The 540782-nt window shown below is 40.8% G+C and overlaps 36 protein-coding genes and 1 non-coding gene across 63 annotated transcripts; 24 read left to right on the forward strand and 13 right to left on the reverse strand.

The window, feature by feature from the left end:
* Positions 1 to 29473: 29473 nt before the first annotated feature.
* On the reverse strand, positions 29474 to 33329 carry polr2m (RNA polymerase II subunit M). The gene is made up of 4 exons (XM_041940219.1): positions 32997 to 33329; positions 31349 to 31939; positions 30967 to 31189; positions 29474 to 30152 (listed from the first exon to the last, which is right to left on the reverse strand). Exons 1-4 carry the CDS (start codon positions 33104 to 33106, stop codon positions 30009 to 30011), a joined length of 1068 nt encoding a protein of 355 aa, XP_041796153.1. The 5' UTR covers positions 33107 to 33329; the 3' UTR covers positions 29474 to 30008.
* A 1181-nt stretch (positions 33330 to 34510) lies between these two features.
* Positions 34511 to 45857, reverse strand: LOC121608814 (myocardial zonula adherens protein). Of its 2 annotated transcripts, none has more exons than XM_041940207.1 (14): positions 45320 to 45857; positions 44481 to 44561; positions 41080 to 41172; positions 40100 to 40264; positions 39904 to 39996; positions 39698 to 39811; positions 39467 to 39619; positions 38883 to 39008; positions 38513 to 38641; positions 38334 to 38428; positions 37852 to 37957; positions 37194 to 37277; positions 36860 to 36921; positions 34511 to 36756 (listed from the first exon to the last, which is right to left on the reverse strand). In XM_041940207.1, exons 1-14 carry the CDS (start codon positions 45392 to 45394, stop codon positions 36108 to 36110), a joined length of 2025 nt encoding a protein of 674 aa, XP_041796141.1. In that variant the 5' UTR covers positions 45395 to 45857; the 3' UTR covers positions 34511 to 36107. The 2 variants fall into 2 exon arrangements, with proteins under 2 accessions (XP_041796141.1, XP_041796132.1); XM_041940198.1 differs by having other exon boundaries at positions 36860 to 36966.
* A 5704-nt stretch (positions 45858 to 51561) lies between these two features.
* Positions 51562 to 81589, reverse strand: cgnl1 (cingulin-like 1). The gene is made up of 19 exons (XM_041934429.1): positions 81448 to 81589; positions 77028 to 78747; positions 76699 to 76793; positions 75120 to 75225; positions 74673 to 74762; positions 73955 to 74091; positions 72469 to 72607; positions 71703 to 71915; positions 61059 to 61265; positions 60840 to 60944; positions 60602 to 60754; positions 60031 to 60201; positions 57195 to 57356; positions 56971 to 57060; positions 54208 to 54291; positions 53851 to 53975; positions 53464 to 53572; positions 53198 to 53361; positions 51562 to 53107 (listed from the first exon to the last, which is right to left on the reverse strand). Exons 2-19 carry the CDS (start codon positions 78693 to 78695, stop codon positions 52951 to 52953), a joined length of 3975 nt encoding a protein of 1324 aa, XP_041790363.1. The 5' UTR covers positions 78696 to 78747; positions 81448 to 81589; the 3' UTR covers positions 51562 to 52950.
* A 4328-nt stretch (positions 81590 to 85917) lies between these two features.
* On the reverse strand, positions 85918 to 165655 carry tcf12 (transcription factor 12). Of its 10 annotated transcripts, XM_041946753.1 has the most exons (21): positions 165508 to 165655; positions 164670 to 164758; positions 164344 to 164416; positions 154631 to 154704; positions 148577 to 148679; positions 131144 to 131205; positions 128614 to 128746; positions 127859 to 127911; positions 107065 to 107164; positions 106324 to 106463; positions 105663 to 105804; positions 105400 to 105470; positions 101411 to 101555; positions 97449 to 97522; positions 95016 to 95087; positions 94311 to 94502; positions 91201 to 91312; positions 90953 to 91115; positions 89851 to 90080; positions 89118 to 89271; positions 85918 to 88536 (listed from the first exon to the last, which is right to left on the reverse strand). In XM_041946753.1, the coding sequence occupies exons 2-20, from the start codon at positions 164739 to 164741 to the stop codon at positions 89129 to 89131; spliced, it is 2154 nt and encodes a 717-aa protein (XP_041802687.1). In that variant the 5' UTR covers positions 164742 to 164758; positions 165508 to 165655; the 3' UTR covers positions 85918 to 88536; positions 89118 to 89128. The 10 variants fall into 10 exon arrangements, with proteins under 10 accessions (XP_041802687.1, XP_041802382.1, XP_041802540.1 ...); XM_041946448.1 differs by lacking the exon at positions 95016 to 95087 and having other exon boundaries at positions 89851 to 90095; positions 90953 to 91112; XM_041946606.1 differs by lacking the exon at positions 95016 to 95087.
* Positions 165656 to 167602: 1947 nt separating this feature from the next.
* Positions 167603 to 180310, forward strand: LOC121607055. 2 transcript variants are annotated; one of them, XM_041937725.1, is made up of 12 exons: positions 167603 to 167917; positions 173925 to 174020; positions 174186 to 174275; positions 174431 to 175022; positions 175401 to 175467; positions 176868 to 176966; positions 178603 to 178662; positions 178767 to 178877; positions 179132 to 179238; positions 179561 to 179670; positions 179826 to 179925; positions 180004 to 180310. In XM_041937725.1, exons 2-12 carry the CDS (start codon positions 173982 to 173984, stop codon positions 180249 to 180251), a joined length of 1623 nt encoding a protein of 540 aa, XP_041793659.1. In that variant the 5' UTR covers positions 167603 to 167917; positions 173925 to 173981; the 3' UTR covers positions 180252 to 180310. The 2 variants fall into 2 exon arrangements, with proteins under 2 accessions (XP_041793659.1, XP_041793651.1); XM_041937717.1 differs by lacking the exon at positions 167603 to 167917 and adding an exon at positions 171972 to 172407.
* Positions 180311 to 181555: 1245 nt separating this feature from the next.
* On the forward strand, positions 181556 to 194264 carry LOC121604396 (zinc finger protein 280D-like). Of its 3 annotated transcripts, none has more exons than XM_041933898.1 (18): positions 181556 to 181695; positions 183352 to 183476; positions 183604 to 183809; positions 183894 to 183993; positions 184127 to 184351; positions 184449 to 184523; positions 184652 to 184758; positions 185115 to 185302; positions 187620 to 187777; positions 187861 to 187961; positions 188052 to 188198; positions 188640 to 188774; positions 188893 to 189125; positions 190446 to 190586; positions 190677 to 190745; positions 190847 to 190962; positions 191055 to 191079; positions 191591 to 194264. In XM_041933898.1, the coding sequence occupies exons 2-18, from the start codon at positions 183359 to 183361 to the stop codon at positions 191952 to 191954; spliced, it is 2508 nt and encodes an 835-aa protein (XP_041789832.1). In that variant the 5' UTR covers positions 181556 to 181695; positions 183352 to 183358; the 3' UTR covers positions 191955 to 194264. The 3 variants fall into 3 exon arrangements, with proteins under 3 accessions (XP_041789832.1, XP_041789840.1, XP_041789849.1); XM_041933906.1 differs by having other exon boundaries at positions 191058 to 191079; XM_041933915.1 differs by lacking the exon at positions 191055 to 191079 and having other exon boundaries at positions 191591 to 191778.
* Positions 194265 to 195729: 1465 nt separating this feature from the next.
* On the forward strand, positions 195730 to 199821 carry mns1 (meiosis-specific nuclear structural 1). Its single transcript, XM_041936650.1, has 10 exons — positions 195730 to 195868; positions 196028 to 196237; positions 196534 to 196661; positions 196797 to 196899; positions 197156 to 197385; positions 197598 to 197814; positions 197912 to 198019; positions 198330 to 198587; positions 198884 to 199009; positions 199105 to 199821. The coding sequence occupies exons 1-10, from the start codon at positions 195866 to 195868 to the stop codon at positions 199213 to 199215; spliced, it is 1494 nt and encodes a 497-aa protein (XP_041792584.1). The 5' UTR covers positions 195730 to 195865; the 3' UTR covers positions 199216 to 199821.
* Positions 198891 to 203856, reverse strand: tex9 (testis expressed 9). The gene is made up of 12 exons (XM_041936661.1): positions 203754 to 203856; positions 202892 to 203025; positions 202400 to 202463; positions 202210 to 202286; positions 201921 to 201966; positions 201685 to 201767; positions 201373 to 201536; positions 200787 to 200878; positions 200390 to 200563; positions 200155 to 200289; positions 199782 to 199916; positions 198891 to 199693 (listed from the first exon to the last, which is right to left on the reverse strand). The coding sequence occupies exons 1-12, from the start codon at positions 203808 to 203810 to the stop codon at positions 199616 to 199618; spliced, it is 1239 nt and encodes a 412-aa protein (XP_041792595.1). The 5' UTR covers positions 203811 to 203856; the 3' UTR covers positions 198891 to 199615.
* A 1563-nt stretch (positions 203857 to 205419) lies between these two features.
* On the forward strand, positions 205420 to 223253 carry LOC121608585 (DNA-binding protein RFX7-like). Its single transcript, XM_041939918.1, has 9 exons — positions 205420 to 205541; positions 209964 to 209997; positions 215061 to 215146; positions 215323 to 215445; positions 216847 to 216963; positions 217466 to 217550; positions 217678 to 217891; positions 218640 to 218920; positions 219744 to 223253. Exons 1-9 carry the CDS (start codon positions 205420 to 205422, stop codon positions 222993 to 222995), a joined length of 4314 nt encoding a protein of 1437 aa, XP_041795852.1. The 3' UTR covers positions 222996 to 223253.
* Positions 223254 to 230748: 7495 nt separating this feature from the next.
* On the forward strand, positions 230749 to 258983 carry nedd4a (NEDD4 E3 ubiquitin protein ligase a). Its single transcript, XM_041953191.1, has 29 exons — positions 230749 to 230953; positions 232057 to 232130; positions 233760 to 233838; positions 233941 to 233979; positions 234204 to 234257; positions 246654 to 246704; positions 247125 to 247186; positions 247364 to 247460; positions 249334 to 249497; positions 249573 to 249690; positions 250613 to 250780; positions 250962 to 251045; positions 251299 to 251418; positions 251572 to 251799; positions 252083 to 252160; positions 252279 to 252333; positions 252421 to 252479; positions 252659 to 252724; positions 252883 to 253112; positions 253742 to 253863; positions 253995 to 254065; positions 254181 to 254276; positions 254372 to 254445; positions 254544 to 254604; positions 254717 to 254776; positions 254872 to 254979; positions 255078 to 255174; positions 255418 to 255490; positions 256373 to 258983. The coding sequence occupies exons 1-29, from the start codon at positions 230909 to 230911 to the stop codon at positions 256473 to 256475; spliced, it is 2736 nt and encodes a 911-aa protein (XP_041809125.1). The 5' UTR covers positions 230749 to 230908; the 3' UTR covers positions 256476 to 258983.
* Positions 258984 to 261617: 2634 nt separating this feature from the next.
* Positions 261618 to 289265, forward strand: LOC121609443 (protogenin A-like). Its single transcript, XM_041941088.1, has 19 exons — positions 261618 to 261684; positions 262975 to 263277; positions 271265 to 271409; positions 271592 to 271725; positions 272110 to 272406; positions 272580 to 272739; positions 273096 to 273343; positions 275195 to 275359; positions 276614 to 276919; positions 277825 to 278013; positions 283813 to 283908; positions 284021 to 284207; positions 285098 to 285225; positions 285465 to 285635; positions 287572 to 287751; positions 287853 to 287976; positions 288116 to 288254; positions 288574 to 288687; positions 288867 to 289265. The coding sequence occupies exons 1-19, from the start codon at positions 261618 to 261620 to the stop codon at positions 289263 to 289265; spliced, it is 3552 nt and encodes a 1183-aa protein (XP_041797022.1).
* Positions 289266 to 297439: 8174 nt separating this feature from the next.
* Positions 297440 to 306813, forward strand: ccpg1 (cell cycle progression 1). Of its 4 annotated transcripts, none has more exons than XM_041942850.1 (11): positions 297440 to 297521; positions 298630 to 298719; positions 300788 to 300905; positions 301014 to 301099; positions 301204 to 301393; positions 301566 to 301661; positions 302575 to 302916; positions 303426 to 303541; positions 304015 to 304134; positions 304307 to 305616; positions 305827 to 306813. In XM_041942850.1, exons 2-11 carry the CDS (start codon positions 298660 to 298662, stop codon positions 306014 to 306016), a joined length of 2628 nt encoding a protein of 875 aa, XP_041798784.1. In that variant the 5' UTR covers positions 297440 to 297521; positions 298630 to 298659; the 3' UTR covers positions 306017 to 306813. The 4 variants fall into 4 exon arrangements, with proteins under 4 accessions (XP_041798784.1, XP_041798800.1, XP_041798809.1 ...); XM_041942866.1 differs by having other exon boundaries at positions 301569 to 301661; XM_041942858.1 differs by lacking the exon at positions 297440 to 297521 and adding an exon at positions 297627 to 297847.
* A 1240-nt stretch (positions 306814 to 308053) lies between these two features.
* Positions 308054 to 313810, reverse strand: pigb (phosphatidylinositol glycan anchor biosynthesis, class B). The gene is made up of 12 exons (XM_041938430.1): positions 313405 to 313810; positions 313141 to 313270; positions 312670 to 312787; positions 312455 to 312559; positions 312204 to 312334; positions 311968 to 312108; positions 311815 to 311866; positions 311011 to 311222; positions 310501 to 310565; positions 310200 to 310419; positions 309205 to 309382; positions 308054 to 309113 (listed from the first exon to the last, which is right to left on the reverse strand). Exons 1-12 carry the CDS (start codon positions 313517 to 313519, stop codon positions 309000 to 309002), a joined length of 1581 nt encoding a protein of 526 aa, XP_041794364.1. The 5' UTR covers positions 313520 to 313810; the 3' UTR covers positions 308054 to 308999.
* A 523-nt stretch (positions 313811 to 314333) lies between these two features.
* Positions 314334 to 316073, forward strand: LOC121610661 (protein PIGBOS1). The gene is made up of 2 exons (XM_041942886.1): positions 314334 to 314460; positions 315636 to 316073. Exon 2 carries the CDS (start codon positions 315678 to 315680, stop codon positions 315843 to 315845), a length of 168 nt encoding a protein of 55 aa, XP_041798820.1. The 5' UTR covers positions 314334 to 314460; positions 315636 to 315677; the 3' UTR covers positions 315846 to 316073.
* Positions 316074 to 320071: 3998 nt separating this feature from the next.
* rab27a (RAB27A, member RAS oncogene family) lies at positions 320072 to 331967 on the forward strand. Of its 3 annotated transcripts, XM_041933480.1 has the most exons (7): positions 320072 to 320253; positions 324164 to 324210; positions 326421 to 326589; positions 328718 to 328803; positions 328925 to 329028; positions 329339 to 329462; positions 329838 to 331967. In XM_041933480.1, the coding sequence occupies exons 3-7, from the start codon at positions 326437 to 326439 to the stop codon at positions 330031 to 330033; spliced, it is 663 nt and encodes a 220-aa protein (XP_041789414.1). In that variant the 5' UTR covers positions 320072 to 320253; positions 324164 to 324210; positions 326421 to 326436; the 3' UTR covers positions 330034 to 331967. The 3 variants fall into 3 exon arrangements, with proteins under 3 accessions (XP_041789414.1, XP_041789398.1, XP_041789406.1); XM_041933464.1 differs by lacking the exon at positions 324164 to 324210; XM_041933472.1 differs by lacking the exons at positions 320072 to 320253; positions 324164 to 324210 and adding an exon at positions 320315 to 320459.
* Positions 331968 to 332531: 564 nt separating this feature from the next.
* Positions 332532 to 340086, forward strand: vrk3 (VRK serine/threonine kinase 3). 2 transcript variants are annotated; one of them, XM_041935298.1, is made up of 16 exons: positions 332532 to 332610; positions 333364 to 333587; positions 333696 to 333854; positions 334113 to 334235; positions 334325 to 334489; positions 335239 to 335379; positions 335915 to 335970; positions 336212 to 336278; positions 337083 to 337167; positions 337308 to 337410; positions 337523 to 337615; positions 337716 to 337848; positions 338218 to 338335; positions 338402 to 338460; positions 338549 to 338685; positions 339419 to 340086. In XM_041935298.1, the coding sequence occupies exons 1-15, from the start codon at positions 332552 to 332554 to the stop codon at positions 338683 to 338685; spliced, it is 1722 nt and encodes a 573-aa protein (XP_041791232.1). In that variant the 5' UTR covers positions 332532 to 332551; the 3' UTR covers positions 339419 to 340086. The 2 variants fall into 2 exon arrangements, with proteins under 2 accessions (XP_041791232.1, XP_041791239.1); XM_041935305.1 differs by having other exon boundaries at positions 333364 to 333581; positions 339419 to 340085.
* LOC121605378 (rho family-interacting cell polarization regulator 1-like) lies at positions 339514 to 352836 on the reverse strand. 3 transcript variants are annotated; one of them, XM_041935287.1, is made up of 17 exons: positions 352701 to 352836; positions 350099 to 350186; positions 349848 to 349981; positions 349631 to 349709; positions 349459 to 349482; positions 349282 to 349335; positions 348383 to 348532; positions 347308 to 347371; positions 347172 to 347215; positions 346956 to 347081; positions 346548 to 346696; positions 346345 to 346453; positions 343629 to 344261; positions 343297 to 343541; positions 342442 to 342532; positions 342239 to 342329; positions 339514 to 342135 (listed from the first exon to the last, which is right to left on the reverse strand). In XM_041935287.1, the coding sequence occupies exons 3-17, from the start codon at positions 349937 to 349939 to the stop codon at positions 342065 to 342067; spliced, it is 2022 nt and encodes a 673-aa protein (XP_041791221.1). In that variant the 5' UTR covers positions 349940 to 349981; positions 350099 to 350186; positions 352701 to 352836; the 3' UTR covers positions 339514 to 342064. The 3 variants fall into 3 exon arrangements, with proteins under 3 accessions (XP_041791221.1, XP_041791212.1, XP_041791205.1); XM_041935271.1 differs by having other exon boundaries at positions 339516 to 342135; positions 342239 to 342332; XM_041935278.1 differs by lacking the exon at positions 350099 to 350186 and having other exon boundaries at positions 339515 to 342135; positions 342239 to 342332; positions 352701 to 352816.
* Positions 352837 to 355437: 2601 nt separating this feature from the next.
* LOC121604314 (transcriptional repressor CTCF-like) lies at positions 355438 to 363913 on the reverse strand. Of its 2 annotated transcripts, none has more exons than XM_041933806.1 (13): positions 363760 to 363913; positions 361548 to 361811; positions 361269 to 361451; positions 360761 to 361136; positions 360434 to 360604; positions 360128 to 360261; positions 359904 to 360024; positions 359660 to 359809; positions 359308 to 359468; positions 359038 to 359220; positions 358792 to 358930; positions 357360 to 357506; positions 355438 to 357220 (listed from the first exon to the last, which is right to left on the reverse strand). In XM_041933806.1, the coding sequence occupies exons 2-13, from the start codon at positions 361788 to 361790 to the stop codon at positions 356955 to 356957; spliced, it is 2274 nt and encodes a 757-aa protein (XP_041789740.1). In that variant the 5' UTR covers positions 361791 to 361811; positions 363760 to 363913; the 3' UTR covers positions 355438 to 356954. The 2 variants fall into 2 exon arrangements, with proteins under 2 accessions (XP_041789740.1, XP_041789747.1); XM_041933813.1 differs by lacking the exon at positions 363760 to 363913 and adding an exon at positions 363325 to 363343.
* Positions 363914 to 365564: 1651 nt separating this feature from the next.
* LOC121609554 (flocculation protein FLO11-like) lies at positions 365565 to 370323 on the forward strand. Its single transcript, XM_041941218.1, has 8 exons — positions 365565 to 365906; positions 366785 to 366888; positions 367022 to 367487; positions 367577 to 367669; positions 367752 to 367788; positions 368035 to 368106; positions 368209 to 369603; positions 369718 to 370323. Exons 1-8 carry the CDS (start codon positions 365808 to 365810, stop codon positions 370011 to 370013), a joined length of 2562 nt encoding a protein of 853 aa, XP_041797152.1. The 5' UTR covers positions 365565 to 365807; the 3' UTR covers positions 370014 to 370323.
* Positions 370324 to 371502: 1179 nt separating this feature from the next.
* On the forward strand, positions 371503 to 375705 carry nudt21 (nudix hydrolase 21). Its single transcript, XM_041935897.1, has 7 exons — positions 371503 to 371781; positions 372959 to 373159; positions 373238 to 373301; positions 373387 to 373476; positions 373994 to 374069; positions 374214 to 374328; positions 375201 to 375705. Exons 1-7 carry the CDS (start codon positions 371660 to 371662, stop codon positions 375220 to 375222), a joined length of 690 nt encoding a protein of 229 aa, XP_041791831.1. The 5' UTR covers positions 371503 to 371659; the 3' UTR covers positions 375223 to 375705.
* Positions 375706 to 376396: 691 nt separating this feature from the next.
* On the forward strand, positions 376397 to 382213 carry ogfod1 (2-oxoglutarate and iron-dependent oxygenase domain containing 1). Its single transcript, XM_041938627.1, has 13 exons — positions 376397 to 376634; positions 377467 to 377612; positions 377696 to 377742; positions 379446 to 379546; positions 379638 to 379754; positions 379874 to 379965; positions 380039 to 380167; positions 381002 to 381115; positions 381186 to 381265; positions 381360 to 381607; positions 381685 to 381813; positions 381900 to 381958; positions 382052 to 382213. Exons 1-13 carry the CDS (start codon positions 376475 to 376477, stop codon positions 382211 to 382213), a joined length of 1584 nt encoding a protein of 527 aa, XP_041794561.1. The 5' UTR covers positions 376397 to 376474.
* Positions 382214 to 383183: 970 nt separating this feature from the next.
* On the forward strand, positions 383184 to 392625 carry tradd (tnfrsf1a-associated via death domain). 2 transcript variants are annotated; one of them, XM_041938563.1, is made up of 5 exons: positions 383184 to 383268; positions 388665 to 388821; positions 388916 to 389196; positions 390013 to 390160; positions 391786 to 392625. In XM_041938563.1, exons 2-5 carry the CDS (start codon positions 388668 to 388670, stop codon positions 392082 to 392084), a joined length of 882 nt encoding a protein of 293 aa, XP_041794497.1. In that variant the 5' UTR covers positions 383184 to 383268; positions 388665 to 388667; the 3' UTR covers positions 392085 to 392625. The 2 variants fall into 2 exon arrangements, with proteins under 2 accessions (XP_041794497.1, XP_041794505.1); XM_041938571.1 differs by lacking the exon at positions 383184 to 383268 and adding an exon at positions 383485 to 383605.
* Positions 392626 to 394543: 1918 nt separating this feature from the next.
* On the forward strand, positions 394544 to 401462 carry gnao1b (guanine nucleotide binding protein (G protein), alpha activating activity polypeptide O, b). The gene is made up of 8 exons (XM_041943469.1): positions 394544 to 394738; positions 394887 to 394929; positions 397680 to 397821; positions 398191 to 398351; positions 398451 to 398579; positions 398710 to 398839; positions 399517 to 399670; positions 399775 to 401462. The coding sequence occupies exons 1-8, from the start codon at positions 394621 to 394623 to the stop codon at positions 399960 to 399962; spliced, it is 1065 nt and encodes a 354-aa protein (XP_041799403.1). The 5' UTR covers positions 394544 to 394620; the 3' UTR covers positions 399963 to 401462.
* A 188-nt stretch (positions 401463 to 401650) lies between these two features.
* cog4 (component of oligomeric golgi complex 4) lies at positions 401651 to 411526 on the reverse strand. The gene is made up of 19 exons (XM_041943460.1): positions 411357 to 411526; positions 409934 to 410016; positions 409710 to 409824; positions 409260 to 409434; positions 408760 to 408953; positions 408126 to 408231; positions 407883 to 408040; positions 407747 to 407805; positions 407532 to 407656; positions 407295 to 407413; positions 405726 to 405892; positions 405439 to 405604; positions 404973 to 405035; positions 404767 to 404880; positions 404369 to 404461; positions 404207 to 404290; positions 404011 to 404112; positions 403638 to 403766; positions 401651 to 402554 (listed from the first exon to the last, which is right to left on the reverse strand). Exons 1-19 carry the CDS (start codon positions 411489 to 411491, stop codon positions 402420 to 402422), a joined length of 2322 nt encoding a protein of 773 aa, XP_041799394.1. The 5' UTR covers positions 411492 to 411526; the 3' UTR covers positions 401651 to 402419.
* Positions 411527 to 413091: 1565 nt separating this feature from the next.
* LOC121608238 (zinc finger BED domain-containing protein) lies at positions 413092 to 418411 on the reverse strand. Its single transcript, XM_041939443.1, has 4 exons — positions 418023 to 418411; positions 416431 to 416871; positions 414498 to 414938; positions 413092 to 413544 (listed from the first exon to the last, which is right to left on the reverse strand). The coding sequence occupies exons 1-4, from the start codon at positions 418261 to 418263 to the stop codon at positions 413201 to 413203; spliced, it is 1467 nt and encodes a 488-aa protein (XP_041795377.1). The 5' UTR covers positions 418264 to 418411; the 3' UTR covers positions 413092 to 413200.
* Positions 418412 to 419064: 653 nt separating this feature from the next.
* gfod2 (glucose-fructose oxidoreductase domain containing 2) lies at positions 419065 to 426278 on the reverse strand. The gene is made up of 3 exons (XM_041943312.1): positions 426044 to 426278; positions 424162 to 424541; positions 419065 to 422553 (listed from the first exon to the last, which is right to left on the reverse strand). Exons 2-3 carry the CDS (start codon positions 424412 to 424414, stop codon positions 421652 to 421654), a joined length of 1155 nt encoding a protein of 384 aa, XP_041799246.1. The 5' UTR covers positions 424415 to 424541; positions 426044 to 426278; the 3' UTR covers positions 419065 to 421651.
* Positions 426279 to 429975: 3697 nt separating this feature from the next.
* thap11 (THAP domain containing 11) lies at positions 429976 to 433331 on the forward strand. Its single transcript, XM_041937215.1, has one exon. The coding sequence runs from the start codon at positions 430318 to 430320 to the stop codon at positions 431152 to 431154; it is 837 nt and encodes a 278-aa protein (XP_041793149.1). The 5' UTR covers positions 429976 to 430317; the 3' UTR covers positions 431155 to 433331.
* Positions 433332 to 435446: 2115 nt separating this feature from the next.
* Positions 435447 to 439857, forward strand: nrn1lb (neuritin 1-like b). Its single transcript, XM_041939919.1, has 4 exons — positions 435447 to 435509; positions 436089 to 436182; positions 438392 to 438539; positions 439554 to 439857. Exons 1-4 carry the CDS (start codon positions 435447 to 435449, stop codon positions 439855 to 439857), a joined length of 609 nt encoding a protein of 202 aa, XP_041795853.1.
* A 3729-nt stretch (positions 439858 to 443586) lies between these two features.
* slc38a8b (solute carrier family 38 member 8b) lies at positions 443587 to 451851 on the forward strand. Its single transcript, XM_041941836.1, has 10 exons — positions 443587 to 443775; positions 445006 to 445204; positions 446719 to 446875; positions 446949 to 447053; positions 447163 to 447220; positions 449717 to 449831; positions 449916 to 450063; positions 450173 to 450375; positions 450609 to 450660; positions 451403 to 451851. Exons 1-10 carry the CDS (start codon positions 443587 to 443589, stop codon positions 451503 to 451505), a joined length of 1329 nt encoding a protein of 442 aa, XP_041797770.1. The 3' UTR covers positions 451506 to 451851.
* A 6076-nt stretch (positions 451852 to 457927) lies between these two features.
* cmtr2 (cap methyltransferase 2) lies at positions 457928 to 465419 on the forward strand. The gene is made up of 3 exons (XM_041936764.1): positions 457928 to 457968; positions 460693 to 461952; positions 462391 to 465419. The coding sequence occupies exons 2-3, from the start codon at positions 460702 to 460704 to the stop codon at positions 463441 to 463443; spliced, it is 2304 nt and encodes a 767-aa protein (XP_041792698.1). The 5' UTR covers positions 457928 to 457968; positions 460693 to 460701; the 3' UTR covers positions 463444 to 465419.
* Positions 465420 to 479128: 13709 nt separating this feature from the next.
* Positions 479129 to 490509, forward strand: LOC121607705 (calretinin-like). Its single transcript, XM_041938648.1, has 11 exons — positions 479129 to 479283; positions 484794 to 484876; positions 485548 to 485637; positions 485870 to 485950; positions 487129 to 487185; positions 487776 to 487853; positions 488203 to 488258; positions 488358 to 488397; positions 489233 to 489286; positions 489795 to 489866; positions 490021 to 490509. Exons 1-11 carry the CDS (start codon positions 479190 to 479192, stop codon positions 490135 to 490137), a joined length of 822 nt encoding a protein of 273 aa, XP_041794582.1. The 5' UTR covers positions 479129 to 479189; the 3' UTR covers positions 490138 to 490509.
* Positions 490510 to 496624: 6115 nt separating this feature from the next.
* LOC121627482 (aspartate aminotransferase, mitochondrial-like) lies at positions 496625 to 507191 on the forward strand. The gene is made up of 10 exons (XM_041966443.1): positions 496625 to 496765; positions 501894 to 502050; positions 502599 to 502727; positions 502817 to 502876; positions 502965 to 503126; positions 503723 to 503827; positions 504044 to 504194; positions 505079 to 505244; positions 505412 to 505562; positions 505859 to 507191. Exons 1-10 carry the CDS (start codon positions 496683 to 496685, stop codon positions 505979 to 505981), a joined length of 1287 nt encoding a protein of 428 aa, XP_041822377.1. The 5' UTR covers positions 496625 to 496682; the 3' UTR covers positions 505982 to 507191.
* A 1173-nt stretch (positions 507192 to 508364) lies between these two features.
* Positions 508365 to 516902, forward strand: slc38a7 (solute carrier family 38 member 7). Of its 2 annotated transcripts, none has more exons than XM_041936473.1 (12): positions 508365 to 508418; positions 509738 to 510236; positions 510619 to 510672; positions 511854 to 511998; positions 512565 to 512709; positions 512826 to 512924; positions 513424 to 513481; positions 513600 to 513714; positions 513857 to 514004; positions 514305 to 514504; positions 514597 to 514648; positions 514804 to 516902. In XM_041936473.1, the coding sequence occupies exons 2-12, from the start codon at positions 509982 to 509984 to the stop codon at positions 514904 to 514906; spliced, it is 1374 nt and encodes a 457-aa protein (XP_041792407.1). In that variant the 5' UTR covers positions 508365 to 508418; positions 509738 to 509981; the 3' UTR covers positions 514907 to 516902. The 2 variants fall into 2 exon arrangements, with proteins under 2 accessions (XP_041792407.1, XP_041792399.1); XM_041936465.1 differs by having other exon boundaries at positions 508368 to 508418; positions 509880 to 510236.
* On the reverse strand, positions 516854 to 521943 carry si:ch211-122f10.4 (cathepsin A-like). 2 transcript variants are annotated; one of them, XM_041936448.1, is made up of 11 exons: positions 521642 to 521943; positions 521183 to 521294; positions 520962 to 521099; positions 520715 to 520873; positions 520430 to 520521; positions 520098 to 520182; positions 519852 to 520004; positions 519614 to 519759; positions 518071 to 518233; positions 517890 to 517979; positions 516854 to 517775 (listed from the first exon to the last, which is right to left on the reverse strand). In XM_041936448.1, exons 1-11 carry the CDS (start codon positions 521809 to 521811, stop codon positions 517692 to 517694), a joined length of 1392 nt encoding a protein of 463 aa, XP_041792382.1. In that variant the 5' UTR covers positions 521812 to 521943; the 3' UTR covers positions 516854 to 517691. The 2 variants fall into 2 exon arrangements, 1 of the variants encoding a protein (XP_041792382.1); XR_006006837.1 differs by having other exon boundaries at positions 517724 to 517775; positions 518071 to 518151.
* A 1654-nt stretch (positions 521944 to 523597) lies between these two features.
* LOC121611460 lies at positions 523598 to 523761 on the reverse strand. The gene has a single exon (XR_006007108.1). It is a non-coding gene; the product is annotated as a U1 spliceosomal RNA (small nuclear RNA).
* A 1733-nt stretch (positions 523762 to 525494) lies between these two features.
* Positions 525495 to 530218, forward strand: LOC121606317 (transcription factor E2F4-like). Of its 2 annotated transcripts, none has more exons than XM_041936563.1 (10): positions 525495 to 525721; positions 526107 to 526254; positions 526859 to 526968; positions 527092 to 527247; positions 527540 to 527583; positions 528273 to 528337; positions 528432 to 528747; positions 529561 to 529608; positions 529721 to 529765; positions 530012 to 530218. In XM_041936563.1, the coding sequence occupies exons 2-10, from the start codon at positions 526111 to 526113 to the stop codon at positions 530125 to 530127; spliced, it is 1044 nt and encodes a 347-aa protein (XP_041792497.1). In that variant the 5' UTR covers positions 525495 to 525721; positions 526107 to 526110; the 3' UTR covers positions 530128 to 530218. The 2 variants fall into 2 exon arrangements, with proteins under 2 accessions (XP_041792497.1, XP_041792489.1); XM_041936555.1 differs by having other exon boundaries at positions 526110 to 526254.
* A 1911-nt stretch (positions 530219 to 532129) lies between these two features.
* On the forward strand, positions 532130 to 536226 carry gas8 (growth arrest-specific 8). Its single transcript, XM_041939920.1, has 10 exons — positions 532130 to 532159; positions 532599 to 532796; positions 533984 to 534184; positions 534289 to 534343; positions 534436 to 534638; positions 534953 to 535105; positions 535275 to 535355; positions 535524 to 535733; positions 535878 to 535943; positions 536080 to 536226. Exons 1-10 carry the CDS (start codon positions 532145 to 532147, stop codon positions 536224 to 536226), a joined length of 1329 nt encoding a protein of 442 aa, XP_041795854.1. The 5' UTR covers positions 532130 to 532144.
* The last annotated feature ends 4556 nt before the right edge of the window (positions 536227 to 540782 follow it).

The following is a 540782-nucleotide window of genomic DNA, read 5'->3' on the forward strand; positions in this document are numbered from 1 at the left end:
TCCAGATGGACTTTTATCCTTCAAAAGCCATGTTTATAGCTTCAGTTAATATTCCAGCAAGATAGGGCTGCTTTTCCTATTATCTGCTCTTTCATAATATTTTTTCTCATGAGTTAACTGACCAAACAGGGACGTGTCTCTATGTCTGGCTGATCATGTGTGATGTTGTCTGGTCCTCTTCATCTGCCACTGAAAGGGAATTTGCTCTGTGTGTGTGTGTGTGTGTGGGTGGGTGTGCGTGTGTGTGTGTGTTTGCGTGCAGGCATGTTTGCAGGAGAGGTCTGATTCTTCTCACTGAAATGTTGTGCAAGCATCTTTTTACATGCTTCTCATTCCAGTGTAGTATGAGTCAGGAGCCACTGAGTGAACAGATCTGCAGAGCAGAGACTCCTCCATACAGTGATGCTGTATATGCATGAGAGTGAAGATGACAAGACTGTTGGTCAGTATAGTGCTTTGATCTAGACACTGTATCTGTATTTTGAACAGACATTCATTGTCCCCAGAGGACGTGTCCTATAGATTTTGATGATATTTCTCGCTTTTCCTTTAACTCTACCATGAGGTTCATTTGTGTTTTTTACTGAAATATTTGGTCAACTACTAAATGGACTGCCATGAAATTTGGTTCAGACATTCGTGATGCCCAGAGGATGAAATGGAAAAACTTCATATGATTGCTTAATTTTTCATCTAGTGCCACCATCAGGTCAAAATTCCTATTTGTCCAACACTTCATGACCAAATACCTGCAAAAATAATAACGAGCTAATGTTAGCATGCTAACACGCTTAACTAAAATGGTGAACATGGCAAACATTACATCTGCCAAACATCAGTTAATACTGTTATTGTGAACATGTTGGCATGCTGATGTTAGCATTTTGCTAAACACATTGCTGTGCTCACAGAGCCATTTTCAGTCATGTTTAGGGATACAGTAAAGGAGGGGTGTAGTAACACAAAGAGGACATTTATTACCAAAAATATGAAGTTATTAGCTTCATCTGAACTTCAGACTGAGTGAGAATGAGGACTGTGGGCTTCTCTAACACCAGATTCATACTACATACATGGATCCCTTCACAGACGGCATGGAGAGGAGGAACGACTGCAATGACCAATAACTCTCTCCACATACATGTGAACATGTAATATGAGTAAGAACAAGATACACTGTACACATAAGAAAAAGAAAACCTACCCTAAGTCAACTGTGGGTAACTATTAAAGTAAGAATATGGCTTTAGATGTTCACATAAAAAACTGTTCCTGAGGGGTCATCTGTGAGAACAAAAAAAAAAAGATATTCAGTGTTTTGGAATGAAAGCCTTCAAATATAATTATGGCAGGCAGGGTCAGGGTCAAGTGTTGGTTGGGAAAAATGAGAGCCGGACTCCAACAGGAAGCACATGATGTTAATCAACTTTCATATATCAGAGTCCTCTTTGTTAGCAGGCAGATTCAAACCTGTGTAACCTGAAGAAGATTGAACATGCTTGATAAGATGGTTTCCTGTATTGTTAAATTCATTGTGCCTCCTGAACAGGCGACATAAAGTATCCCCTTTAGTCTGTGGTCCTGTATGTAACGCTGTGACGCACCAAAGGTCAAAATAATAATAATCATAGGACCATTGTTATATATAAAAAATACATACAGTAACAACCTTTTGAAAATAAAAGGATAGTGATGCCCTGTCACGTGTACATCTACATGATTAATAGGTCACTAACACCTCCGGTTTAATTTATCACATAAAGCATATTTTGCATTAAGAAGTGATATCCTTAAAGACTGGTCAAGCCGTTATGGGATAGATAATGTATTGGATGATTTAAGCGGTGTCTTGGAATTACTCCAAGGTTAAGTGGTAATCCCATATCCATCAACACTTGAATCCCAATACAAATGACCTGGACTATGTATTTATTGGAAGGAGCACTTATGGAGCTTGATAAGTATCATTCACCAGCCATTACCCTATGCTCAGAAAGATGATCTATGGGAGCCATTTGCATGCTAATCTTCTTCTGCTCAATAGCCTCAGAGGTTCAATTTTGCAGCGCAGTCCCTCAGATTCAACCACTGAGATATAACTTCCTTCAGAACAGAATTACAGATGTGATCTATTGGTTTTCCATGGTGTGCCAAATTCATTCTGGGACTAATGAAATGACTCATTTGTACCTAAAGGACTTAAATGACATAGTGACATTGCGGCTTTGAATGTCATCATAATATCTGTGCTTGATGTGTCTACGGCCGAGCTTGAGTAGTGCTTTCTTCAATACAATGGCGGCAGAGAGGTAGAAGGTGATGCCTGTCGGAGCGACCCAAAGGGAGGCTTCAATACTCAAAACGCCTAATAGCGTAGGCTCAGCTTCCTTGGAAATATAACAAATCCTCCAACTGGTAAATGTAACAGTGTCAGTGCAAATACATCACATGCATCACATTTTACATCATCAGGAACTATTTATGAAAGTTGGGAGGGGTGTCAATTTGTTCACAAAGGACATCCAAAAATAACCACAAGCCTGCGTCCAGAGTGATGTCAGTGTAATGATCATAATGTTCGCAGCCACTAATGATGTAGAAATAGTTTCCATCTGTCTATACGATCAAGTATGAGTCAAAGACGGATGTATGGATGTGATGTAAGCTACTGATCTTTTCTTTCTCTTCCTCTCTGTAATGCTTCAGATTACAGGCAGCAAATTACAGCATACAGATTTTATGAGTAGTCTAGTCCTTGGACCTGTGGGTACAAGAGAGGAAGAACGGGGAATAAGGGAAGTAGCACATTTGCTTATCGCAGTGACGTAGAAATAAAGTAAACTGAAGGGCATTCAAATATTTTGCCTGTAGGATTAGAAGGCCAACCAATTCTTACCTCAGATTTGGGCAAATTTCATATCGTCAGGAAGGAGACGTCAGCAGAGAGGCTTAGCCTATATGTCATGACGGTACTTTGGATCCCAGCTATAAAGGCACATCCTCCTTTCAAGGTTTAGCATGATGTTTGGTTCCCAAGAAACATACAACACATTAAAAAGTGTTCCACATGTTATCTAATTTGAAATAGTAGATTTAATGATACTAAGTCCTGATAGCCGGTTTTCCCAATTTGTCTGTCAGCCTGTAACATTATCAATGTACCCTGTTATTATTAATTAGCTACTTGGTAATTAAAAAAAATTAAAAAATGTATCTTCCTTGTTCCCTTCGTACCTTCTACAGTACAGTGTGTGAGTCCCGACATTTTACCCTGTCAATCTCAAACAAAGGCTGTTTGGATATCCAGTGGTCTCCCTCAGCCAGCCAAGTCTGTTTCATGAATACTTTCTTCATTCTCTAGCAGAAACTGTCCACAACATGTGCTGCAACGTTATAAAAGCTGCTGAGAAAAAATGCTTATGGGAGTTTTTAAAAAGGCCAGAAAAGGCTGCGTCTAATTGTGGATGTGAAATAAAATCCTCTCGACCTAAAGAATAACTCCTCAAACCAAAGTATACAAACACTGAACTCCTACGGAAACTTCTAAATGTTTACAACAGATTAGTGTTGTTTACATGTTTGGATGTTGCAATGGGCAGCATGTAGGAGCTGATCTCCAGCGGAGCTTTTACAATACTAGTACACAGAACTATTTGTTTTATTCATAATACATCGCTACTGGAGTGTATATTGAGCCAGGGATGATTTTATAAATAGAATGACAGAAACCATTTGGAAGTTCAGCTGATGCTGGTCTGAACAGCACCATTGGTCCATTTAACTCTGTTCCTGTAAGAAGGGAAGGCGGACATGCCACCAGCGTTTTTCAGGTCATTTTCTCACAGTCCGGCTTTTAGTTTTACTTTGGTTTCAGTATCTGTTCCTCTTGCTGTTTCCAAGTCAGATGCGTAACAAAAACATTTACTCTAAATTCTAAGTTACAAATGATCTGCTTAATCACATTGTTCTGGCTGGATGTGTTTCTGGTGTGGCGGTGCACTACTCTCTACTTGGTAAAGAAAAAGGAAATGTACTGTAAGTTACTGTCCCGTAGAAGTCTTGGTGTTGAAATAAAGTTCAATACAACAGCCTTATGAAGTTGTTTTCTTTTACATCTTTTCTCTGTTTGCAGACAGGACAGCACAAGAACAAGCCGTGAACCAGCAAAACCAAATAAGGGAGCAGACAGACATCGACATTATGTGCCTATCTTTGGTAGACAGGACACACACAGCATAGTACACTCTTATTAAAAATCAACAGCTGTCTAATGAAATGCAATGTTTTGCAGCCTGGGCAGGTTGATGCCTCAAATCAGGATGGGTGTCATTATTAAAGAAGCAAAGATAAGAGCAGCACCCAAAGAAAAGAACTCTTGTTCTGATGCTGGCGCAATCAAACAGAGAGTTCATACAGTGATTAGGCTGAGAACTGGCTGCAGCTCACCAGCCTTCACAGTAACTTTCAGCTTGTGTGTGTTCGTCTGTTGCATTTCCCAGGCAGGCAAACTGGAAACACAAGAAAGCATCAAACAACACTGCTGGACGTGGCCTCAGCCAAGAAAGACCGCTAAGATTCTTGTGTGTGAGCCCTGGACAGCCTGCATCCTGTACTGAAACAGAAACACACCGGTATCTTTTGGTGGCTTCTTCTATCAAGACGTCCAAATCAGCAAAACAAAGCAGCACTTTTAATGAAGTGAGTTTACAACACTGGGCCGGGGTTGCAGGAAGTAATTAAAATCTATGTTGTCAAGTCTCTGCAGCGCCTGAAATAAGTATAATAACTGCTGCCATCACTCCTTCCTCTCCACCACCACTGCTCTCGCTACTCTACACACTGTGTGTGTACTCAATCAGAACTTTTTTTTGCCTTTTATAGGACTAAACTCAGATAAGAACATGGCCTAATTAGAGCATATTCTGCCCGCAGCTCAACAGGAACCAAACATTAGCACTCTGCCAGAATATTACTGCTGGAAGGCTCCTATCTTTTCAGTTGATATCATATTTTCCAAACAAATTTGCATTTAATCAAATTACACAAACTGACAGACAACGTGGCCAACCTGGAGCCTTTGGGGCCATTTGGAACCATCAGTAATCTGGTCCTGGTAGAAAGAGTATCAGTTCACATTTACTGTGATAGAGGTGCACTTGCTCTGAGCTAACAATAAAAAAGTTAGTTTAGCATTTTCTTTTATACACACACACACACACACACACACACACACACACACACACACACACACACACACACACAGGCCAAACGTTTGGACACACCTTGTCATTCAATACGTTTTCTTTATTTTCATGACTATTTACATTGTAGATTCTCACTGAAGGCATCAAAACTATGAATGAACACATGTGGAGTTATGTACTTAACAAAAAAAGGTGAAATACCTGAAAACATGTTTTATATAGTTTCTTCAAAATAGCCGCTTTGCACACTTTTGGGATTCTCTCCATGAGCTTCAAAAAGGTAGTCACCTGAAATGGTTTTCCAACAGTCTTGAAGGAGTTCCCAGAGGTGTTTAGCACTTGTTGGCCCCTTTGCCTTCACTCTGCGGTCCAGCTTACCCCAAACCATCTCGATTGGGTTCAGGTCCAGTGACTGTGGAGCCCAGGTCATCTGCTGCAGTACTCCATCACTCTCCTTCTTGATCAGATAGCCCTTACACAGCCTGGAGGTGTGTTTGGGGTCATTGTCCTGTTGAAAAATAAATGATTGTGCAACTAAACGCGAACTGAATGGGATGGCATGTCGCTGCAGGAGGCTGTGGTAGACATGCTGGTTCAGTGTGCCTTCAATTTTGGATAAATCCCCAACAGTGTCACCAGCAAAACACCCCGACACCATCACACCTCCTCCTCCATGCTTCATAGTAGGAAGCAGGCAAGTGGAATCCATCCGTTCACCTTTTCTGTGTCTCACAAAGACAAGGGGGTTGGAACCACAGATCTCAAATTTAGACTCATCAGACCAAAGCACAGATCTCCACTGTTCTAATGTCCATTCCTTGTGCTTCTTGGTCCAAACAAATCTCTTCTGCTTGTTGCCTCTCCTTAGCAATGGTCTTCAGCTATTTGACCATGAAGGCCTGATTCGCACAGTCTCCTCTAACAGTTGTTCTAGAGATGGGTCTGCTGCTCGAGCTCTGTGTGGCATTCATCTGGTCTCTGATCTGAGCTGCCGTTAACTTGCGATTTCTGAGGCTGGTGACTCGGATGAACTTATCCTCAGAAGCAGAGGTGACTCCTGACCTAACCAAGCAAACTGTTCGTGTTTCACAACGTTAACCACGCGAGGACGAAGGTTCGGTGGTGCTCTCCAACGGTGATAATATTTCATTTTGGGAACGGTCACATGTGTCGTTTTAGGATTCACTGTCAGTTGACCTGTTCAGTCGTTTATGTACATGTATAAGGATGCATTGGGTCTTTTTGTGTTTTTGGAGTGTTGTCATCAGAGCTGATAGGTATCAGAGGACATCAGGGGAGTGGAAGGGAGCTAACTGATGTGTGATGCAAGGTTGGACATACAGCTTCTGCTGTCTGGAAGTCAGTACTGGCCCAGCTGAGGTGAGAAACTCCTTCATACACACACTCACCCTTTTGGAATCACTAAAATTTCTTTTCTCGTAAGACGGTTACGTCATGTTCCCATAATCTGTGCTGTCCGGAACTTGGTACAATGTAGGTGAGCCAGAAAATGTATTCCAACATAAATGTTATCTGTCACCATTGACGGGCGGGGATGAGTCATCATACAGCCACAGAGCAAATAATGAAGCTGCTAAATGGAAAGAAATGTAAAGTTTCCATACACCGTGCATGGTGTTTCCAGCGATCAAAGAGTTGCTGTTGTAAGCGTGTTTCCTCACACATTTTATAGTGGCAAACTCTGTCAGATGCATTACTGAGACTGAGACCTTAAATTTGAAAAAGTCTACTTTGATCCTTCCCTCCAGAAGAGCGATGCAACATGAACATCCGAGGGACACGAAACGATCTTTCACGTAATAGATTAGGCGGTGTTGATTTTTCATTACAGATGATGAAAAGCTCACATTAATGTGGCGAATGAATTAGTTTGTCCGTCCGTCCATTTGTCTCAGTTTCATCCATTTACAACAGTGTATTCCATCAATGCAGAGCCATCTCACCGGATGTTCCATTTAAAAAGAGCTGTTATCTTTAACCCAATATGACAACTATTACTCCATTATGATAAATCACTGCTCATAACCAGATATGCCAAAGGAAGCAGCATCCTGTCCATGCGAGCCATTTGGACGAGCGACTATGCTCTTAAGGAAAGCAAAAGGGAAAAAGACTAAAAGTCTTTAAGCCAATCTGGGTCCCTGCCAACCTGCCTCTAACCTTTGCTCTCTTGGTTTGGGAGTTAGCTAGTTTCCTTTTTCCTCTGACATCACTCTCCAGGATTCACACAATGATAACATGGCCCCGATTGCATGACATTACTGCTTCCTCGAATGCACAGGGGAGAATTGTGTTAAAAATCCCTCACGACTACAGGCTGACTGCAGTTTCCAGCGAGCACCAGCTGCACAGCTGGTGTCCATGGGAGAGACAGAACGGATACACAAATTCCAGACTGTTATGAGGCAGGGAAATACATTTCCTTGGGCAAGATTTTGCTTACAGTACACTGCTCTGTAGTGTCTGTCCTTACTATTATGGTGTTATATGGTAAATGTGACCCCCTCTTAAACCACAGACACAAGACCATCAAACATGTGCATGATGTTGCAGCTGAATAAATATATGTATATGTATGTTGATTTAACATTAGATCTGAAGACTCTTGCATTCCCACAATGTTAATTACAACGCATTTTGCTTCCCTAATTAGATGTACTACTCCTTACAATATAGCTCCACCTTCAAATTAGACATACACTAGAAGGGATTCCACTTTATTTACAAGTAAATGAGTTTAGCAACAAACAAATTGGAGTCATTCCTTGCCAGCTTTGAGAACCAACCCGTTTGTTATCTTTGTCAACTAGCTTTACATTGCAATAAACCCTACAGAGTGCTTTAACTCCTGGTTTAATATGTTCAGACCTCCAGGGAGTCTGGTTCTGAAATTTAAAGCAAATTGCTCCTCGATATAAGTATTTTTTTCCCTCCATGTCTCAGATCTTAATTTGTTGTTGTAGCCTATTTCAGAAATATAAGCCAAATACTAAAGTAAAGCGCACACAAAGAGGGAAGAAAAAATGCACCTTGTGTGATTTTTTTTTGTGTGTGTGTAATGCAAGCCAGATGTGACCGGGACCATGGAAACAGGTGATGATAGCATTACACTCGGATTGCAAACAGATGGAGAAGGGCTTGAACTTATTCTTGTGTCACTGTCGGGGTCATAAATAAAGATTTTTTTTTTCCTCTGATGAAATGGTTTCTGTATAAATAACACGACAGCAACTTTAGGTGTTGTGTAAACAAGAAGAGGCCTCTCTCCGGGTTCAAATCTTTTTTTAAGGACCAAAAAAAATCCCCTTCATTGCAACTAAAGAGAGGGTTGCATCTGCTTGAAGCGTAGCCGGCTGGCAGGGGTGCTTGTATTACTTCACAGTGACAAAGCTGAGGATTAGCTCGACTGAGGCCCACAAGACTTGAGTGCCACCGTGGTCCAGAATATCCGCGGGTTTGTGGTGTGTAATTGAGAGCCCAAGTTGATTGAGCCCCAGTATTGCTGTCAAGCTCGTCCAGCAGGGAGACTCCTCTCTTTTCTCTGCCTGTAAGCATTTGGGACACAGGTCTGCTTCACATCAGGTGAATATATCGCTGGGAGAGGAATGTCTCCAGCAATCAGCCTTGATGAAGCGGCTGGTGGAGCCGTCCTGGGAGACAGAGGAAAGCCACTGTACGTGTTGGACCGGCCTCAGAGCAGGAGAGGACACTGTGCAGACCTGCGCTGAATGACGGGCTGGCCACCCCTGAGAGATGGTTATTTAGTGAGCAATTACATCTCGCAGCACTGAGCGAAGCAATGAGCCCCACCCCTCAACAAAATACCGACTCAAGTGTTCATCTTGTGACCTCATCTCGAGAAGCAATGTTTTGCATGTTAAGTGCGAAGAGCACCCCTCAACTTATCGTCCATCTGCAGTTACATAAAAAAAACCCAAATGCAGCTAAATCAGGACAACTGAGTCACAACAACATGTGTGATTCAGAAGTTGTAAAGTGTTTTTTACATCGGTTTAGAGAATTAAGCTACGATAGAGTGACTTTAGTGGCTTACAGAAAAGGGATTTCACATTTGATGTTTTCCAGGCTATCCCTGGAGCTACCACAAGAGAGCACAGCTGGCTGACTCTCCCACTCACTGCTACACCTCCCCTGTGTCACACACAGGTGTAAAAGCCCAGGCCTTTAGCACAGATTCATGCTGTCACAGCTTCAACCAGCCACCCCAAATGTGGCCTCCCATTCTGCCATTTGGGAGAGTGGACTTTCACAGTAATGGACACTTAAGAAAACGACACCTTGACCCAGCGTGGTGCCACAATGTGACAAAGAGTGAGCTCGTAAATCATTAAATTACAGCACAAAATGATTTATTGGCCCCCGTAGCAGACAGCGTTATCCAGGGAGCATTAAAGATGCTCTCTGTTTTAGATTTCACGCATTCTGTAACATGTTTATGCAGCTGGATTGTTTTATTGGAGCAATTGAATTAAGCTGTGATAAGTGAGCTGAAGTACCATGCTCAAGGGTACACTAGAAATGCCACACCTGTCAGTGCTGTGTGCTGGATGGGTTTGGCTACATGTTAGCTTTCTCCTCACATCAAGTCAAGTATTCCTGCGAAACATAAAATCTGCCCGTTGAGATTCCTATTTCAGTTTCCTGAACTTGAGTTTGTCAAAGCTTGGGATTTCCTTATTAGTCTTTATTAAAGACTATTACCACAGTCTGCTTGGATCTTACAAGGCCTGTTACACAAATTCATTTTGTTCCCTAGTTTTCCCTCCTCCTGGAGCTGTGGATTAAGCGCTACTACGGTGGAAAAAAAAAAAAGGCAAAGCTTAGTTGCGGTCTGCTCGAGAGGATCAGCTCATTTCCCTCACCACGCAGCACAGTGTGCTGAGAGCAGGGCTTGTCTCTGAAGATCAACGTCTCCTCTTTTGTCGCATCAGTCATGCAGCTTCTGCATCGCACAATGGCATCGGGGCGCTTGGTGGGGTGGTGAGACGCTTGACTGGAGAGCACAGAGGACCACCTGACCGCCTACTGGTGCCTGGGGATCACACACACACACACACACACACACACACACACACACACACACGCACACACACACACACACGATTGTGTCTTTATCTGTCCGGTGACAGCAGATTTGTTTGAACATTTCTTTATTTCTCCTCCCCCTCCTATAGAGTGAGTTAATGTGCTTTATTCTACTTTGACATACCAAACCACAAACACTACAACATGCAAAAGGCTGCTGCTTCCTCAGAGGATTATTTAAAACAGTAAAGTACAGACTTCTTTCTCAGTTTTTGTTGAAATGAAGAAGCTGTTATCCATTATCAAGTCTGCATGTCCATTAATTGTACTACTTTTTTCCATTCATAAGACTATCCACCCCTCCATTTCCATCCACCTCATCTGACATGTTATTATAATCTGTAAATGTTTTGTCTGTTCGTAATACATGTCAGATACGAGGCCTGTGGGTGTACAAGTTTCATGTTGGTTTGTTTACACTTGGGATGTTCATGAATCACTTTAGTTCTGCAGTTGTTAAGAAAAACATGAAAACAGATTTGCAAGTTAATGTGCAAAGTCGAGACTTTTGGACCTGGATAAAGAACTAAGTGATTTTTAATGAAGTGTTTTAAGTTTTGTTTTGTTTTTATTGTATGAGATTTCCTACTTCCCACATTTCCACAGCTGTACCGATACAGAAACCAAAGAGTATTTTCTATGTTTATCTTTCGCTCGTAGCCTCCAAAGCAGTTAACAAAAAAGCAAAGGAGACCAGAGCTTGATGTGCAACTGCACATTCTCATTAAAAAGGGGTTGCTAAGACAAGATAGAGAAACAAAATAAACAATCAGCGGTTGCACCATTCCTCATCCGGAGCAAGAATGTAGAAGCTGTCGGAGCGCTGGGATCCGGGGGCCTGTTCCTGATGACACTTCTGATCTATTTTTTCTGCAGCCTCTCAGCCTTGACAAAGTCCAGCATCAGTGGATTTCTCTCTCTCTCTCTCTCTCTCTCTCTCTCTCTCACACACACACACACACACACACACACACATACACACACACACACACACACACACACAGAGGCCATTTGTTTTGTTAAGTACGTGCTAAATGCTACAAGGTGATTATCAGGCGAGGGGGTGATCTTCTTCATTTTCTGCAGGAACCAAAGTGTTTTAATAATGTGTTAGGAAACACCTCGGGTCGAGGAGTTCTCAGGCCTCCTTGAACTTTAAAGAAGTGGTTCAGTGTCAATGAGCCCACCAGTGAGGCAGAACATGCTTTATACCTACATGGCACAGACACAGTTTCAATGAAAATATGACCAGAATTTAGCAAGCTGCACATTAACTGTTGAGATCTGCTCCACTGTTTGTCTTATTATACATGATACAACATAAACTTTAAATCACTGTTGAAAAAGACAGGGACAGGAGCTGGAAAGGTAAATATAGCATTGATGTTCCCTCTTAATGCTTAATTCATTCAACAAATGTTAGTGTTTAGTAGGGTAATAACTTTATCAAGGTTCATTTTTGTGAAAACAAAACCACAAGTTTTATGCTTTATATTTTTTTTGCCTCTGAAATGTAAACAAGCTGAATTTCAGCAGCTGATTCTTTTAATAAAGTGGTGGGAACTGAAAGTTAGATAGATTAGAGTTGCTTCTATTGCCCTGGATGTTTAAAGACATTAGTAGTGCATGGGAGTCCAGTGCATGAGGCTGCAGCTAAAACAAGGCTCCCAAAGAACTTTTTTTCCTCCTTTTTTTCAAAGTGCATTTATTCAGAATTGCCAGCGTTGCTCTTTCTACAGGTCTCCAAAAGACTGGTTTTACACTGTCTACACGCATTACTCCCATAGTCTGTTGAAGGCTGATCCTGTCACCCACATCTTTCCTGCAGCCGGGCCACCCAGCCTGGATGTGCCTCCAACATGTCATCCCTCTGTGTGGTCCTTAACAAAAGAGAAACAGAGAGACAGAGGGAAGCACAGCAGTGCCAACCAAGAGAGAGAGATGTTTCAAAATATGACAGTGTCATCTCTGGGAAGCGAGTGCAGAGAAGAGAAAAGGACACAAAGTGAGGAAAGAAGTGTGTGAAGAAAAGCAATAAACCAGGCAGAGCCTGAGGTGAGTTCAGTGGTGCTGTAAGGCCTTTGAAATGATGAAAATATTAGTAATATATATAACTACATAATTCAGAGGGAAGAGGGGATTACATCAGGGTAGAATAAGAGGTGGTCAGTTTCAATTGTTTCACTTTTATTTATTTTTTAGAAGCCAATATGGTCAAATTGTTTCTCATTTGGTTTATCTGAACGATAAACAAAGCACATAAAAAAGTGTCCAAAAAGCACAATGATAAAAACACAAAGAGAAAAATATGACCCAGTATGAGCTGTAGAGATAATCACATTTTGCTCTCAAAACAAACAAAAGCAACCAAAGAAGTAAATGCCAATATGAAGATATGAAACATGACTTGTTGCTAAAAGCCAAGAACAGTTTTGCAGCCAATTTTTCTTATGCAGTTGTTATTCATCATGAATTTATTATTGATTCTAAGCCAATGAAACAACAGAGAATCCTCTAAAAGTTTACAACAGAGTACTAAAGTAATATTACAACAGATTTACAATCATAGATTGTCAGAAAGACAAAAAACAGCCACAGAAGTGCAGCCACAGTGACGTGAGCTGAAACTGTCACGTACTGTGTAAAATTTCTGGTGCTTTGTCACACACTTGTGCAACTCAGTACTTTTGTGGTGAACTGAACGTATTTTGTGGCCCTTTGTGGTTGTTTCAGGTTGATTTTGTTGCCAATTAATGGATATTAAATGACCCGCATTGCCATTGGGCTCATTTGGAATTTGCAAGATAAAGATCTGCGGGTTATGAGATAGATATCCGATGACCTGAACCTGTTTTGTGTTAGAGATCTGTTTTCTGGGCTGATTGATACCAGCCCACTTCTGTGATTTACGCAACACCACGTTATAGCATGGAAAGATAAGAGTGGTGGAAACAAATGATTTGCAGGGCACACTGGTTTGTCCAACTCGCCATCTGAGCTCCAGTGTTGCGGCAAGAAGCTTTTTTCTCATTATTACAGCTGAAGTACTGTAAGTCTGTAAAGTATACACATGACACTCATAACTATTACCAGTCCTCAGGGCCTCAGTGGGCTTTCTCATATTAGCTGAGCGTATGTTTTCAGCCATACTATTACTGTAATTACAATGAGTATTCTAACACAACAATATTCATAATTTCATGTATCATTTAAATGTTTGATACTTTGTTTGGTATTTGAGATGCAAAAAATGCATCAAAAAATGTAAAAGCAGGTCTGTTTTACTCTAACCACAGTCACAACACTTTTGCCTTTAAACATGGTCAAACAGCAATTTGTACAAAACAGTTCATTTCAAGAATACTCCGGTCTTACTGGCACTCCATAAAGCGACGCTTTTCTCACCTTAAGACAACCTAGTACCACTTCTTGTCTCCTCTTTTCTTATCTTCTCTTTCATGTTTTGAAATGTTGCGATCAGAAGCCAAGAGCACGTTCATGTACCTGACACTCACCCAGGGAGATTCGGTTGTAAAAGAAAAGTTCATAGCTGACAGCATCAGCTTTAGCTTCACATTAACTGGATCAAACACATGTAATTAATTTCTTGTCTGTGACAAACAGATAATGAAAGAAAGATGTGAGCGATCAAACAGCTTACAGTAACTTGTCACACGAATACAGTGTAAAATGCTTTGACTTCACAGAAGGAAGTCAAGAGAGTAAAGCCTTGTAAAGTTTATAGATGCACTACTTACATTAATGAAAACAACACTACCTGTTATGGAGCTTGACTCATGGTCTGCCTGATGTAATAATAATGCTATAACAATGACATAAAAGCTTACTACTACATAGTGTATGTGGCAGAAGTTAGATGTGTTTTTTTGGCAGTGTCTGGAACTATACATTTGTTGGTGTTCGAGTGGCAGCACAGTAATTATGGTCTGTAGGAGAAGGCCCCAGAGGAGTGAAGGCACTGGCAACAGGTCATATTATTATTGTTATTTGGCCAATCATCTTTCAGGCTCATAATGATGTAGTGTCTTTCTGATGTGTGTCTGTCTGTCTGTCTGTCTGTCTGTCTGTCTGTCTGTCGACTGTCAGTGGAAGGATGGGCCGGAGAGGTGAGGGTGTTCAATTTTGAATCATGTATCAATCCTAATATCTTCCTTCTCTCACTGAAAAGTTACTGCAGGACAGTAAATGTGATCTTGTGTGAGATCCCAGCTGTGAGTGAATTGCAGTGGGCTACACACAAGTAAACTATGATAGTGTAGTCTGTATCACAGCCCCTTGTGAAAGCTATCAGGTTTTTACATCTTATCCAAGGGGTCTAACTTGACGTGTATTTTTCAATATTAAATCTGAAGGACTTAATATGGCAGGATTTTCTATAGTGGTGCACTGCTCCAGGTAGGTACAGAAGCACATCATCTACATAGCAAATGATTTGTTGAGGCAATATTCCTTTCCTCTTTCTAACATTTATGCAAGAGATGTATCTGTTACAAGTCAGAGGCTTAATCTAAAGATCAGTTAATACTGAGAAGAAACTGCATCCTCGCTTACGACAAAGAATTACAACAGCGATTTCACAATAGTTGGGATGCTGTGTGATAATTTGCTAATCCTTTTTGACCTATACTCAATCAAAAACAGCACAAAGACAATATATTAATGTTTGACCCCATCAGCTTCACGGATTTTTGTAAATATTTGCTTATTCTGAATTTGATGCAGCAACACGTTTCAAACGAGTTGTGACAGGAGCAACAAAAGGCTGGGAAAGTTGTGGAACGCTCCAAAAACACCTGTTTGGATCATTCCACAGGTAAACAGGTTGATTGGTAACAGGTGATAGTATCATGATTGGGTATGAAAGGAGAATCCTGGAAAGGCTCAGTCATTCCAATCAAGGATGGAGTGAGGTTCACGACTTTGTGAACACATGATTGTATAAAACGTATTGTAGAAAGGATGTTTTTATTTCCCTTTTTCACAGCGTCCCAACTGTTTTGGAATCGGGGTTCTAGTGTCATTCTTACCAGAGCTCCATCAATGTGCTTGTAAAAAAGAAAATTAGATTTTGGTAACATAATAATTTCATTTTTTAGACTGCAGCGTAATCTCTCTTGTGTCTATGCAAGAAAACAGAAAAATTGCACTTCTCAGACGATCCTAATTAATGAAGCTGAGTTTGAAGTCATGGACACTGTGTGTCAGCGCAATATTTTTAGAACTTTGTAAGTGGTCTTTGATGCAGATAAGCTTGAAGCAGCTGGCAGCATGAAGGATGCTCACTCGGCGCGCTCCACAGGTGGCAATGCCACTGGAACCCGAGGATCTCACTTTCAGCCTCCCTGATTCGAGAGAGCCGAGGGGCAAAGAAAAGATTCTGCACATGATGGGTTTTTCTGGGCAGACTTGGAGGAGTCAATGCAACGGTTGGGGATTACTATTAAATGGCACTCTGCTGAGAGAGGAAAGCTCTTAATTCAGTTTCTCAGTGTGTTTTTGTTTGCCATATTGCAGACATTTTTTCTGATTTAATGGGCTCAAAGGCTGAAACGTGGGAGGGAATATTTGAAATTTAATTTGCATTTATGAAAAATTCAATTTAGAGAGAACACTGAACAGTAAATAACAACATACTAATAATGTCATCTTCTTCATGAGCGGGCGGGAAAAATAATAAATAGTTGAATAATAAGAGCAAGTATTTCAACTTCTTTTATGACTTCAGTGAATGAGACAATGATTATGAGTAATAGTGAATGTTGATGGCAGCTCAGTTCCACAATAAATTAATTTCACAACTTGAAATTTCTTCACTTGTACGTCTTCGCAGACTTAGGGAATAACTATAAACTCCAAAATGTGTCTCGGTCGGACAACTGGGCTAAATCCCTGCACCACATGTGAACAGTGTTTGTCACAGATAATTACTGCTGCTACATTACACAATACAACACGTTCAGAACGTCCAGACCTAAAGTAATTCAGCATGTGGCGAACTCACACACAAGTAACGACATGAGAAAGTGAGTCGAGGTAAACACAATATCAAGACATCATGGGCGAGCAGCTGGGCGACTTTCAGCCGCTAAACGGTGCTGCTCTGGTCTGCAGAGATCCTGCTAATGATCATTCATGCGAACTCCATATCCTGTCCCAAAACCTCCAGCCTTGGTTTCCCTCTCTCCCTCTCTCTCGCTCACACACACACACACACACACACTCACATTCGCTCAGTCCCACTCTCCTCCTCTCTCCTGTCTTAAACGTGAGACAGTGAGCACATGCAAAAACACAATAAGCATTCATGCAGTCTCTTGAGAGGCCTATTTTCTGTCAGTGCTTTCTTTGGCAGATTAAGCTACCCATATGTTTGTGAACAACAAACTACAAATGCCTGGCCTGCAAGAAACAACAGTGTGTTGCTCATCATTTGTTGTGAAAACAGTCCCTCTGGTGGCCTCCCTGCCCCCAGCCTGCATTTCCCCCACTGTAAATCATGATGAAATGGCTTGCAGGTGTCAGGATTAAAGAATATTCTCGAAGGACTTTGGGCCACAGACACAGTCACAGCTGCTTCCCTCCTTTTGCCAGGTCCCTTACTGCCATTTGTTTTTTGTTTAGTGTGATAGTCTTGTAGTACCAGTGCTGGGTTGTTCGCGGGGTTGCCAGCCTCCAGAGGGTTTGGACTACAGTACATGGAGCTTTGCCATAACTGCTGACATGCAGAATACAGTCTTTTGTGGTAATAAGTGAAAAAGTATCCAGTCATACCAGGGTGTTTAGCACATCACTTGGTTTGGTGTCACTGAGAATCAACCTAAATAACATTTATTCACCAAAGTGATTGTTGAGATCCTGAAATGTGCCATCGTCTCTGAGAATAAGTCAGAATGGGCAAGAGAGACAGGTCATACATGTTAGTCAGATGTATTTTTCTTTGTAAACTGTTATTACAGTTCGCAGACCTTCTTTCTGCTTCAACTTCAAGCTTTACGTGATGCGTATACGTGATTTGTTTCCTTTGCAAAGAGAAATTATTAGCAACATCACAGCAGAGCTCATTTTTGGATTTACCTCTAAATTAAGTGGGAAAACTCTTGGCCTGTTTACAACCTGTCCGATCATGTGACCGCCCGTCACCCTGTCAAACCTATTTTAGCAATGTCGTATAATACTTGGGGACAGTTTAAACAAGCATTGCTGACATATTTCTACCGTTCAAACTGATACCAGTTGAATATATACAAAGCAACATTAGCATTCATTTGAAGACTCTTCTTTTAGCTCTGTTTGCTCTCCACCAGCTTCTGAAGAAAACCTGTCTCTGACTCTCTGGCTGCTAAATGCTGCACAGTTTCACCAACTAGTCACTAACTGTCTGCTGCTTGGTGCTAAACAGGTAGAGTGGATTCGGTTTTTAAATGTTTTTTTACAGCTGACTACTGGGGTCCTGAACAATGCGAATTGGTTCAGTGACACAGAACCAAACAGTAAAGTTGTGGGCAGAAAAAACAAAACAAACTCAAACAAAGCTCTGCAGAGCTGAGGGGAGCTGCAGTCACATAATAATTCTCTGTAGGTTTGATCACTACAAGCAAGTCTTATTAGTCATATGATCCATAGGCAGTATAAAAATATATACAGTGTTATCATAACCGATAGAACCATTGGCCAGAGCTTTGTTAATAAAACCCAAGTTGTAATAAACTGTTGTTTTCCTTGAAGGTTTTTATTTTCATTGGACTGCTGTCAGCTATAGATCAGCCAGTACATTTCTCTGCTTTTTTCCTCTAAACCAAATAAGCCCCTTTTGATCAGATGGGAGTCGATGTCATGGAAATCCAAAATCCAGGTTCATTAGATAAATTCTACCTGACACAGCAGTGAGCATGCAGCTCAAACTGGAAATGATCACAGCCACTAATATAGATCTTTCTCACAGCAGACAATTTGCTTGTCAGGTGTGACTAATAACATTAATGTTGGCTCTGTTCCATTTAGGTGCCCCAGTAAGCCACGCTAGTGAGCCAGCATGCACAATAGCAGGGCCCTGGCACCGGAGCAGCAAAATGGAGCACAGCCATCGTTAATGTCATTAACTGCACCTGCGTGTGCTGTGAGAAACATCTAGAATAGTGAGTAAATAAAGTACAGTCCCGTATGCACATAGCATAATGTGCACTACATAATGTGTAAGATCATACAGTGTAAGCTTAAATGGCATTTATCTGTCAAAACAAGGAATTAAGTCTGATAACATTATGAGATCTCTACAGAATATAGTGAAAACAAAATCACTCTTAATCAATGAGACTTGAAGGAAATTTTCTTTCAAAAGCTCTCTGACGGAGGAGGAAGTATAATAATTTGTCGAGGGAGTTTGGGTTAGTATATAGGTGTGTGCCAGTGAAATGAGACTGTGCAGATCAGGCTGCTGAGTGCAGTTAGTTAGACCTCTTGTATACAGTGTAGAGCTGTTCCAAGCACGTACCAGCCACACTTCACATGCAAGTTTGACGTAAAATGTGTGTTTAGAGTGCCTGCCCTAGTTTATCATACTTGGGCAACACAGTTAGAATTGTGATCGCCTTGCACCTTGAATCCAAAACCACCATGAGGCATTATATGGGGCTGCAGAGCAGTGATGAGCACCACCCCTGCAAGGCCAAAGGGAAACTGGATACCCACTGGGATTAGATAGGGAGAGTCTGAGGTTTCCTTCAGTGTGCATTCTTCATAACGGACGCCTTCTGGACCAAGTGTTCTTCTTTATTTAATTCTATATTGTCCATCTTCTTACTTTATACATTCATTCACTCATTCATTAATGGCTCTCACTGTTTCCTGTATAATAGACACTTAAAAGAGTTCTCCTTCCAGTTCGGCTTAGCATTCAGGTGTACTATGCTAGTTGCGGCTAATGTAGCCTCGAGCTGCTAGCCTGCAGCAGAGGTGAGCTACAGAGACCTCATTTGTTTCTAACCCCACAAGCCCAGATTAGTTTCTTTTTTAAATGTTTACACCCAGCTGATGCTGACTCACGTGACAACACTTGAGGCAGGTGCTCAGATTTTTCTCCCTCTGCAGCCACAAAGACTTTTTAGCTTTGTTCATATGATGCAGTAGCACCCCAAACAAACTTTGATGTGTTACCCCTGTGCAGCTCCCTCTTTAATCGCTTGCAGTGAGTGATAAATATAAACCATTATTATTCTGTGTCACCACCGACAGTTGTGGCAGGGCACGACAGTAAGTCTGTGTCACTTTCTTTTTAGTAATTCACTATATAATAGTAGAATAGTGATTAAGCGCACAAGATTTTTGAGCTTGTTAGAGGAAAGCTGCATGCATGCCATGAGGGCACTATGTGGTGCATACATTTCTGAATTTGGGCACTCAAATAAAACGGCTGACATTTCCTAAACTGTTACAAGTCACTGTTGAAAAATAAATCTGTGACTACGTGACGACTCCATGGTTTAGGTTTGGTTAGATTTGGGTACAATCATGACTTGTTAGGTTTAGGGAAAGATCACTGTTTGGCTTGAAAAGAGTATTTTGTGAGGATCAGGCAAACATTGTGGTTTGAGTTATACTTCTGGTCAGGGGACCTCTGCTGTCACAGAGACAATAATAAACACGTTGTTATGGAACAATCGTGGCCATGCTTTTAAAAAAACATTGGTGACTGACTGTGTTTGTTGAACCAATCATCTGCCTTTTAGCTCTCATGTGACTGCCATCATAGCTCCACCCAACACCTGTGTGGGTGTGCAGGGCCTTTAAAGGTACAATGTGTAAGATATGACCACCCCTCAAAGGCCACTCCAAACAAATAGCATACCACAAACAAACAAAGCAGATGACCAGAGTAACCGCTAATTGCTGCTCACTACTGATTGCTGTAGCTATTTTTGGCTGTAGCCATTAGCTGCCCTTAGCTAATATATCTCTGCCACACAATGCATAGGCGTCTTTGACATAATGTCAGAACTTTTATTCCCTTATATTCTGCTGGTCGTTTTAGTTAACGTCTTTAATGTTTATGACGTAAACATTTCCGTCCATGTCTTACACATTGCACCTTTAATGTGACGCTAAGTGTCTTAAATCCCACAGTTTGGCGAAATGACTCCCAGGACATTTTCATGACCGGTGACTCAGTGTGTGAGGTATAAGGTATGAACACATGAAGAAAAGAAACACACGAAATAGGACTTTGAAGCGGGTGACAAAGGTGATTTAAAAGCTGAGTCATGTTACCTTCACTGCCTATTCCCAGCATGTGTCAGACCTGAAAGTCATCACCTCCAGACCAGCAGGTTCAAAAAGACAAACAAACTGCGCTGGCACAGCAGAGCACCTGTTTTGAGATGAAGCTCATAAAAAGAAAAAAACAAGGCATTGAAAATTACCAAGATATTGACTCAACAAAACAACACAGACCTAATGAAAGCAGTTTGTCATAACCTGGTTTTTATGACTGTCATTGGAAAATAACTCATGTGTCCAACGTTGGACCAAGAACAAAAACGTGAGCACTGAACTAAACACAAAACATCAGCCATTAAAAATCGGCCAGCATATGGCTTTTCAGCTTTTGTTGACACACTTCCATTCACATACATGAGGCGGGGACAAAATATTGGAAACACCTTTTGACGTAATGCGGTCCAGCACAACACCACTACCCACTACAACCCGCCACTGACATCGCTATGAATTGTAAAAATTCCCGACAGTCTACACACCTGAATCAATGCGTCACATTAACAGACATCTCTGTCTTGCACTTTGCAAATATTCTTTAAACTTAAGACTGTGAACTTTTGCACATTCCCCGCTCAGTGCTTTGCACATTCCTGCACAAAACTGTACAGCTGGCATGTCATACAGATTGTTTTTATAATATTTTTCAAGTTATTGCCAGTTTTCTGTTTATGCTCTCTGACTTGCAGTACTTGCTTTCATCTTTATTTACATTTTCTTGTATTATGTTTATTTTTATGCATCAACATACCAAGGCGCATACATGAAAAGTCAGTGACATATTAAGCTCAGCAGCATTTCTATACTTATATAAGCATATCATCAGAGCATTTTAAAAAAGTGAGCGTTGGCAAACTTTAAAAAGAGCTTTGAACGAGGAGAGCATGGGTGTTATACTGCAGCTACAGCCTGACTACCAGCACCTGCCTGAAGAAGCAGCATGTAAAACATGTCACAGAGCAGCGCCGCCTTGATCTCTCCTCCACCTCTTCCTGCATCCACGACTCCTCCACACTCTGCTTTTTATTAGTCTGTGCTGTGGCACCTGTAGCAGCTGAGACAGGGACGTATACACAAGTCAACCAGGACCATCTGCAGCCTGGAAATGTTTGCCAGAGTGTGATACATTTTTCATTTGTCATGGTCCTCTTTGTAATGTTGTTATGTTTTATGCTGACAAAGAAGAAAGAGCAACAGGAAGACAAACAGCTTTTATGAATTTAGTTGACTGACTGTGTAGATGACACTGTACACTCAACAGAAATGAATAATCTTTTGCCTGCTATCACACATATGTTGTTATATCATTGTTATCTCAGAAGAAATGTAAATGGGGTCAAGCTGTTTTGAATTTCAGTATTTGTTTGGTAACTTGATGGAACATTTTTAATGTAAAGAGCATTTCATTTTTCATTTCAGAGATCACAGATATCACACCCACTGCCCCCGCTGCTCTGTCGTTTGGATGTACTGACGGCGTCACTGACATCAAACAGTTTCAGTTTAACCCCGCATGCAGTTGCTCCACCAACAGAAAATCATATATATAGACATACTGTGTGTTAGTTTTCAGAGAAGCTGTGCCGATCAAGGACTTGTAATGTGATGTGAAATGACGGTTTGTCAATTTTTTACAAACATATACACTGAAATTCACTGACAGTGAACACGGTACAGTCTATGGGCGACAGAAGCCTGACTGAACCATTACAATACAAAGGTCGTAACAAATACTACATAAAGTGTATTGTGGGAGTGATAATCTTGATTGTTGATACATTATCAAAGAGCCTCATTCTTCAGTCAGTCAGTAAAAAAATAGGCTAAAAAGTACATAAACATGAACAAAACAAGTACAAAACATGAGTGCAACAGAGAGTTAAGTTTACCTTTAGCTGTAATGGATGAAGAGTTCAGGAAACCTCCTTTTACAAGGTCTAAAGAAATTTCAGCACATTTAAATATATTTTGTATAAATATGGTATATTCAGTTGATGCATGGTGTATATTTTACAGGTTTTAATACTAACCTTTAATTCTAAACCTTTTAAAAGTGGTATAAATCCATATGTTGCTTGTTGCTTGGTAGCTTATGGCTGCCAAAGCCCGATCCATTTATATTTCAGATTTTAACAAGGAATCAAATTAATACATATTATATAAAGGGCTCTTTCTTTTGTGGCTGAACTTTGTACATTCATAGCTTGTGAGATTGTGCCAAACATTTCAGATGCGCTCACTTTGGTGTTATGTGTAAATTAGTGGTTTGCATATATAACACACAACATATATAACACTGGGAGCTTGTGTGTTTGTCTGACCATTTGTGTCATTTTGCTCCACTGGACTTTAATATTGAAAATGCATAATTAATATCATTTTTAGGAATGAAGATAAGACAGTTTTTTACTCCTTAATATTGGAAGGTTGCATGAAATATGTAGTTCTCAAAAAAAAGAAATCACATGGAGGGTTTAAGAAGAAAGGCAACCACCAGAGGGCAACACTATCACATCGTCTCCCCACAGCTAACACCAACTGTTTACCATTCACAAGGACTTTTTACTTTTGTTTAACGCTTAGCCGAGGGTTTGGATGGCGGGTACATATCGTCTGTCATCATGTATCTGAGATGTTTACAGGAAACAACAAGCAGCAGAGGACATGAGGGAAGAATGTTGGACGTCCACTGCGAGGGAAATTCAAAGGTGTAGGGAGACACCCCAACAATCAAAACTGGAAATCACAGATTGTTTAGAACAGAGAAAGTGAAGTCATTGCTGTGTCTAGTTATTTTTTGCCCCTGGAACAGCAATTATACTGATTCTACCAGAATTCTGTCTGTTTGTGCAATAAAGTCCCACATTGTCTTTGTCTGTTGTTCATCCAAAACACTTTGCACACTAAAATGTTGAATCTCAGCTGGAATATATTTACACAGCGAAGGAAGTCATCTAATAAGCGGGTGGAGCTGCCTGTCTGTCTGACAGCTCCTCTCAGAGAAAACAAAACATTAATAAATAAATAAGGAAAACAGTCTGGGCCTCCCACTCCCACTCAGTCTCCTCTGGTTTATCATACTCCTATCCAACCATCCTGTGGGGCCAGAGCCGTGCTGCAGAGTCTGCGCTCCAACGTGCTACAGTGCAATCAAAAACACCTGGCCTCGGGGCTTGGAATGGTCACAACATTACAGCATATAAACGAGCCAACGACTCCATATAGAGGCCCCATAATTGTTGGACTGGAGAGGATTTCTGCCTCTCTTTTTTTTTTTTTTACTGCACAGTTTTACTATTGTTGTAAGACACAAGAGCCAGGGCCAAACTCTAACTGTGCAATACAGACTTTATGAACATAATTTTACAAACAAGTAGGAATTACCCAGAAAGCTGTACCGCGCTGACTCACCAGAGCTGTGAGGCTCTGCCTGGCTGGCATGGGAAATAAACTGAACTGTCCTTCAGCGCTTTAAGTGATTTCCAACACCTACACGTGTTTGTTTCACACCTGCAACACAAAAAAGAGATTTGGCATCAGTACTTTTTATATTTTAGAGGTTTTGTTTGGCGGAGTGCCAAATGGCTGAATTTACACTTCTGGTGCTTGTTAGTTCAAATCAGGTGGCATGATTTCACTCGAGCAGCAATGAAAGACAATATGATGTTGTTTTGTTCCGCCCTTGTTTCTGGACAGCTTTTGGATTGATGTCACAAACAACACCGGCCAACAAATTATACCTTAACACACTGGTACTCTGCTTGATTGCCACAGCTGACATTACCCAGAGTCCTTCCACCAGTGAGTACAATTCACAGAGATAATGTTTTCCTCTTATACTGGAACTGTGCAGCAGATAATGGAAAAGGAAAGAAGGACGCATCAACATGTAGAACTTTAATTAGTATAAGAGGTACTTTTATCACAATATGGAAGCTTGTGACATGATTTAACTAAAAATTATTTAGGGATCAAATTTCACTAAATACAAGATGAGGGGCGTGAACAAAGAAAATGTGTGGTGTAAAAATGCTTTAGGAACGGGGGGAAAAAGTTGGACAAAAGTGCATTGTTGTTGTAACATTAATAGGGATACAAGAATAAGAATTTTCCTCCTCATTATGACCAAGCTGCCGGGCAGGGTCTCTGGTTTCTCCCCCCTGCCGTGCCCTGGCACCCCCGCAGCATCCCCACAGAGACGGCTTCCTTGCCGTGATGAGCTTTTGACAGGCCCCAAAACAGCCTGCTTAATGCTGTGCCAGGCCAGACATGGAGCGGCTGGGATGCTGGCAGCTTCTTGGCCCACACCATGCATCACGGGCCTCAACCCATTTTACCCCTAGTTTCCCTCCCCTCGCTCTCTTTCTCTCTCTCTCCGCCCTTTCTTTCTAGTGCCTCAGGATTGTTATGCAAAGCTTTCCAAGCAGAGATGTGGGAGTTCTCTCAGCCACAGATGTATCCAGATCATATTTGTACAATCTCCTGTCGTAGCGAGAGATGTAGTGTAGGACTGACCTGAGAGCTGCTGTTATCTGGACTGAGCAGCCAGATGGAGGTTGTGGCCTCACCTGGGACATTTACCACACCTCTGAAATGCAGAGACTCACTATCTGGAATCAAGCTGTAATTTTAGCTCCTTGTCATGAATAAGTCCTGATAGCTGTTGATCCTTCTTGTCTCCTCAGAGATGGTGACTCTAGCAATGAAATCCAGAACTATCTTTTGGTTAATATAAGCTCCTTATAGTTGCATTGATAATATACACAAAGACAAATTGCAGACATGCATAGAAGATCAGCCTGGATGGCGTGTGTTATGTCAGTAAACTGCTTCTTAAAGTTGTAGCTTGTCATGAGAATAAAAAGTCAGGCTGCAGAGACAAATAACAAAGATACACTACTGCCATCCAGTGTTGAACTATGAGTACTACCTGAAGAGAGTTCAAATAAACATGTAGTCCATCTGCTACACGACGTGACTACACAAGGATAACTCATTACAGCTATACCATGCCTTTTCCATTTGTGGTCAGTTTAATGGCTTTTGAACTGTAAACATTGTTCCAAGGAAAAGAAAAAAACACATAATGCTTGTGTTGTGACATTCTTTGGTCACTGAAACTCTGAGGGCGGCTTTACTGCTCTTGCATTAAACCTGGCAGTCAGTTAACAAGTGGGGAAGAAAGTGTTGATGAAAAAACAACAAGTAAACTCTGTCTTATCATCTTCTAATCGTTCATTGTGCTTTTCAGATTATGACAAGCACATGTTCTCTTTCTGAAATAGAAAGAAAATCAACTTAAATATATAATTCAGAAGTGATTACACCTACTAAATTCATTATAAGTGGATGGAGATAAAGAAAAGTCTGATGAGAAGGATGTAAAACAGGAGACTTTCCTCTAAACATTTGAACGTGTGAAATAAGGCGAGACGTTCACACTCAACAGTTTACCATGTGTAAAAACAAAAACACACACACTGGATACGGCTGCCAGTGGCCACACACACTTTGACTGCGTTCACAGACAGTCAATGGATGAAGACTTTGAGTTTGTCTGATGAATGCTGGTATGTGGAGGAAATGGACTGCAAACTGTTACTCTTACTTTAGTTCATATGCAATTCTTTCTTATCCAGATGTGGAACGTAACAAAGTAACAGAGATTCAGTGACATAAGATTGAGTTAAAAATATGAATCAAACATGCAGCATCTGCAAATCTGCAAGATTCTGTGAAACTGTGGCGAACATCCACATTAGCATGCACCAAATCTCTGTAACACAGCTGTTGTAGTTCAGCCTACAGTGAACAGAACATGGTCTGATTCTAATATACTGTAATGCCAGTGTCTGAGTGCAGTATTTAACAGACAAGCAATCACAGAAAATACTCTACCCACAGTCATATGTAAAAAAAAAAACAAAACAAAACAATGTCTGGTGAATGTTTTTTTTAAAAAAGAGAAAGAAAACTTAATCTGAAGAATGTAGAAATGCAATAAATCATTGCCGTGACCACGTTTTACGACAGTTCAAGGCACCTCTGTCAGACTCACCCAGCAGTCGGTGAATATTTTCCTATCTACATTACTGGGGAGACAGCTGCAGGACTCTCATGAACGCTGCAGCCACATATCATGCTTCCTCAGGCAGCCGACAGTCATGACATGAACTATGTGCGAGCTTCCTCTCGCACACGTTTCATGGTGAGATAACTGGAGACCTCAGCACAGTCCTGTCAGGAAGGTATTTACTTTCCCCGTCGTCGCGTCAAGAGAAGACAAAACATCCACATGAGCTGAAGACACACGGGTTGTTTCTCATTCGCAGCTCACAGCATTTGCATATAAAACATTTGTTCAACTTTCACACTTGAGACAAACACAAATGAGCTGCACTGACTTTCTGCAGCCTGCTGTGAGGTTTGTCTTCCACACATCAGTGAAACTAAATATCCGTCAATAATATAAATGTATTTAAAAAAGGTTGGTGCATTATTCAAGTACCGGACCCAAGTATCCGAGTTTTTCCATTTCATGGCAGCCTATCATATACCTCTACTCCACTACATTTCATAAGGAAATATTGTACTTTTTTACTTAATTACATTTATCTAACAGCAATAGTTACTAGTTACTTTTCAAATTAAGATTTTACACTCCAAAAAATATGATAATCTTATGGAAAGCTGGTGTCCAGTTTCAGATGCACTTCCACCAAAGAAATATGTACCCTTTGATTTACCTTAAATAACTGACTGAGGCCTAAAGAGGAAAAATAATGCAATATTTCTTAAAAAAAAGCAAATATTTGACAAAATCATGAAAAATATATCTAAATTTGTATAGCATAAATAGTTTTTTTTTTCCTGTTTTTTGCTTTTTATATATATATATATATATATATATATATATTAGCACATTCAGATGCTAATATTTCTGTACTTTTACTGAACTTCTTGAATTTTTACATTGTTGTATTGGTGCTTTTACTTCAGTAAAGGACGTGAGTGCTTGTTGCACTGCTGGCTGCAGCGCAGCAAAAGGAGGGAGAGCTGGTTCTAATTGGGATGAGGAGATAGGCTGTAACCTTATCTGCAGAACGCTGCTGTGTGCGGCATTATTTCATCTCTTCATGTGCCCTGAAAAATATGACAAAAACATCAGAGAATGGAAAAAGCATGACCTCAGACTTTGTAACCTGGCAGATATAATCCAATCATTCTGCTGAGGGCCTAACTCGAGTTTAACGCCAGTCTATACATCATACTGTATATCTAATTTAAGGCCGAGCTGACTGGTCTTTGAAGAGGCAGTTTTGAAATCACATTCCAGTTTCCCCTCCCAAACAGCAAATTATTTCTACTCCCGCGAGACGTGTGATTTCGGACTCAGAGTTGGAGCAAATCACTTGCAGACTACTTCATGAGGAGTTTATTAATCTGAGACCAGGGGTCTGGGATTCAAGTCGAAGTATAAACAACCTCATCATCAATGGACAACACAAAAAAGCTTTGACTATGGAGTGTGTGCTTGGTTTCACCTCAACAACATCAACATACGCTCAGAGTTAGGTTTGACGCCAGATACCACAGAGGAAAGCTACAGAAAAAATGTGCCCCATAATTGGTAACAGTCTCTGAAATTTCTGTGAGCAAGGTACCCTGTAATTAATCCCAGCACAATGAGGATCCTCTGCGGAGCGTGTTCATGTATTTGTTGTTGGACGTCACCTCAGGGCCACTCTGGAGCCCATCAGATACAGTGTCTAAATACACAGCAATCAGATGGCTTTTTTTTTTTTTTTAAAGAAAAAGAAAATATCTCCCACCAATGCCTCTGCAAAAATTACCAAAGGTTATCAAGGAGCATCTACCACCAGACTCTGACCCACATGAACCCACCCTCATTTCCCCCAAAACGTGCCTCAGTGCCTTCGTTGTTCCTCATTAAAATCCCTGAATCAGGCTGTTTATATTAGGATGGCCTGCAGCCTTCAGCCCTCAGTGAGAGCTGGAAGAGAGATGATGGGAAAGGCAGTTTGGAAAGATGCTGAACGTAGCTGGCACTTCTTATCTACCACACATTAGCAAAGTTGAGAAATGGTATTTGCCATGTTGCATTAGCCTGCTGCCGTCCCATCATAGCCTGCCATTCCCAGCAACAGCACGACCCAAATGCAGTCCAGATGTCTCAGCCATCAAGCTTCAATATTTCACTAACCCCGCTTTAATCTTATCAAGAGTGTCACAGACTCCCGCTTGATAACATCTCACAGGATTTTAGAAAACCAGTGCCTGCAGCTGACCACAGCTTCACTAATAAAATAGTTTGCTACAATTTGATATTCAGAACATAGTGAAACTTAATTCATCCACATCGTGGAAACGGTACATTAACCTACTGCAATTTTGTGGTGCATTAAAAGCCTGACTTTTTTTTAGACTGACACTCTTACTGTCTTTCAGCTGGAAGTAGTGTCAATTTTTCTCCTTTCTTTAGACTGTTGCATTTAAGAGTTGTGTTTAGCCTATTAATTATGACACTGTATAATACTCTTAATGCACATTTTTCACATATAATAACAATGTGCAATTTATACACTACTAGAAATACCAGCACACTGGTTACAGCCGACAGAATACAGCGTGTGAGACTGTGAGATACACAATGACACTGACCTGAGGCTTGTTGTGCTAAAGAAACTGGATTGCCATTTTCCTGATGCTCACATCATTGAGCAGTTTCATACTAGAGAGGAGAACCTAAAGAGTGTGTCTGATAGATGTATTTTCATCTGTACTGGAAAAGCTTGACTGTCACCTTTACACAAACACAACCATTTTGGAAATCAGATGTATTTATTCAATTCTGTTACACATTCTGTGACAGTAAACTCTGGCACAACTATCTGCAGGCTCATTTGTTTTCTAGATATAACTGCAATAGTGCCAAAGCAGTCTGCTCCACCTGCTGATGAGCTTTAAGTGCATGTAATTATTAACACACTCAAACAGAAACTTCGAAGCATCATCAGTTTCTGTATACAAGAAACACTTCCACCGTGATACATGCTTAAAATGTAGCATTTAAAACTCCTCGTCAACAGCAGGTCTTATTATTCCCGCAGGACACCAAAACAACTCAGCCCAATACGAACTGAATGACAAATAAGTAAGCTTGATTCTCAACCTGCCATTCAGTTTCCTGAGCTGAGTCTGGGATACCAACTATGCCTTCACACCATGCAAAGACCCTTGGCCTCTCTTAAGAATTCTTGTCCTTGGAGGGAAAATCCTGTTTGATGGGTCCTGATTGCGAGGTCCAAAGCCTGTTTCCCTCAGGGCCAAGGTCACACTGGTTTCCCCAGCTCTGGCCTTCCAGGATCAGTCTTCCTCTGAGGAGAGTTGGGCTCCTTCATCGTGAACCTCTCTGTAGGCAGCCATGGGGCCACCGTCAGGAGTGTAGCTCCCCATAGAAATCTTCAATCCCTCAGACAGTTTCTGGGCTGCCAGCTTGGCCTGCAGCTCCTGAAATTAAACACAACACAGAGGAAAAAGTTGACATGAATAGGCTGGTAAACAGAAAACAAGCACATTATCATAAAGCAGCACAGCCATCGCTGTTAAACCCTCAACAAAAGTAGGACTGATAATAAGCTAAGCAGTCCTCTGTAAGCTGACAACAGCACACTGTTTGACGTTTGGCTCTTAAGTCATTATTTTGGATGTGAAGTGATGCACAGGGCTTACACTGCCTGAACACTGCCCTCTAGAGCTGATGGAGGGACCTGACGTGGACTTCAATCAAATTCACACTTTGATTCATCATTAATGTCACAAGTCAAAACTGAATAAAATCAATTTGTTTAAATTTTGCATCCACGTGAAATATCAGCACCAGGTGTTCTGGTTATTATGTTGTTGTGTGAATACTGAATTTCTACTATTTACATCCCAGTCATTGCAACTAGACATAAAATAATGTGGATGAAGATATACGACTGTGAGTAACAGAGCAGTAACATCGTCTCTCATAATAAACAATGTTCAGTGTCATGCCATCAGATATGCTCTCAAAATGATATATCTGTTACCCAAACTGGATTTCTCGGAACTGTCATGTCTAAACAATACCTGAAGCAGCACACCTGCACCAATGCAGCCTGGTGGTTTTTGTTTGAATGCCCACCAAATGTTTGTAATTCAGCAGGGCCGATTGTGAACGAGGCATTCAGCTAATTGTTTATTGAAAGGCAACATTTGCTTATACATGTGGAAATTTCTGACCCTGTCAGTCTGCCTACGGTTTAATGGATGCAATGCATGTAAAGGCTGCACTTACGAGCTGTTTCTTGGTTTGCTCCTTCAGGAGGGCGGCTGACTCATCAAGAGACAGAAGCTGGGCCGGATTGTGATGAAGAGGAGGGAGTTTGGCTGCAGTGATGTCATCCAGGTGTTTTCTGTCCCGCTCCCTCCTGGCCTGTGCAGAGAGCGGTGAAGAGCCTTCAGAAGACTGACTTGGGGAGGAGGAACCTGAGGGAGAGGTGTCACTTTTGTGGGGCAGTCTAGAAAACACAGTTTAGAAGATGTTATTTACAAATGACTGGAAAGCACTATGAAAGAAAGCAAAATGACCCGTTACTGAAAAAAATCTACCTAATTATTTTCATAAGTATAAATGTTTACAGAAGTAATCATCACATCACAAAATAAAATCCACTCACTGATTTGGTTTGAATTTTTGCTTCCTGGGAGCTGAAGTCTTCTCTGTTTTTTCCAGGACAGTTACATAGTGAGTCTTTTTGGGCATCTGCTTTCTGAGAAAGTAATTGTCTCTTGCTGTGCTGTTTAATGGGTCTTTGGACCCGCTACTGAAACCAGTACTAGTTTCAGACAGTCTGACCCTTTCCAAGGCCTCCACAAGGTCACCCTCTTTTCTCTGATCATAGTTCAGAGAGGCCCCGGCAGCAGCCGTCTCCATGGTTTCATCAGCAGCTGCTGTGGAGACGAACTGGTCCTGTTGCTCGTTGTTTTCCTTCACGTTGGCTGAGGCAGGTGAGGTCTCCTTCTCTTGCATCGCATCGCCTGCAGCAGCCTCACGCTGCCTGTTCTGGTGTGAGGCTGCTGGTGTGCTGAGTGCAGCATGTTGTTGCATCGTGAAAGCCTGCTGGTACTTGGAATGTAACTCTGTCCTGGCAGCAGAAACCAAGCTCTGTCTCCTCTGCTCTTCATCATGGTGTTCAATGGCAAGGCGCACTTTCTCCACAAATTCTCTTATTTTTTTCCCCTTGTCAGGAAGAGTCTGTACTAACCGGCTGCGAACAACACAAACAGATCATTTCATGCTAAATTCAAAATATGATTCAAGATGTAGATGTCAGACATTAAACAAATAAACCAACATTAAATGCAGATAGATTGGGATGAACACCATTATTCCAAAAGTTATTCTCTAATTTAATGATTTAATTTAATGATAAAGATTATGGTGGCAGAGTCACTCACATCCCTCCCATTGGTGTTCAGTTGGGTTGAGCTTTTCTCTCACATTATTTTCATATTCATGAAACCATTCACTGGCCCTGTATGAAACTGTCTGTATTTGTCATGTTTCTCCATTTATTTCTTCATCTTTCCTTCTTTTGTGCCCATCTGTATTGTGTCTTAAATAATTTCACATTTTGCATCCAACACTTAAATCATTGTACAATCACACTAATACTGCATATTTTATTAACATTTGATCCAGAACTGCTGTATAACCATAATAGTTGTGCATTAATAATGAGTGCATTGCATTCTAGTCACATTTGAAACAGCTTCTGCATTTAAGTTGATCTATGTTGTAATCATTTTGCAGCATGGTAGTGTAAACTTTGAATCATGAACATAGTAAAGCTTTGCACTTTGGTCTCACTAAAACACTTTCGCACACATCCCTTGGTCCAAACAAACTGACATAAACTTACAGCAACCTAATTATAAATACTGTAACTTACAACTCACAGTGCATTTACATATGTCTTGGCCTATTGCTGATTTAAAACACTTGATTAAGTTCATATTATTGAGGATAGAGATGATTTGTTCATGAATTTGTTGAAATCCAGACACTGTAAGTTAACAGTGTGTCTTAGCTCAGTCATGGTAGAGCAGCTGTTATTACAAACAATCAATCTTATTTATGTGTTTAAGTCACCATGTCTCCTCTGTCATACTGCTACCACATTATCTAACTACATCGGAGCTACTTTGATGGTGGTAGAACCTCAGGAAGTGTCACATTGAGTCACCAGTTTGTGCCTCACATGTACGTTACCATACATATATATGCGCGGGAGGCACAAACTGGGGTCAACAGTGTGGACTCACTTGTTAGAGAGTATCTTCTCCTGTCGCAGGAGCAGTTCTTGGAGTTCCTCTTTGCTCTGGTTTCTCAGGTCTCCCACCTGTCCCTGGCGCTCTGTCCACGACGAGGACATCACTGTTAGCTACTGACAGCTAGCTACAGCCATTCACTAACAGCACGAGATAACGTCTCGGTTTAACATTGTAACTTAAAAACGCTAGACACAGACTCTAATCATACGTTAATCTGCTCAAACCGCCATCTGTTAACGGACTCTTTAATGGTTAGAGAGCTCTAGAAACTTCTAAAGGCGGCAGGCTCATTTCTTCAACACCAAACAACATTTCAAAGTGGGGGTTCTTCTTCTTCTTCTTTTTCTTCTGCGGAAATGAATCGTATGAGGTGCAGCTCTGGCGCCCCCACTGAACAACACAGTGTAACGCACCTCTTCTTCATGTCACAGCCAGTGAAGGTCATTTGCTGCCCTCTGCAGGTCAAATATAGTCATCAGCATCAAGTCAAAGAGTGTCAGTAAATTCCAACTTCTGACAGTTCTAGTGTAGTCAGTCTAAACAGGCTTCACGGTCAGATTTTCCATAGCTGCATTTCCCATCCGGATGTTTTCCAAACGCTGTGACAACCTATTTCTCACTCAGTTTAATGAACAATGACCCAGCTTCAACCAAGAGGTTGCAGCTGTGTCCTTTCTATTCCCACTCAGAGTTCAGAGACAGTTTAAATTTTGGCTGCAGCTGTACAGATGGAACAAAATCTCAGCAGACTTTATCCAAAAAATATGTGCGTTGTTGTTGTTTTCTCCACATGTACCCTCAACCTCTCTCCTAATCAAAATCCTATAAGCTAATAGAAACAGCTGTATCATATGTACTTTACAGTACTATGAAGCACAGGATTGGATGTACTTCATTTGTTAATATCACTGACTTCACACATTTGGGGGTCCTTCTAGTCCTGATCCTAATTCTGACTAATTTCTAATTTCACCTGTTTATTTTACTGTAATACACACAGCTTTGTTGCAAAGCTTTTCTGTGAATCTACAAATTTGTTATGCCTTTCTCTGAATGAGTCTGTTGTCACTGCACAAAGGATGCAAATTACAATAACAAACACTATTAGGTTTAGTGGAAAAGCTGAGTTATTACCAGGCAACTACAAATTTGCATCATGAAGCCTGTGTACATAATTTACTGCAGCACCAGCCCTGCAGAAACATTACCTGCACACTACACAGAAGACAGCTCCTCAAAATATAGATACTGAGCTTTTACTTCAAGTTTATGTGAAGTTCAGTCTTTATACCTGACGTTTACTGTACCAAATCTTTAGAGATGGAAGAAATACAAACTGTTTCTAAAAGCCTTTTCTTATGTTTTATTTCTTATCAGCTATGCTAAATTGTGATCCACATTGATGAACAATGAAGTAGCCTTACATAGGCATCAGGCTTTAGAGCATGTATGTGGCTGCACAGTATACAAGTGTGGGCGTACATTGACACAATCAGCATATCTGGTTATTTAACAGTAAAGTCTTTATTATCCAAACATACGCTGGCCTCTTGTCATCAGTCGCAGTATGATATGTATCGATAAGAAAAAGGCACATCATAAAGCTTTTTCAAACACAGTTGTGGCAGTGCAGACAATAGCTGGATAATACTTGTGCCTCTGGCTCAGGAATGGCAGTCACTTCAATAAGCTCCTTATATTTAAAGCGACTCAAGTTTTATCATTAGCACAGAAACATACCTTATATTACATTACATCATATCACCCTGCTGCCAGTTTCTAGAGGTTCATTCCCACCACCAGTATCAAATAGTAGGCTGTTCGCAAAGGCACAAATCATGTTAATAAATATTTTGTACACAGTGTGATAATAAGAAAATAATATTCATTTAATTTGTACAGAGCCAATATAAAACAATAGGAGAATACACGCAATAACCTTCTCAACCCTCTCGTGGGAATGGATGCTCATAGCTCTATGAGCAGCATACATCAGAAGGCTACATTTGCTGTAAACAAAACAAACATAATCCTTCAAAGGCTATATTATTTACCAAGTATCTTTACAAAGCATCAGATTATTTACACCCAAGAGCAAGCAACATATTATCATCATGAATAGGTGCTACGTGCAAAACCTCCATAAGACTTCATCATCAAGCAGAAACATATTCTGCACCATATATGCACATATCAAGTTTTGACGGTTTAAAAAATGGGATCTCTGTCACTTGCAGTCATTTTAAAAACGATAACCAGCAGTAAAAAGTTCAACATTTCAGGAATCATGGTGATTCACTCTCTTGCTGAGGTTCAGGAAAGGATAAATACCGCCATATGTAACTGCAGCCAGCTTAGCTTTAACCGCAGCAACCGATAACTGTACAGTTTAACGTACAGTCATGATGTACAGACTGGATTTAGGCTAAGTTAACTGCAGCTACGTGTATCTTAGTATAGCATAAAGGCTGGAAATGGCCTAACTTGTTACATTTGTACAAAGCATTTGGTGGAGCTCACTGGAGAAGATGACGGGAGTGGATTTGATAATCAGTGGTGAAAATAAGACCAACTGAGTTTTAAAGGAATAGTTCAGTATTTTGAGGTGTACTACATGTTTTGTTCACTCTCTTGCAGAGATTTAGATGAGAAGATCGATTTGACGACGTCTGTCTGCTAGATATGAAGCTGCAGCCAGTTAGCTTAGCTTAACATACATACTGGGAAAAGGGGAAACAGCTAGCCTAGCTGTAAAGGTAACAACATCCACCTACGTGCACGTCTAAAGCTCACGGGTTAACATGGTACGTCTTGTTTATTTGATGTGTAAAAATAAAGTGTGAAAACAACAATTCAGTATTTTATAGAGGTTTATGTGCCAGGATAGTTTCGGCAGTGACCAGTGACCAGCAAGAAATAGTCATTACTCACTGCAACTCAAGACAATAACATTTTTGCACTTTATTGTTTTTGCGCTAGTTTTCCCCCGTTTCCAGTCTTTATGCTAAGATAAGCGTAGCTTCATGTTTCCCATCAAAAAATATTGTCATTGCACATCTCGTCGGACAATGCGAACATGTATTTCTCAAACTGACTTCAAGATCAATCTATGTTTATATTTGCTGTTATTTCCATAAGTTTCATGAAGGGCGAATAAACTTGAGGGGCTCTGGATCTTGGTTGAGTAAAGGACAGGGGTGAAGTGGACTCCTCTTGACTTGACGACCGCGAGTCTGCGCTTGTTTCCGTGTCCACCTCATCTCTCCCCGACTGCTCTGGACTCACAGGACGCTCTGATTCAGATGGACGGGTGTAGGAGAACCTCCCGCTCAGTGCCGAGGAGCTTGACTGCAGGAAGCGGCTGTACTCCAGCGGAGTGTACATCAGTAAACTGGACTCCAGCCTGCTGGGTGGAGGAGTATTAGTCTTAAACGTCCTTGGTTGGATGGGTGTTGTCAGGTAGTGGAATGGATTATTAGTGGGAGATGAAGCGGACGTAGACTCCATGGGAGGTGAAGCTTGTGTCGGGGATGAAGGCTGTGTCGGGGATGAAGGCTGTGTGGGGGACGAAGGCTCTGTAGGGGACGAAGATGGTATCGGGGAAAGAGATCGCGAGGGTGATGGAGGTTGAGTGGGTGATGGAGGTTTGACTGGTGATAGAGGTTGAAGGGGCGGTAGGTGTTGTATGGGACGGAAATGAGCTGGTTCACGCTGAACAGGAGATTCAACATCATGCCTTTGCGCTTCACGTCTGCAGAAGCACATTCAGACATCAGAGTGAGAAACCACGTCCGAACGAAGCCCCAGATATGAGCCGATGCTGCTAAACATGCTTCTCTAGCTGTGCTTCTTACCTGGGGAGCAGATCACAGCCTACTCCGACCTCCCTGGTATCCACAACCTCTCTTGACCTATTCTGTGTGGACATAAAATACTTCAGCTTGTCTTCTAATTCATTATTCTAGGAAAAAGGAAGAGAGGAAACAAGGCTGTCAGGTCAGATACATGCAAAAGACTGAAGTCATTTGAAAGTGATTTGATAGGTGCAGCGAGGAAGCCACGCAGACACTGCTGAAAGCTCAGGATATCCAGCACTCAGCAGCCCAGGAAATCATTCTCAGACAGCAGTAGATGAAAACACCACACCCTAATTTAATCAGGTAGTAAACGGTGACGTAGCTGTCTTACCTCGCACTCCACTATTGCAATTCTGTCCAGAAGCTCTGAGATGAACATGTCCTTCTGAGCGACTTGAGCTCGCAGTGATTCGACCTTCAGAAATTCAAGGAGGCAGCATTTAAATAAAAACAATTATTACCTGTTTCCAGTCAGATCTTTTCCCTGCTCACCTGTTCAATCTAATGTGGTCTCCTTAACAAGTCATTTCCTGATTATTGGAGGTTTCCTGGAAATAACTCTAGTTTGGTAAGTTATGTGATTTAGTGTAATTATAGGCAAAGTTAAAAAAGCTCACTGTAAATCAAATTTAATATTCATTGATTAATAATTTATTATTGGAAACTGACCTGCTGTGCAGACCTTCAAAGATACACTTGCATTTCATTAGAATTTGTTGATTAGCGTACTAATTGAAGACTGTCTGTGTTTCCCCTGCTGCATAATTACATAGTTATTTCCAGGAATCTCCTTGGAAACCCCCCCCCCCTCTTATTGATTCTGGGCCAGAGGAAGTTTTATATTTCTTGTGCGCCACTAATTTGTACTCTGGATGCTTAACAAACTTCTATTACTTCAGCTGACGTATGTTTTTCATTCACACTCAGCAAAACGCAAGTAGAACAGAAGACCTGAATGCTGAACGCATGGATAAACAAAGTCTCCTCACCTCCTCAATCATTCCTTTGACTTTCCTCTGCTGGCATAACACCATGTCGTTCAAGTGCTTGATCCTCTCACGGAGATCCACAGTTTCAGACTGCAGCTCTTTAGACCTGAACAGGAACAAGTTAAACCCACATTACACTGGTGAAGAGGAGTTCTTGCATGTGCAGTTAGGTCAGGTGCTTCCCTGATCGAGGATAACAAACTTTAGAGGGACAAAGGACTGACACACACTGATTGATTTGCAGCCAGAGTAACTAGTTTCTGCTCTGCACAGCAAATCAAAGATTTTTTGAAGCATCAAAGTTTCTTCTTGACTGTAAAGCTTTCTACTTGTTGAGCTGAGCTGCTGAGCCATGACAACCTAAACTCCACCTGCTGATGTAGACACGCTTAAAGGCCCACAGGAAAAGCAAGCAAGTGGACCTTGAGTTGAATTGTCTTGCCATCCTGGTGTTTCTATTTATGTGGACGTCCTTTTTGTACCTTTTGGCTACAGTCGCATCAGTTGTGTCTGTGAGCTCCAGCAGGCGGAGATGCTGTTCACATTCCTGCAGCTTCTTCTGGAGTTGACTCTTTTCCTGTAAAACATGCGTTTTCATTAGAATGTTTATTATCTGCAAAAAGTGTAGATGTGATGTTTGCTGTGTTAAAATGTGCCTTACCGTTCCCATGCAGTCCAGTAGGCGCTCCACTTCAACGATCCTCTGGTCCCTCTCAGCAACCCTGGCCTCTGCAATCCTGATGTTTCTCTCTGCTTCCTCCAGTCGTCTGATGTACTCATCGAGTTGGGCCTGCAGACAGAAAAACATGTCTGTTCAGATGTTGGACTGGTTTTAAAATGATCAAGAGTGTGTACTGAATTCATCCCAATCCTTGTAAAATGTGCCAAAAGCAACAACATTTGAGATATGTTGAGTAAATATCACACATCTATCTTGTTCTTATGACACATACAGCAAGTTTTGGCATCTACTGGCATTGAAAGTGCGAGTGATGTGCGATGGTGAGAGTTAATGATTGAGGAGTAAAGACCTGTAGCTTTTCAATCTCCTCCCTGTGTTTCCGTTGTTCCTCCTGCAGCTTGTCCTCGTACTCCCGCTGTAGCTTTGCTGACAGCTCCTGCAGCGCCTGAGTGTTGGCCTCCTGCGAAGACTGCACCTGAACATTTCACAGCACAGCAGGAATTGAGACTGGCTGATTATACCTTATTGACACGAAGAACAGAAGATGCAGCTGATGTGTTACTGCACTGCAGTGCGATGAGCTTTGTTCTCTAATGAAGTGCAACCGTTTATCTGATTTTTGGATCATTAGACATTTCCCACTAACCTCCTGCAGATGATGCATGAACTGCAAAGATGGAAAACTGATAAGGTTTTATGTAGAGAATACCAATTTTTACTTGTGAAGCACTCCCATATTTCTTTGTCCCACATGTTTCCACTGCTGTTGACTCATCAGACCATTTTGCAACAGACCATTTGAGCACCCACTTGTCACCCCAGCTGGGTGACCAGTACCTCAATGCATGTGCCAAAGCACCACTGTGATGTTTTGAAATTTGTGGCTGCATGAGGGTGTGTGCGACTGAGTGTATGTGTGCACAAATAGATTACCTGCAGTCTCAGAGTCTGGTTTTCAGCCTTCGCGGCGGCCAGCTCCCTTTCCCTGTCTCTGAGATTTTCTTGTGCTTTCATACAGGTGCTGCGCAAACTCTTAACCTCCTCCTTCTTGTCCACTCTGCTCTGACAGTTCTCCAGGAGGGATTTCTGAAAAAGGAGGCTTCTTTTACATCAAGTCAGCCTTCTCTGAGATGGCATGCTGCCGTCAGAGAGCACGTCTGTTACCTGCAGGTCGATGTTTGCAGATATAAGGGAGCTGTTCATCTGATCAAAGCTCTCCATGGCTGCCGTCCGGACCCTCACCTCTGACTCCAGACTCCTGCGATGTGAATTGGCAGCCTGCAGACACACACAATGCATTTTCAGATTTCTTCACAGCCTCACAGACTGGAGTTTGACAAGCAGTCACATGGCGTCACATAATTCATTACCCTGATCTCCTGAGAAAGCTTCTGCATTGATTGCTGCATTCCTCCAAACTGCCCGTACATCCGCTCCCTCACCTTCTCCAAAGAATCTCTCACCTGTATGCAGAATGTACAGACACGAGCAGACGACATGATGTTAAAGCATAGATGTGTTGACCCGAAGGCCCTGCTGCTGCATGTTGTGTCAGTTTCCACTCACCTCTCTGATGTATTTCATCTCATCCTGAAGGTGACTGGCCGTCCACTCACGCGCCATCACCTCCTGCTGTCTGTCCGAGCCCGCCCTCTGCACAACGCCGTACACTTTGGGCCCATGATGCTGCAGCGAGGTCTCTGGCGCCCCATTGGTCATGTCTCCGAGGTGCTGAGGGAGACAGGATCGCACCGGTCAGGTTTCTGTAGCCACCCTCCACTGAGGCTGACGTATACTGTCATTGTGTTTGTGTATCCGTGTGCTTGCATGTGTGCACACATGCATACTTGCAGGTGCATCACATGCATCTGTGTGTTTGTTTGCGTGTGTGTGGATTGAAATGCCTACATATGTACATTTGATCAGGTATTTCCAGCACCACTGGTGCTGAGCACTGGAAACAGGAGGCTGGGAACGAACAGCTAAAAAAAGTGCAGGGTGTATTGAAGGTGTCACATTTCTGCAACCCAGTACATGAGCTGCTGCCGTTTCTGCCTAATGTACCACGAGCATGAGGGCGCCCGGTGAAAAGAGATGCACGCCAGCACAGAAGTGCAGCATTTTAAACAATGCAATAACTAAATAACAAATGGCAATTATAGTCATGAGCAGAGATAAATTACAAACGTGAAGCTTAGAGATTCAATTTCTATAAATATTTCAGTACTGTAGCGAAAGAGGAATTTAGAAAGCTGCAACTATCGCTTGTTTTCATCATTCACATACTGTATATGTGTGTTTATACAGTAACAATTTCACACACATTATCACATGTGTGTGCATGTGATGGATACACTTGAGACATGGAATTTGTCGTTCTGAACATCTATGAATACATTACATTACATTAAGGACAGCCTGAAGGCGCATGCACAGGAACCTGTTTTACAGGACGATGTGAGCAGCACACATGCTGAAGCAGTAGCAGGATGGGTAGTATATGCCAGTGTCATGCATATAACCATGTGGTGGATGCAGCTGTGTACCTGCTGAGGTGACTCCCTGCCAGCTGGCCTCTCTCTCTGGATCAGCCCGTTCTTCTTCATCCATGCCCCATTGACAACCTTCTTGTTCTCAGCCTACAGGAAAAAAAAAAACATTGAATATGTTGCATAGTATGTAATCGTACGTAATCGTATGTGAATTTTATGTTTTCTATCTAAGGCCTGGAGTCTATTACTTTTCATTTCTTTATTTTTATTTTAGATCGTTTCAAAATGTTTTCAAAATGTTTTTGGGCACACATCTCAAGAGTGCTGTATTATTATTTGGAGGTCTTTTGGAGACTTTACTGCCTTTTCCACCAGTTTGTTGTCTGTTGAAGACAACAGAGCTAGATATCAGAGAAAGAGGCGTCAGTCTCAACATCTCGCAGAGATAAGAGCAAGAGGATCTAAAACAAAGATGCCAGTGTTGTCTTGAGGACAGAGCCAAGCCTCACATTTCTCCACCGCCTCATCTACCGAGGACATGCCGCTGAGAGACGATGATATGGGCGGATATGAATTCCAGCAGATGGGAGGGCAGAACAGCCCACATGTTTATGCTTTAACAACGCTGAGAGCTCAGAATAACAATGCTCTATGTGCAGCTTTGAATTTTACAATGCCGGTGTTTGACCACACAGGTGGACAATGTTTACCTGCTTCTTGAAGCTGAAACTGTAAATTTGTAGGGAGGAGCACTCTGGGTTTCTTTAGTTTTGCTGCCTTGAGGAGTGGGACCTCTTCACAGGCGTCACTAATTGCCTGGATTATGTAAACATGTAAGAACAATTTAAAGACGCCACTTTGAAAGACCTTTTTGTCATTGCTTTGTCAAACATTTTACTTTGTAGGGGACTGACTGCTGTATCATATGACTGTGAAGGACTCGACAGACTGGATTAACTCCTTATTTCTAACACAGAGATCCCCTCATGAAAACTGTTGGGCTGAGTCTTGGTCTGTCTGAGGAGACTTTCAGCCAACGTGGAGATGACATCCAATGACGTAGGTGTAGAGAAGTATATAAGAAGCAACTGTGCTTTAGTTCTTTGTGTGTGTCATGGTGCAGATATATTACATCTCATCTAGGCCATAGTGGCTAGATTGTGTCCATGATGTGTCAGGTTGCGGGACACACCCTATCTAAATTTATGGCGAACGTCCACTTAAAGCAGCGTTCCTGCTGAAACATTATACCTCTGGATATCTCGGCCAGAGCGTGTTTTGCTCATTTCCTTCCTCTTTGATTAACTCCATGTCTTTCCTTTTTCCTTTTCTTCTTTTTTCATCACAGTCACGAAAATACGAGCTCAAAATGATGCAACTGACCTGCATTTGACCTCCAGTACAGATTACAAAGATTATCAAAGACTGAGGGACGTCGGTGGAAATTTGTTCCAGTGTTTTGGCTGAAAAAAGACACAGACTCTCCATGTCTGAATTAATAAAATAAAATCAGTTTAATCAGACCTGCTGAACACTGTGTCACTTTTGTAGACTGCGCTGGTATTTGAACTAAATGTAAACTAACTAAAACAACAGAGTTACACGTCAAACAATTTAGAGCTCTTAGCTCAGCACCGAATACACTATAAGCATGGAGAGCACAGGTGAGGTGAGTTTTTAACTTCTTAAACCCTTGAGTTCCCCCTGGCGTTTTTCCACACTCTACTACAGTTTCACATGCAAAATATGCATCAGCTTATTTATCAGTCCAGTGAATTTACATCAGCTTTTACTGAGTGAAAATGGGTCTGTCTTCAGGCCTGCACCATTGCACTGAACCACCTTGTGCATCATTTCATGCATATTTTCAGCCTGACATATTTTGTGTCTTTTGGATCTTGCAGCAATAATTCAACATTCTGGGAAATACACTTATTCCCTTCCTTGCTAAGAGTTAGATGAGAATATTGATGTCACTCTCATGTTTATACAGTAAATATGAAGCAACTGTCAGCAGCCAGTTGGCTAGGCAAAGACTGGAAACAGGGAGAAACGGCTCACCTGGCTCTGTCCAAAGGTAACACAGTCACCTGAAACACTAGGCTAATCGAACCCCTGCCATAAAACAATAAATTGACATTTTTACAAGGTTTAAGTCCATATGGATTAAATAAACAAGATACAACCTGTCAATTAGTGACCTTTTAAGGTGCTGGTAGTTTTTGTGACAGACAATTTTCCCCCTTTTTCCAGCCTGTGTGCTAAGCTACACTCACAAGCTGCTGGCTGTAGCCTCATAACTTCTTATCTAACTCTGGGCAAGAAAGTGAATTACCAAATTTCCCAAAATGTTCTTATTCCTCTAAGGTCATGTCTCACTAGGCTGTTTCCATTTTTTATGCACCATTTTTCTCTACATTCCCTTCCACTGTTTCCATTACACCTCAAGCAGTGGACTGCCTGTGGAAAGAGCCACTCTGCAGTTTGAGCAAGAGCTGCACAGCTGCAACACTGTGCACACACTGAAGTACACGTCATCATCAAGCACATGTGTGCTACTCTCCGCTCTGTGTTCAATGTTGACCAGACTGTCATCGGCTCCAATAGCTGTGGTCACACCCTCCCAAAGGGAACCACACTCAGAGATTACAACATTGTTTTATCAGTGGAGTTTGTGGAGGTGTGGCAACGAGACGAATGCCATGCTCCTTGGCCAAGGTTCATACAAAACAAGCCATCGTGTTTGTGTGTGCACAGTTAAAAAGACAAAAAAGCTTTGCGGCGCCAACAATAAGTGAAGTCACATTCAGTTCTCACACTGTTGAACTCCAACATCAGCCTCTGGAGCACAAATCCTGGAGACAAACAAAGGCAAGGCCAAACACACACTCACACAGCCTGCAGCATGTGCTCACAATAATATTCACACGGTCACAATGTGCACTAACAGCCGTGGATACTGTGCATGTGTGGTGCAGGTGTAGCAATTCTGCTCCTCAATAAGTAAATGGCATTTTTATGAACTGCGTTTGTTTGGTCACCGGTGTTGGAGTCGAGCTAAGCTCTCAGGTGTCTCAGGTGTCTTTGTGAGATGTAATCTGTTCCTCAAAAGTATTTTAAATATTTTCTATTGTAAGAAATAGATTTAGAGTCGGAGCTGAGCTTTGAAGTAAATGTGAAACAGCTGTGTATGCATTATCAGCCGCACACACCCTCCTGTGATGATTACGTAACTGCTCAAGATAATAAAAAAATAAAAAACAGATAAATCTCAGTTGCTCCACCATCTCTCTTTCAAAGTATTCACCTGGTTTGTTGAGTCAGAGAGGGAATGAAAGATTAAAATCCACTCATTAAGCCTGTGCCGATCTAAATAGAGCTGTCAAGAAAGACTTGTAGGCAGGCTGTTGTGTGGTCAATTGTGGGAATTTCAATGAGGGAGATATAAGACTCACTGTGTCTGAGTTTGCAGTTTTCGGCTCCTTGTTTTCATTATCCCCGGCGTGCAGGGTTAACCTGAGACGTCTGATCCTCCTCTGTGAAAAACACACAGACAAAAGGCAAATAAAAGATGTTCTGCACGCAAATGAGTTTTTGCATTATGTCATCAAGAGAAACGATAGAGAGGAGCTGACATTAAAACATCCCTGAAGCTGAGCTGGTGGAATGGTTGACAACTCTCACAGACCTCTACAGTCCACCACCAGAGGGTTTATTTATAGACTATGGCCAGAGAGCTGTGAAGTTCATGTAAATGCAGTGGTACAGATGCATCCGTTATACATTTACAACACAGTGAGTGCTTTGTCTGGCTTTATAACAAGCAAACATACTATAAAATTATGCTTTTATTCCCAAGAAAAAAAACATCCCTGCAGTAATGAACCACTATCACACTCAGTTTACTAGATTATAATAAGTCCTTTCTTTCTTAGACAACAATGGGAACAACTTTAAAGGCCGGTTTAGTACAAAGGCCTGTTTTATCAGAGAGCTGTTCAAATAAACATGACAGCCCTGCCTGCTGCACACTCAGCTCCCATTACGTGCGCTTGTAAGTGAACACATCCTATAACAAACATGAACTTTCAGATGATCGGGGGGCAGAAAATGTTAGCAGGGAGTGAGAAAAGTTATCTCACTGACAAGAAACAGACAAGAAACGAGTGGCTGCAGAGTTAAAAGCAACTAGGGGGGAGAAAACACAGGCGTGTTTGCAAAACACAGTGCAGACTAGAGAGAGAAAAGAGGGGAGTCAGAGGGAGAGTTTCCTGACTTCTCTGGGACTTCTTACCTCACTTAAAGACTCTGGAGAGTCCTCTGTTGTGGTGGTGGTGGAAACGGTCCGATCTGGAGCGTAGCGATGCATGTCTCCCTTTCTGTCCACTCCTCGCTTCTCTTCCTCTGCCTCTCCAGACCTCCTCCCACCCTTCCTCTCACTCTCCTTCCTGACTTCTGCTCAAGCTGTCAGAGCGACCATCTGCCCCGGGCTCCAGCCAGGGGAGAGGAGGGGAAATTCCACTCTGCTATGTCTGGTGGTGGTGGTGCTGCTGCTGCTGCTGCTGCTGCTGCTGCTGGTGGGAGTCTACAGGGGCCCCCGAGGTTCCCTCACAGCCTGTGAAGCGATCAGGTGCAATCCAGTTCCACACTCAGCAACACAAACACAACAATGTCATTGTTTCAATTCCTGCCAGACTGCTCCTGGCTGACAGGCTCGTCAGTCACTCAGCAACCTGCCTGTCTCTCTCACCCCGACTCCCTCTCTCATTCTGAGTTCCCATCAGACCTGTCGGGCCACATTTCAGCTGCCTTGCGGGTCCGTGCCTCCTGCACTGAGAGCAGGACTTTCACAGGGCGGGACCTCCTACTCGAGCTAGAACAGGTGGAGCACTTTTTATCAACAGGAGGGGTTAAAGGGAGGAGCTGCTTCTACTGTCCACAGTTCAGGAGATTGTCAATATCTGCCTGTTGTGGCCAACGATTTGCTTTAGTCTTGATAAAGCTCAAAATGCTTCACATTTGAGGTACTTCTACTTAAGTATTTCCATTTTATTCTACTTTCTGCTTCTATTCCACAACATTTCAAAGAGAAATAGTATACTTTCTGCTCCACTAGCTTTATTTGAGTTGTAGTTTCTAGTCACTGATGAGATTGAGATTCTATGCACAAAACATAATTTTATAAAACATATAATGTATAATTACAGAACAAACTACCCAACACTACACGAAGCAGTTAAAATGAGCTCCACCTTGACCAATTTAAGCACTGCTTACATGTGAACTCATTAACGTCCATAAATGGAGTTTTATAATGTCCTGTTTGGCTTCATTCGCTGTAAATTTGATGTTTAACACGTCCCATGAATGTTTAACTTATTTTGTGCTTCCTTTTTGTATTTTTAAAAGAAAATCAACTGTGTCTACCAGTTAAGATGATCGGTAAGTGAAATAAAAATGTTTGTTATTATCACGTGTTGATAGTTTCCACCTCTGACAGAAAGAAATCTGCTCTTAAACATAGTAAATGTAATAGTTAATCAAGATTGGTTTAATACAGCAATTAAAATGATGCAGTTATATAACGATATAAAACTGATACTGTGTACTGCTTAGTGAGTACCTTCACTTATGATATTTTAGGTATGTGAATTCAAGACTTTTACCTGTAACAGGGTATTTTTATACATGGTACTTGATTTTAATAATTCCAGCACTACTGTGAGGGTAAAAATATCTTCCTCTAATCAAATAAGGGTAGGAACTGGTTAAAGAGACAGGAGGACAGGTGGACAGGTGGACACGAGTTGCTTTAGGCAGTGAATTATTGATGCTGTTGATAGTGGATAGTGATGAAAAGAAAGGCAACGCAGCAAACATTATTTTTTAATGTTACTGTTACCTTCTGCTCACAACTACACCACCGTGTGTTTTTACATGACAAATTTATGTTTGTACGTCATTATCCAGTCTAATATCTTCTATATCAGACAGACAGTCGTCCTGACAGCCAGATCACATTCCTTGTATGAATGGCCTGCAGTCACTCCCTCTTAATAGAAACTGGAGAACCAGAAGGAAGGAGAATCGAGCTCAAAGGCCGAAGTTGTCAAGCAATCTGTAAGCTGCGTTATTGTTCATAAAAGATCTGGTTTTAGTTCATGTCAAAGCACATCAGTAAGTATGTAAAGAATATTTCTCAGAACAATATAAGAGGTATTTCTACAAGCCAGAGGAGTTAATTAGTAACCAGACATCAAACAAATGGTGTTTCTTTACTCCTGCAATCAGTGAGCCGGTCACACAGCCGTGCCTCTGTCCAAATCCAATGTCACATGGAAACACATCTGGAAATCCTCTCCCATAAACATATCACGTTCACTTCCTGCCCTGATTGTGCTCTCACAGTTCTGCGATGAGCTCTTGATTCAGCGTGGGGTTAATTCCCTGAGGCCGGTCTTACAGGAACGACTACACGTACTGTACATTGTGTGCATATGACTGAAAGAGAACAATAAATTACATTCACTTTGCTCTCCTGCATGCTCACTTAACCAAAGCTAACTAATAGCAACAGGTAGACAGCAGATTCTGAATGTAACTAAGTACATTTACTCAAGCACAAACTGAAGGTGCTTGTAGTTTGAGTATTTATACTTGTATTCAACAACAATTAAGGGAGAAACCTTAGTATTGTTTGCTCCACTACAATTATTTGACAGCCATAATTACTGATAACAATTTTACAGACAAAACATGGGAGGAGTTTATAAGGCATGATGCTTTGTTATAGCTTAGACCTCATCAGAGCCATTAGTCATTGCTCCAGCCTCTTTAATGCGACAATCTGCTGCTTTTCCTCTCTTAAATCACACTAAACTGAATAATGTGGTGTTTGGGTTGGTTGACTGAACAAAATAAGCAATCTGAAGGTGTCACTTTGGCCTCTGGGAAATTTTGAAGGGCATATAATCAGCAAGTTGATCAACAGTGACATTAGCTCCTGCCTTAAGTAGAATAGTTGAATATTAGCTCCGCCTCGGCAAATAACGTCAAACATAAAAGTCCAATTAATCACAGGGGATATTTGTCTGCACTGAGATACTTTAAGTACATTTTGTACCACACAGTAAAAATACTCCATTACAAGTAAAAGACATGCATTGAGAATGCATCTGAGTACTCTAATGAGGAGTTCATAGTGTTGCAGTAATAAGCAGTAACTGTGTTTGCTGTTTGTTGCTACATGCAGGCTGCAGTACAGGTGCAGGTGTTTCTCTCCTGCACCTGTAATGCAGCCTGCTATTGCAACCAACAACAATGGCTGTTGCCTGTTCAACATCCCCGCAGCAGTGGAATTCAGGCTGACTTGCGTTTTAATGACTGCTTGATGGAAAAGCACCATTACGCCTGTCGACAGACTAATGTGCCGTCTGTGACAAAGATGACACAGCTCCACTATGATGCACCGTTTACAGGAATGTGCGGCAAGCTTGAAAAGTGACTGACATTTGTTGTTTTAGGTTTTGACTTCTGTTAATGTACAGCCGGAGAGAAAGGAAGCTTTTACTCATATAGATCGAAGCTGCTGTACAAACGTCTTTCCTGAGCACTGTGTGATCTTTAAAGGTTGGGTCCACATTTTAACCAAGTCTGTCTTAAAACAATACTAGCATGTCAATATGCATATTGAAAGTGTTATTGATCACTCTTTCTTGTGTATACTGGGTGCAAAGAGCAATGTTTCATGGGACAGACTGTGTAAAACTGACCTCTAAAGTCATCTAAAGAGGGGATCTTCAAAAGTTACAGTCTGTTTACTCCAACATTCAAACAGTGTTTCCCTGCTGAGCAGTGGTGGAGGGATTGCAGCACTAAGTGAGAGTTTGGTTCTACAATCTACAACAATTTGGAGGATCCCTACTTGATTAATATTGAGGCAGAAGCCTTGTTAATTTTGGCTGAACTGTGCATTTAACTGTCCAAGCGAGGATGTTGGACTTGCTTTAAGAAGGAGTCTTACATTTGACTACGTTTGAAAAAGATATAAAAAGGAAAATGACAGCAGCTTCATGGATCTATAAGAGCCTCTGATAAATCACTCATTCAGTGATCTAAGCAACCCAATTTAAAAGGGGACGGACAGGTCTGACTGGTTGGTTGATGTTTCTGTGTCATACAGATCACAAGTGGATTTGCCTGTGCAGAGTATTAATTTATTAACTGAGGGGCCGTCCACTTTTTAATATCAATACTGCGTGAGGGATGAACGATCTAATTCCCCCTCACTGTTATCTCCTGTACAGCTCAGGTCTCTGATGACTGACACTTTGATAATGTCCTGTTGAACATTCGCATGATGCAATAAAAATATGCATAGGGAAACTAACGGGTCACTCATCTGACCGTCTGTCATCAACTTTGTAAATACGTGTTAAATATATTAATCAGGTAAATAATAAAAGCGCATGTTACTTGTAAAAGACGTTAGATACTTGGCAGCGACTCAAAACAAACAAGGCTTGAGAACAGGTTTGACAAGCTGCACTGAGGTACTGTGAACACTGTCGGAGTAATGTTAGCAACATTAAAGTAAAGCTGTACAGTAAAGGCCCTTTAGGCAAAGTGTGATTTGTGAACTTTGTATGTGCTGATCTAAAGATAAGACGGGGCCACTGCAAACCAGCCACGAATTCAAATCATCAAGATGGAAGTATTTGGGAGTTATGGGGGCTGTTTGAGTGGGAGATCTCCCCCTTTATGTCCCTCCGGGTCAGCAGAGGTCTGACAGCTGGTGATAAAACCCAGCCACAACTCTCACTCCCAAACCATTTACTGTGTAGCACCTCATTATTGATGCTCAAACCTGTGGAAAAATGATGGAGCACAGAAAGAGGCCTCGTCGTTGACAGCGACCCCTTTGTTTTACACCAGCGAACTCTTAACTTGCAAAACTCCAAATGTACAAAGTCACATTATTTGTCTCACCTCAGTTTAATGTTCAGATCTTCGTTTAATTAATATGCATTTTTCTGTTTATTTCTGATGTTCATCACCTTTTAGGAAAAAAGCACAGCGAAGAAAGCTGGTGTCTTTACCTGTATTACAGCTAGGGGGCAGCATGGCACTGTGACATTTTTGTAGAAAATTATCACAAGCTGTTATTATTTTTCCTGTCTGCCTAAACTGAACCAAGAGAGCTGTTTCGAGATCCCTGTAAGACTTATAAAACTCGTATGTTTCCTATTCAGAAGAGTGAAATAGAAAGTTGTGTGAAAGAGCTCTAAATCTATCGCCTCACTTTAGGAAACACCTAGAGGTCCCTCCAAGACAGCTCTCTCTCTCTCAGCTGTCGACCTCTTTATTTCTTAGAAGTCCCTGAAGTCACTCAAGCACATGAAGGAATCCCAAGAATGATCACCTTGTTAAGCATACACAACATTTCCCTCTTAAGCCGACCAGGCTGCAGCCCCTATTAGTTTACTGCTTGGCTTGACACAAGGGAGAGGGAGATAATGCCGTGGCACTCGAAAGGTTCATTTGTTTGTTCCACACAGAACAGCAACAACTGAAGGTCATGCCCTGCCAACAATAGTCCGTCAGCCAGTGAGAGGAAGAAGGAACAGTCAGCCGTAGACACCAGAGGAAAGCCTGGGACAGACCCCGTTTTCATGTTTATTATTTTAAAATATGTGTAAAAAGGAGATTTTGGACACATACACTTTCAACCATGTGCTGCAGCTCTACTCCAGGAATCAATCTTTTTTAAGCCCAGAGACTGAGGGTCAAAGCTCAGTCTGCCTTGTAAGGTGACCCGGCCTAAACACGGGATCCGTATGCTTAATGTGTTCCTGCAGGAAATATAGAGACCCGCTGGGCACGAAATTAAAGATAAAGAGCTGCGATCGACACAGCTGCTTTGACCCTGAAGAGATTCTACTGGAGGATGAGTGAAGCCAATGAGTACCAGACAATAGACTGATTAAATAATCGCAGTCAAAACCACAGGTGGGAAGTACAGTTACTCAATTACTGTACTTCACCATCACTTCACCTCACTAAAGTGACATTTTTCTCGATTCTAAAACTAAGATCCCAAATTCTGTCTTCTTTCAGTCTAACGTTTCTAGAAAGTCAGAACCAGGTTCTAGAAACTAGAAGAAGATTTTTTCACTTATTTTCAGAACAATATGACTGACATGTAAAGAGTTATCAGCCCCACCTTCATCAGGTAACATCAAAATAACATCATACCTGTTAATACATCATTGATAAATATGCAGTTATATATTGAAACACTGTAAATGGCTGTTCTGCATAATGAACGCTTTTACTCAATGAATATTTGCATTTTCAAAGATTCATTTTACAATTAGTGGGAAGGATTTTTAACAAGGTATTTGAACATTTATAGAAAAAACAGAACAATTATTCAAAGCAGAGTATTTTAATACACCATAAAGCATGCCTGGATGAGATCTTTAAGTGCTAAAATCAGCTTGCCAGGAATAATTCAACAAGGACAAAGCATTTGAGAGTAACTGGAAGTAACTTTATTTTAGTCTCAGCAGGATTTATGAACAGAAAAATGTGTACAGAGAGGTAGTGGCAGGATTCTGTCTCAATCCACTCTCCCTCCACAGGCATCAGACTTATTCAGCGCAGAGCCAACAGAGAGTGCAGGCCATCACAGTGTAGCAAAAACATGGTCAGTTTATCTCACGTGAAGAAATTCCCTCATTCTGTTCATGGAAAATTAAAGGCCCTTAAAGGTCCTTTGACAGGCCTCAGGTACAAGCTGGCACAATGCAAATACACACGTATGAGGTTAAAGAAAATGTTCAGTATCAACACCATTCAGAGAGAAATCACCAGAGACAGAAGTTAAAGTGTTTTCAGTATAATAATCATCTTGAGAGATGAAACGGTTTGGCTTTGTTCAGTGCTGTCGTAGATTAGAGATGTATATTCAAGATCAATCATCACAGAAAAGACTAAAGAAAGTTAATTTAGATATGTCCACATGATTGTATAAGGCAGCCTTTTCCAGTAGATATATAAGCAATACCGTCACTAATATTTGGAGTAACCAGTGTGATAAAATGACAACAAATGGCTGGTAGCGTTTTCATTAAACCATATAACTGTATAAAAATGGATGTGTACGAAGTCCCTCATTTACTGTTCCCTAAAGCCATCACTGAGTCAGGATTTTGGATATTCAACCATGAATAAATAAAATAAAAACATCCTGACACTCCTCACTTCATATATTCAGATCTGATCTTCATTCTTAAAAAAAAAGGAAAAAAAAGGTAAATATATTTTATTTCACTGAATGATACAAAAATTAAGATACTGTATGTAAATTTAACATGTTAATTAGCCATAAAAAAGGCAGGGTTAAAAACTTTATATAGTTCACAAAGGCAGTACTGGTTGCATTGTTTTACAGTGCATTAACGAGTGTGTTTTCAAGTTTACAGTGCTATTAAAATCACTAGCAGGCACGTGTAATCCATTTGTTAATAAAGGAAAATCCACTCAGAATAGAACTGACAGATTTACATAAGACTAAATGTGGGAATGTAAAATGAGCGGATTAAACAGTATATACATGTAATTTCTGCAGGACAGACTAAAACATCAACACTTTAATGATTTCATCCACTAATGTCAGAGCTGCTCAAATAATACTGAGTGACTTTATGGACATTGAGATTGTACCCAGAATTAAAATCCCGGAGAACTACGTGTGAATTATGTGTGGATTTTCACAAAAAATACTTCAGATGTTCCACATATTTGCTTGAAAGTCTCAGAGTATACACAAAGCTCCAGTTTTGTTCAAAAGCACGGATCAGCAGCCGTTTGGTCCAACAGTGATGAGTACGCAGCAGCTTTGTCCTCGACCTCAAGGTTGGTTTACAAAGTGAAGGTGGACAGGATGTCGTCCTGACTTGATGAGCGCTTGTAGCCCGATGATGAGCTGAAGTACGTCTCCCCATCTGTGCTGATGTCGTCATCGTCGTCATCTTCGTCCTGCAGACTGTTGAGCAGCGGGGCAGAGGTGTTCTTACGCCTGGTTTGAGACAGAACAACATTATGACCGGGACGCTGACAACGTTTGTTTCATTTTTCAGCCTTTTCTTCTTCCGTTCTTGGTGTTTACCTGATCTCACTCCTCAGGGTTTTGAGCTGGCTCTGGAGCTGCTCGTTGGCCTCCTGCTGCTCATCCAGGTCTCTCTGCAGCTTCTTCTTGCTGTGCTCCAGTCGGTCGATCTCCTCCTCGGCCTCATCCATCTGCCGCTTCAACGCTTTCAGGCGCAGATTCAACTTAAGGAAGAAGAAGTCGACGCGCACCAGATTAAAAGGGTCCAAACAAAGATCAACAACGACTGGTAGTTAATAGAGTTTAATGACTGTTTTATGACGTACTTGGTCCTTTTGATCCTGCATTGAGTGATGCTCTTCTTCACTTTGCATCATCATCTCTTTTACTTTCCTCTCAAGACGGCGGTTTACCAGCTGCAGGTTGGCACGCTCCCTGAAACACATGCAGCATGATGCATCATCATTCTGACTGGAATAAATCTTAAAACTCAAAGACTTAAGAGCTGGTCAGAGTCTCTACACAGTAAATCCATCAGTGTCCAACTATGAACTAAACTTTAATCTAAAAGCTAGAAGTCACTACCTGGCTGTCGTACCCAAACTAATGAACCTCACTACTTTTCAGTCAACCTTCCCCCTAAAGCTTTCTTCTCCCATCACCCCACCCACAGCACACCTCATCTCTATTCCCAGTCGGAGTTTCTGTCTCACCTTTCCTCCCCCTCCAGCCTCTCCTCCAGCTCCTGTATGCGGTCCTCCAGCTGGGCTACCAGGCCCTCTTTGCTGGACTTCTGGGAGCCCTCTAGATGAGACACTCGGCTCTTCAGGTCTTTGTTCTAGAGAGGTCACAAAGAGAGAAGCAGTGAGTTGCTAAACTGGGCAAATGTTTGTTTATACCAGCATCATGTCACGTTTAAACAATATGAATTTGACACTGATGTGAGAATGAATATGATCAAATGAAAATGATGAAGAGACATATGAATGAAATGAGTTGGTGCTTTGTTGTGAGTCTGTGGAGTAACTGTGTGTGTGTAGTTGTTTTCCTCCAGACAGGAAAGTGTGTACCTGTCTCTCCAGAGCCATCTTGTCACACTCCAGGTCCTGTCTGCTAGCCCTCTCCTGCAGGAGTTCATTCCTCATCTGCTCCACCTGTCAAGCCGAGTCCAGACACTGTCATCGCTACGGTCCCACACAGTCTGACAACACTTATTATCAGACAGTGTGTGAGTCTCACTCAGCAACAGAAAGCACTGCAGTGCTCAGTGAGTCAAAATGCTAAACAATGGAAGATTAATGCTCAAAGGGCATCAGTTAATTGGTGAGCTCGATTTTCTTGTTTGGCTGCATTCCACTTTGTGTTGAGACCTTCATGTGACACAGGGTTGCCGTAAAAAAAGAAAAAAAAGCTGTAGTTTCTATAGAGAAAATATACCTGTGTGATTTTAGACTGTACATAAAATATTAGATTTTAAACCTGGCAACACTTTTATGAGGTGTGAGTGATTACACACCATTAAAGGAATAGTTTGATATTTTTCTTCTACATTTATTCAATTTCAGGCTGACAGTTAAGATGGACACGACTCATCTCTGTAGGAAAATACCACCTGCACCTGGTTAGCTGAGTTTATCTTATCTTAGCTTTGCATTAAGAGTGGAAAAAGGGGGAAACAGCTAGCCTGGCTCATTCCAAAGATAACAAAATCCACCTACCAGCACCTCTAAAGCTCACTGATTAACAAGTTACATCTCGTTTGTTGTGGTTTTACACAGGCTTATGTGAATAAAACAAGCTTTAGAGGTGCTGGTAGGCAATTTTGTTCCCCCCTGTATACAGTCTTTATGCTAAGCTAAGATAACTGGCTGCTAGCTTTATATTTAACAGACTGATATGAGAGTGGTTTAAATCTTCTCATCAAACTCGCAGCAAGGAAGCAAACAAGCATATATCCAAAAATGAATAAAAGAAAAATCCCTTTAATACTAATCTTTCTTTTATATCCACTCACTGAACATGAAATCAACCCAGACAGGCCTCACTGAATCAGCATGACTGCTCAATGATGGCCTAGTTCAAAAGAAGGAAGGTTGAAACTAATCGATACAGTGGTGATGGTTCTTTCTTTGTGAGGGGAGCTTAGAATCGGTGATATTTTATGCCAATTAGTGGGTGACAGTGGGCTGCTCTGATGAACGATGGCCCCTATAACTGGTGCAGCCAGCACAGTGCTTGAGGGAGCTGAATCAGCAGACTGGAACATAGAGCGAAACTAATCTGCTTTGTGAAAGACGGCAGGAGAGGAGAGGGGAGATTACTCTCATTTAGACAGGAGAGGAGCACCTGGTGCCAGGAGAGACGCAGGTGTTCTTCCTGCTGCCTCTGCTGCAACCCCACCACCCCTCCACCCCATAGCCATACACCCACCCTCCCCACTCCCTCTCATCCCCACAGACATTAGGGCACACACACCAGCACATACTCGCATACACATGTGTGTGTGTGCACTCACAAACACACACACACACACACACACACACACACACACACACACACACACACACCACCAGCACTCAACCTACTCCACTTTGACTGCACAAAGCTTGAGTGTTGCCTTGACAACCGATCTCAGCCTCATGCTGAACCAATGCCACTTTGTCACAATGCCACTCTTTTCTCATTGCCAGGAATTTTTTAAAAGGGAAGCCATTTAAGTAGATTTAAATACTCTACTCAACCACACTAAGCCTCTCTTGATGCCGTTACGTGGCATTAATTTCAAATTTTGATCTCAATCTCTGTCAGGAACCAATAACTGTGCTAAATCTCACTCTAGTTTTGATACTCTGACCACTGCACTATACAGTACATGCTACAGAAGGCATACACATTAGCACAAAAGGAGTAGGGTTGCAATAAAGCAGTGTCATTTCAAAAACTCCAGCACCAACATCCTCCCTCTGATTAGTAAGCACTCTCCCACGAACAAACAACAATACTAAAACCACATGTACTTTATCTAAATCTTACTTCACAGTGCCTCCGTCAGCAGCTTTATCAGTGAGGAAGGAAAACTGGAGCATTTGCTCGCAAGGATATAAAAACTGACTTCAAGCACAAGAACTGGATTTGCTCTCGAGATGAAGTTACTGAGCATAATTTTCAAGTGAACTCCTGCAACCTGAAAACTTGAGACATTTGGCAGCTCGCGTGGTTTGGCTCAGTCGGTGCATTAAGAGGGATCTTTTGTGGCTGATGCATGAAAATTGGAAAGACACTCTCAGGCCTCGCTGGCAGGCCGCCAACCTGAATGATTATGCAAGATCATCTTACAAAGCAATAACCCGTCCACTTTATCCTGACCAGAAATAAACTGGGAATTTGTGGAGTGTGCATATTACATGTAAATACACACAGACACGCACACGCACACTCAAACACACACACACACACACACACACACACACACACACACACACACACACACACACACACACACACACACACACACACACACACACTTGAAGGGGTTTCACATAACCCATCAACCTGCATGTGAATCATGTTGATTGACTCTTCAGGATTTCTGAAGCTGTTTTGTGGAGTTCACGTGTTTGTTTTATTCAGAGATTAGTGATTGCGGTCATGATGTTAGAGGTGGAAGACAAGGCAACAGGAGATCTGGATATCATTTACAGGCTGAGATGGAACAGAGACACATCTGTGTGAACTTAAGTGAACATGGACAGCAGGTCACTGACACGGGTGAGCACTGATAATGAGAATGTGTTGAGAGTGTGTGTGTATGTGTGTGTGTGCGCGCGTTGTACCTGCTCTCTTCCTCTGTCTATTCTGTCCATCAGCTGGTCTCCACTCTGACGCTCCTCATCCAGGTCCAACTCCAGCTGAGCAATCCTATCCTGCAAAACCAAGTGGTTACATCCGTACAGTGAGTGCTGCAGCTTAACCACTGACAACCGAGGTTCACTGAGCACAGCTATCCTAAATGATTCTCTTAAGGCCTTTCGTCCACACATGTACCATCATTATGTACCTCCATGAGTTTGATTTGTCGAGCTTTGTCTTCTTTAGTGTGGGCCTTTGTCTCAGCCTCCACCTCCAGATCATAGACCCTTTTCTCCAGCGTCTTCTCCCTGAGCACAGCTTCGTCTCGCTCCCTCTGGCACCGCCGTAGGTCCTCCTCTTTGTGTGACAACTAAAAAGAAATGCAACAACATACTTATTATCTTAACTTAGCTTACTGCTAATACATTTTATAACCTTTATAAATACCTAGACCACAGACAATGTCTTATGACACATTTAGGATGCCTAAAGGTCAGAGAAACTGGTCCAGTACAGGTTCAGTGTCTCATTAGGACCCTCAGCATGTTATAAATGCTTCTGCAATGAGTGAGGATAAAACCCAGCCCTCCTAAGTCCATCTCCTTCTTCAACAGGTCGTCTTGCATCTTATCAAGCATTACCGCTGTAGCAATGACCAACAATTTAGTCGCTGCTTAGGGAAATTATGATATGGTGCCCCGAGTGACTAATGAATCCAGTGCAGCTAGTGTTTTAGTGTTTCCCCCCGTGTTCATTCAGCAGTAGTGCCCTCCACAGCTGGAAAATTGCCCCCATTGCTTAATGCTACGACAATGAAAATTCATCATCTGCCTAATTTCTCACCCAGAACAAATATTTGGCCATTAGTGCAGAACTGTTCCATGTTTCATCATGTAAATACCTAAGTAAGACCTAATTTAAGTCATGGAGCTAAAGCTGAGCATACAAAGGCTTAGTTGTAGGTGCTCTGAGATAATCATCCGCTCTCAGGCCCTGAATAGCTATAGGAAGGTTTGGATATGAATAAATTACTGTATTAACAAATGAATAAAGCAGGTCTAGGTGAATAAAGCAGGTGAAACCTGCTATGACTTAGGCCTACAGCTACTTTTTGCAAACAAACTGTGTTTTATCAGCAAGAGCCCATGTAGTAATATCCTTTATACAATCATGTGTTCACAAAGTGGTGAACCTCGCTCCATCCTTGCTTGTGAATGACTGAGCCTTTCAAGGATGCTCCTTTCATACCCAATCATGATACTATCACCTGTTACCAATCAACCTGATTTACAAAAATCAGTGAAGTTGAGTAGGTAAAACATAAATTATATTGTCTTTGTACTGTTTTCAATTAAGTAAATGTAAAAAAGGATTAGAAAATGGTCACATTCAATTTCATTTATATTTACATAGTTCCATTGTTTTTGGAATCAGGGTTGTGTGTGGCCTATACTTTAATAACTGTAATTTTAGTGACAGTCTGCCAAGTACATGGGTGGAGACGTACAGGGGTATTAGGGAGCAGCTGGAAAAGTGGACTCACTAGGCCCAGTCCAGACCAGTTTCTCAGGAGAAGTAAAGGAGGATGTGAATCCTGCCAGCACAGCTTTCACAACAATGATATCACAACACTGACATCTTCCTTTTCCTGCACACCAGCTGGACAAAGATACATGACTGTGGATGAAGGCAGGAAAAACGGATGTTGACCTTGTCCTTTTACACTTTACTCACAGGCACAACTGAAAGCCCATATCAAGAATATCCAGATCAGTAAAAGTGCAGCATGTTATGTGTGTCACATACAGGCTGACAGTGATGAGTAAAAGTTCTAGTAGAAAGTTCCTCCCACAGAAGGAAATGTCAGTACTCTCTCTTTTTTCTTTAGGGGAAGCCTCCTGATCTTAAAATCAGGGCATAGACTGCCAAAACCTCTATTAAAGGTACCTGGTGGAGTTATCATTCTAAACAGACATGGTTTTATTTACAGGGTTCGAGTTAGGCCACATTGTGTTTATCCTTAAGGCCTAGCAAACATGTTGAATACATTTCCTACCTCACAAAACCCATATTTTTTTGTTTCTAGCTGCTTGTTTACAGTCATATTCTTCTCTTAACACTGTTTCCCCGCACCACTAGTGATCAAATATTCTTTCTTTTCACACAACCACATCCTACCTCAATACTTCGAACTAACCTAAACTGAAAAAAAAAAGTGTTAGGTTTATATTCGGTGTGCAGCTCTGGAAAACCAATACGTTCTTGTTACAAATCAGTTTAAGGAGAGTGTCATAACATCGGTTCATCACACCAACAGAAAAGTAACCTTTTATATTTGCTGCCTCTGGATCTGAAATATTGAGGAAAATCTCAAACTGAAGTGTGACAACTGTCCTGAAAGCTTTTCTGCTTTCACTAAACTATCAAACTATTTCTGCGTGGTCACCATGAATACAATCTACACCGCCAAACCTTGTTAAATAAATGTTTGACAGATAAATGAAACAACATAAGCAACCCTCTTCCTCACATAAATTATTTGCATTCATCTATTTCTACCTCCAACAAAAAACATTCTTCACATTCCAAAGTGCTGACAAGGATAAATTGCTTGAACAAACAATGCAGTGGTCACAAGTTTCACCATTATGATGTTAGGGCCACACATCAAAGCATTATAAAGGAATTCCCCACATTTCCATTTTAATTCTAACTGAAAGTGTAAACATTGATTTTAACAAAGACCAGAGATTTTCTGTGTTTTGACTCGACTCAGCGACTTCACTTCAGTATTTTTCTGTGTCTGAGGGGGCAGCGGGGAGCAGAAATACCTAAGCGATGACATCTCGCTCTGAAAGGAGAGGATGAGTTTGAAGGGAGGGGGTTAAACTGGTTGAGTCAGAACAATGGCTCATCATCCACTGTTGTGCATGGGAGTCCTCGGCTGGGCTGACTAATGATGTCTTTTATTTGACCACTCTCACTGTGAAAGTAGTGTCCACGTTCAAATCTGTGCCTGGTACATTAGATGAGGCTGACTGTACCTCTTCCTGCAGGGTTTTGGTGGCCTGTAGGTGCTTCTCCAGCTCCTGTCCTCGCTCCTTTAGGAGCCTCTGCAGCTCTGTCAGCTCCCGACGGTTCTTCTCTTTATAAATGTCAATCTGCTCCTGCAGCTCCCGGGTGGACGACTGGGACACATCCACAATATCATTCATCTGCAGGCACATTGAGGTGGAGAAAAGAGCAAAGACAGAAAGAAATGTGAGGAAAAATGCATTTGAAAGAATCATGTCAAAAGCCTTAATTAAAACATAACAAAACAAAAGCGAAATACTCCAATGGTCGTAGAAAAGAAAATGTTCTTCAGGAAATCTGGCTTTTACTGTTTCTGGCAGTTGGCATTTTGATTTTGCTCAACAGCGCCTGAAGAACATTTGCTTTTCTTCAACAGCATTCTCTGGACTTAATGTCTATGAAACCGAGAAAGTGTTCTGCATTGTTTAAATAACTTACTAATAAATAACTAAAGCTCAACTCTTTGTTTAAAAAAAGAAAAAAGCTGATGAGCATTTGCTGGGATGAGTGTTCCTGTGCTGCTGACTCCAGTGCACTCACCTCCCTCTGGAGTTTCTCCACTGTGCGGTCCAGCAACCTCCTCTCATCCTCGATGTCGTTCTTCATGCTCTTGAACTGCTCCTTCTGAGTCCTCTCCTCTTGTAACCTCTCCTCCAACTCCTTGTGTTCACTGCTCAGTTTGGTCAAGTTCCTCTGTAGAGGGACACATTGTTAAAGGATGCTTTCAATGGAAATCCATTTCTCCACACGTGGTTTAGTGCAGTGTTACTGATCTCACCTGCACATCCTCCAACCGAATGGTCAATGCTCGATTGGCACGTGACATCTCCTCCTCTTGCTCCTTAATTTCAGCCAAAGATTCTTCCAGCTGTTTTTTCTCTCTCTGTGAGGTGGTTATATACAGTAAGACTTTCATATATAGTACAATATGCTAAAGAAGTATAATAAAACTAGCATCAGTTGCAGGTCTGTGACTGTATGCATCTTGACCCCTCACCTCCAGTCGGCCAACTCTGTCCCCCAGCCTGCTCTCCTGGAGCTTGGCTTCATCGATGATGCGGTTGAGTTTAGCCACCTCATTTTCCAGCTCCTGCGCCCGCCTGCGCAGCCGCTCGGCCTCTTGGGTCAGCCGTCCTGCTTGGCCCTCCACTGCACCCTTGGCTGCCTCCACTTCAGCCTTCTCACGGACCACTGCTGCACTGCTCTGCAGATCAGAGCAGACACGAGGCTTCAGTACAAAGGAGGAAGGAGTGTGTGACACTCAGAAAGTGGAACAACGATGCATGAAGGAACCCTGGAGACTTTCTCAAATGCCTCATGCAACAAAAAGCTGTTTAAAGTGATGAGTTTCTCACTGAAGTTTTGTTGCTGTGGAGACCCAGACCCATGTCCTCCTGTAATTCTCTCACACTTGAGAATAAACCATGAAAAGAGGCAATTAAATCTGAGCTCTCATTAGCCACTGCTGATTGAGGTAGGTGAGCAAGGCAGACCTGCTAGTCTCCTGTGTCACTAGATTCAGCTTTTCCACCTCATATACTGCTGTAAGGTGGCTTTTAAGACATGTCTTGGGACTACTACCAGTGCCCACATTTATGAATGAAGAGTGTGCTTTGGCTCTGACACTTCAGGAAGTGCTCTGCTTAAGAGGAAGAACAGGAGACAGACAGGAGATGGAGACAAAGAAAACTGACAACAACCACACGACTCAATCAGAATGGCTAATAACACGTTTCAGTTGCGGTGACACCTTTCCAGTGAGTGACAGCGCAGAGAGACAAACACTATGCAAACGTTTCTTCGGAAACAAGGTTTTTACATGGAATGTCAGGAAACTGGTTTGACAATTTCCTGTTTATCTCAGCACAGTGAGGTACGGCTGCATTTGTACATCTGTGGACACAGAACAGAAGATGTCTATCGTGACTTCTAAGAACAAAGCGTCGCTGAGAGGCTGAGGCCGGGCCTTCTACTTGTTTGACGCGCTTAACGGAAAAAAATCACTGAAATACGAAAATATATTTTACCCTTTTATTTACAAAAAAGAATGATCAACTTATGATATTGTGCACAAACTCATAATGAAAGTGATCACAGTGTTCAAAGGAAATAGTGGTCAACAAAAAATACGGCGGCCCTAATCACCCTCCCTCACTCTCTAGCCACACACTACAAAAAAAAGGTGAGCAGGTGCTTATGTTAACTTAACATCCCCGCCCATATCCACTTGACCTACGTATTCCCTCATCAACAGAATCACACAAACCTAAACAATAACAAAACCAACATTTCAACCAACACACCTAGAAAAATCCCTTCAAACTCATTCATGGCTCCTAAAACATCTATAGTTGCTGTTTCACTATATGACAGAGCTCTAACAGGTGAACAATTCAAATAAACACTCAAGGTGTGAAAATTAGGGGGTTAACAAAGCACATTGCCGCCATCCAAGTATGTCACCGAGTATGTCACCAAGTACGTTGTGTGCGTGCATCAAAGCACGAGAGTGCACACACACATTCACATACAGAAGAAAAAACAACTGGTAAGTTACTGTCAAGCAGTATCTTTGTGAAGTGCTGCAAAAATCCTTCCATCAGACAGCTTCCTGCTAAATTGCATCACAATAATTCCTTTGACAGTGATTAGGAAAAAAATACAAGTATCTCAAAAGGCAAAAAGGTTATAGTTTTGTGACTTAAGGAACTGTAGATAGTGTCATGGGAATGCAAAGGAGGCTTTGAGGGTGGTAACTTATTCACAAATGCAACATTTAGCTACTGCTGGAATCCAAAGTCTACTACTCTTCAACCCTCAATACCCTCCGTGACTAAGGTGAGAGGTACTTGTTGGTCAGCTTGTCTTGTCGTCATTGTACATGAATAGAACCTCCTGTACCAGAAAAAATGATGAGTGCCTCCCTGCTTCAGTGGTGGCAGGCCAGTCAGACCTGTTTCCCCTGTCACTACAGAGCCGCCCTTATGTCTGCCTCACTGGGTCATATAGTTTGGTCACAAGAGCGAGAAGCCCTGTACAGACTCCAGAGATAACACTGTTTCACCTCTCAAGATTAGCCAAACAAAAGAGAATTCATGTCAGATAACAAATGGTAGAGGAATAAAATAAGACTTAACACTAACTAGATCACAACTGCAAACACTGAAGATGTTAAATAAAAGAGGGTAAACTACTGCAAATATAAGAAACACCTCTGAGTATAATGCAGCACCACAAACTCCTCCAAAATAACCATTAAGCTAAATCAACACCTCTCACACTCACATATTTAAATACTTGTTGCCAAATTTGGCCTTCCACCTAAAACGACCAAAATATCTGTCAATATTATTATGATGAAATTACTTTTAAAATTAAGTAATTTTCCATGGTTTACATTAATATTTTGGATCATGTCAAATGTTCTGTAATTCATGTGGTTGTACTGTGATTGTGTTGAGGGTGGAAGCTCAGGAACGGAAAAATGGGTTGGGTGGGATGTGGGGCTAAACACAGCTTTCACTACAATAATAAAAGCATTGACAGAGTGTGTCAGTGCTCCATTTTAACAAAATACACAACGAGTTCAGCCCTCACACTTCTCTGCCTGTCCCACTTCCCACACTGGGCCATGAGAGTTAAAAACATGGGCAAAGACACCCAGCCAGAGAGAGGGAGACCCTACTGCTGTCTGCGAGAGGAGGTGGGAGTCGATGCAGTGCTACAACCGCTTGTGGAAAGATCAACTTTTCTTAAATTGGAAAACAAACACATGAATGTCACCTCTATGACAAGCTAATTTATTATATATTAGCTATTCAATTTCCTATAAGGCTTCACTAACTTGATTCTTTTTTTATTCACCACTACAATAAGTTAATCATTCATTAAACGTGTTAAAGCATACCTAACAATCACTAAAGGATAGCACCAATAAAACACTTGCTCAGCTATTAGACAATGATTTGTTTAATTTGTCTATTTAATACAATTCTTTATCTCCTCTTTAAATACAAATTTAACAAAGAGACCGACAACACAACCACACTTCAGTGTTTTAGTATCATATTGTACAAGAATACGTGGTAAATAGTCCATATCCAGTAAAAGTCCATTTTCCCCCCTCTGCCCGAACTCAAAGTTTGACTTGGCTCCTCATGTGTACTCAAACTGTTTGTCTAAAGTTGCACATTAACTAACTTTGTGCAGTCTTTGAAGCACAGCATGAATGCTGGAAGTGAGGTATGTATCCCAGGTCGTGTGCTGTGGTGAAATCTTGGTTCTCTCAGTTATTCCCTTCAAATCAGCTTCCAGCAGAGCTAATGATCTAAAAATAAATGCGGCTCCCTGCAACAGAAATCCACAACCAAGCAGAGTGTCGATCATTTTCCTGAAGGTGTTTGTTCCATATTTCTGAGAACAGTAACTTCTATAAATGTCAGCAAGAGTAATGCCTTTAGCCTGGTGTAATAGATGCAATTTACAAAGCACCATAAAAACCCATGACACTGTCATAAGCTTTTATATAAACACTTGAATGACAAGTAAACGTGTTCAAATGCAACCCTTAAAGACACACATTACTGTAAACAGACCGGTAGTTTCCACAAAGCCATCTCTGCTAACATGTTGTCATTTCTCTCCCTTGCACATCCCTGATGTTGCTCTGCATGTGTTTTGTTGTTGGAGGGATTTTTTCACAGCTGTTTTCACCACTGTCCACCATCGTGCAAACTCTGAGAACACTTGTTCCACAAAGCCCAAGAGAGTGGTGCACAACAAAGACTGCCAATACTCCTGGTGATGGTCTGTTAATCCTTATAACACCAATGCATTTCAAATGGATGTGATAATTGTGTAAATTTGATTAGGTTAATTTAAGTATTTTGGATGCAACTATCAAATGGCCACTGGACAACTCTCTTGTCATTTATATCACAAATACAACAGTTGACGCATCAAGTCGGAGGTATTACTGCGGTATGTGTACAAATGCCTTATGCTCTAAATGAAATTACTGACGATAAGCTGTTTCCAACTTCACTAGTGCACTCAGCTGCAGGTACTCCAAATCAGGATGCATTGAAACACATGACTTCCTTCTACAGCAGCTGCAAAAACATGCTAACTGTGATTTCACTTAGAAAAACTGGCCCACAGCAACTGATTGGCTGACACTAAACAAAGCTTCTCCAAAAGGTCCATAAGGAAGATGTTTTAGCTCACTTTTCTTCTCTCTCTCTCTTTTTTTTTTTAACTACTGGTGAATTCCCTCTCTCCTTCCTGCTCATCCTGTTGTGGACCTTCACTCACATGTTTCCAGCTGTTTCCTGTTTCTTGTGCTGTCACATCTCATCTCATTTACAAATTTCACATATCATTGATATTTGTTCAGTTAACTTTCCTTCCATGTACTACAAACAAATCTGTGTGATTCTTTCTTTTAGGCCAAATATAAACCCTCCACCCTACACAACTTCAGTCTAAACAAAGAGATTAAGAAATCTAAAGATGCTAAAATATGTGTGGCAGGCTGTAATAAGCCTTTTAACTCTTGTTAAATCCAAACACAGACCAGTAGCACGGTGAATGTTATAGACATGTATTTTATGATTACTGCCAGACAGTTGGTCGCTGTTTAGGGGACAGGAGGAAAAACTAAGTCACGAATCCTATTTTTGAGGGTTTGGGCTTTTAGCCAGTTGAAGTGATGCAGCCCCCTTGTGACAAAGGAAAAATGCCTTTGTTGCTTTTAATGCAAATGGGCTACATATCCAAGCATGACTTAATATAACCGTCTAAGGTCATTCAAAGTACAAGCCGTTTCCTGTATGGTATCACATTACCTGAACTTAACCCTCATATCAGGAAAAGAAAGAAAAAAAACTTCCTTGGCAGTGCAGAAGCCTGGATTTGCTTTGCCAGCACGAAGTATGTGTTACAAATACAACAGCATTCCTCATAAAAGAGGGTACCCACACCTGAGGTTAACTGGAACAGAAGGCCTGTCAGGGACTGAAAGGAAGGATTGAAGTAGAAATTAAAACGTGACAGCTGAGAAGCATTGGCATCTCTTTGGTCAGTGGATGACGGTAATCAAATCTTGTCCTTGGAGAACTGGAAACAGAATGCTGCTTTTAAGAGTCTCTGTGCAAAGCCAAGCTGCAAGCTTGCAGGGGTGTTTGGATATAATAGGGATTTACAGAGACTAGAGAGATTGTGACCATGCAGATACTCTAAGAGACACTGATGGTTCTCGATAAAAATAATTACATAAAAAGAGAATTTAAAAAAAACGTGTCCTAAAAAAATCACTTTTTTGCTCGATTTGGCTGTTGACACCACAAACACTTTGCTGACAACTATGGCCAAGACTGCAATCCCCACAATCCACAAGCATGGATATAAGACATGACAGCATTTTGATGTGCCTTCAACATAGTTTCAAGATTGGTAAAACAACAACCTCTTGGACACCAGTACAGTGCCTCACTGCTTCCATCTGCAAGACTTAAGACACACTTCCTGTAGTCATTGCAGGATTATATCTGGAAGAAAATTTTGGGTATCCTGGGACCACATTTGATCCAACTCATCTCGTGTTTCTGGATATTAAAAACTGTTGGATCATTTATCAACAGCCTTCTATTTTTGTACAAATATTGAGCAATGATCTGTAAATCTATTCATGTCGCGTGTAACACTGGTTCATGAACATGAAAGCAGAACATGTGATGTGACATAATGTACCAGACGGACCAATTCTTAACCATAATTACATTACTTACAGGGCATTTATCAAAATTACACTGTAAAAGTGAAATCTAAGTTAGTTGACAAAAAGACAGAATATGCTTGATTTTTTTTTTATATCTTCTACCAGTCAGTTGTTATGTTAGAGCATTTCACTTGTTTCAAGGGTTTTTGTCCTTAATTATCTTAATAACGGAAAATGTACTTGTTGTCAGTCTGGCCGTACCCGTTTTAAGATAACTGTAGGTTCTCTAAGACTAGATATTTTTACTTGTTTTAAAAATCTTGTCTTCTTATTCTAAGCAATATTTCCCACATTTTATGCTTTTATTTCTTGTTCTTGAGAGCTGAATTTTTGCAGTGTAAGCGTGTTAGTTGAGTGTAACTCAGACTTTGACTTCCAGGCTTCACGGTGCAAAAACTCAAATCAACAGCACAGTAAAGAATAAGCAGAAAGACAAAAGAGGGCAGAAAACTCATGTTCCAGTTTTCCAGGCCAAAGGCCAAAGACGACGACTGAGGGCGAAAGAAAGAACGCCCAAAATAGTCATCCCACACAACAGCTCAAGTCTGAAGGCAAACAAATCAAACATGGAGCTCTGAACCAGTCAGCTGGCATAGTTAAAAATATAAGATCAAAATGTATTTTAAAATCTGACTGTCAGATCCTGATTCATTATTTCATCATCGTCATATGAATTAGAAGATGGCAGAACATCAAAACACGTTTGAAAATGAACAATCGCTTACAACTTAACAAGAAAACACACACAGTGCCTTTAAAAGCACTGTCGGATGAATGTAAGGTAAACTCTCAGGTTTTTAACCACTCGTCTCAAGAGAAGGTGAGTATTTTACTTGACTCTTGCCACTTGTTTTGGCAGATTAGGCTCACATCACCTCATTGATGCTCACAGGCAGCGAGGTACCAAATCTGTCGCCTGCTTTCACATGACACTCATACGGCCGTGCAGCAACATTTTCTGAACTGAACCCTTTCTGACTGAACTGCTGGGCATTTAGCTCCTGTTATTTATTTTTTTTTAGAGTGTTTAATGTCACCAGTCTATAAAGTTATCATTAAAGATATTTGAAGACCTAGAAGACCTCATATTTCCACAAGGATAAACGGCTAATTCCTTGCCGTCTCTGTCAAGATCCAGAAAGTCTCTCCATCATTTCCTTCCTCATTCGCTGTCCCGCGTCTCCTTCAATCCGCTCCTAAAGCTACGCTGGGAAATATAGTACTATCATCAAACACACAGACCCATGCGGGAGTCTTTACTTTCAAAACAAGCCTGAGGGGGAACTTTTCTCTGGGCTGCGTAAGTTTGATGATCAGACAGCGAGACTTCAGTTCACACACTGGCAGAGATTACTCGAGAGGCAGGCAGAGATACGTATGAGCGAGAATGACTCAGGTCAGTAAATGAACTGTGTTTAGGTGAGCGGGAGATCACTGCGGAGGCTTGTGTGGAAACTGTGGAGTTAGGAAATGAAAAAATACAGCATTTGGGATTGAGGTTACAGATGAGAGCGTGATAACAATGTGGCCGTGTTGCACACTGTGGCTCGGGGCTGTAGGTAAAGCATAACAAGAGCTGGAAATGGTGTGATAAGCACAAGGCTCTGTCTTTACAGTTAGGAACGGAGAGTGGGGCTGAGACCTATTAAAGCCTCTAACACTGAGAATCTGGAGTGCTGCGGAGATGGAGATGCGACCGCAGCACCCTGAAGCGGTAGAAGTGAAAAGATCCGAGCCTGTCCCGCAGGTCGGAGCTGGTGCACTGTAGAGGTAGAGCTAGAGCTGAGTGAAAAAGGAGGTCCGAAGGGTGCACATTCTTCAATTTGACCCCGACGTTCCTGGAAACGAACCCTTCTCTCTGCTCACTGCACCTCATCTTTCCACATATTTTGCATACCAGCACATGCTGACACGAAAGATCAAATGCACATCCAAATGTGCAGACGCCTTTGGTTACAAAACATGAGGAACTCAGACAATTAACACTCAAAATAAGCACATTCATACCTTCTCAGGAAAGTATGACCACGATTTTTTCAAGCTCGGCGAAATTCCACAGATTTCAACTCACTGAAAACACAATGCAGCTTTCAATTTAAGACACAAAACAGGCCTCCCGCTCCTTTCAGGGGGTCAGCTACGCATCCCCTTATTCTTCAGCATACTGACCCACTTATTCAGCATGTCCCAACCCCCGCTGCTATTATTGTGTGAAACAAAGTCATCATTCATCATTGACTGAGGTCCGCAATTACCCCCACTCTTTCGGGGCACAGAAAGAAGAGGGGACAACGCAGCTCAGGAACGGCAGCTCATTAGATTAGTGATGGCTTGCCACTGCAATTAACTAGTATACAGAGCAATTTGGTGCTCCAGTTTCCAGCATTCTTCTTCACATGGGCTGCTCTGGTCACCGCGAAACGCCTGGGCCACTCAAAGGGGGGAAGCAGCACTAAAACTAAAACCGATGCACAGTTCACTCTGGCTCTTCTTTTAACTCTGTGTGACAGCTTCACAAAAAACAGTAGTGTACATGAGATAATAAGCATTTCCCCCCCCCCTTCCACTCCCATTTCTCCATCTAACCTGTAGCTCAAACTAGAACTGTTGCTGTCAACATTTTCTGTTGCTGTCAACATTTTGAACATCAAAAGACATCTGGTTTGGCGACATTTAACTTACTGTATACTTGTAATATAAAATATGTATCCTAAGTTTTGTCTTGGTGTTTGTGCCTCTCACACAGTATATTTTCATTACACCATAATGTCTAGAATAAGAGTATTGATCACTGACATGCTTCCATAACACTCATTTTGTAGTTACGAATTAAAAATGATAAAACTTATGTGTCTTTTATATGCTGATGTACCAGGTCCTACCATCTGTTTTGCATATTGCCAACATTAAGGCCATGTTTAAATAGGTAAAGCATAAATGGTGCTACTGTAGAGCTGAAATTGAGTTAATGTTTTGTTGAATAATAATTTTATAGGCACAGTATTCAGGCACAGTATTCCGATCTACAAATGACTCTGACTTGAGGACAGAGCATTAATTCAAAGACCCAAACCAAAGGCTCCAATGAGTGAGAACTCTTTCATATCTTAAAAGAGAAACAAACAATGACTTCATCTTGCCAAGTGTTTACAAAGTACTGAGGGTAAAACCCCTGATGACATACTCCCTCGGGGGAGCAGTACCTCTGTTCGACAAAAGGAAATGTTCTCATAGCCTCTTGCTGCAGAGCGCTGATGTGGACCCCCACCAGGCCTGCAGGAAGCTCAGAACAAGGACAACTTCCAGTCTTTGAGACAAACAGGACACACGTGAGTCACGCGTCGACCTACTGAAAACAGTGTGTCTGTTCAGTGTCTTGCCTACTGCCATGCATGTCTCATTTTAACTCACCTTCCTCAATTTTCATGACAGCAGGTGGCAAACCCTCTCCAATCTAAAGAAAATGTACTTCCAATTATTCAGTTTTAAATAACTGCTGGTATCACTGGTACAGTCTCCTAATGGTGCAGAACACAGGTTTTAATACCGCAAGGTTCAAAGAGATTTATATTTCTGAGGTGCAGTTTTCAGTTTATTTTTTGCATTAAAAACAGTGTCCATTTCTGAGCATATCAGGGTCTTTAATTGAGAGTGCTACTAAGCTACAACAGTCATCTTGCCAGTAAGTCAACTCCTAACAGTTTCACATGCAGATAAATGACTAAATTTTATCATCTAACACTGTTCTTCCTGTAAAACATCCCTCCCTAGAGGAACAAGCTGAGATAAGAAAACACCTCCACACTTGACAAGCAAGAAAGACTTCCCATGAAAAGTGATGACGGGCTACATTTAAGGGTTACATAGTGTTTCATTTTCATTGTACTGGTCTGGCTGTTGACGCAGCTCAAGTGTGTGAACTCAGGTTCAGCTTAATTTCCATGAGTCATTTGAAAAAAAAAAAAGGTGCGACAACTTCTGCCTGCTGTAGGTGTATATGGTCTCCTGTGCTGATCCGTGTGTTTAAACCACTTTGATCATGCAGTGCAATTACATAAAAACTGGGACATTTAAGATCAGCATTTATTTGCAAGCCAGCAAAACTGAATTTGACTCAGTGTTTAATGACTAACACAGCAGATATGCACAAAAACCATCTGCTTATTGTACCATGTTATAATATCTATGCAGTGTAACTGGAATTTTAAGGGTTAAGAAATGTGGGAGGAACACTGTAAACTCTGTACATTTTGAAAAGCCAACTGCTAACCTACTTTTGTATGTACATAAGACTACAGTGTTACTACTGGGACGTTAAAAGCTTTGAGAACTTCATTCACTCGAGGGGACTGAAGACAAATCATGCTGTTGGATGACAAAATGTTTTAAATTATTAATTAAGGATTTTTCTTTGCACTCTGATCTTTGCCTGAAACAATAAATCATATGTTAACATCTTGAATTGAACACAATGGGGGCCTCTTTGCCTCTTTTTCTCGGTCTTCTTCTGTAAATGCTTTCCACAAATATACAGTGACTGATATCCAGTGCCAGGCTTATTCTGGATACAGTACACCCTGCCTGTTTTAAAGCCAGTGTCTTAGTTATTTGATACTTATAGCAAAGGTGTAAATAAAGGCACTTCAAAGCGGCGCCCCAATCTCTGACATTTGGCCCAACTTGCAATACAAAACACACACAGACACAGTTACAGCCTCCCCTGATGCGGCACTTATCTCCACACTCCTCTGTGACAGGGTGTGTTTCTGTAATGGGGGAGGGCGAGAGTGAAGGAAATGAGGAGGAGGGAACACAAACTGGAAGAGCGGGGGGAGGAGGGGAAACAAGCGAGAGGCTGATTACCTGCTTGGCCTCCTCCAAAGATGTCTGCAGCCTGCTTATTTCCTTCTCATACTGCTCCCTCATCTTGTCCACCTCCTGATCATGAGCGGCCACTTCCTCCTTCAGGGCTCCTTTCAGTGCTGTCAGCTCCCTCTCTCGCCTCCTCAGCAACTCCTCCTGCTCCTCCTTGGCCAGGAGAACTTCCTGCATCTCCAGCTTCAGTTGCATCATGTCCTGTGGAAAATTAACAGTGTGGTTACTTTTTAAACTTCAGAATTTCAGACTGGAGGCAACCTGCCGGGTTTGACCTTGACCCTTCAGCTTGCTGTCGTCTTTGGTTCTGCAGACTTTTCTCACTGCAAAAACATTTATTAGACTATTTGTAAATCTTACATTTGTATTCTCTTGCTTGCTTGTCATTGAATTTATTCTGTGGTGTCTCCAGAGAGAAGTCTTTCAGATAAAGCCTTCACCATATGAAGTTTTTATTGATGTAAATATTGTACTGACATATAGGATGTAATAAATCATTGAGTCCCTTCAAGACAGTCTAGTCTCTCCACTGGCTGCCTTTTAAATACAGTGTAAAGCAGCACCTTACCAACTCACCCCAAAGATACATTTTATCATATGTTTTCATGCACAAGCTTTTAGTATTCAAGACACAGAAGAGAAAAGCTTTCATCTGTCATGGTGAGCAGTTGCCATCAGCCACATGTTCCAGAATCTTAGAGCAAAGAGAAAGTCTTTTTTTTTTTCCTCTAGAACAATGAACACTGTGCATTACCGCCATAATGATGTCTTTCTCTCCATCAGCGGCTGACTTCTTGGCCGAGTCGAGCTCATCATGCATCTCTGACAGCTGGTCCTGCAGGTCTCTGATCTCCGTCTGGTATTGCTCCCTCTCCATCTTCACCTGGAAGAGCCTGACGAACCACACAACATGTCACAACACAGTTCAGGCACTCTACATACTGTAGATATGCACATACACACCAGCACACCTGCATCTTAATTCGCACATACAAATGGCAGCACCTGTGCTGGGTCTAAATGTGAGGCCCACAGAGCACACAGGTTAAAACGGATGCCTGAGCAATGGCAAACCAATAATGTCTAAACCCCCTCTACATGGCAACACCGAGGGGGAGGGTGATAAGTGATGTGAGGCACCTCAAACAAATCACCACACAGTCATGTAGACTGAAGCAGAACATCTATTCCTGCTGGAAGAACCGATGAAGAAGTGAGCGCTCTGCAGCTGAGCATATAACGTCCATGGTTTCATTTCAACTGGGAATTTTTCTGTCGCCCTTGTTTCACTATCAACGGTCCAATAAAGGAAAAAAAAAGGCAACGTTTCATGCAAAAAGAAACACAGTAAAGCTGGAAATTTGGATGATAATCAACTGAGAAACACAACTTCAATGAAATAAGTGGAAGATCCTGGATATGAGAACAAAAGATTAACAGTACAGTTGACATCAAAGGCCCAACACAGAAAGAGGCAGAAATGCAGCATTCAATAGCACTGAAGTCCACAATAAGTATCACAGACAATTCCAATCTGAAATATGGAGAACCCTAAATGAAGCCAGCAAGCTTAGAAAAGTGGCAACACTGACGTGAGTCAAATAATAACAGTTGTATAATATGTAAACTGTTAGTTAGACAGTTAGTGCTGTCAGGTTGAGTGGTAAATCAGTCATCCAGCACACATTATTATAGAGGATGAAAGATAAACCTGACAAACCACAGGAGACACGATGGGCTGTATAACAAGAACTGACATGGTGACCACTTCAGTAACTATCAACAGTGCTACCATCAACAGACATCCAACACTGGTTTCAGTGTGACAGTGCATGTAAATGTCAACTTAAGCAACTGCTGATGAATAACACATCAAGCTAGTTATTATTATTTATGGTTACATAACCCGGGGAAGGTGTTGGCTATAACATGGCTCCTCTGATACGCTGGTTCTTCATTTCAACTGCCAACAAGGAGCGTCACTAGGAGGGCGTAACATGTCGGAGGTTCATGCTACTATCATGCTACAGGATCCCTCACCAGCTTCCCACCACAAACGCTGCCAGTTGTGTTCATTGGAGCATACAACAAATATGGATATACCAGTAACGGGAGCTGAAATACTTGGCATTGACAGTAACAGTCAACGCAACATTCTGGAGATGATAAATAAAGCTTAGCTAGTTGATTAATCGACACTGATCACTGGTCATTCTCCAGCATTGTCACTCTGCACTTACTCTTCGACTGTGTTCTGGAGCTCAGTCTCTGTTTTGGATAGTTTTTCCTTCAGGCGCTTGCACTCCTCTGCACTCCGCTCCAGCTCCTGCTGCAGCTCCTTCAAACCTGCTACTGTCCTCTTGTCTGTCTGATTTTTCTGATGGTGAAACACACATATATTAATGTTGACATTTCAGTGTAGACACATAACATAGCTAGTATTTCACATCTCCAGGCTTTTGGCATTCTGATTGAATAGACTGTGCAAAAAATAAATAAATAAATAAATAATACATAAAAGATTAAAATACAGTAATTTTCAGCATTCTATTGAAAGCCATTTCATCCCAAAGTGAGTGCATTCCCCACAGTTGCACCCAGTTTCAATTCTTTACCTTTTAATGCAAAGCAAACAACAGTGTTTTGAATTCGTACTTACTTTACTGAAACACCCACACAACACAGCATTACAGGTTTTAAAGAGACTAGCCTGTTTATTCTATTATTCTGTGCCTGAAAATGCGCCTTTGTGTTAAGCTTAGCTAATTCTACATCCAACCAGTAGTCTCAAAATATCTCTTTAAATTCAACAAGTTGAACAGTAATCCCATAGACCTACTTTCAAAAGAAACCCTTGATTAAAGGATATTCTCGAACAATAGCGAGTTGAGCAATAAACTGACATGCCAACATAAACAAACTGGTGTCAGAACACAGTTACAGTTAGACTGTTGTTACCTCAAGTTGTCTCTTCAGTTCGGCCATTTCTTTCTCCAGTTCAGCATTTTGCTCCTGCAGAGATTTGGCCTGTGCTGCAAAATCCAGGGACTGAAGGAAAAAGAGAGACATGTTAGTGCTGGTTATTTCTTATTGACATTCTTATATGTTCTGTCACAAAAGGTTGAAGAGTAACGCAATTTCGATTCTCTGTTTGTCCTGTACATACTGCAGAATTGACAATAAAGCTGACTTTGACTTTGAAGAGGGTAAATATTCAATAGCTGACAGTGTCTGCTATGCAAAGTAAATCATAGCCTGAAATTATATGAACACAGTTCTATACAATGGCTTGGAGATATAGTTCCAATATAAAAATATGTTAAGATGCACTTTTGACATGTAGCATTTCAAACAAGATTTCAGAGAATGTTTTTTTGTAATTACAATGATTTGATAAAGTCTCACTTTGTTGTCGCCTTGTGAACTTGCTGTGGCCCGGGACTTCAATGTCTGTATCTTCTCAAAGACCAGGTTGACCTTTCTCTTTGTTGTTTCATCACTGTCGTTGCTTCTGCAGACACACACACACACACACACACACACACATATATATATATATACAGGTTTGTTAGCACAGTCTGGTTATTAAAAGGTAAAAAAAATAACCTCTCTCAGTGTTTGGGGGATCAGGAATTAATTCCAGGCTGTTCTGGGAACAAAGTAATTCATTCCCAGCTTTGGAAGGGTCAGGAAGGATCATGCTGCTTTGATGTGTCACCTCGCAGCACAAACAGCTTCATTACACCCGTCCAATAAACCATGAAGCACATGAGCGGAAGAATCAAAAAACATATACAGTATAATGGGGTTGCTACAGAGTATAATTTCATCACCTGGTAACTAATAACTGTAACTGGTCAGTAAAAACCTTACATTTCCTAACCGTCTACTTCTCCAGAGCTAAGCAGAGCAGCTTCGTCTCTAGTGTTAAACACTGAGCATTTCTGAGTTTATCGCCAGATGTTTGAAATCCCAGAGATTGGAGGATTTTTTCAACCCGCAGAGCAACATTTCATCCTTCAGTTAAAGTGAAAACATCAGAATCCACAAAACTGGAGTTACAACACTTTCACATGGCAGCAGTGAGATATTATTTCAATAAATAAATCCCCGCCTCCGAATCCCTCTTCTCCTCATACAGATGATTTTCATTAAACCTTTATAACCCCTGTAGGTGAATGTTTGTCTTCTGGGTCTTGGGAATGTAGCTCAGTTTCAGCCCCAGCACTTCCATCTGTGTTTCCTTTCCTTTGTCCTGTGACTCCTGACCTGTTGCCCGACACACCCAAGCAGTTTCCTGTTCTCTTTCTACGTTACCACAAGCTTGTAAGAACTGTAGAAAACTGAAAACTGTTCCTCGCTGGACAATCTGAGCAATTAATGCAACTGCTGTAGAGTATAGGTTAACGGTCATATGTATTCAACTCCAAAGATGATTCTTGACAGTGGCTTGCTACAATAATTAAAAGAATTAAAAGAATGCAAGAATCTTGTCGTAATTGGCTCCACCTAAACTGCAGTTAACCTTTTAACCCAACATGCCTTTCCATGAGTTGACAGGCAGTAAGTATCTGATTACAGAGGCAAACAGAACGTCTTCTCCATTTCACACCGCAGGAAAGACAAAGCAGAGGGAGAAAGTGGGATTCAGCAAGAAAACAACCTCCAGACAGCTGGATCACTCACAGCCTGGATGGGAGGGTAAGAAGAGCACATTCCTTCACTTTATCACAAACAGTCCAACTCTGATAAAAACCATTTATGTGCTCCCACAGAACGGTCTCTCCCTTCATGATGCATTGCCTTATGGTGCAACATGTTGGATTTTGGCTTTGGAGTGAACAATATGCTCAGTTCATGATTCAACTCACAGCCCAGGATTAAGACATAACAGACGGAACATTTTCACAACAACTGGGGACATTTCTTTTATGAATATGAGCAAAGTCAAAAGAAAGACAAAAAAAAGGTCAAGATTACTCACCCATCCTTAAGGTAACTGAACAAAATTTGTTTAGCTGTCTCTTCATTTGTTTGTTGTGAAAGCTCCTGTTGACCTTTCAGAAGATCAGGTGTCGCCTGGAAATGACAGGAAATTAGAGGGAGATCTGAATAAAATAACAGAGACGAATACAAAGCAAATAAAAGGTGTTTGTCTCTTACAGATCCTCATTTTGATAAGGCTGAACTCGTGATCTGTTGAATAATATACTCATCTTAAGTTCATAAAATAAGACAAAAAAGGAAAGACATTTTAGATTCCTATTGTAAGATCCGATCACAGTGCTATAGCATTGCTTTTTGGCTTTTTACCTGAACATCTGCTTCCGCACTGGGCTTTTTGTCTGCGCTGGAAGAAGGCTTGGATAGTGATGTTGACAGCGAAGCCGTCAAAACCTTTGCAGCTGAAGAGGCGCCATCTTCACTTGCATTACTCTTGAATGGTATTGAAGAGGAACGAGTCTGTGGCTTCTTGTAACCCTGTATGTAGCCCACACCTTTGGAGATGGTGCTCTGGGGGGAGCCAGGAGCGCTAGTGGCACGAGAGGAAGTTCTGGATTCAACATTACCATCTACAACCCAGAGCCAGGAGTCCTGACTGCCGCCTGTTTTCTGCAGCCGTAGCTGTGAGGGCCGCAGGACATGCTCCACTGATGTGCCTCGCTGGTGGCTGAACTCGTTCATGTGGCTAGAGCCATCTCGCAGGCCGAGGGCACTATCCACGCTGCGCGAGCGCTTTCTGTCCTCTGGGTTGATCCTGTTTCTGCGCCCCGCCCTCCCCCTGCGCTGGTGGCTGCCATCTTTGCCATCAAACTTCTCAATTAGCTCATCGACACCAGGAATGGAGCCTGTGTCAATGTCTCTGCCTGAACCGGGAAGGAAAGGGATGTAGCGGCGGTTCTCGTGCCGGTTAATGGTGTCTGCATAAAGCGCGTCCATCTGTTCATCCACCAGAGTCTTAGAGGTGGAAGATGAGGAGGAGTGGCGTGAGCGGGAAGAGGACTGAAGAACCGGCCCACTGGAGTCAGTCCTGCGTAGAGGAAGGACATCAGGCTCCCGGCGGGTGCGCTCCAAGCTGGAGTTGGCACTGCTCATAGAGCTGGGGGATCTACATGATGTCTTGCTCTGCTCACTCATGGGACTGGACACAGTGAGGGGCTGAGACTGGGCTGGAGGCACTGGTTGCTGCTGAGCTTTAGAGCCTGGCTTGGACTGAGGCGGATTCGGGTTGGTGAGACGTGGTTTGGACTGCGGCTGAGCCACTTGCGATTGTGTCCTGGTCTGAGGCTGGGCGATCTGGGCTGGAGGCGAAGACTGGGGCTGGGATTTTGGCTGAGGAAGGGCTGTCTCACTCAGGCTCTGGGATGGAAGTTGCCTTTTCTCTCGCTGCACAGGAGCTTTATTCTGGTCCAGGCTTGATGACTTGGTGTGGGACGGTGCAGGGACAGCAGATCTGGAGGAGGAACTCTGTTGCTGCTGGTTCTCAGTCTCAGCAAGAGGCACAGACCTTGAAGGCAGGCTGTGGAAACCATCAAGGTTCAAGGAGTTGGTGTCTGGATCATATGGCTGCAGTATCTCAGGATGCTTCTGAAAGTTCAGAAGGGAGGATGGCTTCTTTCCTTGTGAATCAGCAATGCCATTTTGAGGACCAGTGTAATGCATCATCTTCTGAGACCTGTACTCCATGAAGGGGCTGTTAGAGCCAGCCTCCTTTCCTCCCCTGAAATCATACTCCTCGTAGTTCTCAATAAAAGAGCCCTCTGTGTCAATGTAACCATTACTGTTAGGGTCGATACAGGATTGAGGACCCCTGTCCTGGTTGTTGAGAACTACGTAGGGGTGTCCATCTATACCTTGGACGCGGATGCTGAGACCATATGTACCAGCTCCATTACCGTGGGGCCTGGAGGGGCGGGATGGCTGAGTGTGGCCCCGCTGTGGTCCACTGTTAGGAATGCCAGTCACTCTGTAGGACTCCATCAGGAATGCAGAAGGAAAATAAATCCCTCTCCCTGGATCAGGTGGTCCACCTCTGAAACCAAAGGTTTAGACAGGCTGTATGAGTCTAGAGATGAGACACTACATAATTCAGTGTAAACAAATGTCTCTCAGTTCCACACTCAGCCACAGATGAAACTTTAAAGCCTTGCAATATCCAATTACGCCATCCAATTTCATTTTCATTTCTTGTTTTAGCATTCTACACGAACATCTTTTCAGTCAAACTGCTTGATTAATGTGCCTTGGCCAAACGAAGAAAGAGACAATAAGCTCCCTGTGCTGTCTGCAAACTCTGCAAACCCAAAATATCTCTTAAAATATGAGTCAACATCAGCCACATTCTTTTCAACAGCAAAAATGACCAGGTACTGTTTAGAAAGGCCTTACAAATGTGTGACTTACAGGTATGGTATAACAAAATGACTGTTTACCAAGCATGACAAAGGATATAGTTAAAACAGGTCAAGAAAAAAGGATTGGAAAATAACACTCTGACGTGAGTCAGTCGGACCTGAAAAAAGTGAGAGCTCTGTCGTCTCTACACAACGTTGTGGGGGGGGGGGGGGGGGGGGGGGGGGGGGGGGGGGGCATGGTTTTGAGTGAATGTGCAGTGCATGTGTGTGTGTGTGTATGTGTGCATACACTGTGTACTTGATCCTTGCCAATGACATTGTAATTTGCAGCCCACGCTTGTGGGTAACGCCACGAAAAGAGAACAACATAATCTTGTTAGGTCCAATTTTGTCACATTTATAGTAATTGCGGGGTTGTCAAAGTTGACAGATTTGCAGCATGATCAGGAGAACACAGCTGGCAATAAATATCAAACTGTGTACAAATATTAAAGTAAGCTGCTAAATGTTCTTCAGACACATTTATGCCTGGGAAGCCAGTGAAGACAAAGCCATCATCAGCCCCCCTGTGTTTCACTGGACAAAGGCCTTTTAACAGGTTCCTGTTTGCTTTGCTGATAGTGTCCCATTCGACCCAGTGTTAGAATATAAAGATGGACCAAGGTGGGCCTGGAGGAAGGACACTGATAAGACCGACAACAAAGGCAAACGCAGGACATGGCACATTAGAATGAAATAGGTAAAGACAGGCCTATGGACAAGCTGATTTAGAAAGATTGCAGCACCACGTAGGGTTGGGAGATATGACGACATGTAACTTTAGAAGATATACAATTGTTAACTGACACAGACTTAACTGTAGTGTTTGTCTCCGATTGTATTAGGCCATTGTGGGCAAAGTTTCAAAACACAAATCAATGAGCAGGATAGCTTTATGGCAGTGTTGGATGTTTTGTCTTCTAAGTTTTGCATCAATACATTTTGCTTCATTAGTCAAAAGCAGACATTCCTGTTTGATTATCTCTTCCATTGCAGTTTCTAAATTGTACCCTGATAGAGGATTACAGGGTTTTCCCCAAGAAATTGGTTAGCCAAGGTGGTAAGCCTCTCAAGCCTGCATCTTGTTAAATATAAGGCATGTGGTATATGAAGTAGCACCTCTGCTGGGTTGCCCCCAACAATAACATTATATTTCATAAAAGCTATTAATTTGATTTTATATGAAGTTAGCAGAGGCTGTTTTTGGCGGTTTTCAGATACGGTGGTCTGCCTCTGCCATAAAACAATGCATGAAAACATTTATTTTATACATGCTGGCCACTCATGATAATTATATAATAATTCACCAGACAAGTCAGTGTGTAATGAGACTGGTTGATCCTGGTGCTTCATGTAGTCAGAATTAGTCAGCATCACACAGGAGGGAAGAAGTGGGCCTCGGTAAAGTGTCCTGTCCAAGTGCAGTTGAGGACAGATTAAAGCTAAAGACAACACAATAGACTCTTTCATCCTTGGTGTCACATGTATCCAAAACACAAGGGCTCCAACAAGTGTGCAGCTTTTTTCCTCCCATTGTGTTTTTCAGTGCAAAAGGAGGAAACCCTCAATGAGCTGCCCCACTGTCCTTCATTGGGGCAGTGCTGCCTTCACTGACCCCCGTGCTGCAGAGCAGAGAGGTCAGCGCAGAGGACAGGTTGGATGTCAAGGCCCTGGCTTTGATCTGTGCAGAGGTTCAGACTCTGCAAAGATTTCACAAAGCACATTTTCATCTGCTCATGTGAACTGATTAGCTTTCAGAGTCACACAGAGACCAGACAGTTTGTCTATAGCTGCAGCGTCTCACAGGACCACATCAAGAAAACTGACGAACCTCGACTGTCAACGTAAAGTCTGAAACAAGTCACTAAAGACAAGGAGGATTTACACTGGGGAAATATTAGAAGAGTTACGTAACGTGAATGGGAGTTAACTAATCCGGAGCGTCAGGTAAATTCAACATGAGCGTACAGGAAAAGCTGTAAACACAGTTAAACCACGGCACTACGGTGTAAATCACAAAAGACAAACAGCTTCACAGTGACATGTTAAAGACGCCGGTTAGCTAGCTAACTTATCACAGACAGCGGCAGTTTGACTTGACGCAGTTCGCTGCTCAGTGCAACAGGTGGTCGCAAACACAGCAGCCTGAGATTCACTGGAAAACTTCACCGAGCTTCACATCCTTTCTCGCTTCCGTGAGGCACTTAATTAAGTCGAGTTTACAGCAAAGTTTGGAGTTAGATGTGCAGTTCGTTTGCCTCTTAGTGAGTTTAACGGCTGTTAACGCTCCCACAGCAAACTGGGCACCTACAATGAAGACTGTTAGCTTGTTCACTCACCAGCGTCACTTGTCGCTCTTGTTCAGTTATCGCAGGTTGTAAAAGTGAGTTAAAACGGATATTTTTAAAAGACAAACGGTGGAGCGAAGTGCACCACCCCGCAGGTTGCTAACTTATTGAGTCCGGCGTTGTTTTCTAGGAGAGAGCAGGACAGTGTCAGAAGGACGTCCGACCCTCCGGGCCGCTCCGCCTCCTCAAACAAGCGCACAAACCCGCCCGCCCACCCAAAACCACCGGCTCCGCTGGTCCAGGAACAGATTTCACATCGTGAATCCTCCCAGAAGCCCTTTGTAGCACTCCTCCCAGGCCCGGCCCAGCTCGGTTCGGTTGAGCTCGGCTCGGTCCTTACAGTCTCCGAAACCAGCGGGAAACAAGTGGAAAGTGGGACTACACACCCACCCCGTTAATCCGTCTTTCATGACAGCTCATTATAAAACAAATGCAATTTCTTTTAAACTGTATAAACATCATATTTTAGCCCGACAGAGAAAGCAACGCAGGCCTGGTTGCCTGTGCTTGGAAGGAAGTGGGCCAACATAAATAACTTTATCACAAACACAGAAAGACTGACTATAAAAGTTTTGAGGTATGAGTCACTGTTTTGCTATGTGAAAAAATAGTACATGGGTGGACACAGTAGAGAGTAATCCTAATTTATCTTTTGGAGAAATATTGTAAGAATAAGCCAAAAACGCCCTCCTGAAAGATGTCAGAAATACTTGCAGATTAAAATAACAAGTTACATAGTTTAGGTTCAAGAATGGCTATTAATTCTTTGTGCAAACTAATGGCTGTAAGAGTTATTAATTCATTGGGAGAACACACACCCATATGACTCAAACTCGATATTTAAGTTTAATTACTTGCACCCCGCATAAATGCAATTTGCAGTTGCATGTCTTTAAAAACCGAGAGCGTCATCTAGTGGATAGTAAGCTGCCCTGAACGCGGCATGTTAATGAGAACCTGTGGTGCATGCATGTACCGCACAGAGACAGCGCAGTAAACGCATCACCGCGTATCATCCCCGTGGGCAGCTGAGGTGCCGCACAGGGATGGTGGGGGTCCAGCATTACAGCGTCAAAGCACGGCATGAGGCGGGTATTACGGGACCAATGAAGTGTGGGAGAGCGTTCTGGAGAGTGAATAATATATTAGTAATAAAGTATCTGTGGTGTGCATGTACTTTGAGAGGAAATGCAGGACTAAGCAAACACTGAGCAGTGATAAATAATATCGAGAACGTCTTAAAGTAGGCAGTGGCAGGATGACAGTTTTAGTACACTGAGAGATCTGCTGTGTAAGATACTGTATTCACATATCCTCTCAAGCATGTGCATGCAAAATGTCTCACAGAGCAACAACAGTGTCTGATGATGGTTTTCACAGCATCTTAAGAGGGCCGTGTCCTTAAACTGTATTAACCATTAAATGAACAAATATAACAGTGATCAAATTTGCTTCTGCCAGTATCTAGTTTTTACTGTACCAATAATAAAAAAAAACTTTTTATTGTTGGTCACACTGTTAGAAAAGTGTTGATTTAGCTCTATGTTTATTATGGAGGCTGCACTGTGTGATGTTTGGATTGAGTGGTATTGTAAGTTTTTATAATGTAAAATGTCAGGAACACCTCTCAGAGCTGCTGCTGAATGTATTTTAATGAAAACATGTTTTTTTGTAACTGCTTTAAAATGGCAAGTGCGTTCTTGTTGCGTGTGTTCAGATAACATTTACATTTAGGAACTGGAAAGATGTCAAAAATAGAACTGTTTCACTACTAAAACGTTGGTATCATATCAACGCTGATGAAATCAGATTCTTCGTTAAAAGTAAGAAAGCATAAATACCGCAATGTAAAAAATACTTTGTTACATGTACTTCTATTCAAAACATTACCTAAGTAAAAGTACAGTAAGTAGCAGGCAAAATGTACTTAAAAATGTACACGTAAAGGTAGTTCAGGGTTGTATATATATATGTTCTGTACATATGATATTATAGGGGGATTATTACTGAAAGATGTAAGCAACATTTTAATGTTTTGCTGGTGTAGATGGAGCAAATTTTAACTACTGTACACAAGTATAAAGTAGCATAAAATGAATATACTTTAGGTACATATACCTCAAAGTTGTACTTCAGCGCAGAGCTCTAGTAAATGTACTTTGTTACTTTCCAGCACTGACAGTGATGCTCACTCTGACATACACTGAGATTTTGAAGACATGATAACTCAGAGTTGTTTTCCTAAGCCTCTTCACTGCGGCATAAACTATATTAAACTGAAGGCCCAGCTGCCCCCCGAGCCTTTGTAGTGGCCTCCTGTTTATATTTGTGTCTGCAGAGAGATGGTGCAGCGCTGCAGCCTTTAATCTGAGCTCTGTGCCACTGTGTTGGGTTACAGCAGCACACAATGAGAGCTCTGTTCTCTGCTGAGGTGCCACAGCTGGGACCTCTGGACATGCTCAGTACACAGCTCAGTCTTTTTCCTGATCATAAGAAGGGCTGCGGGCTTTTCAGTGGCGACTCAAGCTAACTGACATGCACCAGAGACGTCATGGACGCCCACTTTTAGCTCATTCGATTTCTTCTTTTTCCATTGTTGACTTTTGACAGGAAAGATGTTGGAAATGTGGTGGAGAAATTACTGTATTTTCCACTCCCAGTCTTGTTAAGTTGTTTAGGTTTGCAGATGATACCACACTGGTGGGTCTGATTAGGTTTCGTCCTTGGTGGACTGGTGTGCAGCCAACAACTTGGAGCTGAATGTTTCTAACACAAAGAAAGTAGTGTTCACAATGGCCATAACTAGTCAGGAAATCCAACAGGTGGAGAACTACAAATTCTTGGATGTAATAATCTCCTCGTCTTTAAAGTGGGAGGTGAAGACTACAGTAGGACTGAAGGAAGCTCAGCCAAGAGTTTTACTTTTTTTTTAACGCCTAAATTACCAATGTGATGTTATTATGAGACAATGGGCCTCTCCACCTCGCCTACGCAGGAGCAAGAGACCCAGACTCTTTGAGTGACATGTTGTCACATCTGCCAGCTCTGCCTTGGTTTGGAAACTGCACCTGAGTATTTCCTTCACACTGGAGATGCAGAGAGGCTGTGCAATACCTGCCAAAGTTATCTAAACAAAGATAAAAGGTTACACTTTATTTTATGGGCCTTGGTAATTTACAGGAAGTTTCCTGGAAAGAACAGTATAATTTGGTAGAAAATAGAAAATAGGAATGTACTTGAAAGAAAGGCTCATCTTAGTGAAGCATGCATCCTGAAAGTAGCAGAGAGGCGGATGAGCTTACTGTTTTTTAGCAGCAGGAGCAGCAGGCTCTTTGGTCGGGCTTCAAGGATGCAAGCCAAGGACTTTGTGTCAGCTGGCCCAGCAGCCATGACAGGAAGTCAGCCTTCAGACATGGTGGTCCCTCTCCAGAAAACACGCACACCCACGACCATCAGCCCACCGCACTCACACGTTCTGCTTTTCCCTGCAGAGAATTTTGAAAGATGACAGCCATGATTTACGTTCCATCACTGAGCTCACCACAAGCAGGACAGCAGTCAGCAGTTTTCCACTCAGCGTCACCTCTGTCAGAAAACTGAACTGGGATCAGACCTCTCAGGACGTGATGAGTGCTCATCATGCTCACATCTGCATGAGGGTAATTCTGTGCAGATGCAGGCTCTGAGATATACAGCACAACAGACCTCCAGGTTCAGAGCAGCATTTTCACAACACTGTTGGGATTCGTTAACTGCGGTCACAAGATGCAGACTGAGAACTGCAGCCTACAAAACACTTGAACCAAAAATATTAAATAGAAAGTACAGTTTAAGTTTGTGCTTTTCATAAAGGTTGCATCAGTTTCATTCCTGCAATCTAGTTTCAGTTAATCTATTTGTTTTTATTTTACTAAAGATGCTTAAGATATAACTTCACTTTGAATTAATATATTCAAAGATACAGTTGCATTAATTTAATTTCCCCTGTTGATAAATATTCATGCATTTTCTTTTTTTTCTGGAGTGGCTTTCATATTCTTTTTCTTCATTCTGTGGAAATCTTAATGCAAAAAAAAAAAAGTAGGAGCACAGCACATGTACAGTACGCTGCTATCACACTTTATTAAAAATAGAAACATATATTCATAGCACTTTTCATACAGACTACAATGGTCCACTGGTATTATTTTCAAAAATGAGTTACATACTATAAAACACTCATTTGGCCTAAATCCACTGTAGAAATGTCTTATAAAACAAAACAACAAACAAAACAAAAGACAAAAAAAGAAAAACCAATAAGGAAGTCTATAATAACCCCCGTGTTTCTGAGCTCATCCTACGTCATCCTTCCTGTGCCCTTTCATAAAATAAAACTTTATGGAGAGGAGAAAATGCAAATATGGAGAAGAAATGGAAACAAATGTGTTTGCTCGGTGAGAGAAATAAATGCACATACGATTGAGTTTAAAAAAAGATGGCACATTTATTGCAACATAAATGTTATATACATTGTGTTTTTCTGTTGAAAAAGACAGAAAATTCAAATTCCCGTTGCCGCAGTTTTTTTCTTTTTTGATGTGCATCGACAATACCTTTTCATTTGACACAAGAACAAATCTTTTTCCAATCAACAACGGAGACTGAAGGATAAGATGGAGGTCGCACTTTTAGGAATCTGGAGCTCGTACGAAGCCTTTTTAAGTACTAGACTACGAGCAACAATTCTGCTATGTTCTTGAGATGCCATTTGTAAATTTCCTATATTATTACAGGAATATTACTACTTTTGTAAATTTCCTGTAATAATGGACAGGTTACCGTAAATAACCGTACATTTTACTATCTAATATAGTAAAATAAAGTAAGAAACTTTTTACTCAAAACTTTTGCTTCAAAAATCTAGAAAGAGTAATATTTAGAATTCAAGAAATATTCTTACAGTATTATTGTATAAAAGACTAACTACAGTGAAAAATAAGCCAAATGTTTTTTTTCCTTTGATTTTCTTTTTTTTTCATATATTATACAAGGGAAAGCATCTGGGAACAAAGCAAAGTCTATCTTGGCAAACAGAGGAGCAAGGAACTATAGGAAGAACAGGAAATTAAAAAAAATGAAGGAAAGAGAGCAGGAAGTGGCATACATTATACCCTCAACCAAAGTCTGCCAACATGAATACACGCTCATGAATACTGAAATGAAGAACAAGGCCACATTCAGTCAGAGAATACACAAAAACTGTTCAGGTTTCTTTTTTTTTTTCACTAAAACAAAGTTGCTTAATCATAAATCTTTAATGTAAACTCTCGGTGTGGCATCTTTTATTCTAATTCAAGTCCCTTTTTTTGGTGCGCAGAATAGTCATTCTGAATGTGGCAGCCTTGTTTAAGGTGTAGATAATGATAGAAGACTATACAAAGAAATAAATGGAATACAAAGCAAGTCTTCAGACCAAAGACTTGACACGAGGAGAAACGTAAAGCATGCACACTGATAGGGAAAACAAAATAAAGCCATGAGCAATGTCTTGAAACATAAAAGAAAATCCTGTTAACTGCTTTTGTTCATTATTGTGCTACAGTTCTATGATATTCAACAAAGTCCATGAAATATCTAGTCTGTCTTACTGTACTGAGTATATCACGGCTTGGATCAAAACAATAACTTAGAAATCCTCTCCGCTGACTGAAACTGGACATTATAATGCTGGAAGCCTAAAGATATGACTTGTTACAACACAAATAAGCAATAACTAAATTTTACTCAGAATAACTGCATTTGAAGTTTAAAGTCTTGAGATATGAACAGAAAGAAACTTAAGTGTTCATCAGGCCAGGAGAAAGTGTGGTCGTCGTTTTGTCATTTTTTTTTACTTCATCAAGCAATCGCTGGTTAGCTGGTGGCATGAAAATGGCAAAAGAAAAAAAAAGAAAAAAGCCACCTCTGTGCTGATGTCAGGAGCATGTAACTGTCAGGAGGCTAAACAAAGACAAAAATCTGCAAAAATATGTTGCTGCTTACATTTAACACTACAGTATATGGCAAAGGAAGGGCGACAAAGTCCCCTTTTCCTTTAGTTAAGACACTAAAAATATGCAGGGAATGCTAAGGTTCGTAAATAGTTTGCTCTCTGTACTTTCACTGCTCACTACTGACAAAAAACAAACAAAAAAAACAATGAAATCTGAGCTTTCAGTAAACCTAGAGTTTGCCATTCGTCTGTCATCTTTGTAGACAATATTGCTGATGCTTATGTAGTCGGGCCTATTGTTCCACTGGTCAGTAGCACAGAAGCTGCTCTAAACTACACAGAAGTAAACACAGGTAGTTTTGGTTACACATGCGGCCAGTGGCAGAATGAACAAAATATAAATATAAATAATATATCTTCTTTTTTTAAAAACAACATGGGGCGCTTACGTCTTTACTGCTAAGAGCTAATGATAATTTTCATTTAGGTATTAGAAAAAATCACTCTGAACTGGCCAATAAATTAATATTCTCAGTGCCCAAATATTTTCCCTTCATCTTGGACTCGCCAAACATTTACAGGGTGGAGTGCTCCGTTTTAATGGTGACACTGGCAAACTGTAGATCAAGTGAAAAGCCGCATTCTTCTCTTTGAATTTTGCTTAACTTTCCCTTTAGACATACACTTTATAGCTCAATAACATAATAAATAGAAAAAAAAGAAACAGACAAACAAAAACAATTGCTGTTACAATGCATTCGTCAATTCAGTTTAGGCACGAGGCAATTTCCACATACGGTTGGAGGATATTGCGAAGTCTCTGATTGTTCAGAAGCAACACACTTCTTGCAGACAGTGATATGTGCTGATTCTTGTTTGTGGGGAGAAATTTGCAGAGGGAAACTGGTCACAGGGAGCTTATCTGAGCACTATCTGGACGCTCGGTTCTTCTTCAATCGTAGGACTGGATTGTGTTAGTCTCGTAGTTTTGCTTCAAGTGGTCTGTCTCCTCCAATTGGTGTCACAAACTGTGAGTCCTGTCTGTCACTGCTGGGAAGCAAGGTCACCGACTCAAACGGGGCAGAAATGATCTGGATCTCTTTGATCTGGAGAGAGGAATGGAGAAACACACTGATCAGAGATATCAATATATCAACAATCATGCAAGGTATACGACAAATTCTATCTGTATTTTTCTATTTTAGATTCTTATAAGACATGATTGATTTTAAGTGTTATTGCTACTCTTTCACATATTTATAAAATTCTCCACAAGTCGTGATTAATCCACTGGTTGATCAATATAAATTAATCTGCAACTGAGTCATTTCTTTATGCATTAGTGCCAAACTTCATGTAGTCTAACTTTGTATTATTGTAAATTAAATATCTTTGGGTTGGTCGTTAAAAACAAGCAAATTGAAGATGACACCATAAAGTTTGGGAATTTATGGACATATTTTTTCCATTTTTAGTCAGAATGAAAAGTAAATAAATAAAATAATTGAAAGGAATTAAATTAAATCCATAAGAGAAATGTGTCAGATAAAAATGTGAGGAGATAAAAGAAGATGCCCTGTTTGCTGGGACCCTACAATGACTGATTAATCTTCTGTTTGAGACAACAATCGTCCGATTATTCAATGCTAAAAATAAAAATGTGAGGAGAAAGTAGAGGTGAGAGTACCTGTCTGCTACTCAGAGGTGGCCCATTGGGTTAGATGTGTCAGTCAGGCCTGGATGGACCCCTGTGTGGGCTTGTTGGGCATCACCAGAGCCACCAGACACTTTTTCCTCCTCCCTTCTCTTAAGGCAGGCTGCTTTGGGGTTCAGATTCCGCTCTGCGGGTTCAGAGAGACAGACAGAGATTTAAATGTTATAATACCACATCATAAGCATAACACAAAAAGTGATGTGAAGATCCAGCAGTTCAGTGAGTCAAGGCCGAGAGGCATTATCACTATCTATGTGGCATTGTTAAGGAAAGTGCTATTTAAATTAAGTTATTATTATAATTATTATCATTATTATTATGACAACGATACACTGTTTGGCTTCATCATCTTCACAGACTTAAATATCTGTAATTTTAATCATCAGCTAGCGTTTTACCACAGTAGACTTGAACAGCTTCCCAGCAGTTTCTCTGTTGTGATATTTTGGCTGAGAATCCATATTTGGCAGCTCTGTGAGTGAAACAGCTGCCTATAAATCAGAGTGCAGCTCTGTTTACTGCGGTGCTCCTTTTTATTTACAGTATCCTCTCTGGATGTGACACTTAAATGAAATTATCGCCTACAGGAATGTTATGTGAAAAAACGTTTTAGCATTTTAAAGAATCACTCCTGATCTGATAAAGCACTGACATCTGAGTTATTGCTACAATGCAAGAATAAAGCTGTCGTTAGCTGGACTCTGACCTCTGACTTGCTGCTCCAAGTTAAGTATGACGGCCACAGCCTGATGGAGGATGAGCAGTTTAGTCTGGGGCTTCTCGCTTTTCAAGTGCAGCTGGCACATGCGCCCCAGCTCCTTGAAGGCCTCGTTGATGTCTCGCACCCTTAAGCGCTCACGGGCGTTGTTAGCCATCCTCCTCTCGCGCTCACGCTCGGCCTTCTGCTCCGGATTCAGGTCCTCATCTTCAGTGATGCTGTGGGAGAAAGAACTGTTTTGTTGTTAATGGCAAACAAAAACAAAAATGCAAAAGATATAAGTCTCACTCTTACTGAAAATAACAACACCCAACCCCTAACCCACAGGCCACTGGGGTCCTCCAGCCTAACAAAACTGAAACTAATCTTCAGTGAAACAGAGTTATAGTTGTATGCAAGCACGGCTGATAATTAGCAACTGATCTATAATGATGTGAACTTATTACGTTGAGGGCCACGTGGCAAGCTACATTATGAAGTACTACAGTAGGACACTTTGAAAAAACAACATTAACAGCATTGAATATGTCAATTTAATTAACCAAAATGAATGACTCGCATTAAGGTTGGTGGCAGTTTATCAATATAACATAACACAGATGTACTTTGTGACCTGGAGCTAAATGTAATTTAGTTTCAGCTGTTTGTTTCCTACTTATTGCTGCCGCTGCTAAAGATTAATAACAAGAGGAGGGCACCTGTCCAGGTGCAACCCCTCAGCGTTACTGTGTTTCCTTCAATATGTTTCTCGTTCTTTGTGTTCCTTCTGAAAACATGACACTGACATCGAAATCAGTCACTGACTGAAATACAGCGCCCCATGTTATGGGATATATTATTTATATTTATATTTTATGCCTGCTCAGGCCTTCTCCTCTCTTTGTGCCAGCTGCAGTGTTATATCTTTAGAAAACAGCGAAGTCAACTGTTAAACCAAAGCCACAGGATCAATACTCAAGATCTGGGCTGGTACAAAACAATTTTCTGTTCAATAATCATTTTTCAATCAATCAATCATTCTTTAGTTAAACCCTAATTTCACTACTAGAAAATATCTTGTTTGTTTGTGTATCGACATGTTTGTTCTTACCTGGTGCGTGTGCCCGCTCTGGGTGTCCTCATATTTTTGTCCGTCTCGTCATCTGACTTGTCATCGGGGGAGAGATTATCGTGCATCTCATCCTTGTCCGGTTTTTCCACCTTCAGCTCCAGGGTGGTGGGCACCTGGCCAGCCAGGGCTGAATTAAGACCTGCTATGGACAATGTCAATGTAAAGGTAAGATATTATGCATAAACTGAGCCATGTCCATTTCATGAGTCGATAAGACTGCATCAGACCTCTGAATGTTTCCACTTGGTGGTTGAGTTCTGTGCTGGATGTGGAGCCGGCGCTGGCCAGGCCTCCGTGGCTGTTGTTCAGGCTGGCAGCATCGTCAGCGTGGGCACCACCCTGCTGCAACACAGAGAGGGAGGACAGTGTCAAGAAAGGAAACAGAGGTTCTCTGGAGACAATACATAAAACAGCACTTTTGAGCAGGAGGAGCCTGATAAGAACCTGAGATGGAGGAATAAGGTTCAGGTGTCATAGCAGGAAGTTTTCAGTGAGATACTGTATTATGGTAGACCCACAGAGGTCAAGGATATTAAATAGCATGTTTTCACACTGTGTAAAATATAAATAAAAACAGAATGCAGTCATACAAACAAACTGTGTTCAAGGATGCTCCTTTCATACCCAATCATGATACTATCACCTGTTACCAATCAACACGTTTACCTGTGGAATGATCCAAACAGGTGTTTTTGGAACATTCCACAACTTTTCCAGTCCTTTGTTGCTCCTGTCCCAACTTGACAAAGTTTTTGACATTTTGATGATGAATTGAAATTGATGAAATGAAATGGGATGCTAATTTCACCGCTTGTGTATATTGAAAGACTTCACTATTCCAATGAAAAGCTATAAAGAGCATGACCCAAATTCAGGGTCTATTAAGTCATTCAAGTCTGGCACAACCACCAGTTGGGGTTGCTTTGGTGATTTGCTTCACAGTAGTATGTTGTAGAATTCATAACCAAGGGTGAAAAACACAAAATAAAAGCCACCTGTGTGACAATTATTCCAAAAAAAGAGACCCATTTATGATACATTATGAAAACCTCTTTATTTACGTTACATTATGCTGTTCACTGCTCTGACATTCCCAGGCTTAGCTCTCTGTAACCACAACTAAGACCATGTCTGTTTCTCATATCTAAAATGAGACAAATCCTTCTGTTTCAAGAGATGTCAAGCTGAAGCCGCACAACAGTCTGACCATTTCCTTGTTATTCAGTCCACATTCATAACATAAAAACTCCCACCGTGTTGTACCACAAAGTCCCTCCTTCCTGAGGTTTACCACATGTTCTTGAGCTATTTGATTTCCCCTCTGAGAAACAGGGAAAGGCGGGGAAATCTTCAATGAGGGTGGATGGTATTCCCCCCTTTTCTTATGGAATGTGATCCCCAGTCACTGTTGGCCTCTGTTAACCCCACCACCCTGAGACCCTCCTCTTCCTCAGCACTACGCTAATCTTTGCTGTGCTCTCAACAGGTGTCCAAACAACTCTTTGTCTGGAGGAGGAGGAGGGAAGCCGGGGCCCTGGCAAGAAAAGAACGCTGCCATTTTCATGGCTGGGCCTGATTACCATACAGCTGAGGACTTCTATTTGGGTGGAGGCCGCGGGTTCAGACACACATTTCCAACGATTCAGATTTCCTGGGTTGTTAAAAAGAAGTGATGAAAAAGGGTGGAAGGGGGTAGAGGGCGGAGTGTCAGCCGGAGTAAATAGCCTGCGGCTGTGCCGTGCCGAGGCCAGAGAGCTCTGTCTGAGGGGACCTCTTCCCACACAGGAAGTGCTGTGTTAGCGCAGACACAGTATGTTATATCTCACAGTCGCAGTCGGTCAACAACGCAGCCACAACCCAGCTCTCTGTAACAAATACATCAAACTGAGCTCTTCTGACAACCACAGAAAAACTCTTGTTAGGGTACGAAATGAGATCCAACAACTTGAGCATCAGAGTGAAAACAGCCAGTGACAGAAAGCACAGAGCCTAACATCAAACAAGGACCTTGAATTGAAGATAAAATAATGTGGGAACAGAGATCTGAGACCACAGAACAGAAAGAGACATAAAAAGTCCAGATAAGAAGCTGGACCAAAATACAGTGCAGCTTTGAAGATTATGCCAACAAAACACAAGTGTAATCTTTTTGGTGAAAAAATGAATGTCGAAATGAAAATGTAACAAATCCTTTCATTCTTCCTTTCCTTTACATTAAATCGTAAGGAGCATCAGGTAAAAATATGTGTTTTGTGTGTGGGGACAAGTTGTATGCAATGTGTGTTTCATGTCAGCTGGATGCCTAACAGGAAAAATATATCACATAATATAATCGATTAGTCGATTGACAGAAAAATAATCCGCAGCTGATTTGCTGCGTTTCTTTGTCTAATGTGATAATGAACTGAATATTTTGGGCTGTTGGACTGAAACAAGCAACATGAAGACATTATCTTAGTCATTAGGAAATTGTAAGAGGCCTTTTTCACTCATTTCTGACATTTTACACACTAAGTGATTGGGTAATAATGAAAATAATCATTAGTTGCAGCCCAAGACAGTACAAATACACTTCTGGAAAACCAGATAGATGTCTGGTCTTGACCTGAAGGTAATGTCTACTTTAATGGTAATGGTTGGAGGATTTTCATCAACAGCCAGGACTTTAAATGAGTAGAATAAAAATATTAATTACAAAAAATGTGGTTGAATGCCTTGTCACTGACTTTTTCTTCCATTATTTGCATCCAGTATCTTTCCATATAAGTAATCTGAACTTCTTGCAACTAATTCAGCATTTTTTTTTTTCTGTGTGTGACCCAAATTATTTCCAAACACCTCCGGATTACAGTTGGACGAGTCGCCTCAGTTTAATTTCCAGCGCAGATGTGTTCAAATCTCTTGGCTCTTTAAAATGAAATACCTCAGATGGAGGATGGGCGAACACATCGTGATTTATACTGAGACCTGCATTTTCAAAAGGTTTACACTCTAAAAGGAGAGCAACACACAAACACTCCTACAGCAACTTCACTCCATCGCGCCTGCTTTTCTCATTTCTCTTTCACCCTTGTGTATACAGCCGCTCTCAAGAGGAGGGTGAGCCTTAGGCCAGCCATTACACTTATGGAAAATATGTCAGGATAAATTCAACCGTTCATGTGTGGAGAACGTCTAGTTTTTACACATGGCGGCGGACCTGTTTTGAACAGGTGGCTTCTTAAGTTGCAAAGTTTGACAAATAACATATAGGAATGCACCAAAGAAATATGCTTTCTCCCTCACTTTCAGCAATATCCTCAGTACATATAAATCTAAATACTTGAAGTTCTCATACCATCGCTGCTGTCCGACTTGGAACCAATGCAGAGGCGGGGAAGTTTGCTCCAATGGCTGCTATTGGCCCATTTTGTGCCTGTCCCAGCAGACTGTGTATGTCGCTGGGCAGACTGGCGGTGGAGCCCACTGCATGGTTCCTCAGAACAAGGATTGCATCATCCAGTCTGTCCAGACGATCCTCCATTCGAGACTGGGAGGACCAGAGGGATTGAAGAGTGAAGGGTTAGGGAGAGGGAGAAGAGAGGGAAAAGAGGGACAGAGCAGCTTAGTATAAGCACATTAGAACAAAAATTGAAAACACTGATTGTATGGTGTGGACTTGAAATGACACAAAAAAAAAATAAAACATCTGAAACACAAGATAAAGAAAGCAATTCAAATGCAAGATCAATTGAGCCATTTCAGCTTGAGTTGTAAAGTCAACAAATGCCTTCATTTGTGGTTAAACTGAAAAACTGACAGATGCACAACAGCCACTTGACGTGCTTCAACAATTAATTCAGAATTTAACATCTGCACCTAAGCTGAGTACTGCATGCTGAAAAGGCTGAAACAGAAAACGCAACATGACAATATGGCAACACAGGCAATAAAAATGAAACTGCATTTCACTGTGAAGAATGTGGGCTGCAGGTCGAACTTGTGAGAGAAAACAAAATGAGGAAAGACGTATGGAACACGTAATGTTCTATCGGAAGAGTACCTCGCAGACATCCTTTAAGAAAGACATGGCATCCTGGAGATGCTCATGTAACTGCTGATGAACTCTGTTTTTCTGGCAAAGTCAAATAAGAATAAGACAGGATTATGAAAAAAGATCAGTATCTATAAATACCAGCAACACACTGTGAATAGAGATTGTTTCTGTAAAGACACACAGGCAAGAAGTGAAGGATTTGGAAGGAAGCGCACAGCTGCTGACCATTCACTTTGTAAGTATGAAAATGTTCATTGTTTGCACATTTAATAACTCCTACAGCATTGGTCTTGTCTCCTCTTCTTTGGGTTTGTAGGAGGTGTTACACAAAGTTCACTTCCTCCACATTATATTTAATACAATGCACAAAAAGTTTCTTTGTACCGTTGGCTCCCAAATTGTGTGTTTTGTTATTTCTCTATTGGAAGAAATCTCACCGTTGGTAAAAGCTGTCTCCATTATCTAATATCACCCTTGAATGACACAATTATAAAGCCTAATATTAGTTTGTGTTGTTATATTCATTATAACCAGCTGTGCCTTTTGCCATTGCCAAGCGATCTGAACGGGCCACTTTATAGGAATGTTTTGTGAATAAGTCCTACTCACATGGGACTAGTGCTACCCCGGGGACCTGGTAATTTGTAATAATTGTGAAAGTTGTCTGTGATCTTAATCCCACACAAATCTGCCATGTCTGTAATTTGTATGGCAAAATTCACTCTGCAAATTACCTACCATAATTCGCCAAGCATAAAGGTCATGTGATAATATTCGTCCCGGGCAAATTGTCATCTTGGCGATTTGAGGTCGTTTGATTTTTGGTTTCTCTGCGTCTTTTTTCGGCCTCTTTCTCGGTCCAGAAACATGGAGGCCGCATCGGCCTCGTGAATTCGGGAGCTTCATTGCTCTTTTCGTTCAGGAAGCGGATGCTACACAGAGCCTCAACATCATATCCGGGGGATCGTGTCAGTAAATTGGAGCAAAATACAGACTTCGCTTAACCCGTGTGAAAGTGCTGTGCGAAACAAAGACACTGGGGGATAGCCTCCAAATCACATATGGCTTAAGCCAGCTATTTCAGAGAAATAAATACAGATAAGTCTTAGCCTAACATAAACCACTGTCAGTGGCTCACTTACCATATTCACTAACAAGATTAGTCATTTTGACTTGAATATAATCCTCAGATTGCGTGTTTAGACAGTTTATGAGACATCGCTGTTTTGTAGAGCTAATGGGGCTTTCCAAATTCCAAAGTATTTTTCTGACTCAACTACCAGTGAACTTTGATCCATGCTTTTATTTCAACACACTTCCAAATGAATCAGGATATGTCATCACTTGAATTCTCTGGAATATTTTATTCCTTAAAAAATGTCATAGAACGTTAAAATAAAAGTAATTTGAAGTCCCTGGGTATTAAGTTCAAGCATTCTTTAGCTTTTTTTCCCCCATTTCCATTGTATTCACATTACTTTCATCAGCAGCTGATTTTCATGTTGTCTGATATCCTTCACTTGCATTGCTCGCTTCACTTGTGTACCCTCGCTTATCTTTGGTGGCCATGAAGAGACAAAACAATGCTGGAGACAGAGTGGGAGGAAACATCTACGTGGTGATGTTCAATATCGTCCTCACATGCAGCTGGCTGGCTGAATGGAACTACGTGATAAGATTGCAAGTGGAACGATTGTGCTCCACGTTTTGAGCAATGGTAAACAATAAATGTGGTAAATCTATTTATTTTATTTATTTATAAAGCCTACGTGGGTTTCAAGACGTTTGACAAACCAGCAGCAAGCCACAGAGTAAGTAGCTTTTTACTGTGGCAAAGACATCTGTGGGTTAATAACTTGTAAAGAAAATGTAGAATATCACTGATAAAATACTTTTAAACCACACATTTCAAATACACACTTTTTGAGCCTTGCTTTAGCCGTACGTTTGTTTATTTTTTTGATGATTTTGAACAAACACTGTTTTGTATTATTTGTCTTTATGGCTACATCGCTATTTATCATGAAAAGCTGTTTGTACTGTTAGAATAAGTTGTCTATAATTCAACATTTTGACCAGTATGACACCTACATGATTGAGAAGCATGACATGTGCATCAGGTAGTAGGCTGGATGAAAGCTGATCTGTAGCTCTGGCCAAATGGTAGCGAAGGAATCCTGGAGATGTGGTTCAGCAAACAGCTGCCATCCCCGCACCAGTCCCCTTTACTAAACCCATCCCCCAACTGTCATCCCTGTCCTGGCCCACGGGGTAGGGGACAGATGGCAAGCCCCAAGGGACAGGTATTGTTCAGTTTGGTTGCCCCTCTGCCCCCACCTTCCTCAGCAAAACATTTGTCAGACAAGAATCTCACTGTAATGCTCGCTCCGTCCTTCATGGGTTACGGACTGTATCTAAAGTGACGGGACAGGAACTTACCAGCGAGTGAAGGGAGTTCTCATAATTTGGAGAGGAGGGGGTCTGTCCACCAGCACGAGGCCACTGGTTGGTACCTGATGAGACAGAATGGGATGGAGTGGAGGTCAGTGTTTGCAGTGATTCAGTTTCATGCCAACGTGGCTGATAGCTGCATCCTGCTCCACTGGGCACATCAATGCAAAAGCTAACTGACACACACAAAAACATGCGGTCCTAACACACTGACATCCTGATTTTCTGGTTTCTTGTTGTTCCATATGGGATATTTTTATCTTCATGGGCTCTACTGCATCACTTCCTGATGGCTGGACTGCATCCTGACACACGAGCCAGCGGAGGGTTCGTCTAAAGCCCACTTCCACCCTGTAATGCAGGCTGCATCTGCACATTAATAAGCATAAACATGGGAGGCTGGAGAATAATATGAGCACTGACAAGCCTGATTTTAAACACAAGTTTCCCTTCACACAGTTTTCCTTCAACAACTTTTGAGTCTCTAGAAACACATCAGAGTGATCAAAAATGCAGTGCGGCTGAACAGTGTTTTGGCACAACGCCTTCATCGGGGTTTTTGATGAAGGAAATATGGCGAGCATCTGGGTTCAATCAACTTCATACTCTTCCACTACATTTGCTGGTGTTGCTGAGTTATCTTTCTCCTTAGTTTTTTTGTCAGTCAAACAGCTATTTGACTGGGGAGTACAGTCAGTTTGTCTTCTGTATTTCACAGCATGCACATTCGGAAACATCCATTGTTTAATTTATACCAATATGTCCCATAAAGCAAAATCTACTATGGCACTTTTTCTTTTCCATCAAAAATCATGCATTTTAATAATGTAATCTAAATATGGAGAAATTTAAGATACTTTGCACACAAGATTACAATTTACCTTTGGCTGGAAGAAGTTCACAGTGGATTTTGTACATTTACTTGAGCCAAAATGTTAATCTACAGGCCAGTACAGGAAAACAAATCAAGCTGATTTGATCTGGTGTAAATTAGTGCAAAGGACAAAGGAGTCCACATCTGCTCATCACATTTCCAGTTCCAGCACAACATTTCTTGCTTACTCTTTTTCTGAGGAACAATCATCCAAGTAACCTGCCTACCATGTGCAACAGGAGGTGATGCATTATACAATCAAATAATCTTAACGGACTTTGACAATAATGAACCTTTCCAGGTTATTTACAGGATAGAATGTCTTTCTAGTGCAGGGCTCTCAGCGCTCTTCTGGTGTCTATTATGGTGGAAGCATGCCGAACCCATCCAAGTAAATGGAGTCCACTGTAGCACACTCTACAGATGGAGATTTTGATCTATCATTTAGGGAGTATCGAAAAACTCATTTCAGGTGCTGTTCTCCACTTCTCAACATAGCAAAGTAAAGAAAAAATGCAGACTAAGATGAGGGGCATCATTTATAGCAGTGGGGCCATGGCAGTGCTGACTGGGATCAAATTAAATAAAGCAATAATTCAAAAGCGAGTCTAAAGTGTGAGCAGACTGGCTGATGCAGTATTTTACTCCAAATTATCCAGTGCTTGTTTTTACAAATCAAGGTCTACGTGGTCAAAACAAACACATAATAAACCACTGAAGTTAACAGAATGTTTTTCAAAGGCAGCAAAAACTTACTGACGGAGAAAGAGAGTAAGAGCCTAATGTATATTTTTGACAAGCACAAGAAAAATAACACCTCCCTGAATCTCTCCCTTTCCATTAATTGATTCCAATGAAATGTCTCATTAAACTTCTGTGGTCTGCTATACTCAAGTTTTCATGTGTCTTTACACTCACAGCCTTGGAAAAATCAGACTTTAATTAACAGACTATTAAAAGTGACTTTGGAAAGGAAATGAAAAAGCCTCTGTCGTGCCTCAGCTTTCTCCCAGGTGAATGAGACAGGAACTGCACATGAGCCTCTGCTGGCTGGCAACTATGAAAAATTAGCCTGGGGCTCTGGTCCCCACGTGCACCAGAGAGGGCTAATTGAACAAACCAGTCTTGAGTAATGTTGCTGTGTATTGGTGTAATCGTAATGATGAATGGATTATCAACGGCAAGCCAAATTTTGTGCCAATTTCAAGGTAGCGTTCTTTTTCTCAGCCCAGAAGCGTAATGAGGGTGAATAATTAGCAAAACAATATATATTTCCTACATGTATTCTTTGTACTTTGCATTAACTGTATTGCAGTGCAATACAGTTAATGCAATGTTAATGTATACTTTTATTAAATTGGATTTTTTGTCAATCATCAAGCTTAAAACAATTCAATTTCTAAACATATGATAAACTAGACGGTAAATAACATTGTTTTGCTGCCAGGTGTGACATGCTGTACTGTAAACAGGTCAATGAGGGGATCTCCCTATGTGAGGCTGTCATAGTCCTCATCATCAGCTGAGTCACAGCCACCCTTCTTCGCCCACTGGCACAGGCCTTTTGCAGCCTGGACTGCGTGTGTGTGTGTGTGTGTGTGAGAGAGAGAGAGAGAGAGAGAGAGAGTGTGTGTGTGTTGGGGGGGCAGCTGTCCATGGGGCAGGGCAACAGCTGAGGATGAGGGGGGCATACATAGAGACAGCTGTCCCCACTCCATTACCACACATGACACAACTGCCCGCTAAAACAACACACTGGGCTTTCCCTCTCTGTCCCCCCTTATTCGCTTCCCTTTTCCTCTCTGGCCTCCGTCTGACAATCCATACAAACAGGGACCTCTTTTAGGTGTACAGTTCAGAAGGAGGCCTGTCTGTCCATCTTCAAAAATCAAGCTGACAGGAAAACACAAACTGCCAAGCACTTGTTTGGGGAAAAACCGATTATGTAACAATAAATCTATTCCCTCAAATTGTGACTTATTACAAAGTAGGGCGAGCACTAGGAACCACAACTATAAGCCATTAAAACTTGGATAACAGTTCTACAAAAAACTAAATATGAAAAGCTTTTAAAAAATGCAATTCAAGACCCACTTCAAACATTTTCATTATACGAGTTTCAAATCCTTAAGCACCCAAACAGCCACAGTCCCGTTTCTTTTTCATTTACACTGTCATTTCAGGCCTTGTCATTAAAACTTCAATTCCATCACGTAAAAATAACGTCCGGGCTCCGTCAAAACTTATTCTGAAAGTGCTCGACAGCTGGATCTCAATTTACAAACATGAACAAAGTAGGAGTCTTTGTTGATGTTGTTCATGTTCATGTTCAAACTGAGAGCCGAAGCAGAATGACCAACCGTCTATGTGGAGCTGCTCTCTCAGCTACAAAATAAAGACCACGTTGTGAGACTGGAACAGCGAGTCAGGTACTGTTTTAAGGTGCAGGTGTGTTGTCAGGTCAGAATAAACTTGATTTCATTTTTTAGGACAACTCACAGGACAACTGCTGTCACAGCAGATAAAAAGCAGCTAGTGGCTAAATCTGGTACAAAGCGTCTCTTCCATTTGTTGAGATTAATGTTAGTCGTACACGGTCCAAGAATTATTTTACCATGCAGCCATGAGGAAAGTGTACCATTTCAATACTTGTTGTTTCCATGGCTGCACAGCCTGATCCCAGACTAAACTAAGCTTTCTTTCAGAATAGATTCGTGTAAAAATGGCATTAACTGCCCTGGCATAGATAAAGCATGGAGAATGAGTTGAGAATGATTAGGGCTTCTTTACGACTAAAAGCGGTATTAAATTAAGTTTTAGGGAAACTCCACACTTCACTCTGCTTAGGCTTTAATTAATCCAACAATTGCACTACATAGCAAAAGTAATTGAATTAATTAAAGTCATATTCATGAAAGCCTCTTAATTAGCTTGGCTATTCCAGGTCAAGGCCTAATTCTAACACATTCTGACATGTGTCTGTCACAGGCTTTTAAAGTCTTTACAAAGTAGTTTCAGTGAGTGCATGTTCTATTCTACAGTTAATGTCTGGTGTGGGTGTATCAGCGGTGCTTACCGGGCCTTCCAGACGGGGTGCCGGCAGCAGTCACCACAGTACCTGCTGAGGCAGCACCTGCTGTGGCTGTTAGAGGTGAAGGAGAACCCACAGGTGTCGACGGGTTGGATGGAAAACTACTGCTAGTGTGGTCAGGTGAGTAAATCTGCGTAAAAGAAGAAGAAAAGTAAGATTTGTCATTACTGCACCAACTTTAGCACTAAATAAAAATAAAATAGACATCCAAAGTTGCTGTTTCTTCATATTCCTTACAGCTCTCTCCAAGCCAAACATGTATCATTAATTATGGGGGTTTTGCTGCCAGGAGTGTCATAAAACTGCTCAGTGGATACATGTGAGCTGTTAGTCATCTGTGCTCAGAGCAGGGCCTTAACAAAATGAACAATAAATAATCTAAACTTTGATGTCTTGCTCTGTATCCTCTTCTGTACATCAACTGTGTGTCTGAAGACACACCAAGAGACAAATACTATTTCTCTGAATAGCACCTTTAATTATTTTCATTAATGTGGCCGAATTATGTCACGTGAATCTTTTAAACATTAACCCTCAGTATTGTTGTACATGTAGCACTGTCACTGACACTTCTCTTGGCAAATCAAACAATATCTGTCATCTATGGTTGGCTGTTAATCTCCTGTGTTTCTGTAATTATACTTAGAAAAAGAAAAAAAGGCTGGGTCATTCTGTCTAAATTCTACATATTTATTTTCTTACACATTTATGTATGTAAATTACTGTGACAGTGAATAAAGACTGGAATTCAAACAAGTAAAAAGTTCTGTTTTCTAAATTGTAAATTCAGTAATGACACCAATTCATTCAAATCTCACCTCACACAAACTGCACAGACTCATTCATGTGTTGTGTACGGTTACGTAGCAAAATGATCACAGTCATCACAACAAGGAAAAGAGAAATATACCTAAAAATTGACATATCTAAATGACTACACAAGCGGGCGTAAGTGTAACGGGTTGAATTAAGGTCACACTCTGACGATGACCTGTAGTTAAGGAGTCCGTGTTGTACCGACTCCAACTAAAGGCCAAGACTAAAAAGTGAGACTATTCTGTTTTTTAAATAAAATGACTCATATCCTAACAGTTACTTGTAAATCTTTTACGGGGAAAGGTTTGCTTTTCACTTGCATTGAAAGTCGCTACAGTTATTATTCCTCTGTGGCTTCAAAAAGTGCAGACGCCCAACCTGGAAACCCTGTTAAGCCCACTACAGTAAATCTCAGGGGCTGCGTTTCAGCCTGCACCAGATATTGTATTGTGGACCATATATCAAATCTAGTGATTCAACTGCTGTTTATTTTTTTGCTGTTTCTAAGAAGAGGACAAATATTTTCTGCATGATGCCACAAATAAAGTTTGAGTTACAGTTTCTCTAATAAGAAACAATTCACAGTCACTCTATTGTGTCCGTGCATCCTCTGCTAGGTTACACTGAGGTCACTGAGTTTTAGGATGACATGTCTACCATGGGGGAACGAGGAGATTACCTCTTCAGAACTTCCACAGGGATTTCATTTGTTTAAACAAATGCTGGATTAAAGCACAAACACATCCCCCCACCCTGTAATAAGAGGATATTGTGCCATAATGGAACATGTCTGAGAGAACTCAGGGTATTACTGGTGGATCCTGACTAATTAGCAGAGAAAAAAACAGCAGATCCACAGAGATTTCTCCTCCAAGTTGAGATCAAATTGAGCTCACAGGAAACCGTTTGACTTCTGCAGGGATGATAGAATGCACTCATTATTAATAATCTCCTTATTCAATCTTGATCTCTGGGCTTTAGTTTTTCAATCAACTTGGAGTATCAGGATAGAGGCTTCGCTGAAGTGTGTCACAGAGTGTTGAGGACGAGGGATTGGCCAGTCTATAAAGGGACGAATGGCTATTTATGCTTTTCTACTCTCTGAGAGCGCAACGTTTCTCTCAGCATTTTCATTCTCAGATGCACAATTCAGTCAAAAACTGAGGAGGATTAATAGTGTGGTTGTCACTGTGTTGGAAACCAACAAGACTCTAAACAAACCTCCAAATATTTCTTGGTTTCTCAAAAGCGAAATGTTTATAACCGTGACTTCTGATCCGACAATATATGACTTTCTATTCTTTTCAGTCACTGGCTACTAACGCTGCTTTCAAAGTGAAACACGGCTCATTTTACTGGAATAAATGAAACTCCGCCTCATCATCAGTTACGCTCCCGCAGGCGGCGTGGGGCCAATAAGCACGGCCAATTTAAAAGGGCGGAGAACAAAAGCTCTACAAAGGGCGGCCCGTGGAGTTGAGCCACAGCAGTTATAAACTCCCCTGTGCCCCCCGCTCCAGCCACCCACCCCCACCCCAGCCCAACCGTGTCCATTTCACTCCAGCTTTGTCATGCTAATAGAATTGAGTCTGCAAATATAAAGGACTTAATTTGTTATTACCATCCCTAAACTCTCATATTTTGCTTTTCCACTGGTAAGAAATACTCCTCCTGAGCGCACAGCTTGTGCTGTAGCATGTGAACTCAAAACTGGACAAAATTGAAACACCACTATGTCAAAGCACATGTCGATCATGTCGAAGCAAAATGTTTAGCGGTATTTAGGGAGATTTAGTTGAACAATTTTCGACCTTAAAAATGTAAAAGCAGCTTGTAAAGGAGAATTTAAAAGAAAAAAACTTGGTATATGGAAAGAGAGAAATACACTCCCAAAGAAATAATTATTATTCCAACTGGACAGTGTGAGGACCTGTGAAGGACACTACTGGGGCATGTAATGCTCATTATACATAAGATTAAAAACAGTTCAAGTCATTGCCACTAACGCACGGGTTACTTTCTGTGCTTCAGCTCTCCATACTCTATGTCTGCCAATTCACTAAATGTTTAGGTTCAAGGTTAAATGTTAAACCAGTGGATGGTTTCCCATAAATTTCCATTTTCATTTAATGGGCAAATTCCTCTTTTAGGTGAAAATCAAAGACTGATTAAAACTGTCTTTTCAATCACATAGAAAGGAGTTTTGTGCCCAGGTTAGGCAATGTGATCCTTCTGGCCATCTTACAACATATGCTATAAATACAGTTTCTCTTATACTGTAACTATGTATGACGGAGACTGATTCTACCTGAAACCAACAGTCTACCCATCAGCTGATGTGTGCACAGCTGTAAGACACATTTCTTTCCATTGTGAACATCTATGAGCTACAGCAAATTAAACACTTACCACAATACATTACAGGATGTCACAGATATCCAGGGCTGGTTTTCCAAAGTGAAGTGTAATCCACTGGCCTTAGGAGTATTTTCACTATACAATGTCCTTTCTTGAATACTCTTAGTTTAAGCCCACAATTATCCAGGCTTAGGCCAAAAAACAACTACAAACATGTCCTCTGGGCTTTTTTAATCAGCAGTCAGTATAGCACTTAATTCTCTGCATGATTACTGAGGTCACCATCTTTAGAGACAGAAATGGGTCATTATTCTATTTTGCAGCGAAATGATTTTAAGAGTGTAGGAGCACAGAAGTTAGAGAGAGGTTTCACACCTTGAGAGGAGGTCAGACTTTTGGGCAAACACAGAGACTTCTGTGTGCATTGAGTGTGTTTACATGGGTATCCTGGCTATGATCGGGTTTCAGAAAGAAGAGCAGCAGAAAACAGGATACTGTGGCTTTTAAACAACTCATGCAGGTTTCAACATGGTGAGAAATCAAGGCACAGTTGCAGACAGGTCATCAGAAACTTGGATAGTGTTAGAATCATGTATACAGGGATATGAATAACCATGTTTGTCATTGTTCCATTTGAACATCATAACATCAAAACCAGGATAACTGCACATGGAAACGCACTCTTTGACATCGTGTATATACTGGATGGCAACTCTCAAATCGAAATCCTTAATTCACTTTCCTCAGGGCTGCTGGTAAAATTAATACAAGTCCAAGTTAGATGTGGGGCTGTAACTCACCGAGGCTAAAGCCTTGCCCAGTGCATCTCCAGTCTGTGAGCTTCCAGTGGCGTTCCCCCGATTTGCAGCAGCTAAGAAAACACAGAGGGAGGCTTTGCAATAGCAAACTCAGACAAATGAAGAGTGGTCACGGTACACAATGCAGCTGTCCAACTGCCTGACTCACTACTTTTTACAGAATGGATTGTCAGCAATGATTACATCTGGGCGCAATGAATTAGTCATTCTGAGCAGGTATCTGAACTGCTAACACGAGAACGTACCCATGACCCCATCCGCTGCGTTGGCAGACGGGGTGTGCGCTGCGGTGACGAATGGTGAAGTGCTGGTGTTGCTTCGGTGGAAGCTGGACATGGGAGGAAGACTGGCATTGATGTCTGGAGAGACTGAGTGTGCAGGGTAATTCTGGAAGATTAAAAACAGAAACGCTCTATTTTCAGTTTCAGTCCCAAATGTGCGTGCGTATGTGAACGTGCACGCATATATATGTGTGTGTATGTGTGTGTGTGTGCGTGCGTGCGTGTGCGTGCGTGCAAGACAGAGCTGATTTATTCTCTGAACTCTATAGTCTCCTTTGACAGGCTGTGATAAAGCAAAAGTTACTTGGGGGGGGGGGGGGCAGAGATAAAGAGAGGCAGCATCTGCAGGCTCTCTGTGATGCCCAGCCAGCTGAAGGCAGGCAGGCGGACAAGACCAGATCAAACACTGACACAAAGAGGGTCAGCAGTGTCTTCACTGATAATAACCAGACAGCAACTTAAGACACACACACCCACTCCATCTGCGCGGAATATTTACGTGCTGCGTGTGCTTAACAACACACGGTTAGATCTCTTGCATAATTGTGATGCAAAACACAGTGGCTAACAGTCATTTATCACCTGTTTATATACTGAGGTATCACCAGCTGAGAGTACTGCTTACCAAACGGTCGTGTGAGTGCAGGGTGCTGTAGTTTCCTGACTGTGGCATGTGAGATGAAGATCCTGCGAGCATCCCTCCATAGGCGGGCTGACTGATCCCATTGGATGAGTTCCAAGGGTCAGATGAACTGTGGGTACCATCTACAGATAATATAGGAATCATTTCAGCATATTACTGTGTACAACATGTACTTTAGTTTTGACACAGTGCCAGACGGCGGCTAACCTCCAACCCTATTAAAACTTGGGGTCATCCACAGTCAAGAGTGTTTTTTTTTTCCTTTTATTTTCTTGGGACTGAAACATGATCCTTGTCCTGAACACAGCTGAGATAACACAAAGCTAAAACCAACAAAGAAGTCTGTTTTACTGTCTAGATCTGGGAGTCAATCACACAGAAATTAAAACTGAAAAATATTACTAAATACTGTTAAAATAAACACCGAATCTGGCTGGCTGGTACACTATCCTAACCTTTGTATGTATTGTGATAACTACCAAAAATGGCAAAAGGATGATTAATTAACAAATTTAAAAATATCCACAAATCTGAATTTTATATAGTCAATAATACACAAACTATACCAGCACTAGAACAGAAAATAACAGAATATAAGAATATAATGTTGAAAACTGCGGAGTAAGAGGGCATTAAAAAAAAAATATGGTGTTAAACTCTATTCAACTGCAGGACTGGGCGGTTCCCTGCAAAATAAACATGGGATCTTGCTTTTGAACTTACCGAAGAAAGTGCTTGCAAACATACTGCTGGAGGGTTTAGGGGGAGAATAAGACGGTGAATCTCTGTTGAAGTCTTCTGAGTTTGGAGATGGTGCGTACACCTGCCGAGACAACATAAATGTTATTAGCGAGATAGCCTACAGCCTCCCGTGCAGCAAAGCATTATGGGGTCCATCCGTCTGATTATTGTGTATAATACAGAGGAATGGCTGTCACATATAGTACTTCAAGAATGATGAGGCCATACCTATAAGCGCTGTTCATAAGTTAACACTTTCAACAGAAATGCAAAAAACAGTCACCGTACATAAAAATTGTGATCTCACACAAGTAAAAACGCACGTACTGTAGATATTGCCCTAAAACCACAAATGCGCACACACTTTAATGACTGGCAAGCAATCAAGCTCATGAGGGGAGGAGTGGATTATCAGGAGTATTTGCATTTCAGATCAACTCAACCTCTAATGGAAGTATAATGATACCCGCTTACATGCATAGACTAAATGCCTGGCAAATTACAGCATTCCCAGAGAGGCAGAAATCAAATAAGTGGTAGAAAAACAGCTTGCTTTGCTAACTTTATATTTGTACCTGCAAGCTGGTGGTGGTAGTGAAAGGGAAGGCACAATGGGCATGTTGTTGTACAGCTGTGTGTGTGCCAAGCTGAGGCGGGAGGATCAAAGAGACTGGAGGCCAAACACCAGTGATGTGGTCTGTGACTTCATCCACTCCAGATGGAGGGAAAGAGGGTGAGGGAGAAAGACAGGGCGTGAGGGAGGGAAGAAGGGAGGGATGGTTTGGACAAATTCTCCCTCCCACAGGCAGGGCTTGATGACCCCACCATCGTGTAACACTAATCAGAGCCAGACCTGCCAGCTACAGTGGGGCAAAAAAGTATTTAGTCAACCACCAATTGTGCAAGTTCTCCCACTTAAAAAGATGAGAGGCCTGTAATGTTCATCATAGGTATACCTCAACTATGAGAGACAAAATGAGAAAAAAAAATCCAGAAAATCACATTGATTTTTAAAGAATTTATGTGCAAATTATGGTGGAAAAATAAGTATTTGGTCAATAACAAAAGTTCATCTCAATACTTAGTTTTTATACCCTTTGTAAGTCTTCACAAGGTTTTCACACACTGTTGCTGGTATTTTGGCCCATTCCTCCATGCAGATCTCCTCTAGAGCAGTGATGTTTTGGGGCTGTCGCTGGGCAGCACAGACTTTCAACTCCCTCCAAAGATTTTCTCTGGAGTTGAGATCTGGAGACTGGCCTGGCCACCCCAGGACCTTGATATGCTTCTTACGAAGCCACTCCTTTGTTGCCTGGGCGGTGTGTTTGGGATCATTGCCATGCTGAAAGACCCAGCCACATTTCATCTTCAATGCCCTTGCTAATGGAAGGAGGTTTTCACTCAAAATCTCACGATACATGGTCCCATTCATTCTTTCCTTTACACGGATCAGTCGTCCTGGTCCCTTTGCAGAAAAACAGCCCCAAAGCATGAAGTTTCCACCCCCAATGCTACAGTAGGTATGGTTTTCTTTGGATGCAACTCAGCATTCTTTCTCCTCCAAACACGACGAGCTGAGTTTTTACCTAAAAGTTCTATTTTGGTTTCATCTGACCACATGACATTCTCCCAGTCCTCTTCTGGATCATCCAAATGCTCTCTAGCAAACTCCAGACGGGCCTGGACATGTACTGGCTAAAGCAGGGGGGCACGTCTGGCACTGCAGGGTCCCTGGTAGCTAAGTGTGTTACTGATGTTTCTTTGGTCCCAGCTCTCTGCAGGTCATTCACTCTTGTGATCATTTTGACCCCACGGTGTGAGATCTTGCATAAGATCGAGGGAGATTATCAGTGGTCTTGTCTGTCTTCCATTTTCTAATAATTGCTCCCACAGTTGATTTCTTCAAACCAAGCTGCATACCTATTGCAGATTCAGTCTTCCCAGCCTGGTGCAGGTCTACAATTGTGTTTCTTGTGTCAGCTCTTTGGTCTTGGCCATAGTGGATTTTGGAGTGTGACTGTTTGAGGTTGTGGACAGGTGTCTTTTATACTGATAACAAGTTCAAATAGGTGCCATTAATACAGGTTACAGAGTGGAGGACAGAGAAGCCTCTTAAAGAAGAAGTTACAGGTCTGTGAGAGCCAGAAATCTTGCTTGTTTGTAGGTGACCAAATATTCATTTTAACAAAGAATTTACCAATTAATTCATTAAAAATCCTACAATGTGATTTCCTGGATTCCCCCCCCCCATTCTGTCTCTCGTAGTTGAAGTGTACCTATGATGAAAATTACAGGCCTCTCTAATCTTTTTTAAGTGGGAGAACTTGCACAATTGGTGGCTGACTAAATACTTTCTTGCCCCACTGTAGATTTCACCTGCACATTTCCAGCCCGTGTACCATACTCTGCAAGATAAATCCCTCTTTAAATGGCCACACATCGCACTCAGATGTTGGCAGCGAGACAGCTCAAAGATTGGTTTCCACGTCTGTGGATGTGATGACGGCCGCAATGGTTGTTTACTTGCTTAAGTTGTTTTATGACACAGCGCTGATGGGAAACATGCCACACGACCAAAGTATGCAAATTCAATCATCCCCGCACACAACGCACACACATGAACATAATATCAATACAGTGAGACTCAGAGCTGATGGGCTTTGCTGAGTGAGCTGGACTCTGGCAGGGTTGTTGTCTGGGTGTGTAATTAAAGTGCTCTGGGAGGGGTGGGGCTCTCATGGGTCTTCTGGCTTACACATGTGACCAGGCTTGATAGTCGTTCCATGGAGATCTCAGGTTAGCCTCACACAGGAGCCTGGGCTTTTGTCTTTTGCCTCTGTCAGACACTCAATGGGCAGCATATGGCAGAGGATAATGCTAATTGTCCTTTTTACCCTGGGCTAACCAGTCAAAGCATTAATAAACCATCCCAAACACTGGGTGCCTCATTCCGCCAGCCTATGGAAGAGAGGGCCCGCCTGGGTTTCCTTTTACAAGGCCATTAATTAAAAGCCGTCACTCACACGGATCAGCACACCAACACAGACCTACACCAGTCGATTGAGCATCAGCGGGAATCTTTTATTAAAAAAATAAATTCCCATCTGTACCTGTCTTTCACCAGTGTTCACAAATCCTAAAACTGAGGCCCACTAGCATAAAAACTCAATAAAATTAACTCTCAGTCAACATAAAAGTTACGTTTGATTTACTTTTATTTAGTGCTTAGACTGCTGCCCCCGCGACCCGGCCCCGGATAAGCGGAAGACAATGGATGGATGGATGGATAGTGCTTTTGATGCATAAACGCTTCATCGAAGGAAAAAAAAATCAGTTGGGACAAACTTTAAATGTTCACTATGTAATTTCTGCTGCAAGAAGTCTCTCAATGAAAATAACAAAAGAGTTTAGTGACATCGTGAAGTAGCGTGGGATCATGGGAGTCTTCATTGTTAACCACCATTCCCGTTGAAAATGAATAAGTGTGCTTTGTAAGCAATACAAACAATAGTAAACAAAAGAGTGGCGAGCTAGTTTGCTGACTTCCTTCCTCACTCTCTGATGTGTCACCCGCGGTTTCCCATGTTTTCCCGGAAGTTATTGCAACTAGAGGGGTTAAAGGGGATATGACATCATTGACAGGCAACCAAATGAAACACGCCATTACCTGTTAAATATTATGGCTTTAAGAATAATAATTTATTTCCCTTCCGCTAAGCAATGACCTGACAGCTAATTATGACTATGAAAAACAGTAAGGCAAACAATGAGGTAATAACTTTACCTCCTGACAAGTGAAGGACTTACAATTTAAGGTAGTGATGGTAGAAACAATTTAAGCTGTTGGTGAATAAAACCTTGCTTCAGATAAATGATGCCCTATTTGAGTTGAATTGGCTCAGTTCTGTAACTTGGCTGTGCCTTTCAACAGCCCTCAAGTGAGAAGTGAATACATCCTGCACACCTTGTCTCCAAGCTTGTGGTACCTGCCTTTGAACTTCATGCCACACCGATCAAAATATCAAACGCTAAAGCACAAGCTGTCAATTTACACAATGGTCTAACGTGATAACAGGGAAGGAAGGGGAAGCAGCAGAAAAAAATAAAACTGAGGAAAAACCAGGCTAATGGCCACGAAGCTAAAAAACAAAAAGCATTCAACCGCACTGTTCACAGCATTTCCTGATTTTATGCTGTATGTCATTACTTGGAATCAAACCATATCTCTGGGGCATTTTGTTTCAAATCCAAATCTTACCCACATACAGGGATCCTCAAACTGCTGCTCAGCTCAGCCTGCTTGGAGGGGCATTGTTCAACATTTGTGCGTGATACCTGCCAATGCTTCCTGGAAAATAAGGGGCTCAGTATTTTCATGCCTAAAGCTGTGACACTAGAACTACAGTTTCACTGGCACATGGTTTCGATCGCTGAAGTTAAGTCTGACATCAGGATGTTTTAAGCAAGATGCGGACGTTGCCAGTGCCATGAGCTTAACAGAAACATTTCATACTTATTTGGTTGAGTTTGAAAAAAAATTATCTCATAAAACTCATTGGACTAAAAGTGCCACATAGAAATACTTGGAAATACAATCATCTGAATTTTCAGAAGCCTGTTCAATGCACGAAAATAAATGAATACTAAAGTTATAGATATACGATATAGTTCACAAGCATAGAAAGAACACAATACACCTATTATATCATCTGTAATCTGGCATTCATCCTATAAAACACCCTGTAACATTCATAACTAAATTCAAAGCACATGAACACATGCATTTGAAAACACACCTTTAGTCTGTCTTTTAATAGGAAGATGTAATTAAAAATCCAGCATGTTTGGTTTTCCTCTTCTTTAGCAAAGCAGTAAAATCTTTTATCCAAGTGCACAATCTGACAGCAGAGCAGTCTACTGGGAGTCAGGTCCTCTAAAAATAGAGCAACCACACTGCCGAATAAAACCTTCCAGTCGTTAATACCACAAAAATTTGATTTTGGCATCAATGCGACCTCATTACCTACTCACAACATGTGCAACGTATACATATAGTATATGACAGGTCGACAGACACACACACACATATCACCGTACTACCCCCGCTCTGACTTTGTGCTGCACATGCACTGAAGCATGCATGCTTCGGTGCATGTGTAGCACATGTGTAAGGATTAGCTTCTGGCGATGCGTGCTAGACTCTACAAAGCATGGTGGAACCTGTTGCACTACAAAACAACAACAGGCATGTCCCACCTTAAAGAGCACATGTGGTCTCTTTACATGTTTTTACTATTTTTGGATCTAATTTGATGACACTTGTGGAGCAAAACAAGGAAAAAAAGGTCTAACAATCACTGGAGGGCTTTCACTTCAATTTCTTCCTTTTCACTAATGGGCAACGGAAGAAAGATCAGTGAGTTGCTCCATCTGTAATGGTTCCGTGCCACCAGCTCACAAGCCAATGGCCCACTGTGAATTCTCCCAGTGCTCCAGATGGTGAGGCTGGTATGCAAGTCTGCATTATAACAAATTAATGTGGATCAAGTTGATGCAAAGAATGAGCGCTGTCTTTCTTTTTCCTTGCATAGACATACACCAACATAAAAAAAAGAAGTTAAGTTGGTGCTGGTTACTTAACAAGTGCTTTTGATCATAACGTTTGCTCAGTTCGGCCCACATGCTATCAATTTTCTCCCCATCACCAACTGTAACACAAGGCTGTTAATACTTAATATGAAAAAGATCAAAGTCATCTTTTGTGCAGCGGGAACAAAGAGGAAATGCTGTAATGGGTTATAAGGAAAGTTGAAACACAAGCTTGAGTCAAATGACCTTTTCAATACAATATCATAAAAAGGCTAACCTTTTTATTTTTCCTTCATGTGCCCTTCATGTAATAGTAAAAATAGCTCGGGCAATGACAGGTGGAAATCTGCCTGTGTAATTTACTTATGACAGGATCATTACTTAAGGATTACTGCAATGCACTACGGAGCTCTTTCAGCCATTGTCACAACTGTGTCCTTGAGCAGATTCATAAGCCCACTGGATAGATTTTTACTCTAACCTTCACCATAAAAACAGGAGGATTTTCTTTCAAAGAAACATGTTTTAAAAACTTTCAGCAATTTGAGCACAAAACATCTTTTATATCAGCAACAGTAAAAACTCAGTTCCATCAAATCCAAGTGCAACACACACACACACGCAAGCACACACAAACACACAAACACACACACACACACGCAAGCACACACCTACACACCTACACACACACACACACAAAAACCAAAAAAAAAAACAAAAACGTTTTCTGAGTAACAAAAATCAAAGAGGTCATTACAGAGAAGTTCAGAAATCACATTAGGCTCCCTATGGTGTCAAGAATGCCAATGTGATTAAAAACAGATGGAATAACTGCAACACTGGTGCTTGGAGCTCAATCTGCAAACAGGAAAGTCTAACCTCAACAGGCAGCCTCTTTCCCTTAATCATTCCCAGACTCCCACTTGTTATTATTTCAACCCAGTCTCGGAGCTGAAGCAACCAGCCAGTAAAAATAAATTCAAGGCTGCAAAAAACTTTTTTTCTGCCACACAGTTTCATTCTGTGTGTGAGAAAAAATTTTTCAAATGGCACAACTTTTTGCACGGCTAGCCAAGAACATTTACTCGTTTGTACACAGCTGAGGTGCAAAGTAGCACAAAAAGTGTGCAAAAATAAGTTTAAAGACCATTGCATTGCGTTGTTAAAGTGCACTGTCACACAGCTTTAACTGATGTAATGGAAAATCAAGAGAGAGGAGCCTCAGGCACATGCATTCACACAGATGCAGAGACACACACACACACACACACAGGAACAGAGCGCTTTTATCTGAAAATGAATAAAGTACAAAATTTAGAGACACAAGGACAGTCAGCTGGACAAGCAGACTGAGACCGACAGTCAGTGAGACACACTCACACTCACTTCTTCCAGCTCTCCTCTGTTTAATACACACACATTCCCAAAGAGACTACTCACCGATTTCCCGTTGTAGTAATACATTAAAGAGTTACTGCCCATTCCAGGGACAGGGTAGGCGCAATACATTATAGCTTTAACAGTTTAAGTGATAAAGATACACTACAGCAGCAAACTGGCTTTCTCTCTAGACATACATCCAAACCGTTCAAAAGGGACTAATAATTCTTCCAGTACTGGCCTCCACACACGACCCACTCAGAGGAAACTTATGCAAAGCAGGATCGTACCATTCCACACTATGGGAAGGGGTGGCTATCAAAAGGGAGTGGCTCATATGGTACATCCCTCTCTTAAGCCTCTAAGTGCTGAGGCAAAGAGGAAAAGGACGAGGGGGAAGGGAGGCGACGGGGAGGTGGGTATAAAAAAGATAAAGGGAAGTGGGTGGGACAGAAAACAAATGTGTGAGCGGATTTAGAAAGAGAGGGAAAAAAAATTAATTCCAGGCATAAAAAATGCAGATTTTCTGCAGGGGAACCCCAACAAACTGGAACTAAAATAATTTCATTCGAAGCAGGATTTCATTAATATGTGGAATTAAAAGGCGACCAAATGAGTGCATAAATAAGTGAGCCTGTTCTCCTGCACACATTTTAATCCCCAGTGTCTAATCTTTTTGTTTTTTGCGATGATTAAATGAGTCTACAGGCAGTGAGGTAAAATATGGCTTTTGTAAGAACACAGCCATCTGGCAACAAATTTTACCTGTTCCCACACATGGCTCGCACACCAATTAGGAGTCATTAGTGAGAGAAAGTGAAGGCTCATCATGAAAGAAGAAAAAATACATATATACATAACAAACGAAACTGCTCAAATCCATGAATCTAAATCCAGGTAATGAGAGAGAAAAAAAACCATGAAATGTGAAATATGAGAGTTTTGGTGTTAGCACAGCGAGACCTTTAGCTAAGAAGTGGCTGTAAACACAGAGTTGTAAAGCATGCAACAGCTGCAAAGGGGCTGGCTCGTGACGTTGGAACATGAAAATAAAGCTCCATTTCCTAAACCCAGGGGGCCTCAGATGGGGGGGGGGGCAAAACATCGCCAGCCATTTTACCATGGTTTACTGTCACTGCAAAGCCACACAGCTCCCTATTACCTTTATCATGTGGGAGGAGGGGAGAGCAAAGGAGAGGAGAAGAAAGGAGAGGTAGGAGAGGACAGATACCATACTCCAGTGAGAGCCTGGTCTGTGCAGTCTGACTGAAGCCTTTCATGTCTACCACTCGAAGCTTCCTGGACTAAACACAGGCCTGTAGACTCATTGAGAACATTATTGTTATAGAGAGATGAAAGCTTCCACTTCCCTAAGAAAACTAGGCCTTTATTATGCTTTTCCTTTTAGTACTGTTATTATTTATCCCCCTTTCTTCTCTAGGACTCTTTTAAACTCGTCCAAAACACTGGTTCTACATGCGGTTACCGCTTTCTATCTGGCGCTGTTTCAAGTTGATGCTTTAAGGAAAATGGTAATGATAGAAGTGTTTGAAGGGGTCTAAAACAAGTCCAGACACACAGCACGGTGTTGGAAGGAAAACACATGAAAGCAGGGAGAAATGGGCATTAATTTGGGAAATCATGCACACGCATCATACCAGTGCTGGATGACTCAGAGCACCGCCAGCCCTTTTCTTTTAATACTGACTCCGCAGGAGACGCAGTCAGAATGTCTATGTATTTCAAGTATAAGGGAGAGGTTTTAATTAATTACTCCTTATGAATCACTGATCACAACACAGGTCACAGGCTTGATGTCACAGAAAACAGTCTGCATCAGTCAAGGACAGAGGTTTTCAAACTGTGAGGAAGCTTGCGGAGGGAGAGACGTGAGGCAAAGTCACCGTAGTGTGTGAGATGAAAGGGGCAGGTGCATGCTGGTGTTGCAGAAAGAATGGGAAGTTAGTTGTAGTAGTTTGGCTCACTGATGTGGCCTGTTAACCAACACAGTCAGCAGTCATAGCAGCCGGAGAGGCTGTGACCCACAGCTCATGGAGGCAGTTAAGGTACTTTAAAACCCTAAGTCCAATTACTACCATTTGAATCAAATGCTGTACTCATTCTCATAATTCAGTCAAATCTGAACACACAGACATGATACACACATTCTCAGATTCAGTTTCCTTTCCATTTCAGATCATTGTTCGTTATCTCACATGTCCATAAATCCTTATCTTAGAAATCACAGGAGAACGATGATCCTTATAACTTCAAAACTTGCCTGAGAAAAAGCAGTTTGTAAGTTTTCTTCACGATCAAAGTAATCCAGTGATAATTGTCTGTACATCAATGGGTGCCGTGCAAACATGAACTGCTAATAGCCGGGCATAATTTTAATGCTGCCAACTTTGCCAAAATGTTAACAATTATTGGCTAAAGAAAGAGGGCTCACGTTGCAGCCCACAGCGCATCTCTCTGAATCCATGGAAACATCATACCCATCATACTATACCTCAGATTAAAGTAAGATGAAGAATAATAAAACAAAACAAACCCATTAGTACAAGATTTTTTCATGTTGCACTGTCAATAGACATGACAATACAAAGGCTCAGAACGTCCATCAACACGGTTCTTATATTCCTGGACTGACACTGTCTGTAAAGATATCTGCTCAGTGTTGACAACCTGTGGACGCACTTACAAGAAAAAGTCAACAATTTATAATGGCGCCCGGGGGATGTATGGAAACCTCTAGTCAAGGAGATGGAGGCTCAACTCCACCCAACTGTTCGCACTACCCTCTCTACAGACACTCGAGTCATCTAAAGGTGCTTTTCTTGGGATTTGTTTGGGTGTTGAAAAACACAGAGCAAATCCACAGGCTGAGGTCACCCCCATCTCACCCCCGTGGATTTAGCGATGATGTCATCAGACAGGAAGATTGTTTCCTGTAAGAAGCTCTGGTTCTAATTAGAGAGGGCTGACTTGGAGAGTAGGGGGTGCACAGGGGATTCAGACCCCCACCCTCCCAAACTGCTAGCTGTGTCATGAATAGACTTATTTTAAGACAATAATTCAGGTTTCTGCAGACTTTTTAAGACCTTCTTAATACCTCAGAATGCAATTTAATACCTGTTTCACAGTCAGGCTGCCAAAGTGTAAAAGAATGATGGTGTAGGGACAACATGAATTATTATTATTACATCAGATTTTTGTCAGTACTTCCCAGCAGTTTATAACAACAACCTCTAAAGACATAAACAATCAAATTTAGGCTACCTGGATAAACAATAGAAATAGATGATTAGCCAATTAAAATTGATTCAAGTTCATCAAGTCAAAACTAGCACTTTGATTAAATCCAGTTGAAATGAAAATGATCTGTCTGTTTTCATATTTTTTACTTGTCAAAATAAGAATTTAGGTAACACAGTAATCAGCTCCCAACTCATGGCTATTAAACATGAATCCCTGTTTTAATTGTGATCACAAATTATGATCAGAGCAAATACTGAAAAACCTACTCATCAATCAGTGCTTAAAAACTGCGTCTGATAGTATACACACACAGTTTAAAAAGTTTACAGTAATGCTTAAAGAAGTGCTGTATATGTAAGTATAATTCTGATTTACTACTCTTGTAAAAATAAAAGTTACTTTTTAAAAATGTATTCTATTTATTAATTTCTTTATTTGCATTCTTAACGAAAACCTATAAGGCTATTCTAATTATAGTCTAATAATGATAGACCCCTGAAACGCTTTATACACTCCGAGGATTCCACAGTGCCACTTTTTACAGTTTGTTTTCCATTCCAACTTTGTCAAAAACACTGTGAATACATCGAACTGCAGTCAACATCATGTATCGAAGCAGACTGTGAGCTGACAGCGTTGTTAAAATCCTATATTACTGTCAGCAAAGTAGAAAAGCTAAATTCCTCATCACTTCACAAAAACAAGATTTAGAAAAATAATGACAAAAGTTTTGTTAAAATAATATTCAAATGTGCCTCACATAAATTTGATCAATCAAAGTCAATAATAAACTGAATAACCACAAATGTACATGAGCAATAAAAGCTGAATGGAGCAGACTGACCTTGTTTTCTCCGCCCAAAAGCATTTTTCATCACCTTAAACTCTTTATGTCAGACTACAGAGAGATGAGAGGAAACAGAGGAGAGAGGGGTGTCACACAGCTCCCCAGCCGGTGTCAAAATGAGGATGTTGCCGTTCAAGGTTTGCATCATAACCCCTACAGGGAAGCAGCAGACTATCCTAACTATACTAACAGTACAACATACATACAACATTAACAAAAGTCTCTTAAATGGTTCATGTTTCCCTCACTTCTATCTTTAGTCTCTTCCACCAAGGATGCAGGGAGAGAAGCAAAGAAACCGTGTGAGGAGAGAAGAAACAAGGAAATATGCCTCTAGAGAAATTATGTCCTTTCCTCTGAAGCGTCATGTGAAGCGATGTCCGTTTCTGATGACAGCGACAGCTGATCACAGCTGGATCAGCTGTCAGTCAGCTTTAACAGCTGTACAGACTTTTGATGAATTTGTCTGCACACATGTGCAATGTGCTAATACTAATAAAGGCACACAGTTATCGGTGCCAGAATAGCAGTGTTTTCTCTCTGTAGCCTGTTACCTGTTTAACAAACACCTGAACATAAACTGTGTCCTGCTCAGAGGAACAGGAGCCGTCTCAACAGGCAGACTACGTTTATATCGCTAATTCATTATTAGCATCTCTATTATTGGTATTATGAATGTGAATTCATTATTTATTAACTCAGAACATGATAATGATTTCGCCTATAATTAACATAGTTTTGTAACAAGATGGTGAACTAGCAAACAAAATATAAAAGTTTGGAGTGACACACTTGAGTTTAATCGGTTATGTGCGTTCACTCTGTTATGAAACTCCAGTGATGTTGTGATGTGTCAGATCAGTCCGAACAGCTGCAGCGTCCAACTGCAACAGGCATACACTACAACTGATATCACTGAAACATAACTGGTGTCAAATAAGGGGGCGTTTCAGCCGGTGAAAGACTTCCATGAGGGCTTCACTTGTGCATCCTCGTTCATGGCTCCTCAGAGATCCCGCCTCGCCTCCTCAGAGCAGAAAGAAGAGCTCTGACATGGCCTTCAAGAGGGCGGACCAGAATGACTTCCAGTTCAAGCAAGGAAAGAGGAGCGAGAAAATATCAAGTAAATAGTCATGCAAAAGTCCTCAATCTCAGATACTTCTCTGACTTCATTCCTGTGTCACACATCACAGCCGCAACACTGTTTCATAGAGCAGAAATAAAGATGTTGTGATGAGATTATCTCTCTTTCTGCGTCCGTGCTGATGATGCTCCTCTGCAGCGACACCTGTAGCTCATAGACATGTGACGACAGGGTGTGCTGTCACTGACAAACTTTTAGGGGAAGTGAAAATTGGCCAACAATGACGTTCGATTATTCCTTTTAGAAAAGCACACAGGGTTGAACCATTCAAATATATACTTTTGTGTATACGAAGGCAAACCAATACAAAGAGAGACATACTACTTGTATAGATACATTTATTTCAACATAATCTGACATAGTCTTTTACAAGATTCACATTCCTGCACACTACACAAAGTAAACATATAAAATGTCAGATAGCGCGATGTTGAATAATTTGCTCGTTTCAGCTTGACCTAACTTAATTTTTTATCAATAAAAGTGTCGAGCGCAGAGTTTATGTTTCAATGCCCAAGACAAATGGGAGAAATTCTGGTCAAATATTATCCGTATTTCCCATTTTTAGTGTCCAAGTGAGAAGAATTTTTGAAATTGGGCAAGTATTGAAGGAGAGCACTGCAGCCAGCAGCCACAAAACAGGCTGTAATGTAATACTTCCGGGCGTTTGTGCGCATTCAATGTACATCCACTAAAAGTGTTTGTTTTTGATTGTTATTCTAAGTGACAACATTATGGAAAGGATCCCCACAGAGACAGACCTTTTTGTTTAACCAGAAACAGCCGATGTATCGGCTCTCGCCAAAGCCACCAGACTCCATTTACAGAGACTGTAAAACACACTTCACTCAAAGTTGACAGGAACAAAATAAAACTCAACAAAACTTTCTTGATTCATCTTTCTCTGTTCCAACAATCACCACCACCAGAAGAAATCCTTAATTCACAGAATGGGGAGAGGAGTGAGAGGGAAGGCGGACAGCAGAGATCTGATTATATAATTGAATTTCAAATATTTGTTGAGAGCCCTGCAAACATTAAGAAAGTACTGATAAGAGATTTCCCTACATAACAAGCAACTCAAAGAGAATGCTGAACTTGTTTGGATTCACATACAGTAAGTGAAGAGACATCATGAACTTTAATAATTCTGAAATGAACTTGACTGACTCATCTACAGCTGTCGCATGACATCGTCTTTGCTCGCTGCATGGTTTAATTCCTAAGCTCTCGTAAAGCAGACCCAGACCACCACTTTATTGAACCCAAAGACATTAACGTTTAAAATCACATGTTAAGCTTAATAATGGGCTTAAAAAAGGAGAATATTAAAACTGAGTGATTACTACATGAAATTTCCATGTACTTTATTTCTACTAAATGGTTTTACTATAAACATTCAGCAGTAACTATGTAAACAAGAAACACAGGTTCCCTTTGGACATGTGTTTGATTGTTGCACATAATCCACAGTTTGAGCTGTGGGAACCGAATATCTATTTTATCTAATTTTTTATGGTTTTCATGGCAAAAAGTACTGCTAGCTTGTTTTAAACATTAGTAGAAAATGTTCATGTTGTGGACAAAAATGTCATAGAAATTACATTATAGCACAGATGGTGGAAATCATTTGGCAAGCAATGTTACCATTCCTGCCCTTTAAAATGTTGCTGTGGTGTATGTGTTGCATGCATTTATGTTTTCAATCGTTCCTACAAAACTGCAAGAAGGCAGATTAATAGTGGTGGCCTTCAAACAACAGCTATTTAAACTTGCTCTAAAAGACTAAAAGGAGCAAATGTATGTAGCAAAGTCACTAACTTTCCATTCCCAAAGCTGGCAGAAAAAAACCTAACCCAACACATTTGTTCGGACATCTGTCCTAAACCATTTGCTGGAAAAAAAATTCAAAACCCTGATTTGTATTGTGTCACATTGTAGAATAAATGTGACAATGATAATCAGGATAACAAGTCTGCATCTGCATAAGACAGATGTGAAGAAGTGAAGAAGAGAGACGGAGATGGAGAGCCACAAATTCAGTAATGGGAGAGTGAGGATGTATTTCTTCACTGGGTCAGTTTCAACTGATTTCAAATAACGGGGAGCGATTCTCAGTTCCTCATTGGGGAGCCAGAAATGGCACACCTGAGAAAACCAGGGTGATTCAAGAAAAGACCCAATGACAGCACAATATCCTAGTTTTTAAATGAATATGATTAAGTCACTTATTGCTCAAGCTTGACGAACTAGCCGAACACCTACTACTTGAGCAAAGGGACTCATCTTCTGTCACTGGAACGATTACATCTTTCTATCCAGCAGAAACATCAGTTTCAAGGCCATTTATAAAACTGTAATAACCTTTTTGATGTGTCGGTTAGACAGCATGACGTCAAGCTCATTCATCCTTATCACAACTCTGTACTCATGCTTGACTTGTGTGTGGTATACTGTACTCACAAGAGCACTGGAACAAAATGTAAATGTACACCTGCAGCTAAGAAGCTCAGCGATGACATGAAGTTCATGTGGCTCAATGATGTACTTTCCAGGTCACAGGGGCCTGGTTTAGATGGTCTCTAAATAGCAAACACTCTACCTTAGTGATTGTTGACAGGCTTCGCTCTTGAGCCTGCCAGCGATCTGAAATCAAGGTTTGCATTAATGCTGCACACTCACGCAAGCCTTACATGAATAATTTACAACAGGCCAGAATGTGAGTAATGACTTTAATCTGTGCATTATTTTTTGTACTCTTTGTCCTCTTAACTCCTTGTTCTCCTCATAGATGAAAGAGGTCAGGCTTCTGGCTAGTTTGCCTGTTCCATTATCTGCAGCCTTTAATGCCAGCGGTAAATTTCAGCAACCCAAACAAAGATAAACACAAAGCCCAGGGTCCCAGAGGTGGCTGCGACTGTTCAGTATCATCCCCGTCAGACCAAGAATGTCTTATCTCATGAGCCATCTGATGAGGCCATCTCTGGGGAGCTCACTAACTGGGGTCAGGTCAGAGCCTAAAATATTGTTCCCGGCCAACAATTCTATCACCTGCAAATAATGTGCTGGAGCAAACAGCCGTGACATTTTGGAGCACTAAAATGTGGAATCCACATTATATAATTTGTAAAACACACCGAAGCTCCATTCAATCACGAAAATTAACCTACACAGAAGATTACACTTCAAAATAAAATAACAAAAAAAAACAACAAATAACCAATTTATGCAGATATAGATCACTCACCAAAAACATGAAAAAAGTACAAATCATTTACAGCAGCATTATAGAAAGTACAGTTTCGGTGAATAGATGGAAAAAAAATAACTGTCTTACTAGACTCTGAGTAACACCCATCATGTACAAGCGTTGAACTGTGTGAAAGCTTGTGTGCACGCATGCACGCACCTGACAAAGCTGAGAGTAACACAAACAGATGACATTTACACTTACATTCACAGCTTGATCTCTTATGTGGCATTATTTTTATTCCAAATCATGCTCTCACACTTCTTTTGTTTCTGGCTTGGAATTAAGATTTTAAACTTAACTACTGCTTTTACTACATGTACAGTATATAACAATAATGTTAGCCTTGTTGTGTGGTAATTCAAAGTGACATTAACTGACTTTTGACCATCGATAGACCCTGGCCCCTTTTAGACCTGATACTCGTACCACTGGTTTAAAAAAGTGCCCACGAGTTCAAATAAACTTGCCAACTTACATATCCAGAAAACACAGAGCAAGATGGGCATCCTTGTGACAACAAGCACAACATTCACTTACAAGGTTTGGTTTGTCATCTTGCATTGTGCAAGTAGCATGAACTCGGCTTGTCTGAGCTTGTTTGCTTGAAACGGCTGCCTATAGTGTTATATGGGTGGGCTCGATGACAGGAGCAATACTCTACCACACATGTGAACCAGAGAACCAAAACAGTGATCTCAAGGAAGGTGAAAGCTGCTTAAAGTAGCAGAGATGGCTGTTAATGTTCAGGAGGTTTGGCTGCAGGAAGCATCCTTTACACAGTAAATGTTGTTATTTGTTTCAATGTAAAGATCAGGCACTGACACTGAAACTAACACACACACAAAAAAGCATTCATCTCGTTCTCAATTCTACTTCACTGACGGGCAGTTTTCTCTGCATATTTAGATCAAATTGAGCACAAGTGATTAATGTAAATGTTATGTGATTTGTAAATTTATTAATCAACTTAATAAAATGAGTCATCTGTACTTGTATGTATAACAACAATTGTGCATAATGAGAAGAGACAACATTCAGAAAGCCTAACACCAAAATAATTGAGATTAATTTGCTAGAAAAGTCTAAGTGTAAATTTGTGCTAAAAATCTGAATTAACTGATTTATCTAAAAAAAAATCCACTGCAGGTATTATTGTTTATAGAGCGAAATAAATCTAAGATTTCATCTCAAATTGATGAACAAAAAAGTGTGGTTGCCAGTTCAACAAAAACTGTGTTTAGCACTGACACAAAATCCATTATATGATCAAACAAATCACTGATGTTAAATTGGAGTTGACTTTCCAGGCACTGGTACATACAATGATATATAACCAGAGTAACTGCAGTTTTCTGAAGTATAAAAACACTGTGAACAATCATTCTGTTGGTTTGACTAATGACCTGCAGAGCAGAATATACGCTGCTGCTTCAAAATAGATTGGAAAATCTGACCTCCTTGCAGGCACAAAAACTGTTTTGGCCTCATTATTGACCTCATGTTTTCCTCTCCTGCCCTTCCTTGCTCAATCATGCTTGTACCATAATGCCATCAGACTGGGTTGCAGGGCTCTGTCTGGTGACTCATTAACATTTTTTTGAAAAATCATCTCTCCACTTTCCAGTATGTAATGGAAAATGTATGCATGTACATTTTCTGCTTCTATTCTTGAAGCTTTCCAGAGTTCATGTTAAATGCAGTTGCTAGTGTTTTTACAACATCAGAACAACAAAAGGCAAAAGTATAAAACGTGCAGCTTTATACCTTTCTGCTGGGTGGACCTAAAATCTAATTATGCCCTGAGATTTATAAAAGCCTGGGGTGATCCTGGCTGTTTACATAAGGCATTGCTAATACATTTCAGCCACAGTCTATTAACCAAACTCTAATACTACTGTATGTCCTGGCCTGCGGTGGTTCAAATGAAGAATCCAAAAGAATCTGCTTTCTCAGCAACAGGAACATTAGGTTACTGGTGTAGTATAATATTATGATCTCTTGTGTTTGAGCTGTTAAAGACAGATGGATACAGAGACAGAGAAAATATATCTTTTGAATGTCATGCACCAGACAGCACTGCAAGGAACATTTCTAGGTCTTAAGATTCAGAGCCTAGAGCAGACTTCCTTTCTTACAGCCTGCACAGTAGAAATCTCTCAGAAACAAGGATGTCTGAGTGATCTGTCAAAAGCAAATGTCAATCTATTTTGTCATCCACACTCGCAGTTCTCGCTTGCAAAAGTCCCTGAGGGGAGCTGAATCTCAGCCCACCACTTTCTTTCTCTCATCCTGCAGCCACATCGTCACCAAAGCCAGGGAGGAAGTGTCACATCAAGCCACTGTGCCTCTGACAAGGGTTTGTGTGTGTGTGTGTGTGTGTGTGTGTGTGTGTGCGTGTGTGCGTGTGTGTGCATGGGGGGACGACTATTTACACAAACAAACACGCACATACACACACACGCAGAATGCCCTTGCAGCTTCCCATAAATATCCTACGAGATGCAACTCGCCCCCCCACAAGCGAAAAAACCCTCTCTCCCTCTCCGTCTTCAGTGCTCCTGTCAGACAGGTGCCCACGCAGCTGCCCATCAGCATCCCTCAGCATAGCAGCCTGTCTGTCCAATGACAACATGCTCTGTCCTTCACTCTCAGTTTATACAGTCAAATAATGCAGGGAGCCAATTATAGCCAAGGTGTCAACTGTAACAAAAATACAAGGGGACGCTTTCATGCTTAAGTACCTTAAAGATGTTTCTCTCACACAAGGGTGTGAGATATTACATAAGTATTAATACTACGTATTTGTAAGCAAAAGACTTTTTTTTGAGTTTCACTCCTGCATTTGAGCAGGCTAGTTTAAACAATTTTTTAAAATAACAGCTGATAATACGGATAGGCACATGCAATAAAGACCACATCTGCAGTATCCCATGTCTGCAAGCACACATCCAGCAGACCACAGAGGAGAGTGTGTGTGGTAGAGGGAGGGAGGGGGGGTCTGTATATAAGATGAAAAAGCCCGAGAAACATTTAAATGTTTGCAATCACCAGCTGGCCGGTCCAGATAGCCTTCACATCCTGGAGCAGTGCAGTGTCAAAATCTAAATGCACAGAGGATGTGCTCCTGTAAATATTTTGATTCAGCTTCATCATGTAGTGTACACATACACACACACACACACATATCATGCTTGGACTTGCAACTTACATAGCCCATGTGATTTAAAACTGCTGCATTTATTTTTAGACTGAGGAAGGAGAAGACAGGCTCGGAAGAAAAAGGGGATTTGAGAATAAAATAAATAAATAAGAAAATTCCCAGCAGTAGACATAATGATAGGAAGCGTTGTTGATTTTTTTTTAAATCAAGCAGCTATTCAGGTCTCTGGTGAGGCTCTCATGCTTGCTTACACAAGCAAAAGCTTTCAGTGGCATCTGCAGCTGCATTCATGCTTTACAGGTACGCTGCAGGCTCTTCACACAGCTGCCTCTGGCAAAGTAGCTCCAACTCCAGGTGTGCCTTCCCCTCCACACTTCTTCGACACCACCCTCACCACTGCCAGTGTCGGTGCCAGAGACACAAACATGGGTCTTGGCTAATAACCACCCTTAGATATACAGCAATCGCCCTCTGCAACAGTGACTTCACACGTTTTTTAAGGGCCACAAGTAGCTCTTTACACCATCCAACAGTTAATGCCACCTCAGCTCACCCATGCTTCCTATTAGTCCAGTACCAATATCTTAACACCTCTTAAAAGCTGTCAGACAACCTCCTACTCAAACATTTCCCACATATACCACCTATCAAAAGCTGGCTTTATGTTTTCCTTTCTCTGTCAGCAGGTTATAAGCGACCTACAGCCCTTTATTCAACACTCCCATCTTTATTCTTTCAAATGGGATCAAAGACTAACTGGGATAATTCCTCCGAGCTCCAGGCTTTATCTTCTGAGCTGCACTGAGTGACAAGAAGAAGCTGTATTTTATCCCATGCTCTGTCACTGTTTTTCCCCATCTAGCATTGTATGGCTTGATTGTACTCTTATGAGTCACAGAACCGCACCTGCGCCCATGTGTTAAGTACTGACAAATAAAAGCCCAGCGTCCATTTACACAACAAAGAGATGTAACCCGTGAGGCAACCATTCTTTGCCTCCCTCCCTCCGTCTGACAAGACCTCAAATATATCACTTACTTAAGAGGAAGGCAGCACACGTTCCTGCTGCTGCCAGAGACTGCTTCTCTCCCTCATGCTCTGACAAACTTCTTTTCAAATACAAATCCAGAAACAAAACACATGCCAGCCTTTTATGTTCCGCAGCCTGTTCCATATTTGATTTCAGAAAAACAGCAGCAGAGGTGACGATTATCAAAGCTCTGAAAGGCAAATCCAGTCTCAGACTCCCTGACCAAAAAAAAGGAAGAAAAAGAAAACCCTTTTATTGTTTAAGTAAAGAAAAGGGTGGAATTTTGGTAAACCAGTTGCTTCTTATTAAAAAGAGAAGGAAATCATTGTCTTGTACCAGTTCTAGGAATTTAAGGCAAGGCTTAATAAAACCTTTGCCAATCCACCAGGGTTTAACAATGAACATCTGACTTACTGATTTATGCATATTAATGAACTCCAACACCCCCTGTCTAAGCGAACGCAAGCTGAGCTCCACACTTCTCTGCATCCTAATGGTTTCTGCTCCACCGGGATCATTACCAATAGAAATTTCAGATATTCTGTGCTATTAATCTCTGTCTGTCCTCCTGTTCGGCTACGTAATGACTAATTAAACATCAAAAGAGCAGAACTGGGGATCCGCTCTGACAGCCTCTCTTTCTCCCAGGAGAGGCCGTGAGGAGGCTAGACTGTGACAGGGCAGCACTGAAAATCAATCATCTCGAGGTGCACATGTGCATACACGCACACGCACATTCACGCATGTGCACATACACATACACACAACCGCAAAAAAGTATAGAAAGACGGACCCTAAGGAGACGTTTACATACTAACATTAAACAACATGCATGAAAACAACAAACATTAAAAGCTAGAACTTTAAATGAACAGGCAGCGCTGGCGTCACCTCTGAGCAAGGCCCACAAAAACAACTGAATTCCCGCTATTGATGTCAAGTGATGTGGTAGTAATGTCAAGAGCACCCTTTGTGTGCCAGTGTTGAAAGGGAGGGGTGTGAGTAGCATTGATGTGTGTGTGCGTGCCTGTGCGTGCGTGTTTGTGTGTGTCTGCTTAAGTAAGCTCACTGTGAAATCTATTTATATGAGAGGTAGATGATCTTCCACTCACAGATGAAGGCAGCCCAGGAGGGACCTTGCGCACCTTTTTTGTTTGTAGAGGATCTGCGGAGAGATGAAAGCACATCTATTCATTCACAGGCAAAAAAAAAGGGGCGACTATGAAAGTGCTGTAAACAAACTCAACAACAAAAATCTAAGTTGTGGTATTGTTCTGTATAAAATATTACTTGTGATTAAATTCTGAGTTAAAAAAAACCCTGTTAAACAAACTTCTGATTCTCTTGCGCTACATTTTCATGTTTCAGTTTGTATTTGTATTCAAACTTTCACTTCACACGTCTAGACTAATTCCACTTTGGTTACAGGCTTGTTTTCCACTGAACTTACATGGTGGTGACCTACAGTGTCACAGTATAATATGACTGGGAGCAGGACCAGTGAGCTCCCACCAAACCAGGGTGTGTTCATATTAGTAAAATGATGTGTGGTCAAGCAGTAGACTAAAGAGGACTATCCTGGAAGGCTTTTGAGAGGGCGGCAAAATGTGACCAAGTTAGTGATAATAAAGGCTGCTTCAAAAGTGCTGTTAAATGCATTGCTGCCAACTGTAAATGCCACAGTCCTTTTTAACTAATATCTAAAAAACATATCCTTAAGACTTGAGTGAAACTGTTTCACCAACAAGAAGTATTCATTTGATTCTGTATAAGCTACATCTGTCCCTGAAGAGAAAACTTTCTTAAAAGAAAACAAGAACGTAACTTTTAGGGTATTTTTTGTATTAATCACTGACATGACACTGACCAATGGGCACAGGATCTGTTACAGAACGTCTTCTAGGATTGGCTGCAGTGAAGGAGTACAACGGTGCAGCTGACTTCCCTGACGCAGTCACTGAACCGGGACTTGCCAACCCGATGTCCGGCCTTACAGACGACTGGAAGAGAAAACGAACACACCGATACTTAAAACTAAAGGAAAATATCAGCTTTCATTGTTAGAAGTGAGTGTGTTTTCTTCAGTTATTTATAGTGAAATAATCTTACAGACAGCTCGCAATTTAAAGCCCCATCAACTACATTTTCGAAGTTGTCTCTATTTATATTATGCAATCTACATTCAACTTTAAAACAGTGTTGTCCTCAGCATCACAAAAGCAAAAGTCAAGTATTGTGTTTGCTGTAAATAGCAAATATCATAATATAAAGTCATTATAAAGATGAAACATGTGTGTGGATGTACAGTTTGTTTTTAGAGTAACATATCATCAAATCATCAGGTGATATGTGAAATGTAATGTCTGTTTATTCTGTGTCACAGTACAGACCACTGAACGCTCACCACATCATCCTATTGCCAACATCTATTTGACCTCTTCAACCCCAACAAATAGGGTTATGAGGCCAATTAAGAGCTTGGTCTAATTAGAGTAATCGGCTGCAGACCAGCAGAGCAGGAATCATGTAAGCTAGTATAACTCAGAGCGATGTGTAGTAGTTGGCCTTGAAACCCGCCGCACGTGCCCCCCTCTGAATCCCCTTTGCAAGCTGAGGATTGACACAGTAACCACTGAGACCTCTCCAACTGCTTTGATGTCTGAGTGACAAATCTAACATGTGTGCTGACAAATTCAAAACAATTAAAAATAAAATCCATTTAGTGTAAATGTTTGTATAAAAAATAACAAAAACAAATATTTAAAATGTAACACACAAGATATTCAGATTATTCCTCTGACTTAAATGTGGGTCATAAAAAACTGTCAGAGGCAACGTGACGCAAATGTAATCTAAAAAAATTCACAGCATTCACATGGCACAATAGACCCACTTCTGCTGTTTCCTTTGTTCAATGATATTGACTCCCTGCAGCTACACTGGCTCTGGCCTCTTTTACACTGCTACAGCTATTCAGGAAGGAAACACTCAGGACCCTATTTTGCTTTTTTTTCTATTTTTGTAAAAACCTCTGAACTACTTACATTCAATTTAATTTACCCAATAATCAATTGGTGGGGGCTTTTGTATCTGACTCAGAGGAAGGAGTAAGCAACCATGCAAGAGTCAGATAATCAACTACTTTCAAACTACTTATAATAACAAATAAATAAACTTTGGCAAATCGAGATTGTATTGCAGCTTATGTAAAGTGTACCTGAGCACTGACTGCCAGAACTGAGAGAAAGTCGGATTCAAAACCACGGCAGGGATCTCTGAGCGGTCACATGGCTACTTGCCATGTGACAAGCAGATCATGACATCAATTGTCTTATTCAATTATTTGGCTTAACCAGTTGGAAAAATACACACTGAACTGTTACATGTTACAGTGAAAAGCAGGCTATGAATCAGTAGGTCTCCTGCTGTGCGAATTCTTCCAGTGGTTATTGTTATTTATATGTTGCTATGGCTCTTCCCACCATACATTCTTTGCAGATTCTCTGTGGAAAGAAACTGATGTTTTTAGTCTCCCTGTCCATTAATCTCAGATCTCTGCAGCTGCAGATCTGCACACATTCCACAAATCCTACCCAAAATGTCTTAAATGGCAATCTCTCTAAAAAAGCTTTTATCAATAAGGCGTCTTTCTTAAATGTTTACTATATGTGATCAAAAGTGTCGAGCAATGTGTGATCACAGGGTGGTATGTTAGAGAAAGCCAAGATTCTTTCACACTGAATTGCATTGCAAAAAGTCTTTTTCATAACTAGAATATCAGAAATGAATACAAGAAGAGACTTAAAATGAGAGAGGCTACTCTACTCGGCTTCATGCAGACTGTTGTGTAAAATCCCAGTCATCTCTAGTTAAATAGTGGATATATCTATATAGGTACCTAAAGGGCAGTGCCAAAGGATGCTTTCAGTGTCTTGGGGTTGGGGTTACATCTTGCTATGCATTACACACTCTTAGAAAGATTCTAGAATAAACAGGAAGCCAATGACAGGAAGTTATAATGAGGTAGACTTAAGTTAATAAATGATGGTGGTCTCCCAGTCCTGGCAAAAGCCTGACTGCTGTGTTTGTGGTAGTTACAGAGAAGGGAGGAATAGAGGGATTTACATTAAATCCAACCTTCATTAAATAAAGCATGGATTCCCCTTTTGAAATCAGTGCAACATTTAAAATCTGTAGAAAACCTGACCAACCAACCCTTCTTACCTGACAGTCAAAACTCAGGGGTAAATAACTCTTTCCCAACCTCCCTCTATGTGAAACAAAGGTTATAGTGGAAAGGGGGCTTACTATCAGTGTCGGTATAATCGGTTTTGGGGAACATACAGGGTGACTTAGCTGGGCTTTGAATGAAACTTCACATCTGATGAGAAACTCACCTGGCAGCCAGATGCTCCAGGGTCCCTCCCATAGCCAACAAATGAAGTCCTTTCTGATTTACCTGTAGAAACACAAAAAGGACAGTCATTATATTTTATGACACTTATACACACACCTGGATTTATCTCAAATAATTGAATACATACAGTGTCCTGACTGTTTTGTTCTGCAGTGAAGTGTTTTGACACTTAATTTATTGCTTCTTAACTTTATGACAATGATTTGTATGAAATTGTGTCTACTTGGGTTTTTATTGTTTACTATGTAGCCAACTTAATGGAAAAGTTCAGATAAAACAGTTTGTAACATTACGCAAGAAAAGTCCTCACATTATTAAGCAACAGCGCATGTTCTCTTTCCCCCACACATGCTGTCTCTTACGATTTGGTGATTTAAACCACCAGCCTGGCTCTCACAACTGAGACCTTTGATTTGATTTTGATATTATGGTCACAATACAACTATGTCACAAAGTATCAATATTACTCAACATACACATTTGGTGTAAACTAGTACAAAGGTGCATCTTCAAGGACACAAATATGTTTTTATATTTGTGTCTTTTTTGGCAACTTAAATGTAAATATTTCATATTTCTATGTGCTGTAGTGTACTGACATAACCTGTTATACCAAGATATGTAAACATACATGGAAATGCATAAATCTTTGTAAGGTGACTTTAATACACACAAGAGTTTCACAGGCTGCTGGAAAATAGTTTGTCCTACTCAGGGACAGGGTATAAATATGTATGAATGGGTGTGTGTGTGTGTATATATATATATATATATATATATATATATTTTTTTTTTTTTTTTTTACTGTCTAGCAATAAACGGTTCAGCCTACATGAGCTTTTAAAACAGTCATACCAAATTAGCTCAGGTTTCCATCACTGCATTTCATAGAAATAAGACTCCCTCAGGTCTCGTTACAGTGTACAACGTACTAAACGCACTGAACTATTCAACAGACATAAGAGTAGTTTAGACAAGAGGGACCTTTGTAGTTCTCTAAGTTGTAGCAGAACAGGTCCTCACTGTGATAAAGCAAAAAACAAAATGTGCACTTCTGTAAAACAGTGAAATGTGTCACAAAGTTCTCAGTATGCAATGTTTCCAATGAACTAATTACGGATTCATTAATTGTCAGGGAAACACTTATATCGGTGTCAAATTTGGTGTGCACACCTCAAAGAAAGGCTACCAAGCAGCCATCAGGGGAAAAACAAAACTTACAGCACACAACATGCATGAATCATACACATCACATTATCCAAACTCAGCAGTTTTACTCCCCTGGAAAAACAAACAAACAAACAAATGAGAGCTCCTGGGGGAGAATGATGAATAACTTTAACAGCATCGTACATTATTTTTGTCAGACTTCCAAATATTACAGGCACAGACACAAGCGCTGGAACTAAATTCTGTTTACTCTGGGGAAAAGGTAAATATTTTTTGTGAGTTAAAAACTTGCGTAGCCTGAAGCTTTTGTTACACAATGACTGATCTGAACATTGCTTTCACAAGAGCAGGTGAATAGAGGCACATCTAAAAGAATTCACTTGTGCTTCTCTGAGCCATCCTGCAGGAGACAGTTGTTCTGCATCTGTGCAGACTGTCTCCAGAGACTGAGGAAGCTGAGGAAATCAGGGAAGATGGTTTAACTAGCAAAGCTGCCTCTCTTGTAACAATAACGCGATACAGTTCTGAGCCATTGCTCTTGCAAAAGGAAATAGGATTAAGTTGTCGGCTACCACCAACGTTCCCCATCATGGCAGGATGATGAAACATCTCCTTTGACAGAATTTTTATTTCTTTATTTCCTGTCTAATATCTAAAGGCAGTTTAGTTAAATTCATTTTCATTCCTAAAACATGTCCTGAGGAAAAGGTCTGATCAAGTGCAAGAGTTAAATATTAATTGGCAGCATGTGTTTTGTCACACACACACATACTGTGTCTTACATGAATAATTGATAGTCACAGTTGTAGTTTCAGGGCCCACCTGAGCAGACAGATGTGCTTGTGAAAACAATACTACAGCCTACACTGTGACACTGTGAAGCAGCCACAGACTGGCAAAAGAAAGTCTGCAGAGGCGCTCCGGACCCTGTGCTCAATCAACAGCGTAGACTAAACTTACAACACACGAGAGTACACACTAAGGAATCACTGAGTAAAATATCGTGCATAAACGTTTCCACATTTGTAAGCAATGAGATACTGCCATTTACTTGCCAAAGCATCTACAACGACACTACTTGTTACAATAAGAAAATGCTAAGAGCGCAAAATTGTAGCTCCGCAGCGCAGCCATTGTGTCTGCTTGTTTTATTCGACTTTAAAGTGTTCACCATGTGTAAAATACATGTGCTGTTATTACATATGACAGTCATCTGCAATGACGGGTGCTGTTCTTTTCCTCCTCTTATCAACAATGTATCAATTTAACTTGCTTCTTCTGTAAACACCATGCTGAGTATATCAGAGCATCAGTGCTCAAATGGATGTCCAATGTCCAAACTTTGATTCAGTCTATAAACTCTGTTACACACCCTTCCTTTTCTGTCTCCCGCATAGCATAAATCTCTGCATGAACATAGTAGAGTTGAAATGTAATAAAATATTTTTTTTCTTTAAAGCACCGACTGAACCATGTTCTTCTACTGAGAATTGATCTGGATTTTGCTAAATCCAAGAAAGCTCACAGTGCTGTCATTTAAAATTTGACAGACAGAACTGGTTCAGGAAGAAACACAAAACATTTTCAAATGATATTTTGAAGGTGTAGTAGCTGAAGTTAATGTAGTCTATTCAGCGTACTTGGAAGAATAAATTAATACCAGTGTATTGCTACAATTTGAAAGTAGCTGTCTTTAAAAATGATAAAAATCATGAATGGAAAGGTTGTTTTTCCAGTGTCTATTTGATGCATCAGTTTTAATAGCCCTCATTGTCGGAGTACTCACTTTGAAATGTAGCTGGGTGCAATTCAGTTTTACATATGATCTTGATTTTCAGCAGATTAGAAGAAGATGAAACATGAATAGTGTATCTAAGTGAAGTATCTAATCAGAGGGCTATGTCAAAAATGCAAACAGCACCAAAACCTTTCTGAAAAACTGCAGCAAACTAGAGCATTTATTTGACCGGTAGACACGGCAGCCCCCAATTCAGAATGTGACAAGAGCAGAGAAGCAGAGAGAGAGCGGGCAGTAAGAAGACATGGATGCAACAGCGCTGAGGGGACCGGCCACGTGGCAGTGTACTTGGGGATAAACGTCATGTCCCGAGGTCATGGATAAGCAGGACTCTTACTTTGCTTCGACTGTCCTGCTGAGGATGCAGCAGCTCCGACCACTTTATCTGTTAGGCAGGGCAGTGATACGCTGATGGCTTGATCAGTAACTAGTCGGCTCTCTTCTTCAGAAAGTCCATCTGGAAACAACCAGCAGGCAATTTCCCTCATCATCCTTATGCCATGTGTGCAACAGAGACACAGATTAAATCTATGTAGCCTCATAAACTTCACAATGAAGCAACAACTCGTGCTGCTACAAGACTCCCTAAAATTCACAGTTTGCGGCTGCGTGGCTGAGCTGCTATTGAAATTTCAAGAGAATGCATATTTATGATGTTGAAATAAAGTAGAACAAAGTGATATATCAAGTGGAACATATTGCTGGGTTGGCCAGTTCTAAAGCCAGGAGCCAAAATTAGCTGAATAAAATATACCCTTCTCGTGCAGTGACAGTATCTCCTGTCGGACGCACACACACGGTAACTGTGAGGAAAACAGGCCACTGCAATCATCTGTATTCCCAAACAGCAAAACAAAACAAGTTGTTAAATCTGGAGTTCCCTGATCAAAGTATTTGCATTTTGAAAGACTAGCTTAGAAATCAAAGACAGTGCTGACTGTGAGGGAAGAAAACAAATAAAAGTAGAACTTCATGTGTTACAGGCTTGTTATTACTAATGCTTTGTTTTCTGTGCTCTGAGCTGGCATGTGTGATCACAGCCTCACAACAAGAGCAACAGTATTAATGTTATTTTATTTTTTGACTTGTTTTGTTCTGAGCAAGGCTGCGCAAAACCAAGCAAATCATTTCTTTTTGTGTGACAGGCCTGCTAATGAGCCTAAAGCGCAGTGACTGATAGGAAGCAGAAGTCATTATCCGCCTTAAAACAGAAAAGACGTAAAAATACTAAATGCCAAAAGCAACATGAGTAAAGTGGCTTAATTACAGCAATCACCATCAATAATATAAATGTGAGTATGCGGGCTGCTATCACACAGTATAGCCCCTATGCAATGAAAAATCAATCTCATGAGGAAAAAAAATCCATCAATTCTGATTAAAATATTGTGTGAAGCTGCTTATTAGCATATCACTCTGATGTGTGAAGGTGTAACCGTGATTGTGAAGTATTTTACTGCAGAGGAATCAACAGAATGTGTCCTGGAAGACAGATTAATGTCGCAGAAAATGAAAAGAAAGATGCTAATGTCTGCATAGAGACAAACAAAAACTAAACTCACTCTTTTTATCCTTTGAGCTAGTGCTGCTCATTAGCTATTTCTATAAGTTTCTATGTACAATTCAATTTCATCCTGAGTCAATACATTGAAATAGCACTTTTGGCAAAATATAGCTTCAGGTCTTCTTGCCTACGTCTGCATCGTATTTGCACATTACACAATGTGCGTTATAGTATCTCTCACTGTAACAGGCAGATGGAAAGCTATCGTGAAGTCTATCTACAGATCTTAAACACATTCAAGCATTGCTGTAATTGTGCCACTCAAGGCCTTTCATATGCAAGTTGTGAAGCCGCTCCAGTGTTGATGAGGTCGAGGGTATCCTTAATAATTCACCTGTACCTGGCAAATGATTTGGCCAACGCAGACTGATGCCACTACAGAGCCTTCAAATCTTGCAGCAGGGTGATGAGTAATGAGTGATGCGCTGTGCCCAGTTTCTGCTAAAGATAGCACTTTGTATTGGACTTCAGCCATATTGTTAAGCCAAGATCCGAGAATCTCATGCTTTCACTCTTTCATTGGTTTTTCCAAACCCCAGTCTGCTGTCATGTGCCTTTCACCCTCTTTTGTTTCAACCCATTCTGCGATGATGTCTGTCTTATTCTTATAGCTCCTTCATTGCAGCAAAGGAACTGCATATATCTGTCTTTTTCTGTCAGTTATCCTTTAGGTTTTTGGTCTCGTTGCCTGGTTACTGTCCCAGACAAACCGTTTCTACTGCTGGCCATTACACAGTTACACTATACAAGATGGGGGTTAGGGGCTGTGCTCAAAGAGACTTCCACTCTTTCTCTTTCACTTTCCTTACCCAGATGTTCTCTACTATTGCAGAAGTTTAAACCACCAACTTTACACATGTGGGCTTGCTTCTTGAACTGCACTAAATTACATGTGAGCCACTTTCTCTTGCAATAACCACAGTATAAAGTACAAGTGGTATTAGATCAAAAGAGATGTGATGACCCTGAGATCTGGTGATCATCGTCTCAGCAACAATGTGAAACCAAAGCACCCCACACACCACTTCACCAAGCACCTGGAAAGCACCAGTACACCTGTTTGATTTCAGCAATTACACATTCAAGCGTGACAAATAGTTTTTACAGCGATGTGTCCTCTAACTTTTTTAAGAATCACTTCTTTTCTATATGAACATACTATCTACAAATTCACATCAGTTGTAATTCCACAAGATAATAGTTTGACTTGCACAATCTTTTCAATCAGAACTCAACAAATTAATTAGAAAACCTAGTATCTAGTTGTGTGAATTGAAACCGAAGTGAAAATTTCAGTTAAGTGCAACGTCAGCTACCTACATGCTGAGCTAATGAGGTGAATAAACAACACTAGGTGCTGAAATCCTACTGGAGGAGAAGACAGGAAGGAAAAGGTGGCCAGTCATTCAAGGTGTGCCTCCTTTATTGATCACAGGGCTGCAGCACAGTGCAGGATGCCACTGTGTTGAGCCCCTTGCTTTGATAATGCGAGGTAGTGACCTAAGTGTCTCCAGGGATCAATTCAAAACCCTCGCCACAAAAACACCCAATTAGTGAGCGTGCTTCACTGCCTCTTCGATGCATTCCAAGGGCTTCTTTTTCCCGTCCAGAAAACTCGTCAATTTTCCTTTCTCCAAGCAAAGCCAAGACCATGAAAACAAACACACAATACAAGACGAGGAAATGTTGTTAATGTAGAAACCAATTGAATTTATCACATGCCCGCTCACTTGGTTTGTTTTTTCCTCTGAGCACACATGTGTTCGCTGTCGGTGTCCGTGTGTCTGTGCTCACGTTCCCATGTGATGGTTAAGACGGCACAGAACCACAAAACATTAATCCTATCAAGTTCATAGACCATTTAATAATGTTGCACCACGATCAGGACTCATTTCATGAAAAAATAAACATTTTATGAACTTTTTACAATCTCTGTTCAAAGCTTCAAGACCTAAATACTGTAAGCTTTTTGTTGTTCTGCTAATTAATACACAAAGAGCTGCTAATGTGATGATTATATCATTAACTGACAACAGGGTACTCTACCCATAAAGTCTTATTTCTGGCCTCTCTGGATGCTAAGACAGGCTCTGTGGTTATTAATACACTCCTCTGGCACAAGGGCAAATCAGCTGTACAAGCACCCACTTTTCCCCATACCTTTTAAAATGGTTCCTTTTGCTTCCTTTTCTCAAGACTTTGCGTACACCAATCCTGCCAAAGTCGTCTGATGCTTCCAGCAGGTTCTGTCTGACAGTAAATAAAAGCTGGCTGGGTTAGAGGTTAGGTCAGTGTGCATGAGGAAACAGGGAGGGGATGTAGTGTACCAAATCATATTCCTCCCTGGCTGAAAACACGGTCTACAACCCAGCATCAGGAACAATAGTTGGACAGAGAAACATTATAGAGCCACAAAAAGCGCAGGGAAACATGTCTGCCTGGCCCTGAGCTCAAGACCAATTTCTGCATACAGCCATGTCAGCAGCTACATTATTCAAAACAGCGAGAGCAAATGTTAATGAGTTCTTATTAGCATATTTATTTTTTTCTTTGTTAAAATGTCACTGATTATTACGTACTATGATGATAAATGCATTTGCTCATGCAGCCTGATGTGTAATTAGCCATTAGGTGGAATGAATAGATCAATTAAAAGGAGAGGGACCAGGATTAAGAGGAATCAAGCCAGGAGGAACGCAGGAATGAGAAACAAAATAACTTGGGGGGAGAAAAACCATCACCACCACTGCTTTTTGATTAGGCTAGATATCTCGAAAGGGTTACTAATCAAGAGAAGGTGTCTAAATTCTCAACTAGATCAGAGATATTCCTGGTTTTACTGCACATTCTTTAGACCTGAAGTATGACTTTGAAAATCACGAGCTGCTGCCCTTGCACTAGCTAAACAGTTTCTTTTCTCCTACAATCCATCTCTGTCTAACAGAGGAGATGTGGATTTCCTGATTGTATCCATCCCCTCCTGGGATAATCAGGTGCCATGGCTCGGTCTATTTGAATTTTCTCTAACTCGGTAAAAAGGAAAAAGGGGGCGGTGTAAAGGGGAAAATGTTTTCGCTTGGCCTTTGCCTTTTTCCGAGCCCAACTATTCTCCTGCCAGTGCTTGTTATTCACGAAGGAGGAAAAAAATGCATTACTGCGGACCAGATGGGAACATTCCACATGACCAAACCAATCAATCACCTTGGTGGGACGCAGGTGTGACACAGCCGTGCAGCAACACACCATTTCACAGTCTATCAGGCACAAACACATGGTCACCAATCAATGGCACCCCGAGGACCCATGAGGAGGGGTGCTTCTCCGTAGCCTCACTGGTTCATGGCTGATGACTTCATAATCACACATCCATTCTCTCAGAGGAGAAAGGCGATGAGCTCCCTAATAACGTCGCCCACCATGTGAACACCAACACTGTAATGGATGCTGCTTCGGTAAGGCCGCTAACATGCTCCCCCTCCTGCACCACACATTCACACGTGAGCTCACCACCATCGTCCCTGTCAGCTTGAGAGAGAGGGCTGTCCGGGGAACAAGACCACATTTAACAAGCTAAAGAAATGTCCCCCAGTTGGATATTAGAAATCAAGTCAGTGTGTAACATCAAAGCAGGAGACTATGTTCAGTATTGGATGCCAAACAACTGTTGAACAGCGAAACAACAGAGAGCCGAGGTGAAGGACAAGGAAGGATACACACATGGGTTAGGAATGCTGATCCAGCTCCAAGCACTGTGGGCATATTTCCTTACACAGAAAACCCCTGCAAACCCTAAGCGGTCTACAGTTTAAGAACACAAGCCTGCTCTAAATAAAACATCAAAACAGCCTGAAGGGGATAAATCTTTTGATGAGTGCGCTCTGTGGGGGATGGCATTGTATGTGAGCAAAAAATGAAGCAGCTATTTAAAAGAGTTTTGTTGATTTGAAGTTGACAAAAAAAAAGTACCTTCCCACTCCCGTATTCCTGGCAGTAAAGAAAACTCTCACGGACCCATGCTTCTCTCCACACTTCCCACACCTCACACTCTGCGGGCTGTCCCAGCACAGGACAAAATGTCAGGCATTGTCAAGTGGGAGTAAAGGCGAAACAAATGTTTCCATTTTATCGACCAATTACAATCCACTACAGTCCATCAAGACGGGTGTGTAACATTATCTTGTGTTTGGTTTGCCAACATGGACACAGGAAGCCTGGGTGAGCAGTTGTGACTGTGGAAAAAATGGAGGCAGGGCTTAGGAGCAGTGGGCATGAAAATTAACCAGCAACTGTGTGCCAGGTTTTCTGTGGCTCATCTTAATAAGGATGTAACCTTTGATGCATTTTCAAAAGAATTGCTCTAGGTGAGGGAAACTTTAGACTGAGACAGAGATTGATGCCCAGGAATAAAGGGTCAATTTCATGCATTCTCAGTGTTGTAGTAGTAGAGTGACTTGATTTCAACAGAAAGAAAGGGAGGAGAATTAGTCTGAATTTGTCACCCATCTGTGCCCAACCTGGGTTCATACATCATTTCTACTGGCTGGATTTTGCCCTGCCATTAGTCCTGAATTTGATCCCCTTGGTGATACATGCAAGCAGATCAAACCACTTCATATGGTGTTGTTCAATGTTTAATGTAATTGTTGGTGGGTGGTGTGATTTTAGCACCAAACAAATTCTAAAATCAAAACAAAAATCTAAAAACAATACAAATCTATGAATGCTCAATGTACAGGATCAACTACAGCACAGATGTGTGCTATGGGTGTGCACGGTAACACATAATGTCAGGTTTAATTATGGTCCAAAAGCTATTTATTCAGGTTGGTCTCAATTGAAAACAACTGTAGCTTAGCTTTAATGCTCTCAAGACAACATCTGTAAATTCCAGAAGTACCAAAATCAGTGCCAACACTGCATAATGCATCAAAGTTAAACAATGTGTTTGCTATGTATGGAGATCATCAATGTATCCAGCCATCCAATTTAATACTGAGTTACATACTCACTAGTATGATTTGTGTTAACAGTTGTGCATAGTAAGTATAGCTTTCTGCAAAGATGATTCAAGGCAAAATGTTTAGAGATTCAGTGGTCACTGGCCTTTTTGGTGTATATTGAAACTACACAGTGATAAGATATTCAATGCTGTAGGCATTGGCAGCGTCAAACGCTGAGGTCAGCAGACTTTAATTCTAGTAATTCTTCTGGATGAATCATTTCCCTTTTAGCTTTGTGCTTGTATTAAATAATCTCTAACATTCTTCTTGGCATCAGCTGCAGGCAGCATGAGGCCAGAGAAATGAGAGAAAGGGGGGAGGGGAGAATGAAAGGGAGTGGAAAAAGAGAGAAAGAGATGAGGGATATACAAGAAGGCCAACAAGCACAATGGGTCTTAGCCGCAGAATTTGGATTTATCTGAACTTCTTTTAACTGCTTCTCAAAAATGTGCATTTTCAGCTCAATATAAGTTTTTAAAGACACTGACTTTTTCTGTGTTCACATCTGCAGACGCACATGTACATAATTATGCACAAGTATCCTGGGCCCTTATAAGCAACAAAGCTGCCTGCTCTGGGCCATGCCAATCAACACACATAACAAGCAGTCTCTTATATAAAATGCAGTGAAACGAGCTATGAAGACACCTTTCCACTTATATAAAAACCATGGTGCTCTGACCCCTGCAGCTGCTTTCCTAGAGACTTGTTATGTCCTCATACCTTGGCCATGCCCCTGCTCTTCCTTCCTCTTTTTGAGAGACAGCCCTCCAGGCCTACGCAGACTACAGCTGATCCTCTGCAGCTGGACAGCCTCGTCAGTCGCATGTTGGGGGCCAGGGCCCGAGATGGGCTGAGAGAAGCACAAGGGCGGAGATGACTGGGATGTGTGAGGAGATGTGGGCGGTGTAGGGATGGAGAAAAGGGATTTGCGCCCTTTCAGCTCGTCTTCAGCTCTTCATGCTCCACTGACCACAGTAATAGATAAGCACACCCTGCAGCTCTGCATAATGACCGGCTACATCCCCTAAACTGTACTGCACCACATCTTCTCGTCTTCTCCTCTCTGCTCTCTGTTATTGTCAAATATACAGCAGATATATACATTCTGCAGTCATGCACACAAGTGAATGTGCAAAACATTGTTTACCATGAGTTAACACTGTATTCAGCTCTTACTGTGAAAGCTTGCAGCATGCTGTGTGTGTGTGTGTGTGCGTGGGTGGGTGGGTGTGAATGATAGAGGGGGGAGAGGGAGCAGCATTGGCAGCACCTGTGACCCACACTGCAGTGGAAAGTGAGTGCACACCTGAACAACACCTGGTCACAATCACAGCCTGGGTCTGAAGAGGGTCTCCCAAGGGCCAGAGCATTAGCACATGACACCTGCCCCAGTAAAAACACATTGGGGATGCCAGTGTGATGTGGGATTGGACACTTCACAAAAAGCCTTTAGGGAACAATAAGAAATGAAAAAGGAAAAGAATGCGAGAGATGCATTCTGCTGCAAAAGAGTATCCAGTGCAGCAAAGTTGAACAATGCCTTTTTTTTCTTAAAAAATGCAGTCACCGACACAACTCAACAGTTTCATTCTTCAGTGTTATGGAGAGGAGAGGAAAAAACAACTAACCATCACCAACCACTATCAAACACTGAATGCTAGTATGATGCAAATCTTAGGTTCCACCACTGTTGTACTACTTTCTTTGTACCAGCATACACTGTGGCTCTGAGCTACAAATACACAGCGTCTGATGACCCTACTATATAACCATGATATCAATCCAGGCCAATTATACTGATCCGAGCTATTTACAAAACCTTCAGATTATAGCTAAAATGCTCAAAACATGAGTCACATGAAACGTATGTGGACTCACTTATTGCTTAAATCTGTAAAAAAACAAAAAAAGCAAAAGAAAACAAAGACTGCTAAAAGGTTCCATGCAAGGCCTTCATGAGATAGAGCTCTGAGGTGCTTTAGATTAGGATTATTTGGATTAGGATATAATACAATATAGGGATCTTGTCTGTGATGTATTATATAACTACAACATCAGGACTGTGCTGTCTAGACATTTTCAAACTGTCCTTGAATAATTAACCCCATGGTAACAGAAAACTCCACCTGATTGATGGAAACACAGACCACAGCAATAACAGAAAGTGGTCGTCCATCGTGACATTTAATGTTCTGTTTAACGAGTACATGGCATCTTTAAAGATGGTAATACAGAGATTGTCTCTACTGTCAGTTATGGGTCATAGGCACCTGCAATACCCAATGAAATCCTGCAGCAGTGAAAGGTGACGTACAGGGGATGGTGAGACTAAATGGGTTATCAACACAATTGTTCTATCACACTCAGAGACTGACACTATGGTCACATGTGTGAGTCAACAGGCTGGGAGCAGGATGCAAGCGGCTGTACGCGTGTGTTGATGACAACATTAAGCTGATTAGTTTTCATACAGGGCTAAAGCTTAATGAGTAATATGCAAGAAGCACACCAGGAAAACGTGTGCACAAAAGTACAACTCAGCAGCTGTGATATCACGCCCTCAGGCACATGGCTGGAAAACACAGCGGTCGTCACCACAGTTATGCAGTGGGAGTCAATGAGAAACCCAACTTTGTATCAAAAGGACAAAGTCAGCTGTTTGTATTTATTAAACTAAATGAAACTTTTTTTGGTAAAGGTATCTAGAGCTACGGAGTAATATAAACATGAGTATAACACTGCGCATGATATAGACAAGAGATCAGGGCTGTAGCTCTTGGTCCTGGACTTGTTTGTATGTTTGTGTTAGAGAATATTTCATACTGTTAGAGACACAGAGAGAAATATATTAACACAAACAGAGATAGAAATCCAGATGATGGCTTGCTGGCTTTTCTGCATCCTGACAGTTTCATATACAACCATGATGTTTTCATGTGTTAAACACTCCAATTATGGAGTGCCATTTCTGGCTCTGTCATTCTGAACAAAAATACATCACCTAATTTTCATTTTTTGAGTTGGCCAGTGAGGAGTAGTCCGAAGTCAAGCATGTGATGAAAGGGTGCCTTAAAACATGTCTTTTGATATTCTTGTTAGACATTTTCTCTACTTTTCTTTTTTCCAATAAAGGCCCACAGCTGTGAATAGCTACATCAACCATGTCTAGCTATTTAGTACAGCCATTTTAAAGGATAATCTGAGGTTAGGCCTGAGAATAAAAAGGCTTTCTACACTTAGTGGAAAACAATATCAGTCCATTAAGTAAATAATGACAAAAAGGCAAACATTAAGCAGCGTACACACCAATCACAATACAGCGTGAAATAAAGGAGCAGAGTGCAGCTCTTTCAGTTGAAGCTCATTGCCTGTGGTAATTGCCCAGATTGCTTGAAATCAACCTCCCCCACTGGTTTCTCCTCATCAGGCTGACACCACAAGGAAAAATCTTTGCAGGTAATTAGATCCAACCATTCCTTGTCAGGGCTATGAACTGCTGGCTATCCCTGTGGCTAAACAATTAGAACAACTGAATGAGAAACAACCCTCCACTACAAGACCTTTGGAAGACCTTACGTTAAGCTGTGCTACACACAGAGAAGGAAGAGAAGATTCAGTGAATGACAACCATCAAACATGGCACAGGAACGTGAAACACTAAGGAATAACAACTGCGTAAAATTGAAAAAATAAATCTGTAATCCCAGAACAGTTGGGAGATAAAACATTTATCTTTTGTCTTGGAGTCTAACTCAATTATGGTTTCAAGTCATTAGTGAATGTCACGTCATTAGAGGCGATAAAATGAAAATTTTAATTGCCAGCTAATCTGTGATATACAACTATTACACAGAGATAAATCAGTGAAATGATGCTCTGTCATCACAACAGGCTGGAATAGAGGTGTGCGATATAGTCTAATTATATCACAATACTGCAAGATAAATGTGTGTGTGTGTGTGTGTGTGTGTGTATTATTATTCATTTTTTATTTATACAGCCAGCTCTTGTATTCATTCTGTGTGCTCTGTGCTCTAATTTAAAACATCTCTCTGATCAGAGTCACTTTTTCCCCTTATTTTCCCACCCTTTGCAACTCATCATTAAGCATGTGCTGTCCATACAGTATGTGTGACAATATAAACTAGGGGTGGGAAGTGTGAGGCTGCAGGAATCACACATTGTGTAATTGCAAATATCTTTGAATGATATGTCAGTAGACTGTCCGGCATAGCCTCTTTCAACGCATGTGACAAGTGGCTGAGTCAAAAGGACTCACATGGCCAAGACTTAAAAAGTGTCCATAGCACACTATAAGCATGAACAATGTGGCTGCCACCTGTGAGGCAGCACGCAGTGGATGACATGCCAGTTATTAAGAGGATTGTAGCACAAGAGGGTGGAGCTAAGATGCATGTGAGGCCCAGAGCCACTGATCCACAGTCTGCGCTATCATCAGAGTTGGGCCCCCTGGGGAGAACAGTGTCATCATTAGACATTCACCCAAAACCTCATTCTTTAAACCCAGACATAATTCTTCTGCGAGCCTGGAATAAGTCAGAGGAAACGGTCTATTCTATTTCTGTTTTATTAGATGCATGGATTGCGTTACTAGAAGTACCTCACTATTCAGCTGTTACAATGCTATGACCACCGGACTAGTTTACATGCAAAGCTGACTTTTAAAAAACCTTCAATATTTAATTCATGAGTAGTGTAACTTATCAATTATTCAAATCTAACACAAGCTCCCCTTGCCAGCCATCTAATACCCACTCCTTCAAATGAACCAAAAGCTGGCTTTTACTAAAAGTCTTTCAGAACAGAAGTCCACTGCTGGTCGAGCATTTCTGGAGGAGACCAAATTGCAAACACATGTAAATCATAATATACGAGACCAGAACACTGTATAATAAATATTTAGCTATTGTTTGTCTCTGCTTTCTCTGATCTACATTATTACTACTATGTTGACATTTGGTGGGCACATGTTCGAGGCAGCAGCAGCTTATTCCTCAGAGGTTGCAGAGGATCAGACTTTCACAGTAGGGTGAACAGTGCATTCAACATGGAGCGGCCTGTTTTCCAAATTGGAGCTTAAGAAGCGTTCTTAAGGTTTTTTTCCCCTTCCTCCATACTGATGTTCTCCATTGTGTTCAAACTCTAAAAATAAAGCTATTTGGACAAGCAGCAGTATGAGTGTTCAATCAGTGGGTTATTTGATAAACAAGACAGAATTGACTCAACTAAACTGAGGACTGATATTTCTTGCCACAGCTAAACAAAATAATTTACTCAGTAGTTTTTCCCAAAGGAAATTTCAAATCAGCGTTGCATTCTCTAATACAAAGCATGTTTTAGATCTACTGTGCTGATAAACTAGACTAAACATATCTATGTAAACACGGAAAGTATGCCACCAGGGTTATGAATTGGGTACTTCCCAATCAGGAACAATACTTTGAATAAGAGGCAGGAAACAACAAAAAGGCCCTCAGGGCTCCAACACACCAGGATGACTGTCGACCACTGCTGGGTCATCGTTAAGTGTCTGTAGCTGATCGTTGTCCACAGTTTCTGCAGTTTTGTCTTGTAAGTTTGTCTTACATGGTTTGTAGTGGGAAAACCTGATCATTATCAGTCAGTCTGATCAGTATCAGACTGATTTATCGGTGGAGGGTGTCAGTGTTCAGACTAAGAAATTAGTGATACCTCTGCCTTGTTTTCCTTTTATATGTGCAAAAGACCGTGAACTGGTAAGGCCTGTGCAAAGCCAAGCAAACATTCATTTACAATGCCATTTTCACATTTTCATTAAACATATTCCAAATCGGTTTTCATTGCTTACATTAAAAAATAATAACAATAAATTGGGTATTTATTTTGATCTACAAACACAGATTGCTGACTAGTCATTTCACACTACATGCAACTCTCTGCTGCAGTCTCGTCAGTGTGTTCAACTGTATCTTTTAACAGAAAATGTGAGGTGGAAAAACGCTAAAAGCATGTGATCAGGTTGCTTTGAGAGCAGTTCTTTTTCTAGGTTGGCTTACAGTTAGCATGGATTGAGGTCAGAACAGTGCTGTGTTAATAAAACTTAAGTGTCGTGTGTTAAGACGAAGTCCTACCACGACAACATGATTTTGTGGTAAGCAAAAGAATTATGCCGTGCAAGTATTTCATTGCCCAACACAGCACACACAGACAGATGAAAACCATCTATTTAACCAACAATTTCACACACCTGATGAAAAAAGGCCTGCCTACAGCTGTATACTTCACTGTTGCATGGTTCATTGATGAGAAATGACCCTTCAGACATGATTTAATGAGGGTGTGGAAAACTTCATAAAGCTACGACAATCCCAGATATTACAATGGAAAAACTACTTAATGGGATGAGACTTATCTTGACGCTGAGATAAGCACAGACAATTCCAGGTTTACAATCATATTGTCAAAATCTGACATATCACTGCAACAGATCACATCCATATTCTGCAGCATGTACGCAAAATTACAGATGCAGTTGAAAAGGGGAGAGATATACTGTGTATGTGTCTAACAGTCATGTGATCAATTACAAGAAAGATAACATTTTCCTTCAATTCAGCAGCACCCATTTGCAAACTAATCATTTTGCTTGGAAACCAGTCTCCAGGGCCATTACATAATGAGCTGAGATGTAGTTAGCCATAAAACTGTCAAGTGGTTACACATCACTATGATGCCAGGCTAAAGACCTGGATAACACAAAGCTTTTAATTGCTATAATAGGAGAAAATATTACAAGTCAGTAAAAGAGTATGTGTCGCAAAATGGAGTATTTTTCTGTGATTATCAATATACAAACTATGATGTGGTAAGAAAAAAAATACATTGATTCATTTGTGTTTGGGAGGAAAATAAACAAACAAATGAGCATCACTAAAAAGCCAATAAACTTCTGACACAGGACACGCCTCCACCAATCTGGTTCAGTTGTTACACCTGAACACCACATGTTGTGATTGAGAGTGTGTGAAAACCAGTTACCAAGCAAGTACAGATGTCAAAATAGATTAAAAAAAAAAAACAAAAAACAAAAAACAAAACAAGGTCATTGATAAATGGCTGAAATGTCCAGTTACTGCTGGAAGTTCCATCTCTGAAAATAGGTCAAGTCTATGTTCCATCCTCATATCTTCTATGCATAATATTCACTTTCATATCATGTTACATCCAGTTTGAAATCCATTTAAAAGAACATACTTGGAACGTGATGGTAATCTGGCAGGGCTATGGTTAGGGTACATCGGACCAAAAAGGTTACAAACCACTGACGTGAGAAACACTACGATTAAACGGAATCACTACTGTTCTAAAAAATTAAATAGAAAATGCAGAAATAGAGCAGACAATGGGGGCGAGCATGATTTGATAGAAGGTCAAGACTGCAAAAAAAATCTTTGAACACCATTAAATAATCAACAAAAAACAATTCAGATTCTTATGCAAGAAGGTCTCTGATAAAATAGCCTGTTTAACCCCACACCCAGACATCACTACCCTGCCGCCAATGATAGCTGCCGGGGGCGGTTTTGATGTCCAGGAGACAGCTTCTTATGACGGAAAGCTATACTGATGGCGTGACTTCTAGCCTGGGGGAGGGTCATCAGAGGCGGAGGAGGAGGGCGATACAGAAAGGGGAGGGGGGTTAAGGGAGGAAATAAAGACAGCAGGAGATGGAGAAAAAAATAGCCCTGTAGTGTGCAAGCCTTTCAGTAGTGCTACTTCGAGATGCATGACGTGCCTTAATCAGGCCATTTTTAACAGGATGTCTTTCCACTACCAAAGGGCATGTGAGGGGTGAGTTGAAGAGAATCACTTACTTACCCATTATGTTCGAGTTCATGAAAGGTGTTGGGGACAATCCTTCATGGGACACTAATCGACTGTCACTCAAATGATCGCCGTAATGAGGGCTGTCTGCGAAACCCTGGGGGAAGAGATCAGAATATTAAGCATATTACCAGGCAACTTCACTAATTAAGCGATATGGCAAACCACTAATTAGTGAGAGGAGAGCACAACTGGTCAGTTATGCTAATGAACTTTCCCATTTCTTGAGTACTATAGTCCACAAAAATAAATAGACAAAAGAAGAAACAGATCTTTGTCTCTGTTTATTATCATTATTTTATTATTTTACTTCCCTCCTCTTATGAAGTAAGCTACATAAAGGTATAAAGTAAATAAAGTTTACAATTACCTATATTACTATTATTATTATTATTGATTATTTCTCCTGTACATCATACCCTCAAACAGACTTAAGTGTGCCTAAATCATACTGACTGAGGAAAGTTAAGTGTTTTATAGGCCACATGCTGAAAAAGGAATTTTCATACCATTGTGAGACTGTCTTTAGGCTTTTAAAATCAAAGAATGGGGAAAAAAATGCAAATCATAGTTAACGAATATTTGTGCTCCAAAGTCCACAGCCACTAAATTCATCACCAACAAACAGGTAAGTGCTGTTAACATTTGCAAGTTTGTGTTCCTTTTGATTCTACCATCTATCTATATGATAACAGGTTTATATACCAACACATAGTTCATAAGAATGTGTTGTTACATAGAGGGGAAAGAAACAGAGAGATTCAATCCTACATCATTCCAAGGTACCTGCAGCTTAAAAAAATTGCCTTTTTCTCCTGCGGCTTAACAGTGCCTTTTCACGACAGTTATCAGCGTCGGGGGCTTAGGTCTAAATATCGGTCACAGTATGGTTTTTGAAAACTCGGGGTCCCATGTAATAAAAGATACTCCTTTACAGTGCTAATCCCAAGCCCTGTGAAAATCCTCCTGTGCTCCAGTCAAATACATCTCCCCAAACTACATTAACTCCCACCAGAGGGACCGAGCAGTAGTGGGCTTGCATTTCTATGGAGCTATTTTCACCAACTCACACCCTTTGCATTCAACATACAGTAAAAAAAGTAAATCTTATTATCCATCTTTTTTTTGAGAGTGGATGGTGATGGAGTAATTTCAAAGGTAGTGGAGTGTTGTGCTGTGTCGAGGGAATCCTCAGAGATTCCCTATTGTGTTCCTGCCAGGCCGCACACACTGTTAATCACACCATGAACAGACTCAATAACAACAACAGCCCCATGAGAGGCTCTAGCAAACTAACACAGACTTACACATACACAGCTCACATAAGCAAGCAAAAAAAACAAAAAACAAACATTTCCTCCTCTCACAGCAAAACAAGGAACATGATTCTAACACTTAATGGAATATTTCAACATTTTTGGAAATGTGCGTATTTGTTTTCTGGCAAGTTAAATGACAAGATTGATACTCATCTCAAAAGATACAGATAAATGAATGCCATGTTTTACTCTGTAATGTAATAAATGGGTTAGGGGGGAGATTTAAAAGCCACTGTTTTCGCCTCCCTTGAGTGAAACCCCGTCTTCGACCCCGACTTCAGGCATTTTCAGTGGTGTAACTGGGAAACTTGTCATCATACAAATAGATCATAAGATTGTGATGTTTATTGCAACTTTAGCAATATCTTTGCCTGTCGGCGACGCAGTAGCCTTCAGTGTTGATAGGCTATTACTTGTGACATCTAACCAATCCAATTTTGTGTTTTTGCTGATCCAAAAAATGATCTGTTCTGTAACTCAAAACCGTGATACAATCCAAACCGCAAGTCTTGTGATCCACTGCACCGTTGCTCAGCTTAGCATAAACAATGGAAACAGGAGGAAACAGCTAGCCTGGTTCTGTCCAGAGATTTAAAAAAAAAGTCTACCTACTAGCAGCTTGGCTGGGACAAGCAACTTCCCAGAGTCTCCACTCTGGCAACTGCTTTCAGCCAAGATATAGTCCGGCACATAACCCCCCATAAAATGGCAAGTTGTAATTTTTACATGTTGGTTTTAGTGAGCTCTACAACTAGTCATGCCACCTGTTTTCACTCTTGGCTACAGCCCTATATTTAATGTACCGATATAAGAGTGGTACTAATTTCTCATCATCTTCATCTGCCAGAAAGCAAATCCGCGTACTTCCCATGTGTCAAACTATTCCTTTAACTAAATACTAGAAAGCACTTCATGGTGATGAACACTGGACACTTTGATTGTTATGACTGCTGCTGTCAATCCAAGCTCATTATGTGTGTGTCTTTGTCTGTGTGTCAATGCAACTACACTGTGTTTGCTCCTCTGGGACTGCTAGATCATCAATCACAGATCCCTCATCATTCCCAAATACTGGTGGCCTACATCTAACTGAGACACTAACAAACGCTGTCATCGTTGCCACAGGACCACGTCGGCACTACTGGCTAAATAACTGTCAGATCACCGTGTCAGCATGCAGGCCGGAGCTCACGCCTCGTCCCCCAATCACTTGCCACAGTGTTTAAAAAGCATTTTCTTCCGCAGTCTGTGCTGCATCCCAGGTGAACACGGAGCTGCATGTGGCAGCTTGGGAATGATGATATGCTCATGATGGATGCGTGTGGGGTCAAGTATCAAGTCGGGGCAGGGCACTGGGGAAGTGGGAGGTGTCGTGCAGTGGCGGTGGGCAAAGCCCTGATTGTCAGACTGCCAGCCTACAGCCACAGCTGCCCAGGATACAGAGGCTGGCTGGGAGCCAAGGTCAGCACGGCAGGGCTCAGGACTGTTCACAGTTGACTGATCACACACTCGTAGCTCACCAGCTCAAACAAGCTCAGGGACAAGACTAAATTCCCTTTGTAACAGACTGAAAGATGAAGCGCTGAGGATTTCTTCTGAGAGCCTTGGACAGATATTGTGAAGAGAGCATAATTAAGGACATTTTAGAGAATCAAAAAGTATTTGATTCCCATTTAACAAAGTGATGGAATTAAACTAGTCATACCTAAAAACATCTCACACACAATCTATATTTTCACCACAGGAAAGAACAATACCCAAGTCGGTTATACAATGTGACGCTGCTGTTACCACTGCCTTTCAAAGTCAAGGAACAGTAGAGAATGACAGGAAGGCCTTGACAGCACAGCAGGCATCTTAAAATCTCAGGGTTACAAACTTTGACACAGAATGGCTGTGACAAATACACAGAAACATACAAATGATGCTTTCATTTTAATTGGTTCTATAAAATCTCTCTGGGTGAGGTGGAGACTTGCCACTGGGTGTTAAATGTCAGCATCTTGGCCAGTGTGTACAGTAAGAACGTTGAGTCCCCCACACAACCCAAAACAGGATGAGTTGTTCAAGGAAAATGGATATATGATGGATTGAAATACACCAGGGGGAGGATGGGACCTCTGAGAGTTCCCCAGGCTAAACAGAAAAGGTGATTGTTTACTGAGCTTTCAGAAACACTCTTGATGAATCTAGAAAAGCAAAAAGATAGCATTTTTTATTTTGGTACAAATGCTTTGTTTAGTTATGTTCATGGGCCAATATCATGTGTGTTTTTATAAATGGTGGCAAAATATGGTTTGGAATGTCATTACCAACAACACAAAACATGTGTCAATTTCACAAAATAGAAAGTCTGATATGGTGGAAAGACAATACTGATAATGGCAACACTTGCAGGTACGTTTCCATGGTTTAACATGGTTATGCATATGGTTGATATGGTTACGAATCACTTTTTAAAGAAGAATATATCAGATATAATATTTTATAGGCTACATAAATCAAGCCTGTAAGTCTGCAAGGTGTGTATGCAGCTGTGTGGAGAGTGTGGCATGTCATTGTTTCCGTGCACGCCTTATTGAGCTGCAAACAGCTGTCTGCTGGCTGATGTTGTGCCTTGCAATGTCAGAAACACTCATTTATATGCACCTGGAGCAAAGATATCTCAAGCGTCTCTGTCTTATAATTCAAATCAAGCTGCCTATGTTACTATAGCCTGTAGATGTTCATTCGGGAAGGGCACAGGAAAATAAACAAGGTAACGCTGCCCGACTGGCTCTGACATTTAACTGAATTCTAATAGAAAGTGACAGGAGATTGACATTAAATGAAATTCATACAGGGCATCTAGAACAACCAATGTGTGAGGGACAAATAAACAGGGGGGATAGCTGTTCACACTTGCTCACACTACAAGTGATATGTTCTCACTTAAACACAACAACTGAGATGCAGTTTAATATTTCTCCCTTTAAAAAAGCAGTAAGATGACTTCTTTTTCTGCATCAACAGCTCTAAATGTATTGCTTATTGTCCCTGTTAAACAATAAGAATATGTTAATGCCAATAATTTCCACTGCTTTAAGGGGACAAAATATATTTTTTTTCGAAATGAAATTCTCATTTTCGTCTATTGCGTACATCTGTGATCCCTTACAAAATGTCATAATATAATCTGAAGTATTAAATCAATTCCTCAGATGCACAGACGACACACTTACTATCTACATTATGGAGAATAATATAAAATGTGTCCCTACGCTGCAACAAAATATACATATTTTTATTCAGTTATGGACAAAGAAGTGTTTAGATACAGAAAACAAAATAATTCATGTGTCAGAGTATCCATCTTTTTCAACACAGCTTATATTTGGAAGAGGGGCAGCAGTGACTGTCCATGTGTCAACTGTCTCCCTAAAAACTATTTTTTGAATGTTTTTTTTGGATAAGGCCATTGAGAGGTCAGTCTACCCTGCCCCTGGCTCATCAGTTTTGCTTTTACTAGTGCCGAGGCTGGGACCATGTTATCCTGCATCTAGTAAAAGTCCTCGAATAGAAGCTGGGTTCCATTTGCAATGACAGATACAATTTTTTTGTAAAAATACTACTGCCGTCTCTACAATGCTGAGCAAGTGTAGAAGCAGGCTTACATTCAGAACACAGACCTTTCAGCCATCATCTCTTTCACTGTAGTTTAAGACAGTATACTCACTCTAGCGTTTACAGAATGTTATTGGCAGGTAGGGGAACAAACCAATGGCCTTGGAAGTCTGCCAAATGGAGGTCACGGAATCTGATTCAAACCCTGCTTAAAAACATCAATCACCTGCAGTGTCGCTGCATTGGCTCGCCTCACCACTGCTGACAGAAAGGTTTCAAATGCACGAACAGTGTCAAGTACTCATCCTAAGGCTCAACAGCTTGTTATTGCCCGCTTTAAAGAAACACTCCCAGGCAGAGCAGAAATAGTCATTCCAGCCACTGATCGGTCTACATTAATATATTTCATTATTTGTTGCAATAGTTTTTCATGCAACAATTCTCTGGTTCCAGGTTCTTAAAGATAAGGATTTGCTGCTTGTGTTTTAAGTCATTGTAAATGAAATACCTTTTTGCACTATTTTGGGACCTTTCACTGACTTAATCATTCAATCAATCTGTCAATTGATAAAATAGTTGGTAAAATTATCGATAATGCAAATAATCCTTAGTTTCAAAATACCAACAGAGAGCTAGGATGAAATTTAGAGTTTTCCCCATTTGATCAAGAGCAAAATGGTAAGATTGATCACATACAAACTGCTGTTGGGGACAATGATCTCCAAAGACAATAAAACATTTTGTTTCTCATCACATATCTGCCTTGGGGTAAAAAATATTTACTTTCACAGTGAAAATTCTTGGTGTGTAACATTAACACATAATTTGAGCTGAAACATTTTAACAGACCTCTAATAATAACATCAGCTTTCAGTAACTGGGTGTCCCTGTCAACTTCATTGCATCTTTGGACAGATGATTAAAAAAAATTAATTCCACCATCCATGAGAACATTAACCAGTCCTTTCTGTCACGGAGGAATATGTCTATTACAGGTCGTACAACATGACTGGAATGAGGTGGGACTAAAACACTGTGAATCTACTGCTTGGATGTAATAGTTTATAAATGATGTGCTGTGGAGCAGAAAGGCCATTCAGAGGTGTTAAGGTGTGGGTTATCTTACCCGGGAGGACTCATAGGAGGGACTGGACTCGCCACCTGGGGCCCAAGACGCTTGGTTGGTCCGCTCCTCCATACCTGCGGAGACAGAGGTGTACAACTCAGCTAGCAAGTCAAGATTACTAACATAATTCAGTGTTCATATGGTACATCTACATTGTTTCTCTTTCACACACACATAGACAGGATGAAGAAGTCAATGGTAAATGGACTGCATTTGCATATCGACCACTCAAAGCGCTTTGCAACACATACCAGACACACCCCCACGCATTGATGGCACATCCATTGGGAGCACTTTGGGGGTTCAGTATGTTGGTCAAGGACACCTGGCCAACGACCCACCTTACCTCCTGAACCATAGCTGCCCCAACTGAATCACAAAGACAATACTGCTCATTAACTACATACCCGTGAGTATGTTTTCACTTTAAACTATGGTATTTCATCTCCTTCAACCTGTCTTTCTTGTGTTATTTTCCTGTAGTGTACATGGAATGTGGACAATCTAACACTTGAGACAAATAAGTGTTTGACAGGTGTCTTTGCAAGAGATAAGAAAGGGGAAATGCTCTTTTTTTACTATGTTCAATCTTTTAAATTATAGGACAGCACAGGTGAAACGGTTTACTCGATTAAACATATGACAAAAAATCAATTGGCAACTATTTTGATAATTGATAAATCGAAACGCTTTTCAAGCAAAAGGCATTTTCTCTTACCAGCTTCTTAAATGTGTTTCCAATCATTGTAAATTAAATATCTTAACAAGACATGTGAATGCGTCATGTTGGACTTTTTCCGAAATTTTATAGAGAAAATGGATTTAATCGAGGAAATAACTGTTAAACTAATTAATGAAAATAACCGATGAAAATGATTTGCTGCCCTAACTGGCAGCTTAAACAATATGTCCAGCCAGCAGCAGAGCAAATTACATTACAACACAGTCAAGAGTGAAAAACTACGGAGCCCCTAAAGTGTCATGAAGAAATATATATATATATATATATCGTGTGCACGAGATACTAAAATGTGCGCACAAGATATTAAAACGTGCGCACGTTTAAGCTAAATCGTGCGCACAAGATTCTAAAACGTGCGCACGAGATACTAAAACGTACGCTCGATTTAATGCACTCGTTCATTTATACAGACAGGTAGCAACAACAATACACAGTGGGCTCTGTTCACGACTGAATCTGATTTTAATATTTACCGTAAATACCGATTTAGCTTAAACGTGCGCACGTTTTAGTATCTCATGCACACGATTTAGTTTTTTTTTCTTCATGACACTTTAGGGGCTCCGTAAAAAACCTGATATTCACTTACACAATTCAGAGGTGACCTGCATTCAAGTTGCCAGAGCTACTGATGATTAAAACAGCGGACCCATGTTACATCAAGTCTGATTTACATCGCACTCGAATACAAACTGTAATAAAATAAGTTAATGAATATCATGTCCCTTGAAAACTGGTATGAAAGCATTGTGATTATACAACTTAACAGCATTTTTCCCTGTTTGGTAATGAATAGGAAACGTGGCTCGTTCATCTCCTCAAAAAGCTAAGCTTCATAACACAAGAAAATATTTACCATTAAGTTTGTTTTGCATAAATCTAGGCCACAAATAAATACTTTTTGTGTGCTTCAATAAATCAAAAAGCAACTACTTCCAAACAGCTGAGCACTAAAACTCATTGTTGAATGAAAGAAAACCTCTGTTTCAAAAGTGAAACAGATAAACAAAATCAATAACTCCAAGCAACTGCAAGGCAAGACCATCTGGCATATATTGAAAAATATAATATCTGATCCTTAGAATCTAATTTATGTGATATAGTCTGTAAACATATTTGATGCCTCAATTGTTCTTGCTGTTTGGAACATTATTGTGTTGCAGTAAAAGGCAAAGTCCCCACAAACAAAACATAATTGCAGAGCGGGTAAAGCATCAACATTCTCCAAGTTATTGATTGTCCCAGTTGTAATTTCATCTGTCTCAACAAATTGCAATACCATTTGTTCATTTTTAGCTTCAAATAAAAAAATATCTGATATATTAAAAAAAATTGTGTATGCTCAGAAAAAAGAATAAAACTGAAAGCAACAAATAAAACTTTTCAATATTGAGAGAGAATACTTTAACTTTTGAATTTAAAAGCTGATATGCACTCCATGCAGCAAGGTCCGGCACAATCCAAGACACAGCTCTGATAAAAGCTGAAGTATAATCTGCACAGCGTAACACAAGCAGAGCCTATAATCACAGATCAAAACGTGGACAACGTGGACTAGATCTCTAATTCACAAAGTCAAAGCGTAGCTCAGCACACAGCTTAACAGACAGACTATAGCCATTGATTACCCTTAACTAGATTCGATGCAGCTAAACTGACACTTCTTATACATCGTTAGGCTAATCACTTCAAACTGACCACTTCAATATTAAAAAGAGTTGATGAAAAGGCAGCATGGTATTGTTTTGAGGCACCTACCTGTCTGTGAACAATACCCAGTCAGAGATATGATACATTACATAGACAGTGTAGGTGATTCATTTCCAGCTCTCATGTTGCCAATCAATTGTTAGTCAGAAATCTAATTATACACTTCACCAGAAAGTCAGTGACATTTCTCGAACCAGAAATTACGCTCCAGTGAGCAGCGCTATAGATAAGCTTCACCCTGACAAACATGTTGTTTTGCTGTTAACACACAGCAGGTTCATTTCCTCTTTAAAGTCTTCATAGTTGCCATTAGCGGCTAAAAAAATATACACTGTAGCCTCACTTCTATCATTTGGCTGAGTCGTCATGCACGTTCATAACTGTGAGAGATGCTTTTGTTACAGATTTAACTTCTATACATGGCTTTGGATTTTGGTGCTGTGACAACACCAATGTGACATATTGTAGCCCAACTGAGGCCTTTTACACACGGAACGTAACAATGCTCAGTGTTCGCTCTCTGGGCCACTGGCTGTCATCTCGTCTGATTACCATCTTCTACCAGGGCTCCAGGGTCCACTCTCTTCACAAATCACAGACAAGACAGCACAACAAGATTACTCACTGACACAAGAGGCAAAAGGACCAAAAAAAAAAAAAAAACACAAATGCACTCTCTATAACTTAAGTTTAATGAATTTGGAGGATGCTGCTCTACTGTTACATACTCTGAGGCAAAGATGCAGAGAAGCCTACCACAGAAAAAAGGGCATCATTCCCTTCTCACACGCAGTATGCTCAAAAGTCATGATCAATATTTCTGTGTGAGCACCGAACCGAATGACTGTAATGTTAAAAAACGTGAAGTGAAGAACCCACAAAGAAATATTTAAAATTTCATGGTTGGGAGAGCGGGCTGTTATGTGCATGTTTGGCTACATTTTAGGTCCTTTCCAGAGGAAAAAGGTGAACTAGTGAATGTAACAGAGTCTTAAATGAAAGCTAGCTAAACCAGAGGCAGACGTGATGTTTCCCTGTCTTGCTTGGTGGTCCCGGTCACAACCACTTTCAGCAATTTTATTTTGTATCCTTGAATGTCCTGAAAGTGGTGACCCTCAAGAATTTTTATATCCCACATAAATGATAGGTGTACCAACAGTATTGGTATTGGTGAGATATCAGGATCTTTTAAATTCCATGACTTTTCCAGGTTTTCCATGACCGTGGAAAACCTGGCACTCATACATGATTGCAGGTGACTTCAACCATGCCAACCTGACAGACATTTCACTCAGGGAGCAAGCTTGACCGCATATTCTCAAACAGATGGTGAACATACAGAGCTGTGCCCCAACCCCACCTCTGCCTCTCTGACCACATCTCCATCATGCTGGTCCCTGCTGTCTGCTGAAGTACAACATCAAACACCATCACGCCACGCCACTGTGTGGCCAGTGATGTTGCCTCCATGCTCCTTGACTGTTTTGAGTGTAGTGACTAGCAGATCTTCAGCAGCAGCAACAAGTGTGGAGATGTGGACCTACCACCACCAGAACAATTACCATCCACTCCAACCAGAAACCCTGGATGAATGCAGAGGTCTACTCTCTGCTGAAAATCTATGACTCTGCATTCAGGTCTGCCGACTCATCTGGACTGAGATGCAGCGAGGGGAAACCTTGTTGTTGGTATAAAGAGGGCCAAAGCTACTTATGCTCTTATAACAGAGGGTCACTTCTCCATCATCAACGCCCGGAGCATGTGGAGGGGCAACTCCAGCACCACTTCGAGCTCTAGGCTCACCCCTCCACCAGGTGAGCTGCCCCTCAGTGTGACCACAATAGATGTGAGGAAGACCCTAAAGAAAGGCTGTAGACCCATACAACATCCCAGACTGGGTCCTTAGAGACTGTGCACACCAGCTCTCCAAGGTGCTGGCAGACATCTTTGACTCCTCACTTTCCCTGACGATTGTCCCCACATGCCTTAAGACCTGCTGCTATACACCCTGCCCCAAAGAGCTCAACACTGTCATGCCTGAAGTACTATCACCCTGTAGCACTCACCCCAATAATCATTAAGTGCTTCGAACAGACATTATCCTTTTGATGAGAGCGTTTGAGCTTCCCACACTGAGCATGAAGTAAGAGGAACATGGGCACTGTGTGAAAATGGTGAATTCTCTTCTCACCTCATATTTATATTTACTTATTATTATTATTTCAGAGGTGTTAAATTGTGTTTTCTTTTCTTGGTGTTATGCTTGCTACTACCTGCACTGGACCCTGAGCAGTATAACACATTCTGGAATGACAATAAAAACATCCTCATCCTTATCCAGTGGACTCAGACGTCATTAAATACATTCAGACACAAGGATCAACTTCATCTACGAACAGCTGAGTTTGATCGAGGATAAAATCTAGAAAATCCATTTCCCTCTGAGATCACATACTTCCTGTCACTCAACAACAGTTGGCAGCAAAACTACAGGCCTGAAGGGGTGAGAAAAAGAAAGAATGAAAAAAAGAAGAAAAAAGGCTTGTGTTCCAGGCGGCATCTTGACTAAAATGAGAAATGAGAAATGTCAGTCATTTAAAAACTAGTTAACTTGATTCCCAGCACAAATATGTTGTGTATGCCCCAAATTAAATGAATGATCCTTTTGGGCAAGCACACTGACCGATTATTATGTATGTTTGATGAGAATAAGAAAATATAGATATGCAGCACTGCAGTAATTCGTGTCACTATGTCACACCACAGACCACACCAAGTTTAACTAATGTCCATGTTAATGTAAATAAATCTAGCTTTGCTGACTTACAGAGATCCTTTGGCCTTATTTGGCACAATGGTTTCCTGTATAAATCAAGTGAGTGCAGTACTAATAGTGAAACCAATGACTGCATCAAACACATGTACAACAATTAATGAACATGAAGTAAGAACTGGACCGAGAAGAACAGTTTTCACTATTTTCAGACAGGGGCGATGTCTGTGTATAAATTACACTGACTTATCATCATTAGATAAGAGCAATATTCTAAAGAAAGAGGTAACAGTCCTCTTACTGGCAGAGAGTCAGAGACAGAGCGAGAAGGCCCATTCATTTGGCTGAAGACTGTCTGACTGCATGTCACAACAATGTCTATGAAACAAACATGACCATTATGATCTATTATGACTGTATACTAAGCCAATCTAAGAGGGTTACACAACATGTACCGCTAAGTTCTGTTGCCTAAACCTAACCAAACTGTTACTTAAATTAAAAACAATGGAAATAAATAAGTCTAAAAATGAAAAGTTAAGTCTAAATGGGACACCACACCCATCCAGTCCAGTGTTTGACCTACTCATCCATCATGATCTCCTCTCTACGCAAACATTTTTCTCTCTTTATACTATGTCACCCGACTTCCTGAAGGCTTTCTGGCTGAGAGGCTTTCCGAGCCAATCATAGCACAGTAGGGGAGGGCGACTTTTGACGTGACATGAGAGCAACAGCTGGTGACGGTGGCAAAAAAACACAGAGGAGGAGAGTGATTGCGACTGTTTTGAGCCTTTTGTTTTTAACTCAGGAGACGTCTCATATGAATGAGCTGTTTCTGTTTTTATGGACGTTCCAGATAAAAGAAGAAAATAATCAAATGTGATGAAGTATGCTATGGTGTGGTTATTTCAAACCATTTTTAATAGAATATACAGAATAATTACTGTATCGTGATATATACCGTTAAGAGCTGTCAACTATTTGTACTCATTTTTTATTATTGTTACTTACAGACACTTTTTTGCTGTATTGGATTTAACTGACTCATTCAATTGAACCATTATTCTACAAACTGTGAATCTGTTAATGAATAATTTGATCATTTGCAATCACTTTGAGGATTATGACACAGGACTGAAACAGCAACGAAACATGCAGCAACTGACAGGCAACCTGCGCTAGCTGCTGGTCAGAGCTAACAAATGTACCCTTACATACCAGTAAATGAAAATGACCCTTTCAACAGCAGCCATCCGCTGCCCCACTACACTAAAGAGCCAATGGCCTCATCAAATTTGCATCATCAACACAGCTGGGAGGGAGAAATGATGAATCTCTGTTTGAGCCACTTTGGATATTTTATCCAGTCCATTTTTCTCTGGCACCCTTTCGAAGGGTCTTGCCAGTCCCACTCTGCCTCAATTACAGTATCTGGCTATGCCCAGCTGAGATGCAATAATCCAAACTCTCATTCCCTACAATTTCCACACTTCCGTCTGCACACTCACTCGCCTTATGTTCACATTCACTTGTGTAGGCGCTTCTCCTCCTACCTCGAGGATCAAACACACAGGAGCACATCCTGTAGGCTGAATGAAGGAGGAATTTACTCACTACTGACCTAATACACTGTAAGGGGCAAGAGTTTATTTTGACGCCACCATTTCTCACATGATAAAGGTTTAATTTTGCACAAGTTAGTGTTGCAACATTTTTCAAAAAATATGAAACAAACGATTACCAACTATGTGAGGTATTGATGTGATTTTTCAGTAGTAGAATAAATCTAGAAATTTATGCTCATGTAGATGCAGACCACATTTAAAACGTATGAACTAGGCATGTAGGTGATGGTTAAACACTAAAAACTAAAAGAAATCATGTATTAATTTCCCTTCTTTTGATGGCCGCATATATTTATATTCTGAGCCATTCCAGACAGTTGGTACTTGCAAAGAATAATAAACAACGCATGTGTTATAATACAGTTGTGACAAATATGATGAATATGCCACAATATTTTACTGCTGACAAACACAATTCTTTGTAGGAAATTTAAACACTGTAAATACATTTACATTTACATTACTTGAATAAGTAAGTATCTTTTATAAGTCATGTCCAGTTTTTACAATTTTAGTCACATTTAGACATTTCTAAAGGACAAAGCTGGTCACCAGACAACACGCAGCCATGACAAAGAGCTTCGGCTGTAACACACAATTCTCCTGACTGTCTACAACTCTTTTCTGTTCCAAACAAAAAGCACCGTGCTGATGTTGATCTATTTTCGAAGTCAGAGAGTGCAAGGCCCAGCGTACGGGTGGCTATCCATGTCTTACTAACTGAAATCATAAAACACATAGCAGCGCCTTGTCAATACACACAACAAGCATATCAATAGTTGAGGTCATCCTAGTGTACAGTCAGTATATAGTGGATGCGGTCTGGTTTTTAAATAAACATGATATTGTGAGATTCAAAAGTTTCATTATGTATCATCATTGTGTTTTAGATTTGACACAACAAACTGGCTTATGAGACATTTCCATTATCCACATTACAAAATACACAATGAGTTACCAGTACACCTGTATAATCTGATGCAGTGCAGTAAAAAGACCACAAATGCAATAAATCCTATGTTTCGCACTTTTATGTTGACACTGTTTCAGACAGGAGTTTATTCACCACTACAGTCAGTTTGAGGTTACAGTTAGTGGTGTTGGTTCTCTGAACTGTATTAAAGGGTGTATTTAACATTTTGTCTACAGGTTAAATAAAAACACTCAACACTCTCTAATATGATTCTAAAAACAACCAGAACAATTATAGTGTGAGACTCTTGTGTCATTAATACATAAAATAAACATCTTTGTGGGAACCTCACCATGAAGGCGTGACCTCACCTTAAAACCAACATCAGTCTGACCCCAGTTTTCCTCATCATTTGTTTTACTGAAGAGAGCACGCACATGCATTTTCCCCATACACTTTGGGTATAGCATCCCCGTAAACCCGTACTTAACCTGTACCTACATGAACCTAAACCCCAGATGTGTTTTGCCTTACCACCGCAGACAAGGTGGGTTGTTATCGGGACTTTGGGGCAAGCCCCTTCACTTTTCCAGCAGTAGGGAAACAACAGACGAGACTTTTCTTGAGAAGTGGCAGCATTTTTTAACTGAGACACTGTAACCTATACTGTGCATTTACAGCCAGATTGACAACTTACTGTTAACCTTTACCACTACTCTGCGCATATTCACCATCACTTTTCTGCCACTTGCTCTCCTGCACTCACTCAACCTCACACTCATTACACAGACACATTACAATATGTGGTTGTTTATTACAACATGGAGACAAGCTTTGTTTAAGAAAAGGCTGCAGGCAGCAAGACAAAAGACTGCTGAAAAAAAGAGGACAGTGTGGGAAATCCTATATCAGAGCGCAGACGACGAGACAACTCAGGTTACTCCGATTCTCTCTGACCAATCAGTAGTCTGCAGTGTTTTAACTCCACCTTTTAGCATCAGCCCAGCTCGCTTGGAATCTCAACAGAAGGATAACACAAAACAGGATGAAATGGAGTGAACATTTGCCAGTGGACACGCCAAAAAATAACCATTCTAATGTGTAACCAACTGGACTGCTTGGTGGAAATGCAGCTTAAAATTCATCTCCACAACTCCACAGTTCATGAGTGACAGCTCTGTTCTTGTGTCTTTGTCTTTTCGTTCAGTTTCCACTAAGTGTGCGTCTTTCATTTCACAGATAACTGACGACAACGAGTCTTTGTGGATGCACACAACACATGCTTTCAGAAAACATAATGTTTGATTGTTGACTGTCTCTCTTAGCACATCAGACAATAGATGTTCTTCGGATTAAAGTCCTAGAGCATTTATAGCAAGGAAGTGATCCAGAGGCAAGGAATCTGAACTCTTGCCATTACAACCAAACCATCCACAAAGCTATTTAACAATGAAGATGCTCATAGAAAATCAAAAAGAGACAATTCAATTTGTGTGTATATGAAGGCAGTCAGAGGGACAGACCAATGATCAAACTGCTACTTGTACAAAGAAAAACTACAGAATAACTCCATGCACCTCACAGCAAAGCCCAACAAGATCCATGACACAAACACAGCTTCATCAAAGCAGTCAAAGCATGCCTGATTTATGCCTTATTTAGTCATCTGACAGTCAGATGAAACGTTCACTGTATTACACAATACTGGTAATTAGAACAAGAAATTCATTTACACATGTCTATGGTTTAAACATCGCTTTGTTCTACATCTTTACTACAGCATTCCACTTTAATTCCAGGTGGAGAGCTTATGTTTCAAGCACCAGATGTGAACAGTGCAGACACAAGCGTCACAAAGGAGGGAAAATAATCACATTCAATGCAAGACTGAAAAGTAAGACCATATCAGAGGGTTTGCTGGAATAGTTTAAGGGGTTCAGGTCCTACCTGATGCACTGAATTGACTGCTGCCAAGTGTAGTGGGCCTGTTTTTCCCTCCGCTTACAGGTGGAGAGAACATCTGCAAGGAAGAATATGGACCTGCAATCAGACTTTACAGTGTAAAAGCAACCGTTCACATTATCAGATGTAACCACCCTGAAAGCTGCTCATGCTTGTCAAAAATCAAGGATAGTTTGTAAAATCGTGTTAGTCGTCACTAATATGCATAGATCAATTAGTCATGCTTTATTTAGCCCACTATATCCTCACACATCTAAACCCTCAGAGCTGCATGGCACCAGGAGGTAAAAAGAGCAAAAAATCCATCATACCGCACTAAAATCCAGCAGGTCACTTAATTCCTTGTCTGTTCCAAGAGCGGCAATCCGCTGCTGAGGATTCATCCTGGCGATCTAGAAACCTGGAGAAAACACAGTCCATCAGGCCACATCGCTGCCGCTTTATTCAACAGCGGGGACGAGCGCCACAGGAAATGACCAATGCCACGAGAGGTGTTTGTTGTGGATGCCGAATAAAAACCATCACTGTGAACTTGACAGTTTGGCCACGTTATAATTTACCAAATGGCGCAAACATGTAGTTCGAACGGCTTTAGTGTTGTTCTCCGCTGCGTTGATTAGAAAGAGATGGGGTGGAAGCGCTCAGAATGGATGGCACAGCATGTGAAAAACAGGACCTGCAGCATCGCATTCACAGCATTAACAATATTTCCCTGTGATAACACCGCTCACTACTGGTAAGATATTTACTGTTGATTAGACCGCCGCTGACCATGTTAATGTCAATGATTTGTGAGGCAGGTTTCACAAGCATAACGATGGTTAACATTAGCCGAGGCACCTAACGTCACTTTGCTAGCTGGCTAATGCTAGCTGCAGTTACTGATTCATATGGCTTGACAAGAGCGAGAGCCGCAACCAGCTGCAGCGGTTTTAGTCAATGTGGACAGTAGTGCGGACAAGCCGTACTGACGGGTAAAACATACATTAGATAATGGTTGAAAATAAGTAGCATGGACAAACCAATATTACAAATGACACTCTCAATCCCCAACAGCTCTAGAATACAAAACGCAATGATGGTCTTTCTCAACTCCCAACTTCTTTCACAGGTCCGAAAGCTTTTGGTAAACTCCCACTGATATTTTACCTTTTTCCGATTAAAATCCCGACTAGGGTGATCTGGTGAAGACTCGCTGTCTTGTAATACGCCTCAAAAGAGCGAAATATTGGTTTAAACGGCTATACCTGGTAAAATATCCTCTCTATATATCAGTTACGAGTTTCCCTTAGGCAGACATTTTTGCTTTGCGAACGCCTCAGCACCACGATGACACTGGTTATTGTATCCCTCCGCCGAGCACAGTGACATGATGGTCCCACACAGCGGCAGATGCTGCGGGAGGCAGCGCAGGCTAGCGTGGCTCACACCGGTGCACCACGTGTTTATCTCTGCTTTAGTAGCGCTAAAGGTGCATTTAATAGATTCTACTAGACTTCAGCATCACAAAAATCTGTCAGTTTGAATGCCCGAAGACCGCACAGTCTATTGACTTTAAATAAGTTTTATTCAAAACTTTGTTTTGTTCTCTGTTATATTCTTAAAACACTGTTTGCAGCTTTTCTCACAAAGCTGTTTCCTTCATGTTGGCAAAATAAATACATATAAGTATGCAAATAAACTAAACCATTTCATGCAACAGAGGGACGTAAGCAAGGCTGGATTCCAACCCGGCAACCCGGTGTCCAACTGCCGGCAGAGGCCCTCAAAACCCCACATTCATTGCATGTCAGTTAAATTTTGTAATTTGATTTATTGTAAATTTGTAAGGGGGTCTACAGCTGTTAGGAAATAGCAGCTGCAGCATTATATATTATATTATATTATATTATATTTATTACCTAATTTTGCTGTGCCTTGTAGTTGTTACTCCACTAATTATCAAGTATAGGAGTAGTGGGAAACTTGGGGGTGACAGAGGACATACATGCTTTACAGAGGGCGGTAAGGTACGGCTGTCAGCATAGGGCCCAATGACAATGGCCCAGGGCCCCTTTAATGGTTAGTCTGGCCATTGATGTCAGCCTATTCCTGTGGTGGAAACACTGCTAACTTATTCTCATAATTCTGCCTCATTCAGTATTTGTAATTTGAGTAACATGTTGAAACAGATGTACAGTTAATAATAATATAATAAATCATCCTTTGTTGTTTCAGGGAGTGTATTTTTGACAGATGTTTTCAATCCAAGTAACTTTTGTGTTAGGTGATTTTAAGCCTTACTTCGCTTTTACTCCACTAGACCACAGCATTAAGTTTCTTGATTGTAATAACATATTAGATGCTTTAATGGCTGGCATTTTTGTAGGAATAGCCATTACTTGCATTTGCATTCTGTCGGTTAATTGCAGGTGGGTCTGCTTTTCTTGTGAAAATATAAAATCTGTGTATCCATTCATGGGAAATTATGTGACATTGTGTGACACAGATGTCGGTGGCTGCAAAATTTTTATGTAGCCAAGCCAATGAAGTACAATTAAAAATGTTTATCTTGCAAACTATTTTATTGTAAAATATGTGAACATTGTTGATTTTTTGCTTTTAGGGAGACAGATATTATACCTCACAGGTTTGTTGAGGTAATGTACATTATTTTTGGCAGAAGCTTGCCAGTCATGTATTTCGTTCAAGAACGAATCTGACACTGTTATTTCAAATGACATCATTCCACTATTATGACACAAAAATAACAATTTTTGCTTTGAAGGGTACATTTTACCTTGATAAGAATGAAATTCTGTAAACCCCCTTTTCTTTCAGAAATTCAGTCTCTTTTCTTATGAAAAACCACAAACACTCCCCGTTTCTGTCTCAGTACACAGCATTAACTCATGCAAAACCTTCATACTTTTTACTGTATCTATTTGTTTTTGAGGTGTTTTTTAAATTCATTTCAACCTATTTTTATTTGATTTGTTGTTTTGTCTACTGTATTATCTTTTGTTGGAACATCTTTTGGTTTTGTGCAGTTTTGTGCAATTTGTTACGTCTTGTATACCGTATTGAATGTTTTGAATTATAATTGCAGACCAGAAGGACTGTTTGATGAAAGTTTCTGCAATTGTGACAAATTTTTTGTTGTTTTCTTAACTTCAGTCGACGTTATGCTTTTATTATGAAGAGTTCAGACCAGAAGTGCTGTTGCTGTTGGCGGAAATCAGGCAGGCATTTGAAAACAAGCCAGCTTACTGTAAGTTGTTATGAGTATGATTATTAGCTCTATGTAAAGAAATTAAGACTGACGAGGCATTTAACTCATGGCAAAAGAACGGGCGAAAACAACACAACCCTCTGATATTAGTCAGACTTCAGCCCCAGTGGCAAAGAAATCGAAACCAGTCCATAGATCTGAAGAAGGTCTGAGAGCAAGAAAAGAGAGCGACCGTCTGCGAGTGAAAACAAGGATAAACATATCTTATAGCTTTACAAGATGGAGAAAGTTAAAAGAAGAAAAGAATCTACGAACTGATGGAGACGTCGCCAACTATCTCTTGAACTTGTAAGTATCGTGTGAAAGCCCTGTAGGTCATGTTTCTGACTAATAACATCATTGCGTGACCTCGACTGTAATAAAGGCACAATCTGTAACATTTACTCATTAAAATGTCCTAAAAACGAATATACTTGTGTTATATACATTGTTGAGTTGTGTACTTATAGTATCGTAAATTTTTCCAACAATGTTCAAAACCAGATAAATCCGGATTTTTTTTCAAGGTAACGGTGCGTTTCATTTGGTCACCTGTCAAATTGTCATTTGACTGACAAATACACTTTGTCATCGAAGCTCACATAGCACGCTGGGTTAAACATAGAACAGTTAGCTGTAAGAAATAAACATACAGAAAGGGGGAAAGTACATCTTCATCACATAAGTTGTGAATCTCTGCTTTAAAATGCATATTTAAATGTAAATACATATGTAAATGGTTAATTTAAAACAGGAATCACAGAAAATTGCTAAAGTTTCCAATAGAAGCGATCTGCTCCACATGACAGCTCAGTTAATCTACAGGTCTGTTCAGGGCCAACATCATGGTTTTTATTGTCAGCTTTGACAGCTGGCTTTACAAAGCTAAAACGTGGCAGTGCCAAATGCAAATTAACACAGTTGACAGAAATATTTAGTTTGCAGAATCACGGTAGCGTATTAAATTTTTTTAATGCTCTTAAGAACCAGTGTAAAAGACAGTACAGTCCTTGCACTGTGTGGGAACTACTTTTTCCTCCGTGCTGGTGAGAAACCAGACAAGAGGACTGCAATAAACTTGGGCTGAAATTTACTATGGCTGTGGCTTGTGGATGTCCAACATGTGTTATTAGTGACAATATTAATGTCTTCTAGAAGTCTGCTACAAATTTTACTTCTCACTACCTCTAGTAACTGCTTTGTGAATTTGTTATTTGTGGTTTAACATGCATTTCAGGTGGTTTAATAATTTAAGTAGCATTGCATAGAGGCTTAAAAAGCTCTACTTTACTCCAGTGTGTCACAAATCCAGATTTTCTTCCTTCAAGATTTAATAAAAATATATGCACATTCAGCATGAAGTTATAGAACAGACAATAGACAATTACAACAGAGTATTATTATTGTGTTTACTGATAATTATCATGTAACCTGTATGCCAGTATTTGTATAATAACTGTAAAGTTGACATGATGGATAGATCGATAGATGTTCAAATGATCAGATATTTAGGTATTTGACACATTCAGATTCTGTGTAAAAAGATGAGGTTGAGTGGTTTATAAACCTAACTGCAGGTCAGGTGTGGGAGTTCAGGGTATTCTCATAGCATATTTGTTCTTATACAGTTACATGAAGTGAAAGAGGAGTTTGACTGAAACTTTTGACTGAAAAAGGGAACAAACTTGAAACTGAAAACAAAGAACATAAGTGTGTGAACAAGGCATAGGTGGTGGATGAGTTTGTACACAATTAACAAGAGTGACTTGCTCAACAATCAGCATAACAAACTGTCGAAACACAACCCAAGTTAAATTTTGTTGCAGGTCAAGGAATGCGAATCAAATTTATTATGTAAATAAATACAGATCCAGAATGAAACACTTAAACCAGAACAAAAACCATGTGTGAACCTTTCGAGAAATAAGTGGGGTGTTTTGAGCATCACTAGGGGTTGCCCCTCCTATCTTATCCAGATGTTTTAATGAATGAGGCCTGTTACACTTACAGGAGCTTCAGTAAACTGAGTCCCAGAACCACCAACACTTTTGGCATATTCAGACTGCACAGCTCGTACTTACATGCAGACCTGCAGCCAAAATATTTCAGTCAGTATTTTCAAGACTGAAGTATCAAACTCAAAGAGTAAAGATCCCAAGAAAAAAGCCAGTGGACACTGCAGCAACTTCAATTGTGGAGGTTAGAGGAGAAATATGTGGGATTTCCATGTCCTTTAACTTAAAGCCATACAAAATCCCACTCAATAAAAAAAAACCCACTGAACATAGTTTCTACAAGCGAATCTGCAGACTCAACTATGATATGCTGACATTCAGTTTATAGTGCAACACTGACTGTCAGCCTATTTAGATGATGAACATGTTGAACTTCTACATTAAAACCTAAAAGTCATGCAAGATGAAATAATTTGTTGTCTAAGGCACGTTTTCTCACGTGCTGTAATGTGATTCCATGGGAAGCGCCTCTGCCCTGTATTATTAATTCCAGACTGCCACCTGTTGGTCAAACTCAGATCACACAAACTTCACCAGATGTTCTTTCCTAATGAAAACACTCAAATAAGCAAATGAAAAATGTTTGAACATAGGTTTGTTGTTTATTTCTAGATTTCAGAGATGTTTCTCAATTACGTGGTAGTTTTAGAAACATTTTAAACATAAAGGCCTATGTGTAGGAAGGCAGGCTTATATGGCTATTTTGGGCCTTCTTAAATATGTACTTGCACACTAATTCACCATATTAAAAAGTGCGCCGTATGGGGGGAGGGGCTTGGCAGTTTTTATCTACCTGTTAGAGGGGATTCATCTATTCACTGAGAAAACATTTTCCAACAGTTTTTGGTTAATCAGCTTTTCTTCCCAAAGGCAGGCAGCATTTATTGGTCTTTCAAATTCTGTTCCTGTTTGGTGGGTGTGATGGAGGTCAAAACAACATTTATATGAATGAAGGTAGAAACCTCTCAGTATAGCGGTCTGTATACTGAGCCTACAAAATTAACATGAAGTTGAATCAACACCTCTGAAAACCTTAAACAAAAACTGAACATTTTAATCCTCATGAAGGTAGGGTTTATATTTTTTGGAAGTACATGCTGCTCTGGTGTTCAAGTGCAGCCACATTCTCCACTGGACATAATGACTCTGAATTTTGTTGCATGTTCTTGTGCATGTGGTGTGAAATGCAGAATGCACACAGGCACAAAAACAATGGTCAACACTGAAGCAGCACAGACATCCAGACCCTAATATCTGGACTCTACCATTTCCTAAAATGCATCAAATAGTCTCTTTTTGTAGAACCCTTCCTGTCTGTTAACAGTCAACATATTTATAACATAACATATATATAACTCCATGGCCCCAGTTTTTTTTAGCAATGGCTTTCTGTCAAAAGATTGTATTCTCCAAGCCCAAAATGAGATAACCCTAATGACATCACTTGATTTCATTGAATTATTTTCTGATTTTATTTTTTGACCTGACAAAACTCCTCCAGAGCCACAGAAGACATCATGTAAATGTGAAGTTGATGTCAACCTACCTCTGTGTGTAGAATCAGTGAGGTGCCCCTTTATTTCTTTATCTACTCCCAATGACAGTCCACTGTTGTTATGTAAAACAAACACCAGGATCTGTCAACAGGTGTAAACAACACTTCAGAATAATGAAGATAATAAATACTATTTAACTCGGGTTTGTTTATTTAAAAAAGCAGCACTGTACAAATCCGTTTACCTGGACATCGACTATCCCTTTAGCTAGCTAGATAGTCGATAAGGACTTGGTCTAGTTTGCTGTTAGCTGCTGAGCCTGCTACGACGCTAAGCGAGGTGACGCCGCACTCATGAACAGGTAGTAAAATCTTTTTTATTGTATTCTTAAATGTACATTTAATATTCTTCCACATTTTGAATTGTGAGCTTGAAGGTACGTCTTTCACCTCAAAAAAGTAATTTGCCAAGATATTTTTCGCACGTCATCTTACCGGAAATTGTGAAATTCTTTCGGCCACATCTCAGTGGTGGAGGTCAGTTGTCATGGAAACGGTTCAGTTGTTATCACGTGATCAAGTATTTGTTGTACGTCTCAGTAACATGGGAAACCCTGTGATTTTTGTATTATGTGTCAGTAAAGTTTAGCATTTAAAATCGACACCGCAGAGTTAGGTGTGACTATCGTACCTGGCTTCTATCCATCCTCCTCCGCTCCACGAATTTTTTGCCGCTGAAAATCCTTGACTACTGCATTTCCCAGAATGCAAAGCGACAACGTCTTTACCCTCTTGTGTTTACGCTTAGCGGTCACGTTCACCAATTGCCAGAGCATACTGTTTGACACTGTACTACAGACAAGTCAGAAATGGTGGCAGTCGTCAGTGTATAATTCCTCGTTTATTTTACCCTGTGGCCAAATCTTGTCTGTGTAACGATGCCGGGGATGTGTTCTGTGCCGGGCTGTAAAGGCTACAAGAAGGCGAGGTCTCGGGGAGTCGTATTCCACTCTCTGCCTACAAGGGACCCGGGGCGATGCAGAAAGTGGTTAAAGGCCATACAGAACCCAAAATTTGACGAAAACACACCAGTAAGTAAATACGGCAACATTAGAGTCTGTAGCCAGCATTTTAAGACGGAAGATTACGAGCCGGACATACAGGCAGAACTTATGAAAACAACGCCCCGAAAAATCCTCAAGTCCAACGTAATTCCATCAGTGTTTTCTGGAAGACAGCAAGAAGATCTCAGTACTTCTCTGCCATCAGATGATATGAGACAAACAGAGGTAAATCAATTATTTTAACTATAAAGGGTGTGTTTCTGTAGATAATGTTGCCCAGAAATCCCAAACGTGTGTATAGTATTCAAGAGCAATTTTGCGTCTAGGAAGAGTGCAGTATGTCGGCCCTCCATGTGTTGAAAAGTCAGGCTTTTGTAGTATGTAGGAGAAAACTGAGGCTGAGAAGCATATTCCCTGTCTCTCCTGATGGGAAAATCCTACATCAGCCAGAATCCATTGCCAACGGTTTCCGCTGGGGGCGGTGTATGCGAAAGTAAAGAGGTGAAGTAACTATATCGCGGATAACTAGCTTACCAGGTTTAGCCTATAGCATTCCTGAATGAAGCGTTTGTTAATGTTCGAAACGTTTGGAGACAAAGTAAATTTACTCAGATACTGCACTTAAGTTTATTAAGTTAATTTTGAGGCATATTTACTTGAGTTTTGTGCTGCTTTATAATTCTAATTTCACTGCAATTCAGAGGCAAATATACTTTTTGCTTCACTATATTTATTTAATGACTTAAGATACTGGTTACCTTGCAGATTTAGTTTGAAGGTACAAAATATAATCAACAAATATATTATGATGGAATATAGAATAATATCAAATTTAGTGATTCCCGAAGGAAAATTCAGAAAACCTTTACCTGCTTCATCATTAAAGCAATGAACACATTAACACACTATTAATTTTAATCCTATAATATACTTTCTGAAATATCCTATTCTGCATAATGAATAATGAATGAATACTTTATTGATGCTACTACTTTTCTACTTTTACTTGAGTAAAAATGTAACTGCATGACTTTTATTTGTAACATTTTTTTTAAGCTGTGATATGCAGTGCATCATATGTACACAGAAGGTACAGAGACAGGAAATGAAACAACATGCTGCTGTCAGTCTAGCAATGATTAAGCACAGAGTCCAGCATAGAACAGAGTAAACAGCTCTCCATGTGTTGAGAGGCATGAAGGAGGAAGACAGTTCAAGCACCTCAAATAACAATCACTTTGACAAAACGATCAATACAGGGTGAGTGAAGAAGACATCCCACAGATAGAAACAAATGAAAGAGCAGAGTGAGTTTATTGATAATGACAATACTTGGAGTGATATTAAGTTTTCTTTGAGATCCAACATATTGATTTGAAATGTGTATGAGTGAAAAATATTGTTCTTGCAGCATTTTTTTTTAACATTTTGTTGCTCAATTAAAGCTTAACCATGGCATGTGACATGCTACTTCAGTACACTCAAGAACAAATATTTGTGGAAAAATACAGGTTTAACTCTGACTGTATTAGAAATTCATGAGGGGCCAAACTTGGCTGGGGGTTTTTTGTTGTTTTTTTGTTTTGTTTTGTTTTTTACTTGCTGTGAGCTGTTGATTCAAGTTGGCATAAGCAGCATGTGCCATTTGTTGTGTAATTTGTTCCAATGTGAAATTGGGTGGAAAATGACTGGCTACCAAGTGTGCTTCTATCAAAACTGTTTGGTTTGTTTTTTTAAATAAGGCGAAAGCTCCCAGTACAGCCGCCCATACCTCTACCTCAGTGGTTTCAAGTTCCAGCATGGACTGCATGTTGCAACGGGTCTCTGTGTTAACCTCAGTAAGTATGACGTAGTGCAGGCATGTTCCTAGTTTTTGATGTTTTGTTTTCATGTGGTTAATTTGTGTTATAACAGATGTGTAATTAGACAGCTATCCTCTTTTACAAGTCTTAATGTAGCCCTTGTTTTTAATCAGTGCCATTGGCTCAATGTTTTTAATCTAGGGTCCGAGTTTGTCGTCACAGGCTTCTTCCTTGGGTGTTCAAGTCACTGATGTGGATACTGCATCACTTTCTCCTTCCCTGACAATTCCTGTGAGTGTACCACATGACATTGAAAGACCTTTTCTGTGTAAAGGAGTAGAACATACACTCAAAAGTAATGTATTTTGGTATTGTGAACCCTGTACAGAAGAGTTGCTCACACAGTTACTCATTTTCAAATGTGACATCTGTCTCTGATATCCCAGATTGCCTCAGGATTTTCCAGCACTTCATCCCAGTCCCCTCCACCCGATGAACTTGGTGAAAGTTTGTGCAGTGTTGCATCTGTGGATCGTCTGAGTGAGCACTTCCACCAAGAGACCGAATTAAGCTTGACATCGAAGTCAAAATCCAATAATAACACAGAAAAAGACTTGAGTCAGTCAAAAACTATTGTGAATGACAGCTGCTTGATGGAGCTGTTTCAGAAATGTCAGACTTGTGGACAGCCCATAACCAAGAAGAAGGTGTCTCACTGTGGGGCACAGAAGAAGGTGAGGTGGAGCTGCCTTGGTGGACACAGGGGCATATGGATGTCATCGCCTCACCTTTGGGAGGCATTTCCTGAAATCCACCTTCTTTTGACTCTTTCCGTTCTTTTTTCTGGAGGCACCTTTTCACACTTTAAAAAGTGGGCCAAACACCTGCACCTGAATTTCATGGGGCATAAAACCTTTTTTGAAATTCAAAAGGCGTGCCTCAACCCAGAAATGAAACAGATGAACAGGACTGAGCAGGAAGGGATCTTTGCAAAGGGGGTACACCTACAGCCTGAAGGCACTCTTCTTCACATTGCAGGTGATGGTTGCTGTGATTCTCCTGGTTTTAGGGTCAGAACCTAAAACCAGAAAAAAAAATAATCAGACTTCAGCTTGTCTCTTCTTTTTTCAGGAGCTGGATACATAAAGTTGTGCAGGTTCAAGACTAAATGCCTGTTAATTCACAAAGGCAGAAATAATGCTCAAACTGTGTATTTGTGTCTACTTTATAAAAGGAGTGTGGTCCTATAACTCCACCACCAGTCAGTTGAGGGAGTTGTCTGACAGCCTGTTCATCTTATTGAATCCATGATTTTACCATTTTGGTGGTGTTTTTCTGTATTTTTCATGTCAGTCTTCTCTGCCATGAGAAGAAGAGCACACATTACTGAATGTTTTTTTTGTTTTTACTTTGAAGATCCTCTGAAGGAAATTAAGGCCAAGTCAAGGAGAAGAGAGAAGGGAGTTCTTTCGTCATGGTCAAGGTGAGGACGCATGTACAGGCTATATATTAACTATTAATGTAAAGTAATGATCAGCATGTTGTATAAAGTCATCTGTGGATGGTGAGGAATGTGGAAATCCAATAATGTTACTCAAGTGACATCAATCAGGAACCTGATGTTAGTTGGGAGACTTCAGTTTTGAAACGGAAAGCTTACCTTAGACTGGCCGTGGGCAGGGCCGCCCTAATAACCAGCAACTCTGGAGAAGCTAAGCTAGTTTTTCAGAGCTGTTAGCCTCTAGACTCTAGAGTAGGCATGTCCAAACTATTCCATAAAGGGCCGTGTGGCTGCAGGTTTTTGTTGCAACCAGTCACCTAAGAGGTCACCTAATTATCAGCAGAAGACTGAGATCAGCTGATTAAGTGAGTCAAGCCTTGTGTGTTCCTCCTTGGTTGGAATGAAAACCTGTAGCTACATGGCCCTTTATGCAATAGTTTAGACATGCCTGCTCTAGAGGCTAATGGTCATTCAGCTCTGCACCTCTAGACTTTTTAGTGATAATTCTGTTTGTCAATACACACGACCCACGACCCCACGATTTCATAGGATTTCAAAAATCTTTATATGATGTGTTTGGTATTAATTTAATAAAGTTTAATTTGCTCTTTTTATTTATGCCCATCATGCTTGTTACTTACGTTACTGTGTCTTTTTTTTCCAAATGTTGTACTATGTATACTCATCTACTAACACAAAATAATGTGGATAAAAAACATCAATAAAGGCATTTAAGTTTTTCTCTCCACAAAAAAATTGTGTGCCTTGATTTCCTGTTAACTTCATGCCTCTTACAACCACAAACAACAAATAACAACAAATGACTCATTTACCATATAAATATCGTTTAAACATTTCTTGGACAAGAAAAACATGGCTGACTGACTAAGAACAGCATACATAAAAGTACATCAACAAGTAAAGTATCTTTTAAAAATACTTTGTTACTGACCAGAACGGTAAAGTTGTGAATGGTTTTACATTCTAACTGAAGGGCAGCTAGTTTTCAAACTACAGATGATAAATATATGCCTACACATTACTAAATGTTCCTGTTTTTTTCAGCTCCAAGTAAACCTGTAGCACCATAATATTTTCCTTGTCATCGCTGCTCTCCAGCCACGCAGATCGTTTCAGTTTGATTTGGCATATAATCCGTACAATTTCTGTCATTTCTACAATTTTTGGAACAAGCATGAAAAATTGTATTTGAAAAACTTAGTTGCAGCACCTGCCTTCAATTACCCATTCAGACAAAAGCCACTAGGTCAACTTGAAACAAGCTGATCTGTAACTCAGGTGTTTGTCAAGCTAAGGGAAATTTGAATGCTTAACATTCCCAGATGATGATTTGTGTCTAATGACAAGGTTTCTTTTCACAGTTATGAAAAGAGATCCTCAATATTGCTGACCTCTACTGGCACGTGCATGCAAGAGCCCACTGCACAATCAAGTCTTGGACATGTCTCTTCCTCTGAAAGGTAAGCAGTCGCAAACTTGCCTTGTTTTTGGCTGGACCACAGCAAAAGTCTGAGTGAGTGATGAAGTTACACCATTGGCTAGTAAAGTGGTGGAATTGCTGGTTTTGTATTGTAACCCCAGATTCTATGAGTAGATGTGCAGCCCTCTAAGAGCCGTCACATTGGGTTTATCCCAGTGTGCAAACACAGGAGTGAAGGTTTTCTTTTGCGCACAGTCCCTTCACAGGTTCACACTTATGGTATATGATACCTGCACCATCTGGGCTCAGATCCCAAAACTTTTTTCTTCAGCTGACTTTGGTGGAGCCAGTGGGGCCTGACTCTTAGAGGGCTACACCTACATGGATGAAACATGGGGTTGCAATACATTACCAGTGATCTATGGTTGCATTGGCTTTGCCCTCAAAGAGTTATAGCCACTGGGATAAGGGCGATGCTGGATGTGGTTCGCACCTCACACATACCATAAGTACACAGTGCATAATAAAGATAAAATGATATAAGCTGTGCCATGGCCCTGTCTGAATGGTCAGGGTGATAGACTACACTCAACTCGTGTAACATACCTGCTGCTGTGAGAGTGAAGAGTTGATAATTACATATTGTAAGATTCCCAAAACATGAGCAGAGCAGAAGGGCAGATGAACTCACTGAGCCATGATGGTGTGAGAAGAGGGACATATCACATGGTATACATTAACATAGACTCACACACAATTAACTTATTATTGAGAGAACAGGCAGGAATGGCCGTTACGTGCAGTGGCAGTCCCAAAACCTTGTACTAAGAATACATTTATTGCCTCTCTTCAGTATCACTGTACATATGTCCATTCCTCTGAGGAGAGCTGTGGAAGACAAAGCTTTCAGAGTGGCCAAGAACTCCAGGCGGGGGGTCCTCCCCTGCTGCGACATATGCCCATGTGATAGTTTCACACTCTGCCAGTGAGCCAAGCGCTGTTTTGTCAGAGGCTTTCCCAGAGAATACTCTTTGAAACGCTGCTGTGTCTGTCTGCATGCCACGTAATGGGATAACACATGCACCATACAGAGGCCATGTGATGGTTCTTCCATCTCATGTCTGTGAGGGAAAGAAGCCTTCCAAGGAAGTAACTCTTGATCTGAACTAGATGGTTAGCCAGCACATTTCAAGTGATACCTGAGTCTTCTGATCACAACAGATAACTTCAGATTTAAAGCCTATGTTTGTAGTGCTGAGTTAAATTTTTGGCATACTGAACATACTGTATTCTATAAACAGTGCGACAGGAAACCAGGGACGTTGTCGTTGGTTTACGTCGGACCTGGACCACTGCAGGAACAGAATGTCCTTGTACGGCACTGTATTACTTTGCATGCTCTGGGTTTCTCTGTGGCTTTTTCATTGGCTCACATCATATTGTACAGCCATTCATGTGTCACACAAGACAATTAACGTCCATATATGATGTTGAACATCAGATTGAAGCTACACATATTTCATCAGAGGTGACCTGGCTCCAGCACAGCCTCGCATTGAGCTTTTTGAGAGTGTACATTCCAGGAGGTTTAAACGTCTTTCAGTACTGTATTGACTTTCCTAAGATATATTATCATGATCTTATTCAATGTCTCCACTGTAATTTGTCATTTTCAGTTTTGAGGAGATGGAGGTCACCATTGACGAGGACGAATACGACAGTGTGACGAACAGACTGTAATTTTACACTGGATTATACAGAATATATATCAGGTCTTAAATCTTGTGCCTCTGTGGCTCATTTGACTCGAGTATTAAATGTTATATTTTTTATCTGGTAGATCGGACTTGGATAGTGATATGGAAAATGTCGTAGAAACAACTGAGCTGAATGCTGCAGGAGCTGATGACAGCTGTGATGAAGACGTCTACGTACCAATAATCCCTCAGAGGTAACTACATATGTGTCTTTGATGAGGCTGTGTGTTGTTAGAAAACTATGTGTAGTTTGAATAAATTGAATATATGTAGAACACATTATTATATTGGAGTCATAAAGATTTAAAACTTGATCCTCAGCGTTGAGAATCTACTAATGTTTCCTGTTTTCTTCCACCTTTCACTCACCACTTTTTAGACTTACAGTTTGGAAGAAGTGTTATGTAAAAATGCTGAAAGAGAGTCAGTCTGTTGTTTTCTGTATCAGGTCCACAGCATCTGAACTTATACTGGAATGTGAAGAAGAGGAGCTGGAGCCATGGCAAAAACAAACTTCACATGTTCAGTTGAAGGATGAGGACGTCGGAGAGTCGAGTATGTCACACCAGATTCTTGAAGAATATGTTGGTGTTGAGGTTTTCTGAGGGTTTTTTTTTTATGTATTGTAACCCCATGTTTCATCCATCAAGTAACTGTTGAGTCAAAACACGTCATTTTTATGCATTTCAAAGTCACCTGCCACTGCTGCTTGAATATTGATACTTTATCATAATATTAATATTTTAATTGCATTTAAAAATATAAAGGGTGTTTCACAGATTGAGCTAGTGTACTAGCATGTCATCTAAAATGTTCATTTACAAAAGTTGACTTCCTGTTAAAATGCCAGATTTTGTGTTTTTCTATGTCCTTGCAGCAAATGACCAAACAGATGTTAAGCCGGAGCTTCTTCAGAGAAATGCAGCGAATACTTCAGCATTTAAGCTGAAAACACAAACTCAACAGCCTGTTGTCTTCAACAACCAAGTAATTGTATTATTAGAATTATTTTAGATGTAATAAATGACTTGGCAGGTGAAAAAAGTGCTGTAAATACCTTGTCGTGTGATGTAAAATTTAAATTGTTGATGCATGGTAATTGGTTTTTGTTGAAATATGGACTCTGTTTCTCTGTTTTTCAGGGCTTCATTGTGGCTTCTCCCCAGTTTACAAACAATAATGATTTTATTGGCTCTCTCGGGACGCCATGCAATGCTGGGAATTCATTTACAATAGTAGCAGGTAAAAGTGAGGTGTGGTAATGCCATTTTTTTTGTCTTTTATGAAGTCTGTCTTAAGTGTTTGTGTGTTGTTTTTCAGCTGCTCATCAGCAACTTTTCCAGAAAGCGGCTACAGCATCAGTAAAACCTGAGATCTGTGATATTGTTCATACCTCTGAGGTGCATCACCCTGTGTCCTTATCCAGTCTCCATAGTCCTGCAGCATCATCTAACCAACTGCAGCCAGACCAGTCCAGCTCAGAAGCTCTCCCTGTACCTTTGACTCTGCCTTTTTTTTCTGTACTTAAACTTGAATCAACTGGTACATCAAACAAACAACAATTTTAAATGCAGTTTGTCTCACAGTTACAGTCCACTTCAAAGGTACTGGTTTATTGTAATATTATGTTCAGTAAAATAAATTCTAAAAGCAAAAACATTTTCAGGTGCTTCATTGGCGGGGGGTTACTTTTGTGTAAATGGTTAACATCACATAACAGGATGGTATCACTCTATTGTGAGGCAAACGATCCCCCATTAAGGCGGGGTAGGGTGCAACCCTTGGGTGTCAACGACAGTCGTCTGCCTCGTTAGTGTCGCATTCTTGTCATTGGGAGCCTTGAGCCATGTGTGAATGGCTTTGTTGTTTATTTTCAGAGGCTAAATTTTTGAATCTCTTTGAAAGAGATGAAAGGAGCATTGTATGTGGAAGATAGGTGGTGTCTCAGACCTCCCCCTCTGTTCAGAGACGGTTTTTCAACCTTGACATGGATGGCTTCTCTCACCCCTCTTTTGAACCATCTGTCTTCTCTGTCCAGAATATGCACATTTTTATCCCCAAAGGAGTGTGCTTCCTCCTTGAGATGCAGGTAAACAGCTGAGTCTAGACCTGAAGAGTTAGTCCTTCTGTGTTGTGCCATGCGTCTGCTCAGTGGCTGTTTCCCCAAAATACAAGTCTGTGCATTCCTCACTGCACTGGGCTACATACACCAGATTGTTCTTCTGAGTATGAGGTGTCCGGTCTTTGGGGTGCACCAGCCTTTGTCTGAGAGTGTTCCCCGGTTTGAAATGTACCGGGATGTTGTGTTTGTTTCAAACATCACCCAAGACACCCAAGGGTTGCACCCTACCCCGCCTTAATTGGGGGATCGTTTGCCTCACAATAGAGTGATACCATCCTTGGTTTTGGGGGTTGGCCTCACTCAGAGGTTAAATGAACTTAACACCATTTCATTAGACTAGAGCTGTCCTATCTAGTCTGGAGCGCACTAGCTGAGAAAGCCTACTCGAATGAGAGGCGAAACGTCTTCCAAGACAACCTGACTAGTCCAGCTGCGAACGACTGAAGGCCCTGAAGTTTACAATGACCTGGATGAATGAGAATATCCACAGGCATATCACTGAAGTTAGCCACCTCCCACTAATAATCAGGCACGGACAATATTACTTAATGATCGAAAATTACATAGACTATAAACACCATGCATTCCTAGTAGTCATACTAGAGAGACGCGGTAATAACAGTGTGCTACCAAGAAAACTCACGGCGATGTCAGGAAGTAGAACACATAAAACGGAAGTGATGAACAGATATGCACCGCCACCGAGCGGTGTCATTGGTCCACACAGTCCGAGTATTTCCGCCGCTTTGGGCCAGCAATACAGTTTTTCCTTCCTCCTGTGTGAAGTAGACTCGCACCAGCTGAACGCTGTCGTCCTCAGTTTCAGGACTGTATTGAAGTTGCTATCTAGACACGACTCTGCCTTGAAACCCGGAGGCTGAGTGTGAGAGGTAGGCTGAAACGCAAGCCCTGTAAATTACGCCAAATCCCGAGTGCAGTCTTTGTCCCGTCATCCACCTCCCAGATACTGTGGGCATGCTAACGGACCCTAGCTCGTGTTGTGGTGCGCTGATCGATAACCGATAGCTCTTGAAATCTAACGATAAGATGATTTGGAGGTAAATGTGGTGAAGTCTTAAAAATCCCACGTTGTGCTTGATGCTCTCATCCCGTTGCTACCCCAGAAGCTGTAGAATAGAAGCATTAAAAACCAGAAACGTCTGCTAGTTAGCATTAGCTACCTTGCTGTTGAAAAGGACCGAGAAGCTATTAACACAACATACATCGCTAGTAGATCAGTGCCTGCTACGCTGAGATGATATTTGCTAAAGTTTGCAAGTGTTAACGTTCGTTGGGTACTGTTCAGAGCTCTGAAGGAAGCTGACAGGTATGTTTAATTCAATTTTGAATACATTTAAGATCGATTGTGATGGGAGCAATGTTAGCTCAAAACTATATCTGCATGTTTAACTTAGCTGCATTCTCAGATCATTTCACCAAACTGTTCTTTATCGGTAGTGGCTTGGCCCCTGTCATACACATTAGTTAACAACGGCAATAATATAAACGCCATTTTATAGTGATTCAGAATTGATTATGTATCTTTTTGTGGGCAGTGGTTTGAGAGCTGCATCAGCGATTTCTATAGCAACCCATACTGTCGCCATCTTGGACGGCATTTGAAAAGCTTTGTTACAATAATAGGCCCCAATTATTCTTCATCTATCCATAATAACCGTGAATAACCATGAATATTGATGTCATATTGACTTTTTCATAAAACCATTAGTATATATTGTTGTAATGGTTACATGTGTTCTGGTTGGCTGTTAAAGTTTTCCCATCAGTTTATTATTTAAATACTTTTTAAGTGGCTGTAATCAATATTTTCATACTAACAACGGGCCAGATGACTGTATGAAGGATGTGGTTTGCAGCACTGAACCCACATAGTATTATTACCCATCTCTACAGTATTTTTTGTCTTTCAGCTCATTGTTTTGGTTTTTACGGCAGCAGCTACACTCTCACTGCTCTCTGTCTGTTTCACTGACAGCTGGCAGATATTTTCAAGGGGAAGACCTCAAATGTACAATACTGGTTGCACAATACTAGCTGGTGAACCTAGTTGCTTATTTCGCAGCTAGAGCTAGGCATGCAGTTTTGTTGGTCTATTGGTATTTGGTATGATTCCAGAATATGTGGAACTATGTTTTGGTATCAACAGAACCCCTGATTTTCCAGGCATTAACAGAGTTTGAGTGATTTCTCTTACCATTATGATTTAAAAAGGGAACACCTGGCTCTGCAGTTCTGATAAACTACAGAGTTTTCTCACTTCCTGTTAATAAATCTGCCAGTTTTTTAACATAAAATCTGAGTATTACTTCCATGTTGTTTAAGAGTTTATCAAATATTTGGCCCAGCTTTTTCACCCAGCTTGAATACTTGCTTTAGATGCCATGGAATTAATTATGTGATAGAAATGATTAGCCTATAGTGTATATTTGCTTATTGCCTTGCAGTAGTAGTATCTAAAACTATTTAAAATGCTACAGGAAGTAGTGTTCAGGTTGGGTAAGTTTTGTGTTTTTCTGTTGTGGCAGGTCCACAATGTCTGAACTTTTTATGGAGTGTGTTGAGGAGGAGCTGGAGCCATGGCAGAAACAAGTTCCTGAAGTTCACATGATAGATGATGATGACGATGAACCCATCTTCGTTGGAGTGATCTGTATGTCGTAGCACATTTTTGAATATATGTAAACCATTGAAACACATAATTTTGTTGATGTGTAAGATACACAAGCACAAAATATCCTGTTGAAGTCCTTATTTCGGCCATTTGTGTGTTCTTACAGCGAATAACCAAAAGGATGGTAAGCCTAATCCTCCACCTCCTCAGAGGAACACGGTGGGGAAACAAGAACTACAGTCTCCTGCTCCTCAGCCTGCTATTGGCTCCTCACAAATAATGCTGCCATTGAGTATCGCTGGAAATGCAGTGAATACTGCAGCACCCAATCTGGCAACAGTTACTCCACAGCCTGTTATCGTCAATAACCAGGTATTTTTGGTATTGAAATTATTCTTGCAAATAATGTGCAATAAGAACAAATACCTGTTTAGTATGAATATGTTTCTTTTTCAGGGCTTTATTGTCACTTCTCCACAATTACCAAACAACAGTGAGTTTATCGCCTCTCTTGGGTCCCAGTACCCCCCTGGAACTTCATTTACAATCGTACCAGGTAAACCTGAGTATAATGTGCCTGTGAGGAGTAAATCTTCTGTCCTCTCTCATCAAAGCTTCATCAAAGGCTTTTGTTGTTTTAATTTTGCACTTAAACTTGACTTGAGAGTTTGTTTTGCTCTGTCTTTCAGCTGGTCAGCAGCAGCTTTTTCAGCATGTAACTCCAGCCACAGTAATACCTGGTGCTGTCCACAGGCCTCAGGTGCAACAAATCAGCAACAACATTGTGACGTTGTCTAACGTCCAGAGCCCTGCTCTGTATTCAGCGCAGTCAAATCAGATGCAGCCCAATCGCTCCAGCTCACAATCTCTTCAGACCTTTTCTGTGCCTGTAAAGACCAATAGCAACAACAGAGGTAAATTTCTTAATCTAATGTTTTCACCCTACTTTACCATACTTGCAGAACAATCAGCTGGCAGTAACTAAAATGTGAATATATTTTCTTCATACAGATCATATTGTCATCAAACGAGGATTACCACCACAGCAAGTAGACAGCATAGCAAAAAGAGTTAAACTTGATTTGGGTATGTTTTTCTTACTGGAGGCATTTTATTGATACTGTTTTGTAATCTGAACAAACCCTAAAGCTGATATTGATTGCTGTTGTGTTTTAGTAGCTTGTTAATTGTAACATCTATCTGGTTTTCTGTAGGGCCAACAAAAGTCATAGTCCCCGTGGAAAATGGAATCTTAAAGAAGAAGTGCTCAAAGTGTCAAGAAGAATTCATGACACAGGAGACCCTGAGATGTCATATGGTGGTGAGTCAATATATGTTGTACATGAGTAGAAATGAAACGTAATGTGGTAGACTATTAGCCGCAAAAAACAGTGTTGGAAAACCAAATGGTTAGTTGTCAGAGCCATGTCTTTTTGTGTCTTTTTGTTTTTAGTGATATATTTTGTAACTGGTTTTATTTGTTCGATGGGAATAACAAACAATTCTCCTGAAAAATATATTGTCAAGTTTTTTATAGAATGTTTTGCCTGCTTTTCCAATATATTCAGTAAAAGCATTCTGATGTCAATTCTTTTTGATGTTATTGCATCTTTGCCTTAACGAATCAGACATCAAAGTCAAGTTGGCTTTTTCACAGAAAACGTCTCTTTGTTTCAGAGCTGCTGTGCAAAAGTGGAAAGTACAGCTCCTTCAGCCCTGGATATGAGTGCAAACAAGCGTATCATGCTGGTCTCAGATTTTTACTACGGCCGGTTTGAGGGAGATGGGAACAAGAAGGAGGCCCAGAAGACCAACACCACTTTCAAGTGCCAGAGCTGTTTAAAGGTTCTCAAGAACAACATCAGGTATAGTGATGTGTTTTCCTTCCCTCAGTAAAATAACAGGGCATCAATCCATTTATTTCTTGAGTTTTTAGTAGTTTTCCTTGTTAAATATACTACTTCAGCAAAAAGCATAAAATACAGCAACGGCACAATGTAGCTCTGAATATTGTGTCTGAAGCCCTGCCAGTCCCCTGACTGTTTGCCAGACCTCCTTGAGGCCAAGCTGCAATCCTTAAGGTATTCCAGTTCCAAAAAGATGATGAGGTCAAATGTTAAAAATATTGTCTTTGTACTGTTTTCAATTGAGGAAATGTTAAAAAAAAAAAAAAAAAAAGATTAGTAAGTTATCACATTCTGTTTTTATTAATGTTTTACGCAGCGTCCCAAACTTTTTTGGAATTGGGTTTATATGAACAATTGAAACCTTGTATAACCAGAGCTAAGAGCTATTTCTCTGCATGGGTGAAGCATGTGCTCTGTGTAAGTCGGGCTCTGTCAAGGTTGTGTCATGTAGGCACGTTTGGGATATTCTTGAACAGAATCTTGTGCCGAGAGAGTGAAATGTATATAGTTTGACAACCTCAACATTGCATCTCAGGGTTTTTCAGATGTTCTGTAGTTCTGTTGGCTTCATCCAGCAGATTTAAAGCATTTGGACTAAACAGGCATTCAGACGAAAAATAGCCCTTATATTAAAAAGACGCAGGGGGCTGCTTTGTGGGGGCGGAGCCCTCTGCGTTGGCACCACTGCTGTGCCGCCAGACTGGCCTCATTCAAATTAGGAGGCTGTTTTTCCACACAGTCTGTCTGAGCACGGCTGCAAACGTTGAGTCTCCTGTCAGAAACAGTCTACAGTCTACATACAGTAATTAATATGCTCTAAAATGCAGACTGGGACTTGAAAGAATGCTGAAAAGATGCCTGTCACGTGCCAATAAGCTTGGTCAGAGCTTGGCCCTCACTGCAGTTTTCTTCTCAGATGGATGATACTATCGGACCGTTTTCCCTCATGGGCCTAAAGATGAAAAATGACTGCTAGTTTAGGTGGTGGAAGAACTGCTCCTTTGATTAAATAACTTTGCTTCAGAACATTGCAAAAAAAGCTTCTGTAAGCTGCTTTTAATGGGGAAACACATTTGTACTGCAACCGCGCTCTCACAGTCAAGGTCATAGTTCATCCACATAAAAATTTCTATTAGGGGAGCTGAGGCAGCAGAATGTGCAGGCTGAAAAATGGGCCGTGCCTCGTCAGGGCAGCAATGGCAGGTAGCTGTGGAGGTGTTGGTTGCAGCCGCAGAGCACTACATCATTAGGTAAAACAAAAATCTTTGTGTAATTGCTGATATTATAACAGCCATTATACATGCTTAGAAAGTGAGGCGCAGGGAGAGTGCTTCATTTATCTTTAAAACCTCTGGGACGTGGACCACTATCGCTGCATGTACGCAGGCCATGAATGTGAATTTTATTTCCCCGGTACCCGACATTAGTTTTGTTTTAATGCTTTGTGTTTTCTGCTACATTCAGTTAACCTTGACACACACACACTGTCTTGATTAATGGGTAAATAATGGGGTATGTATAGCCAGCACACTTACAGTACCTAACAGGTGATAGGGTCAGCTTTTGCCCTCAGAATAGCTTCATTCTCTTTTGAATTACTTTCATTTTTTACAGGTTATGGGGCAAGTGAAAAATTATTGTGATTTTAGAGCTGCAACTAATGAGTTTTTTCACTATCAATTAGTCTGCTGATAATTTTCTTGATTTAACTTAACAATTGTTCTGTGAAATGTCAAAAAAAGTGAAAAAAAAACTCTCATTGTTCTCAGAGCCCAGTTTGATATCTTCAATCATCCATTTGACTTAATCTGATTGTTAATGAAACCACTGTTGAATATATGTACATGAGTGGCTTTTTGGAAGAAGGACTGAGTGGCTCTTCCACCATTACAGGCACACTGTTTAACCATCGGAAATAATAGGGCTGCAGCTGATGATTCTTTTCATTTTCAATTAATCTGATGATTATTTTCACGATTAATTGATCATAGTTTATCATTAAGTCTGTGAAATGTAAAAAAATATATATTTTCTGCTTTGGCCATAGATACTAATTTGCACATATTTCATTTGCTTATAGTTGTTTCTTATGCAGAACATAGTTGTTAATTGCCCCCATGTCAGTCATGTCAGTGGTTTCAGTCAGATAAATCTCTTACAATCTGTTGTGCTTCTCTAAAGAGACAAGCAGCCTGATCATTCGTGGCTTCCCTCTTATTAAGCAGCTGTGTGACATTTCTGTGTTTATACCCTTGTGTTCTACCCTTTCATGCAGGTTCATGAACCATATGAAGCACCACCTGGAGCTGGAAAAGCAGAACAGCGAGAGCTGGGAAAGCCACACAACGTGCCAGCATTGCTACCGACAGTACATGACTCCATTCCAGCTGCAGTGCCACATCGAGAGCGCTCACAGTCCGATCGAATCCTCAAGTATGACCTAAACTGTCTACAAAGCTCAATCTGACAGTTTGGTCAAACGCTGATTTGTCATTTTCTTTTCTCTCTTTTTCCAGCCAATTGCAAGATATGCGAGCTGGCGTTTGAGTCAGAGCAAGTTCTCCTGGAGCACATGAAGGACAACCACAAGCCTGGGGAAATGCCTTATGTGTGTCAGGTGTGTCACTTCATACTGAGCTGTGGTTTGGTTTAATGTTACAAGGAAAACATTTACCCATACTGATATTCTGTTTTACTGATTCCACAGGTCTGCAATTACAGGTCCTCTTTCTTCTCAGATGTGGAGGCGCATTTCCGAAGTGCCCATGAAAACGCAAAAGACCTGCTCTGTCCCTTCTGTCTCAAAGTTCTTAGAAGTAGTCATATGTATATGCAGCATTACATGAAACATCAGGTGTGTTACTGCATTTAATCTCGTCTGTTGTAAAGTTAGTAAAGCCTTTCTTACACCTTCGTTTTAACAGTTTACTGATTCCGTAAGTTCTCAAGATGGTAGAGAGTGAATTTGCAGGAGTTTGAACTCACTTTTGGTTTGTACAATTAGCTCCAAGGGTGGATTGATTTGGTTGTCTGCTGAGCACCTTTCTGTAATACATAAAAGGCTGACGATAAAACCTGCTTTTCTTCACCTGCCCGAAAGGAGCAATAAACATGGTGGAGTTGGAACCAAACAAAATTAATTGCTGTTCTATTAATAGCAGTGAAGTAGTTTCTTTCATTCTCTTTGTATTCTTTCAGTGAACCCAAATGAAACATCTCCGCAATTATCCTCTCGTCGCATCAATTACTCATGTTTTTTTTGTGTGTTTGTTTTTTTTACACTTTCTATTTACAGAAAAAGGGGATCCATCGCTGTGGAAAATGCAGACTGAATTTCCTCACCTACAAGGAGAAAGTGGAGCACAGGACTCACGTCCACAAGACTTTCAGAAAACCTAAAGCCTTGGAGGGCCTTGCTCCAGGAACAAAGGTCTGAGGCTGTCATAGCAAGATCAATGCAGCCTTTATGTTTGACCATCATGTCTGGACTGTTCTCAGATGAACACACATTTAATTCAGCATAAATGCATGTCGTGTTCTTTTCCCAGGTGACCATTCGAGCCTCCCTCACAGGAAAGGCACCCACATTGCCGGCCTCCCCTGATCGACCTGGATTTATTGTCAGTCCAGAAACATTAAGCTTCAGTCAGCAAACCAAGCCTCCAATCAGCGTAACCAAGTCAAAATCAAACATCTCTGTAGCGGGAAAAGCCAAGACGACTCCAAGCAGGAAGCAAGACGGCCGGAATACCAAGCACAATCTGGTGCTCCGGAATCTCAGGTTGTTAACTGAGCTTTTTCACACAGCGGTCAGAGACACAACAGCAATAACTAATTACGATTTTATGAAACAGAACACAGTCCTTTGCTATTCCAGACTGATAAAGTGTTCAGCATTTAAAAAGCAACAACAGGTCAAATCAGAAAGTTCTAGTACTTTTAGGTTTTGTGCAAACATGTTTGATAAATTTTGCATCATAATGGGGGACTTTTGCCATAAAAGCCTTTTGTTGCTCCTGAGGGAGCTGCCTGAAGTCTGATAGATTGCCTCAAGTGATGTCACGTAAGTGTGGAATTAGAGAGAAAGGAGTTTGCCAGACCTCTAAAGTCCACTCCTCATCTCTGCTTGAGACTAGCAGATCAAGGCTACATTAGCTGCTACAAGCATACCACAGCCAAATCTCTCATACATATGTGGGTGATATAGGCTGTGTGAATGTGTGTTATGAAATATTTCTGGTTCCTCTGCATCAATGTTGGTAATTTTTTTCCTTTTTTCTGTTCACTGCATAGAAGTAATGTTAAATCAGTTGAGTGCTCTTTTAAGAAGCTATCAACAGGCTAAGTGGGTTTGAGGGGTATTATAGACGGGCATTTAATCCCAGTTGAATGGATAGTATGCAGGTATGGAGATCCTTCATCTTAATGAATGGAATTGGCTCCTGAGCATGTGCCTCCAGAAAACCCCAAAAAAATAAATAATCTTAATAATCAGCTTTGAGCTCCTTGAATCATTAATGATCCCCCATCCCACCCAGACCACTAATATAGACCCCCTGCTTCTGGGTATTCATGACAGGATGGAGGTAAATTAATAGATGTTATTAAAGCCTCGCAATACACAAAGTAGCTAATTGTGTTTTCAATCAATTTTCCAGACACTCTTCATTAGGCCGGCTAAAAATAAAATAGTTGGATTTCGTTCTTTAAAACTTAACTAATGAGTGTGATGTTTGGCTAATTGGGCTCAGTAATCAAGAACAATATGCTTGCTTTAGTCACATGATATGGGCTTTTAAGCCGATGAGATAAGATAATGTAGGGGTGTAATAAGAGTTCAGGCTAGAAGGATAAAATTAAGAACCTGCAGGCGTCTCTGCAGCTAATTAACAAAGATAATATCTGCTGTTATCAACCAACTCAGTAGAACAGGTATAACAAATGACATGCTAACAACAGATCAAATAATTTTGAAATACCTTTGCAGAATTTAAAAATTGGAATTGACTTATTAAGAGTAATTATTTCCAATGTGTAAATGTCAATTTCTTAATCTTATGATTGCACTTTCTGTTTTGTGCTCTTTTTCTCCAATTTTCAGAGTCGATGGAGGACTTTACACGTGCATTGAGTGCAACTCACAAGTTGACAACTTCTTTTCTCATTTCCCAATGGTTTTAAATTGTGGTGCATGCAAATATCGCACAAGTTGCAAAGTTTCCATTGGAAATCATATGATAAGGTGTGTAAATGTTTGACTTCAATTAGTCCATTAGTCCCAGTGTATTTACCTGACAAATGTTGTGACAAATCTTTCTTTGGCTTTTGTCAGATTTCATAGTACCATAACCAAAAACAGATTTCTGAAAATGGATCACAAGAAAAATTCATCTGCATTGAAGTAAGTTCACTTCATAATTTTTTTTTCACAGCTTAAAGAAATACAGTGTTTTCTGTTTGAAACCGAGCATGATAGAAGACTTTTTTTCCTCCCCCCTACAGATCAACCCTGGTATGTCTCAACTGTGACCTCCTCGTAGATGCATCAGGTGGTGACCTGATGACCAAACATTTAACTGATAGACCCAATCACATATGCAAAGTCATTCAGGAGAAAGGTATGTTCCTTTCCAGCTAGTACCGCCTGAATCATGGCCGGCACGTAGTGTGACAAGTGTCTTGAAAAGTTTGTCTCTTGTTTTTAACCCAGCAGATATGAAAGCGAAAGATCGAGTGTGAGTAGAAACTACTGCCCACATTACATTTTGTCATCCGTCTTATTTTTTAATCTGTAAAAAAGCACTCGTAGAAGACCGAAGATCCTTATTAAAGTCCAACTGACAGGAAGTTGCATGTTTTTCTGCTGTATTTTTGGTCCATAGTGGCGCCCCTGTCATTACATTAACCAGTAAGAACACATCTAGTTTTTTACGTAGATAGATAACACCTTTTTTTTTTTTTATACAACCAATCAGATTTTTACATTTTATACCATATTTGAATAAAGCAGTAATGTTTGCGTTGTTGACGGTCACACTGGCTAACAGCCTTACAGACAAGAGTCGTTGAACGTTGTCGTTGACGTTGAACAACAACCCACATTGGCTTTCATGAAAAAGTCTCCTTATCTTTATTTAATATCTGTTAAATATTGTTTGGTGGCAGTGTGTTTAGCTAACCAACTCATAAGAGTGTATTGTTCAAGACTGCCTGTAAATCTTTACAACGACGTCCTCTTTTGTGCAGGCATCTCCTCTTCGGGCAGCCAGCAAAAGTTGCATACGTCCTGACGTCAACACCTGCTCAAAGACCAAAGGAAACAGACTTGAAACTAGTTGAAAGTGTCGCATCTCAAAGTGTTTATCTCACTGCAGTGGACAAACCAGAATCAGTGCCAATGTTACCAGCAGGTGGACAGGAAAAAGCTTCCACAGAAATCTGTGTCACTGCAGGTTCCTCTGAAGGACAATTAAAGCAGCCGTTGCTGCCCATTCTGTCGTCTTCCTGCTCATCAGATGGGGTTTCAGATCTGCGTGATGAGTCTGTTTGTAACTCAGAGAGCCTTGAAGCCAGAGAGCAGCTCCCCCTCTCAGGTGTTGAGACGAAGTAGCAGCAGCCTCAATCCGAGTGAACCTGTGAATTAACTAAACAATGCACATGAGAATAGTACACAGTTGTGAATATAAAAATAATGGCATCATCAGCCATATGTTGGCATTGTGTCCTTTACAAATATCAAACCTATGATAATATTGCTTTGGCTGCTGATGTTTGTAATTAATCCCCTGAAGATTCATGTGTTTGGCAAGCCAGTTTCAACTAAAAATACACTTTTCTTTAATCTACCAAACTGCCATTACTTGAATAGATGTAATGTGTCTTTGTATTTATAAATACAGTAAAAATACAACCACTACAATCTTATTTGGCCTAAAAATCATAGTAGTTAAAGAATGTGCATAGTCAAACATTTCCACATCAGAAATCATTCTGCACCTTGACAGATTCCAGACTGCTCAGTGTCTGCTATTGATTCAACTTATATGATTGAGGCTCATTTTGTATTTCTTAAAGGTTTCCAAAACTGGTTGATGTTATCCTTAAGAAAATCAAATTTGTCATAAACAGGTCAGCATTTGTCTCTCTTCCTGATCCATAAAGTATCCACACATACCAAAATAAAGTCATTGTGACAGCTTTAGTGCCATTACCAGCCGTGACAGTGTTGCACTGGTATCTTGGCTTGACATAAGATATTTGTTTCAGTTTTGGTTTTTAAGTCACCAAAATGGAGTTTTGTCTCATTTAATCTGTGGTTTGCCCCCATGATGTTGAATGTGAGGTTGCTATCCTCAAAAAACCTACACTGTCACTGAACTGAGCTAAATAATTTATGTGGTAAAGGTACAGTGCCGTGAAAAAGTATTTGCCCCCTTCCCGATTTCTGTGTTTTTTGCATATTTATAACACACAAAGGTTTCAGATCATCAAACCAATTTTAATATCACACAGAGACAACCCACAGATATATAAAATGCAGTTTCTAAATGATGATTCAATTTATTAAGGCACAAAAAAATCCAAACCTGTCTGGCCCTATGTGAAAAAGTAATTGCCCCCTGAACCTAATAGCGAGTTGTGCCACCTTTGGCAGCAATAACTGAAATCAAGCGTTTGCGATAATTGGTGATGAGTCTTTCACACCGCTGGGGAGGAATTTTGGCCCACTCTTCTTTGCAAAATTGTTTCAACTTTGCCATATTGGAGGGTTTTCTACCATGAACTGCCCGTTTAAGGTCACACCACAGCATCTCAATTGGATTTAAATCCGGACTTTGACCTGGCCACTCCAAAACCTTAATTTTGTTTTTTTTGAGCCATTCAGAGGTGGACTTGCTGGTGTGTTTAGGATCGTTGTCCTGCTGCATGATCCAAGAGCACTTGAGTTTGAGGGCACAAACTGATGGCCGGATGTTCTCCTTCGGGATCTTCTGGTAAACAGCAGAATTCATTTTTCCGTCAATCACAGCAAGTTGTCCTGGTCCTGAGGCAGCAAAGCAGCCCCAGACCATCACACTGCCACCACCATGCTTTACTGTTGGCATCATGTTCTTTTTATCAAATGCTGTGCCATTTTTACGCCAGATGTAACAAAATGTTCAATTTTTGACTCATCAGTCCACAGAATGTTTCTCCAAAAGTCTTGAGGATCATCAAGATGCTTTTTGGCAAATGTGAGACGAGCCTTTGTGTTCTTTTGTGACAGCAGTGGTTTTCGCCTGGGAACTCTCCCGTGGATGCCATTTTTGGCCAGTGTCTTTCTTATAGTGGAGTCGTGAACACTGACCTTAACTGAGGCCAGAGAGGCCTGCAGTTCTTTGGATGTTTTTCTAGGTTCTTTTGTGACCTCCTGGATGAGTTGTCGTCGCACTCTTGGAGTAATCTTAGTTGGTCGACCACTCCTGGGAAGGTTTGCCACTGTTCCCAGTTTTCTCCATTTGTGGATAATGGCTCTGACAGTGGTTCGCTGGAGCCCCAGAGCCTTGGAAATGGCTTTGTAACCTTTTCCATACTGATAGATTTCAGTCACTTGTTTTCTCATTTCTTCTTGAATTTCTTTGGATCGTGGCATGATGCGTTTGTTCTTGAGATTTTGTAGCCTACTTCACTTTGTCTAACAGATTCTATTTAAGTGATTTCTTGATTCAACAAAGGTGGTGGCAATCAGGTTTGGGTGTGGCCTGTGAAATTGAACTCAGCTTTCCCAAGACTGTGGTTAGTCACAGTTACTTTGTGATTTAGCAAGGGGGGGCAATTACTTTTTTTACATAGGGTCAGATAGGTTTGTATTTTTTCCCCAGCTTGGTAAACAAAATCATCATTTAGAAACTGCATTTTATATATCCTTGGGTTGTCTCTGTGTGATATTAAAATTGGTTTGATGAACTGAAACCTTTGCGAGTGATAAATATGCAAAAAACACAGAAATCAGGAAGGGGGCAAATACTTTTTCACAGCACTGTACATCGTTACCAGCTAGTCTTGAACATCCTAGAGCAACATTTACCCAAACACTCAGAAAGATGTTTTAAGCCATTAAGAAATGTGTTAGTAAATGTATACAAAATACAAGTATGACATTGTATTCCCCAAGAAAAAGGATTTCAGCCTTGTGGACTGTGTGGCTTTGATAAAACAATACAAAATTAAAGCAACAATAGGAGGTATTAAGTGGAAAATGACCACATCTATTTGAAGAGTGAATTATGTAATATGTATACCGCTGTACTCCAGTAGATTTTATTGTCTTTAAACTTTTGAAAGTGCCAGCTTGTAAAAAAAGTCTGTCATGTTAACTGTTGGCAAAGGTACTCAGCACGACACTAAATCTGTCAAGCAATTTTCATGTCTCAGCTTCTGGTTGATTAAGTTGCCTTTTATTTTGCATTTAGATAAAAAAAAAAAGCTAATTCCCTGTTGCTCTGGGGATATTTTATACAATGCAATTTGTTTACTTTGTGTGACTAGGTTTTTCAAAAGGGATTTCACTTGTATATACAGTATCTGTAGAGCAAGTCTGTAAATGCTTCTATGTCTATAATGGCACTGTAAATGTAACCTTCTGAGTTTTGAATACATTCCTCTAAAAATATTGTGCTCCCCTTAGGACACATTTTTTCCTCAGATCTATAAACTACTTGGTTGGGATCAGTGTTTTCCTGTTGTTTGTTATGTAAATAAATCTTTATTACAAGAGGTTTGAGTTTGGGTGCTGTTTTTCCAAATGCTGCCCTCATTTCTGTATGTTTCAGATTTGGTGATGCGATTACCATAAGCTATACAACATACTGCACTAAAATAGAACAATTCAACATAAACCATGTACACATGCAGCATATGAATACTGACTTAAAACACTGGCATATTTTGTTGTTTGTAGGCTTTTGTGATTTAAATTTAATTTCTATCATAAACATTGAACATAATAATGAGATGAATCTCAGTGATGCGATTTTCCCCCCTTTACTGAAAAATCAAGACGAAATGTGTAGTTTTTCGGGGGATTCACCAAACAACTCATCTATCACAAAAATTCAATACATAGGAATTTTTAAGACAGATATGTGAATTTTGCTTGGCATGGATGTGTAATTTACCCGTTAACAGTAAGAATGATTTAATCTCACGTTTACATTCAGCAATAACGTCTTTGTGCATCGTAATATATGTACAAAAATGTAAAGGGTGTCTGTTGTGCGCCGTGAAGGTGTGCGCGAGAATCAATTTGAGTTTCGGGCCTGACGTCATTGTCAGCGCTCATTTTTATTGGCTGAGCGTAGGGCGACGCGGCGTTCCCAGGACAACGAAACGCCAAACTAGCGACACTTCTGGTTAACTACGGTTAATTAATCGCTCATGGCGACTGTGCATCGAAACTCATTTCAAATGAATTAATACAGAGCTGTTTACGAATTAGGCAGTTAAGCAAGAAGAAGAGAGTCGGCGAAAAGCACCGCAAAAATGGTAAATCATCGTCGCCAAATCGAAGTTAGAGTTAACTTTAGCTTGACTGCTAAAGACAGAGCAGCTAACTTACCACACCGTCAACACAGCACTTGTTACCGTTCGCCTGTGTCGTCTATTCAGCGTTTTCTTAAAGTGTGTGTGTTTTCCCTCGGACAGAGTCGGAACTGGACCTACAACGAGCAGCGGAGGTTGATGTCTCAGCGGCAGAGCCAGGAGGAGCGCAGGCAGCAGGAGGCCCGGCGTTTGGACAGAGAGCGGCAGATGCAGGCCAGTCTGCGGGACGAGGAGAGCCATGAGAGGCGGAGATATCTGCGACAGGTGCAGGAAGAAGTCAAGGAGAGGCAGGTGGAGAGTGCACTGCTGAAGGTATGGTTTCCTGTTGTGCAGGTAATGTTTGCTATGAATTTGCCACTCTCGATTAAGGTAAAAACGTTGAAGAAATTGAATTTAAAGCAAACCCTACGTTTATGGATGAGCACTGAGCAATAATGCATTTAATAAGAGTTGGTTAATTTCTGTATTATTGGTAATTGCCATTAAAACAGGTAAAAACAGCGGTCCATTGGTCGCCCCAGATCCAAACTTTGAAAAGCGTCATCAAGCTGTATCATCAAGATATTAAAGGTAACTTGACTCATGATGGGATTAAATTTGACTTTCAGGCAGAGGAGGACAGAATAAACAGAGAAAAGCAACTTGAACAAGAGGAGAGAATAGCTAAAGAGCTGGCCCGCATCAATTACGAGACGCAAAGAGAGGAGAAGATGAGACAGTATATTAAAGAGAACAGGTAAACACGATGCCTTAACTTACTGTATATTCTGGGTTATTATACAAATGCAACACATTTTTGTGACGCCTTTCTCTGCTTTGGTCTCTTCATTACTAATGTTAATTTTTAAAAGTCTTTTTAAATGCTGTTCAGCTTGGAGCTTCGAGAGTTGGAGTCAAAACTGAGATCTGCATATCTGAATAAGGAAAGAGCTGCACAGATTGCTGAGCAGGAGGCTATGAAGTTTAAGACAATGGTGAGCAGAACATTTCTTTGAATATTAGCCACAGACCGAGATCTAGTGTTATAAAATGTAGAAAATGCTGTAAGGAACTACCAAAGTTCTTAGAACTACATTTATGTCAATTTAGGAGACAAAAGTTCTTATTCCTCCCAAAAAAGAGCTTTTATCTTTACATGAGTTAAATTTCAAGTGGACATTCTGAATAGAGAATACCTCTGAGGTGAAGCCCACAGGCTGTGCCCTTTCTGTGTCTTTTCTCTGATGTTAGCGTGAGGAGGCAGACTTTGCTCGTAAGATGAAGAGCGAACATGAGCAAACGGCCATTGAGCAGCAGAAGCTGGAGCAGAAACGCCACGAGGAGCTGGTGCAGTATCAGAGACAGCTGGAGCAGCAGCTCATGGAGAAGGAGCGCAAGAGACAAGAGGCATACGAGGAGTTCCTCAAAGAGAAGCTCATGGTTGATGAGATTGTCAGGAAGATTTACGAGGAGGATCAGATGTGAGTCCTACATTATCGTTCTTATACTCTTTACCATGAACCATGAATAAATAATACATACAGGTATTTTTTTCTTGCTTAATACGACAGTCAGGTCTTCAATTCTGTGGATTTAAATCTGTGTCTACCAGCATCCCATTTCCTTTCATAGAAAACATTAAGACTGTGGTAGGATGATGAGCTTATTGAGATATAATGTTGTTTTCTCGAAGGGAGAGACAGCTGAAACTGGAGAAAGTCAGAGCCACTCAGCAGCACATTGAAGAATTTAAGAGACAGCAGGCCGAGTGGAGACGCATGGAGCAAGAAAAGATGGAGGCCGAGAACAGACGCATCGTGGAGTTTGTGAGCCGTCGAGAACACGAGGAGAAGACCAGGATGGCTAAGATCAGAGAGAGAGACGAAGCAAAGGAGCATCTTCTTAAATTAGTTGAGACAACTTTTTCTCAAAACGTTTACAGCTATTCATTCAAAGGCACACGCCTGTATTTGGCACCAGGAATCACTCCTCTTTGTTCTCCTCTAGCTATCTGCGAAGATGGAAGAGGAGAGGCAGCAGCATGAAGACATGGAGCGAGTCCGTGAGGAACATTATTTCGAAGAACGAGAAGAGGCTAACAGACAGAGAGAAATTGTAAGGAGTGCTTTTTAAACTTCCATGACTGAGATTACAGTAATGATGAAACATAGCGAAAATATATACTGCATATTGTATATTACCACAAACCCCTTGAACAAAGCAACCTGAGTCTTAACATCCCAATTAGCTAATGCTCTTACAGTAATTAACGAACAGGAATTTTGACCACACTACTCACTGTTTACTATCGCTACTACATACTGTCTCTCTTAGCAGCAGCTCATGGCATAGGAGACACACACAGCCCTGTCTGCTCTGGGGCACCTGAATCATCTTTATATTTTTCAAAACTTTCATCTAACAGGAAGAGATGGAGAAGAAAATCCGACAGAGGCTGATGATGCAGCGGACCTGCCAGGAGCAGATGGCTTTCAAAGAGATGCGGATCCGGGCAGAGAAAGAGGAAGAGGAGGCCTTTAGGAAAATGATGATGGCCAAGTTTGCAGAGGACGATCGGATAGAGCAGATGAATGCCCAGAAACGACGCATGAAGCAACTTGAGCACAAACGCGAGGTGGAGAAACTGATAGAGGGCAAGAGACGGCAGCGTGAGGCTGACATGGTACAAACCACTCTCTCCGTGCATAATTACATCCAGAATAAGGTGGTGCTGGTGTAGATTTACTGCTACTTTGAATGCTCGTACTGCACTGCGGAGGCAACAAGTAGCGGCAGCAGAGTTTTATCTCCATTATATTTTTTATTTAATGTGTTAAAGTTTTACCACAGGAAGTACAAGATTTATTAGACAAACAAAAGCAAACTTAGTACATTGTGTAGCTGTGATGCATCATCTTTGAATGTAATTTCAGTTTTGAATTACCCACTTTGATTATAACATTGATGTCTCTCTTGAAGGAACTCGAGGCTAAAGAAAGAGCGATTGAGCAGGAGAGGGAGGCGCTGCGTAGACGGATAGTTGAAGAGGAGAGGCAGCAACTTCTTAAACATCACGCAACAAGACTCCTTGGATACCTTCCAAAGGTATGAGGCCATGTATGGATTATAAATCATATCAGACATGTTCATATTTTATGTAGATCAAACTAGTGTATGACCATGAGTGTGTCCATTCTCAGGGTTTACTCCGTGAAGATGACCTGGAGCACTTTGATGAGGACTTCAGAAAAAACTTTAAAGCGCGTCAGGCAGACGTCCTCTCTGAAGACGGCTGGGAAGACGATGATTAGATTGTTTCTCCTGAAATTGCTTACTACGCCACTAGATGGCAGTTTAAGAGAACTATATAGCATTTTTTTAGTGAGTTCTTCAATCCTCAGTGTGCATTTGTTTAGCATTCAGCAACAAGACAATGAATCAGAAACATCTTTTTATTAAGATGTTGCTGACAGGATCTTAATTAAAATAAATCCAGGAAAGATCTGAGGTTGTCTGGTGGCTAATTGTGAGAATAATTAGGAGGCAAATCTCACTCTGAATTCAAACTCCACTCTTTTTAATTGTCATACTAATCAAGTTCTGAAAGACCGTACTTATGTCTTTTTGTTCCACAAAACATGGAAATATCTCTAAAAATGTGTTAAGGCACCTTTAACTGACTTTTCTTTTCATCCAAAAGTCTCTCAGTGTTTATGACTTCCCCCAGTCTAGAGCTTTCATGAACTCCTCTTCTGTGAACGACAGCAGCTTGGCAGCTTCAAAATGCATCTGCACAGAAACAAAAATTAGTCAGTTAATGTTTGATTAAAAACTCTGAACAGGGTCTGTATTAACAGGGTGCAGTAGAGACACTTACCTTTTGCCTCTTGAGAATGTCAATCAGCTTGAGCTGTTTCCTGAAACCCACAATGAGCTCTGCTTTCTGTTTCTTTAGCATTTTGTTTTCAGCAAGTAGATTTTCTTTACTGTGATGTTCCTCACTTATCTTGTCCTTAAGGATAGTTAAAAGACTGAAATTAGGAGAGGTTAAGCAGAACCTAACATTTCTGTAACCAAACCAAAAGTTTTTTTTTTTTAAATGCCCAAAACTGTGAATATGAGTCTCAATCTGTAAATGAACAATATTTGGTGTACAAGTCAGCAACACTATTTTTCTAAAATTGAATAATTACGACAGTTAAACCGCGAGTATCTGTTTATCAGCTCTGACAGCGCTGTAAGTGTCTTACCTTGTTCATCTGTTTCGTCTTGCTCAGTTGAGTCTTTAACTTCTCCACCTCCTCCAAGGCTCTGTTCAGACGGACCTCCACAGTGTTGTGGACGGCTGCTGCTTGTTTGTGGGATCTATTCAGATTTTCTATTTCCTGCACAGAGCATAGTTTACATGAGTAATAGAAGATGGTGACACATTTTACACCACATTTTACAGTTGTCAGTCTTTACATGTTGGACATGCTCTCAGACCTTGTGTAAAGCAGACACTTGCAGTTGGAGACCGTAACATTTTTTGCCAGACTCGTCTACTAAAGCTCTGTGCTTTTCAATCTGTGTTTGCTGGATGCTTGTTGTTTTCTGCAGTCTGGCTCGATCCTCCTCAATCTCCTTCATTTTTGCACTAAGCTTAGCATTTTCATCATCCTGCAACAACAGACACAATGTAATCTGTTAACACTGTATACAATATTCCATCTTAAAGTCATCTATTAGAAACACTGATTCCAAAACAATAATGCAACCACCAGGGTTTTACTAACAGATTTGTGTTGAGCTTGTTCACGGCTGAGGCTCTGGCCCCCTCTGCTGATATGGAGGGGCAGTAGCATCTAGTTGAATCATTGCTTATCTGCAAACTTTACAGTACCTTCTTATAGTATTCACATGAGAGCTGGTCCAGTTCCTCTTGCATAATCCGTAGTTTTGCCTTCAGAACTCGTATTTGAGCATCTGAAATACCTAAACAAAACAGAGCAGTGAACGCAATCAGAACTAGAAGCCCATTAAGTTTCACAAACCCCCAAAATACCTTACAAAATGACCACATGCTCTGAGTGACATATTGAGTTACTTAATGCTAAAGCTGCAATTTAGATTTCATTTAGGATTCTTCGGTGGCCATATTTCCTCGTAGAACATCCCACATTAACAAAAACACACAGGTTTTCTTTATTGGAAAATGTAGCAAATAATATGACAAAAACATGTTTTGCCATAAAATGCATTTAGGACTCAGATGAGGACTGGCAAAAAGAGCTAGCATACTGTATGGCAGTGAAAAAAATGTCTTCATTGAATGAACAACAGTACATTTGTTGAAACTTGTAGATTTATTTTTTGCAATTCTACAACAGAATTACATTATTTTATGAATATTTGCAGAAATTATTTCTGATTTCTCATTATTCATTAATACAACTGGGGTTTGTATTTTGAAAAGTGACACACATTACCTGATCCTACATTGTCCTCAGCATTAGACACATCATCCGTTACATTTTCGTGAGTGGCAGTGTTGTTCATCTTCTCCTCCATGCTATGAATGGTCTTTGCCAGGAAAAAGTCACCCGAGTCTTCTGCAGCTGCTAAACCATCAACATGAGAGGCTTTTCGGGTTCTGAAATCAATGTGAAAACTTTCATCAGCCTTCTGAAGAACGTTAATGCAGAATATATTCATTGAAATGTATGACCTACAAAATGTTGTTTTGTTATGAATAAAAATAGTTGTCAATGGATCTAAAATGTATGTACAATCAAACTCACTCAGTTTTACAGTGAGGCTCTTTTTCTGGTTTTCCACTAGCCATGTTTTGTGATGTTGATGTGACCCTTTTTTTGGTCACCGCCTAAGAAAAGAGATAGCAAACAGAAACAGTGTATTGTAATGTAGGCCAACAGCATTAATCTTTTCCTTAGATTTGTAAACTAATATCTGTTGAGCAAAGTGTTTGCAGGTTTCAGAAAGGCAGACCCTCTAACTTTATATTCTGAGCTGATACCTTCACATGGGGCTCCTGCACACTGCACTGATGAGGCGTTATTGTCCTGAAGGTGAACAGATGATATGTATAGTACACACATGAAGAAAGAAAGAAATGGATGACTTCTGTTGATTAAGTTCTTTCTCTTACACTGTTTTAATTAACAATGAATGTTTCAATGTTCTGTGTGAAGACTGGAGCATTTCACTAGAATAAATGCAGACTTTTGCAGTAGTCTCAAGAAAACTAACCACTAAAAAATCTACAATCATTTCTGAGGCGTGCATGAGCCTAAGATGTGTATTACCTTAAAGCCTCTTCATCCTCAATGTCCGTGAGCAGGAGGGTGGATGAGGGTTTCGACAGAACTTCACTCTGCTCTCTCTAGAATTCGATAAACACCAAGAGCCAGATTAACCTTTTAAGTCTTTACTCACTGAAAATGACAAAACAAATGCGGTTTTCATCTGATTGATGGGAACATGTTGATGACCTACCATGAGCTGCTCTGCCTGTCTTACCAGATCTGCTGTTTTGGCTTCCAGCTCTGCATTTAAGAGTCTGCAGGAAGTAAAATGGAGAATTATAACATTATAATGCAAACTTTGACATAAACAATAATTTTCCTGCTCAGGTCTGCAAGAAATGCAATATATCCAACCTTATGCCTTATATGGCATCTTTGAAGGAAAGAAAACCCAGATTATAAATTTTAAGATTACATAGGAGGAATGTCTCTCCAGCTTTGATGAAGGAATCAACTGAAGCTGAACGAGTCCATTACAGTTCAGGCAATCTAAAAGAAGAACTGTGTCCCAAACACACATTTAGTGCAACTCATTAAATGTTTTTCTCAACAGGAGGATCACTGCCTCTTGAAATCTTGAGAGAAATATTTATCTTGGAGATCTGCTCATTAAAAATTAAGAAACCTTTCATACAAATTGACTCAAAGCAAAGCCAACAGTTATTGAAACAGGACATCTTACTTGTATTGTTCTTCCTTAGCAAAAAGGTCATCTGTGAGCTTCTCTGTTGGACCAGAGGCAGATTTGACATGCGGCCGTACCTCAACCGTCCTGGACTTCTCGGCCTTACTGCTAGTGGACGGCCGCTTCTTGGGCTACACAAGACAAAGAAACAGACTCTGTTACCTTCACTCACTCATGTAAAATTTTGCATTTCATGAGATTGCATATAACATAAATTAATGCATTTTACTTTGTTTTTCTTAAGCCTGACTGATAAACTGACAGGCCTATATGAGCTTATTATGGACATATCAGTCTGTGTTGTCTGATGAGTATCAGAGAGATGTTCCTGATTAACGGAGGCATGCAAACCCTCTGTAAATGGTACCTCAATAGAAAGTGGCAACATAGTGAAACATGTTTTTACATGCAAGCTAAAATGATTTAATAATGTCTAGTGTCAGAATGTATAAGAATACGCTTTTTTAAAGAAAAGATGTGACTGATTGTGTGTTTTGTTTTGTGTGAAAACAATTTGTGATGGAGAAAAAAAACATAACTGTATGGGATTATCTGAGTGTCCAGTCTAATTTTTTAACCACCAACATCCTTTAACATTGTAGAAACTTATATCTATATTCATAATACTGTATATTGTTTTCCTGTATCTCAAGATTAGTGTCCAGAGTTATTTGGAAGAGAGAAGTGATCAACCGTTAGATGAAGTTAGTTAGCGTTAGCTTGTGTTCTTTTCTCACGGAAGTGAGCGACTTCCCCTGCTGGGAACAAATGATTAACGTTAGGTTTAATCTCTTTCTAGCAGCAGACACAGTTCAGACTAAAACTCTGAGAGATAAACATGAGAAATTACGCTACAAACCTGCGAGACGACGGGTTTGGATGGACGGACCATTCTTCCAGAACTTCTTTGAGCCATGTCAGACCGAGACGATGCGGCTCTGGTTGCTTAGCAACTGCTTGTCCACACTGCGCACACAGCACGGTAGCCCATTAAGGACATTCTAGGCAAAAAAAAAAATGCGTTACAGCTAGTTGTCGTCGAAGAAGACACAAATGTCTCAATACAAATGAGCAAAATTCTTGCAAAGATGGGGGACCGAGAAGAGACAGGTTAATGTTCAAAACTGCTGCAGCAGAGGCCAAGATATCCTGTGAGTCTATGGTATGGGTTAAGATCCAAAAAACACTGGTTTTATTAATATCATCCAATAGCATCTTTCATCTGCCCTTCCCTGAAGAATGCATTTTATTCATATAGCACAATTCATTACAAATAGCCTCAATGTGCTGCTTTGTATGAAGGCACACACAACAAACAACATGTTGTAGAGGAATATGGTGAATATGAAAATAATCCACCCACACACCTGAAGACATTGCGAACCCATCATGTACCTCCCAGTCATATTGTCTGAACCTCAGACACACACAAACAGTAGCTAATCATAAGCCTGTGAAAATAGGGTAGTTTTTAGTTTGCTTTTGACTGTAGACACAGATGTGACTGTTCTCAGGTCATCGGGCCCCAGTGCAACAATGAGCTGATGGGCCCCTATGAACCCCCAGCTCTTCCCTATCTCTGTAAATTTTGGACACTATTTCAGTGGTGGAATGTTGAACAGCTCCAGATTTTTTGTAATGTAACAAAACAGCAATAAAAAATGGTCTGTGACAACCTATCTGTTATTATTACAATACATAGAATTAAAATGTACTTACTTAATATTAGACCAGTAGTTCCAAACTTTTTGGACTTCTAAGAAGTAGTATGGAAATACTCACATGAATAAGGTAAAAGTAATAGGAAATAATTATTAAATAATAATACAGGCGGAGGGCGTGTTTACATTGTTGGTAATTCATCCAACATGTAATCCATATAATAATAATGATGATGATGATGAGAAGAAGAAGTAGAATGCTTTTGTTTTTATTTTTAGTCATTATATATTATAGTATATTGTTTTATTAATTCTAACAATATAAAAAAATCTTCGAACAGATTATTATTTCTTGTTTAATAGCTGGCTCAATGTCAGCAACATATGTATAAAACAATAATATCCGTATTAAATTCACAGTCGGTCCAGCAACGTCTCTGTTTACATGTTGTTTTTAATACTGGGGGTCTTAGTGCGCATGCGTTTGCCCATCAGCTACTACTCAGCCTGCACATGCAGAGAAATCCCACAACGTGAGGGGCACAGCACTCCGCAGGGTCCAGATAGTTGTTTCCCAGCCGTCCGTTTATTGTTTACACCTGCCTTTATTTCTATTCATGCATCACCTCGCGGTTGACGGCGACACGTAGCTGTGCCGCTGTGCCTCTTTAATTCACCAAGTGTTTGGACTTGAAGCGAGCGATGTCGGAGGAGGACTGGCTGGGAACAACAACAACAGGGCGCGCTGCTGTCCCGCTAGCATCGCAGCGTCCTACGGTCCATGTTGCTTAACTCTGCCGGGCGAGTCCACCCGTCCACGCCTCCTGTCCAGTCCAGTCCAGTCCAGTCCCAGGGCCCGCCGTGATGGCCGAGGAGGACCCCCAGCAGCAGCCGGACCGCGGGGCGAGGAGCCTGCCCGGCCTGCTCCCCGGGCTGCAGGGCGCTGAGGCCAGCGCTCTGCAGCTCAGGATCAAGAACTCCATCTGGTGAGGAGGTGTTCACATACCGCTGTTCTTACTTTGATGCTTCCTGGGAAAATCACCGAGCCTTTTCGCTGTGAGGGTCACCAAGTCAGTACCCGCAGGCGGAAGTACTGTTTCCATGCTTTACTTCAGTTAAAGTAGCAATACTATAATACTTGCACACTTCATTACAAGTCAAAGTCCTGCATGCAATGCTTTACTAAAGTACACAAGTGTAATCATCGAAGTGTACTAATATAAAAAACTAAACAGTTGTCGTTGAGCCTTTGTGAGTATTATATTAATATATCTTATCTGCTTGATTACTAATACAGTAATATGCAAGTATCATACTGTTAGAGTGGCTCGTGGAGCCATTTTTTCCTATATACTGTTGGGATTTTTAATCTATAACAATGCATCACATTTATGAGATGATCATATGTGAAATATGAATCTGCAAAGTACCTATCTGCCAAACACATGTATTGGAATGAAAAGTGCAATATTTCCCTTTGAAGTAAACTGGGATAGAAGTACAAAGTGAAATGCTGAAGTACAGCAGTAAATGTACTGAATCACATACCACCACTTTGTTTACTCAAGTACCACAAAGTCCTGCATCCTAAATGTCACTGAGGTTAAAGTAGATCAGCAGTATCAAAAGTAAAATTACCCATCATGTATGGACATGTCATATTATCACTAAGCAGATTATATATTAAACTTGATTATTATTCCCGATACGTTAACATGTGAGCAGCATTGTGGCATTTTAGCTGCTGGTGATGGAACTGTCTGTAACTATTCTCACACTGTCTAATACTTAACAGTGTCTCTCATTGTTTTAGATGATTGTATTGTGTGTTTTGTATGTGGAATATTTATCTGTAGTAAGTAGTAGTCATAGTAGTAACCTGTAAAATAAGTATATAAAGCTGTCAGATAAATGTAATTGAGTAAAAGGTACAATATTTCCCTCTGAAATGCAGTGAGGTAGAAGTATTAGAGTAGCATTGAATGGAAGTACTCAGTACTAGTTTAAGTACCTCACAGTGGTACTTAAGTGCACCACTGGAGTACTTGGTCACATTCCACCAGTGTAAGTAGTTATAAGTATGTATTTACATGTAGTTTAAGATGGGAGTCCAGAGCATCCACACTTCAGCTGATGATGTCTTCAGGCTGAGGAGTGTGTGACTTAAACTTGTCTGTGAATAAATGTACAGTACAGTCGGCCTATCTGCCGTTCAGCTGCAGCAGAGGACTGCTCAGACGTATCAGCCTACTTAAAACTAGACTGCAGAATAATGGAAATATGTTGTGGCTGGTCTCTATCTGTCTGGGCTGGTTGTTAATGCTGACAGACTAATCTGGAAAGATTCGTCTCGGGATCAAAATCTGGTGATCAGGTCTCAGAGTACACTTACTTTTTTTTAGGGTCAGACCAGGTTTACCATGGACAGTCGTGGAATATAACTAAGTGCATTTACTCATGTACAGTACACTGTTGAGGTAGTTGTACGTATGTTATGTATGTATGTTATCTCACTTTTATGCTTCATTACTGCTACTCCATCACACCTCACAAGAAAATAATGTACTTTTTACTCCACTGCATTTATTATTATTTATTTGACACATGACATTACCCAACATTATATGTAGTAGTTGAAAATGCATCTTACAGTTTAATGCACCAGTAATTCTAATCTCATATTGTAATACATAATAATGTAAATCGGACTGGATCATTCTGCTTGTGTGTATTTTTACTTAAGGAGCTTTGTGCAGGCCCTACTTCTACTTTTTAACAGAGCATTGCTACTTTTACTTCAGTGAAGGCAAAACATGGAACTAGTTCACCCCTCGTTGCCCACACACACGCCTCTGCATCTCTTGCTTGTTTACTGATTGGTTAAAGGCATTGTCGCCGTGGTAGCCATCTACATTCTTTCTCACTTCCCCCTCCCCTCCTTATTTCCAACACCAAAACACTAATGGCGTGCCAACAAACCGGCAGCTACAGTAGTTCAGAAGTTCCTGTTTCAGCAGGTGAATTGACTTGACACTGCTCACTTTCAAATTATGTAGCACAGAACTTTTGCAACAAGTCAAGCAGCACATATGTAACATCATGTCAAGATGTGTCTGACAGATGTGAAAACAGCTCTCACATACCAGACGTGTCCATCATGTGGCCATATTCATATTATTTTCACACCAGTTTAAGAGCTCACTGACCTCAGATGGCTTTGCCTGGTTTTAAACTCCAAATAACTATTTCCAAAAAATAGACCAGACAGAATCACATGTCTATAAGTGACTGTGAAGTATAAAATTACCAGTTTGAAAGAAGGAGGACTGGCACCTGTAGCATTAAAAAATATATATAGAGAAAAAGTTTCTAGAGAAAAAGTAGCTAATTTCTTGAACAGTTAATATTGAATATGTCTGTGGTTGCTGTTTTTTAAGGGCTGAAATACCCTTTTATTTCTGAATGTCAATGAACTCAAGTACTATCATTTAAATGTCAAACAGTCATAAAATGTCAAAAGGCTGAACTCCCAGAAAGCACAACAGTTCAGAGTTGAAACGTCTGCAGGAAAAACCTCACCAGAAACACGTCACTCTGCTGGAGCCACTTTGTCAATAACATATTGGGCTATTGAATATTTGTCCTGCTCCCTAAATCTTTAACCTTTAAGAGGATTAGAGCATGAATATCGACGCTCACCTCAGCGGCCTACTGCTGAGTGGCTCATGGTAGAATGAGAACGTCTTGGCCGATGTCAGCAAGTTCATTTGCAACTACACCAACCCAACTGTGTCTTCATATAGAGTGATAGTCTAAAGTGAAGTGCTGCTGTGGAGGGGCTCACCCTGATGGTCTTCATTCAAACCACCCAATCAGAGGCTGAGTTACACCTGCATTTTATACATAAGGCCATTTGAAGGATCTCTTGTATAAGCCTGATTCCCAACAAGTTGTGATGCTGTGTAAAAGATAAAACAGAATGTGATCGGTTGCTAATCCTTTTGACGTATATTCAATTGAAAACAATACAGAGACAATATATCTAATGTTTGACATCATCAGCTTAATTGATTTTTGTAAATATCTGCTTATTCTGAATTTGATGCAGCAAAACGTTTCAAACAAGTTGTGACAGGAGCAGTAAAAGACTGGGAAAGTTGTGAAATGATCCAAAAAACCTGTTTGGATCATTCCACAGGTGAACAGGTTGATTGGTAACAGGTGATAGCATCATGATTGGGTATCAAAGGAGAATCCTGGAAAGGCTCAGTCGTTCACAAGCAAGGATGGAGCGAGGTTCACCACTTTGTGAACACATGATTGTATAAAGGATGTTAATGAATGGACTCAGGAACACTGCGTAAAACTGTTGTCGGTTAACATAGTTTGCAAATGATTGCATTTGATTGCATGTTTTACACAGCAGGGGTTGTATCAGTTCTTTACTCCTTTTTCTAATCTAAGTCTCAGGTGTCATTCAGTGTACCTGCCAAATCCGCCTTACAAACAGCTTAATGATGGCCCTTCAGCACTGGGAATTCCTCTGCCACCTAGTAACAGTGAATTAAATTGAACTGTTCTTGTCATGGCTTAGAGGGTCCGCTCAACCTGCCCAGTGTCGCAGAGTAAGTCTTTAAATGAGACTTACCTTCTGTCTCGCAGTAAACAACAACCTGACCCGTCTGCAGATTAGGATTTAGACGTGGAGAAGTTATTCATGTAACTGGTTTGAGCAATGTTCCCATGTTTAAATCACAATACATCTTTAAGATGAATGTCTTCTAATCCTTGTTTTGGCCTAAATATGTGTTCTTGAACAAGACCTCGTAGTTTATTTGGTAAATTGTTGTTATTTCTTGCTGTAAAAAATAGTGATTGGTATTAGTAAATTTGCTCTGCACCTTTTGTCTGAACTTTACATGTGTACAGTATGTACACTATAGATGTGACTATATACACTTGAGTATATAGATAATGTCACAGGAATCACAATAAAACATTCAGGAACGCTCCATAAGAATTTTATTTTTTTTGCTTTTTTAAAAATATGATTTATCACAATGGCTTAAACCCACTAGTAAAGATGAAAGTCCATATTTTCATCAAACTCCTCCTTCATGATTAAATTCAGATGGGATGAAACAGATGTATAGTAGATTTCCTTGGTGACCAAAAATGAATTAGTGTGTTTCTGTCTGAGACAATGTGGCCACAGTGCCTGTCTGTCTCTCTCTTTTTACATATGACAACATGTGTTCCTGGTGGTGGGATACATGACCTGAGAGATGCTGCAGGGAGGGTCGTCTCATACCAAACATTCCTCTGCTTTATAAATAAATACACTTTAGGCACAAGTGCTCATGTTACACCAGCTTCATACTAATTTATACTGTATCTCTGTTTTGCAGCAAATCTGTTCAATCAAAAGTGGAAAACATTCTGGTGAGTATTCTTGATGTCTTTTTAACCTACAAACTGCACTTTTAATGAAACCTTTTAACCTACAAACTCCACTTTTAATGAAACCTTTTTATTTAACTGTAATTTGTTAAAGTGTGGTTGTGGTTCTAGCATGTAGACCTGAAACACAGTTGTGTCCTGATGGGTTTATTTCATTCTTGGCATTATTTCAAAAAACGACAGCATATCTGCCCGCAGTGGCTTCTCAGATCAACCTGTAGAGGGCGCACCTGAGGACAGGCAACTCAGTTATTTGTATTTTAACATTTTAATTATGAAGGTGTAAGATTTATAAAGCTATCCCCGAGCCTTGAGAAATGATTTCTACGTGGGATGTGAGCTCAAAGCAGAGTCTCGGAGATGCAGCGGTGGGTTCAGGGACAAATACTGATGTGCAGTGGGCTGCAGTGAGCCTCTGTGACTGGTGACAACAAGGGATTAACCTCTGCCTGCAGCCTCATGAATAGGTCAAATATGCTTTTAGTAGATCAGTGTCATATGTTTGTCTCCTCTGTGAACATAGTATAAATCAGTATGTTGCATCCCCAAAGGTCAGAGGGAAGCAATGTCATTTTAATTTCACAAAAACAGGGAAGTTCATTTTCATTCATTCATTCAATATTTTCTCCGTTCAGTATGAAAAAGTAGTGAAAAACGCCTGTCACAACTGCCAGAGCCCAGAGTGGAGTCCTATAATAGTTTGTTTTATCCAACCAGCAGTTTAAAACCAAAAAAACATTTCATTTATCGTCATATAGGTAAAAACAAGGAGCAGATCCTCACGTTCAGCAAATATTTGGCATTTTTGCTTGAAAGTCCCTGAAATGATAATTCGCTAATCAAAATAGTTGTTGATTAATATTTGTTCAATTGACTAATCAATTAATCAACTAATCATGAGTCCCTTGCATCACATTCTGATGTTTCTTCTTGTGTACACACTGAAGGACACCAGCACCATTAGGAGTCCTCTGGGGACCATGAGTAACTGCTGGCCTGTGGATTTGTTTTACAGTATATTTAGTTGTAGTGCTGTACAGTGGAAGTTTTCATGATTTATAGTGTGATGTCCACTCTGTGCCTCAGGCTGTGTTGACTCTTATTTAGTGTTTTTGTGTGATGATCTGTTGTAGATTTCATAACCTGTTATATAAAGAAGTCATCCAGCACTACAAATAGCCAGCTAATGTCGTACTTTACTGTAAACTAAACTGGTATCTAGTGTTTTGCTTGCTGGCGTGGTTCGACCTCCCCTTGCTGTTTGATGATGATACCAGTTCATAATGTACAAAACTGCAGAAAATAAGTGTAAACTGCAAATTCACTACTACTACTGCTAAAATCTACACTACATGTGTGTTTGCATGCTGGTAAAGTCTTTGTTTCAAGTTAAGGTGAGTTGAAGGGGGAAAGGAGTTGACTGTTTGGAGCTGATGACACAGTAACATACAGACACTGACAGTCCAAGTCAGCAGAGCAGGAAGTGAGTCACCCTAAAAAGGCCAACAATGCTCCCTCTGAATGATGCACAACAAGGCTTTTAGCATGTGAAACGCTGCCCACAGATAGAGCGATTCACCCACCGTTCTTGCCCAGTTCAAAAACGCCAGTGCTTATTTATGAGAATTACATGTGTCCCTCATGGCTGATGCTGCTCAGTGTCTGTTACCTTCAGCCATGGGTGAGCTGTGGCTCCCTCACAACAAAGAAGTTAATCTGAGAAGATGGACGGAATGATGTTTATTATTAGGAGCCAACTGAGAGGGTGAATATATATATATATAGTACATATATAGTATATGAGTGAAGACATGTTGGCATTGTGTGGATGTATGTGTACACTCACGATGCAGCGAGCTGTGTCCTGAGAAAAGGGTTAACAGCAGAGGATTCGAGTTCACCTCACAGGCTCCGCTGCGCTGCAGCAGCCTGTGTATCTGCCTGGGTGTGTCTGACTGCAGCCATTTACACTGTATGTGTGCACATTGTTGTGTTTCTCAGCTGCACAGCTGCATGTATGCACTATATTTATGGTACATCCCTCTGCACCGCCAGGCTCAATGTCAGAGTAGATCTTAGTTCATGCTCCTCACTCCTGGCGCTTCACTGTAGAGATGTTATGTTTGTCTAAACATGGCGTTTAGTCTGATGGCCAAAAAGCTCAGTTTTGCTCTCAGACTGTAGAAGCTTCTTCTAGCTTCCCCACGTGCCTTCTGGAAAATTGCAGCTGAGATTTCATGTGAACTTTCATGCCTCCACGACCCCAGAGGCCGGAGACATTCTGTTTTCATGTTGTCCGTCCGTCCCATTAATTAATGAGATATCTCCTCCAGGGAATTTCTTCAAATTTGGCACAAATGTTCACTTGGACTTAAGGATAAACTGATTAGATTTTGGTGGTCAAAGGTCACTGTGAGCTCACAAAACACACTTTTTGGCCATAATTCAATTATGACAGAGTTACACACAATTGTCTCAGAGGATGAAATGATGAAGTGCCGACAGTTTCTACCCAAAAAGTCAGAGGTGGAATTCACTGTGATGTCGTAATGTTCTGCACTTTATGCAACACTTTTCTGGCCCTTATTCAACACTATCACCAGAAGAGGAGGAGAGGGGAGACTGTGACCCTATTTCACATTTGGTCAGATGCTGAAGAGGTGACACTAATCTTGGGTTTCCACCTTCAAACTGTGCTGATTGTTTAGACCTTCTGTGCTGCCAGGTTAAAGATGTGTGTGAAACATCCATATTTTGAACATCCATGTCTGAAGCATTGTTGTCCACCACAGGCTCACTGGTTCTGCTGATATTGAGCTTCAGGTGATTGTTGGTACACCATGTGATGAAGTTCTCTGTCAGTCCTCTGTGCTCCTCTGTTAGAATAGTTTCTAAGTGAACACAGCGTGTTTCTCACTGGCAATTATTTACTGGAATCATACTTGGCTGGTTGGGGCAGGTATGCAACTAGTAATGATTCTACTTTGTAAGAGTGGCTTTCCCTACCTCTTTCCCACAGAGCTCCAAGAGTCCAGCAGTTGCCTTCGCTGTCTCTCTAATCTCAGCCTCTGAAGCTCTTAACCCCTTCAGAGGTCTCTTGCTGGCCTCCCTCAAGAGTCTGTATTTTTTGAGGACGGATTTCAGCTGTGCCTTACTCTTTCTGTTTCTTAACGATTGATGTAAAAAGACTGAAGATGGACAGTTTAAAAAAAGAGCATCAAAATCGATACAGTGAAACCAGAAATCCTGTTTTTTACTCCATGCATTCTTCTTCCTCTGACGTTTTGGTTGAGGTGCTTTTTCTGCATTTGGTCAGAGGGTTTCTTCGTCTTCAAGACAAAAGTTTTGCCACAGAATCGAATGTTAGACCTCCAGATTCGTCTCTATTTATACAATAGTTAAATAAAACCCCTTGACTACGCATAGTTGGTCTCCATTTAACCGATAATAGACTCCTAAAGCCAGTTGTCTGCACCGGTGACATTTTAAGTGCGTCATATTAAAGATTGAATTTGTATCTTATATCTTTGTAATTATAATGTAATCACTTTGTCGAGATCTGTTGTCACTCTGACATTAAAGAGTATTTTCTGTTAATCAGTCTCAAACAATTGTAAAACAATAAAACACTTTCAATACTTACAAGGGTGACGAATACTTCTCAGAGTATCTGAGAGTATTGCTTGGTGTTCAACACTGGTGTCTGCTGCCATCTAAACCGGCAGAATTCAGACGGCTCCCTCTTCACGCTCTCATGTTTCTTTTTCCCTTTGAAGAACGCAGATAGAAGCGTTGAAGTTGATGCTGAGGAAGCACGTCTGTGTGTCACATGTGCTGAGCATGAATGAATGAGAGTGAGAGGCGAAACCATAAAGTGCACACTTGATCTAAAGTTTACTGTTCTGAAATCTGTTGATTTATGGCCACTAGCTTTGCTGTTGGTTGTATGGTTGTAAAGGCGACAAAGTCAGAACGTTGTGTTAAAAGCTGCACTGTTTTTTAATGGGTGCTCAATTTAAATTAATTGTATGTATTTCACACAGATGCACAGTTGAGCTTTGTCATTGAGAACAAATAAGTGAACAAGACTAAAAGTCGAAAACAAAGTGGGGCACGTGGGCTGAAGTTGGCCCGCCATAAGGTTCAATTTGGGCCACCAAATGTTTCAAGCATAAAATAAAATAAAAACATAGTACAACAAATATCAAATACAATGCTATTTATGCTTATTTGTTTTTTGTTTGTTTGTTTGTTTTTTTGAATATGTTGGATCCCTAATTATTTTTTATTAATCTGAGTGTGGCAGGCAAAGTGACAGCATGGGGTTCTTGTACCATTTTGCATTTTAACAATACAATACAAAAGGTTTTTCTTTTGGCCCGTGGCCCACCTTTAAGTTTCCTTTTAGGCCCTCCAAGGGAAAATAATTGGGTGCCCCTGGTATACAGCGTTTAAGCTATGCTTACCAGGTGTCGTGTTTACCACACCTGTTAGCATGCTAACATTTGCTAATTAGCATTGACCACAAACTACAGCTGAGGCTGATGGGAGCTTTTTTTTTAATTAACTTTTCCGGGTTTTTGTCATAAACCAAATGGACAAATACAAAATTCAAGCTGATGATGGCGTGAAAGGAAAAGTCAGGGGATCCTCAAAGTTTTTGGGTATCATGTTGACGGAATGATTTCATGGTAAACATTTCACTCAAACCCGCTGTGAACTGTGAACCTGCTGGTGACCCAAGAGGAAAAGTGAGAGAATCACCAAAGACAGGAAGATTCACCCAGTGGAGACTATGAATACCTGAACAAAATTTGTTGGTAATCCATCAGTTAATAGTTGAGATATTTCTGACAAGACCACAGCGTGGACCGACAGATCAACAGGCCCCAGTTTAAAACATGAGTAAGGACACATCCAGTTATCCAAGAATCGCTCCCACTCTCACTGTGCAGGTGTAGCAGGACCACCTCGACTTTTAAATCCTGCTGTGTGCTGATGAACAGGAAGGCCATATATTAAAACTCCCCTTTTTATTTCTACAGCAAGATGTCGAGAAGTTCTCCGACATTGAAAAGCTCTACCTCTACCTTAAGTTGCCTTCTGGTCCCAGCAGTAACACTGATAAAAGGTAAGGATACACCTGCTTTCTGACAGTGTTCACACTAAAAAGCACAGTTGATGAAATAGATTATCTTAGATCAGCTTTGATTGACTTCTTCTTCAGGACTGAGGTTACAGTGGCTTGAGTCAGCTGAGCTTCTGTGTCATTTGTGTCATCAATCAATGATCCACATCTTTTCTCAGTGACCAGAGCGCCTTGTCTTCAAGCCGCACACAGCAGATGCATGCGTTCAGCTGGATCCACAATCATTTAGAAGAGTACCCAGAGACCTCTCTTCCCAAGCAGGAGGTCTATGATGAATACAAGTAGGTATAAACAAGGGAGCTTTTGCTACAGACAATTCAAATGTTCTATAATGAGAATAAATCTGTTGGCACTAGCATAACTAACCAATTTCAAGCTGAGACTTTATTGTCACTCTCAGAGTTTCTTATTGAACACATGATGACACACAGACACACACAATGAATAAATCACATTTACACTTCAATATTTATTTGAGTATTTATGGTTGCTGTCCACCTTTTGAACAAATAACAGCGACTGATGTTTGAGATTCTCTCTTTAAATTGCTGCCGGCTAAAGCGTCAGTATAAATAGACGCTGCAGGCATGGGAATCACAGAGAGCAGCATGTGTTGGTAATATTAGAATGGAAAGTCTGAGACAGCCATTGAAATGCTCTGACAGTGTTATGTAACTGTCTTTTTAACTCCACCAGATCAGAAATACAGTGCCCTCCAGAAACATTGGCGCCTTTAGGATGGATGGGCTTTAAAGAGACGCAATGTGCTTCACTTCAAAATAACAAAAACAGTTTGTCTTGTGCACTGAAACAAATCACATTGGTCGCCGTCTTTACTGCAACTGATACTGAAGCCTTATTTAGGGAGATGTTTCATTTACATTTGATAGTTGATATGCACACATGCACGCACCCACACACACACACACACACACACTGTTCAGCCATCAGTGTGCTCTGAACCTGCACTGATCCAGAGTAATGCTCACCTATGCCTGATAAGTAAATGGTAAAACTTTGGATATTTTACTATTATGAGCACTTTATGCTTGATGGGACTTGATGGGATCAGACTACAATACAAGGATGCCAACACATGGATGTCAATAAGAGTTTAGTTTGCATGGTTCTGATTTTACATATTTTTCACACGTTTACATCTCTACTGTTGCAGTTCGTCACACTTAACTGTATATATTTTACCTTAAAACCTGCATGCCTATGCCTGCTGTTTGGTGCTGAGCAGGTCATGTACAGTTTATCAGAGCTGAGAACAGCCGCCTGCCGTTGCTGGAAAAGACACTGATGAGAGCTGTCAGAGTGGACTGGAACAGAAACGTTATGGGCCATAAAACCAAAACAATGAGCTGAAAGAGGCTAAGAATCTGTGCTGCGCTGAGAGAAATGACACAGTCATAATATGGTGTCAGGTCTATGACAGAGGTCAATTAATTTAAAAGAATTGTATTCATTGTTAATCCAAAAGTATTAATATAGCAACTTTAATTGTTCCAATCAGTATTATCACACAGTCAGTTAATAGTTTTAACTTTTTTAAAGAATCACCTCACATTCACACATTAATGGCTCTAAAAAATCATCTGCTGTGTTACATGGTTTTGATTCCTGATTTATTTGTATTTATTCTTAATGTCATTTAATCTGTCTACAATGTCTTTCAGGAGCTTCTGTGACAATCTTAACTACCACCCGCTGAGTGCTGCAGACTTTGGAAAAATGATGAAAAACGTCTTCCCGAACATGAAGGCACGACGACTTGGCATGAGAGGAAAATCTAAATATCCTTGACTGGAATGGATTGTAACGGTGTGGCCTCTGTCTCTGGTCACAGACCATCTGCTGTTGCAGTTCATAAGCTCTCTAAATATAGATGTGGAATGAAATAAAGTCCCCCCTTGCCTCTGAAGCCGAAGCATAATACAGAGGCCCCTCAGAGTCACTGTGATCTTGACCTTCATGAAATTGTGATTTTTTTGGGGGGTTTGTATTCATAACATTCAGTTATTGAGGTTATTGAAATTATCACTGGATAAGTAGAGATCATAAGTCATTAATTTTATGGGTTATTCTAAAATGTTGGCTTTGAACTCATTAGCAAGCTAGCTCTAGCTAGCCAGTTGTTCTGATACTTTACATGTCAATCGCTGTATTACTTGTTGACTTTTGTTACTAACTAGTTGATCATCGTTATTCCAAATTGGTGTGTTTGTATGCTGTATGTTGCCAGCATACATGTGAATTTTCTGGAATCACATGTTTTTGATCTTAACACCATCTTACATATTGCTATAGTGGACTAAGGAAGAGACCCTTTGTTCACATGCCATCTTTACCCACTCTGGATCTCCATAAAACAGGGGATGGAGTAAGCACATTTACATCTTCCTCCTTACTAATATTTCAGAATATTCTCTTTGTATTCAGACTCCATTATTGCCACGGTTCTGTCATGCAGTGTATCGCGTATATAACCGCATGTATATTGTGTGTAGCTCCAGTGTGATGTCTTAGAGTCGGCGGGCCAGCTGAGTAGCATAAAGGAGGATGTGCGATTTGCAGCCTGTGATCTGGTGTGCGAGTGGGCTCAGAAGGTGCTGAAACGCCAGTTTGACGCTGTGGAAGACTTGGCTCGCTTCTTGATCGACAGCCATTACATCAGCAACAAGTCTTTGGCAGCTCTCACTATTACGACTGGCACAGCAACAGGTGAGACGCAGTTTACCTCGGCTTCATGCACCCTGTGTAAAAACAGGCCAATAGTGGCATCTGGTGGCATTTTAATGTTACTGTTTTTTTACTCCTGCTTGTTTCATGTATTTTTAGGTTCAAGTACCTGAAACCTTTATGTTTTATTGGAGTACTCTGATCAAACACATACATGTAATGCAGCTGGTATGTGGATAAACAACAGTTCGTTTTCCGTAGACACAAGATTAGTCTTTTAAATGCTACACTGACTGTGCGCACAGGGCTTCTGCAGAATGGAACAAGTCACCCAACAGAAAGTAGTGCTCACACAGTTTAGAAATAAAGACATTTGCATCTAACACAGACTATATGACAGAATATACATGTTCCCCTTTGACGTTTCAGTTCCCATTAAATTTGTGGATGGTTGTGTGAAGGTAGCTGCTTCTTGTAATTATTAGTTCTCATTTGTTGGTGCTTGTTTGTTTGCTCTTTGCTTTCATTTTGTTTGTCTTATATGTGGTCATTTGAACCAATTATTCACATTATTGACACTGACTTAGCTTTCATTATTGTATTGTTGTACTAATGTGTGGACCCCTGGGAGATTAGCACCTGCTACAACAGAAGCTAAAGGGGGACCAATAAATAAACAAACAATAAGTTAATAATGTATCTCAAGCTCATATATTACATCATGATGATGAGGTTATTATCTTTACAGTAGCATGATACAGATCTGAATCCTCCCGTCTCCTTTCTTTAGAGGCTAATACTCCACAGTCGGTCTCAGCATTCGTCCCCACTGCTGAGGCTGTCTCCTTCCAGCCTCATGGGACCACGCTGTCCTCCCCTTCTGTCGACGCCAAGCAGCAGCTCCAGAGGAAGATCCAGAGGAAACAACAAGAGCAGAAGCTGCAGTCTCCTTTACCTGGAGAGGGACAAACCAAGAGGGCAGATGACGGTGTGCCATGTGCTAGCCCCACCCCTCCGTCACCTCAGCCAACCATAGGCATCGTGGTCGCTGCTGTCCCGAGCCCCATCACGGTGAGAAAGCAGGACTCGCAGTGTGGATTACACTGTCGACTTAAAATGGTTTATGAAAGATTTTATTCATGCTTCGAACTTGATAAACCCAATTTACATCTAGAATCACCACTTCTTTATTTAACAACTCAGTGAATTAATTAATTGGTAAGGTTGAGTACAGAGTGACTGTTACTTTGTGTTCAAAGTTACTCCTCTAATTTCCAGTGAAAAACTCTGAAACAGACAAAACACATTCAATTCAAATTCATACAAATACTTTATGTATTTAATATTCAAACACCTTGTATCTGCAGAATCGTCACAGGTGATTAGTTGTACGGATAATAATATATTCGGCTGTTGTTTTCATAGGGACAGCTTACAGAGTTAATGCATCATACATTTACACTTAATACCTTATATTAAAGTCATCAAAGTCTTCACTACATATTTTAGATGAGTCTGGACGGCAGCTTGACTGGTTGACAGAGGCAAACAACCATGAGGTGGTAATTCTAGTTTTGTCTGTAAATTGCATCCTAACATAATTCTAGTACCTGTCACATGACAAAGAATGATTTTTCTGAATTGCCCAGCCTGTCCTGAAATTCATACAGGTCCTGTCTGTATGCCTGCCCACAAATAAACGTATGTCAACAAAACTGTGTGGCAGCAAGTAGTACTCTCCTTGTAGGGACTGAGAGTTAAAAGAAATCAGAGCATTTTAGAGGCAAACCTTAAAATTACACCTTGAAAACTGAAAAGTGGAAATGACATGTTGTCAGAAACATTGTGAGCACAATCTAGAATACGGTTTCTGATGGACCTTTTCTCTCTGCAGGTACAGCGAGGCAGGCAGCTGATGTCCCCCAGTCCAATGGGAACAGTAGAGAACAAAGTGCTGCCCATTAATTTCCAAATGGTGACCCAGCCTATTCAGGCAGTGAAACAGAACCCCAAAACCCCGCAAAATATTCTAGCCAGTCCTGTGGGAGAGCGCAGTGCTCGGCAGCGCTACGCGCAAATCCTGCCCAAGCCCTCAGCAACGACTGCTATCACTTTGCACTCGCCCTCCACCATGATCATTGGCAACAGTCCCATTAAGACTGTGATGACTACATGTCACGTCAGCCCAGTCAGTTTGGTTAAGATGACAGCCATATCGCTTGCACCCAACGGCAGCAATACCACCGCTTCCCTCCCTGACACCGCTCTACGGCCGGCATCTGCAGGCGTTAGCAGTTCTGCAGAAGACATTAGAAACAATCAGAGCACGAGGAGCACTTCTGCAGTCCCCATTCTGACCCCGGTGGCCAGGCCAGGGCAGACTGCAAACGCCCATGCCATCGATGTTGAAATGGAAGTTGAAGCTATACATAAAAACAGCCAAATGCAAAATCCTTGCAGTCTAATTTTGACTGAAGGAGCAATGCCAAGTAGGTCTGGAGGGGCTGTACAGCGGGCTGCCAGCGTGCCCATACCTCAGACTAGGGGCTTCCTGGGCCTGGAGGAAACATCCAGCCCTAACTGCAACAGAAAAGCCTCCTCAAGCACTAACACTGTGGCAGCAGGCGAAAGCAGCAATAATAGCTCTAATAATACAAACAATTTGCACTTAACTCCCTCCACTCAGAGAACCAGTGCTGTTTCGTTGCTGAAAACCGGCAGAACACCTTCATTTGGGGAAGGCAGCAGTGTAACATCAGCAAAGGAAGGTTTCTTGTCCATGAAGAGCCTCAGGAAACGCTCAGGCCTCAGTCCAGATCTTTCACCAGTCAAAAGGGTATTTATGCCCCAGCAGGCAGTAGAGGGCGCTGCTGGTCTTGGATATGGGATTAGAAACACAATCGATAACGTCCCCAGGCCAGGAGCTCCGGCTAGACCTGAAAGCGCACCAGCGACCAGGGAGGTAGAGACGAAAATGAACTCAGTCTCTTCGACTCAAGTCCACGTACTCTGCACTTCCTCTTTCAGAGCCAGTGGCTTCTACTCTGTTGCCAAAACACAGAGCCCAATGCAGAGGAAAAACACTTCCACTGTTATGGAAACTAGCACCTCAGTCAGTCACGCATTAATACAGCAACAGCAGGGGCAGACAATGGCTAATGTGCATGCCATGCCTAATAACTCCAGCCTTCAAAAACACCCAGGTGGGAGTGATGTTAGGAGTTCAAACTCAGCCACAGGGGGCCTGGAAGGAGTTCAACAACAGATCTACAATCAGTCCAATCCTGCCACTGAACCCTTAGACTTTTTCAATCAGGCCTCATCGAGCCAGTTCCCTATGCAGACGGATACGGACTACTTTCCCTTTGATGATGATGTGACTCAGGACAGCATTGTGGAGGAGCTGGTGCAGATGGAAGAGCAGATGAAGCTTAACAATATGCAGGAGTTTGGTGGCTGTGTCACACTGCAAGGTCAACAGGCTATGATACCAGACAACATAATGTCCACCAATCAGACCGTGACAGCTTTCTATCATGCCGCAAGCAGCCACAGCAACCCAATCAACGCCCAAACGCCGACACCCACTCCCACGCCCACATCGGAAATGATGGGAGGAGCCCAAGGCCTCACTGGAGAGAGCCCCTGCTCCCACATCGCCTCCACAACCCCAGTGGACAGCGCGCTGGGAAGCAGTCGTCACACCCCAGTTGGGACTCCACACTCCAACTGCAGCAGCAACGTGCCTCCCAGTCCAGTGGAGTGCAGGAACCCGTTTGCATTTACACCCATCAACTCCAGCATCACTGGTTTCCATGACGTCAGCACTGTGTCCAGCAGCCCCGTTAAGCCCATGCAGAGACCGATGGCCACCCACCCAGACAAGACCAGGCTGGAATGGATGAATAACAGTTACAACAGCAGCAGTGGGAGCTTAAACAAGGCAAACAGTGGAATGGGGATCGTCCCCAGCTATCAAGGCCTGATAGGGGACCATTTTCAGAAGCCTCACGCCTTCGCTGTCCCACATGCACGACACCATGACAGCCGTTTTGGCCGCTTGACCCCCATCTCTCCTGTGCAGCAGCAGGTGGCCAGCATGGCTAACATGACCAAGCAGGAGGGTTTTGCCGTGCCTGCCCCTCTGGATATCAAAGCCACCAACGCACCTGCTGCAACTTCTCGATGTCGCAGTGTAAGCCCCGCTGTGCATCAGAGGAATCTGAGTGGAAACACAGGAAACCTTCCCTATATCCCTCGTTCAGTAGTGTCTCCCTTTAACTCACCTGTGACGCCTGAGGTGTTAAACATCTTTGCAAACAGCCAGACAAATCTCGGGGTGAGCAGCATGGCTCAGAGGAGCCATTCTGTGCCGCTCAACATCATGATGCAAACGGAGGCCCTGCCCACATCGGGCCAACAATGCAACAGCAAAAACATCACCAATGTCCTTCTGAGCAAGCTGGATGGGGACCATGATGACACTGTGCGCGGCCTGGGCATCAATAATTTACCCTCCAGCTACACTGCACGCATGAACCTCACCCAGATTCTTGAGTCCGACCCAAACCTCTCCTGCAGTGACAACCACCTCAGCCTGATGACCTCTGACTCCACCAGCATGTGCAAGTTGCAGAGGCCAAATCCCCTCATCGAAAATGCTATTAATGAACAAATGATTCTCTCGGCAGGTGATGGCCGAGCGCAGTCCGCCTCTGGAGAGCAACATCGCCAACAGGTCCAGTCTATGTTGCTATCTTTGAGCTCACAGCAGCATCAAGAAGAACTACAGCAGCATCAGCAGTTGGACTTCAGCAGCACTGTGAAAGACCTCCTGACAGACAACAGCCTTACTGCTGGCAGTCAGCTCATGGAGCAGGTGTCAGAGCTTACTGCAGGCGGGGCAGATTTCCCCTGTGAAATCAAAATGACATCGGAGCTCTCCAGCAGCATCAATGACCTTAATGCTTTGGACACGAACCTTTTGTTTGACCCCAACCAGCAGCAAGGGCAATATCAAAATGCAGCTGCTGAGGAGTTGGTGAACGATCAGCTGTTTCAGCAAATTACCAGCGAGGCGGCGCATTCAAGTGGACTCGACTGGCTTGAAAGCAAAGATCATCCAACTGTTGGGCTGATGGGTTGAGAATAATTTTTAGTCATGTTGAACATGTTAATCTGTGGTTGCTGTTTGCTTTATTTATTTTCAGGCATTTACACTTTATAATGCAACACTGGACACGTTGAGGTTTGTCCAGTTTAAGTGCCAGACTGAACTGCAATGATGCTGCAACACTCTGATTAAAATGCTGGTCATTTCCCTTTAATCAGAGAACATCGCTATGCGTTGTTTGTTCAAGAGCATTTCCAACAAGTAAAGAAAAGTTATGAAGCAAAAAGAGAAACCTAATCCTAAATCTGTTGTGTTTGATATTCCATGGATTTCTTTGTGGAAAGATGTGTGGAAATGAATGAAACAAGACTACTATTAATAAGCCTTTTACAACAATATTTCTTTGTATTATTATATCTAAATCTCGGCAACTGCAGGCATTATCTAACTAAAGCATAAGGTACAAAATGACAGTATTCACTCAGTTTATAGAAATATCATTTAGTGACAAAAACACAGAATCCAATTCATGTGAATCCATTTAAAAAACCCTCACGATCTGTCTTCACTGATACTTTATGTGCACCAAAACCATAAAAGGAAATAATTAATGTGTGAACTGTCTTTTTCACAGTTGTAAAATTCATCTGGTTATAATATCCATATTTTCAAGCTTTGAAATCATCAAGCCTTCCTGACAATCATCACAGACTTTGGGCCTCTCTGAATGAGCCAATGAACTTAAGGAGCCAAGTCAACCTGTCATCTCTTAATAATCACGAGAATCAAACCTCTGTGCAACATAAGCAGAGCTCAGACAGCTTGAAGATACTGGTATCAATCATATGATGAGGCTCATTGGCACATTGTTTTGTTTGTCAAGTCAGTTTTTAGAAGTTCAGATGAATCGGTTTCATTTACATGCACAGCATGTCTTTGTTAATTGTTTAATCCATATATATATTAAGAAATATCAGGAATACACTGTGTGGAAAAATAATGAGTTCTCTTTGTGATTCTGAGTTGTTAAGTGTGGATCACCTCTGTCCCGCAGGGACGGCCATAAAATAGCTTTAATTATGCATTTAACGTTTATATGGCATCAAATTGGACTAATGTCACACAGGGCAAAGTGGAGGATTGTGGGATACCTTTCATGTTGTAGTACCACTGGTGGAAGACGTATTCAGATCCTTTAAGTATAAGTACTAATACCACACTAAGACAATGTTAGTATTCAAGTAAAAGTCTTGCATTCAAAATCAAATTGAAGTAAAGGTATGTAAGCATGAATAGACATGTCACATTTTCAGAAAAATTCAAATTCACCAAATTTGGAGATACGTAGTTTTGACTGGACAGGACAGGTATGAAAAACTAATCTGAAAAGTAACTTGTATCTATACGTAGCTGTCAGACAAATGTAGTGGAGTAAAATGTGAAATATTTGCCTCTGAGAAGCAGTCGAGTAGAAGTGTAAAGTAAGTACAAGTACCTTGAATTAGTACTTCAGTACAGTACTTGTGTACATGCACTTGGCTACATTCCACTACTGTGCTATGTACAACGTGAAAGGTGCCCGTCCAACAAGCAGCGAGGGATGAGGGCTCAGCCACGTTACCACAAGCAGGTAAAAAGGGGCAAAATGTATAAAGGAAACCACGTACGTAAGAACTAAACTAACGCCCTTGAAGGGGCGGTTTCTGCACTTTTTAAGTATGAATCTTGTATAAGAGAAGAATTATGAGGTGGTAAAATAATAACAACCATTAGCACTCAGAAAATGCATTATTTATATTGTGTGCAAATTACTCCTTTGAGTTAAAGATGAAGGTTTCATCTGAAAATGACAAAATGTACCAAGTCGGTGAAACCGAGCGGAGCTGTTTATTTCCAAAGTTAGCATCTTGAACTTGAGCTGGTTTGGTTGCTATTGTAGCACTCATCTTACTGCACTGACAATCTGTAATACCTGTGTTTCTTTACATAAATGCACTGTGTTTGGTCTGGATGATGGAGGACTATTTTTCACTGCATGTCCTGACGTATAACATCTGATAACCACTGATCAAATGTGAAAGTCTTGCTTTACACTGATGCTGGAGGCATGCAGCCACAGATGAGGTGAGACTCACAGGTTCTCCTGTGGGTTTTGGTTTCTGAGCCTTATGTCCATACCAAAGACTTCACTTTTAAATATAACCTGTAATAACATGCACTAAGACTTTGGGTGTATAATCTCAATCTTCTATGTGATGGACATAGCCATAACAAATGAATTCTGTAATATGACAGATAAACTGGGACATAAGTGGAAAAATTGGTGACGTTTGCAGTTCTGGAAATTTTGTCTTTTATAAAATTACTACTACATCAGGACAGTATTAAGGATAACTTTGTTTACTATCGTTGATGCTTTTGTAAATCCAACAGGTAAATAATATTTTTATTTATGGGATGGCAAAAAAACACAAATGTATCCATGAACTGTTTCTCTGTGTTAGCATTAGATGCCTGAGTGACTCGCTTTATTTGTTGTACAGATTGGATGTGTGGGCCGATGTCCAGTGTGTGTTTGTTTTACTATTTATTTAGAGTGTGTTGTTGTATAGAAACTGTAACCTTGCAAACCATATAACCTTGTGAATTCACAATAATCTGACTTGCACTGTTATGATGTTTTGTAGCATACTGTTTAAGTGTCATAGCATCACCTATCATATACAGTTCTGTTTTCAATATGATTTGTTCATTGTGGTGAATAGTGAGAAAACTGTACGTAAGAAAACTCTCAAGGTTCTGCTTGTGATCCAAAACCTTTCAGAACTGGATTTTGGCAGGAAATTATCCCAGAAAATATTTGCACATGTTTTGAAATGTGGAAATGTGACTATCCATAATTACATGGTGTAATATTAATGTCAACATCTAGTAAAACTACTGTCAAAGCAGATTACATTATTGTAATATATAATCTCATTTGCAGTATAATTGAATATGGAGCAGTTTAGACAAACTTTCCACACTCATGTTTAGTTTTTGAATCCGTTCTCTCAGTTTATATATTTCTCTTTACTGTGACAACAATTGCATTTATTTGGTTAGCACTGATGTTTGTGTTTGACGAAGACTTTACCCTTCCTCTTGTTGAAAGTGGTTCAGAGCTGTAGAACTGCCCTCCACTGTTGTGTTGCTGTGGTCAGTGTACAGGGGATTTTTTTTTTTTTTTTTTTTTTTGCATTTTAGCAAGTTCTTTTATAAGGGGAAGTGATTGTTGATACTGGTTTTTAAAGACTTTTTAAAACTAATAAACATTTTTAAGTACATCGGTATTCTGGGGTTAGTGTTTCTTTGCATTGCTGATTCCCAATCAGCCAATTCCCAAAATTTATCTGTGGAAAACAAATAAAACAGAATGTGATTATTTGCTGATCCTTTTTGATTATACTCAATTGAAAACAGCACAAAGACAATAGACAATGGAGAGGGGCATCCTGGAAAGGTTCAGTTGTTCACAAACAAGGATGTTTGGATAAAGGATGTTCCTACATGAGCTCAGGAACACATTGTCGGTGAACACAGTTTGTTTGAAAATGACTGCATTCTGTTATTTACTTTTCACACAGCGTCCCAATTGTTTTAAATTCGGGGTATTAATATTCACTTAAAACAAAGGCAAGGCTTTGCATGAAACTCTGGAGGCTTAGTAAATAGAGGTCATTTGTTGGCATTTCTTAACTACTTACTGCATGCTACCACTGCTGAGGGGCAGGGGCAAAATTTCTTTTAAAAAGGACACTGGCTGCACGCAGTGGGGTATTATGTGACTCAGTTTTAAAGTATAACTACTTCACCTCTGAAATAAAAACAAAAACCATTAACTATTCAACCATTTAGAGGTGCGCAGAGGACAACTCATTTTCTAGCTTGTAGGGCAGCATGTATTGAACTTCATCACGTTTTCTCCACTAGAAGAGCACTACAACATGATTCTGTCCTTTTAGAGCACCATAGAGGACACTTGATGACATTTTCTTCCACACAGGGCCACCACAGAGGGCACTGGTTTCTTTGAGAGGGAAACAACCTGTGACTTTTTTCATCTGGACTTTTACGAAACACATACTGTCATTGACAAAAGGCTTTTTTAAATGGAAGATTTATGTATTTAGCTCATCCTCCATTAGTTCCTCCCCTTTCTCCTCCTGTGGTTCTGGCCCTGTAAATCTTCTCTTAACACCTCCTCCAGGTCATCCCAAGCCTCCTCCTCTGGTTTTTCCCCTACTTACTACTCTCCTCCCCTACTTCTATCGCACCTCCCCTAACCCATCCCCTCGCTCTTCCTATAGGTCTTCTTCTAATTCCTCCTCTAGTTTCTCCATAGTGCCTCCCCTCTCCTCCTTCCTTTGCTCCCCCCTTGCTCCAACACCCCGGGGTCAGAGGAGGAACAGCGAGCCTCAGGTCTGTTATGGAGCCCCGAGCCAAAATGGGTGAAGAACTTCAGGCTTTTGATGAAGAGGAGAAAACAGTTTGGCAGTAGGTGGCGCAAGAGAGCTGCAGAACATGAAGGCAAGCCTTTTGTTTTTCACCTTGAACTTGAATTCAGTTTTCACTGAATTGACCTAAACTCAGTTGAATTTATCTGAATTGTTCTGAATTAAATGAACTGAATTTCCATGAACTGAATTCATTTGAATGGATCTGAAATTAATCTATTTGAACTGCTTTAAACTGAACTGATTTACATGGATTTATATTGATTAGAATTCATTTGAACTGCATCATATTAACTTGAATTGGATTAAAGGACCATGCTGTGGTGAGAATTGTGTCCGTGTTGCTGCACCACGACTCAGGTGGGGTGTCTGCACAGAGGAAGTGTGATCTGGGGGGACAGCATGAACCTCAAACGTGCCTCCCAGTAAAGTTCCTCTGTGCAAAGAAAGAAAACGATGGTAACACCACTCCAAGGAAGGCTGTTCATATGTCTATCAACACCCAGCACGGACCAAGATGAGCCCATAGTGACAAGGACCTCGGTGCAGGGGTCCACACTAGGCAGAGAGGAGGAAGAAATAACTGCAGTGGTAAAAGCTCTAATAGTAATATTAGGAACAATGTGTTAAAAAAGCATTACAATGGGGAGAAAAGGTAGAAGGAGTTGCATTAAAGGGGAGAAGAGAAGAGAAAATATGACAAGAATGGAGGAAAGCCTTGTCAAGAAGAGGAGAGAAAAGAAGAGACGGGACAGGACGATATGATCTAAGAGAAGAGTGGAGAAAAAAGAGAATGAGAAAAAGGGAAAGATGAGAAAGAGGAGCACAGTGGAGAGGAGAAGAGACATGAAGAGAAGAAAAAAGAAAGGAAAAAGTGAGAAGAAAATATTACAGTAAGGCAGGAAAAGATTGGGAAAAGAGAAGTGAAGTGAAGAAGAAATGTGAAGAGACAAGAGGAACAAAGAGGAGCACAGGGGAGAGCAGACAAGGTGTGACCCCTCTGATGTAAAAGCTACTTATTTCATGTCATCAGATTTCATGCATGTGATAAATTACACCTCTCTTATCTTACCCTATCTCAGTCAGCCATGTTTTTTGTTGTTAGCTGGACCAAAGGTCACTTAGTCACATTTGAAGCTTCAAATGTCTGTTGTCATATGCTGTGATAAAAAAAATGTCAATCCTTGCACAAAAACCTCAATTTCAATACAGCATATAGCAATAGTATAATATCATTAATTACAATGTGCATCATTCGAAAGTTGATTTACAATTCAAATGTCTGCGTTATGAATGAAGCTTTGAAACTTTGCTGTGACTAGTTTTTGTCACAGCACATTATTGCCTTCTTGGAATATATTGCTTATTTCATATTTTTGCACTGCTTAACATGTTGTTCAGCCTTTTGTTTTTTTGTCCTTGCTGACCTGTATTTTTTTTTTCTATGCAAATAAACTGAGTGCAGTGTTTAAACTGGAGTCAAATTCCTGTGCACACAAACTTGATTCTGGTTCAAGCCCTGCTTCAACAGCCCTGCTTCAGATAGGAAAGACCTGGGCGGCTTTGTACAATGGTTGAATTTAGACGTTTGTCTGAAGTTTAATTAAATATCTGATTACTGTCAGCTGTGGACACATTCATGCAGTATGTGGGAGGTGAGAAGTATAATTACTGTCCTACACTGCTGTCCACTGAGCAGCTCCACTGAAACAGTTGGGTGTTCACTCCCTTACTCACGCACACTTCAGAGACAGTTATTGAAGTAAGGGTGATTGCCATTCACTTCCTAGAAAGATTTTCAAATACAGTTAAAATTACTTTTGTTTTTTGTGCAAAATGTTTAGGTTTTACTGAACAACACATTGCAGCGAACTGTAATAGTAACATTTAAACCTGTGCTAGAAACTGGCTTCAGCCTTCTTGCTGGGAGTAACATGAACTCCCTTGTTTTTCGTGCCGCAGCACAAAACACCAGCATCATGTTCTGACTGTTTGATTGATGACAGCCCAAAGCCTCTCTGCCCTTTTCTAACCAACTACTGTTTATGTTTCTCCAGACCTGTGTCTGAGCCAGAAGCATGGCTGCACACAATTAGTTACAGTAGCAGCTTGCCAGACATGGTGAGACCATTTGTGAGACTAGTTTTTGTTCTGGTTGAGGTTCCCACTGGTTCTGATTCAAGCTTAACTTTTCTGACCGGTTTCCTAATTTCCAGAGGCCATCGCTTTCAGTTTTATTGAAGTATACTCAGCTTCAGTTTTGCAGGAAATCTAACCTGTGATACAAACACAGAAGCAATGGTGTAGTAAGTATACTATCTATATCTGTTAGCTTCTGATATATTGTCATCAGATTTTTAAAAGAATCAGCATCGACCAAAAAAATCCTTTCATGTGACGTATAACTGACAATTGACATGCAAGTTTTCACCTGTGGCAGTAATCAGACAATACTGATTGGATTTTGGGCTGAAATTTGGAGAACCTGAATTTCACATTAACAAATGTATTCAAATCACCACACATATGGCTTGTGTACGCTGTGTGACAAATAAACATCTGAGTCCTTAATTCAAATTAATTCAGCTAATGTCCCAACTCCTACACTACACTTAGCTGCAGACTGATACAGTCAGTGTCAGTTGTCACTGATACATATATCGAATACATTTTCTTGTACATACGTAACGTTTTAAGGTATTTTAGTTGTGTCATTTCATTGTGCGCTGCCTCATATTTCCAGTCCACTACATTTCAAAGGGAAATTATACTTTTAGCTCCAGTACATTTATTTGATGACTTTAGAGATTTATATTTTCCTCAATCTATATCGGCATCTTATAAACTGAAATACAATATTGCTACAGATTAAAGTAGCCAACAATAGGCTGTGTAGCATAGCTAAAACTAGTTCCAGCCAGCAAAACACAGTTTAGGACAACGTAATAATGCATCAATAACAATAATAATATAACAATGCAAGTGACTGGAGCCAGAGTGCTTTTACTTTTAGCTGATAGTACTTGAATACTTTTAATTAACGTACCAAAACACAACTTTTACAACTTTTACTTGAACGTCTTTAAACCTCTTATTGGTGTCAAATACACTCATTAAAAGATTGATGATGCGTTCACTTGCCCCTACATTGGTTCTCCTCTGGGGTTTCTCAGGCTGTAGCAGCGACGGAGAGAGGGCAACAAGAAGAGGAGGAGGAGGGAAGAAACCGAAGAGGAGGAGGAGGAAGAGGAGGAGGATGGATACAGTGAGTGACGACGGTGTCACAGCTAACCACTAGGTCAGGTTCACGGTATCTAACTACCAGCGTAAACATACAGAGGGCACAATAGAGGCAGAGTAGTAAGTAAACACCACAAGAGTCTTCTGTTTGGCCGGACCACTGTCTTCTTGTTGTTGTCGCTCACTGGGAGGAAGAAGGGCGAGGATAGTATGGCTGCACTTTCTCCACAGATCCGAGGACTTCAGACAGATGAGGTAAACTAACGCTCCTATCACGTTTACCAGCCGTTAATGAGCCTGCTCATGTGATCACGTCGTTAGCCAGCTGGCTAACTAGTTAACGCTAACTGTCGCGAACTGAACTGAAACGTCCTGAAAAAGTAATTAGCGAGCTAACCAACTCGTTAGCTAGTCCACTCAAAACCGAGAGTTTTGTGTTAGCTGAAATGTGTTTCTTACTGATAGAAAACCGATGTTAATGCGCTTTACCTTTTCGCAGCTAACGTTAATGCTATCCATGACTTCCTAATTAGAGAGCGCTAGCTGTTGACTTTTTCAGACAGGAAACCCAACAGGCTCCTGAGCTGTTCATGCCTCTCTGATGGACCCTGCTCTAAACACACACACACACACACACACACACTCACCAAACACACACTCACCAAACACACCCCCCCCAAACTCTGAATTATCTTGCTGAAACTCATGTTGCCAGAGCTCTCAGTCCAGATAACAGGGCCCTACAGGAGTCTTTCACGCCAAGCCAGTGTGACCCATTGCGAAATCTCATGATGATTCACCAACTTAACAGTAAAAGCATAAATGAGGCTGGGGTTATGGTGGGAAATGTGCAGTACTGTCAGGAAGTATTGTCAGGATGATGCAACATCCTTGCAACTTGGGGGGGGGGGGGGGGTCTGCACGACATGCATGTGAGAGGCATGCATATTAAATAGTCACATTTCTGTGATTCATCAGATAAGACAGAAGGGGATTGTTTTGTTTAGTATTATTATTATGATTCATTACCTTGCTGCTGATTTTTATAGTATACTCATCTGTTTATAGCATACCTGTACATACCTGTGTGTGTGTGCCATACCAACACAAAACAATATTCGCTGTCTGTGATTATTGTATATAGTTATAGTTCACATTCTAGATAAAAACTTTATTAGTTTATGTTTTTATTATTTGATCTTCTTATCTACCTCTTTGGGCTGTCCTTGTGTTGCTTGGTTTATGATTTATGTGTGCCTGTAATTTTCCATCAAGATTAATGAAGTACTTTATTTCCATCCAAGTCTTTATGACGCTGTCATATTAATAAACTCATGAGTATGTTTTTGTCATTTCAGGAGGAATCCAGAATTCTAAAAGTGAAAGTCATTGCAGGAATTGGGCTGGCCAAAAAAGATATACTTGGAGCCAGGTAAGTTGTAAACCAGGTATGTCCAAACTATTCCATAAAAGCCTGTGTGGCTGCAGGTTTTTGTTGCACCCAGTCAAGAGTTCACCTGATTTTCAGCTGTAGGCTGAGATCAGCTGATTAAATCAGTGGAGCTTAGTCTGCTCCCTCTTTGGTTGGAATGAAAACCTGCAGCCACAAGGCCCTTTATGCAATAGTGTGGGCATGCCTGTTGTAGACAGTTAACACTTACTTGTACTGTTATGCTTATGAGTAGTGTCGCACAAAACAAAACCCAAATGTATTTAATTTACAGTGATATATCAAAAACAAATCTTTGCATTTAATAAGGCAGACATTTTTTTCTTTAGCATTTACTGTAAAAAATGATTGATTTATCACAATTGTTGATGAGTAATTTTTATGTTAATTTCACAGAAACTTTGTTGGTCATGTTAGACTATGTTATTCATCTGTAAGATTGAAGTAATCATTTTGCTGTGCATATGTAGTAGCCATTTCCTGTCAGTTTTCTTCTGTATCTTCCGTAAACAACACTTGACAACACTTGTTTCATGAACAAACAGCACACAGTGATCCATGAATCAGTTTGTATTTCATTATTCTGACCGAGTCCGCCTTTCTCTCCAAAACCCCAGTAAGATCCAGAGTAACCTAATCTGTATTATTGTAGAAGAATGATTCAATTAAACTCTGGGTCATGATAGTTTCTACAAATGTTGGTTTATTTATTTTCATTTCTAATTCTAGCATTTTGGACGGAGTGGAGGTGTACATGCTTAAAATTATCTTTTTTGCCATTTTCACAACAGTCAAAAAGTCAAATCTTCAATTTTTTTTTTCTTTTTTTCAAAAAAGGTTTTTCTTCTCTGTGCAGACAGCCCTGACTTTTGCAACACCGGCACTTCCTTCAGTAGCATGAATTAGCAATGAGTGCCGGTTAGTCTACAGTGTCATTTTGTTGGGAATTTTAACTATAAAAAAACACCCAAAACAGTTCTCCAACTTTGGAAATGTCATCCCCTTAATGACCTGTCTACAGCCTTTTCACGTCCTGTTTTGTTTCTTTAAAATTCCGGATTAAACAGTTAAAAAACTTCTTCTAACCTTTAAATCCAATCTAGCAACAACATCTAATCAAGAGTTTAGGAAATGGTCATTCTTTTCAGTGTTTGAGAATTTTTATGCATTTACTCCTACTGTATGCTTAATTGTTCATGTTATAATTAAAATTTCTGTGTTAGTATCACTCTTACGTAACACCAGCCACTTAATACATTACTAATGCTTCAATATTGCTGCAGGCCTAAAGTGGCATTGAGATCGGTAATGGATACCATTGATGGATGTGGTTTTAATGCATGTCACAGTACCTCAAACTATTATAAATTAACAATTAAACTCAACTTTCCGTTGAGCATAGAGAAGCTGGAGCCATTAAGTTAATGTTTCTTAGCTCTGAATGCAGTGCCTGATCTGATCAGACATGATGTATAGTGAAAGTGGATGGAGACTCGTGACAGAAAAACCACACAAACTCCTAATACACACAAAGAGCAGAAAGTAGATCATAAATGTTTAAATCTTTATTGACTATAGCTGACTCTTAGTGTTTTTTCCTTTTTCTATCAGTGATCCATATACAAGACTGTCCCTCTATGACCCTGTCAATGGAGAAATCACAAGTCTTCAGACTAAAACAATAAAAAAGGTGAGTATGTGAACATCTGCATCTGCAATTACACTTACTCTGTGCGGTTACTCATACTTTAATTTAATTTAATGTTTCCTCCTCACCTCATGGTACATGAAGACATTGGACCCGAAATGGAATGAAGAATTCTTTTTCAGAGTAAGTGAAACTTAAAAATGAACATTAAACATAAATATAAAATGCATCTATTTATCTCCTGTGTTGTTTGAATATTTTTTGCACTTGTATGTGCAATTTTATAACAGGAAACTGGATTAATTTATTGTATTTTTCATCATTTGTAGCCATACAATGCTTAAAGTCATGCTATTGTTGAACCAGTACTTGTGCATTTTGACTATAAAGTCTGTGTTATGCTTCAGGTTGATCCCAGGAAGCATCGTATGCTGTTGGAGGTGTTTGATGAGAACCGTCTGGTAAGTTATTTAGTTATTTTCAACCGTAACGTGTATAATTTTGATAATACTGAAAAAATGGCCACATTTTCTTTGGAATTGCTCTAGTACTTAGTTTTCCTCTGCAGATTATTTGATGTTCACTGTAAGTAGTTGGATTGCAAGTGTGGAAGGCCTGGCTCACTTTAGGCCTGCAATTAATGATGATTTTTCTTATCCATTAATCTGATGAATATTTTCTTGATTCATCATCTGGTCTATAAAATGTCGGAAAATGCTAATAATTATTATTAGTAATAAAATAATCTGTATGTATAGCACATGTTTCAAAATTCACGTTACAAAGTGTTTCACAAAGGCATTAAAATAAAATATGTCATAAAATCATCAGGTTTTAAAAGAAACCTTCAAATAAAATCAGGAAAGGCTCTGTGATTAAAGTATGTTTTAAGAAGGGAGAATGCTGAGTTAGCCGACCTGATTTTGTCAGGCAGATCGTTCCAGAGCTTCAGGGCCCTGACTACAAACGCTCTGTCCCCCCTTGTTTTCAGCCTCTGGAACAAGACAAAAGACTTCTGCCTGAGGATCTCAAGGTCGAGGTCTTTTGGGGAACGTTTTGGATTTATTTCCGCTTGTGAATCGAGTAAACTTGATCCTCTTTAAGAGGAAAGAACGTTGCTTAAACCTATCTAACATCACGAAATTGTTGTAGCTCGTTCACCTACGGATAATGTGTTCACATCTGTTTCCTGATGTGAAAAACAAAATTTTATTTGTCTCATTTTAGTGTAAAAACACATGGAAGACAGTCGTACCAAAGGTGGATAATCTGCTACACCTGGACCTTTACATGACAGATGTTGTTTGTTATATTTATGGGGTCATGTGTTTAGTTAACTATACTGTGCTTATTCAGGGGACTGGACAGGGGAAATCTTTGAGAATGACCAAGTATTGGAAATCAATTTTCAGAGCTACTTTGGGACATGTCTTTAATTGATAGTTGTAACACACTCAGCCCAAAGATGCTCAAGCCAGCAAATAGTCTCGCAAAGGTTTGAAAATATAAAACGGAACAACTGGCCTCCTCTGACTAACAGAAAAGCTTTTAACACAAATCTGTCAAAATCAAAACATCCATCTTTTTTACATAACTTAATGTGTGTATACCACAAAACAGCCTGAATGCCAAACGAGGCAATGTTTCATGTTTGTGTAGATAAGGGTACCCTCCAGTCAGTGTTTAACTGTGGTTTGTCTGCCTGATACAGCCGCCCTTATTTTGCCATGGCATGTGTGATATTGTTGGAAACCTGGGAGACCATTATTCAGAGCTGTAAATATGGGCAAATCTGGCTGCCTTAAGGGCATCCTAACACCTGCTGCTTACTGTACAAGTGTGGATGGAGACTGAAAGAGTCACGTATCACATTGAATGTTGAATATTATGCAGGTGATAGGCATTCTGTGTGGTAATTTGTTGCTAAATAGTTTCTGTTATGACACAAATGCACAGTGTTCTGTGTGTGTTGCAGCAGCTTGGTGAAATGTGACGTTTGGTTTGTTGCGTGACGGTTGATTGACTTAGGGGGCAGGAGACCGCAGTGACTATAGATGCTGGCGTCTCGTGTTCTTTGATTGATTACACAGTTGCTGCACAGCAATGTTAAAGCTTTTGGGAATGTCAGGTTGATATCGGTTGAGCTGCTGACCCAGTTTCGTGCTGGTCTGATGCACAGCAGGTCCTGGGACACCTGAGCAGTGCTGTCTTGAGCCTTGCTGCTAACTGTGCTCTCTGTATGTGACATAAACACAGTCGAGCAGTTCGCCAACATGAACGATTCCAAAGAGTTTGACTCCTCTAAATGTCACCACACTCCCCACAGGCAGACTGAGTGTGTATATACACATGTATTGAATGAATTATAAATAACATCTGGGGATTAATGGGAGCATTACAATACAGGACGAGCAAAGTAACACATCCAGTAGGTAGTGTAGCTGCACTTACACTCTGCATTGTGGATTAATTTGTGGCTCCATATCCACACATATTATATAAAGGCACATATAAAACCCTTTCTTTGGTATTCTATAAAGTAGTAAACTTATTTTATTTAAGCTACAGTAGTCTGTAACTCTAAGAAATAGCTTTTTTCCCACTCTAATTCCCTTTTTGAGCTATTTTCTGGCCCGAAAAACAGTTAAAAATATTGCCGTTTTTAGTTGAACTTTAGATAATAGTAGTTCTTGAAATATGTCTTGCCGTTTGTGTACTGACATGCAATCATGATGTGATTTTTACACATAGTAGCTGTCATGTCCTCCTCATGGTGAGACACTGATTCATCAACCTGTCCAAACTGGTGGAGTCTGTTCAGTGAATAAAACAAGAAGCAGCACATTAGATTTTCAGTAGAATCAAGTGAGTGTGCAGCTTTGTGTCGGCCCTCTGTTTGTAAGTATCTCTTCTACATGTCTAGAACTAACAATGCTGTGCTATGAAAACAAAATCATGTCCTTGCTTAATCCCACTCCCTTTCAGCTGTTATGTCTCTGATCACTGTAGTAATTCTGTATTCTTCTTGGCGATGTATGAAGCAGCTTGTACAACATTGAACAGCTGTTGCAGTTCGAGGTGTTGCACAAGATTCGGCATAGATTTGACTTTGGTCTGCAGTCCCTCAGCAGGTCACGATGAAAAATAAATAGAAGCTGACAGTGTACACACACTCATAAGGTTAGCTCTTCACTTTGTTTATTTTGTTTGTAGTTTGGCTGAATGTTTGGCTAGAACGTCGTCCGTCACAGGTTTACAGTCATGTGGGGGAAAAAAGCCTGGGTGTGACAGATTGAAGGCTGCCTTGTCATGCTCCAGGTAGATTTTGTAGTAATTTGGAGGGTGTGTCAGCGCTGTGAACGTGCTTCTGTGCGCGTATGTGTCACAGCTGCTCCGACGCATACAGGAATGTGTAGAGAATGAAGGAATGTTGTTAATTTGCCTCGTGTTACCAGTAGAGCCTGTTGGCTTGCTATTTGCTATTCATTATATAATTATTGTTGTACAATGACAAATCCTCAAAATCATTTTTGCGATCCACAGTTTAACCTTTCACCTAGTGCCCTTCTGAGTGTCCTTTATTCAGCATGCTGCTGTTTCATAAGCAGGTCAAGCTGTTATGTGAAGGAGGGGTGTCCCAGGCAACACCACGAGAGACCATATAATCAAACAGCAATGTTAGATTATGTGGTCTCTCGTGGTGTTACAATGCCCTTCCTGCTGATTCCAAGTTGTCTCGTTCCAGCAGCACTCACATACTCTCAAACACCAGTGGATGACATATTCAGAATCACACGCATAAAAAAACTGGGTTTCCATTCAAATATCACACGCTGGCATGGAGACGTCTGTGTAGCAGACCCTGTCTCACTTCCAGAGAACGCATGGACAGAGGGTATGCACCTAACATCACCATATGCAGAAGTTGCCATGGTTATTACCCATTGAATGAATGGCCGTCATGAATTCACATGGAAAACAGTGATAAAATGGCAAATAGCTGTTGTGCAACCAACTGCACAAATAAATGTCAGGAAGGATTCAGGAAGACGTTTGCCCAGACTGCTGAGGACTAACAAGACGAGACACAACCATGCTTTTCAAACTACAGTGAAAGATCAACATAAAGTTTCAGAGTCCACAAGAGTAAAAGAGTTAAATACATCACAGTTAACCCAACAGTAATTCAACAGATGCTATAGAACTGTACGAGCATTAGGGGAAACCATATACAGTATGTATGAATATGTATGTACATACAAAGGTCAGTTTCTCGCCACATTTCAACATCCACAGAGCATTCTCTGTCCAGTTCTTCGTACCGATCCTTGTCAATTCGGATGGCCATTTCTTCAAGATGGGGTTCTGTTTTCCTCCAGATATGGCAAATCTCTCCATTCACATCAGACAGAGTAGATTTGTTTTGCCACTGAGTGCTGGTGAGGGGAACCAGAGAATGTCATAAAGAGATGTTACCACATACGGTTAAACAGCTGGTTAGCCCTACTCATTACAGCTTCTCCTTCTGATTGTCAGAGCCATCCATTGTCTCTCATGCTCGGCCTCAAGTCTAACCCCACCCCACTGACACAGTTTATAATGATGCTCACACACATTCTCTAAAGATTGTATTAAATATAGCTTGTCCTTCAGTGTTTCCTTCGGGCATAGTGTTCATTTTCATGAGTCTTGACCTATGACACCATACTTTGTGTTGTGTACAGTCTTATCTTGTGGCCTACCTATCACCATCAATGGAACCGACTTTTGGCTGGATGAGTGAGTAATAGCCGGTCACGAGTTGTCCTGGTAGTTTGTAATGTTGGTTTAAAAAATAGGCTATGACTTCCACTGCAGCATTGAAGTGTCCTCTGGTGAATCATGTCTTTATCCTGGCTGTGTGTCTTACTATTACACCCTATACTGAAACTGATTTGGATGCAGAGTAATACCCTGAAATAGGCCTGGCTCACAATAAGCTGCCATTAATAAATAGGACTGTCAACAGCCATGGAAGGGAAATCAGACCAGCGCTGACTGTTACATGAGGTGTCATTTAACAGGTGTCGCGTAACTGTCGAAGCAATCCCAGTTCTGTCTCATTCTTACCGTCTTGTGTTTTCTGTAGTCAGATTACTTCATCTCTGCATCTCTGTTTAGCAAATTGTTTGTTTCTTTGCAAGAAAAAAACATTTTCTATAAAATTCCATGGCTTTAGTTGTACTTTTGCATGAAGTGAGTTTGATGACTTTTGCAGTTTACAATCATTCTCCTGCATATTTTCACTGGATATGGTGGTTTTATTGTGTGCTATGTTTTATTTTGCAACCCAGTCCTCAGGTTTATACAGAATTATGTTGAAAGTCATTCCCTTTGATTTCCTGTAATTCAATAGCAGTGGGTAAAAATATTTGTGGGGGCACAGAGCAGCAGAAACATTAGAAGCATAGCTACAGCAGGAAGTAGAGTCCCGAGTGAGTGGCCTGAGGCAGATGTAACAGTTTAGCAGAGCTTCAGTCTAAGATGCAACATAGAGGGCTTCCATGCTGGTTTTTCTAAAGGAGTAAACAGGTTTTAGATATTAATCGGTCTGAAACTCAGGAGGTACAGTTAACTAACCGCTAAATAAGTTAAGGTTATAGAGCAAGTCAGCAGTGGAAGCTCTGTCCTTTAAGCTTTAGTGTAATTTTGTTTTCCTTAATTCCCCTAAAGGGGCAAATCTCTGGGATTGCTCTAGTTTCAAAGGTCGTGTGTTTGGGTCATGTCTCCAAGCAGAACTACTGACCTCCTCTGACTAAAAGCTGAGATCAGCCCGGAGAGGAATGTAGGTTGTCACCAGAGCTATTTTGGCAATGTACAGCCGCTAATGATTGTGATCACAGAGCAGAGCTCGGAGCAGTTGCTTTGCTTTCCTTTTTTCCGACCAGCAAGTTTGATCATGCAGCTCTCGCCGACGCTGCAGGGATTAGAGAGTTAAACGAATGGCACGTCGGCTGCGCTTGCATTTTGCGTCAAGGAGAAGCAACACGGACCCTCTGTCAGAAAGCCTCAGCAGCCATGGTGAGGAGAGCGGAGTCAGTGTGCCAGCTCGTAGCCCCGCTGAGATTCTGGCGCACAGTTCTGTCCACTTGAAGGTGACTCCTCTGTCACCAGACTATGCTAATTTACAGCGATACTCTTCAGTATTCATACCCAGGGTTAACACTGGAGGATGTAACAAGAAGAGCATTCTGCAGATCTCACTGCAGCCCTGCGGAAAGCACAGTGGAGAGCTGGATGGCAGCATAGAGGATGGAGATCCGGGGGGCAATGAAGGAGGAGCAGGTAGTGGATCTGAAGGAGGTTCTTGCAGCAGCAGCATGGCCAGCGATGCCGGGTACTGTAGCAGCAATAGTATCTTTGAGCCAGAGGCTCCGGAAAAGCATAAGACCACCCAGGAGAGGAGTCTACTCTGCCGCAAGTTCAAGGTCCCGCTGAGACGGTGCTCTTCCTTGGTTATATTTCCAAAGAGCCCTTGCAGCACCCCACCTGCTTCCCCAGTGAGTCCTGTGGCTCTGCCTGCTCTTCCACCAGCGAGGGGCTCTCAACAGCCATCTGAATTCACACAAGATGATGAGGAAGTGACTGGCAAAGGGTCCACCACCACAGCAGTAAGCAGTCGTCGTCTCCCAAAAGGAAACTGTTCAGCTGAGTTCAGGGACACCAAACACATGGTGCAATTTAATATTCCTTTACAGGATGAACCAAAAAGCAAAATGGAGGACAGGAGTAAAGTAATGGAACTGTCATCAACTCTAGACAGATCGAATCGTCACTCTAGTAGCGTGCTACTGCACTTTGCCCACCAGAGACCAATGATACCCGGGAAGGGAGCTACTACCATGGCTACAGTCAATGTGGGATATCCTGATGCTCCTAACCCAGCCGCACACCACGAGGGCGAACATGACCCTCGCAAAAAACTGTATCGTAGTACCTCTGCTTGTTTGTTCTCCTCAACTAAACCGCCAGAGAAAAATCCAAAGGTCTGTTCATCAGGAAAAGGCCAGGAAATGCATGAGGAAAACCATTGTCACCGCGCCATACAAAGGAGCTTTTCCCTGGAGGTGCCCTACGCTAACACTGGAATTTCATGTCACGTTTCGAATCCAAAACTCAGCAGCCCTTGCTCTCCACATGTGCACATTCATTTGTCTCCTTGCAGTCCAGCTAAGCTGCCGAGCTCTGCTACCGACGTAAACACAAGCCAAAAAGGGAATAATACAGAGAAGAGCCCAGGTCAGAACACCAAGGTGAGTGTTGAGTTTCTTTATTGGAAATAATTGATGCTCCCTGGCCATCAGGAACAAGTTGAGATGCCTGAAACTGGAATTGAGAGGCAGACAGCTTTTAAATAAGCATTTTGTCCAAATATGTGTTACATAAAGGCCCTGTGAAGGGATACTGTGCAGTTGCCGCTATTGTTGTTTACTGCTTCAAGTAGATTCCTGACTGTTTTGGTTGGACTGCTCAGGTGACACTACTCTGACTTCTGTTTTCATGTACAGCATATTTTCATGAATACTGAAAATATCAAATACATTATTGATGGCTTCATGCTCAATATTGGATCTGTGGCTTATTGTTGCTGAAAGGAAAGTTAAAGAGAGAATTTTCTGCCGCTTTTGTGGTTTAGTCGGAAATATATATGTTGTGGTAATTCTGCTCTCCTTCACTGCTATTGCCATTCAAATCCTTAAAACTCTGTTTACTCAGCATCAGCTATTAGGCTCACCACAAGCTAGAGCAAAATTTTAGTAACTGAGACGATTGCTACAGCTAAGTCATGCAATTAACAAGCCCAATGTGGACAAACATTCAGAGGTATTCAGTTACATTACAGTAAATCTGTTTGCACACTGGTTTCCAAGAAAAGCGCGAAGGAAAAGCTGCCTATCTTTCATCTTGTGAGTCTGTTCGTTTATTGATGTGTGCGAAGACATGTTCAACTTTATAATAGTTCTCCTTTTTTATTATTCTGTTAGCGCTGTGAGTAATCGACTTAAGTATTTACTCAGGCTAATTTTAGTGGTGGGAAAAGCAGTGCCCCTTGCTGATATAAATAAAGTGCCTCTGAAATATTTCCCCTGACTCCAGATAGTCTGGTGGTCTGTAGCACTGCCCAGTCCCGTGGATTCAAATTTAACAGCATGATACTAGAGCAGCGCACAGTCATGCCAGCCATCTGTGGACACGGTGTGTGTGTCTGGGTGGTGGGGGTAATGTAATGTAGGCAGGATGGGAGCGTGAGCCTTTCCCAGTAAAAGGGTGGTGTGTCCCTTCCCTGTGGGTGCCCTGCCAGGCAGTGTTTGTGAAGTATCAGGTGTCAGCCTCCCCCCTGCATTTAGCAAGTTGTCAAGTAACAAGGTCTCCTTCAGTAATTAGCCAGTCTGTTTACTTTTAAAAGATGTAAGTTTGCTTTTGTAAATCTAGATTTTATTTTCTCGCTTTAAAATGCCCCTGAAGTGCCATTATCAAGTACAACCCTGATGCCAAAAAAGCTGAGCCTCTGTGTAAAACGTCAATAAAAACAGAATGCAGTTTCACAAAGTGTTCCTGAGTTAATGTAGTAACATCCTTTATACAATCATGTGTTCACAAAGTGATGAACCTCGCTCCATCCTTGCTTGTGAACAACTGAGCCTTTCCAGGATCCCCCTTTATACCCAATCATGATGCTATCACCTGTTCCAAATCAACCTGTTTACCTGTGGAATGTTCCAAACAGGTGTTTTTGGAGCGTTCCAAAACTTTCCCAGTCTTTTGTTGCTTTTGTCCCAACTTGTTTGAAATGTGTTGCTGGATCAAATTCAGAATAAGCAGATATTTACAAAAATCAATGAAGCTGATGAGGTCAAACATTAGATATATTGTCTTTGTGCTGTTTTCAATTGAGTATATGTCAAAAAGGATCAGCAAATGATCACATTTTGTTTTTATACTTAACACAACTTTTTTGCAGTCAGGATTGTATTGCATATTAATTTTACTTGAGCTCGTTGTTCATAGTCCTTCATGCATATTTAGTCCACTGCACACCTTTGTTTACAGTCTGACCATGTCCACCCACACTGAGACAACAACAGTGTTATTCACTATAAAGTACATCATAAATCAGAAAACAGGGAAAATAGTTAAGCAGCACGTATGATGTTTTTAAGAGTTTCTCTTCCCCCAGAAATTGAAACGTTTTTCAAAAAAAGTAGTGATTTTACTGACGAACTATGGCTAAATGAGCTTTATACTCACCAATGACTTTCCGTTTACAGCAGCAGTAAGAAGGATCACCTTATGTCTGCAAACAGCCCCAACAACAATGTTTAATATATCTACAACAAAACAGGGGGGGAAATAAACAGCTACAATTGTTGCAATGTAATAATTTAAGGTGACATAATCTACCTATCCCTTGGTCTGTAAAGACTAAATGTGACATTATTTCTCACTCCTGTGGCATCACCTCAGGTTCATTTAGATTTCTTTTTCAAAAACAAAGAAAAAAATGATACATAGAGTTAAATGAGTCACAATTCACAATGGAAATTTTTCTGAAAGTTCCAGGTCTGCTGTTCTTATCTGCAGTCCCCTCATAACGCCACATGCCTCATCTCACAAGTTAATGAACAACCAGGTATGACCGCATCACACAAGGAAGGTGAAAAGCATTAATTAGAAATGATCTCTGCTGTATTGCGAACAACTACAAGGCATAATTTAATCAAGACAGAATTTTATTATAGCCCAGTGAGCAGACATTAACTCGATAAAGAACCAAGATGTAGCGGAAATGGTCCGCATTTAATAATGTGTTTACATTTCCTGGACACCAACGAGTTCAAAATAACCCACAGTACATGCCACTATGGACTGTCCAGATTTGATAGCCTCAGAACCAAGCTTGATTTTTAGGCTTTAAGTGTTTAAAAAATATATATTTTATGATGGGAAATAGCCAGCAGCCACGAAAACTATGTCATCTGTCTTCTTTTAAGAGTTGAAATAGGTATGTTGTTGTTATGCATTCTCCATTTAACAACAAATGAACAGTGCAGGCCATCAGAGTTGATGTTACTGTCTGCAGACTTGCAGCAGCAGCAGATGGTTTCTAGTGTGGAAAACAAGGCTGGTCTCTGCAGCTCTGGCAACATTAATTCGCTCCCTGAGTTTCTTTACCAAAATGTAACGCGTTTCAGCTTATATTGCATAGTTTTCATAGATTTGTCCTCAAGTCCCTAATCAGCATGACTCATCATCAGAAACTTTGTTTGCCTGCTCCATCAGCATTAGCTGGGCGGCTCTGCAGAAGTTTAGGTTTCACAAGCTGCAGTCCACCTGTTAGAAGCAGTTTATCGTTGCCGAGCTAAGATTGATGTCATCAAGCTTGCACCACAGATACAAAAACATGTGTCTGTAGCTGTTTGCCACAACCTCATACAGTATTGGGTCAGCACTGCTTAATGCCATATGCTGAACTGAGTTGCATTCAGTGTCACGTGAACCTTCAGGGATGCTCTAAATGGATATTTATCCATGGCTGACTTTTTATCTTGTGCTGTCAGGTCACGTGTCCAAAGCATATAATTCCTCTTTGTTGAGCTTGGCCACACCTCACCCGACATCCGGGAAGTTTCTGAGGAAAGAGATGGTTTCACTTAATAGAAAAGTGTGTGTGTGTGTGTGTGTGTGTGTGTGTGTGTGTGTGTGTGTGTGTGTGTGTGTGTGTGTGTGTGTGTGTGTGTGTACGCACAGTAATTCACCTATTTCCTTACCAAATTTGTAAGTAACACCAGCCAGCATCGGATCTTAAGGGCAGAATTTCTGAGCATTGATGATTTAAGGTTGCGCTCCAAGATATGTACTGGATGTATTGACTGAAATGAGATCAAGGAAACAAATGCTATGATATGATATTACCAGCATGGACACATTGTGGGACAGGAAGACACAGTTGTGAAGTTTAGAAATGTCCCTCAACTCTTTAAGTAGTGTCTCAGTCAAGAGATATCAGGCTTTATCATGTCATTACATTTTAGAAACTCCTCACTTTCCTCTCTACTCTCATTAACTGCCGTAAACATAAATACAAAGGAGAGGAAAATGGTGCATGACGATGTTCTGTATGAAACCACACTGCTTTGTATACTGTACACAGTCTCACATTCTCATAAATCTCCAGTTGTGGGGGTCATATGTAAACAATATCAAAAGATACACAAATCCTTTCTTAATATCCTGTGGACTCTGATGTGTAAATAAATACAGCCAACATTAATGACACAGAGTGCTGACACCTCCTTAAACATCAGTTTTTTTATAATAATAATAATAATAACCTTGTTTGTATAGCGCCTTTCTTAACAAGTTTACAAGGTGCTTTTACATATGCTTGGCATGGTAGAGCGTACGGAGCTGAGATGAATTAAGTATTAGTATTTTGATAACTTATTAATCATTAAATAATTTTTCAAGCAAAAATTCAATTAGATTGGTCCAGTTTCTCCGTTGACAGGATTTGCTGCCTTTCTTTGCTTTACTAGATTGTAAACTGGATGATTTTAAGTTTTGGACTGTTGTTTGGACAAAGAAGAAGAAGTTTAAATGTCACCGTGACTGAGTTGCATTCACTAATTACACAATATTTTCTGACATTGTATAGATCAAATGATTAATGGACAAACTGAGAAAATAATCTGCACATTTATCAATAATGACAATAATTGTTCGTCGACGCGCTGGTTTGTGCACTTGTGATTTCCATTTTAGCCGACAGTCTTTATCTTGAGTGACAAACAGCAAGTGCTGCCCTTGACTTTGCTTTAATTTCTAGATCAACAAAATTGCAAACAATCTGCAGTAAGACTTGTGCGTCTTTATTTGTTGACTTGAAATGACAATGAAATGTCCAATAATTATCTTTATTGCTTATGATGTACATAAAATTACTAGTTGTAAAAAAAAAAACAAAAAAAAACAACCTACTATTGTATTTAAAATCAAAATCAAAACACATATAGGGATGATATTGATGGTTGTAAAGAATGTCGTGGTTGTTTAGACTCCAAGTCATAGCTTTTCTTTAACCTGGACTCAACTGCTTTTACTTGGCTGCACTATTAGAAATGCAAGGGCAGGGCGAAGGAGGCCTCTATCTATATTTGTTCACATAAACACTCTATACTGCTGTTGGACAGTCTGACCTGCCGCGGCACGGGCGTTAATTTGGTCACAAAGCTGACTCCCACAGTGCGTCTGCCTTCAGCCTTTGAAACTGCAACGGCTGTGATAAGGGCATGCAGCGAATGTGTCAAGTGTTCAATAAAAAGAGAGTTTATCTGACAAATGCTTTATTATTTTTGTCCGAGTCTCTGTCGCAATAACACAGTGCAGCCAGTCACTGTGGGCTGAAAAACACTCTCCTATCTCAGTTCCATACTAAATCAATACGGAAATGGACCCAAGTCAATGACTCATTGTTTCAAGTTGGAAAATCGTGCAGATGGGGACAAGAGATGTTTAATCCTTTAATGATCAAATGATTAGATAAGATAGTTTGTCTTGATATGATAAAGATATGATAGGAGAAAAAAATACAACTAAAAATACACACTGTCTTTCCTATGGGGACATTACAGTGGCTCTTATTACTCCAAAGATGGCTGAGAAGACATGTCTAGGCCAGTCCTCTGTGTGTGTGTGTGTGTGTGTGTGTGTGTGTGTGTGTGTGTGTGTGTGTGTGTGTGTGTGTGTGTGTGTGAGAGAGAGAATGAGGAGATGGTATTGTCATGATCCTAACATCTGTGACTCTCTCTCCCTATCAGACACGTGATGACTTTCTGGGACAGGTGGACGTCCCCTTAAATCAGATACCGGTGAGTCGTTGGTTGCAGGCAACTCTTGTTCTTTGTGACTCGTTTGAGTTCAAGTGAGTTGACTGTATTTTGTTTTTTGTTTTCACTGTAGTTTTTACTGTACATGCTCTCGACCTCAGTCTCACCCGTGTCATCATGTGAATGTAAACACGCACACCCTTATTCTTGTGTCTGTTCCACATCGCCGTCTACAGTTTTGGAAACACAGTCGGTCATGTTTATGTTACGTTCCTGCTTTGTTTCATTATAAATACAGCGCCCACAAATTAGCCCTCGTGGTATGCTGTCACCATCATTTCATGCTATGGTATATTTGAATATACTGTGTTATGGTGCAGGGCCGGGCAGCAGAATTATTCATGCGGCCGTAAAAGTGTTTGGAGAGTTAAAGATTTCCTTTTTATTGTTTTTTTTTCTCAGACAGAAAATCCTAACACAGAAAGGCCATACACATTCAAGGATTTTCTGCTTCACCCACGAAGGTTGGCATGATTTCATGGTTATTGAATCTTTTGTCTTTCCCTGTTTTACATTCCATTTTTACATATGTTTATTTGTAGGAGAAATGATAGGCCACAGCTCATTCTTTATTTTTAAACATTCCTGACAGTATTTATTTCTCCCTTGTTTAAAAAAATATGAATCTGTTTGTCGCACAGCCACAAGTCCAGAGTCAAAGGTCACCTGCGTCTCAAAATGACCTACCTGCCAAAAAACCCTGGTTCAGAGGAGGAAACAGCAGATCAGACTGAGGATGTAAGTTTGATTTATGTTTTTAACCACATATATCTCATGATCTTCAAAAATATCACAGATCCTCTTGTGCTTAGTTCGCCTGTATTGATATTTATTCATAATACAGTAGCTCAGTCAGTTGTATAATCCCCCAGGGGGCGGGATTTTGGTGCTGCAGCAACACAAGGACAGAAATAAGTACAGATAGAGTCAGTCAGTGCTGGCTTCAGGGCCTCAATCATTAATCAACTTGTTAGAACATCAATTTAAATAGTTCATAGATTTTTGTTTCCAGTCGCTCTGAATTCCCACCAGCCAAAAACAAGCGAATTGGAAAAACAAATCAATCGAAAGCCACCTGCAAAATAATGTAGTGTTTTCTTTGTTTCGTGTCTTGTCTGTTTTTTCTCTCTCTGTGGAATCTGTTACAGCAGGTAGAACTAGAAGGGCGCTCAGAGAGCACAGACCTCTGCCAAAGCCAATAGCCACTCCTCTGTTTTATGTGAATCTGTAATTGTAACCGCTACATTTGTCTGGATGTTAGGGATGTGCCTCATGACTAATTTTCCTGATGTTTGAACACAAAGAAATAGAGCACAATTGAATCTGTAAGTTTAAACATTGTCTGTGCGTATAATGAACCGTTTTAAACCATTCATCACATTTTAAAAGCAGCTAAAATGTGTGGCACTTTGCGTCATGCATCAGGGTACAAATCCACATGCCCTGGAAAATTTCAGTGTCCGACACAAATGAGAGAAATTCCAGCCAAATATTATTTGTGTGTAAGGACCCTTTTTGTCACATGTTTTTGTTGGGAAAGTGACTAATTGGGACAATCATTTTTTGACTTGGTCCATTATTGAGTGAGAGCACTACTGCTGGCAGCCAAGAAACAGGATGCAGTGTAATCCCTCCATTGCACCCTGTCAGTGTACAGTACATCCACCAAAAGTAACAGGCTCACACTGTTCTTCTAACTGTCTGACAACATTATGAAAGGATCCCTACAGAGATAGACCTTTTTGCTAGAGTGAAGTTCCTTTTGTTTAAGCAGAAACAGCCGATATATTGCTCTCGCAAAGCCACCAGACTCCATTTACAGAAACAGTAACTTTATCGTCATAAAACACTCTTCATTCAAACTCGACAAAATAGAACTCACCACATTCATCTTAGTTCATCTTTCCACTGTTCCAACAATCAACTCTGATTTGGTTGAAATAAACCCTTAATTCACCGAATCGGGACAGGAGCAAGAGAGAGGTCAGGGATCAGAGAAGCAGCAAAAACAGAGCCGGATTTTCACATGTACTTCATGTGATATTTAGATATGTTGGAATTTAAATATGTTGCAGATTTTCACAGTAGAAAAACAGTTATTACCGGATAATGGATAACATAATCTCCTTGGTGCGGTAATGATTGCGTATCGTCGTGCATTGTTGCATTTGGAAATCATTGTGGCTGGACATTGAATGTCTCCACAAATCATTCACCTTACAAAGCCACAACCATACACAGTATGGCATTATGTAAATTTTGTTTTGCTGAAGTATTAAGAGAACTTTATTTCTTTGAAAAGTCAAGTGAAGCCTTGGCATTGGCACTTGTTTTTACCATAGACAACAGTTTAAACAATAGAAGGTCACAGCAGTATTATGGGTTCTTATAGAGCATGGATAGTCTCCTTAACATAATTCTTTGTCCATGAGTCCAACTTGCATTTGTCTTGTGGTCTGTCCATGACCTTTGCAAAATATGCTGATGATTTCTTTAGAATGATTTTAAGCAGTCTTCTTTGGTGTGTGCAATTAAAAAGCTGGCATTAAGATGTCATTGTCTCCATCCTGCTTGTGCTCTTTTTTTAAAATGTTTTGTTTATGTTGTGCAGCCTGGTTGGGAGTTTCTGGAAGCTCAGGACATGTCAGGTCCCAGACAAAGCCAGCTGCTGCCCTCTCTGCCCCCTGGCTGGGAGGAGCGGCAGGACAACCTGGGAAGAACCTACTTTGTCAATCATGAGAGCAGAACCACACAGTGGCAACGACCCACAATGCAGTAAGCAAAGTCTCCCCAGCAAAGTTACAAAACTTTCCTTGTTGGTGCAGTACTGATACTGTGTGTCCTAAATAGGGATGGTGATGTGGAGTTGCAAAGAAGACGGAACAATAATATGGAGGTGGAGCATGCTTTCATAACGCGCAGACAGATCTCAGACCCTGATGAGAACACCACACGAGAGTCTCCTGAGGTGATTTTAACTTCTTTAACACATTTTCACTGTGTCCTGCTTGTTTTGCATTACTGTGTTCTATTAAGACTTGCCTGTATTTTGCCATTCTGTTTAACAACTTATAAGAGTTTTAAAATGCTAGAAGTTTGCATAACGTCAAAACAGTTCTAGCATCCCAGCATGCCTAGTAAGGGGTTGCAAATGACAGCAAGTTTTTAATTCTACAAAGCTTTTAAGTCAGCTCATTTTGTAAATTTGTAGCTCTCATAGCATCGTTTTTGACCGCAGCAGGCAGCTGTTTTCAGTGAAAAAACTCTAAAAACCTGTTGTACACAACCTGCTCAGCACTAAACAGCAGACAGACGGTTAGTGACTAGCTGGTGAACATACTGGAGCGTTTAGCAGCTAATGAGCTAGATATTTACAACAGGACCAAAAAGAGAACTAAAAGGCGAGTGAATATTGGACTGAATGATAGCATTGTTCTGTATGTGCTGGATGTGGAAATAGACACCTGTCAGCCAACAAGTTAAACATATCAACTTAAAAGGTGATGATATGTCAGTATTGTATTTACAGCTCGATTCCACTGCCCCAAGTGGCCAAAAAAAAAAGAGCTATTGCAGGTTTAAAAATATCACACAGCCTGTCCACAATGCAGTTTCTTAAAATGCTTTTTAGGTGAACCGGTTCTGATAGCTCTGTGGATCCCATGTTGAAACCAGATGTTGCAGTGGTGCTTGTAGCAGTGTAGTTCTGGCTTCTCCTCAGAAGGCTTTGGCATAAACACTTTCATTTACTCTAAACAAACTAACTTGTAGGTTTCTAAAACAGAACTCTCAGTGGCTTACACTGTATATTTAAACTGAGTAATGTGGCAGAGCTAACCTTGGATCAGTCTCCCACTGTGTGTTCTTGATGAGTCTCTTCTATCTTCTAGAGCTGGGAGATCATTACAGAGGACGAGTCCACCTTGTACCACAGCAACAACCAGCTCGCATCACCTGCACCCTGCACACCTGTGCCTGAGTTCCACTCGTTCTGCGACGAGCTGAGAAACGTTCACATTTCAGGGGCCACAGCTGGCGAGCTGCACACCTCCCAGACAGTGAGTCATTTACTGTGCAGCACAAGGTTCCAGTTACCATAAGTCAGAGGAAGAGGTGCACATAGTGACATTAACATGAGCCACTAGCTTTCAATGAGAGAGAGAGAAGTGGAAATTATATATACACATTTCATGGCCAAATGATCATTGTTGTCCTTGACATCCTTCCCCTCTGATGCAGGATCATGCTAGTAATTCAAGTCATTCCAGTCTCAGAGGAAGTGTCCGGTCTTCATCAGGAGAGGAACACCCCGTTAATCCTGTGGTGAGTTTTTCAGTCCCTCTCCAAATCACTCTTTCCCACGTTTTACCAAACCTGTCTTACATCAGAATGTTGCTGTATGAGTCTACAGACGTCAGTGTTCAAGATTCACGGTTATGTTCTCTAATCAGCACAGCTTCTGTCATTTCCTGTGCTTTTAGTGAGGTTATATATGTCTTTGTTGATATTGTGTTACTAAATGAGCCTGGGGTTTTCAGTATTGATCACTGTAATCAATTTTTATGTCATTCAATAGCTGCTTCCAACCTCAACTGGGCTGCCTCCAGGCTGGGAGGAGAAGCGAGACAACAAAGGAAGACGCTACTATGTCAACCACAACAGCCGCACCACTTCATGGACGCGACCCCTCATTCAGGTACAAAGTGGGCTTTCTTATTGATTTTGATAGAGGGTTAATGTATGTACAGTAAACTAACCCCAACATGTTCAGTATAGATCTGTAATCAAGTGAAATTTAGACATTTGTTTAACACTAATACCTCTTCGTATTCTAATTTTCTTTGGACAGAGAACATCAGAGTCAGCAGCAACAGCAGCAGCAGCACAGAGTAGTGCAGGTTTACCCCAGAGCTCTGCTCCGCCCCAACCGCCTGCCCCCCCTGAGGAGTCTCCTCAGCACACCCCAAGCCCCGAGCCCACATATGAATCTGGATTCCTGCCAACTGGTTGGGAGGTTCGCAGTGCTCCCAATGGAAGACCCTTTTTCATTGACCACAATACAAAGACTACTACCTGGGTGAGAAGTCAGCAGATGTGCTTTTAGCTCCACTTGTAAGTGGTGGCCACCTACTTGGGGATGCATTTCCAGTAATGGCCACTACGGGTGGGTTCCACGAAGGCCAACATTTTATTTCCACAACAAGAAAAGGTCTCAGTTGCTAAGTATACTTTTTCTAATGTGTGTCATGGTAGCAACTTCAAAAAATGTGAAAAACAGAGCCCCTACCAGTCAGTAGTATCTCTTGTGTAAGCACTTCCTCTTCCACTGAATCACACCCTCTTTGTTTCCCTCTGAACAGGAAGATCCCAGGCTAAAGATTCCTGTGCAGCAGAGGAGGAGAGGCTCACTCGACCCAGCTGATCTTGGCCCTCTGCCAGTAAGTTCCTCAGTTACAAAAAAATCTGTAACAAATCAATAAAAAGACATTTATCAACCCTAGGCTTAATAGTCTGAAGCAAATTTATAAATGAATGTAATGTTTTCTTCCTCCCTAGCCCGGTTGGGAGGAGAGGGTCCACACTGATGGGAGGATATTCTACATAGATCACAGTACGTATGACCTTTAATACTAAAAATACATCTTTAAATGATAAATATGTTTCCATATTAATGAATGTGATGTATTATATTTCATAGACACCAGGACCACACAATGGGATGATCCCAGATTACAGAACTCAGCTATAACTGGACCAGTGAGTATAAACTGTATTTGACAGATTATTTGTCAGTAGCATGATATTAGCATACAATAAGAACTGATCTCTATTTATAGCTTACAGGGTTCCTGTAAATGTGTATCATTGTCCACAGTGTAGGTCATGAGGTTCCCATTGATTTGTTACCACTGAACACTTTCCTTTGTTGATTATAGGCAGTGCCTTATTCCAGAGATTATAAACAGAAGTATGACTACTTCCGGAAGAAGCTGAAGAAACCGGTTAGTGTCCTCAAAGAGCAGCTTTATCTGAGACTGTTTACCTTTAAAATACATGATAAATCTGTTCTAATCACCTCTGATATCAGTTTCCTTGTCTCACTTTTACCATTAGTGATCGTAAGTTTTCTTCTCAATAACCTCAATACATTTCTGTGCAGGCTGACATCCCAAACCGTTTTGAGATGAAGATGAGACGAAATGCGGTGCTGGAGGACTCATACCGACGCATCCTCTCAGTTAAGAGGGCAGACCTGCTGAAGGCACGACTGTGGGTGGAGTTTGAGGGAGAAAAGGGACTGGACTACGGTGGCGTAGCCAGAGAGTGGTTCTTCCTCATGTCTAAGGAGATGTTCAACCCGTACTATGGACTGTTCGAGTATTCTGCCACGTGAGTCTCTTTTTATACCTACTCCAACAGTCTTATACAGCACTAAGGTGGGTTTACATGAGTACAGACACCCAAACCAGTCTTGTATTGGACAGCCCATTCACACTCAGAAGAACATGTACAGGTGCTCTCATTTATATTGTGGAACAGTAAACGACAGACCTTCGGAACAGATATTCTGCACCCAGGATTCTCATACAGCTCTGGGAAGAAAAAAACAACTCAGAGACGTGCACATAATGTATCACTGCTATTGTGTGCAGTCACAGACTTGGTGTGATTTTTGTTGTTGGGAAGATGCATGTTTGTTTACACAGTGCCATGCCACATGAGATTCAAATTGCTCATCCTCTTTCACTGTTGAAATGTACAACTGTGGTCTGGAAAGCTGTAATTGTGAGCTGGAAAATGAGTTGGGAGCAAGTTCTCCATGGAGCAGCTTGTGTAATTTTTACATAACTGGAGCATCAATGAAAATACAAACTTCAAGTCAAATTCATATACAATCACAGAATTGTATTTCTTATGAGAGCATACAAATAGAGCTGTAATTATCTGTGGGCAGGAAGTAAGACAGCTGATTTTGGAAAATAAGTTTTTCTTCATGTTTTGTGATTTCTTTCTCCCAGGGACAACTACACACTGCAGATTAACCCTAACTCAGGTCTATGTAATGAGGACCACCTGTCCTACTTCAAGTTCATCGGCCGTGTGGCAGGCATGGCCGTGTATCATGGCAAACTGCTCGACGGTGAGTATGAAAATTTCTGCATGAATGTCATTCAGACATTTTCAAAGGCCAGCAGCAACAGCAGTGGGAAGGTCAAAGGGTTCAGAGCAAATTGTGTGATGTCAGTGGATTTTTGTTTGTGTTCTTCTCAGCTTTCTTCATTCGGCCTTTCTACAAGATGACGCTGCAGAAGCCCATCACTCTCCAGGACATGGAGTCCGTTGTGAGTTTCACTTTGTTACTGCAGATAATTGAGTGATCACCTTGTATCAGCATCTTTAAATTACAGCTAATGTGGAGGACATTTCCTTTGCTGAATTTGTTTGTCGTCTTTTCAGGACAGTGAATATTTCAACTCCTTGATGTGGATTTTGGAGAACGACCCAACAGACTTGGATTTGAGGTTCACCATTGATGAAGAGCTGTTTGGACAGGTTCGTTCAACATGTCTGTACCTCAACAACTTTCAGTTTGTGATGCGTGTTTTTCTGCGTAATTTACGTAAAACTATGTCATTCTGCCTGTTCAGACTCACCAGCATGAACTGAAGCCGGGCGGGGCGGAGATTGTCGTCACTAATGACAATAAGAAGGAATACATCCAGTAAGCAACAAAGCTCATTTCAAGAGCCAAGCAGTTTCATCGTCTGGGATGTGTTGAAATTATGGTTTTATGCTGATCTGCTGTTTTGTGTTTGACAGTCTGGTGATGCAGTGGAGGTTTGTGAACAGGATACAGAAGCAGATGACTGCCTTCAAAGAGGTGATTTATTTGTAACATTTTTATCGCATAGACATTGTGACCATAATATACACCATTAAAGAGTGTGTAGACTAAAAACCGGTCATATTTTTGTTTTTCGTGTTTGATGTAGGGCTTCTTTGAGTTGATACCACAAGATCTGATCAAGATCTTCGATGAGAATGAGCTCGAGGTGAGTTTTCGGTCTGCCCTATGTGCTGAAATGAACCAGATTCTTTCAAGCAAGATGAATAACGGCCTGCCTCCCTGCCGTCTTGTCCTCCACAGCTGCTCATGTGTGGTCTCGGAGATGTGGATGTGAACGACTGGAGAGAGAACACCAAGTACAAGAACGGCTACGGCTCCAACCACGTCGTTATCCAGTGGTTTTGGAAAGTAAGACAACTTTCCATGCCTTGAGCCAGGATTTTTTTCTCCTTTAAGAAGAGCTTTGTATTAGTTATTTATTTGTGTATCTGTTTGCGTTGTTGTAGACGGTGCTGTTGATGGATGCAGAAAAGCGAATTCGGCTCCTACAGTTTGTGACAGGAACATCAAGGGTCCCAATGAATGGCTTTGCTGAACTCTATGGTGAGATAACTGACTGACTTTTACTGATTATCCACTCTTCCGTCAACTTATCCCCTCAGGAAAAATTATTATTCTGATTTTGCTTTGCAAATGAGTGGCTGTCTTTGCCTCAACACCCACATCTTTGCCCTCTTTGCTGTATACACTCTTCAAATCACAGGTGGCTTGAACTTTTTTCTTGTAAATGAATTCCAGTTATAATCACGTTATATGTGTTTATTTGATGGTGGTTTTATTTTCCAGGGTCTAACGGACCACAGCTGTTCACCATCGAACAGTGGGGGACAAGTGATAAACTCCCCCGAGCCCACACATGGTGAGCACTTCACTGTGATTATTTTCATTAATAGCCAACACAGTTGAGTTCAGCAATGTACTCTAGACCTTTTGCAAATTTACCAAGTGTGTGCTAACATTTAACAAAGGCTAAAGCAGTTGGTGCCAGAAGAAAAAAGTTTATATTGCTTCAGTTCAGCTTTTTATCATAGTTCTGATTAACATTCATACAGTAAATACCATAATTTTACTGTGCTGTGGCTAAGATGTACAGAGCCCCTAGTGCCTCTAAAGATTACGTTTTTTGTAATCTTTTGTGCACAAGATCCATATCCTGATAATAATCGGTGCAAACAAGATTAAATAAAGATTTATTTTGCGCTTCCAGCCTAAAAGTAAGATGTTGAAGAAATAATATACAGAGTGGTACATCAGCCCTGTTTGACACATGACTCTGAACATTGTGCCTTGCTTTCTTTATCTTAGCTTACACTGAGGATTTGTGCGGCTGTGATAATGCATAACAATAAAAAAGGACTTGTACATTACAATATGTAATTGAGCATAGTGGGTTGAAGCCCTCTAGTGGCTGGATGCAGTCATAGTTCTCACCCTGCTGTGGCACAGTGAAACGTCTCAGTGTTTAAAGGACAACGCCACTGATTTTGACTGAAAAGTCAATTTTCTAGTCGCAGAAAATGCAGCGTGTAGGATTCTTGGTTTTTGGAGCTTGATGCATATCAGGGACTAAAAGTTTGGGTTTTTTGCCTCTGCTGCTAAAACTAATTAAGTAGTCTGTCTATGAAGTAGCTGAAGTATATTCCCACAAATGCTTGTTTTAATGACTCCTGCTGAGATGTGATTTTTTTTTTTTTTTTTTTACCTCGTTACCCTCATTGTCTTTTCCTTGTACCTCCTAAAGCTTCAATCGACTGGACCTGCCTCCTTATGAGTCTTTTGAGGAGCTGAGGGAGAAACTTCACATCGCCATAGAGAACGCACAAGGCTTCGACGGTGTGGATTAGTGCTTCTGCTGTAATTGAGCTGTACGAACTTACTGCCATCAGAGGAAAACCAAATATGGGAGAAACAAGCTGTGCATCAGACTCAGGTCTTAACCTGCCAGCTGTGTGACAGATGAAGGACAGTCACACAACCTTCACTCTGTTGAAGCACACGCGGAAAAAGGACATTAAATCTGGAGTGACAGAGGTTTAATCACTCCACGTGTTCTGAAGTTTACAAAGCAAAAATGCAAAGCTATATATTGTATAACAAAAACATGTAACTTTAAAAAACATTTGTTTCATTTGGGCTGAATTGCCTCAGGAAAACTTAACAATCAGTTTCTCACATCAGGTACTTGTGAGAATTCTGTCTTCACATTTTAGTAAATGAGTTTAGTTATGTTTCTCCCCTTTTGAAATCCCTTAACTTGTCCTTTCACCACATGTTAGTGCTGGAAAGAGTGGACCACTATGACATTGGAATGAAAAGAAGAGAAATCACATCTCCTGTGCAATACCATTTAATACCAAAGTCCCAAGTCCCTTTAAACATGACATAAAATATATATATATATATATATATATATATATATATATATATATATATATATATATATAAAAGCATGACATTATACATTCATTATATATTTTATGTTGAATATATTATATGTCGAATCAACGATGTGTCATTAGCAAAACCTAATGATGAATTGGCAATTCAGCCTAAATTAAACAGACATGGATATACTTTCTCTCCTTTTCTCTTTTAATTTAAATTCTTTACATAATTATACATATTTCATTCCATCACACTAGAAACACTGATGCAAATCCCAGATCCATGCACCTCAAAAGCAGTCATAGCAGAAAATGTGCAGTTTATGTACAAGTTTTAGTGCGACCTCCCTTACAGCAAGTGTGTCATTTAATCATTATTGTAGTGATGTATTAACATCAGGACCAGTAACAGACTAACCTAATTATACAGTAGTTTGTATCTATGTAGGCCACCGATCCAAAAAAGTGACTACATGCAGTGTTAGATTGTGCTGAATACTATGCATAATTGTACATACTGACTTGAGATTGAATTGAATATCACTCGATTTTTGATTTTTCTTTTATTACATACACAGATTTACTGTAGTAAATATAGTGAAGCATTTATTGAAACTGTTAAAAGTGACTCAGATTGACAGTTTGGTTATTGCACCTCTACCTTATACGTACTTTTAGTATTTCATTTATGATCAGTAGCCACTCATACTCAAGTTCAACACTGACTGTGCATCAGAGGAATATACAAATGTATATACACATTATATCTCCTGGCCAGTAGCTTATAGAAACATTATCTGACAGACTGGCCCTATCATACAGTATGTTAAATATTCTGTTTTGTTGCCTTTTGTCAATAAGTGATATCATTTTGTTTTCTTCTACTCATCATGGGTGTCTAATTGCAGCACAGTGCTCTATTTTTAAGAGTACAACTTTAAAAATTGTTTTGTTGGTTGTCAAAATGTGTACAGTCTGTTTTAAAAAATGAGTAATCACTTGTAATACCTTTGTAGGAAAGTAGCTGTACTTAAGCAGTCATTTTAACGTTTTCTGAATGGTAAAACGCGTTTACACCACCTGCCATGTTTACAGGTCGTTGATAAAGGAAGATCCCGTGGGCTGGTTCTGTCTCTGACAACACAATTTTATACTTATGCTTTTATAAAGTGAAGCACTTTGTTAATATCGATGAGTCTTACTTCTGAACTGTCTGAATCTTTGCCAATCTGTCACCTGCAGACTGCTTGAATCGCTCTTTCAGGAAACTGATCCTATGCTTCAAGTGCACGTGTTTAAATGTTTACATGTAAACATTGCTGAAGATAAGCACATTCTCTTCTTTCACTTCTATTTAAAATGAAATACCGAGGCCTTCGTTTGTAATGTGTTGTAGACTTTGATTGTTTATTGATGTTCTAATCTCTAAACGGAAGAACTGTTCTATATGTATTGTTGTCTACTGAATAATGATGATAGATCAACACTTAATTTCTGATATATCAAATTTTGCTATTATAGAATTGAATTATAACACCTATAAGTGCATTACAACAACAACAACATGCATGCAACATATATACACAATACTTTAAAGGGTGGAATGAACTTTAGCTGTTAAATCCCAATTTGATGACATATAGCATACCAAATTAAATACATTTGAAAAATAAAGTAATAAAAAAATCAAGTGTCTTCATCTCTAACTTTCCCACATATTCAGTTGTTGATTTGTTTTCTGCTTTGTGTTTCAACAGTAAATAACTGTATGTTTGAACTGTGATTTCATGCTGATGAATGTGTTGCAGTATTTGCTTTATAGACACAAGTATGTAAGTTTGATGATTGTATTTTGGAGCAGATATTTGCTGTTTTTGTTTTTGACACCTTCTGAAATTTTATTTTTTGACAGCTGATGCTGATGTCTTGCTTCTATTGTTTCAGAATACCCATCCTCAACTCCTTCCAGAGATGTTTTGTTTTTCTTATGGACAGTGCACATGGTCTCGCCCATATCCCTGTGACATGTACAGATGTAGTAGTTGTGATACTGAATTGTTCTAGCTGGGGGAGATAAAACACTGGATTACTCCTGAGGGGCATCGCCTAAACTTTAAACTTACATTTGAGGAACAAAATTGTCTTGTTTCAAAATATATCAGTTCTTAAACTACATTTCACTGCAGCCAAGAGGACATCTATGCAAAAATATGTGAAATATGAATCTTCCATGTGTGCTTGTTGACCTACAGCATACTGGGGTACTCATTTTGTTAACAAGAAGAGGGTCTCATCCACATCTCTGTGGTCCAAGCCTTTTGTGTGATTCAGCTCAACAGCCACAGTCCTAATTTCTCCACAACCCCCCTGTTGTGGCACTAAAAACCCCCTCTCCTCCACAGGGGTCAGTGGAAAGGTCACACAGGATTCAAGCTGGCCTTTTGGACACTTCTGGGGTCAGCGGGGATGGGCATGTGTGTTTGCAGGAAGACACAGGCCTCAGCCAATGGCAGCAGTCCCCTTTACCCACAACCTCACCAACATTCATAACCTGATAATGACTTCTACTCCATTGATCTGGCCTCAGAGCTTGACCGCAGTTCAAATGTGGGCCCACCATCACTCCACCCACAAATTCTGCCATATTGGCAGGTGCCGAAAGTGAATTCTTGATTAATTAAACACCCTGGGGAGAGCCTCGCTGACCATGAATGATGCCAGGCTCTCACTTTCTCACGTTATGTAAGAGAGGAGCCCTCAACCTGCTCTGAGTCTGTGGTCAGATATTGGGTTATGTAACACAGTACAAGTGCTTTACGGGGAAACACAAGCAAATGTAAAAGAAACGTTATTGAATGAAAAAAATTATGATGATGACAACGATTTCCTTTTCTGCCTTTTCACTGAATTTGTTTCGGGGAAGCAAACACATAAAGGCATCCAGATAAAATTAAGTTAACTGAGGTAGTTTAATTATTTTCTCCATATTTTAAATTGTATGCATTGTATGTATTGATAGGAACGTCTGCAACAGTGATGCAGTTAGTTAACATCCTTAATATTTCTGTTTATTGGAACTCTTTACTGAGGAGTTCAGCTTTTTTTCCTCAGAATCAGCACTTAGTGTTTTTTTTTTCTGATCGACTTGTCATCACAGCTGGGCTGCGGTCCCACTGCTGAATGAAGGTTCACACAGGGAGGGGCGAGGACCGTGGGAGGGAGGGGGTTTGATCTCTCTGCACAATAAGTGATGGACATTGGATCAATATCGACATTGACACAGCAGCTGTCCTGCTCCTATCAATGCTTCCTCTTAATTGCAGGTCCCAGTTTTAAAGCACAAGAGAAGAACTAATTTCCATTAACATTTTTTTTTCAGTCTGTAGAGACCATTTGATGAGCAGTTGGTCTCTGGTACTGAGGGATCTGCTCTCATCGATAGAGCTTCACTTGTATCGATAAGGAAAAGTGAATAGGTCTTGGTGGAGCAATGAGATGACAGCATCTCATTGCACGAGTGCTGAACTCCCATTGTCACAAAATGTACAAAACATCCATCAGAGGATCTGTCAGGGCTTTGGTGTCAGGTCCACACTACACAGAAAAACATGACTAATCTGATCTTAAAGTCATTGATACAAAACGTGCAGTTTTAATATTCCAGACAAATAAATTATGTCACTGATGGAGTTGAAGAGGGTATGTTAAGGAAGATAATTCAACTAAAACTTGACATATTTCGTACTCAGACTCTTCTGCATCATTGTTTTACATATTTAAAATTACATATCATATGAGTCAAAGAGTGATATTTCTGTGTTAAACTGTTAAAACTGTAAAATGAAGTTTACAAGTTAAGCTAATTTCTTTTTACCTTGGAAACAGAACTTTGATCTTAACTCAAAAAAAAAGTATTATAGTATGCATGGTCACTGTAAAATGACCTAAGGTGGCTTTCCTATCAAAACATTTCAACATGAATAAAACATACTAGCCGATCTCTCTCTAGCTCTGCAATGCTGTCCGAAGGTTTGATCATCTCTTTTGTACAGGTGAGGTTTCTCGAAGATTTCCTCGTGGGTGAATGGAGGCTCAAATCAACGCAACACATCACAGGTATGGTAGTATTGAGGTGGATGCTGCACTTTTACTTTTCATTTTACTTTTCATAACCGTGACCGAAAGTATAACCCAAAAGTATTATGAAGCAGCCTATTACTCATACATATGATAATATAATAATAATATAGTATATATAATTATATACTATTTATTAATGAACACAGCGCCCAGGATGCCAAATTAGTACCTTGTGGAAGGGCTTCTACCTGTAGGCTACTGTGGTGCTGAGTCAAATAGGTAACAGCAGGCTAAAAGCTGCATCAGGGCTCGTTGAAGTGACCCACAGCTAACGCTAGGTGGCGTTGGACTAAAAGCTTCATTCAGGCCCTACGGACGTGATTGATTGACTATGTGCATGTTAGAGGAGGGAAACTATACTCCAGCAGCTCCCACCACCAGCTCTCCGGTCAGTAGCGACGCAGTTCATCTGGAGAAGGCAACTATGAGAGAGTAGTTAGCATGCACGGACAATTCATGTAAATGGCGCCTGTCAAAAGGAAATTATATCAGCGTTCGCTGTTCTTTGTGGTTTTTCTTCCAATCTCAGGTAAGGAGCGTTTTCAGGGGTGAGGGAGTTTTAAGGTTAATTAACTCTTCGGTACATCCCTGTGGTTGTCCGTACCTGAGCTGTATGTTTGACTGTGGACACCGAGCAGGAGCTACCGATTACCGCTAAAGTTTAAACCTCCGCTGTAACTTCACCGTAACGGTTTAACGATAACTGAGCATCAACTCGTCAACTTTTATCACCAAAGCCAGTGACAGAAGAGGAGTTAACTATAGTGTTCTGATAATAACCCGTTTGATATGTTTACATGTGCTAACCGTTAATAAATGAACGTTAGTTTATTAATTTAAACGACACGAAACGCTAAATTGTCGTGTGACTGAGTGACAAACCGTCCAGTTTTAGCTAATTCAACCGTCAGTTAACGTTAACTCTCGAGCTTCGCCGTTTTTTTTTTTCTTCGGATGTTCATGTTGGATTTGAGATATTTTTTAAATAGTTGACGGTTATAATGTTTTTTTTTATTAGTTTATGCCGTATCTAACTGTTATATTGGTATAAAAAATGAGTAGCTGACCAGGCATGGGTAAAGTGACAGCATGTATAATGTAAGCAGCAGTGTGACTCTGTGATCTTCTAACCAGGATCATCCGATGACAGAGCTGAAATAAGAGATCTGTCCTGTGGATCGACCAATACAAAGCCAATCTATCTCATATCAAACATAGAGCCTGTGTAGGAGATATATGATTCAACAAAGACACATACTGTGGCCAGGCTCTATGAATGGCCCCTGCCTTTGGCTTGAGAGAAAACCCTGGTCTGGCAAACTAGCACTGGTTGCAGGATAAAGATATCACATAGTTGTAAGTCGTTATATTATTGCTTTAGATTGGATGTGAAGACCCTCAAGTGTATTCTGTTATGTATTGAGCTGTAGCTTTGTAGGAATGTCACAATGTCTCTCTATTCAGTCCACAAAGGTCACGTTAATGAAACATTACATAAAGCTCATGCTGAGAGTTCAGGAATAGGTTTCTATTTAAACTAAAGGGACTAATAGGATCTACTGTTTCACCTTCAGTTGGTGACTTTATGAGCCGTAAGTAATTGGATTAAAGTGGAGCCAAAAAGACATTAGAGAATGAAGCCAATGTGATTTCTGTACAGGACAGTAGACCTATTGCTGGCAGGCCTCCAAGCCTCTCAAATGTGATATTTCACCTTAATATGGTGCTTTAATGTGTAATATTGTAGACACTGAAGATTATAAACACTGATAATATCCATACAGAGGATAGTGAGCCACAGTCTTCTTTCTTTCCACAGGTGTTTTATGCTTTAGCGAATTATTTTTCATCAAGGAGCCCCATGATGTCACTGTCATGCGGAGAGATGCTGTTATTTTGGACTGTCAGGCGCATGGAGAGTCACCCATCGACGTCAGATGGCTCAAGAATGGAGTAAACGTGATGGAGAGCGAACGGGTGTACCTGCTCTCCAATGGCTCCCTTTATATTTCAGAGGTGGAGAGCAGAAGAGGAGACAAATCAGATGAAGGGCTCTATCAGTGCCTTGCTCAGAACAAGTATGGCGCAATCCTGAGCCAGAAAGCCCGTCTTACAATCGCAAGTGAGTATCATGCTGGAATCACATTGGAAACTCAACGGTGTGAAGGACATGTGATGTGGGGGTGATGGAGTCAACTGTCTTGTGTTCTGCTGCTACAATGTACTTGCAATAATCACAAGTTTTTTTGCTGCTCAATGTTGCATTTGGGGTGGCTTTGATGGTAGCAGTGGAGGAAGAGGGAGTCTTCAAAGTTAGAGCCCAGAAAAGATGCTCTTTGGAGGGGAAATATTCCCATTGGTGTGTTAATGAAGGAGCAGCAGATCTGAAAGGTTAGGAGCTGTCCAGGATACCAGCTCCCCAATGCGAAAGAGCAGATGACCCCTATTCACAGGCTGAGGCTTTCATGTTATTGCACCCTGATCGCTTGAGGAATTGTTCTTTTGGAATCCTTCTCCTCCAGTGCCGTGCAAGCTGGCCTCATATTTTAAGGGGGGAGTAGAGAAGCTTCAGGCAGAGTTGGTGTTTTGCGACTTTATATCCCCTCCTCCTACACCATGGGCCATGCGTCTTGCTGTGCCACTTTTGCAGTGTGTATGTTAACACTTTTACCCTGCCGGCAATGCGTTCCCATCTGTACTAAAACGTGCATGTTTAACATTCCATGCAAGATGCTGAATTGTAATTATAATTATATTATTATTTTCAATTTATGGAGTGCAATCAATGTGGATCACATAACAGTTGTTGAGTTTCATGAGCAATTTGACATGAATTATTCTGAAGTTGTACTTAATGTACTGCACTTGCTGTGGTAGAGATCTCTCAGATATGAACTGGTACTCAAAAAGTATATATTGTTTTATTAATTAATTGAGTAGTTTACCTACTTTATAGTTTGAAGTTAAGAGGTGATAAAGGCTGCCAGTGAGCACTTAGACCTGCTTGAGGGTCTATCTGGAAGCTCATAAAGTTTGCACATACCTGAGAAATGCTCAGCTAAAGGACACAGAGGCAGCAGTGGGGGTTGTTACGAGGGGTGTGCGCGCGCACACACACACACACGTACATGTGCGTGCGCACACATACACACACAAATGCGAATTGCTGTTTCCCGCTACTACAGCCTTACCCCGAGTGTCTAAATGACCAAACTTTATTACAGGTCTTACCAGGTCAGTAGGGGCTGGAGGCTTTGCACACAATTGTTTTCTGCCTCACTACCCTGGTGAAAGAGTGAAAAGCTTTTCACTCTTTGACCGTTTTTGTCCACATTGCCCCCCCCCCCCCATACTCGCTAAAGAAAAGGGTGTGTTTGGGGGCCATTGTTTGTCCTGATATCAGTGGACAGAACAGCTGGATCTGTTCACTGCAAGGGTAATAGTGCATTAATTGTAGAAGTGAAAGATCAGAGATTCATACTAAGTTTACATCTGGATTGAACAGTCAGGATGGCAGTCCTCATGAAACAGCTTGGGTCTGTTGTATGACATCCCTGTTGCATGGAAGTCTGCGCAGAGATTTTGGCAACATGGACATTTGTCTTTGATTTACTTTTACTGGAGAAAGACAGTACATGTTATGAGCATTTTGATTCAAGTCTCTCTGTGTCTCAAGGTCCTTTCTCATGTTAATTTGTCAGCTATAAGATGGATAGTGTTTAATGTGGGAGCCTTACTCCTCTCCAGAGCCAGTGAGATATACATCTTTATCAGTGATGTAGAACTGCAACTGATAAAAATGATTGGCAGCTATTTTGAAAATCAGTTAACTGTCAAACATTTGTCAGGTCCAGCTTCTTAAATGCAAGAATTTGTTTTATTTCTTTGCCATTTATGATCTTTAGCATCTGGACTGTTGGGTGCACAAGAGAAGCAATTTGAAGACATCACTTTAAGCTCTGGGAAATTGTGATCCACATTTTCCACACAAATTTTGGAAATAATCATCAGATTAATCAATAATGAAAAGAATCATTAGTTGCGGCCCTACAGTGATGCTGCCATTTCCTTTCCTATAGCTTAGTTCTTATAAATAACAATGACAATAGGAATGTTTTATGTCTCCAGTGCAAAGATGATACCCATTGTGAGCTTTTTAATCCTACACTTATATGCTGAAGCTGTGGACCTGCTAGGTGTTCTTTGAGGACTGTGATGGTGATGGAGGATGAACTTAAACATTGTGCTGCTAAAGCACAAAGGTGAGAATGGATTTGGTCTTGATGAAAAGGAATGCGACACTTGAGCCTCACCATGTGACTTTTCTCAGTAGACTTCAGATTGATGGGGATTTCAGGAGAGAGATTGCCACCTGAGTTGGCTCCTTTTTGGGCTTTTGCACCATGTGATTAAAGCCACATAAGGCATGAAAACAGAGGAAATAGTCAGATTCCTCACTAGCTTTTACAGTTAAGGCTCAGCTGTGGCCCCCATGTTGTTTTCAGACATGTTGATGGTTTCAGACAATCACGAACCAGTCTGTAATGCTCAGTTGTACCCTGGCACTATTTACAGCACAACTGTGTTACATGAAGTTATGTGTCGTATTGCCACTGAGTGGACTGTATTTATTTATGATTACTGTACTGATTTTGATTTGGCATCACCCACAAAAAGCATCTTGTTACATTTGCTGCCACTGTGATATATGGTAAGCTTAAAGCCTAAGATGTTGCTGCTTGACGAATGAAAAGTCATTTAGCCAAGTGCTTGTTTTGTGGCAAATTCATTTGAATCGTTATTATGGAAGGCAATATGACAACTGAGAACTAAAGATTTTCCAATGACGCTGATGGAGAAACTGTATTTAATGAGGATCTGTCACTTGTCATCTGTCAGTGCAGACCTAATCTGGTTCTGGCCAATAGCTTTGTCATCATTCAGTGGAAAATTTGGACAATACATGATTATAACTGGAAAACTTCACAGCCTAAACTATGGGAATGGGAATGGGAACGATGCTCATAAAAGTGAAGTGACTTATTGTATAAGTACTAGATATATTTTAGCCAGCGTTCTAGGTAATAATAGAACTACTGAGGGGGGTGTCCAGCAAAATAAGTATCAGTGTATTGCTATGGTATCCTAGATTACAGTTTTGGTGTACTGGTGTGATTTAAAGGAGGTATTTGAATGAGCTGCTGCTATTCTCTAACAAAGTTTATTTTACCTTACTGGTGTGTCCGAAGGCAACCAGGCTGGGACCACACCGTTATTTTAAGTTGCTAAGGAATGCATTTTGCTTGCACTGGCTCGGCACAATTAGAAACCCCAATAAGACGTAAGCAAACCTTGCACAGTGTGAGCTGTGGTGTGAATGAATGAGATGGCCTTAAGTGAGACAACTCAAAGCCTGGAATCTTGTTTTTCTCCTCTGCTGGACACGAAAGGTTACCATGGTTCCCCTGAGCGGCAGGCCCAGAGGTCAAAGGTTTCTTTAAATTGTTGAATAGATGGAGGGCAGTGAGACAGAGCACAGGACTTAAATCTTTTCTGTAATAATGCTGGATCCTTATCTAGTTTTATCAGTCGCTGCTGTAGACATCGATGGGTCTACCTTCATTTTCATGAGCATCTTCTGGCTCGCATCTGTCGTTGAATAACAGAACTTTCATTTTGTCATCTGCCATCAACTTATTTTTTCTAACTTACCATGGCAAAAGATTAAACTGTTGCCAAAAACAGAGCGTAGCTACTTACAGATTGACTTCTTCATGTCAGCGTTGTGATACAGAGATTAAAAACAATGAAGCCACTGTGTGTGGTGAGTGGAGGGTTGCTGTTGAATGATTGGAAAACTTTGTGGCAGAGATAAGGAATTGGAGGAGGGGATGAATGCTCTTTGCGACACCGCTCCCCCACTGCCCAGGCGGTGCTAGGAGAGGTCACGCTGCTCATGGGAATAGTTCTTTGTTTAGCCAGGCCAGTGGTCACTTCACTGTCCTGCAGTCTATGTGAATCAGTGGCACATCTGCCTGCCAGCTAGTGATTGATTTCTGGGCTTTTTCAACTCTGCATTCTTTTCCTTGCTTATCAGCCCTCTTTTTTTCCAGAGCCTTTTATTAATATTCAGCGGGGTACACTTGTAAAGGACTCATTACTCAAGTAACATAGCTGTGTTTTTCTGTCGGAGTTGCAGAATGAGTAAATGTAAACACGGTATTTTGGTGTAAGCGTGTGTTGTACTCCAGTTTACGGGAATAGCATGCTGAAGAAGAATTCATGGAAAACTTTTCAGGGTTGTTTCGGGGAATTAATGATGGTTTTTAATGGACCTCCTGATGCAGAAGGCCATCAATTTAGCATGCAGGATCAGGAGAGGATGATCAATTTTAATGTCTCCCCTAAAAGATTACCCTGGGGGGTGGACTGGGTTGGGAATTGCTGGGGGGCACCATTGCTGTCCACATAGTTGAAATAGATGAAAACAGCATAACTGAACACAAGCTGCTTCCATCAGTTTCAATGTTTCTGTTTATTAGAAACTGAAAAATGACTTTGGATGTGGCTATTTTCTCAGATTGTTTCCTTTCAGTTGAAAATTATTTTGTTTATTCCAGAATTATTCCTGCATTTGATTTTTTTCAAATATTTAATGATAATATCTTCTAATATCTAATATCTTGGCACTTTTAGTGTCACTGAGGATGTATTTGATACAGAGTGTGTTCCCTTACCTGCTGAAGAACTATGTGCATAAAAAGTAAAAAGAAAGTGCATATTGTTTCATATGAGATGTGTAAAATGTGCTTTGTCGTACATCACTGTGACAGTGCTGTCAGTGAAGATGGTCCTGATGGTTTTTTTCTTTACTTGTCTTTTTTTTGGATCGCAGTGTAGAGGAGCGTCCAACATTATCTTGAGATAAGGAAAACTTTTCCAGGCAAGGCTGGAAATGAAAGAAAATTGTAAATATTTCTAATTAAGGTGAAGAGCTAAATAGACTTTCAAGATAAATAACTGAAATACCAAAAGAAAAGTAAAAGTACCATTCGTAGCTCACATGCAGGTAGACTATGCTGTGCTGTGGCCTGCCTGAGAAACTGACCACAGTAACCAGAGGAGAGAGGGCTGAACTAATTCCTGGTATTTGTAAGGGAACCTTTGTTTGGGCCTGACCTGTCCACTGACCTTTAGTTTGTTGAGCTGCTGGCATCAGCAGGTCCATCTGTTGCAAGTTGAAGTGAGGCGACTTTTCAGGTTCAGTTTAGACTGTGTTTAGAATGTACCGTAATGAACCAGGAGGGTGTTTGGAATGGCTCATATTTCTATATCTTAAGCTTTAAAGTTTGAACTCTGGACATTGTTGTCAGTTTATGTCACCATGCGGTTAGTCTGGTTTGGTTTCGGGTGGTCATGCAGGGCTCTGCCTGAGTACGGTGCTAACCAGGATTTGTGGAGGTCAGAGGTGAGATTGCTGGGAAGGACAGACCATCAGAACAGTTTCTTCATGTTTTTGGGGAATAGTTTGAGGAATTGTTCAGTGTTTCAGTTGGCTGATATGCTATATTTATATATTTTGTTGGAGTAGAGGAAGTGACACACACATACTCACTGTGAAAGTGAATTTTTTGCCAATGTTAGTAACATACAAATAATAGATGGCTGAATGAGTTAATGCAAACAACTTAACTAAAACCTTAAGGATCTCTGCGTGTTTGCATTGATAAATTAATCCAGACTTAAGAAGCCCCTCGGCAAACATCAACACTCAAAGCAGAAGGTCAGCCTTCTATTTTCAGCTAGGAGAGCTCTAGCCAATGCTCGACAAACCCGCAGTTATAGATTTTCCTCCTTGTCTTAGTAGTTTTTCAATAATCAATGATTACCCTGCTGTTTGTCAATCCAGCATCATTTGACTGAGTGGAAAGGCAAAGTAGTGAGGCAGAGGATGAGTGTAGCTCATCTCTCATGCCCTGCAGTCATATCACTTCAGCACATTAATGGCATTTTTGTAAGGGCCTGTGTTAGCACAGAGAGTGGGAGAGGGTGAGTATGTGGAGGAGGAGGGGTTTGAATGCCTATCCCTACTTCTGCCTTCACATCAAACAACCACAGTGGAGCTAAGAGGGATAAGAGCTCAGGACTAATTTGATTAAATGTGTCTATGGTAAAAGGATCTGATCGAATGAACATTTTGCTTCTCCAAAAAGGGCGATATCAGGCATATACCAGAAATATTCCCTCCATCGGGAAAACAGCATCCATGCATTTAATGAGCAAAGTTATTTGGATTCATACTTCTGTGAAGTCCCTCGTATTAACAGAAAAAAATGGAACCAGCAGCAAACATACAATACATCAATCTACAACAAGTTAATCAGCTATAATTAATCTGTAAATTCATCAGAAAAACAAATGAATCTTCAACCAAAACTGTCACCCATACTTAATTCAAAATGAGTTGCTCTTACCAAATGTCATCTTAATTTGAAGGCAACTTGTGTAAAAGTCACAATTCAGTGAATGTTTTTTTGGCACTCAGAGCTCTCCTGCTGTTTAGCACCACAACACCTGGCAACACTGCTTACACACAGCCATCCATCATGGCCCTTGTACACTCTACTGCATCTTTATGACATTGGAGGGATTTCCTGGGGACCTTTCTCAAAGCAAAGTTTACCACGGCATGGTGTTGTGTTTTTCTGTGGAAAAATACTCTGATAAGACTGTTAATGTTTTCCACTCTGAGTACTTGTGGTGGTTTCAGCTCGATGCGCTGCTTCCTACTGGTCTTTGTTTCTTCTTTGCTGAGTGCTGATGGCTCACTGCAGCAGAAGAAGCTCTGGATGTGTGAGGATAATGAGCAGTGAATACAACTTTATTGGAAAAATCCTTTACATACTATTGATTTATCTATCTATGTAACCTTGGATGATTAAATATATTTATGACAAAGAAATTATGTTAACATACTGTGGTGCTTCCTGTTTTTTGTAATCTCAGTATTTGCTCTCTACCACGAACAGCAGTACAATTGATTTCTTGTAACAAATGATTGACCTCAGGCTTATGCAGCTTTTTGAGCGCAGAGGGGGACGGTACATGAGTGGGTGACCTTAATGACTTTTAGGGCTTTAATGGCCAAGGAGGAACCACCAACTACAGAAAGAGAGCTTTTATTTATCAAAAGGACTAAAACAACTTAAATCATTATAAAATGCATACATTCTGTTGGCTGTTTGGTTCACTGTAAAAGACCTTATTGTAATTCATGGCTTTCGTTGGCCTCAATTGCTTGCTGCTCAGCTGGTGGCTGACAACTGCTCAGTTTCAGGGAAACCCTATCCACGCAGGATATAGCAGTTCCACTCCAATCATCACCTTCCTGCAGCACTCAGCAGGTCTGTAGCTTTAGGTAATAGGGATCTCTGTTTTCTGACATTCACTATATCTGACTGAGGTGGTTGGATGTCTGAAACACATCAATATGTTTGGAAAGGGAGAGAGGTAAATAAAAAATAGATAATTAAAATGATCTCCTTGGATTGATCTTGTAGAACCAGTGACAGACAGATGTTTTTGTGTCAAAGAAAGTTTTGTGGCAGTTCATGGAACGAAATGCAACACCAGCATTTACAACAAAGACATACCTCAAGGGAAAGGAGTTTCCTTTAACTTTTTCTTAAAAAGACTACATGTAAGAGATAAAAGCATGAATACTCTCTTGGTTACACGGAAGAATTCTACTGTACAAGACACAGAGGGTTTCATGTGTTAGTTGAAGCTGTGCGTCTTGGCCAGTTCTCCCCTTTATGCCCTTTGTTAGATCTGCAACATCAATATGGGGCTGAAGAAGTTGATAAATGTAGCTGTCTTACAAATAATCACTCATTACTAATCAAGTTAGTTGATGGTCATCTGTTCTTAGCCAATCCTAAAATGTAAACCATTTATTTATTGGGATTGGCTGGAAGACATCTCATTCTGACACACAAAAGATAAACTGGAAAAATGTTGTGGAAGAATCATATAAACTGAAATGAATTTCAGTTGGCACTAGTGATAGATATATCATTAAAGTCTCTTGTCATTCTGTTTTGCTGCAGGTATCTCGTCTTTTGCAATCCAGCCAACGTCAATAGTGGTAACACAAGGTTCAGTTGCCAGGTTTTCCTGCAAAATCAGTGCAAACCCTCCTCCAATCATCACTTGGGAGTTCAATCGGGTCACATTACCCCTTGCCACTGAAAGGTATGCACTCTGTTGTTTTTAGTATGACTTCATGGTCTTCATTTTTCCCATACTCAATGGACAGCAGATTTTTTTGGAGCTTCTTTGCTGTTATCAGTTGTTAAAAATATTTGATGTGTAATTGCTCCACACTGTAAGCGATAAATGCTGTATTGTATCTGTGTGTGTCTGTGTCTGCACAGAATCACAGTCCTGCCCAGTGGTGTTCTTCAGATTCACGGGGTGCAGCGGGCAGATGCTGGGAATTACCGCTGCATTGCCACCAACATTGCCAGCCGCCGCCGAAGCACGGAGGCCACCCTCACCGTTACCCCAGGTATGTCAACCAACTCTCTTTTTCCAAGTCTGTACAGGGCATTAATACACACTTTAGTAATGGCATATCAATCACAAAGCAGAAACTGTGTTTGCTGTAGACGATTACCTAAATCTTGGCAAAAAGACTATGTAGTGGGATAGGGGTTCTAATTTATTGTATTAAAAGAAATTGTGAAAGGTATTACAATGTTAAAACCAAAACTGCAATATAACAGTAATGTGATCGGTTTGTGTCTCTCAGGTAGTTGTAGACTGGTCAATAGTTTGTTGAAAGGCTTATTTTTTCACTCGGGACAGCACAAGAGATAGCACTTTCTATCATATCACACTGCATGCACTTAAGCTGTCTTTCTCTCCCTCTTCCTCCTCTCTGTCTCTGCAGCCCCTAGCCCCCAGCTTCCCCAGAGGCCGCGCATCATCGCCGGGCCACAGAACATTTCAGTGTCGCTGCACCAGAATGCCATCCTGGAGTGCATGGCCACAGGCAATCCCCGACCCATCATCTCGTGGAGCCGAGCAGACAGCAAGTCTATTGATGTTTACAACACCAAAGTGCTGGGAAATGGCAACCTCATTATCACAGACATCAAGCCCCAGCACGGAGGAGTCTATATGTGCAGAGCCACCACTCCTGGCACACGAAACTATACTGTTGCTTCAGCCAATGTTACTGTGTTAGGTAAAGATATACAGTACTTTGGCTGTACATGTCTACAAGTTTGTATATCTCTATCTGTTTATCTATCTATCTATCTATCTATCTATCTATCTATCTATCTATCTATCTATCTATCTATCTATCTAACTGTTTTCCCTTCTTTTATTTTTCTCATTGATGTTGTGTTTCTAAAGCACCACCTTCTTTGGTCGAGTGGCCGGAGAGCCTGACCCGGCCACGTGCCGGCACCGCCCGCTTCGTGTGCCAAGCTGAAGGAGTACCAACGCCTCAAATCACTTGGTTCAAGAACGGGGTGAAAGTTCACTCCAATGGTCGTATCAAGATGTACAACAGGTATCTTTCTCTTCATTTAAAGGATCATTCCTGAGATCCATTAATCCCTTTTCTGACAAGTATGTGCATCTGTATGCACAGAGAAAACGAAAACTGGAACCCATGAAACACTCGTTTAACAGTCTTTGATGTCTTGACACTTAAAGTTATTTAAATAAATAATTCACTACAGTCCTTACAGTAGAAAGGAAACTGAATAATTTACAGCAGTGCAAATGGGGTTTTAGTTGGTTTACCTATATTTGCTCAGACTCCTTATTCAAATGTCAGTGCTTGTTAGAGGTAATTATAGACTGACTACATGCTAGTAAAGGAGCCTCAGGATAAAGCCATCTGTGTATGTCTGTATCTCACAGCAAACTGGTCATCAACCAGATCATCCCTGAGGATGATGCCATCTATCAGTGCCAGGCAGAGAATGAGCAGGGATCGGTCCTCTCCATGGCCAGGCTTATTGTGGTGATGTCTGAGGATCGGCCGAGCGCTCCCAGGGATATCCGAGCTGACACTGTGTCAAGCTCCGCCATCCTTCTTGCTTGGGAGAGGCCTCTGTATAACTCAGATAAAGTTATTGCTTACTCAGTGCACTACATGAAGGCTGAAGGTGAGTGGTGTGTAAACAAACAAGAGAGACCAGGGGTCATATTCTCATTGTCTTTTTGTCGCACAGGGATATTTTCTCTAGTAGAAGGAAACTGTTCAAATATTTAGATATTTCATGATTATGAACTTTAAAAGTACGTAACGTATTTTGCGTTGCACTCCTATAACACTGTTGGACACATCATGATAGACAGCTTGAGACAGCAGAACCAGAGATATAGCTTTTTTTTCTATGCAATCCATTATTATTCATTGACAACCATGGTGCCTACATTACCCGCACCTGCTAGCCTCAAGCAGAGATGAGGAGTGGGCTACGGCAGTCTGGTGAGCTCACTTCTTTGTAACAGCACACCTATAGATTTTTTCAATCCCAACTGACACTGACTCAGGTGACATCATTTAAGGCAATTTACCAGACTTCACAAAGCTCGCTCTGGAGCCTTTATACAACTTTTTTCACATATGCAGTAGTACCCTCCAAGACCTGTAAACGAACTTTGATGTGTTTCCCTTTAAAGCAGCATGAAAGAGCAATTTAGGAGCTTAAATTCTGCCACTTCCTCTCTAGAAGGTACTGTATATTGTGGGACCTGACTATGTGTTGTCAATACAATGTTGGTGGGCAGAAGTCAAGGGAATAAAGACATAGCCTTCTAAAATATTGAAGAACAACGGCTTTTTCTTGACAAACAGGAATAGTCCTCTATAGACCATAGGCCTGTGGAGTTTTGAGGCGCAGGGTCCCCTCCTTTTTAGGCTGATAAGATGCAGGGAGCAGACAGAACTATTCACAAAAAGCACAAGGGCTGTAGTGTGGCAGCAGAAAAGCCTTTCAGCTTTCCTGGGAACTCTTGCTGTTGACAACAAGAGTCACATTCAAACAATGCAACGTTTCAGAAGAAAATTCAGCTTCTTCTTTTAAGCACTGCACTTAATTATAATGCCACTGACTTCTATTCCGGAGGTGAAATTCACAGAATTTAACGAGAAAAAGGAACACCTGCTCGATTTTGTTAGGGATAAGGAGGTCAAACTAAAAAGAACAAGTTGAACAAATTTTCTCTGTTGTTTTCTTGAATAACTGACATCTGTCAGGGATTTTCTGTGCTTAATTTAATTTTGTGACACAGTCTCCTTGGTCCCAGTCACAGAGAATGGCTGTTCATCAAGTATTAGACAGTGCGCTCTCCACCTGAAGTTACAGAGAAGACTTGCACTAAATGGAGACTCTAATGAAAAGAGGAACCAATTAGCCTGTGTGATGGAGTGTCCAAAAGTGTGTATTCTGCGAGAGCAGTGGGAGGGTGTGACATGGACAGGAAGGGAGACTTTGTTACACTTTTCAGAGAGGCTGGCTGAGGCATTCAGACTATGCTGAAAGCTTTTTTTATTTACTCCTCAAGTACCTTGTTTACAAGGTCAGAAATCGCACCAGGTAATTTTTCCCCAGGCCAAGACTACAGCTTTTGTGTTACTTTTGCTAATCTTCTCTAATTAACTATTACACAGTAGGTCATTTGGGAAAAACTAGTGCAAGTGAATATTATCCAAATATTAAAAAAAAAAAAAACTTTTGTCATAGCAACACAAACTTCTACCATATTTTTACACCTTTTTGTAGACTGGATAATGGGCAGACTGAATAATGGGCAGGATTTATTCTCCTGATTTCTATGTATTACTTTGAAATATGCTGTAATTTATCCAAACAAATGTGGAAAAAAAAGATTTACTTCATCACAAGACAGGATAATTGCTTTTTAGATTGCATCTTATCTTATCATGCTAAAGATTCGATTTATTTTGTGATAAGACTGATTCTCCTTTTACAATGTTGTAATTTTTCCAGGATTAAACAATGAGGAATATCAAGTTGTCATTGGAAACGATACGACTCGCTATATTATTGATGACCTGGAGCCGGCTCGCAACTACACCTTCTACGTCGTGGCCTACATGCCCATGGGAGCCAGTCGTATGTCGGACCATGTGTTCCAGCACACACTCGAGGATGGTGAGGCATACACCCAGGGAAATTGCTAAACAATATAACCCTTCCCACAGTGAATACAAAACCAGAGAAGACAAATGTAAGACTAAGGTGGACAAATAAAGGAGAAACAGTGCTATTTTTGGTCTTTAAACAGACTGAGAGCTCAGAGGATGCTTGTTTTACAGAATATTTTAACTGCAGTGAATGAGTTTTTGAGACAATGTGCCTATGTTCATAACCTCACATGCCACACTACCATCATCTACACCTGCCTCTCACCAACTGCACCAAAAAAGGGGTGGGAAAACAAACCCTGGTTCAGGTAGGGGGTAGAAAATAAAGAGGTAGAGTCAAAAGATGAAAGTAGGGATTGGATACAGACCCTTGTTCGGGTAGGGGGTGGAAAATTTAGAGGGTGCTGAAGGTTGAGGCCTAAACCACAGACTAGATTTAACAGCCTCTTCTAACATTTCCTTCAAGAAGCAACAAACCCTACCATTTCCTTCAAAAAGCAAACAAAGCAGGAAAACAAACCCTAACATTTCCTTCAAGAAGCAAACAGGAAAACAACCAAAAAGATCAAAAAACAAGCCAACTCTGTATCTTACAACGCAAACTCACCTGAACAGGCCGCATGGTCCCAAAGAGAGACTCTAGCTGGCCACACCCCCGCCTTATCTAAACTTCCTCCTCTGGTTCTCTTCCTATTGGCAGAGCGAGAAGAAGTAAGTAGGGAGAAGTATCATTTTCCGATGCTACTATAACTTGCTTTGTTTGCCAGTTTTAGGGGCAGTTTGTAGTTGGGTGGTATGGATAAACTACTGTATCGTTGTATGTGTAGTTTTTTTAAAAACAATATAAATGGTTGACAATCTTTATTGTCTCACGGTATATATCTTCTTATCACCTAACCTTAGTTTGTATCTAAACTTTACTCTGGACTGATCACAAATCTGAATACAGGGGACATTTTTCAGGTTAATTTTGACCTCTTTTTCATGCATAACTTAAGCTTCTGGTTTCAGCTCTTAGTTGACCACTTGAAGCAGCTCACGGGGAGGCCACCAAAGGCAGATGGCTCAGATCAGAATACTTGTTTTGAAAAATGTTTTCCAAATAGTAGCTACTGAACTCCATTCCTAAGGTTTCCCTATTCCCTTTTAGTGAAGAGAAACCTTCAGCAGGAACAGCTATTCAAAGCATCAAGGGAGACTTTTCTGGTTTTTTTTGCCACAGAGGACACAGTTCTAACCTTCCTGTCTTGTCGGTCCACAGTTCCCCTCCGTGCCCCTGAACTCAGCCTCACCAGCCACAGTCCCGTGGATATCCAGGTGTCTTGGCAGCCTCTTCCAGATAAGCTGAGTCGTGGCCGAATCACCACCTACCGTTTGTCCTATCGCACCAGTGCTGAGAATACAGTCTCACAGGTAGAGCTACCTGGAGAGAAGACCCAGCATCTCCTAGAAAACCTCCACCCTGACACCATCTATCTCCTGCGTATTGTTGCTGCCACCAGCGTAGGGTGGGGTGAGCAGTCTGTCTGGACATCCCACCGCACCCCGAAGGCATCCAGTGCCCGAGGTACGACATTTGGAAGAGCTATCCTCATAATGTGTGAAATAGCAGCGTGTAGCCAGGTCAAATGTACAGGTACATTGAAAAATATTAACATCTATGCATAGAGGAATTTAAGCCAAAAAAAAGAATCACTGAACTCGTCTCTTCTGTTTAAACCATGAGACAGAGTCAAGAGAAGAGCTTGCTCTAATAATCCTGTTAAGGCATTGCATTTGTTACCCTGTGACCTTTGCCCTGCACTGTCAGTAACATTGGAAGGGCTTCAGTCATGGGTCATAAAGGGAGCGAATCAGGCCTCTGGTGGGAAAGAGTATATGGCTGCTTAGAGCCACAACTGAAGCTTTGAGGCTGGGGGAGGGGTAAATTTTGTTTTCCTGCACATTTCTATTGCCCTTGTCTCCAGTTTAATCTCATACAGGGGTCGTTTATTGGTTAACTTATTCCCCTTGTTCCTAAAATAAAAATGTGTGAAATCGCACCCTTGGCTGCTCGTGTGGTTGTCTCTGGTCTACACTGAGTGTGAAACAGCTGGTAAGGTATGGTAGTTTCACTTTTCAAAGAAGACTCCTGGTCAGGAACTTCCTCTGTTGTCACATAAAGACTGGAAACAGCCTGGTGAAGGCCTTCCAGTTTTCTAAGAACAAGCTCATGTTTTCTGAAAAACTTCAGTCATAAGGTATACATTACAGCAACATCATTTAAGTCATGTTTAGTTTGAATTTCCTTCAGGGAATATAAGAGTTTCTTGTAGCACAGTGCAAAAATGAAAGGAGTGTCAGCAGCACTGTTTATTGATTTTTGCTTACAGACCTTTATGCAGAGTTTTTCCTTCTTTAGTGTAGGATTGTAATCCATTTCTGTATATCATTATCAAAATATAAATGTTTTTCTGACTCTTTTCTCTTTAGTTCCTCTGGCTCCGCAGCTGCATTTGGAGCCTTCAAACTGCACCACTATTTTGGTGCGCTGGCAACTGGCACCCAAGAACTCAGCCAGTGTACAAGGCTACAGACTCTTCTACCACGAGGAGAGCCAGTCAGAGAGCGCCCCGGTTCAGCTGCGTGCGTCAATTAATACATACACCATCGGAGGCCTTGGTGAGTTCTGTTTCAGATCGTTTGAGTGACTTACTGCAACCTTATTACCTGGTAAGCAGGAGATTATTGAGTATTGTCATGGTTTTCTTGTGAACACCTACGCTCAAGAGCAGGACATGACAGAAACTTCGTATTTCTATCACATGTACAGTGGATGATCAGATCTTATTTTAGAGCATCTTGCAAGTCAAAAAACTAACAAGTCAGTTTTTTGACTTGTTAGTTCTTTAAGGTATGAGTTCCGATCAATACTGTTGGTTAAGATGGTAAAAGCTATATTTTTCTTATCGAATTCATTAATTGGTGTAATTTAGGCCTTTCTAGCATAACTCATAACATTTCATATATGTTAGTGATTATAGTGGATCATTAGGCAGCTAAAGACTTCGAGGGATTTAAGCAGGCACCCACACATTACTACAAATGATTGTAAGACACCCCTAAAGACTTTTAATTAAAAATGTTTTAAATATATTTTGACAGTCATTTAGAATGTTTAAGCTCACAAAAGTTTTAGTGAAATAGTGTGTGGTGGACAAGTTTGGCTAAAACCAGCAACAGCATCTATCGACAGCTTATGAGTGATTAATGAGCTTAAGCCTTGTTGTGTATCAAGCAGCACCATTAGCTGTGGAACAGAACAGCACCACATCCCACTTCCATGGCCTCCCAACCTCTGCACAGGATCTCTCTCTCTCTCTCTCTCTCTCTCTCTCTCTCTCTCTCTCGCTCTCTCTCTGTCTCTCTGTTTGTGAGTGTGTATGTGTGTGTGTGTGTGTGTGTGTCCTTTCAGCAGCTGCTGGGTGGTGTTTGGGGCATATCACAGCTCTTGTGGCCTTTAGGTCAGATTCATTTTGGCCTTTTTTTTGTTTGAGAGAGGAAAGGGGGATCAGGCCAATGCAGTGGACAACTGACCATCTGTGGCCAGAGGGGTCAACCAGGTGGTTAGCAGCTGACTTGTAAATCAGGAAGCTCAGCGCTTGTACGGGATCAGAAAGAAAGAAAGATGAGGAGGCACTATAAATTACAATAGGTGTTAACTCTTAACTGCTGCAGGCATTTAGTTAGTTAGATATTTAGTTCAATGGTTTAAACAGCACTAGTGTTAATGCTATTGCTACAATGCATCTACTATGAAACAACTACCCCTGTTTCTACTGATAATAATGTACACTAATACAATAAAATTATAGTCGCTACTAAACTAAATACAGCTTGATAATATGTTCAGGTGGCAGTCAGGAAGAGAAAATGACACAAAATTTAGTTTAGTTTGTGTTTTATTCAGTAAATTTCTTCGATATTATCTAATTTTATTGTCATAATGGTTGCATTGGTCTCTCTTAATAATGAGATATTTGTTTTTAAAAGTTACCTGCTCTTTCTTGCTTCATCAGATTTCTCTGAAGATTGAATAAATGTTCTGGGAGGAAGAGCTGCAGTCAGAGCTGCTGATAAATATTAAGACAATCAGCAAAAATAGCAACATCAAAAATAGAGCTTCAGCCGATTAAGAGGAGCTATCTTTTTGTTCCTCTTTGATAAAGGAGCTTTGCAGGGCTGTGTTTTGAAGAGAGGGAAGCTGTTTAGTGGAGGCAGATTTATTATGTGTTTTATGACTGCTTTGAGCAGTGTTGCTAGAGGAGCATTGACATCAAAGACTCTCATTGTGTTTGGCTTTTAGAGCCACAAAGATGGTTTATTAGCCAAGACTTAAAGGAAAGGCAGCCTCTCACCAACTGAGCTGTAGGCCAAACAATGAGCTTGTCTCGTGCGCTCACTATCTTGCAGTTCTGAGATTTCTTTCTCATGAATTAGCTGCAGCACTTTGCACAAGGAGAGAGGTGTAAAATGCAGCATCTGTCCTCCTGTGTGGCAACGCATCCTGCATCAGAGAAAAAAACCCTGCTGTGCTGTGAGGAGTGGGACTAAATGGCTTTAACGCTTGTTACCAATAATTACTTCCTTCTTCAAGACATTACGTTTTGCTGTTATTATAGCTGGACCATTAATCAAAGACAAGGCACATCTATTGATATGTCATAGTTCATACAAGAGGCTGTTTTAAAATTCATTAAAAAAATTCATTTTCAAAAGATTTCAAAATGAATTGAAAGTAAAAATTGAATACAAGAAAATGTGAACAATGAGGTGCAATCCTGATATAAATGCTATACATGCTAAATGCTAAAACCCACTCTGACAGTAGCACAAATAGAGAAGAGCCACAAAGGCAGTGAACTCACTCAGTAATGTCAGTTATAAAGCAGCATCTTCTGCATCTAAAGTGTGCTAACAATAGCTAACATCAGCCACCATGTGCTAATGGTCATACCAGACCAAATAAGACTGTAGAAGCAAAACCCCTGAGTGTAGTTTATTAATTGAGCAACATTTTCCGTTATATGGCATGGTATGTGATGGACCACACATGAAATCCTCTGGTGATCTGTTCCACAAGCGTGGGGCATAGTAACAACTCACTATCAAAAATGATAATACATGAGGGAATTTCCGTTTTAGGAGCTGATAGATCAGTAATTGGACTATTTAATTATTGCTAAATACAGTGCTTGTCTCTGCTACAACATATTATTTACTGCAAGCTGTTTTCATTAAAAAATGATCGCTAGTGATATTGATATTTACTCACAAATGAGCACATGACCTGAATAGAAAGAGAGAAAGGCTTTGTCTTATTCAGATTTCTCTGTTGTACTGTAACAGTGAATTAACGTAAATCAGCAGGAACAATTTCATCCTGTGGGAGTGTTTTTCTGTTTGTAATTTGTGTACATGTTGCTCTCTCTTCCTGCACTTTTATGTTTCAGAAATTGCATTACAAAATATCTTTATCTTCTCCCCTACTATGGGTTCTTCTTTTTTGACTGATTACTTCTGAGACATTATTTGCTAAATATTGTAGCTTCACATTGAAGCACTCTTCACAGATTTGAAGGTATAGATTCTGTAATATGATTTGTAAGGAAATGTTGTGTCGTCGTTATTGCCAAATGCAGAATGTTGTTCTTTCTTAGCAGGTGAGCTCATGCGAATTACATCTGCTTGTACTGTAAATGACATTTCCTATAATTCCAGTGTTTTTGTACACAGCAGCCATCCTTTTTTGTGCCAATAACATTGATTTCTGAACTGTCGGCTGTGGTCAAACTGGACTCTGCTGATTCAGCTCTGTGTACAGTCTGCAGAAATATATGCCTTGAGCTGGCTGTTAAATATCACTTATGACGATCCAGATGATTGAAAGCACACCCTGAGAGACAGGAATGTGTTTGAGAGGCTCCAGTTGGGTATAAATGACACAGTGATGTGACCTTTCCTCGCATGTGTTTTCTCTGTTCAGCCCATGAGAGGAACATGTAGTCGTAGTCGAAGCTTAAATACCTCTCATACCTGTTGGCACCAGGCAGTGCTGTGTGCACAACTGTAGATTTATCTCACAGCTGCAGACCATCTTGCACCTTGTCCACTCCTTTTATTAAACAAGGCAAAGGGTGCTTGGTATGAAAACTAGCTTTGCATTCTCAGTGTAAAAGGTCATTTTGCACTTGTGTGCGTGAGTGTGTCAGTATGTCCGTGTTGATTTGCGTGAGTAAGGGCAAAAGAGAGAGGGGGGAGGAGAGAAATGATAGATGCTGGTGTGAGGGTTCATGCGGGAGTTGACATTTATGGCCCCCGTTCCGGCCTGGCTTGCTGTGGCCTGGGGGGCCTTTCGCAGGCCAGAACAAAACCTCAGGGACAAACAGGATCTGCATTTTGGCTGTAAAAAAGGGGGTGACCACAAATGGCTCAAATATGCCCTTTAATACAAACAGCATAATTTATGGGAGTAAGGCCCTGTGAGATTTATCCCTTCGGGAAGGACAGGAAAATATCTTCACTCTTCAGGGCACTCAGTTCAGGCAGAACGCAGCTCTCGAAGAAAACAATGTGTTGTAATGCAGCCGCATGTAGATTTTTAAACTCTAGTTCTGTGTCCAATGCAATACCAAGTAGTTTTGATACAAGTAGTCAATTAATTAAAAATGAACTGACAGCAATTCTTTAATGTTGGTGTTTCCAGGCTTTACAAATGCGAGAATTTTTTGATCTGATCATATAGTGTTTTAAGGTTAGAGCTTCAGGCATCTGGTCCATTGTGAATGAAAAACAAACCTGTCCTGTTGAGTTTTTTTCTTATCAGGACAACTGTGTCATCACCTATTAAGTGGCATTTTATTTTGACTCTTCCCTGTTTTTCCACTCACTTCCTCTGCTTGACCCCCCCCCTCAGCGAGAGCCCTATAACCCCTCCTTTTGCAGGATTTAGCTTGCCCAGATTCCATGTCAAAGGTCGTGGCCCAGATGTCACAGCTTCCCCCCTTGCAGAGCTACTCTCTCGCATAATTACGGAAGGCCCATTGTATTGTGGGGCTGGTAGAGGTGCATACTATGTGCCTGCTCCTCTTTAGAGGTGGACACTGAGGCATAAAAACGGGGCAGAAACTCTGGATAACAAAGTGGACATTGTACGAAAAGTTTAGTCCTTGTGCTCTTATTTATCTCTTGCAACAAGAAAAAGAAAGATATCAAGAGAACTTCTTTTACTTCAGATCATCTGCCCGCTCAGTCTTGGTGTGGTAGACACTCATGATGCACTTTATATTGTTGAAGTGTTTTTCATTAACTCATAATTGTCTTTGCAATAGTTGTATTCCGGGAGAGTCGTTGAGCAAAAGAAGAGGCTCATCTCATATTCTACACCCATGACCTTAGATTCTTTCGGAGTTTAATCTCGGCCTGACCTGCTGGCCCTGGTTTGGCTCCGGTGAAACTCCTCAGGGCTGCATGGGGGTGCAACTAGCTCGACTCCACCCCTCCTAAACCTCTCTACCCTCAATTGACACAAATTCATCTCCTGTGGTCTCCCCCTTCTCTAGAGCCCCTAAATGTCTCATACAGCAACCGAAGTTTGTTTCCTGCAAGATAGACAGGACTGCAATAGCAACAGGGTCAATAAAAAATGCTGACCTTATTTTGTCAAACAAAATAGAATTGCAAAAATTGATTATCATGAAAATCTTTTGTTTCCCAGCAAACTGTGACCAAGCATTTGAGAAACATTGATTAAAGAGGTGGGGGATGAGTGGGCATTTCTTTATCCATACTTATATTATATGCAACATGTAAATTTGAACCAATCATTATTCTTTTAGGGGTGAAAGGGACATTTGGTCAGATGGCTTTTGTTCAGAGCAGGGTCTTCAGGGTCACTGAGGCCTGCAACTGCTGTTGACCATCAGCAATGTCCTTCCCAGGGGATTTTGTCTGTCGATATAACCCCCAGATTCTGGACCTGAATGGCTGCTGACCACTGACCAGCAGGTCTGATGGGGGCTGGAGAAAAGGTCTACGTATTTGCAATCAAAAGACTCGCAGTGACAGGGTGATGGATAGTGGATCTTTTCTGTTCTGCTGCCCTGAGTGCTGCAGAAACTGACCAAAGGACGTACGGCACTGAGCATCTGTCGCACTGCCTCACCTCTAGTTCCCACCACACTATCAACCCAGAAAACCCCACTGACCCCACACACACACAGTCCAGGTCTTTCATGTATCACCCCTGCTTCCTGTTGGCTGTTGGAACTATTACTACATTGATTGCAGAGTGTTTGTGAGAATAAATGGATGTTTATTTAAATCCAGATCTGAGACTAAAAGTCTGAACTTTGTGTGTTTTTCACATTTGTGTGATATGATGTATTTACATATTTGATGTCTTTCTTTTTCTTAATATAGACCCAAGGAAGAAGTATCATGTTAAGCTTTTGGCTTATAATTTTATTGGAGATGGCTATCAGGCAGACCAGACTATCAGCACCCCTGGATGTGTCTGTAAGTCCCACAATATACCTTCTTGTCTGAAACATGACTGCGTTGCTTGTATTTACCCTATTTCTAACTATAAAAGTGGGGGAAATAACATTACTTTTAATGTATCTCGCAGCTGTTAGAGATCGCCTGGTGCCGCCTCCACCTCCTCCTCACAACGTGTATGCCCAGACTAACAGTTCCACTGCCATATTTCTGCTCTGGGGTCGACCAGCCTTCACCTCCAGCCATGCACTCAACTACACTGTCCGCTGCAACCCAGTAGGCCTACAGAACGCCTCCCTGGTGCTTTACCTGCAGACGTAAGAATTGCTTCATCATACAACTTTTCATTTAATACAGTTTTAGTCTGTTGTTTTGGACGCTTGTGGGCCAAACTCCACAACTAGCTCACACACATATTTGACATATTGTTGCACTATAAAGGTGTTGGTGGTTATTTAAACATTCATCAGACATGAAATTGTGTTTCTGGTCAACTAATGAACTATACCAAAGATTAGTTTAGCTTTAATAAATCTGTGGGGACTACTGTGTGTTCTTTCCCATTGAGAGAACAGGGATTCGTGGAAAGTGAAACCAGATGTATAACACACAGAACTGTGTGTTTTGTGTAGCTTACCATGTGATGTCTCATGCCACAGTTCAGTTCGACCATATGATGTTATCAACAATAATTTCACATGCGAGCAGCAGATAATTATCACAGCCTCAGCTGTATCATGTGACCTAACTGTTTCTTTGTAGCACTTTGCACTTAACATTTACTTCCCTTGCACATGTTGGGGAAGAGTTTCAGGTCACCAAAACCTCTTTGCTGTTTCTTGTCCCTCACTGCCAGCACAGCTCTATATCACCACCTGCAGGGCAAAACCTTTTCTTAAAGCACTAGTTTACAAACACAGTAAAACGTAAAACCTGTGGATTAATATGACTGTCTACATAATTGAATAATTTGAAAGACTCATGGCTGTTAAATTTATTGAATGTATTACTTTTAATTTTGTGGCACTTTGGTGTCAGATGCCTTTGAGCGCACTTTATTAGAGTGATGAACACAACTGATATCTCCAAACCTCACCAAATCACACTGAGCTGGTTTGGATGATAGATGCTCATCTAATCACAGGGAAAGGTATTGTGTTTTGAGTGAACTGACCCTTGAAGCCTCTGTTGTGTCTTTCTTCTGCAGGAATGAGCAGAGCCTCCTGGTGCGAGATCTGGAGCCCAACACCAAGTATGAATTTGCCATTCGCCTTCACATCGACCAGCTGTCCAGCCCCTGGAGCCCTGTGGTCTATCAGAATACTTTCCCTGATGGTAGGATTTTTTTTAAACTCTCAAATTTCAGTATCAATATTGTGCACATAAATCTTGTAAAGGCTGACCTTAAATTTCTTCACATATTGTTGTTACCCATGAAACCTGGTGCTTCAAACTCTGGGTATTTTAACATATTAAAGCTGCTCAGAGCTATTTAAAAGGACACCATGTATTCTGGTGTGGTTTTTCACAGTATTTTTGTTTGACCTTGTTCTTGTCATCCATCCACCACTCAGCTCCCACTCTGCCCCCTTCCAATGTGAAAGTGACTCTGATTGAAGAGGACACAGCACTGGTTTCATGGAAACCCCCGGATGAACCCAACGTAGCTGTGACACATTACACGATCCTGTATGCCTCCAGACATGCATGGATAGCGGGGGAGTGGCAAGTGCTACAAAGAGAAGGTAATGAGGAGTGTGGACATAGACGTATAGAGAAAGAGCTTGTGCAGGTGTGCAGCGGAGGTGGAAGCAAAGCGTTCCTCCTTTCTCACACAAATGGTCCATTGGAAATCAGTAGCCCATTTTATCCTCCAATCTGTGTCTCTGTTCATTGTGATCTCTAAATGTTGCCAGGAGAGATTGAGCTCATTGTTTTTGTCTTGTTGATGAAAGACCAGTCTGAAGGTTTAATGTGATTAGAACAAAGACTTTGATTAACCTTTTAATGCAAAGATCATTTTGAACTATATTACTGCTATTTGTCTATTCTATTTATCTCTTTATCTAATTTAATAGTTTTATATCAAATTGCAACAGTATTGAATGCATTTAGTTTTGCATTTAGTTCCCTCTTTTTGTTTGTTTGTGAGTCTCTTTGCATTTGATGTAGTGTTAATCTAAAAAATACAGATTAATGAATCTTTAAACTATAACTCATAACATATAACAAATATATATATAACATTCACAATCTTCTGTCTCTGTCAAATGTGTGTCTGCATTATGTGTCTACAGTTAGCTTAGAAAGTGAACATATCAAAATATCCTAAGAGTCCTCTCAATCTCAGCCACTAGTAACTACAAAGCTGTCGTTGTATCTGGTTTGTGAGGCAGCATAGGTGTTTTTAAGAGCAGATGACTACAGGAAACACAGAAAAAAGACACACAATTCCCCCTTTGCACTGGTGAAGGGGTCAAAAGTGAAGCGCTTCACAAAGCCCCTCCAGCTCAACCCCACCCCCATCACCTCAAGAGTAACACCCCCCCCACAACCTCTGCTGGGACCCTGGTGGTGTGTAGACTGGGTGGTACTCGATAAGGGAATGTGTATAGCCCTGATCCCCTGACCCTCTGCTCTCCCCCTCAGAAGCCCCTCTCACATAGCACCTCTTAGCCATGAGCATTGTTTTTATGTCTGTCTTTCATGTCTTTCACTGCGTCACAAAGTCCTGTTCCTCAAGGGTCAACCGACTGGAAAAGTCCGCATGTATGTGTGCATGTATCTTGACAGCAACATATCAGAGTAACAGAACTACATGTGTTCATTCAAGACTATCTCTTATGTCAGGGGGCTCAAAGATTAAAGAAATAGTTGGACATTTTGGGAGAATCAAACTTTTCTCACTTCTTCCTTTTCTGTGTTGTTTTTATGTACAAATTGAACAAGCAAGAAGCAATGTGTTAATTAAAGAGCTTTAGATGTGTAGTTTTTGTTGCCTTTTTGGGTTCTTTATTCTAAGCTAAGGTAAGCGGTTACTGGGTCCAGGTACATAGTTAGTGTTCAGACGTGAGATTGCCATTGATCTCCTTATCTAACTCTTGGCAACAAAACAAATAAATGCATTTCCCAAAATGTCAAACTATTCCTTTAAATATCACGACTAAATGCAGTTAAATACCCAACTGTAATATGTGATCAAAAACTTCATGATCTTTTTTCAGTAAGTTCTTTCGTCCTAGCTGTGCACTACATGACCTCAAACTGGAGTCATAAAATATCTGAACATGAATAATCTGATGAAATTACAAAAAGCCGAAATAACAACAAGAGATAGAGATGTAAGTACTGATTGCATAATGTATGTATGTGCCTTGGATTGGAATAGAAATGTGGATGTGATTGAAGGCTCCACACAAAGCCAGTAAGTGGGCCTTGAGTTAAGATGTGTTTGTCACGGCACTGTTTAAAATGAACTTTCATGTATTTAAATCTGTCCAAATATTCTTGTTTTTGTTTTTCACTAAGCTTTGCTGAATTGGAATCTGTACTTTACACCAAACGTACAAGCTTGATCAAACAACAACAAACTGCTGCTGGAGTTCAAACATGTTCTTGAGTTGTCTGCAGTTCCTGAACGCCTGTGACAATAAAAAACTTTGTACTTCTTCTCACCAACAGGGAGCATCACCATGGCTCTGCTTGAGAACCTGAAGCCTGGTCAGATTTACTTTGTGAAAGTTTCTGCATCCAACAGCATGGGCAATGGGCCGTTTTCTCATACAGTAGAGCTGACAGTACGAGCAGATCTCTCCTCTGGTCACGATCCCCGGCTTGCCCATGGCTCCACACACTCCACAGGTCAGTTGATATCTTATGACTGGGGTCTTATAGATCTTAAAATTAATTAAGCTTTTTTTTTATTATTGATAATCTGACTGTGTTGCTTTCATCCTTCACAGCCTTTTCTGATAGCTTCTACCACCTGGACCAAAAGTCGATGACAGGGATCACTGTGGGAGTCTGCATCGCTCTCATCTGCATCATCATCTGTGCATTCATAATTGTCTGCAGAGGCAAAAACAGGTACTAGGCATGTCTGAACAGGGTGACAGCTAAGCTCACTGCCCTTAGAAATGGGGCCAATACATATTCTTTAACAGCAAAAGCCCAGTCTCCTCAAGGATCTTCTGTCTGTCGTGACACCATGTTTGTTTCCCTTCAGGAAATTTTCAGCTGTTAAAACATACAGAGAAAGAGTGAGTACATCTGCCACGGCTGCAGGACTGGACCCAGAGGGACAAGCTGAGAATGCTGATGTGACTGTGCCAATGATGAGTCAAAACCATTTCATTGATGCCAAGGTACTTAGACAGTAGACAGACAGTAGTAACATGGCCACTAAAAATTGTTCAACTTTTCAGAAACATGAAATTGTAAATAAGGATACTAATGATTAAAACCCATTAACCAAAATAATAATACATTATTACATTAACAGAAACGTGACATTGTATGAAAAAATTGTGAAATGTAAAAGTTAAACAGTGTGGGGACCCTGAAGTTATCAGAACCACATAAAATGTAGTTGCAAGAGTAGTAAAGCCACTGAAAATTCACTTTCAATCACATTCATGTTTTCCTTTTCATACTTCAAGAAAAATGTTGTTTTTCCACTTGTAGGGTGGAACAAATCTCATTATAAACTCTCTCGGCCCTGTTCAGCCCGGCACTGAGAAGAAAGAGAAGTGGTTTTCTTTCAGCAGTAATGTGAAAAAGGACAATAAAGGAGTAAAGGTAATATTTAGAATCATCAGTCCTGCTTGTTATCAGCAAATTGTGATGTTGAGTTGTTTGTAACATGGATGAAGGCATGCAAAGGCAAAATAAGACTGAGACATCCAAATAGGTTGCAACTATTTGTAACTACGCAACCGCGCTGAAATAACTGAAGCAACATTTTCTTTGTGCTATAGAGCATGAGACACGGCACTGCCTCCTACCAGCCTGGTACCACAGTGTTGACCTTTGAAGAGGAGCTGTCCATGTCTCCAGACCAGCCCACCACCATGCAGGCTCTGCTCTGGCGTCCTGGTGACACGGAGGGCTCCTCCAACAGCGAGGGCAGCCACACAACTGGTGACTCAGGTCGTTACTCTCACGACGAGACAGAGATGACCAACCTATCGTCTGGTCCCAGCAGCCGCCCGCCGTCTCTGACGGGGGAGGACAGCGGAGGCTCCGACTGCGACAGCCCCACCGAAAAGCCGGGCGAGCTTCTGGAGGAAAGTCACGTCGACCTGAAGTTAACGGAGGCTGTCGAGAATGGCTGCTGTGGTCATGAAGCGCAGAGCAGTGTGAAGGCGTGTGCCTGAGTGTGTCTGAGACTGTGTGTGTGTGCGTACATGCGTGTGTGTATGTGTGTGTGAAGGCAGTGGTACACTTTCAAAAACGTCAGATGAGCAAATCACAGAAATGTCAAATTCATATTTGTTTATTTACATGCCAGTGAGGGCGGCGAAAAATAAAAGGAATAGTTGGACATTTTGAGAAGTAGACTTATACCTAGAGAGACAGATGAGAGATGGATTCCACGCTTATGTATGTGAAATATAAGGCTACACACAGCAGCTATCTGTGGAATCACTCTTCCCACCTCACTAATAAGTGTAAATGTTCTCAAAATGTCCAACTAATCTAACTGTGTCGCTGCCACAAAGCATGAAAGAAGAAGGGAAATTAAAATTTAGAAACCAGTCAAAAAGTCAAGTGAAGCTAAGGATGGATTTGACTACTTTTCATCCCCATAACCCTTCTGCAATTATTTTCCATTGCAAGTGTACTGCAGGCCTGAATGTAAGTATGAGAGAGAGAGAAACCTTTTTTTAACCCTTTATCCTCTTTTGGTCCAACACAATGAACAGGATGCCAACAAATGCCTTTTACACTAGAAGATGTTGGCAGGGAGGGTTATTGATTTCCTTTGCTTGTTTCTTTTTCATTCAATGAATGTCTTTTTTTAGTTTCTCTTTATTTGTGTGTGTATGTGTTTGAAAAAAGAAAATTCTCACCCACCATGAATGTTTAAAAAGCCTGTCAAAAATGTAACAAAAGTGACATTTCTGACATTATTTAAGAGAGTTTATCACTGGAGCGAAAGGGAAGCGTGAGTCCTTTTCACTAATTATCTACCTCGGTTTACCTCTGGGTAAACCTCCACTGTATATTTAATAACTACTTATACCTACGTTATGTGATGGGCTGCTTCAGTTACATTACATTTGATACTTCCTGATGACTTTCTTCTGATTGTCATCCCATTTTGTGTTTTTCTCTTACTTTGTTCTGATTTTTGGATGGTAAGGGTGCTGCAGCTTTCTCCTCTCGCTCCACCTGTTTTGTGGACCGAAGGATGGAAAACACACATACAGTTTCTTTTTTATCTCCTCGGGTGTTGCTGAGGTACTGAGCCAGTATTAATAATATGCTTTGTTCATTTTGTCCATGATTGAGTAATGGCATGAAAAGAGAACGAATGTCTGCTTTTTGTACGTCAGTGTGCAGCCGCCCTTGCCATTCCTGTTTTATACTACCTCATTTAAGAATTTGTTTTGTTGTCTTATTGTTTTCCTAAACTCAGGGAACAAGGTTTAGTACATTTGAACAGTCATGTAGTGTTACATGCTGAACTGACAGGGTATCTTCTCAGTGCTAAACCGTTGTAGTGTGTAATTGCCTAATAGAATATGCTATGAATGTATCTCCAACATTGTGTGCCAGTAGCTCAGATGTTTGTGCTGCCCTCCCCACAGATGGAAACCCCCTCTGTAGTTTCTCCTCAGGTCCTGCGATGTCTGTTTTTGCAACAGACTCTTGTTTATTGACTTCTTCCTTTTTATTCGTGTAAAGATTCACACCAGAAGTGCTTGCAGTGACATGTCGGTACAGAAAAGCTTTATAATTGGCCTTAATGTGGGAAGCGTCCCTCAGATGCTGAAACGGAAGCCTAATCTTTCTGAGGGAGAAGCTCCACGTGAGGATGCAACACGTGAAGAATGATTGTAGTAAAAGCAATGGAAGTGTTAAAACAGATGAAAGTGAAGAATTGAATGAACACCATGAAATGTTTTATTTGGGAAAAAAAATCTATATTTTTGTTAGAATAATAATGTACTACTGAGTACACATTATAGTTGTTCCAGGTAGTTATTTTGCTTTGCTGTAGAGTAGGTAAAGATTAGCACTTGTCTGCCAAGTAGTTTTGTATTATTGGCCAATGTGCAGCGGTGACTTTGATGCTATACCCCAAAGAGTTGTTTGCTACCTAAGTTTATTTTAGTCTCTCAACTAATCTCTGGCAGAAGGTTACTGAGGAATGAGAAATAATCAAAACAGATTAGACCAAAGATGAAACGCGGCCTTTGAGATGAGTTGAGGCGCTGCTCCTCGAACAAAGCCTTGCACATTAGTGGCCTTGACCTGCAACAAAAGAGTGAAGATAGTTGCAGGTTTAAACTCTGAGTAAGTGCCAGTAGGATGTATGGGCACTTAGTGACGATGGAGTGACAATTAATAATCAAGTTTATGCACGAGTCAAATGATCCTGCTGCAGAGTTCCTCGAGAACCGTTGCAAACAGATGTCTGTACATTGTAGGTGAAAATTATAAGAGTTTAATACAGATATTATATTGTTTAGAAGTCTGTGTTGCAACAGTGCAGTCATGTGCAAATGTGCACCCACTGACTTTCTCCTAGTGAAAAATAATTTACAAAATGATTTAAGAAGTTGGATTTGTTTTGTTAGTTTGATTTCCTCATGTGGAACGTACCTAAAGTTTTTAAACAAGAATTATACATGAAGTATTCAAGTTTCACACCTTTAGATAATTTAAAGATCTCACAGAAGTGATTTCATATAACAAAGATTATAGGAAGGTCAGTGGGCGTACAAACGTTGTCACATTTCTGTATTATTAATCAGAGGATTCTGCAGAGGATTCAATCATGGGAAATTTGGGGGATGAGATGTGACACAATCAGTTTAACTTTCTTTTGAAAAGCAAACAATGTAAACCAAAGATTTTTTTTAAAGGTCACCGCTGCATATTGGCAAGAGATCAGTTTAAAAGCGTCCGTCACCTATGTGTGAAATGTTGTCATTTTCAGTGTACTCATACTCATTTTAAGACTGTGTAATGTGTTGTACTACGAGGCAGCCTGATGGAAACGTTACACTGTTTCTTAATCGTCATATATTTCCACAAAATCTAGTTCTCCTCTTTTTTCTGTTGTCTTTCAAGAGCAAGTCATGTTTAACCTGCTTTTGCAAAGTAAAAGAAGGATAGACATTTCCATTTAAACTTGAAGCCTACAGTATAATGTTTTCATACATCCTGTGTTATCAGAGCTTTAAGGGCTCGATTCACTCTGAAAACATGCTCATGCTTATATTCTGAACCCAGACCAAGATACTTGTACAGATACTGACCCACCTCACAAAAACTGCAGCTCATTACACACACAACTATATAAGTGCTACCTCTGCTTTTTGTTTTGTCATATTCTTATGACAGGTGCAGATGCAATACACTTGGGTCATTCATGTCTGTAAGATTGAGGTCGAGATGTGCCATTATCAAACGAGGGGCTCAGAATGTTGGTCCGCTGTCTTTCATCTCATGAATGATCTTATGTTGGAATTAGGTTCCTGTCCGAGCGTGTGAATTTAAAGCGATAAAACACAGAGTCTGGTGTGCATATTATGTGACTCACTGTTTGTTCTCCCTTTGGCAGTAATGTTGTGTTAAAATAACATGGGGAGGAGCGCTATGGGTCATTTACAGTCAAACTCAGGGGAACCCACAGCTGCTCCTCCTCAGCAGGTTTCAAGGCTTGAAAATTGAATGTATCTTTTTGTAATTATTATGTTTTCTGATATTTTCTGTTCATGATTTGTTATATTTCATCAGTTTGTCTTTGTCAGCAAAATCATTTGTGATTTGGGTTTTTTTGCCCAAAATGTTTAGTTAGGAGATTTTAGACAGTGAATAATTATGAAAAAGTCTGATTCTCAGTTTAAATAAAAGTAAAAAAAATTGCATCTTGTCTTTACTGAATGTGCTTTGAGTTCTTGTGCTGGTTAAAATCCAAACATAGGACAGGTGAAACACTCATTCATTGCTGGTATGAAATCATTTTATCCACAATTCACTTGCTCCTTTAACTTCTCACCTTCCAGGCAGGAGACCAATTTGAAAATATACATGTATATCATATACTGTATATCAGCACTTCAAACAGCAGTGAAAAGTAACTTATGTACGAGAACTTTACTGAAGTACATTATCATTCTACTAAGTTGTTGTAGTGAATCCAAAATCCTACCTGACCTAAACAATTATCAAAATAGATGTAGATTAATTTTCTGTCAATCTAATACATAAATGGCTACTTGTATGTACTGGTGGGTAATTTAACTAAGAACATATTTTATAAGATCCTCGTGTGCAAAATCTTAATTTGTCACTATCGACTGAAGCTGTCAAATAAATGTAGTGGAGTTAAAAGTACAATAATTCTCTCTGAATTGTAATGGATCAAAAGGAAAAAGTGTCATTAAAAAAACAATTTTAGATACTGATATTATCTAAAATTTGAACTTAAGTATCCAGCGCTTGATTGAATGTGTTAAGTTCCCCCATTGACTCTGCTTCATTTTACAGGGAAACATACTTTTTGTTCCTCTACATTTATTTGACAGCCTTAGTTTATAGTTATTTCCACATTTACAGTTTTACATATAAAACACAATATGCTTATTAACTATGATTAACGTAAATAATGGTATATTAAAATTAGCACCAGCTGCAACATTAAAATGCTGCACATCAGGAATATATATATATTTTCATGAACTTTCCGTAGTGCAGTAGACACATATCAAAAAACAAAGTGAAAAACAAAAGGATTAAAAAAAAAGGGCATATTTAAAGAAAATAATGAATTAGACTGCTGCATCGCTACGGCAATTAGCAATCAGACAGGGCACACTATGGATTTTGTTGCTGGTCAGGTTCAAACTGAGCAAAGTGATCCAGAAATGGCTGACAAATATCAGAAAATGTATTAAAACTGCTCGTCATGCCATGTCCAACTTTGTCCATATGTAACACACCAGTGATCTCAGTTAACCAAGTCTTAAACCGAGGCACAGTATCTGACTTCCAGAGCCTTAAAAAGACTTTCCTTTGCGATTACCATTCTGTAAATAATAGTGCTTTGCACAGAGACGCTGTGGTGTAGAAGGGAGAGAGAAAACCCAAATAATGCAGTCTCTGGATCAGGTCCAAACACGCAGCCATACATGTCAGAGAACTACTTGAATATGTCTCACCAACAATGATACAGTTTTGACCATCTCCAGAAAAGGTGGGTCAGAGAGCCTTCTGCAGTTTACTTCGATCACACACAGAATTAATCATACACAGTGACAAACATAATTCCTAATCTGCAAATATCAGAAGATGTATTAGTAGTAATTATCCTGTAATGAACTATATATTCTTTCAAATACTAAAAAGTCATGGTGACTACTTTTACTTGACTTTTTCCTAAAAATATTAGTATTATATATATATATAATATTAGTATAATAATAATATTTTTTGTATTCTTGGATAAAATTTTCGACACATGCCTTGAAATGAAGTGTTTTCACTGTATGATGATACAGTGGCTTTTAAAGAGGGTGAACATCTGTGCCACTTTCACAAAAACCTGTCCTGTACTTTTAAATGATTCTCTCAAAATAAGTTGCACTTTCATTTGAACCTGTTGTTATGTTATGATTAAGTTATGATACAAAGAAACTGAATAAACCCCAAACTAGGACCTTTAAAGTTTACATTTATTGCTCATTTTTAAAATTATGGAAGTTTCCCATAAACATGCTGATACAACTTTGATACAACAGCCTTCGCTGGAGTCTGAACATTATCTGCAACAGTTAGTGTCACACTAGTGTTAAAGATTCTCTAGTATCCTGAATTACATGCATCCTCCATTACTGTACACACACACATGCACACACACTTATTTACCGCTCCCTGCAGAGCCTCATGCAAAATTGCCATAACCTTGACAACACTGACCTCTACTGTTATTACATGTTAACAGCAGATCATGTAAGGTCTCTAATTCTACACAGTAAGAATACTATACATCAGAAACTGTGTTTATTACATGTGCTAATACAGATGCAGCAATCCGATGTTTTTTTCACTGATGAAGTTTCCCATAGCTAAACTCAGGTTTTCAGCTGATGCAGAGGACCAATCCAAGTGCTCTTTGTATAAATCAATTCTGAATCTGTATCTCACTATGTGTCACCAATTGAAATCACAAGTCACCAATTGAAATCATTTTACTATTTGCATGGTTACATGCAACTACATATCTTAAATGTGAAAGCATTCATATACCAACATGCATTGAGGTCTTGTGCACATTTTAATTGTGTTAAAAAAAAAGGTCTATGAATTAAATGACATTGCTACAGTGCATCGACAGACCATCATGGTTAACTTGTCTGATACAGGTAAAACACAGCCACTAGTGCAGAATGACTGCTGCTGTGTGCAGGTACAGACCTGGCAAACAGTGCTGGGCTGCCATGAGCAACAGTGAGCAGAGCACATGCCAGACTCTGTCTTGTGTGTCCACAGAACAGCTGGAGGACGGGACTTCACTTTGCCTCATTCCTCCGCATCCCTACACAGAACCACGCCAAGTGTGTGCAGCTCCCTCATAAAGCAAGACCAACCTGTTACACTACATTGGTTATATGTATGTGTGTTGTACACGTGTTTCTGGGACTGACTTTACTTTGCTCCGTTTATACTATAACCTCCTTTACAGACAGTTGTGGTGGCCGATGAAAATTGATGCAACAAAGAAAAAAGAACCAAAGAAAAAGAAAAAAGACAGTTCAGATTGTTTTGGGTTGAAATGCAGTCTATTCGCTATTTTTTCAATCACAATTTATATTACATTTAAAATGAAATTGTAGCTTGTAGCCCAACTAAATTTAGGTGCTCAGTAAACTGTGAAGTTCAGTGGACACCTCATAAGGCAAGTTTTGAGATAAGATAAACTAATTTTCACTTTTATGAAGATATTGTTGCAATGAACTGTGGTGACAGTTTGCCCTGTGTTTCCAGTGTAATGTTGTGAGAAACCAATAATTACCGATCAGGCTATTGGATTATTATTTAGGTTTGTAGATTGTGATGTGATGTGACAGACAGAGCCAGGGTTGTTAGCTGAGAACTGGTACAGTCACTTAGCTTCTCTCACCACCTTGCTAAACCTGTGCCATGACTCTCTACATCTGTCCCTGTCTCATTCCTCTTGAGACCTTCGCTGACTAAGCTTAGCTGTGAACCAGGGTTTGTCATTGTTACAGCTCACCCAGGTGCATGATGGTACACAGCAGTCCTCACAGCAACTGATGTAGGTCACCTCTGTGAACTCATCCAGGCTGTCGGTAGCAGTTCTGAAAACATGCAGTCAGTACAGTCCAAGCAGACCTAAATACTGGAAGGAATACTGAACACTTATCCAAAAATGAAAGACTTTTACAATAATTAATCAAAATACAAAAACTATAATAAATACACCAGGATGCATAATAAATACGTGTTTCTAGTCTTGTTGGGGCATTCCACAAAGCCTCCTCATTACGTAGAGTTTCCCCTATGAGATAAATCTTGTTTGATAAACAACAAATAGGACAAGTGACAACTAGTTTGAGTTTTGTGTTTGTCAATTTTCAATCTTGATCACAAAAACAGAAAATCATCAAAAAATGTATATAATTATGCCCAATACAGTAATAATAGTGCTTATTTTGTGTGTCTTTGGCGTTATACTGTCAGTATTTAGCAGCGTTCGTCCTTTTTGCTTCAAATGAAAGCATGATGAAACTAGTATAATCACCATAGATGCATGTGATGGTGTTGATGACAGGTGAGTGTGCACGTTGCACAGCAACATTTTACAGGTCATTGCACAAGCATTAAGAGTTACTGATCCAGATCCACCAGCCGAACAACATAACTTAGGAACACCTAACTAAGCAGCCTATTGGCATAGAGCCAGAGGACACGCGCTCACAGCCCACAACAACGACCACCACGTGCCTTCTGATGGGCGGTTAAAACTTTTCAACATTAGCGACAAGCTTTTTAAAACTTCTGCCAACGCTACACAACTATACAAAACACATTAAAGACTTCCTTATGTTATCTTTTCGTCTTAATTAGTCCTGTGGGTAGTCTGCTTTGTCACGCTTCCTTGTTTATATTTTTTTCCGAGCCACAAGATTTGTTTCCACACGGGTTACCCCACCCTCTCTGAACCTGTTTGGACACCGCGCTGACCCATGGGAAATGTAGTTCAAACAGTTCGATTAGGCTTGATCCCTCGCAACAAGATATCCCACTCTAAAACTACATTTCCCTTGTACAGTCGGCTTCGCAGTGTTATTAACGGATAACCTGGGCTAGGGCATACTGCAATAACTCTGGAGCTGCTTGTAAACAGCTGCGTCGTCGTTGGGCGCCAAACGCTGGTGAGATTAGTCATTTTTCTCATTTTTTTAAAAGAGGTAGCGACGTTAAGATATTTCTATTGACAATGCATGTTGTCTGTGGCAGTAGTTATATGTTCGGGCGATGGCCAGAGAAGGTACGTTAATAACTAGCCCATTAAGTTACTTAACTCGCTGCGAACCAACGGCTAAATGTCATCATTTAATGTTGTCAGGCGAAGCTAAAGTCATCTTCAGCTGACGGCTGCAGTGTTCACCGTTGGTACCTCTGTTGTTTGCTGTTTTCATTGTCAGGCCGCAGGAGCTGGAGTCACCAGTCAGCTGTTACTGTGGTCCGTCACTTAGAGGTCGCTGTTACTCCTGTTTGTTTGCTGTATAAGTTACAGAAATATTTAAATGGCGAAAACAGTCTCGAGCTCATGACCAGGTAGAGAAGAGTAGTGACTGGACAGGGCGACATGCTGAGCTGCTGCTTGACAATTGATTTGACATCTAACATTTTTATTTGTCTGTAAAGCAACCAGGTGTGGCTCATAGTATTATTCTGTATCTCTGTACACTCAATACTTTGTGTCACTTCGTTTATCTAAAAACAACCTTAAGTTGTTTCCAGTACCTCCCAGTGAGGGAGGCTTTTCCAGTACTCCACACAGTGAAACATTTACAGGCTGCTTGGGCCAGGTTTGCTCGCCCTGCCACCTGTCTTTAAAGACAACAGAAAAGACAACCAGCAGTCTGTTGGTGTACACTTGGTTCTGAATTAGATGTGAGCAGTCCTTATTGGTTAGCATGACACCACACTGTCTGGATAGCAGGATCAGCCCATTCGTTTTCATCAAGCAGATACAGAAAAGTAGAAGCAGATACTTGTATCACTTTCCTGCATTTCAAGGTAAAGTGTCCCAAGTGTTTATTGTCATATGTACAGTTGAAATCAAGTTTCCATGTACAATGAAATGTTTTGCTGTACCTTCCACTCAGAATGAAAGGCAGAAAAGATAAGAAATTCAATATCAGGAGGGATAAAGGGAAAAAATAGGACAACTGTAATATCTCAAGAACACTACATGCATGATATTTTGCAGCAGAACACACCACCTCCAGTGTTTAACCTTATTATCTCTTCTAGATCCCTGTTTATTGCTGACAACTGACAGAAATGTCAGAGACGTCAAGTGATGCAGAGTCGTCCTGTGGCTGGACCATTATTAGTAATGAGGTACAGATCCTTTTTCCTAATTCCTAATCCCATCAGTTTTCATTTGTTGTTGTATAGCTTTTGATATTTTAAGGTGGCAGCAAGTAGAGGAGGCTTTATTACATTGAAGCTATCTGTAATATACAAATTGATCACAACTTTAAGCAAATTGTTGAATATATTGGCACATTTTGGCCTTTCTTCCCAACTCATTCCTGAAACAATTTTCTCTTTTTTTTACTGATGACTAATATCTTAACCTCATATGAGCTGACCTTTGTGATATTGAAATTGAAATTGAAAGGGGCATCCTTAAAAGGCTCAGTCATTCACAAGCAAGGATGGAGCGAGGTTCAACACTTTGTGAAACATATGATTGCATAAAGGATGTTAGTACATGGGCTGAGGGACACTTTGTAAAACCATTGCCAGTAAACACAGTTCATTTGCAAATGATTATATTTGTTTCAATTTAGGTTTTACACAGTGTCCCAACCTTTTTAGAATTGGTTTTGTATCCAAATATACTCTTTTATTACTGAAATCCAGGCTTGGGTTTTGGTTATAAAAAGTGTTTTTGCAAGTATGTTAAATATCTGAAGTTAAAGGAAAAAACAAGCTGGGCTTGTGCAGTTAAAGACTATTTGTACTTATAATTGGTTGTAGTTGCTGTTTTTCCCTTTTCAGAATCAAAATCAGGATTATTGCCAAGTAGGTTTTCGCATACAAGGAAAATAGCCTTGGTGTAATGGTGCATAATAAACATAGTACGAGAAAATATAAATAATACTGCAAGTCAAGAAAATAGGAAATTGACATTAACATGAAAACATAAGGAAAAGGAGAGTCAGTGTCAGAGGGGGTCCTGAGCCTTAATGATGAGGCCAGCTGCAGGTGGGAAGAAACTGTTCTTATGGTATGAGGTTTTGGTCCTGATGGACTGCAGTCTCCTGCCGGAGGAGAATGTCTGAAAAAGTTTATGTCCAGGGTGGGAGGAGTCAGCCACAAGTTTACATGCATGCCTCAGGGTCCCGAAGGAATACAGGTCCTGGAGGGACGGCAGAGTGTAGCCTGTCACCTTCTCGGCAGAGCAGATATTATGCTGTAGTCTGCCCTTGTCCCAGGCAGTGGCAGCAGTGTACCAGATGGTGGTGGAGGAGGTGAGGATGGATGCAATGATTGCAGTGTAGAAGTTTTTCAGCTGCTACAGGAAGTACATCAATTGCTGGACTTACTTGATAAGGGAGCTGTCACGAGAGGTCCTGAGTGATGATGGTGTGCAGGAAGTGGAAGGACTCCACAGTGTAAACTGGAGAGTCACATGATGGAGGTGGGTGGGACTGGGTTCTCTCTGTAATCCACTTAAACTTTAGGAGCTTGACTCATGACTGAGGGTGCTACAGGGAGCAGAACAGAGGGGAAAGGATGCAGCTTTGGAGGATACAGTGCTGAGGGTCTGGGAAGTTCAGACACGTTTACCCAGCTTTCCTGTCAGACAGGAAATCAGTGATCCACCAGCAGGTAGAGTCAGGCACATTCAGCTGGGAGAGCTTGTCCTGCTGCAGAGCCAGGGTGATCGCATTCAGGACAGAGCTGAAGTTCACCAACAGGATTCTGGCTTTGGTTCCTGAGGAGTCCGGTGCTGAAGGATGAAGTAGAGTGCCAGGTTGACGGCGTGTGGCCCAGCAGCTTTGTGTGAGTTTTGCAAAGCTTGTTAACAATCCTCTCCAGGATGGAGAGAGTTGTCCCTGTGGTAGGGGAGGAGGGGGCCACTGAGTAGGGCAGTTGTGGAGATCGAGGCCCAGTTCCTGCTGAGCTGGGGGAGATGGAGCTGGTGAACTTGAGCTCTAGAAGTGACAGTAGAGCTCATTCAGACAGGCACATTAATGGAGTGGGGTGCAGTCAATGCTACAAATCATATTACACAGAAATACTTTAGGCTCTCTTGCTCAGTACTGTATGTCTGCATGTATTGTTTGAATTATTCATACTTATTGAATAATTTAGAAGTTTTTATGAATCTGATAATTCATAAAGATTAATTTCTTCCATCATTCCCAGTTTTAATTTTTGCTTATTATGCTGACAGGGTTCAGATATTGAGACACTCGGATCAGAGGTGGTGGTGGAATATGGAGCCGAGCTGCTAGAGTGCCCTCCAGTGGAGGAAAGAAAGCTGCAGGACACGCAGGCCTCTGCATCTGCTGGTAAAAAAGAATTATGGCCGTCACTGTGCTAACATTTAGTATATGTGACATAATCAAAACAATCATAAGTCACACATTTATCTTAATTTGTATTTATTATATTCTCAGATGAGCCTATTGAAGAGAAGGTTTCTGATTCACTTGATGACACTGTGGCTGAAAAAACCATAGATGAGACACTGTATGCCTCAAAGGTGAGACGGACAAATAACCTGTATAACCTATTCTTTAATGAACCCAGAACCACTTTATTACTGCTCCCTTTGCTTCCATCTTCAATATATTGTATCTTCTCCAGGTCGGAGACAACACCCCAAGGAAACTGCATGTGACTCTGCTGTCCTCCAGCGAACACTCGGACATTGTGACTCTAGGAGACTCGAAGGAGGATGAGCACGTTGAGGTGGACGAAGAGGCAGCAGCCAATGAGGAGTTCTACCTCGGCACCTCCTGCAGCAGCCAGTATGCCTTCACTACTGCAGAGGCAGGTAGGGCTGCAGCAACACACACACACACACACACACACACTGACACACTGAACAGTCCCCATATCTCCTTTAGTTCTTCTTTAGTTAGGCTGACTTTAAGAGTCAACAAAGAGAAATCTGACACATCAACACAAGAACTTTCTTTCTCTGCCTGTTTTCTACATCACCAAAGCAGGTTTGATGTTGAGTCACTGGAAACTACCACAGAGTCTTGTGAACTTAGGCTACCATCTGAGAAGTCAGCTCACTGGAGGCCGCTCTTTTCCAGGTGGCCTGTTTGAAACCGGTGTGAATCTAATATGATGCTAAGCTTGCTCAGCAATGCACAGAACTAATCCTTATCGGTTGCTGACTAGAACATAAGAGCATGTTCACCAAATGTGAAAAAAAACATGTGCGCATGTGTGGGTCTTTGTAGGTCTGGATAAATTAGAGCAGAGGAGTTATTAATTTAAAAAAATGAGGTGACATTCTCCAGTCAGTCATTAGTACTCGCAAATAAGTATGCAATACTTTTTATGGTACACCTGTGTTTCACCTGGTACAGATCATCAAAACAACATCAAGTACCAAATACTAGTAAGAAAAAATTAGCAGTAGTAAAGAAGAAGAAGAAAGAAGAAATATATCATATTCTGTTTTTGCAGCAACCAGATAAGTGACCACACTAACAATTACATATGCATGTATGTATGTAAGTTCATCGTGTGCAGAACCTCCATAAAGAGATACAAACACATATAATCAGTTGGTCACTTGGTTGTTGAGAAGTTGTCGACACACTTGTCTGGGGTAAGGAAACCACAAGACATCAAACGCTGAACATTTGTTTAGATCAATGCCATGTCGCCTTAAATGTTCAGACAAATTTGATGTGCACCTAACTATAACCTAAGTGGCTCCCAACATGCATTACACTTTGCCTTCTTGTTTGCTTTTGTAAGTTGAAGTCACACCTTTGACGTTTACAGCCGCCCATCTCTCACGTTGTAGTCTCGTTAGCGTTGCATGTTTGTATGTAAACAAGCCGATATGCTGTAATTTGGAACTGAATTTCATTTGCCAACCCCACTTTGGTGTGCTTTCTGAGCCTGTTATTTTTGTGTGTAGCTCTTCTTTCTCTTAATTTCTTTTTCCACCATATGATCACCACAACTATAACTTTGTGTATTTTGCTCTAGTTTTCCCAGTGCAGCAGCCTGCAGTGACAAACTCCAGCAGCAGTGAGGATGAGGCAGGACAAGGCAGCAGCACTGTTGTCCGAAGACGGAGGTTGAGGAAGAGTACCACGAGCATTTTGACAGATCCTGAGGAGGAGGCACTGGAGTCTGGCCAGAGTGAGGAGGAGATGGAGGAGGAGGAGGAGGAGGAGGAAGATGAGGGGCAGCAGGAGGAGCAGACAGAAGTTAGACCTGCTGCTGCTCTGGATGTCCGAATGCAAGGCCACGGCAGCAGCATCCTCAACAGGTGTATCCTGATCGCCCTCGTTGTAGCCATCAGCATGGGCTTTGGACACTTCTATGGTAAGAGGTTCACTGCACAACTGGGAGATTTTACTGACATTATACTTTGTTTAAACTTTCCAGTTAGTAGAAATGAACATATTTGGTATTGCTAAAAGATTAACAGTATAGTACCTTCATCTGTGTAGATCAGATAATCCCATTGATTTTCAGAGGGATTCGAGTCTGGTTTTGGCATGGACAGTCTTCCATTGCAGAATTAAAAATGTACTTTGGTCTTGGTCTGTCTAACCATTGTTTCTTTTCACCCGACGCCTTAGTTTGGTCGTAAGAGCAGGAGCAAGACATATATCAGCAGTTTTTGTCTTTGGAGGGAACTATAGTTATTATGTGAACTTTGAGCAGTTTTATACCTGCCCCAGTTTTTCTCCTCATAACTGTGTTTCTGTTTTTTATAAATGTTAGAGACCACTGTAGGAATGCTGCTTCATAACATTTAGCCTTACCTCAACAATGCTTTCTAATGTTGTCTGTAAATCATGTGTTTGGTTTGCAAATCTCACTTGCAGGCACAGTCCAGATTCAAGAAAGACAGAAAACAGTGGAGAAAATCAGAGTGAATGGACTTGATAGTGTGAGAGATCTGCTTTACAGGCATGAGAGAGACCAACCTTTTACAAACCAGGTCAGTGACAACACATGTCACAAGTCAAGCAATAATAAACTGTTTTGCTGCAGACCATACATCACAATAATCATTAACTCATTCTTTACCATGCTTTTGGATTTTGTGACTACGTTTATGCACAATGCTTATTTTGTATTTATTTAGAATTGCTTTATTCTTAAATCATTGTTAAACCAAATATAGAAACCCTGCACTAATTATTATATCCTGCTTGCCATGTCACAACAAATCCTAAAAATCTACCATTTAGTTGAGTCAACACATAAAGAAATAAAGCAGAAACTCTTAACTTTTAATTACAGGTCATTGCTGCAAAAAAGACTTTTTGAGTTTGGCTTTGTTTTATTGTTCGCCTACTTACTGTGAAGCAGAATAATCCATGTTTTTAGTGAACATGATCTGATCACCTTCAACGATTATGACCCACAACTTACATGGACCATAACTTATTTCTTCCCCCCCTCTGTCAGGTTGAGATGAGTGACTTGGACGAGTTGGATGAGCAAAAAGTTATTTCACTACTGACAGAGGTGGTTGAGAAGGTAAAGAAGGAGAACCAGGAGCTCAATGTCAAACAGGTGCACATTCAGGTAACTAAATAATACAAATGCACATTAAATGCAAATGTTATAATAGGAAAAGTGTTTGTTTAATTTTTCTTCTTGCATTTTGTTTCACAGTTGTGCAACAATAATAATGACTCATGTAAACACCATGCAAAGCCATTATTTACCCTCTTTTGTACTTTCTTTTCCCATTCAGGCCCAGAGAGATCACCTGGAAATGTTGCTGAAACAGAAGGCTGAGGAGAGGACGAATATTGAGTTACAGCAGCAGGTGATGACAGCTGAGAACCAACTGCTGAAAAGCTCCCTGGAACGTGAAGAAAAGTCCCTGTCCACCTTAAAGGAGGAGCTGAGAAACCTGCGCTCTAAGATTAGAGAACGGGAGGCGATGGGAGCCGGTGCCGATTCGCTGCTGTCGGAAAACCAGAGGCTGAAAGACCAGCTGGAGGAAGAGAAACGGCTGATCCGAAGCTTCTACGTCCAGAGGGAAGACATGATGGCAGAAGCACAGACACTGAGGAAGAAGCTTGACAAAGAGAGAAAGGTTACAGATGAGCTGAGGAGAGAGTTAAACCTGCTGAGGCGTCGCGTCCCTGGAGTTGGAAAGGAAGCCGGTTCAGAGGCAGAAGAGCTACAGACCCGTCTGATGGAGGTGGAGAAGAGACTGAACTTTGAGCAGCAGCGCTCTGACCTGTGGGAGAGGCTGTATGTGGAAACCAAAGAAGAAAGAGCCAAAGGAGACACAGAGCCAAACGTCAAAAAACCAAAAGAGGGCATGACAGGCAAAATGAAAGAGACACTTGATGCTGTGAAGAACTCCACCAAGGAGTTTGTCCATCACCACAAAGAGCAGATCAAGAAAGCAAAGGAAGCCGTGAAGGAGAACCTGAGGAAGTTTTCAGATTCTGTCAAATTAACTTTCAGAAACTTCAAGGACTCAGCCTCAACATTCATCAACAAAGCCAGAGGTTTTTATGGTAAGAGGAGTGATGAGAAGAACACAAAAGAGTCGTGGCAGCACAGATTCCACAGGCCTCATCATGGACACTCGCACAAATTTGACGACTCCTTCAAAAGCAACTGCAACACTCGAAAATCAGGAGGTAAAGTTCATGAAGATCAAAGTCAAAACACCCACAAGTCCAGCTTGAAAGGATGCGCCGGAGTTTTTGACTGCGCCTATCAGGAGTCCATGAGTCTCTTCAACAGAGCTATGGAGCCGATCAGAGCAGATGAATTTCACCAGCTGCTGCAGAGCTACCTGCAGCAGGAAGTCGACCACTTCCACCACTGGAAAGACCTCGAGATGTTCATCAACAACTTCTTCCACAACGGAGTGTTCATCCACGACCGGATGCTGTTCACAGACTTTGTCAGCGGCGTGGAGGACTATCTGACCGACATGCACGAGTATCACGGACTTGATGACGATGTGTTTGGAGATCTTGATGACTACGTCTACCGGCACTTTTTTGGAGAGGCTTACACAAAAAGCTATGGCCCAAAGTAAGTCTCCCACTGCTGTATTCACGAAGTATCTCACAAGTATAATCAACAGGCAAAAATCAGCATACAAAGAGAAGTCAAAAAGTTTGGACTGATATAAACTTGGTTGTTTTGGGAATAAGACCCCCGTTTTCTTTCATGCTGCAGCTTGTATGAGCTTTTAACACGAGAGTATTTACGGCATTTATGATTTTTGTTTGAATCACACAGCAGGCCGTTTGAAAGACCCAACACAGACTCCAAGGACTCGAGGGCAAAGCATCAACAACGAAAGCAGCAGAGAGCCAGATCTCGACCACACTGTGAACGCAAGTGGAGCCGAGCAGGAAGAAACGCAGACAGGCACATGGCTGATGTGAAAATAGAACTGGGTCCTATGCCGTTTGATCCCAAATACTGATAATATCGCAGCTGGTTTAATATTATAGTTGCAAATTCTATTTTGGGTTGTATTTAGATGCAAAATCTCTTTGTTTTTGTAAGTTTGCACAATGTTAACTTTGTAATGCTACTGAACGTCCTTGATCTGTTTTGTGTTTGTTGAAGTAGTGGCTATTAGGTTTGAGTGAAAGATGTGGCATTTTTACATCATCCCTACATTTGTAACATGAGAAGTTCATTTATCAGTTTACACGTGTGTAAATGAAACAGTTATATTTTGGCCTGCAAGTTATGAACCTGATGAAGGTTTCCTGCTGAAACACCACTGATACTCATCCATTGAGTATCAGTTTTGTTGTTTCAAAATACGCATAAAAATATTGTGAAGAAAATTTTTATTGGGAGCCGAACTATAAAAAAGGACATGCTACATTTTGGATGTTGCCATGTACAGTCATGTAGTTGTTTTAATTTGCTGCTACAGGTTCTGTGTGACAGGGTTGTAATTTGCTTTCAGATTTAAAATGCAGCTTTCTAACATTCCACGTTGAGCTTTTTTTAACCGGAACTGGCAGTTTTATTTACTGTGCATGTCTTGGAAAGGACTGGAAAAATAATGTCACTCTAAATTTAGTTGTGAATAATAAAAAAGAACACATTTGACACATGTAACAAGTGATATTTAAAAAAAATTAAATGAGTTTAAAATGTTTATTTGAGCACTAAATCCACAGGTGACCTTGTCATTGAGGAAAGAAAATTGCCATTGTTCCAATGTTTGTCAGTGCCTTTAATAAATAAAGATGCTTCCTCTGACTTTCCCCAGGACAATGAGTATGAAATATCTGAAGATCATTATGTACAAATACACAATACTATACAAGATACAGAACCAGGTGAAAATCCTCTATCCTTCTCCTCTAGTGGAGAAATGTTTGAGTGTGTGTGATCCTCTAGCCTGAAGGTACTTGGAGATTATTTTTCATTAGATATTGGAGGGATGGCAGATTGCAACAGATCACCTTCTAGGTGAAGTGAGTGACGCACTGCAGTCTGCCCTTGTCCTTGGCAGTCGCAGCTGTGTTGCAGATGGTGATGGAGGAGGTGAGGAGATGCGCCTGTGCGGGTGGTGTCATCCACAAACTTTCGAGGCTTGACTGATAACAAGGTGCAAGGGTGCCGCGTGGCACCCCCTGTAAGTCAAGAAGTCAGTTACAGCTCCTGCATTTTGGATATTGCAATAGGCAATATTACCATTTGGATAATTGTTAGATCAATTGTTAAGCCTCTATCTGCATTAGAGACAGAATATTTTATATATTCATATAGTTATTAAATGGGTATGACCCACAATCAGTTATGAAAGGATTACATTTCAAAAATGAAGTGTCCTCATTTGAATGCTCACTCTACAAACAATTGAGTCAGTTTCAAAATCACCTAATGAATACTTACTGCCATTCAATGTGAACATGTTGTACTGTTGATGCTGGGAATTCATTTCTTTTCGTACTGCCCATTTAAAAAACTAGAAATTACCACTAAAAGCTCATCCTGTGTCCAGTTTCTCCTTCTCCTTTAGAAAAACAGAAAGTCTCTCAATTAACTGAATAGAGGTCCACTTGACTGTCAAGTAAATAATCAGTTGCATTAATCTTTCCCTGTCTATGTAGCGCATGATTACCCCAGCGACTGATCTTTTCTTGTGTATAACATCATTAGGTTGTTAATACTGGTGCATCAAGGCATAACCTATGGCTCAGGCCCCCTTCAGGACCAACAGATTAATGTGTGTCTGTTCACAGTTATTGTCTACATGGCCACTGTATTTAATTGACTGGGCATAACCGCATGTATCTTCCACACAATAAGATACATGCGCACACGTTTATACAGCAAAATACACAAACAGTACACAACAGCACATCTCTCTCCTTTCTGCTGTTGTTTTGTTTCCTTTGCAGCAAATTAGTCACTCAGTACTGCAAAGTCACTGCAAACCAACCAACCAACCAACCAACCAACCAACCCCACACACACACACACACACACACACTTTCTCTCTCCCTAGAGAAGAAGCCAAGCTTCCTGCTCTTTGTTCTGGCAGAACAGAATATCCGGAGGGGAAGGGGAAGTGACATCACTGTACCAGGCCCAATCAGCTAGTTCTGGCTGGAGGAGCCAAACAAGCACAAGCAGGCAGACATGCACAGATAACCAGAGGCCCATTCACTGATGAGAAACCTTATTAACACAACTTTCCAGAAGAAGAGAAAGAGCGAGGAAAAAATGCAACTAAGTTCCCATGAAGTGAGAGAGGAAGTGCGCGCACACACACACACACACACACACACAGTCAGTCAGTCAGTCCCACAGTGTGAGGTGTTGGGCAAGCCTGCTCCCTCAACATGTTTGAATAAAAAGACAACATCTAATGAAGATGAATTTGATTATAACAGGAGGAGGTTTAAGAAAGTAAGAGAGGTTTATTTTAACATTCAAGACAACTGGAGACAACCAGACCTGCATCCTGCCCCACTGTACATGTGACACTGAAAAGCTCCAGGTATCCACCACCTGGTAATAAGCGTGCTGCAGTCTCAGCTGGGCATTTTTCTGTTAATTCAAATCAAACTATAAATATGTTTGCATGTACAATCATGCAGTTGCTTTAAATTGCTGCTACAAAGACAGGTTTGTGTGTGACAGGGTTGTAATTTGCTTTCAGAGTTAAAACAGCTTTCTAACATTCTCCCTCAAGCTTGTTTTAACTGGCCCTGGCAGTTTTATTTGTTTCACTGACATGTGTTAGAAATAAATGACTGTAAGTGTAAGGTCACACCAAATACAGTTTTGAATAATAAAAAACAAAACACATTTGAGACATCTGATGAGTGAAATTTAAAAAAAAAAACATCTACAGTTTAAAATGTTTAGGTAGTAAATCCGTATCTTGTGACGTTGTCATTAAGGACAGAAGGCTGCCGTTGCTGCAGTGTTTGTCAGCGTCTCTCATAAATAAAGATGCTTCCTCCAACTTTTCCCTCAGGAAAATGAGTGTGAAATATTTCTGCTGTCCTCACAAACTTATTCCCTTGCAAAAACACAGATACGTCCTGCAACAAAAAACACATATTAAAAGTTTAGACACTTAAAGTCTGATAGTTTTCTGTTGCATAGAGAAATATCTATATACGAGTATCTTACCCTCTCCAAGACATCAAACAAAACCAGATGGGTGGGCAGAGAAGATTTGTATGGGAATGAAGTCCTGAGCCAGTGAAGAGGGTCCTCGTAGAATCGGTCAGCTTCATCGACGTAACCCTCCTCTCCCAGATCTGGAGGGCACTCGAGAAACCTCATCTTCATCGGGCAGTGGACGTGGCTGCAGTGACAGTGAGTACAGTCACGAGTCAGTAGGAAGTTTCTGAGTGTTGTTTTGTACAGGTATGTTGGAAGTTTGCCGTTTCACTCAGCCGGTATCAAGTTATTAAAGATAACACAAATCAATATTCAGACATCAGTAGTCAGGCTGGACGTTGAGGCTCCATAATAACAAAATAATTCAGGATCTTATTTAGTTATTCTTTGATTGAAATTTCCTGATATAATCTACAATATTGAATTTTACTTTCTATACAGGCAAAGGTCTTGAACAGTTGCTTTTATTGAGACACACTGGTGCATTAAAGGTCCAGCGTGCAGGAATTGGTGGTATCTGGTGTTGAGGTTGCAGATTGTATCCTCACCCCTCACCTCAGCCCTTCCCTACAGCAACCACACAGTAGCAGGCCGTTACTTTGCAGCCCAGTGATTTCTTGTTGTTGGTTGTCAGGCACATCACCTGCTTCCACATATTTTGTTAATACAAGTGCTGCAGTTAATGTTTACTGAGGATCAGGACAATTTAACACTGTTAAAGCTGAGAGAAAAAGAGTCACGTCTTAATTTTTTGTTAGATCAACCAATAAAGAACAAAAACGCATTTTTATTCCAGGGAAAAAAGTCAACATGGCAGAACATTGATCTCATTGCATTGATCAATTGCCTCAGAATTATGAGTGTATAGCTTTCCGCTCCTTTCTTTGATAAGAATAACCTCATCACCATTCAGATCCCATCATGCAGCTCATCACCTGCAGACTGTCCCTCAGGTGTGGTAAATGGACTGTATTTATATATTATTACGAGGTATACCGTACCTGTAAAAAGGCGTCGAGTGGCAGGGCATGAGGAAGAGGACGTCTGGCTGCGGGAGACTGGAGACACTGCTGACATCACAAAGTGTCTGCAGATGACTCATGACATCCAGAGTCCCTCGCTGATGGATCAGACCGGTGTACAGCGCTGCAACCAGGTTGCTCACTAACAAGATGATCGCAGCCGCTCGTCGCCCCGCTTTCAAATTAGCCAAAGATATCCCTGTGGTAGAAGGAGTATTAGAACACACGTCTGGCTGTTCATCAGCATGAAAAAATGTTTGATGTGAAATTGAGAACTCACCACAGAAGACCATACAGAATGGCAGCACAGGATAGATGAACCTGAACTCCTTGTGAGGAAGCAAACTGAAGCGAAGGATCAAACATGTCAGTTTTTCTGCCGACGACCATAAAATCGTCATGACAGACCAGGACCCACATTCATCAAACTGCTAAAGGTGAAACCCAATGGAGGTTTTGGCCACTAGGGGCGCTATAGGCAAATAGTTTCACACAATTCCGTTAATTACAGGTGGCAGCAACACGGCAAGAATCATAGCAATGCACCAGCAACGGCAGTTCAGAAGGAGACTGCCAGTATGCAAGTATGGATGGAAACAAAACAGGTTTCAAAACGGTCAAAAACATCAGCTTTGTACATTTCATGAGGAAGGAAATTAATTCTCAACATGTTTGTTAGACCATCAAAGATACAAACAACATTTGAGTTAAATCCTTGCTTCCGATTATTATTTTGTTTACTTCTATGTTAGATAAATACGGGCCCATGAATGTGAACACAGACTTTTACCTGTAAACCATGAGCGTCCAGGTGACGGCTGCCAGCAGAATCTTATATCTTTTGTAGGCGATGGTGCACCCATGAAGAAAGAGAGGAAGATGAGGGCCGATGACAACGGCGAACCCCTGAGTGAAGTACCAGTGCCACGGATGAGAGCCATAAAAATCAGCCACACTGTAGAAGATGTTGAATTTCAGGAAGTTGAACTGCACCATGGTCCACTGAAAAACAGAGAGAAACTGTTACAACCCTGATTCAGAGAAAGTTGTCACTGTAAAAAATAAATAAAACAGAATGTGATAACTTGCTGATCCTTTTTGACATATACTCAAATGAAAAAAGCACAAAGACAATATATTTAATGTTTTACCTCGTCAGCTCCATTGATTTTTGTAAATATCTGCTTATTCTGAATTTGATGCAGCAACATGTTTAAAGCAAGTTGGACAGGAACAACTAAAGACTGGGAAAGTTGTGGAACGCTCCAAAAACACCTGTTTGGAACATTCCACAGGTAAGCAGGTTGATTGGTAACAGGTGATAGTATCATGATTGGGTATGAAAGGAGCATCCTGGAAAGGCTCAGTCGTTCACAAGCGAGGATGGAGCAAGGTTCACCACTTTGTGAACACATGATTGGATAAAGGATGTTAATACATGGTCTCAGGAACACTTTGTAAAACTGACATCGTAACAGTTAATCTGTGAATGACTGCATTGTGTTTTTATTTGTGTTTTACACAGTGACTTTTTTGGAATCGGGTTGTACATTTGACTTAACAAAGAGCAAATCACATGGATTTAATGTTTCACCTTTTCATAGAATATGCAGTCGATCACTGTTGAAATCATAACAGCCACAGCTCTGGAAATGAGGGAAAAAAACATGTGATTTACTTGTTATTATGCAATAGAGACATGAGGATGAAATACAGATCAAATTAGTGGGAGATTAAAAGTTCAGACCCTATAGGAATGAATGTATGAGTGATGAGGCTCAGTTTGTTGTCTTCCCGCCAGAAATGGTAGATCAGCAGAGGAAACCAGACGATCAGGGCTGTCGGTCGCACGATGACAGCCAAGGCCACCAGGGTCAAATATTTTTTGCTGGAAAAACATCAACAATGTGTCTGTAAATAATCTATCTTTAGAGGTGAGATTTGTTAAGAAAGAGAAAATGGAAAGATGTGATGAGTCAAGACCTGTTGTGCGTGTTGGACCCAGGGAGGGGGAAGTAAAACAGAGCCAGACAGGTGATGGTGGTCTCCATGCTGTTGGTCAGAGTCCTGGTGCAGCAGTACCACGAGAACCACGAGCACAGATGGCAGAAGAACTAGAGAACAGGACAAGAAGAAACAGTGAGGCAAGTGGTGACATGAGAAGTGAACCGGCATGAAGCAAGTCTTTGAATAAAGTGTTGTGATCTGATCCAGCCCCAAGGTAAACTCCTCACCGTCCATGTTGCAACATCACGACTTTCCAAAGTTCGGATCAGGAAGAAGAATTTTTCATCTGCAAACGCAGCCAGGAGTGCTTGAATTACTCGTGGAAGCCATATCTGCAGAACGAACTAGATCAGGATTAGCAAAACAAAGTGACTGTAGGAAATGTATTTGCTCAAAGATGTGCCAATGCAAAATTGTCTGAATAGAAGACATGTGAACTCGCCAGGAGGTAGACAGAGTCGAAGTTTATGAGGTGTAATATCTTGTATATGAATGCAAAGAGGAGTGGATAGGAGAATCCTCTAATTCCTGCCTTCCATTCCCAGGTCAGATACCCATAAGTCACATTGTTAAGGTTGGAATAGCAGAAAATAATCTAAGAATAATTAAAAATAATATCGAGCTACTTGTCTCAGCTTCACAGATGTCAAGAGTTGCTTGTTGTGTTGCTGCACAGTAAGAAATAAAAGAACCAGAAACCGTTACAAGTCACAGGAACAATGGAGATCAACAATGTTGTTCATCATTATTTATTAAAACATTTGGAATTTATAAGTTATTGAGAAAAATACACATGAGCATTTTCCTTTTAGCACCATTCCTACACTGTCAGTCTATTGCTGTTATTAATAAAAATAATAATAATCCACAGTGGTCCAGTCACACAGCTGCGGATGTTAATGTCAAAGGATATTTGAAGACCATCCGATGGGAGACCTCCACAGACTGCCAGTACTCATCAGGGACGAAGCTGGTCTGAACCAGGAAGCAGTTGATCAGTCTGAATATCAGACAAAACACAACAACTCTGGCTCTCAGCACATCTGTGGAGTTAAGAATCACTTCACATTAGTAACATCTCATTTTTATCATCACAGCACACTGGTTTGGTCACCATTACTTCAATCTTGTGTTTGTTTACCCCCAGAAATGAAAAACCACATGTTTCAGGACCCACCGTTGTTCAGAAGAGATTCATCTTCTTTTGCGTACAGTTGGGATTTTCGTTTCCTCAGTTTCACATCTTCGACTTTATTCCCAAAATTCAGACGTGGTCGGAGGTTCTCCATCATGACATTTTGTCTTTTGATTTGCCTGCACAATCTGCTGCCTCAACAGTACACCTGTCAGGATGTTGAGACAGGTGTGTTCAGTCAGATTCAGAAGCTGAGTGAACTCTTCAACACAAGGAATCAGACACAATTCACTTTAGATACGAAATTAACATAAGCTCTTTGGTCAGGTGCTACAGGAGAACAACCTGCATATTCTCTCCGTTTATTTAACCAATTGTATTAAACTGTTACAACTGCACGTCTGTGGATTCATATTAACTTCAGTGAGCACGGCTGAACTCTGCTCATAGGTTTTAGCTGCGCTTCCGCATTCATACTGACTTCCGGCGAAAGTTATTTCACGACTTCAAAATAAAAGTTCCACATTCTAAGCACGTTTATTGTGATGAGTCTCATTTGGTTAAATTGCTTCACTCATGTTACGTCACCACCCAAAATATACTTACAATAGCTCCACTTCAACCAACTGCAACAGTAAAATATTGCTTTTACATTAGGCCGAATGCATGTGCAGTAGTTATCTAATGATATAATTGATATTAGTGTAACAGTCAAAGGGGGCACTTTTCTTTTCTACATTTACTTTTGAAACTTTAAATCAGTCTCCTGATAATACTTAAATACTCTTACTTAAGTAACATTTTCAGTGCAGGATATTCATAATTTTTAACAGAATATTTTTAGGGTGTGGTATTAGTACTTTTATTTTATGTAATGAATACTTCCTCCACCACTGCCTCAATGGTTCGTGTCACCTCCACTAGGTGGCGAACTGTAGCTTTTCGCTGTCCTGACTGAGTTCAGAGTAGGAGAAGAAGAATGCTAGCCTACATACAAGTGTTATTGGAGTCCTTGTAGTTGTAGCTTGTGTTTTTACATCTGTGTTCTCCTGACCGTCTGTGTTTGATTACAGACACTTCGAACAAACCGCTTCCTCGGTGAGTTGTGAATGTTACAGAATAGAACTTTTGTATACCAGCTGAAATGTTATATTTGAGTTGGTATTCAGCTAGCTACATGGCTAGGACACGGTCAAGCCATCAGACCCTTTGCCATTATGTTACGTCTGGATTTTTCAAAATAAGACTCACAAAAATGTATTTACTTCTTATTGGAAATAGTTCTTAAGTGAGGGAGAAGATAACTTTTCTCACTGCACAGTGGTTTACATGGCCATACAAACTTTAGATTTTTGGCAGTGTACTGATCGTTGTCCACACCAAGTGTATCTATCTAGTGCAAAATGTCAATGTTTGATAAATGACTTCATTATACCTATCAATATCAGCGACTTTTTTCAGATGCCATCGAGAATAATGTGTAGCTGCTAATCTCATCTAATTGGCCTTTTTCCACATCATATAAACAACCCTCATTCAGATATAGGACATATACAGGGGTAGACTCCTAATGATGCATGTCACATAGCCTAGCACACAGTTTTTAGTCTCAGCTTCAGCCAGCCTTGGATTTTTCTTGATATGAGTTGTGGAATACGCTCATTGGCAAATTTGGACAAATTTTCATGAAAGGAAGCACCAGTACATGAAAATCTGCCTCACACTCTGGGGACTAGTTGAGGAGGGTATGGGAGGTGTTGGAATTCATGGTGGTGATTAAAAGATATCTGGGGTGCCCCGGTAGCTCATCAGGTACAGTACATACCATGTGTTAAGGCACACCTTGACGCAGTGACACGAGTTTGATTCCAGCAAATAACAAAAGGAAAAAAGGGAAAAAAAGAAAAAATGTACAAGTACAGTCTTGCATGGACCTGGTCCTGCGAAAAGACACCAGACTTTTGATCTGAATCTACCCTCCCTCTGACTTAGGGGGTCTTGTGGCTCATTGGGGACTTTTTACTATGAAAATGTTGAAATTTATGCAGAAATACTATGTGGTGCTATGTATCCAGCACAGCCAGCAATACAGCAGTTAGCTCGCACCATAGCTGCAAGTTACAGCATGCCTAAAATTTTGCAAGAACATGTAACATTCAACAGAACACAGGAGGTGCAAAATGATTTAAAAAAAACAACAACCAAAGTCTTAGAGTATAATAAAAGTGTCTCCATAAAGTGTTTTGGGTGACACCACTTTACTTTTCTTTCAGGATCATCTTGTGTCTCAACATTTAGATTTCGTATTAAAAGTCATGTTTGGAAGAAGAATACCCTTCACACAGATGGCCTTGGTTGCACTGCTTGGAGTTGGTGGTGGTATTTATATCTACAAACCTTATTTCGAGCCTGTGAAGACCCCAGGACAGCAAAACCAGGATGTGCCAAAGAAACAGAGTGAAACAGACAACTCATCACAATGACTCCCAGGAAATACTTTACAGACAGAAGCCAGAGGAATCACGTCAGAGGCTGCTGGACTGTCAGAGCTGGAGGCCGAGCTAAAGACAAGACCAGCATGGATAATTACAGGCTTATTTGGGTTCTTTGTGTGGTTGTTAATGTGCAAAAATAAAATATGTAATCATTTGAACTCCTGAAATTTCATCTGTCTCAAAAGGATGTGTGTCAAAGTTTCACACGTCATTATACCAAAGAATATATATATACATATATATATATACATACATATATATATATATATACACACATATATACATATATACACATATATACATATATATATACGTATATATATACGTATATATATATACATATATACGTATATATGTATACATATATATATATATGCATATATATATATACACCACCAATGAAGAAGAACATACATGTCTATATACAAGTAAAATGTTGTGAAAGTTGTAAACTTATGTTGCACATTGGCAAAAAAAAAAAAGCATATTTACTAGAGCTCTGAGTCTAAATATGTCATCCAACATTGCTTAAAGTGCTGTAAAGCTCCTGCTGAGGCCTGTGATGAGACTGTGATGTTCATTATACACCGTCATGTTTGTATGAGTGCCAGGACCTCAGAATCAGAGTCAGAATACTTTATTGATCCCTGAGGAAAAAATGGGTCAGTTTGGGCTCCCATGCCTGATTCACAATGATTGTTTTCCCCTCATGGATTTACATTTACAGCCTTAAAATAGTTCACATTTTGTCCTAAAACATGAAATACATTCATATCTGAATTGTGAAGTTATACACAATTCAGACATTACAGCATAAATCTATCTGGCAGAGGGGAAAGAAGTATTCAAATCCCTCACTTAAGTAATTGTACCAATAAAACAGTTTCAAAATACTGCATTAAAAGTCCTTAATTCAAAATCCTACTTAATTTAAGTACATAAAAGTATTTCCAAATTACCAACAAAAGAGTCAGATCTCTGTGTGCACAGTTTCATTCAACAGCTTTTGAAACAGGTTTAATGGTCTCCCTGCAGAGAAAATACTTACATGTGATTTAGGTGGGATTGAAGATGAAGTCAGTTTCATGACTTTGTGTTCATTCTATCTTTTTAGTAGAATGTCCTTCTTCATTTCAGCCCTGCTGGGGGATGATTCTAACAAAACTTGATGAAATTATCCTTTTTTCTAGCAGAATTTATTTGTCAAGTTTGAGAAAAAAAAATCACTGCTCTTTGTTGGCAGTGAGTAGTCAGAAATTGTGAAAGAAACTATTTCACCACTGCAACAGTTCGGCTGTCTTATAAGCCCATGTGAGCTGGGCACTTGCACGTGCATGACACAATAAATGACATGATCATCAGTGAAGTGTGCTTTAAGTATCAAAGTAGTTATTCTAGTGTAAAAATAGCTCTATGGCTGATATAATGTATAATACATCAATTGATTGTTAATGCTGATAGATAAATAGCATTTTGCTTTTGTAGCTGGTGAGATTGAGCTAGTTTTAACTACTTTATATAAAACTAAGTAGCTCAGTCCTCTGGTGGAGAACTCAAGGTTTGGGTTTCCTTCAAAAGGCCATAGCATAAATCTGGTGAGGTGTGAGATGGAAGGAAGAAAGAACTTCAGATACACATGTTTGTACTTGTTTGTATGGACTTTGGGTGGAATCTTCATTTGTGAAATGCTGGATACATTTATGTCTTTGGGCTTCAAGTAGCTATAAAATAAATAAACCATCTGAGAAGTTTAGAGGTGTAACTGATATCACGGTGATGAAATGTAGCAGTAGTGGAAGTACTCAACAGCAGTGATACCAAAGTGTAGAAATACTCTCCTACAAGTAAAAGTCCAGCAATTTTACATAAGGAAAAGTACAAAAGTTTTAGCATCAAAATATATTTTAAAAGTGAAAGTTTTCATTATGCAGAATGGCCCATTTCATAGTATTGCATTATGTTATTGGGTTATAATAATTGATTCATTAATATGTATGTAATAACTTTAATGTTGGTACAGGTGGGCCTAATTTGAATTCATTTATATACTGGGTATGGATAGCTTGTGAATTTATCCTCAGGGTGATTTCTGAGGATAAAATCTTCTTTATCCTGTAATAATACATCAAAATTTATTTGTTGATGTGATTGTCTTAATCTGAATTTGTAAAGTAACTAGTATGTTATGTTGTATTATGTTAAACTCAATATTTCCCTCTGAAATGTAGTGGAGTCCAAGTATAAAGAAATGGAAAATATACACACACAAGTGGATTACAATTACTACAATAATTATGTACACTGCTCCAAAAAATAAAGGGAACACTTAAACAACACAAAGTAACTCCAAGTCAATCACACTTCTGTGAAATCAAAGAGTCCACTTAGGAAGCAACACTGATTGACAATCAGTTTCACATGCTGTTGTGCAAATGGAATAGACAACAGGTAGAAATTATAGGCAATTAGCAAGACACCCCCAATAAAGGAGTGGTTCTGCAGGTGGTGACCACAGACCACTTCTCAGTTCCTATGCTTTCTGGCTGATGTTTTGGTCACTTTTGAATGCTGGCGGTGCTTTCAATCAAGTGGTAGCATGAGACGGAGTCTACAACCCACACAAGTGGCTCAGGTAGTGCAGCTCATCCAGGATGGCACAGCAATGTGAGCTGTGGCAGGAAGGTTGGCTGTGTCTGTCAGCGTAGTGTCCAGAGTATGACAGCGCTACCAGGAGACAGGCCAGTACATCAGGAGATGTGGAGGAGGCTGTAAAAGGGCAACAACGCAGCAGCAGGACAGCAACCTCTGCCTTTGTGCATGGAGGAACAGGAGGAGCACTGCCAGAGCCCTGCAACATAACCTCCAGCAGGCCACAAATGCTCAAACAGTGTCTGCTCAAACAGTCAGAAACAGACTCCATGAGGGTGGTTTGAGGGCCCGAAGTCCACAGGTGGGGGTTGTGTTTACAGCCCAACACCGTGCAGGACGTTTGGCATTTGCCAGAGAACACCAAGATTGGCAAATTTGCCACTGGCTCCCTGTGCTCTTCGCAGATGAAAGTAGGTTCACACTGAGCACATGTGACAGACGTGACAGAGTCTGGAGACTCCGTTCTGCTGCCTGCAACATCCTCCAGCATGACCGGTTTGGCAGTGGGTCAGTAATGGTGTGGTGTAATGTGTGCCCTCCATGTGCTCGCCAGAGGTAGCCTGACTGCCATTAGGTACCGAGATGAGATCCTCAGACCCCTTGTGAGACCATATGCTGGTGCGGTTGGCCCTGGGTTCCTCCTAATGCAAGACAATGCTAGACCTCATGTGGCTAGAGTGTGTCAGCAGTTCCTGCAAGACGAAGGCATTGATGCTATGGACTGGCCCCCCCTTTCCCCAGACCTGAATCCAACTGAGCATGTCTGGGACATCATGTCTCGCTCCATCCACCAACACCACTTTGCACCACAGACTGTCCAGGAGTTGGCTGATGCTTTAGTCCAGGTCTGGGAGAAGATCCCTCAGGAGACCATCCGCCACCTCATCAGGAGCATACCCAGGCGTTGTAGGGAGGTCATACAGGCACGTGGAGGCCACACACACTACTGAGCCTCATTTTGACTTGTTTGAAGGACATTACATCAAACTTGGATCAGCCTGTAGTCTGCTTTTCCACTTTAATTTTGAGTGTGACTCCAAATCCAGACCCCATGGATTAATACATTTAATTTCCATTGATATTTTTGTGTGATGTGGTTGTCAGCACATGCAACTATGTAAAGAACAAAATATTTAATAAGAATATTTCATTTATTTAGATTTAGGATGTGTTATTTTAGTGATCCCTTTATAGTAGTTACTTTCCTCCACTGAAATGTACTTACTTACTTTGCTCATTGTAACTATAGCTGTCAGATAAACGCAGTGGAAATAAAGAGTACAAGATTTCCCTCTGAAATGTGTTGCAGTAAAAGTATTAGGTAGCATGAAGTAGAAATACTCAAGCATAGTACTTTGAGCATCTTAAATGTACCTACTAAATGCTGCCTCTTTGCTCATTTCCTCCTTAGTTAACTAAACTAAGATAAACAAATCTAAGATACACTAAGATAAGTTAAACTCAGCTAAGACAAAGTATGCTAAGATAAAGTAAGCTAAGCTAAACTAAGCTAGCTGTGAGCAATGTAACGGAGGAGGGGCTGTTTCTCAACGGCACGACGTCCACGGAAAGTGAAGCTGGTGTTCAGTGTAGACGAAGCTGGTCTCATGTCAGCTAATGGCTCAGAGGAGACGGACAGAGTAAAGTCTTCAGTTTTTCCCCTTTCGGAAAAGTCTTCAACGGTCACTTTCATACACTTTTTTTTAATATCGGGACACGGTGCGCAGCAGCAACGCCCCGGGGGCTGGTGAGTAGTTAAAATGAGTTTCCAGGAAATGTCAGTGGAAGAAATCAGTCTGTAGCATCTGTCAGCAGCTAGCGAGGGGTCGAGAAGTTTCCTTTAAACTTCAATTCACTCGATTTATGTGCGTTATAAACAGCAAACTGCTCGTCAGGCTCACCCTCACATAACCAAAGACCGTCTGGAAACACTTGCCTTATCCTCTCCTCAGGGTTGGTAGCTTTTTCCTCACTTGCTCAGTAACGTTAGAGATCAACACAGCTGCTGTTTACACAAGTAAAAAAACGGCTTCCTCCAAGCAAAACTTCACTTTTTTTAAACATTTACCACAACGTTTCGGTATGTTTGGACCCATATGTTGGCTGTATTATGTCTGACAGAGCAGGCTGGGAAGTTGGCATCCAATTTAGTGCTCTTGGCAGGAAACATATCAAGCACAAAAGTGATTATTTCATGCCTAAGAGGCCACCTCAACAACAGTGACAGCCACATGATGACCAGCTGAGGCTCAGTGGACATTTCTTTGGTTTGTTGCTGTTAATCGATTTGTTCATTTGTTTGTGTCTCAGCATGGGAATGAGCTATATGTCCGTCACACTGCCTGCTGCTGCTGCTGCAGATAAAACCAGGCAAGGTATTTTAATGACTAGATAGTCACCAGCCTTGGCAGCCAGAAGTTTGGAAGAAGGTGCATGCTGCCCCCTTCTAAATATTTCATTTTATTTCTCAGTTGTCACTCTTGTGCTGCACTCTTTAAAGTTTATGGTATGTGCATATCCGGATTTTCCCAAGGAGCTGCTGGCCTCTGTGTTGGACAGCTGCCCAGGGTGGGTCCTCCACTTCTCCCTGAGGAATGATTAAAGCTGCTTTTTGTTTGCTGGTCTGCCTCTGTGGGAGTAGTACTTGCTTGGCAAACACAGCTACTAGGTTAACTCCCACTGCAGGAGAAAATGTTAAGGTAGAGCTCAGAGTTTCCCCACTTCTGGTCCACCTAAAACTTGACCTGAAAAGGAAGACCTCATTGAGATTAGAAATGTCTTTCAAGAGAGATCTGGCCAGTAAATGCAGAAATAATAACTCGTTACAGACAAAACAACATAAGAGAGATGACAAAAAATATGCCACAAAATCATGAATAGAATTTCTAACGTGAACCTACAAAAGATTTTATCAACCTAAATCACACCTGTCAGACGTGTGGTGTAGCCCTGTGCCCCTAAGAAGACTGCCACACTCGTAGGTTATCAAAGAAGTTGAGAAGATGTTTTTTTTTTTTAAAAGAAAGCCATGATAGTTTGATTTAGTTTCTAGTAGGGATGCACCCAGGGCTGGATTAAACCAAAAAAATGCACTGTGGGGGCCTATTGACCCCCTTGTCCTACTTTCTGCACATCGTATATGTATTAGTTAGTAATTATTTTGTGGTATGTTCATTAAGCACACATCCTTTTTAGTGTAATGCACCATGTAACCAAAACATGATCTGATGACACATCATTCATGCTTGGCCATGGGAACCACACATGGCTATACTGTCTGTTAACCTTCTCTGCGACTCACAGACACAAATTTCAGACCAAAGTTCAAATTTCCACTAATGTCCATTCCGTCAAAGCAGTTCTCCTCTTCTTGTTGGTCTCTCTCAGTGGTGGTTTCATTGCAGCAATTCGGTCATGAGCGCCTGATTCACGCAGTCTACTCTAGTAGTTTGCGATGAAATGTGTCTGCTACTTAAACTCTGTGGCTCTAATCTGAGATGCCATTAATTGGCCATTTCTGAGGCTGGTAATTGTAATGAACCTATCCTGCACAGCAGAGGTAACTCTTGGTCTTCCTCTCCTATGATGGTCCTCATGAAAACCAGTTTCCTCATAGCGTTTGGTGGTTTGTGTAACATTTAAAGTTCTTCAAATTTTGCAAATTTTGGCTATTCTAAAGAATCTAAAATAAAAAAAACACATTTTGCTTTGTTTACTTTTATGTTTGCTACATAATTCCACGCGTTCTTTCATACTTTCACTGTCTTCATTACTGATGTGCAATGTAGAAAATGCTAAAAATAAAGGAAAGCCTTGAATGAGATGGTGTGTCCAAACCTTTGACTGGTACTGTAAGTGGAGCTGGTATCAGTCAGATGGGAGCAACCAACACCAACTAAACTTTTAAGATTTACTACTGGCATCAGGTAGTGTTAGATTTTTATTCTGTACCAGCTAATAGGCTGTGTTTAGGTATCAGAATTGTATTATGAGAAAAAAGGTCAAATTATTGCATTTGTTGTTCTTAACCGGTAATCTGTATTAAGATAGGTGTCACACTGGTTTTCGACTGCTATTTAACTGCTGCTTGTGAGGCCTGTTCCACTGAAGGGAGTCCTGTATTATGTGACGCCTTAATCCTGTAGTACAACAGGGCCTCGTTTGTTGTCTGTTAAAAGGTTGTGGGAAACATTAGACTGTCTGATGTAATTTCTTCTTAACCCAAGTTACTTTAACTTGCACAATTTCTAAGGCTTAAAGGGCAGTTAAGGAAAGTTAATGTTGAAATCTAAGAAGGTAATTGGCAGGACACTCATGCACAGGCAGGGATTCACAGTGAAGAAGTCTCAGATCTTCTTGCCAACTTTTAGTGCTATATGCTTAATCTTATGCTTAATCGTTGCTTGTTCACCTACTTAATGTGAAAACAGCGTTCATTGTGTTTGATTTGGAGAGGTCTCCATACAGAAGAGGAGGCCAGGTTGGGACATAGTTGTTTCAGAAAGGCTGATGTAAGGAAGAAAAAGGATGAGACTTGATGTTCTTTCTGATCGTTGACAGCACTGTGTTTCCTTGCTTAATGTGGAAGATCATGCTCTGCCATCAGAGCTTACTTCCTTTTCACAGCTGTAATAGGACTGGCAAGTGTAATGCGACTAGAATTCTTCTTTTTTTTTTTTTTTTTAGCACAGCTTCATGTGCGAGGCACACTATGCATGAACATTTGCTTTCTTTTTATTGTAACATCCGCTTGTTAACACGAGATTGTGCTATCTCATGTTTTTGATTGGGGCTCACTAAGGAGATGTTTGATCAGCCTGATAATGGTCTGCAGAAATTTGCTGACACAATCTAGAGCAGTGTGGTTTTGCCTGACAGTGTCTCTTCTGTGACTTGTTCTCACTCTGTCAGAAACCATTCACTGACTCAAGTTTTTCTGTCAGGCTTTTCAATAATAATCTCAGTTACTTGGACAGACAAATGTGTGTATAACAGTGTATGTTTTCTCTGCAGACACTTTGACTTGCCATAGCAGGAAAAGCACACGTGTCATGAATAAATCCAATAATGTGTCAGTTGCATTAATCCACTCAGTTTCCTTTACTGTGAGCCAACAATTGTGCTTGTTCCGTTTGACAAAAGGTCTACTGGGAACACACAGTTGTCTGGTTATTAGGAACATCTAGCTAAAACCAATGCAACCTACAAAACAGGAGGCGTTGATTCCTGTTTACAGTCATGTAAGGTCATAATTTAAATATAAATGTGATGAAGATTTGATTCTTTAAAATAGTTAAAACAAAAAATTAACATCATAACCTGCAGGACTGTTGTCTCAGAATACTTCTTTTAAAATAGATGTACCTAATAAATTGGCAGCTGTGTGTATATGAAGCCGTGGGCCTTCTGCCTGGAAGATAAAAGGAAAGTGGTGCAAAGATGACGTGAGGCAGGAAGTTGTGAGTTTTAAGCTAATTAGCTCTTGCGTGAATATAAAGGCGTGGATGTTGTGATCTGATAACATTCATGAGCAGCTGATTAGAAGTTATGCTGTATATTTACACTCTCTGTGGGCTTCGGTACACAAAGAGTCTATTTATAGTGAACATTAACCAGGTCATTAATGGCTACATCTTATTTTCTTTTCTTAATAACAGAGTGGGGTAGGAGCTGTGTGGGATGATGGGTGCCTTGCCTTGTAGAGGTCAGTAAAGATTTGTAAATGGTGATAGGAAACCATGTCAAAGAGCTTCACAATACAATAAACCATATGATGAAGAATCAGTAGTAAAGAGTAAAAAAATCAAAGCTTCACTTCAAATGTAAAACAAAATCGTTCTATTAAAGTTTGTGTGATCTTGAGGATTTGTTTAATAGTTGATGACGACTGATCCACCCTGAGTTAGCAGCCCTGAGGGAACGGCCTATGGCTTTTAATAAAACCTAACTTATAACTTTTAACCTATCTCAGTCAAAACAGGCTGACAAGCAAGAATGCGGACGTCATAGTTCTTGGGCTCGGTGGTCTTTGCTCACCGTTTATGGCCACATCAGTGCTTGAGTCGAGCCGTTTCCATCACAGTGCATTTATCATGGATCTTGATTTTGCATGAGACCTTAAGCTTCTTACGGCTCCAGATGAAAGGTTCAGCGGGGGTTACAGGAAAAGAATGTAAGACTTGTCTAAATGCTTTTCTGCACACTGGTCATATGATACACCTGCGCTTTCTTCTAAATGTTTTGACCGGAATTGGTCAACTATGTGGAGTGAAAATGTTTCATCAGTAGATATCATATTGTGCTTCTCATTGTGTACATGTAAGAAATCACATGCCTCTACACGCAAGTCCTTAATAAACATCAACAAGATACTAATCTGAAGAGAGAAATTACAACTAGGTTCTTGCAATAGTGACAGTAAGTATACACAGTTTTTAGTGTGGCTGGAGAAGAACAGATGAATTTAAAATGCTTCCTGTCACTGTGTCAGTATGATGAAACATCTCTTTTGTCACACACATTAGCCCACAATGCCATGAACTGTACAAATCTACATCTGGAGGTCTTGTGTAATATTGGAAAAGTGTAAAAGATATTTTGTGTTTCTGTCGCCAGCACTTGGTTAAACTACAAAGTATATGAGCCTCGCAGGGGTGGACGTGAGTTTCTTTTGTTACTTTTAAGATATGTGAAAATATAGAAAATTAATACATGCATTAATAGTTGGCAAGCTGAGGCTACACGTTGTAACTGGTAGATTTTCACTGGTCCTCTAGAGTAGAGATAAACAGAAACCAACTTCAACATAAAAATAGTTGCAACACTCGTGCATTTTACTTCATATTTTGCATTCTGTGTTCCTATTCTTTAACTTTATTTCCCAATTTTATTTTCTATCTTCTGTTATACATTCTCTTTATTCTCGTCCTTACTTTATCTTACTTTTATTGTTATTATCAAGTGGATCTTATTCTCCATCTTATTTTACATTAAAGTCTATCCCTGTTTTTATGTCCATTCTGTGTCTTTTCTTGTGAACACTTGGTTCGTGTGATTTCTTTGTTGTAAATCACTTTCAGCTGCATTTCTTGTATGAAAGATGATACACGAATAGAATGTATTTTTTTTAACATAGTATGTGATGCTTTCCCTTGATGATCTCTGGGAAGTTGAGAGACTGATCTTAAAGGGCCGACACAGTGTTTTCACTTGTGAGACCTCCTCTCAGGACTGTGTGAATATGCGCCATACTAAGTGGACTTGGTTGACATCTCCTTCCTTCTCCCTGTTAGTGTCTCTTACAAAGAGAGTAGTGAACGAATGATTAGTTAGTTAGAAGTTAGTCTCTCTCAGTACTCTCCAACATCACTACCCTGTCTGAAATCTTTAAAACAGCTGGGCACTGTAGTTTTTAACAAATGATGAGGTTGGATGAACGTTCAAGTCCCAACGTTATGTCCACCTGCCTGTCCCGTTTCACTCTGAAATTTGTCAGGATATGGAAGCCAGATACTCTTGAAATGCCATCTCACCTGAACTTTTAAGACTTAAGCTACACATGGAGCTGTTGTTTGTAGGAAACATTAATTGTTGGTGTTAGTTTTTTAATGGAATTTGTTAACACTTGGAACTAATATATAATATTGCAGCCTTATCCTTTCTCAGCACCCAGAGCTTCATCCATCTTAAGGGTTTGCTGATGTTTGAGTTGTTGGATGAGATGTAGACTGCTGTCACTGTGTGGGTTCAGGGCCAGATTGTGTGACACCACGGACATGATCCTCTATGCACTTTACAATTTCTTCACCTTGTCATTTTGGGGCTAGAAAAACAAAAAACACTTCATTTTGAGATTCATTTCTCTGCCAAATAGTGTGACTATGGGTTGAATGAGTCGTTTTGTTTGTGTTTCAGAAATCAAGCACTCACTATGTCTGACGGGGACTATGATTACCTCATCAAATTCCTAGCCCTTGGTGACTCTGGTGTGGGAAAAACAAGCTTCCTCTACCAATATACAGATGGCAAGTTTAACTCCAAGTTCATCACTACAGTTGGAATAGACTTCAGAGAAAAAAGAGTGGTAAGTTCAATCAGTTTTGAAGAAAATGGATCTCAAGCCAACATTGCAACTGTGGGGGGTTTCCTTCGTTCAACACTTCAGTAAAAGCACAGATGGATTTTATGCTCTAAGATGTAACATTTCCTCGTGTCCATGTGTGCTAGAAGTATTTATGGCTGCCTCATTAGAGGCTTAAATGCATTCCTACACCATTAAGTAACTCTCTTATGACAAAAGACTACTGATGAATGTTGCAAGTCCAAGTCCAAGTCCAAGTTATGACTAATGTTGGTGAACTGCAGGCAGCACCCTCCTTAAGAATAAACACTTCATACCCTTTGCCAACAGCTGAGCAGCGTTCATATTTACTCAATATTCCCTCTTTAATGTTACTGACCTCCAGCTCTGAGAACACACTGTATGGCCTGAGGCCAGAGTAAACGGTTTTGTCATAGTTATACTGTACTTTCAGGCAATCTAGCACAATTCTTTTTAAGTGCCTGTCCTTCGATCATTATCTTTTTTTTAGAAGAGTTTCCACCACTTCTGATTAATAAAGATAGAGACACTAATAAATGCTGCATAAGGAACATTAAAAAAAAATGTTTGACCGTGACAGCTGTGATTTGACGATGTCAATATCCCTTTTAATCATCATGGTTGCACTACAATAAGTAATTCCAAGCTGTGCTTCCGGTCTTTGAATGGTAAAATCCATAGAGCATGGAAATGAAACACCAGACTCTTTTTTCCTGGTCCATGAAATGACCGAAGTTGTATCGAATGTATGATGGGATGGATACACCAGTAATACTGTGGCTGCCTGTCCAGTGGTCACAAGCATACAGCTGTAAGCAACAGTATGCACTGGAATACTCTCAAGACCTAATGCTGCTTTTAAGCTTAAATAGGTTTCAGAAGCCACCTTTGTTGGCCAAGGACATGTGTGGATTGCAACCTCCAGAAGTGATGCACTGTTGACTATATTAAAGAAAAGATGTACATGATGTCTGAAGTGATGTGATAATGATGCAAAGGACCGTTTGAAATCTGCTTTGTGGGGCTAGAGTGTCCAGATTGACATGCATCTGTAGAAATGTGATTGGAATTTCAAAACCCTCCCAAATATGGCTTGGATCTGATTTGCAAAAATCACATTTCATGTGTTTGTTTGTTTTGTTTTTTTTTACTGTCCAGAGTTTCTAAAATCAATCTGTTACTTCCTAGACCGTTGGGTGAAACCTGAAGAACCATAGAGTTAAACAATTTCTGCAAGCTGCTGCTTACTTTGAAACACCACATTAATGCTGCTAATCTTTTTAATCAAATCAATGAGATCTTTTTCTTGTGTGGATTAAAATGTTTTGAAAATGTGCCCAAACAAAGCAGAGAGGAGTGTGTCAGCTATGCTCCAAATACAGCTCACCATTTTACAGGCTTGCTTTTTAAACGGCGGACAAGGATTTCTGTTTGATCTACTTTTTCAGGAATAATAGCTATATAATGCAGAATGCAACATGTATGTAGTTATTGATTTAGATGTTTTGATTGCCAGTGATTATAGCTCATACAAACAGGCAACGCACTATGACAGGCCTGGTTTCTAATGACAGCATGCTGCCACACACTAAAGCCTGATGCCTGAGTATAGTAATCACAGCATGATCACACCATGTGGCTGTGATCACATACAGACTGATCACTCTTTGATGTGTAGAAGAAACATTACATCAACGTATGTCTTGAAGTTAATTTCTGTTTAATGAAGCCCCTTTCTAAAGTGAGCTGAACACGGTCACTGAGTTGTAGCTGAACGAAACACCGGTCAGAACATCAGTACAAGCTAATCAAACAGAGCTGCTTAGTAGACTGTGGCCTGACCTTTGGTTGCCCTCCTCGACAGCTCAACATCAGTCATCAAACCTATTTAGATAATTTGATTAATTAGCTAACGTTAGGAGCTGGATTCTTCGTTTGTTTTTTCTAGTGGAGGAAGATGTGTAAGCACGCTAAACTTAACTTCACATTCCCTCTAAGATTTAGTGTTTTGGCTTTATGTTATAGCTGCTGATACCATGTTCATAATCAGTTAAATTTAATGCACACAGCATCCTGTTATTTGAACCTCACTTGTGTCTGTTTTGCTCAGGTTTACAAATCAGCAAATCCAGATGGATCTTCAGGTAGAGCGCAGAAGATCCACATGCAGCTGTGGGACACTGCAGGACAGGAGAGGTACATGGAGTACTTCTACCAGCACTTTCTTACCTTCCTCAAAAACTGGTCTTCTCTTCAGTTGCTTTTCTCTCTTAATTATATTTCTCATGAAGTGTTTTTTTTTTTTTAATGGTATCAGGTTTCGGAGTTTGACGACAGCGTTCTTCAGAGATGCAATGGGTTTCCTCCTCCTATTTGACCTCACAAATGAACAAAGTTTCCTCAACGTCAGAAACTGGATGAGTATGTCCTCTGATATGTCATGCAGAAATGTCCACTTTTAGTCATTAAACTGATGATACTTTCAAAAATGACAGGACATTTGGCAATATTAGATTCCTTTTGACTGTCAAAGTAATTTCAGTCTGGCTCATGTAGAATTGATGCTAGGCTGCTGTCAGATCCAAAATATTGTTTGTTAAAAAATCTTCCAGTTATGAATAAGTCTTTCTAAGCTACTGCTTACTGCTTGGATTTTTTATTTCAGGCGAATATATTATTATTCAATAAAACAGGACTGAATGAATAATGGATTGCCGAATGTATCTTTCAGGTCAGTTACAGATTCACGCCTATTGCGAAAGTCCAGACGTGATTCTATGTGGCAACAAGTGTGACCTGACAGATCAGAGAGCAGTGAGTGAAGGAGAAGCCCGTGAGCTGGCAGAGAAGTATGGGTATGTCTCTGTTTTGATCCATTTGTACATGAACCTCTCCCTCTAGTGTTTGCCAAGAAGGTAGTGGCTGCATTGTTTGCCAAAAACTGCAGGAGAATGTTGGATTAAATTAGTTCTCCTTGAAAAGCAAATATTTGTGCACGTGTAAAATATCCTGCTAGACACACCTTTACTAAAAACACAGATATTGTAGTGCAGTAGCATTGTGTAAATTGTTTTAAAGCCCTACAAGACCAAAGTTGTTCATCTTTTAATGGGAACTCAAGCTCCTTTAAGGTCTTTCCCCTCTAAACCAGGTCAAGGTTTGTGTTGCACTGTTACTGTTAGCCGGAGTCTGTGGTTCCATTTCTATGACCAATATTTTCTTCCATGCAGAATACCATACTTTGAGACAAGTGCTGCAAACGGGCAGAATGTCAACCAGGCCGTGGATGTCCTGCTGGATCTTATCATGAAGAGGATGGAACGATGTGTCGACAAGTCCTGGATCCCTGATGGGACTGTCCGAGTTAATGGACCCACCAACCCGGACACATCAGAGGGTTCTGATAATAGCAAATGTGCATGTTAGAATGATGATGAGAGATTGTGGTTCAATATCTGTGTCCATAATAGTGGTGAAAAAATAGGAAGACAACCAAGTTTAACAGTGGGAGTATGTATATGTACATGTATTATATATACACACAGTATAGTGTTCTATGTTGGTGAAACTTGACATTATTTGTGTCCGTTGCCCCACAAACCAGTGCATTACTAATATACTGTCATTGACATGCTGTTTTTTGTCAGTATAGAGTTAAGTGCCTTTTGAATATGGGCATTTCATTTCAATTCATATCATTTGACTTCTGAATAATTCATTCATATTGGAGTGTGGGATATTTATTTGTTGTGATGCACGGCTGAAGTGCCCAGCTTTCGTCATCAGCTGGGCATGCTGATCATATTTTCAGGTATACATTTTGTGCTCCCAAGTCGCAGCAAAGTGAGCTGCCCTGCCTGATGTGCTATAAATATGCTGTTAATGCTCTGTACTTGCTGCAAGATTAGCGTAGATTCACACTGCAATTTTACTCAAGCCACTTCTCTTTCTACAGTCAGATAAATGTTGACTGAGACACTTGCAGTCATGGCGTGTTGGTGGAGAGAAATTTGCTATGGATGTATTTTTAAGAAACTTTAGGTAACCAGTTATGTACTACTGATGATCTATTGAATGTCCAGCTGCAATCTAAGCATTGCACAGCCAGAAAAAAAAATACAGCTCACATTGACCATCCAACGTCAGCAAGATGGACAATTGACACTTTTCACTTTATTTTCTTTTCTAAATCAATGTTTGTGCTTGTTTGCCACCAAAACATACAGTTTGACTTGATAGGTTTGGCCAATAACTACAAACATTGATGACATATGTCATAAAAAGCAAAAGTACAAACTGAGCACTAACTCTAGGGTAGTTTATCCTGCTGTATAACAGACCCATGGAAAAAAATAGAAATGCAGATTATTACTGTAGCTTTTGTGCATATTTCGACTAAAATTCAATTTTGGAGGCAGCTAGTGAAGATAGCACAGTTCAGTTTCAATTCAGTGCTTCAGGTTAAAAAAAAAAAAAAATCAGCAGCTACTGAAAAACCATCAAGACAACTATACACAAATGGTTCCTGCATCCGTCCGATTAAATACATACACATTCAAACAAGTATTGCCCCTAATAACAAGATTTAAGACTGTGGAGCAGAAGTTCCATCTTCAGTCCTGAAGTAGTTTCATGACTCTCCTCTGCAGCCCCCACAGAGTCAAACTTGGTGCACATTAAGTAACACCACCTATAGTAAGGCTCATTATTATCTTTAGTCATGCCTACTGTTTTGAATTTTAGATCTTTTATAGTTAACAGGATTTAACTTAGGTGAGATACGTGCACCTTATGCGCAGGTCCCAGAATGATACTAAATGAATATTAGTTATTCCAAGGGTTCCCACAGATTTTCATAGTGGAGGTTGTGGGCCGCCTTGCCTGAAACAAAGACCATCTCTGCCACTGTCATAAAGGATGTATACACTGTCATGAAATAAAACATTGAACTTCAGGGGAAATAAGCAGCACAGCAAATGCAAAATTTTTAATGGGTGTGGATATTGTTTAGGCCGTCATGTCCTATTGTAATTATATATTTTACAAAATTCCAGTATTTCCACTTGATAAGACACTTTGTATCCCAACTGTAATTGTTTTATGCACAGATCCACATTATTTGTATTACGCTGTCATGCTTTCCTATATAAAAGGGTCAATGTGATTTTTTAGTTAAGACACATGAGTATATTTTTCCACTGTTTCAACCTACAGATTTAAAAATCTATTACTTCAATCGAATTTGATCATATTAGTAAGACAAAAATAAAATGTTTCATATTTTGAATTGTGCCATACAGTTTCATATGCAAAATATGTAATTTATGTCCAAAAATAAACATTTTTATTTATGTACTGTATACTGAAAAGTGGTATCTCATTTAATCTTGAAAATTAGGTCCTGTTTCTAGGTGCTGTTGTTTTGTTTTGTGTGTGCCATTAATGAAACATACGCCACTGAATTTTAATCATCTCACCATTATATAGGAAATATTTAACCATCTCGTGTTTGTTTTTCACCATTTTGTGATACCACAGCATACATTCGAAATTCCTCTAATTTTCTGCCTCTGATTTATACACAAAACCTTATGGTAAGGATATTTTATTTACACATTTTTACAAATGAATTGAAGATTTAATAGAGTGAAACACATTTCTTTGCGTCATCTTGGATTTGTCTACAATTTAGCTGGAAAAGATTTTCTGATGATTTACTGACCGGATGTAACTTGGAGACTCATCATGCCCTGCAGATAAAGTGCATGAAACAACAGTAATTAACTTGTAGTTGCTGTTGACAAAACTTTTTTTTAAAATCTAATCTGAATACAAACTACATCACTGAGACACGATTAAAGTTTGGCCTCTTTGAACGCAGCATGGCTGCATCTGTCCTCAATCCCTGCAGGGGGCAGCACCTCCCCTACACAGCTCCAAAAACATGAGTGAAGAAGTACCATCAAGCCGAAACAGCCCGAGCTGTGGGAATGTTATAGAAAGGTATCTAAGACATTTTGCATTTGTTTGGCAACTTTCTTTACTAAGTTATGTTTTACCCAGGTGCCAGTTTGTCTGAAAGCAAAGGCTTGAAGCCGGAAACAGTCTGATAGTTCTGCGTAAAACTCACCAATTGTATTTTTAATTTAAATAAAGTTTCGCTTCAGTGAATTTAGCTGGCTAGCTAACGTCAAGCTGTTTGTTCATTGCATTGTTTGTTTGGTTTTTAACCCAAAGTGACACGCAAGTTGAAATTACTTGAAATAACAATCCTTAACTTGCATGGTTTTCTCTAGGCGTCGAGTTCTGAATCTTTTATTTGTTACCTTACCACAACAGTACTAATAGTTGCTGGCTAACGTTACCATAATTAGCTGTTTAACATGACATGACAGCAGAATGACCTTTAGCTTGAGCTTCATTTCTTTGTCTTTAACGCAGTTTTTCTCCATGGTTAAGAGCATGATCTCTGTTAACACATAGACGAACACGTGCATCTCAAGCTCAGTTAGTATTCAGTACTTATAGGTGTTCAGAAATGATTATTTTCTTGGTTCTGTCAACCACACTCACACAAGTGTAAGGATGCATGATGAACTGTCTGGGCAGGATAGTAGCAGTTTTGTGTTTGTATTTCTCTGGTGAAATCTGTTGGTTCATCTGCGAGGAAGCATACACAGTATTACTCCCAGAGACACTACACATGAGCCTGTGAGGTTCAATGTATTAAAATGTGTGTGTTTATTATTGTTGCAGAATGCCTTTCCATTTCTGCCCTCAGTGTGGGACAAAGTTGCAGCCTGGTTTCAGGTTTTGTCCATCGTGTGGGGAGAAGCTTCCCTGTCCTGCTGATGACTCTGGACCTGTGAGCTCTACAGCATCTTTAAGTCTGTCTCCATCCAAACAGGGTGGAACGGCACCATCAGTAGTTAAAACAAGCCTCGCTTCAAGCACAAGCTACGAGTCCGTGGAAAGTAAGGGTAGATGTCATGGCAATATTTTGCAAGGTGGAAGTTACTGTTATCCAAAGATTTTAGACTTTGTGTGATGATAAACGTCTTCAAATGTAAATTGTGTTTTTTCTACAGCCCATGCATGTATCACCTCAACTCCAGTTACAGCTCGTCCTGCGCTGCGAAAGACCCGTAACTCTCTTCGTCTGGACAAGGAAGTAAAATTCAACATTAAAGATGTCACTCCACCCGTGGTGCCCGCCACTGATCGTGTCAGAGATGACAGGACTGAAGGTTATTAAATTGCTCTGGAAGCAACGACTCTGCTTTGCTGTTATGAAGGAAAGATTTGCCTTTCAGTTTTTATTTAGGTTTGGATAACATATATGAGGGAAGTGAGTACAGAGACATGCCATAGCATACTGTGAACCAAATGTGTGTGACATGTAGCTTTGACCTTCAGACAACACTTGCTTTGGGCGTAGGTGTAATTACAATAACTTGACAGCTGACGCCTTTCTTAAAACAAAATGCTGTGATTTGTATCAACAGATATCAGCGTTGGACTGCTTGGAACGCCTTTAAAGCAGCACACAGTCAGTTCTAAACTTGACGCAGCAGTAGAGCCAACTTTAAAGTCTCCCCTTTCTCCTGTCATAAAGTCCCCTCGATCTGGTGAGCTGAAGCACAAAAAAGCAGTGTCTCTCTCATCTGTCATAATCTTGTCTCTCATCCACCTTGATTGTGGCTCAATCCATATTCAGGCAGGGGAAAGGCGAAGCTTTCCAGCCCTGCTCTGAAGCAGGTGGAAGAGGGAAAGAGGCTGACTGATAAAACAAGCAGGAAAGTAGAGGAATCAACAGTAGATGGCTCTTCCTTGGCCATCTCTCCCTCGGTTTCCTCACCAATCTCCAGGTCTCCTCTAAAGGGTGAGCAAAATTCTCCCTATCACCACACAACATGAATTGTTCCTTGCATATTTAGTAAGAAGGTTAAATTCATGAATGAAGTTACAGGAAGATGGCAGCTTCTTCCTAATGTTGAGAAAACGCCATATACAACAGCTTTTGAAATGGCCTCCCTCATCAGTGAGAGGAGGGAAAAGACAGGCATTCAGTTCTCGGGTGGTGGACTTAATATTTACAAAAGCAACTGGTTTGCAATCAGGCTAACTGGAGACACATGGTTAATAGAAGGGGAACTGTGTTATATGAATTGAAAAGGTGGAAATGGTGGCTCCAGGGGGTTTTAATGTAAAGAGATGTGAACCACCACAATGACTTAGTCCTAAAGTTTGACATACCGTGTACCTGTGACATTCGTCCTCCTCTCTCCTTGTGTTTTCTCTGTACTGTCTGCTGTCAAAAAAAAAAACACATGAATACATTAAAAGGGCTTGAATCTTGAAAAAATCCTAATCTTTTTACCAGAGCCCAAAACAGGGTATATATTTCTAATTAGGAGATGTTTTATTGTAATTTGGTTGTTAGTCAGTTTGCTGTCAGCTGACCAGATTTTTTACACTGTTTTTTACTCTCTGATGTCATTTTGAGCCCAGAGAGACAGAGTGTCCAATTGTGTATATTTTTTTTCTTGTGAGTGGATAACATTACCTTTTCTCTCATCATATATACAAGAGAATTGATTAGTCATGTTTTGTATGCATGTTCTGCTACAGGTAAAAGCAAAGCCAAGAAGGCAAAGCATGCGTCTGCTGTGGTACCGCTGCAGGAAGGCGAGGAGGTGACGGACACGACCGGCAAGAAGTGGAAGCTGGGGAAACTGCTCAGTCAGAGCACGACAGAGCTTATCTATGAAGGTAAGACAGTACATGACATTAGAGCAAATACTGAAATGAAATGAATGTACAGTTAAACAGTCTATTATTCCTGGACAGTTAGATTTCATATTTGTGAAGATATTTACTCAGCCATCACATTTACTGTTCAATACCTTAAAGCAGATTCAAAATGTCCCAAGATTAAAACAAGACAGATTACAGTGAAGCACAAATCAGAAAATGTACACGTCTGCCATTCACAACAAAACAAAAAAAGAGTATCAGGATAGAATAGAAAAATGATGTTATTTTAGTGACACCTCTAACCAAACTCTATTTTTGTTTCCAGTATTTGTGCTGAGTTGTGTGTATTTAACAGTTTCTTGGATCCACACAATCTGTTTTCATGCAGTTATTAAAGCAGACTTTGTACCAGTCGAGCTGACAGAGTGTAGGGGATTGAGCTTCACTTATCTACAGCAGGATGTAACAGCTGACTCTAGCAACAACTGAGAATTAAAAGCAGAAAAGAGCCTTGTTGTCCCAACTTAATAATATGTTTTGTCCTTTTCAGTTTTCCAAACAGCTTCCCGATCGAACCCTAAAGAATCAAATCACATCCTCAAACTGGTAAGTGCTGCCTCAACACTCACTGTAAAATTTAAGGATTTCTGAGTACTCATCCAGAAACTGCTGAATTATTATGTGTCACTGATGTGCCATGAATAAAGATGGAACTGCTTTCCCGCTTGTGTATCCATCAGCAAATTGATTCTTTTTATTTATTTTGTTTCTTTTAACCACACTTTTTCAGTTCTTCAAGTTCCCTGAGTAAGATCAATAGAGTTTGTCTGATCTTTCTTCCTCTCAGGGAGCTAAAGATGGAAGGATCTTCAATGAGCAGAACTTTCTACAGAGAGCTGCTAAGCCTGCATCAGGTGAAGCACTTTAAAGCTTATGATGTGTATATCTGTTCTTTGGTATCACAGAGAGCTCAAGATTTAATAGCTGATTATAATTTGTTATAAAGCATGAATAATGAAAAATGTTATGAATAATGACACGGGATGAAAGGCAGGCGTCTTGTAGGTCTGCAGTAATGATATGGGGCTTATTACTGTTAGATCGCTGTCACACAACGGTACTGACACAGTACGCAGGGCAGGAAACAATCTACATTTGACCTACTAATCTGGGAAAGTACCCTTGCTGACTTACATACATACATACCTATTCCCAGATTTCATAATCAACAGATGGATTTAATGGCAGTTTAGCTTTTGGAATAATGCTCAAATCACATACCTGCTATCATTTAATCCTGTGGTTGGTTCACTCCAACTGTGGTGATGATAACAGCAAGAGAAACTTGTTTAAAACACAGGTAGCTGCAGTATTTATCACAATCAGTTCTACAAATGTTTCACTGTTTATTTTGGCTGATTAAAAGTCTGACTTTTAAGTGGTGATTAACAGAAATCAGAAACAGAACCGCTACAGTGTGAAATAATTATAAGGATTCTGGCAGTTTGTCATGTGACCTAGTTGCACCATATCACAAAAACGTATCCATCTTTCATTTCATAATCCATACAGAGGAAAGCAGAAGTGGTCAAGAACTGATTCAACAGGAGCATCATCACGCCATCTTTAACCGCCTTTCGCTGATTTGTCAGGAGTGTAACTTCAAACATGTCTCGCACATGATAATCCTCCTATTAAACTCTGTTGTCTCCCTCTAGTGGACAAGTGGACCAGACAAAACAAGATGGATTTTATGGGGATTCCTTCCTGTGTTGGCTTTGGTCTCCATGCAGATTCTTACAGGTTTGAAAAAAGTTTGTCTCTGAATATTTACACATATATACTGTGAATACTGTGTCTGAAATATTTTTACTTTAACTTGGGGTTCTTCTATGTGTTTTTTTTTTTTTTTTTTTTTTTTTTTTTTTTTTTTTTTTATACAGGTTTCTGATTTTTCCCAGCATGGGCCAGTCTCTCCAGTCTGTGATGGAGGAAGAAGATGAGCTTCTGTCTGAGCAAGCTGTTCTTCAACTTGCCTGTAGAACCGTGAGTGTAAACTTGTAGGATTGTTTTTCACACAACAGTCTTAGTTGCCAAAAAATGCACAATCCAGAACTTGTACAGAACTATGACTGGATAAATTTCTTTCTCCATGCAGTTAGATGTGCTGCAGTATATCCATTCAAACGAGTATGTTCACGCTGATATTAATGCAGAAAACATTTACATCACTCCAGGACAGAAATCACAGGTGAGAAATATTCTGAAGTACAACCTGTAATCTCTCTGCTGTAGATGGCTGAAATGTGTTTGACGCTGACCGCCCTTTGCCTGGGTGTGTGTGTGGTTAGGTATACCTAGTAGGATACTGCCATGCTTTCAGGTACTGTCCAGGTGGACAGCATGTAGAGTACCGTGAAGCCAGCAGAACACCACATGAAGGCACCGTGGAGTTTATCAGCCTGGACGCACACCAGGGAGCAGGTGAGTCACTGCTGTGGTTCGCTGATTCCTCGTTCCACTCGCCTCAGCGAATCATTTCCCTCCGCAAGCTACTGTAAACCAAACGCTACCAGATTTATTTTCTTCCCTCCATGAGGAACACCTGCCTCCTCCCACAGTCCATCTGTCTGCAGAGCCATCAGGCTTCACAGTATAAGACTTCTCTTATGAAGCTGCTTGTAATATCCTTTTGTATAAAAGGTTCTTGCAACATTTGACTTGTTTGTTAATTAAAACAACAACAAAAAACAATGATATGTACATCTGATGGTAGTATTGTGGTGTTTTATGAGGGTAAATCTGGGAGGGAACAGAGATGTTGTCACTACTGTTTGTGTGTTCTCCTTTCAGCTCCATCTCGACGCAGCGACCTGCAGTCTCTGGGTTACTGCATGCTTCGTTGGCACACGGGGACACTGCCATGGACCGACCTTATTCACCCGGACCAAGTGGCCACACAGAAACAGAGGTGAGACAGCGTTCAACGTCAGATTAGTAGGAAAATGCAAATGACTCAGAAATGTTCTCTTTGTAGGTACATGGAGGATGTTCCTGCGTTGCTGAGACACTGCTTTGGGAAGAAGAGAGTTTCCAGTGAGTTAAAATGTTTCTTATTTACCTTAAACCAAATGTGTGATTATACGTCTGCCCTTTGCTGATGTGTGTGTGTGTCACACTGTAGGTGCATTTCAAGCATACCTGGCTACAGTGATGACTCTGCAGTACTCTGAGCAGCCGGACTACTCTGCACTGAAGGCCAGACTCAGTGCTGCTTTGCTGCAGCTCGGGGGGTCACCGGAGAAGCTGCTCAAATTTTAGGTGAGTACAGAAACAACATGCACCTGTGCGTCTGGTCAGCAGCAACCCCTGGTCTAGCCCTAACCCTTTTCATAAAACTAACTCTGCAGAATATGAATTAGAGGTACAGCTCCACAGTGTTGGGACCTAAAGCTTTTGGGCAGTGCCACATGGCTTTCTGTTTTGACAATGTGACATTGTGAAGAGTTATTGTGACTCAGGACTGTTGGGAACATAAATTCCACATTTATAGCTGCTTCTCCTGCAGCTCCACTTTTACATTAAATACTGATTTTGTGATCACAGACGATTGGGTTGGAACGACTTGTGTTCGCTACACAAATAATTCAGTTGACCTTGTAACATGAACATCAGTGTTCTCACATTTGGAGAGTTTTGGGTCTGCAGTTCACTTCAATGAATTATTGTGTTAGAGGTGGAAGACAAACTTAGTGCTGGAAAAATAACTTCATCACCCAGATTTAGACCACACACTGAGGCTCGGCTTCATAAGTGTGTAAGTTCCACTGGGGGTGAGAGGGACATGTCTAAGGTTTCTATTAATGATAGTCTGTGTGTTAAACACATTATCATTACAAGAAACCTTAGACATGTCCCTCTTTGCCCCAGTGGAAATTACACCCTTGCTAATTGAAACCTAAACATCAAACGGTGTTTATGCCTTATTATGTTGAAATTAAACACTTATGTGTGATAATAATATTCAAATATAACACTGTTTGTTTTTTTTCAGAGAAATGGAAAAGAAGATGGACTGTTTTTTGTTTACTTTGTTTTCTCTGTGGTGTTTTATTGCACTCAAAGCAGTGTTGGAGAGTTCAGTTTGGGTGAATGACACTCACATCAGGTTAATGGGTTTTGTTTAGGATCATGGTTTTAATCATTCATGATATTGTTGTGGTTTTTCGGAGGAATTGCACTGAGTGGTTTAGCATTGCATTGCAAAGGCAACTGAGAGGCGACTTCTTAAGTTCTGATGCTCAGTTTTGGGTCATTTTGACACTTCGTTAGTTAAATGAGCCACAGGGCTCTTTTAAACTTCGTCTGGTTTTAGGTATTTAACGCATTACTTGTTCCAACTGTTTTCAGTTTAGTTAAGTGTTTTTAATGAATTTATCAATTTTTTAAAAAACCTCTGTGACACAGACTTACAATTGCTGAACAGTTCCTAAAGATGATCGCACACACAGATGTGGATTAACACAACTCATCAACCCTCTCAACATATGTACACAAAGTTAATTCGCCTGAATAAAATAGCTGTATTTCTCATTAAAAGTGTCTTAGTGTCCTTTGAAATTCAGTTTTTCAGTCTGAAAGCCAAAGAGCACCAGATGCACATCATTCATTCATGCTCATAAAAATGCATCTTCAATTTAAAGGGGTGTTTAAAAATAAAGAATTCTAATTCATTCAACATAACAGCCGTGTTCATTTCAAAGAAACCTTTATAAAGTTTAAACATTTCTGAACATAAACATTTTAACATTTCAAGACATATACAATTATTTATATGAAACAGTAAATATCTCTTATTGTGCACACTCTTAAAGTAATTCAGAAAATAAACGCTGTTATCTTTTGCCTGATCTCTCCTGGTCGTGGCATTTAAAACCTTACATCTGTCACTTGAGGCACTTTCTGAATGACGAGGCTTTTGTAGAACAACATAAAGCATGATGTTGAAAGACTATAACGCCCCCGCGAGGCGGCTTTTGTACACAGCTACAGACCCGATGGTTTCCTTGCGCAGGAGTCTAGCTTACACACTTAAACTGTTGAGCTTTTTATACAGACATGCTGGCAGTGTGAGGCAGCTACACATGCAGGTTTAAATATAGTTTTACACCGCAGATTGTTTTTATGTTTGTAAAAACTGGACCATAGAGTGTTTGACTCCTATCCTTCAAGTGTTTATATTCTTTCCTAATATTACCTCTGTTCCTGGTGTTGCTTTGAAGGTTGATGCAACTTCTGCACTTCATGTTCTCACTAACTGTCTCTGATGCCTAAAATGAAAAGATCCTGTTGGTTTTCAGGGTACATTCCTGATTTGGGAACGACTTCATGTCCACAGCACGGCGATACAAATCTTCAAGACAAACATCACATGCTCATGAAGTCTTTTCCCCTCCTACCAACAGTGAAAGAGCTCCGAGCTGTACACTGATTTAACACTGAAAATCATAACGTCGATAGTTTTTCATATCCACAAATACTGATAGTTTTTAAAACCTTGTAATGCAACTTAGTGATTGTATGCCTCTTTGGCTGAAGAAATCAACCAATTTGGACTTATAAAACCCTTTCAAAATGATTAGATTACTTCATAAATGCACTGTAATAAAGCCAAAAACAAGGCTGCTTTCAGCTGTTCCTGACATGGATACATTTTGGAAACTGAATTTTCACATGACAGGAACAGTTTATGAAAGTGTAAACTAAGTGGTATCCCACTTAAAGGGTGCAGTGTGTAGGATTTAGTGGCAATTAGCAGTCAGGTTGCAGACCTACCAACTCAGTACCCCCTCTACTCACCCCTCCCTTTCCAAGCATGTAGGACAAGGGTCATAAATGAGATTTGGCCAGCATTTTTCTGAGCAGACACTGTGTGGGCGGGACCTAATATTCTCCTTTTCTGTGTGAACAGACTAAAAAACATGGGAAATTCATAATGATATCTAGATACTTCACTAGAAAATACTCTCAGACCTCCACAAAGGAGGCAGTCAGTGCTCAATACAAACCCACAGTTTGACTACTTAAGAATGAGTCCCAGGAAGCAAACAAATACTCAATACTCAGTTTGACACTCAATGCAACAGTTGGCCAATGAAAATAAACTCAAGTTAATTCAATGCAACTTTTCGCAGGCCACCAGTTGGATTTCCAGTTGGAAATGTGAAACGCACTCTCTAGAACCAGTGTTTGTCTGTTCTAGGCTACTGTAGAAAAATGCCGTTGCAATATGATGCACTCTGTGGAAGACCTGCTCCCTCTGTAGCAATAAAGAGCTCATTCTAAGGTAAGAAAAATAGGATTCTTATTTTCAGGTGATTATATGCTAATGAAAACATAAGTAAATATCATATTCTATTTCTGCCAATAGATCCCTCTAAATCCTACGCACTGGACCTTCAACCCAGGCAACGTGATGGAGAGCGTGTTCAAAGAATTAGGACTTTCGGGGGGGACTTTCAGTCACAGGGTTTATCGTTCTTGGTCAGAACAAGGCAAATATGTGCACAAACTCAGCCATAATGGAAGAGTTGTTTGTCTGAGCAGTAAGTGGAACATCCTCAAGGCCCAATCCAGCAGAGTGAGAGGGAGACAGTGATCAGAGTGAGAGAAATGGTTTAGCTATGGTTCCACTGTGTCATTAGAAGACAGTGGTGGCCAAATGGCTGGGAGTAGAGGGACGCTCCTCCTGACCATGTGATGTGTCCTCTCCTGAAAGATTAAAAACAGGGCAAATAAACACATTTCTCACGCCTGCAGCTGAACTGTCACATGAACAACTGCAGCCTCTGCTTGCTGACAAACTGCCTCTCACCATGTTGTTCATCTCCCTTCTCCTTGCTGTGCTCCTCCTGATCCTCGGGCATTTCTATCTGGCCCAAATCCTGCACGTCCTCCACGCTTGACTCCTTTTTAAAAATAATGTTTGTTTTCCTCTTAACTTACATTTGGTTAACATCAAAATAAGCATGCTCACATTAACTGCTTTAAAAAGCACTCAATAGATTCATTGATCACCTGTGATTCAGAGAAACGATCTTCATCCGAGTTCCTAAATCCTTCTGGAGCTTCCATAAGGATTTCTAGACCGTTGGCCTCCTCCTCATCGCTGCAGAGTGAGACAAAAAGTGGACTGATGTGATACATTTTCCCAAATACAGCCTGACGCATTTGGGATCTATACTTGTGTGTGTGTGTGTGTGTGTGTATATATATTAATGACATTTCATGCTTTTAGGTTATAGAAAGTCCTCTATACAATTACATGTTATTTTATATGAAGTGTTTACAAAAAACGTTATGTTTTGTACATGCAGAACAAAATTTTGTACAATGGTTCCACCAGACTGACAATTAAAAGGGCAGAAAGAGACAAAGTCATTCAGATTCAGAGATTCAAATAGGAACAGGTTCCTGTTTCAGTGTCAATGGCTCGATAATGCCTATAACAAGCTATTAACAGGTGTTTGCTCAAGCAGAGTTACTATAGCTATAGAAGGTTGGTCTAGTTAGCACTAGTGGAGTTGGATCATCAAACCGATTCAGTCAAACTACCGAGCAGAGGCCCCAAAGAAAACCTCATTTTCAAAATATTTGGAGCCCAACTGAACCCACTTTAGGGTATTGAGTAATGGAAATTTCATTTATTTATTCTGCTTTTGGGCCAAAAGCTATTTCAAATGTAAATAATACAGTTTGTGTCTGAATTATAGTGTTTTTATCTATGTTAAAACAGCCATTACTGAAGGAAAACATTAGTATAGCAGGTGATTTCAAACTGTTTTCCCTGATAAACTAACTTTAAAGGCTCAGAGAGCTCAACGATGACCAATAAGTTCATCACAGTTCTGACACAAAAACCACCACACTGACCTTCCTCCAGAGTAAAAGTTCTCTTCATCCTTTTCTTCCTCCTCCACTTTCTCTTCCTCCATTTTGTTTTGGTTCTCTTCATGTTGCCCATCCTCCTCCTCCTCCTCCTTCTCTCCTCCGTCTTCCCATTGTTGCTCATTTTCCTTTTCCTCCTCGTCTTCGAGGTCAGAGCAGTTGAGAAAGTCGAAACTCTCGAGGGCTGTCTCGACTTCCTGGTTGAAACTGGAAGAGGTGGGAAAAGGAACCTTCGGAGAAAACAGATGCAGGTGTTTAAATGTCACATTCGACACAGCAAACTTCGCAGAAACGCAAAAGCGGGTGCAGGAGCTCACCGTCAGAGCGTCCTCTGCTTGTTTCGCCTCATGAATGGGCTGATGCGTCTCCTCTACCTGGTGTCCCTCTCCTGTTTCAGTGGTGCTGTCCTCTGCTACGGTCTGTCCGGCCTGTACTGACGAGTGCTCCGATGCATCATCTTTTACCTCCTCCGTTGAAATACACACTTGTGGGACGCTGCTCTTGGCCAAATCAGGCGTCTCCGTCAGCGACACGGAAGGTACAGAGGAAACATCAGGGCATGAGCAGCTCAGGTCTGCTGAGGTCTCAGAGAGGTCAGCTGATTGGAGAGACGCCCTATCAGTCACAGTACAGTCTGGACTGCTCTCGCCGATGTGGCTGTTAGAGCAGGAAGTTTGCGGATGGCCGTTTGGCACCGCGTCCGCCTGAGTAAAAACCTCCCCGGCTTCTGTCTCATCCTCCTCCTGGTTGGAGGAGAGCGACGGCGTCGACGCGCTGGACTTGTGCGGTGTGAACGACAGCTGAGTGGTGAGAGTGGTTTGCAGCATGTTGGAGGCCGTCAGCCTCTGAGCGTGGTGAGCCAGGGCTGGGCTGGAGGAGTCATCAGAGGATTCGGAGGAGTTGGACCAGACTGTCCCGTTCTCCATTTCTCCCTGTCGCTTCAGCAGAGACTAGAAAGGTAACAAGACGCAGAGAGGAAAAAGACACAAAATTATCAATTAAGTTTACAGGACATGACTGCAGGTTTTGTGCACAGGTTGGTCATCAGATTACAGCCAGAAAAACAACATGCATATGACAAACGTGGTTCATAGAGGCAAAGAATGAGAAACAACTGAGGCGAAAAATATATAACTGAACTTAATCTGTTTCATGTGGGACCAAAAAATAAAATAAAATAAGAGTGCTTTCACGCATCAAGATTTCTTCAGACAGCTAAATGACATGCATTGGACAGATTTCTGGCTGGTAAAAAAAAAAAAAACTGGTGAAATCCACCATGCTCACAGGTTTATTTTATCTCCGGTGTCTAAAAACCCTGCAACACCTGCACTAAAGCTATGCCTTATTTCAATGCAATAACATTGATTTAGACTCATTTTGTGCTGAACACTGTAGCTGTTTGAAAATTAGTGGGATACTGGTGCATGACAGAACAGGTTTGAGAACCGATGGATAAATCAATCCGGTCTGTCTAATTTCATTACTGTAATTTTTTTTAAGTAAGTAATTGTAATTGTTTACACACACCAATGATAATCAACTTTTGTCATTTTCTAAGTAAATTCACAGTAAATTACCACATACACAGGACTATCTGCCGTTAGTGTTTTTCAAACCCCATTCCAAAAATGTTGGGACTCTATAAAACATAAATAAAAACAGAAAGCAGTAATTTCTAAATAAACTGTGAAAGTTTTCCAAAGTGTTCCTGAGTTCATGCAGTCACATCCTTTATTTAATCATGTGTTCACAAAGTGTTGAACCTCACTCCATCCTTGCTTGTCAATGTTTGAGCCTTTCCAGGATGCTCCTTTCATACCCAATCATGATGCTATCACCTGTTACCAATCAACCTGTTTACCTGTGGAATGATCCAAACAGGTGTTTTTGGAGCATTTCACATCTTTCCCAGTCTTTTGTTGCTCCTGTCCCAACTAGTTTGAAACATGTTGCGGCATCAAATTCAGAATAAGCAGATATTTACAAAAATCAATGAAGTTGGTACGTGTCAAAAAGGATGAGCTAATTATCACATTCTGCTTTATTTATGTTTTACTCAGCGTCCCAACTTTTTTGGAATCAGGGTAAAGACAATACACAATCCACTCTGCATGATTGTGACTGAGTTTAGATTCAAATTCAACATGATCAGACCTGTTCTATGAGGATCCTGAATTTCATTTGATTGAGAAATAATCATTTCACACTTTTTTTATTTTTTTTTACTTCGGTCACTATAAACTAAACTACAACTACGTCCCAACACACCGACTGTACAGACGTGAAGCGGGGAGTTGTGCGGCTCAATTCACAACGTAAGGATGGCGTCCTGTCTGTCACGATGTCATGGAACGCCTCCACCAGCAAGCGGCTCTGTCTGGGCCCGCAACGAGGCACGCTCTTCGTGCGAGGTGAGGAAGAGGAGGGACAAATTGGAGCTCTACTCAACCACTATTAAACAGCTACAAGGGCCACAGCTCCGTTCATACATACTGCTGTTGTCACACGTCCCACTACTGCTATCATTCATTCTCTGTGCATTCGGCACGTCACTCCCACCTGCACATGGCCTAACACACAGTCCTCTGTGAATATCCTCACACACATCAGTGCTACCGCTACAGACAAAGCAGTTGGGAACCCGCTGAAATAGAACAAGCCAGTGAAATGACAGTAATAATAGCCATCAGTAAGATAAATGGCAAATATGCAGTGTCTGTATGTAGTAACAATAAAGATTTTACAAACTAAAATTTCAATTTTCAATCTAAACTAGCGGTGTGACCATAGACTGTACAATAAATATCAGAGGGTGCTTTGTTGATGCTGTTTTGAAGCCTGTTTACTTTTATATGATCAGATTTCTTTTTGCAAACACCCCCTGCTGGCCATTAGAGAGAATGCAGGTTTAAGGGATTCCGCATTGACGAGGCTTTTCAGCCCCGGGAGCTCTGTCCACTTATTATACTGTCTATGGGTGTAACAGAGCAGGTGTGATGGAGTTGCTGTTAGTGGAAAATGCTGACTCACATAAAACACCTGCTCCCGCATAGAGGGCGTGTCAGGAGGACTCTGATTGGACAGCAGCCGTTTGGAAACTGTACTGGTGGATGATGTCTGGTCATCCTTATCAAATGGACTGAAAAAGAAACGGGAAACGGAAAAAAAAGTGAGAAACAGCAAAAGACGCTTGAAAAAATATTCAAAAATGGGAGGTGTGTGTGCTGCAGCACCTCCAGGTGACCTCCAAGTTCAGCTTCACCGTCCCGAGGTCATTGATATCCACAGCGAGCGTCTGGGGTAGGGGGCAGAACAGGTCGAGCATTTCGCAGGATACGCTGCCCACCACCACGTGATTGGCCAGGCTCTTCAGCTCTGTCACCTGGACAACCAAAAGCAAACCTCAGAGAGATGAGGATAGGCAGAGACCATGGAAGTTTTTTCACGATTAGCTACAGACGGCAGCTTTTGTGAGAATGCGTGCAGTGAGTTAAAGGCTGGTGATAAAATATATATTTCTCATTGTGAACAAATACCACGACCAAAACCAATAATGATTTTTACTCTTTTCATGGAATTTCTTTACAATAAGAAATATTAGGAATAACACCAGCCTTATCCTTTAAAGCTGATCCCATTACCTTGATAGACAGCAGTTCTGTGACGAGAGGCAGAAAGATGTACTCTTCACTGTCCCATATCTGCTTGTTGCTGACTTCCACGCGGCCTCGTAGCCTCCAGCGTTGTCGCCCATAGCGCATTAGGACCTAATGGGGCCAAAAACAGCTGATGTGATACAGCGGACACTGTCAAACTCTGTCAAACTGAGTCTATGTGCTTATTATTGTGTGTCTTACCTCATACTGGTCACCAGCACACAACCGTGCAAAGCCAGCAAGGCCTGAAACACCCGAAATGGACAAGAAAAATGAGAACTGGAGAATTACAGAGTCAAGGAAATAGGAAGTCATATGAGTGTATGCAGTGACTCACCCTTCATCTTGACATGAAATTCTCCCATCTGGCTTTCTAATTCGCTCTCAAGTGAGCACATGTGCTGCAGACACAGACAGAGGAATGGATTTAAATTATGTCGAAGTGATTTGTTGTAACATTAGAATGTACAGTACATGTTCTGACATCTATTTTTAGCTAAACTGATGTGAGAGCCACACCCAGTGCTAACACACACACAAACACATCGAGTCCGTTGACACCTGGGACTGAAATGCCCTCTGTATCTGGACATGTTTCTCTGGATAGGGAAACATATTGCAAGGTGTCGATGCGATGCGATCAGAATGTGATCACCTCCGCCTAATCACATCTGTAGGTAGTCTAGCTCGCATTGTGTTCGGATCTAAGGTAGGTGTAAACGCAATCTGTACTGGCCGGCTTCCATCGGCTACACAACATGCATATTTTTATTTTTAGCTACCATAAAAATATGGGATTTTTTTTTTTCAAATTTAGAGAGCGAGCAAGCAAGAAGGCTGAAAGACGGCTCTAATTACTGATTATACGTCTGTGCCACGAAAGCACTAAAAGATGCCTTACTCAACAGAACTGCATGCAAAATGAAAGCGATATTGGCATGAAATGAATGATATGCAGTAAGAAAAAACTGTGTGTGCAACATGTTGCACGCATCTGTGCAGCTGATCTGCTGTTAACATGGCATACTGTATAATTTAGCTAGTCACAGAGTAGCCTACACGCCGTACAGCGTGTAGGCTACTTTTTTTCTTTTAAAGAAAGGAATTTTTTGTAGCCAGCATTCCTCTAAGTTCATAAAATTTTTCCCTGAACACAACAACCCACAAACCTACGAGATTTTGTCAGGGAGTCTGGTGCTGCTTTGCTGCCACCTCAAATTATTCATGTGCAGGTTTTGCTCTGGAGAACAGATATCCAATCTCAACGAGGACAACGAGAACGCATGAAAAACACCAGGTGTGAACACACAGACGAGATCGGACAATTTATTATCCAGATAAGGCATCTGGAAACAGATGGTGTTTCAATACCAGCTGTAAATCGGTAGATTGACCTCAGGTCAGTCACTTGCCTCTGTACATTCCCTGTAGCCCTTGTTGGCTTCACTCAGGCTCTCTCTGGCCTCCCTGCTGCCAGTGGCGGAGTTAAAGGCTGCCACCATCTTACTTGCTCCATCGCGCAGTCGCCGCTGTATACAATAAGCATCGTACAGCTCCTCAACCTGGAAAAGCAAATTTTACACATGTTTCAATAAATGGATGCAATGTTAAATTTTCACCTGAAGAGAGACTGAACATAAATATCATCATGAATTTACTTTGATTTAGTGCCTTTGGTATTTTATGAGAAACCTGAGATTTGAAAAATCTGAATTTTTGTACAATACTTAAAGTAACTTCTTTTAGCCACTCAGTACTGACACAACATGGCCTCATTTAGTCGTTATGGTGAATGTTAGCAAATAGCTACCTATTTACACATCCAACACACACAAAGCAACATTAGCATTCATCTTCCTTGAGTCATGTTTACGTCCATCTCATGAATTTCAGTCAAATAATCACTCTGCTTAGGTCTCTACCAACTCCTGAAGGAAATATCTGGCTCTTTAGCTGCTGAATGCTCCACTACGTCCACCGGCTAGTCGCTGACTGTGTGTGTCTGGTGTTTGCTGCTGAGCAGGTAGTGTACAGTGGGTTCATCAGAGCTTTAAATCTATTAACAGCTGCCTGCTGCAGCTGGAAACAAGCTGATGAGAGCAGTGAGAGTGAATAAACCAAAACCAAAACAATGAGCTGAAAAACACTAAAAAGCTCAACAGAGTCAGGTGATAGTTCTCTTTGGGCGTGTCAATGTGTATGATACCTTTCACATTACACTTAGTCCTTTAAACCATTGTTTTAGGACTAAATCTTGATTAGTCTCTTGACTCTTCAAATGAAGACACATATACACACATACAGTACACACCTTGCTCAGATGGAATTCCAAGCGACGCATAAACCTCTCTATGGCTTTCACTTGCTACAAAAAAATTAAAGAAATGATTAAACTTGACAGACCAACACAGAAAGTCTTAGTCTGTCTTCCATCTACAGTTTCAATGTCCTGCAGTCACTGTGTACAACAAGTGTGAATGAAACTCACCTTATCCAGGTCATACAAAGACCCCTGCAAAGTAAACAACATGAATAAAAACATTTAGCATCACAAAGGATCAAATCAACATCCTGACTGAGGACTGGAGACGAGAGCATCCAGCACGGTAATGAATGATAGTCGATACTGGTGTGACTGGTTTGACAACATGAGCTCTTACCAAACGACCATTCCTCTTGTTTTCTCTGATCTGCTGACCGAGACTGTCCAGCTCCAGCTGGTGCACCTGCAGGTACGACCTGACAACAAACATCCCATTGCCTTTACTTTGTCTTTCTAAGACTCAATATCAGTCATATCCGCGCATTCAGTGATAGCGCACCTGGCAGCCTTCCACTGGAATCAATGCAAACAGTGCCTGAGATGTGTTTACTCACTGTAAGCCTCTGCGTAAGGCAGCGTACACTTCATCCAGCCGCTCCGGCTGGGGGGTTTTAGTGGGTGGCAGTTTGGTGGAGCCCGTGAACATCCTGCTTCCTTACAAGGCACGTTTCTCTTGGATCAAACAGTGCTGAGGGAGGGAGAGGCAGAGAGAGAACATGGGAGCATTTCTGATAAGGCCTTCGTGATTATCTCAGTTTATTCAAGGAAACTTGCAGGACAGAGAGACTGAAGGAGCTCTGCTCACCTGCTGAGTACAGGGAGACTTTCACTACTGTAGCATGTCTGGAGAGTTGCGTGTAGCGCTGTGGCTTTAGCAAACCGAAGAACATATCCTGTAATTATGCAAAAAGGAGACATTAGAGACAAAAATGTCCCTCTTCGCCTGACACCTCACTGTACCTGACAGGATTTTTGCTCCTACTTGCTCCTACTGATTATCAAGGATACCGATAACTGCAGAAGCCAGTGGATGAAAAATAGGGTTGGGGGGTAGAAACCACTCTTTCACTTCCTCAGTCTGGCCAGACTGTTTTGTTGAAAGCCTGAGATGCCGAGCAACATGCATGCAGCAACCACAGTGGCCACCACTGACAACAGTAGGGAGTACAGTCTGCTTTTGCTTCTCTTGCCCTTCCTTCCCTACTTCTCCACCCCCCTCCACATCCAACACCAGAGTACAGGAAGTCTCGTGGCTGACTCTACACAGGAAATTCTACACAGACGTTTGGCCCAAGAATATAAAACCATCCCTCCACTGTGTGCGAGGGTGTAAAAATTGACCCTTTTTCTACTCCGAGCTGAGCCATTAAACGTGCAGATTAGTGAGATGCCAGGGGAAACCATAGGAAGAGAGGGTCCTGCCTGAGCTAATCTAGTCACAAAAGAGATTACAGCCTTAAACCACACTAAATCTGTCAAGCAGGAGCCAAACCCACATTAACACTTGGGATGTGTGAATGAGCACAGGACAGAGCAACTGATGACATCTGCCCTCCATTGTCTTACACTAAACTCAAAGAAATGAGCCTCATTGTATGAGACAGGATCAAATGTTCCACCTGTTGGAGTGGCAGAGGTGGAAAACACGCAGATTATGGTATTATACGATCAAAGCCTTATTAGGAACAACACCGCTGACATGAGAATAAGCTGTATACACCCTGCTGTTTTTCTGCGATCTCCTGCCACACAGTGAGGACGTGGGCTCGGGGTGTGCCAGGCCGGGGGTCCAGTTGAAGCGCTAATCTCAGTAGCACACTGGGAGGATTAACACAAGCTGGTCAGGGTTAGAGCACGGGAAAGAACGGCACCAGACCAGAGCCACCTTTTGCCAAACGTGTCCAAAGAACACACGTAGGACTCTGACCTGCACCCTGAGGCGGGCACGGCTATGAAAGCGCAACGTCATGATGTTGATGCACACATGACAGCAGAGAGCCCACACAAACGCTCAGCAGATTTCAGCGATATAGACCATCAAGAGCGCCTGCCGTCCAGTATCCTCTCCGTTCGATGTGTTTTTATCCCGTTCCTTTCATTACAGGTCATTAGCTGGATTAATCCTCTCCACAGAGCGGAGTGAACAAAGAGGACACTGTTTCCAATCACCTCACAAGACTGGAGTTTTGTAAAAAAAAAAAAAAAGCACACTGACTGTATGCACATACAGACTTGTTGAGGCTGCAGTTGGGCCTACAACAATCTCATAATCATTGATTCACAAATTCATCAATCATTTACTATGTTAACTGAACAGGGCTGCAGCTGATTGCTTTCATTTCAGGGTGTATGACTAAATCGACTGTGCATGCTCTAAACGGCCAGAAAAAGTTAAGACTGTCCATTCAGCAGATAAATGAGTGAGATTCAGCCTACAATGGTTTAAATCAGACAAGAGCAGCAAATCATTGCATTCAGGAAGCTGGAATCAGTGAAAACTCCATTTCTCCTTCAGAAATTATGGATTAGTTGTTGTTATCGATTACCTGACTGAATCGTCTCAGTACCACAGCACACAAAAGTGATGCCTTATAATCTTGTTTTTTTTTTTCTGATCTGCTGCCAAAAAGCCAGCGCTCAGTGTGTTATACCGCACAACGGGGGAAAGAAAATCACGTGTGTGAAGTTAAAGAGATGAATCATAATCATTCCTGGAACTGATTAGTTCGCTGCCGATCACTTCATCCACTAATCATCTGATCATTTCAGCACGTAAGATGGGATGAGTAATGTGGTTGAAGATTTGGATTCAGAGCCCTGGTGAGGATATAAATAACTGTGTCGCTCACACCCCACTAGACTAGCGCTACTTTGTGGGTCCGAGTGTGTGTTGGAGGAGGAAGAGGAGGAGGAGGATGAGGGGTAATGGTGTTACAATACAATGCAAGCACCTATATTCCAGATTAGTGGATTAGCCTAACCCGGCGGCAGCAGGCCACTGAGTCGGATAAACACACTCGCATCGCGGCCGTTGCTCTTTACTTCAAGTAGCAGCAATGGACGGAGCTCAATCGGCAAACTTAGGACACGGTGTCGTGCCAGATTTTGTATTCCGCACATATCCCACCCCAGCCTCATCACAGGCCACAAAAAGTCCATTCCCGTCCACGCCAGGACCCCCAACGCCCTCGTCCCCTTAAAGTGTCGGTCCACCAACTCATAACTAACACCGAAAACCAGCTGGGAAAATGGAGAATTAAGTGAGACACAGCCGGCTGGCGCATTTAATTTCGACAACATCGCAGCAAAGCAACTTCACGTCGGACGGACTCATGCCCATGTAACGTTTGAGAAAAATTTAACGGCTTCTTGTTGTGACCTTGGCGAGAAAAGCAGCAGAGCCCTACCTCTGTCTGAACGTCCCACAACCCGGAGGATAAGACCGCTGTCTCATTTCCAACGCGATGCTCCACACAGTTAGCAGAGGTTTAGAGTTATTCTGGGCGCTGTCCCTCTCCTTGATTTCGCAGTTTTTTGTGTCCACAATCAAGACAGCGGCAGTTACCAGAAACGACTTCCGGTTGAGGGTTTTCGCTATAAAAGCTCGGCACCTAAACCAAGACTTGCATCTGATATGTAACAAAACCCAAAACAAAACATGAATTAAATGTCATGTATTTCAGTGGGGATGGTCAAAAAAAGATTTTGTCACCAGGTTTAGAAAAATCTGAAAATTGACCCAAGAAAGCATACAGAGAGCTGGAAGGGCCTGACTGCTGACCCCTGGGGTACAGTGCAAATTAGTTGGGCTGACGACAAAGCACAAAGAGAAACTGAGTTTTTTGTTAGTCAAGTAAAGACAGTTTTATCCATATAACTCGAATCATAATTTTTTTTCTCTTGCGTTTGATGATTTGTATAAATACTACACCCTCTACTAAACCCTTTAGATACAGGAAAAACTCTTTAGGAGACAGACAGAATAAGTGTCATGCGTATGGAGTTCACAGAAAAAGGTGGCAGAGGCTACCATGCAAGGTGCCACCTGCTCATCAGGAGCGATAACCATTCACACCAATGGCACATACATTTTGGGGTTCAGCAGACTGCAGAGTCCAGAGATCGAAGTAAATATAGTATATGAAGATCGAACATATTGTGAACAACTGCACACTCCCATCAAAGCCACAGATCTTGACAGAATAACTTATCTGGTGTATGTGTAGATTTTTGTAATGTTAGCTTCATGATTGCAGCTTGTTATTTGTACTTTGCCTAAACCCTTTCCCCATATTAAACTTGTAAACATGCTGTCAAATTTCCATGTAAACATCAAAGGGAAAACAGCTATACATCTTTTATGTATGGGACAGCGTGACAATTTGCTGACATAAATTCTGCGAAATGCTCAAGAAATCCACCACCACATCCTCTGATGGAGCACATGCAGCACCAGCACACAATGATGACGGATGACATTTTGCACTGGCAACCAGATATCAAGACTCACACAAGTTTTCTCTAATCTACAGACTCATTAGTCCTGTGCACTACAAACTCAGGGCCAAGATACCTTATATGCTTGAAGCCATCAGTCTTGTAGATTCTGTACGTGAAAACAGTTTGGACCATCACGCTTAAATGTACATCTATTTTGAAATGGCGCTCCACTAACCGGAAATCGTGTTTCGGCTAGTTGCTGTGGCAACAAGGATGTCCCTCAGTCTGTCACTGTTTCTTCGTTTCAGTCTGTGCTTCGCTGGCGACGCCACGGTGAATCCGACGGAAAAAAACAGACATGATGTTTCCGAAGGAGAGGAAGGCGAAAAAAACAGCAGCGTCTCCCACAGCCACTGCAGTCACCCATGGGTGGCCCAGTCCAACGTGTAGGTTCAGTTTCAGCAGTTAAATCTATCAGGTGCAGCGGCGTCGGGGCCGTTTGTCCAAATCGGGGAGGGGACGGCGATGAAGGACAACATGTGGCGCTTTTTCCTCCAGATTTCCTACAAAACAGGACGTAGCAGCTGGCAAAACCAAGAGAACTGCTGTTAATTATCCAGATTAACTAGTTCAATAATTGCCCACTGCCGGTTGAAACTGACTACGCGTTTTTTTTTGTTTTTTTTTTTAGTATTTATTCAGATCCAGAATCTAGAATCTAGAATGAGGGTAACGTTTGCTGGAAGATAAAATGACAAGGAGATAAGTTAAATACCACTAACTTCCCAGCGGGTAAATTATTTCCAACAAAGTAACGCTAAAATCACCACTAACCTGCCGCTAACGAACTTTAGAAAGATGGAAACCACCTAACTGTCCTCTTCTTGCCGTGTTGGTCATGTAGTGTTACAGCTAGCTAAAACAATAACTAGCTTTAGCTAAGGCTTGTTCAACTGTTATATGACGAGGAGGTTCCCAAACCTCACAAACCGCTAGGACTCACTATTTCTGTGTAGTCAGGTTAAAAAAAAAACATGGAAGTAACTTGTTCACAGAGGATTGACTCATATTGAGGAAGAATTTAAGCAACAGAGAACTATTGAAACACACTTTTGAAATCAGTCAGTTGTTGTATCCATGTCATGTTTGTCGTCTTTTGGATTAAATTTTACTACATGGTCGAGAAAAACTGTGGTTCAATCGTCGACACGTGTGACAATTTTACACAGGGGTTGTTAGTGTCATCCAAAGCCAGTAAGTGGGGCTGCCTGCAGGTGTGAAGCTGCAGTCTACTGCCTGATAGCTAATGCAGCGGGATGTAGGAAATTGAAAACAAGCACCTTGTTAAAATGTATATGTCCTTAGTTTCAGTATGATTTGAAGTAAGAAATCCACCTTCTCTTGCCACTGAAGCACACTGCAGTTGTTAACTGGTTTTTGTTGATATAGTTGTTAGCCAGTGAAGGCGTTTTTAATTGTGTCATGCTCTTCTCACATGATGCCAGTTCATGGGATAGCTCATGAAAAGATGCTGGCCAGTATTTTAGCATCATGTCACATCCTGTTAGCATCAGCCAAATTGGAAACTAATATATAATTAAGTAGGTTAAGTAGGACTAAGCATCAGTGCTACGGCAGAGCATTTTTCATATGAAAACTTAAACCAAGTAATGATCCCGTTTCCTGAAAGAAACCGATTTTATTTGGTGTGTAACATTTATCAAAACCAAGTTAATACAACCTTTTGCGTATGTGTCTGATAAAGATGCACCCTGACTCATGAGCCTCAGGTGAAAAGTTTAGTTTGGGGATTTAGGCAAATCCCCATCGAAACTCAATGAGTATAAATGACTAAAAATGATAATGTCCTCATAATAGAACAGAATACCAGTGTGAAAGAGTGGTCGAGACAGCTAGTACAATGGTGTATAATCCAGATATGTCAGTTCATATGTTCTTTAGACATTCAAATAAGTGAAGCTCTTAATATCAAGTTGTCCATTTAATAAAATATATTTGCAAGCAAAATACACAGACATTTCTGTTAGCATTCAGGTGTTTCTCAGCTAATTCTGATAACTAATTCAAGCCTTTAATTTTTTTTTTTTTTTGCTTTAACTGTACCATTAACATTTTAAATAATTGAGATTACACCTGTAGAAACCTAAAACTTCAGTCTCACGGTCTACTTTTATTGGTTGTACAGTCATACATCCGGCCTCATCTGCCACAGTTATTAAAATATCATTCAAGCTGCTACGTAGCATTACATTGCCAAAGGTACAAAAGGAAAACATTAACCCAAAGTGGAATGGCTACACAAGGAAGCAAAACAACGTTCTTTCCTTGAACTTAGCAGTGACAATGTTTAGTACATATACATCATCTATGGTTGTTACAGTAGCAAAAAAGTAGCATAAAGACAAGCAGTCTATTAAGCTTTTAAAAACTAGATAGGCTTAAAAGGGACGTACTAACCACAGAAAAAGAAACCTAAAAATATTCAAAATATTTCTTATTTTGAAGTGGCTGTGATTAATGCAGTATCATATCCCTGATAGTTGCCCTTTTCTTTCTGCAATTTTATGACATTTCTATTCTGTCCAAACTGAGAGGTACATGGAGCTCTTCAGTGAGGATATTGAACATTGATTGGAATTATGGGGAGAGAAAACGCAAGGTCCACGATCTACTTACAACTTAACTCAGTGACACACAGGCATAGAGGAAGAAAAAAAAAAACCCAGAAACAAAGACCTTAAAAGGAGAGAGGTGAAAAGGTAACCCAGGTCTTTTGTAAAATTATATATACAGTCTTGATTTAGGGAAGAGTCATTCTATCATGGTCAAACATACTGTAAGTATCATTTTGCAAAAATGTAACCAGAAGAGCTTTTGTCATATACATAATCATAGCCGTTTTCTACCACATAACAGAGCTGCTGAACACCAAAGGCAAAAACAAGAAGGCTAAAGATACTGCTGTCAATTAGAGCCACCCCAAAACCCAATGTACTGAAATAAGCTTTTTTTGGTAGGCAAATCCTGGTTACAAATCCTTTTCACTCATCCAAGTCTTTGTCAATATATGATTAAAAAGCAAATCTTAAATTACAACAGTGATGATTGTTTCTGTTTAGGATGCAAGTGTTTGTAATCCTAAATTTCAAGAATTAAAATGAAATGTGATGTGTTTGTTACAGGTTCGACCCTCAAATTCATCACCGGTCCATCATGCTAAGGATCATCTCAGGGGTCAGGTCTCCATTAGGTGGGGCATCAGACAGCTGCACCTCCTGTGCTGCCCCCTCTGCCTGGGATAACTCCTCCATCTGAATGGTCGACTTCCCTCCGCCAACCACCACCTCCTCTATGGCCTCCTCATTCCTGTCCTCCTGGTCATCTTGTTCGGCCCCAACCTCCTTCTTCACAATTATGTCATCCACCTCTCCAGTGGCCTCGTCCTCCACACGAATGATAGCAGCCGCTGTTAAGAGAGTTTAAGGTCAGATTCTGGTACAAGAAGATGTAAATATGTTTGGTTTTTTTTTTTACACTGTTGAAAAAAGGAAACACAGGTGACATTTTAGCTCTAGTTAGCAAACGTATCGTAGTCTGACACTTACTGTCGGGTTTGTTCTTTGGGGGCCGTCCACGTTTCCTCTTGACTGGTGGCTCCACAGGGGCTGGGATAGGGACAACAGGTGGGGCCTGTTCCACCTCAATCTCACTTAACAGCTCCTCTTCCTCCTCTGCCTCTTCCATTTCAGCCTCTACATGGGAAGTAAGAAGCACATATGACCTCAATTTTGATGATTACATATATACACTGGCAATCTTACTCAATTTAATAACCTCCACTACAATTTGAGACACACATAGCTGTGTGTATGCACATGTGTGTACTGTATATGTATATATAGTACTTGTCAAATGTTTGGACACAACCTCTAATCCAATGGTCTTTTACTATTTTCTATATGAAGATCAATACTGATACGAAAGAACACACATGGAATTGTGTAGTAAATAAAACTGTTGAACCAAAATAAGTATTATATTTTAGACTCTTCAAAATAGCCACCATTTGCCTTGATGACACCTTTGCATTATCTTAACCAGCTTCATGTGGAAAGTTAATTAACGAAATTTCTTTCCTTCTTAATGCATCAGAGGCAGTGTTGGTATACAATTAAATAGCCCTATTAGTACTGTAGTACTGTAAGAACAGCTCAACTAAGTAAAGAGATCATTATCCATCACTATTTTAAGAAATGATGGTCAGTCAAATATTTAAATATTTCAAGAACTTGAAATGTATCTTCAAAGTGCAGTTGTGAAAACCACCAGACGCTCTGATCAAACCAGTTCTCATGAGACTGCCACAGGAAAGGTTAAGAGTCAAGAGTTACCACTGCTGCACAGGATAAGCTCATTACAGTTACCAGCCTCAGAAATCACCAGTTAACACATAAATGCTTCACAGAGCTCAAGTAGCCGCCAGATCTCAATATCAACTGTTTGTAGAGAATGAAGGCCTGCATGGCTGAACTGTTGCAAAAAAAAAAAAAAAAAAAAAACACTGAGGGAGCCAACAGAAGACAACAGTTGCTTGGTGTCAAGACACACAAGGGGTGGACATTAGACCAGTGGAAATCTGTACTTTGACAAATCCAATTTTGAGATTTCTGGTTCCAGTCACCACGTCCCTCGTCAATGGCCATTGCTGAGAATTCGAGATCAAGGCGGCTGATTGATCGAGATAAGATCAACTTTATTAATCCCCAGCTGGGGAAATGTGGTAAATGCTGAATTAATGTACTTTCAGATGCAAAAAAACAACAACTTATGAATGAAAAACAGTTTTGCTGCATGTAACAGCATTTAGCAGGAGACAGCATCTCTTGTTTCTGAGAGGGAACAAAAATTTGTAATAGGCAATGGCATCCCAATATTTCTGTACTTCATGGGACCATCACCTAAAACACATGAACAAATGCCAGTACATATTCTAGTGTCAACTTGAGGGGCTGATACAAAAGCATATGTATACAGTACCTGTGTCATCATCGTCGTCATCCCTCCTGGTCTGCATCTTCCTCTTCCTGCCCCGGCGACCCTTTTTGGGTGTTGGAGTTCCATTTTCTTCTTGAATAAGTTCGCCCGTGCAGTTGTCAGTATGACGCAGCATGGTGTTCTGTGGAGCATATACATAACTATCACCACTCAGCCACGAACTGTAAAAAAACTTAAAAAAAAAAAAAACAACTGGTATGTGTGCGCTAAAACTCAGCTCAGTCCTACCCTGCGGGTGAAGGTCTTGCTACACTTGCTGCAGACGAAAGCAGTGGGGACAAAGTTGGGATCATGGTAGCGCTTGAAGTGCATGTCCAGAAGCTGCTTCTGCCGGAATGTTTTCTCACACAGGCTGCAGGCAAACGGCTTCTCCCCAGTGTGTGTGCGCTTGTGCATTATCATGTGACGTTCCTACGTCAGACAAAATTAAAAGTTATTTACCCTGAAAATAAATTAAAAACACCCACACACACGCTACATATCCCACTTGACAAGCACCTGTCTGCAGCAGTAGTCACACTGATCACATTTGAAACGTTTCTCATTCTTGTGAGTCTTCTGGTGTTGGATGAGGGCGTATCGCTCATGAAACACAGCATCACAGTAACGACATTTCTTTCCCGTCTCGATAAATGAGTGCTGCTTCCGCAAATGAACACCTGGAACAAAAACAGAAAGACATGGAAGTCAGTTTGACAAAAGGAACTCTGGCCTGTTATATGGAGAAAGACAAAACAAAAAATAATGATCTCAGGCTCTGAAGACCCACATATGAACCAGCATTCACTTATTCTACCACACCACTTAAATGACACATAGTTTTCAGTAAAAAAGGCAATGGATAACTAACCAAGATCACTCTTGCGTGCGATGACAGTATCACAGTGTGGGCAGTGGAACTTGGCCACATTCTCTGTGTGTTTCTGCAGAATATGCATCTTCATGGTGCCGCTCTGTGTGAAACGGGCATGGCAGATATAGCACTCGTACGGCTTCTCACCTGTGATGAAGACGAGAGAATTTAGAGAGGTTAACTCTTCTCAAACTGGGGGAAAACTAAATTTTTCAGTCAGTAAATGGAACAAGTATGTTACCTGAATGTGTCCTCATGTGCCTCTTCAGCTTGTAAGTGTCTCTGCTGGCATAGCTGCACAGACTGCACTGGAAGGGTCGTTCCCCGGTATGAGAGCGAATGTGCCTTTTCAGCTTACTTACCTACAGAGAGAGGAAAAAGAAACATTAAAATAAGAACATATACCAGGGCTTAAGGAGGAGAATGACACATTAGTATTTTAGCAATCTGTATGGGATTACTTGCCTCCACACTGCAATAGTCACACATGGAGCACTTGAAGGGCTTTTCATGTGTGTGTTTGTAGCGACGATGACGCACCAACTCACCACTGGTCACAAATGCCATGTCACAATCTGTGCATTTATGTGGTCGTGTGCCTAAATAAATGGAGATAAGCATGAGAACGAAGTTACACCACCATGGCCTATTAATGAAAATATTCTATGCCTACCTTCTAAGTAACAGTTTTATCTTCAAAAGTTCTTCATTTACCAAGTTATCAGAATTATTACAAGTATTAAAAAGTATAAATACTAGTTTTTGCATTACCTGTGTGTGTATTGAGGTGGTTTCTCAGCAGTGTGACTGTTCGGAATGCCCGTCCACACAAGTGACATTTATGAGGTCTCTCGTCTGTATGGCTCTTCATGTGTCTGTCCAGGTTGGAGCGCCTTGGACAGGTGTAGCTACACAGCTCACACTGGAAAGTCTTCTTTACACCTGGACACAAAAAGGGCATATAATCAGTTCATTTCAAGCACGGCAAATATTCTTTACAATAAAGATTGTAAAGAGGAACCTCACATAGCCAAACCACAATGTAAAATGTGTCCTTTTCACCATCACGTGTCATTATCTACGACTCTAAAGTCTAACCTTTTTTCTTGATCTTGGTGGGCTTCGGTGGCTTCATGTTGCCCACAACCTTCTCAGCATTCACCTCCGACAGCAGCCCCTCTTGCTGCTCTTCTTCAAAGTCGTACACAGAAACATCCATGTCACGATCACCCTCGCCATATCGCAGGCGGCTCTTTTTTCCCTTCTTTCCTTTACGGACAGTGGTGATGGGCTGGTAGTCTGGGTCCTTGGACCATTCTGGGTCTTCTTGTTGAGGCGCAGGGGGTTCTACTTCTGCTGCCTCTTCTTCCCCTTCATCATCCTCACCCCTAGTCACTTGAAGCTCCTCATGGGCTGCCTCGAGTTCCTCCTGCTCTACAGTCTCTACTTCACCATTGGCACCTACTTTTACCACCTAAAGGAAAACATTACAAATGAAGCTTATTGTAACTGGGCCATTTTCAATAGTTCACATAGAAGGCCAAGTTGAGGACATAACCAAAAAAGGCCTGATTTCATTACACAGCTGCCCAGAGTCGTTTCTCACCTGGAAGCCCTCTGGCAAGGGAAGAGTGTGACAGATAACCGGCTCTGTGTCCTTGTTAACTGTTGCTGCATCAACATAGGTGCCCTGGAGCCCCTCGACAGTTGCTGTTGTGACAGGTACCTGAACCAGCTGAAGCTGACCAAGACCCAGTGCAGCTCCTGCCTGTTCCTCCATATTCACCACCTTGACACAAAGGAGCTTGTTGAACTTGATGACAAATGGTTCCCAAGTTCAGTTACTGATAATCCAACATTGGCTTTATCCGCATTCAATACAAACCTGGAGCGTGATGATCTGGCCCTCATCTCCACCAGTAACAGTGACTGTGCCGCCGCCCTCCAACACCTCAGACTTCATTTGCAGCAGAGTTGGGTCGAGAGCATCCATCACCATCATCTCCATGTTACCAGCCACCTCCCCCTGTGGAGCTATGGCTGCTCCTTGTATCAAGGCCCCTCCACCTTCTGGCAGTACCTTTCCATCAGCCTGAGCAGTCTCCATGGGAACAACCTCGCCCTCCATGGCGACAGGCCAACTAACACCCTTAATAGAGAAGACATTTATCAAAAATGGAGAAAGGCTGTCTTGGTCAATTCATTGTTTTAACAAAAACAAATGACTGAAAATATGTTGGTCGTGCAAAGAACTCTCTCAGTTAAGACGTCATGTGGCAAGTGAAATTAAATTTGTTCTTAATATATTTTTGCTTACTTCCCTAATGTTCACTTATACTAATTTCTACTTAGGATGACATATTTACTCAACTAGACTTACCAACATTAGTCTCTTGAAAATGTTTCAAACTGTGACAACATACATGTGCTAGTGTCTCTAAATTGCTGCACTGGCAAGGCACATGGCCTTGCCCTTACGCTATGACATGATATGATTTGCTATGCTCAAGCCCCAGGATCCCAAACAAATTAATTATCAATCTTACAAATATGCCATGTATTTCCTCTCATACCCCTTGTGGTATCAAACTGTACAGCTTTGACCCAATTTCTGAGGTTTTGAGGTACACTGTGGAAACATCTGCTGCCACCTCAATGCAATGGCAGTCAAGGAAATATCTGTTACCAAAGCATCAAAAATTACATTTTCAAAATCTCAACACCAGTTCGCATTTCCAGAGAAAACAGAGAAGATAATCCTTTGACCCAACTGATCAGTTTTCAATTGGAATTATCTTTAATAAAATGGTTAAATTGCGACAACTGACTACTGTGAGTGAACTATCCTGAGTAATCAGGATATTCTGCAGTCAAGTCTTTCAAATGTTGTGAGCTCAACAAATGAAACTGTGCTTCCTGTTACCGCTCTGGGGTGGATGTAGTAGTATCAGTAGAGTAGATTTTAAAAGCTCGGCTAGGGGCGAGTGTGTTTTTGTCGTGTTGATTACCTGATCCTTTAATAGACCGTTAAATGATGGCCAATGATTAGTTTTGCATCTCCACTAATCCTCTCTACATTCCTTACAATTTGTGTTTCCCTTCCAAACATAAAAGGACAAGAGAATTCAACTATGATTTCCTGCAATAAGGATCGTCAAATCTTCAATTTATCTCTGCCCACATAGTTTGCGGGAGCCAAAAAAACCAAACAGGTGATTCCTAATAGCAGTCATAGAAACTGGGTACAATTAAATAGTATTTTACAAGTTATTTATACAGTATGTGCGATATAGAGATACAACCTGGTATGAAGCGACTTCTACACTGAATCTCATAAAAAAATATGTCACTGCACATCTGTAAAGTGAGGACAGAGTCGGTAAGCGTTAGATAAAGCAGTACCTGGAGCCTGGTGTGAAACTCGAGTGAGCAACGTGTTGCGAAGCAGCAACCCGTGAGTTTATCGTGCACAACACCACTATCTTATCGTCCCAAAGTGAGGCAAACTTTTGAAAAGTGGTAATTTAGGCCTTATTGTGCTGACCAGCGTCGATTAATCATTGATGAGTTGCATCTGTTTGCCATTGAAAAAAAAAAACAATCACAATCAACCGATCAACCAATAATTAAGTCACTTGCTCGTCTGTTTTAAGAGCGCTTACTTCGTAACATTTGATTCATCAGTTCAGTCCGTCGGTCTTACAAGTGAAACACTGTTAAACGATAAAAACTATTCAAACGTCAACTCGTGAGTTGGTTAGTGAACTCGGGAGGCGCGAGTACGTCTGAAAACAGGAAACAAAGGGTACGATAAGATGGACGTCAGGCCTGAACTAACTTAAAACAGATATACTGTTAAATAGAACCATCCCTGTGCAAATACCCCAAAATATCAGCCAAAAAACACCAAAACGTTCAACTGAGGCCGGGAGTTACAGTTTATAGACGGATTTAGTGCATTTTGGACAACGATAGAGGGAGACAAACACCCCCCGCCAGCCGCCTGGCCGGTAAGCCCTACCGTGACACCTAGAGGCCGGCGACGGCTCCTACAAAAACGTTTCCGCGTTTGGAGGCAAAGTAACAGCTTCACTTACTCCCGGCTGCTTCTTCTCCCCGTTATATTCACTTGGAAGCTCAGCGTCTGCGGTCGCTCCCTTCAATCCCGCTGTGACCGTCCGTACGTACTGAGCGCCGGACTAATAATTTTCTCCCGCTTTTGAAGAGAGAGGGCCTAACACAAAATGGCGGTCCACAAGAGCCAACGCGACTGCGCAAACACAGCACCCGAGGGAGTAAAGGGGAGTGGTCGAGCTGTGGCAGGGGGTGATGGGCGCCAAATTTGAATTCAGTCGTGGGCGTGGCGTCCGGAAACACGACGAGGACGAGTGATAGAGTATCGATTAGTTTTCTGGGGGAAAGTGCAGATCGCTTTTGCCCGAGAGTGACTGCCAGACCTCCTACAGCGTCCAGCCACTGTTCAGTCGAGGTTACAACTAACATTTTGTGAATTAAAGCAATTCATAAAACCAGTCACAAGAGGGCAGTGTGAACGCTGTAGGTGTGGAGCGGGCCTTACTGCACACAGAAAGTCGTGATAGCACATCATCCTCAAGGGGTTTCATATGTAGTTGTGTCAGTGTAGATTGAAGGTGGATTTTTTCATTAAAATAATTACCTATATTGGGGATATTTGGTTGCCAACTAACATTTTAAAAACGAAAACTGTTACTTTCCAAAATCCTGACATTACCATGACCAAATAAAACTGCTGGGAAGGCAAAGTGAGCTGCTGGGCTCCTGTTATCCTTGCAGTTCTTGCATTTTATGTGATGTATTTACATCCTTTCTGTGGCATATTCTGACTCAACATTTGCTGCACAGTAATATGGTTAAACATGTCATATTAGGAATATAAATCATTGAAGAGTGAAACTCAAAACAAAGTGGTTTAGGAGTTTAGCAGTACTGACCATGTTGTCAGTCTTTTCTCAGCTTTTTGGTCTACAACAAAGACAAACGTCATAGTGATACATAAGTATATTTGCAAGATCTAATTAAGATGAGATACACATTCAAGCTTATAAACTGTGTCACCACTGTGATCCAAATTGAGAAACTTTTTTTTTTGTTTGTTTTACATTACAATAAACTACAGTAGGTCTATTACATCTACACCCTACCAGTAGAATAGCTAATGTCCTATTACTCCATGTGGAAAACCTGACATGGGTTCATAAGTGGAAAACAAGTTATTTGTGGGTTGTTATGTGGGGCTGAGAGTTGGCCACTTGGAGAAACAGAGAAATAAATCTGATCCCCAGAGAAATGGTGCATGTTCGGACAGGTACTATTGTAGCCATAAATCAATGCTGATTGAGCGTTTGCTACTCTGCCAGTAGACACACAGTGCCAGTGTGTAACTGACACATTTATACTGAAGTGTTTCAAACCAGGACGAAAATCTGGTTTGAAATATTCTAACCAGGCAACACCATTTGCATGAAACTTGCTACGCAAGCCCTCAGGCTAATTAGTAGTATAATGAAGTTTGGTGCTTGTGGGTGTGTGCTTTTGTCTTTTTTTACGGTTTCTGAACAAATCTGACAGCTCATTATCTTACAGTTCTGGACTGTTTTGGACAGTTTCCTCTATTGTAGCTAGCTATTTACAAGAATACTATAGTGTCTCATGATACACTTTATCAGTGATAAAAAATCTACCAGGTCAGCCTGTCACTTACAGCATTTCAGAGCATCTTTTCCGCATATAAAATAAATTATTAATTTGTTACATAACCAAAAGAACATTTTGTTCATTTCAGCTATTTCCATTGCAGTATATTCATATAAATGCACTTCTCATAGACTTGGATGCATGGATGAAACCAATGTGACCACTTTATTCCTCTCTCTCTGCCTCTTCTTATTTTATCACCATCTTTTTCTCATGGTTCTCCTCTCGGAGGGGAGGGGGCAGAGAAAGGCGAGGTTCTGTTGTCAGATCTGTCAGTCTAGCCAGCCTGGCCCCTCCCACCTCAGTGGAGGCATTACATACTGCTGGTGCTCGTGCTCTTAGCAACGGTGCCTCAGCAACAGAGCCACGGCAACAGAGCTCCACGGCAACAGCGTGCCGTGTCTCCCCAATGGAGCTGCCATTGGGCGGACCAGCGCTCAGGCACTACACCCAGAGCAGACCGCGACCCCACCGACAAAAACTGAACTATCGTCCGAGCAGACCGCAGGTACTGTGAAGGAGGATCAGAGGGGTTTTATAAGTGTGATGGAAAGGTGGTGTGTGTGTGAGGAGAGAAAATGGAAGGGAGGGTGAGAGGAGAGATGTAATAGGGTACAGAGGGGAGAGGCAGGGGGAAGGGAAGGACGGAGGGGAGTGCTGTAAAAGATGCCTGGTCCCTGCTTGAATAAGGCAGTCCCATTGTACCGGCCACCGGTTTGAAGAACCCACACTAGGTTTTTGACTGAATGTCTTCTTGTGCTCTCTCTGGAAAAAGCTAGTGGCATTTTTATTTCGTCCATAGGATTGTATCAAGAGCGTGTTTGTGATCATCTCCATTTTCCACAGAGCTGATCATGTTGTCACAGAGCTATTAGGCTGTAGACATATAGTCACTCCCTTGGAGCCAGTGGCCAGGGAGACAAAATTCAAGCAATTCCCCTGACAGGATATCATGTAACGGTGACTTCTGCTAAATTTGTGTTCTGCAGTCAACCTCCTGGCTTTTATTGCTACTTGTGGCCACAGATGTTAATATGATCAGGATGATGCAACACTGTATAGCTGCAATTTGGATATCACATTACCTACACTGGCAAAATGAGTTATCCTGCTTTCATTCCGCATGTAAAATCCAGTGACGCCCCCCTATTGTACGTTACTGAGCAACTGATTCCCAGGAGGCTGGTTTGTAGCATGACTGGATGAGAGATTCAAACCAAAATACACTTATAGAGGCAGAAGAAACACTAGTGCCAGAGTGTGTGGGTTTTTCAAAGGTGAGGGTTATGTAATGTAAAGTTTCATGTGATGCAAGTTGATCTTCAACATCAGTTTGTTTGATCTTTGGAGTGAAATGTGTTTTCTGTACATATGTGTGGAAATTAGGAGACAATAATTGAGAGTGAAAATGAAGCCCTTGAGTTCATGGGGAGGGTGGATGAAGGAGTTGAAGAGTTCTTTACTAAGAGAGTACTTCCTACTGATACACTGTGAGTATCACCAGCCGCCACACTAGTCTCTTTATAGGTCTCTAATCTAGATCCTAACAATACTGCTTTGATAAACTTGTACTATAGAAGCAGATGCACCCAGTATTGATTTGGTATATGATCCTCTATTCAGGAAAAAGCAAGATGAGGAATCTATCATAGTGCACGAAGTGGCTCCTGCCAGCTCTGTCCCTTGTCCACCCCACACGAAAACTCTCAGGAGGAAGCTTGGTGATTTCTTTACGCTGAAAAAGAGACGAGGTCTGAAATCAGAAACAAGCCAAGAGGGGCGTCCCAAAAAGGCCTCCATTGCTGATTTCATCCGCCCGCTCAGGGAGGTCGCCAGAGCCGAGAAAGAAAAAGATAAGGACCGAGTGAAGGAACACGACAAGGAGAATGAAAAGGAGAAAGCGAAAGAGCATCCCAGCGCTGTTACTGGAGAGTCAGCTGTTCAGGAGACACCTGTTTCCGGTGCCCTGCCGCTGAGGGGTGAAGCGGTGCCTCCCCGCCGAGCTCTCAGAGAGGGGAAGTCCCAGTCTCTCATTTTGCTGTCTGGATCAGCAGCAGCAGGGACCACTAATGCCAGAAACACTGCAAAGGTGAGTGTTCGCACAGTTTAAGTTTTATATGCTTTTAGCTACAAGTATTTTTTGAAAAGCGCTCATCACTCTGCTGTTGCTGATTTCAGAAACAATTCGAAGGCCAACATAGCTTTGAACAGAAACTCCATCTCATGCTTCAACGTATTGGAGTCTCCAAAGCCCAGCCAGGAGAGACACAGGTGTGTGAATGTGTATGTCTGAAATCAGATATGTGTTCTGTGTAGTCCTCAAAAGTGTTAAAATACCTCTTTATTCTCGTAGAATCAGGAGGGAGAGATGAAAAAGGCAGAATCTGAAGGTATATTCTTTTATCTATTTGATGTTTAATATGATCAAACGCTGCTGTGCTCCAGCTTAGTGTTAATGAAGCAAAATTCATCTTTGAAGGTGACGGATTTGTATCAGAGCGAGAGACTTTTTGACATGGATCAGCTCTCCATTAAAATTAGTTAATATCTCTTTGGGCTGATAAGACTGTTATAGGGACATAATAATGAATTAATTCCCTCAGTAAAATAAGATGTAAATGATTTCTGTGCCTCAGGTACAATCATTGACAGTAAACCTGAGCCACCACCTACTTTCACAAAACCTCGAACGATGTCTGCTTCGTCAGGTATAACACACACACACACACACACACACAAGCACAAGCTCACTCACTCATATCATATTTGTATGATAAGCTAAATAATTTGCACATTCTTTTTTTCTGTAGATACAAGGCATCAAATCCGCCCAAGTGTGTCAGCACACGAGTCAGCTGGGAAACCCGCTTTGCTTCCAAAGCCAGTTCTCAAGCCAGGTCCACCCCCCACAACATCTGGCCGCAACACACCTGAGAACGAGCTAGCCCAAATACAAGAAGGGGAGACAAACACGCCTACTAAACTGACTCCAACTGCAACCCCGTCTACCCCTGCTGCTCCTGCCCTCACTGCTACCACCACTCCTACTGTACTGACAATCTCAAACTCGGTCCCTGACTCAACCAGTTTTACGATCTCCCCTTCAAGTACTGTACTGCCCTCTGACGCAGATATATGCACTGACTCTGTTAACCCCACTGCAGCAGCTACAACACCCACGAATGTTACAGAGCTCGACAGCAAACCCTCTATCCCTGAAGCTAATGCTACTACCACTGAACTACCCACCACTACCTTTCCAACAACCCTTACAAGCACCACTACACCCACAGAGCCCCTCGCCACTGTCTCAGTTACTTCCATTTCCTCTGAGTCCATTACTCCAAGCCTCTCTGTCACTTCCAACTCCACAACAATAGCTACGCCTTCCATTACCACCTCAGACACTGCTTTTGCTCCCTCCAATGAAAGCCCGGTTTCCACAAAATCCACAAATCTGTCAACTAAATCGACTTTCCCGGAGCCAAATGGTGTTCTCTCAGTTGATGCTACTCCTGCTGCTGGTGGCGATGCAGCTATTTCTGTCGTCACCACAGCTTCTTTACCCTCCACCAGCATATCAGACATGTCTGCTACCACCAGTTCAGTTACTGAAGCTGATTCCACTTCAGTCACCTCTGCTAGCTCTTTAGTTTCATCAGTCACTAAAACAACATCTCCTCCACCTATGCCAAGTGATACCATTACACCCGATGCCCCCCTTACCTCTTCCTACTCCCTGGTCTCCTCTGCCCTTCCTCCCACCAGTTCCACCTCTTCCACCATCACTACAAGCCCAACATCTACCAACTTCATGGATTCAATCTCTGCTTCCATCACTCACCCAGCCACTCCTAGCCCTGCTGATATCTCTGCTCCCTCCACTTCTTCCAGTGAAACAAACCCTACAGACACCACTACCACCACCACCACCAGTTTAAACCGTGCAGATGCCACTTCCACCACCAGTTCGGCAACCACAGCCGCAATTAGCTCCCCTCTCCCGACTGACTCAGACCCACCTTACACTAACAACGACAGCACTACCCTCTCACCAACTATCTCTGGCCTCCCCACTCCTGACAACTCAAGTGCTACTTCTCACAATTTGACTGGTCCAGCACCCTCTAATCCAGGGCAAGATAATGATTTACAGTCATCTTCTGAAGAAAGATCCAGTGTAGAGCCCGCAGAGAAGGACACAGGTATGTTTTAAGTTCTGTGAGCATTTAATGTGTCCTTGCATGCAAGCATGTATTTCTCTACTTTAACACGTATGTAGATGTATACTGAATGGCGTGGTTTTCCTCTCTCAACAGCAGATGAGGCGCTCGAGATGGTTCAGAATATCAAGCAAACCGATACGGACGAGAGCAAGAAAGTTGTCGACGGAGGGAAGGAGAGTGAGAATGGAGAGGATAAACCAGCTCCGGTCAGTAGCGAAGTGATAAAGAAGGAATTGCAGGAAGAAAGGGTGAAACCTGAAGAATACGAAGTGAAAACAGAAGTGGGAATGGCTGAACCTGCATCAGGGAAAGATGGCGAGCTGTTCAGTGATGAGGGAGTGATAGAAGGTCAAAAACAAGAAGAAACTAAGTCATTGGCTGAGAAGTAATTCAAAAATAGAGAAATTGCTAAATACGGGACCAACTACTGTGACGGGGCAGGAGAGGCCACAGTAAAGGGTAAAGGAGGGGGGCAGACGATCCATGGCACTTCCTACAGGGACCACCACATTACAGCAGCACACCACATAGGGTGGGCCACTGGACCAAAGAACTGAGATCCCCTTGGTGTGATGTAATCAGCAAATCCAGCAGTGTCTTTGTCCTTTTTTAACTTATGTTTGAATTCTTGCATTGCACGTATGATTATGTACCATAAGACAACTACTGTGGTAAAATACACCATGTTTACAATAGATGGATAAGAGACATAGTTATGACTATTAAATGGAATATTGAATTGAGTCATTCTCTCTGCTCTTTTATGTCTGTGAATGTATTATTTCTAACATTTTTTTACAAGAATATCTTAACTCAAGGTACACTTGCTAACTTTTTCTAGAGCTCATGAGCTTCCACAGTTACCATGGAGATCGCTCAGTTGTCATTACAGGTGGTCTTATACCATTGTCTCTGTCCAACAATGGTCTATGGTGCCAGATTTGCCTAATGACAGCTGAGTAAAATCCATCTGCTGAGGAAGACCGTGAGATATTGTTAAAAGTCTGGAAGAAGCCAGTAAGCGGTCCTGGAGTTAAGGTTTTTTTTTTTGTCAAACTACTGTTTTGTAAGGGATCATGTACAATATTAAGCCTGGATGTTGAAAACTAGAGTGAAATACATAAAATGCCCTACCTTGGTCTAGTGGGTTACATGCTTAGGTATAGCTAATCATGAATACATGCTGATTTTGTATATGTTAGATATTCAATCCAGTTGATGCAGATAGGCAGACACCCTGGTCATCCAATGCAAGGTCTGCTGGAGGTGACAAGTGTTAGGCACCGTTTAAGTACAGAGAGCCTTCTTTTAGGTGTGCATGTTACACAAAACTCAAAAACAAAACTATGGCAGCTGTGTGAGTTATTTTGCAGAAAAAATGATTGTGAATCACATAAAGAAATAAAATCCACATTAGTGTTTCCTCTTTTAATGCTACATTTACACTAAAATCATGCCGTGTTCTATTTTAGATGTGTTTAAGCCCTTTGATTTGTGTTAGCCCAGAACACTAGCCCTGCGTCTCTCTGCAGTGCAGTGCAATTTGAAGAAAAAGGTTTACTATGAAACTTCCTTTCTTCCTTTATCTGATGGGCATCTGAAGGGATCAGTCCTGTACTGGCAACAGACTGATATAATATGGGCAAGTTTTCAGTTTCAGGTCTGGTTGATAAAATTCACACATCCGTTTAAAATGTCTTTCATATATAACATATATACATAATTAAGACAGATACATGGACATATATCATTGTTAAATAGCTAATTTCCAATTTGTAGCAACATAAAGTGAAATGTACACCAGTTGTTTTCATCATCCTGACCAGCAGGGGTCGCTGGCCGGGATATCACGCAGAAAGCGACACGCTTAACCCGGAAGCGGGGGACCGAGGGAAACGACGGTAGACAAATTTTTGTGAAGTGTCCACATAATTTCTTTTGCTATTTAGCGGTAGATAAATCAGCGTGTTTAAAACCAACCACCACCTGAGATACATTTGCAGGAGGATTAAGCCTCGTCGTGCACACGTTAGAGATGTCCATTGTGCCCCCCAGTCGTTCGTCTACGGGCTGGCCGCGCGGTAGTGCCGTTCAGTTTGGGAACAAATACATCAGCGGGCCTGCTAAACCGCTCACACTGGAGAGGACCATCAACCTGTGAGTTCATGCGGGCAAATAATCCATATTAAGATGGTATCCGCATCAAAATGTGCCGGTTGGTTAACTTAGACCGACCACCGACAATCATATTAAGTCTATCTGACTAACGTTAGCTCAGTTAGCTAATTGTCTGGAATAAGTTGGCTCCTTATTAGAGCTCGGCTACACTGATGGCATCAACTCTAACATTTAACATAATACATCATCTCGTCAGCGATGTGGTCATATTTTGGGTTTGCGTGTGTTCTTGCCAAGAATATTCGGCTAAAGTAGCAGCGGGAAATGTGAAAAAAATATTATACGGCATGTTAATTTAATGGCCAAGCATAAAGTATTCATTGTTCATTTCACTCAGCAGTCACGTCGTATTTAAATTGATTAAAATGAATTATCTGAATTTTGTAAGGGCTGCAACAAACGATTATTTTAAGTTGACGTTGAAAAATTAGGTGAGTAATCAAAGCGTTGATTGACAGAAAAGTAACTGGCAATTACTTTTCATTATCAATTAGTCGTTTGAAGTTATTTTTAGCAAATATGCCAAAAAATCACAAGTTTCAACTGCTCAAGTGGGAATATAGGCTGGTTTTCTTTGTTTTCTGTAGTATTAAACTGAATGTCTTTGACTTTTGGACTGTGGGCTGGGCAAAACAACAGATCATCAGCTATAGTCTGTTAAGGTTGGATCGATGAAGAACCTAATCGATTTGGTCGATAAAATATCAGAACATAGTGATAAAGTCCGGACACAAATTCCCAAATCCCATGGAATGAATCTGCAAATAAATCGGCAGTAATTTTGATTATCAAATAAGTTATTCATCACAAAAAATATGAGCTTTTTCAGCCTCTCAAATTTGAAGATTTTCCCTGCTTTATATCATTAAAAATTACCTAGTTTGTGGGCTGTTGTTCAGACAGGAAGCAATTTGAAGATGTCACTTTGGGCCCTGGAAATTGTGATATTATTTTAAATTCAATTGTTGAGAATTCAACAATCATTAAACCATCTTTTGGTTTAATAATGGTCTGTTGCAGCCTTTAAAAATTGTATTGTATTATTATTATTACCCTGTATACACAGCATTACATTTTATAGCATGTAGGTATGAACCAAACTGTAATCATCTCTGGTCAGGCTTAATGACTTTACATGTGTGTATTTTTACTTCAGCTATCCTCTTACCAACTACACGTTTGGCACCAAGGAGCCTCTTTATGAGAAGGACAGCTCAGTGGCCGCCCGCTTCCAGCGGATGCGGGAAGAGTTTGATAAAATGGGAATGCGAAGGACAGTGGAGGGCGTTCTCATTGTCCACGAACACAGGCTACCTCATGTGTTACTTCTGCAGCTGGGCACCACTTTCTTCAAACTGTGAGTAGTTAATGTTCAGAGACTCCTGTATGAACCTGTAGTATGAACAGTTATGTATAGGTTGGTTCTCTCCTGCAGGCCCGGGGGAGAGTTGAGTCCTGGAGAAGATGAGGTGGAGGGTCTGAAACGCCTGATGACTGAGGTAGCTACATCATAGCACAGTTTTAGCTTCTTGTTGCTTTGGTGATTGTGGAGTTTATGTATATTAACTTTTGTTTGGATGTTAGATCCTCGGACGGCAGGACGGCGTGAAACAGGACTGGGTGATTGACGACTGTATTGGCAACTGGTGGCGCCCAAACTTTGAGCCTCCACAGGTTAGTACACACAGAAGAACATTAAGATGTTTTAAGCCTTCTGGTCAGCATCTGTTGTTCCTTCTGACTGGAGTTTGAAATTTGTCCATAAACACACAAATAGTCTATTTATTTCTTTAGGTTATAATGTCCAAAATATGTAGCTGTTTAGGAATTGCAAATGAGATTTCTGTTAATTTTCACACTTGTGTTCACACTTTTACTTTCATTGCTAAGTTAACAATTTTATGAGGTAATTGTCAAATTTTTATTTGTCAAATTCTCAGAGATGATGGAAAAACTTGGGCTGTGTCTGAGGGGTGCGTCTCCGTTTGAAATGTTTCACTGCTTGTCATGGTGATATAGAGAATGCTTTACAGTAGAAATCAGTGCAACACAACTGATTGTGGTTGTCATCTGCTTCATCAGTCCGGGATGAAAATAAAGTCATCTTAAGTCTCTGTAATCAATCAGTCATAATGTAGTTTATATTTGGGTGTACAGATGTGAACTGATTTGGTGGTGGTCTGTCTTGCAGTATCCTTATATTCCAGCTCACATCACCAAACCTAAGGAACACAAGAAACTATTCCTGGTTCAGTTGCAGGAAAAAGGTCAGTATGTTCACAGTGGAATTATCGTATTTTAGCATTGAAGTTTAGCTGAAAAAAATAATCGACACAGTGGTATAAGTGAAACGAAAGCAGAAAAAGTATGATTGCTTCTTGTTTTGAAACCTGTGATTCATGTGTCTTCAGCGCTGTTTGCTGTCCCCAAGAACTATAAACTGGTGGCAGCACCATTGTTTGAACTATATGACAACGCTCCCGGATATGGACCAATCATTTCCAGTCTACCACAGCTATTGAGCAGGTATTGATTATGTCTTATGCATTTTTTTGGTTGTTGTATAAATAGCCTCAGTGTAACTGTCTCAAGGATTTATGTTAAATTACTTAGCAAACCTGCATACTATAACCTGCAATTTTTAAACTAACAAATAACCATGTTATGTTCATGTTTGTAATGTAACAGCCTGGTAAACATTTCATCAACACCAGTTAACACTAAGCTTCAGCTGGAGGCTGCAGAGTGGCACAAAGAGTACAAAGACTCCCGCTGTGTTTTGATGAGCTGTTTTAGATGTGTTTGAACACTGAAGCTCCTCCAAACTCAGTAATTAGACCTAGACTGCAGCCTATTTAAGCAGAAGGAGACATATATTTATACACACAGAGAAAATGCAGGTAAAAATTGAAGGCAGCAGATTAAGATTGAACTCGAATAATAATAATAAAAAATCTTGTAAATGAAATAAACCACGAAAATGCAAGGTAGTGCACTGCAGTTTGTCACGTTTACTCAAGTTGCATTGTCCTCTGATGCACCAGTCACACATCCAGGTTTGCAGAGAAATTTTATTTTTTTGCTCAGTGTTAAAACTTTCAGCTACTTTCAGTGTAGCTGAAAGGAGGAAAAGATTTATTGCAAAAAACAAAACAAAAACGATATCACAAGAGAATGATGGGATGGTGCTGGAGCAATCCCCCACAGGAAACTATACCAACACAAGTCAAAATGGGGGCCCACTCATAATAAACTGCTCCATAGCGCAACTAGAGGTCTAAAACTCTGCAGGTTACGTTTTAACAGACAATGGAAAAAAATGGAATTATTAAAACACAAATTGTGATTGTTGCCATAACATCAACATAATTTTAAATAATTATTGTTCCTTTTTATAGGTTCAACTTCATTTACAACTGACTTAAGTGAACAGAAGTACGTCTGGCTGTCTCTGTGAGTGCAGCCCCGTCTGAGTGAAGATGAGAGACAATGTGGTGGAGAAAAGTAAATCATCTTTAGCTCAACTTTCACTAAACAAAAGCTTGTCATGTCAGGTATATTGACAGTTCACAAGGGTGTTTATACTGTCGGAAGAAAATGAAAATGTCGTGTTTTTCTTTTTTTTTTTTTTAACTTGAGAAAGTGCTAGTTTTTGTAGTATACAAGTCTGTATTCCAGTGTGATAAGAACCTGGTTTTATGTCCTCTCAGAGGAGACCAATGTTTGATTAAACAAACTACATCATTGAGTTTCCTGTTGTTTTAACCTGTAACAATGCTGTGTTTTTTCCTTTTTAATAAAGCAGTCTGAGTTTGTTTTTATAAAGTTCGAGGAGAGAGTGAGTGGCTGACTGACACTGTTTCAAAGTAAATATAAACCTTTTTGGGAGGTGGTGCATGGTCACATGGTTACATATGTTTTTATTTCTAGTGGTACATTTACCAACACAGAGGCAGATACTTGCAGGCTCAGAACTTCCTCATCAGATGAAAATATGGTGATCATATTTCCAGTGTACATGCCATAGTGGATGTGACAACCAAAGGATTTCACCTAATAGATTAGAAGACAGAAGAATTGATGATGTATAACGTTATTGTATTGCCTACAGCCCTGATAAATTTCATCAGTCACTCAGTTAAAGTTAGATGTGTGCTCTGCTGTAATTTAACACCAGTATTCCACGAATCTGTTGTAAGAGCTCCAAACAGGTAAATTATAGAATTAAGACATTTTCAGGAGGTAACAGAAATGTTAAGAAAGATCTGCAATAACTCACTTCATCTGTATTGCAAAACAGAAGGTTCATAAAGATATTCTAGGTAAATTATCCATCCTCTTTAAGGAGAAATTATGTTTGATAGTCTGACCTGGTTGCTTGGAAAATCAAGAAAATGTATTTAATTTTTCATTCCTCCTAAAGCTTTAGAGGGTTTTTCAAAAAGTATGAATGAGATTTACCCGTTAAATTGATTTTTTAAAACTTCGATTTAACACAGGAAGGGATTTTTGTCAGTTTGCCAATGCTGCCTGACAGTCTCAACTCAGGGTTTAGTGCCCCGACGGCAGAACGTCATTTACCCGCGACGCCCAAGCGACACATGTTATTAACGTGAATGTTGTCACAGCTCTTTATCAAACTGCATGTTTAGCTGGTTTCACAGTTTGTTCAATGGCCTCTAAACGACGACAGGATGAGAGCAACAAAACAGAGACCAAGAGAAAGAAGAAGACCTGCGAAGAAACGGCTGAACTTTGCTCAGGTGTAGAAGACGAGCAGGTGAAGAGGGCTGTGAGGGAGGCGTGGAGCCGGAGGACTCAGTACAGCCAGGGTCAGTGAAAAACCACAGCGACTTCACAAATCTAACCCACAGCTCAAAAACCGGACCGGCGGAGACGGAGAGCAGATCTCCTGCAGGTCTGATCAGCGATAAACCAGCCTGCTGCAGTCAATCTGACCCGGTTTGTCTCAGCTCGTGTCTCTTGGACACCTCATAACATTGCTAAATCATAAACTCAACAGCACAGCAAATAAACGTGAGGCGGACGATCTTTTGACGAAGTAACACACATAGAAAACCCAAATTTGTGTATATTTTCCTTCTAATACGGACATGAACGACATGGAACCATCTCTTACATCATCTTACACTTATTTCATATCACAATGATAATATAATGATGTAGCGATTTTTCAGAAAAGTCCATTAAGATGCTGTTTATGGAGTTTCTGTTTTTAGACAATAATTAACCATGAACCAGTCGTGCTCAGTGGTTTACCACACTGTTCATGATGATCTGAATCATCCAGAGGAATGAAAAGTGTCAATATCTCTGATGATAGACTAACTTATATCCTCTCATTGTATAAACTGTCATATTGCACAACCATGCCCTCTAATATATTCAAAGGTTGGATCTAAATCCAGGGGAATTTTTTTTCTGTTTGATTTGATCTCATTTCACCTGCCACAGGTAAATGATATGTGTGATATATAAATGTATACCACCTTTGTTGTGAAGAGTTTGTTTCTTAGTAGTCAAGTTTAGGTTTTGCTGCCCTGAAGCTCGGCTGCGTGGTTTGTGCTGCCGATCTTTTGCACAAGCATTAGTTATTTGCCAGCATCCCATGAGGTCACGTGATGTTCTGTTGTTTATGTGCAGGGGATCTGGAGCTGGACTGCCACCCTTTCCCTCACTGCATCATCAGGAACTTCCTCGCCAGCGAGACCTTCGTGGAAAACCTCCAGAGAGAACTGCTGGGCCTGACCTTCCACGAGAAGTCCAACGATCTGTACAAATTTAAGCAGGTTGTCTGTCAAACCCTTCTTCTCGCTGATTTATCCCTGTGGGTTTGAGTTGTTATCTCATCATCCTCCCTTTGTTGTTACAGTCAGATGACTTGAGGAAGAGAACGGAGCCACATATCGCAGGACTGAGGTAAAACAACTAGCTTGTGTAGGTGTACTGTATATGACAGTAACAAATTGTAATGAGCAGCAGAGTTACTGAGTAAAATGGGATTGTTACAGAGAAAGGTAGAGTGTGGATAGTAGCTGGTGTTCTGACGGTCTAAGCTGCTCTCAGCAGGAAAAGTACTTTGAAGTGAGTTGGCTCATCCTGTCAGGTGGGAGATAAAGTGCAAAAAACTTGATAGAGATGCATCACATTCACACTCCAGCTTGACTGCTCTGAGAAACATCACATTATATTATTTGGTAGACTCAGTCAATTGTCTAACACCATTTTATTCACTCAAGCAAGTTGGTGTCTTATTGTCTTTCTCGAGAGCCGGTATTGAACCACTAACCCAGGGATTGATCTCAACAGCTCAGACAGAAAAAACTTTAATTTAAAGCCCAATTGCCTACTGGCAGTCCACTGATATCAATATCTCACACCTGACACAGTTATGTTATCAGTTGGTCATTCTGATTGTGTTGCTCCCTTTTCCCACCTGACAAAAACAAGTGTGTCACTTTCAAGCACATTTGCTGGTCCATTGTGACAGATACTGTATTTTTTCTTACCAGACAAAATGAGCTGCCTCAGCTATTTTTTACTCACTGCTGATCTCAGCTTTGCATATCCGGCCCTGATATTATATATATTTTTTATATAGAAATATTCTAAAACCTTTTGCTTGTGGAAATAATTACAGAGAGCAAGTTGCTGTCAGTCCCAGATTCAACAAAGTCACACTTGACAAAGATGAACCTGTATTTATCATTAGGCTCTGCAATGTTAAGTATGTTAAGAGAAGTTGTTTTATTTGAGCAGCATACTCTCCAGGCTAAAATGCTGCAGTTAGCCCAGTGGTTGGGGGTCATTTTGGGGTTTATTCATCAGCTCCACCAGGTGGAGCCAGAGATTATGTCTGACTCCTAATTAGAGTGTTTCCTTCATGTAATGCTGTTGACTCTGAGAGGCAGCATTAACATTTGGCATGGAGGGACTGTACAGTAAACTTAATGGAAAATGGATTCAGCTGCAGTTAATCACCTGTGAGCACAAGGTGATCCCTGTTAAAGCGGAAAGACTGCGCCTCGTTCACTCTGGTGCACTGTGAGATATTACAGCAGTGTGAATGTCGGGGCTTTCAAACAAATGACTAGAAACACAGCTGTTATTGTCGAATTGTGGAGCAGTAAGAGCTGCCGAACCTGCTAACAGGTTCAGTGTTTGAACAGAGTCCAGGAAAAATTAACATCTCAACATATAACTCAAGGAAAACACCTTTGAAACTCAAACCCAGATACCCAGATAACAAAATAATGCACTGTCCTCTCCTTTATTTAGAAATAATGTTTAGTCCTTTAAATTCTGAATGTGACAATCAGTGTTTACTGTGGAGAAACACGTCATTTCTTCTAAATGCTTACTTGTGATTGTACAGTGTTACACCTACTAAAGGAATACAGCCCTGGAGAATAAATACCATAATTAGATGTACAATGACGGCCTCCTCTTGTGATCATCTATTATTTACGTCACAACAAAATGTCACGGTAGGTTGCAGCAGTTGGACATTCGGTCTGTGTGGTGAGGCTTATTACTAGGTTAAAGGTTCAGCTTTACTGCCGTTGTCAGTACAGCAGAGTGAATGAAGTGCAGTGTACATTAATCCACGTCTCTGTTTCCAGGGCGGCGCTGTTTGGGCGTTTCCGGTCCTGGCTCGGGGAAGTGTTGGGGGTCGAACTGGAGCCCACAGTGGATATTTCATGCGCCAGATACGAATACACAGGTGAGCTTTGTTATATTTTGAGGCTATTTTGATGACTAATCTCCTGCACGGCTTCCTTTTTTACATATGCAGCATTCTCTCCTCTTTCTAGATGTTCTTTTGTGTCATGATGATGAATTGGAGGGGAGGCGCGTTGCTTTCATCCTGTATCTCGTGCCCCCGTGGCAGAGCAGTGACGGAGGAACCCTCGATCTTTACTCAACAGACAGTGAGTGTCCCACTGTGTGTGTGTGTGTGTGTGTGTGTGTGTGTGTGTGTGTGTGTGTGTGTGTGTGTGTGTGCTTTTAGACAATGGAAGTTTTATATGATCTTCATCTTTGTCATCAGGTAATTTCCAGCCGCAGAGTGTCGTGAAGTCGCTTGTACCCTCTTTGAACACACTCGTCCTTTTTGAAGTTTCTCCGGTCTCCTTCCACCAAGTAAGAATAACTGCCCATGCATTTTCATCGCTGTCGCGCCCTTTGATTGCAGATGGATGTTGTGTTTGTTCAGGTGTCAGAGGTTTGGACAGAGGACAAGTGCCGTCTGTCTCTGAGCGGCTGGTTTCACGGGCCATCTTTAGAACGTCCTCCTCGCCACATAGAGGCCCCCGTCCCGCGGAGCCCACACTTACCAAGAGATGTGAGTTTGCTCTTTTAACAGTTCAGATTTCAAAACAGTTGGGATGCTGTGTGAAACATAAATGAAACGGAATGTGGTAATTTGTTAATCCTTTTGGACATATATTCAATTGAAAGCAGTACAAAGACAATATTTTTGTTATTTTACCAAATTCATTGATATTTGTAAATATCTGCTTATTCTGAATTTGAACATGTTTCAAGCAAGTTGGGACAGGAGCAACAAAAGACTGGGAAAGTTGTGGAACGCTCCAAAAACACCTGTTTGGAATATTCCACAGGTAAACAGGCTTATCGGTAACAGGTGATAGCATCAGGTGATAGAACAGTTCATTTGCAGGTGATTGCATTTTGTTTTCATTTCTGTTTCACACAGCATCTCAACTGTTTTGGAATCATAATCAATTTGGAAGTCATAACTATCTTTCTCGAAATAGTTACAAATTTTGTGCAATGGGGTCTTTCTTGTCGAGACTTAGATTAGACTCTCATATCTGTCTGTTGAAACTACCGCGAGCAGCTGCTAATCTTATTTTAGCATCATGACAGGGATCAGGGGGAAACAGCTAGCCTGGCTCTGTTCAAATGTAACAAAATTTACCTACAAACACCTCTAAATCTCACTAATCAACATGTTCCAGTTGTTTAATCTGTACAAAACCCAAAATGAAAAGACAGCATATTTCAGTTTTCCAGGAGTTTATGTGCTGCATCATTTCTTGGCCGGGAACAGTGACTTTCTGAATAGAAGCCTAGATAATCCTCTACTGGCTCCAGCTTCATATTTAATGGACAGCCTACGCTCCTGCTGACGTGTTTGCTGTGTTCGTCACAGGAAACGTTGCTGCTGGAGTGGGTCAATCCAGTCTACCTGGACATATCCTATCAAGAGCAGGTTCAGGAGGAGTTTGAGGACAGCTCTGAAATTCAGCTCAAAGATTTTCTCAAGGTAACTTGTGTTTTCACTGCCTCGCATGCGTCCTCTCGTTCCTGTCGGCTGATTATGTGTCTGTCCTCAGGAGGAGAAATTCAGGGAGGTGAGTGAAGCACTGCGGCTCACTCAGATTCAGTGGACGAAGAGAGGTCCGCCCAATAAGAGGTAGGGCGTGTTTCACAGATCATTTCACTTTATGTGTTCTGTGCTGGAGCATGTTTTAGGACTGCTTACCTTCACTGTATTTGTTTGCATTTAGATGCTATGAAGTGGCATCTCTGGACACCCTGCCGCAGTGTGTGAGTGCATGTTGGGAGCTGCTGCGTTCAGAGGCCTTCTTCCTGCTTCTCTCGAACTTCACCGGCCTTCGACTGCACTACCTGTGCCCTGCTGATGATGACGATGAGGATAAAGATGAAGAGAAAGTGGAGAAGAAGGACATAGCTGATGGAGAAGCCACGGGGTCTTCGGCCGATTCACAATCAGCAAATACAAGCAGAGAGAAAGGTGTGTGTCAGCTTCTTCAGCCACGTGTCTATAAAGCTGTGTGTGCATGTGTGTGTTGACCTTTGTTTGTTCTTTAGAGCTGAGCACACCTGAATGCTGTGGTGAGCTGCGTCGATGGACTCATGGCGACTACACTCTGTTGCATGACGCAGAGGCAGCAAGAGCAGAGTACGCTCTGGACCTTGTCTTGCCTTTTTGCGGTGCAGGTGAGTCTACACACACACACACACACACACACACACTCTGTCAATCAATATTGTGACTGCTACAACACTTGAATTGTCTTCCATAGACTGGCAGTCAGAGTTCGGTGGCTTCACCTGTTACGTTGCTAATGAAGAGGATGAGGAGGTGAGTGCTGATTGCAGTAAAAACTTTAATTGTGCATGTGTGGGTGATGCTTCAGTAATCATCATCATCGCTTTGGTTTCCTCCTCATCGCAGCTTCTGACAGTGTATCCAGAGGACAATTCCCTCGCCCTCGTCTACAGAGACAAAGAAACCCTCAAATTTGTCAAACACGTCAACCATAAAAGCTCCTCTGATTCTGATAGCAGTTCTACCTGCAGAGCATTGTATGACTTCTCCTTTGTGTACTATGAATAAAGATATATGTATATCTCATATTGCGTTTGTTTCTTAAAATCTTTGTTGTCTCTTCCTAAGGTGTTCTGTACAGAGACACTTGACATAGATTAGCTTGTTTCACGTTCACCTGTGCCTTCTGAGCAGTTAGGGGCTCAGTGTTTTGCTCAAGGACACGTTGACATGTGAATGAAACTTCAAGGCACACACATTTGAAAATTCTCAGTCCAGGTTTTTCAGTCACATTAACACCTTCTTTCAGCGCATGTTAATTTTATGAAAATTACAAATGGAAGCTTTCGCTTAAATTGGCACTGCCATTGTTATTGCAGTTGACATTAAACATCACAAAATAATAAAGAATAGCCATCACAGTTCCCCAGTGCCCAAAGTGACAGCTTCAAATTGCTAGTACATTGTCTGTCAAAATCTCAACAATACTTATTTCATATTGACATAAAAGAGGAAAAACTAAAAGTCACCTTGATAACCTTGATAAATTACCTCAACGATTAATGCATTTGTATGGATTTTCAGCAGTTTGCATACAGCTGTTAACATGAATAGAAACTGTTCATAGAACCACAGTAACGCTGCATTGGGCTTGTAGGTCTATCACAGGAAAAAGGAGTAAAATCGATCGTCGATAAAAGGAACCATATCATGTTGCTACAAAATGCAGTACCACTGATATGGTCAATTGACCAATCAGTATCTCGCCCTCAAACACTTCCTAGTTGTCCAGTTTCACTGATTATTTTAACTTTCATCTCAGTTTGAGCCACTACATTGATGATTATGTTTCGATCGCAAGAAATCAGTCCAAGGAAATGCAAATGTCCAATCTACGTAACTGAAATGTGTAAACCTTCGTCTGGATTCCTACATTTAAAAAAAACAAAAAACACTTCCTTCCTGTCATGATTTTTTCCCCAGGCGGCATGTTGATTTCCACCAATCAGAGCGTTCTTTTTTATTTCCGCTCAACCAATGGGAGACCAGGAAGTTATTACTTGTGTCAGTGTGTGTGATCCCGCAGGAGGAAGCGTCACCGAACAATATAAGAAAGTTTCAAGGTAAGTTTGTACCGACTGTAATCATTGATTACTTAACAGTGAATCAAAAGAATGATCAGTTAGACATCAAGTGTGCCCGGTGCTGTGTCTTTTAGCTGACCAGTCAGCACTCCAGCAATCCGTTTGGTCGAGCCGTGGCCGAAGTTTTACGGCAGTTGTGTCTACTGTACGGGAGGTTTACCAACACGAACTGCCCTCTCATACCAACACCCCGTATTCCGTTTATGTCTTAACGTAAGTCTGTAGTTTGCGATTCATGAGACGGACGGTGGTGTCTCCGGCTGGTAGAATTAATGCTGCTGTAAAACTCTGGAAAAATATTCCTCACCTGTGACAGGTAACTAGCAAACTTAACGTGTTCTAACCGAAAGTCACCTGTACTGTACGTGTGGGTCGCTTAGCAACCTCGCCTTTAGCTAGGCCAGCTGTTTTAAACTATGCTTGCATGTCCTTGGCAAGAACAGTTATCACTTTGGTGTTAAAATCACGTGAAACTATAGTACAATCTGGCTATTTGTTCTCACCCGAGTTATCCTAAAAAAACATGTCTCCAGAGATCCTGCGAAACATATTCTAGCATGTGGAACGGTTTTTAGAAAGGACACTAGACATATGATGGTCTGCAAAGCATGAGTAGTATCCTTTAAAAGATAGGGTCACGTGTTTGTTTGTTTAAAGTCTGTCTCAAAAACAGTAGTTTTATACATACACCCATGTATGTATGAAAGCATTGATACTGTAATTGGTCCTCTTTCTGTGGAGCTGATGGCCACACTGTGTGTAAAGCCAGTATGAGGCTTCAGCAGGCAGAATTAGCCAAATCTCGTTACTGCAAAGACTGTGGATTTTGGCCCATTTTCAGTACACTACAATAACTTGTACAAGTAGTATAGGTTCCTTGATGTAATTAATTTTTTGTCACTTACCTTGTCTGTCAAGCTGTGGTTCATGAAACAGTCAGATCACACTGTAATGCTTAGAGTTGCTTTATTGAAGCTACTGTATGTATTTGTAAGGAACAGTAACACCAGTCAACTCTTTCCATATATATCTAACTTTTGTGAGTATTCCTTTAAGCTCCTACACACCCATACTTCACCTACACAGGTGTTCACCTATTCTGCCGGAATAGACCTCGGTGGGCAGGTGCTGTGCAGACCCTGCTTGACTGCTTGATCTCCCTCACTCTCCTGGCACAACAGGGTACAACAAACTTACACTTCTGTCATAGTGGCACATGGAGTTTGGTGATGTCCTGTAATACCCAGAATGGCTTCAGCCAACTTTTTACCTGATTCCCATGTTTATGAATTGCCAGGGTTCACATTACAGAACAACTGGGGACATTCACAAGGTAACAGAGTTGCTTCCAAACACTGCATTGAAAGCATGGTAATGTTGTAGAAAATAATCGAAAATCAAAATCGCAATATGGCCGAGTGCAATATTCAGATCACAGGAGCTGCAGTTTTTTGATAAATGTAAAGTGTCTCATAACATACCATTATAAATTAAGCAGTGTGGTGCTACAGAGATACACCAGCCTACAAATCATATTCTCCAGATGTAAGGGAAGATGCTTGTTTGATACAGACCCCAACAAAAATCACATTTTTTGAATCTATTTTTTTTTTTTGGTGAAAACAAATAAAAAAAATCAGCCTTTCTACTAAAATCGTGACTCATTACAATATCTGCCAAAATAATTGCAATAACCACATTTTATTTATTTATTTGCTTGCATATTCATCTATAGATCACATGTCTATGACTTGCAATGATTCACACTACAGGCCAACTCAGGACATTCACATGATGTTAGAGTTGGTTTTGTGATGGTTACAAATATTGTGCATCAGCAGCACAGCACAGCACTAAATTCATTAAATTCAGGATTTTAACAATGGACTCTGGCTGATGTGAGGCATCCATGTTTGTTTAGTTTCCAGATACTTTGTATTATATAATTTGGAGATACTGTATACAATCAGCACGCCATGAGCTGAGGTCAGATCATTCAGTTCTGTATAACTGGAAACAACTGTGTGGGTGTGCAGGGCTTGTGTTAACCTGTTTCTTGGATCCTAAGTAATTACCGTAACCACAAGAGGTGTGACTTCCTGTTAACATTATTTGATTTCACTATTGAAGGTAGTTGCATATTCATGTGCCTCTGATTTGAATGGATACGATATGACAGAAAATGAATCACGAACAATTTTGATGATACATTAAAAATGAAAATCTTTTATCAAGCAAAAAAAATATTTCTGCTTTGTACTGGTGATTTTTGAATCCATTTGAAAATTGGAAGATTATGATTATGATTTTGATTATGGGTGTTTTTTGTTCAAAAATGTCCTGACATTTTATGGAAAATTAATAAATATTCAACAAATTAATTCAACCTGGAAATAATCATTAGTGGTAGCCTTACAGTTTGTTACAGATGCCATGTGGATTTCCTTTATTTCAAGCCATCATCTACAGGTCTGTTTAGTTTACATCTGGAGCGGTAAAGCATTAAAGACAACTACACAAAACAAGAACAGATATCATCTCACCTCATCACACATAGATAAAATTACTAATTTGTGAAAGCACTTCCTTGTGTGAATCAAAGATTTTTTTCAGACTATCTGACTTTCAGCTGTCCAGGGAATACTAGAGGTTGCCTTTTGGCAGCAAAAGCTAAATGATATATTTTAAGCTCCTGTGATCACTTAATCCTCATACAGCTGGTGAACAGATCTCACAGTGTACTTCCAGAGTACCGGTAGATAGGATAGCATATAATTACATACTGGCTATGTTATGGAGATTCCTGTAGGCCCAGTAGCCCTGCATACTGTGTATTAGTGTAATATGAGGACATGCATATAATCCAGCTCAGAGGATGCTCTTTCCACGCAGAGCGCACTGCATCCTGTGCATGGAGACAACACCAAGAGTGAGCTAGCAGGCTTTGTTGTTCAGAGTACAGGAGTTAGGGGCTGGACTGGGGGAGGGGAGGGCTGAGATTAAACATGTTTTTATGTAATGAGGGTTTCAAAAGGAGATTGGGGTAAAAAAGGGTAAAATGGAGTGAAGCCATAACAACCAAGGACCACTAGGAGAGAAGTGGTTTTAACTCAAGGAGGAAACATATCTTTGGCTCTCATTGGTACTGGCAGTTAATTTTAGAGAGGTTGCTCTGTTTATTTGGCTCATCCCTTTAGTGGGAAGTTTTTGTGAAAGTGAAGTGAGTGGAAATTACAGTGTATCACCGGCCTCAGATGAAAAGAAAGGTATATTTATACTTATACCTTTATAATTATATTTATATTTATAAAGGTATAAGGTACATTTCGTTCTGATGAACAGTTCAGTACATGGTTGTGTAACTGAGGCAATATCAACTGTTTTTAAATGGATTCGTCATTTAGTGCGCAACATGTCAGGAAATAGTTGAAAAGTGCCGTCACAATTTAACATAACCGTAGGTGATGAAATAAATGGTTTGGTTCAAATAACAGACCAAAAAGAGTTAAATTACAATGGTATTAGACAACAGATCTTCACATTTAAGAAGCTGCACCAGTGAATCTTTGGTGATACCACTCTAACCTTTGCCCGTTAGAAACCGCTCCTCCTGGGCCTTGAAAACCCCATGCTTCATTTATTTATTTAATGTATTTATTTGGATGGGCATCAACCACTGCCAAGGTAGCAACTACTCTTCCTGGGGCCCACACAGGTAAACATTACATCATAATGTGAAACAGTTATGTAATTAAAAATCCAATGAAAAAGGTAACAAAAAACCTGAACAAGCAAATATTTTTTTTTTTACAAGAGCGAATAGAAAAGAATCAACAGTAGTAAAACTACTAATGACAATAATAACAACAAAGACAACAAGTACCCAACTATATCTAAATAGTCAAACATTTGAAAAAAACAGTATATAGCATATACAGTCACTGAGAAAATAAAACAAAAAAAAGATCAATGTTCCTCATTAATGATTATATAGTCAGATACTGTGTCCTTAAACTTGTCCTGTTCGGAGATAGGCTGGTGTTCTGCACTTTTAGTCATTTCCTTAAGCTCTTTTTAAAACAGTTTTGCTTGTTCAGTATGAAAATGTCAGACGGCAAACCATTTCATATTTTACATTCCTCTCTACATGAGTATGTTACCTTGCACTAGTTTTTGAGACAGGAAGTGTATTACAACCTCTTGATTCATGCCTAGTATTAAAGTTTTGTTTACTTCTGTATGGAATTTGATATAGAACATTTTGATTTTAGACAATTAAGTATTTCTTATGAAACAGCTGAGAAATAACCGTCCTGTCCCTGACCAGTCGCCAGTCTGAGGTCATGTGCATTCTGATGCTATCTCCTCTGTCACAGTTCACAGCGAGTTGTGTGCCTCTATTCTGGACTAATCGTAGTTTTTTATTTGTCTTCATCTGAAGCACTTGACCCACGCTGCTAGACAGTAATCCAACTGAGTGAGAACTAATGCTTGAACAATGTGAGACTTTATTCTGACATGTGAAATGTTAAACCACTCAAAGATCAACTGCAGCTGAACCCAGTAGTGAAGTGTATTATTTAAAATGAATTAAATTGTCACACTGCCGTAAAATATTGAATGTAATCATGAATATATTGAATTGCTACATCGCTAATCCTTTGTTGGTTTTAGTTTTATTTAGGTCTCATTACAGATGATGATATCCATCATCTGTAATGTTTGGTGCATTATGTAATAGTGGCCCTTCTCAAAAATCCTTAAAATCTGTTATGAAAGGAACAATAAAAGCAGCCACTTCTATCAAAGCCAATTCTACTGATTGATCCCGCTTTACAGATGAGAGTAGGACTCTGCCAACAGTCATACAGATGTTACATATATACACACAGAGAGAAATACATTAGATTGTCAGTCCAGTCAACAGTTGACTGACTGCTGGATACACAATCAAATTGAAATAAAAAAGAGACAGAGCTGAAAAAGCCAACTCCACATAGTCATATACTCAAAGTGAAGGATAAGCCACAGAAATCAGTGTTTTCCTGATTTCTCTTTAAAAACAATAAAATCTGACACCATCACAGCTCCCTGTTACAGGAGACTTTACAACTGAAGTTGTGTGTAGATAAGGGATCCTCTTCTTCAGGTTCATAACTCTTCAAACAGTAAACACAGAAACCTTTGTAGAGAACTGTGGACACATGATATAAACATCTTTAGCCTCAGTCATCGTTGTCATGTATGATATTATGAAGAGGACCGTACCCAAACAAATCAGATATAATGATCCTCTTGCCTTGTCTGCACATCAAACAAAAGAACCTTTTGATGTTGTCTTCTCCCCATTGAAACCTGTATGTCACTTCTTTCAGAGAATGGCAGACAAGACTGTGGATGGTGGGCCATGGACAGGCTGTGCGGTCCTGTTTCTGCAGTCGGCCTGTCCTGCTGTGGACCTGCTCTCTCTCTACAAAGAGCAGCAGGAGGGAAAGTTCATCGTCTTCAAAGTCATCAAGCTGACACTTATAGGTGAGTGCTCTAGTTGGGATGTATCAGACGTGTAGGATGCTAATTCAGATAAAAGACAAATATGTGTTTTCTTGAACGTCTTTTCCGTGGTCAGATTCTGCAGGAGGTCTGGGTGGTTATGAGATACTTAAGGTCCATGACGCTGACCCCTTTCTTGGGGTGGAGGTGAAGTTTGTGGATGCGGCTACTTGTCAGCAGTTCCTGGAGAGCTACAGCTCCGGAGCAGTGCGTCAGTCCCTCTCCCAACACGCCTGCCGGCTTCTTGCTCTTCCCCAAGAGCTCGCAGTTGAAACCCAGCTCAAGGCCAGCACACACATCCTGGATCTCTGTCTGGACAAGTTGGAACTTTGCCTACAGCACATCCACCTGTCACAGGTATACTGGATGTCTCTGTTTGTCTATTCTTAGGCCATTTGAGATGCAGCTCCAGTATTTCAAATTTTTGAGTAGTTGGTACTTGGGCAGATAATCAGACTGAATCACCATTTCCTTTTAATGCCAGCCTGATTGTGTCATTTTTTTTCTTTTCAGTCCAAACCAATCACTAGACAGTGACGTATCCCACCAATGTCATTTTCAATTGACACGGAAGCTGCAGTTAACATTTTCACACTGACCAAAGAAATAAGTCAGTGTAAGACTAATGATGAATGACATTTTGCTCATTTTCATGAATGTCACTAAGTAGCTAGCTGGCTATACCTATTACGGTCTGATTGGTCAGTTGTTTCTCCACCTGGTGAAAATCGCCATCATTGAGAACAACACCAAACCTATTTGAGTCTCTGATTTGTGATGCCAAGCAGTGTAAAATTGCCAATTGCTACAACTCATAGATGCAAAAAAAAAAGTAAATAAATAAAAAATTGCAGATGGTGGTGGGACATCCTCAGAGAGATCTTCAGAAACAACAACAAAAAAGAAAAAAATCTTTAGAAAGACACTTTGCATCCTCTGCTAAGTTCAATTGCCATTCAGAAATTGCAATTTAATTGACATCTGATGCTGTATTGTGTTACTATCTGTTGGACTAAAAAGTTAAAGTATCTAGTGTAGAAATAAGTCGGCATGTGAAATGATGTTTTGACAGACCAGATGAATGAAAAACTGAGAGCAGTGAAAGTATTCAAAAACGTCACTCCTGTGGGTGGCAGGACAAACACTCACGCATTGTTTGTCATTTTGTGTCAGCCGGAGCGCCTGCGCGATGAGGAGATCGATCATCTGGAGCAGCTGCTGCAGAATAAGGCCCTCCGCCCTGCCCCACAGTCAGCCTCCATCACTCAGGAAGAGTCTCCAATCCCCAGCAACTGCTTCAAGTTTCAGAACAGAGTGTTCGGTGAGTCGAGACGAACATTTCGGCTTTCGAGTCATGTGGTTGCCGCAATTTTTTGTTGCCAAAATTTTGTCCTTAAGAGGTCACAAAAGAGGTTAAAATAGCATTTATATCACATAAAGAGATTTTTTTCCTTCATGCTGTGGTGCTTGGTGCTGTTTATTAGATTCCCCAGAAGGAGATGGTGAAGAAGCCATTCTGTCAACTGAATGCACTCCTTGCAAACATTTTACAAAGCAACACTTTTTAATGGATTTCCTGTCTTCCAGACAGTAATGTGTTAAAGTGAAGCTTGCTCGTGATATATAATTTGTGAGAGTGAGCATCAGCCTGCATTTATTTATAACAGCAGCTGTGTCAGTGCTGCATCGTCACACGGTCTCAAGGTTGTATTGTTTTGAACTGCAGTCAAAAAGCAACTTTTTAATGCAAGACGCTGCCAGATTTCTGTTGATTGATCATCCTTACAGCATTTTGAATTCAGTGTTGTTTGTCAGCTGACTCTCCAATCCAGTCTTTTCTAAATTGATGCTCAGTCTATGGGAAGAGATCACTGCCTGCAGATAATGTATTCGATTGCATTGATTCAAATTGGTCGACCTTGTATTGAACTGTTGAATCAACATTAACTGATGAGGGACTACAGTGCCTTGAAAGTTAATTGGATTTTCTGATTGAGTTAATTTAATATTTGGATTCAGTTCATGTCAATTTAGATTCAGCTTCCTCAGACACTCTGCTGTATCTGGGCATGAGGGACCTCTGTTCCCTGAGTGCCTCCTCCCAAGGCCTCCAGCAGCAGTAGCTGCTCTGGTTTCTGATTCTTAAACAGTAAAGAGCAGGGAAACACTTGGGTTTCTCTGTCTTTATTAATGATAGAGAAGCCCACACACATTCACAAACGTAAAGCTGTGCTGATCAATATTTTGGTATCCACAATGGATTTAATGTTTACAGGTTATGTGACGGGTGTTCATTGTAGTGACAAACCTCTCAGAGAATTATCACCCACTTCTGCAGTTCCATCTCTGAGCAGCATTTCAGCATGTTTCAGCTCATTACTTTAGTTTTATGACCCACAACTTCAGTGTTTCAGTTTATTTTCAGCAGGCAACTGTTTCTGAGAATCCCACTGCATGCTGCCTGCTCAGCACCGTACAGCAGATAGGCAAAGTTAGCAACTAGCTGGTGAGCACAGTGAAGCATTTAGCAGCGACAGAGCCACATATTTCCCTCAGGAGTTGTTGGGGAGAGAGGGGAGGGAGGACAGAAACATTGGACATAAACAAAACTCCAGATAAATGCTAGTGTTGCTCCTTGTCTGCAGGGTGTTTAAACAGCACCTGTTTACTAACAGCTTCTCCATAACCATTTTATATGTGATAACATGGTAATGCTGTGTTCATAGCTTGTATCAGTGTCTCAAAGGGCCAAATAAAATCAATCAATGCTGTTAATGCTTCAGAGGTCTAACATATATAGAACCAATCCTGTTGATGTCCTGTAAGGGTAAGGTGCACAGCAAGTCTATAAATTATTCTGGGAAATATTCACTGTTATGTAATCATAATTAAGTACACTTTACATTAATGTTTTTTTCCTTCCATCCTTATCCTTTGGCCCATCAGAGGACCGAATGCTGACACAGGCAGACCTTCAGAGCTTTTCTAATGGAGTGGGCCGGCAGTGGAAGCATGTAGGGAGGGCCCTGGGGAAGAGCTGCCGGGCCCTGAAGGGTCCGGCCGTAGACAACCTGGCCTACGAGTACGAAAGAGAAGGGCTGTACGAGCAAGCCTATCAGCTGCTGAACCGCTTCCTCCAGGCGGAGGGGAGAGCAGCCAAGCTGAGCCGGCTGGTCAAAGCACTGGAGGACTGCAAACTCACCAGCCTGGCTGAAAATATTCTGGACATACAGCCACGAGAGTAACTGTGTGCGTTTGGTGTGCGTGTACGAGCTGTGAAAACTGAAGGGGATGGGTCCTCTCTACTTGAGGAGTGGTTGACTTTGTCCTGCCTGCTTTTATATACAGTATGTTTGTCTTTGATTGACGTTCAGAATCATTCCTGTGTGTGTGTGTGTGCGTGTGCGCGCGCGTGTGTGTGTGCGCGCGCGCGTGCGTGCGTGCACTTGCGTGTGTGTGTGCGCGCATATGTGCATTATTTCAGACAGGTTGTGTGAACACATGCTAACATCTCTGTGAGAACTGATTCATATTTTGATTTGCTTTTCAATTATTAGTACTATTGTATGTTGTTTTCATTTAGATGAAATGATCTGCCATCACTGTTTAAAAAAAATATGCTGTCTTGAGTTTAATGCACTGTTAAAACTGTTTTCATCATGTTTCTCTTTTATTTCTGCTTTATTACAGATTTAATCTATTGGGTCTTGTTGCTAATGAGTGCACAACTGAAGGTTACTGATTTTTTTTTCTATGAAATAGGGCCATACAAATTAAATGGTTGTAAAAAAAAAAAAAAAGTCTTCATGTTTGTGTTTGATGCATTAGTGTAATTAAAACTGAAATCATCATTTTGTCAAAATTCCGTCAGGTATAATTTAGTGTTAATCCTCCTCCCTCCCTCCATCACTCCCTGTCACTCACACGTGCACATGCTCATATGATTAGAATATGCTGATTACTGATATTGTCGCTGAACGTGTGTATGTGGCTGCATGTGTCACGTTGTGGAAGCGCCGGGTCAGAGAGGTGGAGACTGCAGCTGAGATGTGTGTCGAGGTTTTATCTCAAAGAGGAAATTCACTGATGGATCGAGTCTCTTCAGGTCGAGCTCCTCTGCTGGTTTTCATCCAGGGTCCCCGTAAAAGCCCACCCCCCCACCCTTTTTTTTTACTCCGCTTGACCATCCATCCAGATGTGATGTGTGGATTAGAAGCTTTTATCACACACACACACACAAACACTTATTACTGCTATATGACATGGCCACAACCCCCAACACAGACGTACAGTTTTCTAAGTTATGATGAACACACATCTCTCCTTGCATCTCGGCTGTAACCAGAGCTGTAACTACCACTGCAGAGGTTATGTCCTGAGTAATACTTCTAGGAACTTTGTGGTTTTTGACTCTAAGATGGTCTACACTTACACAAATATCGATATTACACACATATCCGATATTATTTAAGGCTAATTAACAGTATTACATAACTTGCAGTGTAGGAAAAGTGGCTTTGAAACAAAATTTAGTCCATTAAGTTGGGCCATTAAAAAACATGAAATGTTTTTTTTTTAAAGAGCTGGTCCTTAACTTCTTAGGTGGGTGAGGTTTTCTGGGTCAAGCCTGGCATGACCTTTGTGCTTGTCTATGGCCCTGGTTGTAACAGTAGAGAAGATGTTAACAAACACACCAGCTAAACTGTCTTTGATTATGCATTTACTTATAATCTGCACAAACGGAGAGTGATTAAGTACGTTTACTAAAGTATTGTATTGAAGCTTTACTAAGCATTTATAGATGAATCCACCCAACGGTATATAAATACTTCAACTTTTGATATTTTAAATACCTTTTCCGGCTTATACTCATGTATGCTAGTTTACTTAAATATCATTTTGAATGCAGGACCTTGTGTAACATGTAGTTGTGTATTTTTAACGCTGCATTGTTCCTTTTCATTAAGTAAAGGATCTGAGCAGGCTGCCTCCACTGTTTTCACTTTGTCGCAGGGTTAGTCTTCCACAGCTGATTGTCTCACTATATTTTTATTTATGCTAATTTTAAACAAACAAACAAACAAACAAACGGTTTATGTTGTGCTCCTCGTCCACCACCACGCCTGTGTGTGCTCTACGCATGTTTATGTTGTTAAACGTCAACCCTTGTAGAATAGAGGAAGAGTGTTGTGGCATTTTAATCTTTCAACAACACAATTTCCACTAATACCGAGAGACAAGAGGGCAACATTTGCCATCTAAACGGCTCTTTCATTTGAATAATCTTTCATAGGACGTGATTAAAGCTCGGCTGCTCTGACGTAAGCGAGATTGTCCGCGTTAGGTGAGTCTCGCGCTGCCAGCCCTGCTTCCCTCCTCTTCCTCTCGCGCCCCTCCTGCCTGCCTTCGTGAAAAGATACGATGAAATCGCTCGCGCTCGCTGTCATCATCACCAGCGCCGCCCTGTAGAGAGAGAGAGAGAGAGAGAGAGCTCGAGGCCCCCCTCCCCACCTAACAACAACCCCAACCCCGCAGGCTCGAGCACAACGACCCCACCCCCCAATCCCCTCTGAGAGAAGAGACGGAACGAGAGAGACACATACAGAGTCACGGAGAAAAGACCGTTCGGGATCCCGGCTCTGTTTTGCCCTCAATCCGGGCCTAATGCTGTAGCAGACAGCGCGGGAGGAGAGCTCGAGCGAGAGAAAACGCACTGATTGAGAGTCGGCGAGGGACAGGGCGGACAGGAGAGACGACGGGATTGCTCATTCGCCTGGAAACATGGGATGTACACTGAGCGCCGAGGAGCGCGCAGCTCTGGACCGGAGCAAGGCCATCGAGAAAAACCTGAAAGAGGACGGGATGGTCGCCGCCAAGGACGTCAAACTGCTTCTGCTCGGTAAGAGAAGAGCCTCCCCGGCCGCGGGGCTGCTGCGCCCCGGCGCGGCACGGCTCGGTTTGCTTGTGGTGGGACTGCATGGGGCGGAGGTGCTCTCCGTGGTACTGATTTCACTGCCGGCTCTCACTCTGCCCTCCGTTCTTTACAGGCGGCGGAGAGTCCGGCAAAAGCACCATCGTCAAACAGATGAAGTAAGTGTGTCTTTTTTTTTCCAAGTTGAACACTCTTCGGGCACAGGCAGAGTAAAAGGCCCGAGATTGCGCCTCCCCTATCTGTGCTAAGGCAGGTTGAGCCGCCATGTTTCGAGAGGCCGTAGCCCCGGAGGAGTGCCGGTGACTCGAGCACCTCCTGCAGACCGACAGTGAGGCTGCGGAGGCCGCACCGGTGCGTCCCAGGGTGCTGTTCACTGCCTCGGTGCTGAAATGTAGTTAACGAGGGTTCTACTTGACTACAGGGAGCGTGCGACAGGGGATATGTGGGTGTTGTTCCTCTGTGCGCGCGGGTGTGCGCGCATGTGTGTGTGTGTGTGTGTGTGTGTGAATTACATTGAGGTCACTACAGCTCCATTAGTGAATACCTCTGCTTTTAATCTTAATGGCTTTAAGTGCCCGATATCGCCGGGAGTACTTTGCCTATAAAGCGGATTTACGCAGAAATATGGCTTCTAAAACCACATCTAAACCTTCTCCTGTCTAAGCTAAATCACTCTTTGATGTTTTAAATCACTGTTGTTGTTTCCCCTAAACCTCTTAGTTAAGTTTCTAGACGTTTCAGTCCTGAAAACGCACCGTCCATTGTATATTTCGTCTTGTGAAACATCTCTACCACTTCTTGTGGGTAGCAGTGAGCGTCTCTCTGCCTCTCCGTCCTGTTCAGCGCATCCCGGCCTGCAATGCACTGACTGCACCCTCCCTCTCTCTCTCCCTCCCACCTTCCTTCCCTCCATGCCCTGCTTCCTCTTCTTCCCTTCACCTCGTTACCCTCCCTGTGGTCGCTGCCTGTCCATTTATTCACTGCTCTCCCCTAAACACAAGACACTGGGCCAAATAGTGTTGAGAAACCCTTTTCAGGGTTTGTTTTAGCCCAAGCAGGCAGCGGCTGGATGAGTTTTACTACACACTGTGAGTCATAAAGTTTTAAGTATTGGTGGGTAAATTTAGTGTGCCCTGCCCTGATTTGTCCACTCATAGAATAACGGCAGAGAGTTTCTTTATATTGTTTGATGCAGGCCTGGCTGCGGTAGCTTCGTGAGTGCAGTGAAAGTGAAGCTACACTAGACGTAGTTGTAGTTGAGTGAATAAAAAAACAGTAAATTTTGAAAACCTTAAAATGGTCAGAAAATGTGACCTATGATTATTGAGTCCCCTAGCTGATAATATGCACGCACTTAAGTAGATCTGGCATATGGATTATATGAATCAAACAAGGAGAAACATCGTTGATGGGTGATGTATACTAACTTATTTGCAGCTGCAGAAAGGGCAGCGGTGTCTATTTTTACACTTTTCTGTTTTCGGACACTGTGATTGGTCAGTTAAGTTTTTATGGATGCACATACTTCATATAGAGCTGAAATGATTGGTCCATTAAATTAAAAATTAATCTAGAGCTATTTTTTGATCATCTATTAATTGCTAATTGTCATTTCTTATGCAAAAGTGGCAATAATTCACTTTATTGACTATATTTACTGACTGTCTTTGTTCCCTATGAACAAAGACAGCCAGTACAAAGACTATTAATTAAAATATCCTCATGTTGTGGACTGCTGGTTGGACAAAATGACAAATCTGAAGATGTCACCTTGGACTCTGGGAAATTGTGATTAATATTTTTGAACTACTTTTCAAAAGTTTAAACAAGACTATAACCTGCAGATTAATCAATAATTAATGTAATTGTTAATTTGCATCTTTAACTATGTATTAATTTTAACTTCTGTCTTTGGCCTGTGAGGCCCATTCACTTATCAGCCCTGATTATATGCATTTGGCACACACTAAAAACACCTCCTCTTTTAGGGTTTCCCCCAGGAAAATGTTTGGCAGACCACCAAGTTCCTGACACGACTCACGCCTGAACAATAGTAACAGTTATTTTAGAGCTGACATTGTTAATTGATAATCCATTAGTTGATTGGCAGAAAATTATTTGCAAATATTTTGATGCTGGAGTGATCATTTTAGTCGTTTCTATTGGTAAAAGTACAAAACCTGCTTCTTAAATGTGAGGATTTGATGCTTTTCCTTGCTCTCCTGCTTTGCCTTTCATGACAGTAAGTTTAATGCCTTCGGGTTTTGAACTGTTGGCCCTGTTGCACTGTTGGATTGATGTTAGTCGAGATGGTCAACCTCTCGTATAAAAAATCTTTTCATAACATGCATTGATGAGATGAATATACGTAAATCCCTTATCATCCCTTATTTATTCTCCTCATCAAAGTTCACTGATCATAAAGGAGGTGAAGAGCAGCTGCTGACATTTAAATGTGGATTGCAGGTCAGTTTCAGGAAGTTATGACTGATATTTTATAGATTCAGTGTGCATGAGGTCAGGATGAGAGAGCGCTGATGGGTAATTTAATGTTGGCCAGATTATAAAGAGTTAAACTGTGTTGTACTAAATCTAACAGTCGAGGCCTGTGTGGTGTGATTGATTAGTCCTCTGACTGATTCCACTCCATTGACCATCATAAATTATAAATGGCTTAGATATCACATTACTGACCAATTACAGATCACAGACTGAGAATGTGATCAATTCCCATCCCATTATGCATTTTGGGTAAAGATGGTAGGAAGGAGAGAGAGAGAACCTGGCACACACAGTGGACCTTTTAATGTGAAAAAACAATTCTTTGGGTCTGCAGGAACATATGGATATGTGGGACTTTTTTCTAGTCTAGCCCATGCTTGTGTGTAATATCTGTCTGTGCATGCAGGATTATCCATGAAGATGGCTTTTCTGGGGATGACGTGAAGCAGTATAAGCCTGTGGTCTATAGCAACACCATCCAGAGCTTGGCAGCCATCCTCCGAGCCATGGACTCCCTGGGCATTGAGTTTGGAGACAAGGACAGAAAAGTTAGTCTTAGATTCACCTTCCAGCTGAGTGTTCGCCTACAGACTGGCAAGAAACTGAGATTTGATTTATACGTCCTTGAAATGTGACAGTGCCAATGCAGGACTGGGTTCTTTGGACAGACGAATTTAAGAATGATCAGGAGATTGTTTCTCATGTTGGTATAAATCACAATATATGTTTGACGTCTAGTTAGAGTCCCCACATGAAAATTGAATTGTCATTTTCATTTTTGGATATATTTGATGTTGTAATTGACTTGTAGTATTAATAATAATAATAAAAAAAAACACTACCATTACAACAGGTGATGAATAATGAATGAACAGATGTAATTTTGTCCCCTGATCTAATGAAATGTATTTGTCCAGGCGGATGCTAAGCTGGTTTGCGATGTGGTCAGCCGTATGGAGGACACAGAGCCGTACTCTGCAGAGCTTCTTACTGCTATGAAGCGTGTATGGGCCGATGCTGGGACACAGGAGTGCTTCAGCCGCGCCCGGGAATACCAACTCAACGACTCTGCTCAATAGTGAGTGGAGCAAGAAGACTTTAAGAGCCCCTTTTTGCAAAAAAAAACACCTGCCATCTAATCCACATTCTTCTTGATCTTTGTTCTTCTTGTAATTAGTTACCTGGACAGTCTAGACCGGATCGGGGCAGCAGAATACCAGCCCACAGAGCAGGACATCCTGAGAACCCGAGTGAAGACCACTGGTATCGTCGAAACCCACTTCACCTTCAAAAACCTCCATTTCAGGTAGCGTACGTGGAGCCACTGCAGCGTCGTGGCTCATGATGACTTGGCCTTTGTTGTTGGCATTTTGTCTCAGATTGGGTTCAGGGTTTACAGCTCTGTGTCTGTATTGACCTCTTTCACTTTTTCCCAGGCTGTTTGACGTGGGAGGTCAGAGGTCAGAGAGGAAGAAGTGGATCCACTGCTTTGAAGACGTGACGGCCATTATCTTCTGCGTTGCTCTGAGCGGATATGACCAGGTGCTCCACGAAGATGAAACAACTGTAAGTATAACTTGGTTAATTTAGCCTGAGTCACAATTAATGGTGGGGATTTGACTGATGTTAAAGGCTGATATCAGGGTGTCCATAATGGTGTGAATACATATGATATAACTGCAACATCAACAGGAACTTTTGTTGCACTGATATCCTCACTTTGCACCTTTGTAACTCTCTCTTTCCCTCTCCAGTTCCCATCTGCATCTCTACTGCTATCTATCTATTCAAGGCAAAATGCCCCAAAAAGAAAAACATGTTACAGGTTGATACTTACAGATTGACAATGCTAATTGATTTAATTCACTTTCATAATCTGTACAACACCTTCTATCCTTCGACCATTGATTTGAATAATGAAAAATGTCCTTTAACAGTAAAAATGGAGGGAACAGCCCAAAAGGAAAAATCAGATTTTTTTAGATTTAGATTTTTCCTGTTTCTTATTGATATGCAATAAAAACCTCTGAAAGATAAACCTATAAAATCATAACATTTACCCACAGCAAGGCACTTTGCTATTGATCTGTTCCTCATGAAGTAATCAGCCAAACATCAGTAATTTGTTGACAAAGTGATATACAGTTACCACACTGGCCTTCTGTTGTAACCCTACATACTGCTATTCTAAACCAGGCACTCTCCTCACTATGACACTAACCACGTATTTATTCTTCCCACAGAACCGCATGCATGAGTCGCTCATGCTCTTTGACTCCATCTGTAACAACAAGTTCTTCATTGACACCTCCATCATCCTCTTCCTCAACAAGAAGGATCTGTTCGCTGAGAAGATCAAGAAGTCACCGCTGACGATCTGTTTTCCAGAATACACAGGTGAGCCCCCGACTTTCATTTCCCGGCAGAGCTTCTTCACGATCAGTGATGAACGTTGGTCCCTCATGCTCTTTCCTCTCTCCGTTTCCTCCTTTTGTCTCCAGGTGCTAATACTTATGACGATGCTACTGCATATATTCAGGTTCAGTTTGAGAGTAAGAACCGCTCTCCCAATAAGGAGATCTACTGTCACCTGACCTGTGCCACAGACACAGGAAACATCCAGGTAGTGTTTGATGCCGTCACTGACATCATTATTGCAAACAACCTTAGAGGGTGTGGCTTATACTGAGGCCTGGCCAAGCACAGAGGTTGTCATGGAGAGTATGAGGTGTTAATAATGATAATTTTGATGATACTTAAACACATAAATATGTAATTCTACACGTCCAAATGGACCCAAAGAGCTGCCGTCAGACACCACACTGGATTATTGCCATGATTTGTTCCCTTCCTCTTATTTTGATTTCACTATACAACCCCAGTTTTGTCTTATAACAATGTGTTTTTGAGCTGAATGTTTCATGTTCTGTTGATGACTGTGTCAACAACTGTTGAGGTCAGAAGCGGCAGCACCGGGGGTATATTCAGCTGGAGCCTTGTTTTGCACAACTCAAAGCCCAGAAAAGCAATGCGAGGAGTGTGCAATGCCACTTTCAACCACGGTGTGGAATATTGTCCCATCTTTTATGTGACATTTTTTTGTGCGAGTCTCGAGGCATTTATATCTGTACTGAATATAGCCTGTTGTGCTCCGTTTGAAGAGCTGCTGTGTGTATGAAGGTGGAGATGATGACGTTGTCGGGGAGGTGCTGAACTCGTGGCTGAGGGTTATGGTTGTGAAGGAGGCTATTTTAACTGTCAGAAGGGACAAAGCTCCCCTCTCCTTCAGACCCACACATGACTGAGTAGCCTGCAGGTCTGTTCCACTCTCTGTTTTCTCTTTTGCTTTAAAACATAATGAAAGAGAAGATTCTTCTGTTCAGAGTGGCTGCCCGTTGCCATTGGCCTCCTGTAGCGTGAGGAAATGCCTATCAGCCAATCATATCTCAAAAAAAAAACAAAACGTCAAATCGGTGCCAACCATCTGACAATGACAGAGGGGATTAGGATCATAAATCATAAAGCTCATGTTCATACTATCAACTAATATTATTTAAGTAACAGAGATAACCTTTTATTATCATCGAATGATTTATTTATTTAAGCCTCATGCCCTACATGCCTCCTCCTACCTCCTGAAATCCCGTGCCACATATTTATTTCCTGTCATGAAAAACTGGGGGAACACCGATACCTGTCTACGGTTCAGATGGTAGAAAGCAGCCCTCCAATGACATCCTGTTCTCTGCGTGGTGCTTTACCCTTTGATGTGAATCTGTGTAGAAATAGAACACTGCACAAGGAGAACAATATCATTTGAGGCAGCCTCTGTCTAGGGAGTTGGGGGTTTTTCGACCCTCTTCTCCCCTGATCGGTAAACAGGGAACGATTAATCCCCCGCCTGTCACGTTTCTCTTTTCACAGAGAAAAAGTACAGCTCTCCATTTTCACCTGTGCACCCAGAAACTCATCTTCCCATCCCTGTATACTCTTATCTATCACATATCAGTCCTCATATCCTATCTCCATTTCACCTTAAAAGCACCGTACTGTATATATATTATGATTATACCAGATTTTTTTTTTACTGTGAATGTTTTTGTGCTGCACCCCATCCTATTTGGTAGTTTATTGGTTGCTCTCATGTGGAATGTTTGTGCTGAGCCAATCGAATGTTGTGTTTACATTAAAGCCACACTTTTCCTAACTATTCCTGCATTTGTCGTCTGAGTCTGTTACACTGGAAAAGAGGGTTGATGACAAACTGTACCATCGCAGAGCTGTCCTCTCTGCAGAAGTTTAAATACACCCTGACCAGCTTTAATCTGTGCAGAGAATTAAGGTTAGACAAGGAAATTAGGCTGAAAATTATGACAATGGACCACTTTTAATGCTTCATTGCCTGGTGAACACAGCTTTGTATTTAGTGTCAGAAATGTGTATAAAAGATTGGGAACAGGTCTTGCATGGCAATAGGGCAGCACTTCGTGAAATGTGGCGAATGGCAGGGATCAGAGGCGTTGCACAGTGGCTCTCAATTTATTAGGTTAAAAGTGTTCCATCATCACAGACAAGGAGCTATTCATATATTGAATGACTAGGCTGGATCAGCTGTCTGACCTGCTTCTGTCAGTTTAATGGGTATGATGTTCATTACTGCTCTGTTTCACTGACAGCCGCAGAGCTGCGCTCCTCAGTCCCAGTGTGTCCTCGTTTCCAGTTATAGGTTAAAAGGTTGGAACTCCCACTGTGACACAGTTACACTTTTTAATTACACATTAAACACAATATTGTCAGATTTGGGTTTTTTTTTTTTTTTAAAAAAAGATCATTCATATCAAATAGCTCACCATTTCTGCCACATAACCACAAACCATGCCTCTAAAAGCTGAGCTGTAACTCTGACTGACATCAGCCGGGTGTGGAGCAGAAGGCAGACTCCAGAAACACGACTGAAATGTTCAGGTTGAGCAATGAGCATTTTCCTTTCAGACAAAAAGAATCCGCAGCCATATGTCAGCATCCTGCCGACGTCCATTTACAGAAACATGGATTAAACCTGGATTGCGCAAAGCTTTTCAGTGACAAGCATCACAGGGTGGGTACTGCATGGCAACCGCTGATAGCCGGCACACTGGTTCATGAGTTACAGTCGCAGCCTCTTGATATCTTCACTTCTGAAGTCAATACGCAGCGCTAGAACCTGACGCACCTCCGCCGGGGTCAGACGCCATGTTAGGGGGCCTGAGTTTGGGCCCCAGTAATCCAAGATCTCAGTTACCTGCAGTAGAAAAAACAGCAATACCACACTGTGAAAAAAAAAAAAAATTGCTAAATGTACAACCCAGATTCCAAAAAAGTTGGGACGCTGTGTAAGATGTGTAAAAACTGAATAAAAAAATTTCCAAATGAACTGTGATCACTGACAACATTCTACAAAGTGTTCCTGAGTCCATATAGTAACATCCTTTATACAATCATGAGTTCACAAAGTGGTGAACCTCGTTCCATCCTCGCTTGTGAACCACTGAGCCTTTCCAGGATGCTCCTTTCATACCCAATCATGATACTATCACCTGTCACCAATCAACCTGTTTACCTGTAGAATGTTCCAAACAGGTGTTTTTGGAGCGTTCCACAACTTTCAGTGTTTAGTTGCTCCTGTCCCAACTTGTTTGAAACATGTTGCTGCATCAAATTCAGAATAAGCAGATATTTACAAAAATCAATGAAGCTGATGACGTAAAACATTGAATATATTGTCTTTGTGCTGTTTTAAATTGAGTTTGTGTTCAAAAGGATCAGCAAATGATCCCATTCTGTTTAATTCACATTTTACACAGCGTCCCAACTGTTTTGAAATCTGGAATGTTAAAAAAACTGAACTCTTTTTTGGAATTGGGGTTGACTTAGGTATCAAAAGTAATGATAATGCAGAAAATCACCCCTAACCCCCTGGTTAGTGTTATTCATGCATTAATGTGTCATTATCATTGTTCACTACTTATTTATGTATTTTTGTGGCAGTTTTGCAACAAAGGCCTGACAGGGGATGTTGTGACTTCATGGTCAGCATCTACAGACCCCAAAATAACCTGGAGTTCTCAAGGTGGAGCTACTTCAACTAATTTTACATCTTGTCAATTGTTATTTTGTAACAATGCATCTTGTTTGATCTTAATCTGTAAAGTAACTAGTAAACTGTAAGATAAATGGGGTGGGGAGTAGAAGTATGAAGTAGCACAAAATGCAAATTCTCCAGTAAAGTACGAGTACCCGAGTGCCACAAATGTTCAAATAAAAACACATAAAATAAGCTTTTATACTGATGTATATTCCGTGTGTGTAAAATGATCTAAATTACCCGCTCCAGGTTGAGGATGGTGGCCATTTGTGTGAGACGAGCAAACTTATCCCTGATGGTCCAGGTGGTCACGGTGGTGAGGTACGCCACCAGAGATCGAAGCTCTTTATCGAACTGCAGCCCTCCGAGCTGCAACGAAAAGATCAGAAACAGTGAATGGACCCCATGTTGTTTATTTAGAGGCTTCCTGTAAACACGCAGCTCAAAACAGGATGATGCTATCGTGCAAAGAGGAAGCATCCTCTCCTGCAGGCCTTTCTGGACTCATTAATAAATCATTGCTGGAGGCTTTTCACCATGTGTGTCAGTGATGTGATGTGAAGTGATGCACAGGGTGCTCGATGCCACCTTGTGGCCGAACACGGCTCCTCACCCTGCTGAATGAGCATTTCAGGACTGTCTTCTCCATTTCAATAGATATCAAACTGGTCATCAGGCTGGTCAGTGTGTCATAGATGACAGGAGAGAGGGCTGTCTGGTGAGGAGATGGAGAGAAGTTTACAAAAAATAGGAGGGAGGAATTCAGATATATCTGGAGTCATAGCTGAAATGTTACTCATACAAGATACCTTGAATTCAGCCATGAGCTGCTCCAAGTTAACGATGAGCTGCTGCACCCAGGGATCGTTGGCTTCATAATCGTTAAACTCCTCCTGTGAGGAACACCAGCATTTACAGCAACATGTTTCATGACCTCTGATTTATTTCTGTTCACTTCTCTGACACATTACCTCTTCTATGTTGTGTGAGATGGACAGGAAGCTGCTGATCCAAGGTTTGACCTGAGGCTTTATGGCTGTTGTGTTTAACTCAGTAAGGCCCTCCTGTGAAATATAACCACATCAGAGCATGACACTTTTACTAAGAGTGGGTCTAATTTACATACCGATACAGACCTCAGATACTAGAAAGTCATGTTTTCATGCTTTTTCTTTAAGATGATTTAACACCAGTGATTTGAATAGTCATCTCCTTGAATTAGACGTTTATTTAGGAAAAATATGACCAAATCTTAAGAAAATTGGATTGTACCACCTACTTTCCCATTAAATAAATAAACTACACATTGTTTCCTGCTGCTCTGGATACTGGTCTGTCACACTAACCCTATAAGAACTCACCACCATACCTGTAAGAGATCCTTGAACTTGGTGGATGTGTTGATGAGGTCTGATAAACAGCTTTCAATCTTGGCTTGTTCGCCAGAGCCGGTGCCCTGATTGAACAACTTGGAGCAGTCGTTCTGCAGGGGGAAAACAACCAAAGAGTAAATCTATACATTATTATAAGATGAATAGGAGAGATGCAGAGTGCGAGCAAAGATGTGAAACTTACCTCAAGATTCCTCTTTAAAGTTGTGATATTCTCACTACACACCTCCACGTTATTCAGAGTCACCTGAGATAGAAAGAAAAGAGTGTGAATGAAGGATTCTTACAGGCTGGTTCAGCATGAGTCAGTCCCCCAAGCTGGTGGCTACAAACCCTTTGAGTGTTTCTTGATTATAATTTTCCTTTTGACAAACGGGTTAAAAGGTTTTTGAGGTAGCGCTCCCTTAAGCTAAGAGCCATTTTAAAAATTAAAGCACTACTTACCTCACTTAAATAAGAGGAGAGTATTCATGCATTTGATTCCTTACTTAAATCACTGCTGCTCATTTTTAAACAAGCCTTATACAAAAAGACTTGAATGTTTAATTTTTGTCATAGCCTGCAAACAATTCTTGCCAATCAGATGCTGCGGGTGAGGCGGGGATACGTGTATGTGTGTGTGTGCTTGTGTGTGTGTGCTTGTCTTTTACCAGAAATGCAGCCTTGGCGTGTTCGGCGCTCTCGATGCCCATTGTGTTGAACTTGCCCTGCTGTAAGCTGCTCTGCATCAGACTGACCGCGCTGCTGACGCCACGCTGGATGTCCTGAAACGTCGTAGCTGGGAAGCCCTGCCGCAGCTTATTATACAGCACCTCCCTGACAGGTGGAGAGAGACGCGACAGGAAGGGCCCGCATAAATGTATGAGACGTGAAAAAGTGTTGAAATAAAAGAAAAAAAGTGTTGAATTTGTCAACTGGAAGGTGAAAGAGTGAGCACCTGAAGTCAGACTCCAGCACAGAGTTAGCGTGGTTGATCATGGCACAGAGGCAATCGATGCTGGAGCTGGATAAAGCTCTACTGATGCACTTCTTCACAATGTAGAAACAGTCGTCCACCATGCTGGAGGTCAGCTGACCCTTTTCATATGTGTCCATAGTAACAGCCTGAGGAGCAACATTCAGTTTATTTAAAGTTCCGATGAAGAAATACTATATCTAAGAAGTGAAATACAGTGTTATTTTCCTAAATGTTAACACCACATGTCAACACCTGAATTACTTCAACAGCATTAATAACAATTTCAGTTTACTACGTGCAAGTCATCTATCATATATTCAAATCTGTTCTTTAAATAGGTCACATTGTTTTTTCAGCTTATATCTCTATGTAAACGTATTTGTTAGAACTATAATTGCATTAAGCATCTAAAACATCACAGTATTTGCATTTTTCTCAGTACTTTTCAATGCTGCATTATAACATCAAACACTACCTGTGAGGTTTGTTTTAAAGGTTTTGGAATAAATAGTGAACTGAAAACCTCTTAGAGGTACGGATCATTAAAGATTGATGGCCGTCATGGACAATTCCTTTAGTTAAGTCACCCTGTACTACATGTAGATGTGGAAATTTTGGTGCATAAAGCCTTGCATGCAATAGATCAAGTCCGCCTACACAGAGTGTGCAACATTGATAAATAAAATGCAGGTAAGTAGTTTGCAGCATATTCTTGTTACCACAGCTGAATCTGAAGAATACACTTGGGTTCAAATAACCAACACTACACTACACAAATACATTTGAGTGTAAAGCTTCATTCTTGACCTTGGAAAGAGTAGTATGTCATAGTAAGCTTCACTCAACGTCCACTTACTTGCTTTTTCTGGAACTATCAGTTGCATAAGACCAGTGATCTGTGACATGTGATGACAAATAAACTGTATCTCCATGACAACTGAGCAACCTCCAGTCACTGGTGAGGACTATGCAATGCAGTTGAAAGCTGCAGAAAAGCTAGTAACTCACTTGTTTCACCAGTTTAGCTTTGCGCTCCTACAACACTGTCACACTCATGATAGACACAAAAATCACCACTGGAAGTAAGTTGAGTAATCAATGTGGCTGAACCTGAAAAATCATCTTTTTTCAGTCCACACATTCTTTCTCCTTGTCAAAATCTGGTGCCTAAATTACCCAAAATGCAATTGCTTTCAAATTAGTCAGAGATATGGGTTCGTTATGCTAGTAGCGGCTAATGTACCCTCTAGCAGAGATGAGAAGCGGACTAAAGAGGTTTGGTGAGCCCACTTCTTTCTAACTCCACAACCTCAGATTTTTTTTCATTTTCAACCTTGTAGTATTCAGACCCAACTGACGTTGACCCAAGTGACATCACTTGAGGCAATTTATCGCCCACAGCTCGTTCTTTTCTAACATAGGCAGTCGTACTCCCCAGGACATGTAAACAGATTTTAATGTGTAAAATTGGTCGAGTTCCTCTTTAAGATTATTTTGTCAAATATACAAATACTGTACAAACACTACATAAAACAGAGGGTAAATTACCTTGTTGACAGACTCTCTCATGTAGTACTCTTCCATTGGAATATAGTAGCCAATCAGCTCCTGCATTGTCCTGCTCAGCAAACAGTGTTTCAGTAGCTTCTCCACATTCTGTTGATGCTCTGTCAAAAAAGAAGGAAAAACAAGTATTTTCAATTTTGGACTGATTTGACGGATTTTTAGCTCCACATCTCAAAAAGGCATCAGTGTATGCATCACCACATGTTAATATAAAACTACCCTGTGTGACGCTCTGAGCATCCCCAACTTCAAAGTCAGCCAGCATGCGGCGACGTAAAAAGCGCAGGTAGAGCTCGGCCCTCGCGTTCATCAGGGTTACTTCTGTCAGTACGGGGTCCAGCTCCCTGCTCATGGAAGTCAGATGTTATAAACAAAATCACCACGGAGACAAACATAGAGGAGCAGAAGGATGATACTGAGACAAACAGAAATACCTGGGCTCGATCCTTTCCCCAGGGACGCTCTTCATCATGCTGCTCTGGACAATCTGAAACTGCAGGAGACACACAAGTTCACAGTGAGCACAGACTCGCAGTAAAAACAGTCATGCAGTTCACATGTCATACACACCTTGTTGTGGTATCCCCTCTGCTGGATGAACTTGTCGACTATTTTCTGGGCCTGTCTGTCACATTCCTGCTGCAGGTGAGTGATGAGTGTGTACAGATGGCCTGGACCGTAATACGTCTCTACAATAGGCTGATGGGTCTCAACAACACGAGCAATACCTGTAAACAAACATGGACACCTTAGTGGAGGCCACTCCAAGCAAGGAAAACATGTGTAGGCAGTGTACCAGGGCTGTTTTCTCACCTTCCAACAGCAGCGTCAGAGTGTCTGCAAACACCAGCGGTGCTCTCTTCTCGCCCAGGTCTCCTCCTGTAGCCAAGAGCAGGTTCTCCTCAGCTTTGGAGGCAAGCTGTGTGAAAAAAATGAGAAATATCCTCACTATGTCTGACCAAAAAGCCGAAACAACAAACCAAAAAAGACAGAGATCTGTATTCATACTCTCTTTCTGATCATAACATCAGTTAAACTAACAGCTCTTATAGAACTAATTTTAGCATTTAGCTGACACACTTATACCAAATACAATGATTGCAACATGAGGATACGGATCAGGAAGTTATTGGTTACATCAAATTTATATGCAACGAACAGTCAGGAGTGCAGATGTTTTACTAAAGTAAATAATAGGATGTACTCAGAAAATGTGTTTAATATCAACCAAGGCTGCACAATTCTCTAAATCTGTTATTTAAATAGAAAAGCAGCTTTCAAGCAATATATGTGCCAAAATGATTTGAATCAAGTGCTGCAAATCCCTGGATCCACACCATAAACATAACAACTGTTCAGAAAGTCACTTTCCACCAAAAGTTTATTTACGTTTTTGAGATACACTCAGACAGGAAAGCACACAGACAGGACCAAAAACACAACTGACCTGACTGCAGAGATACTGGCCAAAGCGGGCGAGGCCCTGCTGGTGGAGGCCCAACAGAGGGAAGATCTTGAAAAACCTTTCCACTTGAGCGAGATCGACTGCTGCTACAGCTTCGTCCAGCTTCTCAGCAACGATGACCTTCAGCTTCTGCTCTGCCTCCTGAAGCATTATCAGACTGGCATCCACAGCACTGCCTGTGGACACATGATGCAGTGTTACAGTGCAAGCTAAGACATATATTGTGCTGATTTATGCTGGTACTTACAGTGTAGGGAGAAAAGTGTGAAATCTTTTGGTAGGACACAGGCGCAAAATGTTTGGTGCTTTTCCAATATACTTGTAATTTTTTTTTAGGAATAACTACAATCCTATAATGATGTGACAAATTCAATGTCAAAATTGTGCAAAAATGCAAATCAAATATGATTACAGTACTTTCACTGCAGCATTAGAATGCATACTGAGCAATGCACTGTAACAGAGAACTGGAGGACTCGTACTTTCTTCTCCCTGCCTGCTCAGCTCAATAACTGACTGGTCCAGAGAGAGGTATCGATGGATGTGGGCAGCAGCCTGTTCATAATCTTCGTTACATAGAGCTGTCTGCACACCGTCTGTGCAGAATTTCAGATCCAGGATATCATCAGCACGTTGGATAACGTTATACAGCCGTGTCTGCAAAAAAAAGATAAGATATACACAAGAGATCAGTGTATGTGATGCATTACAACATTATTGTAATAAATGCAACCTATAAAAGAAAACAAACCAACAGCAACAGCTGAAAATGACAAGTTTTGTTGTTTTTTGACACTGTGCCAACATGCATGTTATCAATAATTACATGAACGCACAAAATCCCAAGAAAAATTCATCACATTATATCCCTGGCAGTGCAGAATTGATGCTGTATCTTTGAAAGACGTAATACTGGAAGTGTATGTGTTTACCTTTGCGAGGTCTAGCTGTCTGACTTTGCGGCTGACGTTTTCAGCCAGGCTGCAGGTAAATGTGATCATGCCTGACAGCTGACTGGCGTCTCCTCCGATCAACTGTAGGTTGGGCCTGTGGAGCACAGAGACAGTTTGCAGAACACCGGCTGTAGTGGCCGAAGCTCAAATAAACGACGACCATCCCGTGCTTTTGAAACCACGCTAATTTGTACAAACTGTACCCCATCCTCTGCAGCGCCAGCATCTTTGTATGAATGGTCCCTTCCTGGCCGACCAATCTGTCCAGCTCAGCCTCCACTTCTTTCTGCATTAGAGGAGAAAACAAAACATCTATTGAGCAAAAGATTATTAAGTCTATTTAGATTTTTTCCACAATACACATATTCCATATACACTACAACTTCAACACATTTTCGCATGATAAAATGTCAGTTTTTCTTAACTGGCTTCATATTTTCTTTCAAAATGCATGAATAATTCAAAGAAACCAAAGCTATGCATGTAGAGGTCTGATATAGGATAAAGAGACATGTGTATTATTAGAAAATGTGGTGTGTAAGTAGTTCAAGAGTGCTTCAGATACGGTGAACAATTCCATCAACACAGCCACATTAGGACAACACATCTTTGCAAATTCAGGCTTCTGGAGCCTCGGTTCATATGTTACTTGATCCGTCAAGTAAGCTTTTCAGAAGTCTCTGAATGATAATTCTTTTCTTTGCTTGTTGTGCTTAATGACACAAAACATGCATAAAATCCCTCCATGAGGACGCAACATTACCATTTACTTTGCAGAAATGGACCATGATTTGTCATTTTTTTAAGCCACGGCCACAGTTCTTCATTTAATCAACCGGGTTTGTGGTCCTGAGAGCGTCGAGATCTCCTCACATATACCAATCAGTCAGTAAGACCTATCTTTTCAAAGAGATATTCATAATGGATGAACTCAGAGCTGAGAGAGGGTGTACAGGTCTTGGCTGTGCTGCAAAGTGGGAGCAGTCATGTCAGTCTGTGCAGATGGATACACTCTGAGTGACATTTCTAGGTCGGAGTGGGTTGTCTGTTGGTCTTCTCATATGTTTCCCTACTAAAAATGGAACAACGTTTAATCATCAAAAAGGGGGGGCCTGTAAACATGAGATGCGTCCTTCGCGGCAGCAAGGCGTGTATCTTCAGGATGGTCTAACAATGGCGGCGGCATTAACATATCTTTCAAAACAGATCAACTGAAACTAACTGTGGGACCCATGAACTACCAACCGGCTGTCATGCTGCCTAACACCCTCAGAGAAAGTTTGCAGAGTCAAAATCACGACAACCAACCGTTTCTGGGGCCAAAATTAAAAACTCTCGGGGATGTATATGTGAGATGAGGCTAGGTGTTGTGAAGTGTTTTGTGCCCTGGCAGATAAAATACTAACTTTATCCCTGTTTTCCGCCTTGTCTATTAACTAGTAGACAGTAGCTCTGGCCTGACAGGAAAAGACTGGTCACTAGTTTATTACGTGGTCATAATTTATCAAAGTTTAGTTATTTCCCTCAGCAGTGTTTTGGGACAGCAGCGTCCCGGAAGTTGACGTGGATGACGACAATGAGTGTAGCGTAAACGTCAACCTGCCGTTAACAGTCGTTTATACAAACCTCCTGCACGCAGAGCTGCTGGTAAACTCTCTCCAGGTCCTCCAGCTCCGTCAGGGCCGAGATGGTCTCCATACTCACACAGGACACTGAGCCAGAGTCGCATCTCTTCGCTGCCACGGAGCCGCTGTCAGCCATCTTCCCGCACGGATACAGGACACGGGAGCGCACGTCATTCCGCTGAAGCCGATCCCTGGGTTCAGCCTATTAGGCAGCGCCTCTTCGCAGGATACGCGTTATAGCAGCGAAGAGGCGCTGCCTCCTCGTCTTAAAGACGGATAAATGTAACCTCAGCATGATCGTAATATTATCCTTAGCCATCAACGACGTATACACACACACACATTAACATGTTGATGGTGGGGCTTGCTGTGGCTGCAAATGAGCCCTACCTGAGAACTTAAACTCTGGGGGACACAACCTTATATTTTCTGCGCATGCGTCGTTGTACATTTCATGCAAATAAGGTGGATGTAATTTAATCCAAGGATGCAACAGAAGCCATTCACTAGATATAAAGTGTCAATACACCCACTTTAAAAAAATCTACTGAATTTACCACGTGTGGTGTCTACACATTCAGATACTTTCAATCAGGACAAGATTAACCCACCTGGTCAAACAGTGATCTTGTGCTAAAATACTACTCTAACTCAGGTTTACTGCGCTATTCAGAAACGCATCTTCTCTTAGATGTGTGGTCCTGTATCTGCTTTCTTCTTTGCCAGCTTGTTAATCAAACTTTGGATTTGGTTATATTCCTGAGGTTTTTAAGTATGTGTCTTAGTTGTAGTTGTAGCTGTAGCTGTAGTTGTAGCACCACACCAATACACTGGAGCTGAATGAATATAACTTGATTTTTGGTGCTCAAGCCATACATTTGTAAAACTAAATGGTACTTTCAATTGGATTTCCAGAAACGATACTGCAGTCACTTGGGAGAAACAGGACCTCACCACCACCTTATAAACATTTTCAGCTTCAGAAGACATTTCTGCTATTAATCATTAACTCCTTGATTAGGGGCCTGAAGGACTGAAGAGCTGTTGAAGACAGATGAGTGTGCATGCAGGAGTATAACTTTCTTCAAAAGGTTCTCTTTTTCTCTTTTTAATCGCATTGCCTAGACTGTGCTCTTATTGATGACCCATAATGCAGTGCAGTATAGAAACATTTTAACCAAAATTAAAACTGTAAAATCTACATTGGTTTAAACTTTGAAATGCTATCAAAATGACATTTGAGTTCAAATACCTTAAGAATAATGAGGCCAACTGTGCCCAGTTTAGCATTCAGATCTTATCAGCACAGATACTGCTCCTCTTATAATGAATATGCTAGTCTCTGCAAGAGACTTAATTCAAGTTTGAAGGTCAGTGAAGTTTCACAATCACACCAGTGACAACGTGCAGATGGAAAACATGAATCGGTTCAGTTGTAAGTATATGATAGCCTCTGATGGATCAGTTATTACTGGCAGCATACCAATTTGATTGCCAATTTACGCATTTGAATGATAAGATATACTTATGATTACTGCAAGTGCAAATAGCCTGATTCCATACTGCAGATTTGAAGAGTGAGATGAAATGCATTTGTTTTTACTCTATGATATAAAGTTATGAGTGAATGTGGGGGGGTTGTCCTGGATCAAATTTCTATTCATCTGATGCCACAGTGACATCAGGACATCACACAATGACACAGGACTGCAATGGGATTTTTTTGTTAAATAAAGTTTACTTAAAGGAGAGTTTACATTTTTACATCATCATGTCTTTCAAGCATTTACAGAAAACCTGAAATCAGTGAGAACAGCAACAATGCAGTCCTGTCATGTATCAGAATCAGGAGGCTTGCTGCTCCCTGGAAAACAAGAGGAGTTTTTCTCTTTCCTTCTGAAGCTCTTCCCATTTCTTCTGCAGTTTTGCCTTTTCCTTCTGCAGCTCTTCTTTCTGTCTGCTCAAGTGTTTGGCTTCCTCCAGCTGTACTTTCCTCAATGACTCAATTTGCTCCCTCTCTGCAGCTGCGTCCCTGGCATCCGCTGCACGCAGCTTCTCCAGCAGCTCCCGCTGATGCTCCAGAGCCCGGGCCTCCTCCCTCTGGGCTCTCCTCAGAGATTCTATCAGCTCCCGCTCCCTCTTCAGCACGCGCTTTTCTCCTGCAGACGCTCTTGAAACTTTAAAATCACCTGGAAGAAGAGGGGAAGATAAGGCCACATGTTTAGCCTAAAATAACTGCTATTTATTTACTCTAAACATGCAGCACACTCATCCACTCAACTCACATTAGGTGATCATGGTTGCTGAGATACCAACTTGCTTAAAATGGCTGAGAAAATTAAATGACAACATCAGCACTTGAGAGTTTAAAGACAAACGGTGCTCTGTGCAACATTCAGGAAAGCCTTATTAACAATGACACCCAGGCTTTCAAGTGAACTGCAGTCAGCATCCTGTTGCTTACACTCTTCTGAGCATTGGCCAAAACAGTGACATGACATACACAAGACTGAACACTGAAATGACCACTGAATGCTGGAATATAAACTACAATCATATTTAGAATCATGTTTCCATCTGCTATGTTCCTATATTTTATTCGGACCATTGGCTCCACGATAAAAACCAGCGTGCCGTTTGCAAATTACTTTTTAAAAGCTATGTTACGATCCATTCACACATCGGCAATACAAAGTGATTAATACATGTAAGTAGCATCATATTCTTGGATATTGCACATTTAAATAATGTGCATGGTTACTTTTTTCCAGTTGGAGTATAAAACAAATTTCCAGGGAGAATTATATAACCTCATTATGATTGTATGTTGAAATTCAGGACATGAAAACTTAGAGGGTTCATTTGATAAAACCTGGGCTGGGTGTCTCACCTCAATAGTTTTTGTTACAAATCAAATTGCATCCATAGCACAGAGCATTGAAAACTGAATGCTGGCATCAAATCTCTGGTCAGATTCACAATCTTGTTCAAACTGATTTAAATAAAGATTCTGCTTATTTTGTGTTGTATTTTATATTATATTTTATTTTGGTTTGTGTTTAGAAATAAACATTTAACATTTGTCTTCCTCTGTTATTCAGCAAGATTACACAGACAAACAGCAGTGAACCAGAAACATTACCTGAAAACGGTCTCTTCTCTGTCTTCCCAACAGTCTCTGGTGGTGTCGATGAGTCACCGTTGACATTTGAGCCCTGTGACAAGTGGGATGATGGTGGGTTCTGCCCATCAGTCACCAGCTGAGAGAACACCTCTGGGTGTCTCTTTGACATATGTCTATGCAGATTGCTGGTGCTGCCGCTTTCAAAGCACTGTAGCTTCTTCATGCAAATGCGGCAACGAGCAGCAGCCAAACTGTCCAAGCGCTCATAGTGCCTCCAAATCAAGCTCCGTTGATTCCATCTACGTCTCACAGGACGGTCATCACTCGTCTCTTCATGTGTTATTTGTTCTGCTGGACCTCGTTGTGCAGCTTCCAGGGTACCATTAATAGCATAATTAAAGTCAGCATCATTCCCCGTGGTGAGGCTGTCAGAGTCTCCGTCCTCCAGTGCCACTTCCACTAAATGAGGAAAATAAAGTTACAATTATGGTTACAACTAATGATTAAGCATTTATTAATGTATTCTTAGAACTTCTTTAAATAACTGATTAATTGTTCAATGAATAAAGTCTCAGAGAAATGTAAAAAAAAATATCCATCACAAGTTCTCAGAGCCCAATGTGACGCCTTCAGATTTGTCTGACCAACAGCCTAAAACTTATAGTAATGTAAAAACAGCAGCAAAGCCTCCCATTTGAGAAGCAAATACTTGCCATGTTTGCTAATGATTTAGCCTATAATCAAAACTGTTCATTGATGAATTACTTGATTTAAAAACTAATTATTTTAATCAGCACTATTATGATAACCTGCTATTTTAGTGGATGCTTTTAAGTTCAGATGTGACAGGAGAAACATGATGTTCAGGCTAAAAAGCAATAAAGCAGTTTGACCGCTGTCCTCTTTGGACAGACATTTAACATAATGCATTTAATTGACTAGTTTAATTTACCAAAATCTGATCATCATCAAGATAAATTCCATTGTGGACCTATAATAATGCAAGTGCTGTAATACACTTTAACAGACTGACTACACTGCCTTATGTTTATCAAGGTAAAAAGAGATACTCAGCCGTGACTGTTGCATGTTTTAATTTGATGCACATGGGAGACATTTGATTGTGGAGACAAAGCAGTGTCTCTCCATGAACACTGGGTTGATGGTGGGTAACATGGGTTTAAAAGATGAAGTCAAGAACACTTTTAAAAGAGGTTTTGACATGTCTCAGTAGGAAACACACCATGTTTAATGATGGCTGGGTTGGTCAATTAAATGATTCAAGTAACTGTACCAAAGCAGAACTGCTCACTGTTAATTTTCATGTCTTGATGACCAAATACTTGCTATTTACTAACTTTAGAAAATTATCAAATTAATCCACTAAATGTACATTAGGCGATTATGGCTGCTGAGATACCAAACTGCTTTCTCAAAATAACTGAGGAAATCAAGTGACAGCACAAGTACTTGAGCAGTTGAGTACATGAGTACTTAAATAATGTTCATAGTTATTTCTTTTCCAGTAGGAGTACAAAGGAAATTTACACAGAGAATTATATAACCTTATGTTAACTGTATGGTCAAACTCTAGCCACGATGATGCAAACCTCAATGATTTTTCAAACCAGTGTTAATTTGATAAAACGGGGCCACTCTTTGGTACAAACCAAAAAGCAAAGAGTAAACAAACCGACAGAAAGAACTGACAAATACTGAAAGGTGGCATCAAATCTCTGGTCAGAGTCACAATCACAATCTCTGTGTTAATTGAATTAAATAAACATTAAACATTGTAGATCAATAATGAAGCAGGGGGTGTAATATGCTATAACAGACTGCTACACTGTTTATCATGAAGAACAGATAGATATCATATTTTAATTTAATGTCTTCCTCTGTTATTCAGCAAGATTACACAGACAAACAGCAGTGAACCAGAAAACATTACCTGAAAACGGTCTCTTCTCTGTCTTCCCAACAGTCTCTGGTGGTGTCGATGAGTCACTGTTAACATTTGACCCCTGTGAGGAGTGGGATGGTGGTGGGTTCTGCCCGTCGGCCACCAGCTGAGAGAACACCTCTGGGTGTCTCTTTGACATATGTCGATGCAGATTGCCGGTGCTGCCGCTTTCAAAGCACTTCAATTTCTTCATACAAATGCGGCAACGAGCAGCAGCCAAACTGTCCAAGCGCTCATAGTGCCTCCAAATCAAGCTCCGTTGATTCCATCTACGTCTCACAGGACGATCATCACTCGTCTCTTCATGTGTTATTTGTTCTGCTGGACCTCGTTGTGCGGCTTCCAGGATGCCATTAATAGCATAATTAAAGTCAGCATCATTCCCCGTGGTGAGGCTGTCAGAGTCTCCGTCCTCCAGTGCCACTTCCACTATGAGGAAAACAAAGTTAGACTTAGGGCTACAACTAATTATTAATCATTTATTAATGTATTGTTTTTAAAGTAATTAATTGTTCCGTAAAAAAAAAATCCATCACAAGTTTTCAGAGCCCAATGTGACACCTTCAGATAGTTTGTTTTGTCAGACCAACAGTCTAAAACCCAATTTAAGGCAAATACTGCACTTGGCATTGTTGCTTAGTTAACAACTTAACTTACTGACTTTGTGTAAAATGTAAATAAAAACAGCATGCAATCGTTTGCAAATGAACTGTGTTAATGCAACCATTTTACAAAGTGTTGCTGCTGAGCTCATGTAGTAACATCTTTTATACAATCATGTGTTCACAAAGTGGTGAACCTCGCTCCATCCTCACTTGCTGAACCACTGAGCCTTTCGAGGATGTTCCTTTCATAACTTATCATGATACTATCACCTGTTACCAATCAACCTGTTTACCTGTGGAATGTTCCAAACAGGTGTTTTTGGAGCGTTCCACAACTTTTCCAGTCTTTTGTTGCTCCTGTTGCAACTTGTTTGAAATGTGTTGCTGCATCAAATTCAGAATAAGTATATGTTTACAAAAATCAATGAAGCTGATGAGGTATATATATATATATATGTCAAAAAGAATCAGCAAATTATCATATTCTGTTTTATTTATGTTTTACACAGTGTCTTAACTTTTTTGTAATTGTTCATTGATCAATTACTTGATTTAACAACTAATTATTCTAATCAGCACTATTATGATAACCTGCTATTTTAAAGGATTCTTATAATTTCAGTTTTGGACGGGGAAAACATGACAACCAGACTAAAAGGCTGACTAACATAAAGCACGTAAAGCATTTTACATGATACTGACATGATTTGATTGACTGGTTTAATTTAACACAACCTGATCATCATTAACGTACATTCCATTGTAGATCAATAATAAAGCAGGAGGTGTAATATGCTACAACAGACTGCTACACTGTTTATCATGAAGAACAGATAAATAGCATATTTTAATTTGATGCACATGGGAGACAACTGATTGTAGAGATAAGTGTTGTTTCAGTAGGAAACGCACAAGTGTAAATAATAACACAACTGGTGGCTGTGTTGGTCGATTAAATGATTGAAGCAATCATACCGAAGCAGAACTGCTCGCTGTCCGTCTTCATGTCTCGATGACCGCCGGTAATGGATGTATTTCCAGGTACACGACCTTTATTTATCTTGACAGCCTCGGTGGGATGTTTGGCTCGTAAATGTCTCAGCATGTTCGTGGTGGGGCCTTGTTTGACCAGATAATCCGTGCAAAGCGAGCACTGGACCAACTCTGCGTCGACGGCTTTAAAAAAGCCCCAAACTACGCTTCTTGTGCGGACCATGTCTGGCGCTGGCACCACATTAGCCACTGCGGTCCATCTCACACCCAGCGCTGTAGCTGTGAGAGATAAAGTAATTCACACTGATCGGTTTTCTCCAAACTCTCAGCACTTACCTGACTGCTAACAGTATCATTAGCGTTAGCAGTTGTTAGCTGTGTTTGTCACACTGTACCCACAATGCATTACTGCGGCGTTACGTCACATTCGGGGCGGGCTAACAGCTGTTTTACTTCTTTGAACCAGAACTTCTCTCAAATTTAGGCCCACTATGGACTCTTTCCTATGGCCCATTTGAAAACAAATGTGCAAAACCAATATTCATAAAATTATCACAAAATATTTTACAAATATTTTTTTACTTCTTCTTCCTCAATGCAAACTTCTACATGCATGTGTATTCAAATGTTGATATCTGTCACCATACATTTAGTTTTCAATGTAGTATTAGCACATGTAGATTGTTTCCATCTTTTTATGGTCTGTATTTATGGTTGTGCTTGAAAAACTAAATTTCAACTAACAGTATGTCAACATATCAAGCATTCTATTAATGTTTTAAATTGCAAGAGCTATGTAACTGTAGGTAAAGATTAGCTCAGTCTGGAGCACTAACACAACTGGCCTGGGCAGAAATATTTTATTTACAATGTTAAAGATGGAAAAATATTCAATACTCAGCTCAGTGAAGAACTGCATAATCTCATCAAAACATACTGAAAGTCTATTTTCTATGACTTAACTGGCAAGTGAAGTTTTATTTTTAAAACAGAATCAAACCGAAGTCTGAACAAAGACACAAAATGAATACAACTGTATTTATTAAAGGAAATGTCTGTGAGGAGGATGAACAGAACAGTTTCCCAAATTAAATGCGACGCATTGTGCTCAAAAAGCCATATTAACAATTAAAACAATGCTAAATCTAAACAATTTAAATATTACAGCTTTAAACAGAAATTCACAGGCTGAAAACACAAACACTGAACAGAAAAAAATGGGAAACTTTCTCCACACCAAGACACAAATAAATACAAAAAGTCTTCCTTATACATTGTCAAATGTTAATTTGCAGTGAGCTGGCTAGTACAAGCATCACACTGCATATTAAATATGTGGCATTTTCTCAGTGCAAACAACAAAACAAAAACATCTGTTACCAAGAAGGTGAAAAAACTCATTTGGAATGTATTTCAACAGTGGTGGGCTATGGAACATCCTGCAGGCAAATGTTATGCATTTTATAAAGACTGTAAACTTGATGTATTGTTTTTTTAAAGCACTGTTGGGATAGCGTGAGGTAAGCGTGTTACATCTATGTATCCTTATCTGCAGATTCTGCATGGGTCTAAGAAGGGAACAGACCAGTCAAATCAAACCTGTACACTGCTTCTGTCTTCAACACCTCCTGCCTCAGCATTTGGAGCACTGAGGCCCAATATTATTTAGGATATTCAGCAGTACTGAGATGCAGTGAGTGACTACAACAACCATAAAATGTTTTAACACTTCTCTTGGTCTGAGCACGTTAGAGAGGCACACATTTATACTCTAACACATGTCAAATCCAGTGGTTCTGCTCAATGAAAAGATCAGCAAGGTTTCAGGATGTCGGTGGCCCCACTCTCTGGATTCAAACATCTGCAATCATTTTAAATGCATAGCTTGCATGAAAAAAATCTTGTAAAAACATATTAAATTACTTCAATGGTTAGCACTTGTAAACAAACCTTTTACACACATTTTAAACTTATTATTTAAAACTTTATCAGTTTAACAATATAAAGTCATTAATCTGAAATTTCTAGAACAAGTCTGTTTCTTCTGATGTGAGATTTAATGTGATTCTCCGCCTAAAATCAATCCTTTGAGCATCACCCTGGCTTGACATGGGGCTGTTGAAAAATGGTAGTTTCCTTCTTCACAGTCAGTTTCAATTGTTGAATTGATTACTAGAGGTGGTAAGTTTTCACAGTGGAAAATTGGGTACCAAACATCCCTGGATATGCCTCTCTCTGAGGCATTATCCACTTCACCTCTGTCCTTGTATGGGTCCATATGCAAACGTTTACCCAACATATAATATATATACTAAAAACCCCACTATGAAATGTGCCACTACTGAAATCCATTGAAATGGTCATGAATTCCAGCTCACAATTCCAGCTGCTCTCTGTGAAGAACGAAACTACAAACTTACTTTGCAGCCCACAGGGTGTGAGTAATACTCAAAAGAAAAAACAAAAACAAGATGTTTGAGAAGTCTGCGGGGGCGATGCAACAAATTAGTCTTAATAATTCTATTTTCTACATAGCTTATTTTACTCAATCCCTGGTATTTTATGTTTGCCATAGCATGCCATAACATCCACTTGCAACCTCTTCCACTCTTTAAATGTTTGCTTGTTATTACAAAAAAAAAACAAACAAGTAAAACTTAACTCTGCACCGCTCCATTATCTGCTCCATTATTCTTATTCTGAAACAACTGCTCCAGTGGAGCATCGTCTGAATTGTGCCAGTCATCACACTGCTAACAGTCAAAGTATTTTGTCAGTCAAATCATCCTCATGCTTTGACATTCACATTCATGTCTGAGGTAAACACTTCCTTTCAGAATAAGGTGCTATTGGTCTTGGGAATAAATTAACACCAAATTACATCAACATCTAAATGTCATTTACAATAGAGATTAAAATGTTTCATCCGTTGGGGTTTACACTTACAGTTGGTTTTTAATCTGAGTACTGAGTTAGTGATGCCCACTTAGCCATTTATTGGTGTATCCTAAAATACAACTCCTGCAAACTCTTGTTCTGCCGACTTAAACTTCTAAAAGAGGAAATATTCAAAAATGCTCTGGCATGCCTCAGGAAGAGCTGTGCTCTTGTTCAATGGCAAAGGTGAGGTATGAGCGTCTTTGATATATCTATTATTATCAATAAAACACAACAACCTACATTTTTCTTAAAATACAGAAATATATCTAGACAGGCAGCTTAAAATGAGCATAAAGGCAATGGCCAAACATCCACCAAAAGTTTGTTTTTTGACTCTGAAGTAATTTTGCTCTTTGCCAATGTTTGACACAGGTGGCGTATATCAAGCATATTTAGCAAAAAACTTCCAGTGCAGGAAATAAATGTGTCAAAGGGGCACAGGCAGATTCTGATATTGATACCACTACTATAATATATTCTGTTCAGAATCAGAGTAATGGAGCTGTGAGGGCACAAACACACATATGATTTCTCAAAATGTGAAATTTGTGAGAATGCAAAAAGTAGTCATGGGTCATGTAAACTGCCTCAGCAGCTGAATTAAATGAAACACATTCAGAGCCCAGTTTTGTCAGACACATGTAGTGGTTGCACTGGGTGTATAAATATATTTAGTTCTTGTTCCTCTGCAAAGCCTCACAAAGGTTGTGATTTGGATCTGGCTCTTGACTCATGATCTCAACACACTCCCATTCTCCACTACAGCTGGACCGTTTCACTGCCTCAACCACCGTCTGCACATACAGACCATCCTCAAATGTTGGTGCCATGGCAACCGGTCCTCGCGCCCACAACCTGCGCTCCTCGTGAGCCTGAAAAGACTGTCTCAGTGCCTTTACCATGGAGCTCAGCCCCCGCAGGTGAGGCAGGGGCATCTCCGACACCTCTGGTCCCACCCACCCACTGTCTCCTAGCAAAAGCTCCTCACCTTTACTCCCATTGCGTTGACCATACAGTTCTGTCCCCCTGGCAACCAGTCTCCCAGTGGATCCAACAACCATGACCTCATGCACAAATGACCCTGGCATGTTGAAGTTCAGGGTCACAGTGCAGCACACGCCACCAGAGCTCGATCGAGTTCCACCCATCAACATTTGAAAGAAACAAAAATCATCACTGGTGACACGGCGGATGCCTCGGATCAAACCATTTTGTTGAACAAAGGTCCGCAGTAAGCCATGAACACGATGGGCTCGTGCACCGGTTAGGTAACTTAAAAGGTCAATGATGGCAGAGCCAACAGTGTGCAGACCGCCTCCTCCCATCAGTTCCTCGCACGTCCAGCCGTACGTCTGATCCAGGAGGCTGGGACCATAGACTCGGACGTCACACACCTGCATTTCGCCAACATATCCCTCCACCAGTAGCTGGCGCATAGCAACAAAAGCTGGCAGGAAGCGCAGGGTATTACCCATAATGCTGAGCAGCTGGGGGTAGTACCTGGCGGCAGTCACCATCTTGAATGAATCCACAGCAGTTGCAGCTTTCTCACACACAACATTCTTACCTATACCTGCAGAGAGAGAGGCAAAGGTAGGGGTTATTTTCATTTTTTTTTTTTTTTAAGTCAAATTTTTATTTGGAAAAGCAGATGGTACAGAACTTCACTTCTCGATACAATTTAATGTCCACATCAGCGTTGTGGATGCAGGATCGTTAAATGCTAATCCAGGTTTTTAATAACGTAACAGAACAAATATAACATGTGGGCGGGAGTGGGGGAGGGGTTATTTTCATTTAGATAAAACTGAACTCAATGATGACAATACAGTGAGATGTCTGGAATTTAAAATTTAAAAGATACAATCGTACAAATCTCTCAAGGAAACCCTGTTATGATTTCTGGTTGTCTTGTATTGTGACAGCAACAAAAAGGTAAAACAACTGCTTTCATTCTGAATTAATCTTTTATGTTGTGCATGGTGAGCACTGTTTTCACTCACTATGGTTCTTAATCTGCCTTTCAATACTAATAAAGTTTTACACACAACTTTGTTGTGTGTAAAACATTCAGTTGTTCCTCCATTTCTAACAATAAGGACAGACAACATTTTAGAAACAGCGCTCAGAATAACTCAATACATTTCAATAGCATCACAAACTAACTTGCAGCCTCCAAAATTACCATTAAGTTGATTAACTGCTTCTAAAACACTGAAAAAAGATAGGATTTGTATTTGTTGTATTAGACCGTTTTAACTAGATGAACCATTAAAATGGCAACTGAGTGTGTGTTAAATATGATTTGAAGGTGTAGGGTAGACTAGGTGTCTCGGTGCTCAGGCCCACTGTGGAGTCGATTGCCTTAGATGGCATTGCTGCCCAGCCCCTGGAGTTTGGTATGAATAAACAAAAAGTCAACATTCTCCTGCAACTACATGTGACAACACAGAGCATGTACATAGTTTTCATAGATGGAGATCGCTGGCCTTCAGTTCCCCTTGGAGGTAGTGCTATGGACAAGTCCTTTGGCGGGGACACACTCAGGAAGTTGCAACTAAAACAGGAAGCTGAGGTCAACACTCAGGAATTCCATCAGATACAGTAAGTTAACTTTATAGATCTACTCTCCTCTGATACGACAATGTGTTGACTATTTTTGCTTCAATGTGTCACTAGCAGATATGAGATGTGATAAAGTTTTTGTCTGCAAGTTTTGTTTTGGGGTTTTTCCCCTCAAATTTTAACATTCCCTGTGGTCATGCTTTTGATTACATTTCAAGCATAAACCCTGAGAAATATGTTGCAGTGAGAATGCAGCCATTTTCAGTGTATGTATCTTTTGGGGAGCATTGTCATTACAGCCCAAGAAATGTCAAATTTGCTCCAGAGCTAACCTGCCACGCCCGGCTAGGTCACATCACATTAGCAATTTCTACGACTCAGATGCAAATACAGTGCAAGTGGAAACTGAACTGCAAGACCTGAACCTGGTGTTTAGGAAGAAACCTGATCTTATTTGAGTGCTGTCATTCACATAAACCCAAATATTCTGAATTGTGTTATGTAAACAAAAAAAGGAGTTGTTATTTAATGAAAATCCACTAATATTCTTTTGTTATAGCAATGTTTTATGGCTTTAATGGAGTGACTTTATGTACTGTATGTAGACTCAGCTTACCCAGCGCTTTGACAGCAATTTGCCTCGTCATTGAGGGGGGAATATAGATGCAAACAAGGTCGACATCCTGGTGCAGCAGGACGTCATCAGATCGACTGGTGTGAAATGGGATACCGAGCTCTTTTGCCAAGCAGCATGCCTCCTCTTCACTTCGCCCCCAAAGTGCATGAACCTCAAAGCCTTCGGCTTTCAACAATGGGACCAGCACTCGGGCTGTGCTCCCTGTGCCAAATACACCGACTCCTGGCAACATGGCGGTGCCACTCACTGTGACCTTACGTGTTAACCATGGCCAGCCTCACAAACATTCCAACAGACTGTGAGTCACTTGTCTGTCAAGGCCTTTACTGCTTCTGGAAATCAAGGAGAGCTTTCTGAACCTGTAAAAATGAAAGAATAGACTAATGAAACCAGGGGACATTAATAAAATCAAATATCACACACTTTTAAATTTGTTTCCATAGAGTGCTTTAACTTAGGTGAACAATAATGACCATGTGCTTAAAAGCATTAATTGTTCATCGGAAAATCTTCTGACCTTACTGTAATGCATGATTTAAGACCAGGCATTAACACATTCAATATATCAAAATGTTACAATAAACCGAACCATGGGCAATAACTCATAACACAATGTCTTTATTAACCATTCATCTCCCAGCTCTAGTGACTGTACCATCAGACAGGACAAACATGTCCAATGGAGGTCAAACTAGTTTTTCTTATCAGCAGTCTCTGACAGCTACATGCATTGTGTCCTGCTACATAGTTAACATGCCATTCCTCAGATGGTCCACACCCACCAAAAGTCAACGTCATCTCTACCTGTGAAGCAAGTGCAATTTAGGCCTCTGTTGGGTTTGGACCAGGTCAAAGACTTATTTAGTGACATTTATGTACAACTACTAGCACACATAATTTACCCTCAGTTTGTCTAATAACACTGAGTAACATACATTCTTGTCTAAGTGCTACTTGTTCAGATCACCTACACCTCTTACAACTCTACACTTACCTTTGGTGACTGTCTAATCTGTTACGGAACTGTAACTGTTTTGTGGCTTTCAGTCCGCTATGTGCTTGTTAGAATTGGCTCGTGAGGTGGGAGCACCTGCCCACAGTGCAAATTATTTTAGCGAAGGAGAGTGGGATGAGCAGGTTTATTTGTTGAGCTCTGATGAGCTTGAGCAAAAAAAAAAAAAAAAAAAAAAAGGTTTGCCAATGTAAAAAATTATTAATACGTATTTATGGGCGAAGGTGTCACGTTAGTGACTGGCAGGAGCTGACACTGTGCCTCACTTGCCTCCCCGAAGCCATGAGTGTAACATCACTGCAACGGACTGAGTGCCTGTGCACCTGCAATACCTGTGTAACCGATGGAAAATTAGCTCTCTCTCTCCTTTTTACGCTTTATCACCTCAAACACCGTGCCCAAACAAACTCGCGTTTAACGGGCGGACAACAGATGAAGCCTAAATCTCTCAGACACCACTGGAAAGTAGCCCAGCCGTGCTGCTGTGGAGCTGTCGGCTGGTCAGATAACAAAGCCCCCATGCCACTCGAAATTGTCGCTGCTGAGATCGATACTAGTTGGCCATTGGGCATACTTTTCACGATATTACAAACTAGCGGAAAGTGACCACTACTTTAACTAATATAGGCGTATGTGGTCCGCATAGCTAAGGTTCACTCCACTCACTAAGCTAGGTTTGTGATAACGTTAGCTAGCACGCTCAGCTAGCCGGCCAGACAGCCGCAAAGCGAACTCAAAGAGCTACCGACACATGTAGGTACTCCTAAGAGTTAATATCGAAAGTTAATAACTGTAACGATCTTCAAACTTGATGTAAAACAATCCATAATGAAATGTGACATTAGTTACCTTATGAATTTCCCAGGACAACATCGACAGCGGTTATAGGTGCTCAGCCGGGCGCTGCCCAGTTGCTAATGGTAACTCCAGCAGCGACGACAGGACTGTGTGGAGGGCCAGAGATACTAACAGAGGCTGAAGATGGGTCACCAGCGGAGAAGACACAAGAGAGGCATACACGCCTCCAGCTAGACGAGTAAACATGGCTTCGGCATCATGCAAAGCTGTTCTTGTGACACATGTTACTTTGTGGACAAAAGATAAATCGCTAAAAAATATTCCGATTAACTCACGTAACATTAGGTTAACCGGGAATAAGTGCGCTCTTTGGTCGGGCACGCTGTTTTCCCATGATTCAGTGCGTAACCTGTAACGTTACTACGCACAGACCTCATTTGAAATAGTAACTCCATGCTATGAAAAGACGTCTGTTTTTTAATTTTTTTTATTGGTTTGGGGGAAAGTTAACTTTTTAATTCTTATAATTATCTATTTTAATTATTGTAACACAACTGTTAAGATTACTTTAAAAATCCAATCTAAAATTGAACTGAATGCTTCAATTATACATTTAAACCTATCATGGTTTCTTTATAATACTAAACACACAGTTTCATGGCACCTTTCATTATTCCCTACAAATGAATTTGCTATTCATTACATTATCAAAAGACTGAATGGCAGATATTTACTAATTTGTTGAACGTGCAGGTGTAAAATGTTGTTTGCTGTCATGTTTCATTTTTCCCATGGCCCCCAATAGGCCCAGTTAGGCCTATTGCATATAACCCCCTCCACACACACACACAGACACACACACATACACACATACATTTTAGTGAGGGTTGGTGTTATCTTTTTATTGTGTGTACACCATCGCTGATGTGCTGCTTGGAAGGCAACTTTTGTCATGAGATATTTATTCAGTACAAGTATCTGGTGATGTAAGTGTCTATGTTCTTTTCTGGGTCTCAGTTTGTAAACCTTGCAAGCTACCTCTTGTTTCACAGATGGACTCTGAGGGAACTGTGAGACAGATTGGAGCTTTCTTTGAGAGCATTTAAAACCTGATTCTAAGAATCTAAACAACATGCAGTAAGATGATGAATTTTTCAAAGAGATTTCAATTTCACCAAACCCCAGTGTAGCAGATGAGGACTCTAGTGCAAGAGACTGTCAGCACCATGAGGCCTGGTCCAATGAAACTCTGTGCCAGCCCTCTCCACTCACACACAGACTTGTCTCAACAAACCTCAAGAATGCTCCCACATTTCTTTATAATGCTACATGCAAAGATGAGTATTACAAGTATTACAAAGTCTGTCTTGTTTCAGGCTGCAGTTCAGTACTACTCCTGAACTCCATTCTGAACTCCATTACTGTCATCTGACAACAGAGGGAATATTTTGGGAAACAGCACTGCTTGCTTGCCAGCTGCTTTCTGGTGATATTTTGGCATCTTCCTATTCGTGATCAAACAGAAGTGTCAGCCAGCAAAAAAAGACATCTAAATATGCCAGTATAGATGTTGATATATGCCTTTTCAATCGGCATCATGCAAAAGTGATGAACTGAGAATATTTTCCGAACTTTAGAGTGCAAAGTAATGACTTCGCTGGTATAAGCTGGTATATTTTCTGCAGAACTGAACCTTGCTAATCAAATAGAAACAGGCATGTATTTTATCCTACGCTGAGCATTTTACAGGTTTTCACTCAACAGGAATACTCTATAAGGATTTGCACCAACACATATCACGCAGTACAAAGCCTAATGAATATCATTGCATTGTTTTGAAATTCAACCTATTAGTATTAAAGCTTGTTCTTTATTTTGTTGATACTATGAATTGATTTTTAATGGAACCATGTTGGCAGTTATTTTTGGAAAAGTGTTGTGTCATATTCAGATTTGTGAGATAAGATAATGTCTGTTTTTTCAACTTAATAATGTAATGCAACCCTCGACCACAACCGAGAAAATAAACTGTGTTTAGTTATTTTTTTATGTTTATCCATTTATACGCTTAATAAAGTAATTGTTTAATTGTCTATTTATCTGTAGGCTACTTACTTCTGTCTTTGATCTGCTCTAACACCCAAATTTCCCCTCTAAGGATTTTAAATCAGTTTACATTTTCCTCAAATGAACACAGTCTCAAACTCAAACTGAGGACAGAAGAGATGATGGCAAAGTTGTTGATTTCGCTGCTGAATGATTAAAGAAAAGCAAACTATGTATGTCCTTTGCACTCGTCTGTATCTATCAATTGATTATGTTGACTGATCAGAAAATCTGCACTGCGAGACCTGTAAGACTAGTTTATGCATGAGACGAGGGAGGACAGAAAAATGAAGCATTAGATCCAAACAACTCAGAGGTAAATACATTTTAAGGTTATCATTAGGCAACTAACATTTTCAGAAACTGAGACCAGATTGTCAGGGCTTCAATCTTTCTGGTTCATGGGTTCTGGGGTTCTGGTCATGAAGACTGGAAAATGATTGATACCCATAGACTTCTGTGCAGTATACCGTAAAGGTCACTTTAACACAGGGGAACTGGGGGACTCTCATGGGACCCAGACAGAACCCTTTTAATTCTGAATAATACAAAAATTGAATGCCTCTTGTTCCAAACTATTTTAACCACTGGTTTTTGCCACCATGAGCCACAAAGATTGAACTGTGGTGCTGTAGTAGGGCCTCAGAGTAAACTGCTAATTACATGTGATTCATTGAGAAGGCCTTTTTAAATTAATTTATTTCTTATCTTTCCATTTCCTGGCCTCAACAAATATCAATTATACTTTCCCTCCAAAGGATAATGGAGGGAAGCATCTTGTAAGTTTTTCATGGTGTTTCCTTGGATCTTGTTTTATTTTGTTAAAAACAGATTGCTCAATTTTCAATTTTCAAATTTCTAATAGTTTCTTTTGTATTTATCATTTAAGAATACAAGGTTTGGAGCTCAATTGGCTTCCTTAAAGTCTGTTTTCTGGTTCGTAAAAAAATGTTGTTTAAGGATGTGTCAGAACGTAATCTGTACTTCAAACTACAGGTGTGTCTGTTTGTGTGCACATAAGTGTTTGGCAAGTGGATCAGTAAAGTGTAGTCAGATAACAGGTGGAGTAGTGGTATGGGGATGATAGGAGAGATGACGGGTGCACAGAGCGTCGAAACTGTCAACGATGCAACTCCATGGATATATCCAATGGAGAGACATATCCTCCATAGGGATATTTGGGGCTGGTACTTCCCTGTGGTTGTCAGACTCACACAGAAGGAATCTACAAGGCCATCAGGTGGCTGATAAAGATTACTACAACATGTAGACGTGCAGGGCTGGACAATGTGACGTTTCAGAAGGCAGATTCCAATGACTGGATTGGACTCAAACAAAACTAGAGTTATTATTTCCTTTTAAACCTATTGACATTCTGTCACATTGAATTTCACCCTCCATGGATGCTTGAGATGAAACAAACCAACAGCAAATTCTATCCTTAATTTGATTGAATCAAGCTCTTTTAATAATGTCATTTTTTATTGATTAGATAAAGATAAGATTCAAAGGATTTATTAGTTCATATAGTCTGGTTACATCAGTTGACTCCCAGGACAGCCCGACATGAGCAGAGATTTAATCAGCCAGTGTAACTGAAAACAATAACAATAATAATATCTGCATTAACACAGACAATTGTAAAGCGTTTCCCTAGGAAACAGATTCTTTTAAAACTCTTCAGCACGAAGTTATTGTTCTTCTACATGCTGACATTGTTTTCTGTGTGCCTGCATTACAACTAGATAAAAAGATGTGGGTATGGAAAAAACACAGTAGCCTCTTTCTCTCGGATGAGCTCAGCATTGCGTTACCAAGTACCGACCAGCAGGGGCGGCAGTTCACGAACGGACTTGGACATGAAGCGCAAGGCATTATGGGACTTTTAGTTCTCAATGGAGGACGGTTGGCTTGATAACACTGCGAAGAACAAAACAAGACATTTACCACCGAAAATAAAATATCAGCTTCGAATCTAGCACAAGTACAAGCTCCATATGCTTTGAACTCGGATAAATTCGGGTGGATTCAGTCGTCGTACGAAGAAGAGCGGCTCACTTCGGGTGAAAAATAAACAGGAAGTTGTTAGCGTTGTGGGACGTGTAGTTCCGCTTGCAGGCCACTGAGCTTTTTAACAACGCATAGAATAAAGAAACAACAATAAAATAACCTAAACTTAATTCGAAGACAGTGTTTTTAGCCTCGGCACTGAGGTAAACATGCCCGGGTTCACCTGCTGTGTCCCTGGTTGCTACAACAACTCGCACCGGGACCGGGACCTGCGCTTCTACACATTTCCCAAAGACACCACGCTGAGGGAGCTGTGGCTGAGGAACATCTCCCGGGCCGGGGTCAGCGGCTGTTTCAGCACCTTCCAGCCCACCACAGGACACCGAGTGTGCAGCGTGCATTTCGCCGGCGGGAGGAAGACCTACAGCATCAGAGTACCGTCCCTCTTCCCTCTGCGGGGGGTGAATGAGCGCAGGAGTCGGCGGGGCAGAGGCAGGAAAGTGTCCGCTGCGGCTCCTGCCCCCGCCGCTGCTGCGACCTCCGGGATTGTCCTCGCCAGCGTACTGGGCAGCACAGCGGAGGGAGCCGAGGGTAACGCTGGTGGCGAGGCTAGCGATGACAGCATCACCGTGGTTCAGATAGGCCAAAACGGGGAGTACCTGGGCACGGCGCGGCTGCCCGCCCAGTCAGAGGGGACTTGTTACACCGCGCCGATCGGCACCGCCGACGAGCTGACCGCCGATGACTCGTCGGTCGAAACCGTGTCCACCTTGCACCAGGCGCCCGTGCAGTATGTCAGTGTGACCAGCAGTCCGCTGGACCACTCGTACTCGCTGACCACCGGCACCACGTCCGCCGAGCTGCTGCGGAAACTGAACGAGCAGCGAGACATCATCGCACTGATGGAGGTGAAGATGAAGGAGATGAAGGCGACCATCCGCCAGCTCCGGGTGGCCGAGGCCAAGCTGCAGGAGGAGGTGCGTGAGCGGGACCGGCTGCTGTACGGAAACTCTGTGGTGGCTTTAAGCGTTCGGAAGAAAATCTGATGGGTGGACATCACCGGAGACGACCCGTTAAGAGACTCAGACTAACGGAGATGACACCGAAGCGTTGGAAGACAGCAGATCCAGCCCTATTTTGTATAAAACTACGAGCGATGACAATTTATTTTCAACAAGTAGAACACATTTTTCGTAGGCCTAATGTAAAAAAGGTTGGCTGGCTAGTTTATGTAGCTTATATTAATAACATTATTGCTAATTACTTAGAAACATGCACAGTCCACTATTGGCCTGCAGCCCAACCAAGGTCAATTATGTTTTATTCATTCAACCAAGACTCATAGTTTGCAGAGGCTCGCCACATTTATAACCAGACAGATGGGAAGACAGATGAACAAGATGCTCCAAACTGCCGAATTGCATGGAGTTTTTCTCCTTGAGATTTCTCTTACAATGTTGTTATTTCCTTGCCTATTCATTTATTAGGAGGTTATTGCAAGAAACAACTCCCAGTAGATTTGCAGAGGTAATGTAAAGTACTTTTTTTGTGAACGAAACACTATTCATGGCACACTTATGGTGTTAGCCAATGAGATTAAACTCTACATGTTTTTCTCTGAGTTGCCTTTAGGTTGTTTTCCTTTATTTCTGATGCTGAAGACATATGTAGAAGAAAATGGCCTTTAAGGGATTGAAGGGGCACTCAAAAGATGTAGTGTTATTAAGGGATTTTTCTTGAAGAAATGCATTAAGTTACATTTGTACAACATTGTATTTGGAAATCTTAGGAGAAGTGCAAAGAAAAACATTTTGTCAAGATATTTTATGCAACGTGAACATGTCTGTCTGCCCACAAGGTTGTTCTGTGAAACAGCACCTGCTTGTTTCAGTGTGATTCGTGAATGGATTGTGTGTGTCTGTTTATGATTAGATGTTTCGCCACACAGACATCCAGTGGCTCTGTCCTGTTCATCAGTTTTATGCTACAGGATGTCACATACATTTCTGATCATGGACTCGGCCTCACAGCTCTGCTCTCATTTTGAAGTAAATTTCAGTTTGAAATAGTGCTGGTTCAGGCTGAATAATTTCTCAACTCATGAAATGTGTGCTGATTTTGCCCAGTGTCACAGTAACAAAGTCGACTGTGGGGTATTTTTTATTGTTTTTACCTTCAAGTTGAAGGGTTGTGGCTCAGCATATCTGGGCTGTAGTTATCTGTCACAAGCTCTTGTTTGGACTTTTTATTTTAGAAAGTAAGAGATACAAATTTCGAGTGACTTAAGCTCTGTTGTCAAATACCAATAGTATTTTTTTTTAGCTTTGTTGTGGAAAATGAAATAAAACTTGTATCATATTAAATCATCAATCATAAAGACTTGTGATGGGATTGAAGCTGAACTGAAACATCAAATCTCAATATTGCTGCCCTGTTTCGCTCACCTGTTGGCGACCTGATGCTTAAAGCTTTACATGTCTCAGTGTTAGGAGAACATCCTGAACAAGGTGTTGCCTTATTAAGATGAACATGATAGATATGATTGAAGTGTGCGACCCATCATTTTAGCTCTTTATTCTGAAGCAGTCTTTGAAATACTTCTTATACTTGTGCCAAAACCCATGAGGCACTGATGTTCCTGTGCAGATTTCAATTAGGGTTATTTTTATTATTGATTACTGCAGTTATTAAATGGCAGGTTAGTTAATGAATTATTTTGGCCATAAAATGTATAAAAAGTGGGCATTAGAAAATGAAATGGTGTCGTCAGATTGCTTATTTTGGTCAAAAACCAATAAACACAAAGATTTCTTTAAAAGCAACAATTTGTCACATTTGAGAAACCATATCCAGCAAGTTCCCTGTTTGTATTTCATAAATCATATTTGACAATTAAAATGAAGAAATTCATTTTCTAATCTTGACTAATCAGCATGATAGTTTCAGTGCCGTGCAGTGACAGAACATTGTATGGTATGAATGATCGTTGTTTGGTTATTCACTTGACTCTTACACAGGTTGATAGCAGATTTCATGCACAGTAGAAAAAGAAGTGGTAAAGTTCGTCTTTGGCAGTACAGATGTTGCAGCATGATTTTCACCCTCTAGATGGCGATGGGATAGAAGCTTGAGCAGAGGAGGTTTAGCTCCTCTCTATATGGCCTAATTTGCTTTATCTATCTGTCTGTTTGTTGGCGGCTTGGATGGTCATTTGCTTAATTGTTACTCCTATTAAACCATTGAAATGTCAAATGTCTTAATGTGAATGTAAAGCTGCAATGCACTGACTCAACCCATCAATTTAAAATGTGTAATTCAGAACACCCACCATGATAATGCTGTTACATGAAACAGAGAAAGAGGGAGAGATGAATGAATGGATAGACAGAGAGCATTGGAGAGCGCGAATCCAGATCCTAATCTCATCTGGATTTATTTTTTTTTTACTCCCAACAGTGTTGCATAATGCCTTAATCCAGAGCTGTCGATCAAACTTGCACAACTCCTTTTTCTATGGCTGCTGCCATTTACCACAACTGTCTTTACATTCAGGCCAAACAATAGCTTCTCATGTCAGATTGTCTCATTGTTTGAGAGTTATTATGTAATATGAATGAAGCAAGACAAGTATGAAGAGAGCAAACATCTTAATGTCTGTGCCTGGAAAAAAGGTTGCCATTATATAAAATCTCATTTGGGCTTGTTGGTATTTGCTAAAACAAATAGGCTGGTCAAAATTATACTTTTGGTTCAATATAATGTGACACGCTTCACATGCCTTTTGCAGTGCACCTAAAGCTGGTAGTGGGTAAGAAGTGTGCACTCACACATACAGAAACCAATACACATGTCTACATGTGAGCTGGAGATGATGGTGCTGAGATGAAAGCAGTAATATTTAGGAATGTTTTGGTGAAAACGTGACTGTTTGTAGCAAACTGAGCATACGTCTGGAGGGCAGCAAGGTTCATTATGTTGCAGGACGTGTGTGTTTGACCCTTTTTCCCCCATTAAAATCAGTTCCAATTGGAATCCATTGTCACCACTGTAACCTACCAACTCCTACTTTGAATTCATGTGGAGTAAAAACACCAGGTTTGACAACACTTGGTTACAGATTATGTCTTTGTTCTTTGGTTGTGCTGGAAAACGCAGGGAGGAGAACAATCAGTGCTGCTTCTCACCTCTATACGTATGTATCTGGACACTTTGACACACACCTAAAAACACTTGTTTAATGCGTCAGCTGCAGCACAAACACTGTGTAGAAACCAGGGCACCAAGATAACACCTTCTCTGTTGCAAAGCATAATGGTGAGGATGGCTCAACTGCTTCAGAGGCACAAAGACATTACATTAGTATGATGATTTGCACTGCATTGCCAAAAGTATGTGGACAATGTAACATTACACCCATATGTGATTGATTAATATCTTATTCTAGAACATATGCATTTATTTGCTTCTGTGACAGCCTTGACTTGTCTGTGAAGTCTTTCCTCAACATTTTGGATCTTGAATGCAGAGATTCTCTACATTCAGCCAGAAGAGCATTAGGTCGGCCACAGATGTTGTATGATAAGGCCTGGCTCACAGTCCCTGTTCCAGCTCATCTGATAGGTGTTGGACTGGGTTCTGTGCAGACCAGTCAAGTTGTTTCACATCAGACTTGGATCTAGCTTTGTGGATTAATTAGGAAATTAACCCACTAAAATATCACTTTCCATACAAGTACAGTGTTAAGACTTATCTTAATTTGAACTAAAGGTCGACATGTAACAAGAAGAAAAGTCCTGAAAACTGAAATGTGTCTGAAACTTTGTTGAATGACTTTTTCACATCTAGCTTGATCGATCCTGAGCACATCTGAGGAGTGAGAATGTAAAAACTACGTATTTGTTGAGTTAATACAAATGTTGTCAGGAAGGCTCACAGTTGGAGTTGCTGCCAAAGTAGCCCCCATGATGTATTGATTTGTGGCAGTGGCTTCAGATGCAGACAGACTATTCTGCATTTAATGGCTGTTTTAAGCTGCAGATTAACAATGGGTTACCGTTTCTCCTGTGTCAGTATGCAGATGTGAACCAGGACTTACACTAATGCACAGAGTGTGAGCCATCTGGGGGGCATAACAGGGGATTTGGCGGCTGAGAGGAAAGGGAAGGGGGATTTAAGACAGATGCAAGTAAGGAATGTTGGGAATAAGGTAGATGGTTTACAATCGCCCATCTGTGAACAGGGTCTGCATGTGTAATTTGTCACTGTCCAATCTTTATTTAAGACAGTTTAAGACATCACAGTGCACTTCAATAAGCCCTGGTGACCCACATAGCTGTAGATGATTCTCACATGGGTTGCTGCTGTTCTCAGAGGGCACTTTGCGGTAACGTTGGACTCCCAGGTGAGCTGGATTCTCTTATCCTCTCGGGGACGTCATCCATCTGTTCACATGAAAAAAAAATCCTCCTCACACTTCTGATCATGTTCCCTCCTGTGATCATTTGTTACACACTCCTTCAAAGGTAAAACCATGTTTTTGCAGCAGGTAAAAGTGTATGAACAAGGCAGAGCTGGTGCCTGAGTGTGCTGATCACCATTATACCATATATGATTTATTTGTGTTTCAAGTAAATGTTCTAAATACTAAAGACCGGAAATGAGAAGCTCTAATCCAGTGTTCTGTGTTGTGATGCTGTCATTGGTTTGCTGCTTCCAAGCCCTCTATGGCTCTCGCCTTGTGCCCCTCCCTGGCGCACATGTACACACACGCGCACACACATGCACACGCACACGCACACACACACACACACTCACACAGAGCATCCTCTTACTCTCTGCAATGCATCGGCCCCTTTCACTGTTAATCCAGCCGGGTTGTGCCTCTGTGCACTGCTGTAGTTTTGCAATCTGATGAATTCCCAACGGACGGCAGGACACATCACATTTTAAAGCGTCAACTTCATACTCTTTGGATTTACAGTCAGTGGGAGCATCACATCGGAGCCTCTGTTTGAGAGGTGGGACGTACCAACCAGGCATGGCGACGATGCTGCTGCCCATCGCTCTCTGCCTCAGTAAGGGTGTTTCTTTGATTGATGTGTGTGTGTTGTGTTTGTGCAGAAAAAAGTTTGTAAGTGCTGAGTTTGCTCTTGCCTGTTACCTTTTGTACACTCTGACTGGTTCAACAGTTTTCCTCATGTGTCTGTTTCTGCACATATGTCACAAACTGGACTGAGGTAGAATCTCAGGTTGAATTTCAGCAGGTTTGTCCGAGAAAGGCCGAAGTAGTTAAGATGCCTGATAAAGGAGATTCTATTAAGCGTGTTCTGAAATGGAAGAGAGGAAGGTTTTACAAATGCACTTATCTTAATGAAATGCTCACTGTCCCCTCATGCTCTGATTGTCTCTCCTCCTTTGTGTGTGTGTGTGTGTGTGTGTGTATACATACACTTGGTGAACAACATCATGTTTTTGGGTGTGAATTCCACTCTCTATCGTCTCATTTGACTTTTGCAGTAAGATTACTCTGTGCAGGATTAACAACACTTGCCATTAAATGAAACACTCGTGGTTGTGAGATTTACAACAATGACAGCTGCTCACATGGAAATGGTCTAAAGAGAAATGCTAAATGTTTTGCTGGCAGTAAATTCATGCTAAAATGTCAGGAAACACAGGACTGAAACAGCAACAACCAAAACAAACAAACAAACAAAAAAACAATGTGTATTCATACATGTCTGATAAACTCTTCATGCAGGATAACCAGGACAGCAAAAGCTGAATCACAGCTGGACATGACAGCCTCTCTGAGGCATAGACAGGAGACAGATGGTAAACCTGAAAAATAATTGGAAACATCACTTCGAAAAGTTAAAGATAACTACTGTAGATAAAATAAATCACCCATATTGAGTCAAACACAAAGAAGGGACATTATTATTTTAAGGTTGTGTTACGACCTCTGGTTGGGGGCAGTCTTTCATGTTTTGAGCTTGTTTTTTTCGCAGCAATTAAGGGAAATACTCAAGGTACGATGTGCACAATATGGCCAGAGTTTTAGTTTAAAATGTTAAAAAAATGAACCAAAATCTCAACAGAATGTGAAGAAGTAACAGTTCTGATGTTACGTTTACAATCTCTGCGTATATATATCTACTGAGGTTAGCATGCTAACTAGCTAGCCATTTTGTACCTCAAGAGGCGATAGCACTCTAACTGAGCTAAGTACAGCCATAGATCAAAGAACAAAGCGCATAGTGGGCAGCAGTTAGCAGTTGCTCTGGTGATATCTGCCCCCTGTTTGATTGGAGTGGCCTTCAACAGGTGGCCATATCTTGTACTCCTGTACTTGTAATGCTGTGATATGATTGGAAATAGTGTGCTTACAATCCTGTGGCAGTAGTTTGAGGAAACTGTACAGCGACCACATACAAACAACGTTCACAGGTGCTGGATCAAAAGACAAACTGAGGGTAGAAGTTAAAGACCGGCACACTGTACCAACAGCTGCCAATAAATGTCTGACTTCTGGTTTTCTGAGTTTGATGAAGAACTTGACCCGATCTCAACCCCATCCGACACCTCTAGGATGAGCTGGAACAAGCTGAGTCATGGGAGCAAATACCTGCAGCCATGATCCAAAATTTTGAGGAAAGCCTGAAACCAGAAGCGAGGAAGCCAATATAGCAGTAGACTAATATAAATGGTTTTGAAGTGAGGTATTCAACAGTCACATATGGTTCACTTGTCCACATATATGGCTAGTGCACTTTTGACCCTGGAACAGCTTACCTGAGGTCACTGACAACTGGATTTGTCCATAGTTGTCTTCAGAAAGAGATCTACCTCCATATCCTCGTGAGTGGATTAATATACAAATTTCTAAAAGTCCTTTTTCCAGTCAATCTGTGTATTACCCTTTGCAGGGGAAAGTCAAACCAATCACAGAGGGATGTGTTACGTATGAGCTGATCAATGCGGCCAAACAGCTCATACTGAATTTGGCTCTGGGGATGTATAATCCCTCCAGATGAATGGAATACAACATATTTCTGTATTTGTTTGATCCATCTAAGCACTGAATGGATCAGGTCTCTATAAACATACAAACATTGTGTTTCACTCCACAAGATGAAATCCCCAACCCAAAGAATCTAGTGATTTTATTTCTCTCTCTCATCCCCGATATGCCCTTATGTGCATGTATTTATATCGGTTTTGATAAAATGACCTCAATAAAGTCTTCAAATGTATTTTCTCTTGTCTTTTCCTCTCCACTAGGTTTGGTCCCTGCATGCTTTGGAGCTGCAATTCCTGTTTCATGTGGTTCCATCTATAAGAGTTTTGCTCAGTGTTTACTCACACTTGGAGACAGTTTGGTGGACACACAAAAAGACCAGAACACGCAGGACATTGATGCAATCTGCAGGTGTGTGTGTGCGTGTGTTTGTTCATTGCAGTGGTAATTATGCAGTAATCCTTGAAGCTGCTGTAATGAATAGTCGTGTTAGCGACGGTAGTCAGTCAGTCCACGTCTTTAGTCCAGACTGAGATATTTCATCTACTGTTGTGATGTGATGTCCATGCTCTTGTGCTCCTGACTTTTCCTCTAGTGCCACCATGGAGTTGACATTTTTGGTGAAATATCTCAATAACTATTGGATGGATTTTGATTATTTTTTAAAACTAAATGCCACAGACTGTATATAAAGATGGACGCTGTGTCTCCGCTTCCAGTAGCGCAGTAGTGATCGAGGAGCCGCTTTATTGAGGTGCCGCCCATACACTCATCCAACTCAGTTGTGAATCAATCACAGCTGTCAGTCATGAGGTCACACACCCTATCAAACAACTAATATAAAACCAAACCTACTAGAAAAATGAACACTTGAGCGTACATCAGCGTGATAAGAATAATCTAAAATGACAGAAAGCATCTTTGGAGAAAATTTGTTTGACATGTCTGTTAACATGGAGGGTTTACAACCTGTACTGCAGCCAGCCACCAGGGGGCGATGGAGATGTTTGGCTTCGTCTTTATCTACAGTCAATGTTAAATAAGTGCAAAACTAACAACATCCAGCTGTACCCTCTGCTTTGTGCTAAATAGCGAATGTTAGCATTTGCTAACGCGCTTCCAGTGTCGTTTCCGGATGCAGCAGGGAGAAAGCTTTTCACTACCCTCTCTCCAGTCTGTTTCTGTTGCACGTGGACAGAAGTATGCTTTGTTGTACCTGTAACCACACCCATCTGTGATGTCACAGGGTCCTGCAGTACACCTGTACATCACTGCAGCAACATGAATGGTTAAACCACTAGGGGTGGGGAAATGCAAGATTCACATCACTGTACTAGTGTTTACTTTCTGCTTGCTGTCCTGGTGAATGATGCATTGCAGCTATTACATTTCTACACTTAACACTGACGTCTTGGTTCCTTGAAGGTCCTGGAACGCGTTTCACGTTTGTGCCAACTCAGCTCTGGATGGCTGTCCTGGAGAAGCAGCAGCTGTCTGGGAGTCTCTAAGACAAGAATCCAGGAAGACGCAGTTTTCTGGGAACCTCTACGACATGTGCGCCAGCCGCACCACCCTTCCGCCCAGCACTGTGCCTCCACCCCAGAGCCCTCCCACCTCCGACCAGACCAACCAGGAAACTCTGAAAGGCCAAACACACAAGCACAGCCCCACCCTCGCCTTGCTGTTGTTCCCTGCATGCAGCACCCTGCTACTTCTGTTCAGGAGTTAGTTCACCCATCTAAGTCTTTCAATCAGAGTAATGACAGCTGGCCGTCAGAGTCCTGCTCCCCCTACGATCGAAACACAAGAGGATAAACACTCTTCACAAGTCAGGCTCTTCATGAGTACATGTCGATCCTAAAATAAGGATTTCAGTAGCTGGATCAAAATTCAACTTTTGGTTCAGTGTTTCATACATGGACAAGGTGGTTCATCTATTTAGGCATTAAACAAATATCAAGCTAAGTGGATTCTACAACAGCTATGGTGCTGTAGAGGTGTTTGACTGCAATTGGATTCACACATGGTCATACTTTTACAGGTAGGAGTGACAGTTAATGAAGGGAGAGAAGAAAAGACCCTCCACTGAGCTGAAAGAAACGAAATCTCAGTTATATTCTACTATTTATTGTAAATACTTTATTTTTTATCAGTGCTGCAGTCATGCCACATGATTTTTAGGACAAAGGAGATTTTGAGGGACGTTTTGATGCCAGGTGTTCAGATCTGCTTGTGATCCAATCAAGGTGATGCAGGGGTGAGTGCTATTACAGGGTGCAAAGCAGTGTTTTGTGCAGGAAGGTTAATTCATCACCCTGTATGACTGGTTTAACGCCAGAAAATTAGATTTCTCTGTGAAAGCATGTAAAACTATGTCATTTCATGTGACCCCTATCAGTGGTTTTCCAGTCCTTTTTTTAAATTAGTTATATGTTGCTTTTTCTATTCTGAACTGCTGGTTTGTGTCCTCAGAGGGGCAGGACACATAGAGCACACACATCTCAATAAAACACATAGGCCAGCGGTCGGAAGAAGGAGTGGGGATCTCCCAAATTTCATCCTGTTGTTGTAGAACTTTCCTCTGCCCTGTTATGCAACCGCACACTGCTTTGTACTCACTGGTTTTCACAATACCAATATATTTACTGTAATATTTTCTTTATTTTGGTTATTTGAATTTTACTTTTTTAAGAGCAGTATAGAGTGGTACATATCTCTTTGATTCAAATGCCTAAATTAAAGGTAGGCTGACGAACTCAATGCAGAGTCGCTCTCCTTAAATCACGACTACTTTTCTTGAAGGCATCAGCTTTTGTGTCAATTGTGTGTGTGTGTGAGTGTGTGTGTGTGTGATCTTAATGCTCTTAAGCAGTTTCATAACAGCAGAATGATGAGTAGATTAATCTCATGTGTCTCTGTAGCAGGTTGCCCCTCGAAACCCTTGACAACAGTTTTGGTGCGGGGGATAAATATTGTGTGTGGGATATGAATGGTGATTGCTTCTGTGGTGTGCTGCCATGTCAGCAGTGGCCCGACTTGATCATGATGTGAGCAGGTATGACAACTAAAGGTCAGAGGTGATAACTTCATTACTGCAGCATGCTGAGTTGAGCATCCTGCTTTATATTCTGCTTCTGCTTAAAGATTCATGTGTTACGCTGATTAAATGTCAGGTCACCACCATGCAGCCGGTGCCACTGAAAGTTCACCGGTTTGACAGCTGATGTGAATAGTGCTTTCATACACTTCCCAGGTTTAAGCCTCTACAGTCGATTCCTGTTGCAGTTTCCACATGACTGCCGTACCTGATTACGTTTTTGATCTGAAATGCGTCAGGCTGCACGTCAAAAACTCTTTGGCTTTGTCTACTTTTTTCCCGACAGACTACATGTTCAAAAGGCAGATTATAACCCTGATTTGGCCACAGTGACTGATTTTCAATACTGCAGACAGGCTGCACAAAACATGGCAGGTCACCATGGACAGAGAGGACATTCACATCTGGCTGAACCTCAGCATGATCATATTGCCTGTGAAAAATATGAAGGTGTTAGTTTAATCTAACTGAAAATGTCTAAACACTTCAAACATCACAGTCAGTTTGAGCTAATGCAGATAATTAAATAATTCTTAGTCAGGCATCTCGGTCTGACTGTCAAGCTAAACAGTTACACAAAAAATTAAAGGAAATTACAACTGTGTTGTTTTTCCTCTGTGATGTATTTGTTCTGCCAAAAAAGCTCATTTTAAATGTCATTAACAAAACTGCTCTCATGTTCTTCAGATCTGCTTTTTGATGCTCCATCTTCAACACCCTTCTGTAATCAAATGCAATGATCATCATCATCCTGTTTCTTACTCCAGTTTTACACGCCTAACTTCATTAAAGATGGATAAGTCCTTGTTGTTTACTTCTGTACGTGAACTCCTGAGATATTTCTTGAAACAGCGCATCATGCCTGGAGGATAAGGTCCTTGAACTGTCCCCAGAACACCCTCAGAGTGTCTGCTCACTATAATCTCTCTTTGTCCTGCATTGCACTTGAGAAAATCTGCAACATCACCAAGAAATCTTTTTAAGATGCCCCAAAGCCTTCACATTCTGTGCCCAGATGCTGAAATGTTTAAAATACACCATTTTTTTGTCTTCTAGCCAGCTGAAAGTCAGTGAGATGTAAAACAACATTCGTGGGGTTTTGACCGGCGCTTTATAACAGATGGTGTGTAGCATAAATCACGGCCGGGATTATGATTCCATGTGTAGTGGATTGTACTATCTCATCCATATGACCAGGACTTAATTTTACTTTAAACAAATGCTACAACCCTGTAAGCTGTCCTGCGCACCAACTCTACACATAAAAACATGACATAAACATGAAATATATTGTCAATAAATAAAAAGTAAAAAAAAAGCAATGACGCCATCCAACCCTTCTAAAAGACTAGAAGCAGCGGCTTAACTGACAGCTGTAAGTCTGACTTTTCAATAATGATGTTTTTTTGGGAGTTTTTCCTTATTCAATTCTTTGATGCTGTATATAAATTACACTGACTTAACTAAGTGTATTTTTCATCAGGAGGCAACGCTGAAACAAATGTTCATACTTGCAATCTGATTGGCTGATGGTCTGTATGATATCTTGAGTGTACTCAGGAGTGCTGCCACTGGTCAGTTCAATGCTCACATTGTTATTACAGGAGCATGATTAAGAAATATAAGAGATACTGTAGAGACACTGTACACTATATCACTGTCAACCCACCTGAAATAAACACAAAAGAAGAAACAAAAGCCACTGTTGTCACCCAAAGGCTAAAATACCAACCTGGCAAAGAGGACAACTAGGGCCCCCATAACTCTGGGGGCCCTGTAAGCTACAGGGTTACTGAGTGCCAGTTGATTTAGGATAATTGAAAATCTATTTTGTGAATCAAATTGTGAAGAGAGTGGGAACAGCAAGGGGCCGAGCAGTGTATTTTGGCCTGGGAGCCCTTCAGGTTAATCTGGTCAGGTTGTCATTGAACATAATTATTACATTTCTGCTTTTAGAATGTGCGATCATGGCTTATTTAGAGCAAGTCCACTGTTTGTGTACCATCTCATGTTGAGCAGAGCTGCTATAAATATCAGAGACAGACCAATCTAAAGAAAGAGAGACAGAGAGAGAGAAAGAGAAAGAGAGAGAGAGAGGACACAAGCAAACATACTCACTTTAGTGACAAATGTGTCACCTCAGAGTGAAATGTTTAACAGTCAAATTGTCCATTTAGACCACGTGAGTCGTGTGCGCGTGTGGGTGTAGGCTATAAATTTGGGTGGTGTGCCATTCACTTCTAAAAGAAACTAAGAGGACTGAACCGAACATCTGGACTACTTCGGCAAAGGAACATCTAACGCAGCATCAGTCAAAGCGTCTCCTGCCGGTGTTGCGAGGCTCAGAGCTGGTGCAGGATCATGGAGGAACTGGCCCGGGAGAGCATTAGCCTGTTGGCCCGGTCTGCGTCTCATGCGGATCCTCCGCGGCTCGGCTCGTTCGGCGCGGTGTTCATCATGCTGAAGTCCGCGCTCGGAGCTGGACTGCTCAACTTCCCCTGGGCTTTCCAAAAGGCGGGGGGAGTGACCACCGCCATCAGTGTGGAGCTGGTGAGGACAGCAGACACCTGCAAGGTTTACTATCTAACTGCTGATGCTGTGCATTATTCTGCTGAACAAGAGTTAAAAGCTCGTTGTGCCCATGACATGACTAAATTCTTACTTTCATATACATTCTTGACCTTCATCTCTAAACATCTTGCTGTTCAGAGGCTTCTGGGGGCTCAGTTTTCGCCTGTAGCATATGTATAGACTGACCACCCCTCTGTCTCTCCCTGGTGTGAAAGAGGCACATCTTTTTCACATGGGAGCTCTAATGAAGCTTCCAGTTAGATGAGGACCCGACCTTTCATTGCACTGTGTGTGTCTCATGGATGGATTTCCAAGAATGGGCCCAGGAGGTCTGGGGTCCTACTCAGAAGCAGTCTGTGTGGAAGTGACAGGGTCCCTGTTGGAAAGCTGAACGTCTTAATCACTTTTTCCCCTTTTTTTCCCCTCTTGATTCCAATTCCAGTGCTTTTATCTGCGATACTAAATCTGATCTAATATGTACAATTTATTTCTATTTGATTCACCTATAACACAGCTGCTTAATGCATGCTCAGGCATAACAGGTTTCCTTTGCTGATTGGCTGTGGCAGGACGCTTTAGAAAGAATTAGAGCTGAAACAGTCAGTTGATCAATTAGGTGAAAAATTAGCAATAACTATTTTGACAGTCAATTAAACATTTAATTAATTTTTTAAAGCAAAATTCAAGCCTTGCTGGTTCCAGCTATGCAAATCTTAGTATTTGCTTGTTTGGGTTGACTCCTTGTTGTTATACTGAAGGATTTTGGAGTTTTGTTTGGACAAAACACACAATTTGAACAAATCAACTTGAACTTTGGAAACAACTATTACTTACTAAACTATTTTCTGGCAAATTATGGACCAAAGTGTTAATGAATTAATCTGGAAACGAATCCCCAGATTGTCTGATAATGAAAACAAAGAAAAATAATCTATACAGCCTTCATCTTGCCTCTTCATCTTTAGTCTTGACACTCAGGTGGGATTCTCTACGGTTATGGCTGACCTGTAATATCACAGAAAAGAAAGAAACATTACAGCATATTACATGTTTCTGGTCCTGAGGAGCAGGAGGATGTTGGGCCTTCCTCCTTTCAAGACAAGGGGCCTGTTTCTGTGCCCAAGGTTCCATTGTCTCATAATGTGTGTGTGTGTGTGTTTGTGTTTAAATGAAGATTACGTTTAAAGTCCTCTCTTGGCATCCCCGCAGGTTTCGCTGGTTTTCCTCATCAGTGGTCTGGTCATCCTCGGCTACGCTTCATCAGTCAGCAGACAGAAGACCTACCAGGACGTGGTGAGCGAAGTGTGTGGGCGAGCTGTGGGGCAGCTCTGTGAAGTCTGTTTCTGCTTCAACCTCTTCATGATATGTGTTGCCTTCCTGGTGGTGGTGCAGGACCAGCTGGAGAAATGTAAGTGCTGAATTAAGTTATGTTTTTTTTCATGATGTGGGTTTTCTAAATACTTAGAGTGGACCATTTGGCCAATGGCTGCAGTTTACAGGCTCCCACATTTATTTAGTGGGATTTTTTGGCAGTGGACTGTGGAGTTGACCTGTAGAAAACACTGTCTCCACTGTTGCTCCTTCAGCAGCTACGACGCTCATGTCTCTTACTGGGCAAGTGTCAATTTTAGCAAAAACTTAATTTAACTTAAATTAATTATTTTTAATTGGTTAATTTATCCATCCATCATGGCTTATATGGCTCCAGGCTGCGTGATTCTGATTAATTCTATCATTAGGAATTATTCTGTTGGATATAATAAATAATTCTTGTCCACATTGTCCCCTCTGGTTTTCAATCATACATTTATAATCTGGATGAGCTGACCATGAAAAAGATGTTAAACTGAACTCTGTTTAGTATTTATAAGGATTTAAAGTCTAAATGTTTTAAACTTACCTCAGACAACAGGGAAAACACTGAATAAATTATTTATTTGAAGGTTTGTATATTACATTGTAAAAGCATGCATCTTATCCAAGTATTACATCTGCAACCGGCTCATTATAAACTTAAAGTCCTATTCTGTATTACACTGCCAAAGACGTGTTTTAATCCAAGCTTTGCAGAAAATCTCTGACCCTTAACTAGCAGCACTGTCCCTAAACTTTTGTCCACATGGGCCTTTGTGGCACTGTCACTGCTCATTAAAAACAACGATATTTGTGCCTGTATTCTAGCACATCAGAGAAGACTAATACCAATGATAAGAAGAGTTTCCATTAGAAATAGACATTGCAGTGTGCCATGGCATCCTTATTGTTTAGTTGCTGCTGGTTTATACCAGCTGTTAGTCATCATGAAGCCCCTCTTTGTTTTCCCTCAGCACTGGTTTCTTCTGTGTTTGAATGTTTTCATGTTATCAAGGTACCCGCCTGAGTTTGTGATCAATTTAGCAGCCATTTCCCATATCAAAAAAATTAATCTCTTTCAGGCCACAAATCATCCGCACTTTAATTTTCGTTCTAGCATCAGAGTAAACATGTGACTGGCAGCAGTAATGCAACCCCTTTTTCATTTTTCCCTTTGTCGTTTTGTCCATCTGAAACCCTTCAAATCCCTTTAATGTTTTTGCTCTGTTCCAATTTTAAACAGGCATTTGATTGGATTTACAAACACACTCCCACCCCCCAAAAAACCCATTTGATCAGAAATTCTGCACGGAGCAGCGTGCAGACGGAGCACTTAGTGAGATTTCTTCAAGGACGCACTGCTTCGAGCAGGAGGAATGTTTTCATTCTTCTATATGCTCATCCACGAACATCAAAGCAGTCATCTCGCCATTAAAAAATCATAAACCACTTTGTTAAGCATGAGGCAAAATGTAAATGAAGCTTTTGTAAATCTCTTGTCGTCCTCTATACTGATGCCTTCATGGTGCAGCAGATAGAACATGTTCATTCTGACTTGCTCTCCTCTAGTGTGTATTTCTTTATATGAGACGGTGACTGGGTCCACTGAGGGAGAGATGCCATACCACTGGTACACCGACCAAAGATTTGCCCTCTTCATCATGTGCCTCTTCATCATCCTACCCCTGTCCATCCCAAAAGAAATCGGCATCCAGAAATACACAAGGTATACAGCACTGCTCTGTGGTCAGAATGACAGCCAGCCTCGATGTGATACAACTCTTCTCTCTTCATATTAGTGTGCTGGGGACGCTGGCTGCTACATATCTGTGTGTGGCAGTGGTTGTCAAATATTACCTGATGGAGAACCACACTGTTATAATAACTCCAGAGCACAGCCAAGGGTCAGTAACACTGTTTTTAATGCATGCATGTGTGTATTTATCATTGACTTCTCATTTTCTACAGCTGCTGTTTTGTGTGTGTCAGTAATGTGTGCTGTGTGTTTTTCAGTGTAAGCTCGTGGGCTTCGATGTTCAGTGTCGTGCCGACCATCTGCTTTGGCTTCCAGGTAGGATCAACTTCAGGCTGGTTTTTAAGTCTTAAAGTAGTCAGTATGACATGCAGCCATCAAGTGGATTAATATGGAGTTAATATTGTCCAAATAAGAAAACACAAAGGAATGTAGGATCTCAAACGTATGAGAAAATAATCTGAATTGCAACCATATGTAGTGCTTTTGTCTACATGCACCTCTGCAGCATCAGAGGTCTTTTCTCACCTCCCAGTATTGGCTCTGAAATGTGAAACTGATTTAGGAAGTCACATTTCTTTGCAGTCCATATTTCAGCTGTGTGTCATTTTAAAATCTACTTTCGGCCGCTATTGTCAGGAAAGTGGTGTTTCAAGGGAACAAGGATTGAACCCAAATGCAGACACGAGGGGGCGCTGGTTCAAATTAACAAAATTTAAGGTAACCAAAATCCCAAACTCAAGGGACTATGAATAACACTCAAAAGGATAGATGGGCATAAGACAGTGAACGAAGACAACACAGGGAAACACTGAACAAACAAACAAAGAACGTGGCATGGCGCATGGACAAGGACAACACTAGAAAACACTTACTAGGATCGTGGCTAGGCTCAAGACTAAAACAACAAAGGACATTTACATGGAGCATGGCTTGGTAAACGAACATAGACAACACTATGCCTGTGAATATTCTCATTCATCCAGGTCATTGTAAGCTTGAGGGCATTCAATCATTCGCAACTGGACCTCGTCAGTTTGTCTTAGAAGACGTTTCGCCTCTCATCCGAGCAGACTTCATCAGTTCATGCACACCAGACTAGATAGGACTAGAGCTATCCCAGAGAGAATATTCACAGGCATTGTGTTGTCTATGTTCGTTTACCAAGCCATGCTCCATGTAAATGTCCTTTGTTGTCTTAGTCTTGAGCCTAGCCACGATCCTAGTAAGTGTTTTCTAGCGTTGTCCTTGTCCATGCGCCATGCCACGTTCTTTGTTTGTTTGTTCAGTGTTTCCCTGTGTTGTCTTCGTTCCCTGTCTTATGCCCATCTATCCTTGTGAGTGTTATTCATAGGACTAGAGCTGTCCTATCTAGTCTGGTGCACATGAACTGATGAAGCCTGCTCGGATGAGAGGCGAAACGTCTTCTAAGACAAACTGACGAGGTCCAGCTGCGAATGATTGAATGCCCTAAAGCAGGCATCTCAAACCGGTACCATAAAGGGCCACGTGGCTGCAAGTTTTCATTCCAACCAAGGAGGAACACACCAGGCTGGAATCAATTAATCAGCTGATCTCAGTCTTCAGCTGATAACTAAGTGATCCCTTGATGTTGATTGGTTGGCCTGATGTGCTCCTCCTGGGTTGGAATGAAAACCTGCAGCCACGTGGCCCTTTATGCAACCGGTTTGAGATGCCTGCCCTAAAGCATTGACAACACTAGTAAACACTGGACAAACACTAACAAGGAACTTGGCATGGCATGGCTAACAAACACTAAAGACGCTGGACCTACACTTACATGATTCGTGGCATGGCAAGGAGACAAAGACAAGACAAGGTAACACTTACATGGACAAGAACAAAGACAACACCAGGAAAAACACTCACAAGGAATAGGGCATGGCAAGGAATCATAGACAAAGACAAGACTAGATAACACTTAAGGAACACTTACATGAAAAGTGGCCTGGACATGAACAAAGACAACACCAGGAAAAACACTCACAAGGCATAGGGCAATGGCAATGATTCACAGACAACGACCTGACAAAGACTGAGGGGAAGACAACTAATGACACACAGATGAAACAAAACAGACAATTACAAGGGCGGGAAAACACAGGAAGTAAAGTAAAAGAAGAAACATGAAAGAAACGTGAACCTTCAAAATAAAACAGGATGTGACAAAAACTGATTATGACAACACAAAAGGAGAAACAAAAAACATGTGTGCCAAGCACGGATCATGACAGCTATTTATTCATTTATACCAGTGGGTCATTCAAATGGGCTTCTGTTGTGAATACAGTAAAGGCACAATTAGTGGATACATGAGAGTAATATGTTGATTTGGGTGAATTTTTCTCCACTCAGTCAGACAGATGCTTTTTCGATGTATCTGCTTGCACCATGAGGGAATCTTTAATGTGAGCCTCGCTGAGGTTAGTTCACTCGCTGAATGTCTGTGAGATAAGTAGCAGACAACAAGGGAAATATTCTGTCTACCCTTATGGTGACCCAACTTAACTGTGTACTTTAATTTCTGGATTTGTAAAGGTGCTAACTTCACAACTAATGAAATAAAACTATATTAAACTTTTGACCATCACTTGTTTACTTGCTAGATTGTCTTTGCACATATTGCCATAGATATTCATGTATTGAGGTGTGCTTAGTTAATCAATGTTCAAGATACCCTCAAACTACAAAAAACAGCCATGACTGAAGAAGAAACAAACAAATGAACAAAAACCTCCCTCCAATCCCACCAACACTGATCTCAATAATCTGCGTGTCTGTGTGTGTCTGCAGTGCCATGAAGCCTGTATAGCAATCTACAGCAGCATGGAGAACCAGAAGCTCTCCCACTGGGTGGTCATCTCTGTGCTCTCCATGTTTTTCTGTTTACTCGTCTACACGCTAACTGGTGAGTTCACCCCTAAACACCTCAGTGCATCAGGTGGTTGGTTACCTGAGAGCTGCTCATCACAGCCTCTCTCCTCCTCTCCAGGTGTGTACGGCTTCATGACGTTTGGAAGAGCAGTTGCCTCAGATATTCTGATGTCATACCCAGGAAATGATGTGGTCATGATCATTTCCAGACTGCTTTTTGGAATCTCAATTATCACCATTTATCCAATTATTCTTCTTCTGGGGAGGTAAGCAATGCCAGGGTTGATTCGTGTTATTTGACTTTATGTGTTTACACCTAACACCTGTATGTGTGTGTGTGTGTGTGTGTGTGTGTGTGTGTGTGTGTGTGAACAGATCTGTCATCCTGAACCTGATGCTGCGCATTCAAAGACGCCGTCGAGGAATCGTCACTCATTCCTTTGAGAGTCGCTGCAGAGTCGTTCTCACTGTGATGTGGATCGCCGTCACTGTTGTCATCGCCATGTTTGTCCCTGATATGGGTGAGGTCATCAGTGTCATCGGAGGGATCAGCGCCTTCTTCATCTTTATTTTTCCTGGTATGTAAACAGCCTTAGGTTTAATGTGTGTATGTATCTGTGTCTGTTCTGTATCAACATGGCTTTATATTTATACACTTTATCTAATTGTCAGCTTGTCAGTCACCTGCAGATTACCTTGAATTGGACTACCTGTATATTTAAAATATTTAAAATAAGATTTGATTGATAGTCATGCACATGACACAGTAAGGTCAACCTGGAAATGTGGTGTGTGTGCTTGTGTATTACAGGTCTTTGCTTAGTGTTCACAATGCAAACCGAATCGGTGACTCCAAGAGTCAGGTGAGTGAATATGTAACAGGGTGTCTGAAATTATGATTTATTTTATAAATAATTTTATAAATAATTTCCATAATTTCTGAATTATTTCCTAATCATTTTTAAGAAAATTCCTAGAAAGAGCTGTGCAATTGTTACTAATAACAGGGAAACTAGAGACAGAGTTCAATTGGTCAATCAATTCCAATTGCTAATAGAAAGACTTGATAGAGAGTGACTTTAAAGATGGTCAACTGAACATGCAAAAATGTAAAACTTGTTTTCAGGCAAACAAACAATTCAACGTATAAGAGAAAAAAATTTAGATAATTAATCAATAATAAAGTATTTACTGAGTTTAAATGCAGATTTCCTTTCAAGAAAACTCACATTTTTCTTTTAATTATTACCAAACTCCTTAAAAAATGTGCTGCTGGCCATGCAAACTGATGCAAATTATCTGTGTTCAGCAATCTGTTCAATTCACTCATTATCATGCAAATACAGAGAGGCCTTAGAGTATGGGTATTGAAGTGAAGTGAAATGGCTTTACTTTCAAGAAACAAATTAAGGCCTCTATGGGTATTAATTTCCAGATAAGATTTAATCCATTGTGCAACAGCATGGGGATATTTGAATAAAGAAAATTGTGATCAATGATTTTTAATTACTGTGAAGTGGAGGATCCAGAATGTTGCCTAATAACTTGCTGTTAAAAACTCTGTGGCGGTCTTTCTGTTGATGTCCCTGATTTGCTTCTCTGTAGGGTGCTTTTAACAGTTTGGGGAGTCATAACCATCGTCGTTGGAGCCTTCATCTTTGGACAGAGCACAACCATCGCTGTCATGGAGCTTTTCCACAAATTCTGAATTTCACGCCATCATCACAGCAGCTGCTTCACTGTGACTTCTGAGCGGTTTGTGACGCTCACCTCTTTTGCACAACTGGAACTTGCATTTATAAAGGTGGTTTTTACTTGTATTTCTATATACAGGTCAATCACAGCCTGGATATAAATATATTTACTATGTGAGAATGTAATATTTTTTTTGTGTGATCTGTACAATATAATGTCAGAGAGCATGATGTCAAAATACTGTATTATGAATTAAATTGTTAAGTATACACAGAAAAAATATTGATGTTTGAATGTATGCATCTGTTTTATTTGGTATGTAAGGTATGTGAGGTAATATATTAAATGAAAAATCACTGCGTTGCCTTTAAGTCTTCATTGGTACACGCAAACACTGCCAGGGGGCAGTATTAGACCACTGAAGCATTATTTATTTATCTGCATGGTCACTTCATATATGAGTGGAAGTGCATATTGGCAGCACAGATAAGAGGAAAAAACTGTTCTTATCGTTGTTATTATGGTCCCAGGGACCATTTTGACTAGAGAGTACCATGTTTAAATCTACCAAGCATGACAACATTCTTTTTTAAATGCAAACAGATGGATTTTGTGCCCTTGGAATACATGTTAACATCTACCCGCAGACAATGTGAGTGAATAATATTAAGATTTGTCTTCTTTTAAGAACATGATTCTTATCCCTCCTCTGCATTTTTCCGTACTCTCTCTCCGCTGACCTCCACATGGCCTGAATCATTTGAGTGATATAAATCTGCAGCTTTCATTCAGCACAGATTGATGGCTGAGGTATGCTGAATATCACTGTTTATTGTTTATTGACTTCAAACCTTAAAGGAGTTATGGCGTGCTGCCTGGGAGGGTGCGCGTGCTCACACATGTGTGTTAAAGTACGAGTGAGTAATGATTTACAGTGAATCCAGAAAAAACGCTTTAAAGGAACAAATCAGCCTAACTTCAAACGTTTATCTGTTTGAACACACACAGAATGAATAAGACCTTCATTCAAAAATAGACCGTCTAGAAACACACAGCCGCCCCTTATTGATGCTTCAGTTATGTAATGGGTTTATTTCATCTCGTGCAGCGTGACTGCCTTTAAGGGAAAACCTCAAAATGTTCTACTCTACTTGTGTTTAGCTCATGGGATTATACAGTATTTCAACCTGCTGGCCAAATGGCTAAATCCACCAAAGGCAGGGAAAAAAAATCCTCGAAAATCACACAAACCACAAGCTCCATCTTGAATCCTACAGCTGCACTCACTGTAAACTGGCCCACAGATTTGTAGCGACAACTCAGCAGTCCTGGGAAACACATCTAACACTCAGCTACCAAGAGCTTAGCACTTCACTTCTCCGTCTGTTTGACACCATGTACAACTTTTCTGCCTCTAACAATGAAAGAAAGGCAAACCTGTCTCAGTCCTTACTTCACAACAGACATCGTCTTGTTTTATACTGAAAAACAAAAAGAATCTACTGACATGCTAGCAGCTTTAGCCTACTGAGGCGCAGCTGTGATTTAAGCTAAATGCTAACATTAGCATGCTAACAGTTACACAATGACAATGCTAACATGCTGACGTGCAGGAGGTATAATATTTACCATTTTCATCATAATACTTAAGCGAGCTAGCAAGCTAACGTTTGCAAATTAGCACTAAAGGCAAAGTAGAAAAAATAGAAGAAAACAAAATGGCACAAAAGGAAAAGTCAGTTATGACAATGCATCCTGCAGGGAACATAATTATGTGCACCAAATTCCATCACAATCCATCCATCGAGTAATAATCCACTAAACAAAATCAATGAGCAGTGAAATAATTGCATTAGAGCTGGAACCACTCATTAGCATTTGCAACAGGAGGACTAAATTAAAAGGAACACAAACAGCTTCAGACACCACTCACACAATCCCCAGCCAACGCTGTCTTCTAGCCTCAGGTCAGAGATACAGATCACTCACATTCAGGGCCAAGAGAGCCATGTCGAGTTTCGTGCCTGCAGCTATTAGACTTATGAATAGTTGATCTTTTTATTTATTTATTCACCTGCATATATTATACACCTTTTTAACATCATCCTTTTTCTTCTATTGTGCTTCACTAACTTTTTGACTTACTGGATTAATAAAGTTATTTAAATTTGAATTTCAAGCCAGTAGTTATTGAGCCATTTCAATTTAAAACAACTATGTCACATTGGTGCTGGAGGTGAAGTCAGGGGATCACTGAAGTCAGCTGGATTCATCCTCTGGTCACCATGAATGTGTGTTGTTGACATATTTCAGCCTGGCACGAAGTGTTAGGCCGACCAGCCAACACTGCCATCCCTCGAGCCACTAGCATGGCTGAAAATCACCCATTAGTGTCTACATTAGATTATCCTTTCATTTTCCTCTGCCGCTGTCAAATTATTTCCAGTCCTCATTATTATGCTGTCCCCTGTAGCTACTTTGTTATTGAAAGATTACTTTTAATGTAGGCTTCATGCAACCCAAATTAATGAAAAGGCAATTTGTAGCAAAATCCCTTTTAAATGTTAATTGTTCCTGATAAGAGCATCAGCGAAATTTCTCAATGAAACATAGGCTGCGTGTTATTTCTGTAGCTGTGTGTGTGTATGTGTGTGCGTGCGCGCATGTGGTTTCTCTCACTGTCACACTGATTGAAATCTGCATACCTTTTGTGCTCAGAATGGCAAAAAAACTTATTTTGCTCCCATTTAATTTGCAGATAACTGGCAGTGTTTTGTCCCAATATCAAGAGGGATGTTACTGCATCACTGTAGCGATGTACTGTACAGTGTGTATGACGTGGTTGTGTGCATGGATGTTTATGACCTTGTTTTCTATGCGTCAAGGTTATGACCAGCAGGCTGAGATCATCATGATGGAGATAACATGCGTCCATCACTTTGCAGCTCAGGCCTTTATTGAAGTAGTGACAGCAGATCTTTGACCCCTGAGCCGAACTCTCTGGGATAATTGCTGCAGTGGCAATGAGCTCAGGTGAAGGAGAGGCCTCCGTCACCTTGTGTGAGAGCAGCAGGTCAGGATAACTTTAAATTCTATTAGTGAAACTAAAGGAGCAAGAACATCCTTCCTGGCTGTTCCACAACGCTCTTTGAATGTTTTAACGGTGTATCTGCTCTACTATCGAGTTGATTTTCTTTTCAAATTAACCATAATGACAAAGTAACTCATTAAAACATGCTGACAAAAATCTTTGTAGTTTAGCTACTTTAAACAATCAATTCATCAACTGATCTTTGGTCATATGGTGCTTTTTTATTAAATGTGTGTAATGTGTGTAACTTTTCAACCACTCTGATGGATGTGTTTCTTTCGAAAAATAATTTTCTAAACCAAAGAGGGAAATTCATATAGATAAACTGTGAGACTGCACTGTTGAAACAGCTGAAACACAAGAGCGGGATTGTGAGCGCCACAAAGCCCCATTGACTAATTACATTTACTACAGTATTTAGACATGGTATATGCACACAGAGACAAAGAAACACGACTCAGAATTAATCCTGTCATTGCATTCACACATGAGATTATGAATAACAATGAAGAATGGAAAACAGCAGTAAAACTGCATAATACATTTATTCTCTCTGTCATGTGCAGTTGGGCTTCACTCGCCCACTTTCCTTTATCTCTCCATCCAATAACAGTATCATAGTGATTACCGCAGTTTTCACATATGATAAATAATGCATCTTCACAACAAACATGATCAAAGATGTTAAAATATTTTCTGTTTTCAAGTGTTTTCATTAAATCATGTCTGAAATTATGAAAAAGACATTGTTTATGTCTGTGTGAGCAGCTCTCTAAGGCTGCACAGCGGTGCTTTGAGCTAAATGCTAACACAGCATGCTAACTTGCTCACAATGACAATGCTAGCATGTTGATGTGTATCAGTTAGCATGACATTTTACATGCTAGCAGCTAGCATTTACTACTTAGCACTAAACACAATGTGAAACTGGCAATAGACAAGTTGTTTGTTTTAACATCATTGTGAAGTGAAAGTTGATTGCGCAGTGTAATGACTATAGAACAATGACACCATCTGTGTGTCGATTGGTTCTCTATAAGCATCACTTTCACTATGCAATTTTGTTGTCCATGTCATGTCTCGGCGTGTCTGTTGATGTGTTTTGTTCACTGGCGTCATGTCCTGTTATGCACTTCCTGTTTTATTGTGAAACCTAACTCTCCTCTCGTTTCAGAAATGGTTGAGTTAATTGTTTAAACCACAATCAGGCATGTGTGTGTTACAATTTGGCTTGTTCTTCCAGGACAGTGGACACAGTGGCACTGGCTGGGTCACACAGCTGGTTTGTTAGTGGAGACCTGAGTTATCTGAGTGCAGAAGGGAGCTCGAGACTGGCTGCCCTTTAGGGAGTAATATACCCCATAGAGTATGGATGCAGTCTGTCTCTCCTCCCATTTGCAGAGCACATTTAATTTTTTTCAAAGTCACACATGACCTTTAAAACCCCAATCTCTTAATATCAATTGTGATATATACAGTATGCTGTTACATTTGATTTGAGCACTGTAAACTCAGACCTTTCTTTGTCCCCTAAAGGGCCTGTTCTATTTCTTTTTTTCATGACTCTACACACATTCAAAATAAATTCCCTTAAAAACATCTTTTAATTCAGTTAAAAGGAATCTAAAGGTCGGCTCTTGTTAGAGCTGCAGAGATGTACTGAACAGATTCTTTCAATCCTGAGAGCTATTGTTGTTTTAACTGAAAGGCTAAATCATGTCTTCACCTTCTCAGCATTTTCAGGAAAGTGATTTCTTTCTCCATTGTTTAACCTACATATAATACTGGTAGCAAAAGGCTCCTGTGAAATGACCTCTAGTTTATATAGATATGAAAAAGAAACACTCAGACACAGTTCAGGAAACAACTGAGCTGTATACTGAATATTTGTTCAACTAGTAGGATCAAATCTGCACTGATATGCTTGAAAAAAAAACCTCCCGCTATATATATATATTTTCTGATTGAACAGGGTTTTTAGGCCATTTGTATACATTTCACATCAGTTTGTTCATGCAGATGATGTCTGAGGCAATTACCTGAGCTTTGCTATCCTTGCTCCTGGATTATGTAACAGTCTCCTTCCAGAGATTAGCAAACTCCTAGTCTTTTCAGTCTCATCCCAAACCTATTTATTCACAGAAGCATTTTACTGATGCTTTTTTTCCCGATTTGTTCTTATATTATTATTATTTTCTCTTTTAGACTTCATAACTCTACCCAGCATTTCCAAAATAAGCTATTTTTTTTTGCCTCCAACCTCTTCAAACACCTGCTTGAACTGACTGCTGTGCTCCACCTGTTTGAGATACTGCATTTGGACAGTGCTGTAGGAACATTAAGACGTAAATAGAAAGATAACTCCACAGTGTACACATTAATATTACAAGAGGTTTCACTGTTACAGCAGTAAATCGGACAACAAAATGTTTACATCCACCACTTCTGGAAATGCTAATTGCACCTGGATATCCCAGAGGTCCATTATTTATGAATGAGACTCCCTCTGTGAGTGTCCTGTTTTTAACTTAGTCACACATTTCTTATTAAAGCCTGAATTATCTTTCCATGAGCATTATGCGATCTATGTGGAGTATTGTGGAAGGGGAGAAAGCAAATGTAGTGATCCAAACAGTGTGTGAGCCACATTCAACTGTGGCACTAAAACACACTTTTTCCAAAGTCAATTTTCATCATCCCACGCTCTAAAGAGCTCTAATAATTATGTAACATGATGACACAGTTCACCATGGATAATCTGTCTGAAAAGATGCACACACACAAGCAAATACATGAGAATAGATGATTCTACAGTTTATTCAGAGACTCAAATTCTTCTAAATTCACCCATAAACTGAAAGTTGTTTTCTTGTTTTGGTCTACATTGTCATTTGTCACTTTCTTAACATTCATACGAATTTTTCTGAATATGTATTTCTTAACTTAAGATATGATTTCATTCTCAGACTAATTCACGGATGCGCTCCTACTCATCCAGTCACAAACCTTTGGCCTTATAAACTAAAGAGAAGCTGGCTGCACATAGTTGATGTCACATGGCAATTAACATAAAGGACTGTCTTATGTATCTTATATAATATAAAAATGGAAAGCATGAACATAAAATGCACCTTCAAGCTTCAGTCATTTTACATTATTAATTTGGAGGTGATTAAGACTTGAGGCTTTTTTCTCTCTTTGCGCATTTATCTCCGTTGTTAACTTTACGTAATTTGTTCGATCTAAACTTGAAATAATAATTAATGAAACTACAATTAATGTACTCCTTTAAAGGAAGCCCCACCCCCTCAATGACACGCATGCGCAATGTTGTTCCGTATCACGTGAAAGCGTGTTTCCGGTCTCTGACATCAGCTGCGGTTCGGTGAGTTTGTATTCGGTGTTTTCAGGCTGTTTGTGTCTCTCTTATCGACAGGCTGCTCTTCAGACTGTACTCTGGGAGGGAGACATGTCTCTGAAAGCCTCCAGTCAGCACAGTGTGTCAGAAAATTCAGTCTTTGCGGGTTTGAGGAGACACAGCTCGGCCATTAGCTCTGCGCTGCAGGCAGCGTCTCACTCAGCTGCATATCAACTTTTGTGTTACACAGTTTGTGTTTTCCACAAACAGCATTTATCACTGTCCTCAACACTGTCCAAAACATGCCGCTACATTCAGGCTGTTTGCCTGCACACAGCAGTAAAGTTAATTATTTAACACCACGCAACATTATTTCTGTTGCAGATATTGTGAGACAAGGTTTTGCCTACAAACTGTGCAGGAAATGTATTATCAGGCTGGTTTTGTGTCACATTGCACAGAAGCATATATCCAGTTCAGGAGGAAAGTAGAGCAGTTCCTAATGCTGACACAATGTCTCATCCCATTGTTGGTAAAAAGTAATGTCTGAATCTGTTATATACCTACAGCTATCACTCCGGCTCAGTGTCAGCTAAGCACATTTACTCAAGCAGCAAATTATGATTTATTATTTTAACTTGAGCTGCTAGATGATATATAAAGTAGTTACCATACGTTACCAGCATTAACGTATCACTAATTATAGCCAGTGATATAGTAGATAGAGATGTAGAGAAATATAATAATCACTTGTCTGAAATGGGCCTTTCTGCATGGTGACTACTTGTGGTACATAATACTTTTGCTCTGTATTTTTACTCTGATATGCTACTTCTACCACTACTGCTACTTAAGTAAAACATTTGAGTACTTCTTCCACGTCTGCTTAGGTTAAGCAATAATTCAGCAGGTGATAATCAGTGCTGTCATTTTCTCTCTTTCCACATTTCGACACAGTCCTCATCAAACAATTGTAGTTATTTTCTTAATCCTGTCAGTCAATGGAACTGAAATTAATTTCATTCCTGACTGATAATAAAATAACAATACTAATTAATAATATTAATTGTCTATATTAACTATGGATAAGGATCAGGATAAATCCCCACATAAAAACACCAAAAAGTCAGTTTAAAGTAATATGAGTACATTATATAAATCATATTGCTCAGCGATACTTTTGTGTATGATTTTCATCTGCTGTTGACATAAAATAGCAAGAATAACAGATTGATGTTTGATGTTTTTCCCATACAAAAGATTAAAATACATTTGGCAAATTACTTAAAAACATTAATTGATTAAATGTAATTTCTCAATAAGTTGTCTGTCAGGTTAATAGTTTTGGTGCATATTTTAACCTGCTGATTATAACTAATGCTAAGCTTGTGTTTATTTCTTAGTATGTTTTTTAATTTAAGCTTGCATTTACTATAGCTGCTGCCACAGATACAGCTGAGATCTCAAAGATTCTCACAGCGTATCCGACATGACACTTTCAGGCCTAATTAAGAAAATAAATAGATAATTATCAATGTATAACTTATTTTAGGTGTCTTTATCATTGACCTAAATGTCTTGTATGGATAAAACATTAACATCAGGCTGTTTCTATTCATTCAACCTCCAGCACAGTACAGTTACAGTATAGTCAATAGTTTATTTCAACAGTAGCTGAACTGTACACAAACACAGCACAGAGCAGATGACTTTCATACACAGAAGTGCTTAACTGTATGATTTATGAGGAATAATTGATGAATGTGCTGCCATTAGCTGTATACCATATATTGCCATTCATCACTGAGTCACTGCAGACTAATCAAGAAATGACCCAGAAATACATTCTCCTGCCCTGTGGTGTCATCTAAATCATGTGCACATGAGCAGAGGATTAGCGCTGGGGTTAATTTGATTCTGACTCTAAATTTTATTTGTGTCATGAATTAGAAATTATTTCGTAACTACATGAATTGTCAAAGCTTATTCTTCATTCACCACGATGGCCTGGTAAAAGGTTGCAGACTAACCTGAATGTGGTTTTTGAAGACCGCGCTCCTGCTCAGCCAAACTGTGGTTTCACAACACAGAAAAGCATATCTCTACATTTGGTGATTTTAATTTATGGGATGAGAAAGATCTCCTGCTTCTTTAGATAAATAAATCATTTAAAAAGTCACTGGGTCACATAGCTGAAAACTGAGCTGTTTCCTTAGCTCATGAATAGTTCACTATTTAGAGATATGTGGTTTTCACACTACAGCGACATAATCGTTCAGCGATCTTGGACCCTCATCATTTGAAGATGCTAAAATATGCCAGTGTTGAGCAGATTTTGTTATTTTTGGAGTCTTTTTAGAAGAGAATGTGTGCTGCAGGAAATCTCTTGTTATTCTGAGCGGGTAACGTCCTGGCCTGGTGAGATAATCACCAGCATTTACAGTCTGCCCCTGTTGCCTGGGGGACATCATATCACAATGAGTTGACATCAGTAATTCAACACCACTCATGCATGTAGAGAAAAATGAAGGGTTGCAGAGCTCAGCCGCTTTAATTCACTGTGAAATGTACTGTTTGCAGATTTTTTTAAAGATTGATTCTACCTGTGATATGTAAGCAGGGCTTGTAAACACTAAGCAATCTGGTGTCTGGTGGATTACATCAAAGTGACCCAAACTTATCAAACTGGATAATTCAGATGTGTTTTTAATCAGGATGTTTCTAACTCCTCTTGTTGCTCTACTACAACAGGTGTAAAGGATGAGCTCAGGCAATGGGACCAGGAGGAAAGTCAGCAAGCTGCAGCATTTCAACAACATGGTGGCATTTGACTCTGAAACACAGACTGAGATTCAAGGTCTTTTTAGTAAAGTTAGAACCTATGTGAAACCCTCTGATGGGGAGTGGTGCGTCCCTGACCCAAACGTTGCTCTTAGACACCCTGCAGAGGAGCACTGCCGGCTGCAGGCCCTGAAGGGGTCGCTGAACGCCGTAAAGAACCAGCTCAGTGACAAGAACGTCCAGGTCTGGCACCAGCACACCAACTCCACCAATCGAGCCGGGAAGGTGATCGCTGCCGTGCGTTCTGCTGCCAACGCAGAGATCTGCACTCAGGCCTGGTGCAAGTTCTTTGAGATCCTGGGAACCTTTAATCTTCTTCCAGAGGAGGCTCTTCAGAATGGAGAGCTGAACACAGTCCACTTGTGTGAAGCTCCAGGGGCTTTTATAACCGCTCTGAACCACTACATCAAAACCAGTGAGTCCACACGTTACTGTGACTGGAGCTGGGCTGCCAACACACTCAACCCGTACCACGAGGCTAACGGTGGGAGCACAACGATTGCAGATGATCGGTTAATTGCCAACACACTGCCTTGGTGGTTTTTTGGCTCAGATAACACAGGAAACATCATGATCCAGAAGCATTTGCTGGAGCTGCAGGCATTTGTGGCAAACATGCGCCGAGTTGATTTGGTGACGGCAGATGGCAGTTTTGACTGTCAGGAGAACCCAGACGAGCAGGAGGCGCTGGTGGCGTCCCTGCATTACTGCGAGGTCACAGCTGCACTGCTGCTCCTGAGCCCTGATGGCTCCTTTGTACTGAAAATGTTCACCCTGTATGAACACTCCTCCATCTGCTTACTCTACCTGCTGAACTGCTGCTTTCGCTCTGTCAGCGTCTTCAAACCTGCCACCAGCAAGGCCGGAAACTCTGAGGTTTACGTCGTGTGTCTGAACTATGACGGCAAGGAAGCCGTGAGGCCCCTGCTCTCAAAACTGATTCGTAACTACAGACCACATCTGGCTGACCGAGAGGCACTTTTCCCAAACTCCCTTGTCCCTGAGTCGTTCCAGAAACAGCATGAAGAGGTCTGCTTGTACTTCCACACGCTGCAGGTGGAGACGATCACAGAAAACCTGCGACTGTTTGAAGGAATGAGCACAGAGCAGAGGCAGCGGCTCGACTTTGTCAGGGACTGTATGGCTCAGGAATACCTGCAGCGCTTCCAGGTAGGATGCTTGTAGACTTGGTGCACCAGTTTTTGAGTTGATTGTTATGTATGAAGGGAAACCAGTGTTGGAGGTGTGTGTGCACTGTGTTATAAGTCAGGATATTTTTGTGTGTAAGCCCTTTGTTTCATCCATACGCAACTTTTTGACCAGAATCCTGGCCACAGTTTTTTAAATGAGGTCCCAGGTCTGTTTAAAGTACTCAAATCCTTATTGGGCTGACACATCATCAAAGATTGCCAGAGTCCATCTGATGTCTGATTAGGTTGTTTAGTATGACAACCAGCCAAAAAAATGAAAATGTGTACAGTTTTTAATTATATGAACCAAGACAACCAACAGTTTAGAAGCTACAAAAAGCAAATGTTTGAGTTCATTTGAAATGCAACTTTGTTTTAGGGGAAAAAAAAGTAACTTGACGAAGTGTCTCTGTCATAGGTGAGCTTCCTTCCTCGGAATCGATGGATCTCTCGCAACATGGTGAGTCCTGCCTGCTGCAGCGTCTCAGCGGGTCGACCTCTGGGACAGAAGAAGCAAACAGGCTCCTTCAATGAGCGGAGGGAATTGCAGACCCTGAGCTGGAGGGAGCGCATCCAGAGGGGTTGCCATGCCGCCTGGATACAGAGACACTGCACTGAGGCCAGTGGGACCAATTCCGTGCTGGGAGGACCACTGTCCAAGTGTCATGTGGATTCCTGGTATGTTATTGTTGGGGCTGCACTGCCTGCAGTCAGACACTCTCCGTTCTGTGAAGGAGGATTGTTAAACCACTTGAATGAAGCCCTGATGGACACAGCAGTAGACTGGACACAAGTGCCTCCCTGTGACTCTTGCCATGTGGTTTGCACGGCCTCCATCTTTTCCGATGTTTCAGGTCTTTGTGAACCCACTGCAGACAGTGACGGGAACAGAAACAAGAGGCGGTGTCTGGTGTTTGGCAGCCGCTCAGTGTGGGGTGTCCCTGAAAGCCAACTAGGGGATTTAGTCTTAACATTTTCTGCCGAGCCTTCATTCCCTCACAGAGGCTGCATCACGCTGCACGATGGGGAGCCGCTGTACCAGCAGCAGCTCTTAGGTTGTGTTGTGTTTTCCCTGCAGACCCTGAACTCTGGGGATGCCCTGCTGCTGCCTGTGTTTTCTGCCCTCACCCGTGTCACGGCAGCTGTTGTGCTCTGCCTGCATGTGTGTTTTCGCTCGGTCACATTCAGGTGTCCGCCCCCCTCGGGCGTAGTCGGGACAGTTCTTGTGTGTGTAGGCTTCTGCCCTGAAGCTGCTGCACAGATACTCCCCATCCTTACTGATGCCCATAACTGCATGGGTCAGTTAACAGGAGATGAGGACTTGGGTAAAAATCTGTCGTCTGGGAGTGACAGACAGGTGCTGCAGTTTGTTCCTATGGAGGAAATGCTCAGTGGAGGAGTGACTGAGTTCCTGTGGACCATGAACTCTGAAATCATCCAACAGAAGCTGCATTTGCTCATGCGGTCATAGTGCAGTTTAGTAAGCTGCGACTCTGAGGTGCCCACTGTCGCCTCAGAAGCTGTGTCAATATGTTACAGTATGTTTTATTCTTTCTGAGTCAGCAGACTGCTCAACCACATGAGCTTCCATCAGGTAGCTGCTGAATTGTTTTTGTCTGCTGACATTAAGAGTACTCCACAGATTTAACATTGCACTCCTATAACAGTGTCAGACTCACAACGGACAATTATAAAACAGTGCGAATCAACTGCTGACACTTTGATCTGAGTTTCAGGTGTGTTATGCTAATAGCGGCTGCTAGCCTCGAGCAGAGATGAGGAGCGAGCTGTAGATGTCTGGTAAACTCACTTCTTTCTAACTCCACAACAGTAGATTTTTTTTTATTCTCAAACTTAGTCTTCAGGCAAAGCTGACACACCAAAGCTTTTATACAACTTTTTGTCACAGTTGTACTCCTCAACACCTGTAAACAGGCTGATGTGTAGATTCAATGGAGTCTAATGTTGATGCTCCACAGCAGACATGGTATTAAGCTAACTTCTGTATTCTTCACATTTCACAATGGGGTAAAACATATGTAGAGCCAATCAGAGCCTGACCAATATATCCAAATGGACCTTTTTAGTTTGTCACAGATATATTAGTATCAGCGTATATGTCGGCTGATAAGAGTTAAAAAAAATCCCAAAACAATATGTTATAGTTATAAAGGTTTAAAATATGTGCTGAAGAAGGAGTGCCAAAGCGTTCAGTATTAAATAAATAAATGAATCATTTGTGGAACATACATTATTTCTTAATAGCAGCATTTTATACGATCTTACACATAAGGGAAATTTTATTTCAAAATGCCTTTGTCAAAAGCCTGCTTTTATTTCACAATAGCATTTTCCCAAATAACATGTATTTCATGTCAGTTTTTATTTCATAATGCCACTTCTACCCTCTCACCTTTCAGCCAACCACATGCCCCCTGCCTCCTCAGTTAGCAAGCTCAGCTCCTGCTAGCAGATTTAGCCCGTTAGCACCTGTTAGCTAGAACAACAACAATATCTAATTCTGACTCAACAATCAACCATCAAGTTGCTGCTGTAAATTGTCAATTGTAAAAACAAACATATTTCCTTTAGCTGGTTAATTAGCTCGCAGCTTTTTTTATGAGTGTTAATGGCAGCAGCTAATGTCAGCTGGTTAATAAATACCTCAGCATTTAAAAAATAAGAAAATGAAAATGATTTCACAAATTCATTTTTCCTTTTTTTACACAATTTATTCATATATTAATTTATTTTAGATTGTCCTTTTCCTCCTTTTAAAAAAAAAATATTGAACAGTTTAGGTTTGATAGTTGAGAACATTTGACATTTCAGAGTAGAAAAATAAACTTTCCAGTGCCCTCAAACTGTATCATAAGTAACATAACATATACGCTAATAAATCTCTGAAAGCAGTGCATGAAAATGCAAATTACTTTCAGTACTTGATCAGCAGAACTCATCCGTGACTAAATTCACTGAGGATTTTAGCGAGGCTGAATAAACAACAGTCCAACCCTCAGCACCAAACCTCCTGTCAGTCACAGATGGTTTGTGTTGAAATCCACATCACAAAGACCCTGGAGTTTTACCCTGAAGTGCCTTTTCTTTTTTACAACATATCATTTCTTTTTGATTTTTGTCTTTTTGCTATCGTGCAACTTACAGTGAAGCAGTTCATTTTTGTCTTTTGTGTCCCGTGACAAAAACTTTATATCCACATAAGGAAGGACAGCCTGCATGCACTAAAATGTTTTACACTGCATGAGCTATTGAGCTCGGGAGCTGCTGAGGAAAGAAACATACATATAAAATAGTGCATTAGCTTCAATAAAGATATGCTGCATTTGTTTATTTGTGTTTTTTATTTTTTGCTTTATAACATCCATAATGTAGAATATATTTTCTTACATTGTTACAAAAATAATAAAAATGTGCACTGACAAATGACATGAAGTTGCAAGTTTTCTGTTCCCTGAGACACCTGAAAAGTCTCTATGTATAATGACCCTGCGAAAACGAGGAAATCTGGACAACAGACCACATCTTCAGATACTGTTTCAGAAACAAAACTGTGAGACTCCCACTTGCTAGCAGTCGTGTCGGGCTGTAACACACAGAGGTGGATGAAAACTGGAGTTGACAGCTTTGCTATTCTTGGATCCTCAGCCGATACAAATCTCATGCAGGTGCACTAGAGGAAATTTATTTTACTTTTATAAGCAATTCCTGGATTGTTTCCACTAGTGGGCCAAAAACCGAACTCCTGGCCTGACAGCGGCCCTAGAGGAGAGATTTGTGTTCTGTACAACCATCATCTTAGGACATTTCTCACTTTGTCGGGCTCAGCTCTAATTAGCCTAACTGACTAGAGACAGTGAGCACCTAAGACAAACATTTTTACTCCAATTTTTACTCCATTCCAGCTATTTGTTGTGTTTCTAACAGGTTTGAGCAGATTTTTTGTGGGTTTTAGTGAGTTTTAGGGTGAGCGTGATACTGAGGTTAGAAGTGTGGAGCCTGTATGGTGTATGGCACTACAGATATACAGTACTGGCACAGCCTGATGTTTGCTAATGTACTCACATGTATGGTGATAATCGTTCAGTCTGGCTCTGAATTGAGCCGCTACTTGACTGTTCGCCAAGGATTATGGCACAAGAAACCGTGTGATTATAATCTGTGTGTCTGTTAATGTCAGATAACTGCTATACCTGTCTTATCTCAGCTGCGTCACTTTGTGTAATAGGTGGATGTGTTTGGTAGATTTTGTGATTGGTACTGTGCCTGCAGACGGAGCCGATGAGCCATTTTGATCCCAGCATCAGCGAACAAGGAGAAGAAGCTGGAGTTGGTGGAGGCACCGTCCATGCAGAATCTCCTGCTGGTGACTTCACCTGCAGCACCTGCTGATGAAAAACTGACGAGATGCTGGATGTGAAGATTGAAATGATCCTGCAGTAGGTTCACTTAGTTACAGGTAGCACTTTGTGTGTAGCAATACAACTAACCAGGTATCATATTAATCCCAACAAAAATCAAATACTGAGTCATTATTCAAGTCATTATGCAGCCCAGTATTCTTAGTGTTATTTTTCTAATAATGCACAAATTGGTGCACTTAGGCTTTTCATACTTTTAATAACAGCACATACTTTTGTTTTTACCTTGGTTTTAAGGCAGGATGGCAGCACTTGTATTTCATGTGTTTCTAATTGGTTTGGTTGTCGTCCCCTGTGTTCACCTCATTGTCTCATTGTCTTGTCCCTCTGGGCCACACTGATGTAGGTATAGTATTTTGGGTCAACCCCTAAAAAAACACCCTTAACATACAAAGCTGAAGGTTACTGATAGGTTTTCCATTCATCAGTTTAATATCACTGGAGTTTCTGCTTTTGTGATATTGTGGATTACAGATGAGAACTGGATCACAGAGCAAATCAGCAAGTCATCTTCCACTAATCTCTGTCCCTGTTTGTCTGACTCCAGCGACACCAGCACCCACAAAAACCATTCATATCAGACAGATTCACACAGACTGACGATTTTTTCCCCTTCATTCTTCACATGTAAAAAAGGAAGAGAAAGCAGATAAATATTATATATTTAGAGTCAGCGCACAAATGGTGAGGTTTGGTAAAAAAAAAGAAGTTGTGTGTGTGTGTGAGACTGAGTGTGTGTGTGATTGAGTCCAGTGATTGGGTTGTATTGTGTGCCAGGAATTTAATCTGTCCTCAGTGCAATATTCTGCCTCTGTCACCACTCTGTCCTCTCTAAATACTGTACCACACACACACACACACCAGCAAACCAATGTTTGTATCTCTGCAGCTGATGCTGACTACAGTCCAATCTGTGTGGATGAAGTGATCAGATGGTGAACTTCTGAACTGTGTTCTGAACTCTCTTTGAATGCATTCAATGTGGAAACAAAACAGCTTTCTGGAGTTAATGTAATTGTTTTATTGAAACGTTGCTGACCCACAACACTGTTCAGCCTTTAAGGATATCACTGATGTGAGTCCTGATTAAAGCTGTTCAGATGGTAAATACGGTGAAAAAAAAAGCCAAAAATAATCAGATGCATATTGACAACAGGGAACTGTTACTATGCATGTGATGAAATGCAGAAAAGCTCAACATTTGCAGCGTGTTTGGCTGATAGAAATGTTGAAACTGTGAGCGAGGTTTCGTTTTCACATCACTGCTGAGTGGAGACTCGCCACTTTGTTCGGCTGTCTCCAGAGACAAGACGTTGACAGATCAGGTGAAGTGAAACTCTCGTTATGCAACCAAAATAAGGCAGCAGGAATAAACTTGTGAGGAGGAGAGCTGTGTTCCCCGCAGAGCAGGATGTGTTCAGCAGAGGAATTCAGCTCAGTCAGTCAGTCGTCTCTCTGTGATCTCATTTTAAGAGAAGCTGTCGTTCCTGTCATCTCGCTTTACTGCAATCGTTCATTTGTGAGAGAAATAAACAGGGTAGAAGGAAGTTTTAACATGCCTCAAAACATCCCCAGCATGACAAAATGAAAATTAAAATCCTTGTTTTATTCTTTTAATTGTTTTCTCGTTTCCGTCAGATGTGAAAAGCCTAATAATTGAATTTGCAAGGTACTAAGCACAGGTTTGCCAGTTTTTCACTTCAGGATTCTACCAGAGTGAATCTGATCAAGTTTCTGCCTTCAGGTCTCAGTAAAAATCAAGGTTTCAGGCAGTCGAGTAACAGCAGCCTCATCCAAGTCAACTCTGAAGTCCTCATGGTAATAATAACAAGAATAAGAATAACACATTATTGGAGACTTATTCGCTTTCTTGCAGAGAGTTAGGAGAGAAGATTGATACTCCTCTCATACAAGTGGGGTAAATATGAAGCTATAGCCAAGAGCTGGTTAGCTTAGCATAGCATAAAGCCTGGAAACGGTGGGAATCAGCTGTCCCGGCTCTGTCCTAACACCTCTAAAACTCTGTGTTTAACATGTTAGATCTTTAATTCATACAAAAAGTGAAGTCTTAGAGTCTAAGAGTTAATCTCATCTGACTTTCAGTAAAAAAGTGTATTTCCCAAAGTGGGAAACGGTTGCTATAAGTCAAATTTCTGGTGAAGACTAGAAATGCTGCATTTACTAAAGACTCTGCCGGTACTGTGCGATTGAGAAGTTAATTTGGTTTGTCAGGTCACACCTGTCTGTTTTCATCTAACTTCATCACTTCAGTAAATATATTTCTCTCCATGTTACCTGGTCAGTCGATGACACTTTTACTGCCGAAGCAGATGCTCTGCCAGACGCTGCGTCAGCTCTGCAGTACAATACAGAGAAGAAGAGAAAGTGGAGGTGAGTCCTCTGCCTGTTTTCAGCCATAGCTCCATGGCTGCGAGCATGGCTGTAGACTCTTAAAGGTCCAGTGTGTAGGATTTCGGGGGATCTATTGGCAGAAATGGAATATCATATTTGATGATTATGTTTTCATTAATGTATAATCACCTGAAAATAAGAATCCCTGAGTTATTGTTTTGTTAGAATGAGCTCTTTATATGTACAGAGAGTGTAGGTTCTCTTCCACCGAGTCCACCATGTTGCACCACCATGTTTCTACATTAGCCCGGAGCGGCCAAACCAAACACTGGCACTAGAGAGCAACTTTTGCACTTTTAGCAGCCAATGGGGTGGCCTGATCATTTGGTGCAATCTGCAACCTCACTGTTAGATGCCACTAAACCCTACCAACTGCTCCTTTAAGGCTTTTTATGAAACAGGCCTATACAGTATACTAATAAACTAATTATCTATTGGCAAATCACATCCAGAGTTGATGCAGTAAACACATGTGAAGCACCACATTGAATAGACCAGTTAATAGATGATGGTCGGGATCCTTCTCTAGTCATTATGACAAGAGGAAATGAATACAAGTAGCTTTTAAAGTTTGTCTGATTTTGGAATAGTGGGGAGTGTGTCTTTATACAGGATGAATGTTGAAGATCACAGTAATGTTTCAGCTCCAACTCGACGAGGAACAGAGTAGAAATAAACACACCACTAAGCAATCACAGTGAACATCTGCTCTCTGTCACAGCGACACCGCAGTGATGCAAACGAGTCGCTCTCTCTCCTCCTGCAGCTGTTGTCTGACAACAAACCCTCTTTGTCCTTCTCACAGATGAAAGCTGGATCATCCGAAAACAGAGAGAACATGGATCGATCTCTGAATTAGAAAAAGAGGCACGAGCCATGTCACATCTGGCACGGTAGACATGAACAGCACTTTTACAGTATAAGCAGGGACATGACTAAATTGGAAAAAAACGTTTCAATTTTTGTTAACATTCCCGGGAGAGCAGCTGGTGAAGTTACTGTCATGGCTGAAGGCTTTTAAAATTTACTGCCCAAAGCAAAGCCTTCTGAGCTCTGCTGCCGAACACTCAGCTCAGCTATTTTCTGCAGTATTTAAAAAGAGGAGCATAGATAAGAAAGATAGAACTGTAAAGATGTAATCCAGCCAGACTGTTGACTTGAAATTACGTCAAATAAGATAAAAGCATTCCTTCTTATAAACTGTGACTGCTGCAGATAATGTTTGAAGTAATAAATACAGTAAGTACTGTACTATATATTTTTATGTTAATCCTCTAGGATTTACTGCATATGCAGTCGGAAAATCTGCGGGAGGAAGAAATTAATTAATCCAACTTTCATTTGAGTTATGGTTTTAGTCTTACATGAGGTTGTACATACAGCTTGTGTGTCTGTGGGGAAAAATTAAAAACTCATCGGAGGAGAAAAGAGGGATTTCGGTTCACAAATCTTTCATTATGGCAGGTGTTTCCACTCATAAACAATAGCAACCAATTAACCTCTGACACCCGTCCAGAATTGGAGTGTCAATCCTTGTCGATTCTTGGAAATATTGCAGTTTAGTTCCTGTTCTAATGGCTGGTTTTATGGATTGAGTATGTAAATCATGTTGGATAGTCAGAGATTTATTGCTAAAATACAATGGTCTTTGGGTTTGTCTTCTTAAAATGCTAATCAGTTTAACTCCCCTCTCTGGCGCTGCTGCTTTTATTGACAATTATCTGTGCAGAGAAAAACCAGCAGGAAATGCAGGTCGTGAACTGGGACACAAAACCTCTGCCATACATGTACTTTATGATGATGGCACAGATGTATGAAATATCCAGGTCAGGCAGCTCTCTAAAAGTGTGTTTCTGAAGGTACTGTTCAATTAAAACTGAATTTTATATTATCACATGTTCCTCTTAACCTTCAGAAATGTGCCTTAGAGGTTTTGAGTTTGGCATAGATAAACTTATTGTAAAACGTATTAACATGAAATGTAAAGCGGATTTACAGTATTTACTGACTATCTCAACATTTTCTGAAGTATTATTTGATTATTGTTCATTTTATTTTGTGGATGCCTGTACTCACAAAGTCGATGACACAGAAAGTGTCTGCAGGCACGTTCGAGACTTTGCACATTTTTTCTTTTCAAATTTTCGTCTGTGTCCTTCTGAGTGATACATTCGTGTTAACTAAGCTGCTACTGTGTGAACTGACTTTATGTACATAAATTTGCATGTTTACAAAATTTCTTCATTTATTTTTCATTCATAAGTTTTGCAAAGTTTAGTTTTTTGACTACCTGTAGACATTTATTTAGTTGATATCTTTAAAATAAATGCACAGCCATCAGTGTTAAATAAATGTTCATTTAAGTTTAGCAATTGCATGCATCGCACTATAAATTCTCCAAATAATTTCTCCAAAACAAAACTGAACTTATTTAATAAAAAGGTCGAGTCCTTTTGAGTCATCTGTCTCAAGTCTTAGCCGAGTCTGAAGTCATGAATACCAAATCCAAGCCAAGTTGATTCTTTTATCTGTGTTATCACTCGAGTCAAGTCATGTGACTGGACCAAACAAACCCTCCTGCATAAGAATGAATGCAAATACTGTATAACCAAAGTAACGTGGTGCAAATGCATTAAGCAGCATGTGTGTGTGACAGGGTGTGTCACACTGAGTTAATCTGGAAGGAGAAGAGAAATCGAGTAATGTAAATGTACAATTATTATTACTGCATATACACTGTAATGTGTACCTTTATAGACAGATACAAAGTCAGTTAGGTTTCTTAAAGAACCAATATTTCTGAAGAGGTCTGAAGTGTCACCTCACAGATTAACTGTCGGCTGACATTGCGTGGGACATATTTCTCTGTCAGGGTGGGAGGTGATTAAAAAATCAGAAAAGTCTAAAATATTAATCTGGTATGGCTAAAGCCCGCCTGGCCTCTATTCAGAGCCAGCAGCTTGCACTTTGAGCTCATTGTGTCATTTTCTGTCCAAAATGAAAACAAGACGGAGCCAAAGCTTTAAATGTGCAGCTGCCAGAGCAGTTAGTGTGTGAAACTGCTGAGCATTTGTTGGTGTCACACAAGTTTTCCTACAGTTAGGCAGCTAGATTATGTCCTGTATGGGCGCGGCGCTGGTTTTAATGTAATTTGATTAATTTGTTTCAACACTTATAATCACAGGGACTGATATCACTGTTATTTCTCTTCTACAGTATGTTTGAACAATCACAATCGATAGCGGGTAGATTAGCTCTCTTCCAGTGTTCTTTGCTGTACGCTGCTGTCTCTCTCTCCTCTCTGCTTGAAGGCACATCGATAGACCTCTGTTTACCCACTGAATTGAATTGGCTCAATGAAATGGATTGCCTGAACAGAGGTGGGGGCAGAGGGCACAAATCAGGCCTCAGGGACACTTGTTGTTGGCATTCAATATACACACACACTACACACCCATCTGAGGATATGTTTGCTCAGGTATGTATGCTGCACTTTTATATGTGCATGTGGGAGTGCTCGCTGCGCTTCACTGCGTTTGTGTATGGGGGCCTGTCAAGTCACCATGATTCATCACAGCGCTGAGCTCCTGTGCTTAGACATCTTTTCCCTCCATGTGCATGATCCATGATCGTCTGCACAGATTCATATTTCTCCTCCCAAAAAACACAGGTGATGGAAAGTGGCGGATGCAGGTCGGGAGTGGGCATGAGCCTCTACTCAGTGTTTGTATATGGGGCCAAACACTTGCTCTATGATGCCTTTGGATGATTGGATCCACATTATTTGTTGTATTTGAGTCGGAATCAACATTTATATTCGGTTTGTTTTAACTGCTAAGAGACACCAACAAGAGATGTAATTATGAGGTCAAAATCACCATAAAGTGCTTTTGAGAATTCACACTTTCCAAAAGAAAAAGCTGAGATTTTCCACTTTCACAATTTCATATTCATTGTATTAAGTACACTGTAGGCTTTTAAAAATGCACGTTTGTCAAGCTCTTGCACTTTTTATAAATTAACTGCAAGCACACATTGTACGAGCAAACCGCAAAATATGTCCAACCCGTCAGAAAAGTTCAAAGTAAATGCATTTTTACTCCATAGTTGTTATAAAATGTACAGTTTCAGAAAGATATTTAGACCCATTTATCCACCATGACCTGCTCCATATGTGGACTTTATGGTCAGTTGCAATGATAATTAATTATGATGTAGGAACAACACCAACAGAGCAACATCAGACAAACCCTCTGTACATCATCTGGCTGGGTGTCAAACTGGTGCCATGATAGATTCTCATTGTGCCTTTTACACCAGCTACTGCTGTCCGGATGAGTGGACCTTCACAAAGTGAGTCGTGGTGGATGTAGAGGTAGGAGCATTTGGTTACCTTCAGACAGAGCTAGGCTAGCTGCTTCCCCCTGCTTCCAGTCTTTATGCTTAGCTAAGCTAACCAACTGCTGGCTATACGTTCATATTTAACACATATGAGAGAGAGTCAGTCTTCTCATTAAACCCTCTGCAGGAACAAGAAAGTGTGTGCCAAAACGTTGAACTATCCCTTTAAAATGTGAGTGTGTGTGTGTGTGTGCGTGTGTGTGTGTGTGTGTGTGCGTGCGCGTGCGTGTGTGCGTGCACACGCAGTAGTCAGCTCTTGTGCACCGCTGCAGTGTGTATTTTCTGACTGATTTTGTGATTGCCAGGCTAATAATTCCTATCATTTTTTTCTTTTGTGGATCCATGAAGTTTCTGCCTCACAGCCACACTGCAGGGTTCAGTGTTGCATCATGAGGACAAATAATCATTTCTTGTCTCAGGTGACATTATTACTAGTGGTGTGGTTGTTTTTCCAGTTGAGAAATGTGCTCTCTGGAGGTCTTTTAATTGTTCTCCACGGAGGGGGGAGAACAAACCGTCCTGCCTGCATACAAGGAGATGCCACTTTCCTCCTAACTACTCAGCAGACTCAAAAAATAGGATTTTATCATGTGGCTGCCGAGCGTTACACTCACCTCATCTGAGGAATGCTGTATGATGATGTTTGGGTCACATTGTGTGGGTTCAGCTTCTGTATCAGCAGGAAACCCCTGGTGTGATAGTGTCTGCTGAGCTGCTATTACTATATATGTGATTTTCTGCATATTTGTCACTTGTACAAATGGCAAGCAGGAAATGATGATGCAGCTTTTCTCATTGTAAGGTGTTTATCTGTTGCACTGTTGTGCAGAGAAATAACCACAATACAATCTGTCAAATCTGAAAATTGGATTCTGCTTTATGTGCTTTCAGCCTTTGGCTACCAACAGCTTGTATGTCTGGTGATCACACTATAGTCCAACGTTGTGCAGCTGATAAAAATGGCTGATTACTGCGATGAGGCATCCTGTCACTCTAATTTACACAAATCATACACTCCCACTCTGACTTCTGCACAACCGTATTAACGCCGGAGCAAATGTCTGTGGCACTCATATTCAGAAAGCCTAATTTAACCTACATGCACACTTCCACACAGATAATCCCACACTGTTATATTCATTCCTACCAACAACATGCACATTTGGTATTTATTGTTCCTCTGAGCGTGTGATTATGCAGTTTTAGAAGTGTGCTGTCGCAGTATAGCAGTGAGGAGGACTTTGCTGTAATTTATCACATTCAGCTACGCAGTTTAGCTGATATCTGATTGGCTGCATGACGAGACGCTGCAGGAGGGAGAGGCTTGTTGGAGGAAAGTGAAGAAGTGAAAGTTCAGTTTTGGAGTTCACATGAGCGCGCCAACCCTGAGCGGCTGTGCAGCTAATGATGACAGGTGGGTGAGGCAAACAGCCACATGGGTCGCTGCACTTATCCGCAGAGGCTGATTGGACAGCCTGCTGGCCATTCACGAGAGTGACTGTCTGCAGAACTGTATGTGCTTCTATGTGTCCTCATGATGTATGTGCTGAATACTGGGTGTAGGCATGTTGTAAGTGAAGTAATCAGCATGTAGTCACCCGGCATGCAGAATGCCTGCAGTGACTGTATCTGATCTGTGTGGAAGCATGGATGGTTCCCGGCTCATGAAGTTTGCTTCGCTTCTCACTCAGTATGTCAGTATTATTCAATCATGGTGGAATTAACCGACAATGCTGTGTTTGATGGAAATGAGTGGTCCCTGTCAGTTCAGCAAGTCCCCTTATCGTTCTCTCTGTGAGTTATTCTACTGGATTTTCATCAATCATCATCTGAGATCCTCGCCCAGGACTATACTATGCATCACATTCAGCTTCCTGCATGGATATCCCCGGTTATCAAGAGGGTCTTTTTCATTAAAGGCCACTGCACAGATGTTTTCAGACAATTTGGTCGATAACTGCTCTGCTCAGGCAACCCAGTAACCAGAATAAATATTGGCATTGTACGTTTTTTGCAAACCACGTATATGTTGAAACTTTCCTTTTCTTTTCCTTCAAATTTTCCATTCTTTTATTTTTCAGTTTTCAGTTTTATGTAGTGACAGTGCTGTGGTTAAGGCCTGGTAAGGGTTGGGGCTTAAAAACACTTGTTTTGAGTTATTAAAAGATCATGTTTTGGCTTAAAATACCCATTTTTTATACCACAAAGACAGCTCAAACAGTGTTCTGCTGCCTTGCTGTCACGCTACCACCATCTCCTCCTCCTCCTGATGACAAATGCAGCTCATACATGGACCGGTAATCTGAACTCAGTCATTTTTTATACCCACTATCTATATGCTGTATGATAGATAGGAAACATTTAACTTGTTGTTTGCATCACCTCCCTTACACTTCATACCCTCTGACCTCTCTCTTCTAAAAACTCATTTTGATGCAATGTAGTAATTTGGCAGGTGGGTCATCTCTGTGGTTTGCGTGCCGCTGGTTGATCAGATATCAGCACAGAGAGATTCATCCATGACTGGAGGCTACTGAGTGCACGCAAACATCAGTGAGGGGCTCATCAGGCAGCTGCTGTCCTGCCACATGAACACACACACACACATGAACACACGCATACATGCACACACATGTGCAAGCACACATAGACATGCAGTCATGTTTCCATCACCTTTGGAGACATTACATTGATTTCCAATCATTTCCTGGAGACTTTCTAACCCTAACCATAAATACAACCACTACTTGCCTAAGCCTAAGCCGAAATCTAAGCCTAAGCCTTAACCTAAACCTCACTCTAAACTGCACCCAAGACTTCACAGGAATATTTAATGATTTTCATTACAGGGACTTCCATTTTGTCCCTCTAAGGAAGGTGAGTCCACATAATGTGACTGTGGAAACAGATTTATGGCCCCACAATGTCAGTTATACACACACACATTGTATATAGAGTGTACAGTGTGTGAGATGAGTGTGTCCGGGTATAGTAGTTGATGTTTGAGGCGACTGGTCTTTGCATCATCAGTGTTTCCTGCCGGCTGTAGATTATCTTGTTAATCAGCAACTGAGGTTTTCTCACTTTGAATAAGCAGAGAAGAGGAAGAGGTTATATGTGGGCAAGGAAGGCAGTTGCACAGCTGCGTCTGATGCACTTATGTTGTTTAAAAGACACTCATGTTTAGCATGTTTCTTCAACACAGCAAACGTCATACCATATAAATCTCACAAGGCACAGCACAGCGCACAAAAAATGAATCCAAAGATAAACAAAACAGAACCTTTGGCAATTTTTGCCTTACTCTTACTTCTCAAAAGCTTCAAATTGGTTTTGAGTTCTTCAGAAAAGTTACTTTCTTTGGATTAATGTCAGTGTCTGAAAAGGAATAAGAAACCCATCGTCTGAGGATGCAGTGCAGCACGACATAACAGCTTTAGCTTTTAGAGACACTGAAAACACAATATATGACTATGACTTCATCATTCACTCATGGAAGACCAGTTTATTTCCTTATTTAAAACTTGGACCTATCCATCCCAAGTTGCACTTTATTTTTTTTTCTATGGATCAGCGTTTAGTAAATATCAACTAAACAAGCTGAGGAAGAGCGTTTGATTTGAATTCAAACCTGATTTAGTTCGGAGAGGTTTGAAGTATGATTTAAATTTAGTTTCATATTTATTTTCTAATTATTATCTGCACAAGATCATCCTCTTTTTCAGTGTTTGGATCACTTTGTAAAAACAAAAAATATATGGTTTGCATTTTGTACTGCCTTGTCTTTTGCAAGTGTTTTCATCATTCAAGTGCCAATAGTAAAAAAAAAAACTGAAATTGTTTTAAAAGAGGTGTTTAAAGAGGTGTTGGAGAAGTGGCTTTCATTGATTGAGCAGGACAGATGTAGTGAAACAGCAGCAGAGACTGGACGTAATAATCATCCATTATGAAAACCATTAACCCACAGTTTCAACCTGCAGACACTAATGTAGCTGACTCTATCTAAGTGACAATATGTTCCAGTCAGTGTTCATTGATCTTAATCTGCCACCAGAACAAATAATACCAAATCTGCACTCTAACCATTGCTCTGTGTTGCATTTTTTAAATAATCAGTCCTTTTTATCTATTAACCCAAGCAGGATTTGTGCACTTGATCCTGCATAATTCTGCATAACACCAGATATGCTACATTGTTGTTGCATTTCAGAAAATTAAATAAAAGTGAGCTGAAAAGCCTCTTAAACACCTGGTTGCATGCAACATTCCTCATTCAGCTTTCCCTTTCCGTGTACATTATCAATATTAAGCCACTTTTAACTAATCTGAATTTCATATTCTATATTTTACACAGCATCAACAGGATTGCATAATAATCCATAATCTGCAAATCATGTATGACTGGCACACAAAACTGACACCACAGCCTTCCTATTGGCTGCCTGTTTTAAATGCATATTGTATGAGAATGTGTGTGTGCCTATTTATGTGTGTGCACATGTGTGCTTGGGTATGTGTGTGTTCAGCACGTATATGTGTTATATGTCATGTTCGTGTTCGCGTGACACTTTTCCATTTGAAAGGTGATCAGAGGTCTATAAACATCTTTGTCATTGTTGGCCTCATGTCACACACATATCTCCACTATCCATCCCATCACTACACCTCCAACACTTTTAGCAGAGACGCCTCAGAGCTCTGCAAACAAATCCTTTCAATTCTGGAATTATTATTCATACAGTTTAGGCTTTATGATGGGAGTTACTATAAATATCTTCCTTCACTCCCTTTCTGTCTTTTCCACATTGTATATATGCATTTATTCTACACAAACTCACACACACACACTTATTATCTAACCTCTCCAACTCTCTCTCTGTTCTTGTTTTCCTCCATTTCTCTCTGATCAGCAGCACACAGCTCTGCAGGGAGGAGATAAAGTGTCTTCTAATTCTTCTCCTTCTTTTTCTTCTTCTGCATCCTCTCCATCTGAACCCCTCCCCCCACCACAGCACCCATCCTTCACACCAGCTTGTGGGGACCAAGCCGGAGAGAGGGATATGCACCACAGTAGGAGGGGAAGATGAGAAAAAAAGATAGGAGGAGTGCATGGCTCATCCTGCAGAATGAACAAAGGCGTGTTGGTGATTTAGTGGTCATGCAACAGCCAGCGCTGCTGCTGCATGGATTTATGCCAAGTATGGATTCGATTGGCCGAGGAGTGCCCCTCCGACCTCCACACGCCAATGATTGAGGGTGTGAGAGGTTGAGGGAGGGTGTAAGTGTAAGTGAAAGCTAATAATGGAGGGAGGGTGTTGGTGACATCTGATAGGGAAAATCAAAAACTCAGCAGACAGTGAAGAAAGAAGTGACTTGGAAGAAAATGTGGTCCTTACTGGAGCATGAGATGCACATCACTGCACATTTTTATTGTTTTCCTCCTCCTGAGGTGTTGTGGCCCCTGGGATGGGATATTTAATTTATTCAGGCTTTATTTGATAATTCACAGTGCAGAGAGCTTTTGTATCAGGAGATACATGGATGACATAGATCCTACAGGATCCAGTGGAGCCAGCAGGGCGCCCCGCTGAAGGATAAATTGTTTGATGTAATGCCCTCCTCATGGGAGAAGCAGGATTGGATGATGTATAATGATCCTGCAATCAAACCAGCAGCCTGGACAGCAGTTAATGGCAACTCATATGCAAAGCCCAGGAGAGCCTTCCTCCTTCTTCTTCTCCTCCTCCTCCTCCTCCTCCTGTAATTGGTCTCCTGCTGTAGCTGCCTGCAGGGTCCTCCTCACGCTGAAGGCGCCCCCGTGTGGCGGCCAGGAGAGGCGCGCACGCCGCGGGGGGTTTAAAAGCCTCAACTGAGGAGGAGCTGCCCACAGTAGCAAGGAGCTCACACCGGGAAAAGTTTATCTCTAACTATCACGCTCGACCCAAAGTAGGAAGAAACAGCAGAGATGGCAACTCAAGCCCAGCAGCCGCCTCACCTGCACCTGGCTGAGCTCACCGCAGCGCAGTTCATCGACATCTGGAAGCATTTTGACGCTGACGGTCAGTGCGCGCAAGTGTTTACCAGTCTGATGAGTGTGGGATTAATTGAGTGGTCAGTTGGTATTCAATAGAAGTTAAAAATATAATTGCAAGGGACATGTGTTATTAGAAATTAAGGCTTTTATTGATTGCGTTAAAGCTATTGTTTCCAGTTTATTTATTCTGATTTATAAATAATGCAGCAATGCGCTTATTTAAAACGTGAAAATGTTACAGTAATATCAGTAACTACTTTGAGAAGATGATACATTCAGCCCAGCTGTTATGAAATATTTCTGATGTCAGTGTTAATTCTTCAAATTGACTTGATTTTTTTCCCCTTGTGTCTGCGGTAAAAAAAGATCCTCAGTAATGACTATTGCGCTTATGTGCGATGATATCACTATAACATCCTGTAATATCATTCATGTTGTGACTTTGTACATTTGCTGTGACTGTTAGAGGATCTACGGTGATTTTTAAAAAAAAACACTCTGAGAGAAATTAAATAAGAGCCCGTCAGTGTGAAGTTATAAAGAAGAGGAGAAGAGGCTGGAAAAGAGGGAGAGAAGGGGGATAAAGATAAGGTTGGGGGGGGGGGGGGGGGGGGGCGCTGAAAGAGAAGAAGAATGAGAGTGAAGGAGAGAGATGGGGGAGGGAGGGATAAAGGGATGCGGAGAAGGGAGGAGGAGAGAGAGAGGGAGGAGAGGGAGGGAGAGTGAGGAGGTGAGAGAGAGGAGGGGATGTCAGATGAAGGGTGTTTTCTACTGGAATTTACTGGGAGGAGCCTCTGAGAGAGCTTACTGAGACTAGACTGGAGGAATGAAAAGAGTGTGTGTGTGTGTGTACGCGCGCAGTGCGCGCGCGCTGGTAGTAGCGCCCAGCCACAGTTGGAGGGCGAATAGATTAGAGATTAGTGATTAGTCAACTAATCGGTTAGTGGATCAACTATTTTGTTCGTTAATTCATCATTTAAAATATTTTCAAAAGAAAAAAAAACGTTTTTTGTTGTTCTGTGGGTCGAGCAAAACAAGCATTTTGAGTATGTCGACTTGGGCTTTAGGAGATTGTGATTTTTTTTTTTTTTTTTTACTATTTTCTAACAATGTATGGGCCAAACAATTAATTGATTAATTGAGAAAGTAATCAACAGATTAGCTGCATCCCCAATAACAAGGCATCATATTTCATCAACAGATCATATGTCAGTTTAACCCTCCTGCTGTCAACCTACTGTAGCGGAGTGAAAAGTGAAGTACAAGCCTGCAGTAACGTAAAAATGATCATTCTCAAATAAAGTAGAAATACCTCAAAATTGTTCTTCAGCAGCCAGTTACACTGACAGTCTGATAGTGGTTACACACTCATCTAGAGCATAAAACTGCCTGCACTGAAGTTTCAGCCAAGTCGTTGGTTGGAAAATTTCCCAGCAGCCAAACTGCAGAGGAGTGCCATCGCTGTCCCACAATGAGCCACTCCAGCTTACTGATGTTCATGTTAACAAAATTGAAGGATTATTTTCTGAATTCAGAATAATTCAGAAAAAAGCTTTGACCTCTACAGTTAAACCCTTTCGATACCCTGTCCGATAAACTCTGTGTATTTTCATCAAAGCCCGACAGCACAGCAACATCCCACAAAACTCCAGCCTTCCTACCAACAGTCACTGTTGAACTATAGTGGTGATAGATCAGAAGATGGTCGTATTAATCATTTTTGTGACTGCTGAAAGGCACAGCTCAACATGGCTGTCCTGCCGATAGGGATGCCAGATCAGAAAATACTCACATGGCTCATTTTGGAAAGCAAATGACAAATGGCTGTCTTTTAATTTGAGGACATAGGGACCACTCACCCACCATCTCAAAGGCCGCAGATGTTCCAGACCCACTGATCTTAAAACAGGTCCCATGTTAAAACATTTACAGGTGTGTCTTACTATGTAACAAGAGGAAAAAACAGATAATTAGCGCAAATGGCCAACAGATCAGTGTCTAATTGACCCAGAACTGCTCAAACCAGAGTGACTGCAGTGACGTCTTCGAGCAGCTTCACTGGAGGAGTTCAGGGGTTAAGTTTTCAGCTCAAGGGCACCAGACTCGTGGTAATGAGGGTGAAGAAACCTCAGCTAATTACTGCCCTGTCTAAATGGGCAGATTCATGGACTGAATTGCGTTGGTGACAGAAATGTGTCTTTTAGGCCCATGCAGAAGTATGAGATTGTTTTTTTAAGTGTTGCCCTTATCTGATACCATCTAATCCCGCCATTAACACATAAAGCACTGTTGTCGCCGGACACGTCTGCCTGGAGAAAACTGTATTTCATCACAGAGATAGTGTCACTCACACATTCTTGAGTGCACTCACTGTGAAACAGTCTATTTTTGGGGACGTGTTGGTGATGGATTGCTGTTGATGAAGACAGCATCATGGCCGCCACAGGTTGTTTTCTTGACCACAGCTGCAGCACAGCAGCGACTGAGTGGACCAGAGCTCCTATTGGCTGCAGGGAAAACTAGGACAAATAGAGCAAGTGAGAATTTGAATGAAGGGTATCCAGCAGCAGCATGAAGCCTTTTGACTCCTGGGCTGTTTTTTTTACGGTTTTGCGAGGCACCCATCTCACCATTTTTTGCTGTTTTCAGTCATTATGAGTTGGGCGGATGGATTGTTTTTCGAAGTGCCATTAAGCAATCAGCAGTTGAGCTGTGTTTGAAACTGTTTTGGGAGGCAGAGGGCTGCATCTGCTCAGCGTGCACTGATGTGCTCCATGTGGCAACTGAGATTTGCATTGCAGCTTAAGTCTGGGAGTGAAACCAAATCAACTGAGAACTTAACTTTGTGTGCTTTACTACAGGTCACAGGATCTGAACACACTCTTCAACATTCAAGATTATGTGCTCCTTGCTTTCAGCACCTGAGATAATCTGTACTGTATTTAATCATCCGTGTCTGCTATGTTCTAGATTACATAATACAGTGCAACAGAGTAAAGTGGACGTGTCATCTGGTTTCTGTTGAGACAAACTTTGACAGATTAGAAGTTCAGGACATCATCACGGTTAGCAAGATGCAATCAGAGTTACTTTGGGGCGATCAGAGCAGGATTATTCAGAGATTTCTTCTTTTGTGTGTTTTCTACGTCTTCAAAGGACAAGAAGCACACACTCAGAAACGTGGATGCTGAGTGCCGGCCGTAGTGGAGCACAGTTCTTGGTCTGAGTGCTGCTCCTCTCCACTCTGCTGACACTGTTATGCACAATACGTTTTGTCCCCTTCTTGCGTGCATTTTGTAACACTCTGCAGACGCAGCCAAGCAAAACAGATGCAGCACTCAGTGAAATAATTATTGCTTTAGGTAAAACTGAGTGCTGCTCAGCTACTTAGTCACAAGGTAGGAAAAAAAAAACTCTGGAAGTTTGTGCACCAACTTTCTGAAAATAGCCATGAAGTAATTACTAATCCCCTCTGAATGTAGGCACAGATACATAGTTATCTAAGTAACTTCATGACTGTCTGAATTATAGTGAAGATACTACAAGACACAATCTGTTAGGGCTTAATGGTTGGTTGGTCCACTGCTTTGGTCCAGTGTCTCAACAACATTTAATGGAAACATTCACGGTGCCCAGAGGATGAAACCTGCTCACTAACTTTAATAAATTTTGTGCACTCATTCATGTCACCATCACGTTGAACTGTAACATTTTTTAAAATGTATCCATTACTTTGGTTTATGACCAAGACTTTCCCATCAGCTGCACAACAAATGTTAGCATGCTAACAGGCTCAACTAAGATGGAGAACATGGTAAATGTACCCACTGAACATCGGCGTGTTAGCGCCATCGTCGTGAATATGTTAGCATATTAATGTTAGCATTAGCTCAAAGAACTACTGTGATTAAGTACAGCAGCACAAAGCAGCTAGCATGGCTGTAGGCTTTTGTTAAGATGTACATGCTGCTCAGTGAGAGATGATTTTAGCTGTTTATTAGATTTTTACGTATATTCACATATTTATTTACATATATGTACATTTTGTTTCATTTTACATTCACCGTTAACGGTATACCAATCAGATTCTGGTTAAGATTTAATTCAAATTTCCATTGCTAAAGCAGAAGAAAACCCAGTAAAACCATATATGTCCAATTAGAGGCAAACTGCTCATCTTTTTTGACTACTTTTGACTTTTTAGCTGTTATTGAAAGTCGATGTGATTTCTTGCAGATTTCATACCTCACATTTTTTTCCCCAGACACAGTTTGGTACAGAATTTGACTGTTTGTCTAACGAGGGGTAATTGAGCCATTGCTCTTACTTTTAATGCTAAATGACGATAAATGATCAATTACTAGCAGTTTAAGTGTAAAAGTAAAGCTGAACTGAAGATAAATGTCGTGTTAGATTGAGTCGGCCCGCTCTGCCGCCACACCCAAAGCTTTGTGCTCCTGACGTGATTTGTTTATATCTAAAACAGCAGCTCAGTCAAAGCACAGATGGTGACATGGAGCACCTATAAAATACAGTGTGCAATTGTATCTAAGCAGGGAGACGAGACGAAGGGGGAGGTGAGGGCGAAAGTGATCAGAAAGGAGAGGAGATGAGAGGATAAGAGATTAAGAGATGGAGAGGGGGGCGGGGTGAATCTCTGCATTTTATTCTGTACATCTGTGTTTTATTCTGAATTAAAATAACAATGTTATTAACATTTATTTTTGTATGATTAAAGGCCCATCCCCCGCTCAGATTGTAGACAGATGGGACTCATTCTTATTATTAAAAAGAGAACATTGAATGTCCTGTAGGTTTCCCTGAGACTTGCAGGGAAATTATGATATTGAATCATCATAAGAAGTACAAATCCAGACACAGGGACAGAATGCCCCAATAAGCATCAATCTGACTGCCCACTTTCGCCCTCTTAGGCAAGAAAACACTCATTATACTGCTTACACTCCAGCGGCACTGGGCTTTTTTTTTTTTTTTTCTGCTGCAGCACAGCACTGAGTGTCCACATTCCCCGTCACTGCTAAATGCCAATTTGGAATGAGAAACATGGATGTGAATAGAAAATATTCTCCAGACCTGAGCTTGTTTTTGTGTGATGTGCCTTCTGTTCATCAAATTCCATTCTCAGTTAAAAGTTTGCAGTTGTGTAGAGATGATGCAACATGCTTTCATCTTATTTCCCAGTGTTGCATTCTCCAGGCTTCACTCAAGACGTGAATATTGAGGACCCTGAATTGTTTTTTGACTTGTACTCTGAATTAGGAGCTAAGACCACCAAATAAGTAGTGCAGCTGTAAGCATGTACACTGGATATACTTGGATCCAATCACAGAGGACTTGAGACTGGACGAGCGCTCGAGGTTTCCAAAATTTAAAAACCCCAACTGACCTTTAATCTTTCATCCGCATCTAAATCTTTCATCAAACCTTTGAACAAGTCAACAAAGCTTCATGCGACTTACAAGCCTCAAAGCATCATTTGTGCCAAACTAATTTAGCTCCTCTGCTGCTCCACAGGAAACGGTTACATCGAAGGGAAGGAGCTGGAGAACTTCTTCAAAGAGCTGGAGATCGCGAGACGAGGAGCAGGAGCAGGCGTGGTGAGCGCGTGCTGACTGTGGCTAATTTCTGAATACTGACACTGCTACATTCAGACCTGACCTATGACTTTGAGTTTGTGTTTCCGTCTGATATTCCACCACAAGTTGTTCAATCCTCCTTCAATCCATCTTTTGACAAAATTAAATAAGGATCACAACTGCTTAGCTAACCCTCTGTCCTAGAAATTACATCTATATACTACAAATCTGTTTTGCAAATTTTGTTTCTGGGATAAATATGAGTGCTGCCTGGATTATGTTTTGATTTTCTAATGGAGGAAGTGCTGCATATACTGTATGAACCGCAAGATAGTGGTAGGTGGTCGGGGTGTACAAAGTGACCTTTCCCCAACGTTACCACCGGGGAGGGATAACAAATATAATGTACTGTCAGTCAGTGACAGTAGTGTCATACATTTTGCTGCATATGTTTATCAGTAATGTTCTTCATTATGTTGATAGGAAATAATGTCTGTGTGGCCTTCCATCTCATACAAAGCTGATTTACTGTTGAAAATTAGTAGAAATATAAAAGCAATTTGTCGGGGACAGTGTTGGCTTGATTTGCATGTTTTAATGGGTTTTCTCTTGTACATACAATATGTTCAAATTAAAGAGTGCATTATTATACATACATTATACATCTCTTTGATCTGTGATTGTGATTACAGGATCCTTCACATGCTGCATTCAAAGAAAAGATGAAGGAGTTCATGGCTAACTTTGACAAGAATGCTGATGGGAGAATTGAGATGACAGAGGTGAGGAGAGACTGAATAATTGAAAAATAGTGTGTGAACACACACAGTATATCAACAACATCACTGGTTCAGCTTTGTCTTTGGCGCCTGTACTGTGATGAACACAAAGAAATCCTTGTAGAATATAAAGCAGCAGTTAAACTGACATTTTAAATATCTCCTGTGTTTATAAACATAAAATATACGTCTCTGGAGTAATAAAGGTTCTGTCTCTTTATCTTCCGCTCTGTAGCTGGCTCAGCTTCTGCCCACAGAGGAAAACTTCCTGCTTTATTTCAGAGAGTTTGTGGGATCCAGCACCGAGTTCATGGCTGTAAGTTTGTGTATATTGCATATCTGAGCCCCTCACCTTCAGCTCTCACACCCATCCAAACCGACTCAGTTTAATGATGGCAAAGAATTTAGACTTTACAATGGACAGCCCAAAATGCCACGACAACCCTTCTTGCTTCTCTGTCTCCTCTTGGAAAAAGTTGCTCCCTGACAGCTCAACTTTACTGGGCTGTGAAATCTCCTTGCAAATGCCCCAAGTCAGCAGTGCCATCACAGCTCGTCCTGTGGGACACATGTTCAGCTGCCATGCAAGTCCTTTTGTGTCCCTGCCAAGTTAGGACGCCTGTTTGGTGTCAAAACAGCCCAGTAAGGGTGTAAATTGTTAATTAAAAGCCTGGATGCTGTGTCTGGAAGTCGAACACTTACAAAAAAAAGTCAGACATTATACGAGAAACTGCACTGCGTTTAAGATTACAGCCAGAGTGAAGCATGAAGGTGACTGAAATTGTCTTCTTTTACAAGGCAGAACTGAGTTGACAGCTCGGAATATCCACAAATTAGCATTTTTAGTGGCTAACATTTGTTGTTATTATCAAACCAAAACTCCAGTCTCAAAGTCAGAATAGCCTTTAATCATGTGTTTTTACACAGGTATTTAATACCTTTCCAGCATGCAGACAACAATTCTTTATCAGTCTAGAAGACCATCAGTAACCTCTCTCCTTCTTTGGTTGCGTATGCTAAAGAAATTAGAGAAAAAACACAGAAGCTTCAAACATCTGCTCCACTGTGATTGAAAATACCAGCATAACCAGCACACACACACACACACACACACACACTTGGTGCACTCAGGCCTGGGTTGAGGAGAGTTTTCAGCGGTGGTGTGATGTTCAGGCTGCTCTGTGTGTTAAAGCTATTCTCAGACAGCCATACATTATGAATGGAGCACAGCTTTCTGCGGGGGAAAGGCAGTGAGTGCTGGAGGGGTTTAGGTATCCATCTTTGAGAACGGCTTTGTCAAATTCTATATTTGCACAATGTCAGATGACACCACAGTACCACAGTCATTTTTCTGCAGTTTTTTATTTTTGTCAATCGGATGATATAAAGATAAGGTTTGCCATCTGTAAAGTCAAGTGCATATTTTGAATTGTGACTGAAGCAAGCGTGTTTTCTGAAAGCTACTCTGACATCAACATCACACTTCTCCTGCAGGCCTGGCGGAGGTACGACTCTGACCGGAGTGGATACATTGAGTCGAATGAGCTGAAGGTAAAATGCAATATGCCAAAATCAGCAATAAAGCTAATTAATGATGAATCATTTAAAGTGCACAGCTGCTCTGACAGCAATACAGTCATTTAGACCTCTGTCTCTGCAAACATACACTCATGCTGTTCTGCATCCGACGCATCAAACGTGCCCTCATGCATGATGATTATAGTCAGAAATCTGTGTAAGATATTTTTAGAGTTACTTGGTTTACCTCAATATTATTAATGCACATCTGTTCTGTAGTTCATGAGTTGCTGGTGTGTTATAATATATGCATATGTCCGTACTTTGTTGTTACTGTAAGCAAAACAGACCTTATTTGAAATGATAATTAGCTTCTGCGTCATGCTAGTGGTATAATTGGTGCTAGTTAATGCTAATGTAGAGCTACTCTAAACCTGCACATGTCTATCATGATCTCCCTTAAAATTCTCTCTGTCATGCAAAGAACAAGACCACAAAACAAACCTTTGAAAAGGTCACTTCCATCCTGAGCTCTGCACATTAAATTCTCACTATAACTGCTCACTGCCAGTGATGAATGTATTATGTCATGTAATCAGTGACTGTGGGGGTTTTCTCTTCAGGGTTTCCTGTCAGACCTGCTGCAGAAGGCCAACAGAAACTACGATGACAAGAAGCTCAAAGAGTACACACAGACGATCGTGAGTGTCGCGAGGCATAGAAACTGTTCCCTTCACTCTGCTTTTGCAAATGACCCAATGTCATTTTGAAAAAAAAATCTACATCTACACTCAACAGCAATGCCATCATGTCCATATGTTGAATGTTGATGTGCTGAACAGCATCAGAGGCTGGGCTCACCCTGCAGCTCACCTGTACTGCTGATACATCACTTTCCTGTGGTGCAAACTGCTGCCATGCACACTTTCTTGAATGCATGTGTTTTAACATGTAATTTGTGTGTGTATGAGCGTACGTGAAGATATTTGAAGACCTCCTCTTTGCTGTGGTCTCTCTGCTGAATTCTGTGCTAATCTTCTGTCTGTGCAGCTGAGGATGTTTGATCTCAATGGCGATGGTAAGCTGGGCCTCTCTGAGATGGCGAGGTGGGTGCGTCTCCAGGTTTATTTGTTTGTATGCAAAGTTGCTAAACGTCTGCCAAAGGATGCTAACAAGGTGAAACCCTCCTTGTTGTTTTACTGCAGGCTCTTGCCAGTCCAGGAAAATTTCCTGCTGAAGTTCGAGGTAAGATGATACTCCAATTGATTTTAGGCATAAAAACACTTCTGCTGTAACATCTTAAGATTGATGTCCTGTAGCTCTGATGAAGAGAAGTCAGAATAGTATAATGCAACATTATTGGATTCACTACAAGAGGATTATTTGCCATCAAAGTACAAAATGGACATATGGGTTATTGATGCAAATGCATGTATACTTACGTTAAATCCTTCAGGATTTAAATATTATAGTATACTTAAAAAAAAAACATTAAATACCGCTCTTATGTGTTTGGGAAAAGCTTTTATGTGTTCCATAAAATTGACTTGATAGTTGAAGTCAAATAATATCAAGTCCAGTGGGTTTTTTTTTAAAAAATCTAAGCCTTAAATTTGCATCTTTAAATAAAAATATCTTATCTTATTGCATAGTGTATACTTAGTTAAAGGACATTTCTGAGGGAATACACACTATTTATATCATTTTGATGCTTCAAAGTCCAACATTTGGAGCACAGTGACAGTGTTAATCTACAAATACGCCCCACATGTATTTTGTAATGTATGGTCCCATACGTACATCGTTGCTTAAGAGAGCAGATCAACAATTCCTTTCTGACAGAGGATTAGTCTGTTTGATCAGGATTAACTCAACTCTAGTCCCAGTTATCATAATCTCCATGGATTAATATCAGTTCTGGATCTGGTGGGGCTTTTACCGCTCTCTAGATATATCCTGCAGTTTCTAACAATTTTCACCTCTCTCTCTCCCCCTCTCTCTCCCCCTCTCTTTCTTTCTCTCTCTCCCCCTCTCTTTCTTTCTCTCTCTCCCTCTCTCTGTCCCCCCCTCTCTCACGCAGGGCATCAGGCTCACGGTGAAAGAATTTGACTCCCTCTTCACCTTCTATGACAAGGTGAAAAGTACATGTTGGTGTTTGCTTGCATATTTGCTGCTTTTGTGTTTTATGTGTTATACATTTGCATTTTTCTGTGTGACTGTCTATGACTGAGCACGCCGCCTCTTATTTATGAAATTATGTCTTTAAATTGATTGTGTGTTTTCACTTAATGACACTCATCTGAACAAGTATTAGACGAACACTCAGTTTATAGCCATATTTTTCTGCACAGATATTCATGTCACCCAGAAAATATACCTCAGTGATTTTGGTTATTCTCTCAGTCTCAGCTATACATTATGATTGGTGCCAACTGTCAAACATTAGCATGCTAACACGCAACGCTAAGACGGTCAACATACAAAACATTATACCTGCTAAACACGCCGATGTTAGCATTTAGCTCAAAGCGCCACAATGCCGCCTCACAGAGCTGCTAGCATGGCAGCAGACTCTTCTAGTTTTCACATTATATACTTTTATTTCTTCAATCAGTCAGACCTCTCGTGTTGTCTCTCACCAGGATGGTAATGGGTATATTGATGAGCAGGAGCTGGATGCTCTGCTGAAGGACCTCTGTGACAAGAACAAAATGGTAATGAATAGTTTGCCTATTGATTGATCAGTTCGGATTACTTTTCTACTAGCCAAATATAGAGCCGATAGCCACCTGAGATGCCTCTGCCATGAGGCAACCTATAGACCACCTTGTGCTTTCTGACTGTATGCACCTGTGTGGTTTGTGGCAGGACGTGGACTCAACAGGACTGGTGGGGTACAAGAAGAGCATCATGGCTCTGTCTGACGGAGGGAAACTGTACCGCACTGAGCTGGAGATCACCCTCTGCCGGGACTCCCAGCTGTGACCTCCCTGCCTGGGACCCTGCAACCCCCCCTCTCTCCCACTGCCTCCTCCGTCCCACCTCCTGATGTAACCTGGTGCATGTGTGACCCTTAACCTCGCTCCACCACTTAGAGTGAAAGAAAAACTGCTCTTGAGAGCACAAAGTGTACCGCTGGCCCTGCTGTTTTAGCTTTGAACCCCTCTGAGGTCTTTTCTTGTTTTGAACTTTACATGCAGTTCATAGTCAGATAGCCATAGCAATGACTACAAGAATATATTATGTATTTATTTATTTGACTTCCCGTTGTTTTTAATATGCATTTGTATTTTTTACATTCATCTCATATCTATTTATGTTCTCCTCCCAATTAATTTACAAAATTAATTTATTACAGAAGTAATACAGAATACTTCTGTTCTTTAGCATCTGTTCATTTATTTTATTTATTTCTATTTAATTTAGCATTATCCTGTTTTATTTGATGAGGCTTGTACTGTTCTATTAAAGATATACTGAGAGAATGAATAAATATACCATGACAACTCTTGTCCCAATTATTCACTCGCATTAAAAAATCACATCTTCATCCAAACCATGTTCTGTTACACCTCAGCTATCAGGGGCATCATTTAACTGTGCCACCGCCTCGACTTTGAGAGGTTTGTTTAGTCTTGTCCCTCAGCGCCGAGTGGAAGAAAATATTTTCCCCCACTCTGAGAGCTGTGTGGTTCCAGTGAAGATTACAGCTCTGGTACAGATGCCCAGAGCAAGAGTGTTTTCTCCAGAGTGCTCCACCTTCACTTTCTAATCTCCTGGTAACAGAGAGTGTGATGTCAAAAAAGCTTGTGCTGCTCCATTTTTCATAGAGGAGAGTCTCTGAAGCCTCTGTGGCACTTTGAGATGAAGTGAGCAGAGTGGGGCGAACTGAGGGATCCGGGACAACAAAAATACAGCAGGGTGATGGTATCGCTCTTTTACATGGATACAAATCTGCCATAACACAATGTGAAAGCAAACAAAAAATGGTCCTTTTAATTGAAATATGGCTCTTTTTCATCCAAATGTTTTAACCTGAGTCTCCACACCTCAGCAGACAAGCATATCTAACTGTAGTACTGATGATGAAACAACAACATACCTTTATTATAGATTATACATGGATTATTTAACATTCATTACTGACTGCATTTCCAGTTTTAAAAGATATTGTCCTAGTTTAGTCAAAAAAGTAGCCATTTTCTTTTTCTTTTAATCAGAAAGAGTCAACACACCCCCATATTTCAGAATTATGGAACAGTCTACCTTTCATCAATTAGTAATCAAGTCTTTCATCTTTAATTAAACTCACTATCTTTATAGCACACCCCTTCACACACATCACCATCACTGCAACACACACTCACTCATACACAAAAACAATACAGTGTTCACCTCCTTCAGCGAGTGTTCAACACTAAACACGTACGTGAGTATAGAAATGCACACACACACACACACACACACAGAGACACACACACACACACACAAAGAAATACAAAAGGGCACACAGTGAAACTCAGCGCTGTAGTTCAAGCTGTTAACTGCTGACAACAAGGAAAACCAGAGTTATATCCGCTCTGATTCCTTTACACACATCAGTCCCACTCAGTGAGAGGAATGAGACAAGTGAGCAGAATAGACAGATGAGATTCCCTCTGTTATTTACCTTCTGTACAGCTGCACACACACACACACACACACACACACACACACACACACACACACACACACACACACACACACATGCTACAAAGATAGAAGCAATTTTATATATGATATGATTATGAATTTAAAAGGAGACACTGTGCTGATTTCCAGAGTGTTCCCACTAGTTGGACAAGATATTGTGCTCTGCAGACCTTTATTTATATATATAAGATGGATATTAAGCATTAAGGATATAGGAACTTAATGTAAAACAGCATCTGCAGAGAAACCATTAGAGATAACACACATTTCTCTCTAATATGACAAATTATTAATCTTTTATTTAATCATACAATCATATTGTGTGTTCCCTCAGATTCAAGTAATTTAGACCTTTAATGATGGTTGCAAAACTTAACATGTTAACTATGTTTTCTGCAGTGAATGTTGTTTCAGAGATTTCTGTTGCCCTAGAAAACCTCCGCAACTATCACTGATATTTTTGGATCTTAGTCTAATTGTGTGTCTCTTATGACAGACACTGGGGACAATGTTTGTTTTTTTCCCACCTTTCTTCAAGCATAGAAACCACAGAAATCACACTGCAGCATCCAGTTTAAACACTCAAGTCAATAAAAAATATCATTTTATGTGGGATCCCAGTTTCTAGTTGCATAAAATATTTGTACCATATAGATACTTTACAATATTATTACAACAATACAATAATTACCGGTAATACTTTGTGAGCCTCACAGTAAAAAGACATTCGCAATGCGAACTTGGTGGCCCTGAGGTGTTTTAAACATATGATAATATAGAATTACAGTTGCATATTTAAACTATAACAATAATGTTATTGGTTCTGCACACCTTCACAGGTGTTTTCACGTTTTCTGGCTGAGTGTTCTGCTCAGACTGAGGTTGAGTGAATCAATGTTGAGAATGACATGAGGTCTCAACAGACTTTCTTATAATTAGACTGATAAAAGTCTAATGTTTGCTCACCAAAGAGGGACAACGAAGTTAAAAGAGGGACATGTTAATTACTCTTTTTCACAGAAGATATTTGGACGTGCCACAGTAGGAAGAGCACAGATGTAGAGATAATAAAATGACTGATGGCTGAATTCTATTTAGCTGTTTCAGTTTCAGGCTCCTGGCATCCCGCATGCTGGCTCACTGCCACGTTGTCATGACTTACAAGGACCTAAATATGACAGAGCCATTGTTAATGTTATTAATGACACCTGTGATACAAGTCAAACTGTCTGCTAATCCAGAGAAGAGCTCGAATCAGCAAAAAGTGTGGGTGCACTGTGGGTGTGCACGGCCTTCAAAATCACAATATTAATTCTCAGATCACTTTCAAGCGTCACTGGTTTCGTTCACAATATGATGTCCTCACTGTGCAAAAATGTGATTTATGAGGACATTTGCTTTAGCTTAAACTTTGCCCTAATTTCTCTGTGCCATTATTGAGAATTCACACACACATAAACTGGATCTCAGTCATTAAATACAAGCACACACACATCTGGACAGACTCCACAGACTGGAGGCTGAGCCAAAGAAGCTCTAAAAACCATCTAATTTCTACTGAAGAGGGACGATTTTGAAGATTAGTAATAACTGTTTTGGTCTTGACATTTTGACAACTTTTTTCAAGAATTAGTAGAATTATGACATTGTTATTCTTTTGTGGTTTCATAAAGAGAGATGAATGCATTGCAATTTGACACAAGTCAAACAATGGTGAGCACATATGCTGAAAATACAAAAAACCCCAGTCAAAATGCAATACCCTTGTTAGCTGTTAGACTTTAATTACCTTTCTCACTTGTCTTTCACTTAAATTACCCTCAAAAATTAATCAAAACAAATAATGTGACCAAATCAAATCCTTTAAATAAAAATGTACATTGAACATATTTGAGAGCTGAAGAGCTGAACCAGATGTTTTGAGCCACAGTGAAGGGCAGCAAACAGGACACTGTCGCAGAATGGAGCCCACACTGTGTCAGATATTATTACTGTAAGTGATATATGAAATAAAATCTAATGTCGAATGGTTCGCTACCACAGCTTCATATCATTTCATCATCACAACAGCCTGCTGTCACACAACCTATTAACCCAGAACCTCGCAGCGAGTGCAAGGGGCAGTGGGCATGTGTGTTTGAGAAGAGAAAATCCTCATGTTAAGAAAGGGCCAAATAAGGGGTTGTAGATTTTTTATTTACATTTTTTATTCTTTTCAGTAACAGCAAAAATGAGTGCACACACACACACACATACATACTGTACAATGGGTATTTAAGACGCCTGCTCAACCCTAAGCTAAGCTGTGAAATGTCACTCAGCATTACAGTCAGTGACACTTCTCTCTTATCAGTTTTTCCATTATTATTTTTCTGCTTGTCTTTCATTTTAATGCTTCTTTCTGCTCTGCTCAGTTGGCTCCTCAACCTCCTTTTGCTCTTCATCACTCATTATTATGCTGTCATCAGTTTCTTTCCACAAAGTTGTTTAAGGACAAATGTAGAATGATCTCAGCTCTGTTCTTGGTCTCTGCATGAAAACACATACAAACACTGAGATGTAAAGCCATATGGCTACAACTTGTGATAGGAAACAAAGGTCAAAACACTGCATATTGCTGACTTTGCTACAGAATAAACAAGGGAAGCTGTAAAAGGTACCTTGTATTCTGCCTCATCAATGCTCCACGTTGTTTTTGAACATTGCGTGTATGGATGTGAGTTCTCTCTGACATATCCATATCTACTCCACGCACTAGCAGTCCCACGTGCAAGCCAAGTTGATTTCCGGCTCTGTCACTCTGTTGCAGTGCCAGTGAGTTTTCTGTCTGGCTGCAGGAAAGAAAGGGTTCATGGACTTCCAGGTTCAGTTGTGTGATGTTCTTCCAGGTCTCTGTTCCTTCTACAATGACTGAGTGACAGTGAGGTTGCTGTTCCTGTAAACTTGTATGACTCTAAAAGTGAACGCACACCTGGCATTAATGAAGACCTGCAGCAACATGAGGCAAAGGCACACATACCTTATTATGCTGAGTGGTTAGAGAGAATATTTGACACCACTGTTGTGTTTTTTAAAGGCTGGAATCATTATTCATCTAATCTGTTACCTTATAATGCAATAAGTGTTGAGGTAAGAAATGTAGAGGGGGTCTCCATCTGGCGGGAGGCTGGAGGTACCACTGATAATCAAAAATAACACACTTTTCCCCACTTAGTTGCAGTGTGTCAGGTATACCGTGTATTGCTACACGCATGCCTATTGATACTCAAAGACAACTGGTAGACAAACTTGCATGAAGCAATGATAAAAGCTGCTGCGGCGCAACACATGATGCTGTGTCTATTGTGTGACATTGCCCTCAAGTGGACAAATCAAGTATCTGCCGAATGCTACTGCCAAGGAGCAGCATCATTTCTGCATAAAGTATCCCATAAAAAAGCTACTGTCACCATAAAAGCTTTTTTTTGTCACTTCTCTAATGAAGAACTAATGGAAAACACACAACTGTCTGACTGTTGAGTTGAGGGGCAGCCTGAATGCGCAGATCATTTTGTTTTTGTATCTGGGTTTAGACTCCATTATGTACACATTCATGTTGTTTTGGTACTTGAATTAAAAATTTTGCATGTGAGTTTTCACATTGATAGTGATGAATTTATATGGAGCCATAATTTATTTTTACTCTATAACCTGCTATATTCTACATTTATTTGTACCAATTTTTTATATTTATTCTAAATGTTTGCTGTCTTCCACTGTGAGCCTTTCATTGTGTCGGAAATGGTTCAGAGAGCCAAAAATTGTATTTTGATGCTTTGGCAACATTGTTCTTTTATGCAAATACAGCCTTTTTGTCTTTGCCTTTGCCTATTTTGTCCTATTCTATATTTGATTTGGACATAAATGATGACATTGGACATCTTTCTTTGGCTATGAATATCTTCTCTATGGACTCTATTCAGTGGTTGAAGTAACTAAGTACATTTACTCAAGCACTTTAAACAGTTTTAAGGTACTTGTACTTTATCTGATTAATTCCATGCTATGTTACTATATACTTCTACGCCACTACATGTCAAATGTTGTGCTAGAAATATTGGACTTTTTACTTTATTGCATTTATGTAATGTAGCTAGCAGTTACTTTACAGACTCAGGCTATTAGTAAAAAAATGTTATCAAAAGCTACAGAGCAGCATATAAGTAATTAAAAGTAGCCTCACCTTCACCAGCTGCAGCATTAAAGTGATACATACATTATATTTATCAGTTATTAGAAACCAATAAAATAGTACATTTTTTTCCTGAAATAGGCCACCTGCACAATGAGTATGTTTACTTTTGGTACCCGGTGTATATTTTGATGCTAATACCCACGTACTTTAACTGAAGTAGAAATTTGAATTCATGGTTTTCAATTGGAACAGAGTATTTCTACACTGTAGTATTGCTACTTTTAGCTTAATTATAATCGAAATAGTGTTTTAATGTTGATGGTTACTCGACTCAGTGACTTGAAACACAGAGGCCTTTAGATAAGACTTTTTTATCTTGAAGAAGTTAACATGTGGATTGAACTTGATAATTTAAAATAAGAATACCGTACTGGATTTGTGTGTGTAAGTTTCCTTTCTACACTACACTCGTCTGTGGATTATCAGTCAGATAATGATCTCAGGTCTGCTTCCTGTGTCTGTTTCACCGACGCCGTACTGTTCCGGACGTTCGCTGCTCTGATGTCAGCGCGTACTCGGAGCGTAACGTCGCGGTCGTTACTCGTGCCTGCCCTTCACATCCGTCCACATCCTACAAGGCTCTCTTCCCAAGCGAAGCACTACGATGGCCCTCCTCAAGTCCAACAAGGTGATCTCCTGTCTGGGGAATATTTCTCCCTCCCTGGGAGTTCTTTCCACCCGTAACAGGTAAACAGCAATAACACGCTTAAAACTAAGAGACAATGAAAATACAGTTGCCTTGGTAATACAGCGATGTGACACACATTATTATTATTATTATTTTTAGCTAGCTTGACCTGCAGACTATCCGTTTTTTTGAGGGTACCGTTAACAGTTGTTGTCAGCCCTAACAAATATGCTGAAGCTTCACTGCTCTCTGATTATTTTAGCCATACTAGCTGGCTAGCTAAACATTGACAGGGGTCAAATGGTTGTTGTAGGCCCCAATGTGTTGTGTGAGGTAAATTTAGCTCCTGTGGCGAGAGCGCAGCTAGCTAACGGTAAAGTTCATAGCCGTACGGACTCCAGGTTTATGAATGGAGAATCTCACAGGTGAACGACGCCTGTTATGGCTGACATCCTTCCCGATTTGCACAAAATTGACCCCAGTGGTAACTTGGTATTGCTATCACTGAAGCGCTACTGATGAAAGTCACGTTGGTGTGTCAGCAGCACAAGTTCCGATGGAGCAATCGCTGGTGTATAAGTGGAAAAAAACAGCCCAGCTTGGTTTAGTTCGTCATAAATAACTTGTATATAATAATGTGGCATATCATGTGACTGCGATTTTGCTTTGGTTTGGTTTTAAAGGGAACTTTCTGAAGGATTTACGCGATCGTGATGGCTTTAGCTGTCAAATCCCACGCACACAGTTTGAGCTAAGCGACTTGTCGTAGTTGGTGAAGTCGTGCGAGCTGATTGGCTATAGTGTTCCGCCTTTGATTGCCGATTGGCTAATTTCCACCGGTGAAGCTGAGAAAGACACCGATGTCCTTTCGGCATCTGCTTGGAGGGCAAACGCGTTTAGACCTGCATCTGCGCTTTTATTGGTTTTAAACATTTAATATGTAGCCTCTGTAACTGTGGACAGTTTCCCCGGGCGTTTTATACGTGTATCGGTAGCACGTAGCCTCTGGGTCTGTCGCCTCTGCAGGCACAGCTGGGTTTCGGTATGCTAGCCGGTGCTATCGTATTTCTGTCTGTGTGGGTGTGTTTCAGTGTTCCCGCCTCATCTCGTGTTCAAGCACATTGGTCTGGTTTCAAAGAATGAATAAATGACAATAGAGTCCTCCGCCACCTGCAACCGGGCGTGTCTATTTAATGTGAGATGCTATTATCAATATAGGTGAGGAAGGAACACACTTTTAAGCCCAGCAGTCCTGTCCTGTAATTTGTCAAAAAACAAAGGCCTTGGTCTATTGATCACTGGTAACTTGTTCGTTAGTGTGATGTTTATATAAATGCTGAAGTTCAACTGTTCAAAGGTTCTGTACACTGTAGGCACACGAAGACCTCCTGAACAGCTCCTGTGTTCACAATTGTGCAATACTATACAGTATGATAAAGCTACATAGTAAAATGCAACCTCTTCTGTTTGCATATTCATTATTGTGTTGCCTTATTTATGTTCCAACATATACATACAGTACATGCATACAGTGTTTGTTAAAACTACCCTGTTAGCTGTTCACTGTATTTCACTGCACTTGTACAATGAAAATGAGGAAATCTTAAATGATCTTGAACTTGAAAAATATATCAGTATTCCAGCCTGACAATACACTACAGCCTCAAAAATTGAAACAGTGCTACAGCGGAAACAATGTATCTCTGACACTGTCTAAGCTTAAGATCACACCATTTATCTTTTATTTTGTTGACATGGTAAAACCATTGACGTATCTACAGTAGATTTCACAGAATACTATATCATTTTTTAATGCAGAACGCACATCATGTGCAGATGACTCAGCTTCTGTTGTTGATGTTGATGTTGCATATAAGTAGTCTAAGTACATTTGCACAGCGTCATGTGCATACTAAGCTGTAGACTGTATCAGGCTGAGGTGAAGAGGCCAGAGTGCATGACCATTTGCTATGCAGCTTACATTTGCTGTCCTACTTACACCTTCACTCACTTTTGTGTTTGGTAAAGTGTTACACTCATTCTTCTTATGAGGTATATGTATATATTCACAGATCAGTCATTTCCAAAATTATAATAGGTGTTTGGTTGCATATACTGTGTAATGGAGAATATTTCAGCATTTACTTCATACTGAATCTGTGAATGATAATAAACAAATAAATCCATTCGTTCTTCAGTTTTGAATGCATTTTTGTAGCAGAGAGCAGCATGTGATTTTTTTAAGACTGTTCAAAGACAAGGTTGACATTATATTACATTGGGTCCTTAGATAAAATAGATATAAAAGTCAATATGTAAACTAATGAGTAATCAGTCAGGAGTATTTTCACTAGAAAAAAATCTGAATAAAACTAATGGGTTGAAAAATAGAAGAAATGAACGAGCTATATATGAGGTGAACGAAAGTTTTGAAAAGGATTGCAAATATTGCCAAAAGTAAAGGTCACTAAAAGAGTCACTAAAATTAGCATTCTTATTTGTAATGAACATATCTTGGATGACATTCATGTTTTTCTCACTATAGACTACCATTATGGGTGTTTATTATTGTGGGAATAGGTATATTTAGAGTGTTTTTGGAAACATTGTGTTTTAGACACAGACTACGGTAACTCTTGTTTTTGGACTCTGGACCTTCTCAATGGATTAGAATGCTTATTTCATGAAACTTGTGTTGTTCATGCCTCTCTACGTCAGTGTGGTATCCTTGGGTCACATGAGGAGTTAATCTCTAGAAGAACAGGAGCATGGCTAATTCGGCCATTACAATAATCTAATAATAATAACAATAATAGTAAACTTTATTTGTATAGCACCTTTCATTCACGAATTACAGCTCAAAGTGCTGTACAACAAATATACCAAGCACTTCACATTAAAAAAAGAATGAACATAACAACAGAGATTGAAAATTAATGTAAGAATAAAGAATGAAGAATAAAATATAATGAATAACAAAAATAAGATAAAACTAAGGATGAGAATAGAACCCTCAGAGGTGCCAGTCAGACTTAATAGGCGAGAACTGAGTACTTCGCATTGTGCGCATACTCAAACAATCGATAACTCTGATGCAAACAAACATAACAGAGCCTCCCAAATACCCGATGGACACAGATTCTCCACCAGTCTTGATTAACCAGGGTTAAAGGAACATACACCACAGTCTTTTATAAGGTGAATGAATAACATAAGATAGAAAATTAAACCCACTGAATAGTAGAAATAAAATAAAGTTTTGCCTGTTTGCAAAGATGGATTTATAATTGTTAGGACATAACTTGAAATGACGTTGAACACCCGCTTCTAGAAATGCTATTGGTACAGTGTCAACACATGAGTTGGAGGATTTGCACTCAGTCATGGTCTTGTAGAGCTCAGTGAATGTAATACAGGTGAATTTTCCCATGGTTCTATCTTTTTCACACGGTTTGTTGAGGCCATCTGTGTTTACATCAGCAGCATTGCTGGCTCTGATTGAGGTTTTTTTTGTTGTTGAAGAATGATGCAAGTTCTTCACAGCTTGATGCAGAAAAATATGGATGGGTAGGCGTGGTGTTGAGTAGCTGGTCAATAGTGGAGAATAATATTCCCGGAGTTCCCAGAATTCTGTAATCATTTTGGAAAAGTTATCATTTTTTCCTTCAGGCATATTGCTTTGTATATATTTGTATATATTACAGTAGACTGTGAGCCCAGTTTTCCTCTACTTTCTTTCAGCTGCTCGACAGATTCTATTAATCTCATTAACACTGCTGTTGTTTAGCCATGGGTCAGCCAAGCTGTTTTTAACCTTTAGTGCAGCAACAATATTTAAAGCAGATGGCATGGTATATTGAAATGTTCTACCATGTCGTGTAAAGAGCAGTCATAGCTGTGTGACTGAAATAATCCCATAATATTACTGAATTTTGCTTCAGCCGTGCCATTTAGGAATCACTTTTGTTCCAAAAATTCCCCTTTAGTCTTTAAGATTAGGTTGGCATCAAAAAAGACACAGTGATAGTGAGAAATAGGTCATTCTAGTACTTAAACCTTGTCAAAGTTTAACCCTGTCGTTATTACCAGGTCCAGAATGATACCATGCTGAAAACTGACTTCATGTACATGTTGTGTAAGTTAAAAGCTGTTAAAGTAAATGCATAAACACAGATATATATCTTGATGGTTGACAGATTGTAATCAGGAGCACTGATAATTCTGTTTTGAGATCAAGAGCAAGATATTCAAATGATGTAATTTTATTCAAGTCAATGTCAGTGCAAACACAGAACCCGTGCAGAAACAATGGCTGCAATCCCTCCTTTCCTGTTCTGCCTGACTGACTAATAAGAATTAGAATTTGAGGGACAAGCTTCTATCAGTGTCCCCACACCAGCAGTGCTGTTGGGCCTGTTCTCAACAAAAAGCAAAGTGCAAATTATTTTCAGTGTCAGATCATTAACCAGAAAATGATTTGTTAGCCAGTGATCTGACATTAGAAAGAGCTCATTTCAGCTGTATGTCAGGAGTGGAGACTGACTGTGACTGAACACAGGCAAATTTAAGATTAGTGAGACTAGCATCAGATGGTCTGTGACTGCTACCATGTGTTTGACCATGCACCAGCTGTTAAAGGTCAGTGGTGTGTTTAAGGAAGTGGCATGGGGTTCATTTCTGATAGACACTTGAGTGATGATGTCTGTGGTTATTGTTATTTCATAGTTCACTGATCTGACTGAGCCTCAGTGTGGCATATTTAACTTAAATCCTAGGTGACTGTTGTGGAGGTAGAGAAGGAGAATGTGAAGTCACTGGAGAATGCAATGAGGAGGGGTTTTTGATCCCCAACCGGCACAGAGGCATCTTCTGAAAGTCTTGGGTCATGTGAAGCAGTGGGTTAGGTGAGGCTTTCAGCCTGTCCGCATTGACCTCGTCCCTTAACTATACTTTCTTATTTTGGTGTAGCATGCATGATGCAGATTGGTGCTGAACAGTCTGCATCATATAAGGCCACGAAAACTTAAGAAGCAGCACATTTCATGACCTTGTCAGGATGCAAGGTCCCTCATAACCAAAGCATTCCCTGCACACTGTTTTTAAATGCAGCATGCTCACAGATGAACTCTAATCAGTTGTTTGACTTCCCATCGACATCACTATTCACCTGATTCGATGTCTTTGCAGCTCATGGTGGGGTGGAGTGCAGATGGGTCCCCCCGATCCCATCCTGGGGGTGAGCGAGGCCTTCAAGCGGGATTCTAACCCCAAGAAGATGAACCTGGGAGTGGGAGCCTACAGGGATGACCAGGGCAAGCCTTTCGTGCTCAGCTGTGTCCGCAAGGTATAGCTGTCACCAAGCCCCCCAGGGAATCCACTATATTTCTCTCATGTCACACACATGCACACAGTGATTTTCCACCATGCAGTTCAGAATTTAGGGAGGAAAGCTGTCATATCATTGAGTCTTAATTTCATATGGTAATGAACTCAAAGAGAATCACAGTACTTCACTTTTCGAATGTGATTTATTAAGCAAGTAAATGGACAGGCCACACAGGGAGTTGGATGATTACATTTTCACCAGGTGTTTGGAGGGTTTAAGGGTTGTTGCTGGTCAAAGTCTTTCTCATTGGTGCGTTCTTGCTTTGTCATCCTGAGCTCTGCTTCTGTTGCTCCGTGGAGTGAAAACTGGGTGAAACACACGTTAATAATTAGGGGATGTTTACTTTATCAGCATGAGAAAGTGTGTATGCATTTGATTTGTGTCTAACAAAATTTAAACTAAAGCAAAGATGATTTATGTGCATTCAAAACGGGAGAATACAAGTCAAGGAAATTATTACAGTAGTTGTGTTTTTTTAACTTCTGATTTTCACACTTCCCTCCTAGGCAGAGGCTATTATTGCAGCCAAACAGCTGGATAAGGAGTACCTTGCCATTGGTGGTTTGGGAGAGTTTACCAAGTCCTGCGCCGAACTCGCACTTGGTGCTGATAATGAGGTCCTGAAGAGTGGAAGGGTAAGTTGGGTGGGGTTAAGTACTCCAAAGTCAATCGACTTCAAATCGATTCAGTTTAAGTCAGTGCAGCAGGTCTCTTCTCCCAACAGAACATCACTGTCCAGACCATCTCAGGAACTGGATCTCTGCGCATTGGAGCCAACTTTTTGGTGAGGTTCTCTTATATTGGTCACATGGCACAAACAAACATATGGGTGAGGCTGGCTATCTCACCAGGTCTTTCCTTTTGTCTTCTAGTCTCGATTCCACGGAGGTCCACGTGATGTGTACCTGCCCAAACCATCCTGGGGAAACCACACACCCATCTTCAGAGACGCTGGCATGCAGCTCAAAGCATACAGATACTATGACCCCTCCACCTGTGGTTTTGACTTTAAAGGAGCTCTCGATGACATCTCTGTAAGACATTAAGGATCGACTCTGCCTGAGGGCTTGAGGGATAGATACTGTTCAAATGTTATTTTCTATTAATAATTATCCCTTTAGTAACAGTGGCAGCATGATCCTGAGGGAACATATTTTGATGAATGAGTCCAGTTTGGCATCTTTTCATGTGTTCCGACTCAAAACACGACCACAACCACATTTTGTTTTTTGTTTTCTTTTGTAGAATTGTAGCTTTTGTAGTGCAGTTTTCAGTTTAGCTAGAAACTGGCCATTAAGTTTGGTATATATGGGTTTTTAAAAGCACCACCCAGTCTGTGGTGTATATTTTGTATATTTTTACTTGTATATTTATGTAACCGTCACAAGGAATAACTTTGTGCTTTCATCCTATTATGGTTTATAACCAAACTAATATGACTTGGTTGACAGTTAATTTTATTTTGGCACTCACATGCAGAAGAATAATAGAAGAATAATATCAGTAATGTAGTCAGTTATATGTCTGGCAGAAGAGCGCTACAGTGAAAACACTGTCAATAGAGTCTGTCCTATACATGGTATTGTAGTTTTACAATTACAATGTGATATTTGTATATTTTATGTCACAGAAAATCCCAGAGCAGAGTGTGATCATGCTGCATGCTTGTGCCCACAACCCCACTGGTGTGGACCCCAGGCCTGAGCAGTGGAAGGAGATTTCTGACATTGTGAAGGTGAGCGTGCATCATTGTCTGGGAAATTTTGGCGTTGACGTTTTGATAAAATGTCAGCAGACATTTTCTTTAACTCAAATCAAGAAAGTCTTTGACAGTTCAAAACCCACAACTGATAAGGACTGAACTTTCTCTAGCTATTATCACCTGAGACATTATCAACTGTTTTTCTCTGTCTGTGTCTCTCTCCTGTGTCCTCCTCCTCCAATTTTACAGAAAAGGAACCTGCTTGTGTTCTTCGACATGGCCTATCAGGGCTTCGCGAGTGGAGACATCGACCGCGATGCTTGGGCTGTGCGCTACTTCATTGAGCAGGGCCACAACATCCTGCTGTCCCAGTCCTTCGCCAAGAACATGGGTCTCTATGGTCAGTCAGGAATCAGTACAAGCTTTTCTTACAGAAATGTTAATAAAGACAAGATGCAGATAATAGCACAGACTTGAGATTAAAAAAACGATACCGGTAATTTTAACTGGCCCTGGAAAGTGTCTGCTCATTTTAGCATCTGGTTATTTTGACAATACAATTTTAGCCAAACGACAGAATCCATTGAAATGAGATTGAGATGAGATTTTGATGCTGAAGATACATTATGTAGGTCTTGATGACAGAGTGCATGTCTAAATGTGACTGTGAGAGAATGAAAAATGTACATAGTGACTGACTGGCTGAACTGTATCTTGTGTTTTATCACCTCCCAGTGGTAAAAACTAGTTGGTGAAACATGTTTTATTCCAATAAGCACTCAGATTGTCAAAGCACTGAAAATAATTCTACAATTATTACTAATTCTACAATTATTACTAATTTGTTTCACAATAATGTGAAACAAATTAGTTAATCTCAGCTGTTCAGTACAGATACTTACTGTTTTACTGTAACTCAGAATACGCCCTGAAGTGGTCATCTAGTGACTAGACATAAAGGAAAAGTGGTTTGTTTCTTCACCAAAACAATGTTTGATCATGTAAAAACAGTGAGATCTCATTCAGACAAAAATTTATGTTTGAGAATTTAAATCTTACTGAAGGAAATAATAAATGTGTCATATTTTACAAAAAGTTCAAGAGCTATCTATTTAAGTATTCCGTGATTGTCATGTGTAACCTCAAGTCTAATTTCTAATGTTCTAAAATACATTTGACTGGTTGCAAATTTACACAATGATTGTAAATTAACACAATTTCAGACACAAGGTTGGACTCGCTGTAAATCACTTTAACACTCAGTGTGCATGCTGATATTCCCAGGTGAGCGTGTGGGAGGCTTCAGTGTGGTGTGCAACGACGCAGATGAGGCAAAGAGGGTGGAGTCTCAACTTAAGATCCTCATCAGGCCCATTTACTCCAACCCACCAATGAATGGTGCCAGAATTGCAGCAACTATTCTCAACTCCCCAGATCTCCGCTCACTGTGGTATGTGCTTATAAATGCATATATACACACATATTACCTCAACCAAATGTGTATTTGGACTTCTGTAGAAGCACTTCAGGTTCAAGTCTCAGTCTTTCATATGCTGTTCAAGATATATTCTAAAATCAGTTTCTTAATCTGTTTGGCCTTGAATTCATTCATCCTAGGCTGGAGGAGGTCCACACTATGGCTAACCGCATCATTAAGATGAGAGAACAGCTGGTGGCTGGTCTGAAAAAGGAGGGCTCCACCCACAACTGGCAGCACGTCATCGACCAGATCGGGATGTTCTGCTTCACAGGCCTCAAACCCGAACAGGTACGCACACACATTTGAGCATCTGATCATTGACAGTAGAGAATGGAAACATGAAGAGTAGGTAGAAACATAGAACTGCAACAATTAGTTACAATTAATAATTAGTTGATTTAAAGAAAATTAGTTGGCAACTATTTTGATAATCGTTTAATTGTTTCAGTAATTTTTCAAGCAAAAATGTCATTTTGTGGTTCGAGCTTCTTATATGTAAGGATTTGCTTTTCTTTGTTGTGTTTTTTTGTTTAAGTCTGACTTTTGGATTCTGAGTTTTGTGTGCCCCTTCATGTTTCTTGCAGGTTGAGCGCCTGACTAAGGAGTTTTCAGTGTACATGACCAAGGATGGCAGAATTTCCATGGCAGGCGTGTCCTCTGGCAACGTGGGTTACCTGGCAAGCGCAATCCATGCGGTCACCAAGTAGAGTGGATCCTGCTGGGAGAGCTATGAAATCAAAGCAGCAGTGTTAAAAAGGAGTTTATGCATCACTAAGTCTTTTTGTTGTTCTCCACTTTTTAGAAAAGAGCTCAATATTTACTTAGCCATTTTCTTGATTGGATTTCATCATGAGTTCAGCTTGGAATGATTGCTGCTGTTAAAGGAATTAGTTTCTGGTTACCTGTTTTAACATCTCACTGACCTGGCTCCCCTGCCAAATTGTAAAAGACATGTTTGTTCCCACTACTGACAGATCCTCTTATTTATTGTGTGGCATCAACTGTTGGCTGTGCATTCATGTCCTAAATGTGCTGTTTATCTGCTGTGGACTCTTTCACTATAAAACATCAAGGAACCAACATCGGGGTAAAGTTAGACTGTGCATTAGTTTTATGTTCCACTTGAGGTCTCTGTTGCTACATGAAAGCTTGTAGAAAATGTGAGTTATTTAATTTTTTTCTTTATCTTATTGGTGGAGTCCTAGCACTTTATAAGCTGTAAAGCACTATTTGAGTTTCAAGAATAGGCTGCCACTCTTTTTATTTCTCAATCAGTTAATCAATTCACTGTTAGGCAAAGCTGTGGTTGTTCATCTGAACTAATCAATCATCCAGTTATCTCCTCGTCATCTCTGTTTGGAATTTGCCTATCTATCTCTCTTGTATTCAGTACTTCTTCTTTTTTTTTTCTTTTTTTTTTTAGTTTGGTGGCAGGCAGCAGTTTCTCAGTCAGTCCCTTTTAACCCCAGACACAAACAAGCACACAAGCCAAAAAGAGTTAAACTCAGTACGAAGAGGTGATCAAAACTTTGAATGAATTCCACAGTGGAGGATTTTTCTTCATATTGCACCATAGCCCCAAATCGAACAGCCCTTTATCTTACTTTCTTTTCATGGAGTCTTTGTATTTCATACAAATGTCTGTCAATAAAGATAAGTGGAGTACATGATTGGGGTGAACACTGGACAGTTCATGAAGAAATATGCACAAGCTACTTATTCATTCAGATATGATGGTTCAGTGTATGAATTCTGTTTGAGACAGGGAGACACAAATGGCATTTAGAAATGTGGGGTTTGTCCCCAGTCTGTTCATACTTCTGAAACTTCTGGCATGTCGCCTCCATGTTTTGCATTCTGTCAAAAAATAACAGATCAGTAGTCTGTACCTCATTGAACAAACAATAAATGGTTATAGAGTAATGATCTGCTCTAATGTGTGTGTTGCCTTCATATGCGATCAGTTAACTTGACCATTTTCCTTAGAATTTCACCAATTTACCTCTTATTTAATTGATGGTTTACATACAATGACACACTTGCAGTATACTGTAGCTCCACATGAACATGTCACAATGCTCATCTCAAAAACTTTATGTATAATAATTCATTTTTCTCATTGATAGTTTTCTTCCTCCTGTCATTCATTGACGAGAAGTGTTTGTCAGACATATCGTTCAGTCTTCAGTGAAATATACAAAAATCTAAACAAGAGTCTGGACCTGCAGCATGGCTGGATCTACCTAAGGGTCCTAAGTGCAATACTGAGCTGTTGGTCCTAACACTTCGACACGGAGCCTGTCTACACTACTGGAAGATAAAGTAATAATGCACAACTGATTTCAGGGCCATAATTGTGTCAGTTAAGAGATAAGATAAGACTATTAATCCCACAATGGGGAAATTAAATATCTAAACAGAATAAAAAATAGAAAAACAGCAATGTATATGTACATTATATACAGGAGTATGAGAATACTGCTGCCACAAGAGTACAAAAAATATGTTGCCTTCAGATAAACAGACAATAGATACAGTGTTAATACTATTGCTCAGAAGGAGAGAACATACAAAAACAGTAAAAAAAAAAATGCAATATTGCAAAATATGTAAAGGATATGAGTACATGTTGTCATAAATAATATTAGTGCAAAACAGTAGATTTGTGATGTGTATGGGAAGTATGGATATTAGTAGTGTACATCCCAATGAGTTTGTAATCACTTAAATCACCACAGTCTTGTTAACAGCAATGTCAATCTGGTGCCCTAGTACAGTTGCTCACTTTCCCTGTTGATAATCTAACCTTGACCCACAATGCACTGATAATAAAGTAACATTACTACTCCTGTTTCAGCGTACCATTATATTATTGAATTAATTGCATTAAATGCTAAAACCTCATATGAGACTTCATATTTCATTTACAAGCATACATCCACACAATGAATACGGGTTTGCCCCGATTCATTTGAGGAAGATGCGTCTAAACGCAGAGAACTACAATACCCAGAATCCAAATAATACTCGGGCGCAGAATTCCAGTCACGTGACAGAGCGTCACGTGCCCCCCTGCTTTGTACAGGCTGCCAAAACAGAGAGCGCTCAGTCATTACCTGCGGTGGAGGCAGTTTGAGCTCTAAGGTACTGTTCCTAATTATCACCATTTTATCCTCTACACATCAGTAAAAAGCAACGACATTACAGTGAATATAAAGTATGTAGAAATATTTGAATATGTGGCCTGTTTGTTGAAATATTTGCTGGCTTGTTATTTTGTGTTTAGCTAGGTGTAACGTTTGCTAGCTAGCTATTGTAGGACGCAGAGTAACAAAGGGGTTGACTGCGTTGACAGAAGTTATTGTTACGTCAATGAATAGAGAAGCAATAATCTAATCACATTAAAAGATGGGTTATTTAACCAGTGTTCCGTGTAGGCAGCCGAAGGTGTGTCTGTGTGTTAAGATAGCAGTAAATGAAAGAGGTGAGCTGGACATCATTAGCACCTCCACTTCCTTGTAATGTTTGATTTGTTTCTACAGTTTGACATTGTTTAAGCTCATTAATGATGTAATGAGAGATTCACTGGTTTACTTTCTATGTGGGACAAAATGGTTGTTTGTTCTCGAGACAGTTGTGGTACATGTTATTTTTAAAGGACGTGTCAATACAGCCGCATAAGAGAAGTGTCACCTACCATGACCCTGTTCAATGTGGGTTTTATGTCTAGCAAACATGCAGTGTTAATGGCAAACTGTATTGATTGACTTGAGACTGCATGTGTCTGCTACAGGGCCCTGCTGTGCAGTGGTCAGACTGTTAAGTTGAAGTGAATAGTCTCCCTCAAAGGCTGCCATGGTCTTACTTGAATGAAGGTTTTCCCACAGTGAAATTGGTAATGTACTGCTTGCGGTCAGCTCTGTGCTCCTGACTGTGTACTACTACTTTTATGTATTTATCAGTAGAGCGTAGGAAACAATAAAGGAACCAGCTCATCCAAATTTTGTCCTAAGGAACCACAAGTGGTCAGAAGCTCCACAGGAAACCTTCTAATTTACTCCTGGAGACTGTGTGAGCTGATAGCATGCAGGTTACATGTCGGCCCAAAACAGCCTAATGTTGCACCATGGGCAAAAAGTGGGCTCTAACATGAAAGAAAGAGTTAACCTGCCTCGACTTTTCACATTATATTTATTAAGGTTAATTGTCGATCAATAATTATGCTTTATTCACTAATGGGAGAAAGAGTATTCGCTTGGGAACCAACATTTCTTCTAAGCAAACTGCTCCGTTCTGAAAACAATCCCCTGAGCTTGACATTTGTTTGCAATGATCCAAACACTAAGATAAAGAACTACTTTCCATTCATTTACATTGTATGTTGGTATGATATCAGCACAGAGCACGCTCAGTTTTTAATTTACCAATGCAAGTATCACTAAATGTAAAACATTTCATTACAGATTAATAAAAGGCTCCACCATCATACTGACATACTGATGATAACTTTGAGAAACATCAGCTGCCTCCTGACTGTCGTGGAACTTAAGACACTGGACACAAAATACTAACTGCTACTGTGTGATTCCCTGTCCTGTCGTTCAGACTTTCTGATCACCTTCTCCTGGAGCTCTTGGAACCAGAACTTTGGAGACTAATTTCTTGGGTGTGTAAGGCTTGGCAGGCCGAGCTACAGTCTGTTGACGTATGGCGATTAACACTGATGTTGAGGACTGGGGCAGGGTTGGGAGTAATGACTCAGGAGAAAGGGCGTGGCTCTTGCAGAGCCCCAGTGTGGATTCCGACCGGCATCTTGAGACAGACAGGAGGAGGAGCGGGGGCGTGTCGTCTTTGGGAGCGGTCTTCATCGTTGTGAACGCAGCACTGGGAGCAGGTCTACTCAATTTCCCTGCAGCCTTTAATATGGCAGGAGGAGTAACCGCAGGAGTGATGCTTCAAATGGTGAGGATATCCCAGTGAAGCACATAATACTGTGTATATGCCCCATCAACAACTTAATTCATTATTTAGTGTGTAAAATGCATTTAAGGATGACAAATACTAATCAGATGAGGCCAAACGGATGTCTTTAAATTGCTCACTATGTCCACCAACGTACACTCTTAAAATTAGAGAGAAGCAATTTTTTTTGGCATTAGTAGTTGCTGATTAGAAAACAAACATGGTGTTTTACTTCACAATTGACTAAAACTAACTGTATGTGCAGGCACACAGTACTTGAGCTGATAACTGCTGACACTTTGAATGTATTTTCAGTTTTCTTGTGACCATTACCAAACCGTCTATAGGCTATAATATAATGCTTCCTGTTTCTTTGATTTAGTTCATGCTGATCTTCATAATAAGTGGACTGGTGATCCTGGGCTACTGCTCGCAGGTTTGTGCCACTTCAGGAGTGTCGGACTCTGACCTCCTGAAAGTCCTTACCCTCATCTCTCACTGTTCTACTTATTTCACTTTCTTTTTTGCTACCGTGTTCTGCAGACATTAAAATCTGACTGCCTTTTTTCATGTCAGTCTCCTTCAGTAGTGGTGAAATAACTGGAGGAGCCTCATGTGACAGCTTTGTTCTCTGGTTTTCCTGATGGCTCAGACTTTCACTTCCTGATGGCTCAGACTTAAGCTTACATGTTAAAACGCAATGGAGAAAGAGTCCATCAGAGTTTGAGTCAGTTAAATAGTTGCTCATCACATTTTCCTTTTTAAATGATATTTGTTCTGACCCAGAAACATCTGCAGAATATTGCATGAAATCAGCCGTGTCTAGCTGTGGGATGAACTTTGTCTGAAAGCCTGTGGCTCCATGAGAGTCACTGATGTCATGAGTATGATTAACTGACTTCACTCAACATGACTTAGGCTATAACCACACCATAAACTGAAGATGATTGCAGTCAGTAGTGAGGCCCGTGCTGCAGGTTATCCAGGTAATACACACTAAGTCAGTTTGAGCCTGCTGGACACGAGAGCTGATAGCTTATTTGGACTGTTGCTTTAAACTCAACTCATGCTGTGTTGAATCTTAAATCACATCAGCAGAAGATTGTGTTTTTCCAGTTGTCAGCAATGAAAAACAGATTGAAGCTACTGTGGACACGTTTAACAAAATGTGCAGCAGATGATTAGAGGACTGTTCCTGGATCTAGCAAATCCTAATTTTGGAGAGATGATAACAGAATTTTGAGTGATGCTGGTGGTGTTTTAATGTGGTGAATGTTTACTTAGTATCATTTTGATTCTTGTTAATGCTTTAGCATTGTATAAAAGCCACAGGATACCTAACATATTGTCGGCTCAGCAGGCGCAACCATTTAAGGCCTCAACTTTACCTAATTAAAATGGGTAATTCAGCATGTTAATGCGTCATCTCACAGTGTGTCCATCATCTCAAGATGGTCATAGAAACTGGACAGCGATTTGTTTACTACATTACAATAATGTGAAATTCACTCTTTTTCTCAGACATGCAATATTTTGTAAATGGCAAAAGAGACTATTCCAATATATGTTAGTGCTGAATCAATGTCCACTTATAAATCACCTGTCTGGGTTCCTCAGGTCAGTAACGAAAGCACCTATCAGGAGGTTGTTCGAGCCGCGTGTGGGAAAGTGACAGGAGTCATATGTGAAGTAGCCATAGCTGTCTACACCTTCGGGACTTGTATTGCTTTCTTCATCGTCATTGGAGACCAGCTGGACCGCTGTAAGTATATTCACAGTGATGCAGTGAATCACCCACCAGCCACCCTGTTTCTGTCTCCATTTCATCCAATCTGTTAAGCAACAGTTAAGATGCCACTTCTTAATGTTGTGTCACCTACATTTAGGTGGACTTTGTCGTGATTGTCCTACATTTTAGCAGTCTGTGTTTGAACAAAAGGCAGATGTCTTGTAGAAGTGTTGATAACCTTTAAAAAAAAAAAGGTTGTGCCATCATTGATGGGGGCAAAGAGCATCAAGGATGACACCACTCAGCTTTTTTGCTCCAGTAAATGTGACCCTCATGTGACCGGCTCTTACACTTCCATGTGCTGAGACGCTGACTGTGTAGAAATCCTACTCCTGCCTGTTTCTGGACAGAGACCTGGTCTTTTTTTTAAATGAATGAATGGAATGGTTGTGACTTCAATTATCGACTTTGCTAAATCTCTTGCATGTGTACAGCAGTTTACAGTTAGTTCCCGCATTGGCACTCTACTGTAATCCAGCCTGTCTGTCTGTCCGTCCTTCTTTTTTGGTAATTCCTGTTGTTTTTGTTTTTCGTTGCAGTGATAGCTGCAGTGGCTCATGAAACAGATGGTACAGTCAGCGGCTACTGGTACACTGACCGCAAATTTACCATCGTTGTTACTGCGGTCCTGGTTATTCTTCCTCTCTCTATCCCCAAAGAGATTGGCTTTCAGAAGTATGCCAGGTACAAACACTCACTCAACTCATTCATCTTATTTTATCGCAGAGAATTAAAAAAAAACAAAAAAAACCCCTGACGTTGCACAATGATTATTTCTGAAATGTTGTTTTTCATTGCAGTGCACTCAGTGTGATGGGAACCTGGTATGTTACCATCGTGGTCATTATAAAGTACATCTGGCCGGATAAAGAGGTGACTCCAGGCTTTGTTCCCACCAGGTGAGCTCTGCTGTAAACACTTTAAGGAACACTGTCCTTTCATTAATGCAGCTAACAGCTTTTTAAAAACTTGCAAATCTTGCAAATCATTTTACAACCCCGATTTCAAAAAAAAGTTGGACGCTGTGTAAAACATAAGTAAAACAATGTGATCATTTCTTTATCCTTGATGACATATACTGAATTGAAAACAGTACAGAGACAATATATTTAATGTTTGACCTCATCAGCTTCATTGATTATTGTAAATATCTGCTTATTCTGAATTTCACAAGCATGATTTCACACGATTGTATAAAGGATGTTACTACATGGAACACTTTGTAAAACTGTTGTTAGTAACAATAGCTCCTTTGCAAATGCCTGCATTCTGTTTTTTATGTAAGTTTTACACAGCGTCCAAACTTTTTTGGAATTGGGATTGTAGCATTGTCCACCAGCTCATTCTGCATCGTCGTCATGCCTTCCTTGAGTTGCTAAATCGTTGTGTTTGTTACAGTTCTTCTTCCTGGACTGCAGTTTTCAATGCAATGCCCACCATTTGCTTTGGTTTCCAGGTATCCCTTCATTTGGTATCATTTGAGACCATAAAACTATATGCCTTTCTTTTCAACGGTTTAATATTGATGACTTGTTTTTGTCTTATCCTCTTCCTCCTGATGTCTCTCTCTACAGTGCCATGTCAGCTGTGTGCCAGTGTTCGACAGCATGAGCAGGAAAGAGATCAAACCTTGGGGAGTTGTAGTCACTCTTAGCATGATTATCTGTCTCTTCGTTTACACAGGAACAGGTATGCTAGCGTGTGCACTCGTTACTCAGTGCATACTCAGTAACATACCCAATAACCTGTCGATGAGTCCTGCATTTATTGACTCGTAAATGATGGCTTATGACTGGCTGTCAATACTTCAGTACTTGTTGTGTCTGATCAGGTGTCTGTGGCTTCCTGACATTTGGCTCCAACGTCAGTCAGGATGTGTTGATGTCGTACCCTCCTGATGATATTGCTGTGGCCATCGCAAGAGCGTTTATTGTCATCTGTGTCATCACCTCCTACCCCATTTTACACTTCTGTGGCAGGTAAGACACAAAGATCTCCACCCCTCTGGTCTCCCTGTTCAGCACACTGTTATCGATTGCTATTGTTAAGATAATATTTTTAAATTGCCTAAAAAGATGTATGAATATTTCTATGTATAGTCTAGTGATGGGTATTTAGCCTTATGTTAGCTTGCACATACAAGAATGCTCCAGGTCAGCTGGATACACTGAGATAGACAGGTTTTAAATAAACAAAGGGGAAAAAAAATAGCACTGGTTTTGGGTCAATACCTAGTACGAGCCCTGAGTGCACTCTGTTGTACTTATGCGTCCTTCCAGGGCAGTTATAGAAGGACTTTGGCTGCGCTTCCAAGGCGAGCAGGTGGAGGTTTGTGTCCGTCGTGAGCAGAGGAGGAGGATCCTGCAGACGCTGGTGTGGTTTGTTGTCACCCTCGTCCTCGCCCTCTTCATCCCAGATATTGGTCGGGTGATCTCACTGATTGGTGGATTGGCAGCCTGCTTTATCTTTGTATTCCCAGGTGACACTTCCCTCGTTGTCAGCAAGGTTTCAGATTGTTGTGCAGTTCTAATGCCACACTAATGTTTGTCCAATGACTCTTTAACTCAACAGGTTTGTGTTTGATGCAAGTCAAACTGTCAGAGACAGACAACCGATCTGCAAGGTGAGATGCTGCTTATTCTTGGATATCTTTCAACTTTTTTGGCATTTTCCTTAATTATAAAGGAAAAAAAATTACAGTGTGTGGCACAGCAATATGGTCCTAGATTTTCTTAGTTCCTTGATAAGGATTTTCTTTGCTATTGGTCTCTGTTACAGCTGGCATGGATTGGTGGTCTTCGGTGTTGTCATGGTTACGATTGGAGCTTTCATCTTCGGCCTCACCACGACCAACTCCATCTATCAAGACGTAGTCAGTTAAAGGAACATTTTTTTATTGGAGGCAGCGTTGTCCTCGTTAAAGACTGAGTGTGTGTGGGGGTGCTTAGTCCTTTGCTGCTATCCTGAACTGCTGGAGAGGCATCTCATGACACTCATTTAAAAAAAATCAAGACCTCTGTGGCACGTCACATCCCTGCTCCACGTTGAGTTACAGCTCCACCGTTCTTTACTCGGTCAGGTCGTAGTCAGAAACACCCCACAATGCCAAGTGACTTCAGATTCTTCGCCTTTCATTTTATGTGAAGCTGAATTTGCATGTTAAATGTTTTTATGATGATTTTAACTTGCAGTGAAAACAGTTTTTGACAGATTAGCTGGCACAGAATGGCTTCCTTGGTCTCTGGACCCCGTTTGGGTGACACATTCCTGTCCTGTTTACAAGAGCTGAAGGACTTTGAAAGGTCTTACAATCAAATTGATTTTTATAATGAAATTGTACCAATTTCTGTATTTTAACTTGCATGTGAAAGGAACTGTTTCTTATTGAAAATCGTGTGCTGTGGTTCCCAGGTCCAAATCTGATTCATGAGTTGAAAAGTGAGGTTTTCAACTATTTCGGCACGGCAAAGAAATCATATTACATTTTTAAATACATTCATTTTTTAATTTTCTTGGTTTCTTACATATTTTATAAAGTTAGTACTATAATGATTTTAATAATTTGTTTGAGGTTAAATCATATAAAAGCTTTGTCCAAGTAAGTTGCTTTAAAATGACTAGTTACTTCAAAAAACGGTTAACTGCCAGACAGGCTGACAACCACAGCAGCGCGCCTCTGCAAACACTGCACAGACCTGCAGGGTGTCCGACACGAGCAGCACATTCAGGATATGTAACACCTCTACACTCTTTCATGGGTGCTGATTCCTCACAGGTTTGGAAGTGAGACTGTTTTGTGAATGTATAAAAAAAAAAATATGGATGTAACCTACAGACTTCAGTTTGCACATAATTTACAGATAACGATTGGTCTTGATCCTCAGGTTAGAGACAGCTTGTCTCAGTGGGGAGAAGCCAACGAGTCAGACACGGAGTGTGAGGTTTAACTTGCTTCAGTCTGCACACGGCGCTGAACACTTTTCTAGTTTCTAGTTGTTGTTTTTTGATCCTAAAACCAAAGTTTGAAGCTTTCATTTGTTTTCATGCCCCAGTATTCATGATCTTATTTAACACTAATTTAAGATAACACAATTGCTGAGATAATTAACTTGGATTGCAAATTCAGCTAATGTCATTTCATGAAATTAGTTTTTCAACCAAACTGCAAATGCAGCTGCAAAGTTTACAGTGACAGGGTTAATCAAGGCTGAACTGAGTGGATTTAATCCCTAGTTTTACATTTATTGAATTGAGAGATTCAAGGCTTGACAGTCTTTCCAGGTTTTATGCAACCCAGAAATTTTGCGTTTTTCTTGCAGACATGAGGGACAGAATGTGAAAGGGATTTTTTTTTTCTGGAAAAGCAATTATATTGCACTAGACACAGTGTTGGACTAAATACATGCACCATGTAATTTAGAGGAGGGGAAAGACGCTGGAGTGAAAACAGTAATGCTGTCTGTGACCTGTCTGTGTGCTTTTATTTAACATTTCTTGCAATGATTGTTGAAATACAACTACTTTTTATGTTTTTTTTGTCATTGAATCATTTGTGTTAAATGTTTTGGGTTTTTTTTAGCCTTTTTGGTGCTGCAGACAACCTTGTCTTGGTCATGAGTGAATGTCAGGTCAAGATTTCTGTCACTGACTTACTGTGTTTTCAGGCTAAAGGTGTTCACCCCCCTAAGGCATTTGTTAATAAGAAATCTTGTGTCGTTGTTCTCTGGCTCACAGAGAAAGTTTACTTGGTACGTTAATGGAAATACTTAACTACAGGTGATATACCAATAAATGAACTACAATCAAGGCATGTGAATGACAGTCCGTATGCTACTGGCAATTCTTTAATAAAGAGACAAATGCAAGTGAAGTTGCAGTTTTGATCAAGACAGTTTGTGCATTGTCATTGAAGTACAGAACAATCATTATAGGTCTTCAACACCTTTTGCTGGAAAGGTCATTGAAAACTGCAAACGCAGAGACTCTGCTTTAAATCAGTGCCACAGAAAATTACCTCATTTGATCATGTAAAGTGCAGTGTATGTATGTGGAAAAGGATATTCTCTGTTTTGACTTTTGATTCATTACATTAGATAAGAAATGAATCAGTGAGGTCAAAGTGCTAACTTTTTAAGCAGGGTTTTCACTTGTATTTTGGGTGAATAGTAGAAGACTTGTACCGTTTTACACATGTGTAGTTTCCCAGTTTTAGGACAATCTTATAAAAGACGACAAGGCCACAAAGGAGTTTTTAAAGCCAAGCAGAACTGAGCAGATGCTTTTCACTACCTGAAATCCAGACTGAAGGCACAAAACCCGACAATGAGCAAGAAGTAAAGCTGGCTGGTAACCAAATAATAAACATGATAATTATTTACAATTAACACAGAGACTGACTAAAAAAGGGGGTTTCAAGCCCTACACTATTAGCCCAATATAGATGTAAACATCCAAAAAGCTGGAAGCTGACACTTAAACTGATTCATTTTAAATCCAATGTGATGCAGAACAAAGTGAACACAGCTAATACTGTGTCCTTCTCCAAACACTGCAGGTACCTTATGAATGATGAAGTGCCCTCACAGACCTTTTCCCTCCAAAATCATCTTCCCTGAGAAAAATGCATCATTTAGCAAGTGAAGACTGCAGGCATGTGACATTTTGACTCAGTAGGAGCCCTTCTCTAGAAAAGACTGGAACATGCCAAAAGCTGGTCCTGGAGCCCACTGAGGAACCATGTGGCCTGCACCCTGAAACACAAGGGACAGCAGTATTTCACAATAATGCAACCATATCAGCCAAGTAGAACAGTAGAAAGACAACTCAATCTATGGCAGACACTGAAAACAGTGACTGGTGGTTACCTTGACAGTCAGAAAAGTGATGTTTCCAAACTGTTGGTAGAAACCGGCAACCTGGTCATCATAGATCCAGGTCTGGTACTTTGTGGTTGCCTGAAAGCAGTTATTTGTAAGAAGTGTATTCTGTTGTAGTTTGGGGGAAAAAACACAACCCTTATACAGTTACTAAAATTAAAGCTCCTACCTTCAGGCCGAGGTCTTCTACAAACCACTGGTTTCCCAGGAAGTTGCAGGCCATGTCGGTGTCTCCGTTGTAGACCAGCGCCTGCAGGCCCAGAGAGAGAAGCTTCAGATAGACTTCCTTCATTGTTGAGTATAGAGTGGTGTACTGCTCTGCAACATCATCACTACAAAGACACAAAAAGTGATGCTTAAAATTACGATCAACGCGTTCTTCACCTCCTGCCCAACTGCACACAGACAAGAGGGGAAAATACTTCGGTTATGAATTACTGTCATGACGATTTCAAGATTAGAACGGAGTAGTTTCAACGAACGCTACGCAAATGAGCAGTCGACTCTAGATAGCAATTTATCTGCCTAAAACTAGCACTGCAAGGTGTCAAAAACAACAGTTATCAAAAAGAAGAAAAACAGAATCCACACATGTTCTAAGTTAAATATTGTGGAAACTAAAAACTGTTGTTGGTGTTTACTGTTTCTTGTCATAAAACCTCCTGTTTGGTTCAGCACTTGTTGGATATGCATACATTTCAGGCTCTAGGGACAGCAGTGCCGGTCTGTCACTCGCTCCATCACTTTCCGTCCAAACAAGAACTGTTGGATGGATTGCAATGACATTTTGTACAAATATTCGTGGTCCCCAGAGGGTGGAACCCTCTGACTTTGTTGACCTCCTCATTTTTCCCTGTAGTGACACAATGAAGCTGACATTTGGGGTTTTGAGTGAACTATCTAATTATTGGAGGAATTGACATAAACTTTGGTCCATAAATTGATACTCTGCTGAGGATGAATCGTATTCTTTGGTGATCCAATGACTTTTTCGTCTAGCGACACCAAATCAGCCGATTAGCATAGTGACGTTAGCATTTAGCACAAAGGACTGCTCTGCATACTTACCTATGTTCAAGAAAAATTCTACATTTTAATCGGTAAATAGTTGATGTACTGTGAGGAAGCTGCTGATGTGGCAAACTGTGGCTTTTGGTATTTTGCAAATATTTTTTAGTCTCTAACATCAAGTTGTTGTGAGGTGACAGTCCATTTATTCTGTGTATAGATTCATAAATAAACACACTTTTTGACATGCAGTATGTGTCAGACACTGTTGACTAGCTATGGATTGGCCACTGCCATTAGCTATTTTGATTTTAATTTTTTATTGTTTATGTTATTACATAATATTAAATCTTTTTATTGTTTGTTAAAACAAATGTTGTATTTTTAGTTTTTAATGCATGTTTATGGATGTAATTTTATATATGCAAAACAGTTGGCCTAAAATTGACCTTTGTGGGACAATTAAAGTATTTTTAATTAAACTGAGTGAATACTTTGCGTCTAAAAGTTCATGCAGCAACGTACAGTAAATCAACCTAAATCTAAAAAGTACTGATATAAAAATGGAAAAGAGATTTGCTGCAATATTGTACCCACACACTGGAATCACTAATTCTATTAGTGACTAGTTATTAGTTGCTGAAATAATACAATTAAAAGGTAGCTTTGATTTGATTCACCTTGATTCTTTTGCTGTAACTTACCTGCACAAGTCCCATGCTGGCAGTGTGTCTGGAATATGTAAAGCTTTCCTCACGTCGCCTCGGTTCAGCCAGTTCTTCTGAGCTGTGCTGTTGATGCAGGGAGGGACTCCACCCAGGGACACGGGAGAACGCGCTTTATCTGAAAACTTCATTGAAATGTTTCTATCATTAATACTGCAAGGCATTAAGAAGTTGAAGCACATGGGCAAGCAGCACTGGCTTAGAGGGTAACACTCACTTTGTGGGTGTGTGGGCGTTTCCTGTAGTTCATAAACAGGTGACTCATTGTCCTCTCGTAGCCTTTGTGGTATATTCTGTCACCCTCACAATCCAGGTACAGGGCATACTCGTTAAGTCCGCTATTATACACAATATCAAAGGCCACATTCACCTGAGGGGAGACAAGGAAGAAGTAAAATTTGAATGAGTCATTCATAAGAACCAGAAAGGCCGGCTGAATTCTGACGACATGGTGCACACATACCAGCGTCTTGCAGGTCTCTGAAGTGGAGTTGTAGAAGTTACAGTTCTCCTTGTCACAGCAATTTATGTTCAGATCACTCCACAAACTGCACAAAAATCATAGCTTCAAAATGAAAATCACTGCATCAACTACACATAAGAAATGTAAAACTCCCGGGCTTGTTGTCGGTACTTCAAATGTCTGTACATCAATGCAACAAAGTTGCAAAATCAACCTGGAGGTTATGAATGAGTGTGCATCACCGCTGAATGAACCACAGAAGCATGTGATCGCACGTTTTTATGAACATATTCCCTCAAAGCAAACAAGCTTCCTCTATAACAACCACTTACTCTTCTCCAAAGAGGCCATGATAGTAACCAAAGTAGATCAAAGTTTGGTCATTGATCGCAAAGCTGCTGAGACCATTTCCCACTGCAAAGCCCTGAAAACAAATATCAATATTTGTAGTTAAAATAGCACTCTGCTAACGTCTCAAACGTCTTTTCTGGGTTTCACAAAAGCATCCTGAAGGGCTAAATAATCACTTTAATCACAAAACTGCATTCTGGTGGTGGTACCAATACTGAGCAGCTGACTAGCAAAAGATCTGAGGCCTGTTGCATGAAGAATCTCACCTTGAAGTTGATTTTGGCAGGTCCAGTGGCCACACGCAGGCTGAGGGTTGGTACATAAATTCCACCATAACTTTCCCCAAAGATGAAGAACTCATTTTGACTGAACTCTGGGAACATGCCAAAGAAACTCTGCAGGGCTCTGTAATTGTCTTCCGCAACCTAAGAGAAGAACATGTGACATGGAAAGGCGGTTTCTGTTTGTTTGTTTGTTTTAACTTTTCAAAAGGGAGTCACTCACTGAACTCACCTGGTCATCATTGGTGGCGTATTTTTTGTCATCAGAGTAGGAATATCCTACTCCTGCAGGGGATTCTATATACAGCACATTGGCAATCTTGTTCCAGCTGAATGGGTTGTCATCCAGCATGGCCCCGTTATCATTTACCTGAGAAGGAAACCTGATGCCTATTCAGGGTGACTTTTATCCAGTGTACAGGTACGGTTATTCTCAGGGGTTAGCATGCTCACGTGAAATGGTCCGTTCTCTGACAGGAAGCCATCCAGCGAGCTGCAGCCTGGGCCTCCATTCAGCCAGAGCACCAGAGGGTCTTTGACCGGGTCCCCCTGAGAAGTCACAAACCTGCAGGAGATCAGAACCAGGGTTTAATACTGCGTGACAGATTGAAAGATCACAAACCCCTCTAGACCTGCTGCACACCACATTAAAAATTCAAATGGAAAGAAATTTGCCTTATTCAGAATTACTTATGCTACTCCAAAGATGTGCATAATTTCAAAATTAACATTATTTTTTTAACATAGCAGTCATCTTTTGTTAGAAATTTGGGTGGGTGCCCACGTTGTTGGACTGTTAAGGTTTACATTGCAATCGACCGTTTTCCTCATCCAAAACGGACGCCATGTTTGCTGGAAGAAGACGAGGCTTACTGAAAAGATGCAGGAAACCAGTCGGTCCTTGTTTCTTACCAATAATGGAGAAACGTTGCTGGTCGTGCCTTGAGGTATCCCGACCACTGTCGATAATTACATTTGAACCCCAGACCTGGCAGCTGAAAAACCTCATCAGGGTCGTAAGAAGCCAGGCAGCCGAGCTGAAACACGGCCAGCACACACAACCACAAACCACCGGCGAACATCACTGAACGAAACTCACTTGTCCTAAAACAAACACACTATAGGACAGGACGCTCTGGTTTAGGAGAGAGACGAGTCTTGTTTGTTGTGGAGAGTTCCTCAAATGTCCTCAACGTAAGCCCCGCGTGAGGATGTCGTCGTCATATGACTACTTCTATGGGTCACGTGACCAGCACCTGAACGACTCCGACACGGAAGTTCTGAACAACAAATCGCCCAGCGATTCCCACAATGCTCAGCTAGATAGATACTTTATTAATCTCCAAAGAGAAATTTACAGTTCCAGAAGCTCAAAGGGTGGGAACACAAGGGCATGCAAAATAAGAACAACTTTCAAGAACAAAATGCAAAGACCATTTATAAACAAGGAGGCAATACAATACAAAATACAAAATAACAATATAAGAAAAAATAGTGAGATAAAAACATAGAACTAAGCTGTATAAAATAAACATCTGGCAGTTAAATATTAGCACAGTAGTGCAGTTGTGCAAAGTGACAGTGTGCAACAATTGGTTTGTCCACACTTAAGTCCAGCGTATAGATGTGTGTGTGTGATAAGGTGTGTGTGTCCATGGTGTGTGGTGTGAGTGTGTAGTGAGTACTGAGTTGTTGTGCTGATTATTGCTTTTGTCGCCCTCCCTGAGAGATATTCAAGAACCGTACAATTTTTTCAGTCTGTCCGTAGAGCAGGACAATGACAGCAGTCTGTCACTGAAGCTGCTCCTCTGCCTGGAGATGGTGCTGTGCAGTGGGTGATCAGGATTGTCTATAATGGACAGGAGCTTGTTCAGTGTCCGTCGCTCTGCCACAAATGTCAGACTGTCCAGCTCTGTGCCAACGACAGAGCCTGCCTTCCTCACCAGTTTGTTCAGGCGTGCTGCGTCCTTCTTCTTCAAGCTGCTCCCCCAGCACACTACTGCATACTTGCTACCACAGACTGGTAGAAGATCTGTAGCAGCTTTTTGCAGATGTTGAAGGATGCCAGCCTTCTGAGGAAGTACAGGCGGCTCTGTCCTTTCCTGCACAGAGCGTCAGTGTTGGCAGTACAATCCAGTTTCTCATCCAGCTGCACTGCCAGGTATTTGTAGGTGTGAACCACCTCCACGCAGTCCCCTTTAGTTATGACCGGTTCTGGACACGGCCTGGGTCTCCTAAAGTCCACTACCATCTACCTGGTCTTGGTGGTGTTGAGGAGCAGGTAGTTGGAGTCACACCATGTGATGAAGTCCTGGATCAGTTTCCTGTACTCATCCTCTTGTCCACTCCTGATACAGCCCACTATGGCTGTGTTGTCTGCGAACTTCTGGACATGACAGAGCTCCGAGTTGTACTGAAAGTCGGACGTGTACAGGGTGAACAGGACCGGAGAGAACACAGTTCCCTGTGGTGCTCCTGGCCACAGTGTTGGACCTGCAGTCCCCCAGCTTCACATACTGAGGTCTGCCAGTCAGGTAGTCGGTAATCCATGCCACCAGGTGGGTTTCAACTCCCATCTCTGTCAGTTTGTCCCTGAGGAGCAGTGGCTGGATGGTGTTAAAGGTGCTGGAGAAGTCCAAGAATGTAATCCTTACAGCACCACTGCCTCTGTCCAGGTGAGAGAGAGATCGGTGGAGCAGGAAGATGATGGCATCCTCCACTCCCGTCTTCTCCCGGTAAGCAAACTGCAGAGGGTCAAGAGCGTGGTGGATCTGTGGCCTCAGGTGATGGAGCAGCAGCCGTTCCATTGTCAGAGCTGCTAGAGAGGCTGCCACTCGTGTCAGCGCCGGACTTCATCCCAATAATGATCAGGGGTGAGCGCGTACACAGTCCCCCACTACCAGAAATTATGCAGTCGAGATTCGCACATTTGGGGAATTTGCAGGGGTCAGCACAACCGGAGTGCAATGGATGACCCTCGCCCAAGGTGAACCACCTTCTCGATCATGATATCTCCCCTGCCAGGTAAGTATGAGAGGAGATTCCCTTGCCTCTCTCAGTAAATGAACGGGGGGTGAACTTTGTGTCACCGCACTCCTCTTTCACATCAGAGGCAGGTGTGAATTGTTTGAAACAGGTGTTTGCAGTTAGCATCAGTTTGTTGTGTAAAACCTGGAAACCCTAAAAAAGTTTCTTTTTAATTTATTTTTTTAATTGAACACATTTACAATACAAGTAGAAGAACATACTCACTGTCATTAATAAGAAAACACAAAATAATCATAAGAGGCTATTTAAAGATCCATCCATCCATTATCTATACACCACTGAATCCTTTGCAGGGTCACGGGGGGGCTGGAGCCTATCCCAGCCGTCTCTCGGGCGAAGGCAGGGGACACCCTGGGCAGGTCGCCAGCTTACCACAGGGCTACATATACAGACAAACAACCACGCACACCGCTCATTCACACCTACGGACAATTTAGAGTTATCATGTAACCTCAGCATGTTTTTGGACTGTGGGAGGAAGCCGGAGAACCCGGTGAAAACCCATGGTGCACAGGGAGAACATGCAAACTCCACACAGAAAGACCCCAGGCGGGATCGAACCGGGGATCTTCTAGCTGTGAGGCGACGCTGCTAATTATTTAAAGAGCAATTTAACAAATGGCAAATATATCACAGTGACAAACAACAACAAAAGCGATGTTTCTCCATTTACATATACAATAGCAAGATATATTCCCATAAAAATAATTACCTTCACCGTCAAAGATGTGTCTGTATTAAAGTTATTCATGTCACTTAACTTAAAATTTGCGTTGCTGATGGCTGGTTCCATGTTTTACTCAAGGGACTCAGTAAAACTTCTTGGAACAAAGCAGAAATGGAAAGACAAAATTAGAAATAAATTAGGTGAGCCACATCATACAAATTAAAGTACCAAGCCTTATTCACAGTAGACATTTTACAGCAAAGTACAGGTATTAGGAATAACTTTAACAATGGTTTGTACTATTAAAGTGTCCCAGTGAACCAGGATGAACAACACGATGAACCTGAAAATGAAGCAGCTAATTACTTTCACCTGTGCTTTTCCTACTGTGACATCTCAACAAGTCTTCTCTTGAAAGGGCCCATTTACCAAATTAATCTGATATTTTGTGAAAACCAAAACTGTTGTCAAAGAAAACATTGTTTGATTTCTCGATTGTTTCCAGACTATTAAAATTATCAAGGTAAATTCATTTGTACAGTACAGTGTAGCACATTCACATTTAACAAGTCAGGGAATACACAACAAGAAACTTTGAAACAAATTAGAATAAACCACTTTTAAAATATAACATAAGTGGTTTAGCATTTAAAAGATTAAACATAGAAATAAATATGACCTCTAGTATCAGTTAACAATAAATTAATAAATTGTTTTAAAATACAATAAAAATGTGCATATTTAGAGACTTCTATGTTTTGGTCAAGATTTTCAGTGGCAGAGGAGTCAGGAGCCCATAGTTTAATCCAGCCATTCTCTGAAAATAACACAATAATTGAAATTCTGAATGCTATTGGAGAAGTTTTTAATGCTTAGTGTAGATGTAATACCCATTCGATAAAGAATTAATTATATCTCTTCCAATGTGCTCTTTTAATAGTATAATTTTAGTGCGAATGGATTTTATTGTGGTGGGTCGAACGTTTGGACTTTTATTGTGAAGGCAGGTATTTACTGCTAGCGGAAAAAATACGCGCCGAACTCCATAACAGTGAGGGGCGGACTGTTTGTACAGTTGAGAAATTGCCTTGAACATCGGCTTTACACCAGATTTAAACTGTGGGTTAATTAACCCGCCAGCCTAAACTTGTATTGCACGTTAAAATATTATCATTGTCGTAGTATGTGGTCGTCCGGACTGCTAACATTAGCTCAGTAAGTTAACGCATCCTCGGCAGCAACTCTGTAACTGAACGCTGGTTCAGACAGCGCTCCAGGTAAACATGGTTTATTCTCCTAGCTTTCACGCTTGGCGCTAACGTGTAGTCTGTTTGTGTGCACGTGTCGTCGTTGTGTCGAGAAAACGCAAATTTATACAATAAATGAAACCCTTTACATCAATACTAGCAATGTACGAGTGAAAAGTTACACAAAACATTAGCGTAAACGCGAGTCTTTCCGGTATAAACTTTTCAGAATAAATTTGAAGAGACGCGACCCGTGGTGAAAGTAGTGGTGTGTTTTTCACAAGGTATATTCAATTCCACTACAAGGGCTCGCACAGGATACCCGGACAAGTGAAATATTTCCGGTTGTGTGAAGTGGCCTTTATGCACAGCGTAGGGCGGCTCCCGACTTTATTTGTTTTCCTCTCACGTCCAGCAGAATGGATCCTGAAGGTCGCCAGCATAGTCCAGGAGGAGACCAGAACCCCAAACAGCGTAGGAGTCTGAGGAGCCTGAACGCGCTCACCACGAGGTTTGTCAAGTTGTTGCAAGAGGCTGAAGGCGGAGTGCTGGACCTCAAAGAAGTAAGTGAGACCAGTCAGTCACACAGTACATCAAGCACCTACCCTAAGAGTGGACATGTTCCATCAGATTTTTTGCACAATGAATATAATAATATATATACTTAATATCAATTAATCAGTTTGAGCAATTATTTCAAAGAAAAGAGTTCAAATTCTCTGTTTATATCGTATGGTTTCTTCACTCCGCTGTGACAGTAAACTCAATCTTTCCGTTGTGGGCGAAACAAAACATTTGAGGACGTCATCGTGGGCTTTGGGAAACCACTGATCAACATTTTTCACCATTTTCTAGCAATTTATATATGCTTTTAGCTGATGCTGTTGGCTGAAGCGACTGTCAGCAAAAGCTTTGTGTTATCAAAATTCTGCATCCCTCCTAAACAAACATCTGACAGTGTGTTGAGTGCTACAGTTTAAATGTTTTTGAAACTGGGTTGTGGACTTTTAAAATCCACTCTAAGTGATCTCTAAAGGTCTCAGTGCAGTTAGCCAGCATATCCCCTGTGACAACCAGATCATAAACTGTGTGGACCACTGTGAAACAGGACATATGATGAGGCTAAGGATGGGGTGGTGAATAAATGAGTTTTTTTGTGTTCTTTAGGCGGTAAGGGTCCTGGCTGTCGGACAGAAAAGGCGAATCTATGACATTACTAATGTGCTGGAGGGCATTGGTCTGATTGTGAAAATGTCCAAAAACACAGTAAAGTGGAAGTAAGTTTTTAACCTCGTCTTGTGTGCATGCATTTGGATATGCTTGTGTGTTGAGAATGTGGCGCAAAGTACTGCAAGTTTTGCAATATGATAGTTATGGATTTTTTTTTTTTTTAAATTAAGGGGTACACTGCCAGGAGAAAATGCACACGAGTTAACCAACAGACTTATGGAGCTGAAGTCTGAACTGGAGGACTTGGAGGAGAAGGAACATATGTTGGACCAGCAGAAATTCTGGGTTGAACAGAGCATCAGGAACACATCTGAAGACTGCAGCAAATATCCTTTTTGCAAAAAAAAGCAAAGACTGTATATGTTTCACTGAACAGTAAAGTAAGAAACAGTAAATTTTAAACAGAAAATGAGATGATGCACAGCATTTTGACCAGATTTTATTGGATTTCATGACATTAATTCCTTTATGACACAAATGCCGTATTTTCTGTAGTAAAGGTAATGCTATTGAACATCTGTCTTTCAGGCGAGCACCTTTCTGATACACTGACATAGTCCTTGAGGTCTCTCCTCAAACTAGCACAATATTTCAAATTGAACCTTAACTCAAACCTACTCTGACCTATGTGAATCATGAAGATATTTGCAACTGCTTCAGTGGTAATGTATAATCACACTTGCCTTTTAGATAGTCTTGTGTACATTTTTGTGTCAGCATATTTGGACACAGTTAAAAATCCAAGTAGAGCGGCAGCGATAGTCAGTAGAGTGAAATGTACATTGTAGCCTAGCCTCTTGATGAATATCTCCTCTTTTTCCTCCTCTCTCACCTTTGCTGCTGTAGAGTTTTAGTGATTGATGTATCTGAAGGAAAACTCATAGATTCATGATTAAAAGCCAATAGTGTATTCCAGCTTTTTAAATGCAAATGTACACATATGACACAGCTAGGACATTATGGACTTTTCATGAAGTCCACATATGAGGATATACATCCAGGTTAGAAACTGTTATTCCTCACTGATTTGTGGTACCAGAGAAATGTGTTTCCGGAGAATTTGAAGCTCTGAACAGGCGAGATGTAGAGTTATGAAAATGGGTCACAGCTCAGAATCAGCAGATGTTTTAGTGATAAAGTTTATTTTCCTAGTTGGACTGATGTCAGCCCAGCTGGACAAACACTGCTGTTTATGTTCATGATGGCATTTACATCACCACAGCAGCTGACATTGTTGAGGTTTGGTTCTTTTTGCCTTTACTCTGAACAATCTCTTTGTACTTCAAATATATAAAGACCAAACTTAATTATTTTGTTTTGAGCAGGACATTTTACTCTCCTCTTTCTTCAGGCCACACACTGTTAGCAGTGCGAGCACCGTCTGGCACACAGCTAGATGTTCCCATTCCTAAAGCTGTAAGTTCTGCATCACTGGAACCCACTGCTCTTTCTTCTTCTTGGATTTCGTTCAATGAGATGGGTTGAAGAAATATGTGCATAAATCTTTCAGGTCCAGAACAGGCCAGCAAAGTACCAGATCCACCTAAAAAGCATCAATGGGCCGATAGATGTCCTGCTTCTCAACAAACACTCGGCCAGCACTGCTGCTGTCGTATTACCAGTCCCACCGCCTGAAGACATTTTACGGAGTGCCAGATCAGCCATGTCCACCTCAAATGAGACAGAAAGCAGTACTGCACCTTGTCAGGCTTCAGCTGATACAAAACATAGCACCATATCTAGAAGAACGACCATGGAGGACATGCAGCGTCTTCAGTCATTGTCAACCATAAACGTGGAGCCTAACAGAACTGATACATCCGAGTGTGAGTATTTTAGTTTGTCCAATTTCTAAAGTGTGTTTTCTTATTATGTTTTTTGGTTTGTCTGTCGGTACATTCCTACGCATGTACGTATGCTATATTCTCATGAATGTGACATTTCAGGAATGCCTTGAGGGAATTTCTTCAAATTCCACAAATGCTCACTGGCAGTCAAGGATGAACTGATTAGGTTCTGGTGGTCTCAGCTCAAAGGTCAAGTTTACTGTGACCACAACCGGTGACTTGACTGGTTGGTGAAAGCAAACAACTATGAGGCGGTAATTCTGTTTGTTGATATGCTACTGAAAGGGAGATGTAACACTGCGGTTTAGCTTGGACTCAACCTCTTGCTGTATTGATCCTAAAGTCTAGATTGGAGAAAACATGACTTTATCTTGAACCTCAAGGGTATGAAGAACAAAATGATGTTACCAATTCTTTTGTACAGTTACTCTGTTTTCTCTGGAAAGAGGCAAAGAACTGCTGTTGCAATAACCACATTAGACAGAATCAGTTAATTGGACACTATTAAAATGACACAAGAAACGAAATAAAAAAATACATGACATGTTAAGTTACGGCATCATTAGTGCTCCTTATCTGAACTGAGGTGGAGATAACACAGACGTCAAGTTCTTCCCTCACTGATTGATGAGCAGTTATATATCTCAGCGGTTTCAGGTTCTGTGGTCTTTCTCTGAGTCTTTTGATTATTTCTTGCATGCTAATGCAATAATGTGTCCCTGCGTTAAGCTTTTTTTTTTTTATCTTAGTGCTTCTTTCATATTAATTATCAAAAATATTTTTTTTTTCCAGTGCGGGATATATCAAAAGAACTGGAGGACATACTACGGCCCACTAAAGGTAGGGCCGTTGTTCTGTCTCTGAATTATTTATGTTGATTACATTCCTATTTAAGTTTATTTGACTGTATGTGAGTGTATGATTAAGTGTATGCTTCCCCCTCATGCTGCAGAGTTAATGAATGCAGATCTAATCACAGAGCTCCTGGCCTCTGAAGGTAAGTGCACTTTATTTTCTGACTTCCTTTATATTATATTAATGCAACAGATTTCAAAACTACATGGGCTCAGGAATGCTTTGTAAAACCATTCTTGGTAAACACAGTGTGTTTGCAAATGATTGCATTGTGTTTTTATTCACGTGTTACACTGCGTTTGGACTTTTTTTGTAGTTTGGGTTCATCTATCATATATTGGAACTTGGAGTGTATTTGTGTTAATTACATGTTTACCTCTCCTCCCAGTGTTTTCTCCGCTCCTCCGTCTGTCTCCACCCCCGTCTGAACAGGAGTACGTCTATAATCTGGATGAGAGTGAAGGTCTCTGTGACCTCTTTGACGTCCCCGTTCTCAATGTTTGACCATAACCTCCTGTGTTAAGATGCTCAAAAGTAAATATGTTTGATCCGGAAATATGTAGAGTTCTCTGTTTTAAAATTGTTTTTTCATTATGACAAATAATAAACAAATGATTTTGAATACTGTGTCCACCTCATCCATATACTGTCAACCAAACTTTTACAAAAAACTATTTATTGCAAGACTGATGTAATGAATTTGATTTAAATATGCAGGATCTTAAATTCTGGTCCCTCACATGAATCTTTCTTCAGCTTTATAGTGCCACTTTCCTGATGTTGATTTTAAAAGCATATATCACACACATGAAACTTACACACTGGCAACACTTAACCGTTGCATATCAAGACTGCGTTTACAGCCATGCAAGCAGCTCTGAGTCTGTGCTTTCTCCTAATACATCCTTTGAGCTAAATGCTAACAGTGACATGCTAACATGTTCACAATAGCAGTGTAAACATGCAGATGTCACCATCTTAGGTTAAGTTCTGCAGGTCTTTGGTCAAAACCAAAGTACTGGACACATACAAATTTTGAGTTTATGGAGACACTAGATAAAAGTCAGAGGATTACCACAGTTATAAAAATACATACTGATAGGCACATGAAACACTGCATAAAATTTCATGGAAATGTGAGTATTTGTTATTTATTTCAGTTTGTACCAAAGTGGTGGACAGACGGACATTGTTATTCCTAAAAAAACACAAGTGCACATTTATTCTAGATAGGAGCTATCAATATACTGAAAATGTCATGTCTGTCATGCCACACAGTTACTGTTTATACTACCAGTTACTGAAAGGTATGCAGTTCGGCCTGATCTCCTTGTTAATGCTAAGTAGTTGTAGTAGTTCATCCTCCTGTGGGTGTAGCACTTTACCACTGCATGTACACATTAAAAAGTGCATCACCAGAGGGAGGGGATTAGGTGACTAGGTAAGGAAAAACAATGTGACATGATATTTATATGTTTGATTACATATATCATGTAATTCATGTAAATTTTGGAGTGTTGGATTTACTGTTCCAGGTGATGAAAACCAGAAGAGCGAGATCAGGAAAACTCGCATGGAGAAATGTGAATATGTTTTAGATTTGAAGACAGGAAGGAATAAAGGGAACCTTTTCGTTTTTGTATCGTTTAATCCGTAAGAACTGTGTTTTAACTGTTACATTCTTATTTGTTGGTACACCAGCTTCTACTTATGGGTGCCCAGAGGAGGAGTTGAAGTTCAAAAGTTCAAAATTTCTCCCAGAAATGTGTTGGAATGTGATCCCCTCCCCTTTCCCACACTATTCCTGTTATTGGCTAGTACTCGGTCTCTTCGTTGGGTGGGTTGGGTTAGGCTTGGCTATGAGGAGTTATGATTGGTTAGGTTTAATGCAAGAGTAACAGGGTAAGCCAATCAGATGCAGAGAAAGGCGGGTCATGCTTCGCCATAGTTAATTCCCACCTTGAGGTATCTGATAATGATGACCGCGTGCTTGTGTTGCTATGGCAACATATATTTGAAACCGACACAACAGGCTTAAGACAGAAGTGGATTTATCTGCGTATGAGAGCTAGTAAAGTGTGTGCTAGTTTCTCAAAACTATTGCCTGCCTCTCCTTGTTATTTGCGCAATATATACTATGGTGAGCAAAAGCGTTGTTTAAATTAATTCAGCTCAACCGTGTGGACTCATAGTGAGCTAAGCTACAGTAGCGTTTAAATGTTAGCTGTTAGCTACCGAGCAGCTACCGCTTGGTTGGTGTGAATTTCTTATTTGACTTCTCGCTTGTGCGTTTCCTTTGTTGTTTGTTATTACATACGAAAAGCACAGATTCGGGCTTGATTTTTAGCCACAAGAAGTACGCTAGCTGTTATACTGAAGAAATGACCGAGGTTGCCACTAGCCAGTTTTAACATTTTCTATTATGTTAACTTTTGTCCAGCCGCCCAAAAACAAAGGCACAAGTAAAAAGCCTGCAAAGGCAAGGACGCCCACACTGATAGATGGCCGTACCAAGGAGGAGATGTCCAAAGAGCAGGTCAGAGCTGAAGTGTGATGTATATATATATGTGTGGATAATGGTTGGATGTTGACAGGAGGACAGGACAGTTTCCTGTTCTAACTGATTTGTACGTACACATAGGGGTATTTCAACAAGTCAGTACTTCCCCTCCATACAGCTGAGGGACTCCCAAGAGACGAGTTCAAACAAGAAAGAAAAATCATGTGGTAGAGCTGAGACATCCTGGCTTTTAGTTCCCACTATGGGTCAAGGTCTCAGAACACTGGAAACTAACAGTAGCATTTTTTTCTTTAGGGCCTCTCTGTCTGCTAAAATGCCTGTCGAGCTCCAACCCCCCCAGTTTTTAATGTAGAGTTTTTGTTATACATTTGTAGTCTATAGGGTCATGCCCAGATAGCCTTGGAGAGATTGTCTTGCTCAGATATGGCCACATTAAAATATATTTTTATTTCAGCTGGAAGAACACATTGTGCGTCTCAGAGAGGAGCTGGATAGAGAGAGGGAGGAGAGAAACTACTTTCAGCTGGAGAGGGACAAGATTCACACCTTTTGGGAGATCACAGACAGACAGCTACAGGAGGTGAAGGCTCAACAGAAAAACATAGATAAGGACATAGAAGAGGATGAGCAGCGCCATCAAGTAGAGATCAAGGTGAGGTTAATGCCCAGTTGTACTGTAACTACACCTGCAGACTGCACCCAAATTCACCGGCTAGATTTTCTGTAAATAAATATGTAAATAAATCAGACTATGTCAGAACAGGTAACAAGGCTGTCCCATTTAAAGTCTTATGTTTATGTTGCAAATTAAGCCTCACAGCTCATATTGTAAATACAGGTGTGATGAAACCTTGCCCGATAGCTTTCCCAGTTTCTCTACAGGTATAATGGGATACTGAAATAATGAATATCTCCCAAATCACAGATAATAATATAACAAATTATTTTTCACATTTTCTTTTTGCTCTGAATTCATTTTAAGGCTTCTCTTCTCAGATTAGATTTGATCTCCACTGCCGTTTTTAGTTATTTTCACAAACAAGTTTGCATTTTGGAAGATTACTGATCATTTTATGAGCTTGTTTCAGGATGAATGTAAAATGCGGAGTAACTAGTAACAGTTGCTGTCAGATAAAACAAGTGGAGTAAAAAGCATTTTTTTCCTCGAAAATTTAGTGATGTAAAAGTAAAAAGGTTCTAGACTGAATGAAGCAGCAGTTAATGAGAGGGTGCCCAGCTGAACACATGTAGACTTTCCTGCACACTTACGCTCACAATCAATGTTATAATGCAACCATCTTCTGGTATTCTGTAAAACAGGTTAAGGGACTTAATCCAAGAAAAATTCTCATGCCAGAGGGAGAGGTTGCTAATTGGAGGTAATTAGTGAGTTTAGTGCAACAGGATGTAGAGTGATGGTGGTTGGACATCAGAGTGGGCCATGGCCACTTAGATGAAGCTGCCTGTTCGAGGCAGTTGGACCCGCCACAGTAGTTTAGTCTAAGCAGATACAGTACAGATGTAAGGCCGGTGAGTATCTGCTCTTTGCTAAGGTGAGAGTTAGATGTAAAGGCAGCTTGACGGCAAAGCAGGACAGGCCTTGAGAACTGTGTCACCTGTCAGATAGCCCAGTACTTTTATGACAGCACAACCTGATACCCACTGCAGGTCCTAATGATCAAAACATCATTTAACAGGAATACTGTGGACTTTCAAAGGATGCTCACCCAATGTTTGGCACATGTTGCTGTGTATTGATAAATGGTAAGAAAAGATTAAGCATGGACATATTGAATGGCTGAACAAATTTGACATTGTACTTTATTTTTTCCCCACCAGGTGTATAAGCAGAAGATGAAGCACCTCCTGTGTGAACACCAGAACACAATCTCTGAGTTAAAAGCAGGTGGTTTAGTCTCCACTGAGGTCGTGCAGAAAGAGCAAGAACAATTAGAGACTGAGCTTCATAAGGAAATGAGGGCCATCATGGTAGACATGCAGGAACTTGACAATGAAAACCTTGTCAAGGAGCTTGAACTGGTTTGTACTTTACAGCACATCTATTTTATTTCTGCACTAAAAGATCTGTGGATTTAGTGTTTCTCCTTAACCTAATATATTTCAACACGTTGCTATCTCAACAGAAACATGATGAAGAAATGACTAAAACAAGGAACAGCTTTGAGAAGCAGCTCGTGGGTAAATAACTAATCTAATTTTGAATTGAATTCAGCATCCCATGCTGTCAAAAACTAAATGGGATTTATATTTTTGTGTCGCTATTTGTATAGAAATTAAAGCCAAGTATGAGAAAAAAGTGGAGTTGCTGCCACAAGAGCTGGACAACATGAGGAAAATTAAGATGAGAGAGACAGAGGATCAATGGAACAGGCACATCGCCACTCTTATAGAAGACCACAACAAAGCTTTGAGTGAAGCTAACGCACTCCATAATTGCATACAGCAGGATGTGAATGAGATTGAATCATCAAAGGTATAAGTGCACACATTCAACACGGAGAAATTTTGGAAGTTTTGTTTGCAACTGATGATTGTTTTCATTGTTGATGAGTGTGCTGATTTTTTTCTAATTAACTGATTTATTGTTTAGTCTATAAAATGGTTAAAAAAAAGTCCCGTCACAATTTCCAAGATGATGTCTTAAAATTGCTAGTTTTAATTAACAGTCAATTTGATATCTCATTCAAAATAAAATCAGACAGAGAAAGGTCTTTTAAATTTATCATTGATACTTGACTAGTTGCAGCACTCGTACTGATCCAGTTGTGTTTTATTGGCTTTTCTTAGACAGAAATAACAGACAGGAAGATGAAACAGGAGGAGAGTGAAAAAGACCTGGTCCATGTTTTGAAGGAAAAGAAACGTCTTGTTGAGCTTCTCTCAAAAGCCGAGGAGGAAAACGCTGAACTTGTGATGAAAATGAAGTACCAAATTAAAAAGGTTGCGTTGGTGTCAATGTTTGATAATTTTAACTCAATTCACTGTTGTAGTTGTTCTCTTTGTTGCTATCAGTGCTTTAATTGGTACCTTGTGAAGCATGTGTCTCCTTAACTGATATGTAGCATACTTTACGTAGGTACAATATTAATTTGTGACACTGTTTTGACAGGATGTGAGTGAAAAGGTCAAGTTAAAGGAGCTAAGTGATCTGAAATGGGATTATGAGGCACTGGAACAGAAATTAAGCAAGGTGAGTGCTAAGATTGAGTTGAACAATGCCATGTTGCTCAAATGTTAGCTTGATTCATGTGTACCTCGAATGTGAGCCAAACGCTTTGTGTACTTGTGGGTATTAATATGAATGTTTTTGCATCTGTTTTTGTGCATGCACATGGGCCCCTGTGTACATGTAACACAGCTTCAGCTGGAAAGGGATGAGCTGTATAAGACATTCACTCAGAATATTCAGAATGTGCAACATAAAGCAGGCATGAGGAGCGTACTGCTGGAAAGGAAGCTGAAAACTCTGACAGACAGTCTGGAGAAGACACAGGCTCAGCTCTGCTCTGTGCTTTCTGCCTCAAACATGGACCAAACTGCTCTTGGTGGGGTCACAAACAAAATTGAGGTACTATTGCATGTCTCCCTTCATTGGTTTGTTGTTAGTCATTGACACCTTTAGTGCTCCTAATCCCTGATTTGCATACCTTGAAATATTTTGTAAGATGAGGTGTGTGTTTAATGCGCTTCTCTCACTTGTTTTTGGTTGTAGGAAGATATCGACTCCTTTAATAGTTCCATCAAGAACTTGAAGATAAAAAAAGCGCAGATTTCCAAGGTTAGAAGTTGATTTACATACTTCCTGAACATGTTGTCATGCATTTGTTTAACTGAAATGATGATACTTAATGTGTTCTTCTAGTGTATTTGTACATTAATATTCATACTTATGTGAAACAACTGTGATCTGGCAGGCCTGCAAGGATTTGCTGCTGGCCTATGAAGCAAAGCAAAGGGCTCTTGGTGTCCCTGTGGAGGAGCTTTGTGTAAAGCCCTTTAAGAGCAATCTTGCTCGGAAAAGTCTGGAAAAGCACTTGGATCTTGGGTTTACTCCAGAATGAGAAGCAATGAAGTGAAAGACTGAACCATTTAGAGCAAATCTCTCTTTCTTTGCATCTGATCTCATTAGAAAATGACATGTTTCTCATATTTTCCTTTGATATAAATGTTGATGTTAAGTAACAAAAAATATTAACATGAATTATTGTTTCACTATCTCATAATTATGGCCTGGCATCTTGTAATTTGAGAAAACAATGGTCAGGGAGTTTTGAGTAAGGGGTCTATCATGACCTTGATTCACGCTGCCCTCCAGAGGCAGAGATAAGTAACTACAGAGGAAGTGAAGTTAAGAAAAAGGGGTTTTAAGTACTGGCAAATTGTCTAACAGATAAGAAGGTTGTGATGCTTATCTACGAACAAAATATGTTACTTCAGCTTTCTTGTCTGCTTGAAATTGTTTTTTTTTTAAATAAACTATGAGTCATATTAAAATTGATATCATAAATGAATATAGAATTAAAAACATGTAAAAACTTGGTTTAAAAGAAGCTTAACAAAAAAAACCCCAAAACAAATTAGGCTAAATATAAACACAAACTCAATGAATCCAATCCTTAGCTCCTGTTGAAGCGACAGAGCAAATCTTGAGTGCAGTGGTGGTCCTGTAGAGGTCAAAGGTTGCTATTTAAAACCATGCAAACTGTAATTTCACCTTGCAGGGACTTTGTTTATTCAGCACTATATTTAATTTTTTTTAAATTTAAAAATACTTGATGGGATTTTTTAATCTGTTGATGGTATCAACCATTCAAGTGTTTGACTTCAATAACTGGACAACGGGTGTCGCTGTCCACTTACTTGGCTTTCTTTTTGTCACTATGTCCATATAACATCTGGCAGGCTATTGTGGACTAAAGACAGTCTGAACGGTCAAAGACAAGTCATAACAAATGCAAATGACTTTGACTTGGAGCCCTGGATGAATATTGGGATAATTTGTCTCATTTTGAATGCCTTTTACCAAAATTGTACAGGTCAGCCATACTGCAACTCCCATGTGCTGTTGGGTTAACAACTGAACCTGAGCTTCATTATTCAGTTATTGCTTTGGCTATTCGGTTATTGTTAGAGATAAAGAGAGGCTGTCTAAACCTTTACCAAGCTTCCTATCACAGCACAACCATATGCTGTACACAATACTACAGGACACAAGCCAAATGTAATGAGAAACCATCAAAGGAACCTCCTGATACAGAGCTACTCAACAGTCAAACATGATGTAGGAATATTGTTGCTTGAATATGCAACGTGCAGCTGTTTTATGTTATACAAAAACATCTCAAAACAGGGTTTGGAGCAAGAAAATGTCATCCTGACATCCCTTCATTTAACCGAGCTCTCTGACTTTCCAGTCAGGAATGTGACTCATGGACCCCCCCCGACCACCGAGCTACCTGGTCCTGTGCCAGGCAGGCTTGTTCTTTAGCCTGTCCCTGAATAGAAAGAGTGGTACACTTCTCCGTTGTTATAAAGTCTCTCCCCTTAGTATCAGCAGCAATATTTTAAAACCCTGTCACATAAAGGCAATTCATGGAGCCCTATTCTGTAAATTCATTTTACAAGAAGTTTGCAAGAATTTTGTTTGTTTGACTTAAAAAAAATCAGCATTTTTCCTTTTGTTGTTCTTTAGTTGCAAAGCGCAGTGGGACATTCTGGTTACATATGTATGTGCCATGTTCTTGAATATTGACATGAGAAATTTAGACAAAGTGTTGTTGCTGCTTTAATAACTGGAAGCTACTAGCACTAACTTTGCAGTTTTTTTTTTTAATGCAGCTAGCCACATGGTGCTGTTGAAATGAGGCCTCTGGCTCACAGCAGCAGCTTCAGCATTTCCAGAGCTTCCTTCTCTGAGGCTGGTCAGGCTTTGGTTGGAGCACGCCTGTTTGTACTGCTAGGGAAGCCATGTGTGACTTTTTATCTTCAGCAGTTCACCAACAGTCCATGTATTTCAGTGATATGACCTATTGTCCAAAACTATTTTCAACAACAACAAAAACCTCACCATATTGATTTATGATCTGACAGTTAAAGCGGATGATTTTCATAAAAAAAACTACTTAATTGTAACAGCTACGAAGATTCATTTGTGCAGAAAGTGGGACTAAAATCTTAATTTTACATTTAACACCAAATGCTCCCGAAATAGGAGGGTGTGTGAGGGTGTTTCAAACAGCATTTTGCCCTTTCAGTTAATTTTTTGTATTTGTTTTTGTTTGCTTATGATTGTAGCTTGGGTACTCTACCAAACATGCTCAGTGCTGTAAAGGGGAGTGATGATAAAAAGATAATGATAAAAATAAATGGTAAAACAATTATCTCTTTGATTTCTTTAAATATCAGTTAGCTGCAATTTAAAGTAATCCATTGTGGTTAAAACAGGAAGTTTCTAAAACAGTAGAAATAATTTCAGGTATTTATGCTTCTATATATCAGTTGGAGGATGGGGGTTAAAAGTTGGACTCAAACCAAGTATTCCAATCTCAACAGCTAATTTCACCAGCTGATTTCTGCCATGCCTGAGTTTCCACCAGAGAGAGGAGGAACGAATGGGGTGGATCCAGTTTCTCATTTAATATTCCTGTGGTGAATCGAGCCCTGCTGCACTGAGTGATCGCTGTTCCCTGCAGTATCAATAATACAGGAGGAAGTTATTGTCCCTGTGCAGGCCACAGTATCATACAGCTAAAGCAAGTGGAGGGCGGAGGTGGTCCTTTCACCCAGGCCTCTAGGGTTTCAGGCCCTGCAGACAGTGGTCCGACTCTAGGGAGCCTGCTGCTGTGGCCCTGCACAGGGCTCGATTGTAAGTCCGCCTGACCTAGGGATAAATGTGTCTAAACAGTGACAGCCTGCACAGTCCTGCTGGCCTGGCCCCGTTGGTAAGACTACACCCCCAACAAACCCAGAGTCACAAGATGAGTCCCCGCTGAGAGACATCTCAATGGGGAATCAGTCAGTGGGAGGCATCGGACAGTTAGAGAGTGGGATAGATATCCTGGGTGTGATTAACATGATCCAGATTTTCACCTTGTTTGAGCACCTAGCTGAGTGCCGTGACCTTCCTGTAGCCTCCACAACACTGACCTGGGAACACAATATTTTGTACATCCAAATACAAGCAGTGACCTAAAGGACTGAGGCAAGTCCTGTGTGAAGGGATTATGTGCACACAAGTTTCAACACACTGCTCTCTCCTTCTTTCTGTGCATTGGCATAGAAAACAGCCAACCAACACCCTGCAGCATCTCCAGATAAATCATAAAATAAAAAGACAAGCATCAACTCTTAAACCCCAGAGACAAAAAAAGCAAGTGTCCCAAAGAGCTAAAAGCACTGAGACGGATAGAGGACAGGGTGGGAGGGGTGTAGTAGGAGAGAGTGAAAGGTGTTGGAGTGATGGTGAGACGGAGAGAGGCACTCAGAAAGAGGTCAGCGCTGAGTGTGCTGGCACCGCTCAGTACGAGATGCTGCCTAAAGCTTGAAAGGATACATAAAGAAATGAGGGGATTATAACTGATTGTAACTGTTGGTGAGTTCGGAATTATTATCATTTTAATCTCAAATTCTCATTATTGTGACCAGTAATATTTGAAATGCCTAAAAATGAATGAAAACAGCATGCATCCTTTGCTACATCTGTCAAATTAATTTCTTTGGGAATCAGAACTGTGTATTTAACTGTGTATCAAATGTCTGACCTCATATTCAGAACTTTTCTTTGTTCGCTCTTTGCAGCATCACATGTTTGACTTACTTTTAATATTTCATCATCTTGTACTCTTTATGAGTTAAGTACATTACTGATTCTTGTTTTAGTAACCATGCAGTGAAAGTGGTAAGGTGATGTGGTAGCCAGTCATTAAGGTTTAATATCCCCTCCTCGCTGAGATACTTTACCTCTTAAGTCCACCCCATCACTGAAAGTGGAAAAAAAAGCATCCGTTTAAAGGTGTTGTGGCATCAATAGGAAAGACAGACTGAAGAGAAGGATGTGACACCGTTGTGTCACTGTGCATGCTGGCATGAGATGAAGATGGCAGAGAAAGGGCCAGGAATGGCCACTCTCAGATTCACAAGCATCGTAGTTTGTGTTGTTTTACTGGGACAAGGATCCCCAGAGAAGACAGGTGAGTGCACCACCAAATAATTGTACGTTTATTACAATGTGTGTTTACTCCACGAAGCTGTCTCAAGCAGTCTCTAATGGGACTTTTTCAGGAGGTGGTAAAGAAGACCAGAGGGATGCCATTCTCAAGGAGATCATTTCAAAATGGAGTACAGGAAGTGGATGGAATCCTCAGAAAGCTCCTTCAGAAACAAACAAAGACCAGACAGTGCACCCTTGGGTGAGGAATATCATGGGGAGCCTAAAAACCCTCGGCCTACTTCCCAGCAAGAACATGCCTTCGTTAAACAAGCCAATTGACAGGCACCGGCTCTCTGGCTTCCTCTACAACATCTCTCTGTACCTCCAAGAGATGGGTGCTGAGCTGGAGGAGGCACCTGCGGAGCCAGATGAGGATCAGCTGTGGGAGAAGGTGCTGCATTTCTTTCT

The sequence above is a fragment of the Chelmon rostratus genome, chromosome 1, assembly GCF_017976325.1.
Source record: "Chelmon rostratus isolate fCheRos1 chromosome 1, fCheRos1.pri, whole genome shotgun sequence".
NCBI classification, from domain to species: Eukaryota; Metazoa; Chordata; class Actinopteri; order Chaetodontiformes; family Chaetodontidae; genus Chelmon; species Chelmon rostratus.

Excerpts from the sequence above, each read along its gene's own strand:
- polr2m (XM_041940219.1), bottom strand. The coding sequence starts at position 33,106 with ATGTCCTCGTCGTGGACAGAGCGCCAGGGACAGGTGGGAGACCTGAGA. Across the intron at positions 31,940-32,996 it reads GAGAAGATACTCTCTAACAA|CCGGTTAGTACAGACTCTTC; the intron begins GTGAGTCCACAC and ends TGTTGTTCGCAG. Across the intron at positions 31,190-31,348 it reads CAAAAATTCAAACCAAATCA|ACTGCCCCACAAAAGTGACA; the intron begins GTGAGTGGATTT and ends TGTGTTTTCTAG.
- LOC121608814 (XM_041940198.1), bottom strand. The coding sequence starts at position 45,394 with ATGCATCGCTACGCTCCAGATCGGACCGTTTCCACCACCACCACAACA. Across the intron at positions 40,265-41,079 it reads GCAGGGAGTCACCTCAGCAG|CACCTCGGAGACATGACCAA; the intron begins GTACACAGCTGC and ends TGTCTCCCTCAG. Across the intron at positions 39,620-39,697 it reads CTGCAAACATCGACCTGCAG|AAATCCCTCCTGGAGAACTG; the intron begins GTAACAGACGTG and ends CTCCTTTTTCAG.
- cgnl1 (XM_041934429.1), bottom strand. The coding sequence starts at position 78,695 with ATGGAGTCCTACAGAGTGACTGGCATTCCTAACAGTGGACCACAGCGG. Across the intron at positions 61,266-71,702 it reads CTTTGGAGGAGGCCAAGCAG|AGCAGTGCAGCAGTGGTCCG; the intron begins GTAATCAGCCTC and ends TCTGATCTGCAG. Across the intron at positions 60,202-60,601 it reads TGGAGAAACTCCAGAGGGAG|ATGAATGATATTGTGGATGT; the intron begins GTGAGTGCACTG and ends ATGTGCCTGCAG.
- tcf12 (XM_041946753.1), bottom strand. The coding sequence starts at position 164,741 with ATGAATCCTCAGCAGCGGATTGCCGCTCTTGGAACAGACAAGGAATTA. Across the intron at positions 101,556-105,399 it reads TGGGCAAGGCTTTAGCCTCG|ATTTACTCACCTGACCACAC; the intron begins GTGAGTTACAGC and ends TCTTTTACGCAG. Across the intron at positions 91,313-94,310 it reads CAAGTCGGACAGCAGCGATG|GGTGGTGCCCACGCTGACGA; the intron begins GTATGAGAACTT and ends GTGTTGCAGCAG.
- LOC121607055 (XM_041937717.1), top strand. The coding sequence starts at position 172,057 with ATGCCGGGGATGTGTTCTGTGCCGGGCTGTAAAGGCTACAAGAAGGCG. Across the intron at positions 179,671-179,825 it reads CTGTTGTCTTCAACAACCAA|GGCTTCATTGTGGCTTCTCC; the intron begins GTAATTGTATTA and ends TCTGTTTTTCAG. Across the intron at positions 179,926-180,003 it reads TTCATTTACAATAGTAGCAG|CTGCTCATCAGCAACTTTTC; the intron begins GTAAAAGTGAGG and ends GTTGTTTTTCAG.
- LOC121604396 (XM_041933898.1), top strand. The coding sequence starts at position 183,359 with ATGTCTGAACTTTTTATGGAGTGTGTTGAGGAGGAGCTGGAGCCATGG. Across the intron at positions 188,775-188,892 it reads GCCTTGCTCCAGGAACAAAG|GTGACCATTCGAGCCTCCCT; the intron begins GTCTGAGGCTGT and ends TTCTTTTCCCAG. Across the intron at positions 191,080-191,590 it reads ATGAAAGCGAAAGATCGAGT|GCATCTCCTCTTCGGGCAGC; the intron begins GTGAGTAGAAAC and ends TCTTTTGTGCAG.
- mns1 (XM_041936650.1), top strand. Across the intron at positions 196,238-196,533 it reads TGGAGAGTGCACTGCTGAAG|GCAGAGGAGGACAGAATAAA; the intron begins GTATGGTTTCCT and ends TTTGACTTTCAG. Across the intron at positions 196,900-197,155 it reads CTATGAAGTTTAAGACAATG|CGTGAGGAGGCAGACTTTGC; the intron begins GTGAGCAGAACA and ends CTCTGATGTTAG.
- tex9 (XM_041936661.1), bottom strand. The coding sequence starts at position 203,810 with ATGGCTCAAAGAAGTTCTGGAAGAATGGTCCGTCCATCCAAACCCGTC. Across the intron at positions 200,290-200,389 it reads AAGTGTCTGCTTTACACAAG|GAAATAGAAAATCTGAATAG; the intron begins GTCTGAGAGCAT and ends TGCTCTGTGCAG. Across the intron at positions 199,694-199,781 it reads ACATTCTCAAGAGGCAAAAG|ATGCATTTTGAAGCTGCCAA; the intron begins GTAAGTGTCTCT and ends GTTTCTGTGCAG.
- LOC121608585 (XM_041939918.1), top strand. The coding sequence starts at position 205,420 with ATGGCCGAGGAGGACCCCCAGCAGCAGCCGGACCGCGGGGCGAGGAGC. Across the intron at positions 209,998-215,060 it reads CAAAAGTGGAAAACATTCTG|CAAGATGTCGAGAAGTTCTC; the intron begins GTGAGTATTCTT and ends TTATTTCTACAG. Across the intron at positions 217,892-218,639 it reads TACGACTGGCACAGCAACAG|AGGCTAATACTCCACAGTCG; the intron begins GTGAGACGCAGT and ends TCCTTTCTTTAG.
- nedd4a (XM_041953191.1), top strand. The coding sequence starts at position 230,909 with ATGGCTGCACTTTCTCCACAGATCCGAGGACTTCAGACAGATGAG. Across the intron at positions 249,691-250,612 it reads CCACACGAGAGTCTCCTGAG|AGCTGGGAGATCATTACAGA; the intron begins GTGATTTTAACT and ends TCTATCTTCTAG. Across the intron at positions 254,605-254,716 it reads AGATGACTGCCTTCAAAGAG|GGCTTCTTTGAGTTGATACC; the intron begins GTGATTTATTTG and ends TGTTTGATGTAG.
- LOC121609443 (XM_041941088.1), top strand. The coding sequence starts at position 261,618 with ATGGCGCCTGTCAAAAGGAAATTATATCAGCGTTCGCTGTTCTTTGTG. Across the intron at positions 273,344-275,194 it reads GCACTACATGAAGGCTGAAG|GATTAAACAATGAGGAATAT; the intron begins GTGAGTGGTGTG and ends TAATTTTTCCAG. Across the intron at positions 285,226-285,464 it reads TCAGAATACTTTCCCTGATG|CTCCCACTCTGCCCCCTTCC; the intron begins GTAGGATTTTTT and ends TCCACCACTCAG.
- ccpg1 (XM_041942850.1), top strand. The coding sequence starts at position 298,660 with ATGTCAGAGACGTCAAGTGATGCAGAGTCGTCCTGTGGCTGGACCATT. Across the intron at positions 301,394-301,565 it reads CTTCACTACTGCAGAGGCAG|CAGGTTTGATGTTGAGTCAC; the intron begins GTAGGGCTGCAG and ends ACATCACCAAAG. Across the intron at positions 305,617-305,826 it reads ACAAAAAGCTATGGCCCAAA|CAGGCCGTTTGAAAGACCCA; the intron begins GTAAGTCTCCCA and ends TGAATCACACAG.
- pigb (XM_041938430.1), bottom strand. The coding sequence starts at position 313,519 with ATGATGGAGAACCTCCGACCACGTCTGAATTTTGGGAATAAAGTCGAA. Across the intron at positions 313,271-313,404 it reads TGAATCTCTTCTGAACAACG|ATGTGCTGAGAGCCAGAGTT; the intron begins GTGGGTCCTGAA and ends TTAACTCCACAG. Across the intron at positions 309,383-310,199 it reads CACTCGACGCCTTTTTACAG|CCACGTCCACTGCCCGATGA; the intron begins GTACGGTATACC and ends CTGTCACTGCAG.
- LOC121610661 (XM_041942886.1), top strand. The coding sequence starts at position 315,678 with ATGTTTGGAAGAAGAATACCCTTCACACAGATGGCCTTGGTTGCACTG.
- rab27a (XM_041933480.1), top strand. The coding sequence starts at position 326,437 with ATGTCTGACGGGGACTATGATTACCTCATCAAATTCCTAGCCCTTGGT. Across the intron at positions 329,029-329,338 it reads CAACGTCAGAAACTGGATGA|GTCAGTTACAGATTCACGCC; the intron begins GTATGTCCTCTG and ends TGTATCTTTCAG. Across the intron at positions 329,463-329,837 it reads GAGCTGGCAGAGAAGTATGG|AATACCATACTTTGAGACAA; the intron begins GTATGTCTCTGT and ends TCTTCCATGCAG.
- vrk3 (XM_041935298.1), top strand. The coding sequence starts at position 332,552 with ATGAGTGAAGAAGTACCATCAAGCCGAAACAGCCCGAGCTGTGGGAAT. Across the intron at positions 334,490-335,238 it reads CTCCAGGTCTCCTCTAAAGG|GTAAAAGCAAAGCCAAGAAG; the intron begins GTGAGCAAAATT and ends GTTCTGCTACAG. Across the intron at positions 337,168-337,307 it reads CTCCATGCAGATTCTTACAG|GTTTCTGATTTTTCCCAGCA; the intron begins GTTTGAAAAAAG and ends TTTTTTATACAG.
- LOC121605378 (XM_041935278.1), bottom strand. The coding sequence starts at position 349,939 with ATGTTCACGGGCTCCACCAAACTGCCACCCACTAAAACCCCCCAGCCG. Across the intron at positions 349,710-349,847 it reads GCCTTACGCAGAGGCTTACA|GTCGTACCTGCAGGTGCACC; the intron begins GTGAGTAAACAC and ends GTTTGTTGTCAG. Across the intron at positions 349,336-349,458 it reads CTTTGTATGACCTGGATAAG|CAAGTGAAAGCCATAGAGAG; the intron begins GTGAGTTTCATT and ends ATTTTTTTGTAG.
- LOC121604314 (XM_041933806.1), bottom strand. The coding sequence starts at position 361,790 with ATGGAGGGCGAGGTTGTTCCCATGGAGACTGCTCAGGCTGATGGAAAG. Across the intron at positions 360,262-360,433 it reads CCACCTCAATACACACACAG|GCACACGACCACATAAATGC; the intron begins GTAATGCAAAAA and ends CCATTTATTTAG. Across the intron at positions 359,469-359,659 it reads CGCACGCAAGAGTGATCTTG|GTGTTCATTTGCGGAAGCAG; the intron begins GTTAGTTATCCA and ends TTTTTGTTCCAG.
- LOC121609554 (XM_041941218.1), top strand. The coding sequence starts at position 365,808 with ATGGAGCTGCCATTGGGCGGACCAGCGCTCAGGCACTACACCCAGAGC. Across the intron at positions 367,488-367,576 it reads ATGCCAGAAACACTGCAAAG|AAACAATTCGAAGGCCAACA; the intron begins GTGAGTGTTCGC and ends TGCTGATTTCAG. Across the intron at positions 367,670-367,751 it reads CCCAGCCAGGAGAGACACAG|AATCAGGAGGGAGAGATGAA; the intron begins GTGTGTGAATGT and ends TTATTCTCGTAG.
- nudt21 (XM_041935897.1), top strand. The coding sequence starts at position 371,660 with ATGTCCATTGTGCCCCCCAGTCGTTCGTCTACGGGCTGGCCGCGCGGT. Across the intron at positions 373,302-373,386 it reads TGAAACGCCTGATGACTGAG|ATCCTCGGACGGCAGGACGG; the intron begins GTAGCTACATCA and ends TTTGGATGTTAG. Across the intron at positions 373,477-373,993 it reads CAAACTTTGAGCCTCCACAG|TATCCTTATATTCCAGCTCA; the intron begins GTTAGTACACAC and ends TCTGTCTTGCAG.
- ogfod1 (XM_041938627.1), top strand. The coding sequence starts at position 376,475 with ATGGCCTCTAAACGACGACAGGATGAGAGCAACAAAACAGAGACCAAG. Across the intron at positions 376,635-377,466 it reads GAGGACTCAGTACAGCCAGG|GGGATCTGGAGCTGGACTGC; the intron begins GTCAGTGAAAAA and ends GTTTATGTGCAG. Across the intron at positions 381,266-381,359 it reads AGAGGTCCGCCCAATAAGAG|ATGCTATGAAGTGGCATCTC; the intron begins GTAGGGCGTGTT and ends GTTTGCATTTAG.
- tradd (XM_041938563.1), top strand. The coding sequence starts at position 388,668 with ATGGCAGACAAGACTGTGGATGGTGGGCCATGGACAGGCTGTGCGGTC. Across the intron at positions 388,822-388,915 it reads CATCAAGCTGACACTTATAG|ATTCTGCAGGAGGTCTGGGT; the intron begins GTGAGTGCTCTA and ends TTCCGTGGTCAG. Across the intron at positions 390,161-391,785 it reads GTTTCAGAACAGAGTGTTCG|AGGACCGAATGCTGACACAG; the intron begins GTGAGTCGAGAC and ends TTGGCCCATCAG.
- gnao1b (XM_041943469.1), top strand. The coding sequence starts at position 394,621 with ATGGGATGTACACTGAGCGCCGAGGAGCGCGCAGCTCTGGACCGGAGC. Across the intron at positions 398,352-398,450 it reads CTCAACGACTCTGCTCAATA|TTACCTGGACAGTCTAGACC; the intron begins GTGAGTGGAGCA and ends TCTTGTAATTAG. Across the intron at positions 398,840-399,516 it reads TCCACGAAGATGAAACAACT|AACCGCATGCATGAGTCGCT; the intron begins GTAAGTATAACT and ends TTCTTCCCACAG.
- cog4 (XM_041943460.1), bottom strand. The coding sequence starts at position 411,491 with ATGGCTGACAGCGGCTCCGTGGCAGCGAAGAGATGCGACTCTGGCTCA. Across the intron at positions 408,232-408,759 it reads GCCAGTATCTCTGCAGTCAG|CTTGCCTCCAAAGCTGAGGA; the intron begins GTCAGTTGTGTT and ends TTTTTCACACAG. Across the intron at positions 404,291-404,368 it reads TCTCACACAACATAGAAGAG|GAGGAGTTTAACGATTATGA; the intron begins GTAATGTGTCAG and ends TGTTCCTCACAG.
- LOC121608238 (XM_041939443.1), bottom strand. The coding sequence starts at position 418,263 with ATGGTCCGCACAAGAAGCGTAGTTTGGGGCTTTTTTAAAGCCGTCGAC. Across the intron at positions 416,872-418,022 it reads CAGCGAGCAGTTCTGCTTCG|TGGAAGTGGCACTGGAGGAC; the intron begins GTATGATTGCTT and ends TTTTCCTCATAG. Across the intron at positions 414,939-416,430 it reads AGAGAAGAGACCGTTTTCAG|TGGAAGTGGCACTGGAGGAC; the intron begins GTAATGTTTTCT and ends TTCCTCATTTAG.
- gfod2 (XM_041943312.1), bottom strand. The coding sequence starts at position 424,414 with ATGTTGCCAGGAGTCGGTGTATTTGGCACAGGGAGCACAGCCCGAGTG. Across the intron at positions 422,554-424,161 it reads AATTGCTGTCAAAGCGCTGG|GTATAGGTAAGAATGTTGTG; the intron begins GTAAGCTGAGTC and ends CTCTCTCTGCAG.
- thap11 (XM_041937215.1), top strand. The coding sequence starts at position 430,318 with ATGCCCGGGTTCACCTGCTGTGTCCCTGGTTGCTACAACAACTCGCAC.
- nrn1lb (XM_041939919.1), top strand. The coding sequence starts at position 435,447 with ATGATTCTCACATGGGTTGCTGCTGTTCTCAGAGGGCACTTTGCGGTA. Across the intron at positions 436,183-438,391 it reads GCCCATCGCTCTCTGCCTCA|GTTTGGTCCCTGCATGCTTT; the intron begins GTAAGGGTGTTT and ends CCTCTCCACTAG. Across the intron at positions 438,540-439,553 it reads GACATTGATGCAATCTGCAG|GTCCTGGAACGCGTTTCACG; the intron begins GTGTGTGTGTGC and ends GGTTCCTTGAAG.
- slc38a8b (XM_041941836.1), top strand. The coding sequence starts at position 443,587 with ATGGAGGAACTGGCCCGGGAGAGCATTAGCCTGTTGGCCCGGTCTGCG. Across the intron at positions 445,205-446,718 it reads GCAGGACCAGCTGGAGAAAT|TGTGTATTTCTTTATATGAG; the intron begins GTAAGTGCTGAA and ends GCTCTCCTCTAG. Across the intron at positions 446,876-446,948 it reads GGCATCCAGAAATACACAAG|TGTGCTGGGGACGCTGGCTG; the intron begins GTATACAGCACT and ends TCTTCATATTAG.
- cmtr2 (XM_041936764.1), top strand. The coding sequence starts at position 460,702 with ATGAGCTCAGGCAATGGGACCAGGAGGAAAGTCAGCAAGCTGCAGCAT. Across the intron at positions 461,953-462,390 it reads AATACCTGCAGCGCTTCCAG|GTGAGCTTCCTTCCTCGGAA; the intron begins GTAGGATGCTTG and ends TCTCTGTCATAG.
- LOC121607705 (XM_041938648.1), top strand. The coding sequence starts at position 479,190 with ATGGCAACTCAAGCCCAGCAGCCGCCTCACCTGCACCTGGCTGAGCTC. Across the intron at positions 479,284-484,793 it reads GAAGCATTTTGACGCTGACG|GAAACGGTTACATCGAAGGG; the intron begins GTCAGTGCGCGC and ends GCTGCTCCACAG. Across the intron at positions 487,854-488,202 it reads AAGAGTACACACAGACGATC|CTGAGGATGTTTGATCTCAA; the intron begins GTGAGTGTCGCG and ends CTGTCTGTGCAG.
- LOC121627482 (XM_041966443.1), top strand. The coding sequence starts at position 496,683 with ATGGCCCTCCTCAAGTCCAACAAGGTGATCTCCTGTCTGGGGAATATT. Across the intron at positions 503,828-504,043 it reads AGATTTCTGACATTGTGAAG|AAAAGGAACCTGCTTGTGTT; the intron begins GTGAGCGTGCAT and ends CCAATTTTACAG. Across the intron at positions 504,195-505,078 it reads CAAGAACATGGGTCTCTATG|GTGAGCGTGTGGGAGGCTTC; the intron begins GTCAGTCAGGAA and ends TGATATTCCCAG.
- slc38a7 (XM_041936473.1), top strand. The coding sequence starts at position 509,982 with ATGGCGATTAACACTGATGTTGAGGACTGGGGCAGGGTTGGGAGTAAT. Across the intron at positions 513,482-513,599 it reads CCATTTGCTTTGGTTTCCAG|TGCCATGTCAGCTGTGTGCC; the intron begins GTATCCCTTCAT and ends CTCTCTCTACAG. Across the intron at positions 514,005-514,304 it reads ATTTTACACTTCTGTGGCAG|GGCAGTTATAGAAGGACTTT; the intron begins GTAAGACACAAA and ends GCGTCCTTCCAG.
- si:ch211-122f10.4 (XM_041936448.1), bottom strand. The coding sequence starts at position 521,811 with ATGTTCGCCGGTGGTTTGTGGTTGTGTGTGCTGGCCGTGTTTCAGCTC. Across the intron at positions 520,874-520,961 it reads ACGCCACCAATGATGACCAG|GTTGCGGAAGACAATTACAG; the intron begins GTGAGTTCAGTG and ends TTCTTCTCTTAG. Across the intron at positions 520,522-520,714 it reads CTGCCAAAATCAACTTCAAG|GGCTTTGCAGTGGGAAATGG; the intron begins GTGAGATTCTTC and ends ATTTGTTTTCAG.
- LOC121606317 (XM_041936563.1), top strand. The coding sequence starts at position 526,111 with ATGGATCCTGAAGGTCGCCAGCATAGTCCAGGAGGAGACCAGAACCCC. Across the intron at positions 526,255-526,858 it reads GAGTGCTGGACCTCAAAGAA|GCGGTAAGGGTCCTGGCTGT; the intron begins GTAAGTGAGACC and ends TGTGTTCTTTAG. Across the intron at positions 527,584-528,272 it reads TATTTGCAACTGCTTCAGTG|GCCACACACTGTTAGCAGTG; the intron begins GTAATGTATAAT and ends CTCTTTCTTCAG.
- gas8 (XM_041939920.1), top strand. Across the intron at positions 534,185-534,288 it reads TTGTCAAGGAGCTTGAACTG|AAACATGATGAAGAAATGAC; the intron begins GTTTGTACTTTA and ends CTATCTCAACAG. Across the intron at positions 534,639-534,952 it reads ATGAGATTGAATCATCAAAG|ACAGAAATAACAGACAGGAA; the intron begins GTATAAGTGCAC and ends GGCTTTTCTTAG.